The sequence below is a fragment of the Oryctolagus cuniculus genome, chromosome 6 (genome assembly GCF_964237555.1).
Source record: "Oryctolagus cuniculus chromosome 6, mOryCun1.1, whole genome shotgun sequence".
Lineage (NCBI taxonomy): Eukaryota > Metazoa > Chordata > Mammalia > Lagomorpha > Leporidae > Oryctolagus > Oryctolagus cuniculus.
Window position 1 is genome coordinate 155,704,491 of NC_091437.1, and position 407,674 is coordinate 156,112,164.

At 45.9% G+C, this 407,674-nt stretch overlaps 1 protein-coding gene, 2 long non-coding RNA genes and 1 other non-coding gene across 12 annotated transcripts; 2 read left to right on the plus strand and 2 right to left on the minus strand.

Moving 5' to 3' along the window:
• Positions 1-15,614: 15,614 nt before the first annotated feature.
• Positions 15,615-396,823, minus strand: ASAP1 (ArfGAP with SH3 domain, ankyrin repeat and PH domain 1). Of its 8 annotated transcripts, none has more exons than XM_051844821.2 (30): positions 396,685-396,823; positions 352,521-352,605; positions 313,033-313,159; positions 182,095-182,167; positions 157,741-157,886; positions 129,188-129,262; positions 128,676-128,725; positions 119,942-120,071; positions 118,234-118,319; positions 117,285-117,360; positions 115,806-115,892; positions 109,160-109,260; positions 99,702-99,771; positions 83,311-83,398; positions 80,706-80,754; positions 74,442-74,605; positions 71,169-71,302; positions 69,003-69,094; positions 63,074-63,260; positions 62,755-62,840; positions 61,850-61,965; positions 61,634-61,701; positions 54,481-54,588; positions 52,344-52,572; positions 41,905-42,075; positions 35,005-35,074; positions 32,238-32,296; positions 24,036-24,529; positions 21,128-21,250; positions 15,615-18,238 (listed from the first exon to the last, which is right to left on the minus strand). In XM_051844821.2, the coding sequence occupies exons 2-30, from the start codon at positions 352,577-352,579 to the stop codon at positions 18,164-18,166; spliced, it is 3,393 nt and encodes a 1,130-aa protein (XP_051700781.1). In that variant the 5' UTR covers positions 352,580-352,605; positions 396,685-396,823; the 3' UTR covers positions 15,615-18,163. The 8 variants fall into 8 exon arrangements, with proteins under 8 accessions (XP_051700781.1, XP_017197023.1, XP_051700786.1 ...); XM_017341534.3 differs by lacking the exon at positions 396,685-396,823 and adding an exon at positions 354,862-354,948; XM_051844826.2 differs by lacking the exon at positions 41,905-42,075.
• On the plus strand, positions 68,110-93,196 carry LOC138849988 (uncharacterized). 2 transcript variants are annotated; one of them, XR_011389339.1, is made up of 3 exons: positions 68,110-68,231; positions 74,395-74,731; positions 89,223-93,196. It is a non-coding gene; the product is annotated as an uncharacterized lncRNA (long non-coding RNA). The 2 variants fall into 2 exon arrangements; XR_011389338.1 differs by lacking the exon at positions 89,223-93,196 and having other exon boundaries at positions 74,395-76,271.
• LOC127490863 (small nucleolar RNA SNORA13) lies at positions 324,645-324,778 on the minus strand. Its single transcript, XR_007919254.1, has one exon. It is a non-coding gene; the product is annotated as a small nucleolar RNA SNORA13 (small nucleolar RNA).
• A 332-nt stretch (positions 396,824-397,155) lies between the features above and the next one.
• Positions 397,156-399,269, plus strand: LOC127490767 (uncharacterized). The gene is made up of 3 exons (XR_007919181.2): positions 397,156-397,784; positions 398,557-398,814; positions 398,951-399,269. It is a non-coding gene; the product is annotated as an uncharacterized lncRNA (long non-coding RNA).
• The last annotated feature ends 8,405 nt before the right edge of the window (positions 399,270-407,674 follow it).

Genomic DNA, 407,674 nt, shown 5'->3' on the forward strand with positions numbered 1-407,674 from the left:
AGGTGTACACCCTTCAATTCCCTAGTCTGTCGCATGGAACCACTGTCTGCTTAGGTTACCTCTTGGGACCTGAAGCACCTTTGTGTTCAACTCCAATTCCAGCGTGTTCAGAGCAAACTGACAGGCTCAGAATTTGAGCTCAGGTCTGCCTGATGATGCTAAAGGCTTATTTCTTTCAATTTTGCCAGTTTCTTGAAGAGAGGGATAAAGGTGTAAATAAGGTTTGGAAAGTTGGAGAAGATTCTAAACTGGGAAAAGTGAAAATAATCCAACTGGGGCAGATATTCAGCCCAGTGGTTAAGATGGTGGTTAATTTACCCACGTCCCATATCTGACTACCTGGGTTTGATTCCTGGTTCTGGCTCCTGAGTCCAGCCTCCTGCCAGTGTAGACCCTGGGAAGCAGTGGTGATGGTTCTCACAGCTGGGTTCCTGCTACTCTGGTAGGAGACCTGGATTGAGATCCTTTCTCCTGGCTTTGGTCCCAGATGTTGTATTTAGAGCGTGAACTAGCAGATGAACGATATCTCTCTCTCTCCCTCTCCTCTCTTCTCTCTCTCAAATAAATATTAAAAAAAAAAAAAACCTGCCAAGCATGGAGAGCGTCCCATGAGTTCTTTATAAATGAGAGAAGGTAGCTTTCAGAGTGAAGCCCCAGCTCAGGACAGTCATGTCCTCTGTCAGGGTCATGGACTGAAACCAAAGCAATGTTAGCTGTCACAATTGTTTTGATGCTTGAGTTCAATCCTCATACAACAGAGTTAAATAATGTGCATCAGTGGCAAACAAGATTGTCCTGGCATTCTTCGCAAGGTAAAAGTTCTATTTTTTAAAAAAATAATTATTTATTTATTTGAAAGTCAGAGTTACAGAGGAAGAAGGAGCTACAGAGAGAGAGATCTTCCATCTGCTGGTTCACTCCCCAAATGCCCACAACGGTCAGGGCTGGGCCAGGCTGAATCCAGGAGTCTGGAACTCTATCCAGGTCTCCCACGTGGGTGGCAGGGAAGAAAGCACTTGGGCCATCTTCCACTGCTTCACCAGGCACACCAGCAGGGAGCTGGATTGGAAGTGGAGAAGATGGGACTCTTAACTGGCGCTCAAATGGATGTCAGTGTTGCAGGGGAGTGGCTTAACACTGAGCCCAAGGGGTGGGAAGGATTCTTCCATTAAGCTTAGGTGGTCTTTTGCTTCTTTATTGTTGGTCTATTTGGCCTGAGCACATAAACACACACCATGCATCACTGAAGGTTCTACCCGGAAGTGTTCTGGCCTGATCAGCTTTAATAGTTACAGGTTGTGGAGGCAAGACCTGCCACTCACTCCTCAAATTCTCCAGCAAATTTCTCAGTAAAATGGAAATGATCATATCCCACCGCCTCACCAGCCGTGGTGCGGATTCAATGAGATGGTGTGAACCAGGGTTTCTTTTTTTTTTTTAAGATTTATTTATTTATTCAAAAATCAGAGTTACACGGAAAGAGGAGAGGCAGAGAGAGAGAGAGTGATGTTCTATCCAATGGTTCACTCCAAAGATGGCCGCAATGGCCGGAGCTGCGCCAATCTGAAGTCAGTAGCCAGGAGCTTCTTTTGGGTCTCCCATGCAGGTGCAGGGGCCCAAGTCCTTGGGCCATCTTCCACTGCTATTCCAGGCTACAGCTGAGAGCTGGATTGGAAGAGGAGCAGCCGGGACTAGAACCAGCGTCCATATGGGATGCTGGCGTCTGCAGGCCAGGGCATTAGCCCGCTGCACCACAGTGCCAGCCCCGTGAACCAGGGTTTCTGTGCTGCACATGGCAAGTGCAAATTGACTGATGATGTCATTGATGGTCATCCACCCCTTGATATCACTATTTCAGGGAAAAGCACACTCACAAGGAAGGGTTCCACTTCAGTCACCTTCATGCAATGCCCCCAGTCATCCCTGAGAGATGAGCCCTACATTTATCCGCAGTTTGTATCAGTCTTCCACATATGTTGTGATTTTTTTTTTTCAGACTCCCAAGGTCATCGCTCACTGCCATGTATGACTGCACGTTGCTCCAGCTGCTCTAACTCTTCCTTGAGCTGCAGCTTTGTCTCTGTGATGAGACGGGGAGGGCCGGCAAACTGCCAACAGAAAGGCCTGAGGGGGACCTAGGTGGGCTCCAGGGATTGCACACGGATCTCACACACATCTTCTTTCTCCTTTCATGATTTTTACTTATTTATTTGAGGGGCCGAAAGGAAGATGGACAGAGACATCCCTCATCTGCTAGTTCCCTCCTCCAGTGCCCACAATGCCTAGGGCTGGACCAGGCTGAAGTCAGGAGCCAGGAACTCAATCCAGGTACCCCGCATGGGTGAGAGGGACCCAACCACATCAGCCATCATCCCTGCCCTCCAGGGTCTGCACCACAGGAAAGTAGAAGAGTGGAACCAAGGAATGAAACGTAGGCACTCTGATGTGTGATCTAGATATTCTCACTGGCACCTTAACCAATCGATGCCTGCCCCTACACATTCTCTCGAGGAATCAACACCCCTGCCCCAGGCGAGGCCAGCACCAATCCTGTCACCTGACGGAACAGAAAATGGGGGGCCCGGAGAGTGGACACCTGGAGTCATCTGTTCCGTAGCAGAAATTAGACTTGAACCCTGTCTCTGTTCTTTGAGCCCCCAGACAACAACTGACTAGAATTCAAGTTTACCCTTGGATACTTAGTGTCTTAGTTCTGTCTGTGTTCTCTAACAGAGTACCACACACTGGGCCATTGCAAAGGAAAGAAAGGGGCAGGTGTTTGGGCCAGCAACTGCAGTCACCACTTGGACACTGGATCCCATACTGGGGCGCCTGGTTTGAGTCCTGGCTCCTCCACTTGCATTCCAGCTTCCTGCTAATGCACATCCTGGGAGGCAGAAGGTGATGGCTCAAGTCCTTGGGGCCCTGCTACCCATGTGGGAGACCCACATTGAGCTCTGGGCTCCTGGCTTTGGCCTGGCCCAGTCCTGGCTATTGTGTGCATTTAGGGAGTGAACCAGTAGATGGAAGATCTCTGTTTTTCTCTCCCTACCTCTCAAATAAAATAAAAATCAATGATTTTTTTAAATTAAAAGAATGCTTCAAAAAAGAAAAGAAATTTATTTCTTCCATCCTGGAGCCTGGCGGTGCAAAGTGAAGGGGCCAGCATCCAGTCAGGGCCTTTGTGCTGTGTCACCCCATGGCAGACAGCAGAAGGGCAAGGGAGTGTGAGATGAGACAAGCAAGGGACAAACTCGATTTTACCCAGAACCTGCTCCCTGACAGCTGCTACACTCCCAGGGTGACAGCTTTTCATCATGCACCGTCACCTCAATGACTTCACCTCCTCTTTTTTTTTTTTTTTTTTTTTTTTTTTTTGACAGGCAGAGTGGACAGTGAGAGAGAGAGATAGAGAGAAAGGTCTTCCTTTGCCGTTGGTTCACCCTCCAATGGCCGCCGCGGCCGGCGCGCTGCGACCGGCGCACCGCGCTGATCCGATGGCAGGAGCCAGGAGCCAGGTGCTTTTCCTGGTCTCCCATGGGGTGCAGGGCCCAAGCACCTGGGCCATCCTCCACTGCACTCCCTGGCCACAGCAGAGAGCTGGCCTGGAAGAGGGGCAACCGGGACAGAATCCGGCGCCCCGACCCGGACTAGAACCCGGTGTGCCAGCGCCACTAGGCGGAGGATTAGCCTAGTGAGCCGTGGCGCCGGCCTTCACCTCCTCGTAAAGATTCCAGCTCTCAGTACTGTTGCTCCGGGGCCTGAGGCACTGACACATGAACTTTGGGAGACACGTTTCAAACACAGTAACAAGTCACTGGCTAACGCCACGCCCATGGCAGCACGGGTCACCAGTAGGAAGTGATCTTACCAATAACTGCAGATTTGGGGGGACTTCCAGCCACGATGGGGTAACCAGGAGTGGGGTTTATTCTCCAGCCTTAAACAACTGAAAATAGTAACCAGAAACTTATATGAAGCTGCTTTCTTCCAACTCCGGGGAGTAGGCCGTGAGGACAGTGAGTCCTGAGTCAGGATAAGAGGGCCCCTCCCCTGGTCTGCTCCCCGGTTGGGAATCCTTTCTGTCCCTCAGGGAGCAGCCGCAAGGCCCCCAGCTGTGCAACGTGACCCCGACTCCATGCTGGAAGGGATCTCTTGTCTGTGCTGACGTCCTGGGGCCAAGCCTGTCCTGCAGCATTGACTGCTGTCTGTCACAGTGCACGGCTGTTTGTGGGGAGCTGAGGGTGAGCCTTTGGGGTACAGGAAGGTACCCTCCATTTGCATGCACCCCAGCTCCCAACACCGCGCTCTTCCAGAACTGTGCGCATGAAATGTCTCTGGAAAGAAGAACAAACGATGCTTTCTGTACTGTTTATCGCTAAAAGGAAAAAAACAATTCCTTTAAAAACAGTGAGATAAATTCCTACGATTCCTTGGCATTTTTGCCTCACGGTTTCAGACATGGGTCTTTGCACAGGCCCCCTGACTGGTAACAGAAAGAGCTGCCTACCCCCCACAATAGCTGGTGCAAACTTTTTCTTTGTGGCCAGCACAGGGAGAGAACAGACATCGCCATCGAAGGGATACAGCTCGTAAAAGTCACATTCTTGGCACATCAAAGCTATTTTGGAGGGACAGAAAGAGTTAAGCTATTCTTTCCAACACTAACAGTTGGAAAAAATGGCACTGTTTTAACTTGAATTCCCTCTTCTTTCAGAAACAGAATCATAAGGCGAACACAGATTTTTTGTTTAATTGAGAAAAGTTCATTTTAAGCCTTGTTGAAGGAAAAAATGAAGTCTGAGTTACTGTGGCATTGCCAAGTGGCACAGGCGCTCGGGTTAGCTTTTTTCATTTTTCTCCCTGACACTTCCTGTCAATCAGATGTTCTCCCATTTATTGCACTTGTGTGTTTTCTGTTGCCTCACCCTGATTGCAAATCTGCAGTGGCCATTGAGGGGTGAACCAATGGGAGAAGGAAGACCTTTGTCTCTGTCTCTCTCTCTCTCTCACTGTCCACTCTGCCCGTCAATAAATAAATAAATAAGTAAAGGATTCAGGCAGAGATGCCCCTCTGCTCAGCACAGTCAGCGCCTGCACACGGAGAGGAGGAGCCGGGGACTGAGTCCCAGACACTGGCTCACCGTCAGTCAGCTCTTCATCACTGTAACCGATCACTAATCCACCCGAGCACAAGCTAACTTATAAGGGAAAGGGTCTATTTTGGCTTGTGGTTTTGCAGGCTCACAGTCCAAGATCAGGTGGCCTCATTGGTGCAGGCGCCTAAGTGAGGCTGGAGGTTGGAGGCTGGCAGAGGAGGGGTCACGTGGTGAACCAGGAAGCAGAGGGACAGGGAGCACCAGCCTCTCCCTGTCCAGGTGTCTCTTGACAAAGCCACCATGATCCCATCATGGGGCTACATCCTGGCCACCGTACCCAGTTCAGTCCCAAAGGCCCCAGCCTCAGACATCACAAGTGGATTGAAGTCTCCACCCAATAGTCAATTACCCACCGACATAAACCAAGTCCCTAACACAGGGTCTTCGGGGCACACCCAGGCAGGTAGCCCAACCACAGCACCAACCTCTGGCTGCAAGTCCATAAGGAAGGAGGGCAACAAAAGGCAAAACTGAACAAAGGGCTGAGGTGAGGTCGGGTGCTGTGTAGGGAGGACAGAAAGGATCCTGCACACTGCTAATGTGCAGGAAACACAGAAGTGTTTGCTTCTTTATTTTGTTACGGTAACGAAGCCGTGCGGGTACCATGACACAAGGAACATCTGTCTGTCCCGATGGTGCATCCCTCCCTTCTCGTCACCACACCCAGGCACCACAGAGCCTCACGTGCACTGAGGCCAGGCCCCAATCCACCTTCCCACCATCCTGTCGTAGACCAGCACTTTGGCTGTATTTGCATTTAGTCTTTCTCCCTTTCTCTTTCTCTCTCTTCCTTCCATCCTTCCTCTCTCTCTTCCTCTTTCTTCCTCTCTCTCTTCCTCTTTCTTCCTTCCTCTCTCTCTTTCAATTTTTATTATGGGGCAGGGGGGAGAAGCTGAGTGTCGCCTTGTGGGCCCAGGGCTCATCCTCCCTCCTCGCAGAGAAGCACTCCCGACTTTGGAGTTCCTGACCCCCATGTAGCCACAGGCCACGTGGAGGAGTCTGTAAAGTGGCATCACTGTGCATGCGTCCTCCTGTACTGCTTTCTTGCCCGGGGCTGTTTTCTGCACTGTTACTGAAAATGCACGCACTCAGTGATGGACAGAGCTCACTACTGCACACACTCAGCGATGGACAGCACTACTGCACGCACTCAGCGATGGACAGAGCTCACTACTGCACACACTCAGCAATGGACAGAGCTCACTACTGCACGCACTCAGCAATGGACAGAGCTCACTACTGCACGCACTCAGCAATGGACAGAGCTCACTACTGCACGCACTCAGTGATGGACAGAGCTCACTGCTGCACACACTCAGCGATGGACAGAGCTCACTACTGCACACACTCAGCGATGGACAGAGCTCACTACTGCACGCACTCAGTGATGGACAGAGCTCACTGCTGCACGCACTCAGCGATGGACAGAGCTCACTGCTGCACGCACTCAGCGATGGACAGAGCTCACTACTGCACGCACTCAGTGATGGACAGAGCTCACTACTGCACGCACTCAGCGATGGACAGAGCTCACTGTTGCACACACTCAGCGATGGACAGAGCTCACTACTGCACGCACTCAGCAATGGACAGAGCTCACTACTGCATGCACTCAGCGATGGACAGCACTACTGCATGCACTCAGCGATGGACAGAGCTCACTACTGCACGCACTCAGCGATGGACAGAGCTCACTACTGCACGCACTCAGCGATGGACAGAGCTCACTACTGCATGCACTCAGCGATGGACAGAGCTCACTACTGCACGCACTCAGCAATGGACAGAGCTCACTACTGCACACACTCAGCAATGGACAGCACTACTGCATGCACTCAGCGATGGACAGAGCTCACTACTGCACACACTCAGCGATGGACAGAGCTCACTACTGCACACACTCAGCAATGGACAGCACTACTGCATGCACTCAGCGATGGACAGAGCTCACTACTGCACGCACTCAGCGATGGACAGAGCTCACTACTGCACACACTCAGTGACTGACAGCACTACTGCATGCACTCAGTGATGGACAGAGCTCATTACTGCATGCACTCAGCAATGGAGAGTGCTCACTACTGCACGCACTCAGTGACTGACAGCACTACTGCACACACTCAGCGATGGACAGAGCTCACTACTGCACGCACTCAGCGATGGACAGAGCTCACTACTGCACACACTCAGCAATGGACAGTGCTCATCAGCACTGTGCAAGGCCCCTGCAGTCCTTCCAACCAGCTCTCTTGCTGCCCTCCTCCAGCAGAGGGCCAGCCCCATGACGGGGAGGGCTACTTTTTCTGGAGGGAACAGTACCTAGGACACAGTGTATCCTGAAAAATTGGTTACTTTTTTCCCAAGAATTAATGCACATTGTATAGTACTCCACCTTGGACTTCACACAGGGTCAGTCTGGAAAGATGGACCGCTGGGCACTGGGAGAGGCTCAGCAAGGCTGCGTGTCCTGGGGACTCCTGGGCCCGTCCTCCTGTCCATCCCTGGCTACAGGCAACCAGCTGGGGGGGGGGCTGACCTTTGCCCCTGACTGGAAATGTGGGTAAGAGAGCAAACCCTGGCCGTTATGTGAGCTGCAGGGTCACACATGGTGCTGCCAACTGTGCTGGGATCCAGGCAGAACTATGGAATCTTGTGCTCCAGTCAAATAAACTAACTCTGAGAGGGCAAGGGGCTTGACCCAGGCCATCCAACAGCTCGGTGGCCAGCAAGGACCAGAGCCTGGGCTCCTCGACCCAGATCTTGGCTCAGTTGCCCTGGGAGGGGAGATGTGGTGGTCCCGGGGGTGGGTCTGATTCTTCTCCTCCTGCTGCTGCCTGGCAGGGCTGCCCCTCCTCACTTCTCTTTCTCACTGGGCGTGGCCAACAACAGTGCTGTGTTTCCAGCAATGCCAAGTGGACCAGATTTTTTTTTTTTTTTTTTTGACAGGCAGAGTGGACAGTGAGAGAGAGAGACAGAGAGGAAGGTCTTCCTTTGCTGTTGGTTCACCCTCCAATGGCCGCCGCGGCCAGCGCGCTGCGGCCGGCGCACCGCGCTGATCTGATGGCAGGAGCCAGGAGCCAGGTGCTTTTCCTGGTCTCCCATGGGGTGCAGGGCCCAAGCACCTGGGCCATCCTCCACTGCACTCCCTGGCCACAGCAGAGAGATGGCCTGGAAGAGGGGCAACCGGGACAGAATCCGGCGCCCCAACCGGGACTAGAACCCGGTGTGCCGGCGCCGCTAGGCGGAGGATTAGCCTAGTGAGCCGCGGCGCCGGCCTAAGTGGACCAGATTTTGAGAGCAGGAACCGATTGCTTTGGAGCAGGACAGCTGCTTCTGGGAGCTCTCGCCATCTCCCTGCGTCACGGTGGTGGGAGACGGTGGCTGTTCAGTGTCACCCCCTCCCCAACTGACTTAAGAATGTTCTCTGAGGACCCCGCATGTGCTTCCCACTGCAGGAAGCATGAAGACAGGCAGGACTGGTGCAGGACAGCCAGGCCTTTCCTATCTAAGCCTTGCCTTTGCTTTTTTTTTTTTTTTTAAGATTTATTTATTTTATTTGAAAGACTGAGTTGCAGAAAGGCAGAGGCAGAGAGAGAGAGAGAGAGAGAGAGAGAGAGAGAGAGAGGGAGGTCTTCCATCTTCTGGTTCACTCCCCAGATGGCTGCAAATCTGGAGCTATGCCAATCCGAAGCCAGGAGCCAGGAGCGTCTTCTAGGTTTCCCACGTGGGTGCAGGGGCCCAAAGACGTGGGCCATCTTCTGCTGCTGTCCCAGGCCATGGTAGAGAGCTGGATCAGAAGTGGAGCAGCTGGGACTCAAACTGGTGCCCAGAGGGGCTGCTGGCACTGCAGGCAGTGGTTTTGCCCCTTACGTCACAGCACCAGCCCTGCCTTTTGCTTTAATATCCACATGTGACTTTGACCAAAAAGTCAAAATGTGAGAATTCTATTTTTCTAATTAAAAAAAAATTTTTTTTTATTTGAGGCAGAGAGGGAGGGAGGGGGAAACAGACGCTTTAATCCGCTGGTTCACTCTCTGAATGTCTGCAACAGCCCAGCCAGGGTTGAAGCTGAGACCTGGAACCCGCCTACTTGAGCCATCCGTGCTGCCCACCAGGATCTCCATTAGCAGGAGGCAGCATCTGCATCCAGGATTTCTGATGCGGGATGAGCTGTCCTGACCAGTGTTGTAACCACTAGGCCAAGTGCCCACCCTGAACTTCAGTTTTCAAAGGCTGGCCCACGGCCACTGAATCAGAATCCCCTGGGTGGATCTGCTGGGAGGACAGAACCCTAGGCCAGAGCCGCTCTCCCCACCCCCATGACCTGCCCAAGAGCAATTAACAAGGTTCACCTTGTCACATCTGAGACCCATAGGCTAAGCACTGGGAAAAACAAGGACTCCGATTCAGCAGAGACCAATGGATTCATCTGGGGGACGCCAGAGGCAGCACTGGGCACCTGCCCGGGGCCAGGCTCCCCTGGGGATCCCCCCGCGCCCAGGAGCCCCGAGGATCTGCAGAGGACCCAGCCTGGCTGGGAGCCCTGCCTGGCAGGGAGGGGTCTGGGACAGAGGTGTTACCGTGAGATCAGCATTTCCCAGCCTGAGTCACGGAAGGCGGGACTGCCGGTCAGGGCCCAGGGGGGCATAAGGAGGAACTTCTAGAAGTTTCAGTTTTATTTGTAAACTCACACATTTCCTTTCTGTAGCTGCCCGTGGCCCACAGAGACCTGTTTGTGGGAGGGAGTGTGGCTTCCGAACGCCCAGACCCCAGTGCTGCAGGACCTGAGCCTGCACACCCCTCCGCTCCCTGTGTTTGGGAAACGCATCAGTGGCATTTGGAGGTGAGTGGGAGACAGAGGCTCAGCCCTCGCGGATGGCTTAACCTGGTCATGGGTGAATGGATGAATGGGTCCTGGAGGAAGTGGCTTTGTTGTGACAGTGAGCTGGCTCCGGCAGCCTGGCTCTGTCCCCCGGTGTTGGGACGCAGCCGGAAGGCCCTCGCCAGGTGTAGTGCAGATGCCATGGCAGGCTCCTGGAATCCCAGCCTCCAGGACTCAGACAGACACACGCGTGTTCTTTACCAAGGGCCTGAAATGGATTACAACTCTGTTCACGTGTTGGAATGCACACTGTAAAATAAGTGAATGGTGGGCAGGTGCTGTGGTGTAGTAGGCTAAGCCTCTGCCTGCAGCGCTGGCATCCCTTATGAGTGCCAGTTCAAGTCCTGGCTGCTCTACTTCCGATCCAGCTCTCTGCTAAGGCCTGGAAAAGCAGTGAAAGATGACCCAAATGCTTGGGACCCTGCACCCATGTGGGAGACCTGGAAGAAGCTCCTGGCTTCAGATCATCCCAGCTCTGGCCATTGTGGCCATTTGGGGAGGGAACCAGCAGATGGAAGACCTTTCTCTGCCTCTCAAATAAATAAATAAATCTTAAATATTATCACAGAGTTAGAGAGAGGCAGAAGCAGAGAGAGAGAGAGAGAGAGAGAGAGAGAGAGAATCTTCCATCCACTGGTTCATTACCCAAATGGCCACAATGGCCAGAGCTGGGCCAATCTGAAGCTAGGAGCTAAGACCTTCTTCCAGATCTCCCACGTGGGTGCAGGGTCCCAAGCATTTGGGTCATCTTTCACTGCTTTTCCAGGCCATAGCAGAGAGCTGGCTTGGAAGTAGAGCAGCCAGGACTTGAACTGGCACCCATAAGGGATGCTAGTACTGCAGGGGGTGGCTTTACCTGCTATGCCACAGCACCGGCTCCATATCCCATAAATGAATAAATCTTAAAAACATAGAAAGAAACAAACAAAAAACAAGTGAATGGTACAGACTTAAGATAGTTTAGGAAACTATGGGGACACACACACAGCAGGCTAAACCACTGCTTGGGATTCCCATAGCCTACACTGAAGTGCCTGGTTCGATCCCAGCTACTCCAAGCTTCTGATCCAGCTTTCTGCCAATGCTCCAGGGAGGCAGCTGATGATGGCCCACGTGCCTGGGTTTCTAACCCTCACACAAGAGACCCGGATAGGAGTTCCCAGCTCCTGGTTTTCAGCCTGGCCCAAGCCTGTCTGTTGGGGGCATCTGGGGAGTGAGCCACTTTGCCTTTCAAACACGTAAATGAATCTTTTTTTTTTTTTTTTGACAGGCAGAGTGGACAGTGAGAGAGAGAGAGAGACACAGAGAAAGGTCTTCCTTTTGCTGTTGGTTCACCCTCCAATGGCCGCCACGGCTGGCACGCTGCGGCCGGTGCACCGCGCTGATCCGATGTCAGGAGCCAGGTGCTTCTCCTGGTCTCCCATGGGGTGCAGGGCCCAAGCACTTGGGCCATCCTCCACTGCCTTCCCGGGCCACAGCAGAGAGCTGGCCTGGAAGAGGGGCAACCGGGAAAGAATCCGGCGCCCCGACCGGGACTAGAACCCCGTGTGCTGGCGCCGCTAGGTGGAGGATTAACCTATTGAGCTGCGGCGCCGGCCATCAAACACGTAAATGAATCTTATCAAAGGGAACCGTGTGGGGGCCGGTGCTGTGGTGCAGTAGGTTAATCCTCCTCCTGCAGCTCTGGCATCCCATACAGGCTCTGGTTCTAGTCCCGGCTGCTCCTCTTCCAAGCCAGCTCTCTGCTATGGCCTGGGAAAGCAGTAGATGGCCCAAGTGTTTGGGCCTCTGCACCCATGTGGGAGACCTGGAAGCAGCTCCTGGCTCCTGGCTTTGGATTGGCCCAGCTACAGCCATTGCGCCCATTGGGGAGTGAACCACTGTCTGTAACTCTACCTCTCAAATAAGTAAATAAAATCTAAAAAAAAAAAAAAAAAAAAAAAGGAACCGGTGTAGGGAGTGGGAGGTAGGTGTTGGGAGGTGTTCATAGGGGACTTGCCTCACGCAGCCCTGGTCTCACGTCTCACCTCAGCAGGTTTTCCTTTTAAATATGATTGGAAGAATCACCAGCAGCCGCCGGAGCTGGCTCAGTTCAACCTATGAGGATTCTCAGATCTCTTCTCAACCACACTGGTCACTTGAATTAACCATGGCAGATACAGTCACAGAACTGGCGAATGCTACAAATAAGGGCTTTTTTTTTAAAAAATTAAAAGGTGTTGAGGTCTGGTTACACAGTTACCAGATGCTGAGGCCCACACAGGGACCCCTCCTGGGGGCTACCCAAGGTGTGGCAAGCCGATGGCCAATGTGCACTCGGGGGAACCAGCAGTGAACTCCGGCTTCTTGGGCTCAACACTGTGGGATTCACCCGCGTCACTGTCTGCGGCTGTACAGTGCTCATCCTGTTATCCAGTCTCCTTGCGTGACTGTTCCTCAACTTACACTATTGGCTGGATATCTGGGTAGTGCGCAGGCTTTGAGTATCATGGGGAGGCCAGTGATGGGCGCTCCAGAACACGCCTGTTGGCCACACCTGCACATTCCCACCTGGGGAACTACGGCTCCCGGGGCTCCCACAGATCTGTCTTTAGTGAGAGCCAGCTTCTCTTTGACCTCGCTTCTGTTCTCTGCCTCCTGCCTCACTCCTCTCCCTTCCTCCCAGCCATCTTCCCCTTTGGGCCTAGGCTTTGGGTGGGAAAGGCCAGCCAGGGCATGGGGACCAGCCTGGGCACACTTGCTGTCCCCTCACCTCCAGAGGCTGATGGTGTCACCGGGGAAGGAGCTGCCCGGCGATTGGAGGGGAGCTGCCCAGGGGAGCCCTGGGGCCTGGGCGGCCCAGGCGGCTGCAGCTGAGCAGGAACTAGGATTGTACATTCAGACATAGTCTTCTTGTGAATCTTTGTTCCGCAGCTTAATGCCCCATAAAAAGAGGCCCATTGTCGAGCGCCCTGTGTCCTGGGTGGGCGTTGGCAGTGTGCAGCACGAGTGGGTAGAGCCATGTGGCTGCAGGGCTCCCGGGCCCGGGCCTTCAGGTGGGGTGGGTGCTCCTCAGGCTTTCTGTAGGAAAGCAGCTCACAGGTACCACACATGCCCCTTCTGACAGCGGCGGCTGATATAGTGTGAGTTATAATCCCATTTCCTGGCAGACAGCTCCTAAACTCCTGGATCACCCAGAGCGTGTTTCTGTATGCTAGTCACTGGTCAGTGGCTGGCAGCTGCGGCTTCAGGATGGGGGCTGTGAACCAGAGACCATGGCAGGATTTGGGGTGAGGCTAGGACTTCCGGCCCTACTCCCAACCTCCGTGGAGGTGAGAGGAGCCGAAGGTCAAGTTTACCACGGGGGGTGGGGGGCGATGACTGCACTCTAGCCAGTGGTCTCTGGTGATGGTGGGAACCTTGAGGCACAGCAGTCACAACCAGGCCTTGTGCCCGGCATCCGGAGAGGGGGCGGCCTCCTGGGCCTGAACCCTCAACCCGGACTCCGTCTTGCACTCCATGGGCGACAGACTGGAATTGAGGGCTGTCAGCTGGTGTCCTCGGCGAATCCGAGAGGAGGTGCAGGGAAATCCTCCTCGTGTCCAGCGTCAGGAGCGCGTTGAGTGTGCAGGCAACACCGGGTTCCCTCCGCCTTCGTACAGGTGCCTCCTGATGTTCTGCCACAGCGGCTCTTACGCTTGCTCACTCGCCCGTCACCTGCCTGGCAAGCCTTGAGCGCCCGCTGCTCCCCCGGGAAAGGGAGGAGTTCAGATTCTTGGCCTGTTTGAGGGGGAGAGCGCCAATCACTGTCGCTTCATGCCACCGTGAGTCAGGCACTGGGCAAACGCTTGGCACGAATCATCTCATTAATTGCACCGCTTAATTCTCACGCTGACTCCGGGTGGCGGAGATGACCACTCTCCCATTCAGAGGAGGGAACCACTGAGGCTTGGGGAGACTAACGATCCAAGCCCAAACTCGCAACCTCCCCCAGTCCTGTCCCTCTGGACACAGGTAACCAACGGCTATGGCCAGCCCAGCCAGGCCACCAGGCTGCCACCATTAGTGACAGGAGGCTCCAGACCCTGCATCCTGGTTCCCACGGGAACACGGAAGGCAACAGCAGAGTCCGGGAAATGCGATCCTAGCTTTTTGGAGCCAGGGACCTGGTGCTGGGCACCAAGAGCTGTATCTGAGCCCCACAACCTCACCTGTTGAGCCAAGAGATGGCTCTAGAGAACTTGAGGCTCAGAGGCTTCACAGGCCTGACACTGCTGGGGGAGGGGCGCACACACCCTGGCGGAATCCACTTGCTGCTAAGGGGCCGGGGCGGGGCCTGTGCTGACCCTTAATGCGCCGGGAAGGCGCTGCCGTGGTTCTCGGAGCCCACGCATCTCCAAACTTCAGGGCTCCCTCCCCAGACAAAAAAAAGGTCCCCCACCCCTGAGAAGGAGACATGGGCTTAGAGCACTGGAGGCGAGGAGACAAGACCAGCTTCCAGTGTCTCGCATCGGGCTGTGGGGGCCTGATGGAATCCTGGGGGGCCCCATCAGTTTCAAGCCTACCATTCCAGGTGTGAATCCACGTAACCAGTGGGGAACACCATTGGCCTGTGTAGGCCACTGTCAGCCCCTCCCAAGTGTGTTTTCCCGCTGCATGCAGTCCACAGGGGGCACTGCGCCCCAGCGTGTGAACGGACAGCGAGTGCATCTACCCACCTGCACGGAGGAGTGCAGGACTCCGAGCCCGGTGCTGCAGGATCTCGTGCTGTGGTCTCAGGCCGCCTCCCACCACCGCAGTTCTCCCCGGCTGGAACCTGGTGACGCAGGCTGTCTTCCTCACTGTGCAAGTCCCAGCGGTGGCCCTGGGTCCAGAGCCACTCGTGTGGATTGTCCACTGAAGTGATTCGGGAGCCGACGCTCCCTCAGCCGGGGACCACACTGCCTGGGCCCCATCTCCATGCTCTGGGAAGCCAGGCCCGTGCCTCTCGTGGGCTTGCTGAGGACAGAGTGAGATGCTGCAGGAAGGGGGCCTGTGCTGGGGTGACAGCGACATGGCAGAGGCAAGCACCTGGCACTCAGTCCACACCGGGTGCTCAGTACCTGTTAACATGTAATCCTCGCGCCATGCAGGCACCCTGCCCTCCCCACGTGAACAGGAGCAGAAGTGGACGCTGGGAATGGGAGAGGACCCAGGCAGCAAAGCCCATCCTTTGTAGGCACAGCAGGTGCCAGAGTTAGGCATGCAGGGTGAGCTGGGACGGGCGCAGGGGACGACTTGTGTTATGTATCCGCCCTCAGCACAGCCAAATGAAGCCTCCTGCTCTCCAGTCTGAAGGGGTGGGGGTGGGCGTTGGCCACCGCGGTTGTCACCTGGTGGGCCTGGGTCTGATCCCTGGCTCCATTCCTGCCTCCGGCTTCCTGCTAAGGCAGACCCTGGGAGGCAGCGATGACGGCACAGTGATTGAGTTCCTTGACCCCAGCTTTGGTCCCTTGTGGGCATCTGGGGACTGAACCAGCACACAGGCACCCGCTCTCCAAATATTTTGTTTTAAAGGACTAGTGGACACTCACAAAACGGCTTGATTTCAGATATTTGGGATCAACTGAGAATATGTTTATTTAAAAGCAATTTTAAATATTAAAAAAGGTAGAAATTAACACATACAGTACTGAAAAACTCACATTAAATACATGTGAAATGACAAGTGTACTGACGCTTGATGGTAACATCCAGATGAGAGGTCGGGTTTCACTAGTGGCACTGCGGGTTCCTGTACAACATGTTGAAGTTCTAGGCATTAAAAAAATAAATAGCAATTGCTGTTCAACAGTCAAACAAGACACATACTATTTGCAGAATAGAACTTTCCCTTCTGGAGGAAACAACTAATTTGCTATTTTCTTTGTAAGGTTTCATACCTTCAAAATACTATATCATGTACAAAACTGCAGATAGTGGCTCACTGAGTTTAAGAACAAGATCAGATTTCAACTCAACAAGATTGCCGAAGGTATTTCTACTTTTCCTATGTCCCACAGTAAACTGGACTAGAGAGAACTCAAATTCCGGATGGAAAACAAACACAAAACCAGCCAAAAAAGTTTCAAAAAGTTAAAACAATGCATGTGTGTAAGCTGGGAAAAAAAAAAAAAGACATTGACGCTGTGTCATTTTAGACGTGTAACTTTTGCTTTAAAAAAAAAAAAAAACCAGTTTGAGATCAGGCCACAAAAATGAACAGCTCCTTAATCATGTGAATGGGTGAACTGGGACACCGAGCAACTTCGAGGCTGACTTCCTGTCCTGATACCAGTGTGGCTGAGATGCCGCCAGGCCCAGACGGGCATGTGGACTGCGAGCCCATGTCTCGGTCTGCTGTGGCAATGCACACGTGCCCTGACACCGAGGAAACAATTGCTAAAAGTCATCTACCAGTAACAGCTGATCAAGTATTCTGCAGGTGTGTCATGCAAGGTTTAGTTATGAGGAGGTGATTATTCAGTTTTCATAGTAACCACTTAAGCAGAACTAAATTGATAATTCACTGAGCACTTGACTCTGGAGGACAGAGGGCTTCTCCTAAGGGTGTGGCTGGGAGTTGTGCTTCTGTGAAATTAACATTTCTCCTTCAATGCCAAGATCATCTGCTTAAAAACACTAGTCTTCTGTGCTGTTGCCAAAAGAGCAGCTGAAGCCGATGTAACGCCAGACCACCACGTGGTCCCACGGGCCGCAGGGTACGGCTCTCCCGTTCTTTCCCCAAATCTGGATGAAGTGCAGCCCGGGATGCTCACAAGGGTCTTAATGGTCTGATGACAAACAAGGCTGGGCTGCAGAGAGAACAGGGAGGGGAGGGACTCCTGGCAGGGAGAGCGCAACTCACAGCAGCGATCAGAACCCTGGTGAGGGAGGGACCGGGCTGGGTGGTGGCCTGTGTACCGGACAGAGCTGGAGGCTGGAGAACTCACCTACGGCCGGGCGAGAGCGAGGGCATGGAAGGAAAGCTTGATTTCAGCCCCCGGCCTCTGCGGCGGGGAGCTGGCTCTGATGCTAAAGTTCTTCACGTGCATGACCTTTTAAGAGTTGACGTTTCTCCAAGAACAAAACTGAGAAAAAGGACTGAAAATGGGCACACTGGATGCTTCGACACGCTCAGCGTGGCTGTCAATCCACACTCGGGAGAAGGCCGAATGACTGACCAGAAACGAATATTGTTGCAACCTTATAATTTCTGCTTTAATGGCAATCAAGTTTAGAAAAATGTACAGTTCCACTTATCCACACTATTCCTTTATAAAAGGCAGATTTCAGGTAAGCTTCTAGATGCATGCATAATGGAGAGGCTAGTATTTTTTGGTGGTCCTTGGTTCCTGAAAGTCGAACTTAATCAGGCGTGTTTTAAACTTTTTGTCAAAATAGTCATGAAGGATATGTTATTTTTGCATAATGAGGTAACATCTCGGGGCGGGCACTCATCTTCATAACAGTATAAATCCACTCATCTAAACCTGCATGAGGCTGTGTGCCTTTAAAATGCCACAACGAGTGCTGGGTCAGTCGGTGAGTATTTCGCTGAAGGAGTAACACTTACATGTAACTGAGCACTTTTCTGTAATAAATACCACAGTAGGTTTTTGTAGCTGTAAACTGTGTACACAGATAGGTTAACTACAGGCTGGTCTGTCATGGAGCCAAGAGTTTCACCTGGAGAACAGAACCCACCTCTTCGCTAATGTTGCATTTTCAGTAACACAACAGAGAATACTGCATTGTTAGGAACAGAGAGTTAATTCTATGCCCTTCAACGGTCGCTGGAGACAATTTCTACTTGCAAAGCCAGCAGTTCCTATATTCTTGTTGTTTGCATGGAAAACAGCACAGAGAGAGATATAAGTGCTAGATGCCAAGGATGGCTTTGGCAAACCAGTAAGGCGCGCTGGGTCCCAAGGCTACCCTACCACTGGCGAAGGAAGAAGACCACAGGGTATTCACAACACACAGTCTATTTCCCCCGGAGGTGCCCTTCCACGAGTTTCTGACTCTGTAACAGCAGCTATATACACGTTGTGCACAGGACTCCTTACAAGGAGGCAGCAGTCTCGCAGGAAGGAGGTGGACGATCTCACGGGTCGGCTTTCTGCTAGTCGGACAGGATGTGGACAAAGGACACTGGAAAGACCCCCTTCCTTTCAGGCTGTCCCTCGATGTGCCCAATCTGCAGGGAGAAAAGACACTGGTCAGGCCGGAGGCAGCAGGCAGCTGCCTAGGACCAGCCCAGTCCAGCACAGAGTCTGCCACAGACCTTGCCCGCGCTCTTGTGAATGACAGAGAGCTTAACGACCAAACCACAGAGCAAAACAGCAAGCGGCAGCACTCGTGTCTGCTGAGGACTGCCAGTGGACCCCACCGCACCCATGCACACGCAGCCCGAGAGGTGGGCTATCCTGTCCACGGCCTCACACAGGCCTCTGTGTGTGAGCCCACGTTCTGAGCCAGGGCTTGGCCCTTCTAGCTTGGAAACCTCAGAAAGTCGTGCTTAGCCTTCTCTACGAGATGGGACCAAGAGGTTCTTTCTTCCCAGGCTTGCAGAATTCTATTTAAAAAAAGGAAGGGGGGAAATACATGGACAGGAGTGCTAGGTACCAACTGCCTGTCTTCTGGTTATTACGGAGGGAAAGGACATGGCGCATGTTTGAGAATGATGGTGGCTGATGGACGTTTACTGCCTGCTGCATAAGCTGCAAAATTTTTCTGGTTACCTCCATGCAATCAGTACTGAGTGAAAGAAAAGCCACACCATGCGTCTCTAAGAAAACAGGATCATACATATTGGCTTCCAATGACAAATATGAGGGGTATTCAAAACGTTCATGGAAAAACATGCATGAAATTCACAAGATATCTGCACCCAAATAAACTAGTCTTGTACTTCTCCTTTTCCATGACCTTTCTGAAGTACCTTCATATACAGAGTGGAGGGCAGTTTTCAGGGGGGCAGGAGCAGCCAGGCCGGGCCCGCTCTCATTTCTGCTCTGGGAGGTACCCGCAGGTTAGAGGGTGGTGGGAACAAGGGCTGTGGGTCCAGCACAGAGCTGGTCCCTTTATTTGCCAGCCCTGTGCCACGCGTGCTACTGCAAAGTGCAGTTACCGGTGAGACCTGGCCTCCCCTTCTCCTGTAGGAGTTGTCAGCATGCCCGAGAGAGGGCGCTGTGGGCATCACTGTGAGGGTGAGTGGCCCTGTCTGTACACCTGGTGCGGCACGTGTTGGCGGCACAGCATTCCCCAGGAATGATACAAGAGACAGCAGTGAACACTTCCCACTTCTCACGGAGTCTGCTGGCGTCACCAGTTCCTCAGCAAAGAACGTCACCACAGGGTACTGTCACACCGACGGATTACAGGCGAATTCTCCCACGTCCTTCTAGGGCGGGATTATCATGTCCCATTTTCCAGAGGGAAACCAAGGCTTCCGGGGGGACATACTTTACTCAGGGCCACACAGCTGGTCACTGACTCCAGCAGGGGCTGCAGGACCCCACCTCCCTGTCACCGAGTTGCTTCTCCAGCAGGCTGTGTGCCGGGAGCACGCCCGCCTCTGCCAACACAGAGGCTGGGAGCTCCACCAGGTGTGCTGCAGCTAGTGGCTCGTTGAGAGAGAAGACTCCACTGCTTCTCAGCAGGGTTGCATAAGCTCAGAATGACTGCTTCCTTTGTGGAGGAGGGGCGGGGTCGCCTGAGCACAGGCCGTGAGCACCGTCTCTGGCTATGGCCTGGATGCCTGTAGCACCGGCACTCCCAGGTCCTGACCATGAACATGCCTTCAGATAGTACCAAATGTCCCTGGGGAACAAAACTGCCCCCAGTTGAGAACCACTGCTTTGCTTCAACCACAGCCCCTACAGTTGGCATCAATAATGCAAAGCTACGGTCTAGGCCAGAAAGAAGAAATGCCAAAGGTGGACACCCACACATACGTGCGTGTGTGTGTGTCTGTGTGAATGTGTGTTTCTGGGTGTCAGCAGGTTCTGCTGGCCCAACTGTGCCTTGCAGGTCTCTTTCCCGCAGAGACCTTCTGGGTGTGAGGGGGCGCAGGCTGTAAAGGAAGTGGGATTTGCAAGACGAGGCTGGGGAATAATCAGCAAAGAAAGTGAGACTACCGGCCCTTGGTCTGACAGTGCCCACAGGCAGACTTACTCCCTGGGCGGCTGCACACAGCCGGGGCCTCTGGTCTACCCATGGGCATCGTGGGGAGGACACTGACGCCCTTCCTTTCTAACACTGGGACAGCAAGTTCCAACACAAAAGCAGTGTTCATAGATTCAGAGGGTCCCCGACGCACGGGGGATGGTTTGACCACATTTTCTGACTATGTGCGGTGTGGAAGCAATACATTCAGTAGGAACTACTCTTCACCTTCCGATGTTTTCCCAGGCTACTGACAAGCACCCTGGTGCTCCCTCACAGGGCTGCGCGGCCTCAGTGAGCACAGCTTCCCCAGGGAAGCCACCGCCCCTCTAGGGTGTGTTGCGACACTCAACTAGACTGGTCGGTGGGTTAGGTGTAGTACATGCACTTTGACTAACGGTCCCGTCTCCAACTGACGATGGGTTCACCAGGTCGGAACCTTGGCACGAGGCAAGGAACATCTCCGTTCTCTCTCATCCTCCTCCTAAGGTCATGTGAGGAGGGCAGCACGCCCCACTTTACAGAGAGACTGCAGGTGGGAGCCAGGATTGCGGCTGAGGACTGAGCCTTCTGGCTCAAGCCTGGGCACAGGGTGGAACAGCGAGGGAAGTGTTCAGGGTTTAGAATCCTGACCGTGCCTGCAATCCGCCACACCTTGCCCGTCCAGCTTTTCTGAGCTTTGGCTTGGAGTCTCCCAGTGCCGACAACTCACAGAGCGGTAGCACATGCCTGGTAGAGCGCTGCGGCTGTCTGCAGCCTACTGGCCAGCGGCAGGGAAGACACTCCCTGCGACTGGCCGCTGGGGACGTGACACTGCGGGCAGGACGACTCCGTGCTGGAGCGTGCTCTCTTCCCACTGCGGCCTCGGCCTGCCCAGGGCCAGGGCTGAACAGACAGACAGACAGGTGTTTGTACGTACCCACCACTCCTGGTCCTCTTCCCCTGTGACGACGATCACCTCTCCCTCGATGAACGTAAGCTCATCATCGTTGTCTGCCTGGCAGTCGTAAATGGTCTTCACGCGCCTCACTTTATTTTTCCCCTTAAATAAGCAAACGGGGTTTTAGCTCAAAGAAGGGACAGACTGAAGGCACAAGGACAGAACTGAGTTCTTTATGAGACAGGAGACCTTGGGCAAATGACTTCGCCTCTGCGTTAGCCATCAGGCGTCACGGGGGTGTTTTCAGCAGAAAGCAACCGACAGGGGTAGGAATCAAAAACGCAGCTTCCCCAGACAGCACGAGGCTCTCGGTGCTCCCCCACCTACACCCCCAGCCTGCAGAAATGACAGCAGAGTCTAAAAATGCTTTTAGGAAACATGAAACATGATGTAAAGCAAAATGTGCAGCTTCTGCATATTCAGTGTGCAGCACAAACACATTTCTCAGTTCCCTCATGCCAAACCCAGGCAGTACACGCAGGGTACACGGCAGGATCAGCCGGGCCTTGGGAAGATTCTAGGCACTTCCTAAAACAGCTTTCATTTTTTGACCGGTTCTGAATTGGGCTTTTTATTGGCTGGACTTCCAGTTCTTCACGAGCAGGAAGATGGAAACAGAGACATGTCTTATAGTACCCAGTTAATAAGATTTAGCAATCAAAGTAGTAAGCCAGGGACAGGCATTTGGCCCAGCAGCTAAGAAAGATGCTAGCGACCCACACCAGAATACCCGGGTACAGTACAATCTTCTGCCTCCAGCTTCCTGCTAACGCAGACCCTGGAAGGCAGCAGTGATGGCTTTAGTGATCGGGTTCTTGCTATCTACATGGGAGACCTGGATTGAGTTCCCAGCTCCTGGCTTCAGCCTTGTCCAGCTCCAGCCACTGTGAGCACTTGGAGTCCATCAGCAGATGGGACCTTTCTCTCTCAGATTTAAAAAATAAGGTGTATGTGGGGGATGGGGACAGGAGGGCCGGCCTTCTGGTACAGTGGGTAAGCCACCCCTTGGGAAGCAGGCATCCCGTATCAGCCACTCCACTTTGGATACAGTTCCTTGCTAATGTGCCTGGGAAGGCAGTGGAAGACCACCCAAATCCTTGGGCCCATGCTGCCCAGGATGGAGTTCTTGGCTCCTGGCTTTGGCCTGGCCTAGTTCTGGCTACTTTGGGCATGTGGGGAGAAAACCAGTAGATGGAAGATCTCTCTGTCACTCTGCCTTTCAAATAAATACACAAATCTTTAAAAGACTAAAAAAAGAAGGTGGGGGGAAGCGGTCTCTTTAAATGTCAGGAGACTTTCTCTGCTCTCTGGTTTCCTCCTTATTCACCCTGATGATAACAGCTGCTTCCTCAGCTTCCCCTGGGACTGTGCTGGGGCGAGTGTGTGAGCGGCTGGCAGAACAGTGCTGGTGGGACATTTTCATTTCCTCTCTCTGTGAGCGATGAGAAGGCCCACACTGCCTTAAACTCCGCCAGTGTGGATGAAATGATGCAAACGACTTGACACGGTGTGTGCAGCTCTGCTGGAGTTCTGCACATGTTCAGCAGTGCCTGGGAGTCGTGGCAGATCCCCCTGGCGGACAGCAAAGCACTGCCACACTCGGTGGTCTCCAATCCGGGCGAAGATGGGTTCTATTTTCCTTCCCTTCCCTCTAGTGGTGCTGTGACACTTTTATCCTAACACTGCTTAGTAACAAAGTGGGGGGCAAGGTGTAGAGCTGCCACCTATGACGGGAGGACTTGGGGTCTCCCCCAGGACCTGTGCTCCTCAGCCTGGGGTGTGGGGGTCCCTGTGAGGGGGCAGTGGTGTGTGAGACAAACCTGCATCTTCCTGGAGCACCACGTTGCCTCAGACTTTGGGGAACGAGCACTTTGATATTAAAATGAAACTGGTTAAACGACAGAGTCGAAAGCGTTTCATGAACATGATGCAACATCAGGCTGACAAAATCCTGCCTGGGAAAGTCTCTCTGAGCTTCCATTCTGATTTCTCCAGGAAGAGGCAGAGACAGGCTCCGACTTACATGGAAGCTTTCTTTTTTTTTTTGACAGGCAGAGTGGACAGTGAGAGAGAGAGACAGAGAGAGAAAGGTCTTCCTTTGCCGCTGGTTCACCCTCCAATGGCCGCCGCTGCAGCCGGCGCACCGCGCTGATCCTGGCAGGAGCCAGGAGCCAGGTGCTTTTCCTGGTCTCCCATGGGGTGCAGGGCCCAAGCACCTGGGCCATCCTCCACTGCACTCCCTGGCCATAGCAGAGAGCTGGCCTGGAAGAGGGGCAACCGGGACAGAATCCGGCGCCCCAACCGGGACTAGAACCCGGTGTGCCGGCGCCGCAAGGTGGAGGATTAGCCTATTGAGCCACGGCGCCGGCTGGAAGCTTTCTTTCTAGTGACCGAAATGAAAGGGGAAGTTCCACCCTGGGGAGTGACCTCGCGTCTGAGCGCTAGGGCCGCTCAGCGTCCGTAAGCCCAGTTACGACAGTAGCGCCTTTCTGTGTTTGAGAACCCTGAGGCTCCGAGTTAAGTTGCCAAGGTTATTTGTGGAGCCTTCAAAAAGTTAATGGAAAATGTCTATTTTGAAAAATGATGCATGGACCTCACTTTTTTTTTTTTTGCACCAAAATGAGTTTGTCTTTTAATTCCATTTTCCATGAACTTTTTGAGGTACGTCTGTGGAAGGCAGGGAAGCCAGGTCTTGAAGCCCCTGCAGTGCAGGTCAAGGCTTGTGCCTGTGACCACCAGGCTGCACCCCTGCTAGGCTGGGACCTGAGCACACAGAGCAGCCAGTCGGGTGAGCGAGCACCCGCTTTCTCCTGTGTCAGCTGCAGCACACGCCCGCCTGCCAACTCCTGAAGCACAGCAGAGCGCCCGAACCTCGGCGCCCACCCACCGTGTTGATTTTTCTGGGCAGTGGTATCGGCGTCTCTGGCAGAGTGGGCGTGATGAGGTCATTGGAGTCTTCGGAGGCCTGCTTCTGGATGGCGTCCTTGGGCTGCACATTTGGGGAGAGATCTACTGGGTGCGCCTTCTGTGTGACCTCCGGCGGCTTGGGCGCGACATCTCCAGGCTGGGACTTTGCCAGCAGGTCTCCTAGCTGCGGTTTGGGGGGCAGGTCCTTCATCTGTGGCTTAGGAGGCAAGTCTGAGAGCTGGGGCTTCGGGGGCAGGTCACCCAGCTGGGGCTTGGGGGGCAGCTCTCCGGGCTTAGGTGGCAGATCTCCAATTTGGGGCCTGGGAGCCAGTTCTGTTGGCTTCGGGGACAGGTCTACAGATGGTGGCTTTTGTGGCAGCTCTGCCAACTGTGACGATTTCTGAAAGATTTCAGGCGGGACACCGGCTTTGTCCAGGGACAGATGATGGCTGGTTTCCGTTTTCCTTAGTGCCACTGCAGGAAACAACCACAAAGACAGGTCAATGGAACTGAAGAAGAGTGTCCAGCCGTTCTCCTGCTGTGGCCAGCTGGAGGAGGCACAGTCCCTTAAAAGAGCACTGCTCTAAGGCCAGCATCTGGATGTGTCTCCAATTCTAGCTCTAACACTTACTAGCTGTGTGACCCTGGACAAATTACACCACCTCTCGGTGCCTCAACTCTCTGGATTGCCGTAAGGATTATGTTAGTACGTGTAAAGGGTTTAGTGACAAGCATTATGACTGTAACAGCATCATTACATTCCTTGAGCCTAGGATTCCTAGTTTCATTCATTTCCGTAGCTCTGGTTCCCGGCATGGGGACCAGGTATTTACTGTGTGTTCAGCGAGGAAATAGCTAAGGCACACAGAGTGAATCAAACTGAGGGTTTCATCCATAAAATATAGTGCAATCAGAAAAATATTTATATTTTTTCATTTATTGGATGTGGAGCAGCCGGGACTTGAACTGGCACCCTTTTGGGATGCCAGCATTGTAGGCCGTGGCTTTACCCGCTACGCTACAGCACCAGCCCCCAGAAAGACATTCTTGAAGGAGAAGGAAGCGGGGAGAGAGGAGGAGGACTGCTATGAACTGTTACAAGCTGTACTGGAGCTGTTTCATGCCTGGCCTGGGTGCTACATCCCTTCCCGAGGAAACCAAATACAAGGGCACCTGCTCTTGGGCTGCCCTGGAGCTCCAGCTGATGTGGTGTGGCTCAAAAAGTTCAAGTGGGTCAGTCAGGTTCCTCTCTTGGAAGGCTGAAACTGGGCAAACCACACTGAGGCTGGCAGGAACTGGGGGAAAAGGCTGCGGCATTCCCTGGGGTGATGGCACTAGGAGGCCTTGCTGTGAGCCAGGCTGCTTGTGGGGGAACAGAAACTGTGGGTGCAAGTTCCCCGTGCTACAGTATCAGTTGTAGCAATTTATCCTGAAAAATGATCAAAGTCACGCAGAGACTTCTGTGCCAGGGTGTTCGGCGCAGCACTATTTATAAAGAAAAATGGCAAAGTGTCTGAATGTGGAGCAGCAGGGGACAGCTTAGACAATGGAATACTACAAAACTAATACAAATCATGCTGTTGTGAAACTAATTTCATGGGAAATATTTATCATGGGACTAAAAATCAGCTTAAGGAAAAAAAAGCACAGGGTAAAAAAGACAGAGGATACAACGGCACACCAGTCATCTAGGGGGCAAGACTCTGAGTGGTTGGTATTACTCTGTATTTCCCAGATATTCTGTAACGGATGGATATATGGGTATCACTTTATAATAATGGACAAAATGAGACAGCATCTCTCCTTTAGGGGTCTCTGCCCAACCTCTGCTTCTCTTATTTCCATGTTAGCTTGGCCATTTCTCCAATTCAGAGTCTTTTCTGACCACATTCTTAACCCCTGAAGTGCAGGCAAGGAGGCTTTTCTCCACAGTTGATGCATACGGCGTGTACTGCTAAAGTGAGGCACAGCAGAAATAGAAAAGGGATGAAAATCCCAGCCCATTCACTACAGAAAAAAAAACAAAAAAATTACTCCACATGGGCAGGACTGACTGGAGAGAGCACACGACAGGCCCTTGGAAAAGCTGCGTGGGACACTGCACACCTCTTCAAGGTTCACCCCGAGATGTGACAATTCTGCACTGAGAACTGACGCTGAGAGTACAGCTAAGGAAAAGGCCCACGTAAAGATGCTCACTCCAAACTGTCAGCCTGAACTGCCAGCAAACAGGGAGGCTGTGCAAGCGATGGCAGTGCACCTGCTGCACGTGCACCCCAGTGTGATGCTTCAGCAGAGTTCTCCAGTGTGTGAGAAGTGCTCACTGGAAATGCGCCTGGAAGCAGGCAGCATGCAAGACTATGTTTGCATTACAGTGACAAGGGGAGGACCATGTGTATTCTGGAAGGGATCAGGGACTTGTACAGGTGAGTTGTTCATCTAAAAATTCCTTTGACGTTTCTGTAGCATTTTTTTTTTTTTTTTTGACAGGCAGAGTGGACAGTGAGAGAGAGAGGCAGAAAGGTCTTCCTTTGCCGCTGGTTCACCCTCCAATGGCCAGCACACCGCGCTGATCCGATGGCAGGAGCCAGGTGCTTATCCTGGTCTCCCATGGGGTACAGGGCCCAAGCACTTGGGCCATCCTCCACTGCACTCCTGGGCCACAGCAGAGAGCTGGCCTGGAAGAGGGGCAACCGGGACAGAATCCGGTGCCCCGACCGGGACTAGAACCCAGTGTGCCGGCGCTGCAAGGCGGAGGATTAACCTAGTGAGCCGTGGCGCCGGCCTTTAGCATTGCTTTTTGCTGTTCAAATTGGCTCTACTGTAGCAGTCTGTGAGAAGAACTTAAACTAACTTTTTAAAGTGTACACAGGAGACGTGAGACCTGCAGCCCTGTCCTCTTTCACACTACCCTGTGCCCCTAGTGGGTCACAGCTGTGCCCATGGAGAACCAGGAAAGGAGTCTGGTTGGACAGGGCTAGCATCAGCTGAGCGCGGAGCTCCAGGTGGGGCCGCAGCCTCTCCCCGAGCATCCGAGATGCCTCTGGTGACTGTTCACCTGCCAAGGCGGCACCCCGGGCTAGAGAGCCAAGCACCCTGGGGCAGAGCCTTTCCACTGCTGCAACCCAGCACCTGGCACACGGCCTGCATGAGCACAGGCACTCAGGCAGTCCGGGGAACGAATTCACACAGTCACATGTGGGCTTGGGAGGTAAGACCCAGGCATCGCCCCGCCCCTACCCGTCTGCTAAATAAATGTTACGTGCAGTGAGTTTAACTTCCCAGGCCTGCTTCTCACACACAAAGATGTGGACAGTACTGCTTCCTTCATAAGGGGTAGATGTGGTTCTATCAGATGCAAAAGTACCTGACTCATAGCAGACCTGCGGAAGATGCAAGAATCCTGCACATCAGATGAGGGGAGGGGGCAGAGGGCTGCGGGCCACCGGCAGATTTTCTCAGCCCAAATCGCAGCCCCTGTCACCACCACCATCATGATGAGAACAGTGAGGGCCCTGCTGTCCTTGCCACTCCTGGTTCTGGTGCGAATGCAGTGGCCCGGGCCTGTTACAGGGACAAGGTGAGGCTGCTGGGCCTCGGCACAGCAGGCAGGGGGCGGGGTGGCCTTCCTGAGATCGGCTCTGCTACCTTCCTCACTCCTCTCCTCATCCCTCCCACACGCACATCCTCCTCCTCCTCACTTTGCAGGGGAGGTCGCAGAGCTTCCCCAAGTCACAAATGGAATAAGGGATGACAAGTTCCTAGCCCAAGAACAGCTGGCGTCGGCACTGTGGCACAGCAGGTAAAGCTGCTGCCTGTGACACCAGCATCCCATATGGGCGCCGGTTCGAGTCCCGGCTGCTCCACTCCCGATCCAGCTCCCTGCTAATGTGCCAGGGAAAGCAGAGGAGGATGGCCCAAGTGCTTGGGCCCCTGCACCCATGTAGAAGACCTGGAAGAAGCTTTTGGCTCCTGGCTTCAATCTTGCCAAACCACAGTCATTGTGGATATCTGGAGCATGAACCAGCAGATGGGCTCTTTCTCACTAACTCTGCTTTTCAAATAAATGAATAAATGCATCTTTTAAAAAAAAGTTGTGGTCCAGAAGAGGATGAGCATTCGGTGCCATTTGTTGGCATATGCTGTGCCCAGCACTGTTCCAGGTACCTGGGACAGAGAGGTGGCTGCCTGCGGGGAGCTCCCGTTTCAGAGGGTGACCAGGAATACAGAGCATGCTGGAAGAGGAAGGCAGAAAAAGCAGCGGAAGGAAAGAGGTGCTGTGGTGTGTGTGCGGAGAGTGGTTACAAAATAGCAGGCTTAGGGAAGGTCTAATAGAGCGAGATTCAACCAAAATGTGGAGGAAAGGGTACCTGTCATGTTGATATTTGGGGCATGGTGGAGGGCTGAAACGGCACAGACAGAGGAAGAAGTGGAAAGGCTCCGAGCATGGAGTGTGTGTAGGTGTGTGTGTGTGGGTGTGTGTGTATTTACAAGGAAGCAGTGTGGGGCTGGTACCATGGCACATGGGATAAAGCTGCCGTCTGTAGTGCTGGCATCCCATATGGGTGCCAGTTCGCATCCTGGCTACTCCACTTCTCATCCAGCTCCCTGCTAATGTGCCTGGGAAAGCAGTGGAGGACGGCCCAAGTCCTTGGGCCCCTGCACCCACGTGGGAAACCCGGATGGGGCTCTTGGCTCCTGGCTTCTGCCTGGCCCAGCCCTGCCTGATGGTTGGGGCTGTTTGGGGGAGTGGACCAGCAGATGGAAGAGCTCTCTCTTCTGACTTCCAAATAAATAATAAATCTTTAAAAAAAAAAAAGGAAGCAGCAGGTCTGTGCTGCAGGAGTGGAGTACCCAAGGAGAGGGTGATGAGGCAGAGGCTTCTGATCAGGGGAGACCTGAAACCCCCAAGGCTTCTGAGAGAGAGAAGGAAGCCCTGGATTGCTGGGGACAGAGCAATGATGTGACTGAGCGGGGGTCAGCCTGGCTGCTCTGCTGAGAGCAGACTGCAGGGCCAGGGTAGAAGGCTACAGGCAGGTGGGACGTCCCAGTGGTCCTGCCAAGACCTGGGTGACAGTAGGGACGTGGTGAGAGGGCCCTGTGTTTTAACCGCAGTGGAAAGGAGAGCAAGCAGGGCTGTGGGAACTGCACATGGGGACTGAGAGGGAGGAAGGAGGCAGGCCGGTCTCTTAGGTGGGAAGGCTTGAAGACCTGGAAGGATGAGATGGGAGGAACAAGTCTGGGGGAGAATCCTGAGGCTGCATTCAGACTTCAACATGGAGGGGAAAGGCAGTCACAGATCAAAAGCAGCCCATGACCACGACCTGTGGTGCACCAACCTATGGACACAGAGCTCACAGCTGAGGATGACGCAACAGAGCGGGTGGAGAAACTGTGAGTGCACTGAGGAAGAACAGGGAGGAGGAGCAACGGACAGTGCCAGAAGCTGCAGACAGGCCAAAGAGGAGCGGGGCTGAGACCTGGCCGCTGGCTGCTGGCCGCTGGCCGCGTGGAAGGGTCTGAAGAGAGCATAGTGGAGTGGCTCCTGGCTTTGTGCCTCGCGGCTGGGAACACCACACGAGGCACAATATGACCCGGAAGTGGTTCTGCAAACGCCTGATTAGGTCTGGACTCAACGCCCAACTGACAGGAAACACGGAGGACAGGGGAACATGCTAGGGGAACATGGGGCTGCAATCAGCAAATCCCAGACGGGAAACAGCTCACAAATAACTCAGTTCCTCAGCGAGTAAGTTACCAGAAAAGGAGGCTGATGCAAGGAACGCTTCAGTCTAAGGAATGAGACAAATCAGTCACCTGTAATGTACAAGCCTTAGTTGGTCCTTACTCAAATAATTTGCTTTTTAAAAAGGCCCAGTATTTTTGAAACAATTAGAAACGTGAGCACTGAGTATCTGATGATATTAAGGGATTTTTTTTTGAGATGTGATAATGAGACTGCCTGTGTATAAAATGCTACGATGTCTGGGATTTGCTGCGGAATTACTATGTACAGCTGGTAAGTGTTGGAGAGGAGTATCTGGGTAGGGTGGAGAAGGCTGCTTATGTATGCTATGAGATGGTTTTGTGTGAGGGGACCTTAAGAAGCTTGTGGAAGTGGTGGGCATTTGGCCTGGCAGTTGAGACGCCAGTTAGGGCACCCATATTCCATGTCACAGTGCATGGGTTTGAGTCCCGGATCCAGCTCCTGATTCCAGCTTCCTGCTAATGCACTCTGGGAGACAGCAGGTGATGGCTCAAGTAACTGGACTCTGTCACCCACACGGGAGACTTGCATTGGGTTCTCAACTCCCAGCTTTGTCCTGCCCAAACCCAGGTGTTGCAGGCATCTGGGTAGAGAACCAGCAGATGGCAGCTTGCTTGCTCTTTCTTTTTGCCTCTCAAATTAGAAAACCAAAACAAAACATTTTTTGTATTAAAAAAAAAAGGTTTGTGGAAAGCAGAATTCTGGTACAGAAAAAACTGAAAACCAGGCACAGTTTTTTCATAATACACATTTTCCATGAACATTTGGAAGACCCTGTTTGCAGATTTCACACAATGAACTTATCTTTTAATTGTACTTTCCATAAAATTTTTGAAGTACCCTCCGTATATGTTTACTATAAGATATTTCAAACATTAAAAAATCCACAGAAAAAGAGAACGGGAGGAGAATAATGGGGAGGTTGGACGTGGGCTGAGTGGGAGCTCTGAGCAACATAGTGGTGCGAGGGAAGGTAGAGGGCAGTCCCCGAGGGTGGGACAGGCAGGGTCTCCCTGGGACCACGTGGCGGGCTTCTGTTTGGACTCACTGAGAAAGCACAGGTTGAGTCCTCCTAAGCAGAGACGCAGTGTGGGCTGGGAAGGCATGAGCCCGGACGGCCAGGAGCAGGAAGGCGTGGTGTGAGGTTGGGGGACAGGACGGTGGGACCCCCACCCTGACTGAATGCTTCTTCCAGCCGCATCCAGCTGTCGGATGCAGTCCAGTGAGCAGAACACAGTGCAGGAAGCGTGGGAAGATGAGGGAGAAGGCTAGGTAGTGGCTCTGGTGAGGGGCTGATGCTAGGGTGGCAGGGAAGGGTGGCCATGAAGCAGGGAGCACAGGGAGCAGGTGGCAGCAGCGTGGCGGGTCCCAGTGGGGTCTAGACATTGTTGGGGTTTGGGAGCTGGAGGAGCAGGTGGAGGGATTCAACGGTCATATGTGAGTGACACAGGGTGGACTCGGGCAGACTACAGATGGGGTAAAGGCACCTGGGGAATTTGCCTCAAACCTCTCTGAGATCAGGACAGCTGTTTGGGCAGTTGAAACAAAAAATACAACAAACACCAAGCACGAATACCACTGGGCAACCTTGGGGAAGCCTTGCATCCTGCTGCATCGGGGCTCCCTCACGCTACTGCACAGGATCCTGGCCCCCCCAACCAGTCCATCACCTTCTAAATGTGTCACCTGACTGAGGAACCTTGGGGAGGGGTGGATTTCAACCACCCAACCAACACTAAACCCTCGTTTACTCAAACGAGGCCACAGAGCACTGGACTCTGGTCAGAAGTCTGGCTGCCAGCACTTGACAGTCCTCAGAGTCATTATGGGCTCCTCTGAGCCCATCTGCACCTAATGTAGGCCCTGCTGCCTTGCAGGGTCATGTGAGGAGCGAATGAGCCGTGTGCTCCTGAAGGTGCCGCTGACAGTAAGGCACAGAAGAGCGGCGGCGCTGCCTTCAGTGTCGTCACAGGAGAACTGAGGTTTTGGTCATGACTGAAATGTGGTCTTAGCGTGGCACAGAGGCAGCACGCACAGACCCTGCTCCGCTGTCTTTCCCGAGCCTGGGCATCTCCCCTCTGCAGGGCACAAGCTGTCCCAGGGACAGCAGTGAGGGGTTCACGGGAGCAGGACTTCCTTTGGCCCTTAAAAACCTTACGAAGCAGGTGTTATCCTCCCCTGTCTACAGAAGAGGATTGTGAGGCTTCTTCAGTGAGGCTACTAAGTCACTTGTCTAGAGCCACAGACCTTGTAAGTGGTCGAGCTGGTACTGGCTCCCAGGTCTCTCTGCTTTTACAGAGGAGAGGCAGCGGTGCTGGGGGACCACAAACATGTGTCTTCTGAAACATGTGTTAACGCTTAGGAGGGTGTGATGACACTTTAATTACATGCAAACACAGGAGGGAGAAATCTTACCTTTCTGAGGTAGTTTAGGAAGAACTCTTGGGCCAAGGGCAGTCTTTGCAGAACTGGTGCTGATTAATAAATAAATAAGAATTACTTAGGATCTAAAAGTGCTGTCATATCAACAGTGATATATCATTCAAGGAAATCATAGGCATTTACAGGAAGATTTCAAGAACCTTTCAAAATGTCTTTAACAAAAGATTATCACCTATTTTCTCTATTTTTCCTTTGGGTGGAACAGGAAAATGGGGGAAAAAAAAGTCGATTAATGACAAAGCCAAAGTTCTCCATCTTTTCCCAGTGGTAACAACATTTATGAAAATACTTACTGAGTCATGGCCCCACACAGAAGCACTCACCTCACACAATCCCACAGGCAGCCCTCGTCTGCCCCATTTCCAGGCAGGGATACAAAAGCGACACAAGTGTCCCTGGCTGGCAGGTGGTCTGGGCTGGTCAGTGGTGGCCACGGAAATTCAGTGGGCCTCCAGAGCCCTCACTTCCTCCCCTGGCCAAATCCACTGCTGGGTTCTCAGGCTTCCAGGCTGGCCCTGGCTGCGGCCTCCATTTGCTGGACATGCAAATGAGTAGGGGGAAAATGCCCAAGTCCCAGGAAAGGCCGTCCCACCACCACGTGGTCTCAATAAGCCAATGAGGCATCTCTTAGTTGGAAACTGTCTTTCCCTGTAACAAGGAGCTACAGTTCCCAGGGCCAGGGGCACTGCACACCTGAAAGGCAATGGCAGCCTGAGCCACGTCTGCCTGGAACCTTTGTATTCTGTGGCTCTCCTTGTGTGTCCTCTGACGCCTAAGCAGTGGCATCTTCTACTACTTTCTATCCTCATTAGATTTAGCAGGAAAAGGGAGAGGCAAACCAACCACAGAACCACAGAAGAAGGCCCAAAGAAAGAAGGTGAGATGCACACGTTCTTCTCTGCCATCCTGACCCTCAAGCCCTCGGGTCTGACTGCTCTTTCTCAACTCCCTGGAAACCCTCCCAGCCGTGGAGCCTGGAGGAGACCAGGCTTGTGGCAAAGCCGCTACACTAACAAGAAGCAGCAAACACGAGAGGGCTCGGCTTCCAACGGTGCTGGAACCTGACTTCCTCAAGGCAGTTTCAGCTTCTTCCCAGGGCAGCACAGCTACGCACGGCTGCAGTGTGAGAATGTCATTTGATCTTGGCCACGTATGGACAGCCAAGGCCTCCAGAGTCATCACTTCCTTACCCAGAAGTCTCTTCATCAACCACGTGTGCTTGCACCGGGGGTTTTCCCTTCCTATCTATCTATCTATCTATCTATCTATCTATCTATCTATCTGCCAGGAACTCCAGACCACTGCCACTGGGGGTGCTGTGTGGACACATGTGTGCCTGTACGCAGGTGGGGGAAGGAAGACTCAACAAACCATCAGATGTCTCTAGTTTCCCCTCGGCTTGATCCTGTTTCACAACATTTTATGGATGCCTGCTGGGTGTCACTCTTCCAGCTCTGGAAGCAGGCTGTCTGAACTTGAGCTGCAGGAGGACGCAGTGAGGCGTCAGAGGTGGGTATGAGGGTGAAGAAGGGGCATGGGACACGGGAGAGAGAGTGCTGGCTGCGGGACCACCTCTGCGGGCCTCAGTTTCCAATCACCTTGTAGAAGTGAGGATGACGGGCTCAGGGCCTACCTCACAGAGTTGTATGGATTAAATAAGATAGTGGTTATTAAAAGAAACGAAGTTCTGTTTTTCCACCTATTGCAAACACTGGAAAATAACCCCTTGACACAGCAGCTCTGTTCCTGAGGCTGTCTGGAAGTGGCTTGTCGTGTCCATATCTCAGATCACACCTCGAGAGAAAACGCTTTGGGGTGCAGCTGGGATTAAAACTGCCCCCAGCTCTCTGAGTGTCCACAGGAGGAAAGGCACACCCTTTCAGCCCAGCGCAAAAACAAATCTTACACCTGGGCACCTGTAAAGGGCCCTATTCTTTTTTTTTTTTTTTTTTTTTTTTTTTTTTTTTTTTTTGACAGGCAGAGTGGACAGTGAGAGAGAGAGACAGAGAGAGAAAGGTCTTCCTTTGCCGCTGGTTCACCCTCCAATGGCCGCCGCTGCAGCCGGCGCACCGCGCTGATCCTGGCAGGAGCCAGGAGCCAGGTGCTTTTCCTGGTCTCCCATGGGGTGCAGGGCCCAAGCACCTGGGCCATCCTCCACTGCACTCCCTGGCCATAGCAGAGAGCTGGCCTGGAAGAGGGGCAACCGGGACAGAATCCGGCGCCCCAACCGGGACTAGAACCCGGTGTGCCGGCGCCGCAAGGTGGAGGATTAGCCTATTGAGCCACGGCGCCGGCTTTAGGGCCCTATTCTGACATCTGAAAATCTCTGGGTTATTGTATCAGGTTTCCCTGGAGACTACATTTCAATCCCAAGTCTGCAGAAGGAGTCGTAAGCTTTCTTAAAACACGAAAATTAAAAACAAGAACGTGTTCCGGCGGGCACCGTGCTGAGGCACACCGTGTGACTCTGACTACCAGGGAGGGGAGCTGAGTTCCCTGCCTGTCATCGCACGGGCAGAGCTGTGCTGCCAAAACCATGGTCTGTCTACAGAGGGGCTGGGCCAGCGCCCTTCGCTCTGCGGTGAGATGCGCATGCAAGCGGACCGTGAATGCCTGGTCTCTCCCTGGAACCAGCACCGCCCGCTGACCACGCTTTGAGTAGCACTGGCAAAGTCACTACCGGCCACGTCCACTGCAGCCAGGAGCCCGACAGAGGAGGAAACTTGCCAGGGCTGCTTACCTCGACTGCTGAGAGAGCCCTTCAAACTTGTTTGCAGTCTTACTTGAAGATGAGGAGCCCACATCGTTTCCTACGAGGAAAACCGCAAGTCAGAAGCTGCATCTGCAACACGGGTTACGCGGGCTTGGCAGACAGACAGGCACTCCTCAGGCTCCAGAAAGGCACTTAAAAGACTCCACCCAGAACGAATGCATTTCTGGCATTAAAGCAAAACCCAATTCAGCACTGTTTGGGGCTTTCACAAGGTTTTTACTGCTAGCATGGGAGTTATGTCAAAGAAGCAAGCAGCCTGCTCCCTGGTAAGGCCTCTAAAAGAACTTGGGAACTTGGTGCTGAAGCTCTTGTCCCTTGCCTGTGGGGCAGAAAAAATAGAAAGATTTTGAATTCACCTAGAGATTCCCATGTTGGGAGACCAACCCCAACCAGCCAGACTCAGAAAAATACAGTAGTGACAACTGGTGCCCTGTTGGGCAAGGCCCCACTTACCCACTCATCATTCAAACACTCATGTTTGTTAAGCATCTACTTTGTGCAAGGAATGCTGTGAAGCAGGAGGCACAAATGCAAACCAAACGTCACCGCTCTGGCAGCACAGGGTCTGGCCTGGGAGACTTATGCACAGGAACTGTACTAATAAGGTGGAATGAAATGAATGTTGAATTAGGTAGGTTGCTGTGAAAATGCAGAGGAAATAGTGCAGAAAATCTAACTGGTAAGAGGGGGCAGGGAGTGTCCCTTGAGGCACTAAACAGGTGAAGAACTTTGCAGCTGGGGGAGCAGCAAAAGCAGAGGCAGACGAGTCCAAGTGCACCTTGTCCAGGTCAAAGGACTGGTTAGAGTAGAATCGGGCTCTTCCGAGACCACCTCATGGCAGGAGAAGTACAGGACAGTGCGGGGGCCCCGAGCTGCTAGGCACCCAGGAGGAGCCCTGGGGACCCACAGGGCACAGCCAGGAGCTGAGGCTCTCCTTCATCTCCCTGCCTGCCCTGCCAGCAGCTGTTCTGCAAACTCCAAACGTTCTCTTCCTTTGGCATATGCTGCTCTTACCCTGCTGACACACCCGTGATACCACCTGGGGGCAAGTGGGGCGGGGCTGGCTGAGCGGCTCAGAAACAGGAAGGCAGACAGCAGAGGACGGGGTTTGTGGAAAGACCTGAACCAACCCTCCTGCTACACGATGCATCTGCTCCACAGCACCAACAGCTGCCCAGGTGCTTCCAACACCCCCCGGCCCTGCTTCCTTACACCCCCACCAAGAGGCACTGGCATCACTGCTCCCCTTCAAAATTCAAGAAAGTGAGGCTAAGCCAGTGAGTGGCAACCGAGTGACATGCCCGCGTCCCTACCATGGATCTGTGCTCTTCAGTGTCCATCACGAATGCCCGATAGTCACACGAGTAACAGCAACACCACTTGCTGAGCTCTTTCCATGAACAAGGTACTGTGCTCAGTACCTCAAAGTAACCATGCTCAAGAAATGGGCAATAATCGCTGCCCATGTTATGTGAGTTTATGAAGAAGCAGGGAGGAAAGCAAAGCAACTTGCCCAAGCTGAAGTGGCAGAGAAGGGTCAGAGCCCACGTCCAAGGTCTGTCCTCTGAACTACCTCATGTTCTCATCCCCCAGACCTGCTTAATCTACTAACCCAGGAAGGCTGGCAGAGCGCTAAGACTGGACTTCCCAGGCAGAATGTTCTGTAACTCCAGCATATATACACAAAAAGCAAAAAAGCTAAACCGGCATTACCTGGCCCAAAGACCTTCAAATGACTTTTGTTGAATTTTGATAAGATTTTCCTCCTACTCATCAAGTTAGCTCCAGGAGCCTGTAACTTAGTATTTCAGGGCTTCTTTAGTTACCTCTTAGGAAATCCTCTGAGCTCTGATTTCTTTCAGGCAGGCATTCCTCTGCCACACCACATTCAATGCTGAGTCTCTGGGGCTGGATATCAAATCTCACCCATTCAGACTTAAATGAGCCATAACAACCACAATGTTTGTGGAATCAACTGTTGCATTTGCTAATTCCCTTTCAAGACAGAAAACATTAACCCACATATGCCGGAGTGAAGCTGGGGCCAGAGAGGCTGCTGAAGCCCCCAGCTCTGAGTGGTCCCTGTGCGGTCACACGGCTGAATCATCAGACCAGGTGTGGGTGTTGCTGCCCAACATGGACAGGCCCTGCTAACCAGAATCCTCATTTAACCTTCCTGTCTGCTCACTTAGGGGACTGGCTGTCCTCTGGAGACACAGTTGCCATGCTCCTGTAACTGTGCCTCTTCTGTCCCTTTCCCTCCCGTTCTCGGTGAATTCCTACACCACCTCCCCGTCACACGCTGAGGATTCTCCTCCTCCTCATGAGCTGCGGCTGACAGTGTGGATTAGGGAGCCAGAGAAGGCTGGTTCTGAATTCTCACGGCAGCTCTGAGCAGTGACTGGGATCTCAGTGACAGCTTCCTCTGCGAGGCCTCCACCTCCTCCTGCGCACCTTGGGGTTGACAACAGGAAAAGGAAGTCTCTGCCCCAAGGCTCCTTAGCAAGGCAATGCTAATTTGAAATGCACTTACTGGGCATTTCAAACACTGAGCTCTTTTTCACCTCCAAGTCCTAGCCTTGAAATGTGAGAAGTGAACCACTTTGTGGGATAGTTTTTCATTTACTATTTGCTCTACATTAAAGAAAAATTCGACCCAGTGGCTGATGGTGAACATCAGCGATTCCCAGAGGTCAGTAAACCAGGGATTGGTAGACTCTGGATAACTACTCAGACTTCCAAGATGTTCATCAGTGTACGTTACAGCCTCCCACGACAGCCACTGCAGCACTGTCTCTGAACGTCAAAGGAGAAGGGTCCGGTAAGAACACTGGGGTCAAAATCTGCAGTCTGCTTCTAGCTACTGTACAAGACCTGATGTTACGGATTTTGTGAAGAGATGGTACCCTTGGTACTTTTACTCTTCCGCTGTTCTCATTTCCTTAGCATTTAAGCTGCATTAAGATATGTTCATCTGTTATAAAGTAGGTTATCAAAAACAGGGAGAGGTTTAATGAAATGCTACTTCAAAATTCAGAGGCCTGTTTGTTTTCTTATCAAAAGCCTGCCTGAGAAGTCTCCTGAGACAGATGGCTGTGCTCATCAGAGGAGGGACTGCAGTCACGTGACGCCTGGGCTATTTTGAGCACGATGGACGTTGCGATTCTGCAGTGGCCATCCCTGCCTGGGCAGAGCTGGAGCCGCACACATGGCACTGTGCTGTAGGGGGATGGAGTGGCACTGATAGTGGCGCACGAGCCAAGTGTGACTCACGGTGGAGGCAGGACCTGGCAGTCACGGCCACTTTGCAAATGAGCTGAATGCCAGAAATGCCCAAGGAGACCAGGAGGAACAAAGTGATGGGAGAGCCAACCAGCGGCGTAAGTTTCAAAGCTCGACAGGTGGAGCCTTCTCCTGGTGGAGGAGAGGCTGCTGAGAGAGACAGAGAGAGAGAGAGAGAGAGAGCGAGAGCAAGAGAGCGAGCACCTATCTACTGGTTTACTTCTCAAATGCCTGCTGTGATTTGCACTGGGAACTGGGAATCAGATCTCCTGCATGAGTAACAGGAACACAACTGCTTGAGCCATCACCACTGCCTCCCGGGGTCTGCATCCGCAGGAAGCTGGAAGTCAGGATTGGAGCTGGGACTTGACTCTAGGCACCCTGATACAGGATGTGAGTACCCCATCTGTGGTACTTGTTGCAGCAGCTGTAGGAAGCAGGTTTCTATTTCATGTGCCAGTCTACCGTCAAGTCGTCCAGCAAAATGCTAGGGTGAGAGTAAGAGCAACAGTAGCTGCCATTTACTGAGGGCTTCCTATTTCCTGGGCCCTTTCTCATTCAGCCTTCATAGTAACTCTATGGATCATTTAGGCACTATTATTAGTCTCATCTTGCAGCCACAAAAACTGAGGCACTGAACAATTCAGACAGTCGCTGAAAGCCACAGGACTACCAAGAGGTAGAGATGGCATTAGAAGGCCGTGTGACACCACAGCTCACGTCAGAGACTGCTCTACATGTGCCCTGGCATAACCTATGTGTGTGCACGCAAGACAGTGGCCTGGGCAAAGCCTTTAAAGCAGGTCCTAGGAGATCCGGTCTTGAAGAGTGACTAGGCATGAACAAGGAATAGAGAGAATAATATTCTAGGTTGAGGGCTCAGATTTGAGAGGAAAGAATGAGTTGGGGAAGGTGCTGAATCTTACTACGGCAGATAGGTCCTGTTTTGGGGGAGGGAAGGTGAGGTGCGGGGGGAGAGCTAAGAGACTGCTCCTCTACTATGTCCTGATGCCAGGTGCCTCCCCCAACCCCAGACTTGATCTCTGACAGCCCCAAATCCCTCAATGTCATGGGCTGAGGAGAGATGGGAGGTTCAGGGGGACATACGGGCAGTGGGAAGATGGGCACGCAGGGAAGCTGCAGGTACTGTGGAAAAATACAGCTTGGGAGGCTCACCTCTATGTGCCTTCCCAACAAGCGGTCTGGCCCCTGCCTCTGGAACACCATGGCGGCAGGAGACGGGTGTTAGGATCACCAGGCAGTGACCACATGACACAAATGACAACATACCACTTCCTTAGAGAAGTCCTACTGTGTTTGTGTGTACGCCCGTGTGCACTCACATGCCTGCTTCTGACCTGTGCCTGGAGGTGCGTTTAAGTGTATCTCACACTTGAGCTCATGCCAACACATGATGAACAGCCATGGTAATTCCAGAATTAACATTTAGCCTTGTCTGGGGGTGACTACCAGAACCCGTGTCACACGGACAATGGCTCCTGTGCAGCGGGCAGATTTCAGGTTTCCTGTCTTTCAGAGCAGGTTGTAGGTGTGAGGCTCTCAGCTAGTTGTCAGGTGGGCAGTAACTTCTCCACGATGACAACAGGCTTGTTTCTTAGTGAAAAAAACTCCTCACTCACCGGCTCTGGGAGAAAGAAAAGGCCAGGTGCCTGGCTTGCTACTTAGTGGTGCGAGAGAAGTCTTAAGAAATGACAGATTTATTTGAGGGATGCTTGAGTCCACGTAAAGTGGCTACACGCACTATAGAAGCCTTACAAAGAAATAAAACCGGGTAAACAAGAGGATCAGAGTTTAACGAAATTTACAAAGAAGGCTAATTTGTGAACTGAGGTATGCGAATCTAAACAGGAAACGTGACTTTCCATGGACATTACTGTGGAGAGAAAAGTCCCTCTCTGATAAAACCTGGGGACTCTGGAAGGCCTAGGGATGCAAGCTCGGAAGCTGTCAGAGGCATTCCTGGTATCCACGTGCGTGTGTGCCCGCGTGCCTCCGTTATTCCTGCCTCGGTTGTTTCTCCTGGGAACAAATTCCTTAAAACCCTCTCAAACTCCTGCTCCTCTCTGAGGCCTCCCCTGACTTTCCTATGCAATCGGACAGTCTATCCCTCAGCATTTCCACAGTACTTACTTAACACAGCCATCCTGACAGTAAGGAACATACAGTTTAATTGTTAGTACCTGTCTGTTGTCCTCAGATGATCATGAGCTCTGTGAGCATATGGATTGAGAAGGCCCAAGCAATAAACACAGGTGGTGTCAAAAATGAGCTGAATCAACAAATGAACGGCTAAACAGCCCCATTCTCACATGTGCACACCCACCCACACCCACACTGTGGCATTTGGGTCAGATGGTGGACAGGTGTGCCAATCTGCAAGTGGACAGTATGGTGTTTTTTTTTTCCAAAAAATTTTTAACACTTGATTCAGGCTTTTTATGATGCCTTTAGAAGCATTAAGCTGAATTACCTATCAGCATGATAAGCACAATCAAAAAACGAAACAGAAAAAACAATCCCACAGTGAAACTCTTTGGCAGGAAGTGATGAGACATGCATAGTGGCAAGTTCTTTCAGCCAAGCTTCCAGGCACATCCTTCATGGGCCAGGGCCCTGCGAGGTGATAGGGTGGCCCTGGAACTGCTGACGGGTTAGTAGTAAAGATGGAAACTGTGTCCCTTGCAGGCAGAAATTTGTCGTTTGTGGTCAATGTCACAGAGGTGATTATACTGGCTGACTCTTGCTAAGTTTATTCATCCTCAAGCGATCACTGAACATCCTCTGTGTGCCGGGCACAATTCCAGGCTCTGCAAACACAGGAAGGACAAGACAGACAAAGTTTCCGCTCTCATGGGGCTCCCACCCTCACGGGGGAGAAAGACACGAGGGGACAAGGTGCCTGGGAGGAAATGGATACGCAGGAGGCTCCTTGAGAGAGGTAGGTCAGGGAGACAAACATGCAGCTGACAATGGAAAGGATAACAGGGCCCAGGCTTTCAAAGAGCACGGCAGAGTCTCAGGGAGCAGAGGGCCCCTGGAAGAAGGGGAGCATGGTGCATCAAGTGGAGGAAGGCCAGTGGGGAGAGCAGAGCGGCACCGGAGGGGATGGGATTAAGGCCCTGGACACACATCTCCTACAGGCCCACGGTGGGGTGAGCTCAGCAGGACAGCTTCAGAGGGTGGTCAGGAGAAGAGTGACTATGATCTGGTTTTATAAGACAACCTTTCTGGCTGTCGCGAGAATGGATCGCTCTGCTTTCCTGAGCCTATTTCCTTATCTGTAAATAAGATTGGCAACACCTACCACACAGAGTTGCGATTATGACTGAATGAGGTCTAGGAAATGCCAGCACCTTATTACTACTCATAGCTTTTGATGATTCTAAATATATTTCACATCACTTCTTGACCTCTGAGGCAGGTCTGATTACAAGCATCCGAGTCCTCATCCAACAGGTGTGCAGTCTGCTACATTTCCTGCATGTGCTGACTGTCCACTGCCCAGTGGAGTCCCACGCACTGCCTGGCCCTGGGCAGCTTTGGCCCTGACTTTGGGTAACTTACCCCAAGGAACTGCGCCTTTGTTTGGGGGCCCATGAGGTAGTGGGCTGGGAGGGTCGGACAGGGTTCTCTTGTGTCCGGGTGGTGGGGGAGGAGGCCTCTTCTTGGATAGGGTGGAGCTGCCACTAGAGGTCTGGGTGCTTAGAGGGAGTGTTGAAGGTGGGCCAGTTGGACCTGGAAGGAAATTGAATGGGGGCAGGAAGGTTAATCCCAGTCTCAGACACAGAACAACCAGTACGCGATTACTTCCACATATTAAAATGTGGTACAACAACATACACAGACAAATGTAAACAGCTGGACAGGGCCAAGTCCATCAATCCAACAGCTCACAAAAATAGGGTTTAAAAAAAAATGTTGGTTTAAAAAAAAAAAAAAGGGAAATTACAATGAAGGAAATTCAAGTGTGTGCTGTGACGGGACAAAATGCTGGTCAACACAGAATGCTAATGGCTTCGGATCATCATTTAGGGACGATGGGGAAAAATAAAACACATACACATTCCAAGCTGACAACTCACTGGAATCATCACAAAATCTACTGAGGAAGGAGGCTCACAGCAGTACCAGCACAATCAATAGAGAAAGAGCAGAGCACTGAACAAGCTACACCTCCCATGGCCACAGGTTGGGGCAGGCAAATGTTCACATAATAGGAGTTTTCTCTCCACCACAACTTTTTCAATAAACTGCCTGAAGTTTTTCTAAAATGAAAAAACAAAAACTTTTCTAAATAATGAAGGACCTAATGTGAAGAGTTACCTGTAAAGAAAGGAAAATCCAAAAATTCTTTTCTTCCAGTTCAAAATTGTTCTAGAAATCATACACCATCTATTGTATTATATGTATTTGTATCGGACAAACGGTATAAGCTAGACATTTCTTAAAAAAGGACTCAACTTTCTTCAGAGGCACACAGGACAGCAGTAATGATAGTAATATTCCATATACACACAAGAAACATTACTGCAAACGTTGGCTTCTTTGAACTTTTTTTCCAATCTTCTTTTTAAAAGCAGTTAAAAGAGTAGTGTATGTGCTCTTAGTTTTGTTCATCTGAAGTGACACTGAAGTGGTCGGGGACTCTGCTGGGCACACTGACAGGTATTTCTTTACGGAATATTACCAGGTATATGTTGGAATCATGTTCATGGACAACTTGCTTCTGCAAACATTTAGAGGAAACAAGAAAAACGTAAAGAAACAAACAAAAAGCTAAGGGCACTGCCACACCCAGTGTGTAACACGGAATGGTAGATACCTGAGTTCCAGAAAGGCTCCAAAAGAGCTTTCTACATTCTGTGTATTAAAAGAAAAGCTCAATTGCTGCTGGCCTCCTTCCTGGGTGACATAAGCTTCGGTATTTCCCACTGTTAATCGCCAGTCACTGCCAACACTGACTGAAACCATCATTTCTCAGATAGGTTAGTCTTGGCAACAAATACTGCTACTTGCACCAGAATTACAATCTGTGTTAGGATTAAGTGAGCACAGCTATATAATTTGTTGTCTGTCCTCCAGATATGACACATGATGGAAGCTTATGGCAACTCCAAATCACTGAAGCTATTTTATTTTGCAACAACAAGATGACTGTTGCGCTTGGCCTTGCATTTGTGTAATGCTGTGTAGTTTTCAAAATGCATTTGTACGTTTTATTTTTCTTGTTTTTTCTCACCACCCTGTGATGTTGTGGGTCGGGTATTATTGTCCGTATCTGGCAGCCAAGAAAGTGGGGGCTTGGCGTGATCAAGGCTACACAGCCACCAGGGACACAGCTGGGACATGCAGGTGTCTACAAATGTTTAGGGGCAGTTGCTCCAGCAAACAATGCTGCTAGTTCCCAAAAGCCAGGGCAGTGTTTCCTGCCCTTGGCACCCGGGAAAATGAAAACGACAACAAACACTCAGTATCAGGAAGTGGTAACTTTCCTCTTGGAAATAAATGGATAATAGATAATGAACAATGGTGAGATTCTCTAGCAAGTTCATCTTTATCGCCACCTAGGGACTTCCTGATGCAGTGCACCTGAAAGGTCACTCAGTTTCCATTCAAATCCTGCCTGGAAACAAAAAATGGCATAGTCAAGTGCACACGGAACTATGTCTCTGTGTAAGACGTATAGACGTGTGCTTATGATCTCAGAAGTGTTCAGACCCAGGATTCGACCTGTCACACAAACCAAGCAGAAGCCAGCTTCCTGAGACATTTCAGAGGTGACGGTATTAGTGCTACACCTGACTTCCTCTTGTTATTCATGTCTCCATTTACTTATTTACTGCCTGACTCTCCCACCTCACTACAGACCCAAGCTTTTCTCTGGCCTAGGAGATAAGTATTTAGCGAATACAGGAGCAAATACATTCCTACTTCTCAAAAAATTTAATTTTTATTTACAGGGGGTAGTGAGCAGAGACAGAAAGATCCCATTTGCTGTCCAACTCCCAAATTCCTGCGAAGCTGAGAGCCAGGAACTCAATTCAGGTCTCCCACGAGGGTGGCAGGGAATTAATACTGAATCACCACTGTTACCTCTCTTGGGGTCTGTGTTGGCAGGAAGCTGGTATCAGGAGTGGGGACTTGGAATTGGACCCAGGCACTCCAATGTGGGATGCTGACACCTTAACTGCCAGGCCAAACACCCACCTCTACTTCTATTTTAAAGGCCAGTGCACCTCCATTGACGAATCAGAAACTGGGGGGAAGGTATCAGTCCCATAATGAAAAGGAGTAGTCAGTCCTATACTGTAATTTCTTATTTGGAAAGTAAACACATGGACCCACCTATTGCTCCAAACAGAAGCTACAGAGAGGAAGATGCCACAGAATCTTCTTCATGGGTAGGGCATGGTTAAAAACGCTGAAAAATTCCATATTAGACCCCAGAAAAGCAGACTTAGTTTTCTCTTTCTTTTTTTTAAATAGATTTAAAGAGTTCAGAATATTTCCAAAATTAGCAGCCATTTCTAAAACTAGGGGGTGTTTTTACGGTAAAGAAATCTGAGTATTGGCTCAGTCAGGAAGGGGCAATTCTAGAGGATAAAGGCGGCAGAAACAGAACAGGAGACGGCATCCAATCTGACACACAGGCAGGTGGAGGAGATGGAGGTGACTCACCCTTGCTCCACATTTCTGGGCCCAGCAATTTAATCTCAAGAGGCTGCAGCTATCCCTGACCTTCTCCCTACTCACTAAAGCCCTCTTATGGGGAAAACAATGTATTCGTAAACTGCAGAGGGGCTTGGGAAAATCTCACCAAATGAACAAACATTCTATCTTCAACAGTAAGGATCTTTCTCCACTCAGACTAGAAAAACTGTCCTGGAAAACGCATCACCTGCACCAAAATATAACCCCAAATACCTACTCCTCAAATCATAATCAGTATGCTTTTCGTTTTTTTTTTTTTTTTTTTGGACAGGCAGAGTGGACAGTGAGAGAGAGAGACAGAGAGAAAGGTCTTCTTTTGCTGTTGGTTCACCCTCCAAAGGCCTCCGTGGCCGGAGCGCTGCGGCCAGTGCACTGCGCTGATCTGATGGCAGGAGCCAGGTGCTTCTCCTGGTCTCCCATGGGGTGCAGGGCCCAAGCACTTGGGCCATCCTCCACTGCACTCCCGGGCCACAGCAGAGAGCTGGCCTGGAAGAGGGGCAACCGGGACAGAATCCGGCGCCCTGACCGGGACTAGAACCCGGTGTGCTGGTGCCGCAGGCAGAGGATTAGCCTATTGAGCTGTGGCGCTGGCCACAATCAGTATGCTTTTCAAGTCTCCTTCTTGTGCAGGATTTTCTAGAGCTACCACTTATTGAGTATTATGCACCTGCCCCAAACTTGAGAAGTTTTTATGCACATCTTCTGGAGCTTACCTTGTAAAATATGTCTGCCACTACGGTCTATTTTAAGGGTGAAAAGCCTCAGGGCCCAGAGACGATCGGAAGCTGGGAATCACAGTGAGTGAGTGCCTGAGTCCAGGTGCCACCCTACGTGGCCGACTCAAGGCTGGGTCCTCAGCCTTGACAACAGCCTGCTTCTCTTCCTCTGAATGGCTGCATATCCTCTCTGGTGACTACATTCAGGGCCACAGCTGAGCTCTCTTCACTGGTGCATCCTCATCTTTCAATGGTCGGATAGAACACAGCCTCACGCAGAACTCTTCTCCAATCCCCCTCTTACTCCCCGGAGCAACTGCTCTGTATCTGAACCCCCACAAGGCTGCACAGCACGAGATGCTGTCTACCTTGTAGCACAGAGCTCTCTCTTGCTCTCTCTCTCTCTCTCTCTCTCTCTCGCTCTCTCTCTGCCAGGGCAAAGATTCCTATGGCATTCGTACCTGGTGTCAATGCCTGGCACATTCTGGGCATTCAGTGGACATCTATGGAAGAAACTCATGGTCTAAGTCAAAAGGTTTGTTTTTCAATGTCCTTGGACATCTGGTTTTCAGTAAAGGAGAAAACCTGGGGAGATACTGTTTAGAAATTTCGAAGGAAAAAAGAATAACAAGACTTATAAGATGGCTTGGCAAATTATCTTGGCTTTTACATTTCAAAGGAATTTAAAAAAAAGACCTAGAAGATGGCCTGAAAAGTTATCTTGATGGTTTTTGAAAAACTCGTCCATGAAGTATAATTTATATATTCTAACATGTCATACAAGTTATGGGCAACAAAAAAAAATAAAATGTTATCATAATTTTCTAATGCATTTGTTTTCATTTGTATTTTTAACTCACAAATAAAACTGGATAGATTTATTGGGTAGAACATGTTTTGAAGTATGTATATACACTGTGCAATGGCTAAATTGAGCTAATTAACCTATGTAATTACTTCACATGCTTAATCCTCTCTTGTGGTGAGGATGCTTACAATCTACTCTCAGCTATTTTCAAGAATACAATGTTCTTAATGACAGTCACCATGCTGCACAATAGATCACTTGAACCTATTTGTCCTAATTCATCTAAGGAGCAAGTTTATACTAATTTACTTTACAAAGCAGATAAAGACACAACACTGGATATTTACATAGAGAAGGAAGGAACTGTTAGCATCTCCACACTCAGACGGGGAAACAGAGGCATAGTGAGGTACAGTGGAGCATGCTGGACCCTACCGTGGTCAGCACAGGGCTGGCCAGGGCAGCAGTATGCAGGCTGTCCCCTGAGTACGGAAGTGCTGTGGCTGGCCGATTTCTGCACAGAAAATGGCATTAGCTATTCATTTTTCCTTCGATCTCCTTCCACGACCCTGATAATTAAAAGTACCACATTCAAGAGGCTCAGGGTTGGCTCTTTAACTCACACATCCTGACATGAGAAGCACAGTAAGGATTTCTTCTGCTTCCCTTTCCACACCTTGGTGGTCAGGCAACCCAGCTAGACAGCCTGAGTCAGGAGGACCACTCCTGAGGACAAAAGTCACAGATGACGCTCTGGGCCAGTGCTAGGTGACGCGTGCGCATGCCTGAAGAAAGATTGGGAGAAACTGATTAAAAAAAAAAAAAGCTAAAATCCAACAACAACAACAAAAAGCTCCTGAAACAAAACGCAAATCCGGCATGATTCAAGGCTGATAGCTGGTGCGAAGCTTTACACTGAGTCACTGAAATGGCTGAGAAAAACCCCAGGAAACTGTAAAGTCACCAACGCATGAGTATTGCTGAGGACAGGAAAAACACTTCCCAAGTGACACTCAGTCATCTGCTAGTGCATGCCCCCAGGTGGCAGGCACCACCCGGTGCTGGGGAGGTCCTCCCTTTCCATCGGCCCTTTCCAGCCACCCGACGGGCCGCCCAGGAAAGCTGGAGAAAAGCTGTATAAAACGTGTGTTTGGGTACAACTGCGGCAAGCATTCAGCAGACGTTTTTAGCGAGTCCAGGCACTGTCATATTCCCTGGGCACCTGGCGTGGTTTTATGAACGCCCCCTCGCCACCTGGGCCACCTACTTCTGGAACATGCTCTCCTGGATGCTCTCTGTTGCTTAAGCATTCTAGAGGCAACAACTAACACCCTTCCCTCTGTGCTGGGGAAGCAAATACATCTCATTCCCAGGCCCTGCCCTCCAGAGCTCTGTCCCTGGCCCCCTCCTCAGGGCTGCAATCCGCACCTCTCCTGTCTCCACACCTCTCCAACAGCACCCTAGCAGCTCAACAGTGCTGTAGCTGTGTTGGCACACGGGGAAGGAGTCACAGTTTCTTGTGGGACAAGTCGAAGAAGGCTTCTTAGAAGGACAGAAAGTGAAGTTTGAGAAGGTTCACAGGAGTTCCCCTTGACTATGGAGCTGTGGCTGGGCTTGCCACAGACTGATCTTAGCTTATTACTTTCAGACATAGTCTCTGATTAATGTGGGCATTTAGTCTCTTCATTGAGACTAATGTCAAGGATAGCATCTAGTTTGATATCTGCATGGCACAGAGTCTTCACCCAAGTGTCCTACTGAGGCTCTGAGAACACCAGCCACTGCGTTTCTTTTGTGCGAATCACCTACTAGTTTACCAGACCAAAGTCAGAGCCTGTCTGAGGAAGGAAGTCTTACTGTGCACAATGCAGGGTTAACAGATGTATGCACATTATTCAGAGGGGCTACAGTATGTCGACTCCAGGGTCTTGACTATGAATAGATGGGAATGAACTGTAATTAGCATGTCAGTTGTTTCTATTTTCAAAGGCTTGCCAAGGTAGTTCTTTTAAGTACATTAAATAAGCTTCTTGAGATTGGAATTATCATTCATTTACTTAACAAATTCTTAGTTTGAGAACGGGGCCTACTGAGTGCTGGGTCTATTTACAGCTCTTGTTAATTCAGCAGACTTGGGTCACCTCACTCTAGCCCTTACCTCCCAAAGGACTCTTTTTTCAAAGCTGAGGAGTTGTAGTGCCTTCAACGTCAGCTGTAGTCCTCTCCATGGAGTACTAAGTGCCAGGTGTAAGCTAAACTTTTCATGTATTTCTCATTTAATCTCCACAAACATTACATGTGAGCTACTGACTCTATGTCAGGTATAAATGTTTGTCACTGCTACTGGAAAGGTACAACATTTGGCAAGGCAAGAAAAGAAACAGTTCTATAGCTTAAAATTATTTAAAAACAGGTAAATAAACCAACGAATCATAAACACTGTATACTTTCAAGTACCTGTTTTGTGCGAAGAGTACTGTGGCATCGTGTGGTCTACCACCTTGCTCCACATCCTAGAAACATCTAGAGTCTCACACAGGCTAATAATACTCACAAAAGTCTCTTATAGTAGTACATGAATAACGCAAAAGACGAAAAAACTGGGCATGGATTTCAGAATTTTTTTGCACCAAAACAAACTCGTCTCTCATTCAGTTTTCCCCAACATTTCTGAAGTCCCCTCCTACTGCTCGTTGGGTTCTGATGACAGTTCCACAAGGCAGGCAAGACAGAAAAGTTCTTTCCATCTTCCTCAGAATGCAAAAGAAGAAACCAGCAGGTCTGACAAGCCTGAAGGCCCATGTTAATCTCCATCCAATTTCGGTCTCTATGTGACCTGAAGGAAGCTCCTTAACCTTTCTGGGGCTCAGTTTCTCTATCTGCACAATGCGTTGCAGACTGCATTAATCTTTCAGCATTTTTCTAACAACAACAACAACAACAAGAAATCCAAGTTCTGTAACATTATTTTAACTTACAGATGAAAAACAAACTAACCTTGGCCAGCCTGAAGAACCTCTAGCCTTAATAAGCATAAAGAGGGAGCTGGGGGAGCCGCTAATCAGACTCTCCTGCTACTTACATTAATATCACAGCTTTGATTTGATCTCTCTGGACCTCACAACTGAAGAGGTGTTAGGCAGCAAAATGTTTCTGCAGAGACTTAAGGATGGTAAATTTGGGATTCTGAATTGCTGGGTTCTTCTGAGACTGACTGGCGTGCTACTCAGGCACAAGGGGGCTTTGCTTGGTAGTAATTTAGGTCAAAACTCTGAATTTTGATGAGGCAGCTGGAGTTTCTTAAAAATATTCCCGCCTGGGCTGAGTTCAGAAGAATCCATTCTACTGTTGCCCTGTGTATTGCTCTTATTTGTGGGGACTCTATCATGAGGGTCTGTCTCTGCCTGGCCGGAAGCCGCCATGCCTCAGACCCTGAAATTCACAGTTGTGGAAATGACTCCTGCTGCTAATAAAAGACCTCTGCTTTCCTTGCCTTGGAGGAGCAGCAGTCCAGGGGGCAGATTCAAGACCGCCTTGTTTTCATGCAAATGATTCTACCAGTTAACAGGATGAAATGGGGGAAAAAAAACAGAGTAGGGGCCACAAAACAGAGAAGAATTATCTCTGCACACAGCCATCAGCTGACCTCTAACAATGTCTTCTAAGAGCTCCATTCTAAGCGTAACCAGTGTTTCCAACGGTAAGGCCATGTGAGCTATGCTAGATCACACATTTCTAATCTCCTAGCAAAGTCTTGGGGAAGCTGTGTTCCCTACGCCTGACCGGCAGATAGGCCACTCCACAAATCTGATGTCCGGCTATCAACAGCCAGGAAGAGCCCTCTCATGTTCATAGGGAGAAATTTTTTTTTTTTTTGAGTCAGGGGAGGGGGCTAAGGAGCCTATCCTTAGCTGACCACGGTTGCTATGGCCAAGTCTCTAAGCACTTGTTGCAGCAGCTGGGTCACTAAATAAATTTAGTCTTTGTCTCCTGGATCTTTGGTAAAGAGCCCGTCAGAATTTATTTAAGGCGGGAGAAAGACACTTGGCGTGGAGTCAGATAGTGTGTTTTATGGGCTTCTGTGAGCTCTCAAGATAAAATTACAGCAGAGGGTGAAGGGAGGTGAGGGGGCCCCTTGGTCTCCAGACACTGGTGTCATTTTCTCCTGTAGACCACTGTCAGGCTTCTCAGTGGGAGTGGAGGTTCTCAACAGGTGCAGGTCATGCCTGCCTACGTGGGTCTCTACCACTACGTTGGCAACCACCATCAGGGGCTATGAAATCTTTCAGAGTTTCTTATTTGGTCCAGAGGGGTCTCACAGCGCTCTCGGGGGTGCAAAAGCACAATTTCCACTCCTGTCAGACTGCTATCCTGAACGGGACTCTCACGGCCCAGAGGGGAGCAGCCACACAGTCCTCCTACACCCCAGCCACAGCCGTGCGGATTGACATGCTAGCGACTGCAGAACGGACATCCCAGCGTCACAGACACAATGGCAAGAAGACGCCAGTGGGTAAAACCTTCGGCTCACGTGCGCATTGCTGCTGTCACCACTTTTTGTCTTTGGAGAGAACCGTTCACGCCAGAGTCAAATTTTAACTCTTCCCCGTTACTTGTGATCTACGGGGGCATCTGGGGTCTCTCTAAGAACATAGCTCCCATTGATAACACTATCTCAATGGGGAATCAGCTCTGATAAAACACTGCTCTGAATAAAGCTTACATTTCTCACAAAACAGCCCCAGTGTGAGTCGGATAGGCACAGCATTGTATGTGCGAGGCGCCTGAAACCTGGGATGGCACGAACCGGGAAGGCAGGGAGAACCCTGCACTGGCCATTCCGGGCAGGGCCACAGTTTTGGCTACCTGTCAATCATCTGCTTGGCCGGTGTGACCCTTTAACGTCGTCATTTATGTGCCTGGACATATAGGTGGGAACACACTGCCTTTGTGAGCTGTGGACGGGGCCCACGGGACAAGAAAGGTGTCACAGGGTTCAGGCCCATCAGCCTGAGGTGCTAGCCTCAGGAAGCACACGCAGAGTAATGACCCTCCCCCACGAAGATTCCTCCCCAGGCAGTGTCTCGTGGAAAATCAGTCTTCACCAGAGTACAGGAGCGTGAGCCCTGTTCACACAGAACCTGGGTTAGAATCCCCAGGAGCTGAGAACTTTAGGCCAATTATTCCACCTCTCTGAACCATAGTCCCTTTGCGTGCGTGATGTCACTGAGTGCAGTATCCCTCTCATTCTGCGACCATTAAATGGGCAGTGCCTCACATAAGCAAGTACTTCACAACTATTAAGTACCACTAGTAGGTACTACGAGAATCCTCCTCAGAAGAGAGGTATTTTAGTTAGTGAAAAACTTTTTAAAGTAGCACTGAAATTCCATCCCATATCATACAAAATACAGGTTCTAGAGCCATACAGACCTTGGATTGACTTTCAACCCTACCGTTTACTAGCTGTGTGACTTCAGGCAAGCCACTTTACCTTTTTGGACTTAGTTTCCTCTTCTGCAAAATGGGTACAGAAGCTCACACCCCACAGGCTAGTTGTGAGGTCAAAACAAGATGCTGCATGAAGGGTGCCCACATACACCTGGTCCTGCTGCTGGTGTGGGGCCAACGCCAAGGGCCCTATTTCAAGTTGCTCCTGACAATACATTCTGTACTCTGTCACTCAAATACACTTTGCAGCTCTCACCTCAAAGCTGGGCCAACTACCAGCACTGAGGATGGAGGCATAGAGCCCTCAAAGCCCGTACCTTTCCCGGCGTTTCTAGGAGGCAGAGGAGGTGCCTCCGTGGTTGGTGACGTGGGCGAATCTGTGCTAGTGGACACGAAGATCTGGTTGGTGAAGGCTCCGTAGGAGAGCCGCTGCTTGTCCCTGGGAGTGCTGAAGCCCGACAGCGTCAGCTTGTCTTGTGGGGAGATGCTGGAGGAGTGGCAGAAGCTCTGCGGCCTGGGTGAGCGCTCTTTCTTGACAGGGCTTGGCTGGCAGACGAGATAAGACCGGGTGAGATAACAACCAAGGGCTGGCTGCCTTAAGGCTTACTGATGACCTCTGCAGGGTGGGCTCGGGTGGAAATCTGCACTCTGTGGCTCTCTGTGCTATGTGTGGTTGGCCACAGGACGAGCCCACATCATAGCAACGATATACAAATCAAAGGACCCAGATCTGACACTGCCACAGCTCATGCCATCACTACCGACTATGCTAGTGAAACACCGGTCAGGGATCGGCAGCCGTATTCAGAAACACAGAGCAAGGTCACAGTCAGATTTAACCTCTAATTAACAAGCATTTTTCCCAGCACAGACACTTTAGCATTTAATGTTTAAGTTCTCAATCTTGACCTCTCTTCTCATTTCACATCCTCTTAAACTCATCACACCCAAGGCGTGATGGCCACCTACATGTTGACGCCTCACAGATCTGTAAATCCAACCCCCAAGCTTTTGGATTCCAAGGTATTCTGAACAGCCCGTGGGGTGTCACTGGCGTTAGCAGTTGTTGTGATGGCATCGGCATTCATTCGACTGCCCAAGTTAGAAACTACAGGGTCAGCTGAGTCCCTGGGCCCTGCACGGATTCCTTGCAGATGCCTCTCAAGCCCATCCCTAGTGCAGGTGCTCACGGCTCCCAGTGCAGTACTTGTGCCCAATTTTTTACACTGTAGCCAGAGCTGGCAGGAAACTTGTTCCTCTGCTGGCTTTTGACAGCTTGGATAGAAGCCAAAAGGTTCAGCCTGGCCTGCAAGGCCCTCCCTAAGCTGATATGTTTAATTCTGCGGGGCAGTCTCTGTCTACCACCACCCCCCCATCCCCCACCCTGGCCAGTGCATATCACACTGGCATTTCTCTTCCCTTTGCTCAGACCTCCAGGCTCCGCCAATCACCACCCCTTGCATTGGTACATGCTGCTACTGCTCCCTGGAATGATGCATCCTTCCCTGCTTCTTTGACAGGAAAAGAAACCCACCTCCAGTGTTTCCTTCTTGATACAGTCTCTTAAAAGTGGTGAATGCCTTTAGAACCTCTTTGACCATTCCTGCATAGAGGAAATGGCCAATTTATATCTGCTCACCAGCTCTTTCCAAGGAAGTCAAGAGCTACCCATCAAAGAGTCCCAGGGAACTGGGGACCTCCATGGGGCTGCCTTTACTGGCTATCAGACTGCAGACAGGCTGCTGTGCAACTCTCTTTGTGTGTCAGTCTGTCTTCTATAAAATGGGAACAGCAGCAATGCCCTTGGGCACTTTCAGTGAAGATGAGCTGAGACAGCCTAAGTGCTTAACACAAACTGGTCCACATCTGGACCGTCAATACAGGATCTTCTTCACTAATAAGTTATTTTGAAGGCCAATCTTATGTGTCAGCTTGGCTAGGCTACAGGGTCCCCAGAGCGTGGTCAAACTCCAATTCAGATGATGCTGTGAGGTATTTTTCAGATGTGATCACTATGTAATCACTAGGTTTTGAGTAAAGAGGACGACCCTCCACAAAGTTGGGTGGGCCTCATACAGTCAGTTCAGGGGTGTCAGAGAAAAGATGGAGGCCTTCAAAGATGAGCCAGACTACCCTTCATCTCAAGACTGCAACAGCAAATCCTGGGACTCTGAGCCAGCCTCCACAACTGTGTGAACCAATTCCTTAAAATGAACTTTCTCTTTCTCTCCTATGGGTTCTGTTTCTCTGCATAATCCTGGGTAACACAGCTGTTAGAGTAACCGACAAGAGTTAAAGACCCAGCAATGGCAATGGTCTCAGCACATCCTGGGATTTTTAAAAAAAATCTATCAATCAACCTCTCTCTCTCTCTCTCACACACACACACACACACGCACACACACCCCTTTATCCCATGCTGTAGAAAAACGGAAGGAGATCATTTACACTTACTTTGTCATCCAGATCATCATCACTTTCATCCATCTCCTCCTGTCGAAGATTCCATTCATATTCCACATGGACATGTGGATTGATTTTTCCAGACTTAGCTTGGGAAAGCTGGAAGTAAGAGCAAGTGCACATCACTCAGATGCCAGAAGACCTCAAGATTATCAAACCCAGTGCATTCCTGATTTTAAATGAATGGTCAGTAGCTGCTCTGTAGGCAAACCACTGATCAGATCAGCTGGACTGCCACATGTCTGGTGAGGAACTGCAAACAATTATAGGCACAGCTTTCTTTATTTTGGTAATCTGACTTCACTCCAAAATTAAAACCTTTCTTAATACTTTTAAAATGAGCCTGAAAACTGCAGATTGGGGGCTGGAAATCAAAATCATAATATTTAACAGGCTGGCCTTTACAGCCACAGTCCCAGTCCAATCTGTGGCCCCTTTTCTTATTCATAAAATAAGGCAGGGACAATTGTCTCAAAGGATTTTTTTAAAAGATGATTTATTTATTTGAGTGGCATACACAGATGGGGGTGGGAGGAGAGAGAGAGAGATCTTCCATCCTCTGGTTTATACCCCAAAAGGCCACAATGGGCAGGGCTGCAGTAGGCCAAAGCCAGGAGCCAGAGCTTTATCCAGGTCTCCCAGAAGGGTGCAGGATTCCAAAGAATTGAGCCATCTTCCACTGCTTTCCCAGGTACATTAGTAGGGAGCGAGATCAGAAGCGGAACAGGCAGCACTCAAACATGTACCCAAATTGGACCCAAATTGCATCACAGGTGGCAGCTTAATGTGCTGTGCCACAATACTGGCCCCTCAAAGGATTCTTTTAAGAATAAAAAATGGGGGTGGGTGCTGTGGTACAGGTTAAGTTGCTGCTCAGGACACTTGTACCCCGTATCATAGTGCAGGTTAAGAACCTCAACTGCTGATTCTGATCTGGCTCTCCGCTGGTGTGCCTGGGAAGTGGCAGATAGTGGTTACAATACTTGAGTTTCTGTTACCCGTGTGGGAGACCCAGATAGAGTTCCTGGCTTCCTGGCTCGTGGCTTCCGTCCGGCCCAGCCCTGCTTGTTGTGGCCATTTGGGGAGTATACTAGCAGATGGAAGATCTCTGTCACTCTGCTTTCAAAATAAACAAACAAATCTTTAAAACAAAACAAAACACAACTCTTAGGCCTGGAACCAGGCACTCAGCAGAAACTCAAAGGAATGTAACTTCTCTTTCCTTTCTTGTTCTTTCTGCGGTTACGAGAATCATGCAGTCATGAAGAAAGAACCAGCAGCTCCCCCTCCCCGCAAATGCACAAAAGAATGGGTGATTGGCTAGGAGAGCAGTGTGGTTAACCTTTTATGGATTGACATACACAGACTACAATGTGATGTTTTGATATATGTATACATTATTTGATGATCAAATAAGAATATTTAGTATGCCCATCATCTCAAACATTTACCATCTCTTTGTGGTGAGAACATTAAAGATTCTCTCCTGGCTGTTTTGAAAGACACAATACGTCATTGCACACAACAGTCACCCTGCTGTGACACAGAACACCAGAACCTGTTCCTCCAAACTAACTAACATCACATTCATGGATTAACCATTCCTTTCACCTTCCCTCCACTCCTCTCCCTGTCACCTTCTGGTTCTGTTCTACTCTCAGTTTCTATGAGATTAACTGTAAAAAAAGAGGGGGAGACTCTGCCTGTCAAAAAAAAAAAAAAAAAAAAAAAAAAAAAGAAAAAAAAAAAGAAAAAAAAAAGAGGGGGAGAGAGAGAGACAGACAGGAGAGAGAAAATGCTTCCATCTGCTATTCACTCCTCCGATGCTTGCAAGGGCCAGAGCCAGAGCTAGGAATGCAATCCGGGTCTCTCGTGGGGGTGGCAGGACCCAATTACCTGAGCCATCACTTGCTGCCTCACAAGGTCTGCATTGGCAGGAAGCTCAAGTCAGGAGCTAGAGCCAAAAACTGAACCCAGGTGCTCCGATGTGGTATACAGGTATCGAAATCACTAGGCTAAACACCCACTCTATTTTTGAAAGAATGTTAAACAATTTTATGTCAAAATTCCAGAAACTTATGTGAAATGTGCATATTTTTTCAAAACGCAAATTCAGATATAGATGGAAAAATATTTTTTGAATAGCTCCAAATGTACTAAGAAATTCAGTTTAAAACCCTTCCCCCAGAGATAACTAAAGACCTGAAGAGTTTCACTGGGAAGTCTACTCAACATTTAAAGAAGAAACAATAATATGAAGTTCTTCAGGAAAGCAGAGAAGGATCAAATGCTTTCCAACTCATTTTGAGAGATGAATAATACGGAACCAGTGCTGTGGCATAGCAGGTAAAGCCGCTGCCTGCAGTGCCAGTATTCCATGTGGGTGCCAATTCGAGTCCCGGCTGCCCCACTTCTGATTCAGCTCTCTGCTATCACCTGGGAAAACAGTAGAAGATGGCTCAAGTCCTTGGGCACCTGCACCCATGTGAGAAACCCAGAGGAAGCTACTGGCTTTGGATCGGCCCAGCTCTGGCTGTTGTGGCCATTTGAGGAGTGAGCCAACGGATCGAAGACTTCATACTCTCTCTCTCTGCCTTTCTCTAACTCTGTCTTTCAAATAAATACATAAATCTTAAAAAAAAAAAAAAAAGAGAGAGACCAATAACGCTGATAGGAAAATCTGATGGATCTAAGAAAAAAAATTATAGAATTACAGTCCTAATTAATACAGAGGAAAAGAACTCAAACCAAATTACAGCAAGTCAAATCCATAAAAAAGGAAAAATAAAATAGCAATCACTAGCTTTCTCTTCTATCTTTTGTGTACTCTGTTGATATTTGTACTTCTGTGTGTTCTCATGATGGCTTATCATTGCTTCACTTCCTTTTCTTTTTTAAATACCTTCCTTCTGCCTGGCCTCCCTGCTAGGATCTAGCATGATTCCTAGTTGGTTGTCTATCAAATCACATCTGTTTTAAACTCTTATTTTTAAAAAAAAATATTTAAAATTCAGAGTTATATATTGAGAGAGCAAGCAATTGCAAGATCTTTCATCTGCTGGTTCACTCCCCAAATGGCCACAATGTCTGGATCTGTGCTGATCTGAAGCCAGGAGCCAGGAGCTTCTTCTGGGTCTCCCAGGTGGGTACAGGGGCCCAACCACTTGTGCCATCTTCTGCTGCCTTCCCAGGCATATTAGCAGTGAGCCTGATTGGAAGTGGAGCAGCCAGGGCTCGAACTGGCACCCATATGGGATGCCTCAGTGGCTTTAGCCGCTATACCACAGCACCAGCCCCCATTGCTTCGCTTCTACGTAGGAGTCCTGTAAGCATTTCCTGTAGGGTCAGTACGGTGGTGATCAATTCCTTCTGTTTTTGCCTGTCACGGAAAGTTTTTTTTTTTTTCATTTGTGAAGGACTGCTTAACTGTATTCTCAGCTGGAATTCTCTTTTTCCTTTCACAACCTTGAATGTTTCACCCTATTCTCTCCTGATCTGTGAGGCTTCATTTCAGAAGGGAAGGCTGCTATCAATCTAATGAGGATTTCCTCACTAGTGACTAGAGTCTTTTCTCTTGGCTGCTTTTAGAATTTTCTCTGTCTTGTTTTTGCCTTGAAAAGGATCTTTTTGTTAGATCTATTAGGGGTCCTTTGGACTTCCTGGACCTGGATGCTGACATGTTTACCAAGATTTTTTTGGGAGGATTTTCAGCAATTATTTCATTGAGTAGGTTTTCTATGCCTTTCCCCTCTCATTCCCTTCTGGAATACCCATAATTAGAATCTGGGCAGGCTTAATGGTGTCCCGTAAGCGTTGAAGGCTTTGTTCTTTTAAATTTCTGTGCTTTTTTTTTTTTTTTTTTTTTCTGTCTGACAGAGTTACTTCAAAAGACTGTCTTCAAAGCTCAAAAATTCTTTCTTCTGCCTGCTCAATTCTTCTCTGGGGGCTCTCAAATGTATTTTAAATTTCGTTAATTGACTTCCTTAGTTTAAAGATTTCTGATCTTTCCTGAATTTCTCATTTGTATCATGGGTAGTTTTCTTAATATCACTGAGTTGTCTGTCTGTTCATATTTCTTTGCATCTCACTAAGTTTCCTTAAAATCATTACTTTGTTTTATTTTCCTTCCAGATAAACCTTTTATTTAATGAATACAAACTTCATGTATTTCTTCAGTGCAACTTTAGGAATATAGTGATTCTTCCCACTGTGCCAACCTCTCAACCACACTTCCACCCTCTTCTTCCTCGTTCTCCTATTCCCAGTCTTATTTTATGTTAAGATCTATTTTCAATTAACTTTATGCACAGAAGATTAAGTCTACAGTAAGTAAAGAGTTCATCAATTTGTATGAAAAAAGAAGAAGAAAAACTGTTTCTCAATAGTTGAGACAAGGGCTGTTCAAAGTCATTGCATCTCATAGTTAATTTCACTTTTTTTGAGAAACTTAATTAACTTTAAAGAGGCACCCAAGAACAAAACATCTTTTGGGAGCATTTTAGACATAACTGTAGCATATGAGACATTAACAGTATCCTCCACTTAATACATTAAAAGAAAGTCTTTGGGAATAAGTTTTGTCATTAATTAAAGCAGCACCTAAGAAAACAAGCAATGGGGGTTGGTGCTGTGGTGCAGCAGGTTAAAGCCCTGGCCTGAAGTGCCAGCATCCCATAAGGGCACTGGTTCTAGGCCCAGCTGCTTCTCTTCCGATCCAGCTCTCTGCTATGCCTGGGATAGCAATAGAAGATGGCCCAAGTTCATGAGCCCATGCAACTGCTTGGGAGACCCGGAGGAAGCTCCTGGCTTCAGCTCCGGCCATTGCAGCCATCTGGGGAGTGAACCAGTGGATGGAAGACCTCTCTCTCTGATTCTACCTCTGTCTATAACTCTTGCAAATAAATCTTAAAAAAAAAAAAAAAGAAAAACAAGCAATGGAGTTGGACACTCTGGCCTAACTAAAATTATGAGACATAAGTATATCCTCTACTTAACACACTTAAAAACAAGTTTTACTGCTAACTCTCCTAATACAACTCTTTGAGGGCACAGGTGCACAGTGAATTTTGTTGTTAATTTAATAATTAACACTTATGTACGACCTCAGTGATCACCCAGGGCTCTTGACATGAGCTACTAGGCTATGGAAGCCTTTTGAATCCACAAATTCCTTCACTATTTAGTCAAGGCCATCAGCAAAGTGGAAGTGCTCTCCTCCCTTCAAAGAAAAATACATCCTTCTTTGATGACCACACTTCTTTCCATTGAGGTCTCACCCACAGAGGTCCTTAATGTAGGACACTTTTTGCCCATTGGCTTTCCATGCCTGAAATTACTCTTGTGGGCTTTTCAGCCAGACCAGAATGTCTTAAGGGCTGATTCTGAGGTCAGAGTGCTACTTAAAACGACTGTCATTCTATGAATCTGTTGTGTGGACTGCTTCCCATGTTGGAGCCTTCACTCCTTTTTAATTCTATGATTATTACTGAACACTTAATCCTACCCATATGATCACTTCAACACTTAAATTACCCACCAGCTTAAGAAGATTTGAGGTCCCATGGCAAATTTTTAAACTGTACCCTTAAAAGTAAGTCTGTAGGAATGTAAAACCATTATTTTGAATTTTTGTCATATAATTTGTTGATTTCCATTTCTTTGTGGTCTGTTGCCAGAGTTATTTTGTTCCTTTGGAGGCATCGTGTTACTTTGTGTTTTTTATGATTTTGTGCCCCTACGTTGGTTTTTGTGCATCTGATGGGTTACTTTTTTTTTTTTTTAATTTCTTCACAGGCAGAGTGGACAGTGAGAGAGAGAGAGAAAGGTCTTCCTTTGCCGTTGGTTCACCCTCCAATGGCCACCGCGGCCGGCACACTGCGGCCGGCGCACTGCACTGATCGATGGCAGGAGCCAGGTACTTCTCCTGGTCTCCCATGGGGTGCAGGGCCCAAGCACTTGGGCCATCCTCCACTGCACTCCCTGGCCACAGCAGAGAGCTGGCCTGGAAGAGGGGTAACAGGGACAGAATCCGGTGCCCCGACTGGGACTAGAACCCGGTATGCCGGCGCCACAAGGTGGAGGATTAGCCTAGTGAGCCGCAGCGCCGGCCGGGTTAATTACTTTTACCAGTTGCACAGGGTGGCTTTCACAGTAAAAGACTTTCTGCTGGCAACGTGTTCTAGGATGTTGTTTGGAAAGGATAGATTGGCTCTGGCTCCAGGTGTGCACTCTCTTGTAATGACCATGCAGCTTCTTCACCTGTAATCAACGTTGACATTGTCTGCAGGTATCTCAGTGCCGTAGGCTGCAGCGGTTGTGGGCTGCACCGCTAGTAGGTAGGGTAGGGTCAGTGGTGGCTCTGTATGCAGTTCACCTGGCTGTGGGTATGGGTTTCTGCAGGTAATCTGAGTGTGGAGACATTCTTGTGGGCCCAGGTGAATTGTGTCACAGCATGCCTAGTAGCAGGGTGGAATTGCAGAGGGGTCTATCAGTGTCTAATGACCACCATGTTGTGCCCAGGTAGGGTGCCTGCCAGTTTTTAAGGGCTGCACAGGTAACATCAGCTAAGCCTCTGCTTTTCAAGGTACCAGTGGGCTGCTCAACTGTGTTCTGGGGCCATAGGAAGATGGGTGGGGCTGCCTAGCTGTCTCCTGGGGGCCTTGGTGGGCTGAGCCACTCTGGAAAGGCTACTCAGCTGTGGGTAGGTGGATGGGTAGGGCCTCATCTGTTCTGTGGGTCTCTGTGAGCTCAGCTGCTCTCAGTGTTTAACAATTCAAAAGCCATCACACTCCGAGCTTTACTTGGTCCACTTTTGGAAATGGCTTCCTGAATAATTCTTCCTCATGGTTAAGCTGCAGAGAAAGCCTAATGGTCTGGCAAGTAAAAAGCAGACCTCAGTCCACACGCCTGTCTGGTAATAATACCTCTCAAATGTCTTGCAGCTCCCATGCCACAGCTGCACTCAGAAGACATGCGGATGACGAATTTACCCTTTTACCACTCTTTCCAACGGAATCTAGTACTCGCCAGCTTTAGCCAATGCTACAAAAAAATGAATCTGCTGCTTTTATCTCTAATTCCAGTTTGCAGAAGACATTTTAAGGCAGCTGGCGTACAAGAAAGCTCCCATTCCAATTCTGCTTACCAGATCTTCGCACTGGGTAGCTTTTAGTCTCTTTGCTATGTCCAAGGCAGTTTCTCCAGCCTGGTTCACTGGAATAGGGGAAAAATAAACTTGTATAACTATCTAGGACACATCTTAAAAAGGCAAGGAACAATAACCAAAATATAAGCAAATCTGTCTTGGCGGAACAAATGCTCTTACTGGGGTCGCTGAGAGACCACACGGCCACATTCTTACCGATGTCCATGGTGGGCTTGCTCCTGAGAAGCAGCTTCAGACACTCAGGTTTACCATAGAGACTACAGTAGTGGAGGACTGTGTTCCCCAGGGCCGTCTGCTTGTCCAGGTTCCCACTGAGAAAATCACATTATTAGGAAAATATGTCTCTATTATAACTTATACCTAAAGATTACTGCCTTCTCTGCTTATCCATGAGGCGTACAGGGTAGTTCAAAAAGTTCCTGGAAAATGTGTAAGCAGGATTCTTAGACAGTTACCCCATGTGGCTTGTGTCCACAAAACACTCTTCACAGGTAGGTTCAAAGCCCCTCACTATTTTCATCATTCTCTTGTGGACAAGCTCCAGTTCTTCCTTCTAATCTGTTGTTTATAGAACTGCCCAATACAGAATTTAGCAAGTGCAAACCTTCTGTGTTCAGTATTATTTTCCTATCAGTGTGTCCTGAATTTGAATTAACTATTGATCTAGTCACACACAGTCTTATATTGAGCTTATGAACAATAAAAGCTCTCAAGCCTGGTTGACTGTGCTGTCATCTTTTTCAAACTCTGCTAGGGCAGCAGGTTTTTTGGACACAGAGACAAGATTTTACATTTATCAAGGCCAAGGATTGGAAACTGCAGCTTGTGTGCCGTATCTGGCTTGCCACTTGTTTTTGTAAATAAAGTTTTATTGGAACACAGCCACTCTCTCATATACCTATTGCCTATGGTGTTTCACACTGTACTGGTGAAGTGACGAGCTGTGATAGAGACCTCAAGGTCTGCAAAGCCTAAAATCTTCACTATGTGGCTTCTTATAGAAAAAGCTTGCCGACTCCTGATTCGGTCACTCCAGAACTGGTTTATGTTAAATTATGAAGAACATTCAAATAATTCAATAGAGAATACAAAAATCATACCAGTTTTGTACAAGAAAGTCAACTAAATGGAGAGATGTCTGGTCGGCAGTTCGGACTGCAAGATGAAGGGCTGTCTCTCCAAGTTCCTAAAACGGAAGGGTAAATAGAAATAGGATGATCACAGGCTGTCTGCCTCAACAGCTTCATTTATTTCCATTGCCTCCTAGTAATTATAATGAGCACCCCTTCACACTCTCAAATTCACTTTAGATATGGTTACCTAATGTATAAGAATCTCATTAAATGACATTAGAATCAGTAACCTTTTAAACTGATGTTTGGTGGTGATATTTTGTCCCATAACTTAGTGAGGCCTGACCTGTCCTGATTCCAGGAGTGGCTCCACGAGCTCCACTCCTTCTGCATAGACTTGAATTAGTGCAAGTAAATCCCTGGATTTGACAGCCTCAAGCAGTTCATTCAGTTTCGCTGCTGCTGATGAGCAGGTCTTCCTTGAAAACCTGTGATCCACATATTTTGCAGTGATATATTCCTTACGAACAGTCCTAAAACAAAACAAAACAAAAAACTTTCATTTTCCAAGAGCTTAAGGCAGGTTTAAATTTTTCTGACAAAAAATTTGCCTTTGAGAAGTGTTATTTTACATAAGACACTTCTTCAAGCACACTGGGTTTTACTCCAAGTTATTCTAATACACAGAATAAAGAAACTCATTTATTTACTAGTATCTGCAGGTATTAACTGTGCAGTTACAAAGCTAGTGGGCAAATGCATGGATCATAGCAGATTTCTTTCCTGCCGTGACCAGTAGCTTGAGAAATCTGATATTTACTGATACTTCAAACTCGGACATATGTAAGCATATAAATAAATGAAAAATTTTTTTTTTTTTTTGGACAGGCAGAGTGGACAGTGAGAGAGAGAGACAGAGAGAAAGGTCTTCCTTTGCCGTTGGTTCACCCTCCAATGGCCGCCGCAGCCGGCGCGCTGCGGCCGGCGCACCGCGCCGATCCGGTGGCAGGAGCCAGGAGCCAGGTGCTTTTTCCTGGTCTCCCATGGGGTGCAGGGCCCAAGCACCTGGGCCATCCTCCACTGCACTCCCTGGCCACAGCAGAGGGCTGGCCTGGAAGAGGGGCAACCGGGACAGAATCCGGCGCCCCGACCGGGACTAGAACCTGGTGTGCCGGCGCCGCTAGGCGGAGGATTAGCCTAGTGAGCTGCGGCGCCGGCCAAGAAATGAATTTTTTAAAGTTCAACGATTCACTACGTTTTCCCAAGCTTCCTGAAAAGGATTTTAGTCATCAGACTTGATTCCCTCTTTTATAGGTTGCCACTAAAGCAACTTCCACAGGCCAAGCTGTGAGCTCCAAAAGGGTCAAGACAAGCTGTCTTGCGGGCAGAGGTTTCTGTCTGGGAGGAGAGAGAGCTTTGCAGATGACACGCCCCAAGCATGAGCACACGTGGTGCATTTCCTCTCCTCTAGAGGAAACACCTCCACTTGGATCCAAGTGGCACTGGAGGAATGGAGCTCACCTCCCAGCTGCACGGGTGAGCGTATGACCTTAGTCCAATGGCTACCTGTGCTGCCTGTGGGGAAAGACTGAAATGCAAGCTGGCTCAGTGGAAAGGAGAGACAAGACACAGGGACAGAGACCTAGGGTCTACTTGACACTATTTGACTGGATCTAACTGCCTGAACCCACCCTCTGATGTTCCCAGTTACATGATCCAATTAATAAAAAGACAGTAAATGAATTTTGGGTTCCAATCCTAGTGCTAAGTACTTAATCTTCATGAGCTTCACTTTTTTTCATCTAAAAATGGAGATGACTCATTGGTTTATCTTTGACTGCAGAACGCATAGCACCAAAATGATGCTTTCGTCTTCCCAGGAGGGCTGTAACTCAAAGGATGCAAAATTTCTTGCTCAGAGACAGCTGTTCCACCTGTAGTAGCTATTGTTTCCTATATCCTGTAACCAGGCAACATCATTTAAAATTGTGTGCTAATGCCCTTGTCTTTCATTCTGGGGTGGCAGGAAAGAGAAATGAGCTGGTTGATGACAGCACATACCTTTGGTCTTTCCCAGCTCTGGCCTGTGACTTGCTGATTCTGCCAAGTACCAAAACCCTTACACTCGTGGGTGTTCTTTACACTTAGGTCAGTCCTTTTAGGATGGCTATGGTCTTACAAATTATAAGACTTCGAGACAGCTGGAAGGATGGCCTGAGGCTGGCTTGTGAGTCTCCTGTTGCCTGGGACTTATACAAAGTAGGAATGGCAGTACTGTGTGATGGACGGAGAATCAGATGGCTTGATTCAAGGCTGGTAACACTTGCTATGTGACCCTGGGTAAATCAAGTTCTCAATGCACCTCAGTTTCCTCACCTGTAACACATCAGTAATCACACTTGCCTCATTACTACCTTCCAGGAAAGCCAGAGCAAAGGCAAGAACAAAGAGTGATGCACGCGTTAGGTGTGTGGTTGAAAGCTCCCTTCCTATTGTGATCCAAGCAGACAGAAGCAGGATGTAAAGCTGTGGGGAGGCAGATCTCTCCAGGCTGTAAGCTGAGTTTCAGAAAGTCTGCAGGTGGCTTCCTGCTATTGTGAGTGCAGAGGGCAGTCAGGTGTCACACAATCATCTAAGTCCTCTTGAGTCTTCAGCTTTGGCCACAGGAAGTGTATGAGCTCTTACGAGGCAAGATATATTCAAATATTTCTGTGCATTCAGCCCGTTATCCCCTGGCAACGAAAGGCTTTCTGACACTGGGGCAATAAGGAGGATGGAAAATAGATTTGTCTGAAAATCTGGGCACCAGCATTCTAGTTTTGTGCACGATAAAGACAACTTTCTGCCTGTCCCCTTTACTCTGACCAACCTCACCTGGCCAAATGAGAGAGTAATAGTAATACAGATAGTCCTGACTTAACAATGGTTCACCTTAGGATTTTTCAACTTTATGATGGCGTGAAAGCAGTATGCACTTGACAGGCACTGTATTCTGATTTTTTTTATCATTTTAAAGGCTAGCCATGGGGGTTCAATAACCCCTGTGATGTGGGGTGGCCACAGCAGCGGCCTCAGCTCCCAGGCAGCCCCGTGATCGTGAGGTAGAACAAACGTAAGCCCCTCAGAAGCCAAGGAACCCCTGTAACAGTAAGTGATTTTGCAGCACTGACTGTACACCTCGTACTGCCTCTGAGCACTGTATGTCCCTCAGTCCTCACCACAACCCTATGAGGTAAACACACCTCCCAGATAAAGAAATGGAGGCACAGACAGTTGAAGCTACTTGCCCAAGATCACTCAGTTTAGGAAGTGGCAGAGCTGGGATCTGATCTTCAGCAGCCTGGCTCCAAAATCTGTGACCTTTAACCACATCACTACAGATGCTAGAGAATCACAAAGACTGTGAAGGGGAGAGCCCTACACAGGTCTGGTGCCTCTACAGGGCCACAGAGCTGACAGTGGCAGGTTTTTTTTTTTTTTCCCATGAGAAGGAACAGGAAATAAAAATCCACATGGTTGTAAAACTCATCCTAAATCGATGTCTTCAAGATTTAGGTCACATAAACTTTTTTTTTCTCCCAAAGAAACCATTTATTTAATCAGTACAAATTTCACAAGTACAACTTTAGAAATATAGTGATTCTTCCCATCACACCTGCCCTCTCACCCTAACACGTAAACATTTTTAAAAAGCTGGTGTGGGCAAGATGGCAGTGTGTGTGCACTGATTTCCACCACACGCTGGTGATACAACTTCAGACTTTATTTGTTCACGGTAGTTTTATGGTTAGAACTTCTAAGAAGTCTTACTTCTCAGTACAGCTTTTGCACATTAGTGTGAAAAAGACATCAAAGCTGTTTTTGTGGTAGGATGATACTTGGACACGGTGTGGACAAAAGAACCTGTCAAGTATGGCTGCCCAGGTCAGGTCAGGGCGTTATCCATGCCTGAAATTCCCAACTCTTCTTGTGTGATGCTTCCCACAACTGTGACTAAACAAAGAGCTGTTTAACTTCTTAGCTGTGTCTACCTCCCAGTCTCCAGACTCTAGAGAGCAGGGAGGGTTCCCAAGGAGCTTCCTTCGCTGTTTCCCAGCTTGAAACACAACATAAGGCACAGAGTGGGATACAGTAAGCATTCGCTGCATTCAGGAAAAGACAATGGCAAAGAGCCTCTGGAAGACTTCGTCTCCTAATTTCAGAGCGAAAAAACCTGTTCATTCAATGTGCCCTGTGATCATTTCAGTACTTTGCAAATCTGATGCCCTAATAAAGAACCAAGGAAGGGCTAGCAAAATACTCAGGCTTGTGTCTGCCTTGCAGCCTGCCTATTCACCATGCCTCCCCTGACCACCCTACTTGAACTCATCTTTTCCATTCACCTGCAGCACTAAAAAAGTATGAACATAAACCAAAGTGATGTGTGATGTGGCACACTGGGTTAAGGCATCATCTGCAGTGCCAGCATCCCACATGGGCTCCTGTTCTAGTCCCTGCTGCTCCACTTCCAATCCAGTTCTCTGCTAATGAGCCTGGGAAAGCAGTGGAAAATGGCCCAAGTCCCCAGGTGGGAGACCTGGAAGAAGCTCCTTCCTCCTGGTTTCAGCCTGGCCCACCTAGGTCATTTCATCAATTTGGGGATTCCAGTGGATGAAAGATCTGTCTTTCCTTCTTTCTGTATCTCTGTCTTTCAAATAAAAACAAAAACAGGTTTTTTGAATAGAGTAATAGATTCACATGGCTCAAAAACAAAGAAGTGGTATGAAAAAGTATTTACTCTCCTACTCCCATAGCAGAATAAGCATTTTTATTAGTTTCCCCTTTTTTTTATTAGCCCCTTGCCAGTGTTTCTTCAGTGCTTTTTACTATCCAAATTTATTTATTTCTGAATCCAGGTAGTGAGAGTTCAAAGGTGAGAGCTTTATCAACAAATTTAGCAAAAATTCAGCTCCTGAGTTTGGACGGTGAATCTGGATATAGAGGGATATATTTAATTTCCCCTCACAGCCCATTATCCCTTCCTGTCCCCAAAGGCAATCTTTTTTTTTTTAACTTTTATTTAGTAGATATAAATTTCCAAAGTACAGTTTATGGATTACAATGGCTTTTTCCCCCCATAACTTCCCTCCCACCTGCAGCCCTCCCATCTCCCACTCCCTCTCCCATTCCATTCACATCAAGATTCATTTTCAATTCTCTTTATATACAGAATATCAGTTTAGTATTTATTAAGTAAGGATTTCATCAGTTAGGCACTCTATTGTGTACAGTGCTCTGTCCTTGCTTCTTATATTTAACAATAATCCCAGAGATCCGTCTCACTCAGAACACGGGAAACATCATTCTTTGTCACATCTGCAGTGTTCTGTGACCTCACCACAGAAGACTCAGTCAGGTGTCTACAGATACACCTGCTGCATTCCTAATCTTTTCCTATTACAAAATAGGAATAAATGCCCAGAACTGGGACTGCCGAGTCAAAGGTACATACATTTACAATTTTGGTAAGTATGGTGAATTTGTTTGTCTAGTGTACTATTTTGTATGCCTACTGGCATCACATGAAGCAGAATGTCTGTTTCTCCAGTCTTGCTGAGTGGGCTGCTCAGCATCTGGATTTCTGCCAAACTCACAGGAGTCTCGCATTGTCTGTGTGTATCTGTTATTGATCACAACATAAATCTGGAGATGATTGGTCTCATGAAGATCTATGCTTCACAGAGCAGGTGCTCAGTGGCAACAACCCTGGGGAAGGTGCCGGTGAAAACACTTACGCATCCCAGAAACATATGTTGACAAACTTTCCTTTGCTCTGCTTCTCTCTGATAATGAGGCTTGCAACAAAAAGACGTTTTGGAGAGTGTAAAACAACTACAGAAGGGTAAGGTATCTCTGGTATTAGAAATATTTACGTATGGGGACAGTGCTGTGGCGCAGTGGGTTAACGCCCTGGCCTGAGGCGCCGGCATCCCATATGGGTGCCGGTTCGAGACCCGGCTGCTCTACTTCCCATCCAGCTCTCTGCTATGGCCTGGGAAGCAGTAGAAGATGGCCCAAGCCCTTAGGCCCCTGCACCCATGTGGGAGACCCAGAAGAAACTCCTGGCTTCAGATCAGCGCAGTTCCGGCCATTGTGGCAAATTGGGGAGTGAACCATCGGATGGAAGACCTCTCTCTCTCTCTCTCTCTCTGCCTCTCCTTCTCTCTCTGTGTAACTCTGACTTTCAAATAAATAAATAAATCTTAAAAAAAAAAAAAAAACAAAGAAATACTTACATATCACTGGAAGGGGTGGGTTTAGGTGAGGGACTGGGTAAATTTGCTTCCATAATATCATTAAAACTATTGTTCCCCACATTCTTGGCCAGCTGTAACATAAACAGAACACAGTATAGCAAACTTTACTACTAGTTAAAAGTTTCCTTATTAGTTGAGATTTCTGAATTATGTGTTTTTTCACTCATTTGACTCAAAATACAAACCACCCATCCACTTGGTCGACTTAAACTCACTCACTGAGCACTGAGCACTCAACTTTGAGTGCTGGATGTACGGAGATGAGTAAACCTTCTCCTTTCCCCACGGGTGCCCACAGGCTAGTGGGGCTTCTGATAAGAAAATTCAATGTCTACAAATACGGGGCAGGGGTGCCTTCCAAAAGTTCACTGAAAATGTCCATCATGAAAAAACTATGCGTGGGTTTCAAACATTTTTTGCACCAAAATAGACTTATCTTTAATGCTCATCTCCCACAAACTTTTTGAAGTGCCAGCATAGGACAGGATCCGATCCTACACACATACAACCTATCTGAGACTAGAGCAGCTTCAGGTGTGAGTTTATGTTAAACTTTCAATGAACAGCAATTGTTTTCCTACCACGTACCCTTTTTACATCGAACTGTGGACGGAAAAGAAAGACCACTTTTGGGGGACAATCTTGAGTTTACTGCACGACAAGTGCTTAGGATTTGGACTTTTCCTATTTGTAGTTGTCAAAGTGGTTTTCATTAATACAAGTCAAGGAGACAGAATGATGGTGCTTCTGTACTATAAGAGAATTGCATTGCATTATTAGGTTGGAGCCTTGTCTCTATAATCCCAAAGTGATCGGGGTAGCATGATAATCTCCTACTTCCTAAATGAAAAGGTGCTTCTAACATAAGACAGATCATCACTGCTTAACAGATGTCCAGAAAGCAAGGACTGTTGGCAGGGTGTTTCACTGCCTGGACTTCTGGTACTTCTTTCCAGATGAGGCTACTGATAAGCTTGGTCTTCAGATTTTTTTTTTTTTTAATTTTTTTTTGGACAGGCAGAGTTAGACAGTGAGAGAGAGAGACAGAGAGAAAGGTCTTCCTTCTGTTGGTTCACCCCCCAAATGGCCACCATGGCCGGCGTGCTGCGCCGATCCAAAGCCAGGAGCCAGTTGCTTCCTCCTGGTCTCCCATGCGGGTGCAGGGCCCAAGGACTTGGGTCATCCTCCACTGTCTTCCTGGGCCACAGCAGAGAGCTGGACTGGAAGAGGAGCAACCAGGACAGAACTGGCACCCCAACTGGGACTAGAACCCAACCAGCACTAGAACCTGGAATGCCGGCGCCACAGGCGGAGGATTAGCCTAGTGAGCCGCGGCGCCGGCCCAGATTTTTTTAACCTCAAGATTTACCCAAGTTCTATGCAAGGGAGAGCCTTCTGTCTCAGGAATCCCATTTTTCTTAAAAAAAATTCACTATTAGTTAAAAGACTCTCTTTTGTAGTGCCCTAGCGTTAAGATTACGCAAGACAGGGCTCAGGATCACAAAGCGTCTTTTTTTTTCCTGTGTTACTGTGATCAATTTAACTCCAAATTTGGGTGAATCCTGATGCAAAGGGGTGGGAGTTAAAGAAAAACAAGCTGAAGTGTTTATGACCCTTTTCTGTATTACAGAACTAAGTACGGTAACATCACACAATGTTTTCCCTTACTACCTGAAGAAGCTGGAAGCCAGGGAGTAATTGGCTTTACAATAGCAGTTAACTAGTTCATGGTACTCTCACAAACCTGCAAACAGTAAAAATCAAGCTGAGAGAAACTTGAGTCATTTTTAAAATAACAAACCACTAGGTAATGTGAACGTGTGAGTTTAACCGCTATGACAGAAAGTCATATGAAAACGGACTTCCTGTGAAAAAACACAGCTTTGAGGAAGCCCATCCCAAAAGAGCCAGTTTCATTGAGCTAATTATAGCAATAGGTGATTCACCATTTTTCCAAAGAGGAAAATGAAATACTTAAATTAACATTATATACTATAGAAGCTACTTTTAAATATCCACATAAATTCCTAAGACTCAAGAGTTAGAATTCTTGCAGAAACAAAAACAAAGAAGCAGTATGCTAAATTTTCTCATGACAATAAACATAAAGGTTTTTTTTTCCCCGAAGTACAGTTCATTACTTACCAAGAGTTCAGAAGTTCCTAATTTGTCTAGCTCCAAAGACTGAATGCGAGAAATGTGAACCCCCATTTCTCTATGGATGCCGGAACATTCTATACAGGTCAAAATACCCAAGTTGGTTGAAAGCCAGGTGGGTTCTGTGGAAACATTTTGAAGACAATGGAATAAAATATCTAATTTTAGTGTGCCAACTACAGAGGAAGTTAAGACAATAGCAAAAGTTGTTAGGAACTATTTCTAGGTGCATGTGTGTTGGGTGGGTGATTTGGGATGTCCATATCCCACATTAGAGAGCCTGGGTTTGAACCACGGCTTTCCTCCTTTTATTTATTTATTTATTTAAATGTATTTCATAAATACAACTTTAGGAACGTAGTTATTCTTCCCACTGTACCCGCCCTCCCACCCATACTCTCACCCCTCTTCCACTTCCCTCTCCTGTTTCCAGTCTTGTTTATCACTAAGATCTATTTTCATTTAACTTTGCCGCTGGTTCACCCTCCAATGGCCGCCGCTGCAGCCGGCGCACCGCGCTGATCCTGGCAGGAGCCAGGAGCCAGGTGCTTTTCCTGGTCTCCCATGGGGTGCAGGGCCCAAGCACCTGGGCCATCCTCCACTGCACTCCCTGGCCATAGCAGAGAGCTGGCCTGGAAGAGGGGCAACCGGGACAGAATCCGGTGCCCCAACCGGGACTAGAACCCGGTGTGCCGGCGCCGCAAGGTGGAGGATTAGCCTATTGAGCCACGGCGCCGGCTTATTTTCATTTAACTTTATGCACAGAAGATAAACTCTATTCTTGTTAAAGAGTTCAGCACTTGGTATGAGAGAAAAAGAGAGAGAGAGAAAGGAAAAAAATCAAAACAAACAAACAAAAAAACCTAAAAACAAAAAACGTAAAACAAAACAAAACAGAACAAAAGCTGTTCTTCAACAGTCCAGACATGGGGTTGTTCAAAGTCATTGTATCTCGATGGTAATTTCACTTTTTTTTTTAAAAACTTAGTTACTTTTAAAGTAGAACCCAAGAATGGTATATCTTTTGCAAGCACTTAGAAATAACTATAATTTGTGTGTGACATCAGAATACCCTCCACTGAATACACTAAAACAACAATTTTTTGAGAACAAGTTTTACTATTAAGTTTCATAATACAACTGTTTCAGCAGAGATGGTCCTGCATGCGAAGTTAGTGCAGTGACTCCTGTCGTTTATTTAACAATTAACATCATATGTATGATGTCAGTGATGACCCAAAGATCTTTTGTTGTTGTTGTTTTAAAGATTTATTTATTTATTTGAAAGTCAGAGTTACACAGAGAGAGAAGGAGAGGCAGAGAGAGAAGGAGAGGCAGAGAGAGAGAGGTCTTCCATCTGCTGGTTCATTCCCCAATTGGCCATAACGGCCGGAGCTGTGCTGATCTGAAGCCAGGAGCCCGGCGGCCCCTCTGGGTCTTGCACGTGGGTGCAGGGGCCCAAGGACTTGAGCCATCTTCTACTGCTTTCCTAGGCCACTGCAGAGAGCTAGATCGGAAGTGGAGCAGCCAGGACTTGAACCGGTGCCCATATGGGATGCCAGCACTGTAGGCAGCAGCTTTACCTGCTATGCCGCAGTGCCGGCCCCCACCCAAAGCACTTGACAAGAGCTCCAGCTCTACTCCTGTTTCCAGCTTCCTGCTAATCGACGCCAGGCTGATGGCTCCAGTTGGGTCCCTGCTGCCCACGGAGGAGGCCTGGATCGAGTTCCTGGCTGCTTTTCTACTTGGCCCAAGCTCCAGCCACGGACATCCGGGGAATGAGCCAGCAGGTGGCAGATCTCCACCTGCTTCAGTCTCTCTCTGCCTATCAACAAAAATAAATAAATAAAAATTTAAAAAGTTATTTTAAGACAAAGACTTCCGTGGAATGAACAGATGCCTGTGGTTTAGTCTAAGGATATTATAAGTTTCCCTTTGTAATGAACTGAAAACAAAACCAAGTGTTCTATCCTTGTGAAAACATGACAGACTCTTCTTGAGAGATGCTATGCAACATCCAGCCACAGGCCTGGGGGGGGGGTCCCTCACCGCCACCACCAACTCTGACCGTGACGGACTGAGGTCTGTTAGGTACTGCTCACAGGGACGGGGCTCGGTGGCTATCATTAACCTCCTGGTTACACTGTGCATTAACCTATCACTCTTGGTTGTGGCTTTTCCATAAGCTTGTCTCAGAAGTAAGGCAGCTGTAGAACTGAACACTAAATGTTTCTCTCAGGGACATGAAGGTTTTCCTGTTATCCCCGAGGGTTCCGGAACAGTGGGGAGGGTTATTTCTAGTTTACCAAAATCTTCAGTGTTCTCTGTGCCAGGCTTCTTCCTGATTGGTCACTACCTGAGGCCCTGCTACTCCTGTTCATTTCCTCACAGCATGTGGGTCACTGCCACACATGCACATGAAAATGACAAAAAATGGAGACTTCTTTCTGAGACGCTTATGGTGTCATGTGGAGCAAAGCCCAGTTTCACAAGTAAAACAATAAAGGGCATCACAACGCTTAAGAACGATGGGTTTGCATTTCCCTGGTTCTGACTGCTGCAAACCGTGTGGCCTTATGCAAGTCACTCAACAGCCTCTCTGAGTTGTGGCCTCCTCATCTGCATAATGGCGGGGCGGGGGTAACACAAGTGTCCTACTTTGTGAAAATTCAGGACAATAATATAAGTCAAACAGCACATGGTGTAAACACTCAGTAACTGTTAGCTACGGCCAAGAGCTAGGTAACAATGTGCCACTTGAACAAGAGGGCTGTGAGGAGGTAACGTCAGTGTGGTTCAGCATGGGGAGGGGCTCCCTGACCAGGAAGGACTGACTTCATACACACTACATCAGTCAGTCCTCACGAGAGCCTTATTATCCCATTTTTAGTGTGAGGACACTGCAGATCACAGTAGTTAAAGGATCTGGCGTGGCCCAGGCTTTGAGCAGCAAACCTGGGATTCAAAAGAGTAGCAGACTCCATGCCCTGTGCTCTTTAAGGTCTAAGGCGTTTATTTAACTGAATCTTCCAGGAAAGGGACCACTTTGGCAGGTGACCATTTAGGAGAGCAGGTGGAAGGTCTCTGGGTGAGGGAAGAAGCCTAGGGAAGAACAGCTCAGCAGTGGGAATATTCACGTGGGAGTACGTTCTGTGTGTAAGCGCATCCACGGAAGATCAGGTTTTATATAACTGGCTCATTTTATATCCTACAGGAAGAGAAGGATGTTTCACAAGCCCAATGCAGTAAGGGGACAAATACCTGAAGAGCCACAGTCGCAGCAGACATCATTCCCAGGAATCCGCTGCACATCCTCGATAATGGCCTTGGTCAGGTCCTCCAAGCTGTTCTCTCCTGTGCTCTGCTCTCCACGGAAGGCCATGGTTAGGGCCTCTTCCTTGCTGTTTGTCAATACTGATACCCACCTGTGGCCAAAATACAACGAGAAGGAGGCCTTTAGGAGAGCGTGAGAGAGCTGTGGCTTTCACCCTCCACTCCACTTTCATCAGAACTTCCTGAAGAGAGCTCTTCCTCAACCAACGAGCAATCAGGTGAGGAGAAATGAAGGAAATTACAGCCAAAGGAAGAGAGAATGGAAATCAGTGTGTGAGAGAAAGTGAGACAGAAGAGAGAAGTAAGCCATCAGTGCGACTGAGGCCTTGTGTGAATACACGAGGTGCATGCGTTTCCACGTGGACAGGACAAATGAGAGGCAGAATAAAGGGTCCAGTGTGGGCCCAGCCCAAGGTGAGGATGAGAAATGGAAGGGAGGCAGGGCGGAGAGCTGTTCTCTGGAAGTCCCCATCAGTGAGGGGACTTGAAAGTGAAAGGAGGAGATATTTCATCTGCAGTCATAGCATTTCTGCTGTGGAAAAGCATGTCAACATGGAAACATGTTGATGTTCATAAAATGAAGGGCACAGGCTGCTTGATCCCAGATGCGGCAGGGCCACCGTATGTACCAAACGGAAGAAGCCTCTGCTGCTAATCTTTGTATAAAGCAAGCAAATAGAAGGTTAACTAATAAAGCGTGAAATAACCACAAAGTGGAAGGCTAGGCAGGCATTAAGGTTTAAATGTTCAAATATTTTTGGGTAACAGTGGAAAAATGTTCACACCATTAAGGTTCTGTGAGATTAGCAGGAGCCAAACATGCCATATGATCTGGTGCTGACTTTACATGTATGTACATGTTGTGTGTTTCTGTTCAGGAGGAAAGGGTAGAAGGAATTTAGTCAGCATGTTACAACTGGCTGCCTATGAGTCATCTTCTGTTGGGAAAAACTGAGAGAGAGATTTCTTGATTCTGCCCTCCTGTTATTTCCCAAACATATGATGAGCTTATATTATTTTTATGAATTAGAAAAAAAATCACCCAATTTATTTATTTATTTGAAAGGCAGGGTTTAGAGAGAGGTGGGGGGCAGGGAGAGAGAAACAGAAAAAGAGAGGTATCTTCCATCCACTGGTTCACTCCCCAGTGGACACAACAGCAGGAGCTGGTCTGGTCTGAAGCCAGAAGCCAGGAGCCAGGAGCCAGGAGTTCCTTCCAGATCTCCCAGTGGGGCAGGGGCCCATGCACTTGGGCCATCTTTCACTCTTTTCCCAGGCAGATGAGCAGGGAGCTGGATTGGAAGTAGAGCAGCCAGGACTTGAATCGGTGCTCATATGGGATGCTGGCATTGTAGTGACAGCTTTTCCCACTATGCCATAGCAGTGGCCCCAAATTAACTTTTTTTTTTTTTTAATAGGAAATGAGGGCAAGCATTGTGGCACAGAGGTGTCAAGCTATCATTTGGGATGCCTGCTTTGTTCAGGTCCTGGCTATGCCATGCTTCCAATCTAGCTTCCTGCTAACATACCTGGGAAGCAGTGGAAGATGGCTCAAGAACTTGGGTCCCTGCCATCCACATGGGAGACCTGGATGGAGGTCCTGGCTCTTGGCTTTGGCCTGGCGTACCTCTGGCTGTTGTGGGCATTTGGGGAGTGAAGCAGTAGATGGAAGATCTCTCTCTTTCTGGCACTCCACCTTTCAAATAAATAATTAAAGCCTTTTTTTTAAACAAAAGAAATGAAAACCATTTCCAAACCACTGTTTTTTCCTCATCTACTTCACAGAAAAACTGTTGAGAACAAACAACCAATGACACTCTCAACAGATAATATGGAGGTTCAGAACAGAGTCATCTCTTTAGTTTCCCATTGGATGACATGGATACAAAGCAAGCACTATTTAGAAAAGGCTTCTAGGCCGGCGCCGCAGCTCACTAGGCTAATCCTCCGCCTAGCGGCGCCGGCACACCGGGTTCTAGTCCCGGTCGGGGCACCGGATTCTGTCCCGGTTGCCCCTCTTCCAGGCCAGCCCTCTGCTGTGGCCAGGGAGTGCAGTGGAGGATGGCCCAGGTGCTTGGGCCCTGCACCCCATGGGAGACCAGGAAAAGCACCTGGCTCCTGGCTCCTGCCATTGGATCAGCGTGGTGCGCCGGCCACAGCGCGCCGGCCGCGGCGGCCATTGGAGGGTGAACCAACGGCAAAGGAAGACCTTTCTCTCTGTCTCTCTCTCTCACTGTCCACTCTGCCTGTCAAAAAAAAAAAAAAAAAAAAAAAAAGGCTTCTAGCAAGGAACAGCAACAGAATTAAAAACTGAAAGTACTTGGGGAGAATGTGGGTGCAAGTCACACCCTTGACTCTAGGTGGCGCCTGGCCTCAGTGTGTCGTGCAGCAGGAAGGTACTTCAAAAAGTTTGTATGGAAATAGAATTTAAAAAAATCTTAAAATCCATGCATAGTTTTTTTCATAATAAGCATTTTTCCACAGCTCAACTTTTTGATTGTGATATAGAAAATGGAAACTTGGGGATGGATACCTTATATCCTTTAAACAGTATTATTGCTACCATTTAGTCTCAAGTTAGCAAGTAGCAATTGTTTTGTTAAAAACATCTCAGTACACTAGGCTCAACAGGACTGGTCACTGTGCATTTTATCGGCAGCACTGAGTGTTCCGGTCGCCCACAGGGCCTCCATCTTGCTCATCATGGGCATCACAGCAGGAGCTAGCAGGTGCCAGGCGCTTACTATTCTGAAACAGAATCCTACGGCAGGCCTCTAAGTTAGAGTTTACAGCACTTTACACAGAGGAAGTGAAGCCTAGGGAAGCTACAGGACTTGCCAAAGTCCTACAGCTGGGCTGTAAAACACTTCTGGGAACCCCCTTTTCAGAGTTTCTTCCATTATACTGTATTTGCCTCTTTACTTAGGAGCTCACAATAAAGAAAAAAATGAAATTTGTCAGAGAATTACCTAGAGGGAATAATTAAGATTTAGTGGAACGGGATGGCTCCACTTCCAAAGTGCCAAGAATCAAAGTGACTGCTTCTTACAATATTTTTAAAGTTTTAAATTATTTTAAAGCAACAGGCACACAATAAACAGTAAAATGCATACTTATTTGTTAAACTGTAAAAGTCACTTCGAGTTTTGCAAGATTAAAAAACAAAAAACAGGGGCTGGCATTGTGGCATATTGGGCAAAGCTGTAGCCTGCAATGCCAGTCAGTATCCCATATCCCATACAGACGTCGGTTTTAGTACCAGCTGCTCCACTTCTGATCTAGCTCCCTGCTAATGGCCTGAGAAAAGCAGCAGAAGACGGCCCAAGTGCTTGGCCCCCTGGCACCCATACGGGAGACCTGGGGGAGGCTCCTGGCTCCTGGCTCCAGTCTGGCTCCACATCAGCCTTTGCAGCCAATTTGGGAATGAGCCAGCAGGTGGAAGATCTCTATTTCTGCCTTTGCTCTTCTCTTTGGAACTCTGACTTTCAAATAAATAAACAAACCTTAACAAACAAACAAATTGTACCCTTCACTCTAAAATCCTGCAAGTGAGTTATACAATCCCCTTCCTAGTGACGAGTGGAGACCAGATGATCTGCCAGTGGTCAGAATACCACACACCAGCACAGCCTGGAGCAGCAGCCAGGTCATCTTGACTTTAAACCCCGCCTCCACTCTTTTTGTACCAGCCACCTCATTCAGTAAGAAGGAATTTATTTAATTTCTCCAAACACTTTCACCAGCTCAATGATGCTGTCAAACTGCCTCTCTGTAACCTGGAGGGCAACGAAGGGCTGATGGGTCTCTTGTGGTCATGTGGGTTCTGCCATGACCTTCTCCATCACTCAAAAGGAGGACCATACTGCCACTCGCACCCAAAGAGATCAAAGTGCAAAATACAACTTCAGGAGGGACTACCCGGTGCTTTTAGGAAAGAGTGTGGAGTCCTGCAGGCAGGAAACCATTATCTTGCCAATGTAACTGGGACTGGATTACCTCTAAGTCGTTAAGAGTAAGGACTACATTGAAGATCTGGGTTTGAGACTAAGGGAACAAAGACAGAGGAGATGCGTTCCCCACCTCACACAAACTTCTCACTTGTCTTCCACTTAAGGCTTTAAGGAAGGAGAAGGAGGAAAGAATGAAACTAGAGATGTAACAGTTCTAAGAGTTTCTGCAGTTCTGACTGGGTTCAAATACTGCCTTATTAGGACTGTGACCATGGACACAGTGGGCCTGTTCCCTTGTTTGGAAACAAGGGATAAAAGTCTCTGTTGTCTGGGGACTTAGAGTTTAGTAAGCATTACTAATGAGTATTAATAAGGTGTGAGGTATGCATAGCATTGTAAGATCTCAATCACTGGGGCCAGCACTGTGGCTTAGTGGGTTTAAGCCCAGCCCGCAGCATCAGCATCCCATATGGGCTGCTCCCTTTCTGATCCAGCTCCCTGCTAATTCGCCTGGGAAGGCAGCAGAGGATGGCCCAAGTCTTTGGCCTCCCGGCACCCTTGTAAGAGACCTAGAAGAAGCTCCTGGCTCCTGGCTTCGGACTGGTTTAGTTCTAGCTGCTGTGGTCATTTGGGGAGTGATCCAGCAGATGGAAGACCTCTTTCTCTAACTCTTTCAAATAATAAAACAAATATATATTTTTAAAGATCTCAATCACTTGCTCATTGTAACTACAAGTATTAACTCCCTTGGAATCTATGGAAGGTAGTCTTTCCAACCTCTCTTTTTTCTCCATCTGGTTTCTAGCTTCCCTCCGGTCTACTGACTCCTTTAGTATCAAGCCATCAGTCCCTTCCTTCCTAGTCCATCCTGTTGCTTCTACATGGCCAGAACACCCTACCTGGAGTACAGAGTACCAACAACCTTCCCAGACTTCACAAGCCAGCCCGGCCCGACCCTCCCCTAAGGAGCCACCTCCAGGCAACACTCCCAGAACCCAGGAGGACGTGGTCCTGAGTCTTCCTTCCTGTAGCACATGGCCCCCTGTGACCCTGAGCTTAGCATTTCACTAGGTCAGACTATTCTCCTCTAGGAAGAGGATTTAATTTAGTGTTGTCTTTTCAACGCTTTGCACAGCTCTTACTATACAATTAGCATTCATTAAATAATCAGATAGCCAGATCTTGCTCTTTTGTCTTTTCTTTCTCCTGCTGTTTCTCCCAACCCTGCATCCTTTCTATCCAGTTCCTATTCTCTTTCTGATCCATTGACCATTTCCCCATGAGATAACAGTAAATATACTCCTCTATGTGTGTGCTGGTGGTGGTGAGGGAGGAGGCAAGTGTGAGGCAAAAAGGGATTCATTCAGTGGCTCTTTGAAAATAATGAAGGAAGGGAAATGACAACTGACTGTGTGCCACCGTCAGGACAGGAAATTTGCTTGTTCAAGAAACTTGGTCCAAATTATCCCCTAAGTACGTGATAGTAATACAAAAAAATTTAACACTGCAAAAAAGGTTTAATTGGCTGCTTTAACACAAATGTCCCTCTGTCAAGCATCTGAGAACACACTGCCTTTCCGAGTCCAGGCAGGCGACAGGGAGGAAGATGAAAGATTGGAGAACGCTCAGGATCAGGGATAATGTTACACAAAAGGCTGCAGCAGGGAGGGCTGGAGACCACCTGAGGTTGCGGATCTGGTCAGGTGAGCTGAGGATTCCCACCCACAGGTAGGTGATACCAAACCTGGTTCTTTCTACTCTACCATGCAAGCTCTCTTGAACGGAGCTCCAGTCAAAGGCACTTGTCACTAGCCTTCCTTCTGGGCCTGCCTCTCCCACTCCTCCTATTGGACAGCCAAGAATTCAGGCAGACGGGCTCATGGGCTCAGGCATTCGATCAGACGCTGAGCAAGCAGCTGCTAAGTGCAGACCATGAATAATTAAAAGGAGGACGGCACAATCCTTGCTCTCAGGAAGCTCTGGATCTGCAGAGGGCTACAAACCTGCACTACAAGATCCCAGGGAAGAGTGGAGAGGCTGCCAGCAGAGAGGCAGCTGTAGCCCCAGGGGTAGCAAGGCTCGACCGAGCATCCCAGACAGAGGGAAGAGAATGTGCCAAAGGCCACAGCAAAGTGTGGGGAGCCCTCGGGCATGCTGCTTACTGGTGAAGAGAGAGCTTGAAGGCATTCTGTACAGGAGCGAGAGGCTTTGGGTGTTATGCTGTTATTTCAGGACTACTTACGCTACATAATCCTGTTCATCTTCTGCCTGAAAGTGATACGTTCTATTATCTAAAACACAAGAAAGAAAAAAAAAGTGAAAACTTAGAAAGCAGAGCATCTTTATAGTTATAGTGCAGATTTTTAAAGCCCCCACAACAAAAACATCGACAATAAAAGTAGGATTTTCACGATTTTAGTGCATGTTTTGGCAGCCGTACAGCTTACTTTGGCAGTTATTTTTCTTAGGTAAAATCAACAATTAAACAATTATAAACACCATGCACACTTCCAGCACCTCTTACGGAAAAGGAAATACAGCAAGATGAGGGAGAGGTCCTGAGTGATCCAAGTGGACTTTAGGGACACTGAAGACTGCCAGCTGCCATTTCACTATTTTCCTTTTTGACTTGACTGTAACTGTGTGTTTCCTTTAAAAAACAATTTCCTTTTCAAAAGTGATTCGTTTGCTGTCCGCTGCTCACTCCAGGGCAGCCCTGATACACAGGTACACTCTGTCCACAGAGGCAGGCTGTTCTCTGGCTGGAGCAAGCTGCGGGGAACAAAGACTCAACCCTCTTGTCCAGGTGAGGGAAGGAGTAGCCTAACTTAAGATACTGTGGGCAGGTATACAGAGGGGAAGCATTGTCATTCAACAAGCACTTCCTCTGTGAGCACTCCACGTTAGGCACTCACACCCTGAGCCTCCCTGAGAGGGACAGCATGAATGACAGAGAACATGTCACTGGGCAGTGGGGCCCAAGAGCCATGGTTGAATTTCTGCTTTATTGCTGTGTGACCTTGAATCAAGTCACGGGACATCTCTGAGCCTCAGTTTTCATGGGAAAGTTATAAGGAGTTTTGTGAGCATTAGCAGGAATATATATAAAGCACTTGGCACATATTAGATGTTCAATGCTGGCAACCATTATTAATGACTTAAAGGTACTCAGATCTAGGGGGTTGGCCCGTGCCACAGCTCAATAGGCTAATCCTCCACCTGTGGTGCCGGCACACCGGGTTTTAGTCCCGGTCAGGGCACTGGATTCTGTCCCAGTTTCTCCTCTTCCAGTCCAGCTCTCTGCTGTGGCCTGGGAGTGCAGTGGAGGATGGCCCAAGTGCATGGGCCCTGTACCCACATGGGAGACCAGGAGAAGCACCTGGTTCCCAGCTTCAGATCAGTGCGGTGCACCGGCCGCAGTGGCCATTGCGGGGTGAACCAACGGAAAAAAGGAAGACCTTTTTCTCTGTCTCTCTCTCACTGTCCACTCTGCCTGTCAAAAAAAAAAAAAAAAAAAAAAGATCTGGGGGGGTTCCTGGTCTTCTGAAGTCATATTGCAATAGTCATGTGTTGCAAAATAACATTTCAGTTGACAACAGGCTACCTATACAACAGTGGTCCCCAAACATCATACTGCCTAGTGACAAAAGAGCCATCTTTGTTCATGTAAGTACACTCTGATGTTGGAATAAACACAAAATCACTTACTGATGTGCTTCTCTGAATACATTCCTGTCATTAGATGCCTGACTCCATAATGCTAACTCTTCCTATTTCTTTGTTATCAACAACCCCTCCCACCCCCCCAAAATCTCCCAGTCATGAAAACCAGAGACTGGAGACTTCACACAGATGCGGCGGAAGCCAGTTAACACTCCCATCTGAAGGGCCTCAGACTGACTCAGTCTTTTGGGTCAGGGCAGCTTTTGAACTTCCACGCACATAACTGCAACAAAAGACTTTCCAGGGTAGACAGGATCTGTGTGCTTCTGCACACGCATCATGCCCTTTGGCTGCTGGCCTGCCTTTGCTGGGTTCTGACAGAGAAGGAAGACACAGGTTAGTGTGGCAGAATTTATAATGGCTGGGAGTCACTTCGTTGGTACCACCATACTCTTCCTTTGTAAGTGGGTGTCACACCCTGCAGGGTGGGCCAGTCGGTGCATCCGCAGGAACCAGCTCTACACGGAGGAGAACACTGGTGGTGGGTTGGGGGATGGGTGGCACATCATTTGCTCTTGTCACAAGAGAAGAGCAAACTGTGAACCATGGAGTAAGGGTGACAGGGATGCAATGCCATGAATTCACGAGGTTAGAAGACAGTTCTGCCTAGAAGCAAGGACATGATTTTTCTTTTTAAGACTTAGACGTTGCACGGTTATAGTACTCGGGACAAATTAGCTGGACAGACACAGTGGCACACCTGCATTTCCAAGTCTGTATCAGTGCTTCTTAACCACAGGTGCACATTAGAGTCACCTAAGGACTTAGAGAACACCCATGCTTGGGCCTCACACCTAAGACCACAGTTCTGCAGATCTAAGAGTGCAACGGGAATGCATTTAGAAACATCTCCCCCAGGGGACAGAGCTGTGTAGCCCCAGTCCAGCGTTAGTCTTGTTTGATGTACCACTCTAGATTCCACCCCCGTCAGATCTGCCACTGCGAAGCCTTCCCATCTGCAGGTGCACCCAGCACAACCTGAAGAAATCTTAGGGCTCTTCCTAGAGCTCCATGTGCAGGGATAACAGGAAACCGCTCCTGTGTCTCTTTGCTTTAAAACCCAAACACTGGAAATGTGCAGGTGTTGACATCCACAGGAAGTGGCTCAGAGAAAAAGGACTCACGTGATATCAGGTCAAAAGACTTCTTGTCCTCAGCATTTGGTTTCACTTGGCAGGTGAGAAGGTTCACCTTAGCCGGTTGCCTGTTGGACTGGAAAATAGAAAACGGAGAAGTTATGTGCAGAGCAACCTTCTGGCCTCAGGTTCAGCATCTTGTAGCCCACCCACGTGGGAGACCCCAACTGAGTTCAGCCTAGCTTAGCCCCAGCCGTTGTGGGCACTGAGGAGCTAATGAGCAGAGAGAAGACCTCTTGTTTGTTTCTCTCAATCTCTACTTTCCAAATAAATAAAGAATTCTGAATCTCATTTAAACAGCAAAAATACTTTAGATGTCTTTGTAGATGTCTTCACTATGCAATGATATCCTGGTGACTAATCAGATGGAGTAATCTACAAAAGACTGTCCATGGTCCATGGCTATTTACTTTTCTGGAACCTACACATATCCAAGCACAGATAGATGGCAACACTTCCTTTCTGTTTGTCTCTTGGTTTAAAGATTTGTTTATTATTTATTTTGAAAGTCACAGTTATATAGAAAATAATCTTCCATCTGCTGATTGACTCCCCAGATGGCTGCAACAGCCAGGACTGCGTCAGGCTGGAGCCAGAAGCTTCTTCCAGATCTCCCACGAGGGTGACAGGGGCCCACACACTTGAGCCATTTTCCATTGCTTTTCCCAGGACATTAGCAGAGAGCCAGACTGGAAGTAGGCCAGCTGGGACACAAATCAGCACCCATATGGGATGCTGGTGTCACATGCGGCAGCTTTACCCACTACACCATGTCGACCTCGGCAACACTTTCAATACTGTACCCTACTATGAAACATAGTTGAGCCATATTTCATTAATTAATTCAAAATGACCCCAGGAATCAATTATCCTAAATCGAATGCCTCAGATATCCACACATTTTGGTTGCGACACCAAATTTACTTCTCTGGAAAGCATGAGGACAACTGCCCTCGTATCTGCAGGATTTCCATCGCTTCCTGATACATTTGCTGGCCACACTGTAGAAAACATTTGGCCTCTTTTGTATCTACACACTAACTACAAAGTCTCACCACACAGTCCTGGTCAAAACTTTGCAGCCTTCCTGCCCGTACTAGTTTAAGGTCACATGCTGGCCACTGGCTGACGCCAGGGTCCTGGCTTACTTCGGGATATATGACCACATGAAAAGGCAGTGGCTCTGTTAACGGTGATTCTCATTAGAGCATTATGTTTCCATTTCAAATCTGTATCTCACTCCAAAGAGTGAAAAAAAGCCTGAGTGTCTGGGCTGGGCTTTGCTCCAACACCATAGGATTCCTGAGTCAGATCCGTGTGCTGCCTCAACTGGTGGTTATGACTCCGAAAATCCCCCTCCCAGGCACACTGCCATGGGAGGAATTTCAGTCCTTAGGGAGGAGAGATGGGTAGAGGTCACACCAATGAGCCGATCACGGCCCCAACAACAGAGATGGTGCAAGGTCAAGACAACCTCAATGACACGCTGCATCTCCTCTTCTAGATAATGGGCGTGGCACAGTCCACTTCCGTCTCCCTTCCTGTGCTCTCTCTCACATTGTACTTGAGGCCTTCCTCCTTCTGTGCTTTCAAGAGATTAGACAGGAGACAATGCCCGCCATTTTGTATCTAACTGCTCCAAGCACACTATCTCAGGGGAGCAAGTGAGAGACCCAAGGGATTCTGTGTTCACTGCATGTATTTTTTATTTAAAATGGGACTAGAAGTAAACTTTAGGAGAGTTTTGCCTAAGAGGAAGTATGGGAAAGGATTCCTACACAACAGAACTGGTCACCAGAGGGCATGCAGGAGTTTGTGGGTCTATGTGCAAAAGGAACTAGTCTTACATCTCATCCATTTCAATGCTGATATGATCACCGGATTTCCCCTATGAATGACAATGATCACCTAAAAGCAGAGGCCCCAGTTAATGGTGACTCTTGTTAAAATATTATGTTTCAATTTGAAACTCTCATTTAAAGAAGATGCAGAAAAGCTTAGGGAGATCAAAAGATGATTAAAGGGGTGGATAATGGAAACTCTGAAGATGGGTTACAGGCATACTTAGTCCAGAGGAAAGAAGGCCAGGGAGTGACTTAATAACTATCTTCAAGAACACAGAGGTTGTTATCGGAAAGGTTAGGCAGCTGCTTTCCATTTGGAGACAAAAAGAAACGTACTCCAATTGAACAAGATTTGGGGCAGACAGAGAGAAGGACTTCCCTAGTAGAAGCTGATTTTCTATAATAAAAGGTTTCAGGTTTCTTAAGCACAGAACTTTCTGATTCCAAAAAAATTTATAAATTGTTAGATACTTTTCACATTTGAATGTGGAAGAGGGCTAAGTCAATGCTTTTTCTTCCAAGTCTAGGTGTCTTTGGTGTTTCTGAATAATCTTACCAACAGATACAAACCAAGTAAAAGAAACAAAAATCTTAATAAAGGAAAAAGCTTAATTCATAACAACCACCACTCACCTCACTTCTAAGCTGAGTAAGGATTTTGCTGGAAAGTTTCTGATCATGCAGTTTTCTTTTCTTTTTTTTAATTTTTTTTTTCTTATTTTAGAATTAGACAGTGAGAGAGAGAGAGAGACAGAGAGAAAGGTCTTCCTTCCGTTGGTTCACCCCCCAAATGGCCGCCCCGGCCAGAGTAATGCCGATCTGAAGCCAGGAGACAGGTGCTTCTTCCTGGTCTCCCATGCAGGTGCAGGGGCCCAAGCCCTTGGGCCATCCTCCACCGGTTTCCCGGGCCACAGCAGAGAGCTGGACTGGAAGAGGGGCAACCGGGACTAGAACCCAGCGCCCATATGGGATTCTGGCACCACAGGCGGAGATTAGTCAAGTGAGCCACGGGCAGGACTCTCTGACCATACGGTTTTGATATACTTTAGGTAATGCCATGATTGACTCACAACCTCAGTGGTAGTGACACATGATGTTTACTCCCTTAGGAGTTTGTCACACCTCCCTGAAAGTGGCATTAGCATGAACCTCATCAGACACACCAACATCTTGAGTGCTCTTCCCCAAACTCGGCTGCCACTGAGGCATCTGACAGATGACTGATCACACCAACTGTGGCCCTGGGGAGCAAAGCATGCATGGACTGTGACTGAGCACTGGTACTCCCGGTGCTGAGCCCAGCAGTATCAGGAAGGGGAGAGCCACATTCAGCCTAAGTCAGAGGAAGCAAAGGGAATCAGTAGGGTACTAACTGTCACTCCTGATGTTTGTGTACCTTTCCAAGATTTCAAAGTACTTTCTTGACATTTAGTACTAATTTATAGGTATATTGATTAAAGAAAGCATAATCTTTGCTGCGGTTTCAGCAGACTAAAATCAAAGCACAACTAATTGACTCACCCTGGGCTACATCACAGTGGAAGACTTTAGGAAATGCTTTCAAACGGCTTTTGAAAGTACAGGAGAGGAAAAATAATTTTAAGGTGGGGGTGGAGGGAAGCAGAGAAAAATCCAGGAAAATGTTTATTTTTGAAGTCCTTGCTGTTGATGATGTCTTATCTGTTCAGAATCAAAACCCTAATATGTGCTACAACCTCCGAGGAACCACTGGATGGCTTCCCTGACTTCAGCCTCTGCTGTGGAGGAGGCACGGCCCCTGCCTGAGACCCCCACACCCCTGCCCATCTTCCCCATGAGGTCCCGGCCTCTTTCTTTTTTCCTTTTTCCTAAGATTTACTTATTTACTTGAAAAGTGAAAGGCAGAGAGTTATAGAGAGCCTGTGGCTGTGGCGGCGGTTAGGGGGTGTCTTCCATCCACTGGTTCACTCCCCAGGTGCCCAGGAGTTTTGGTTCCTGGGCCAGGTGCTCTGGCAATCAACTGAGAGAAGTGAGTCGGGGGTGAGCAATGAGACCTGCATTTCAGGGGGGTGGAAGATGCAGCAGCTGTAAGACACGTGAGCAATAGTGAGTCTGAGTTACAGCTCTTTGGTACTTGGGGCAAGGGAACACAAGATACAGCTGAAATGGGAGATTTTAAATAGATGACACCAGGACCAACATGCAGATAGTGTGGGAATTACTCAGCCCAGTCCCGGGATGGCGAGTGGAGGGAAGGTACAATGTTCCTGGAGGTACTCTGGGGCAGCAGCTCTTTCAAAAACCCTCAGAGCTTCTGCAAATAGTGATGGCACCTTTCAAAAATGAAGAATTTATGGCAATGTTCCCTTAAAAGTATTTTTCTTTTCCAGATTTTACTTTTTATTAACATAATGTGTATTCACTGACAAAATGAAACATTTGTTAATCCCAATTTCACACCCAGTGATAGTCATTGTTAATATCTTAATTTTAACAAGTTGTGTAAGAGATGCCTGCTTTTTTTTTTTTTTATTTTTAACATTTGTTGGGTCAATTTGTACATACTGTTTTGTAAATTGTTTTACTAAAATTAACATGCACATGTGTCAATTTTACACAAAAACTTGAACTCATTCAAGTTTCTGATTTTTGAAAATGTTTACTAGGGAACCTCTAGGTACAGTTCAAGAACAGAAGTAACGAAGACATTATCCCTTTGATATAATGCTCTGTATCCAAAATAGAAGCTGGCCATTTGGCCGGGGAAGTCACCAGAAGTGTAAGTAGGATGCATGCAGAGAGAGAATGAGTCAATTCTGACGAATTTCCCTGCATCTCCCGAAAGAAAACAATCACGCATTTGTCCTTGGACAGCTTAGTGTGTGTCCTGGTACAGTGTTTTTGCTGAAAGTGTAAAGCTGTTAGTGCAGGCATATTTTTTCAGTTAGCAGAAAACAGCTGCTACTGGAATTAGGATGCAGAAATTAAATTATTTCCTCCCATCATCGTTCTGAATTGCTCTGCTTCACACACAGAAAGTGAACATCATTAATCACTTGGGAAATGAGCCTAGTCCAGCCACGCTGAGGCTGATGAAAGAGGTAAAAACAAAACAATAAAGCTCTCTTTGCCTCCTATGCTAGTGCTTGGAAACCGATTGCTCAAATCATTAGGGTCATTTAAAAATTTTCATTCTGTAAATATTTATTTTGACACCTATCACGCCCTAGAGGGACATATGTATCTGCCATGCAATCAGTAATGGCAATAAACTCCTGGCAGGCAATCAGGTAAGTAGGAACACTTCCCACTGCTTGGAGATCTTATCTCCAAAGGTCAGTGCATTAAAACTACCGGCTTTTAGAAGGTATTTTGGATGATTTGGGGGCCAGATAACAGCTTTTCTTGATCGAACACTTTAACTGCTATGTACTTGATATATACTCTATTATTTAACCCCTTCCCCCCTTTTAAAAAAGATTTATTTGAAAGCAGGGTTACAGAGAGAGAGAGAGAGGGAAAGACAGGTCTTCCATCCATTGGCTCACTCCCCAATTGGCTGCAATGGCTGCAGATGGGTTTGTCTGAAGCCAGGAGCTTCTCTGGGGTCTCCCAGGTGGGTGCAGGGATCCCAGCACTTGGACCATCATTTGCTGCTTTTCCAGGCACATTAGAAGGATCTGAAATGGAGCAGCTGGGACTTGAACCAGCACCCATATGGGATCCTTATGCTGCAGGTAGCGGCTTAACCCACTGCGCCATAACATGGGCCCCCATCCCCTTGATCTTTCTATGTGGTCTTTCCATATGCACTAACACCTGGCTTCAGGTGTTTAATTCTTAAAGTAACTCTAGATATTGTTACACAGATGAGGAAATCAAGGGTCAGAAAGGTGAAGAAAACTAGCCTGTGTTTTACAGAAAGTAAAAGGTGAAGCTGAGACCCGAGCAAGTCTCCGCCCACTTACTAAGTCATTCCCCAGCCAAGGCAGCCCTTGGAGAACTTGCAACTTCCCCATTTTGCTCTGTCTGGTTCTTCCTGCCTGTAAGCAGCCATTTTCCTCATTTTCCCTCCAGGTCACCTACTCTTTCTGCTGAAGAATCCCACCCATTCTCAACAGGTCCCACACTTCAGAATGACTACTCCTGTGGCCACAACTCAAGCTTCCCTATCCCTGAAATGATCCTGGGACAGCTGTGGAGAAAGCAGCCGATTATCAAAGTGGAGGAATCCATCCTAGAGTGTGGCTGACTATGAATGTGCGGAAAGCTCCCAGCCATTTTAACCATGGGAACAACTTCCAGTAGGCAGTGTGTGTCTGTGTAAGGAAGAAATATTTGAAAATGGAGATTTACAGCACAAAGGAACCTGACGTCTCAGCGTAACACAGTGCTGTAATGTAAACAGAAAAAGGATGAGCTATCAGGACTTGGGCTGAGAAGTGGGACTTAGGGTATGTTACTGCATCTGCCTAATGGGCTGGAAATTCATCCCTTTAGGCCTCTCCACAAGCATTATAGAGTGCCCAAGATCTGCAGAATACAGAGTTTAAAGCTAGTGCAGCAAGCATTTTCTTTTTCTTTTTTAAAGACAGAGTTAGAGAAGGTGGTAGAGCAGAGAGAGCGAGAGGGTCTTGCATCCACTGGTTCACTTCCCAAATGACCGCAATGGCTAGAGTTGAGCTCATCTGAAGCTAGGAATGAGGAGCTTCTTCCGGGTTTTCCATGAGGGTGCAGGGGCCAAGCACCCGGGCCATCTTCCACTGCTTTCCTAGGCCATAGCAGAGAGCTGGATAGGAAATGGAGCAGCTGGGACTCGAACTGGTGCCCATATGGGATGCAGGCACTGCAGGCCGGGGCTCCAATCCACCACGTCACAGTGCTGGCCCAACAGCAAGCATTTTTAAACTCATATTTCTTATTTCTAGTAGTCACTTTAATCTGTGCCTGCTGTGTCCAGTAAGAGTTTATAAACCGAATGGCTCCTGAAGCAGAATACTTGTACAAAATGCATTAACAAGCTAAAACAGCTAAGCTATGGTTTATTATTATTTTTTTTAAAATTTTTTTGACAGGCAGAGTGGACAGTGAGAGAGAGAGAGAGACAGAGAGAAAGGTCTTCCTTTGCCATTGGTTCACCCTCCAACGGCCACCGCGGCTGGCGCGCTGCGGCTGGCGCACCATGCTGATCCGATGGCAGGAGCCAGGTGCTTTTCCTGGTCTCTCATGGGGTGCAGGGGCCCAAGCACTTGGGCCATCCTCCACTGCACTCCCTGGCCACAGCAGAGAGCTGGCCTGGAAGAGGGCAACCGGGACAGAATCCGGCGCCCTGACCAGGACTAGAACCCGGTGTGCCGGCGCCGCAAGGCGGAGGATTAGCCTAGTGAGCCACGGTGCCAGCCGCTATGGTTTATTTCTTAAAATGTACTTTCAGAACATTTTATCAACAAGATGTGTAATGAGTGGCTGAGACAAAAATGTGTAACAGGCTTGTCTCCTCACATGCAATGGGCACCTTCTTGCACGTGCACATCATTCACTTGTGCAGGCACGGTGCTAAGTGTCTTACTATATTGTTTGATTCTCATGACCATCCTAAAAGGAAGTGCCACTATTATTGCCCCTTATCTGACAGATCAGGAAACCATGAAAAGGCTCTAAGTAACTTTGTCCTAAGATGACAGCTAACAATCGTAGAGCACTACGTGAAGATAACATGCTTTTTTTAACAACTCCTAATTTGGGGCCAGAGTTGTGGCATAGCGGGTAAAGCTGCCATCTGCAGAGCTGGCATCCCATATGGGTGCTGGCTCGAGTCCCGGCTGCTCCAATTTGATTCAGCTCTCTGCTGTGGCCTGGGAATGCAGCAGAAGATGGCCCAAGTTCTTGGGCTCCTGCACCCGCGTGGGAGACTTGGAGGAAGCTCCAAGATTCTGGTTTCAGAGTGGGGCAGCTCCAAGCTGTTGCAGCCATCTGGGGAGTGAACCAGCAGATAGAAGACCTATCTTTCTCTGTCTCTGCCTCTCAAATAAATAAATAACATCTTAAAAAAAAAAAAAACACCTCAATTTCTTGTACTGGGGAGGGTGGGTGTAAAGTAGCATGAAAACTGATTCCAGACTGTGGGTCTATTGTTTTATACCCTCACATTTGTAAAACTGTTGTAGGCAGGATAAAATTGATCAGGTTTGGGAGCTGGAAGACCACACCTTCACCATGCCCGTGTGTGACTCATACCCCTACTTGGCCACACCTGTGTACCCACTGGCCAATCAGGTTAATTAACCACTCCCCTATGGAAGTGGATTGAAGGCCTGGGAAACGGTGGGCCCGGCCCTTTTTTGGCTTTCTGGACTTCTGCCTCTTTCACCGTTGCGCCTCCAGGGTGCATGGAATGGAAATTTGGGAAGGTTCATAATACACCCTAATTGCTCCAACTCTGCATCTGCAACAGGGCAGAAGCCTACAAAGATATTCCACAGGGACACTAACTTTTAGCAACAGTGCTACCTATTTCCTATGTCCAAATAACATTATCTGTATTGGAATATATGCATTTTTTCTATAGGTGAACATGACCATGAGGAAGGGACCTGGACCTGCAGCTGCAGTTTGAACTTGATTCATGAAAGTAAGGAAAAAAAAAAAAAAAGGATGTGTGGGGAGGGTCCTCATCACATGCTCAGAAGGGCCTTTCCCTTTTCTACCACAGCATCCTGCTCACTTCTTTTATAGCACTTACCCTTTGTTTACAGCAAGCTCAGGGGGACAGGAGCCACCTATTCATCATTGTTTCTGGCCTATCTACCCAGTGCCTGAGAAAACCAAGCCTCCAAAGGCTTGAGTAATTTAACCGAGGTCCAACAGCTTGCTTAAGGATTTGAGTCCAGGTCTTACTGGCTCCCAAAGTTTGTCCTTTTAACCATTTACAGTGCTGCTTTCTAATCTGCTGGAGGAAAGGAAAATATTCTCTTTTCACAGTGACAATGGGGACAAACAGGTGGAATGGGAGAGGCCAGAATAATCTCAGGATGCCCAACACATGGCAAGGAAGGGAGCAATCAGTTTTGCAGGTCTCGTTGTGCTTCCTGAATGGACTTTCACAATTCATCTTTTAAAGCCTTGTCAACTGAATGTTACTGTCAGGGCTCTGGATAGGAAAACAAAACTCCTTGGGAAATGCCCGCAGACCCAGAGAGCCTCAGTACAGGGACAGACACATCAAATTTGCTCTCTAGTGAATTTCCCTAGAAGGTAACGAGCTGCTGTTAACCGACAGGCAGAAATTAAATTTCCAGGAAAGAATATCCAAAAGTAGCTGTGTAAAGCAAGTTGAGGAGTAAGGAGACAGCAATACAAAAGAATTCCCATAAACCAGTTTGAAACAGAGGGAACAGCACGTTAGGGAAGAAGATAAATAGTAATAATAATAAAAGTTGACATTTATTAAGCACTAATTCCTTCCCACATCCTGTTCTAATTAATTATAATCAATGAGCTCATTTAATCTTTACAACCACCTATGAATTAACAGCCCCATTTCACTTCAATAGTGAAGTCCTCACCAGGGATTCAGTAGCAGAGTTGGAATTCATATCCAGGGAGTCTGGCTCCAAGGTTCTAGAGACTGCAATCCCACTGAGAGGGTAATATGGGGGAACTTGAAACGGTTTGCAAAAAAAGGAAATTAAAAGAATAACTTTATTTTGGTATCTTCAAAATGTGGGGGCAGGCATTTGATGCAATAGTTAGGATGCCACTTTGGAAGTCTGCATCCCATACTGGAATGCCTGGGTTTGAGTTGTGGCTCTGCTTCTGATTCCAGCTTCTTGCTAATGCACCCTAGAAGGCAGTAGTGCTGAATCAATTAGTTGAGTCCTGGCACCCACGTAGAAGGCCCAGATTCAGTTCTGGGCTCCTGCCTTCAGCCTGGTGCAGCCTTGGCTATTGCAGATATTTAGGAAGTGACCCAGTAGATGGAAGACCTCTCTGTGTCTCTCTCTGCTTTTCAGCTAAACAATAATAATACAAAAAAGTAAAAAAAAAAATAAGAGGCCAGTTTGTGAAACCCACATCTGTGAGTGGGCTTCAAAACATTCTGGAAAATTATGAAAAAACTACGCATGGAGGATTAACTATTAAGTACCCTTATAGTCTAGATTCGGCAAGGCTTTAAATGCTTCATTTTATTTAATCCTCACAATGCTAAAAGATGGGTCCTATTATTACTCTATTTTAGAAATGAAGAGTCCGAAGTAAGCAGTTTAATAAAAGGCACAGGCAGGAAGAACATACAGTTGGTTACAGGTGGGCCCACTCAAACATTACTCTGTCTAGCCCAGTTGGATTCCCAACCTTGTTGAATAAGACACCAACTCTTCTTGATGGACCTTTGTGTGAAATTGAAAGTGACTATGAATTCAATGACTGTTACGATGTTAATCATAAGGGCATCTGCAGGTTATTTAAAAAATGTAAGATTTTTAGGGGGTCTTTGGGTTCTCAAGTAAAGTTCCTAGAATTCTTTTTGTATTTTCATGACCAGTACTTCCTCCTTCCCCACTTCCCAGACTGATGGATTCAAAGACAAAGTAAAACAGTTTAATTCCAAAGGACAAAGATTTCACCCAACAACAATTTGGCATTCATGGAAAGGCCTAGGATATAGCATAAACAGTATAGATTTGGGGTTTGAAAATTGGTCCAGCTGGTTACCAACTGCATGGCTTTTGTATGGATTTGAACTTTGAAGCTTTTATAAAATAGTTTCATTCAAAAAGTATTCACTTACCATGTTCCTAAGGTTGTAATTATGAAGTATATGAAGTTTGTAACTGTAAAGCTGTATAGTTCTGCATACATTCCTACATATTTCCTTGTAAGGGTACAGTTTAAAAACTTGCCATGGGACCCCAAGGCCCCTTAAGCTGGGTAGTAAAAATACCATCTTAAGTGTTAAAGTGATCATATGGATAGGATTAAGTATCTGGTAACAATAACGGATAGAATTAAAAAGGAGTAAATGCTCCAACACAGGAAGCAGTCCACACAATAGACTCATAGAATGACAATCACTCTAGGTAGCACTCTGACCTCAGAATCAGCCTGAAAGGCATTCTGGTCTGGCTGAAAAGCCCGAGAACATTTCAGGCATGGAAAGCCAAGACACTGAGGCAAAAATGTCCTACATATAGGATCTTGGTGGGTGAGACCCCAGCAGAAAGAAGTGGTCATCAGAGGAGGAGGTACTTTTCACTGAAGGAAGGAGAGAACTTTCACCTTGCTTATGGCCCTCTCTAAATACTGACAGTGTTTGTGGATTCTAAAGGCTTCCATAACCTAGGAAGCTCATGTCAAGAGCCTCAGGTGGTCACTGACATCCTACATAAGAGTGTTAATTGTTAAATTAACAACAGGAATCACTGTGCACTAGCTCCCCAAGCAGGACCTCTGACCTCTGTCCTCAAAGAGTTGTACTGTAACTATGTTTAAGTGCTTTCAAAAGATTTATCATTTTTGGGTGCTTCTTGAAAGTTAATTAAGGTCCTAAATGAAAGATCTCCACGAGTGAGATCCCAGTGGAAATAACAGGTCATCAAAGAAGGAGGTACCTTTCTCTGAAGGGAGAAGAGAACTTCCACTTTGACCACGACCTTGTCTAAATATGATCAGAGTTGGTGAACTCAAAAGGCTTCCATAGCCTTGGCAACTCATGACAAGAGCCTAGGGTGATTACTGATGCCATAAACAAGAGTGTCATTTTGTTAGGTCAACAAGAGGAGTCACTGTGCACTTACTCCTCATGTAGAATCTCTGTCCTTAATGTGCTGTACATTGTGATTTAATGCTATAACTAGTACTCAAACAGTATTTTTCATTTTGTGTTTCTATGTGGGTGCAAACTGATGAAATCTTTACTTAATATATGCTAAACTGATCTTCTGTATATAAAGAGAATTGAAAATGAATCTTGATGTGAATGGAAGGGGGAGGGGGAGGGAAAGGGGTGGGTTGTGGGTGGGAGGGAAGTTATGGGGGGGAAGCCATTGTAATCCATAAGCTGTACTTTGGAAATTTATATTCATTAAATAAAAGTTAAAAAAAAAAAAAAGAAAGTTAATTAAGGTTCTTAAAAAAAAAGTGAAATTAACTTCAAGCTGCAATGACTTTAAACAGACCTTGTCTTGACTGCTGAGGCACAGTTTTGTTTTTGTGCAAATTGTTCAATTCTTTATTTAGTATAGAGTTGATCTTCTATGTATAAAGTTAATAAAAAATGGATATTAGTGGAGAATGGGACTGGGAATGGGAGAAGGGGGAGGAGGAGGGGTGGGAGTGTGGGTTGGAGGGCAGGTATGGTGGGAAGAATCACTCCTATTAGAATATTCCTAAAGTTGTACTTATGAAATGCATGAACTTTGTATTCCTTAAATAAGAGATTCCTTTGGGGGAAAAAAAAAATCCAAAAACTAAAAAGTATTCACTGACTACTAACTACGTCAGGCAAGTTCAGTATCGGAATGAATTCAAAGATGACCAAGACCCGGTCCCTACTGCCTAAGAACTGCAGTCTTGGGAGAAATGACAACAGTGGTATCCGTCTTTAGAGCGCTCTTGAGGATTAGCAGGAGGGCACACCTAAGTGCTCTGTAAGTGGCAGTTATTTGAATAAATGAAACAGGTTCATAAATTCAGGGAGTGCGAGTTTTTGAAAGGCTCAGCTTCTTAAACTTTTGAAATTATTTTTTTCAGGACTACTACAATAATGTAAGACTTTGAACTATGTTTCTTATATATTACTTCTTTTATATTTATTTATACAATAATGCTTTTAGAAGAAATGAAAGGAAAGCAAATAAAGGTATAGTAATCTATTTATAATGGTTCAGTGCCTTCACACAAACTTCCCAATACTTGAGTGTTTTTCAGGCTAAAATGTTTGCTGTGGGTTTATTAGAATTGGTACTCTGAAATGAAAGCATCTTACTCTACTTATTCTAGATGGTCCACAGCTGGAAGCTGCTGTCATAATAGTATTATTTTAAAGCAAATTCAAAGATTCCCACTGAATTTGATTCTTGCAGTGCTACATTACTTTGCACAGTAAATAAAAAAAATTATGTTTTTGAATTGAATTCATAGATGAAATCTTTTAGGGGTGGGCAAAAAAAATCTCTTGGGGATACACAGAAATGTATTTTTCCCTAGAAAAACTGGGGAGATGAATGGCCCCTGGAGCAGATCATATACTGGTAAATGCCAACCCAACAGACCTCACAGGTTAATTGTCGCTCCCCCTCTTCGCGGAGGAACGACACAGGACCCTGCGCTGTTCTTTTGTCTGCTCGGCCCTCCCCGGGTTTGCTGCTGGTTCTTCCCGGGTTGGCTACCGAACCTTCTACCTCAGTGGAAGGGCGATTCCCCCTGCCACTTTCCCCACTTCCGCGGGGGAGCGGCACACCACCGGCCGGCTCTCTCGGGGGCTGCTTAGGTGTTCCTTCAGGTGTTCCTGGTGCATGCTGTCTCTCTCCTCCTTTATAGTCCTCTTTCACCAATCCCAACTCTGCTACCCACACGCTGAGTACGCTGCTCTCCTCCAATCAGGAGCAGGATCAGCTCCTGCAGGTCATCACTCAAGTTGGCGAGAGGCAGCTGTGTAGAAGCTATTTCCTCCTCTCCCAGCGCCATATTGTGGGTGAGCAGATGCATAGAATAAGTCTTAATTCCAGTAACAGTCTAGTCCGAGTTGCTCCCCACAGTTAATCTGAGGGAACTCCTGTCCTTCCTTTGAATAATTTTGATAAGAACAATTCTTAAAGGTGACACAGTAATTTTCAAAGGCTCCAAGTTTGGGGCCGGCACTGTGGCGTAGTGGGTAAGGCTACCACCTGTGGTGCCGGCATCCCATATGGGCACCAACTCGAGTTCCAGCTGCTCCACTTCTGATCCAGCTCTCTGCTGTGGCCCGGGAAAGCAGTGGAAGATGGCCCAAAGCCTTGGGCCCCTGTACCTACTTGGGAGACCAGGAGGAGGCTCCTAGCTTTGTATCAGTGTAGCTCCAGACATTGCAGCCATCTGGGAAGTGGACTAGTGGAGGACCTCCCTCCCTCCCTCTCTCTCTCTGCCTTCAAATAAATAAATAAATCTTTTTTTTTTTTTAAAGGCCTCAAGTTTTCTGACAACAAAATCTTTTTCCCACTTTTTTCAAGGTCACGAAATCCATTTGTTTTCAAAGAAAACTACTGGCCTTTTTTTTTTTCAGCCTAATTCTAAGTAATAGAGAGTGTTTGCAAAATCAGGAAAACCCTGATAAAACTGTGCCAGACTTTTCTGTGGGAGTACAAGTGGGATTACCACTGATGTAACTGGCAGCAAAAAAAGTCTGGCCAACAGCCAACGAAAAGTGGGACACAGCACATGTCAATGAGAGGGAATCAGAAGTCGGGGAGGGGCCACCTTCCCCTGGGCTGCTCTGGGGGCAGGAAAATTTGGAGCAGAAGGGGCTATCAGCAGATTTCAGTACTGTTGATGACAACCAATGAACCAACAGTAGTAGCAAAAACAACTATTAAATGAATGTGACACAAGATATGTTATCCTATTCAATGCTTATATGGTCTTTTTGACTTTATTACTTTTCTCAAGATCACATAGTAAATGACAAGGCCAGGATTCATTCCCAGATCTGCAGTCAATTCTCTTAGCTATTAAAACAACATGACAGATGTGATATTTGTTGTTAATTGGAGGCTTAAGAACACATATAAACATTGGCCTGGCCACAGTCATGTATTCTGGCATTAAAGAAAAACGAAGGGGGGGAAATAATTTTTTAATTTTATTTTTAGCAAATTGCCCAAGGTCACATAACTAGCAGGCACGGCACTGATTCACTTTGTCAACTCTGTGATCTCCCATTACGCTACACTGCACTGCCTTCCACAGCAGATTCTAAGAGCAGCAGGGACACAAGGTCATTATGTAACTTGTTAAAAATGCCTCTCGAGGACTGCCATTGCCAGCATTCTATGGAAAGATTCTCTAGCAGAAGGCAAAGAGTTAGGGGACATATAGTCAAACTCTGGCTAAAACCACACAATCTACATTGTTAAATGGCCAGGAATTTTCATTTAATATATGCAGAAGACTGCGTATGGAATCTAATTATCAAGTACTACCAGGTCAAAATTACTTAGTTTTCTACCCATGTATCCTTTAGGTCTAACCTAGCACATGGTGGAATGGAAGCTTAAAAAAAAAAAACCTGCTGAATGAATGAATAATTATTAGATAATATCAATGGTAATTATTAACTGACCAAGGTCTGTCAGCAGGATGTGTGATAAACAGGTGGCTGGTCACATGACAGCTAAAAATCTCAGCAGGGCTGAGGGAGACTGCTGAAACCTGTAGAAATACCACAAGGGTTCTGTGAGTTCTGCAAGGGACAGAGGTGATGCAACTGCTCTAGTTCCATGAAGGACAACAAACTTTAAGAGGTGTGCAACACCCTGCCAGGAAGGACTTGAACACGAGTGTGCACAGAGCACCTCTGTGTGAGGGACGGAAGTCAGAAAGATGAACAGGGCCAGATATGAGAACCTGCAGGAGCTTATGGTCTAAGTCAGATGAGGGTTCTGCAGAAAAGAGAAACAGGAGGGCCGCAGAAACTAAGGTCAGCCAGACCTGAGTTTGCACTTCTGACCTGGAACTATAGCTCTTCATCACGGCTGAGTTTCTTCATCTAAGGTGAAGACTATCACCTTAGATGTTGGGAGGATTAAATGGAAACAGATTTTAGGAAGGCAGATGGTACCTCTTTTCCTTCTTAATAGGGAGAAACCTAAACTCGGCTGTAGGTAACAAAACATTGCCAATGTAATAATAAATGCTCATCTTGCCTGTTTACTATCTTGTTTATCACAATTCAAAGACATCAGCTGGCCCAGGATACTGCAATTAAACAATGGGTTTACTCTCAGAGCTGACATCACCAAATTAAACTGCATCCAACTTTGTAGAGACATCTGGTATATACATTTTGTCATTTCCATTCTGCTCAATTCACTTTCCATTATAACCTTTGCATCTCTAAATTGAAAAGAATTGTTAGCTATTTTAAAAAGGTCAAAATAGCAATCATTTGTCTTACTACACACTTCTTTGACTACGAAGATTGAACATTTTTGACTGTATTGTTTTCTACATTACATTTTTTGGACAAAACCATCCCCTGTCATCTTTGTAATACAGAAAAATAGGCTTTTTTCAGAACAAGCATCAATAATAATTCCCAAAAGATTATAAAATCAGCCAACCCCTGATTCATTCAGCTTCGGGAGAGTTAAAAAAAAAGTTTCTGATGAGGCCACAGAATGACGCAGGTAATCACAAGACAAAACTCATTGTTTTAGTAAAAGAATATTCTAAACTATCTGACCCAAATCCATACACAAACATACTTGGGCAAACTTTCACTACTGGATTTCATGCTAGCTACATCTCATCACCAGAAAGCATAACAAATGAGCGGAGAAAATTAGCAGACACACTTACTGTAGCATGTGAGATGGTCAGAATCCCATTCTTGACAACACATTTCCTTCTCTGCCATACTTTCCGGATCCTGAGGAGTAAGTCAAACAAACTGGATATAGTATCTGATTTACTCTGGGACAAGCAGTTACAAGTGCGAGGCATAATAATACCTACAAAAACCCACCCCAGCCCAAAGCTATATACAACACAAAATCCTTCCTTTTTTTTTTTTTTAAATACCAAGCAGAAGGTAATTCAGATGAGCATGCATGAACAAGGATGCTCATTACAGCACTCTTCCCTTCTTAAAAATTTTATTTAACAAAAATATTACTTATATGTTTGAGAGAGAGATTTTTCCATTCACTGGTCCACTCCCCAAATGCCTGCAATAACCAGAGTTGGGTCCAGTTGATGTCAGGAGCCTCCAATTCCATCCAGGTCTCTACCATGGGTGGCAGAGACCCATGTACTTCAGCCATTATTTGCTCCTCCTAGGATGCACAGTAGTAAGGAGACAGATAGGAAATGGGGGAGCTGGGACTGGAACCAGGCACTCCAACATGGGATGTGGTACCCCAATACTGCTGTACCAAACACCTTCCAAAATTTTTTTTTTTTAATTTGAGAACCAGAGAGTGGGAAAGACAGAGAAAGACAGACGCAGAGAAGGAGAACTCCCATGCACAGGTTCATTCCCCAGATTTTTGCAATGGCTAGAGCTTGACTGGGGCCAAAATCAGAGTCTGAAACACAATCTAGGTTCTGGTTAGTGATCACTGCTACCTCCCAGGGTCTACATCAGCAGGAAGTCGAGTCAAGTATTGAACTTACATACTCCAAACTGGGACACAGACAACTTAACTGCTAGCCTAAATGTCTGCTCCTACAGCACGGCTTCTGATAGAGAACATGGGAAACAGAAACCAGAGAAATCTAATAGCAGGACAGTGAATGAATGAATTGCAGTTACCAAACAGATAAAATTTTCCTCTCTGGAAAGGGGACCCAGATCTTAGGGAATGTGCTAATAAGTGTTAAACACACTTGTATCTGTGAATCTTTTATAGGAAAGCTGTGTTGATTACTTCTGTAACTAATCTATTTTTTCCCTAAAGAAACCTTTTATGAGTACTAATTTCTAAGTACAACTTTAGGAATACAGTGATTCTTCCTTCTACGATACCTGCCCTCCAACCGCCAATCACACTCCAACTCTTCCTCCCCATTCCCAGTCCTATTCTCCATTAAGATTCATTTTCAATTAATTTTATACATAGAAGACCAATTTTATACTAAGATTAATGATTTCAACAATTTGCACACACACACGCAAAACTATAAAACTGAGAACAAGTTTTACAGTTAATTCTCTTAATACAACTCATTGAGGACAGAAGTCCTGCAAGGGAAGTAACTGCAGTGACTACTGTTGCTAATTCAACAATTAACACTGCTATGTATGGTGTCAGTGATCACCTGAGGCACTTGACATGAGCTGTCAAGGCTATGGAAACCATTTGAATAAATACATTATTCTTTAAAATAAATAAATAAAATTTAGACAAGGTCATAAGCAAAGTGGAAGTTCTCTTCTCCTTTGATGGACATTTCTTTCCACTGGGGTCTCTCTCACAAAGATCCTTCATGTAGGACTTCTTTTTGCCACAGTGTCTTGGCTTTCCTAACTGGGGCGAGGTGAAACCTCATTGAGGTTTTGATTTGCGTTTCATGAAGGGTAGTGATCCTGAGTATTTTTTTCATGTGTCTTTTGGCCATTTGGATTTCGTCTTTTGAAAAACGTCTGTTTAAGTCCTTTGCCCATTTCTTAACTGGGCTGTTCGTTTTGTTGATGTGGAGTTTCTTGATCTCTTTATATATTCTGATTATTAATCCTTTATCAATAATTGCATAGTTTACAAATAATTTCTCCCATTCTGTCAATTGCCTCTTCACTTTCCTGAGTGTTTCTTTTGCTGTACAGAGACTTTTCAATTTGATGTAATCCCATTTGTTAATTTTATCTCTGACTGCCTATGTCTCTGGGGTCTTTTCCAAGAACTCTTTGTGCCAATATCTTGCAGGGTTTCCCCAAAGTTCTCTAATTAATTTGATGACACTAGGTCATAGATTTAGGTCTTTAATCCATTTTGAATGGATTTTAAAATAAGATCTAAGGTAGGGGTCCTCTTCATATTTCTGCATGTGGAAATCCAGTTTTCCCAGTACCATTTATTGAAGAGACTGTGCTTGCTCTAGGGACTGGCTTTAGCTCCTTGGTCAAATGTAAGTTGGTTGTGGATGTTTGGATTGATTTCTGGTGTTTCTATTCTGTTCCATTGGTCTATTCATTTTTATACCAGTACCAGGCTGTTCTATCCATCTGTTTTGTACCAGAACCCATCTTGAAATCTGGTATTATACCGCCTCCAGGTTTGTTTTTGTTGTATAAGACTGCTTTAGCTATTTGAGGTCTCCTGTGTTTCTATATGACTTTCAGCATCATTTTTTCTAGATCTGAGACACACTGAATCTATAAATTGCTTTCAGAACAATGGACATTTGATGATATTGATTCTTCCAATCCATGAACATGGAAGATTTTTCCAGTGCTTTTTAAATCTTTCTTTAATGTATTTCTTTCTTCAATGTTTTGTAATTCTCATCGTAGAGATCTTTGACATCCTTGGTAAATTTATTCCAAGGTATTTGATTTTTTTTTGGTAGCTATTATGATCTTAGAAGTTCTTTCTCAGTCAGGGCATTGTCTGTGTATACAAAGCCTGTTGATTTTTATGTACTGATTTTATATCCTGCTACTCTACCAAACTCTTTTATGAGTTCCATTAGTCTCTTGATGGAGTCTTTTGGATTCCCTACATACAGAATCATTTTATCTGCAAATAGAGATAGTTTGATTTCCTCTTTCCCAATTTGTATCACTTTGATTTCTTTTTCTTGCATAATGGCTCTGGCTAAAACTTTCAGGACTATACTGAATAACAAGGTTGAGAGGGGCATCCTTATCTGGTTCTGGATCTCAGTGGGAATGCTTCCAACTTTTCCCCAATGCATAGGACACTGGCTGTGGGTTTGTCATAAACTGCCTTGACTGTGTTCAGCAATGCTCCTTTTATACCCAATTCGCTTAAAGTTTTCATCATGAAATGGTGTTGTATTTTATCAAATGCTTTCTCTGCATCTATTGAGATAATCATATGCTTTGCTAATGTGATATACCATACTGATTGCTTCGCGAATGTTGAACCATCCCTACATGCCAGGGATAAATCCCACTTGGTCTGGGTGAATGATCTTTCTGATGTATTGTTGGATTCAATTGGCTAGAATTCTGTTGAGGATTTTTGCATCTATGTTCATCAGGGAAACTGGTCTGTAGTTCTCTTTCTCTGTTGCATCTTTTCTGGGTTTAAGAATAAAGGTGATGCTGGCTTCATGGAAATAATTTAAGATTGCCTCCCTTTAAATTGTTGTGAATAACTTCATAGGAATTGTAGTTAGTTCCCCTTTAAATGGTAGAATTCAGCAGTGAAGCCATCTGGTCCTGGGCTTTTCTTTGTTGGGAGGGTCTTTATTACTGGTTCAATTTCTGTCTTGGTAATGGGTCGGTTTAGGTTTTCTCTGTCTTCATGGCTCAGTTTAGGTAGGTTGTATGTGTCCAGGAATCTATCCATTTCTTCTAGGTTTCCCAGCAATACCCCTTGTAAAGTAACCAGGGATCCCTGATCATGTGGAGCTGGCCACAGTGACTGTCCAAATCCCAGCCACACCCTGAGTCCTCCCATGCAGCCTCAGTGTTTTCACAGTCCTGGCACACAAGCCTCCCAGTGACAAGCACCCAGCCCCTTGTCTGTTCTCCCCAACACTCAGGAATCTTCACTTGGCTGGATGCTGAGTGGGGATATTTTCTGGCACAGCTGTTACATATGGCCAAAATGGTGCCTGCTCTCTTTCAGCTTGTTATAAGATGCCATTGCAAGGTGATTGGGGAGAGAGGAAATGTGTCACCCTTTTGTTTTTTCCCCTCTAGTTTGGCAGGTACACTATCCCCTATAGGCTTCAAGCCAAATTCCCTCTAGGCTCTTCCTGGCTTGGGCTGCTACAATCTAGTCTCACCTCATTTGCCCAATGCTGGTTGGTGCAGAGGGTCTCGGCTGCTGGGTCCTGAGTTGTGCGGGTCCTTGCCCACCATGTAGGTCCAGTGTGTCCCTCCAATTTGTGTAGCGTTTCCTCTGCTATTTTCTCCCTAACTCTTCCCTGAAACGGCACTCTTTCCACTTTTTTTAAACTCTAATCAATTTTTTAAAGTAAGGGATCTGCTATGCAAGGAAGAAGGGGAGTGAGGCTGCCTCAAGATAAAGAACTTTTAGGGTCCAGGCATCTGGAATGTGTAATCATCATTTCTGGTAACTCACACACCTCTTTTTTAAGGGTCTTCTAGAGCAAAACACGATGCTGCCAGCATCACTGAAAAGAGAACTGTTCATGATTCACATGGGGAAGTAAATTATGTCTGAATCAGTAGTTGTGACACACGCTTTGAAAAATTTGGTTTGATGATGCCAAAGGATGGAAAAGGCCAGAGAACTATTTTCAACTTGCGTTTTTGGTGACGCTCTAGGGGAAGGCAGAGACTGCACATGGGGTAGATCCACACATGTGCAGGGAGGCAGCGATGTACCTCCCACATCCATCAGGTGAACAGAAATGGGCCTAAAGCAGGAATTCCCTGAGAGGAGGCTTCATGGGCCTTCTGTTGCCACAGAAACAAATGACATCTGAGGAGACCACTGTAATTTCCTAGGAACTGAAAAGAACATAATCTTGTGTTTTTCTTTCCCTTCTTAAATCAGTCCTCTAAGAAAAACGCCAACACAAATTTACACCAACTCTAAAAGCAGACTGTCTGTCTTCTGGGACATGTAACAACTAGAAGCAGAGTTTGTTCCAAAGCCTGCTCACGGGAGAAGAAAGCGTCTCACCGAAGGTAAACTGAACATAATGTACTCAAAATGCAGGGGTCCTTTGTAGGTAATTTACAACCACTAACTGACACACTGTCCTCAAACTACAGCTAAATCACAGACTTTCTTCTGCTAGCACTGACCAGAGAAATGTGTGGTTAGAGTTACTTTCTGTCGAAAAGTCACTCCTGCACTTGGTTAATATAACCAGCTCTCTGCAGGTAATCCTGCATCTCATCTAACTTCACAAAAGCCACTCAGGAGGAAGGAAGTATTCCCTGCATCCACTAAGTCAAAACTAGTGTCATCAACGCCAGCAACTCATTTTAAAATATCAAACCCAACAACCAAAGGATTCAATCTCGGGCAAACCTGTCCCTATACTCGGTATGTTTATTCTATTTTAAAAGTTCTATTGCTCGCAAGTTCTTTCTACACCTATGTATTAAGGAAACATAAGATATAAAGATACCTATATTCTCTTGTATAACAAATGCAGCTAAGAATCCTCCGCCTTGCGGCGCCGGCACACCGGGTTCTAGTCCCTGTTGGGGCGCTGGATTCTGTCCCGGTTGCCCCTCTTCCAGGCCAGCTCTCTGCTGTGGCCAGGGAGTGCAGTGGAGGATGCCCCAGGTGCTTGGGCCCTGCACCCCATGGGAGACCAGGATAAGTACCTGGCTCCTGGCTCCTGCCATCGGATCAGCGCGGTGCGCCGGCCCCGGTGGCCATTGGAGGGTGAACCAACGGTAAAGGAAGACCTTTCTCTCTATGTCTCTCTCTCTCACTGTCCACTCTGCCTGTAAAAAAAAAAAAAAAAAAAAAAAAAAAGACTTAAAGAAAAAAACAAAAAACAAATGCAGCTAAGGAAAGTAATACAAAAGCTTTCATTTTTTAGGGTAATGGAGATCGTTAATGAGGTGCATCCAGATTGCCAGACGAAAAGGAAACGATCTTAAGATATGTCCTCACAGGCAGAGCAGCTTCACAGGGTTTTTGTGAACACTCTGATAACGTTTCCTCTTGAGTCACCTGTCTGTACTGAAAGCTTTATGGATGCTTGAGTCTGTGTGGCTCCTGAATGGACATATTGGGACTCTTGCCATCTGATGTCTGGGCAGTGCCACACAGGTCATTCCAAGTTAGAATCTCAGAATGTCAGAAAAGAAAGTATCCATTAGAAGGTACCAACCTCAATACTGGATCATTTGGGCGTTGGTCCCAGAGCCACCACCACTAGCTATGTGATGCTGCCCATGAACACATGATGTTGCGCATGCACACGTGATGTTGCTCATGTGGGGTCCAAGGGAACTCATGTTCTCTGTCTAAATCATGAAGATCATAATGCCCACCTTCTGGGACTATTTTGAGAAAATATGTGTAAAGCAATTGCTCCTTTGATTCTCAGTAAATGCCTTAGGGGCACAAAGTATTAAACTTATTTTAAAAACTTTTAAATTGTTTATCAAATTCTACAAGTAACCTTTAAGGAATAAGAAGTATTCCAAAATTAGGGTCAGCAAAACAAAAACAAAAACAAATAAAAACCAAAACCCAAACAAAAAAACCCACATACTATGAACAAATTACTGTCTTCATGTCTAAGCACTTCAACTTTTCCCTCCTTCATAGCAAGCAATCACAAGCAATCCTGGATCATTATTGTTTGTTTTTCCTGCCTGTTCAATTATTACAAGAGTGGACTGTCTGATGCCAACTTCAAGATGTGACCGTCTTTCATGATCTCCTAACAGACTGCAGGCAAGGTGAGGGTGAGGACCACACTGCATCTACTGTACCTTCCAGCATCGTAGACTGCCCCAGGCACAAGGGTTTTTCACCAGTGTGTGTGCACTGAGGGCATGAACAACAGAACAAAAGAATGGAGGAGTGGAGGTGAGTTTCTGGCGTGCATACCCAAGGGGTAACAATAGAACTGTGTTTCCTTTTTCATAGGAAGGGGAGATACCTGACGTGAAGTTAGAAGATCAGGTTGGTTCAAGTCTGGGCTCTCGTACTTACTGTCTGTCTGATCTCAGTTAAATTATTTCCTCTCTTTGTAAAAGGTCTCCAATGAGAAGAGAGAGAGGCATCCCGCAGTGTGACAGGTAGAGGGAGGATGGCTCACAAGATGATAATTTCCTTGAATGTATTAGGGTGTGTGAAGTAAACACTTAATGGAAAGACTTTTTGATCTTCCTTGAGCATATAAATGTTAATGGCTTCACTTAGGAACAGATTGTAATATTTTCAAGAAAACTGTTGTGGCTTTAGGTGAGGAGTGTTAGGAAAAAAATGGTTCCATACTTTGCTTCAAAAGACATGTAATAGTACACCACTTCTCACAACAGAACACATTAACTGTCTTTTTGATGGAGGAAGAACAAGCTGTCACATTTAGAAGAAATGCCTGTATCATAGATGACTGGGAAAAGGACCAACATTGGAAGTGAGTTTATGTATACTTGGTCCCATGGTCTTGGTGGTAGGGATTTATTTTCTCCTTTTTCTTTTTAAAAATTTTTTATTTATATTAAAGGCAGAGTTACAGAGAGAGAGAGAGAGAGAGAGAGTGAATCATCCAATGGTTCACTCCCCAAATTGACCACAATGGCCAGGCTTGGGCCAGGCTGGAGCCAGGAGCCAGGAGATTCATCTGGATCTCCCATGTAGATGTAGGGGTCCATGGGATTGCTCATCTTCTACTCCTTTCCCAGGAGCATTAGCAGGAAGCTGGATCAGAAGTGGAGCAACCAGGACTCGAACTAGTGCCCACATGGGATGCCACATTGCAGATGGCAGCTTTACATGCTACATACAGCACTGGCCCCATCATCTCTTACTTCTAGCAGGACTTCATGCTCTGTGATAAACTTGACACTGTGCCAAGTGTTGAGGCGTCTTTTCCTTTATACCCGGTATCAACAGGTCCTGTTGGTCCTACCTTCCTTGGTCACCATCTGACCACTTCTTATGACTTCTACTGCTGCTCCAGGGTCTGCACTATCGCCTCCCGTCTGGGTTTGTGCAACAGTGTCCTGACACTGCTCCTGCCCTTGTGGCCTACACAACCATTCTTAGCATGGCAGCCAGCGAGAGCAAATCTTTCAGAACACCTCAGATTCTGTCACTCATCTGCTCAAAATCCTCCAGTGATTCCCAGTCCCACTCAGTGGCTTCCAAAGCCCCAGTGGCTTGGCTCCCTCTTCCTTCATCTCCTGGGATCTCTTGGCTCACTCCAGCTCTGCTGCACTCCTGGCCACTCCCTCTTTCCCAGGTATCTAGTTTGTTCCTCCCCTTCCTTCAGTTCTTTGCTCAAACATCATCTCAGCAAAATCTTCCCTGACCACCTCTATGGTAGCAGGAACCACTCTCAGCATCTTTTCTTGCTTCGCTTCATCTTTGTCCATATCTATCTACCATGTTTTTACTTACTGGTATCTGTTTCCCCTCTTAGAATATAAGCTCTCTAAGGGTAAGGACTTTGGTTCAATGTTATATTCCCAGTGCCTAGAAGAATGAGTCCAAGATATATAGTAGGGTTCTCGGAAGGCACTTGCTGAATGCAAACAGAGTTACAAGCAAAACAGTCACAGAAACCTACATTAACTTTCAAGAAATTAAAACTAAAAAATGTGCACATCTTAGATAAAGGTAAGAAGCACGTCCACAATCAGAAAACAAGGATCTTTCATTTAAAAAAGGATGATAGAAAACAGGAAAATCAAATTTCTAAGTATACATTTGCTACAAAGCAGAAGTACTCATTCAAGCAACAGAAAGAAGGGCAGGGTGGCAAGGCCAGAGCAGAAAATGGGGCCAGAGGAGGCTGGGGAGGAAGGCCCGGCCGAGATGCTAACTACAACAGTAAACCACTGGAGTCCTATAAACAGGGGAACGGCACTTCTGAGAAGACCACACTGAGTACAAGAAAGAGGTGGAACCGGAGAAGGAGAAGAGTGAGTGACACAGTGAGACCATTCGGGAGGCTCCGACACCATCCAGGAGAGATGACAATGGCTCATCTAGAGCAGGGTAGTGGAGACACCAAGAAGTCTGTTATTTTCAAGTTGAAAGAGGAAAGGCTTTAGTTAGACTGATTTAAAAGGAGACAGAGGAGTCCAAGGTGATCCCCAGGTTGAGGTGGGGCATCCCACTCAGAGAAAACCCTCAATGAATAAAAGCAGAGGGACAGGTGGGTATGAGGTGAGCATTTGCCTGCTTCATATGCTACTCAGAACCTACCTTCCTAAACTGAAGGTTACAGACCAGAGGTGCCATTGAGGGGTCACAGAACAATCTTCTACTAAAGACAGCAGCTTAAAACTTAAGAGTTACTAAAAGCAGTGTGCTAAAGGTCTGTAGCTAGTGTCCTAGCAAACTCTGGTGTGCGTTTTCCTATTGAGAGGCTGGAAAAGTTCCCAGGTAAGAACACCCAGTAGGCATGCTAATTACACCTGGGGCCCTGGGGGAGAGGAGGCCCATACGAACCCATCACTCTTCTTCAGTAGGTAGCCCTTCTTCTCACTGCCATACTCCTTGTTTCCCTGGAGCTGGTGCATGCTGTAACCTCCTTGCCGGCTCTGGGAATCCTAGGAAAGAGAACGTGCACGTTTAACAAACATTGAAGATGATTCTCAAATCCTTGTCTCTACTCTGCTACTGAGTCTTTGCCTACTGGTCTGGATGGAAGAGAATTCTAGAACTCTGAGCTGCCAGGTCCTTGCCTTTATCTTAGAGGAAGAAACAGGGCAGGTAATCAGGAGCAAAAGCCACAAGTCCCAGGTTCAAGTCAGGGCTGGGGCCCGGGGTGTAGGTCCCTTATTGCTAGTTCAGAACCCAGCTCTACTGTGAACTGAATTCAAACAAACACAATGTGCTGTGTGCCATCAAATGACTCACGCCAGTTTACACAGCAGCAGCAGAAGCAAATGCAAGGAGGACTGGTAAACTGAAGTGGACCAAGAACAGAAACACACAGCCTGGACATGCTCTTCCCGTGGGCTGCACCTCTACTCCTTTTTCTGCTGGTTACCACCAGTCAAAGGGGTGACTCCCGAGAGAGGTGCTAACAATTACCATACAGCCCTTGTCTCTTTGTTTTTAACTAACTAGTGCTCTTTAAATATAGCTATAACCATATTTTGTATTGAAAAAGATGATTCTAGTCAGTATCAAGTGTATGATGTGGTGACGAAGGTGACAAGGGCAAGATCAACAGCAGAGACACACATAAGCTTGGCTTCATGTCAGCATTCCACTGGCCACTTAACCACCAAAGACTGCACGACTTGAAACAGCCATACATTATGAAAATGTAATAAATAAATGAACAATGCTGAGCTGCAAAAGGAGAACATGAGTGTTCAGACATGTATGTAAGATAATATATTCTCACAAAAAAATAGTGACTTACTCTCCTAGACTTCGATCAGGAAGGGCAAAAGCAACAGAGAAAAAAGGCAGACATGTGAAAATAAGAGTTAATTTCATTGAAAATCTTACCACACATAATTTAAGCAGTTTATATTATACACATAGAAAACATCATTGTAAACAACATTAAAACTAGGCAACACATACCTTTAAAATTGTCATACTGGGTGATGGGACAATAAAATATCAAATTTTACTTCAGGTAATGTTGAGTAGACTCAGAAACACAGCAGAGTGGAAGCAAAGAAGTACACATTTCACCAGGACAAAATGGTTGGCAAACCTCATGCATGAGTGTGCAAGGAATCAACACCTCACTAAAACCCAAAATTAGTTACTCAGAAAATCTAATAAGAGCTGCAAATTATAGGAGTCTTTGTTTTTTTGTTTTTTGTGTTTTTTTTTTTTTTTTTCTTAAATAATGAGCACTTGTCATTGCTGATGACATGTTGTGTATGGCATATCCTGAAAGCCAAAGGGCTTCTGTCTGGCATTTAGAATCCTTTTGGGCTGGATAGTGTGTATTCAGAGATGCAAACAATTGAAAGAAAAATCTATAGGACAGCGTACCTTTGTAAGACTATTCTAGGCATGAGAAGTTCTGTGTTCAAATACAAGTCCTGAACACCTCCTAGAAGCCAGGTATTAAGCGACCTGAACAGGACACAAGCCCTGGTGTGAGATGGATGTTCACACTCTGACTATATCACTGCCCTGTTATCTGGTGCAAGTGAACGAGAGCAAGACTCGTTGACTCACATGAAAGACACTATAAACCTAAGTATTTCCTTAGGTGGAGTCATCCCTCTGTCTTCAACAGCCGAGATTCCCTCCAACTTAACCATCTGATTGGACAATTTAAGTCACTGGGATAGGGGTGGAACCTAGACTGGGATCTAGAAATCTCTTGCAAAATTCCCCTGAATGTTTACTTTTAATCAGGGCCCAGAGCCCTAACCTCCACGTAATGTGGCCATGCTTCCTGGATGTAGACAGGACTGAGGGACTGCCCTAAATAACAGGCGGAGGAAGCACAGCCTCTAGGGACAGACCCCAGCAACAACAGTGGGAACGTAGAGGAGCGTGCTCCTAACTCTAACAAAGAAGAAAACAAGATCGAAGATTAGCTCAGTGCGGGGCGCTGAGTGGTGGGACAAAACAAGAGGCAGGGATAAGATATCCGCAGGTGTCTGCTTTAATCAAATGAAATTATAGGAAAACTGTTCAACTACAGATTTAGTCAGGTAACTAGTCAGGAGGTTACAGCCCGCACCAGCTCTAGGAACACGGCAGTGAGAAGACGGGCTATGTGCTGAAGAAAAGTGATGGGTCGTATGGGCCCCCTCTCCGCAGGGCTCCAGGGTCTAATCTACCTTCTGGATCTATTAGAAACAAAATCTACATCCCCTTGGATATCAACTCTTACTAAAGCAAACCACCCCTTCCTCAGATCCTTGGTCAGAACCTACACTTTTCTGCCTGCATAACTCTCAGGTCTGTGTGATGTTTTAAACCAACACTTCTCTAGCTCTGACGCATTTGCTAAGCTCTAAAAGTCTGTGATTTATGAAAACTACTGTTTGGTAAAGTTACCATTTAGTCATTCCTTACATATATTTATTACTAAATTCTCAGTTACAAACAGACTGAATGGGTTCATTTTAACATCAGATAAATACGCTTTTAAAGGTGAACAAAGTCGTTACATCTAGGCTTTGGACCTCATTAGACTGAGCAGGAAGGAAGTAGGATGTTTCAAAATGTTGCTAAATTAACAATCAATAAACCTAAATTAACAACTAACGAGTTTCATGTTTAACAAAGTCACACCAATTACTGTTTGTGTGCCTTGCTCAGCAGGGCACTCTAGGGCAATGGGAAGTGGATCTTTTCGATCAAGTAGGTATTGGAGAATTACTACAGTAATAATAATAATTATCAATATACACACATAAAACCAAAGAAATGAATTGGTACAAATTCTCTGGAAGCATAATCATGTACTTAAGAAAGAGAAATACAAGTGAAAAACTCATTTGGACAAAAATATAACACTAAACAATAAACTTAAAATAAAACCTTGGGGAAATTACATAATGTGGGACAGGAAATATAAACTACAGAATGAAACTAAACAATTATTTTTTAGTTCAATTTCCTTTTCTTTATTAGCAGTACAGACAAATCACCTTTTTATCTGAAACTATATTAACATATAAAATGCGTTATTAAGGAATAAAACCTCAAATCTTTTTAAACTGCAAGCAATTACACATTGATCAATGTGGCTAAAAATGTTTCTAGCATCCAATTTAAAACTAAATTTCTCCTATGGAACTTTTAAATTTCTTGGGTGAAAGGCTCTATTTTGTTTCAATTTACTGAATACATACTGAGCGGTTTTAGGGCACCAGATAAACGGGCCAGCTTCTGTGAAGAAGATAGAGAAGCGACACACAGCATCCGTGAAACCTGTGAACCATGCTGTGCCGGGCCCTTCACAGTGTTTATCAGGGACTTAAATGGAAAGCTGGGCTTTTTGCATTGATTCAGTGTATCCTAAATGGGATGGGTGGGTGGCACTATTACAAATAAAATAGTTTCAATCCTAAAAATAGGCAGCAAATACTTCTTTTGGAAAGTTAGGCTAGAGAAAAAGAGAAAGATAATTTCATAAAATAACTTCCAGAAGACAAGAAAAACTGAACTGGACTTCACTAGGAAAAACGAGACTTCCAAAGCTCTGCGTATCCTACAGGTTGAGTATCCCTAATCTGAAAATTCAAAATCCAAAATGCTCCAGAATCCACACCTTTTCAAGAGTAAATACTCAAAAAGTATAGATTTTGGATTTTCTGGTTAGGGATACACGCTTGTTAATATCTATGCAAATATTTCAAAACTCAGAACTCCAAAACCTGCAACACTTCTGATATCAAGCACTTTGAATAAGGAATACTCAATCTGTATTTGCAACTAAAATGCTTGGAACTTCTTTTAACGAAACCAGGTTAAAATCGGTGTGTGTGTGTGTGTGTGTATGGGGTAAGTGATCTATTGTGTTTTAATCTCTAGGCAATCTTTATTTGAAAGGCAGAGTATTGGAGACAGAGGGAGAGTAACAGGGAGAGAGAGGGGTAGAAGGAGAGAGAGAGCCCATGTCCCATATGTTGTTTCACTCCCCAAAGCCAGGAACTCCATCAATGTCTCCATCGTGGGTAGTGTAGACCCAAGAACTTGAGCTACCTTATGCTGCCTTCCCAAATGCACCCAACAGGAAGCCGGATTGGAAGTGGAGCAGCCGGAACTCGAACGGGTGCGACATGAGACGCTGGCACTGTAGGCAGCAGGTTAATCTGCTGCATCACAACTCTGCCCCTCCTCAGCAATCTTTCAGACAGCTCAAAACAGCAGTGCTATGATGACAGCTCCCTGATGGGCAGTCTACATTTACTCCATGTTATTATAAATCATTCCTTTCTGAACACAGTTTGCAATGAGGTGATGAACAGCTTGAGAAAGGGACAAACATGCTGTGAAAGAGAGATTTTACCTGTAAAACAGTCCGGGCGTGATGCTAACAAAAATTCAGCATTTATTAATTTGAAGTGGAATTAAAAGAAATCAAATCATGTGCATGTCATTGTGTACATACTCTTTTGGCTTACATATTTTGTTCTTTAGCTAGCAAAAAACTTCAGTCTCCATGCAAAACAAAGGGACTGTCATGTTTCTTGGCCCCCCCCCTTTTTTTTCAAGGAAATGTACATATATAGGAAGGAGGTAATACTATGTGACAAAAGAAAGAGGAGAGGTTAAGTCACAGTTTTTCTCCCTGACAGAATTCTACTGCTTATGCCCCCTCCCACTTGGGTCTTTTTACTGCTCGTCCACTAAGCAATCATCAGGGAGGAGACTGCGTCCCCTCGGGTTTGTATGTCGGCAACAAGCACCTTCAAAATGAGCACGTTCAAAGAGTCAAGTGCGCGTGTTTCAGTATGAAGTCTCCTGGGGCTCCGATACCCACGAGTTGTTCTAAAGCACAGCTGGAGGCCTCCAACTGCAGCTGCAGGCTCTGCCTGAGACTCTGGATGGCACGGGTGCAGATGTTCCCTGCATGCACACAGGTGTCCCTGGCCACTCGTCTACTCCAGATGGGTTAGCAGGTCCCCAGGGTTAGGATCTGAGGCTACTTCAAAAATTCATGGAAGGTTCTGTTCACATTAGCACAAAAAAGTTTTTTTTCAGAATACACATCTTCAAGGGCCCTTGTCTAGGATACTCTCTCAGTTCACCAAAACCAAGTGACTGTACAAAAAACTGGATTCAGAGAAGCAGAAGAAGAGGGTGATATTCACTCAGTAAAGAAAACCCTCAGGGTGCTTTAAATAGCTAGTGTCACAGGCGCAGGGTGCCCGGTGTTCTAGGGGGTTACCTTTTCTTTGTTTTAGAACCATGACCTCTGTTCAGAAAATGTGGGAATTTTAAAAACAGTAGCTCTGAAATGTAAGCAATGGTGTTCACTATCTAAACATTTAAAAAAATTATTTAATTTTACTCATTTGAAGGACAGAAGAAGACAGCAAGCATGGGAGCTCTCTCCTATCTGCTGGTTTGCTTCCCAAAAGTCCACAAAGACCGGGACTGGGCTGTGTTGAAACCAGGAGCTGGGAACTCAATGTGGGTCTCCCACATGGGTGGCAGAGACCTAACAACTCGACTAATCACCTGCTGCCTCCTAAGGTGCACACTGGGAGAAGCTGCAACTGGGAGCTGGGCCTTGACTCGAACTCAGGTGCTCAAATATGGGACGCAGAGGCATCCCGGGTGGCATCTTAACTGCTATGCTAAACGCCTGCTCCCGGTACTCACAATTAACATCACACACTTATTAGTGGTCCACGATCAGGTCTGAGCTTCCACCTCAGAAATCACATTTCTTACTCTTCCATGTACTCTGCCCTAAACTCTTTGTGACCCTTGAACTGCCAGGCAGTTTTCTATCCCAGAACCTTCTAGATTTGTTCCCTGTGGCTTCAGGTTGTCTCCCAGTGCATCTCTAATAGCATGGATACTAGGAAGGCACGACTGATTGCGCTTGTTAAGGCCAGTTCATTCTGCTTCATAATGACCTCCCTGATGGCAGGCACTAAAGCTGAAGAATGGTGTCTGGCATACAGCAGTTACTAACTCAATGTTTGACACATTATTTATAATTAAAACTCTGTACCACATTCATCCAACATCTATTATACAATGTAGAGTAGGGGCCATTTCACCTTCTGTCTTCCTAATTGAGGGACAAAGCTTTTGCAGGATTTAAAATATTTCCTTGGCAAAATGAGACTTGGCCCTTTCGGCTGCCAGAAAGAGAAAGTCTCAAGAGGGGAATCCAGGGGTGTGCCCCTGCTACACATCAGCGGCCCAAGAAGATACACCCCTGAAGCTCACATCTTCAAAGCCAGGATCAGAAATCTGGAGCCACGGGAATGCAGACAGGGGTCGTCTTTTTTAAAAGGAGAGAAAAGGAGCTAAAATAGTCTCTGTGCTGTGCATCACAGGAGGCACACACTTGCATGTGTCATCTTATCAGTTTCCACAACTACCCTGGCGGGAAGCCATCGGTGTGCCTGCTTTGCAGACTGGGACACAGTCTCACATGTGCTATCTTAGCCCTGATCAGAGTGTACAGACCACCTACCTCTTTCTGATCAAGTTGAAGAGATGATTTTATTAAGTCTCGGAGTGCAGTTAACTGTTTCTTTTCTTCATCCTGCGTCTGTTTTATCTGTGAACGACAGACTCAGGTCTATTACTTTATGCTCCTTTATGCTCTCGTGAAGAGTTTAATTTACCCAAATATACCATTCACTGAACTACTCAGTTATATATTCGATTTTCTCATTGAAGTTCTTCACATTGTCTCATTTTCTATTAGAAGCATTCTCCTATTTTATGAAAATACCAGTGATTTTTGAAATTAGTGAACAATGAGACATGCTTTCTTATTAAATTACACATCTAGGCAAGATCACTAGCTCTGAAGCAGGGTGTTAGGATACATTAAGAAATAGCATTGAGGCTGTGCTTCTGGTTTTTCCAAGACTGCGGGTGGTAATAGCAGAATGTGATTAAATGGGTCTGAAGAGAATTTTAAGAATTCAGGAATCCAGTGGGGTCATTGCAAATATAAAATTTCTATAGCACTACATGAGGACAAAGGATTGTGTTACTTTTTTTTTTTTTTTTTTTTTTGACAGGCAGAGTGGACGGTGAGAGAGAGAGACAGAGAGAAAGGTCTTCCTTTGCCGTTGGTTCACCCTCTAATGGCCGCTGCGGCCGGCGCACCGCGCCGATCCGATGGCAGGAGCCAGGTGCTTATCCTGGTCTCCCATGGGGTGCAGGGCCCAAGCACTTGGGCCATCCTCCACTGCACTCCCGGGCCACAGCAGAGAGCTGGCCTGGAAGAGGAGCAACCGGGACAGAATCCGGCGCCCCGACTGGGACTAGAACCTGGTGTGCTGGTGCCGCAAGGCGGAGGATTAGCCTAGTGAGCCGCGGTGCCGGCCAGGATTGTGCTACTTTTAAAAATTACTTGGAACTTAAATGTAGGTTAAGTAGTAATAGCAAATCTTTTTGTCATTCCAAAGCCTTCTTTGAAGAACCTGATGTACTCATAATAAAATTCTTTTACTATTATTCATTCCAAAACCAAAATGAGCAACAACTTTTCCATTTCTACATATGCATTTGGTTTTCTCCTCAAAAGATTTCCTTTCAATTTTCTACTATAAAAATAAAACTTAGATATTAAAAAAAAAGCATAAAAAAGCATAAACCCATAAACCTGCTTACTTAGTCACTTAATTTTTATTTTTCCATGCTCAAACTCTCTTATTGACACTGACACGTGACACTACTGAACCTCAGTGGAGAGCCAGCCAGGACGGAAGCTTCTCTATTCCCTTCCGCTGCTGCTCCCAAGCCCTGAGAAGGTACTCTGAAACACACGGGCACTGATGAGTTCAGCGGAAGGCTTGTCTGCTCTGGGTTCCGACACATTACTAAACACTTCCTGCTTTATTAATCTAACACAGATTTCAAATTGAAAGATATTTACCCATGAAAGAGGGTTAAGATGTATGTATTTTGTAAAAAATACAAACAAAAAAAAACTTACATTATATAAGTCAGCAGCCAATTTTTCAGTGTACTGTTTCAGTTTATCAGCTATTTTCAAGCCATCCTGGAAGAAACTACAATAGAAAATGTTAGAGATTTATAAGCAATATAAAAAAGAAACTAAAATTACTTACAAAATTTGCAGCTACCCATTTATATACTTACTGTCTACCACATTTATCTTCACAAGACAGTTATAAAATTCATTTTAGTATTTATAACAATATTTGACACCTGATAGAAGATACCACACAGACACTATCAATTAGTTTTAGTCCTAACACGGTGATTTCTTAATGTATATACTCATCTGTATGCAGAAAAATTCCTCCTGTTTGGATCATATTTTAACTCAAAATGGAGAGAAAGACTTGGTAAGCAGTGGGATATCATGAAGTCAAACTGACACTACAAGGAGTTAGGGGCCTGAACTGAAGATAATGCAAGAGAAAGTCAGACTTCATTCAGCTTCCAAAGATTCATGTGTTTCAACAAACACATACTTGACACACAGGATTTCAGAGCAGTGGCACTGATGGAAAACGTTAGCCTGCCGCTTGTATAAAAAGTTTGCATTATTTCACCTGATTAGTGACCCCAGCATCCCATATGGGTGCCGGTATGAGTCCCCACTAGAGGGCTCCACTTCTGATCTAGCTCCCTGATAATGTGCCTGAGAAAGCAGTGGAAGATGGCCCAAGTGCTTGGGCCCCTGTGCCCTTGTGGGACACCTGGAAGAAGCTCCTGGCTTCAGCCTGACCCAGCCCCAGCCATTTGGGGAGTGAACTAACAGATGGACGATCTCTTTCTCTGTTTCTCCCCTCTCTCTCTGTAACACTGCATTTCAAAATCTTGAAAAAAAAAAAAAAAAAGAAAAAAAAAAAGAAAAGCAATGACATGAAGGGGATCTTACTTGGGTAAAAATAATGAAGCAATTTTCTACTTACTTGCATTGTGCATGATAATATTTGATAAGATTCTGTAGCAGATCCACGCCCTTTTTGGTCTTGATTTCATTAACTTTAATTAGATACTGTAGAAATAAAATAGAACTTTATGTTGTTAATTGCAGACAGGGTTCTTTAGTTCTTGGTTTAGCTGGCAGACCAACACTTGTGAATATGCACACATTAATGAGCCCCAGTGGCCTTGCGACAATTCGAGCTTAGTATAGGGAACCAGTATTCCCTTTTGGCAAAGTGTATAAAACAAACTGGTTAAATGTTAGCATTTTTATAAATTCCGATGATTAGTTTATCATACAAGCAGAAGTAACAGGCAGCCACAACATTCTAGAAAAACTTATTATTTCCCTCTGATGCAGTGGATCTCAAGCTTATAGGTCATATGGTCAAAATCTGAAACATAGGTTGCCTTTTGCAGTTAGAGGTAAAGTAGCATTGCCTTTGTGGAATATGTTCTGAGACAGCGGAACTGACAGCAAGAAGGTGAATCAGAAAGAATTTTTTTGTTCCTTTTCGACAATGAAAGAATAAAAATGCAAACAACCTATTATTAATTTATGCAGTTAACTAAACACTGTTGCTTTTGATTTTTCACTGCTGGCCAAAATTTTCTGCTCACTTGTTTTATTGAGAGAAAGTATTCTTGAGCAGTTGGGCTCAAGAACCAGAGGCTTTTGAAGAAGAAAAAGAAAGAAAATATAGAGGAGAGGCCAGTGCCGCGGCTCACTAGGCTAATCCTCTGCCTTGCGGCACCGGCACACCAGGTTCTAGTCCCGGTCGGGACTATGGATTCTGTCCCAGTTGCCCCTCTTCCAGGCCAGCTCTCTGCTGTGGCCAGGGAGTGCAGTGGAGGATGGCCCAAGTCCTTGGGCCCTGCACCCCATGGGAGACCAGGAGAAGTACCTGGCTCCTGCCATTGGATCAGCGTGGTGCGCCGGCCACAGCGTGCCGGCCACAGCGGCCATTGGAGGGTGAACCAATGGCAAAGGAAGACCTTTCTCTCTGTCTCTCTCTCTCACTGTCCACTCTGCCTGTCAAAAAAAAAAAAAAAAAATATATATATATATATATATATAGAGAGAGAGAGAGAGAGAGAGAGAGAGAGGGGAGAAAAACTTTAAGCTATGAACCATCTCCCCTTTACCTGTTTCTGTAAAGTAAGGTGACTCCACTAGTCCACAGCAGAGCTGGCAGGGCTTGCTCCCTAGGACAGAATGCCAGCATCCTACACAAGTTCAGCTTGAGAAACCCTGCACTCAGTTGTAAGCAGCATGCTTTTCACTGCAAGTTTTCAGGAAGTCAGCCTTCCTTAATGACTACTTAAGATTTCATTCAACTGGACATATGGTTAAAAAAAAAAAAAAAACAAACATGCTCTAAACCCGTACCAATGACAATATTCACCAGTGTTACCCCTCATCAAATCTTTCTTTCCCGCATGATCACTCACAAGCAACGTCAAAGTTCTCACCAAAGAATCCTGTTTTGGCTTAAAGAGCCCCATAGGACCAAGGCTCAAATTATGAGACAACAGTGCCATGGTGGGTCCCAAAAGGCTTGGAGAAAAATGGAGATTAGAATCCTTAAGAAACGGTCCCCTCCTCTAGTCACACACAGCCTGCCTGTGCACATAAAGACTGCTGACTAGATTTCCGTGCTGAACCCAGGCCGGGACGCAGTCTGTTCTTACTTCGCACATCTGCAGCTGAAACAGACGCCTTTCCTTCTCCATTTCCTCTGCGATCTCGGCTCCTGTTATCTCCGTGCGGATCATGCCGTGCTGTTTTGCGTGCTCTCTTTTCTCCTTCTCAATTTTTGTACTGGAATGAAGCAGATGTCATCATTAAAAAAAGGCATTCATGTACAACGCCAAGAGACTCTGGATGATAACAACGTGTCAATGTATGTTCATCAAATGCACCACTCTGGTGGGGATCCCTGAAAGCAGGGGAGGCTGTGTATGTGTTGAGGCAAACTCTCCGCCTTCTGCTCAAAAAGAAAGTCTATTAAAAGCAAACCACACTCAAGACTTTACTGAAAACCATCTATTATTTCTCAATTACTAATGTTAAGAATATTTAAATTGATAGAATCAACCAGAAGCAAACATCTCAATTCAAAGAAAACACTTTTCTAACTCCACCATTTGGGGCAAGTCCGATTGAGCATGTCCCAAATTGTACATCTCCTCCCTCACTTATTCCCACTCATATTTAACAGGGATCACTTTTCAGTTAAAATTTAAACACCTAAGAATAATTGTGTGTGTTAATTACAGAGTTCAACCAATAGTACTAGAACAAAACCAAAAAAATACTAAAATGGATAGAGTATTACATTGCACATCAGTCAGAACAAGAGCTGATCAAGTCACTGTTTCTCATAGTGTCCATTTCACTTCAATGGATTCCAATACAATCCCATCAAGGTGGCATGTACCAATGCCAGCTCACTAGTCCAAGTGATTAATTTCAGTTCACAATTGATCATAATGATAGATCTAAGAGTCAAAGGGATCACACAAACAAGACTAGTGTCTACTAATGCTAACTGATAGAATCAAAAAGGGAGAGAACGATCCAACATGGGAAGCGGGATACACAGCAGACTCATAGAATGGCAGATGTCCTAAATAGCACTCTGGCCTTAGAATCAGCCCTTAAGGCATTCGGATATGGCTGAAGAGCCCATGAGAGTATTTTAGGCATGGAAAGCCAAGACACTCTGGGAAAAAAAAAAAAAAAACCTAAATGAAAGATCTCTGCGAGTGAGATCCCAGTGGAAAGAACAGGTCATCAAAGAAGGAGGTACCTTTCTCTGATGGGAGGAGAGAAATTCCACTTTGACTATGACCCTGTCTGAATAAGATCGAAGTCTGTGAACTCAAAAGGCTTCCATAGCCTTGGCAACTCATGACTAGAGCCTAGGGAGATTACTGATGCCATGAACAAGAGTGTCAAATTGTTAAGTCAACAACAGGAGTCACTGTGTACTTACTTCTCATGTGGGATCTGTCCTTAATGTGTTGTCCAATGTGAAGTAATGCTATAACTAGTACTGAAACAGTATTTTACACTTTGTGTTTCTGTGTGGGTGCAAACTGATGAAATCTTTACTTAATATATACTAAATCGATCTTCTGTAAATAAAGATAATTGAAAATGAATCTTGATGTGAATGGAATGGGAGAAGGAGCGGGAGATGGGAGGGGTGCAAGTGGGAGGGAAATTATGGGGGGGGGGAAGCCATTGTAATCCATAAACTGTACTTTGGAAATTTATATTTACTAAATAAAAAAAAAAACAAAGAAAACACTTGCATAGGATGGATTTTTATCTAGGAAACTTCTTACATTATAACTCTGATCTTCCACATGATAAATTCATGTAATGTAATGTAAATTCTTACATTTTAGTTGGCATGAAGAAATTTTGTTAGTCTATCTTTTTTTGGGTAAAGCATTTTCTGGTGAAAAAGCATCAAAAAAATTGAAGACTGAGACTTTTCTTGAGTACTGATAGAGACTTGGAATTATTTCAAGACCAAGCATCTAAGATTTTTTTGTGGGTATGCACAGAAATTAAATCAAAGGTAATTTCCAACAGGCTCCAAATGGGCTATTCCCACATGTCAATAACACATTTTAATTATTCAACCACATAGCACTGGATTGTATAAAATAAGGACAGGGAGAAAACCCAATGTATAATTTGCAGTCCTATGAAAACATTCTTGAGTGAGGGGAGGGAAGAGGAGAATTGGTCACTCACAACAAGAAATGTACATATTAACCCTACAGTACCTTGGCCGGCGCCGTGGCTCACTGGGCTAATCCTCCGCCTGTGGCGCCAGCACCCCGGGTTCTAGTCCTGGTTGGGGCACCAGTTCTAGTCCTGGTTGCTCCTCTTCCAGTCCAGCTCTCTGCTGTGGCCCAGGAGGGCAGCGGAGGATGGCCCAAGTGCTTGGGTCCCTGCACCCACATGGGAGACCAGGAGGAAATACCCGGCTCCTGGCTTCGGATCGGCGCAGCGCCAGCCTTAGCGGCCACTAGGGAAATAAACCAACGGAAGGCAGACCTTTCTGTCTCTCTCTCACTGCCTATAACTCTCTCACTGTCTAACTCAGTCTGGCAAAACAAACAAACAAACAAACAAACAAAAAAAAAAACAACAAAAAAAACCCTACAGTACCCTAGGCTAGTCTTTGACTATGGCAAATGATATACTGGCAATACCAAGAATCATAGTCTAAACAAGGAGGGGCGAGGACTGAGGGTGGGGGGAACTATGGTTATTTTCTTAGAATTCTATCTGTGAAATACATGATAATAAAAATTTTTTACAACCATGGAAATGGACTTCTAATTTCAGAAACAGCCTCTAATTTCCTGTTCTGAATGCAAAGGCTAGGTGATTTAAGTTTCTTCTTTAAGTTGTGGTAGTGGTGGTGGTGGTGTGGGGAATTAAAGCCCAAAGAAAGCCAATATCCTTGTCCACATACAAACACAGTGGAAAATGAAACCATCAGGGGCTGGTGCTGTGGTACAGCATGGTAATGCCCTGGCCTGAAGCGCCGGCATCCCATATGGCTGCTGGTTCTAGTCCCAGCTGCTCTTCTTCCAATCTAGCTTTCTGCTATGGCCTGGGATAGCAGTGGAAGATGGCCCAAGTCCTTGGGCCCCTGCACCTACATGGGAGACCCAGAAGAAGCTCCTGGCTCCTAGCTTCGGATCAGTGCAGCTCTGGCCATTGTGGCCATCTGGGGAGTAAAGCAGTGGATGGAAGATCTCTCTGTCTCTACCTCTCTCTGTAACTCTGTCTTTCAAATAAATAAAATAAATCTTAAAAAAAAAAAAAAAAGAAAACCAACCCATCGCACCAAGGGAAAATCCACTCCCACCTGATTGGGATTTACTCTAATATCCCAATACTACACCTAAGCGATTCTTTAGTCATGTTACCTTAGCAATCAGTGGCTTGAGAACAAACGCGAGGGGTCAGGCCCTAGTGAGTAATAACAGCCTACTGGTTTACCAGGGTGACCTGATCATCACTGGTCTACTTCTTCTTCCAGGGATCCCACTAAAATGACAGTAAAGGCATAAAAGGTATTATCTCCAAAAGACAAGAAGAATTGAAGACATAAAGGGAAGAGCAGGAGTGAAGAGGGAAGAGGAGCAATGGAGAAGCAAGCACCTTGCACTAGAGGGCTGCGTGCCTCCCTCGCTTGCACAGTTTCAGAACATCACCATGGGCACAATCTCTAGAAAGGAAGCTGAAGATAGACTTTTAGAATTGTCCTGATGGTTGATGTACAATGTAATACTTTATCCATTTTGGTATTTTTTTTGTTCTCGTACCATTGGTTGAACTCTGTAATTAACACACAATTATTCTTAGGTGTTTAAATTTAACTGAAAAGTGATCCCTGTTAGGAATTTGGAAAACATTATGTTGAGTGAAATAAGCCAATCCCAAAGGGACAAATACCACTTGTTCTCCCTGATAGGTGACAACTAACTGAGCACCAAAAAGGAAACCTGTTAAAGAGAAATGAACACTGAGAAACGGTGACTTGATCAGCCCTCACCCTGACTGTTGATGAACTTAATATGTTATCCCTCTTAGTATTTTTTTTGTTTGTTCTACTTAATACTTTTGGTTGAATACTGGAATCAATACACAATTATTCTTAAGTGCTGAAACTTAACTGAAAAGTGATCTCTGTTAAATATAAGAGTGGGAATAAGAGAGGGAAGAGATGTGCAATTCTGGACATGCTCAAGCTGACTTACCTCAAACAGTAGAGTTAGAAACATACCAGGGGATTCCAATTCAATCCCATCAAAGTGGCATGTACCAATGCCAGCTCACTAGTCCCAGTGATCAATTTCTATTCACAATTGATCATAATGATAGATCTAAGAGTCAAAGGGATCACATAAACAAGAATAGTGTCTGCTAATACTAGCTGATAGAATCAAAAAGGGAGAGAACGATCCAACATGGGAAGTAGATACACAGCAGACCCATAGAATGGCAGATGTCCTAAACAGCACTCTGGCCTCAGAATCAGCCCTTAAGGCATGCGGATCTGGCTGAAAAGCCCATGAGAGTATTTCAGGCATGGAAAGCCAAGACACTCTGGCAAAAAACAAACAAACAAACAAAACAAAACAAAAAACCCTAAATGAAAGATCTCTGCAAGTGAGATCCCAGTGGAAAGAATGGGTCATCAAAGAAGGAGGTACCTTTCTCTTCTTTCTCTGAAAGGAGGAGAGAACTTCCACTTTGACCATGGCCTTGTCTAAATATGATCAGAGTCGGTGAACTCAGGGGGCTTCCATAGCCTTGGCAGCTCATGACAAGAGCCTAGGGTGATTACTGATCCATAAACAAGAGTGTCAATTTGTTAAGTCAACAATAGGAGTCACTGTGCACTTACTCCTCATGTAGGATCTCTGTCCTTAGTGTGCTGTACATTGAGATTTAATGCTATAACTAGTACTCAAACAGTATTTTTCACTTTATGTCTCTGTGTGGGAGCAAACTGTTGAAATCTTTACTTAATGTATGCTAAACTGATCTTCTGTATATAAAGAGAATCGAAAATGAATCTTGATGTGAATGGAAGGGGAGAGGGAGTGGGAAAGGGGAGGGTTGCGGGTGGGAAGGACGTTATGGGAGGGAAGCCATTGTAATCCATAAGCTGTACTTTGGAAATTTATATTCATTAAATAAAAGTTAAAAAAAAAAAGAATATCCCTACTGAATAGGACAACTGTCTCGGCATCCTAAAACCTAAACCCCCTTAGAAAGAGGGGTCATTGTTTTTTGGGCGGCTCCTGCCGAAGTGTATGAGCTTTCCATCTGTCCTGGAGTGCCTTGCTCTGAAACATGAAAAGGACAGTAAGAGATTCTAAGATAATTAAGGAGAGCCTCTAAAATGACAGTGAGTGGGCACAATACCCAAGGGGGAGGGCGGGGACGAATGAGAGACACCAAGGAAGCAGGTAAATTTTATAAAACGTCAAATCCTCTGCTGAAATATTGCATTGATGAAACAAAAGAAATAAAAGGGAATTTTATCAAGAGATACCCTGATTGAGAAAATGTTTTTAAAAATTTGAAATATGATAGCAAAAATAAAAATGTCTGAAAAAGTGAGGGGAAAAACAATGAACAAATAACCTAAAATATATTAAGACAGAACAGAAATTAGAAGAAAATGCCAACAGTCCAGGAAGTCCAGAAGAGGAGTTTTAGCAAAATACAAACAAAAGCAGCAGAAGGAATTACAATAAATATTTCCAGAATTAAAGAACTAAAGACGGCAAATACAAAAACAGCAAAAAGAACTTCAAGCACTATGTACATGAAAACTCTTTGTAAAACCTTTACAAAGAGATGACCTTAGTACATCTGGACTGCAAAACACAACACAGTAACAAGCAAACCACCACATGTCATATAAAAATAAACGGGAATGAGAAAGGCATCATGTTTTTAAAAATTAGCAACCCTAGAAATCAAAACATGAGGGAACAATGCCTTCAATAGTTTGAGAGAACAAGAGTTATCGACCAAACTCTCATTCTGTGTATAGATAGTAGAATAAAGACATTTTTGGACACTTAAAGTTTGCGATTTTTACCCCTGTAGAGCGGTTTCTTGGAAACTCCTGGAGGCAGTAGGCCAGCAAAACAGACTACACCAGGAAAGAGGAAGTAGGTTTAAACCTTGCGAGTCAAAGTGCCATCCCAGGGTGACAGCTATATTGCTAATATAAGGAGCTTTGGCAAACCATATCTCCAGGACAGAGAAAGAACTGAAAGATAATTTAATGATAACATATATATATATATATATATATACACACACACAGACACACACACACACAGACACACACACACACATATATAATCAGTGTAATAAATTTTGTAATGTATTTCTAGAACAGAAATACTGGAAAGTGTGACATCTGTTGGAGCAGATGATAAAAACTCAGAAAAGATGTGTTTAGAAACTAAAGCAATGAGGTAATTGTGTCATTAAGAAAAAAGCATGTCATTGAACTATCAGAAAAGAAAATCATATTCAAATATTCACAACTAAAAATTCAGTCCAAAATTGATTTGACCAAAAATCGCTGCATTTACCATACTGGATGAAAGGGGGTGGAAAAGTAATGAGGTGGTATTGCAAGGGAGTTCGGTCTTTGTCTGTCTTAGCAATACAGCACAGATGAGGGAGAAAGGATAGCAGAGTATTGGGGGATCTTCGATCTTAGACGAACCAGAGGAAAGAGCTGTAAGAGGAGAGCGACTACCAGAAGTGGGTGCGGCGAGGAGAGCGACTACCAGAAGTGGGTGCGGCGGGCAGAGGCCGCTGTGTTCTCAGGAGAAGCACACGTGCAGCCAGCCTACTTCAGTGTTTCTCCCCTTCACCATGCGTGCAGAGCCTGGCTCACGGGTACAGCATGAGCTCACTGAGTGCAGATGCTGCAGGGTAACACAGATGGGCACCTGACCCATTCTAGAAGAGTTTAATTCTGTGATAAAGTTCTACAGTGTCGGGGCCAATGGGATTTGGAATTTCTCTCGATACAAGTACCACTGGATGTTCTCCTTTATGTTACATTATTTTGACCAAATAAAATTTGATTATTAAAAAACCCAATAGAAACTATTTTTTACATGACTCTTCTGTGCTGCATGACAGCTGCTCTCCAATACCTTATCTTTTCTTCACAAAAACCTTAAGAAAGGTTAATTTTTATAATATTTTACAAGTAGGGATCATCTAAGTTAAGTATCTTGGCTCAAGGTCCCAAAAGTTGTAATGATGCCTAAGTCTATAATCTTAACCATTATACTTCAATACCTTCCAAGTTCTAAATGGAAAAGCACAGAAAAAAAATTAGGCTTTTTGCCTATCAGTCATTTTGTTTTCTGTAATTTATAATCAAATGAGTCTAAAACATCAGCTGGTTTTCCCTGCCCCTGCACCATACCACTACACATCAGTGAGAAAGGACTCTATTTTAGGAAAACAAAGCCTCCTTCCCTCGGGTCTTAAAATCAGCACCCGCTTAACTCACTGTTTTTGTAACATGCTTCCAGGTCTGGCTACTCCCTTTATTCCTTCAGTAAATACGCACGCAGTGTACAACCTGTGTGCTGAAGGCTCCCACTAGGTGCGGGAAGTTTAACATCCCCCACCTAAGAACCTACCAACCTCGTTGCTGCTCTCATCTAGTGTAGTTTCTGGAGGATGATCCAAACCAAAGGCCAGACAAGTCTGTGACTTGTGAGAGAAGGGCACTGACTGCAGCTGGGTCACCTGAGAATGCTTCGTATATCCTATGATACTCACAATACTGACCACCACCTACAGCAGGGTCTTCAACCCACAGATTTTTTTTTTTTTAAAGAAAAATAGCATCATACTTGTTCCATCTAATACTAGTAGCACTATAGCTGGCAAAGCACGTCATATTTTCTTGTTGTTGTGTCCTATAATGGAGACATTCTATAAGCCCAGAGCAAGGCATTTTCTCCCTACTTTATGGACATGCATGGCCCACTCTGGAAGTACTTCAATCTGTTCCATTCCATATGCTGAAGAGTCACCTCTGGGCAGGTGCAGTACTTAGCTCACACGCATTTTTAAGTATTCATGACCCACTTTTCACACAGCAAAACATGATGGCTCACCGCGTTCATTTACATCAGTTGACCATTTTAAGAACCTTTTTGTTCCCAGCTGTATTTATAACTGTCAGTGTACAAAGTATTCTTAAGACAACAAGTCCCCAACAATGCACTTATTATGTAAGCGATTATGAAAGTAGTTGGGGAAAAGCATATTTCACCCTTAATCTGTTTTCATTTTGCTTCTATATTCATTCTGCTGTTATTGCTATATGCCTACAGGAGTATCTTTTATTCTCTTACTTTTATAGTTATCCAAAATTATAGCCAAGACTTCTATTAAAAGCTTTGAAATATCTACCTACTAGTACCGTACCCTATTGCCTGATGTAACAAATGTCTTGGAATAATAGTAATAAAGGAACACGTATGATTAATGTAGAGTATGAAGATGGGCCAGGTACCACACAAAGTTCTTATCTCTCTAATCCCTCACAGCTACCTCACCTCAGTAAATACACAAGGTAGCTGATCTGATTCCAGTGCTCACGCTACGCTCACTCGGGTTCCAGGCTCAGACAGCCCTAAGTGAATGCCTACTTGGCAGTTACTAGTTTAGAATGTTCTGCTTGCTGACACACAAGCTGAAGGAAAACTGCACACAAGCAAGTTACTGTTAGGAGGTCATGCCCGTAAAAACCACTGAGTGTGAGTCCTGGCAGGAGAAAGGTGCCATGAAACTCATGACCAATGGAAACAGAAAGTCACTTACAACTTTGTCTCATAATCCTTCCAGGCTTTATCAAACGGCTTCTTGAGATCCTTAAAAAAGAAACAAAGAAAACTGACATTACATTTACATTTGCTTAGAATGAATATTTTTTGGAGTGTTGGCAAAAATGACTTCCTTTGTAGGGCACCTGAAACGTTTCTCAAGACAAGTATCTGCCTGCTGTGCAGTTTGTTAACACAGGACAAGACTGAGCTCTGAGGGGCTGGTCCAAAGTGGCCCCACTCGACAAGCCAAGATTCAGGCCCAGCTTCCCCCCCCCCCGCCCCCCCGCCAAGACGCCTGCCAATCTTCCTCCAAGTGCCTAATGTCATTCCACTGTCAATACCATTATTCAAGTCGCACACCTTTTCCAGTGCTCACTTTCCAAGGACAGTTTTTATGCTACAAATGTCCAGAGCCTTTCAAGTACAAGCAGTTCTGGGATCTTAAAAGGGGGGAGGAAAATCAATCTTTTCAGGTTAAAGCGAAAATCAGAATTTCCAAACACTTACTCCTTTGACTCCCTTTAGGTCTCCTTTTAACAGGGAATCCAAGGTGAAGATCACATTGTGGCTCAAGCCCTGGAGCTGAAAGTCAAAACAAAGCAAAGATAGGAGACAGTTAAAACACAACACAACACAACACAACAAAACAAAACAAAAAAAAAACATGGCCTGCTCCTAATGACAGCATTTTCCAGACCAGACTCTGATGAAGGGCTTTATAACACTGCTTCACTAACCCTGGATGAAACCTGGCCACGTGGTACAATTAATTTAACCACCTCCCACCCCCTTTGCTGCTAGAGACGGAGACAGGGTAGAGGCATCTATGCAGAAGCACCCAGCCCAGGGGTGAGGGCTGCAGTATGAATGTAGGCAGCACGGCTCCAGAGCTGTGCTCTTCTGCACTAAGCTACAGTTTCCAGACATGGGTCCGGATGGTTCCTCGCACCATTTCAGCATTTTTCACTGCCACCTCTACCTAGAGTGAAGTCGTCAGATCTTTATTTGACTGTACTGTCACAGTACGGAGGGGATGAGACAGCTGGCTTTTGCCATTTCCTTTTGATTTTCTTTTGGGCATGCCTCATTATCTGAAATGATCCTGTCTGAATGTGCCTTCTGTTGCCCCCACCAGAACACGGGCTCAAGAGTGCAGGGACCTTGACTGTTCTGTTCATGGCTGTATCCTTGGAGCCCAGATTCCACCGAAAGACAAGAACCTTGCGAAGTGCCACCCACAGCAGGGGCGTAGATCTTTCCAGTGCTCTCAGGCAGTGGCCTGGGGCTCCTTGATTGGAAGATGGTACAGAGGATTCTACAAAGAAGGAAAGGAGCTGCCAAGCAGCTGGGAGGAAGAGTGGGAGGAGAACCACGGGAGAAGCAAGTGGAAGCAAGTCAAACCAGGGCTGAAGAGGGATCCTGACAGACTCTCTTTTCAAGGACCCTTGTGATCCTGGTGACATGAAGTTTAGTAGCATGGGACCAAGTCTGTGAGGACCTGCAGAATGAGATCACAGATGGACAGGTTTGTGGGTCCCCTCACTCACAAATGCTTTTACTCACCCGTAAGTGTGTTCACCTGCCATCTGTCCATCCACGACTTATTTACCGACTATCTACACTATGCTTGGAGCTGGACAGGCTGAGATGAATAAAACACCTTCCCACCTCGAAAGACTTAGCTCTGGGGATGGGGGCAGTTGGCACACGGCCACCTCTACCACGAGAGGCTGTGACATGCTAGATGAGAGCAGAGGGTCAGAGTGCCGTGAAGGGACCAGTGCTGGCTAGGGTGCCCCACACCTACAGAGTGTACAGCTGTTGGCAAGATGCACTGAGTTAATGTTCCCAGGAATTCTAGCTCACTCCCTGATACCCACAAAGTACTGATCACTCTTTATTTTTTTAAAAAAAGATTTATTTATTCATTTGAAAGGCAGAGTTACAGAGAGGCAGGAGCAGAGAGAGAGAGAGAGAGAAAGGTCTTCTATCTTTTGGTTCACTCCCTAGATGGCCACAACAGCTGGAGTTTCACCGATCTGAGGCCAGGAGCCAGGGGCTTCTTCTGGGTCTGCCATGTGGGTGCCGGGGCCCAAGGACTTGGGCTGTCTTCTACTGATTTCCCAGGCCATAGCAGAGAGCTGGGTCAGAAGTAGAGCTGCCGGGACTCGACCCGGAGCCCACATGGGATGCAGGCGGTGGCTTTACCCGCTATACCACAGCACCAGCCCCAAATGGCTTTTGGTATTAAACACGAACAAGGTAATGTGGGAACAGGAAGGCCTTTCTCCTTTGGGCTCTTAACTTCTCCCTGCTCCTTTTCCTGTTGTTCTCATTCGAGGCTTCCTGTAGTTCACAAATCATCCTACTGCTGTACTCTCCCTCGGTGCCAGCTCATTCCACACACAAGGAAATTTCCGGTGCACACCCCCAGAGGGTTTGGATGACAAACACCTACTTCTTTCACATTGTGAAGAAAAAGAGTTGTTGGTACCACCCCGACAGAGAACAGTCTGGCTGGAAGGCCCATGTTCTCAGAGAATCTAGGACACTGCTTCCTGGCAAGTATGTAAAAACAAAACAAATAAACAAAAATCAAAACAAAACCCTCAGATATTGTCTAACCCTTATAGTTGTCTGTGTCCCCTCTAAATGGCTGCAGTACACACACACATACTATCTAACCATCCTGAAAGGTTCAAAGCCATTGGCCTTGGGTGTGAGGAGGAAGACTTAAAAGTGAACATGACACATGACCCTAGATAGGTCACTAGAATACTATTTCCCCAGCACCCCCACCATGCTGTGGGTCTTAAGACCTTGTGGAGATGGTGAGGCTCCCCTGCACTAATCACACCAGCATCTATCTTTCCTCTCTTCAGGGAAATCTTGACATTATTTCTCTTCAAAGCACTTACCATCCCTAACCATTTGTTACATGGACTTGTTGCCTTATTTCTATGCTCTTGTCTGTCTCAACAATTTAAATGCAACCTCCATGAGAACGGGGCCTGTACGTTCACTATTAAATTCCCAGAACACTGCTAAGCACAGAGGAGGTGCTCAAGAAACAATTGTAGAAGGCAAGAAACAAAGTCGTGTGTGTACAAGGTTCCTCCCTACCGATGGAGGGTTAAGTTCCCACCAGTAGGGAATGGCTGAACAAGTTATGTAATTTTTTAAAAAGACTTATTTATTTACTTGAAAAGCAGAGAAGGAAGGGGGTGGGGGGAAGGAAAGAGAGCAAGAGAGAAAGAGAGAGAGAGGAGAGATCTGCCATCTGCTGTTCACTCCCCAAATGGCTGTAACAGCTGGGGCCAGGCCAGGCTGAAGCCAGGAGCCAGGAGCTTCTTCTGGGACTCCCACATGAGTGCATGGGCCAAGGACTTGGGCCATTTTCTGCTGCTTTCCCAGGTGCATCAGCAGGGAGCTGGATCAGAAGTGGAGCAGCCAGGACTCAAACTGGCGCCTATATGGTATGCCGACACTGCAGGCAATGGCTTATTGCTCTATGCCTCAGCAGAGGACTCAAGCCATGTAATTTTTAATTCCTGACTTTGGAAATATCTCCAAGGTAAATTTTTAAGTGAAAAGAGCAAGGTGTAAAACAGTACTTATGGTACATTAAGATCTATATAAACACGGGGGAGGGGGGAGAGTCTATGTTTATTATTTTTTTTTAAAGACTCTTCCTTCCAAATGCAGAGCAACAGAGAGAGAGCATGCTTCTAGCTCACTCTCCAAATACCTGCAACAGCCAGGTCTGGGCAAGGCTCACACCAGGAGGTAGGAACTCATTCCAGTCTCCCACATGGATGGCAGGGGCCCAAGTACTTGGGCCAACTTCTGCTGCCTTCCCAGGTACATTAGCAAGAGGCTGGAAAAGCTAAGTAGCCAGGACATAAACCAGTGCCCTGAAATAGAATGCTGGCATCCCAAGTGGTAGCTTAGCCTACTGTACTACAATGCTGGTCTCCTGAATTATTTCAAACACAAAAGTCTGCTGCTACTGGTTCCCTCTGATCCCTTAAATAATTTCAATCTGAAAAGTCTGCTGCTACTGGTTCCCTCTGATCCCTTAAATAATTTCAATCTGAAAAGTCTGCTGCTACTGGTTCCCTCCAGGGATGAAATCGGGAAAGGGACAGGGTGAGAGATGTTTTGCCTTAAAAATATTATTTACTTTAAAAAGTCAAAATTTAAAATAAAACATGAAAAGACACTGACTATAAACCCATTTTAACTTTTACTTGTAAATTATGGTTTTCAACAATGCTTCAAGTCCTTTGTTGAATGAATCAAGAAAAAATATACATTAATGTCACTGCTACCTTGACAGGAAACTGCATTTCAAAACTACTATAAACGGAACCACGGAACCTGTGGTTATGACTGAATGTGAGGGTTGTTCTGAAGGAAGAGTCCCTCAAAAATCACGTGCTGACTGCACGTAGCGACCTGTAATAACCTCTTATCGTTGTGGTTAGGCAAGGCGGGTGCGGGGCTAGAGTTGCACCCATGGACAACTCCAAGAATCAAGAATATCTTAGATACAAAGAGGAGTCTACAAAGGAGAAGGGAAGGAGCTGGGGGAAGAGCGGCAGGAGAATCACGGGAGAGACAGTGAGGCGTGGGAACAGCCAAAGCAGGGCTGAAGAGGGATCATGATAGAGTATGTATCAAGGAGACCTCTTATGATCTTGGTGACATAAAGTTTAGTAGCGTGGAACCAAGTCTGTGAGGACCTGCAGAATGAGATCACAGATGGACAGGTTTGTGGGTCCCCTCACTCACAAATGCTTTTACTCACCCGTAAGTGTGTTCACCTGCCATCTGTCCATCCACGACTATTTACCGACTATCTACACTACGCTAGGAGCTGGACAGGCCGAAATGAATAAAACACCTTCCTACCTTGAAAGACTTAGCTCTGGGGACGGGGACAGTTGGCACACGGCCACCTCTATCACAAGAGGCTGTGATGTGCCACATATTCCTGGGTGTTGATAAGAAACAAAAAGAAGCAAAACAATTTTGTGTTATGAATTCAGAATCTTCCCAGTGATGGCCCTTTGAGGAGGCTGCAGAGGAAGATATTTAAGAATTACAAACATTTTACAATGTACTTGCCAGGTAAAAGTTAAAAAACTGGCAGAGGAGATTGTGTTAAGTGACAAATGAGCAGTAATGACCCGAGTGCCTGCACAGACACAGGTCAAAGAGAAAGCATCAATCTGCAGAGGAAAATTTTCACTGAGGGCAAAACAAAGCTCCCTTCCTCAGAGATCCCAACGAAGAGAAACTGACACAGACGGATGACACAAAGTCACAGTCACAACATTCTGCTGTCTTCCCATGTTCTTATTTTCTAGTTCTCTCAGGAACCCTTCTTATGGCCTGACTAGGATTTCTGCAAACTGATGTGTAACAAAGTCACCTCTCCAGGTGAACACAGTGCAGTCAAGATGATACGGTAACAGTATGAGTACACAAACTTTTGCTTTCACCTTCATTATCTTCAATGGACTTAAAAAGTCTTTTGGGGCTGGTGCCATGGCTCACTAGGCTAATCCTCTGCCTGCGGCGCCAGAATCCCATATGGGCCCTGGGTTCTAGTCCCCAATGCTCCTCTTCCAGTCCAGCTCTCTGCTGTGGCCCGGAAAGGCAGTGGAGGATGGCCCAGGTGCTTGGGCCCTCCACCCGCGTGAGAGACCGGGGGGAGGCACCTGGCTCCTGGCTTCAGATCGGTGTAGCTCCGGCCGTAGCGGCCATTTGGAGGGTGAACCAATGGAAGGAAGACCTTTCTCTCTGTCTCTCCCTCTCACTTTCTGTAACTCTACCTGTCAAATAAATAAATAAAAAATCTAAAAAAAAAAAAAAAAAAGTCTTTCACAAATCTATTTTCTGATTCATTTTACCAAAACCCTACTGATAACTCTTCCTATATACTCAATTTTCAACATCATTTCCTTACTGTTCAAGGAAAGCTGAATTCATATAATAAATTATTTACATGATTCAAGTTTGTAAGTTGGATGGTATATTTTAAAAAGTGTATCTATTGTCATTTTAGTAAGCAAATAACACATTAAAATCACTCCAGGAATTATGTTTAGGTTTGGAACATGCAGTATTTCCTTCCAAATTGGTATAGAAGGGCTACTTCTCCTGCCAGGCTATACATCAGGCCTAAACAGAAATTTTGAGCGAGTCAGACAGAAGGAGGCTGCTGACTACTCTTTCATTATGCAAAAGAAACCTGTTCAAGCAAATAATTGAATTAGTACTGGATTTGATATTCATTTACTCTTTACAATGCTTTTAACATTGCCAGTTATACAAATAGCCCCATAATCCCAACCACTGCAGATGACTTCAGGAAGTCTTCCCTGTATCTATCAGAGGGTTCCAAAATATTCATGAAAAAATGCACAAGTATAAAAATTGTTTTGTATCAAAATAACATCTCTTAATTCTGTCTTTTCACAAACTTTTGGAAATATCTGATTTACAAAACAAACACACATATCCTTTTTTTAACCTCTCCACTTTGCTTTACACAAAGAGAAGTGATCTTGTGTATTTACTGCTTTATCTCCTGTGTTTCCATGCTAGCAGGTGTGTCTGCTGTGCTCACTGACTGACCAGCTACAGAAGTAGTGCCATGGAGCTGACATTGTGTTACAGTAGGTAAAGTCATCGACTACAGTATCAGCATTCCATGTGGGTGCCAGTTTGTGCACCAGCCGCTCCACTTCTGACCCAGTTCTCTGCTAATGGCCTGGGGAAAACAGAGGAAGATGCCCCAAGTGTTTGTGCTCCTGCAACACACAGGGAAGACCTGGAAGAAGCTCCTGGGTCCTGGCTTCAGCCTGGCCCAGCACTGGCCATCGCGGCCATCTGGGGAGTGAATCACCTGATGGAAGATCTTTTGCTCTCTCTCTCTCCCTCTAACTTGGACTCTCAATCAATAAATCTTATCTTCTATGTATAAAGTTGAATGAAAATAGATCTTAGTAAAAAAAACAAGACTGGGAACAGGGGAGGGAAGAGGTAAAGGGTGGGAGGGCGGGTGCGGTGGAAAGAATTACTATGTTCCTGAAGTTGTATTTATGAAATGCATGCAAATAAGTAAATAAAAAAATTTTTTAAGTGGAAAGAAAAAAAAGCAGTGGTAGGCTGCAGTGCACGGCAGTCTCTGGGTTGCTTGCATAGTGCCCAGCTCAACAATGAGCCTCTCTATGGTTCAGTAAGGGCGGCCCGCCTGAATGGCTGCGCCTGTCTGCTGGAGAAAGGCCATGAGTCAGCAGTGCCTTTTTCTTGCTTCCAAGCGAAGGGAGCAGCACAGCTCTACAAAGCGTCCTTCCAAGACACCTGCACGCACATACGCTGTATTAATTAATGAGGACATAATTTGCTTGCTTTGTCATCCTGCATTAATTCTGACATTCTTTCTCTACTGCCCATTGGTTCTCCTTTCTCTCCCTCCTTCTCCTCTGCAGACAGAAACAGTTTCTCTGAAAGTAAGGCTAAGGCAAATCTGCTGACTTGCTCAACACATTGGAAAATCCAATTAAAATAATGAGCCAGCTCCCAGCAGTTAAGTTGGCGATTCTCTGGTATAAATTAGGTATTCTGTCTAGTGTGTTAACTCCTTCATGCACTAACCAGTTATTTACCACCTTGAAACTATTTAAAACTGGTGCCTTGCTATGAGGCTACTTTCCAGAGTATCACGGTACAAAGGGAGGAGAAGGCCCAGAGGCATGCGGCCACTCATCACTCCTGGCCTGAGTGACTTCCCCAGCACTTTCCTCAAACTAGCCCACGCCAGTGCCCAAGGATCAAGGTCATACTGACACCACTGAAGCTCTCCTTTGCACCAGCCCACAGAGTTGGCTGCTTTTACACTCCCTGTCTCCTGAAAATCTCTAAGGTGTTATTACCTAACTTGTTCAAACACACACACACAGGTAGTTAGGTGGAGGGATCAGATCACAAACTAGGTCTAACTCTAAAGCCAATGAACTATCCACAGTCCCATATTCTTACAGTTAGGAGGATGTTTTGAAAACGATGACACTACACACATGCAGAGGATGATTTTTATCAGCCATTACTGACCTACTGAAGTAAGATTTGTTTCGTTTGCTTGCACAGGCCTGAAGGGGAAACAAGGACTATCTGCTCACAGGTGGGAGGCCCCTTACAAATCTGAGAGGCGAGTTAATGATTCTGCCTGCTCAGAGATCTCAAATTTTACCCATCTCAGCAGCCAGAATGCCCAGTGGACACAGGGCCAGGCAGGTGACAGCCCCTGAGCTGGGTGTGTGCTTGGGCAAGCAGCTCAATCTTTTAGAGAAGTGGTCCCCCAGGGTAAGTAGGACTAAGACTAATTCACATGCTGTTACAGTGATTCCATGAGACATAGCAGAGAGAAATGCATGCAAAGTGCCCAACACAACATAGAGACTCTCTATACTTGAAACGCTCAGCAATAGTGGTGAAAAACTACAATGAGGGGCCAGTGCTGTGGCGGAGTGGTTAACATGCCCTGGCCTGAAGCGCCAGCATCCCATATGGGCGTCCATTCAAGACCCGGCTGCTCCACTTCCCATCCAGCTCTCTGCTATGGCCTGGGAAAGCAGTGAAAGATGGCCCAAGTCCTTGGGCCCCTGCACCCACGTGGGAGACCCGGAAGAAGCTCCTGGCTCCTGATTGGCGCAGCTCCGGTTGTTGCGGCCACATCCGCTGGAGTGAATCAGCGGATGGAAGACCTCTCTCTCTTTCTCTGCCTCTCCTTCTCTCTCTGTGTAACGCTGACTTTCAAATAAATAAATAAATCTTAAAAAAAAAAAAAAAACCTACAATCATGGTATGGCATTTCAGGAACTGTTAAGGCTGGGAGGGGTGCTCCAAAATACGCTTTATGTTTCACTACAGTCTCTCCATTGCTGGCAAATCTCATGGTCCTCATGGTCCTCATTTTCCTGCCTCATTCTGCAAGATCAGAGCATCTAGTTATAACATGTTCTAATCTAAACAGGGCAGCCTCAATTAGATTTATTTATTTATTTATTTTTTTGGACAGGCAGAGTGGACAGTAAGAGAGAGAGACAGAGAAAAAGGTCTTCCTTTGCTGTTGGTTCACCCTCCAATGGCCACTGTGGCTGGCGCGCTGCGGCCGGCGCACCGCGCTGATCCGATGGCAGGAGCCAGGAGCCAGGTGCTTTTCCTGGTCTCCCATGGGGTGCAGGGCCCAAGCACCTGGGCCGTCCTCCACTGCACTCCCTGGCCACAGCAGAGAGCTGGCCTGGAAGAGGGGCAACCGACAGAATCCGGCGCCCCAACCGGGACTAGAACCCGGTGTGCCGGCGCCGCAAGGCGGAGGATTAGCCTAGTGAGCTGCGGCGCTGGCCTAGATTGTTTTTTAAGATGACAGAGGTTACTGTGTTACAGCTCACAACAGCTCTATAAAACCGGTCCTAGTGTCACTGGATTATTGAGGAGCCAGGCTCAGAGAGGTTAAGTAACTTGTCCAATGCCAAACAGTGAGTAGATGGGTCAAGGTTATTAGTCTTTACTGACTCCAAAAGGCATCCTCATTTCCTGTGTCCTGCTATCACAGCAGTTGGTCAGATCACACCTCTCTGCTGTTGAAAACCCAGTCGGCTTCTCACTGAACTGGTTTCAAATCTAAACTCCCAGTTTAGGTCTGGCCCTGCCAACCTGCCTTGAACCCCTCAAAGCATTCCCACCATACTTCAACCTTTCTCAGCTCTTTGGTCCAGTGATCATGCTCCTCTTCTGCATGCTTTACCATCTGTCTGGAACATTCTTCGGCTAGCTACTGGCGAAGAGCCTCTGTTTTCTGCATCGCTTCCTCAGCGAGGCCTTGACCATTCCAATACACAGGTCTCTTCTCCCTAACATCCTGTTGGTTTTTTTAGTCTCAAAAAGTGGCAGAACAGGGTCACTTTCACCACTTTATAATGACTCGTTTGCTCAAAGCAGGGCCTAGCACTGCTTTGCCCACCCTGCTCCAAATAAACTCCTAGCACAATGCAGCCCTGCCATACACACTAAATAAAATGCCTGCAGACTAAGTGGATGAACGAGGGAGTACCTCTCTCGGCCAGGAGAGCTCTCTCAGACCTGAAATGTTACAATTCTGATCTTCCTGTAGTCATCAGGACCACAACGGAGACAGGGACTGGACACAGGTGAGGGACTAGAGGGGTCACACAGATCCCAGGTTATGGCTGGGGTTGACAGACCAAGAGGCCAGCTGTCAGGCGTTGTCTGACAACTGGGGAAGAGAAGGTTAGGTCAGGAGATGTAGTCTTGACCAGTCCCCCTCCTTCTCACCACCTCCGCTCACTTCTCATTCCTGCCATGACAGAGAGGTCTCCAAGTTCTCTGAGCTAGCTTCTAGTGACAATACTCTTACATCTTAAGCTACTGAGATGCACTGCACACAGCAGGAAAAAGTCCAGACCAGACAGGTGACAACTACAGGGAGCTGCTTCAACTGCTACCAGTGCAGGGCAGTCCTAGTTCTCTGCCCAGCAAAGTAACCAACAGAAAACAGCCACCGAACAATTCCATAGTAAAGCAGGAGAGTTAAGAGGGCCAACTCACGAGACCCTTCAAAAATTTAAACTTTTTGGCATAGCCCATAATGCCCACTATAAAACTTTGGGTTCAATAATAAACACAACCTTTGGAAAAAGCCAGAAATCTCTCAAGAAAGTGAACTTCTAAATTTGACCAGAGCAAGGGACTAACAATGGTTGCCCATTTCCTAACTGACTCTTCAATGACAGTGAAGAAGGGGAGACAGAAGATGGTAAGAAAGTCCAATAACTAAAGAATAATCACAGGATGGGTACAGATTTCAAAGGATGCTCTCAACTACTTCATTTCAGGCACTGAGGGGAAAAAAAAAAAAAAACCACAATGGAGACAATGGAAATGTTCAGAATAGAAAACTGAGTAGATTATGGTGCAAACATCAGGTCAGTTTCTACACAGTTGTACAAATGAAATTATGGGCAGTACCTCTGGCTTCTGCACATCCCTCTTTGGGGACCGCCTGTGCTACTGGGGGAGAGGCTCTGGCTCAACCAGGGCCGCTCTGCTTTAACAGGCTGTACATTTCCAATTGCACAAAGGCCTTAGGCTACGGTGTTTATGGAGCGGGAAAACATTCAGGAAACATATAAATAAGTACAAAATTAAAAGAGAACTGCAGCATGATGCCAACTAGAATGCTTAGTACAAATAGCAAAAAGGTTAGAAAATTTCGAAGTGCATGCATATGAAAGGGTTTTCAAAAATTCATCAAAAATAAGTATTTCCAAAAAAACTATGCAAAGATTTCACTTTTTTGCACCAACAGACTTATCTTTAATTCCATTTTCTATGAATTTTTAAAGTATATATATGTATGTGTGTATACAAGAACACATATGTAATTCTCAACAGTGAATTTTTGGTTGGCACCGTGGCTCAATAGGCTAATCTTCCGCCTGCGGCGCCGGCACACCGGGTTCTAGTCCCGATTAGGGCACCGGATTCTGTCCTGGTTGCTCCTCTTCCTGTCCAGCTCTCTGCAGTGGAGGATGGCCCAGGTCCTTGGGCCCTGCACCCACATGGGAAACCAGGAGAAGCAGCTGGCTCCTGGCTTCGGATCAGCATGGTGTCCTGGCCGCAGTGTGCCAGCAGCAGCAGCCACTGGAGTGCAAACCAATGGAAAAGGAAGACCTTTCTCTCTCTGTCTCTCTCTCTCACTGTCCATTCTGCTTGTCAATAAATAAATAAATAAATAAATAGTGAATTTTTAGGTTATTAGTGATTTAATTCCCCCATCCCAGCCTCCTAAACTTTAAAGGTTTTCAACTACAAACGTATTTTTGTATTCAGGAAGCTGTTAAAAAGAAATATGACACAGAAACACAAGAGGGCGATATACTCAACCAGTAGCCAATTTCTCATTCAACTTGTTCTTTGACTACTAACACAAGATATCATTCAGACGGCATGCAGAAAAGTGAAAAAATAATAAGGTAGGGCATTTGGAGGACAAAGTTGCAGCTTCTGTATGACGCTCAAGAATGCTGGATCTTTGTCCAGAATGACAATTCCTTCTAATTGTTCTCAAGGTGTGGCCCTGGGGCCAGCAGGGTTAGCTCCACCTGGAACTTGTCAGTAAGGGAATCTCAAACTTAATCAATCAGAAACTCTGAGGATGGGGCACAACAAACTAAGATTTCATAAAAGGTGAAAGGGATGCAAGGTCAAGTTTGAGAACCACTGCCGTAGACTGAGGGCTGTCCAAAGTAGAAGAAAACCCAAGTTCCTCTAGAGAGGGGAGGACCAGCGTCCAGAGTGCAAATCACTTGCTTAGAGTCTATAGCTATCATGAAGAAAGGGAAACCTGGGAAAGACCCAACGTCAAGTGAGAACCAAATTGTACCACATGCTAAAGGCAGCAGGGACTCAGAAGATGCAACTTAAGTAGAAAGTGCAGTCTCACAGAAGTGTCAGAGGAAAATGAGTGGGTGGAGGAGTATCAGGGAATATGAAAATTCCTTACAATAATGCAGTTGTGTCTTGTCTAACTCAATGTAAGCAAATGGCAGGTTAGGTTTAACATCTCCCACATCGAATGAAAATGAAAGCTATTTTCCATGCATTATGTGTAGTATCAGATTTCACAGAAAAGGGGAGCAGCAAAGGTTTGTAAGACCAAGATAAATGAGAAAGCAATACAAGAAAAAAAATACACATCCTTGGTTCAAATCTTGACCCTAAGGACTTTTTATTGTGCTTGAAATGACCAACTTTCAGACTTTTAACTTCATTTCCATGCATGTCACCTATAATTTGCTATGTTTAAATTAGAACAAACCCAGGGCTGGCGCTGCAGCATAGTGGGTAAAGCTGCTGCCTACAGTGCCAGTATCCCATATGGGCGCCAGTTTGTGTCCAGGCTGCTCCACTTCTGATCCAGCTCTCTGCTATGGCCTGGGAAAACAGCAGAAGATGGCACAAGTCCTTAGGCCTCTGCACCCAAATGGCAGACCTGGAAGAAGCTCCTGCCTCCTGGCTTCAGATTGGTGCAGCTCTGGCCATTGTGGCCATTTGGGGAGTAAACCAATGGATGCAAGACCTCTCTCTCTGCTTCTTTGTGTAACTCTGACTTTCAAATAAATAAATAAATCTTAAAAAAAAAAAAAAAAGGAACAAACCCATCCTGTGAGTGATAGCTAATCACATTTTCCTTGCCTTCAATGAATGGCTCTATCAAAATTATGAATTTTTACACACAGAGACAGAGAGAGGTCTTCCATCCGATGGTTCACTCCCCAGTTGGCCGCAATGGCTGGAGCTGCGCTGATCTGAAGCCAGGAGCCAGGAGCTACTTCCGGGTCTCCCATGCAGGTGCAGGGGCCCAAGGACTTGGGCCATCTTCTACTGCTTTCCCAGGCCAAAGCAGAGAGCTAGATTGGAATTGGAGCAGCCAGGTCTCAAACTGGCGCCCATATGGGATGCTGGCGCTTAACCCAGTGCACCACAGCACCGCCCCCCCTAAAAATATTTAGTAAAATAAACATATATAAGCACACAGGCTTACCACATAGAGTCCACAGTGTCACCTTGAGGAGGCAACACTGTCTTCATGTAACTGACAAGAAAACATTGCCATCTGCTGCCTCCTTCGCCTGCACAGTTCTGTCCCATTTGCTTAGTCTATAACTTCACATTTTGATACTCATTTTTCTCTTGATCCTCACTGATTTTTCAGAATTCAAAGAGTCCATCTAAATCAGGGATGGGGAACTTCTGGCCCACAGGCCACATAAGGCCCATGAAATCATCTGGTCTGTCCCTACCAAGGCAACTGCAGGCATGACTCGAAATTCAACAAATCTTTACGTTGCTAATTTTGCATGGTCCATGTGATTTATAAATATCCAAATGGCTCTGTAGACAGAAACAAGATTCCCCACCCCTGATCTAGATGGTTACTATCATATTCACCATCAGGTAGTTAACATATTTCAAGGCTACTCTTGCAGAAAAGGAATATTCTTAGATATTATGCTTGTGATGCCAACCGCTGCCAGGAAGCCAAATGAAAGCTTTCTCGACTTGTTAGAATCCAAAAGCAAGAAGTTTTAATTCTCAGTAAAATTAAGTGGTGCTTTAGATAAAGTCAAGTAAATTATTAAACTATTCTGTACAAGCAATTCTCTTAAATAGGAAGTGACAGTCAATTTTAGCAAAGGACTTGACTTGGACCAAAGGGGTACACTTGGTTAATGCTGGCTCAGTTTAAGACACAGTTTATAAAGTATTTTCTTGTCTTAATACTGAAGTATGACTCTCCATCAAGTGTGTCAACCACTGCCTTAATGCTGCTTAATATTTCTATTTAAGGAAAATAGTCTCTGGTAGCCTGAGAGAATAGGTTCATAAACATCTACTACCTATTTATGGCTCAGTTCAAGGGTTCCTCTTCCTCAAAGCCGTCCTTGATATCCGCCTTCCCCCTTCCTGGGTGAATTACTGAGTGAACGAATGAATGAACCTGCCTCTGGTGACCTCACCTGGGAAGTGGTAGAGCAGAAGCTCGAACTCAGTTATATCTGACTTCAAAGTTGTGCTACTTCTGCTCATTCTTTTAACTTTCAATTTTTTTAATTGCTTCACATAGCTGGGGCAGTAACTCAGTAAAAAGCCCATTCAATGTTAATGGAAGATATAGTAAGACGCTAGTACACGAATGAATCGGTAGGCTATTTCATGTTTAAACTTAAGGGTATCAAAGGCACCAGAGGGGACAAAATAAAAAGGCAAGGTGTAAAAAAGGAGCCACCCTAAAAAGAATTAGAATTAAAGCCCTGGCCTGAGGCATTGGCATCCCATATGGGCTCCAGTTTGAGTCCCAGCCACTCCACTTCCAACCCAGCTCTCTGCTATGGCCTGGGAAAGCAGCAGAGGATGGCCCAAGCGCTTGGGCTCCTGCACCTGCATGGGAGGCCTGGAAGAAGCTCCTGGCTCCTGGTTTTGGATCAGCATAGCTCCAGCCTTTGTAGCCATCTGGGGAGTGAACCAGCAGATGGAAGACCTCTGTGTGTGTGTGTGTGTGTGTGTGTGTGTCTATTTTGGTAACTGTCTCTTTCAAATAAATAAAATACATCTTTGAAAAACATTAGAAATTATATATTGAAATATAGTTAGAAATAAATGCTAAAAGGGCAAAACTGAACTGCAATAAAGTTGAACAAAGAGACAGTAAATGAAATGGATCACTCAATCCAGCAAAACATCTAGATCACATTTCTCAAAGTGGTTTCACGGAAAGTTAATGTTTCTTATACAACAGGAAAGTCTGTGTTGAAATAAGTTAGAAAGCATTGAATTGGTCAGGCATCTTTATTACAGGATGTCTCCAATAATTTAACAGACCCATGTGTACTGTAAAACCCCCTGGGAAATATGCAGTGCTTCTCAACCCAAAACTCTTATCAAAGAGCAAGGCATGGGATTACAGTTTCAGTCTCACACTTCGATACCCTTGTTCCCAGGCAGGAAAGAACCAGACCCATAGGACATGACAACTGTTGTGCAGGGTGTTCACAGATGAAAGAACCGAAGTGGCTTGTACAATCTATGTTCCTGGCACTGGCTGACGTCAGAGCAGAAGTAGGCGCCCCAGCTGGGCTGCAGGACTTCCCAACCGTCTGGGTCTGGAAGGGGTCACTTGGCCTTAAGGGCCCCAGCACGTGGAGGTGAGCAGAGACTCAGAGGCAACGTGATACTGAAGAATGTCAAAACGATTCAAGACCTAATATTTTGTATGAAACAGCTAGGCAGAATGGGACAATCTGGATGAAAAATGGTAAATCAAAGACGAGTGGAAGGGGTCAAAGGAGTGGGGGAGGGTTTCCCAGATTCTCTGAGTCAAGGAAAGAGCCTGCAACTGCTTTTCACAACCACCTCCAGATCTGGGCCTAGGGTTCCGTAGGCTTCTGGGAGGAAGAGCACGTGGACAGAGGGCTGTGAATGATGATCTTACAACAGTGTTTGTCTTATGCCTGTAAAACCTTTGCCATTGTTTTATTTGCTGCTCTTTTAATTTAAGCTAACTTAAAAGTAAATTCATAGTATGTCCATAGAAAAATGTCTCTACCTCTCAGGAGGCGTATGTGTTGGTTCTGGTAGCTACTTAACACTCTGTGATCTAGTTCCCTCAGCTGTTAACTAAGGACATGATGGTTATTACCCAGTAGGACTGATGTGAGAAGTAAAGGAGGCCATATATGGATGAGGGAGGAACAGTAATTCTCCCCAAACACTACAATTCCTCTCATAGGTGGAGCCACAACACAGTTCAAACCAATGAACTAAAACCTCTGGGGAAGCTGTGAGAAGTCTTCATGTGACTGTCTGGTCTCTCTCTTGCCCTGCTATGGAAAACCCCACTGAGAAGGAGAAGCCTCCATCTGCTCTGCTTAAGTGTCTGAGCCACTGTTAACAGAAAGAGATGAGGAAGTGAGGAGTTACATGGGCTAACGGGCAGTTAGGTTAGTTAACGGCACTTAGCGTTACCAACGCTAGACAGGATTGTAATCCCCACCTTCTGATTAGCTGTTGTTCTGCTCCTCTCCTGATTGGTTAAATATAGGTTTGGTTTTCAGAAAGGGGCCAATCAGACAGATATTTCATGTTTACAAAGTGCAGACACTGGCAAGCTTCTTTGGCAACTCCTCCCTTGGAGCTCCTCTCCTGACTGCTGCTGCAGGAAGTTCCTCACTTTCAATAAATCTTGCCTTGCTCACCATCCCCGTCTGTGTGGAAATTCTTCTTCTAGGTGAGACAAGAACTGAGGTTGCTGTCATTACTATGTGGAACAGATCTTCTCCCTAATACAAAGAGGAAATAAACCTCGACCATGTAAAGCCACAGAGATTTGAGCATTAATATTTTACTGAAGCACATTCTTGTCTATCCTAACCAGTACAGCATGGAGGTGCCTAAGACAGTGTCTTGAATATATTTAGCACAATATAAACGTAAGCTATTGGGGCTGGCATCGTGGTATAGTAAAGCTGCTGCCTGTGACACTGGCATCCCATATGAGTGCTAGTTCATGTCCTGGCTGCTCCACTTCTGATCCAGCTTCCTGCCTGGGAAGGCAGTGGAAGACAGCCCAAGTGCCTTGGGCCCTTGCTATCCACATGTGAGACCTGGAAGAAGCTCCTGGCTCCTGGTTTCAGCCTGGCCTAGTGCTGGCTGTTGCAGCAACCCAGGGAATGAACCAGGTGGAAGATCTCTGTCTCTTGCCTCTTTCTGTAAATCTTGATTTTCAAATAAATAAATATTTTTTAAAATGCAAACTATTATTACACATATAAGCAATAGTAACCATAAGAATAAAAATAATGGGACAAGCATTTGGTCTACCCATTAAGAGGCTGGTTAAGATGCCTGTGTAGCATATCAAGAGTGTCTGGGTTTCAGTTCTGAACTCTAGCTCCTGAGTCTAACCTCTTGCTGGAGCAGACCCTGTAGGCAGCAGTGATGGCTCCAATAATTGGACTCTGCCATTAAGAGCTACCTGGATTGAGTTTCCAGGTCCCAGCTTCAGGCTGGATTAGCCCCAGCTGTTGGCAGACATTTGGGGAGCAGGCCAGTGGATGGGAGCACTCTTGTCTCTCCCTCTCATATAAAAAACATTTTAAAAATAAAATAATGAACTTTACCTTCCTGAAAGCTCTATGAGCAAGACCAGCTGTTCTTTTTTTTGCAGAAGAGGTATGGATAAACATATGTCAAGAATGCCATAAAGTATTCCAGTGCCAACCACTCTCGTTGATAGTCAGTTTCCTTTCATGGTTAATGAAACTGCATCCCCCCCAAAAAATGGTTTCTCTCTTTCTCTTCCCACCACCCCCAAAGTTTTTAAGTTTTAAAAAATTATTTCTGTCTATTTGGAAGGCAGAGGGAGGGAGAGAGAGAGAGAGAGAGAGAGACAGACAGACAGATATTTGCTGTTATTCTTTCCAAATGCCTGCAATAGCTAGGGCTGAGACTGGGACAGGCCAAAGCCAGGAGTCCCAAACTTGATCTGGGTTGCCCACATGGGTGGCAGGAACTCAATTCCTTGAGCCATTCCTGCTTTACCCCCCAGGGTTTCCATTAACAGGAAGTGGGAACTGGAAGCAGAGTCTGGACTCAAACCTAGGTACTCAGACATGAGACGTAAGCTTCCCGTGAACATGTACCCTAGGAGGCAGTGCATAATGGCTCAGGTAACTGGGTGCCTGTCACCCACGTGGGAGACTCAGACTGTGATCCAAGCACTCTCAGACATGAGACGTAAGCTTCCCGTGAACATGTACCCTAGGAGGCAGTGCATAATGGCTCAGGTAACTGGGTGCCTGTCACCCACGTGGGAGACTCAGACTGTGATCCAAGCACTCTGGCTTCAGCCTGGCCCAGTCCTAGATGTTGTAGACATCTGGGAAGTGAACCACTGGATGGAAGATCTCTTTGTATGTCTGTCTCTATCTCTCTGCTTCTTGAATAAAAAATGAGAAAAAAAAAAGCCTGCTAAAATATATGTATAATACAATCTACATAATAAATATACATGTTAGTCATCACTATTTGTATATAAACCTATTAAATTATATCCAACAATATACTCTTAACAGAAGTTAGGATATTAATAGAAGTTAAGATTATATAATGATCTTTGTTTTCTTCTTTAAATTCTCCATATTTCTGAAATCTTTCTAGTAAACATATATGACTTTCATAACAGAAGGAAAAAGAAACACTTCTTCTCTTATTCCCTCACCCACATGAACAGACTTCATGTCACAAAATATCCCATAACATTAATTTGTAATGGAGTCTAGCAGGACACGAAGGGACATCTGGTAGACCAAGCGCTAAAGCTGTCTAATTACAGATTATCATTTTGTGAAATGAGGTCTTCAAAAATGCATTATCCAGTTCAGGGCATCTAGGAGCTATCAATTTACCACTGAGCATGTCCATGCTCTCTACACTTTTCAATTATTTCAAAGAAAAACTTGGGAAAGAATCTAATACAAATTTAGGTTCAACTTGTACATTTCTAGCTATTCTCATCTGAGAGAGAAGAAAAGAAAAAATGTAACAAGAAAGCATTCTTAACTCAAACCACAATCCCTGCAGTCGGAGATTGCAAACAGGAAATGCTATGTAGCTGGAGAAAGCTTTGCTTTGCTTCAGCAGCTCTGAAGCAATAACTGCCCTCCAACTGTTAAATGACACACAAGCTCTCATGCGCACTCAGAACTGTCCAAACGCTGAGCAAAGGGAAAGATCCAGATGCAGGCAAAGTCTGGGCTCAACTAGAATCCAGGCACCTCTCTCTATTTTTAAAGGGGTTTTACATATATTTTCACAAACTGTTGCTACATTGGGACTCTTAGAGGGTATGGCATTTAAGTGGTTTTCCTCTGCCTGGTGAGGATCTCTTTCAATCCACCAGTTCTTTTCCTTTCCCATTTTGTGGTTTGGGAATTAAATGGATGCAACTCTGTTGACTCTTAACTCCTTCATCAGGATCACAGGCATGATGGCCTGACACTGGCAGTAGAGCAGACCCAGCCAAGCACTGTTCAAGCAAACAATGCTTTTATTGCTTTCAAGAGTAACAAAAGAAAAAGACAATATAATTTTAGCACTACATATTCAATCAAATGAACAATAAAAGCAATTAGAAACCGTTAGAGTAGGAGAGCATTCTGCTTTGGTTGGTTTCTTTTTACAAGGAAGCTGTCTTGTAAATGAAAGGATTTATTGATACAAGAACTGTTAAGGGGGCAATCAGAGAAGGAATGGAACATGTACAGGCATAGAAGCATGAAACATGGTAAGTTCCAAGGGTGACAGCTGCTATGTCTCGAGCTAGCTTTGATTAGGAAGGCATATTTACCAGAGGAAGGATGAATCTAGAAAGACTGGAAAGTCATCCAAGAAGCATTTCTAATAATTTTTAAAATTAATATCCAATAAGCATTTACTATGAACCAAACACTAAGACCCGTACCTCATGCAAATAGTTTCTTTTTTTTTTTTTTTTGACAGGCAGAGTTAGACACACACAGAGAGAGAGAGAGAGAGAGAGAGAGAGAGAGAGAGAGAAAGGTCTTCCTTTTCCGTTGGTTCACTCCCCAAACGGCCGCCACGGCAGGCGCACTGCGCTGATCCGAAGCCAGGAGCCAGGTGCTTCCTCCTGGTCTCCCATGTGGGTGCAGGGCCCAAGCACTTGGGCCATCCTCCACTGCACTCCAGGGCCACAGCAGAGAGCTGGACTGGAAGAGGAGCAACTGGGACAGAACTGGCACCCCGATTGGGACTAGAACCTGGGGTGCCAGCCTGCAAATCATTTCTAAAAATGCTACTACAACACGAGCTCCAAGAGGCCAAGGCCCTTGTGTGTGTTCGCATTGCTGTCTCCCTCCTGCCTAGCCACAGTGCTTGTGGCAGGACCTCGGTAATGAATCATGAACGGGCACCGTGAGGAGCTATCATTAATATCATTTCACAGAACTGAAGGATCCAAGACTGGGAGGACTCAGTAAGCTGCCAAAGCCACACAAGAAAGAAGTTGCTGAGCTGTGATTTTTACCCAGGTCTTCTTAAAATTCAAAGCCCACGCCACCAACATATTGAAATAATAAAATAGATCTCCCCACATTTTTCTGGTTTCTCACCACTAAGAGGCAGCATTCTCTAGACATAATAAGACCAGATGGCTAGATTCATTTCCAGGATTAAACAGATAAATCACTCAATGTTTTGGTACAGTAACCACATAGAGGACTTTAATTAGAGAAAGAAATTCACCTGAAAGACTGGTTTAGAAAACCTGTAGAAGTGCAAAAACACACCAATTGTCTAAAGGACTATCAGAAAATAGAGTTCAAGTATTGCTCTGGACACTTGTTTTACAATGATATGTTTATGGATATATGTATTATTAAATGGCCAGAATTGGACGGCTTATATTTTAGACTCATACAAAGTTGCAAAATCAGTATAGAGAGGTGCCTTATAGCCACTGGCCAACTCCCCCCAAGAAAAGCAGCTTACCTTAGCATGATCAAAACCAAGAAAATAATACTAACACAAGTAGCTAAACAACAGACCTCAGGTTTTGCATGTGCTTTTTTATATGCCTTTATATACACAGTTCTATGACCTTTAATCACACACATAGATCAGTACTGCCATCACCATAATCAAGATAGAAAAGTGTTTCATCAGCACAGAGGAACTCCTCTGGGTCATCCCTCTATAGTCAAATGCTGGACCCTTAGCACTGATCCGCTCTCCAACTCTGCCACTTTGGATGGCTTTGACTTTAATAAAAAAACCAAACACACAAATGGCAAGGTTATCTTATTAAAAAGGCACTCTATTATGAAATTTCCTTTCACTTTAAGGCAGAGAAAGCCAATAGGGGATATAAAAAACATGAGAGTAGGAGACAAAAAAACTTTCTTATATGTATTTGCCATTCCTACTCCTGTCCCAGTAACTGAATTTCCATCAAGCACCTGTCTGCACTGGCTCTCACAACAAACAGGACAAGGCTGCAAGGTAGATGAAGCCTGAATTGTCAAGGATGAGAAATCTGACTGGCACCGCGGCTCACTAGGCTAATCCTCCGCCTGCAGCGCCAGCACCCAGGGTTCTAGTCCCAGTTGGGGTGCTGGATTCTGTCCTGGTTGCTCCTCTTCCAGTCCAGCTCTCTGCTGTGGCCCGAGAAGGCAGTGGAGGGAGGATGGCCCAAGTGCTTGGGCCCCCGCACCCACATGGGAGACAGACCAGGAGGAAGCACCTGGCTCCTGGCTTCAAATCAGCGCAGCGTACCGGCCATGGCAGCCATTTGGGGGGTGACCCAACAGAAGGAAGACCTTTCTCTCTTTCTCTCTCACTAACTCTGCCTGTCAAAAAAAAAAAAAAAAAAAAAAGATGAGGAATCTATCACAGAGGACTCCTGGGAGAGTCACACTATCTTGAGTTGCTGCCGCTGCCTTTTTTTTTTTTTTTTTTTTAAAGTTATTTGAAAGGCAGAGTTACAGAGACAGAGACAAAGGGTGAGACAGAAAGAGAGTCCTTCGAACCACTGGTTCCCTCCCCAAGGAGGGAACCAAGTTCCCTCGGCCAAGGCTGGGCCTGGTTAAAGTCAGGAGTTTCATCCAGGCCTTGGGCCATCCTCCACTGCTTTCTCAGGCACATTAGCAGGGAGCTGGATCAGAAGTGGAGCAGCTAGGACTCAAACTGGCACCCTTATGGAATGGTAGCCTCGCAGGTAGTAGCTTAACTCATTATGCTACAATACCAGCCCCTATCTTGAGGTGCTAAATGTGTTGCCTGTCCCAACTTGGGTAAGTGTATATACGCTGGTGCCAATATCATGTGAAATCTAGCAATACAAAGGTGCTCAGGACAGATGGTTTCCTCTATTTGTGAATAAATGGCACAAAGAAGATGACTGTAAAGATAAACCCTGGGGTCAGCACTGTGGAGCAGAGGGTAAAGACATATATATATATATATACACACACACATATACATATATATATATATATTTTTTAAAATAAACCCCAAGGTCAATGATGACATCTCTGGTTAGGGGGAATATAAAGAATATACAATTTTCTCTCTGTATTTCATGTGTTCTTTTGTAATAAGAAAAATATACAAAGTCCCCCATAGTGGTTACTAATATCAGAGTAGTATTAATATTGCCAATTAATACTATAACAGCTATGTGGATCAAGGACTTTACAGGTTACAAAGTTTTTCACATGAGCAGAATGAATTGATCCTCATGTAACCAGTTGGGCAGGTAGTGGGGAACTTTCCTCTACCTGGACAGAGGAAATTTAAGTTGGGCAACATTAACCCACTCAGTGGCAGGGTTGGAATTACAACAAAATTTTTTGATTTCTGACACTTATGGTTCTCAAAGCATGGTTCATAAGTCCCTAGAGGTCAAAAAGGTCAAAAACATTTTCATAATCATGCTGAGAAGTTTTGCAACTTTGTCATTATGTTGACATTACACTGACAGTGCAAAAGTAACAGGTAAACTGTGTTTGCCTCATGCTGGAATCAAAGCACTATCACAAACTGTAGTCACTGTATCCTCTATGGTCATGCTTGTTACAATAAATAAATAAATAAACACCTATTTTCATTCAAGAATGCCCAACATGACACAAATTTTTTTTATCATACTTCAAAAAACCCTTGAATATACTTTTTAATATTCCATTTAATGAAATAGGAAGCATACATAAATTATTTTTAATGCATACTAAAATGGTTATCTTGAGAAAAAGTACTAACGAATTTTTGAGTTGTGAGCTGAATTAACTGGTTTTGTTTGCTTTTAAAAGTGCAATATTATTATTTTTATTGAAAGAAATGACTGGCAAACTGTGGTTATTCAGACTTTGGGTTAAGTGTGCCAAACACTGCTCCAAAGGGAATGAAGTAAGCTTGTCACTTCACAGTGAACTGGCAATGTCTGTTGATAATGATACAGCAGAGACATCAGAGAAAGTCAAAATTTTGGAAAACTTGTATTTGTTACCATGGGCTCAAAGTTTCCAAATTAGCTAATTTATATGGTTTCAGATTGACATGGTGTTCAGGAAACTACCACTTGTCAAGTTTTGATGTATTATCAGAGAAAAATGTCCATAATGATCTGAAATGACTTAAAATACTTCTCCCAACATAGACCTGTGTAGGGCTCTATTTTTCATCTACCATAACCAAACTAGCACATGCAACAAAATGAATATAGAAGCAGATATGAGAATCCAGTACTTCCTATAAACCAGCTTAAAAGGGATTTGCAAAAAACATAAAACGATGGCATCTCTTCTTTATTTCTGTGGGGAGTGGACTCAGAAGAATAACTATTTTTTCATTAGAAACAGGTTATTTAGGGCACTATGAAAATGAGTTTATTTTAAAATAAATGTTTTTAAAATTTCTTGCTTTCTATTCTAGGACAGTAAATACAGACAGAAATAGTTCACATAAATGGAAAATCCTTCAAGTGTCCTCAATCACTTTTAAGACTATGGTGGTTAAGACCTGAAGTTTCAGAACTACCACCTAATGTTTTTTCTCATTCTTGCCAACATGCTAGAACTCATTTATGAAGGAAATCAAAAGACAAAAACAGACTAAAAACATAAAAAATACTGTGCAAGGTAAACACACAGTAGCACGATGAGCTGACAGCATACTACTGCTAATGTGCAGCCCTCAACCATGATGGCAGTAGGCTTTTACCCCATAGTCCATCAAAGCAACATCGCTGCTTTGTGATTTGTGGGGCAGCACTGCCGAGACTCTGTGTGATGTGCAGCAAGAGAACCTTAAGCTCAACCTCTCTAACTCTACTGCTTCAGAGACACACTGTATTTCAGAAATTTGGTGACCTTAATTGTAAATGGGATGGCTACTGGTGTTTGTCTTTACACTGGCACTGACCATAAAGATCAAATGAGAAGATGTGAATAATAAAGAAAATTTGTATTTGTTACACAAAGTCCATGGGTCAGCTTAGTGACTTTTCTGATCTTAATGAGGCACCTGAGAGTCTTCACATAACATCTCATTTTGCTACCAAACCTTTGACCAATCACTCAAAGTCCAGAAAATCACCCAAACATCTAAATAGTGGCTAAGAAAGTAACTTAACGTGCTGGTGTTTTTAAGAACCACCCTTTCAGAAGCTCTTAAATACAATATGCCTGTGATACCAATTACTTAGAACTAACGCAAATGGTAACTTTTTCCCCATCTAGGGTCACAGTCAAAGCAGAAAGCTAGCATGACACCTGGCACCCAACTCTAACATTAGCTTTTCCTCCACAGAATAAGTAATGTTTTAATACAAACTAGTAATAGATCCTTTATAAGCAGAATCTTAATTAGAAAATAACATTTTTTCAGTACTTAGCAGAGACCTCAGAAAGTAACAGACTTAGGGTACAGCTGAAATAATACAATTTAGAAAGTCTAAGAAGCACCCAAGTACATTTTTTCCCCTTACTCTACATTTTGACTGTTAGCAATTATTGCTTAATGTTTCTAGCATTCCCCAGTTTAAAATCATAAGGTATTTGGGAATCTTCTGAGAAACACTGGTTCCCATGGAGGTGTTCCAGAGCTCCAGCTGAGTGGGTGCTGCTTCCCCAGGCTTCTCAGCTAGGAACTGCAGGTGCTGCCAGCAGAGCCAGAAACCACTCTCTCCCTAGGGCACTTGGACTGCTCCCAAGCCCTGGGCTCAAGGTGTGGCCCCGTCAATCTGCCTCCTTCCTTGGTAAAACATAAAAAGGGAAACAGCAAAGTGTCAGCTGTCATCAGGCTGTATAAACTCCTGGGGCTGGCTTTCCATTCTATCAGATTACATCCCCTTAGTTAGCAAATCAGAATACAAACTGCTTCTCTGACTGGCTTCCTCATCAGGAACTCCACTGACACCTTGAAAGGGAAGACGTTTTTACTTTATTTGCAAAATGAATTGATCTTCCAGCAATTTCTTTTATTTTTCTTGGGATTACACTCCTTGGTAAGAGGCCTGTAGCTTGGGGTAGGTTTGGTGAACTACCTACATCAGCACTTGTTCTGGGCCAGAAAGCAGGACAAGGAGTGTATGACGACACAGGCCATATACAGTAGAGCAATAGGGTGAATGGCCCTGGAGACAGAACGAGTGGGGTCAAGCCTACTTACTAACAGTGTGAATGAACATGTTATATAATCTCAGGTAGAATAACCAGAGAGGGTTGCTGTAACATGTTCAATGAGCTAATCAGTATAAAGCACTGACCACACTACCAGATTCATCAGAGATATTCAATAAATATAACTTGTTTTTTGTTTGGAGAAGAACAAACAGACGTGGAATGTTTGTTTGCCACTGACTTGTGTGCACTGCACATATACACAGTCGAGCAGTGTACCAAAGTGTAGAATGGATTAGTCTAGAAACTTTGGAGGTGTTCAATCTTGAATTAAACAACGTAAATTTGGTCTCCTGGAAACTGAAGGAGCAAGATATCCATATGAAAATGCCTGTCTCAGGGGAAACAGAACTTCCTCCCTGAGCAGGTCTTGTAGCAGTTATTACTAAAGTCTTATCTCACTTCCCATCTTCCCACCACTCCACCCTTTGGGCAACTCATCATCAAAAGGGTAGGTAACACCCAGAGGAAGCGGAAACAAGAGTCATCATTTGAATAAAGGATACTTAAGTAATCCAAGATTTACAGAAATAACATGGATTTCTTCAATCCAAAAGTGTAGGAACATTATTATGTTCAAAATCATCCTTTTACAATATTTTGAAAACCAGAAGTATCTCCATATTCCACATTTTTTTGTAGACCATATTTCCTGAGTAGGAATATTCAATGTCATAAATCACCAACTATAATTAAGTTGTTGGGTAGATACACACATAAACACAGACACAATATCTAGTGTGATAAAATGAAAGAATATTTGGGGGGCCAGCACTGTGGCACAGTGGGTTAAAGTCCTTGGCCTGCCCAAGCGCCGGCATCCCATATGGGTGCCAGTTCTAGTCCCAGCTGCTCCTCTTCCAATCCAGCTCTCTGCTATCGCCTGGGAAAGCAGTAGAAAATGGCCCAAGTCCTTGGCCCCTGCACCCACATGGGAAACCCAGAAGAAGCTCCTGGCTTCAGATCAGCTCAGCTCTGGCCATCGCAGCCATCTGGGGAGTGAACCAGCAGATGGAAGACCTCTCTCTTTGTCTCTACCTCTCTCTGTAACTAATTCAACCAAATAAAATCTTAAAAAAAAAAAAAAAAAGAATATTTGAACTATCAAATATTCAGATTAACAGGGTGTAGAAATTTTTCAAATAGTCATTTTTCAAATAGGTTGTCTTTAACTGAAAGCTAAGTGGTTATCAAATGGAATTTTTAAAAGTTATTGCTTAAGGAATGCATTTAATACATTAGATTCTCAGAGTCACAGCAAATTCATGATAATTACTGCAGCACAATTCTCATGTTATGTGATATTAATACAAGGAGAACAGATTCAATATAGTGAACAGATACAATTCTAATACAATGTGTATCAAATGGATTGTGACAAGACTTGCCAAGACCTCGGAAAGCTTTTTTTTTTTTAATTCTTGACAGGCAGAGTGGACAGTGAGAGAGAGAGGCAGAGAGAAAGGTCTTCCTTTGCCGTTGGTTCACCCTCCAATGGCCACCGCAGCCGGCGTGCTGCGGCCGGCGCACCTCACTGATCTGATGGCAAGAGCCAGGTACTTATCCTGGTCTCCCATGGGGTGCAGGGCCCCAGGACTTGGGCCATCCTCCACTGCACTCCCTGGCCACAGCACAGAGCTGACCTGGAAGAGGGGCAACCGGGACAGAATCCGGCGCCCCGACCAGGACTAGAACCCGGTGTGCCGGTGCTGCAAGGCGGAGGATTAGCCTATTGAGTTGCGGCGCCAGCCTAAAATGTTTCTTCATAAGATTGCCGTGCTCCAACTTGTGTGGAAATAGTTTCCTAATTTAGAAATGGGTGATTTGAACCCAAAGAAAGAACTGAATGGGTGAGTGAATGATGAACCGAATCTTCCTAAGCATGAGTGCCGTGAGGGAATGGGAGGGTGCTTCAACACAATAAAGTAAGGCCCAGACACCTCTGCCTGGCCGAGAACTCCCACCTCCACTCTCTGTGTCTGCCTCTGTGGGAGAGTACCTCCATGCCCTTGAATTGTAGGGATTCTTCCTGTCATCTACTTCTAAAATCAAAGGTTCTCCAAATCTCAAAACCTTCTTCTCGCTGGGGGTTAAAAAGATGTGGGGAGTTGAGGGAGGTACATGATTTGTAAATCAAGAATCTGTATGCATGACCATCATCATCCAAGTGAGACACAGTATTTGAAATACCAATTTTAATATCTGTTTGACACAGAAGCCATTAACACTCCTTAAACCAATCAAAAAAACAACAGTTGCTAAAGGTTATCTTTAAAAAAAAAAAATCAGGGGCCGGTACTGTGGCATAGTGGGTTAAGCCTCTGCCTGCGGTGCCAGCATATCATATGGGTGCCAGTTTGTATCTTGGCTGCTCCTCTTCCCAATCCAGCTCTCTGCTATGGCCTGGGAAATCAGTACAAGATGGCCCAAGTGCCTGGGTCCCTGACCCACATGGGAGACTTGGAAGAAGCTCCTGGCTCCTGGCTTTGGATCGGCTCAGTTCTGGCAGTTGCGGCCATTTGGGCCATTAAACCTTTCTGTCTCTCCCTCTCTCTCTCTGTAACTCTACCTCTCAAAAAAAAAAAAAAAAACAAAACAAAACAAAAAAAAAACAGTAGGGGAATGTAGAAGAAAGTTCAGGCTGGTGTCGTGGCTCAATAGGCTAATCCTCCGCCTATGGCGCCGGCACACCGGGTTCTAGTCCCGGTTGCCCCTCTTCCAGGCCAGCTCTGTGCTGTGGCCCCAGAGTGCAGTGGAGGATGGCCCAAGTCCTTGGGCCCTGTACCCGCATGGGAGACCAGGATAAGCACCTGGCTCCTGGCTTTGGATCAGTGCGGTGTGCCGGCCGCAGTGGCCATTGGAGTGTGAACCAACGGCAAAGGAAGATCTTTCTCTCTGTTTCACTCTCTGTCCACTCTGCCTGTCAAAAAAAAAGGAAGAAGAAGAAAATTCAAGTAAAGCAGTTTCTCTACCTTCAATAAATCTACTCTACTGTGCATTGCTTAAAGGCATAAATTCTAGGAATTTCACAGTGGGATTTTTAAAAATTATGACCTGGCATATCTGAGAATCAAAGCTTTTAATTTTTTTATTTTATTTTTTGCTCCCTGGACCAAGGGATGGAGGGAGGATTACTGAATTTTCTCTTTATATTACCTTCTACTTTGGTCAAAGTATAACTCTTTGTTAACCATGTATAAAAAGGCTTACCAGATTTTTCAGCAGTGTGGACAATTCCTTTGTCAGAGTTGAAAACTTGACAAAAGCGGTGCCAAGATCAGGGTTGTCGCGGCTTAAAAAATTACTCCCAAACTTATCAAGAATTTGGGCATAGTTTTCTTCATTTTGAACATGATCTAAAAGGAAAAGAAAAGGAGTGTGAGATATTGTTTGACAAGGAAGAAATCATTTTGAACACTGATCGCCAGCAAGTCACAAAAGGAAAGTCCAGAAAACCGGTATCACCTATTCATTGAATGGCACACCCTGGGAGTGCTGACCAGTACACTGAGTGTTCTAACTCACTCTGTAAAACGAGAACTCCTCTTTTTCTTTGATGGCACTTATGTCCCAATTAATCTATTGTCTCCCCACATCCTGAGGGGTCAAATTATCATCACATCGCCAAGTAATAATGACTATCCAAGAATAAGGAGAAAATTTTCCTTACTTGAGCTGTCAAAGGAAAATTCACGTGTTCTAGCACATTTCTTTCTCTGCAGCAAAACTCAGTGTCCTTTCAACGTGTGTAAGGCCCAGGTCTGAGAAAGGCACGTTTAGAATACTCCTCACGTGCCACCTTGTTGCAAAAAGTTCAGGCTTGGACCAGAAGAAAGTAGGTTTAAAGTCTGGTTTCACCCCACCTATAAGTCTAAAAGGCTTTTAACTTCCAGGCCTACACCATAGCTGGCACAGAGGAAGCAATCATTATATATCTGTGAACATGTTTCTCCTCGCCAAACTTCTGCTTTGTAATCCATTAAATAAGGCTAAACTCTACCTCACAGGGCTATGGCACTGGTGGTTGACGTAAAAGATACAGAAGTGTCCCAACAGAGAATGTGCCATGGATGGTAACTCTGACCTCCCCGAAACTCTTATCTTACTCAGCTTCCAGGCTGTCCCACACTCTGGATGGTCCTCTGACCTCATGAGTACTCCTCGCCATTGACTTTGCTGGTTCCTCATCTCCCTGACCTCATCGCTATTGCAGAACCCCAAGTCTCACTTCTTTCTTAGTCTTATGGCTTGAAATACTTTATCAGCAGACAACTCCCACACTGACTCCCGTGGCCCTGAATAGGACCCCACCCCTGAAACAGAGGCTTCTATATTCAACTGGCTATTCAGTATCTCCATTTGGATTCCCATTAATTATTTCCAATCTTCAACATGTCTAAAAGTCTCGGTTTTATGCCCCAATTCTGTTCCCCACTGTCCCCTTTTGGCTGTCAGTTAGTACAAGTACATTAAAGTTGTTTATGCTGGAACTCATCAAGTCATATTTGGGTGTTTTCCTTCTTACACTCCAGACACAATGCACTGGAAATCCTGTTGCCTCTACCTTTAAAACAGTCCAAAATCTGACAACTTCTCACTATCCCCATGGTATCAACCTTACCCAGTACAATCGCTTGACCCTGTCACTGCTCAAACTTCCTAACTGGTCTCTTTGTTGCTGTTCTTGCTCCCCTATGGTCTGTTATCAACACAGCATACTAGGTAACACTGTTAAATGTGTGACAGATCTTCCAGCTCCCATGGAGGACATCCCATTCAACACGGATAGCCACATTTCCAATTCTTGTGGGCTTCTGGAAAGGAACACAACACTTCTCCACACCCTTGAAGTAAGGCGTGGAACATGACTTGCACTGAGCAAGGCATTGTGAGCGGAGGTGATGTTTGTGCTCAACTCTCCATCTCCCTGTCCCTCTGTTGTGGGGCACAGAAGCAAGCATTTGTATGGTGGCCCAGAGGAGACAGATGCAGGGATTTATTGAATGAAGTCAGACCTTAAAGGTTTATAACATGTGTTACCCTCTTTTTTTATAAAGCCTTCGCTGAGCTGCAAATAACCATTCCTTCCCCATAATTCTCTATACCTCTAATGCACCATTTTCCATCTCATCTTATTATATTCCTATATGCACACATCTTTGTCTGCCGGCAGACCACAGGGACTACCTCTGACTCACCTCTGCACCTCACCCACCAGACACCACTACAGGTTTTCCAGTGAGCTGGGATGAGGAATCTATCGCTCAGTAAATATTTGTTGAACTCCTTTTCAAGAATTTAAGAAACATTAAATCTTCTAGGTTGTTTAATAACTCAGATGAAACTGTTTTAAAACTTCACTTTCATACCTTCCCTCAATAACTGCATGAGAGCAAGGGACACGGATGAAACAGAACAAGAGTCTGCATCAGGAATAACCCAGAAGTATAAACACAATAAAGGGAACAAGTGTCACAGCAGTCCACTGAAGTGAAAGGAGGCACCAGCAGCCTTCTCATCATCACCACATTAAAAATTCATGATGCCTGCAGTGGTTGTCAGCATTTGGAGCTGAGATATTACAAAGATAAAATGTAGCTCTGGTTACTGCCCAAGTTCACTCAGGGAAGCAGCTCAGGAAAACACAAAAGAAAGGTCAAGTCAGCTCAACAGACAGGATGCACATGTCTGATCTATCTCATAAACTGGAACTATCCCTGATACCTTGTATCTGAAGCCGAAGAGGTCCTACTTCCCCACTGAGAATCCTACCTCCCTTCATGGCCTTCTCTGCTTTCAGAGACCACAGAAAGAAGAATTTCAGTTGCCTGTTCATTTTAAATGGTTCCAAGGGAAACATCTTCATGGTAAACATAAATATATTTATTAGCTTTCTGTTTGCCTCTTATATAATATTTCAAATAAAATACATTACAAATTTTAGATTAACAGAATACTCATGTAACAACACCTATCCACCTTAAGAAATAAAATATTATGGAAGGGGACCAGCACTTTGGTGCAGTGGGCTAAGCTGCAGCCTGCGATGACAGCATCCCATAAGGCCTCTGATTTGAATCCTGGCTGCTCCACTTCCAATCTAGCTCCCTGCTGGTATGCCTGAGAAAGCAGCATAAGATAGCCCAAGTGCTTGGGCCCCTACCACCCATGTGGGAGACCCAGATGAAGCTCCTGGCTCTTGGCTTCAGCCTGGCCCAGCCTCAGTAGTTGTAGTCGTTTGGGGAATGAACCAGCAGATGGAAGATTCCCCAGCCCCTCTTCCTTCTCTCTTTCTCTGTAACTCCGCCTTTCAAATGGATAAATAAATCTTCAAAACAAAAAATGCTGCCTGGGTACCATCATCCCAGTTGGAGTGCCTGGTCAGAGTCCTGGCTACATTTCCAATTCCATCTTCCTGCTAAGGTGCATGCTTGGAGGCAGCAGGTGACAGTTCATGTGCCTGGGCGCCTGCCACTTACATGGGGAACACGGACAGAGTTCTGGGTTCCTGGATTTGGCCTGGCCCAACCCTGGGTGTTGTAAGCATTTGGGGAGTGAACCAAAAGATGCAAGATCTCTCTCCTCCTCTGCCTTTCAAATAAAACAAAAATAAATAAAATAAAAGGAATTCAAATGTCCAGCAATGTGGCATAGCAGGTAAAGCTGCCACCTGTGGCACCAGCATCCCATATGGGGACCAGTACAAGTCCCTGCTGCTCCACTTCCAATCCAGCTCCCTACTAATGTGCCTGGGAAAGCAGCAGAAGATGGCCCAAGTTATTGGGCCCCTGCACCTATGTGGGAGGTCTGGAAGTAGCTCTGGCTCCTGGCTTTGGTTGACCAATTGGGGAATGAATGAGCCGATGGACAATTTCTCTCTCCGTCTCTAACTCTGCCTTTCAAATAAAGTAAATATTTAACAACAACAACAACAACAACAAAAGGAATTCAAGGTAGAGAAACCAGTTCCCGTGGCTGGAGCTGTGGTAGAGCAGGTTAAAGTCCCAGCCTGTAGCACTGGCATCCCGTATGGAAACCAGTTCCTGTCCTGGCTGCTCCACTTCCAATCCAGATCTCTGCTAATGGCCTGGGAAACCAGTAGAAGATGGCTCAAGTGCTTGGACCCCTGCACCTGTGTGGGGGACCCAGAAGAAGCTCCTGTGCTCTGGCTTTGGATTGGCCCAGCTCCAGCAGTTGCAGCCATCTGGAGAATGATCCAGTGGATGAAAGACTCCCCCACCCCCACCCCGCCTCTCTGTAATTCTGCCTTTCAAATAAATAAATAAATAAATCTTTTAAAAATATATTATGGAAGGTTTCCCCCACTGTACCCAATTCCAATGTCATCCCTGCCTCCCCATGGCCAATCCTCAACTGGAATTTCATGCAGACGTTAGGAAGAATTACAAGAAGCTCTCAGGCTGTTGGTGATGATGCACTCCTCAAAAAATAAGATGGACTCTGCTAGGGGCTAAGGCAGAGACAGGCCATGGGGAGGAGCACTGGAGTGCACTGAGGCTTTTTCTCTGATTCAAGTGCTTTCCGCCACATCCTACTTCACCTTCACCAGAACTCTGCAAGGGAAGAACTGCAGTTTCTAGGTAGATGAAACAGTGTGACGTGAGAGAGGCCGAAGGTGAGACTTGATAAGTAAGCACAGGCTACTTCATGCATCTGCATGTACACATGTGTACATACAGTAAATGTCCTAGTGCAGATAAACATTTAAAAGCATAAGACATCTAGAAAGTATAGCTTGAGGGCAATAATAATAATCTTATGAAGGCAGAAACAATGGGACTTAAAATGTCAAGCTGCCTAAAATAATGCCTGGTATGTGGCTCATGTCCCCAAATGTCAGCTGTTGTTGCCTCTGCACCAATGATTGGCTATAAAACAGAGAGATGTAATATCAAACAGTACAGGAACACCGGTCTGACATGTTAAGATTTTTCTTAAACATACAGCATTATAAATCTAATGGTGATAAAACAGAAAGTCTCTCTCTCTCTCTCTTATACACACAAACACTGTACATCAAGGATTTTCAATAGGCACAGAGTAGAGGGCAAGGAGAAATTACACTGGAGGAAAAGGCATGGGCAGAGGCAGAAGGGGTGTGTGTGACAATAGTGAGAAGTACAGTGATCATTTGAGTGAGTGATCAGTTCAAGGGTAAAGGAAGAGGAGGGAAATAAAGACTTGGGAGGGGTCACTGAGACAGAGTGGGTGTGACTAAGGATAGGGACTGATGGCTACAAACTGGCCTGATGACTTCAGGAGATTTTAGAGAGCAAGAGAAGCTTTGTTGTAAGATCTTCACTCTTCCACCACCATCAGCATGCCACGTTCTTCTTTGAAGAAAAAAAAAAAGTTCAAAATTTATTTTTTTTATTTGAAAGGCAGATAGACAGACAGACAGCAAAAAAAAAAAAAAAAAAAAAAGAATCTTCCATCCACTGGTTCACTGCCTGAATGCCTACAACAGCCAGCACCAGGCCCAGTCACAGCCAGGAGCCCAGAGCTCGATGTGAGTCTCCCACCTGGGTGGCAGGGACCTAAGTATTTGAGACACAACATTTTGCCTCAGTGTGAACATTAGCAGGGAGCTAGAATGAGAAGTAGAGCTGGGACTCAAACAAATGTAGGCACTCCAATCTGGGATGTAGCCACCCCAAGTGGCACTTTAACTGTGGCACCAAACCCAGGCCCTTTTGATTTCGCAGTAGGGCACTTTCCCTAGATGGGAGCAGAACACACCATCCCTAAATGTGCTACTTTGACATATGAATAATTTTGAGCTGCAGGCAATTAAGAAACAGCTGGGCCAAGAGAAGCTCTCTGCCTTTTTCTGCCAAAAAGCAGTGCATACATTTCCCCATTGTGAAGGCCTTTTTCTTCTCCTCTCCTCTCCTCTCCTCTCCTCTCCTCTCCCATATTATAAGAGGGTAGAAAAACCCTTGCCACAGGAGACAGAAAGTCAGGACCAAGATGAGTCTGCAAAGACAAACCTCATTAAAATAATCCCCACCTTCCATTTGTTTCCCCACGTATTTACTTCACAAGAATTCACAGATCTGGAAGCCCTAACCCCTTTTCTTTTATGTTGTTCTGTCTCCACAATTTTTTTATACTTTGTTGAAATAGAATATAAGCTTCCAGGTTTAACTGCTTCTTTGGGGTTTTTCACTTCTGTTCTGTTAGGCTTTATGTCTTTCTCTGTTTTCTGTTGCTGTAAAAACACCTGACATTGAGGTTTATTTTGGCTCTTGGTTCCAGAGGCTAGGGAGGTGCAGGCATATGCCTGACTTCTGGTGAGGGTCATGTGCTTCTCCATGCCTGGGGAAAAGCACAAGAGAAGAGGTCTCTGAAGAAGAGAGGGGGCCAAAGAGCTTTGCTTTGCAACAACCAGCTACTCTCGTGGTAAACTACATTCATCTTTCCATGAGTGTGGAGCCCCCATGGCTAATCTCTTAAAAGTTCTACCACCTCTTGATACACTTAAACTTCAACACAAGTTTTGGTGGAATGAAAAAAAAAAAAACAGCACTAAATATTTTTTCCTGTTAACCTCTTGTTTGTTGGTTTCATTTGCTAGCCTTACCTAATGAATATAAGAGGATAGATGCTTTCTTCTCTCCTTTATACTCCACATCCTAAAGTGGGACAGATCAAGGGTGGAATCTCAGGTCTCTCACATCCTGCCTATGTGGTGCTCTGGTCAAATGACTATCTTTCTAAGTCTCAGCTTCTCTATCTGTAAAATGGAGATGATGGCATTCACCTCTCATAGGTATTACTGGGATTTAGAGACTGCATGCCAAGTGCCTAGTACATAATAAGCTCAATAAATATTTATGGTAATAATGATGACATCATCAGTTGCCCATCTTTTTTCATTCTGGCCAGGTGCCAGGTGGAGGAGACTTCAAATAATACTCTGAGATTAATAACAGGACTCAGAGCTTACCTGCCCAGGAGCTGCCAATAACAAATGTCTTAGGAATATATTAAAATTCACCATCCTTTGAACAGAACAGGTCTATTCCTTCATTGAGGCATTCCTCAAAACCTTTTTTTTTTTTTTTGACAGGCAGAGTTAGACAGTGAGAGAGAGAGATAGAGAGACAGAGAGAAAGGTCTTCCTTCCGTTGCCCCGCTATGGTCGGCGCTGCGCCAATCCGAAGCCAGGAGCCAGGTGCTTCCTCCTGGTCTCCCATGCGGGTGCAGGGTCCAAGGACTTGGGCCATCCTCCACTGCACTCCCGGGCCACAGCAGAGAGCTGGCCTGGAAGAGGAGCAACCGGGACAGAATCTGGTGCCCTGATCGGGACTAGAACCTGGGGTGCCGGCACCACAGGCGGAGGATTAGCCTAGTGAGCCGCGGCGCCGGCCCTCCTCAAAACTTTGTAACAATAGCACTTAATAAACAGGCCTTTCTCTATGGAGTGTTATCACCCAGTGTTAGACCTTACCAACTGGGATGAGGTTCACAAAGCCTCTGACTGGCCTGCCAATGAAAACATTGGTTATTAGACACTACAGTTATAGCTGCCATTTATTAACCAATGACTTTGCAGTGGGACCCATCTCAGTAACCATCCCAAAATACATGCATTCTTTTTAAGGCAGCTGTTACACAGATGACAAAAGCAAAATTCAGTGGTGAAGCCAGGATTAGAACCCAGCTCCATCTGATTCCAAGCCCAACCCTTACCCACTGACAGACTCAGCAAACACTGCCATGGACGGTAGAATACTGCGCACCACAGTAGCTATTCACAATCAACTGAATGAAGAGGAGAGATATTATAAATAACAGGACAAAAAGATGAATAACACAGATTTCCTGTCCTGCAATAATACTGGCAATGTAACAGCTATCATAATTACTGGCTGCAATTAAAAAAATTTGATTACTTAATGAGCCAGGAACTGTGATAAATATTATCTCTTTGAATGCTCATAATTACATGCCGCTCTGACTATTTCCATTTTACAGATGTGGACACTGGTTTAGAGAGGCTAAGCAAGCTCCCAAGATCACACAGCTAATAAGCAGTAGTGACAGGCCCACTCCAGGGCCCGTGCTCTTAGCCAGCTCACTCGGTTCAGTGGCAGAAGCCTTGGAAGTCTTCTAATCTGAGCCAGATGGCCAGTGATTGAGGGTCCTGAGAGTCCAGGTCTTTGCTCTAGCCTCCACCATGTAACTTGGGCTGAGTGATTAAAGCTCTTGGAGGCCTTGGTTTCTTCATGTATACGACAGGTCTAATAAAGGACTGCTAAGAGGTAACGGTGTCAAAATTAATATGAAAGCTTTCCTGGAAAAAGACCAAAAACCATTATAAAACCACAAGGATTATTTCTCTCTGATGAGTATAATAATGCCTGGAGGGCACTCCTAATAAATTTCTCCTGAAAAGCATGCCAACCATGACCAAGCGCAGTCCAATGCTCCCCGAGGCATCACCTGGTGAAGAACAGGAAACACAGGCCTAACCAGCACAGAAACCTGGGTCCAAATGCCTACTCTGGTGCAAAGTGGCCATGTATCACTTCAGAGAAGGTCATAACTTTTTTGTGAAATGGGATAATTCCTATACAGTACATGGTAAACTTCAAAAAAATCTTTAGTTTCTTTAATTAATTTCTGTTATCTGAGATGATGCTCATGGATAAAAGATACAAATTTAAATACCATGTTCTTCTCTGGAGGACTCCAGGATACATAAGACAATGCAAAATCAAATCCCAGGACTTCTACTTACAAGTTGTGGACCTAAGCAATTTACGTATCTTCTATGACTTGGTTTGCTTAACTGTACTAATACCTACTTGGGGCCGGTGCCGCGGCTCACTAGGCTAATCCTCCGCCTTGCGGCTCCGGCACACCGGGTTCTAGTCCCGGTCAGGGCGCCGGATTCTGTCCCAGTTGCCCCTCTTCCAGGCCAGCTCTCTGCTGTGGCCAGGGAGTACAGTGGAGGATGGCCCAAGTCCTTGGGCCCTGCACCCCATGGGAGACCAGGATAAGTACCTGGCTCCTGCCATCGGATCAGCGCGGTGTGCTGGCCGCAGTGCGCTGGCCGCGGCGGCCATTGGAGGGTGAACCAACGGCAAAGGAAGACCTTTCTGTCTGTCTCTCTCACTGTCCACTCTGCCTGTCAAAATAATAATAATAATAATAATAATACCTACTTGGTTGGATTAGTAGGAGAAAAGATGAGAAAAGTCAGATACACACATCATCCATATCTGTCATGCAGTGGGTGTTTATGAAATGCTAAGTATTGGGGCTGGTGTTGTGGCCCAGCAGGTTAAGATGCTGCCTGCAACACTGGCATCCCATATGGGTGCCACTTTGTGTCCCAGCTGCTCCACTTGTCTGGGACAGCAGCAGATGATGGTCCAAGTGTTTGGACTCCTGTCACACATGTAAGAGATCTGGATGGAGCACTGGGCTCTTAGCTTCAGCCTGGCCCAGTTCTAGACATTGCAGCCATTTGGGGAGTTAGCCAGCAGGTGGGAGATCTCTTTCTCTCTGTCTCTCTCTCTCTAACTTTGCCTTTCAAATAAACAAACAAAAAAATGCTAAGTACCATTGTTTACTCTAAAGTGAACCTCCTTTTCTTAGCTTCCCATACTCTCTTTCCTTGGAGTTTAGTTTCTCTTTTTAGGGCCCTTACTCAAGTTTTGTCTGTGCCACTGCCCAGTGCCATTTGTTTATTATCTCCTTATCGTCATGATTATACAGATCTTCTGGAGGGCATTTGGGCCACATAGTATAACACTCCATTCATACAGCCTACCCATGGCTCTCCTGTCTGAGAAGCCCATCACAATTTCAGGCCTCAGCCTGCCTACTTCAAGGTCAAAATTAAGTATAGCCTATCAAGCAGGTTTGTCATTCACTTTTTCTTTAGCCTCCTGCAAAGACAGGGTTCTTGGCTTTACCTGTCATATATCCAGTTTGCAGTGCGCGGCCTATCATACATTGAGTGTTCAGGAAAATGCTCATTGCATGTAGTGCACTGTCCTGGAACAGCTCTTTCTCTTTCCTTCAAAAAACCATTAACATTGGCCATGTGTCAGGCATATAAAACACAAAGAATTATAACTGCAATAATAAAGCCATGTAATATGCATCATAAGTTACAGTGCTGGCATAACAGGGGAAATGATACACTCTTTTTTACTATCCTATACACACGAACACTAAACACACTTTAAATTTAATTCATTTGTTTTTAAAATTACAAAATTAATTCACATGGTATAAAGGTAAGAATAATTTCCTTTTTCCCCTTTCTAATCACTTCCTTAAAATAAAATGAATAATCTGGAGTATGTCTCAGTAAAACTTTGTCTATGTTTATACACAAAGGATTTTCACCCCTTTCCTCATTTTTTAAAAAAGAAATGGGATTTTGTATGTAAGAGTCTATAGTTTGCTTTTTTTACTAAAGGCCATAGAATTCAAGACAAGTAAATGTAATTAATGTTTTTAACTGTGATTATATTTCATAATAAGCTCAACTATAATTTAGATAATTATCCCCTACACCGAAGGAATTTCAGGTTGTTTGCAATTTAAGCCACCAAAAAACAGTGCTGCAATATTCTTATATACAAGCTCTACTATGCTGTTAGTTTATCTCTGTAAAATTACATTCATAAAAGCAAGACTTCTGGGCAGGATGATGTACCTTTATGATTTTTTTTCTTTAAAGATTTATTTATTTATTTGAAAGTCAGAGTTAGAGAGAGAGGAGAGACACAGTGATCTCTCATCTGCCGGTTCATTTCTCAAATGGCTGCGACAGCTGGGGCTGGGCCAGGCTGAAGCCAGAAGCCAGAAGCCAGAAGCTTCCCCCACATCTCCTACATGGGGGCAAGGTCCTCTACTACTTTGCCAAGCACATTAACAGGGAGCTGGATTGGAAGCAGAGCAGCTAGGACTGGAACCGGCGTCCGTCCACATGGGATGCCGGCACTGCAAGCCACAGTTTAACCACAATGCCAGACCCTGTTTATGTTCTTAAACCTTCTAATTTTTAGTGTTTTTTAAACATCTAAATCTTTACTCCAAAGTAATAATTTATTTATACAGCATGAAGAAAAGTTCTAAAGTTATTCAAAGTATGTTCTTAAATGTTCTAATAGTTTTATTCTCTTTTCAGTATTTAAATACTTTATCTGCAATAAGAAAGCTTTTTTTCTTTCTCTTGTATGAAAACATTGCTACTTAACGTGGACCACAGAAGGCAGTCAAGGTAACATTCGATAAAGAAATGAACAACTAAGGTGGAGTAGGTTTGGTTTCACAAGAGAAGATGACGGCAGAAACTTGAAAAATGAAGAGTTATTTAACAAGTAGACAGGGGGAGAAAACACTTGCATCAGGAAGTAACAGCACATCATAAAGTACCCCTAAGTACAGAATATATTGTTTTCTTGAGTGGACCCAGACACAGGAGTCTTCGGCCTGCCAGACTCATCCCCTTTGCTCTAGAACTAGGTATGGTAAAGTTTTAAAAGCACTGCCTTCCATTCCTTATCACTGTCAGTCTGGGGCTCTGATCCTTCTTGCCGCACCCATCCATAAAACCTGCACCATCCCTCCTGTGACCTTGACAACAATTTGTTTAAATTTCGTGGGCACTGCGTCACTGAGGAATGAGGGCTGGATCTGGAGACTAAACACTTTACTTAATTAGCTACAATGCTGACTAGCTGGACACAGCAGTTACCTGATTATGACTAAGTTATTTCATTTCCTTGAGCCTCAGTTTCCTCATCTAGTCCCACCACCACTCACTGCACGGGTTTACTGTTAAGATTATAGGTAAAGTCCTTGGAAGCTGAAGACCCTGGCTATGTTTTTTACTTTTAACTGCCTTTCTCCATGTTTCCCTGGATGATTCATTCCTATCATTTCTCAAGGTCATTAATTTTGGGTTTGTTCTTTAAAGCTCCAGCCAAGTCTCAGCAAGGATCTGCCCCAACCCCTGCGGTGTTATCTGGAAACTCAGCACGCACACTCCCCATTTCTATAGCACAGACAAATCCATTAACTACCAAAGCTTCTAGAAAAGATGCCGACAGAGTGCTACTGGGCCATTACTCAGGATTTAAATAGCACCTGAACATCAATCCCCCAGAGCAGAAGCAGAAATGCTCTTAGAGCCCCATCGCCTGGGCTTCCTAATGCCAGCGTGTGCACTTTGCTTTGCTGATGGCTCTGTAGGCGATTGTAATGCTTCCAGATTTGGCCCCTTAGAAAAGCAGTCAAGGGGGTGAGCACTTGACACAGCAGTTAAGATGCTGCTTAGGGTGCCCACATCCCACCCTGGGGTGCCTCCTTCACATCCCACTTTTGTTCCCAATTCCACATTATTGCTAATGCACATTCTGGGAGGCAACACATGATGGCTCAAGCACTTGGGGCTCTACCACCAATTTAGGAGACCTGGTTTGGGTTCAGGGTTCTTGGCATCAGCCTGGCCCAGCACCAGCTGCTGCAGGTATTTGTGGAGTGAACAAGCAGATGGTAGATCTTTCTCTTTCAAACTGAAAAATAAATTTAAAAAAAAATTTAGAAGAGAAGCTATCAAGGAGATAACTGGTTCTTCCTCTACTTCAGCCTTCACAGTAGGACTACTCTCTAGAGCAAAGCCTTCTTACACAAGTATGTGTCACTTAAAAAACATGGTCCTGGGGGCTGGCACTGTGGCACATGCTACCGGCAACACCAGCATCTCATGTTGAAGGGCTTGTTTGAGTCCTGGCTGTCGCTCCCCGTCTTCGTGGAGGAACGACACAGGACCCTGCGCTGTTCTTTCGTCTGCTCGGCCCTCCCCGGGTTTGCTGCTGGTTCTTCCCGGGTTGGCTACTGTCCCTTCCACCTCCGTGGAAGGGTGGTTCCCCCTGGCCACTTTCCCCACTTCCGCAGGGGAGCGGCACACCGCCGGCCGGCTCTCTCGGGGGCTGCACAGGTGTTCCTTCAGATGTTCCCCTTAGATGTTCCTGGTGCATGCCGTCTCTCTCCTCCTTTATAGTCCTCCTCCGCCAATCCCAACTCGGCTGCCCACACGCCGAGTACGCTGCTCTCCTCCAATCAGGAGCAGGTCCTGCAGCTTGTCAAGTTGGTGAGAGGCAGCTGGGTAGAAGCTGTTGCCTCCTCTCCCAGCGCCATATTGTGGGAGAGCAGATGCATAGAATAAGTCTTAATTCCAGTAACTTAGTCTAGTCCGAGTTGCTCCCCACACTGGCTGCTCTGCTTTTGATACAGTTTCCTGCCAATGTGCCTGGGAAGGCAGTGGAACACAGTGTAAGTACCTGGGTCTCAGTCATCAATGTAGGAGACAAAGACGGAGTTCCTGGCTTCAGCTTGGCCCAGCATGGGCTACTCGGACCATTTGGGGACTGAACCAACAAATAGAAGACGATTTTCTCTCTTTCTTTCTTTCTCTCGGTTGCTCTTTCTAATAAGTAAGTAAGTAAATCTATCTTTGAGAAAATATGGTTCCATATTTACTATTGAGTCACAAACTTAAGCAAGCACCTACATTGCTGCAAGTTATATCATCAGATATGTGGCCACGGCTATGTCGATAGTCCTCCTGAGCTTTAGCCTCTGGGTTTTACATTATGTGTAAATATCTTAAGAGAGAAAACGAAAACTTCAGTGAGTTCCTGCCCTGATACATGAGGTAGCATAGGACAGAACCTGGCTTGACTGGATACCTCTTAGACTACTGCTCTCCCAAGTATTTTTGATCATTCATCTGTTAGTGAAATATTTAAAATTATTTCCAAAGTTCATGTATTTATTTGATCGGGTACAAAGGCACTACAACAACTTTGTGTAAAATATGTGTGTGTGCTCTAATTTGAGAGGCAGAGAGAAAGACAAAGAGAAAGTCCCCATCTCCTGGTTCATTCTCCCAATGCCTGCAACAGCCAATGCTGGGTCAGGCTGGAGTTGAGAGCCAGGGTCTCAATCCAGGTTTTCCATGGCAGGGACCCAATTACTTGAGCTGTGACCCACTTTCTCCCAGGATGTGCATTAGCAGGAAGCTAGAAATGGGAGCTAAAACAAGATCTGAACCCAGATAATCCAACATGGAAGGCAAGAGTTTTAATTCCTAGGCCAAAAGCCTGTACCCATATTATCTTTTAATTTCATTTCCTCACAAACTTTTGAAGTCCCTCATATCAGTAATGTTTTGTATATCATATGTATTATTATGTGTTAACACACTGTTTATATAAATCAATGGTTCCGACCTGAATTTCCAAAAACCTCTGAAACTGAAAAACACTGCAAGTTTTTCCCCTCCAAACATTCAGAGAAGCTCTATTGTTCTGAGATCATAGATATCTCTATCCCATGTTCAGAAAACCTAAGACATGAGAAACACGACTGCTCTAACTCCTTGCACGGGCTGAGGCCCGGCAGCAGCACTTGTGCACAGAGGCACTCCAAAGGGGGCGGGTGTCTCAGGTTCCAGGTGCTGGGAAAATGCCCCATCACTGGACACCATCAACTCCCCTTACAGAATAGATAGTACAGTCCAGAGATTACAAAAATCTTTTCATTTCAGCTGATAACCACTAACTATTTCATAAATAGGAGGGATCATCTTCTGTTTCACTGATAAGGAAAACTGAGGTTCTGAGGAATGGAAGGACTTGTTAAGAAACAGTTGCCTGTTGACAGAGTAGAGCACGGTCCCACTCCACCTAAGATCCTACTCTGGCTCCTTGCAGTAAAGGCAGCCTAGAGCCACCTGAACAACCTCAACACAGGCATCTCCATTCTGAGCTTGGAGCTGGGGGGAAGGATGCATCAAATAAGTGAGCAAGAGAGAGAGAGAGAGAGAGAGAGAGAGAGAGAGAGAGAGAGATTCAGAATACATACAATGGAAGCAAGCTGAAAAAGAAATGTAGCTGACTAGCACATCTGCATTTTCCACAGCAAGCACGTGCAACAACAGGTGGTACTTCCACAATGGGAGGAAAAAACCAGAAAATGCCAGTGAGAAAAATCAGTCCCACGTGCTCCAGAGGATGCTGGTCCCTCTCCAACCTGCATAGGGCTCTCCACAGAGAAGAAAACTGATCAGTTATCTGAGAAACGGGAGATCTGAGATTCTCTGTGAATGCAGGGGACAAACTGCTTATGCAGAGTCATACTCTGTCAACCAAGTTTTCTTACGGCACTGACTGTCAACAACAACAACAACAACAACAACAACCTACTTCAGAACAGCAACAACTTGCTTGGTTTCCATATCCAGATAGGGTATCAAAAAATCAGTTAAGTATCTTTCTGAATAATGACTCAACTAGTGTAGCCTCTCTAGTCCTAGACATACACACTTTAAAATTCCACGTGCATGAAGTATTTCCTAGAGGTTAGCACAGGGCAGGGCTGCCTTCAGATGGTATGTTAGGTGAAGAACTGGGATGAATTGATCTCACCTGTGATATTCCACCTGGCAAGCAAAGTCCAAGTGAAAGAGGTAGGGTTTTAGCAAGACCTGAGGGAAAACCAAAGACCTAGCATTCCTCCCCAGACCCCTTGCTACAATTTCAGTGCCATATCTTTACAAAGAAAAATATAATCCTAGTTGGATGAGATATAAACCAGCTAGGAAGATGGTCAAATGCAACTTGGAATAAAAGGCAACAAGGTATGGGTAAGGTCATAGAAACCTGACTGCAACTGTCGTGGAGGGTTTGTTCTAAGTGGAAAGGTAGTCGTTAAAGATAACTCTAGAGTCTTAACCTGAATTTTTATGTGAACAGTGAGACAGACAAGCAGGGAAGGGCTGAATATAGCAGTGGACACCCTCAATCCCTCAGCACATACAGGGTACTCCACACGCATGGTAAATAGCATTTATTATTTCTATGAAAATAGGACCAAGAATGCAGAAATACATTAAAACAGTTGCTTCATTGTATTTACTTGAGAGGCATAATGACAGCTAGCTAGCTATCCCATTTGTTGGTTCACTTCCCAAATGCTTGCAATAGACTGGGGCTCAAAGTCAGGAGCCAGGAACCCAATCCAGGTCTCCCATGTGGGTGGCAGGAACCCAACTACTTGAGTAATCACTGTTGCCTCCCAGGGTCTACATTAGCGGAAATCTGGTGTCAGAAGCTGAATGAAGGCATTAAAAACATGCATTCCTATGTGAGACATGGACCACTTAATTGCCAGGCCAAACTTCTACCCTGAAACACATTTTTATATTCACCTGTAACAGAGAGCATTTTTGTTGTTCATCCTGAGACATAAAAAAATCAAACTACTGGCCATGGGCTAAGTGCTCACAGTTTTATGTAAAATGACTTAATATTTTATGATGTGTACCCTATGAGTATACATCATGAGAATGAAGTCATTTTAAATAAAAATTAGGGTACCCAATCCATGACCAACAAAACAGAGAAAGTGATACATATGCATGAGCACACACAGCAAATACAAACTGTGTCTGATTTCAAGTAACAGAATATTTGAACCAATGGCTAAGATTCAAAAAATTACAGTTTCCTAAAAAGCCTGGTGTTTTAAAACTATTCTAGAAAGAGACGGATTTTCTAACAGCATTTTTAATCCTTCCAGGCTTATCTCTACGTAATTCAAGGAGTAATGCTCTCCTGGGTAAGTATACTCTCCCTTGGAAAAAGCCACCTTCCTTGGCCCTTCTGAATCAACTCATTATTTCAACTTGTTTTCATGTCTTAAGGATTAATGATGGATCCAGAAAAATGAAAAATGTCTTGAATTTTTGGTTCAAAAATTGAATTGAAGGTTCAAAACAATTTTTATAGGTTTTGCTTAAACCACCATTATTTTTATCTAAAATCTTCTACTTTTAAGGACTTAAGAATTATTATTTTCTTTACTAACAAGATTACTTTTATTCAAATAGATCTATCCACTTATTTATCTTTTTACTTGGAAGAGAAACAAAGGTAGATGGAGAGAGAGAGAGAGAAAGAGATCTTCCATTTGCCGGTTCACTGCCTAAATCCCTGTAACAGCCAGAAACTCTGAGCACAATCAGGGTCTCTCACGTGGGTGACAGGAACCAAATCACTTGAGTCATCATTTGCTCCCTCTCAGTGTACGTTAGCACCAAGCTAGAATGCACAGTCGAACTCGACTCCACCAGGCACTCTGGTACGACGTGCAGGCATCCCAAGCAGTGGGCTGACCACCATATCAAACATCTGCCCCTAAGAGATTCTTTAAAGATAACAGGTATTACCCACAAACTTGGAAAACAGCAAAACAGGTAAGATTCCTGAACACAGAGCAGTTCCTTTTGACTGCCTTTTGGTATTTTGTTCTTTCACATCTTGCTATTAAAATCCAAATTCATTTCATCTCTTATCTATGCCTGTTAAGAACATTTCTCTTGGGACTGGTACTGTGATGCAGTGGGTTAAAGCCGCCGCCCGCAGTGCTGGCAACCCATATAGGCACCAGTTCGAATCCTGGCTGCTCCACTTCTGATCCAACTCTCTGCTTATGGCCTGGAAAAGCAGTAGAAGATGGACTGAGACCTTGGGTCCCTGCACCCATGAGGGAGACCCAGAGGAAGCTCCTGGCTCCTGGCTTCGCAGATCTGGCCATTGTGGCCATCTGAGGAGTGAACCAGTGGATGGAAGACCTCTCATTCTCTCTGCCTCTCTTTCTCTCTCTGTGTAACTCTAACTTTCAAATAAATAATTCTTAAAAAAAAAAAAATTTCTCCCCACTGGAAACCACAGGATTAAAAATAGCATTACAACACCATGGTAAGATATACTTAAATTACAACTTTAGTTAGAATTAATTTCACAACATACCTTCAAATTTAAGAAAATGTTCAACTAAAAAAATTGCTGAAATGAAGTTGCTTGCTTCCTATTCAATGATAAATTTAGTATTTTACTTTTAAAATCTTAGATTTCCTCATGTACTATGAGCTATTTCTTAAAACAGAATAAATTAATTTAACAAAATGAAAAATCTGGAGAGAACACCACATATTAATTTCATTTAAAAAAACACAAATGCTCTCTAATAAAACTACTTGCTATGTAATTCTAACAGAAAGATAATGGGGAAAGAAACAGAAAGCAATGAAAAAACCAAATGCTTTCTTCTCCACAGTGGAAAAGCTATAAAAATATTTATAATAAAAATCTAGCCATATTCTGGAAGTAAGACTTCCCTATCATATACCCATAATCAACTTACATACCGGTGTCATTTTTTTCCCACAAAAATTAAAGGATTTAAGAGCCCCAAGTTCCAGACAATGTTTTAGATTTCTAGGGGATACCATGTGCTATTTATAACCTAATGCTTGCTCCTAATATACATTGGCATAAGTTTTAAGGACGCAATTGTATAATAACATAAGATATACATTTTTACTTAAGCATTTTTATTTTATAAATAAAGCATTTTTATAAATTAAGAATTTTTATTTCATATGGCAGAAATATCTTAGGTCTTTACTCCTAGAGAAAAGTGTAAGAGTGCATGTATGTGTGCATGTATGTGTTAAAAGTCATAATACAGGCCGACGCCACGGCTCACTAGGCTAATCCTCTGCCTGCAGCACTGGCACCCCGGGTTCTAGTCCCCGTTGGGGTGCCGGATTCTGTCCCAGTTGCTCCTCTTCCAGCCCAGCTCTCTGCTGTGGCCCGGGAAGGCAGTGGAGGATGGCCCAAGTCCTTGGGCCCTGCACCTTCATGGGAGACCAGGAGGAAGCACCTGGCTCCTGGCTTCTGATTGGCACATCATGCCGGCCGTAGTGGCCACTTGGGGGGCGAACCAACGGAAAAAGGAAGACCTTTCTCTCTGTCTCTCTCTCACTAACTCTGCCTGTCCAAAAAAAAAAAAAAAAAAAAAAAAGTGATAATGCAAAAAGATCAATGTTTTCAGTTTAATTAACTCTTCTGGTAAAGCAACTTTAGTTTAGCCCTGCTTTCAATGAGTCACACGACTCTCTCATTTTATAAAGTGCAGTACGTATCATTTTTAACAGCACCTAGAAGCAGGCAGTAAGCTCTTCATTCTCAATAGCCACACCTGTCTTTAGATGTGCATGCTCATGTGTCTCGTGAGGGTAGTCCCACTCCTACTATACTGACGCAGGTCTCTCACCAGGACCAAGATCGAGATGCCAGCCAGGACTGTGGTCACTGGAAGGTTTAAATGGAGTTAGTGCATCTGCCTTCACATGGCAGGCAAGTCAGTGGTGGATTTTGGTGGGAGACCTTTCTCCACTGAGCTTCCTGAGTGTCCTTACAACAAGGTGACTAGCTTTCTCCAAAACAAGTGATTAGAGAAGGGAGCAGGGGCGGGCATGGCATTGTTACAGGAGATTGTGACACTAGCATCCCATATGGGTCCCAGTTCCTGTCCGGACTGCTCAACCTCTGAAACAGCTCCCTGCTTATGTACCTGGGAAAGCAGCGGAAGATGGTCCAAGTGCTTGGGCCCCTGTACTCATGTGGGAGATCCCAAGGGGATTTCAGGCTCCTGGCTCCAGCCTGGCTCTGCCCTGACCATGGCACCCACTAGGGAGTGAACCAGTGCATGGACAATCTCTCTCTATCCCTTCCTCTCTCTCTGTGTAACTCTGCCTTTCAAATAAGTAAATAAATACATAATAAATAAATAATTTTGTAAAAGAAGAGAGAGCAGGTAGAAGTTATTTCTTTCTGAAATGGCCTTGGAAACTACCCAACATCACTTCTATTACAATCTATTAATCAGAGGGGAGATACTAAGTCTGGTGCACAGTTAAAGGGGAAAGGAATTAGGCTCCATATTTGGAAGGAAAAAAAAAAAGCCAAAGAATTACAATGTATCTTAAAACCTTCACAGTGCTCAACAAACTATTAGCTATTTTAAACATATACTAGGAAAAATGAGAGGGGGAGAATTTTGCTTGTTTAAATGTCTTCATACACTGCAGAGAGAAGTGAGACCAATGCCCAAAGCAATTTTCAAACTAATGGGTCTGCATGGAGATCTTCCCCTCCCACCAAAAAAAAAAAAAAAAAAAAAAAAAATCCTTTATTATTACACTTTACTAGTCAATACTGATAGAGGCTTATGTGTAAAAATTATACATTTTAAGAGTAAGATCTTTCACATATTTTAAATCACTTTGGGAAGGTGGGTGGTTGGTCATTGCCAACCAGAAATATAGAAATGCTTCCTAAATCTTTAAAGAACATTACAAGGATATTGTGTCACTTGAAGCACTGTGAGAAAACAAGAAAATCATGAAAACACATTGGCGAAAAAACACCAGGACTCAGCATCTTGTGGTTGTTCTGGAGGAGGTCAGAAGCCCTTGGACAGGAAGAGACTGGATTCCACTGAACATTTATCATGGAAAGACACGCACCCTACTGTTGTACTCATCTAGCGCTTTTTCAGGAATTAAATGTCACGGTGCAGCCCACACAAGCTGACCACAAGCACGGGTGTACTATACTCATCTGTGAATGCAGAAGCCCTGCCAGGTTCCAGCAGCCTGTGAGGAGCCAAGAAGGATCTGTGTTATCCCACATTCCCACACCACGGGAATCATTACTTCTGTGGTCCCTCTCTGGGAACCACCAAAGCCATCCCATGGATTATACTGCTGGGAGCTTACATTTGATGGATTCATTCATGGATATTTGTGATAAGTGAATATGAAGCAGCCATTCTCAGAAAGCTTCCCAGGGAGGGACCCATCCAAGCGCTACATAGCAGCTATGCAGTTAGCAAGTGTTAAGAGTCCCTGCCATGAGTCAGGTGTAAGACAAGGCAGAGAGCTACAAAGAGCAAAGCTAGGCCAGCTGGGCTGTCTTTCCATAACTTGCTAGATGTGGCATGTGGACAGCTAGTGCAGCTTTCTAGGCCTTCATAATCTGTGAAAGAAGTCTAAGGGCACTTACCTCAGGCTTGTTTGACCTTTGGTACATCCTTAATACCCACATGAATGCCATTTCCACCCATTCCCTGGGCACCCTCCTAATTTCCTAGTTGCTAATCATATATACTTTTTTTTTTTGAAGATTTATTTATTTATTTGAAAGAGTCACACACAGAGAGGAGAGGCGCAAAGAAAGAGAGAGAGAGAGAGAGAGAGAGAGATCCTCCATCTGCTGGCCCACTCCCCAGATGGCCAAAATGGCCAGAGTTGAGCCGATCGGAAGCCAGGAGCCAGAAGCCTCCTCCAGGTTCCCCACACAGGCGCAGGGGCCCAAAGACCTGGGCCATCTTGTATCGCTTTCCCAGGCCACAGCATAGAGCCGGAACGGAAGTAGTGCAGCCAGGACCAGAATCAACGCTCACATGGGATGCCAGTACTGCAGGCAGTGGCTCCACCACTAAGCCACAGTGCTGGCTCCATATATACTTTCAGTTCAATGATCTGGTTAACATCTATCTCTCTCACTGGACTGCAAAATTCATCAAGGAAGAGACTGGCTGATTTGTCCCTACATTGAACACCCAGAATAGTAGTGCATTACATATACTCAATAAATATCTTTGGACATGCAAACTATGTTGACAAATGCAAAGATGAAAGGCACAATCCCCGCCCTGCTCAGGGAGTGCACAGACCAGTGCAGCAGACATCAAATCTGACTGCAAGTCAGAATCACCAGAAGAGTAATTTTTCTTTCTTTTTTTTTTCAATCTTAGTACTTGGGTCTTATTCTGGAGCAACTCTAGGGCTGTGGGCCTGAGGGATGTGTTTTTGTTCCTTAGGACTTCTTTGGGTGATTCTAATGAGCAGCCAGGGGTGAGGCTCACTGGTCTAACAAAACAGATGGACAGCAGTCACAGGATCTGTGTCCTGTGGTAACACTATCCAAAAGGACTCTCCAGTGATGGAAAGTGTTCTTTGCCTGCACTGTCCAATATGGACAATATGTCAAATGCAACTTGGAATAAAACAAGCACATTTGACATAGTTACATGTGCCTCTTGAGCCCTTGAAGTGTAGCTACTGAGACTGAGGAAACAAATTTTAAATATTATTTGATTGCATTTTCAATTTACAAAACCAATGTTCCTAGAGGTTACTATAATGAATATGCAGACTTAGAAGGAGGCACACAGGAGGGCTCTTAAACAAGGGTCAGCAGATTCAAAACTCAGTGGGCTGTGGCCCCCATGCACAATAATTCAGTGGGGCAGACGGCACCCACATTCTGCATGCACCCCTTGAATGCTCCTCCTTACAACCAGGCAGGGACTACTTCTCCCTCCTCTTATATCCTGAGCAGTTATGACCAAGGAAACCCTTCAAGAACAAGAGCAAACATATCCCCAAGTAAGAACCTCCACATGAGCTGCTGATTGATGTGGTCACTGTGACCAAGGGAGAGAATGCACCTGGAGCTAAGATACGTGGATAAGTCACATAGAGTCCTCAGCGTAGTCAATACAGTAGCACCTGAAGGCTGTGAAGCAAGAGTCTCCTTTCTGTGGCTCATAAGCTGAGAGCCTCAATCATGAGCTACCACATTATGGAGATTCCAGTTGTTCCTGAGGGAGATAATGGCTCAAGCCATTGTCTCAAGCCATTAACAAGCCCTTTGTTAAAATAAGACTGGTCCAGGGTTATTTGTAGAGTCATGGACTAAAACAGAGAAAGTACTCATGCTACCGATCTAGCTGAAATTTTTTTCTCACCTAGCATTTGCTAAGCAGCTATCATGTGACCAGCAACCTATTAAGGACCTTGCATGTTCTCTCACTTTGTCCACACTATACACTGCAAATTAGACATTATTTTCTTACTCTATGATGATGCATTTAAGACTCATGTAAGCTAAATAACTTACCTGACTTTAACATGTATGACAAAACTGGGATTCAAAGTCAGATCCATACTACCAAGTTTCCCTTTCTAAGTGGTTTATTGCATCTTATTAAAATTGTTTAACAGCTTCCATTTACTTTCTGTTTTTCCAAATCACAACAAAGGTTCCAGTGACCCTCCTTCTATATACATGTTTTTACATGTTTTTACTGATGCATAACACAAAGAACTATGGGAAATGCATACACCCTAAGTGTGGCTTTGAATGAATTATCAAAAAGTGCACTTAACCAGGAACCACCAACAAAATCAAGAAACAGGACAACATCAGTACCTCAGGAGCCCTCCTTGTGGCATTTCCTCGTCTTGCCTCCCAAAGAATCAAAATCTATAAAGGAGCTATCACATTAAGGGAGTTCATTAAAACGAAGCAAAGGAACAGATCTGATAAATTAGGTATGTAATTTAAGCCAGGCTTTAGAACTTTTGGTCACCATATAACCAGAAAACTATCATTTATCTTAGTTAGATGTTAGAATTTTATTGGATGTAAGGAAATTAGGGAGTGGTACAACACCCAGGGTGAAAGAGGTGTCAAAAATCAGCATGAGGTAAGTGTCGATGTGCAGAGGTATTAGAGAAGAGGCTACTAATAAGGTTTCCACTGCTAGTATGGTTAGCTAGTGGTTCTCAGCTCTGACGAGGGGAGGGCCATAAGGTATCCGAGAGTTGAGTTCTGCCTTGCTCAAGTTCCTTTTGGCTCTGTAATTTTATGATAACCAGCATTTTACTGAGTTCCCATGATTGGTCATACTCTTTAAGGACACATTACATCTTCTCAGCATCTCTGTAATGCCACTACTCCATTTTACAGATGAGAAAAACAGAGGTTCAAGACAGTGAGCTCATCAGCTCACAGTCACCTTGCTAGCAAGTGGGTTAGCAAGGACAAAGTCCCCAGCTGTCCAACTTGAAAGCTTGAGCCCTTTCTTTCCATTAAGCCTGCGACCTTCTCCCCGCAGGTTTTCTGTGAGGTTACAGAAGACTGACTTCTTAGGGAAGTAACCTCTGGGTAGGTGTGACCTCATTGACCTTGAGAGTCACTTATGTTTCCAGGCCTCTCCTCCCCTTGGCGCTGGAACCTAGCATTCTGGTGGTTACCCACTGTTTTTCTTACTTTGGTTTGCTTCTGCTTGTTCACTCACAACATTCTCTTGTCTCCGAGTTGACAGTCGCTAGACTGAAACTAAACATCTAGTGAATCAGGTGATCTCTTTGGATAAAAGAGGATAGGGGACAGGTTTGTGAAGGTCCAAATTTAACCTCACTCTGTCTGAGTGTTCACTCTGTGCTCGTTGCCAATACTGATTTTCAAATGTGTACAGGTACATTCGAGAAGGAAAAGATTCTTATCCATTTAACTGAGGCCACTGAATTATAGGAAGATCAACTACCCAAAGAGCCTTTAAGTATTTCATATACCATGTGAGAAAATTAAGTTCTTAAATGTACAATAAAATTCTCAACAACTAATGTCTTCATTTTACTTTGGGCTGATAGGAGAAACACAAAAGGGACAAATATCTCAATTTCTTTGAACTACTTACTCTTACAATTGCATCAAGTTATCTATAAATTTAACATCTTACATATAACAAAGAAAACTCTATAGACTTTATTTATAATTCATGTTATCTGATTTGTTAAGTGCTTACCTTGTCCAGAATTATATATTGCTTTTACAGACTTCTTCACTTTCTGCAGGGCTGTTCTATCTTGGTCTAAAGCCTAAAAAAGAAAAACAGGGAAGAAAGATGGTGGCAAATCTGGTAAATTAAACAAGCAACAAGAGAAACTCCTCTATAATAACTACGGTTGTTTTGCTGAGCACCAAAGCAATGACAAACTGACATTTATTAAAAATCAACAATTTCAGAGACTGGAAGTACCAAAGATTTCCGTAATTACGTTTTCAGGATAAATAATAAGCAGTCATTTCACAAAACTCAGCATTGTGTGAGATGGAAAACACGGGAGGCCAGTCAGTTACCACGCTAAGCTATGAACAGAAAACATAAAGCATCTATGAATCCTGAGACTCGTTTGCTTCTGTTGTGAGTTTGCAACCTGGTAAGGCAGAAAGGCAAGCCTAGGACACGAACGGCACAAGAGCCAGGGAAAAAACATTATCACTTCACCTAATGGCAATTTCAACCAGAAAAAAAAAAAAAGATTTTTCTTTTTGAAGGGATGGAATAAGTTAGAAATGACCTTAAGTGCTTTTCACAACACTTTCAAATTTGATGATTTCTTTTTCTGTTAAGGAAAATTAACTATGACACATGGCAATTTATTAAAACTTTTATTTACTAATGAATGCAGTATGGAAAATGCTACTAGGACGCTGATAATGCTTTTAAATGATTTCTTTACAATTCATCTAAATAGCTGCACTCACCTACTTGCACTACTCTAGGGTGCAACACTAATATATTTATTGGTGTTGATACTTAAGTCGGGAGGTAGGTAGACAATTATGTTTGTTAAAATTCTGTTTGTTAAAAGCTATGCACTCAGCATAGGGATTGTCCGCTGTGTTATACTTCAAAAGTAAGTTTAAGAAGGGGAATTGTCAGTATATAAGGGGTCAAAAAATTTGTATTATGATAAAACTGAATAGGTTTCCAAGTTTTTTGTGTTCAAATAAACTTATCTTTTAATTTCATTTTTTCCATGAACTTTGTGAAGTTCCCCCACCATGCAAATGGCACATGGAACTAAATTCTTAAAATAGCTTCAAGCCTCCCTCTGCTTCCAGAAGTTCTGGGGTTCACAGGCTGGGAATTCCTAGATGCTGGGTCAAGACTTGGAGGGCAGGAACAATACAGTTAGCAACAATGAAAACCTTGTATACATAAAGTTTCCGAATCATTAGATTGGAGCAGGTGTTTGGTGCATTGGCTAAGATGCTGCTTGGGACTCCTACATCACATATTGGGGTGCTTGGGGTTGAGTCCCAGCTCTACTCTCAATGCCAGGTTCCTGGTAACGCAGACCCTAGAGACATCAGGTAATGGCTCATTTGTTGGGTTCCTGCCTCCCATATGGGAGACCTAGACTGATTTCTGGGCTCCAGGTTTTGACCTTGCACTGCCCTGGCTGTGTGGGCATCTGGAGAATAAACCAGTGGATGGAAGATTTCTGTCTTTTCTTTTCAGAACAAATAAATTTTAAAACCCTTTAAATATACATTCACATCCAGAACATCATCTAAACCTCAGAACTTTAGGAAACTGAAGTCTGCGGAGGTTAATGAAGTACCCTCCTGGAGATCACACAGAGTAGAAAAGGGTAAATGCAAAGACTGCTATTACTCTTCTGGAAAATGGTCATTCCTGCCCTTCTAACACAGACTTAATTGCATTTTCCTTCAAGTCCTGTTCTCTAGACACCAATGGCTGGTGGGGTGGACGCTTGACCCACACTGGGCTCAGAGGCCTTTCCTAGGATTTCCGGACTGGAGAACAGAGATCTCAGTGCTCGGTATCTTTGTGAGGTCAGCCTGGAACCACCGCAGTTCTACTTACAGATCCATGGAGGAATCTGGCCAGACAGAATGACATTAACAGACACAATGTACCAAAGACAAAAGAGTGTCCTGTTTCCAGCTGTCCCAACGCATTCATCACTGCTAACCTTCCTGCAGGCAGAGGACTCAGACAATAAATTCCTTCTCCCGCAAGCCAGTTGAAGCAGACATTCTGTTCCTTGCAACTACAAATGCTAAGTAACATAAGAACTAAAATTTCCTGAGCACTTATTACAAGCCAGGCATAATGCTTGTGATATGAGACATACCAAATTATATGAAATAATTTGCTTTCAATTATCTATTTATGTTTACATCTTTACAAAAACCTTAAGAAGCATCATTTCCATTTTTCAGATAAGGAAACTTGGTGGGACTCCAACGAATGATTGTAGAAAGGGAGCAAGTCAAAGATTAAACAACTTGTCTATGGTCACAGAGCCCGAAAGTACTAAAGTTGAATTTTATACTACTGTCTACTGAATCTCAAAGCCTAAGCTTTCACTACTGGGATGCTGGGATGAAAACTAGGGTTTTAAGACTCCAAGTCTAACTCTACATCTACCGTGCCTGTCATTTATATTCCAGCTCCCCAACGTTTTGTCACAGTTGCAGCTCATTTGAACTTCTGTTAATTCAGTTTTTTTTAAATTCACTTATGTCTTTTTGTTTTGTTTAAAACTGTTGTAGAGACAAGAAATAAAAACCCAGGACTACTCACCATTAATAGAAAATACCCTGGAAATGATTTTGTATCTCAAACTTCTAGGGAAAATGCTCATCTGTTTAGTACCTCAAGCACCTTGCACACCAGTTATACTGCACACCATGTAAGCTCAAGGAAATGTTTTACAAGACAGTTTCAGGAGAGAGACAAAATTCAGGTTATTGCAGAGATTTAAGAGTTGTACTTTAGAGAAAAGTAATACTTAATAAATGCTTAGTATGATCTAGAAAGCATCCAAGAAGGTTTGACTTAACACTTCTCTCATGAATGTGAGTTTCAGAAGGCAATGACCACATGAGTGCACTCAGAAAGGAGATTAACAAGTAGGCTTTAATGTCTATATGCATGTGAAGACAATGACTCTGAATCAGCAAAGTGGCGTGGAGGATTTCAGCTGTAATACTTCATGAGACCATCTATGTACTTCCTTAGGGTGTAGGTGGTAAAGTCTCAGAATTTATAGTCAATGTTTTACCGACTCATCTATGAACTGATAGGGCATAAAGGCCACATAGTTACTTTTAGAGGATATTAAGAACATTCCAACTTGACAGCTGCAGTCACAGTGAAATCTGGGTGACACTTCTTTTAAGCACTGCTTTTTGGCCACTGGCAAAAAGAAGTCAAACAAAACTCACTTTTAAGAGCCCCGTGATTTAGAGAGCTGGGGGATACTGTCCTTCAATCAGCTAAGCTCCCTCTAGATATAATACATCTCAATGTGCCACCAAGAGCCACTCCTTCAACTGCCAGACAAGTAATTGCAGTCACATCCTCTGAAATGTCACATACGTAAAGTCAAATCAGGACTAAAGAGAGATGGCAGACATATGAGCCAGAAAACTTGTATCTCTCAAACCATTAAGTCTGATAACGTATACGTCTTCATTTCTAAGGGTGCATTTGGAATGAAGCCACTCAAAAAGGATGGACAGGCAAAGAATGAACGAATACAGGAACACATGCTCGTTTTTAATAAGAGACTAAGGCCTTATCTATCTAAAATTTTGCAATACAGCAACTTCACATTTTCTGCACAGTGAAAAGGCAAGGCATTAATCTAGGAGAGCAGCACTTTCAACCTATATGGAGATTTTTTTCTTTTATTTCATATCTAGTCTGAGCAAGTTTGGTTATTTGAATTCCAAGTACAGAGAAGATTTAGGCTTCTAAAGATTCAGAAGAGGCTGCAGAGAAGCCATTGTGACAAAAGTATTATGTGGGAGCTGGCAACCAAAAGGATTCAGAAAAATTATTCGAATTGGGCATAAAAATGAGAAATTCTGAAAGGCCTGAGGGCACATGAGACCTTCCAATCCCTCCCGCTACCAAGCTGCGTGGGATTCCTTGGTCACAGCAGAGTGTAACAACACACGTTCCCAGAACCACCCATGAACCTAGCCACACTTGTCCCTTAGCTCAGGGCATCAGCACTAACTGATTCCTCTGCCTGAAACTCTCTCCTTTGTCTTCAAATGACTAGTATTTTCTTCTTACACAGGCTTTAGAACAAAAGCTCTTCCTTCTGAGGCCTTCTTTGGACACCATAAAGCAGTCCACAACCTCAGCAGACCCAAGGGTTACTCTGGAATATACTTCATGCTAATTTTACCTAACACAACCATGGCTGGAAATGGTCACGTTCATGACTTGTTTTCTTTTATGGTATTTCTCTTTCTCCACTAGCATATGGAAAGTCTGAGGGCTGGAGCCTTTTGCAACCTGTTTGTAGCTGAATTCCCATTCCCAGAATATGGCAGATAGCAGGTGCTCAGAAATGTTTATGAAATGAAGCAACAAATAACTGAATAAATGAACTCCTCAGTATGATCAGCTCCACAAAGTGTCCAACATAACATTTTCCTTGAAAATGGTTGAATTAAGTTTTACATTCAGAAAATATGGCCCCTCAAAGAAGGACGTACTCTTCTCTGAAGGGAGGAGAGAACATCCACTTTGCTTATGGCCGTGTCCAAATACCGATGGTGTCTATGGTCACAAAAAGCTTCCACAGCCTGATGTCATAAATAAGTGTGTTAACTGTTAAAGGAACAACAGAAGTCACTGTGTACTAATCACCATGTAGGACCTCCGTCCTTAATGAGTTATACTATGAGAATTGACTGCAAATCTTGTTCCCAGACTGTACTCTGCATGTTGTGTGTGGGTGGGTGGGTGCAAACTGTTGAAATCTATGCTTAACATGAGTTGGTCCTTTGTATATAAAATCAAACTAAAAATGAACCATAATGAAGAGGGAGATGGGATGGGAGTTAGGGTGGGAGGGTGGGTATGGGGGAAAGAACCACTATATTCCTAAAGTTGTATCTATGAGAAAATGCATTCATCAAATAAAAACTTGTTTAAAAAAAAAAAAGAGAAAATATGGCCCTCCTCTATAATTCTTTCCCTAATGTTTGAATACCCAGCGTTTAAACTTGTATGTTATCTGTACAGTCATATGTATATAACACGTATGCCCATACAGTGTTGATAGTAATGGTTTAACAGGACAGGCAGAACTTATACATCTTAATTGAGTCTTATATCGTAAAATAGTTATTCTTGGCATTTTCCAAAAACATTTTATTGAAAATAATATCCTTATGTTAAATGGGCAATGGCAATACTACTGCCATCATTCATTAAGATTTTCTATTTTTAAATTTCTAAGTCTATAGCACTTTCTTCTTAACGTACTGAAGTAGGAAAAATTATCTTGGTATATTCGGTATTTTAAAGTGGGCATACATTTTTGAAGTTAAATCTTATTACAGAAAAGAAAGTGCATGACAATAAAATCATAGCACAGAATATCTGAGAGATATGGTGAGGTAGAGAGAAATCACACCTACCTTCCAGGGACACTCTGAGCATTTGACATATTAATGCACTTAAAAGTAGCTTGCCTAAAGCTTTGCTCAGAGCAGATATTCAAAAACAGCTACCAATCATTATCCTCTAAAAGGGATCCAAGAGAGAAGTTCCTGAAACAGAGATGGCAAAATCTCTCCAAAACAAGTGCTCCTAAAACCAAAGTGATTGCTTTGATGAAAGGAATTTTTACTTGTCTGGGAAAAACAGAGAACTTCTCCACTTACTGTGTTCAGATGTATCCAGAGATCATTTCGAAAATCAGTATGTCCCACAATCACCATCAAGTAAATGTTCTTCTAAGACTTGTGGCAAGGAAGACTCCTTTGGCCTAATTTTGGTTCAGATCATGATTACTCCAGTCCTTTGTCTGCTAGGCAATCATGCGATCTTGAGGTGAGGGTTTGCAGAGCAATGTGCAGGCTACTGGAGACACTAGATGCCTAATTACCTTTCGCATAAAGACTTTTGAGGATGAAACAGTGATGTACGTTGTCATGCTACCTCACAGCTAAATCAGTAAGTTATTTACTCACTGCAAGGCCCCATGTGATAGAATGTACAAGGGTACAATTCTAATATGAAGACAGTAGTCCAATGAGATCACAAAGAGTTGAGAATAAAGAAGATGGAAGGCAGGAGGTGGCACAGCAGTTAAGACACTGTTTAGGATGTCCTCAACCCACATCACAGTCCCAGCTCCATTCCAGCTTCTAATTCCTGCTTTCTGCTGATGTGCACGCATGGAGGCCACAGAAGAATGATTCAAGTACTTGAGTTCCTGTCACCCACGTGGGAGATTTGGGTTGAATTTCTGGTTTTTGGCTTTAGCCTGGCCCAGCCCTAACTGTATAGTCATCTGGGGAGTTAATCAGTAGATGGAAGACCTGTCTCTTTCTTTCAAACCAATATACATACATTAAAAAGTTTTAAAAACATGCCAGGAGAAGGAATGATAATGAAAAATATCTATGATTTCAAAAAATGGGAGTGGTACATGGAAACCACACATTACTTGTTCTGTGGATTACTGAATTTGGGTGTTCCCATCACTCACTCATGTATTCATTCCATAAGTGTGCCAGGAACTGCAACAGGCATAGGCCTAAGTGTGAAAACCAACTATTACATCACCTATACTTAACTGGCTGCAGGTCCCCTCAGCAGAACCAAACAAAACAAAATCCTTTGAGGCAAGAGCAAATAGGAAACCTGGTACTGCTTTTGATATGATCTATAAAAGAAGTTATTTATGAACTATCAAGTCTTGGTAGCCGAGCGCTTTATCCACACTTGTCTTACCATCCACTCGTTATCTTATGTTTTAGGTGTTGAGGCACCTGGGCCTTTTCCCCTACTCAGTCAATTAAAAACTGTAAGGACAATACAGGAGTAATCTAATAATATACAAAAAAATAATAATGCTTGTTTCTTCACATAATAAGAGCTTACTTACTTGAAGGAAAGCCCAGTGTACTCATGTGCTCTGTCTGTCCATCTGTCTGTCTCTCAAGCAAAGAATGAATGAATGCATGGCTTGAATAATATCTAGGTCCTCGCTGCTGCCCACAAGGCCCCATGTGATCTAGCTCTGTGCCCTCTATTCTGTGCTCCTACACCCTCCACTGCTCATTAGGCTCCAGGCACACCTGCAGTCTTTCTGACCCAAAAGCTTATTCTACCCTAGAGCTTTTGCAATTGTTGGTCTCTCTGCTCAAATCCCCTCCTCAAAACTCCCTCCCCTCAAATTTAAAGGGGCTTGGCTTGCACCTTTTCTTTTTCGCAAGCATCCAGTTCCCATGTCATTTCTGTGAAAGGGCCTTTCTGAACACCACTCACTCTCACACCCTTTTACTTCCTACATAACGTTAATACTCTGAAACAATCTCATTGATGTGCTCCTACATGATTAAGTTAATTTTAAGGGCCCATGCTAGTCAATGATGTAGCTGGAGGGCTGACTCAAGGTGGGCAGATCACCCTGTTGCAACCTTCTGACTCAGACTAAAAGGCTACAACATGTAGACGATAACAGGCTCCCTATAGCACTCAGTAAAAAGTGACTGACTGAACAAGCAAATCAATGGATGATCAAAGAACGAATGCTTCTCTTGTGACTGTGTGTGACATTTGAGGACCTGTGGGTGGTTGTCAGGAAAACTGCAGCCTGCATATTGTGGATATTTTCCCACCCACTCCTCCCACACTAGTGAAGAGATGTCCTAGACTCTCGGACCTAAAACAAGAATGCCCATTCCCAAAGAGGTGGAAGAATCCGAAATGATCAAGAGGGTACAATGAATTCTATCCCAAGAAGATCTATGTCCTCATTTCTATAGGATAGAGGCAGTGGCCATAAATGAAATTAAAATACAACTAGTCTGACAAATAACGCCTCATCATTTCTCCCCTCTAGAATTATCTTTCTACCCGTTCATTCACCCAACATTTACTAAACACTGGTTGTATAAGCTAGGCCATGGAGACACAAAACTGAGTGAAAGTAGCCTGTCTAAAAGGCACACATTCGGAAAAGCAAAGTAAGCTCCATGGGGGTCCCAGGAATACATAAAGAAGGGGAAAGGGAAAAAGAGAAGGAAGGAACTAAGAGTATCTGCTGTGTGCCAGGAGCTCTCTGGGTCCTCCTCATCCTCAACTCCTGCACTCACGGAGGAGATGACATTCACAGCAATCTACCTTATTCTCTGAACAAGCAAGGAAGCACTGGAGGCCGAGAAGCAGCATGAAAGACAAGTGAAGGCGGGGAGAAGTGGAGCAGAAACAGGAGCTGGAAGCCCAGTCCCTCTTCTGTTCATCTGGGTAGCTGAAGCATGAGGTGCTTCATCCTGTGTGACAATCTGACAACCCCAGCAGTCACAGGAGGGCTCAGACAGGAAGGAGCAGCCCAGAATACCTGTGAGCAGAGAGAGAGGGACACGGCAGCAATAGCTTACATGAAAAGAAGGGGGAAAGATGTTATTGCTTGTTAGTTTCAAGATTAATATGAGTGGATTGAGGTTGCTATACAAGGGGAAATGATCACCCTAAAATAAGACCTGATTTGCATAACGCAGCCAAACAATGGAAAGTTGATCAGTAACCTACAAATAAAGGTTTGACTGTTTATGTGGACTGTTTTAGATGTTAAAAAAAATGTCCTTGAGATTCAGAGTCTCCAGAATTCAGATTTCAATTGGAAACACTCAGTGTCCGCCGCACCTGTAGCTGAATGATGCGTGGGATGGAGTGTGACTGGAAAACAGCAAAGATCTCCGATGCTAGATTGCTGAGGCTTCGGGCCCACTTGACAAGCTCCTTCACAGTTGAGATCTGCGGCAAAGATGTAATGTGCCACTTGCAGCACTGTTTGTTCCAATCACTTGAAGGAAATACTCTTACCTAAGGCATACACGGCACCATCGTGTGTGTGTGTGTGTGCGTGCGCGCATGCACCATATGTAGAAATGTTCACTTTTTAATTTCTTCATGGCTCATTGTGGCTATGAGTGTCCCCAAGGCTCATCCTACCTTTCAAAAGTCAGTCACAACTATGACCTATCAGTAATAACACTATTTTGTTTTCCTTTGTAAAGGCCTTGGATCTGGCCAAAACATACCGCCCTCAATTAATCACTCAGGATTACAAAGGCAGGCTTTCAGAAATGCTACCTCTGAACAAAGCAAAAGCAGCCCAGGGAGAAGGGCCTGCTTCCCTCCAGGCCCACTCATCATCCATTCATGGGGAAAGCAAGCCCAGAGAAGGAAAGAGCTGCCAGATGAGTATGGGACAGGTCCTGGCTGGCCATCGTATCCAAACCTCTCTTCTTCCAAACCCACCCCTTCTGCTCTGATGTCAGGATTAGCAGTGCAAACGGGGGAAGTAAGACGGAGCCCCTCCAAGACCCTTTTAAGTTAAACCCGTTGCCACAAACAAGTACAGTCATTCCCTATATTCTATGAAGAGAACCCACCTCATCTCTGATGGCACAGCCCAGTCTCCTGTTCTCAGGGAAGCTCATTCTCTACACCTCCTCACTAGAACCCTAGCTGGCCCCACACCATCTGATGCTAAGTCATCCCCAGGATTAACGACTGTTCCAAGTGATCATCAGTGTTCTGGCCATCGCTACCACTTGTTACAGGGTCTGGCTTCTGCGTCTTGGAAGCAGAATCCAGTGCTGGAGCCAGGCCCATCATGTGAAGTGTGATGTCACGGCCATGAACACCGGTCTTAAGGCCATCAGCCCTACTGTCATTGCTTGGCTAGCACTTACTGATTGTGTGGCTATCAAGTTCCTCACTGTCTCTGACACTAATGGTACTGCTAACGTCTTCTTCACACCCGGCACGAGACAGGTGTTTGCTTCTTTTCCTCCCTTCCCTAATAGACCTCAGATTCTTAGCTTATTCTTGTCTCCCTTCTCTCATGATGATGAAAATGACAATGTGTTGGCTGGCGCCGCGGCTCACTAGGCTAATCCTCCGCCTAGCGGCGCCGGCACACCGGGTTCTAGTCCCGGTCGGGGCGCCGGATTCTGTCCCGGTTGCCCCTCTTCCAGGCCAGCCCTCTGCTGTGGCCAGGGAGTGCAGTGGAGGATGGCCCAGGTGCTTGGGCCCTGCACCCCATGGGAGACCAGGAAAAGCACCTGGCTCCTGGCTCCTGCCATCGGATCAGCGCAGCGCGCCGGCCGCGGCGGCCATTGGAGGGTGAACCAACGGCTAAAGGAAGACCTTTCTCTCTCTCTCTCTCTCTCACTGTCCACTCTGCCTGTCAAAAAAAAAAAAAAAAAAAAAAAAAAGAAAATGACAATGTGTTGTATATATTTACTTATTCCTTATGCACTTATGAAGAGCTTTCCAGTACCCATGTTTTACAACAAGGAAACTGAAGCTGAGAAGGACTCTAGATTAGGCAACTATAAGATTCACAGCCAGGATTCAAAACCAGGTCTTCCAGATCCTAAAGTCATGTGCTCTCCACTTTCCAGCCCAACACAGCCAGGGCCAGAGCACAGAAAACTCTTTTTTAAAAAATGGGCCAAAGATTCAATGATCAGGCCACTAAACTAACAGTGGAAAAACACTTCCCTTCCTATGTCCAAAGGCTCTCTGAAAAGTCAGAGAAATTGGGATCAACGCTTTGAGACCCCCTAAGTAGCTTTTTAAAGGGGGGACAAACAGCAAAGTGAAGGAAATCAACTTCTGGCTAGCTGGGACTGTCCCACCCGAGCAGACTCAAGGTGCCTATCAGCTGTGTCATATGTGTCCACCTGCTCAGCACTTTCCTCGGCACTGTGGGTGTTCAAATCAGCAAGGGTCTTCCCCAGGGAACTGAAGCCTCCTTGGACTCCATGAGTTGAGAACACAGTCCTGACAATGGGCATCATTTTCACTAAAACTGATAGTGGGCATCTGCTCTCACATCATAAGTGGGCTTACGAGTAAAAATCAAGCACAATGACAGATGAAAGGCTGTGAAAGCTTCTAGGTACTGTTTCAAATATTAGTGAGTTATAGAAAAACAGCACTGAGAATACGGTTAGATTCCTGAAAACGAGAGCTTATAAGCTCACAGAAAATACTTATCGTGAATAACTATTCATGAATTCAAAAAGCTTCTGGCACCATAATAAACTTAGCACTTTAATTTCATTTTCCCACAAACTGTTGGAAGTACTCTTGTAATAAAAAAAAAAAAGAGGGATAGATTCCCTACTTGTATTTCTGACCTGTCTCTGGTCATTCAAGTCAGGTCTGTACTGAAGAATGAGGGGCAGGACAGGTACCCAACAGATCAGGCTCCTCCATCCGCAAAGATCTGCCCCTCTGAACTGGAGGTGGAGATACCTAGTGAAGAGAAGACTGTTCCCCTCTTCGGTGGAGCAGACAGAAAACAACCAAGTGCACGCCAACACTTCTGTGTGGTGTTAAGGAACATCAAGGAGACCAGGTGACTGGAGAGTGGCCACGAGAAGGACACAGAAACAGAGGGGCCCAGACACTGCAGGGAGGAAAAGGCCATGTCAGGAAGTTTGGATTTTACTGCAAAGGCAACGGTTGGTCAAAGATTGAGCCACAGAGGTTCTGGAGGAGTAAGGTAGCTAGTTCTGACCATGAGAAAAATGACTGTGGCTGTTATGTTAGGAATGAAAGTTAAAGGAGCAAGGCTGAAAAGGGAAGCGCCAATAAGCTGGATATTTCACAAACAGAACTTCTCTTCAGTATTTCTGTTGTGGCTCAATCCACTTCCTCTGCAACCACACCCCAAACTCAAGGCTTCCTCCAAAACTCTTCCTCTTCCCTTAAATCCATTTAGTACTTTCAATGGATGGCAGCAAGAAACTAAAGTCATGTTTCACTTACTTACCACCCTGTACCAATCAGACTATCAGATGCCTCCAGCTCTATCTTTATGGCACTTCTTAAACCCATTCCAAAGGCTCTCGCCTTCCTGTAGGACTTGGTGAAGCCCCAGCAAGGCCCTCTTAACAGCCTCCTAATGGTTCCCCACTTTCATCCTCTACCCATCCATTGTCTATACTAACGGAGAATGTTCCTAAAATATAAATTACTAAAATATAAACATGATATCACTCTCTGGCTTTTCCACCTAAAATACTAAAGTGGAAATCCAGGCCATGTTTTTATAAATACCCTCTCTCACCTCAAAAATTACTTCTGCAGACTCTATGTTTTCGTCTTCCTGCCTATGTCACCCTACATTTTCACACTGAATTCCTGGCACTTCAGGCTAATGGTGTCCAAACGTACTAGACCCCTTTCTGGACTCTGGGAGTCTGGACAAGTGAATTTCAGCAGGTAGAATTCTCTCCTTTCTGCATAGTACTTAGGTCTTCTGCCTTGTTCTCCACCATCCTAAGATTCTTACAATCTCATGACCAAATGTTTAAACACCTTTTCTTTGAAGCCATCCTCCCTTCCCCATTGAGAAATAATCTCTCTTTATTCCTTGGTGCAATGAGAGCACTAACCAGTTATAATGACTTTTTCCTTACATTTCTATCTCAAAGTTTTTTATCTGTTAAGATACTACATCTGTGTCTCTTTTCTTTCCCCAGCTGCAAGGAGCTGTATTGAAGAGCAGAGCTGGATTGCATGGGGCACAGAAGGAACTCCACGTGGGCCCTTGAACAACAGGCATCCAAGTTTGTCCCTCAGACTTCTTTTGTTGTCACTTTCCCAGTCTGAAATTTCTCAGACTAGAACAATCTGCAGTCTCTTCTCATTTTTCTGCTTTTCTAAAAATCAAATATTTTCAAGTCCTTGGGAAATTCTTCTGCTGTTTCAACTCTCTTAGCATGCCAGATTTTGTTTTAAATAAAAGGAACTTTAATTTTTAAAAAAAGTAATACAACAAATATCAACAGAGAAATAACCCTAGGGAAGGATCTTCTGTTTAAGATTTCTGGCCAGCGCCGTGGCTCACTAGGCTAATCCTCTGCCTGCGGCACCGGCACCCCGGGGTTCTAGTCCCAGTTGGGCGCCAGTTTCTGTCCTGGTTGCTCCTCTTCCAGTCCAGCTCTCTGCTGTGGCCCGGGAAGGCAGTGGAGAATGGCCCAAGTGCTTGGGCCCTGCACCCGCATGGGAGACCAGAAGTGCCTGGCTCCTGGCTTCGGATTGATGCAGCGTGCCGGCCGTAGCAGCCATTTGGGGGGTGAACCAATGGAAGAAAGACCTTTCTCTCTCTCTCTCTCTCACTGTCTAACTCTGCCTGTCCAAAAAAAAAAAAAAAAAAAAAAAAAGATTTCTATGCAGGGTGGGGATGTGGCCTAGTCATGGGGAGGTCCATGTATTTGTAGCCTCTGGTCCCAGCTCAGCTCTTCATTCCAGCTTCCTGCTAATGCAGACCCTGGAGGCAGCAGGTGGTAATTCAAATACTTAGTCTTGCCATGCATGTGAGAATGTTGGATTGAGCACTGGACTTTGTCTCAGATTAGCCCACAGCCATTGAAGGCATCTGAGGAGTGAACCAGTGGAGGAGAGCTCTTTTTCTGTTTGTCTGTCTCTCTCCTCTCTCTCTGCCTCTTGAATAAATAAAGTTAAAAATAAAGCAGTTCCGAGGAGGAACCATAGCTTTGGTCAGATCCTCATTTCACCCACTATGTGACCTTTATTTGCATCCTCTGTCCTCCAAGAAGTTTTCTAGAAAGTCCACCTTATAAGAAAAGCACTAATGAGTCAGAAAGTAGGTGTGTCCAGAGATAAATAAGTAAAATGACAACAAAACCAGGCTTTTAACTCTGCAAGGTTTAACCCCAGTCTATGTTCTTTCCCTTGATTACTTCTCTAATAAGAAAACGGGTTTTACCCCACTTATCATGCTCACGTATGCCACATACTAAGGGTTCTACAGCTGGCTCATCTCCTTAGCTTCTGAGGACAGAAGTCATAGGCAGAAACACAGTCTATAAGCCACTGGTGACATTTCCACTTTGGTCATGAGTTTAGACCCCTTGTTTATTCCCCAACCACAGATCTGGTCATTGGTAAGTAACATGTTTTGACAAAGAGAGACAGGCTAATTTGTTAGAGGAGCCCAAGAAACCCTAGCTATATGTTTGCATGAAGATGATTCCTAACATGAAGGACTGATTTTCATTAGGGACTGATCAGGTTAATAAATAACAAAATGAATAAAGCAGCAGTTCTCAATACTATGTTCTGGAGAACACTCTCCAAGAAGTAGCAGAAAGTATGGGGAGTAGGGTTCATAACAAATTTGGAAAGCACTAGCTGTTAACTTAATGTTTCTCCTGGAGAAACTCAGCACACATCAGAACATCAAAGACAAGGATTTTAACATAAATGTTTAACTTTATAATCCGGCAATTCCCAATTAAATTGATTAAAATCGGAATTATTTTTATTTTTGATAATCTGCCAAACAACGTTTTTTGGGACACCAATTCGAGTAACTGAATTAAAAAAAGAAAGAAAGAAACTCGAGAGTTAAAAAAAAAAGTGAGTACTATATGCAACAGCAAAAAAACAAAACAAAACAAAACAACAAACCCTCTTGACTTTTTAATGGCAACAACAGATCCTGTTCAGAAAAGTACAATTCTCACAGAATACACAAAACCAAGATAAAAGAATTATTAAGAGTGTGGGACATTACAACAGAAATCATGGACCAAGTTGACAACTCTAACATATAATTAGTATATAGCATTCTTACATTGTTGTTATCTCAGAAGACCACAGAGACAAAAGATATTAATGCAGGAAACTGATCATTTTAAAATTCCAAGTAAAACAAAAATGAAATGCCTTCTTTAGTCTTATAAAACAAAACAAAAGAAACAATAAAACAATGAATGGAGAGGCTCCTGAGAAGTGGCCACAACCCACATAGAAGAGAAGCTATTTCAAGTCACAAAACTGCTTATTTTTATTTTATTTTTTTTGACAGGCAGAGTTAGACAGTGAGAGAGAGAGAGAGAGAGAGAGAGACAGACAGACAGAGAGAAAGGTCTTCCTTTTTCCGTTGGTTCACCCCCCAGATGGCCACCACTGCCGGCGCGCTGCATCGATCCGAAGCCAGAAACCGGGTGTTTCCTCCTGGTCTCCCATGTGGGTGCAGGGCCTAAGCACTTGGGCCATCCTCCACTGCTTTCCCGGGCCACAGCAGAGAGCTAGACTGGAAGAGGAGCAACCGGGACAGAATCCAGTGCCCCAACCGGGACTAGAACCCGGGGTGCCAGCGCCACAGACAGAGGATTAGCCACGTGAGCCGCGGCACCTGCCAACTGCTTACTCTTGACATAGTAATCTCATCCTTATAATTCCTAACAAAACAAATACTGCTACACCTGCAACAATTAAAAAAAGGGAGAAGAAATATAACTGTTATCAAACATCTCCACTCACTGTTGCCAGTGTTTCTCAGGGCTATACTTTATATATAAAAAGTTCACCACAAAGAAAGATAAATGTTTGAGGAGACAAACTTGCTTATCCTGGCTGGAACATGGACTACTGTATACATGTATCAAAGCATCATATAGTAGCCCATAAATATGCAGCTTTTATGTATCAGAAACAAGTTAAGAGGGGCCAGCATTGTAGTGTAGCAGGCTAAGCCAGTGCCTGCCATGCTGGCATCACATATGGGCACCTGAGTCCTGGCTGCTCCACTTCGGATCCAGCTCCCTGCTAATGTGCCAGGGAAAGAAGCAGAAGATGGCCCGAGTCCTTGGGTTCCTGCATCCATGTGCCCACGTGGGAGATCTGAAAGAAGCTCCTGGTTCCTAGTATTGGATTGGCCCAGCTCTAGACACTGTGGCCAACTGGGGAGTGAACCAGCAGATGGAAACTCTCTCTCTCTCTCTTTCTCTATGAACTCTGCCTTTAAATTAAATAAATAAAATCTTACAAAAAAGAAAGTTAGAAATAGTCTAAATCCAGTAACAGTATAATGATAAAGTAAAATATGATACAAACAGAATGCTTAATTGTATGATTACTAGAAATTCTATATGGAATAATTAGGATAAAAGACTATCATGTATCAACTGCTTACTGTGTGTTATGTGCAAATATTACAAAATGCCATTTAGAGCATAAAATTGCATGTATTGTGACAATGCAAATTATTTAGAAATGTAAAGTTTAGAGAGGTAGAGATGGTATAAAAGCAATTGCTATGCTGTGATTAGGAAAACTCTTTCTTTTAAAATAATTTCCTTATATAATAATACAAGTTTGATTTAGTATTTTAAAGTTTATTTTAAGCCTTTTAACATTGTCTTGCAATAGATGCAATGCCTGCTTTTTGCTCAGCAATTTCAAAAGACCCAACACTATGCTAACTTTCATAGAAAATAAGGGAGACATAGTATATACTCTCAGTAATTTCCATGTCTCCTTGCAAATTGTACATTTAAAAAATTAGTAGAATATTGTGTTTCAAGAGCTCCTGTCTGGAGCCAAAAATAAAACTGTAATCACAGCAATTACCTTGTGAACCTCTAATTTCTGTTGTAGTTCTAAAGTTCGGAGTAGCACACCCACCCACAAGCACCATGGCTCTTTCATCTTGAAGCAATTTCAGCTCCATTCTTAGGAAAATAATAATTATAGGTACAACAAGGTATTTAAAGACCAAAAATACAGTCATGAAAACACCACTTCCATGTTATATCACAGTTAGAGTTCCTCAACAGAATTAGAACCTAGACCAGAAAGAAGTCCTGTGAGTCACATCTTTTTGGGATCATGAGGACTTGTCAGGATGCCACCTCACAAGAGACCAGGAATTTTGTTGGTGACAAGGCTGGAAACCACTGAGCTGTCACATCCTAGCATGCCCTTCAAAACCTATATGACTGAGTCTTGAGTCAATGGCTCAAAAAACGCTTCTGATGGTTCAAATACTGACTGCCATCTATGCTTACAGTATTATGGGAAAGGTTGGCACAAAAAATGCAGCTCAGTTGTCAGTGTCTATACAGACAGAAGCCACCACTGTCCAGTTTAAAAGGATGCTGCCACATATACCAATCGTATACCAATCGTTTTTTCTTCATTAGCAGCAACCAACTGAGTATCTTTGAACTTAGGACATTGATAGGATCCAATGGCACCAACATTATTCAAAGATGGAACATCTTATATTTTGTCACTTTTACTATTTCACTTTTGATTTTCTACCTATCCAAATATTATCATCACCATCTTCCCTTTCTGAGGATATTAAGGCTCCCGGGATATACTACATACCTTTTTCTAAGCTCATGTAAGCAATACATGTTATCTTGAGATTCATCTCCCAAATTAAAATTTAAAAATTGCATTCTACTTACAGATGTCCCACAACCTTAAATTTATTATACTGCTAAAAAGCAAATAAAAATAGGTATTTTCCTCCAAAGTTTGTTTCTGACTACAAGGCACTTAGGACATCTTCTTTATTGTTAAAAAAAAAAAAAAATTGCAGAGAAGTTTTTACTTCTTTAAAAAATGTAATAACAAGAAAAGTAAAAATGAAAATTTTAAACTCTACCCACAGTTCCATGATTCTCATGTCTTTATTCATGTGCATATACACTGTGTTTTACATGTAATCAATATTCCACCTTCTTCACTTAAGTCATCTGACACATTTTTTTCTGCAAGGGCACAGCCATTAGCACATTAACAACTGTACACCTTTGTCACTCTGATCCATCATCTGTCTCCTATGCAGTCTTGTTGCTGAAAATTAGCTTTATGGCCAGTTCTTTTACATTCCTATCAACGGTATTTATTATTATAAAATCTTAATTTTCAGCATGGATGTCAAACCATCAAAAGCTGGATAACCGTATAGTAGGGATAATTTTAAGTTGTGTATATGTTTTTTTAAAAAGATTTTATTTATTTATTTGAGAGGTACAGTTACAGACAGAGGTAGAGAGACAGAGAGAAAGGTCTTCCATCTGCTGGTTCACTCCCCAAATGGCCACAATGGCCGGAGCTGAGCCGATCCAAAGCCAAGAGCCAGGAGCTTCTTCCAGGTCTCCCATGAGGGTGGCAAGGGCTCAAGCACTTGGGCCATCTTCCAGTGCATCCCCACAGTACAGCAGAGAGCTGGATCGGCAGAGAAGCAGCTGGGGCTAGAATGAGTGCAGGCGCCGCAGGCAGAGGATTAACCTACTATGCCACAGTGCCGGCCCAGATGTGTCTTTTTAGCATGAGTACAGAGGATCAACAACCTCTAATTATATTTTTTAGTATATTAATAATTCACAATGTCCCTAAGTCACAACCTTGACAAATTAAGCTTTGGATTTCTAAAAATCTGGTCACATACCAGAAATGTCACCAAGTTCTAATCGTCTTGCAAATTATACAAGTGCCACATAGAATAATGGTTAATTCACAATGTGGGCATACTAAAAGGATCCAAAGGCTAATGTGTGGCACTCCCTACCTTTATACACACACATGCACATATGTGCGTGCCTGCACACCAGCCGTTCTGTACCATGTACCCTCTCAAATAAAATTGTTGGAGGACAGTCAATGCAGACAGAAAGTCCTCCTAGAAAGAGTATGGCCATGAGTCCTGAGGCACACTGAGTCAGTATTCGTTAAGGAAGACAGGGATTTAGTACCAGGCTTTGCCCTCAAGCTCAAAGAATAATATGTGCCACTGTGTTTCGTTTCCTGGAAGGTAAACCTCTCTGTTTACAGGAGCTGGGGAAGCAAATCAAACTTTTGAAATTAAACCTTATTTCTTCAAAGATACACATGAACAATTCAGAGATGTTTTTTTCAACAGATAAGATTTTTTGTTTTATGAGAATCAGTGCTTTTGTAATGCTTCTTGTTTCCCTGGCTCATACTTCAAGGAGTTTGTGTACAGTGGAATTTTAAAAAGTTTATTTTGATACAAAAATATTTTGAAAGTCATAGAAAGTAATTCAGATTTTGATATATTGAGCTTTCTTGAAATGAGGATGCAACCACAAAACATCTGGAAAAACACTTCTATCTCCATTCTGTGAATTTGTTTGCTGGACAAATAACAAGGTGGCACAGTATCTCACAGTCAAGGAACACAGACATGATCCCTAATTTCAGGGGTTGAGATGAGTTACCTCAATCACATTCATCAGGTACTGACAGACAAAGTATAACCAAAGATGTTTCCCTATAGTGTGACAGCTGAGGACAAATTTTCCAAAGCAAAAATGTATTTACCTAGAAATGAAACATACAGTAAATTTTAGAAAATATTTAAGAAAATATATCTTGGAGGTAGGAAGAAAAAGAAAATCCCATCTTTGTAAATAAATACAAAAGTTTTAAAAATAAATACATTCTATGGATTTAAATAAACATATTCTATAGTTTGAGTTATACTATAAAGTGGAGGGGGCTGAATTTCCTTCAAATGATTTCTTTAATATATAGCTAGGATAAAACTGGAGAACAGAAGTGGCTTAAGACATGGTTTCCATCTCCAGCATTACAGAACGGAGAGGGAGGAATTAGGGCACAAAGGCATCCGCTCTCATATGCTTGCTAAGTGAGCAGTTTTCTGGATGCCCACACTGACAACACAGTACCATGTCCAATGGACACTGTCCAGGAGGCTGAGTAGGCCCACAGTAGAGGCCTCAGCGTGTATGCTCAAGTAGTCTCTTCCTTTTTAAACACCACTGAGCTCTGCACTGGATCCTCACACTATGTCCAGTGACAAGTCTCAGGGATTCTCCAAATCACTCCATGTTTCAAGAGTGAAAGCAGTTACCCACTATTCACAGGGAGGGCACACCATGAAGAGACAAGTGGGTCAGAACTACTCACGGTGGACCCACAATCAGTCATACAGAGATTGGCTAAATGTTCACAAAGCACCGCTCTGGAGGACTCCGCGTGAGGAGTGGGACTTCATGTTGCGTGTTTCATTTCATAGGCTTTTGTCTGATATGTGTGAAAAAGTACAAGATTTAAGGATTTTCACATACTTAGAATATCCTTAAACATATACTTAGGTTTGTATTTTCCCAAATCTGTGTCCATCCAGCCCAATTAATGCAGTGAGAATAAAAAAAACAAAAAAGAATCACCATTAGAAAGTTTGGAAAATGCTCCAAACTACACCCCCTTTGAAGGCTCATAGAGCATTAATTTATTTAAAGCCCAAGAGATTTAAAAAAAAAAAAAAATTTTAACTTTAAACTTTAACACAGTATTTTTGCAAACTATTTTGCCTCAGAGACACCCCTCCCTCTACCCATGTCCTTTTCTGAAGTACCTACTAATCCCAAAATCAGTTTTCCACAGAATATACTTTATGTAAATCTGTTGAAATCAGAGAATGCAAATAGGTGCTCCACAGTCCAAATCCAACCTGCATGAATATTTTCTGGGGAGAGCAAATCAACTTGAGTAAATTCTTAAGCTAATACAAACATTAAAAAACTTGGGAGATTTAAAATAAAAATTCAGAAGTCCGAAGTCCAGCTTTTCCTGTAAAATTCCTTGGCTAAGCTAAACTCATCTTTTCCCCGTAATAATAATCTATGAGGCCTATGGGAGAGACACCGTTTAGTTTCTCTAATTGCCACTGACCCGCGGGGCACCAGTGTCACAGCGGCTCCTCGTAGCTGCTCTCTGGGCAGCAGTGCCGGGATAGAAGAGGTTGAGGCACATCTGAGATGCCTGAGGAGTCTTCCTCCTCCATGAAGGCTGTGATCCTAGGTGTTCCCTGTTCACATCCATCACCCTGTCATACTTGGTAATATGGTCGGCCATCCTCCTCTCGCCCCCTTCTGGAAGAATTATATGGACATACTGGTGTGAAGCCTCACAGATGACCCTGAAACGTACTCAGCACCTCCACCCTCTCAAGTCCCATGGACAGTTTTAGGCAATAGAGGTTATCATTCACTACTTTCCAACTGTTTCATGTGAGTGTTGTGGAAACAAGAGGGGCACCAGAGCCCACATGGCCTGGACCAAGTTCAGTCTCTGCCTCCAAAGGCTCTGCCTCCTAATCTCTGTGGACTTCAGGATCTTCATCCCACTGCTTTATATGGTGAATGGGAGGATCGGAGATGTACCAAGTGCCGGTGCACAGTAGGCAGATGGCACTCCTTAGTTCTCAGAACGTTCCTCCACCCGACTCTCACAGTTCTACATTCCAAACGCAATGCTTTGCCTTCACTTCATAGATATATAACATGTTGATGTTGACGGACTGGATTTCATCCTCCAAGTAATGAAGAAATGCCCCTGTCTCAGTTCTCATGTTTCTCACTCTGAATTTTGAGGTAAGTTGTAGGGATACCATCAACTCTAAATATAAATTCAGGAAGGGCATCTGTCCGTTTGCTTTCGGTAATTTTTAAAGAACAGTTTCAGAGCTCGGGGTAAGAAATGAACTCCGCAGAGGAAAGAAAAAATATAATCTCCCCATAGAGCATGGTTCAAAAAATTCATGACCTGAGTTGATTTAAAAAATAACCATCTGCCTGCAATTCAGAGGAAAAAAAAAATGATGACTCACTCACTGAAATGGCTGAATCTTTTTCTTTTGTGCCTGGGATTACTAAATATTAGAGAACCTCCCTTAGGATTTTGCTGCAAAGTCTTTATTTGCTCACAACAAGGTTCAAACAGCTTCCTACACTCTTTTTACATTTGTCCCTTTTCATTTTAGCTAATAACTGAAGTAATTTCTCTTGATCTACTACTGTGGAAGGAAAACCTCGAAGAGGATGCTTAAAATTCTCTTTAAATCCTTGTCAGGCCTCTTCTCTAAGACTGTACTGAAACTGTCCTGGATGCAAGGCTTCTAATGCATCTGAGTTTCTTCCTAAGTATACAGCTCAGATCCAAAGTGTAGACAGGCCAAACAAAACAACAGGGTTCTGGTTCAACAAGTGTGCTTACTGGTTGATTATGGCTGTACAAAAACATCAAGCTACATTAGCATAAATTAGAAATGCTGCTGTTTAGCATCCAGCTCAATGAACCAGGTTGCTCACTAAGTAGCTATGGAACACTGCCTCACACACTTCCATATACTTTAAGTTTATTGTGGTGGACAGTAAGTGATGGGGGTATTTGCTTTTCTACAATGTCTTCACCTGAGAAATTAAAAAACTTTAGGTTAGATCTTAGTTCAATGAGCCACACCTTTACAAGGCAAGAATTCCAAGACAAGGAGTGGTGGATATATGGTGAAATTGTTAAGATGCCACTTAGGAAGTGAGCACCTCATATCAGAGTGTCTAAGTTCAAATTCCAGCTTCCTGCAAATGGCACCCTGGAAACACAAGTGACGTCTGAAATGGTGGCACTTGCCTGCAGTCTGGTCTAGGCCCCGCTGTTGTGGGTATGTGGAGAGTGAACTAGTGGATGGGAGACCTCAGTCTGTTTCTGTCTTTCAGATACATAAATTTCTAAAGAGAGAATCCAAGACAAGAAAATTGCATGTTTTTGGGTATTTCTCATGAAGATCGAAATATAAAGGCCATTTCTAATCTTTTAGCCATCAGCTATACTAAAGATTATTAAAAAAAAAAAAACTTACCAAGTGATTATTCTTTCTTCAGAAAATTTTTAGGGTAATTGATAGAGGGAATACATTAAATTTTTGCAAGAAAGAAAAAAAGACAATCAATTTTATTCAGTCATACATTGTCTGTGTGGGAAAAAATTAAGAATTCATTTTTCTTTCCATTCAGTAGGAACATTTGCCAAGTTATTTCTATAACACTGCAAGGTTTTTACAATGCAAGATGTGTTAATGAGGAACAATTACACCTGAGTAAAACCCGAAACATTATTTACAAGAGGGGCACCTGTTTAACTAACAGTCTGCTCCAGCAACTCTGACTGTTGGGCTACTAGGTGGGGAGCTCTGTGCCAACAGGTGTGGGACTTTTCTCACCCACTTCAGTCCAACGGGTCTCTGTGTAGCAGCATCTCACCTTTTCTCTCTGCTTCTAATAGCCACAAGCTCATCCCATTTCACTGAATTGTAGGGCTTCAATAACATATTCTAACTTAAAAAACATATTCTGACTGCCATATTTTATTTTAAAACAAAACCTTAAATCCTGAAAGGGCAATGACTTGCCTCCATTCACCTAGCATAGAGGTTCCAGCATCAGGACTATAAACCCAGGTATGACTCCTACACAGTGGCTTTTCCTTCCACCAAGATGCATGTGGAATTCCAACCCTGCAGGGCACTGGCCCTAGAATGGCACTTAGGTTCCTCAGTTCAGAAGTCTAGTGGGTCTGAGAGATGATGGGATGACCCCTTGGCCTGGGACACCTGGCTCAATCAGATCTCTAAAGAGATCCACTAGGTCTGTTTGCTGAACTACTCACCCTCTCCAGCCAGTATGCCATGACAGAAACAAAACTGTACCAGGGCTGCATACAGCCACAGGATGAACACAGCACCTCTTTCCAAAGTACTTGTGGGAAGACAGTTTTAGAAGAAGACAAATACAAACTATATGTGGATGTGGTCCACAAAGACAAATTGCTTTTTTTCTCCCTCATGATCAAACATAATATTTGAGGAAATTTCAAAGTCTCTTAGGGTCTCATACAGAATATAATTTATACTGATCCAGCTATATCTGTTTGACAAAAGTGTGGGAGTTGGGGCTGATGCTGTAGTGCAGCAGGTTGAAGCCCCGGTCTGCAGTGCCCGCATCCTATATAGGTGCCGGTTCTAGTCCCAGGCTGCTCCTCTTCTGATCCAGCTCTCTTGCTATGGCCTGGGAAAGCAGCAGCAGATGACCCAACTTCTTGGGCCCCTGAACTCACATGGGAGACCTGGAAGAAACTCCTGGCTCTTGGCTTCAGATCGGCTCAGCTCCAGCTTTGCAGTCATCTGGAGAGTGAACCAGTGGATGTAATACCTTTCTCTCTGTCTCTCCCTCTCACTGTATATAACTCTACCTCTTAAATAAATAAATCTTAAAAAAAAATGTGGGAGTAGGAAAACAAGAATTCGTGAAAAAATGTGGGCATCTCTATTCACCCAGAGCCCACTGTTCAGAGGCCATGCCAGTACAATTGTGGAAGATGACCAAAGAATTTGTCTTACCTCCCTAGAAGTGATTCTAGTGCTCAAACATAGCATGAATGGCTTTGGATGTGCATACATGACATCATAGCTCCTAAACCCAAGCCAATCCCTTCTCTTGTGCTCCAATGAGCAAATAATGGCTGAAGGAAAAATGCACTACGTCAGTGTGTCAGTTTCTAGTACAGAATCTTCCTAAACAATATTCAAGGGTACTTCTGCAATCAAATTCAATTCTACCTCCAGGGCACAAATTTAAAGACTACAAAGAGGTGCAGGGTGATGGGAGGCTTGGGGGAACCGGAGGGCATCTCTGACTGAGGAAAGATGGCCAGAAAGAAGTCATATGTGGGATAACTAACATCACTCCAGTCTGTTAGAGTCTAATAACCAGGTGAGTGTGTCCCGAGACCAACATACAGAGCACCTAGAGTAAGACAATGAAATCTCAACAACTCACACACACACAGTGTGAGTGCCTATGTGGGAGGAGCCCAAGGGGTTTGCGATGGGGAGATTAAGAAAGGGTCAGGATTATAGCCAAGGATTTCCCTTCCTGTCTTACCTATTGTTCTTTTTTTATTTCTGTGACTATTGATAATTCACCCCACTCAGCAACTATCACAATTCTTACTATAAATAGAACAAACACATATTTAAACACTTCTAGAATGCATGAAACAAACATGATTAACAGGTATAGAAGAGGAAACAAATGAACTTAGTAATTACTACAAAAACTCAACTGAAAGTTAACTGTTAGGCTTGGACATACAAACTATGTGTACTTTTATCACTTGCTAACAACTAGCATGTGAGGCAAAGATTGTCTTCATGCCCCAGTGCTGCTTAAAAAAAAAAAAAAAAAAAACTGCATGTGGGACTTTAGAAGAATTAGACAGAAGGTTTATTCACTGTCCTTTTCAGTAAATACCTGGGATGGAAAACAACTCTTTAGTAATTATGAAGAAAGTAGTTTTTGAATGTCAGTGGGATTCCCAGTTCCTCAAATGTCCTAACTTAATATTTAGACTAAGAATTCTTTACTTTCCAAGATCCATGTTGGGATAATGGCTATCAAAAAATTTTGAAAATATTTACAAAAGAGGCCACACTGAAAATTCCCCAAAGAATCTCTAGGAAAACAGATCTCAAATACAAGTTTATCTTCAGATGCATTATTAAATGCTTTAAATTTTTTACTTCTGCAGAAGGATAAACACAGAGGCCTGTTCCATGACCCTAAAGACAGAATTTTCTTGAATGACGAGCTAATGAAAAATGCAAACCAGTGGAAGTCTTGACTCATTGCACCAGAGTTGCTACATTCCAACCAAAGGTCTGCTTTGCATCAAGAGAGAACAAACAGCTCCTCAAATCAAAAGTAACCCTTAACCCCTTGCCTTGAGAATATTCTTCCTTTTGTTTAACATGGAAACACAGAAAAAGATCCCCCTCAAAAACTTAACACAATCACTACTATGAAGAGCTCCCATTCACTTGGCATAGACTGATTATGTGTTGATCACATCGACCTTCAAAAAGCCCAAAAATCACAGATGAGGTTTTGCAGCAAAGGGTTGCATTTTCCATCTATAGTTATGTGGACCAAGAAAGGTAGCCTGATCCAAGGACAACCAAGCAACCCAAGGCATGAAGAGACAGGTGAGCTGGGCCAATCAGAACCAACCCTTTCAGAAATCTGAACTAAAAAAGAAAGAGGTCATGATGGGTCATGTACAAATCTTATTGAGGAAACACAATGACTCAGCCGTAAATAAGAGACATACAAAGCAGAGGCAATGAAAAGAGGCAAGAGCTCTCTCTCTCTCTCAAGTTATTTGAAAGTTAGAGTTACAAAGAGAGAAGGAGAGACAGAGAGCAAGGCCTTCCAGCCACTGGTTCACTCCCCAGATAGCTGCAACAGCCAGGGCTGGGCCAGGACAAAGCCAGAAGCCATGAGCTTCTTACAGGCCTCCTGCAAGGGTAGCTGGGGCCCAAACTCTTGGGCCATCTTCCACTGATTTCCCAGGCCACAAGGAGGAGGTTGGATCAGAAGTGCATAGCCAGGACATGAACTGGCATCCATATGGGATGCCAGCATTGCAGGCCACAGCTTTACCCATTAAGCCACAATGCCGGCCCCATGAGTACCTAACTTCTGCAGAACACAGATGTATTCTCAGGGAATCAAACTCAGCAACATGTAATTCCAGAGCCTAGAACTATCCACTGTGCTATACACATTCCAGAATGACAACCACCAATTTTGAGTGTGTTCTATAATCTAGACTCACAAGGACTTCACATGTATCACCAACCTGCTCTGCCTTGCAAGATTTGCATTGGTATTTCACAGAGGAGGAAACAAAGAAGCTAAGTAGCTTGTGTAGGGTCACACAGGCAATAAATGGCAGTCATATGATTCACAAATGCTATTTTCACTGTGTACCTCTGTGCAGCAGACAATGACAACTATGAGACTGTAGCCTCTGTAAAAATTGGTAAGAAGGAGCAATGGATGCCTACATGAAGAAACTGGAAAGGCACCAGATAGCTATCAATGCATCTCAAGGACCTAGAAAAACAACAACAAATCAAACCCAAAATTAGTAGGAGGAAAGAAATAATTAAAATTAGAAAATAAACAAAATTGAAACTTAAAAAACAAAATACAAAAGATCAGTGAAATGAGGACTTGATATTTTGAAAAAAATTAACAAAATTAATGTACCATTAGCCAAAACAACCAAAAAAGAAAAAAAAAAAGAGAGGAGACTCAAGAGATGAAAAAGGAAATGTAACAGATACCACAGAAATAAAAAAGGATCATCAGGGATTACCAACAAGCTGGGAAACTTAGAAGAAATGGAGAGATTTCCAGACACCTACAATCTACCAAAACTAAGCCATGAAGATATAGAAAACCTAAACAGACCAATAACCAAGATGGAAACTGAATCAGTAATAAAGATCCTCTCAACAAAGAAAAGCCCAGGACCAGATGGCTTCACTGCTGAATTCAACCAGACATCTAAGTAAGAACTAATTCCAATTCTTCTCAAGCTATTCAAAACAATTGAAAGAGAGGGAATCCTCCCAAAGGCTGCATCACCTTAATTCCTAAGCCAGAAAAAGATACAACAGAGAAACGGAACTATAGACCAATATCCCTGATGAACATAGATGCAAAAATCCTCAACAAAACATTAGCAACATATCAGAAAGATCATTTACCTGGACCAAACGGGATTTATCCCTGGTATGCAGGGATGGCTCAACTTCACAAATCAATCAATGTGATACATCCCATTAACAAACTGAAGAATAAAAACCATAAGGTTACTGCAACAGATGTAGAATAAGTATTTGATAAAATGCAGCATCCTTTCATGATGAAAATCTTAAGCAAATTGGGTACAGAAGGAACATTCCTCAACAAAACCAAGTCAATTTATGACAAACCACAGCTAGCATCCTATTGAATGGGAAAAAAAGGAAGCATTCCCCCTGAGATCTGGAACCATACAAGGATGCCCACTCTCACCATTGCTATTTAATATAGTCCTGGAAGTTTTAGCCAGAGCCATTAGGCCAGAAAAATAAACCAAAGGGATACAAACTGGAAAGGAGGAAATCAAATTATCCCTATTTGTAGATGATATGATTCTATATATGGTGGATCCAAATGTCTCCACTGAGACACTACTGGAATTCATAAAAGAGTTTGCTAAAGTGGCAGGATATAAAATCAACACAGAAAAGTCAACAGCCTTTGTATATACAGACAATGTCATGGCTGAGAAAGAACTTTTAAGATCAGTTCCATTCACAATTGCTCCAAAAAGAATTAAATACCTTGGGATACACTTAACCAAGGATGTCAAAGAACTTGATGAAGAAAATTACAAAACACTAAAGAAATGGAAGAATCTTCCATGCTCATGGATCAAAAGAATCAACACTATCAAAATGTCCATGCTACCAAAAGCAATTTACAGATTTAATTCTATCTGAATAAAATATCAACAACATTCATTGTAAATCTAGAAAAAATGATGCTAAAATTCATATGGAAACTCAAGAGACCCCAAATAGCTATAGCAATGTTACACAACAAAAACAATGCTGGAGGCATTACAATACCTGATATCAAGATATACTGGAGGGCAGTTATAATCAAAACAGCCTGGTACTGGCACAAAAACAGACTTGTAGACCAATGGAAAAGAACAGAAACTCCAGAAATCAATCCATGCATCTAACATCCAACTTATCTTTGACAAATGAGCTAAAAATCAATCCCTGGAGCAGTCTCTTTAACAAATGGTGTTGGGGAAACTGGATTTCCATGTGCAGATGTATGAAACTAGACCCATACCTTACACCTTACACAAAAATCTAGTCAAAATGGATCGAAGACCAAAATCTACAACCTGGTACCATCAAATTATTAGAGAATATTGGGGAAACTTTGCAAGACATTGGCATAAGCAAAGACTTCTTGGAAAGGACCCCAGAAGCACAAGCAATCAAAGCCAAAATTGACAAATGGGATTATATCAAGATGAGAAGCTTCTGAACTGCAAAAGAAACACTCAGCAAAGTGAAGAGGCAACTGACAGAATGGGAGAAATTTGCAAACAATGCAACTGATAAAGGGTTAACATCCAGAACCTATAAAGAGCTCAAGAAACTCAACAACAACAAAACAATCCAGTAAAGGAATGGACAGAATACTTGAACTGGTGGCTTTAGAGAACTATGTCTTATTTCCTTCACAGCTCCTTGGACCGCATGGCACAGGGAGATTAGCGCTGATAAATGGTTCCAAAAGCAAGTGGTAAAATAAGCAATCAGGATCTGGGAGGGGGCTCCCTCTTATTTCCTCCAACACAAAATGAAGAAATCAAGGACTTCCAACATTACTTCATAAAATGCTTACACATGTAGTGAGATTGCAAGAAAGTAAGAAAGGTGTACGGAGCAAAGGCCAGAGGAGCAAGCACAGAAGTTGACTGTGCCACAGGCCTGAGAGGGTCTGCCGTATTTTAGTAAACCAAGGGACTGTGCGTTTCAACAACTTTGTAGGGATAGGTAGGGAATTAGAACTTAGCTTCCCTCTCAAAACTCGAATGCTTAAGGGGCTAAAATCTCAATGAAAGTATGAACTAGGGAAAAGGAAAATCCATGTAACAGTATACAGAGATACAAGAAAGCTGGCCTGTAGTGGGGAGGAGTATCCCTGAAAGCACATGACTACTGGAAGTGATTCCACCTGCATGTTTTAAGGCCTCTCAAGTTAAAAAGTATTTTGAAAAAGTGATCCAAACATTCAGGAGTGAGGGACACCATGCCAGAAACAGTCTCAAGGAGTAGTCTGTGTACTACACTTGCCGTTCTTCAGTAACTGAGGTTTTTTTAAGAAGAAAAAAAAAAAAAGAAGTTTTAAGATTAAATAAAAGTGGTCTGGGGCTAGAAATACCCTAAGAAAATCACACACTAAAATACTCTGGAGGATAATGACTCAAATCATGCCAAACAAATTTCCCATAGAGAGAGCTTTACTTGTAATGATACCATCTTCCAAAAATACAAAATAAAATAAAATAAAATAAAAAATAAATAAAAAATGCTATATGAGTGAGAATTAGCAGATATAAAAACAAAGATTTTCCATAAGAATGAGCTGATATAATTATTGAGCAAATTACACAATTTGTAAAAAAAAAAAAAAATTGAGGACCTACAACAATAAAAATGAGAAAATATGAACAGCAGACGTGGAAAAAAATTGAAGAAATCATCTTAACTGATGAGAAAACTGGCAGACTAGAAGAGATATTTGTGGGTTGGTGCTGTGGCACAGCAGGTTAAAGTCCTGGCCTGCAGCACCAGCATCCCATATGGGTGCCAGTTCGAGTCCCGGCTGCTCTACTTCTGATCCAGCTCTATGCTATTGGAAAAGCAGTAGAAGATGGCCCAATTTCTTGGGCCCCTGCACCCGCATGAGAGGCCAGGAAGGAGCTCCTGGCTCCTGGCTTCAGATCAGCTCAGCTCTGGCCATTGTGGTTATCAGGGGAGTGAATCGACAGATGGAAGAACTCTTTCTCTCTGGCTCAACCTCTCTCTGTAACTCTTTCAAATGAATAAAATCTTAAAAAAAAAAAAAAAAGAGAGAGAGAGAGATTTGATGAAATTACCCTAGTTGTAGTAGAGAAAAAAGAAAAGTAGGATAATTGGGGATAAGAGAAATGGAAGAAAGAATGGGAAATTCAATGGAAATCTAATCCCACAGGCACCGAGACAGTGACCACTACCAGGACACAGAGCAATCACTTCAGTTGGGGAAGCCCGAGGGAAATCAGGGCATAGTACAGGATCTATTGTTAAACTTAATCAACAGTTGACCTTTGTACTAGGTCCCAGGGCTACTAAAGCTCAAGGGGGGGAAAGTATTAAGAGCTACAGCAAGCAACCACTTCATTGATCTTGAAGAAGAGGGATATGAAAGAAAGGTATTCCAAGATGTAATATGAACAGCTGGCTTGCTGACTATTCAGTTTGCACAAGACACTGTACTAAGTACTTTGGATGAAGGACCACAAGAGGTCCTCTCAAAACTGTAAGGAGATGGGAGGATTAGACTATGATAATGATTTCACAGGTGAGGAATGTTAAGCACCTTATCCATAGGTAAGTAGGGAACTGAAAGTCAAACCCAGGTAGTCCAGTGTCTTTAGCTGGGGTCTTAACCATTCTGCCATCACAGCAGAACCCCCCATTGCCTTGACTAAAATCTAATTTGTAATTAATAAATGACACATTGAAGGAACTATCCTTTGACATCGTTAAAAAAGTAGTGAGGTGGGGCTAGCGTTGTGGCACAGGGGTTGCCTCCTGTGACACCAGCATCCCTTATGGGTGCCAGTTCGCTTTCTGGCTGCTCCCCATTTATGTGCCTGAAAAAGCAGCGGAACGTGGTCCAAATACTTGGGCACTATCCACATGGGAGACCCAGCTGGAGTTCCAGGCACTTGGCTTTGACCTGACCCAGCCCTAGGCATTGCAGCCAATTGGGCAGTAAACCAGTGAAGGGAAGATATCTCCTCTCTCTAGCTCTCTCTCTCCCTCCCTTCTCCACCCCCTTTTCTCCCTCTCTGTGTAATTATTTCAATAAATAAATCTTAAAAAAAAAAAAAAAAACACACGAGGTGAGCCAGAACGTCGTCTGCCCATTGGGTAGAGTACACTTCCTTCACAGGAGCGGTGAACTCAGATGTGACTGACACATTTTTTTCCCTTGGGGAAAATCGCGTCCTAAGGAATCTATTAAAGGGGAGGCTGAGTGAGGCCCTTCTCAAGAGAAAAATGAGGAAAGCCACCAGACCAGAGCTGGCCAGAGCGGCTGAAAGAGTGGTCTTTTCTCAAACCACAATTCTTCTCTGTGGTGAGTGGTGCCACACACATGTTGACAGAGCCACATGGCAGCACAAGATGCGCAGACAGAACCGCATTCCTCTGTGCAGCACCTCACTTTTGGAAATGCAGCCCACAGAAGCTGCTCAACAGGGGGAAAGGCTCATTACTCAGAAGTGCATTATAGCACTGATGGTGATGCAGGCAATCTCCGGAGCTCCAACAGCATAAAAATGGTCTCATAAATTATACAGCATATCTATAATATTATTATGTGGCCATTAAAATTATGTAGCCATTAAACTAATGAAGAATGCAAAAACTATAGAGCAATGCTTATACTATTATACATGGAAAAAGCAAAATGCAAAAAGGCATGTTTTGGGGGATGGTTAATTATTTAAAACAATGTATGCAAAGGACTGAAAAGTAAAAACTCAAAATAGTTGTGTAATATTTGGGTTAGGGTAGGGGGTGGTCTTTTCTCTCAAAGTATTTAAAAAATTCATTTTACATGGTATACTAAATTAAAAAAAATAAAAAAGGCATTCAGGTCTCTGGATAAGTCTCCAATCCCAGAATCATTTGCAGTCTCCACAAAATTACACTACTGTTTGTTAAACTAAATTCTTTCCCTAAAGCACTCCCCCCAACGATTTTGCCAATGTTAGCTTACATTCTGCAGAAGAGCAGTATCAAGTTACTTAACATGATTCAAAAAACCTGAGGGAGAAGGGGGGTTTGGAGGAGAAGGAACAGTCAAAGGCACTTAAGCCACTAACAAAAAAAGTACTGTGGCTTGTACATAAAACCATTACTGGCCTCCATAAGGCATTATCAGTCCAATAATACATTTCTGCTTCAGACTTTTTAAAAAGTGTACTCTAAACTAGAGCAGGCCTTGAATTTCAAACACACAGAGCTAAAGGAATGCCGCAGTGGGAGAATTAAGGCCCATTGAAATTGGCCTTTTGTCTAGGATGCATTCTTCAGACTTAGGAAAAAGACAGAGTCTGGTTTAGCTGAGCATGGATTTGAAAGTAAAATCTGAGGTTTTCAGATTACTCACACAGCCTGAGATGGAATGCCATGCAGACTTCTGTGATAGCTTCTGAATAAATTAGCTACTGTGTGACCCCAGCATACCTCTAGCTCCAAGGAAGCAGGCAAAAAAATCTGTGAACAGGATGTGTTGGGAACACAGGTAATGACAGTTCCAATGGCTGTTTACACACTTGCTTAAAGGGCCAGCAGTAGGCAAGAAACAAGAACGTTAAAACCATATGTCAACTTGCTACCCTGCCACTTGGGTAACACATGCCACCTCCCAAAGTCCTCTCTCTGGGTCTCACCTATGCATCTCGATCTGGTGTAGAAATACATAGGCTTGGATAATGGCGTGATGTGTCTGTTCACCCCATGCACCAGGTACACCACATTCCTAACTGACACAGGTCTCCATCCAGACAATGGGTGGCAGCCCCAGGGTCACTATCAGCTGAGTCATTTTCCTGGGCAAGTTGAAAGGTACACAAAGGTAAGGATCTCAGGTTTAGGAGAGGCCTCTGCATTCACATTAGGTTACAGTTCTTTTTCACTGTTGCCTTAGTTGGACTAGATAATTGGGTCTAGCATGGTTCTAAGCACCCCAGAATTTCAGTATTTTAATGCATTACTTCAAAGCATAGAAAGTTATAAAAAATCCAGGACAAAAAACGTACGTTAACTCACTCTCCCTATTTGGACCTACATTTCCCACCGAAAAAGACTCATTAATTCACTGCAACTTGCAGTTTGACTAGAATTATTTCTATAGTCCCTTGCAGTTCTAATATCCTTTCAGTCTGATCTCTGTGAAAACTAACAAGGAACCAATACTTTATGTAAAAGCATAAAGAAATGACATTCCTCACTGAAAAAAGGTCAGCTGGATAAACTCGGGGTAGAGATATGTTTCTTAGATATTCAAAGCTTCTAAGGTATTTTTGATCTATATTGATAAACCAGCCTTTCACCTGAAACATGCAAACATAAAGACACAAAACTAAACCAACAAGGGCAGATCTTGGTCCTGTATACATCTTTGGAAGAAGGCATCTACATTTACGAAAACAAAACCAAAATCCTTCCAGAACACAGTCCAGCAAGGGCAGGTTTCGGGTGAGGGGTGGGGGGGACAATCTTTCCTTAGTTCAGTTAGAAATCTCACTTCACTGTTCCTCTCTACCTTTAGAAGCCGCTCTCCTGAGCCTGTTCATCGTGATTTCCCCTGGCGATTTATGTTAAGCTTCCTTTTTTGAAATACAAATCTCTCCTATAACCATTACCCAAGGAGTTCTTTAACCCACAGTGTAAGATGAGACACTGGCCTAACAAATCCCATCTCTGCCCCCAGACCCCGTGCACACTTTGAGAACACTGCGGATCACACTGTCCCTAAGCAAGAAGTGTTTCTCAGGGCCCCGCCCTGACCAGGTGAACCTGCTGCACAGCTGCTCACATTGGGTGCCACCTGCTCTGGGAACAACGAATCCTCCTCATTCCCTACCTCTGCATTCTTCCACTCAGGAATGGGGCTGCTCCTAACACTGTGCTGAACTTACAGAGATACAGCGACAAGTGCCTTAGGCTGAGATGAAAAGGTGATTCCTCGGCACCTGTCAACAACGGACAATTATCCCATTTGTAACTTAAGCTTCACTCTAATCTTAAAAAAAAAAAAAAAAATACATGAGCCAGTATTTATCCTAACAGTTGAGATGCCCTCATCTCACACTGAGGTTTGAGGGTTCGATTCATTCCTGGCTCAGAATCCTGACTCCAGTTTCCTGACAATGTACACCCTGGGAAGCAGAATGGATGGCTCGCGTGATTGAATTCCTGCCACCCTCGAGGGGGACCTGGGTAGCACGCCATGCTGCAGCCTTAGCCAAGCCTCAGTCTCTGAGAGCGTCTGAGGAGTGAACCAGTAGATGGGGGAGAGGTCTCTCTCTTCTCTTTTTTTTTTTTGGGGGGGGGGGGGACAGGAAGAGTTAGACAATGAAAGAGACAGAGAGAGACTGAGAGAACAGTCTTCCTTCCGTTGGTTCACCCCCCAAATGGCCGCCACGGCCTGTGCGCTGTGCTGATCCGAAACCAGGAGCCAGGTGCTTCTCCTGGTCTCCCATGCGGGTGCAGGGCCCAAGCACTTGGGCCATCCTCCACTGCCTTCCCGGGCCACAGCAGAGAGCTGGCCTGGAAGAGGAACAACTGGGACAGAACCGGTACCCGAACCGGGACTAGAACCCGGAGTACCAGCACCGCAGGCGGAAGATTAGCCTAATGAGTTGCGACGCCAGCCAAGAGCTCTATCTCTTAAATAATTTTTTTAAAAAATTGTTTTAAAAACTGAAATTAGGTTATAAATGTGCCATTAAAATATTGTATTGCTTGTATGCCACATTAACTCCAAGGTATTTTTCTTTTGAAATTATGCCTCACATAACTTCAGTAAAGAATACTTACTACTTGAAGAAGGAAGATAAAATCAATAGCACTTCTTCCATTTCTACATGCAAAGCTCAGATTCATTTAACTTTGCAATTTAGCTTCCAACATCTACCAACCCACATATCCATATTTCTTGTCTTCTTTTTTTGTGTCCTTTAGGACTATGAAAAAAGTCACAAGGCTCTTTTTTTAAATGAAACTAAATGTTAAAACTAAAAATTATAAGTTTGATCACCTACTAAGCTAAATCTGCTTTTATAACTAGGATTTCATTTCATGAGGAAATGATCCCCAGTGAAACTACACATTTTCACAGAGGCATCCTTGCTGTGAAATCACTAAATTTAGTTTACCATTCCCCAGTGTCTTCTTTAAAAACATGACATGCACCTTACGAGTCCCTCCCCCGATCCCGCTGCTTACATAATGTATAAATCTTTTTGGAATAAAAACTGTGTATCTTTATATTGAAAGGGGGGAAAAGTAAGAATTAAGTCACTGGTGGTTTCAGTGAGTTGATGCTCAACTACCCAAACTCTGGAGGTCTGAACTGATATTATTTCTTCTTATTTTTGTTTCCATGGTTTGTTTTGGTAGGTGCATATACGCTTGAGTGTTTGGGGACAATCTCTTCCCCACTTAAATGTACACAGTGACTTGATTTACTTCAGAAAAACATCAAATACATTTGTTCCCAAGGCAGATTCAGACTGCTGGCCACAGAATGGTTCAGGTTAGAAGGGCTCAGAGTTGGTTCTGGACAGTGATCCATATTCGTAAGTGGTCCTCATGCTATGCCCCCTCTTTCTACCCCACCCTCAATCTTAAGAGCCAAGTGCCTTACATGAATATTCCTAACCCCTAAACAGCCCACTCTGTGAAGTAATAAAGCCAGAATACTGTTTTACTAGGAAGAATGGCAGTGGAATCAAGGACCTTGCTAAAAGTCACCTGTGAATTCAAGTATCACTTTTCCATTTTGTTATCTAGGCCTGTTCAATATTCAAATAGATGCCTGTGAGGTGCTATTTCTCTATTCATTTATATTAGTTTTTTTAAACTGTGGAATATTATTATAGAAAACAAGAGTATACCCATTTTTGTTTTTTAAGCACAATAAAAAAAAAAACTTAGGGGTAGGGTAGAAATAAAAAATATCAGTACAGGGAAGTTTTAGAAGTGCTAGAAACAACTTAGAAAGCGAAAAATACAGTCTTTTTTTAAAAAAAACACTAAATGTTTTTCCAGTATCAAAGCTTTGTTGGATCCCTGCATATAGGAGAGGAAAATAGGAAACACTTTTTTTGACATGTTGAGTTCAGTACTGTGTCCAGCAAGAACCATGCTTCTTTTCAGTGATGATGCAAAGTGTAACTTTGCAAATTAAGCTAAAAAAAAAAACTAATGGTGAAAGATGCAATCTTACCATTCATCCACCAATGGTTTTAGTGTAACAATCATCACTCATCATTTCAAAATTAAAGTGAAGAAAGCCCACTCTCTAAATCTTTCCTTTGTGAAGGAGAAAAAAAATCCAAAGCTGTCTCTCCTTTTTAACATTCACTGTTGGTGGGAGGGGAAGGAGCAGAAGCAAACTGGTGGGAGGGGTCAGCAGGGAAGAAAAATAAACCAGGTCTGAAACACTGGTTTTGTATCGGAATTACTTTGAGCAACTTGCTAGGAACCTAGAAGTTCAGCTCCAGACGCTAAGAGGTTGTAGTGAGGAGGAGGCACAGGCCCTTACTATCGCTTTACCACCAGCACCCTGGGGGGCAAGGAGGTGTGTGTGCACAGACCTTCCTTGCAGAAGTCCTGGCTTGCAGGGTCCTGCCTAGAAGTGACACAAGTCGGAGCAGGCCACACTTGCAGGAAGACAGAGAAGTGGTTTCCACTATCTGTGCTGGAGCCTAGGCATTGGCATAGTTTCTAAAAGGTCCCCCGGGTGATTCCTGTGCAGCCAGGGTTGAGACCACCACCTTGTGTGGTTGCAGTTGGCACACAGATGAAACCTACTTATCCTGTCTGTTCTGATAACAAAGTTCATTATCTCCTCCTCCCAAGACTTGCTCAAAATCCCATCAGTCCACTTACTCTCCATAGGAATGAAGGGGGCGAGGGGGTCAAACAGAGATGGGGTCTTGGAGTGAAGACACCTGGGCTGTAGTATTGGCTTAACTCTGAGATCTTGGCAGACCTCTAATTTTTTGTTCTTCATTTTCTCATCTGTAAACAGGAACTTTTTTTTTTTGCAGTAAAATTCCTTTAGGGCATAAAATTCTATAAATCAAAATACCTTAACAAGCACATTGTTTCATTCTCCTCACATACACGTGCACCTCCTTGCTTGCACTACTGCCCCTTTGGGAAGTTTCAGGTCAATATGACAGCACGCCTTGAGAATATCCGAAGACAAACGATTATTATTTTTTTAAGATCTTTATTTATTTGAGAAGTAGAGTTTGAGAGACAAACAGGTCCTCCATCGGCTACTTCACTCCCCAAATGGCCACAACAGACAGAGCTGGGCTGATCTAAAGTCAGGAGCCAGGAGCTTCCTATGAGTCCCGAACACGGGTACAGGAGCCCAAGCACTCGGGCCATCCTTTACTGCTTTCCCAGGCCACAGCAGAGCTGGATGGGAAGAAGAGCAGCCAGGACACCAACTGGAACCCAACTGGAACCAAATGGGATGCCAGTGTCACATGCAGAGGCCCAGCCTACTACGCCACAGCGCCGGCCCAGAAACCAATTAGATAACCATGAGGATGGAAGGAAAGGCACAGATGGAGATTAGCTGGGCCTTCCTGGTATTTCTTCACTTAAACCGTACACGGCAGGATTTTGTTTTGGAGGAATGGCAGAGTTGGGAGGCTGTGTTCCATTCTTTGGTAGAGAGAAGATAACAATTGATTAAAAAACAAAAACGAAAACAAAAACACCTTGACTGAAGAATCAGAAAGCTGTGGTTTCTGACCTGAACTATTGCACTGGACCAATCTACCTTCAATCCTAAATGGAAGACGGAGGCGGATGCTTAACCTTTTACGCAAAAAAGAAGGTCAATCTGGTATGGTGACGTCTGCCTCTCTTCCCGTATTCTATTCCAATCAAGCCTGACTACAGCAAGAGTCCATTTCCTCAGAAGCGTGAACTTTGCTCTCTTCGCAGATGTGTGCCATGTGAACACTTGGCCTTTACAGAGCCCTCCTCAGGGTCATCAGTGCAGACTCTGCTTGGCCCTTAGCGCACTCACCATGATTTTTACTTTTTTTATATTTACAGGAAAGAATGAAAGAGGAACTTCTCTTTTCTTCACAGTTCACTACTTTAATGTGGAATAGAGACCATTTACTGAGGCCTAATGAGCATAGATTCCCCCACAGAAGTCTTAGTTGTGTTAAAATTTGTAGCCAGGGGACCTCAGGCTAGTCCTTAATTTTTTCTTAAGATTTTATGAGACAGGAAGCGATAATCATAACCATCTCAAGTTTAGGTTACAGTGAAACAAGAGGTTATACAAAGCTCTTTGGGGCTGGTATACTGACACAGCAGGTTAAGCCACTACCTGGGATGCCAACATCCCATATCAGCACCAGATGGAGTCTCGGCTATCCCACTTCTGACCAGTTCCTTGCTGGTGCTCTGGGGAGAGCAGCGTAAGATGGTTCAAGTACTAGGGCTCCAGCAACCCATGTGGGAAACTGGATGGAGTTCCGTAAAAAAAGCTCCTGGCACTCGGAATAGAGTTAACAAGCAGTAACTGCTTCTCTTACAAATGGGCTGTAATCTGTAGTTTAGAGATTTCTGCATTTGGAGTTCTATACCTAGCCCCAGCAGAAGGAAGTAACAAATGCAGTCTGCAATAGGGCTTTCTATAGGTCAGCAAGAGCTAAGGAAGTTCCCTAATTCATTTATCAAAGATTCCTGGAAGGCAGCAGTAATGGCTTTGGGTGTAGCACTTAATGCATATCCAGATGGGTGACCCTGGACAACACCCCTCTCTCAATTACTATTCCCCTGAGACAAACCTACCACCTGCCTACAAAAGCTCTCCTTATGGCCAGCCCAGCAGCCAGAAAGCACTTTCAAAACAGAGGAACACACAGACTAAAGGCTCATCTGGTGAAGTAAAATGGCTATTAGAGGGGCCATATCAGAGACCAGAGAATTTTGTCTGCTCCTTTGTCCTAATTCTCCAAGTGAACAGGCATGGGGAAAACTGTTTATATTCCTCACAAAGACTAGCATATTACTGGAAAAAGGTAATACTGACCACATTTCTGCAGTAGTAAAGGTACTGATAATGACTAGACTAGAGGCTCCCAGACAGGGAGTGATTAGGTAGAGAACCAAGTTCCAAACAGGGAAGCCGCTCTAGGGAAAGAAAGCGGGAAAGACTCAGCCCGCTCCACAATGGGGTGCTCTGCAGTGAAGAAAACGTCACAAAAAGGCCCCAAGGCCTCGCTTTCTAGCTGTGTCCCTGGGCACAGCAACCTCCCAGAGTTGGGTCCCTCAACTGTTGTTGTTTTAAATGGGGTGGGGGTGAGGAATGGGGTTGGGGAGCTCTGACAATGCTCCATCTTTAACAATGTCTTCCATTCTGTAAGTCTGGAAAGTGATTCCATTACTGGGACAAAGGCTATTATCAGTCCTATTTTATAAAGGTTTAATAACTCACCCAAAATCACGCTGTTAACAAGGACTGGAATGCCTAACTCTCACATCAAAATTTAGGTGTGTGTGTGTTTTAAATAACCTCCTGACCAATCACGGAATACAAAGAATGAATGTGCTAGGACACCTGATGATCTATGTTACTTAGAGGTACTTTGGAAAGAAAAGCTGGCACAAGTGTACCATGTGGGCTCATTCCAAGGCCTATTGTGACAAAGGACTTCCATCACAGCTGAGAATACACAGAGTGAGCACCTGACCTACATTCTGAGCAAACAGATTTCTGATTGAGATTTGCAGGCTCAATCAGAACTGAGAAAGATGTGTCACTTGATTGTGTGAGCCAAAATAGAACATACACACACACAGACATACACATGTACACTCACAATTCCATCTGTATTTTCATTTGTGTGAGGTCAGTGGATGCTGATGAGTCTGGTCCTATTTTCTGTAGCCCTCCCCTCACCTCATGTCAGAATCATCTAAGTGTGTGCTTTACACACACACACACACACACACACACCATTTTTATTTGGGGGGGGGGGTGGATATTTCATCCAGTGCTGCATCGTGGGGAAATGAATCTTCTTTCTACTGGTTCATTCTCCAAATGCCTTCACCAGCCAGGGCTGCCAGCCCAGAACTCATTCCAAGTCTCCCACATGGGCAGCAGGAACCCAAGGACTTGAGCCATCACCTGCTCCAGGAAGTGTATTAGCAGGAAGCCAAGCCAGGACTCAAACTCAGGCATTCTAATAGGGAGGGTGGATGTCCCAAGCAGCATCTTAACAACTGTGCCAAAAGCCAGCCTGCGTGTGTATGCTTTTAAATGCAACCATCTGGACCCACACTGGACTTTCCAGATCCAAATCTGCAAGTTGATTATGAGGCATGCTCAGGCTGAGGACCACAGGACGTGGTCATCAGAGTAAGACTGAGGAAAAAGCAGGGCTGCACAGGGTCAAGGAATAAGAAGAACCAAGCTGCCTCTGTCTCATACGGTCTGCCATTCACCTCCTGATGGCTCCCCACAATGGCTATTTTGAAAGGACAGTATCTTGCAGGCAACCATAGAAAGACCACAAGCCACATTCACTCTCTGCTCAGTGAATTTAAGACAACCCAAAAGAAAAAGCAGATAAAGTTGAGTTGAGGTCAAAGAGACAGGAAATGCAACAAAGCAAACATAAGTTCAAAATACGAATTCCATTTTGCCAGATGGAACAATTTTCAGACAATCTCATCTTTTAAAATCTAAGCAAAGGGAGTGGCATTTAACCCAGTGGTTAAGATGCCTGTGTCCCACATCAGAGTACTTGGGTTTAATTCTCAGCTCTGGCTCCGGTCTCAGGCTTCCTGCTACTGTACACCCTGAGAGCCAGTGGTGATGGCTCAGGTAATGGGGCTCCAACCACCCATGTGAGAGGACCAGGATTTCCTGTATGGCACCTGACTCTTGCCCCAGCCCTGCCACAGTTGTCTTGCAGGCATCTGGGAAGTCAATCAGTGGATAGGAGCTCTTTTATCTATCTCTCTGCCTTGTCTGCCTCTCAAGCTGGAAAAAAAAAAAGTAAGCAAAAACAAAAATGGGGGGAAGACACACATAGTAAGCAATGAGCAATGTGATACTAAGTATTTACTAAAATATTCACATCAAAAATCCAAAATAACTGCTATAGTAATCCAAATCTGATATAGCACTAAGATGAATGTGATGGGTAGGAATAAAGGAAGTACAGACAGAAATGGCTCTCAGTCAATTCAAGAAACATGGCAAACAAGCAGTCATTAGCTTGAATTTAAGAAAGACTTCTGTCAGATTTCTCACAGGACATTGCAAATTTGTCTCTGGATTGCATAAATGTCCCTGCAGCTCAGACCATGCCTGCTGAGAGAGAGCTGTAGGCATTTGTTGGCCCAGCACACTGACCTCAGGCAGGCCAGGTTCAGAGATGTCAGGAATGGTATGGAGCCCCTGGGCCGGACAAACACTCTCAGCAATGGAAAAGAGGAACTCCTGAGTGCATAGGTTGACAGGGAGGCAGGATTCCCCAGACCAGGAGATGAGAACTAAGACAGGTATAGAAACCCTGAAAAAAGTGCAAGGGCCACATAAAAGAGAAATATAAAAATTGACATGAATATACACAAATAAAGACTTCCTTACTCTTATACTAAATAGGTAGCATAGAGGGAATAAGCAAAGTAAGCATTTACTGGGCTGTGCTATGCATGTTTCCCACTGTAGTTACATGAGAATTCTCAAATGAACCTCAAGCCCAGATCTTTACGAAGGATCTGATGACAGAAAGCTGCAGCCACATCCCATATTCTTAACATACTTTGCTAAATTAGAAGGGTGTGGCAGGTAGAAGCCACCATCCTATAACAAATGGAAGAAGGGGGGAAAAAAATGTCCCTTTCCAAAAACAAACTTTTTTTTTTTTTTTTTTTGCTGACATCAAAAATGTCAGGGTGGAAACAAAAAATAAACCAGAGACCCACTGGCTTCTGTTTCACTAGAAACACATGAATGTAATATCTGCCAATGAGAAAATATTCTTTGCTAAAGTCTTCAATGCAAAACAACATTTCTTTTTGTCTTTTCACTATACATCTCCAGTTGAACAGTACGAAGACATGGTAAAGGTGAGGTAAAGGTGAGGTAAAGGGCAAAACAAAGCCAAATACCCTTAAATAATTCCTAGGGTCTTTAATACACATGCACTAAATAGCCTTTCAAAACACAAACATGCAGGGTGGAACAGAAGAGAGACAGCTGTTGTTTCTGGGCCATTCAACATCTGTTCTCCCTACCCAGTAACCACACCAGGGGTAGAGGTAGAAATGAAACTCAAATCCAAGTCTTTTATCTCTTCCTTTACAGTCTTTTCATGAAAGCCCTCATAATTAGAAGGCATACAGTGTGTTTACACGACCCTTCCTCATCCATTAATTCATTCAAAACAACCCTTAAGTACAAAGTCAGGAACCCTCAAACCCATTCCACAGACAAGGGGGCTGAAGGAAGGGGCATTCCTGAAAGTCATACAACTAGTAAGGAATAGAACAGGTTCCAGTTTCTGTCTCTTTGTTCCTTTGCTTGTCAAGAACCAGCAAAACTCCCAAGCACCAAGCACTTGATTCACAATGAGACTCAGGGAGGTGGGGGAAGGAACGTAAGTTCACAAATCCTACACCTTCCTCTAAACTTTGTGCTTGCGTTAGCCCAGAAGTGCACGGAGGAGGCAAGGGAAATTACTGTCTGCTCACATGAGGTCTGACTCATGCACCCCGCATTGGGGTCTGAAGTCACCCACACCCTCTGCCACAACCTGCTTCTCTGCAAGCTCCATCATCTGTCCCACACAGAGCTCTGAATATGACAAGCAGGGGACTGAGGACTGAGGACTCTCACTGCTGTGACTGTTAATGGCAGGTGCTAGAAATCTACTTCGGCTGAGACATATAATCCTATTTTAAAACAGGAGTGGGAGAGAGACAATCCATGGGAATACAAATGTGAAAAAGCAGCGTAACGTGCTGAGAGCAGGATTTACTTTTGAAACAAGCACCCAGGTTCAAAACTCCAGCTTGGGTGCTTTGTTAGGTGTGTGACAATGAACAAGAAACTAACCCCTTGGCTTAGTTTCCCTGTTTACAAGCTGAATGGCTCTGACTAGAAGACTTCAACTCTAGAAATATTCTATAACTTCTATGGGAAAGTTCAGAAAATCAGAAGTGAAGTATTGGAGATAGACTGAGAACAAGGAGGATGAAAGCAGGGAAGGAAAAGCACCAGTGGTTCAGTGATAAGCTGGGCCACTGAGAGGTTAGGGGAATCCCAAGTGCACCTGCTCTGCTTAGAACCTACTGCCCTTTTTGAACCAATAATCAACACAAAATCTACAGCAAAAAGACATGGGAACGGGGTAGGTGTTGTGATACAGAGGGTTAAGCTGTCACTTTGGAAGCCCACAATGCATATCAGGGTACCAGTATGAGTCCCAACTCCTCTGCTTCCTACAGATTCCTTCCAGTGCACCTGGGAGGCACCAGGTGATTGCTCAGTTACTTGAGTTCTCGCCACCCCCATGGGAGACTGAGATGGAGTTTCTGGGTACTGGCCCAGCTCTAGCTATTGGTGGCATTTGGGCAGTAAACGGGTAGATGCAAGTTCTCTCTTTAAAAAAAAAAAAAAAAAAAAAAAGACATGGGAACAAATTTTCGATGGACATTAACTTTATACTAAATTAGATAACTCGAGCTGGTTTCTTAGTTTGGTAACTTTCCACAGCTACAAGACTCTCATACTGGCACTTGTATGCTCCTCATTTTATTTGGTCATCAAAAAGGGTAGGCAGAGCTGACATTCCTGCCTCCATTTTGCTGACAGGGAAACCATGGTTCAGAGGAATGAAGGGGTCTTTTCAAAAGCGGTCACAGGACCAGTGAGTGGCACATGAGGACCTGAACAATGACTGTATGAAAAGTTAAGTAGAAAGACACCATAAGGGTCCACCAGTAATCTGGAAAAATGAATGAAACCATTCCCACACACACTTCCTTAATCAAATACTTCCCGAGGGCCTGTCTCATAACAAGTCAATGCATCCCTCGACCTCCCCAAACTCACAGAAGAGAAAGCAAAAGCCAGTGTATTATGTATGAGTCACATCAGTCCAGTAGGCCGTCATAGGAGCGGTAGTTCCGAAGAGTGTTAAAAGCCTCAGACTGTGGAATCAGATACATTTGAGTTCAAATTACATTCTGAGGAATTTTCCAGTTAAATTCTTGCTTCAGTTTCCATTCCTCAACAACAAGATCAGAGTTCCTACTTCACAGAATTGTTGCAAAGGCACCTACTATGACAAAAAGTGCTGCTCAATAAATGCTACAGGGATGCAGAAGGGACACATCGATATTGGACCAAAGAACTCCTGGAAAAGCTGACGATGATGCTGCCTCTCCTTCCCAGTAGCTGATGCCTAGACTCTGAATGGCTCTGTGCTCTGGCCTGGCTTTGGAGATTCCGAGATGTGCTGTGCTAAGCTTGTTCACCTATCAGGGAACTGAAGTTTTCAAATCTCCAGCATGAGGCTATCAACTATGCATTCAAGCCACAATATAAACATCAATTACTGATTTGGTAATTACCAAACAGAGCACTCATATCATGGGGAAATTTTATAAACACACAAAGGCTACCATTCTTACTATCATGAAAATCACACATACAACAATTTGAAAATATAAGAGATGGGGCTGGCGCTGCGGCTCACTAGGCTAATCCTCCGCCTTGCGGCACCGGCACACAGGGTTCTAGTCCGGGTCGGGGCGCCGGATTCTGTCCCGGTTGCCCCTCTTCCAGGCCAGCTCTCTGCTGTGGACAGAGAGTGCAGTGGAGGATGGCCCAAGTCCTTGGGCCCTGCACCCCATGGGAGACCAGGATAAGTACCTGGCTCCTGCCATCGGATCAGCGCGGTGTGCCGGCCGCAGTGCGCCAGCCACAGCGGCCATTGGAGGGTGAACCAACGGCAAAGGAAGACCTTTCTCTCTGTCTCTCTCTCTCTCACTTTCCACTTTGCCTGTCAAAAAAATAAAAAAATAAAAAAAAGAAAATATAAGAGATGGGGGCAAAAAGAGGATACAAAGAAACCAAGAGATAACAAGACAAATGCCTCTTGGAGGCAGGAAGACATTAACAAGAGAAGCAAACTTGACATGCTATAACAGAGAGAGGTTATTACTAGCATAAAGTTAACAACAATCTTTGCCATTTAAGTAAAACAACTTTGAGTTAATTAGCTTTAGCTGGCATTCACCATTTGACAAACAGTGTTCAGTATTACCAGATTGTCTTACTTTTCAAAACAGGCCAGGCCGGCGCCGTGGCTCACTAGGCTAATCCTCCGCCTGTGGTACCAGCACCCCGGGTTCTAGTCCCAGTTGGGGTGCTGGATTCTGCCCCGGTTGCTCCTCTTCCAGTCCAGCTCTCTGCTGTGGCCCAGGAAGGCAGTGGAGGATAGCCCAAGTGCTTGGGCCCTGTACCCGCATGGGAGACCAGGAGGAAGCACCTGGCTCCTGGCTTTGGATCAGCACAGCGCGCTGGCCATAACGGTCATTTGGGGAGTGAACCAACGGAAGGAAGACCTTTCTTTCTCTCTCTCTCTCACTGTCTAATTCTGCCTGTCAAAAAACAAAAACAAACAAACAAAAAAACCCAACAACAACAGGCCAGAATCTAGCATTTATGTGAAATTTCCTGAAATTTAAATCTGAAATTTAAATGACAGCAGCTAAGTCAGATTTGCTGTGGCACATGACACCTCTGTGGGCTGGATGTGAGTTAGCTTTGGAAGCTCAGCTCAACTGTGGGCAGGACAGTAGAGGCCACTCGGCAGAGAACATGGGATCTGGGCTTAGCTTACAAAGACAGCATGCAGACCCAGGAGAAGAGTGAAGAGGCCAAGCAGGGGGAAGTATGTGCGATCAGAATGGTAAGAACAGAAGTCCTGGTGACACTGCATACTTGAGAAAGAATCGGATAACGAGAAAGGACTTAAAACCAGGCCCAGGAATAGAGACTCAGTTGATGGGTAAAGCACAATCAATCCTTTGCAATTTCTGACAAAACAGAAAAGCCATGGTGAACTCCCAACAGACTAAGGTCCTTAAAAGATTGTGCCACAATTGGCATTGTGCTGTAACACGTTAAGCTGTAGTGCCAATTTGACTTCTAGCTGCTCCACTTCTGATCCAGCTCCTTTCTAATGCACCTGGGAAAACAGCAGAAGATGGTCCAAGTGCTTGAGACCCTGCACCCACATAGAAGACCCAGAAGAAACCCCTGACTCCTGGCTTTGGCTTGGCACAAGCCTGGCCGCTGTGGCCAGTTGGGGAATGAACCAGCAGATAGAAGATATCTCTATCTCTTCCTCTCTCTCTGCAAATCTTTCAAATAAATAAAAATAATTCTTTAAGATAAAAAAAAAAACTGTGCCTCGTTTCAAGATGTCTCAAATGTGGTTGGATGGAAGGCAGAGTTCTCATGAGAACCTTCAGGATAAACAACGGGAAACTCACAGATGTAGGAAATTATCAAAAACCATGAGGAACTAATCTAGATGGCCCAAGAGTGGATATTTCACTAGCTATATCCAGACCAACCTCATAAGGGGCTGAGTGTGTGATGGGGACAGCTCTGTTAGCTTCACCACTAGTGCATCCTCCTTATACTCCCAGTTCACTAGCATGGAGGGCAGAGGGGCTCATGACAAGGCTCAGCTCAGAAAGGGATTAAAGTAGTCAACCAAATGGGTTTCTTGAAATTTGGGGGCCCTGAAAAGTACCTTAAAATTATTTCTATAGATAAAAGTTGGAAATTTGTCAGTTATAATCCAAATTCTCAAAACACAATGAAAGTAGGGAAATGAAAAATTGGGCAAAGAAAAAGCATGTTAGAAAATAATCAGACCCCATATAGTGTATATATAATCGGACTCAAGTGATTGCAGCATAATTCAGCCCGAGGAGTGTGAGCCTCAACTGAAGATGAAAAGGCAAAAGCCAGGAGCCAAGCTGTGGCAACCAAACTTTCATAAACTGCTCGCGAAAGGAACAAGGAACTGAAGAAAGATTTTAAGCAGGCTAAAGTCAACTTGCTTTATGAAGAGCAAGCAGTATGGTGGCTGTGACTGAGAACAAACCAGAAGGGGATGAGCCCAGGTATAGCCAGGATTTATGAAGATGGGTGTCAGCACTCGAAAAGACCGATGGCTTCCTTTGGTTATGTTTGGGAGCCAGTGACAATGGACCACTGTGACCACATACAGACAGTGATGATGTATGAGGTGACCGCTGGCAGGGAGGGGCAATTCAGAGAGGCAGCTGTACCTCAGCAACCACTGACACAGCATGGCAGCTGTACAAGCAGGAGAGGAATCTTTCCAGATCTTTCCTCTGCCCATAAAAAAATCTGACCTCCTTAGGAGGTCATGAAGTGAATCATACTTTTAGTCTCCTTGCACACACACTTGTCAGGAGTGGGTGGCTGCCCACAACGACTGGTCCTATGAAAGAGGAACTGCAAAACCCTTCCCATCCATGCCCTATTATTCAAGACCTAAGGAACATCTGCCTTTAACAAGGATCTCCTAGTTGTTCCTTAACAGTCGAGTCATCCTTGACAGCAAAATCTGGAGTCAATTATTTCAGGCCACACCTGACCGAAGAGAAAAGGAAGGCTTGGCAATCCACATTCATGTCCTGCAGCAAGCATAAGAAGCAGTGTTGTAAATGAAACAAACACTAAAGTGCACTTTACTGAGCAATTTTTTGTGTTTACTTGAGAGACACAGACAGATAGCTGGGAAGAAATCTTTCCATTTGCTGGTTCATTCCCCAAATGCCTGCAACAGGTCAAAGCCAGGAGCCCAGAATTTAGTACTAGTCTTCCAGGTGGGTGGCAGGGACACAAGCATTTAAGCAATACTGCTGCTTCTCACAGTGCACATTAGCAGGCAGTTGGAATGGGAAGTGGGATCGCTTCTCGGCCTTCTGGCTAAGATCAAGTATTGAATGGGAAGTGGAGCCAGGACTCAAACCCTGGCGCTTAGATATGGGATGTGAGTATCCCGAGAGGCATCTTAACCACTGAACCCAAAACCAGTCCCATGGGATATACTTTAAATAGTTGACCCTCCTTGCGGAATTTCCAGTAATATACACAAATAAAAATGGAATATTCAAGGAGTGTAAAACATCTCGTTAAAAAAGCAAAAACAAAAAACTGACTTGGTGCATGTCTGTGGGCAACAGAGAACACAGAATTCCATGAATGAACTTTATGTTGGCCAAAACAAAATGATCTTATCACTAGGAACATTTTTGATGGCCTAAATTAAACCAAAAGAAATGTTAACTACAGCCATATTTATCTATTCAAGAGCCATCTTTTTAAAATGTTTGTTTTAATTACTGAAATGAAGAGAGTCATCATATGTGTAGCAGCTAAAATACTCAGCCAATTGTAACCTTGACATCTCTGGAAAATAAAACACACACAACAGGTTGGTTTTTCTGAAAGCCCTGGGAAGGCATCCATGATCAGCACCAATCTGGCATTCAAATGTGGTTGGAATAAAACTGTCATCAGTTTTTGTCTTCCATAGGCAACAGCCAGACTGTCTTTCAAAATATGAAATTTTGTTTATGCATATACTGTGGCAAGTTTGCTGCCTCTGATGTTTGCTATAACATTTTGATGTTTTGTTCCTGCTGAAAAAAGTACTGATAATACCCCAAGTATTAATTAAACAAAATAGCAAGCCAAAGCCTAAGGCACAGTTACAATAACTTGCTATCTGTCCAAAATCAGAAAATTACTGCCTGTAAATGACAGGTTTCTTAAATACTTATTTTTAGCCACCAGGTACCAGAAACCTACTACTCTGTGCCAGATAGGCATGGTACTGGCAAAGAACAAGTATCAGCTCCTTCAATCCTTGTAAGAAGTTTACCAGGTAGAATTAATATCTCCACTTAACCAGACAAGGAGAAAGGCTCAGAGCAACACAGTATCTGCTAAAGGCATCGCAGGATCAAAGGACGGAGCAGGTTTGAGAAAACAGGACAACAGTGTATATCACTATGCTTACTGTAAAATCTAGGAGTGAGCTGAAAACAGGGCCATAATAAAAAAGCTGCTAGACAATAAGCTTGCAAAGTTATTTGTAACTAAAAATAAAGCTGGCACTCATTTCACTGCCATTTATCATGTTTGAGGGTCCTTCAAAAGTTTTGTGGAAAAGAGATTTCAAAGGTAGTTTTATCTTGATGTAAAAATATTTGAAATCCATGCTGACTAGGGGTCTTCAAAAACATTCATAGAAAATGCCTATGCACAGAAAAGCTATTCTTTTAATTTCATTTTCCATGAACTTTCTGGAGTAACCTCACATATGAGATTGAGTTTAAATACATCACTAAATTTGATATAAAATAAAAACAACATTCACAAAATCGAGAGTCATTGTGTCTAAATGAATCCTTTCACACACTGAGGGTGCTGTGGCTACTAAGGGTACCTGGATGCCAAAATTCCTGGTTTTTTCATCTGGTCGAGCAAGTTGGTTCATTACTTTGCTGTCTGCTTTTCGTGAAGGCTTCCATAAGCAGTGAGTGAGTGAAGGCACAGAAAGGACTAAGAACAGAGAGCCCGGTGCATGGCAAATGCTCAGTAAGCGTGACCACTGTCAACATGACACTCAGCCACTTACATCAGGACTGAGGCAGATGATCTAGATTCGCAGTATCTGACCTATTTACTGAGGTTAAAACAGTGTACAACTGCCCAAGCAAATGAGCAAACAACCTTAATATCCTTGTGCCCATCACTATGCAACAGTAACAAGGAAGCCAAGGCTCTTGCCCTCAGGGAACACAAACGCAGGCATCAGTTCATAAGCACAATTACCAACACTGCAAGGAAACAGACCTGCAGAGCGGGAAGCGACGCAGATGAAGAAGGCCTACAGGGGTCATAAAGGGAAGTGAACATAATTTTAGACAGGCCAGCCTGGAGGAGACACTGAAGAGCGCCACTCAGATAACAGCAGGCAGTGCTGGGCTGTGACGGAATCAAAACGAAGAGAGGGAAATACAGAACGCTTAGTAGAATTATTGAATTCTAACAGAACAAGCCTGATCGCGCATAAGCACTAAGACTTGGTTAGTGATCAAACTTCGAACCTCTTTGTATATTCCCTGCCCATAGCACAGTGCCCACAACAGGTAAGTAAGCACAGCTTCCAGGACAACCTGACAAACATTCGGGTTATTAATAGGTAAGACAGGGCAGGTAAGCAAGGCCTTCACAAACAGAACTACCACCACCAACAGACCGCGGCAAGCACTCCCTGCCTCAGTCCCACCATCCTGTAGGAACAGTGCTGCGTGTTCTAACCATCTGTCTGTCTGTCTATCCATCCATCCTTGACAAGGAAGATAAACGGCTTTGGGAGATTTTTAGTCAAGGGAAGTCCGCCCCCCCCCGCCCCCCCCCCAGTCCTCCAGTTCAATGTGGTGATGAAGACAAACTCTGAGGGCCAAAGGTGGAAGCCCAGTTCTGTGGACAAGTTCCCTAAACCCTCTGCACTTGAGCTTCTCTTCTGTATGATAGGAATAAGGCCTATCTCACAAGGTTTGTGTGCACAGACCAGACCTAGGTTATGTCAAAGGCCACAATTACGACATATTTTACAGAATATCACTAGCTATCTGTGTCACTTAATAGAACAAACATAGCAGGGTATGTCTTGGTTTGTCAGCTTTGGACCTCCAGCTCTCTGCATTCAGCCAAGCATTAGCAGGGACCCAGGCTGTTTGTTAAATTGGCCTGACGGTACATACTCTCTCGCTCTAGCAGGTCCCTACTGCTGACTGTCCTCCTGCCAGGTCCCTCTCCCTGAAATGCTTTCTGTGGTCAGTTCTACATGCACTCAATCAAGCAACCACACAGGGGAGAGGCAACCCTCCAGCACCACAGTACAGCTCTGCTCCTGTCCTACTCCAACACTCCACTGCACTCCTTGCTTGGCAGAGCTCCAGCCAAACACACCCCACTCAGAGCTAAGTGGCACTCCTGATAATTAACGTACATGTGGGAAGTCCACGGCCTCAACCATGCTGGAAGCTGCTCAGACTTCATCTGTGGGATTATTTTTCTGATAAAGATGGGACTATTAACCCAGTTCTAATCTTTTTGATTCTAGGATCTAACTTTAAGGGCACCCATCAATAATTTAAGTGCCCAGAACTCAGTTTTTAGGATAATTCCGTTCTCTTCTAACAGCTGCTGGAGGAAAACTCCGCTTGTTGAGACAACTGTTCAGAAAGTTATTTCTGTGTCCTGACACAGAGCCCTTCTGAGAGTTATGACCTCCCTGCGAACCCTTAGCAGGACAACCTCCTACCGGTCATTGTGTACTTACATAGCTCCTCCAGCTTTTACACATTATTATCTCCAGGACCAGGGGGCCAGGAGGGCGATCAGAAGTCCAGTCTACATATTAATTCAACATATATGTGTTAACCCCCTTCAAACAGTACGACAGGGCAGTGTAGAGAACCCAGAGACAAATGGGAAGGAGACTATGAACTTGAAGGGCTTAAAAACAAATTAGGCAAAGCTACACAGGTGTGACAGGAAGATAGCACCTGTACGATGGTAAAACTGTGGAAGCACAGGTAATCAGTCCAGGAATCTGGTCAACATGAAGTTGCTCATAGCATCATTTAGGATAGCAGAGGGAAAAAAAGAGTGGGAGGAAGAATGGAAGGTTGGAAAGAAAAAGGATACAACAACGTCCAACATGGGAAATGGTCAGATAAATAATGCACACAAATATTATGTGCAGCTATTAAAACGAGACTCTTGAAGAGTATGTAAATAACATGGGAACAATGCTTATGTTTTAATGAATGAGAAAGAACAGAACACGAAACTAAAGCTATTATGCAAACACATGCAAAGAAAAAGCATCAGCATGTTTGCAGTGAGAACAGGGTGATCTTTTTTCTTCTCTGTTCCATATTTTCCAAATATTTTATAAAGTATGTCTGTTATGTTTACATGAGAATATTCTTTAAGATTTATTTCTACAGAAGGCATCCCAAAGGCAGAAAATACAAGGTATTCCAATTTTAGGGAACACGCCAAATTCTCCCAGAGGCAACTCCCTTGTAGACTGGCCCAAACTTGAAAGGGAAAAAAGGAGGAGAAGACGACTGGGGAGCCATATTTTAAAATTCTGTTCCTAAGCCAGCTGTTCATAGCTCAGAACACACCATTCTCTAAGAAAGGATGCTATAAGAAGTGGTTGTGTTTCTGGGAGAGCCCACAACTACCAATCAAATTCTAAACTCACCTTATGTGTCTTACTATACTACCAGGCTACAAATTCCTTTATCTAAAACCCTTGGGGCTAGATGTTTTGGAATTCATAATTTAGAAGTTTTTTTTTTTTTTAAAGAAAGACAACACTAAATGTTTATATGGTACATTATATCACACACTTTGTAGGGACCAGGACAAAACCTCATTATCATATTTTAGGAGTAGAACTTTTGAATATTTATTCTTCAGATAGGTTAACAGTTTAGTTTGGGATATTTTTAAAACTACATATCCCTTTGTACAAGCTGAAGTGATGTTTTGCTGTCAAAACTGTTAACAAATGGATGTCAGAATAGTGAGTAAGGCACAGGCCAACCTGCTACTGCACCCTTTGCACTGTATTCAGTCATTCATGTAAGTGCCCTTCCCCTAAATGAAGGACACAGGTACCATATTCGCCTATGCGTCCCCAGTGCTAGCACAGGGAAGGCAACGTGGAGAGGCATTCTGTAAATATAGTAGAATAAATGAGGGAATGAGAAGAAATCCCGAATCTGTTTTCTACTTACTCAATGTACCCTCCCATAACTTATTACGGCTCATATATTCTACTTTGGGTGAGATACCATATAATTGTGTTACTCCTCTCCTCACATACCATCTACCCTCTAACTAAGCACAGCCTCCAACTAACAAGTTCTTTGAAGGAAGGGACCATTCAGTGGAGTGGACAACGCTAGCATGCAGACTCTCAAATAAAAGGCTCTCAATTTGTTAAGCAAAGACCTGAAATTCAAACGTAGGATGCCCAGCAGTACACTAGAGATCCAGGATTCTTCCTGCTTCCCAGTTTCCAACAACAGGATCTCATAGTGCAGCTGGGGAAACCAAGATCCTTGGGAAGAGGCGCACACTTGAACCAGGTTTATTACTATGTTAGATTTAGCCTCCTCCAGAATAGGGACATATGACAGATTGCCTAAAAAAAAACCCCATAGGTTCTTCCAGCAAATCCTCTTTCCATTAGTGGTTCCTTCTTTCCAGGCTTCAGTCACATTTATGAAGCCTTTTAAAGCAGCAAACCGGAGCCAGAGCCATGGCATAGAAGGTTAAGCCTCCCCCGGCAGTGTCAGCATCCCATATGGGTGCCGATTCAAGTCCTGGCTGCTCTACTTCTGATCCAGTTCCCTGCTAATGTGCCTGGGAAAGCAGCAGAAGATGGCCCAAGTACTTGAGCCCCTGTACCCATACAGGAGACCCAGAATAAGCTCCAGGCTTTGGACTGGCCTAGCCCTGGCAATCGTGGCCATTTGGGGAGTGAACCAGCCGATGGGAGATCTCTCTCTCCTCTCTCTGTATCTCTGCCTTTCAAATAAATAAATAAATAAATCACGTCACTTCCACCAATCCTAGGCCTCTTGCCGATGCTTACATGTGAACTGTTTCCTTGCAGATGCCTTCAACCTCCACAAATCCTTGCATTTAACACAAGGATGATATTCCTCCTTCCCTTCCTTGTGCCAGGGCCTTCACAATCAATTTTAGTAGCTTTGATATGCTTTCAAGCCAATGGTATGTAACTGGGGGAAAAGCAAGTAGGGATTATAAGGGCTCTTGATGCATAATGCATACAATGAATCATTCCAACAAAGACAAGTAGGAGCTACTCATCTTCTGAAACCAAAGAACGGTTCGCAGGCTAAGGAACAGAAAAGATGAGTTGCCAAGTTACCACGTCAAGAATTCAGTTATCTTGACTTTTCCCCTGAGGCTTGCCTCTGCTGCAGCTAAAAATGAAGCTCAGATTCTTGTATATATTCACACACCCTGTGAGCCAAAAAACGGGGAAAACTGGTATGTAAATGGGAACATTACAGAACGCTCTTAGAATGTGAATGTCAGGTCCTCCTAGTGCTGGAAAAACTCAAGAGACAAAACCAGGACTGACGCCTAAAGAAAAATGTCGGAGCCAGAAACACACAATTGCTAAAGGATATGTTCCAAGAGGATTCATTCCAGGTAAAATAGTTAATAGACCTAGGTCGAACAGCTCCTTGTTCAGCTGTCACTAATCTCTGCCTCCACACAGCTCCACTCCTGGATTTACTGTCCTCAGTAAGGGAAAAGGTCTGCAGAAAGCCATCGTCTGCTACTTATTCCTGATGTTTCCCAGAGAGAAAAATGAAAGGTGTGAGATGGGGACGTCTATAGAGCAACACCACTTAGCATCTCCCTGACTCCTGTTGGTTCCCAGTGAGAAGTTACATGAGGGAAAGAGGGACCAGAAGATGGGAAGAGGAAGAAGGTAACCAAGAGTGACCGTGAGTAAAGGTGACGAATGATGTGAATTAATGGAGTGAATAAATGAATACGTTTCATTCACACCTTTAAAAAGCCAAGTCCCTATTTACATGGCAGGTGGTGGGATTCACTCCCACATACACTTCCAGGCATGAGTTATTTCACTAAGTCCCAAGCTGCCATATGTTAAAGTTCTCCAAACCGTGGAAAAGCCCTGGGCTCCCTACAGTGTCAGCTGCTACCCTGTCTTGCTCACAAGGGGACCCTGAGGAAAGACAACATGCAAGCATTCCACAGGAACCGCGGCCACGGCTGGTGCTTGCTTATTCACTGTCAAGACCAGATTGTGGCAGACTCTCCTTCCTTAAAATGCTTCCCCAAAAGCTGCTGAAGAGGAGCCCAACTGAAAAACTCAAAGTTTTGCTCCCTGCTGTTACACTTCCTTCATCCCCCCCTCACAGATGCTACTAAAAATTCCCCCAAGGTGGACAACACATAATAATAGAAGGGCAAAACAAACAAAAAAAAAAGTGAATGTTGGGGCCAGCGTTGTGGCTTTGCAGGTAAAGTCACCACTGGAGTGCTGGTATCCCATATGGGCTCCTGTCCTGGCTGCTCTACTTCTGATCCAGCTCTCTGCTATGGCCTGGGAAAGCAGGCCAAGTCCTTGGGCCCCTGTACCCATGCGTGGGAGACCTGGACGAAGCTCCTAGCTCCTGGCTCCTGGCTTCCTGGTGCAGCTCTGGCTGTTGCAGGCATCTGGGGAGTGAACCAGCGGATGGAAGACTTCTCTCTCTCTCTGCCTCCCTGTAACTCTTTCAATAAAATAAATCAATCTTTAAAAAAAGAAAAAAAGAGTGAATGCATGCATTCACTTCACATGTAAGAAGGATCAACATGTGCCAGACTCCAGGGCTACAAAGGAGAACAGGACTCTTCCTGGACCCTCAGGGAGCTCAATGGCTGTCTGGGTAGCTGGGTGATCAGACAGGCAGTAGAGATAAAGGAACTAGCTTTGTAACAGAAGCACGAATGAAACACAAACAGAGCAATCCATAAGCAGCGTGCCCCTGGCCCACGAATCCCAGACAGAAAGCTTTCCAGAGCAGAGGTCCTGTGAGCTGGGCTTTCCAAAGAAGGGAATGAATGGTGAGCCACGGGGCTGTTCCAGGCTCCAAATCAGAAACAGTTATGAAATCCTTCATAAATGGATTATTCAGAGTCTGGTATTGTGGAAAAGTCGGTTATTCTGCTGCCTACAATGCCAGCATCCCACATGAATGCCGGTCTGAGTCTCAGCTGCTCCACTTCCAATCCAGTTCCCTGCCACTGCACTGGAAAAGCAGGGGAAGATGGCCCACGTACTTGGGCCCCTGCCACCCATATGGGAGACCCAGATGGATTTCCAGGCTCCTGGAACAGTTTGGCCTATTCCAGCCTCAACCATTGCAGCCATTTGGGGAATGAACCAGCAGACAGAAGATCTCTCTATGTCTCTCCTTCTCTTTAACTCTCCTTTTCAAAAAAAATGAAAAAAGTTTTAAAAAATGGATCATGTAAGTGTTGATTAGTAGAGGATCTTGTATCTCAATATGGAAACCACTGACGGTGAAAAGGGAGAAAAAGCACTCTCTGAACCAGATTTAAAATCACAGTTCAAATCTGCTACTGATTTTACTGTATGACTCTGGGTACATCACATAACCTCTCTGTGCTTTGGTTTTGACAATTATCTATACACCAAGGACGAGGTCATCTGACAAGACTGCTGTGTGAACAGATGAGAACGCACATAATCTCTGTTAACTCTAATACACTGCTCTCTTCATCAGCAGTCACATCACCAGTATGCGGCTGGCATTTCAGCCTGGGAGGCTGTTTCTCCAAGTCGTTGTGGAGTATGAAAAGGTGAGAAAGGTTAGTCCTAACTGGCAGCCATGTTCAATGAATGATACTCGACAACTCTGGAAGAATATTCTTGTGCCCAGGCTCAAAGTTGACTGAATTGCCCTTCTTGCCCCAGAGTCTGTTGCTTACATTGCACACAAATACCTGGGGGTCTTATTAAAATTCAGATTCCAGTTCAGCAGGTCTGGATTAGAGGTTCAGATTCAGTATCTCAAAAAAGCTGCCTGGTGATAGTGATGGTACATATCAATGTGAGTAGCAAGAGACTGAGGGATTTCCAAGACCTTTCAAATCAGTGAGTGGCTGCCCCGCCAGGTGACGGCAGATGCAGCCACGCAGCTGAGGCAACACTGTAATTTCTGACTCTTTCTCAATTTCTAACATTCATCCTGTATGCCCCAGGAGACCATTTCCTGAAACCAACCTGCCTCATGACATTCAATCATCCTTCAGTCATAGAGGGATGACAAGACATACTTGGGTTCAACCCGGCTTAGAATGACACACACCACGAGGTCCAGTGTTGGCAACAAAGCCCAAAATAGGAAGCACTCCCACCCACAACGCTATCACAGCTGGCTGCAGAGCTGGGGTCTGATTTCAAAATCAGCTGTGCACACTATACCCTCAATCATTGCCATCTACCTCTCACCTCTAAGTCACTCTCCTTGCGTTATTTTGGTAAATGATCATACATCACACAAGACAACAAATGCTGGCACGAGAGAGACTTTCATTGTCCCCTTTCACCTGGCAGAGGGGCAGGTGCTTGAATAGCTGCATAATAAGTAAAAGTGGGGAAAATAAATCAACAACTCACCAACACTTACTGAATGCGCACCTAGCAGTGGCCGGGGTGCTGAAGCAACAATGAATAAAACAGACCTTCACCTGCCACTCAGAAGCCCCTAGATAGGTGCCAGGCATACTGCTAATATTTTACCTACAAGATCTCACTTCTCAGTTCCCATACTAGTCACATTTTGTGGATAAGGAAATGGGAAAAAACAAGCAATGCTCCTTACAAAGAAGCAATGGCTGGTACACTGCATGTTCTTTCTTAATCAACCAGAGGGTTTTTATACCTAAAACTAAAACAGATTGCCTTTTCTCACAATTCTTTGACTTAGAACTAGCTCTCAATGTACTCATAAGATTTTCACTCTACGAACCTGAAGCATTAGGCAATGGGTCCTGCAAGAAGTTAAAGATTCAGAACCTCAGAAAGGCGATACCGGTTCCCCTGGTGACTCAGCCACCTTCTTCTTTGTGTCCTGTGAAGAACAGCCTTCTTAAATGCCACCCTGGCCACTCACCACAAACATGAGAAGTACAGTATAGTAGAACTACACGAGCTGGACTTGTGACTCAGTGGATTAAGCTGTGTTTGCAATCCCAGCATCCCATATAAGCGCCACTTCCAGTGCCAGCTCCTTGCTAATGCACCTGGGAAAGCAGTGGAAGATGACTCAAGTGCTTGGGCACCAGCCACCCATGTGGGAGACCAGGATGGAGCTCCTGGCTCCTGGCTTCGATCAGGCCAAACCCTGGCCGTTGTGGCTATTTGGGGAATGAAGCAATGGATGGAAGATATTTCCCCTGTCCTCTTCCCTCTATAGTACTCTGCATTTCAAATACAATAAATAAATAAATCTTAAAAACAAAAACCATGACCTGGACATGCTCTTCCTACACTTACACAATGGGGGTACAGCATCCCCTTCATGAAGTTGCTAGAAACCTCATAATGGATAGATGACATGAGTAATATACATAAAGTGTGTTTAATGTGCCAAGTACACAGTGGACAGCCCAAAGAATCTAAGTTCTCTTCTCCCTTTCTGGAGCCACTGCTTTGGTTCTACAGTAGGAAAAGGGGAATAATAAAAAGGTCCTAAATTTTCCCCCCAGGTAGGTTTAAAGCCCTGAAGGTAGTAACATTATTTTCTAAAGGCTGTATCCCTCTATTACACTGGAAATATCATTAATAAGAACAGTGGCTCCTGAATCAGAAAGAGTGGGTCCAATCACTATTCTGGCACTTAAGATCCTGGGCTGGCTACACAAAAATCCCTGGCCTCACTTTCTACTGCTACAGGACAGGCATAAAAATATCTGCCCTGGAGTTATAGTGAGATCTAAGTGCGATACTCTCTACAACACACCCAGCAAAAAGTAAACACACATTTAGCGCAGTTGTCACTTACACACAACTGGCTGGTCCCTGGAAGCAGGAAGGCTTTTCTAAGCTGCAAACTGGCTCATGACATGAGGTGCAATCTATGCTGGGCTGTCATTTGTGTTGCTATTGGTTTCAGAAAGGTTCCTAAAAATATCATGAGGCTGTGGCACAAGATTGTTTTAAATTTGTCCTTAACTAGGTTTCATGGAGATATCAGGAACATTTTTGGACCCAGGTCATAGCTGTGTGATATTTCGAGTTAAATATATTAAGTTCAGGAAATGGGTTACATTAAAAACAAGAAATCTTTTACTGTCTCAGTTTTTTCTTCCCCAAACCTTTCATTTTAGTTTTCAAAATATTCTGACTAAAGGCACTGCAAGATTTTTATCAAATGAGCAGAAAGCCGCATCGCTCATCTCTGAACCCCCAGCCCAGTGGTGTTCGCTGGAAACTGGCCACTCTTTAATCCCTCCAGCTCATTGCTGCTCAGAATACACACAGCCCTGTCAACACTGGCCTTCTTCTTTCCTGTGAGTTGTACTTTGGGATCCTGGCTTCTCTGAGGACAAAACACTCCCCCTCTGAGCATGAGGAGGTGTAACTGGTTGAACACAGATAAAGCAGAGGTGTGCATTTTGGCGCTTGTGTCTCTGCATGCAGACCAGGTACCCTGTTTAACAAACCCCCTGAGTTCCATAAAAACCTTGTTCAACAGAGGCGCACAGAGCTCAGGCCATGTGAGGAAGCAGCAGGTCTCTCCACCCCAGGTCATGCTTTCTCCAGGGCAAAACGCTGTGGAGGGATGATAAGCAGGAGCCCCTGTGCTATTTAAATGATATCCAGCCTCCACTTTCTTCTTTTCTTTTTGCTAAGCCCAGGTGGTTGCCCTACAGTGAAGCAGCTCAGGTTTTCTTTGCATGAGGATCTTCAAATATTTAACCTCCTCCAACCTCAAACCCTTCTAAGAAGGATTCGTAACTCTGTGCCACTGAACTCATTTCTTTAGGCTTTTTTAACCTTTCGTTTTAATCATTCAGCCATATTTGCAGAGTATGAGGATGACTACAGTCGAAAAGAAAAAATCGAGATACCTTTCAAACAGGCAAAATTTGTTCCCACAAATATCCCTTCTGTTCCTCTGCTTCAGGTGTTTGTAAACATCTAAAGCTGAAGTCTGGCCCTGGGTTCTGATTTGGTTATCCACAGCCAGGAAGCTCTCAAAACTGAGGTGTTCGGGCAGTAGCGGTTGGGGGAGGGGAAGACACAAGCGTTTACACCTGTCACTCAGAAGAGCAAAGAAGCCCATCCTCTTTAAATCTCATCAAGGAATGGACACTACATAGCTGTGCAGGAATAATAATCCAGTGCAAACATGGTTACCATTTTTGAGCAGCAACCATGTGCCAGACACTACTGCACTAGATTTTTTTAAATTTTTACTTTCATTTTATTTCAAAGGTAGAGAGAAAAGATGAGGAAGAAGGAAGAGCGAAGGAAAAGAGGGAGAGGGAAGAGAAGGAATGGGAGTAACAGAAAGAAGAAGAGGTAAAGGAAGGGAAAGAGAAAGGGGAGGAGGAGGAAGAAGAGGAAGAAGAGGAAGAAGAGAAGAGGAGGAGGAAGGAAAGGAAGAACAGAGGTCTTCTATTCTCTGGTTCATTCCCCAGACACCCACAACAAGCTGGGCTGGGCCAGACCAAAGTCAGGAGCTGGGAATTCAATCCAGGGCTCCCTCAAGGATGGGACTCAACTACTTAGGCCATCACCTGCTGCCTCGCAGAGTGTACATTAGCAGGAAATGAGAATTGAATGTAGAACCAGGACTTGAAGGAAGGTACCCAATGCTTTACCAAACACCTGCCCCTGTACTAGATTTTTAAATGTATATGATTTTTAAAAATCTGAAGTCTTATTAGTAAAGTATGACCATCATATTTTACTGATGACTACGACCATGCTTGCCCTTGATCTGAGTAGCAGAAGTAGAATTAAAATCCGGTCTGATGCCAAAACTCCGTACCTAGCTAGTGGGCTGTGACAGAAATGCAGCAAGAGCATCTGCTACCACAATATACCTCCCAGAAGCCCCCAGAGTCCTACTGCTCCTTGTCACCCACCAAGTAGTTTATAGATGGGAATCCAAGTTCTGAGTTCACTGTTCTCAAAGACAAAGAAAACAAGGGTTTGGAAAAAAAAAAAAAATGAAAGGAAAAACATAGCTAGAAGAAACACCCTATTCCTTCTGAAGAAACCTATGGCCTTAAAGAAGGACACACCCAAGATCAGCCTTGACTTCTTTACCTGCTATGCATTTTTATACCAGCTTACTGCTGTTGACAAGGAGTGGCAACGTCAAACTGGCAAAGTGGTACACTCCTGCAGTGAAACTGGCCAAAGAGGCTGTGGCTCAGAATCACCAAACTAGAAGCTAAAACATCTGGATTTCCAGTTCCAGCTCTTTGTGGGAGTCTGAAGAAATCACTTGTCTTTTTCGGATCATGACATCTTCACTGCTAAAATGTGGGGACTGAATGGGATGATGAGTATGGAAATTACACACCCAGACCAGTGTTTTAGCCCAGAACTTGAGAGCCAAGATGAGAATATCCATAAAGATGGTTTGGTTAGCAGGAAGTCAATCTATGTTTGTTCAACATGACAGAACAGAGATAAAGACCCAAAGGGCAAGCAGGCAAGACAAGCCCTGATGTTTAGGACTCAAGCATTTTTTCCTTCTGTCATTCGGAAAGCAGCTATCCATAAATTTGTTTTGAATTCCTCTCCAGTCAACTTTTTTTCCATCACATTTTCCCTTCCTTGGCCAGGCCACCAAGAGGTCTCACTGGGTCATCTGTAACAGTCTACAAACATTTACTACTTTTCATTTATGCTTGCCCTGTCCAATCTATTCTTTCTCATTTTGGGCCAGCAAAAAGCAAGCAGCCATGAATTCCATCCAGGTCTCTTATGTGGGTGGTAGGGAACCAAGTACTTGGCCACCTTTTGATGCTTTCCCAAGTGCATCATGAGAGAGTTGGCTCGGCAGTGGTATAGCAGGGATGCCAACCAGTGCTCTGATACGGGATTCCAGCGTTATAAACAATGGCTTAATCCACTGCACCACAATGCCAGCCCCAAATCTAGGCTTGAAACTGCAGACGGAATGGTCCTTCTACGGGCAAATCAGAGCATGTCAGTCCTTTGCTTCAAACCCTAAAGGCTTTATGCTGCTCTGAGGACAGGCCAGCCTGTCTTTGCAGCTCCATTACTATCCTCTCTTCACCAAGCTTCTGTTCTACCAACTTCCTCGAAACTAGCAGGCTGTCTCCCACATCTATCCTTCTGATCCTGGCTGAGATAATCACTTTCTCTGCAAATCCTTTGACTCAGAAGACAAGGACCCCCGCAATTACTCCATCACAGCACTTACCAGACTTCATTATAAATCCCTGTGACTCCTCTGCTTTCCCAATCAAACTAAGATGTCGAGGAGACACAGACCACTCAGCGTACACCACTGTACCATTTAGTGGTTCTCCAGCACCTAGCAGAGCAGTAAATGACACGTAGAATGCATTCTAAAAGCACAAACAAGCATCTTTGCTGATGAAATGAACGGTCTCTTAACCAAAAAGGCAGCAAAAGAGGGCAACCTAAATGGAGAGTGCAAAGGGGAATAGAGGTAGGATGGGAGCCCAGTAGGGTGTGTCTGTGCCTCTGCACGTCTGCCCAGAGGTTGGGGTGAGAGCATGACAGATGCAATAGCATCAACATGGGCTGTGAAGCGTTGAAGAGCAAGCTGGGCCCTGTGCTACGTGCAGATGTGCCCACTCTACCCTCTGCGGAGCCCCAGGACACTGAAAAACCAGTAAGCAGCTATTGTTCCAGCATTTGGAGGTGTTGGCAAGAGAACACTGTTTCAGAGCTCACAATTCAAAGAGGATCAAATAAATAAAAAATAGGACACAGATAATTGAGTGACGCTAGTAACTGGACATCACTCACAAATCGTGTCCACTGCTTGCTCATTGGTGCCTAGCACCATCTGGCAAAGCACCACTCCTACTTCCTTCCACCCTTCTTAAAACAAATCGCAGCAGGATGCTGGCTAGAAAATAATGATACATGGGTTTAGTTGCTACACTATTTAAGTGGACACTGCTGTCACATCCCATAAACTGTGACAACACAAAGTCAGACTGAGTGATATACTTCAATAATGAGGCAACATGTGAAATGACTTGGGATTTAAAGAGACAGAGATCAGACCAGGGCTGTGGCTCACTTGGCTAATCCTCTGTCTGCGGCGCCAGTACTCCGGTTCTAGTCCCGGTTGGGGCATCGGGTTCTAGTCCCGGTTGCTCCTCTTCCAGTCTAGCTCTCTGCTGTGGCCTGGGAGGGCAGTGGAGGATGGCCCAAGTGGTTGGGCCCCTGCACCCACATGGAAGACAGGGAGGAGGCACCCGGCTCCTGGCTTCGGATCAGCTCAGCACTGGCCATGTCGGCCATTAGGGGAGAGAACCGACGGAGGAAAGACCTTTCTCTCTGTCTGTCTCTCACTGTCTATAACTCTCTGTCTCTCTCTCTCTAACTCTGCCTGTCAAAAAAAAAAAAAAAAAAAAAAGACTGAGATCAAGAGGACAGAGATTTGCAGAAACCTTCTAGATCAAGTCAAGAAAATTCAAAATCTGAAGGAACAACAACAGCAGTTCAGAGGAAAAAATCCTGTATCAGTCGTTCCACTTCCAGTCCACCTCTCTGCTAATAACCTGGGAAAAGAAGATGGCCCAAGTACTTAGGTCCCTGCTACCCACGTGGGAGAACTGGATGAAGCTCCTGGATCCTGGCTTCAGTTTGGCCCAGCTCTGGCCACTGCAACCATTTGGGGAGTGAACCAGCAGGTAGAAGATCTCTCTGTCTCTCCCTCTCTGTAACTCTGCCTTCAAATAAATAGCCATCTTTAAAAAATCACATTTCAACATCAGAAAATAATGTGCTGCAGAGAAACAATGAGAAGCATTAAGATAAACAAGTAGTATAAATAAATTGACTGGATTTTTTTCATGCAAATATTTGTTGATCGACCACAAAATTCCTAAAGGACAGGGGAGGATTGTGAAGTGAGCCACATAGGCAGGATATAGAATTATACAGGGAGTCAGGCAGTTCCTTGAAAGACAATTTAGCTGAAACAAAGAATGAACAACAAACAAGCTGACACATACACAGTTTCTTGGCCAAACAAGAAGTCTCAAGAAAAAGAAAAATTCTCTCTCTCTCTCTTTCACACACACACAGAAAACACAGTGAGTACAAAAGGATTGTAAGTTCCCAGAATTTCACAATGATCAGGCCATGGAAAGAGGAGAACAGATGTGGCTTTCAACTTTAATTAAATGTGGGGGTTTAAAATCAAAGCAAGTTATGCCGTTTAAATGAATTCACCCTGTCTTACGCTTCTCCTTTTAATAAAAGGATGAAATTTTTATATTACTCCTATTTTTTAATTTTTAGAAGGGAAAAACTCTGCCCTGTGTAATGAATATAATTGTGTCACAGAAGTCCTCAGTTTTGGCTGCACACTGGCATCACTTGGGAATTTTAAAATACTGCAGTATAGGTCCGTTCCAGGGAATTTCTGGTTTAATTGGTGTGGGGTGTGGCCTGGGATTTTTAATGGTTCTCAGCAGGATTTTAACGCACAGCAAAGGTAGGGAAGCACTGTCATATATTGCTTCTCAGTCTAACACACCAAGTTCTCAATTTCTGGCACAATCAATGAGATCAAGGAATTTAAATTATTAGATCAGAAAGCACCACATAAATTTCAAAAAAGAAAACACTTTTCCTTGCATTATTTATCCTCATTCTATACAACCGAATTTTTTTTGAAGATTTATTTACTTATTTTGAAAGTCAGAGTTAGAGAGGAGAGACACACAGAGAGAGATCTTTATCTGCTAGCTCACTCCCCAGATAGCCACAATGGCCAGCATTGGATCAGGCTGAAGCCAGGAACAAGGAGCTTCAACCAGGTCTCTCATATGGGTGGCAGGGGCCCAAACACTTGGGCTATCTTCTGCTTTTCTCATTCTCAGGCCATGAGCAGGGAGCTGGACTGGAAGTGAAGCAGCAGGACATGACAGTGGCTATGTTGGATGCAGGCAGTGGCCATCACCCACTGTGCCACAACACCAGCGCCTACAACGGGATTCTTAAAAGCTCCCATTGGGTTAACCTCCTTCATCCAAGACAAAGAGGAGACATCATGCAATCCTTTACCTCTGGTAGGTCCTGGTTTCTGTCACAATGATGAATAGTCTCAGAGAAGAGGGTTGCCGTGTGCACTTAAGGCCTGGCAGGACCCTCCCTCCCTGCCATTCTGTGTCTACACAGCATGGAGTGCTATCACTAAATCAAAAGCCAGGCAGAAAAAGCTATAATGGGGCTTCATACTGGAGAAATTCGTTCCCTATGATTCATTTAAAGAGATGATGCCAAAAAGTCCATTAGTTCAGATGAGTGTATGGAGAACCAGCATAAATACAGACATGACAGGAAATAGTATCTTATATTTTATCCAAACTATCTTAGAGATAAGTGGCTTGCATAACTAATGATTCCACCTCCCCCACTCACCTATCACCTATTAAATGGCATGCCTCAATGCCTATTCTTAGGAAAAACCTCATTCTGTTAATACACACACTTCACAATCTGCAAACAAAATTATATTCTGAGCAATGATGAAAATTCTGGAATGATTCTAGCCCATGTACACTGCTCCTTCCCTGTCAACTAGTAGCATGTTATGTACATTTCAGCCATTAAAGAAAAGTACCTATGAATTGTGCTCCAGAGTGCTACTGTAAGGTGGCAAGGATTCTGCACGTTCTGTTTACTTCCTCATGACCGGCATATAGCTGGCACTCTATAGACAACTGATATAACCAGAAATATGTCTTCAAATTTTTCTTTTAGAACTGCATAAAATGGATGATACTTCCTTTCTCTACTGTTTCATATCCTGATGGTTTCCACTTGATATGACATGACTATCCTTCCATGTCATGAGATGGGAATTTGCATTGTTCTTCAGAGTGTTCCATTCATAGATTTCAATCAAATTGGCAAGAAAGGGTGTCTCACTGTTTATACATAGCTTGCATGCAGAATAGACTTAAAAGAAGTAGAACAATTAGGTCAGGGTTGTGATGAGGAGACTAACGTCCAAAGGCAGCAGTGTCCCCAAAACCTCCAGCACAGTGTCTGCTACTTGTAAGTACTCGGATGCTAATAACAGTCTCTGTGCTCCAAAAGGGGAGAAAGACGTAGATAAGCTGGCTATGGTCTAACATTAGGCAGGACATGTGCATGCATGCACAAGACTTCTCACTCACTCATTTGCACCAAGCTTTGCACCCTGACCAGTGAAGAGGCACTGTACCAACCTTATATAGGACAGGTCCCCAAAGATTAGACAAACATAATGGAAACCAGCCAGAGCTGCTGAAAGAGCATGTGAGAGGAAGGTGGCAACGGTCCCTGTTGGGGGCAACAGAGCTCATTTTTCTCAGACACAGGATGTGTGCAGAGTACTATGAGGCTGAAAGAGATGAGACGGAAATGCTAAAAATGAAGAGACCAAAATCACAACAAATAAAAATGCTGGCTCTTAAAACACTGCCAGCTGCTCTTCACGGTGAACAGGAAGAACAGATAGAGAGGGCAGGACACTAATGGGCACTGTAAAGAACAGCCAACTTCTTCATCCAGCTCAGCTGCCATGTGCAAAGAATTAGACTAATAGCCATAGAAGTTGGAGCAGAGGTGGCAGCAAACCCTGGAGACAGACACCGAGTAAAAGGGCAGTATCAGGATTTTTACAGCATCATTAGCCTCCTTAAGCAATGGTTCTCTGGAGATGACGGATTCTGGTTGTGGAAGCACTGAATCACCAGAGAACATGTTTCAGGGTACCTTTATCTTCTAGGGCAACCACATCAAAAGGAGAACCAGAAGACAATTAGATGCAAAGTTCCCTAGGGCCAGAGACCATGCCTTTTCCATCTTTGTTGTTTCCAGAACACGGACACCCAGTATGGGTTCAAAGAATTTCTGTGAAACAAATTACAAGGAATTTAAATCACCACAGGGTGGGGTACTGGGACCAAAAAAAAAAAAAAAGAAAAAGAAAAAAAGAAAGAGCATTTTGTTTTTTGTTTGTTTTTTTGTTTTTTTGACAGGCAGAGTTAGTGAGAGAGAGACAGACAGAAAGGTCTTCCTTCCATTGGTTCACCCCCCAAATGGCTGCTACGGCCGGTGCGCTACGCTGATCCGAAGCCAGGAGCCAGGTGCTTCCTCCTGGTCTCCCATGTGGGTGCAGGTCCCAAGCACTTGGGCCATCCTCCACTGCCTTCCTGGGCCACAGGGAAGAGCTCGACTGGAAGAGGGGCAACCAGGACAGAATCCGGCGCCCCAGCCAGGACTAGAACCTGGGGTGCCGGCACTGCAGGCGGAGGACTAGCCTAGTGAGCTGTGGCGCCAGCCGAGCATTTTGTTTATAACAAAGAACCCACACCTGATGCACGAGGAAAGGCACACACGTAACTCTCAGAGGTGCCCATGTTTACTGGGTTTAGAGACAGAAGCTCTGGGTCTGAATCCTGGCTTTGGCCATTTGTAGCAAAATGGACAAAGGCATGTTATCTCTTAGACTAATTCTCTGTCCACAAAAAGAAATTGCTATTACTCTTTGCTCCTGGGATGGTTGAGGTTCTCAAACTGTACACAGCAAAATTAAAAGCAGGGGCTGGCTTTGTGGTGGAGTAAGCTAAGCCTCTGCCTGAGGCACTAGCATCCTGTATGGGCACCAGTTCCTGTCCTGGCTGCTCCTCTTCAGATCAGGCTCTCAGTGGCCTGGGAAAGCAGTGGAAGATGGACCAAGTGCCGGGGCCCCTATACCCACGTGGGAAACCTAGAAGAAATGCCTGGCTCCTATCTATGGATGGGCCATTGCGGCCATCTGGGGAGTGAACCAGTGGATGGAAGATCCTTCTGTATCTCCCTCTCTCTGTAACTCTATCTCTCAAATAAATAAAATCTTAAAATAAAAATAAAAGCATATGCTTATAATACTTCCTTCAGACTACTCAAAAAATATTTACACCAGAGTACTCAATCCAGCACTAGTGACATCTGGGTGACATGATTCTTTCTTGTGGAACTCTTCTGTGTCCTCTGAGATGTTTAGCAGCATTCCTGGCCTTCTGCCCACTAGTTAGCATAATCACCTCTCCCCCTTACTTGGTACTTCGAAGAAGGTCCCCAAAGAAGTAACCGAGACATCCTTCATTAGGTGAATGGATAAACTGCGGGGCATACAGGCAACAGAATATTATTCAGCAGTAAGAAGAAAAGAACTGTATCAATCCAGAAGACATGGAGGATTAAAGCATTTTGTAAAGTGAAAGAAGTCAACCTGAAAAGGCTACATACTTCATGACTCCAAATATACGAAATTCTAAAAAAGACAAAATTATGGAGACAATAAAATGATCAGTGGTTGTAAGGAGTTCAGAGGAAGAAGGAAGAGATGAATAGGTGGAGCACAGATTTTTAGCTCTCTGTGTCATCAGGTCTGTGAAAATCTGCAGAACATCCAACATAAACAATGAGTGCCAATGTTAATTATGGACTTTTGTTAATAATGTATTGATACTGGTTCATGAACTGTGACAAATGTACCACACAAATGTAAGATGTTAATAACAGGGGAAAACAGGGAAGTGGTGGTCAGGAGGGGATTAGGAGGTGTATGAGAATTCTATGTTTTTAAAAGTCTGTTAATCATGGCCGGCGCCGCGGCTCACTAGGCTAATCCTCCGCCTAGCGGTGCCGGCACACCGGGGTCTAGTCCCGGTCGCGGCGCCGGATTCTGTCCCGGTTGCCCCTCTTCCAGGCCAGCTCTCTGCTGTAGCCAGGGAGTGCAGTGGAGGATGGCCCAGGTGCTTGGGCCCTGCACCCCATGGGAGACCAGGAAAAGCACCTGGCTCCTGGCTCCTGCCATCGGATCAGCGCGGTGCGCCGGCCGCAGCGCGCTGGCCACGGCGGCCATTGGAGGGTGAACCAACGGCAAAGGAAGACCTTCCTCTCTGTCTCTCTCTCTCACTGTCCACTCTGCCTGTCAAAAAAAAAAAAAAAAAAAAAGTCTGTTAATCATTGTGAAAAATTTTCAGGAAAAGAAATCTCTAGACATTGCTAAATGTGCCAGGGATGGGGGAGCGACAGTAAAAAAATCACCCCATTCCCACTGATAAAGTGATTGAGGCTATAATTCTTAAAGGAAGGGGCTAAAAATAAGGCTTTTGGGTCCTTCAGTTCTACAGAATTTACATTAATATTTTATAGTGTTCATAAAAGAGCATCAAATATTCTTTCTCTGATCCAATTCTAAGTAGAAAGGAACATCTAATCCTCCCTGACACATTCATTCTAAAAGAAGAAACACCATTTCCCCCTTCAACTCTTCTCTAAGTCTGCTATTGTAATACTAACCTACCAGAAGAATGATGAAGAAAACAATTTTAATCTGTGGATCTGGTTGAGTCTACTAGCGTCCCATATACTGACGGGCAGAGCCAGACCTAACCTCCACAAATCAGGCTGCCCTGAAAGGCACTGTGCATTTATATTTATGCAACCTATGGCCTTCTAGACATCTGCTCACCACAGCTGTGCAGGACAATCTCATTTTTAATCTCAACCTTGTTCAAATGTTTGAAGCAGGAAGTACATCAGCAACTGGATGATAATGTTACCAGAACTATTTCAACACCTTCCTAACTGAGCTCCTTCCTTCTACCTCATACTAACACTCTATCTTCCCGAGCAGTCAGAGGGATCTTATGTAAGCCAATTCAGGGGCAGACATTTGGTGCAGCAATTAAGAACCCTCCTGGGACGCTTGCATTTCATGTTGGAATACCTGGGTTTGTATCCTACCTTTGCTTCCAATTCAACTTCCTGGAGGTGTGTACCCTGGGAAGCAGCAGGTGATGGCTCAAATGGTTGGGTCCCTGTTGCCCACATGGGAGTTCCAATTCTTGGCTTTGACCTGGCCTAGACCTGGCTGCTGCAGGCATTTGGGGCATGAACCAATGGATGGAAGATCCATCTCTCCCACCTCTCTCTCAAAAATAAATATTTGTTAAAAATGTAGCACATTTCAGATTGCTTGACTTTCTCAAAATCATAAAACAAAACTCCAAAAGCTCTCTGTTTACTCAGAGTGAAAAACCAAAGTCTTAACAATGGCTACTAGGCCCTACACAATCTGGCTTCTGCTACCTTCCAGCCTCTTCCTTCTACTTCCTCACCTGCTCAGCTTCAGTGATGTGACTTCTTGCAGTCTCTTGAACATGCCAGCCAGCCTCCTTCCTAACCTCCTCTGCACTTTTGGCCTTCCATATCTACATAGCTACCAGCATCACCTTCAAGTCATTGCTCTTGAAGCCCAACCTCATGAGCCACACCCCAACCGTTCTCACTCACCCCTTCTCTTCGTGTCTTTATAGCACCTATCACCATCTAACATACTGTGGATTTATCTGCTTATATCTAGACTGTCTGCCTCTGTTAGAAAATAAGTTTAATAAGCATACTCTTTGGTCTTTCTCACTGCTGTATCCATAACACTTAAGACAATTCCTGCCACACTGAAAATACTCAATATCGGATTCATTCTTACAATCAATCACTTAATCAATCATTTCCATTTTATGAAGAAACTAAAGACCAGTTACATAAGCTTTGAGTTCAGAATTAACAAGTAATGTTAGGCAAAAGCAACTCCCAAATTCCATCGCTCAAATGTACTTCACTTTCTACTGTTTCACTGCTCTCAGAAGGCCCTTAAAGGATTAGCTTAGTGATCGGTATCAAGAACTTTACATCCAATAGCCCTTCCATTGCTATTTCAGGTTCCTCCTATTCACATAGGTTAGGTCTTTTTACTCATAGTCAGTACTTCTCCCCACACAGTATTTCACTTACTATTCTTTGGTTCTAACATCATCAGGACAAGTCACTCATGACTTGCTATGATTAAGCAGGACTCTGGGATCAGAAAGACCTGGACCCAAATTCTATTCAGTCACCTACTGACTATAAGACCTTCAGCAAAGGGGTTTACCTAGTTAAGTCTTAAGTTTCTCACCTGAAGAATGGTGACAGGAGCAACCTAATGGAGTTTTTTGGAGGATTCAGGGAGAATTAAATAGAGAAAGGCCTTAGTCCTGCAGACGTTCTAGAAAACTAGACATTCATTTTCACTATAAGTATTATAATGTTCCAAGCCATTCTCTCAAAGATCTGATGACTTCTATTTATGTAAGTCACTGTAAATGCACATCATAAATGAGTCTCTTCTATCAGTCAATTAGATAACAGCTTCTTTTTAAATAGACCTCTCTTAATGTTGACAACCCCTTTAGCCTCTGATAAATGCTTTTTTTTTTTAAGACACAAAATCAATTTAGAAGCAAAGAGAAAATCTTATCCATTGTTATTAGCAAAAAGTCCCCAAGGATCCATATGATCAATTGGTCAAAGGTCTGAGTAGAGCTGGTTCTTCATCTCCTCTTAAACTTTTTACTGGATAGAGGTCAATAACCTTGGGACACAAGGGGAACAAACACAGCTCTTTGTACAAGATTAAATTAGCAAATGTAAGGGTGGAAGAAGCTAAGAAGCTATTTCATTCATATATACATACGGAGGCCACTCAAAGTAAATTCCACAAACCACATAAATCCTTCAGCAATGCACATGCACCAGCTGTTTACCTTAACATGTATCTGTGTTCTCCAACTGCTTCATTTCTACACTGCTTGTCTCTTCCAATAAAAAACTTAAGTCTTTCAGGGTACAGACCGCAGAGCCAGATGAAACTAGAAACATGTAGTTCACTGCGCCCAGCTCTCAGCACTGCAGTAGAAGCTCCCTCAAGTCTGCAGCACTGTGCTTGGCCAATTCTCATTCTGGCTCCTTCTCACCTCTCAGGACACAGCTCAAATGTGATTTCCTCAAAGATGCATCTCTGAGCAATCCTTACTAAGTTCTTCTCATCTGCACTCCTACAAAGTCACCCTGTCCTCTTCAGGGCAGTTATCACCACCAAAACTCACCTTTACATTTGCTGGATGTTTTTTATACTTTTGTAGTCCCCAGCACCTAGAAAAATTACTAGTGAGTAGTAACACACAGTTTAATATTGCTGGAACAGATAAATACAGTGAGTATTCACAAAGTAATACTTAACTCAAGGTCACAAATTGTATTCGATCCTGTGGCAAAAATGGGAGCTGCTGGCCCACGGCATGTACAAGCTATAGTAATGAGTCCACAGAGTTAGGTCTAAGCTACATCAAATAGACCAGGGATGCCTATTCCTATCTAAAATGGTTCAAAAGCATCTAAGAGTTTTGAACAAAATAGTAAAATCATTTCTACTGCCTGCCTCTAGTTTTTTTCTTATTTTTTATTTCCAACACCCAGCTGGTAACATCCTTTCCATGGGAGAGACATATACATTTGTACAGACCTCAACAATTTAAATATTTCCTTCCACATCTCCTTTGACCTTCTAATAGCTTTGTAAAGTAGGAGGGATGTGACTAAGCATCTCCATCTCCCAATTCCCAAATGCTGAGCAAAGAGGAAACCAAGAGGTTTGGTAAAATCAAAACACTAGCCCAGAGTCACAAGGGAGTAAGTGATGACAGATCTTTCTGGCTCCAAAATTCTTCCATTAGAATAAGCTGCCTGTCATAATACATTGAATGGATTGGAGAAAAAAAAAACAAGACAAAAACCTCAGTATTAAAGTGCACTTGAGGGAAGTACCATTCGCACAGCTTCTGCAAATAAATTCCTTCCTCAACAGTTGTCTCCATTTCCACACATAAAATTAATTCAGGAAATGTTCACACTTTAAAACCCACAGCTCAATTTGCTCCTAGCAATACATTTTTGAATTTATAATGTTATCAAAACTCCTTCAATTATTAAAGAAATATTTATGACTACCCATCTTAATACATTTTGCAAGCCATATCTTCAAAATTCTACTCTAGATTTAAGATATTCCATAAGATTGACATATGTCCAGTTTCAAACCTAAGATACCAGAATGTTTTCTCCTATTGGTAAGAATCTCAACTCCAAACTGAAACCTCAAAAATAACCCAAACCTGTGTTATAATCAAAATAAGAAACTTGAATATACAATACACGATGAAGTGAACTATGCAAAAAAAAAAAACCCACAAATCAACCAAACTAAAATCAAACTGTAAATTTATGATTCTGTATATTTATTTGTATAAGTAAACAAAAATAATTCAGTCCTTTGCAATAAAATACAGACATTCTTGTAAAAGTAAGTTTGTGATCTTAAAGAAAAATTCAAGCTCTTTTAATAAAGTAGTGTGTAGTCAATAGTGATATTATTATTAACACTACTATCAGGGAAGAAAGGGAGAAAGACAATTCTGAATGTAAGATAATCCGCAGACGTCATTTCTATAGTCTTTTCAGCAACAGATTTCCAACAGACACAAAGCATGATTTCAATTCCTTCAGTACACATTAACCAATAAGGAGCGGGTGTGTAGAATGAAGGAGAAAATCCATAACCATCACAGGCAGTAAAAGGAAAGGGAGCCAGATGGTAGCCTAGATGTGCTACACATAAACTATACCATAGGTATTTGCATGCAGAGAATTAAGAAGTGAGTGTTTACCAGGGTAATCTTGGTGTTTTAGTCCTTCATCTCGCCTGCAAACATGTCCTGAAGCACCTACTATACACCAAGAAATTAAGTGTGCTGGACAGTCAGATTATTTATTTGAAAACTTTTGGAGTACTTACTGTTCTGTAAAAGTAATACATAATCTCTACTTTTAGGAAATTCAGTCTTGGAGGTGAAATGGTGGGCAGAGAGAGACAGGTGGGCAAATCTTTTCCATAGAACAAAATAAGATAGAGGTGTTTAAATTGGTATAAAATAACCAGCCCTATCTGACAGAGAGATGATGGGTAGCAAGATAGGAGAGCAGTCTGTAGGTGCTATGACATTTAGACTGAGTCCTCCAATAGAATCAGCCAGTGAACACGTAGATAGCTGCACTGGCAAATGGACATATCACCAAGGTGAAGCACAAGTACGCACCTGCTGCTGAACAGGAAAGGTAAGAGTAAGGCACAGACAGAGGCAGGGACTCAGCCTGGATGGCACAATGGACTGTGCCGAGATGTGTGGCTCTCACCGTGCAAATACTGGGGAGCCACTAATGGCCTCTGTGTTGAGAGGAGCACAGACAGTGCCAACACTGAGAAGTGTTTGCGTTTTCCTGATAGCTCAATCATGACTTAGGGAAAAACAGAAACACTCAATGTAAATAAAGGTTGTCTCTAAAGGAAACAAGGACCAATTTTTGGTTTCCCTAAAACTAGACTTTTAGCAATAGTGAATCACAAGCTCTATTGCCACATAAACTCATGGCCATGTCCACAACAATGGAAAATGTGACCAAACCAACTTCCTAAGTTTAGATAAGAATCCTTCAAAACACAGAATTCAGCAGGAACTATCAGACATATTTTATGTTGTTAATACCAGGGCAATCCCAATAATAACAGGCAACAATGAAAGAGAAGCTCTTTTGTAAATTCTTCTTTTTTAAGATTTTTAAAAAATTTGTTTATTTAGGCCAGCACTGTGGCTCACTAGGCTAATCCTCCACCTGTGGCGCTGGCACCCCAGGTTCTAGTCCCGGTCGGGGTGCCGGATTCTATCCTGGTTGCTCCTCTTCCAGTCCAGCTCTCTGCTGTGGCCTGGAAGTGTAGTGGAGGATGGCCCAAGTTCTTGGGCCCTGCACCTGCATGGGAGACCAGGAGAAGCACCTGGCTCCTGGCTTCAGATCTGCGCAGCGTGCCAGCTGCAACGCGCCAGCAGTAGCGGCCACCTGGGGGGGTGAACCAACAGAAAAAGGAAGACCTTTCTCTCTGTCTCTCTCTTTCTCTTACTGTCTAACTCTGCCTGTCAAAAAATAAAAATAAAAATTTAAAAAATTAAAAAAAAGAAAAACCCTACATTTAAAAAATTTTTTTTATTTATTTAACTGAGAGGTAGAGCTAGAGAGAGAAGGAAGGATAGAGAGAGGTCTTCCACTCACTGATTCACTACCCAGATGGCTGCAATGGAGCCAGGAGCCTCCTCCAGGACCCCCAAACAAACACGGTGGCCCAAGCAGTTAGGCCATCCTTTACTGCCTTACCAGGTCATACACAGAGAGCTGGATCAGAAGAGGAGCAGCCAGGACATGAACCAGGGCCCAGATGGGATGCCTGCACTGCAGGCAGAGGCTTAGCCTACTACGCCACGGCGCCAGCACCTTGAACTCTAATATCCCAATTTTCCATGTTCTACAGTGCAGAGTTCCAGCTCTACTATATATTAGCTGTACTGGCATGGGACACTTGCTTGGTATTCCTTAGCCTCAGCTTCCCCTTCTGTGGAATGGAGATGATAATAACCACCACAGTGAGTTTTGGTGGGGTGTATGTCCAGGGAGATTAAATGACAGAATAAATATGAAAGGGCTTTACGAACTCTAATTCTCTGCAAATGACAGAAATAATTATTGCTATAGGTTCAGGTAACATTATTATGGAAGACAGAATTATCAGGAGGACATAACTTCAATACACTAATTAAAATTAAAAGGGGGCTGGTGCTGTGGCATAGAGGGTAAAGCCGCCACCTGCAGTACTAGCATCCCACATGGGCACTGAGTCCTGGCTGCTCCACTTCTGATCCAGCTTTCTGCTATGGCCTGGGAAAGCAGTAGAAGGTGGCCCAAGTCTTTGGGCCCCTGTACCCACGTGGGAGATCTAGAAGAAGCTCCTGGCTTCTGGCTTTAGATCGGCGCAGCTCCAACTGTTGGGATGATCTGGAGAATAAATCAGCAGATGTAAGACTTCTTTCTCTTTCTCTCTCTTTGCTTCTGCCTCTCTAACTCTGCCTTTCAAGTAAATAAATCTTCAAGAAAAAAAAAAAAAGGATGGTTTTAATTAAACAGACAAGATTAGCACATATCCCTTATTTTTTATAGCATAAAACCACCTATCAACCTCTACTTGAACCCAGAGTCATCAAGAAAATACTGACAGGGGTGAACAGTGTAAACTTCAGTGGTGATGGATGTGTCACAAAGTGAATTAAACCACCAAGGCAATTAAGTCATAAAGGAGCAGTAGTGATATTAACTAGACAGAAAGCCTATAGGATCACCTCTGAAGAGATTTCATTAGCTAAACCACAAAGTCCCGCTGAAAAACACACCAGCAATCTGGTTAAAAATGGGTCACACTATTTATGGATTCCATCACCATCACATATTCTTTAGAAGAAAAAAAAAAAAAAAAACAGTCTGGGAACTTTCCTGAACAGGCATGTTAAACAGGACTGCTTCATGCCTGCCAAAGGAAATCGTCTGTTTAAATTCTACTCACACTGGACGGAAAATTTCCTTAATGGGCTCATTGCCGAAACTGTCCCATTTCTCTATACATTTGAGCTTTCCTATAAATGAACAAGCTTCATATGATGCCAACATATGAATAAAGGACATTTCAATAGAGAATACACTGAACAAGTCTGGGACTGAAAAACAACCTGGGACAATATTTGCGAGGGAGACAGTGGCTCTTTGATGAGGCTCCTGTTTGGATCTACTGTGAAGGAGTTATCTGTTAGGCTCAGCAAGAGCTACTACTGTGGGGAGGACAGTCTTCTGTGAATACTGTCTAGAGCAGAGAGTCAGCAATGTGTGCAAAAGGGCTCGCAGGCCCCGGGAAATGGAGCACATTCACTCATCTGACCACAAGATACAAGCTCAATACACCAAAATGCCAGCTGTAGCAATCTGAGTGGTGGAGTCATGGGTCACTTTTAAATTCTTTTTCCTGTATTTTGCTCTATTTTCAAGCTTTTCTCAATGGTTATGTTTTGTAAAAAACTAAGAAAAGATTATCAATAGATGGAAATTTTGTGCAGTACTAAGACAATGACCAATTCTATCACTCAGAGACGATCTCTACTGACACTATGTTCTGCCTCTTTTTTTAACGTATATGCACTTTTCCTCTTATTAATCCATTATTTAAAAACATTAAATAAGAAATATATACTATAGTTATTTATGACAGAAATCAAAATGGTTAGGCCAAGTAATCATAAGCCAAGATGAGTCAAGTCTGTTTTTAGGAAGGGCATTTGGTACAGTGGTTAAGATGTCACTTGAGACACCTATACTCCTTATCAGAGTGCTTGGGTTTGAGTCCTGGCCTAAGGAATGGGGTCTCTGCCCTCCACAAGAAGGGAATTCAGATTGCACGCTAGCTTCTTGGCCAGGCCCGGCCGCAGATGTTGTGGGCATTTGGGGAACAGACCAGCAGATGGAACATCTCTCTCTGCCCTCATGTGTTCGTTCCTTTGCTTGCTCCTTCCTCCCCCGTCCCCTCTCCTCCCCTTCCCTCTCTTTCAAGTAAATTTTAAAAAAATCTGTTTTCAAGTAAATGATAACAATTCTGGGTAACAATGAAAATTTTCTTAAGTAATGGTAATTTAAATATGACCCATCGGAATTTGCTACTACTTATATTCTCTCTAAATGAACAAAGCAAAATTCAGTCTGTAACATGTATGTGCAAGTACATTCTTGCTTATTCATATCATTAAATTCTACAAGAATTTCACCCACTGTCAAGACAGAAGTGACGTGTCTAACAGAGCTGTCACTACTGCAGGATCCCTGCAGCCAACCCACTGGCACTAGATACTGACAGTAGCTTTGTACAGGAGGTTGAACATTACCCAGACCAGAAATAAACTTCATCTACTACCATTAAATAGAACACAACCTCATTAAACATATGAGGGTGATGAAAACATCTCAAATTCTGGGTTAAAAAGAAACACCACAACCTGCCCCCTCTCCCTTTAATAGTGTGCATCCTCTGTTTAGGGACATCGCCAGTTTGAAGACTCACAAATTGTCTTAGCTGGTCATATTAAATGTAGTTTTGGTCTAGGAGGTCCCACACATACATGGTTGGAAGGGTTAAGATAAAAACGGCCTTATAAAACACAGGTTGAGGTCACGGCAGGCTCCTTAAAACATAATATTCAAAAACAAAACAAAACAAAACAAACCAACATAATATTCTATTAATGTTTCAAAGAGGCCAGTATGCATAAAACACCTGGCACAGCTCCTGGCACTTGGCAATGCCGTCCGTAAATGGAAGTCTGACGTGATCATCTGTAGCTCCATTTCCATCTCATGGTTCACAAGAGAACATGAGTTGATATTATTAATCAATTCAGGGAATCTCCTCTAACTCTGCTTTCTCTTAGCCATGACTGTCAAGTTTTCCTTAACTACTCTTCTAACCCAACAAACTAGCTGGTGTCATTCCATACCAGATTTAAAGAGCAGAAAAATACAAGCATGCAGTGTAGGGGCAGAATGGAATAAAAAGTGGTGATGTGACTCTTGGGCATCTGTTTAACCTTACAAAGGTTCAGTTTCTCATCTACAAAATGGGGATAATGATTACACCTATTTAACTGCCTTAGGATAAGGATCAAAGGAGACCATGAAAATACAAAATGCTTAGCATAGTGGTTGACACAAAAGAAGTGCCTCCCTTAAGGTAGATGTTATATATTTAAGTAGGGTCACAGACACCTCGCTCCCTAGGAACTTAAAATCACCAGGCTAAGAACATGCAGATCTGTTGACGCAGTGGAAATCTTCTGCCCGGGATGTGAGGAAGACCACCCTGCAGAGACCCTGCTTGCCACAGCTTTTTATAGCAATGGGATGCTAGCGCTAGGGATGACGCTGCTGCTTCTCTACTCCGGCCAGATGTCTGGTTCACAGGGTGTGACTCTCCTGTCTTTCTCTAGTTCTCACCCAAACCTGGGGGAGACAAACTAGCTAGAAAGGTGGAGGAAGCTGTAGGAAGGGCAGTCCTTGTACTTGCTTTTTGGGAGTGAGCTGCTCCCCTTCTCTTCTGCTCCTCTGATTCTGCTGAGCAGGTGAGTCTACTGACCCTGGAGTCTACTTGCCCACACATGGAAGCCAAGCCATTCAATACAAGCTTTAACTGTGCTAAGGGTGGTCCAGTTGGCCTCTACTTGCCTTATTCCTTTGTCTTATTTCATAACTAGGTCCAGAACATGAACAGAGAAAAGTAATGCTACTTACCAGGTCCCCTCAAGCCCCACAACGTGTTAACCCTTCCTCATGAAGGCAAGACCACTTCTCACACTCTTGTTGAAAAATTACCAAAAAAAAAAAAAAAAAAAAAAAAAAATCCAGATCATAGCCTTTTCCACACTTTAATGTATGCCTCTAAGCTGATCATCACTTACAAGGAAGATTGGGGCTAAAGGAAAAATAACAGAGGAATGCAATGATCTACAAAGACCTGGGTGACCGTTTTACCTTATTTCTTTCTGTATAAATAGGGTCTCAGAATATCATAATGGAATCATTCAGTCTGGCTTCCTAACTCCAAATATGAGACTATTTCAGAGAGGTTTAAATAATGTATGAGAAGTCGTAGAACTTTCCAAGTAGTTAAGATATAAAAGCAAAAACCGCAATTGTTTCAACCATTAGTTTTTTATTTTATTTATTTATTTATTTATTTTTTGACAGGCAGAGTGGACAGTGAGAGAGAGAGACAGAGAGAAAGGTCTTCCTTTGCCGTTGGTTCACCCTCCAATGGCCACCGCGGCCGGCGCGCTGCGGCCAGCGCACCGCGCTGATCCGATGGCAGGAGCCAGGTGCTTATCCTGGTCTCCCATGGGGTGCAGGGCCCAAGCACTTGGGCTATCCTCCTCTGCACTCCCGGGCCACAGCAGAGAGCTGGCCTGGAAGAGGGGCAACCGGGACAGAATCCAGCGCCCCGACAGGGACTAGAACCCGGTGTGCCGGCGCCACAAGGCAGAGGATTAGCCTAGTGAGCCGCGGCGCCAGCCATCAACCATTAGTTTTATGTATGAAGATACAGGAGGCCAGTGCTGTGGCGCAGCGGGTTAAAGCCCTGGCCTTAAGTGCTGGCATCCCATATAGGCACCGGTTCGAGACCTGGCTGCTCCTCTTCTGATCCAGCTCTGCTATGGTCTAGGAAAGCAGTAGAAGATGGCCCAAGACCTTGGGCCCCTGCACTCATGTGGGAGACATGAAAGAAGCTCCTGGCTCCAGATCGGTGTAGCTCTGGCCATTGCGGCCATCTGGAGAGTGAACCAGCGGATGGAAAACCTCTTTCTGTCTCTACCTCTCTAACTCTTTCAAATAAAATAAAATATTTAAAAAAAAAAAAAAGATCCAGTGATATGTGATATGGACAAGGTAGCAAAGCTAAGATATAAGCACAAACTGATGATTCTGTTTCAGTACTCTTCCTACTCCACCTCATGTCTCTAGTTCCTTTCATTCCTTGGTTGAGAAGGGGACATGATAACCTGATCTTGCTAACTACCTTGAGATGAACTGACAGAGATAGGCTGCCTTTCCTTTTCCTATGCCTGTAATAGATCACTGTTTTGCCTCTGAATGTTCTGAGATGCCAATACCACTAGAACCCACTCACCACAATGGTTTACCCTTCAAATTACATGGGCAAGTTCAGATGGCGTAATGAGGCCAATCTCTAGATCTCTGGGACTCTGATAAGGCCAGGGCCTTTCAGTCCCTGTGGAGAAGGAGGTGGCCTTTTCCTTCATAAGAATAACCAGGCATTAACTGCAGGAGACATCTTCTGGACCAATCTAGTGCTGCCACTGAACATTAATTCCACGTGTGACCTTGAGCAAGTCACCTCCTCTCAGGATTTCAGGGACTGAACTGGATGGATCATTAAAGCTCCTTTCTGAAATAAAAGCCTTTTATGATATTGTGAAAGCAGCAGCACTGACTAGGACAATATGACATATGTACATTGATGTCTAACTTGAAATCTACATGGAAATAAGACCTGGTCCTCTGCCTCAGGTTCAGAATAAACATGTTCATCTATACTTTTCAGAAAATATCAAGATAGTAAATTGGAGAAGAGAGGGTGGGAAGTATCAATGTTCTTCAAATTGTTCATATATGAAATCTGTTCTCTTTACATAAACAAAAAATAACAAAAAGAAAAAGTCACACAATCAAATACTGCCTAAATCACCTGAGAGACATTAGCCAGCAACCCTTTCATCTGTTGTTCCTGACTTCCTACTCCATCTTTCAGCACCCCCACAAAGTGGTATTTTGAGTATACATGTCATGGCAATAAAGAGTTTACAGTCATGGACCAATGTACCTACAATACACTGCAACATTCTCAAAAAAGATAATTATCATAGGAATGGATTATTACCAAGAGTAAAATAAAGTCTTCCTTAGGATTAATGAAAGAGACAGCAGAGCCAGTAACACTAACACTGCCAGGTGAAAAGGATGCCCTGGAGCAACACTCATTCACCCAGTGTTAAACTGTCAGAGGATGCGATGTCACATCTCCCTCCATCAAAAGACACGTGAGGTTAGAAACTGGCTGGCAATACTGGACCCACTGGTCAATCTGAACATCAAAGACAGAGACAGAGAACAAGAATGAAAACCCCAGGGTAAGTAAACAACACCACTTCTGCAGGGTTCTGGCTCCACCTTACCTTCACCAAGAAAACAAACAAACAAAAAAAATCAAACTTGAATCTGATTAGGCCCCTAGATGTGTCTCCAGATGGGAGGAACAGTGGAACATTTTAAATAGCACAGTGATAACAATCAGAAAAAAATCCCAGCAAGAAAGTGAGAAACTACAGGACATATAAAAGGTGCTTTAACAAATAAATTCTTAAGAAAAAAGAAGACGGGAAGGAAGACATAAGAGATGCATTAACCCAAAAGCCCGAGTGGTTTCTGTTTCAGTGGAGATTTGAGCAAACCAACATTTGAAACCACTGGGGAATTCTAAATACGGACTGAATATTTCATGATATTAAGGAAATATTGTTAATTTTAAGTATAATAATTTTTGTGACTAATCTTTTAAAAGCTCTTTTAGAGATGCATACTTTAAAAAACCATTGCCCATGCACATGCAGGTGTACAAGCTCTGTCTGAACTACAATGAAACTGACATCAGAAACAGCCACAGTAGAGAAACCCTGACACACATCTGTAAGACAAGAGAAACAGAAATGGGACGTGTCCCCGGAACCACGTTGTACCTTTCTTTCTTTCTTTTAACATTCAGCTGTTCGCTGTTTCCAGTCTTTAAGAATCAATCCTTCTAATTGGCCTCATGAGCTTCCCACAGTGATGGGGCAGGAACAGGCTCTCCTCAACTTCTGCTTTAATTTTTTCAGTGGTTCTCACAGAGTGGGGGTTGGACCTGCAGCACCAAGCCTCACCTGGATACTTGTTAGAAAAACACATTCTCAGGCCCCACCCTGACCTGCTGACTCAAAGTCTAAGGGTGGGGCCTAGCAATGTGTTTCAGCAAGCCCTCCATGTGATTCCCAGGTACACTGAAGTCTGAGAACAAACCGGCTTATTCCATTAGTTTGAAAAGTCTTTCTAGATTTGAGTTAAAATTGGGTGGACATGGCTAGGGAAAAATATCTAACTTAACTAAATAGAGTACTGAGAACTACAACCATCACAGGTGGGTGCTATCATTATATCTATTTACAGATAAGGAAAACAAGGCTAAGGGAAATTAAATCAAAGCTCAGAACTTGTATGTTACAACACCGAGATCTGAACCTGAATCTTCCTGCTGCGCAAACACTATGGAAGCAAGGCCTAGCACAGTCATTTCTCTTCCTAAAAACAGTGGCTTAGCTTACTGTAGAGATCTGGATTTGGTTTTCCCTATGTGATTCTCAACCAAATGAGATCAAGGAATGAGCACCTGAGAAGACATCAAATCACTGCCGCCAGGTGTCCATTCACATACAACTGATCCAACTGCAGGAGAGTGACAGCTCATTAAATTAAAAAAAAAAAAAAATGCAATGCACTGGAAAATGAAAGCCTGGAGACAGCGGCATGCACATACCTGCTCACGGAAGAACTCAAGTGAACTGTTGGATTTTTTAATCCTCCTTTTTTTTTTAAACTTTTATTTAATGAATATAAATTTCCAAAGTACAGCTTATGGATTACAATGGCTTCCCCCCCATACCGTCCCTCCCACCTGCAACCCTCCCCTTTCCCACTACCTCTCCCCTTCCATTCACATCAAGATTCATTTTCGATTCTCTTAATACACAGAAGATCAGTTTAGTACACATTAAGATTTCAACAGTTTGCTCCCACACAGAAACATAAAGTGAAAAATAATAGATGATTTTTTAAATGATGATTGTCGCTCCCCCTCTTCGTGGAGGAACGACACAGGACCCTGCGCTGTTCTTTCATCTGCTCGGCCCTCCCCGGGTTTGCTGCTGGTTTTTCCCAGGTTGGCTACTGACCCTTCCACCTCTGTGGAAGGGCGGTTCCCCCTGCCACTTTCCCCACTTCCGTGGGGGAGCGGCACACCGCAGGCCGGCTCTCTCGGGGGCTGCTCAGGTGTTCCTTCAGATAGATGTTCCTGGTGCATGTTGTCTCTCTCCTCCTTTATAGCCCTCTTCCGCCAATCCCAACTCTGCTACCCACACGCCGAGTACGCTGCTCTCCTCCAATCAGGAGCAGGATCAGCTCCTGCAGGTCATCACTCAAGTTGGCGAGAGGCAGCTGCGTAGAAGTTGTTACTCCCTTCTCAGTGCCATATTGTGGGAGAGCAGATGCATAGAGTAAGTCTTAATTCCAGTAACAGTCTAGTCCGAATTGCTCCCCACAATGATGAAATCAGATCAGACCTATTGTCATGTTTAATCCCAGTGAGAGTCAAGTTGGGAATTGATAATTTCTTTCCTTTTTTTTTTTTTTTTTTACAGAAGATCAGTTTAGTATACATTAAGTAAAGATTTCAACAGTTTGCACCCCCATAGAAACACAAAGTGAAATATACTATTTGAGTACTCGTTATAGCATTAAATCTCAATGTACAGCACACTAAGGACAAAGATCCTACATGAGGAGTAAGTGCACAGTGACTCCTGTTGTTGACTTAACAAATTGACACTCTTGTTTATGGCATCAGTAATCACCCTAGGCTCTTGTCATGAGCTGCCAAGGCTATGGAAGCCCCCTGAGTTCACTGACTCTGATCATATTTAGACAAGGCCATGGTCAAAGTGGAAGTTCTCTCCTCCCTTCAGAGAAAGGTACCTCCTTCTTTGATGACCCATTCTTTCCACTGGGATCTCACTCGTGGAGATCTTTCATTTAGGTTTTTTTTTCCCCCCAGAGTGTCTTGGCTTTCCATGCCTGAAATACTCTCATGGGCATTTCAGCGGGATCCGCATGCCTTAAGGGCTGATTATGAGGCCAGAGTGCTGTTTAGGACATTTGCCATTCTATGGGTCTGCTATGTATCTCACTTCCCATGTTGGATCATCCTCTCCCTTTTTTATTCTATAATCCTCCTCTCTTAACAGCTTTATGGAGGTTTTCATGGAAGAACTCTAAGTACACTTTCACATCACCAAGTGCTTGTGTTTTCTTACATGAGAGTTTTTGGAAAATGGCAGCATCTGGGCAGGCTGCAGTATGGGGTCAGTCAAACAGCACACTGATTAGCAAAAATCCTATGGCCAGCAGATAATGTCTACATAATTTCGTTGGGTCCCTAAAATAAAATGTCTTCACTAAAATAAAGCAAAGTGACCTCACCATAAGCCTTTTAAAAGGTCTACTTTGTTTCCTCTCTTTTGCTGCCATCACTCTCAAGGAGATCCCTTACAAATTTAGCCCTCTTCCCAACTCTCTTGCCTTAGAAAGGAAACCAGTCTTCTGCTGTGCAATAATGGGTCAGAGAGGAAAACTGCTTCAAAGAAACACCGTCATGTGTGTGTACTGTAGGGTTACCTGCAGAGTAACAGACTAGCCTTGTGGTAGTCTCAAATTGCAACTATACCGCCAAACTGGGGAGCTGCAACTGGAAAATGGTCAACTTTTTTGGTGGTAAAACACATAATCAACGTCCTCACAGAACACCAGAGGTTACAGTTTAAAAAAAAAATTAACATCATTACCTGAAACCATCAATTCCAAAATACTCAAAGTCTATGAATTTTTATCTTAACACTGTCTATATTCAGTGTAGACTAAAAAGCTCATGTCTCCACCCTATCAGCTCTGACCATTTTCAACAGTCTTGGCAGATGGAGAAGGATTCCAAATGAAGAGGTTGTCCGCAGTGAACACCACCTCACTAGAAAAGGTGTCTCTCACTCTTCTCTTCCGTGTCAGCACAGCCCTGGAGATTGCTGGCTTCACTCATACACACTTTTTGCAATCCATCCCTAGGCTGGCAGGCCAGTCCACTAACCACTAACTCAGTGTGACAGGAAGTCAATTTGAAAATAAGAACACTTGCATGTAAATGAGCATTATCAATGAAAGGTTAGAATGAGTCACCCTCAATTTGGTCAGAAAAGGTCAGTTTTCAGAGTCATTTGCAGACTCTCACTCTGAGTCCAAAAGGTAAAAACTTGTTCCTCCTACTCCCACCCAACAAGTTCTTTGAAAAAAAAAAGTTTGTTTATTTATTTGAATGACAGAGTTATAGAGAGAGACAAATGAGATTGTCCATCTGCTGGTACGCTCCATAGATGGCCACAACACGCAAGACTGGACTAGTCACATGCCAGGAGCTTTTTCTAGGTCTCCTGAATGAGTAGCAGGGGTCCAACCCCTTGAGCCATCTTTCATTGCTTTCCCAGGCCATTGGCAGGGAGCTGGCCTGGAAGTAGAGCAACCAACATATGAACCAGTGCCCATATGGGATGCCAGGGTTGCAGGTGGTGGCTTATCCTACTACATCACAATACTGGCCCCTCAACACACTAATTGTATTGAGTGGGTGAAAACTTTCAGATGTGACACCCTTGACTTTATTTTTCAATCTGCATATGAAGTTCTCAAAACACTTTGAGAAGCAGGAGGAAGAAGAAAACGGTGGAACATTTACTAAGCACCAGCTCTATTGCCTGGTATTACCGAGCTCCTTTTATAGCACTTTTTAATCTTAACAATACTGCAAAGTGGGTCTGATTATGTCCATTTTATCAGAGAACTGAGGTTTGCAGAGGTAACAAATGGATCAAACACTACATTCGTTTCTTCCCCACTTAACACAGAAGGGAGGTTAGAGGCCCAGAAATGTTAAGTAGAGTCCTTTAGGTCCTAGAGCAAACACTTAACACTAGGACACCCAGCCTATCCACTCCAACACTGGAGTAGGCTCTCTGCACTAAAGCTTGCTACACTTCTGGTGACACCTGTGAGGTGAGAGAGCACCCACACAGATCTGCTCAATCTGGTCACAGTAGAAACACTAAGAGTTAAAATGCTCTAGGCTCATGCAAACGGAAGGAAGCCGAGACACTGGTAACAGCAAACACCAAACAATCGGAGGCTGGCTCAGATGTGGTCAGACCTACAGACAAGTACTTCAGCCACAGCACATAAACAACGTTACCCAGATCTTGTTCAGGCTGAGAATTAACTTCATTTGCGTACTGTGAACTTCTAAACTTACGGAGACACAAACCCAAGTCTCCCACAAGTTAACTGGGTGACCTCTCTGAGTCTAGGCTTCTGATTTGTAGGTAAGAGGTAAGCAATGCCAGTTTCCATCACAATGTAATTATGAGGGCCAGAGAGGAAAATGCTTGAAGAATCGCTAAAAACTGTAAAACACCAAACAGAATTATTACCTTCCAGCTGGATGGGGAGAATGATGCATTTTACAAGCAAAGTCTTGGGCAGCCCTAAATCACACAAGTGGCATGGGAGAGTCATTCTAGGGATTATAAAAAAAAGGAAGCAAGACCAAAAATTGTCCATGAAATACTCTCTATAATGGTTACTTCCTTTGCATAGAAACTACTAGAGAGCATGCAAAGTAATGATCATGCCCTGCCAGGAATCAGAGCTGAGATCCAGAAGAAGAAAAATGAAGCTGGGTCTCGGAAGAGGTAGAAACTGGGGTCTAAAGGCAGCAGCAAGTCTCAAAACGAGGGGCTACCCACAGGTAATCTTCATAATGAAGACAGTGCAGCAACAAGGAAGAAAAACCCCACAAGACGGGCAGGGCATAAGGAAGAGGCTTTCCCTCTCCCTTCCTCTAGACAGAAAAGGCCCCTCTACTCCACATCATGCCAAGGCAAAAACACAGGTCACAACGTGCTCCCCCGCCATATGTTCTCTCGAGGCATCCTAACCAGAACAGCTCCAGGAGCAACATCCTCCACCGCCCAACTTCAACGGTCCACCCAAATATGGCCCCTGGCCAACATGTATGTGCCCTACCCTACTGGAATAATGATTATTACAGTGCATGCACATTAAAGACAAAATGCAACACTAAGCACCCAAACTAATTCACTTACACTTCTGCCCATCCACCAATCCCATTCTCTTGAACTTCTAAATGCTGCTTTCCTTTTTTCTTGATAGTATAATTACTACCCTACTTCCTCCTATCTAGCTGTTTTTCCCCCCTAACATGTCATTGCAGCTCTTTTTTCTACATGGTTTTGGGTAATTTTTATTTTTCTATTTGAGAGGGAAATAGAAATAAGGCTCCCATCCCCAAACGTCTGTAATGACCCAAGGCTGAAGCTGGGAGCCAGGAATGCAATCCAGGTCTCCCATGTGGGTGGCAGAGACCCAACTACTTGGACCACCACTGCCTCCTAAGGTGTGCACAACTGAATTCAGGAACTAGAGCCAGAGATCACACCCAGGTACTCTAATGTGGGATGTAGGCATCTTAAGTGACATTCTAACTACCAGGCTAAATCCCTATCCCTCCATCACATAGTTAAAAATTTATACATATTTAATAACAGTAAACACATAGAACATTTAAGGGTCTTAAATACAAGATAATGCATATGGGTGCTTTATTAACACACATTGTAGCTGTTCAATCAGGAAAAATTTTAGAGAACTGATTCCATTGGAGGACCCAATTTCATCTTTCAAGAATCTGCACTCAAAATGATAGCTGGAGCACTGACAGCAATCTTCAACCATGAGGTGACGCTTTGGGTGGAAGCTGGGTGCCAAGTAAGGTAAGGCAGAGAGAGAGAAGGCTGAGTCTCAAATGACACCCGATGGGCATTTGAGGTCTAGGTCCAAATTCCTTCTGGGTGAGAGAGAAATAAGCTATCACACTGAAGTCTCTGTTTATTTGAATCTTTCCCCACCCCTGTAACACGCAGCTCAACTAATCCTAATTAACGCAGACCAAGGATCAAGTAACAGCAAACAGTAAAATGTGGGTCAGGGTCCTCAACATCCACTAAGAAAATTCCAAAGGTATGGGAAGGCCAACGCTTCCTAACTTTTTGTTAGAATAGGACATCGTACTAAATGACCCAGGTCCTAGTATCATCTGGCACATCATACACCTTCTGACTCATTCCTATTTGACTGTTAGTTTCACATCTCTCACTTTTTTCTTTCAAACCTCTATAGGTATCTACAGCATAACCTTTTAGAGAAGTACCACAAATATGATAACAAGAAAAAATAAATATCGAAAACTGTATATAAGCTGTGGTTTTCTTCTCATGTAAAATTCGGAGGAATTGCGCCTAAGCAAGTTTTGCATTCATTCTATCCCTCACTTACCTGCTTTCCCACACAGCACTGAATGCTGACACAGCCTAAATGGTCACAACAGCCCCCACTGCTCAGTCAAAATCTGACCAAAAGGAATGGCTTTCGCAGGGGAAAGTAAAGTTTCTGCGACAGAGCAAACGCTACAATTCACCATCAAGACTTGCTGAAACTGCAGGAACAGGCTGAGTGCTGTGGCTCACAGGGCTGCCCCTCAGTTTCTGTCCACCATGGAGTAGTTCAAAGCAAGCAGTTCAGTGCAGCTGATCCTACTTCATGAATCAGAATGAGCCCACACAGTCCATGAAGGATGCTGACAATCTCATCAACGAAGATGAAAAAGCCATGTCCATCAACAATGTCTCGGGGCCAGCACTGTGGTGCAGTGAGTTAAAGTCCCAGCCTGCAGCATCGGCATCCCATACAGGCACCAGTTTGAGCCCCAGCTGCTCCACTTCCAATTCAGCTCCCTGCTAATGCACCTGGGAAAGCAGCATAGGATGGCCCATGTCCTTGGGCCCCTCACCCACGTGAGAGACCTGCAAGAAAATCCTGGCTCCTGGCTTCAGATCAGCTCACTCCAACAGTTGTGGCCATTTTATGGAAGACCTCTCTCTCTCTCTGTCTTTGTAATTCTTTCAAATAAATAAAATAAATTTTAAAAAAATGTCTCCATGAGAATCCATATGGGTGCTATCGTAACACCTGCCCCAGTTTACTGCACTTAACTCAGAGGCCAGTTAACTTCACTGTGGGCTTTTGAGTTGTAGGGCTCTCTGCCACACTGTGTCACTGTGCTAAGAGTGTCTGGAACATGGCTGATAGTCAACAAATGGTTGAATAAATGAATAAAAGAATGAATAAATAAGCCAGCCAGGGAGTTCTACACCCACACCTGAGACTTTACCCTGCCATCCTTTATTCATGGTCAATCAGTCTACACTGACAACACTGTAGCTGGAGAGATGAGCACACTGTCAGAGGCACTCCCTCAAGCAACCAGAGCTGCACACCGGCAAAGCAGCATAAAAGACCCTGTTACACTGTGGGAGGAGGGAGCCGAGGGGACAGCCGAGGAGGGGCTGATGAAGAAATAGCCGGGGCACTTAGTCACTTTACAGAAATGGCTAAAATAAGGAACAGGAAACTTTACAAATGGGTATGCAGAAAGCACCCACTGATAGTTACCATGACAGGACAAAAAAGGAAAAGTGCGTAGAGTCCGATAGAATCCATGGCCAGATGGTGCTTCTCCGAGGAGGAACACTAGCTGCACTGTGGGGTTACAAGGAGACACAGGAGGAGAAGTGCTATTTGCCAAGCCCTAGTACACATCAGAGGCTGTACCAGATATTCTCAAACAGCTGCTTGCATCCTCAGAGCCACATGGTGAGTCTGCAGGTGAAATAACCCAGCTAAGAGCAGCTGACAAAGTTAATCAAAATGTTTACTGTTCATTCTGTGCCAGTCTGTGCCCTTCCAACTTGCGATCCTCCCAACAGCCCAGCAAGAGGGTATTATCACCTCTTTTTATAGATAAGGGAAGTGAAAATTAGGCCCTAATACTGATAGATGGTAGAGTAAGGGTCCAGCCTCATGTTCATCTAGCTTCAAGACTAGACATCAGAAGACACCATTTCTCTCCTGCTCAGAAACAAGACTGTTGGTGGAAATGGGAAAAGGAATGAACAACGCACAAAAGGATCAGCAGCACGAAGTAGTGGGGCTGACAGCAGCAAGTGGTCTCAACAATTCAACACTGGCTGCTTCAGAGGGTCGGGAAGCGAAGAAAATAAGCAGTCCCACAACCTAGAAGCAGAATTAGAAGCTGGGGCTTCTGCTTTATCTAAAGGAAAATTATAAGAAAAAAATTATAACACAATTTAGTAGAACCTAACAGCAGCCACGCCTACAATCAGCACTGCTCTCAGTCTTCTGAAACGTCTTTACGATTCTTACTTCCTCTTCAGCAACTACTGTGGTTACTTGGAGAAGAAACTGCAAGGGAGCTGAGCACCTTGGTGAAGAACACGAGATGATGGCACGGAAGCTCTGTTTGGCCAAAAATAGAATGGCACCCTCAATTTAAGTTACTGCTGCGTTGGATCATGCAGCCAGAAGCAGCCCCCAGCTGTTGCTAATTTTAAAAGAGCTGTTTCTGTTCTTTAAAAAAATAAAATTAAAAAAGGAAGAGTATGTTGAGAAAAATCCATGACAGACTGTGGTATTACTGAATGAAGACTAAAAAGAAAATAGGGAGAAAGCAGCCAGTTCCAATGAGGTGAGGACCTGCCCCAGCCCTGAATGAGCGATCAGTACACCACCCTTGACGTGGAAGCACTAGCAGTCCAGAACAGAGCAGCCACAGACCCCTGGGATGGGCAGTCAGACCTGACTTGTCTGTGAGGACGGGACACACACAAACTCAATGGTGGGAGCATCAACAGATGTAACACATCTGGGAAGCACCTGGCAATGTGTCAAAAGCCTTAGACCTGCCCACTCGACTTCCAAGATTCTTTCCTAAGAGCCACCAGAAAAATGGACAGAGCAATGTGGGTATTTTAAGAATAAAGGAATGAAAAGACCAACATCAACAGCAGGAGTATGAACAAGTAAAGTAGGAATCCACACACAATGGAATATTATGTAACAGAATGAAAATTTTTAATGACATGAAACCAAGACTTTGCAAGCAAAAAAGGCAAGGCATAAGTGGAATATATGATGTTTTTGTACAATAACTACTTCACACAGTAAAAATCTCAATTACTACTATATGTAATACATAGAAAAGGTAATGTTAACATTCTCATTTAGCTAATAATATTAGAAATCTTAAAACTGTTATACAGTTTTATTTATATTTTTCTGCATTTTCTGTATTTTATAAAACATTATTTTCATAGTCAGAAAACATTCACATAGTTTAACACAAAGCCAAATTCATGATGCCCTATCAAGTCATTTGGTTTCACTGCCAAAATGGAACACTGATGAGCACATGTCACATGCCTCAAGGATTTGTAATCTTAAGAAACATAAGGAGAGAAATTAAGACCTGATACCTAGATAAAAACAGTGAGAAGCCTGTGCTGTGTGAGGCAGGAAGAGTTAAAAAGAAAATGATCAACCTAGGCCTAGTTTTCCACGTTACCAAGGGCAAGTATCATTTCCTTCTAGTGTTCCATAACAAAACACTGTAGAAAACTCAGAGCTTCTCACCATTTCTAGTGGACTACTCTGAAAGTGGAATTTATCTAGGGAAAAGAGTAAAATTATCTACCCCAAACCACAGATCAGGTCAGCAGACATCCACACCACTGTCCTAGTTCACTTTACCAGGGAGAGCAATATGCCCAGTTTTCAGTTAAAGGCACCAAGAACAGAAATAGGTAAACAACTAACAGGCTAGTCACCCAACTTCAAATACAGAAAACTAGAAATTTGAAGAAAACTGTCTACCCCAGCCCATATTCATATAAAGCAAGAATGCTGGTCCAGAAAAACCTAAGGACTTGTGCACAACTCTGAAATTCCAAGACATGGTAATTTTAATCTCTGGCATATTAAGTCATTTTGTACTAAATGAGAAGCTAATGAAAACTTCTAAAGGGTATTCAATTTCCTGCGAGAATCCATGGATTACAGCACAGTATAAGCCCTAATGGCTAGAGACAGAAGTGCCTGAAAGAAGGCAGGCCTGGCATTTACAACCCACTGCACAGTCACGTTATGGTGCTGTATCACCTCCCTGAGCATGGCTGATTTTCAACCTCAGCAACATTGGACCAGTTGAGCTTACACACAGATGTTTGGCCTAACACTAAAGCTTCTGAAGGGCAGAGGGAAGCAGACAACGTGCTGGGTCAAAAGGACAACTAATGAATTGGAAATCCAGAGGTCCCACTCAGTCAACAGGCTGTGGACTTAGGGACCTCTTTTTCTGTATCTAGAAAAAAGAACAGAGATGAACTCACAAGATGGACTTTACAGTTCCTCCACAAAAGCCCCCCTTGAATCAGAGGGTGCATCCCACAGCACTTACTCTAAGTACATAATCCCAATGACGTCTCTGTTTTATTACCAACATGTGCTTATTTTGCATTCTGCTCCGCATTCCCACAGCCTCAGCAGGTTTAAGCTGCCACTTGGAATACACACATTCCATATAGGAGGGCCTGGCCTCTGCTTCTGATCCAATTTTCTACTATCACAGAACCTGAAAGGCAGTAGATGATGGCTCAAGCACATGGGTCCCTACCACCTATGTGGGAGACCTAGGAAGAGTTACTGGCTTCTGGCTTCAGCCTGGTCCAATCCTAGATATTGCAGGTATTAGGAGAATGAACCAGTAGATGAAAGATCAATCTCTCTCTCTCTCTCTCTCTCTCTCTACCATTCAAATGATTACTGGTTATTTAAATTGCCCATGTTCATCCACTTTCCTCCACCCCAAATTTTTGAATAACACTGATATCCTAGGAAGATACAACATATCTGCACTATAACATCAGTTATCTTGCCCACCATCACAACAACTCAGAGAACTCATTACCTACTATCAGATATAAGGTTCTTAAAAACCAGACAATTTTCTTCCTGCTAAAATTTTCTAAGATAAAATGAAGTAATGTATGGGCAAGTGTCTAGGACTATGCCTGGCTCATCACAGATGGTCAAAAGACAGAAGCTAAATCTGAATTTCAGGGATCTGTTCTCTTTGTGAAATTAGATTTGCTCTGAAAACATGTATGAAAGAGTGCTGAGGTGGTAGGGTAAATTATAAACATTGTATTGAGGATGCATTGCTGACAGAGTTCTTGAGTTTCTCATTAGAAAATAAGAAAAATGAGGTGGGAAACAGTCAAGAGAACAGCAAGTAAATATACAAAGCAAGGGGGAAAAAGTCATAACTTACAGAGGAAGACTGATTAGGTAAATATGTACAATGACAAACTGAATAAGGACCTGAGAGAGAAAAAAATCACACTCAGGTTTAGCAGTAGGATATGTCTCTCAGCAAATTTGATGCCATCTGTGACTTTGGAAAAAAAAAAAAAAAGGAAGAATAAAGAAACAAAGAAAAAGCTGTAACTAACCATGATTCCTTCTTTGTCTTAGATGCAAATAAATTACAGAATAACAGCAATATGCTGAATCCAGTTGTCTTGAGTCCCTGCTGCCTCCTACATAGATATCACACTGATCTTATCCCAAATTGCCCCATTTTAACTTGCGTTCTAATCTTTAGGCTGCATGTCATCCAGGATGCAGATGGGACACAGCTCTTAAACAACTAAGTACATAAACGAAGACCTGGGGACAAGGAATCAAAGGGGAAAGTATCACTGGCATTTCTAAAAACAACTCTTTTTGTGCTTGATGATAAAGACTCAGCTCAAAATACATAATGCTTTTTAGATTCAATTCAATAAATATTTATGGAGTGCTTATTATGGCAAATCCTCACACAAGGGGTTATGAAGAATATATAGAATACTACGTCTCTACCTAAATGACTGTACAGTCTAACAGAAAAGATAGGATACACATACAAATAAGTAATGAAGGGCAGAAGGTGATAAGGGCAAAAAGATCCAAAGACCTGCATTGTAGGAAAGTGGGAAAAGATCATGTCTAGGCAAGAAGGCTGAGAAAGCTGCAAGAAGGCAGCCCACGTGTGGGACTTTTTTTATGAAACTCCCACAGCACTGGTTCTGCCCAGGCTTCATAGTCGGGCAGCCATTTGTGAAATTAAACTGGATGAGGATGACTGAAATCAGAATGGGCAACACAAAGAAACTATCAATGTACCTGCTGTGATTAATGGTCACCACTGCACAAAGATGGAAGAGAACGAGAATCTCTTTAAATAAAACCAATGACTCCTCTTGAAGACACGGCAGTACCAACACCATGTGTTTCTGGTTCATCATCAGATGCCTGAAGACAAGCTGCCCAATGCTGAATTAAGAGGACTGCTCTGCCATTCTCCGCAGGCGTGAGCGCTGCCCTCTGGACATGCAGGGATGCGCGCTGACAGGGGGGTCAGAAACCCCTGACATTTTAAAATGTCCGTGTAGAGAAACACGAGCATGCATACTTCCTTTTTCCACTATGCATTAAACAACAAGCCTTTAAAAGCTGTAACCAACACCAACAGACAGTAACCAACACCCATAGGCTTGTGGAAGGACAGCATTAAATTGGCCCATCTCTATCAGACAAATACAAGTCATCACAAGGTGCAGATTTCTACTTGCTAGCCAGTACTCTCCTGATGCCCTCCTCTTTTAAAAGGCCAACTCAACACCTCTCACGTCCCTCTGCTTTCATGTCTCCCTATTCCCCATCTCCAGCCAGAATGCTGCCCTCCCTTTTTTTAGTCCCCATGGCCTTTTTTTTTTTTTTTTTTTTTTTTTTTTTTTTGACAGGCAGAGTTAGACAGTGAGAGAGAGACAGAGAGAAAGGTCTTCCTTTTTCCGTTGATTCACCCCCTAAGCAGCCCCTATGGCCAGTGGACTGTGGCCTGCGCGCTGCACCGATCCAAAGCCAGGATCCAGGTGCTTCCTGCTGGTCTCCCATGTGGATGCAGGGCCCAAGTACTTGGGCCATCCTCCACTGCACTCCTGGGCCACAGCAGAGAGCTGAACTGGAAAAGGAGCAACAGGGACAGAATCTAGCAACCCAACCAGGACTAGAACCCGGGGTGCCGGAGCCCCAGGTGGAGGATTAGCCTAGTGAGCCGCAGCGCTGGCCCCCCATGGCCCTTTGTAGGCTCTACTTGTAAACATGCATCATGCTTTATTAAGGCTGGGCATACATGTGCATATAAAGCACCTAACACGATACGGGGCACTCAGCAAATGTTTGATAAGCAGTAGGCCTCTCCCTCTATCATATGAAACTCTTGAGGGCACCTTTATATCCCACTGCCTAACAGTGGACGAGGAACAAAAACCAAATTCTCTGGATAGATCAATACTCTCAAAACACAGAGGGCATATGCAGAACCCCCAGAGCTGCATGTAACTCCCCTACAATGCCAAGTACCCAGTTACTGTTCTGTTCCTCTAATCCTGTTAGGCCATCCTCTCCTGCCCATGAGCTCTGTGAAATGCCAACTACCAACTCTCTGAGTCAATTATCAAATGTGCAATAGCCAACTTTCGGGAAAGGACTCGGAAGCTCCTGACAGTTTTGAGCATCACTTTGGTTCCTTTCTTCTCAGACTGTCTAGTGTTAACCTTTATTGAGTCCAGAAATTTTAGGTTCACTTCTTTCTCCAAAATGAAATGAGGTGGTCAGCACCAGGGAGAAGCAACGGTGGGTCTGGGACAGTGACTGAGAGCATTGTTGGCTTAGAAGCAGGCATGTATTGAAAGGGTGAATCTCAACCCTCCTGGAGACTTAACTCAATTTTCAGAATAGAAAACTTTTAAAAACCTACATCTGAAAAACTATAAAGAAGACACTGAGGCACAGTAAGGTGCCTCAGAGAAGAACTTGATGCAGCAAAGGCGTTGAATAATCAGGAGCTGACTGTGCACACACTGGGTGATTCAGACGTGTTCAGGGAAAATTAATTATATCTTCATCTCATTCTACACCAGCACAACTCACAAAATCAGCTAAAATACAAGGCCTCTGATTCTATGGATACATGAAATTTCAGTGGAACTCAGAACTTCCTCTGTTTTACTCAGATACTTAAGATTCTGATAATGAACATTCACAGAATCCGTATCGTAACCATTCATTTTTTTTTACAGCACTGTTTTTGAAAAACAAATCTGCACCCTTGCGTCCTCAGCTGGTGGCTGCAGAATGGAGGCATCTAGTGCAAGCAGTAAGTCGGGGCTCCAGACGGTCTGCCCTGTAACCCTGAGCTCTGCTAAAGCCAAGCAAAGGCGACTGAACACTATAAGGCACACGCTGACAGCTGAAACCATAACCTCCCAAATCTAAGAGCCCCAGGCGCTCCCTGGCAGCCGTGCTCACACTCTTCCAGGGATGTGGTATATCCTACACTCATCCAAACCTTCTCATTAACTGAGGGCCAGATTCACAATGACATGTGGGCGGGGGGCGGGAGAAGAGGTGTGGAAGAGGACAGAGAATAGCAGAATTAGCAATCACTGAGTGGGTTTTCAAGGTTTCCTTTTCTGGCCTCTTTCTTGAGAGCAAATCTGGTAGTTTCTTTTCTTTTCTTTTCTTTTTTTTTTTTTTTTGACAGGCAGAGTGGACAGTGAGAGAGACAGAGAGAAAGGTCTTCCTTTGCCGTTGGTTTACCCTCCAATGGCCGCCGTGGCCGGCACGCTGCGGCCAGAGCACGGCGCTGATCTGATGGCAGGAGCCAGGTACTTCTTCTGGTCTCCCATGGGGTGCAGGGCCCAAGCACTTGGGCCATCCTCCACTGCACTCCCGGGCCACAGCAGAGAGGTGGCCTGGAAGAGGGGCAACCGGGACAGAATTCGGCGCCCCGACTGGGACTAGAATCTGGTGTACCGGCGCCACAAGGGGGAGGACTGGTAGTTTCTTTTTAACTGGAAGGAAAACTGGACATATCAGAGACCTTTTTTAAAAGATGTATTTATTGGGGTGGCACTATGGTATGGTGGGTTAAGCCACTGCCTACAATGCTGGCATCCCATATGGGTACCGATGTGATTCCAAGCTGCTACACTTTTGATCCAGCTCCCTGATAATGCACCTGGGAAAGCAGTGGAAGATGAACCTAGTCCTTGGGCCCCTCCACCCACAAAGGAGACCTGGAGGAAGCTCCAGTTCATGGCTTTGGACTTGTAGTCACTTGGGGAGTGAATCAGCAGATGGAAGATTTCTCTCTCTCTCTCTCTCTCTCTCTCTCTCTCACCCTGCCTTTCAGATAAATAAATGTTTTTTTTTTAAAATTTAGTTATTTGAAATAAAGCCAGGAATTGGATTGGTGCCCATATGGGATGCTGGCATTGCAGGTGGCAACATAACCTGCTATGCTACAGTCCTGGCCCAGAGAAGAATTTTCTTTCAAAGCATTCAAAGAGAAAGAGCATGACTAAACACTAGCTCAGGTAATGAGAATTTTTAGCACAGAGACCCACTTCAAACAGCACACACTGAGTAAAGAGTCACGCTGCACTTGACTTCCCATGTATAACATTGGGTAGTCACACGACAAGGCACCCTTGTCAAGACAAAGACATCTGAACCATTTAAGTTTGGTTATCCCATAAGCAAAGTAAGAGACACTTATTCTTAAACCATGTGCTCCATAAAGGTCAAACACACCTGTTTAAATGACTGTTTGCCAATCAGCTGTTAAGCAAGGCATTTGGGGGTATACAAAGGTGAATGAATGCATACGCCTGCTTAGCTTAGTGGTGGGCAATGATACACACAGTATATAAAGCAGAGAGAAAAGTTGCAACTCCATTAAGCACCACATGATGCCAGGCCAAGCATCAAAATTTAGGGCTGGGCTAATACTTTCCTAGCACTGTGTCTCCTTCTCCTTATGAAAAAAGCTGCTGAAGAGACAGACATTTTTGTCCTCATATAATAGATGATGAAACTGAGCTCAGAGAGGTTAAATGACCCACACATCACACAATTAGTAACAGCAACCATGGACTTTATGGAACACTACATATTCCAGAAACTGTGGTTAAGTTATGCACCCAATGTGGAAATTTCTCACTGCATCTTCACAATAACCCTTTAAGTAAAGCACTATCATTATGCCCAATTCACAAACAAGCCAACCGACAACACTGATGTAAGCTACCATGGCAGAGCTAGGATAGGAACCCAGGTCTTTCTGACCCCATGACATGTTTCCTTAACCACCATCTGCATTTATTTCTAAGTAGTGCTGCTGGAAATCAGGGAAGGTTTAAGGAAGAGGTGGCATATGACACTGCTGCCAACCTCCTGGAGCACATCCTTTATTACTGGGGACTGAGGGATGAGCACATCCCGGCATGCTAATGTACAGAAGAACAAGGGTTTGCTTTTACAGGCCCGCTAGCATGGTTTCAATACTCTGTACCTACTTACAGAGCCTGAGAATTCAGCTGCCTGCAAGGTACATACTTTTCTGTTTCCTTCCTTTCATTTTATAAAAGTTGATGCTGTATTAGGATTCCCAATTAAGTACAAAGAAGCTGAAATCCCTCAAGCAATTTTCCACCCCAAAGAAAATACAGGTTTCAGTGTATACCGTAAGCAGGCTGACATACGTGAAGGATGGTCTGTGAGCACTGCTGAGCGCCTGTCACAACAACTTTCATTTTCATCTCCCCTTGAAAGATGCTTAAACAGCCTACTAGATGCTAATCAAACTGAATTAACAGCATGTCCATCTGGAGGCAAAGAGCAGAGAAAACACCAGAAACAACAAATGAATGCAAATGTTCTACACTTGAATGCATGAAGATAGACGGCCAGACGGCAAATTAGCAGAAACAGATTCCCCCGTGATAATCTCAACACTTAAAAGCAAGGCATGAACATAATGCATTTCTCTGTGGTGTGGTTTCTCAGCCTGGGTTACTGAAAATGATCCCATAGAAGAAATCCACAGACAATGGCTATTTCTACCAGATCTCCTTTCTCCCCAGGTCATCTTAACTTAAGCCCTTCAGATCTAGGCACATCAGACTCACGGGGACTGCTTCTTGGCTGCATCAGAACAGCATGACAGGTCTGGGAAGAGTTGGACAGATATCCCCAGGAGGTAGCATCGAGTAGCTAGAGTTCCACAGACTTGGCAGAAGGATCAGACTCTGAGAGCAAAGGGGTTTCATTTGCAAAGATGGTGTTGCTGGTGGGCACTCCACCTCTGTTGCAGATGTTGGGAATAATTCTCCCTGCAGTCTGGGTCCACTAGAGCTGTCCTTGAGCTTGAGACTATGGCACTATATGATGATTTAGTGATGCCTATGGCCCTGCCTTCCAACAGTTTTGCTCACATAAATCACACACACACACACACCCTTGCCTCCATTTCCACAACTGCAGCATCACAGCTGCCAGGTCAATTGCTGCCACTCCTTTTCTCTGGATCTCAGTGTGTTGTGCCAGCAGGTCTTGGGTGTAAGTCTTCCTCCGTGGTCTCAGAGGCCTGAGGTTCTCCAGAAACATCTTAGAGAACAAGGGATGAAGGACCAAGAGTTGAAAATTTCATGTTACTTCTTGATTAATTACAAGTATGACACTCCCAGGTAACTCTACTGAAATGGCTCAATGTGACTATTACCTGTGATAATGAAAATAAATGTCCAAAAGCAGAGCAATGGTTGCTAAAATAAGGTGTAACCATACATAACAGAATATTGGGCAGCCATTAAATTGTATGGTTTGGGAACATTAAGAATGAGGGGCAGGCGCCATGGCTCACTTGGCTAATCCTCCGCCTGCGGTGCCAGAATCCCATATGGGCGCCGGGTTCTGTCCCGGTTGCTCCTCTTCCAGTACAGCTCTCTGCTGTGGCCCAGGAAGGCAGTGGAGGATGGCCCAAGTGCTTGGGCGTCTGCATCTGCGTGGGAGACCAGGAAGAACCACCGCCTGGCTCCTGGCTTCGGATCAGCCTAGCTCTGGGCATAGCGACCATTTGGGGGGTGAACCAACGGAAGGAAGACCTTTCTCTCTGTCTCTCCCTCTCACTGTCTGTAACTCTACCTCTCAAATAAATAAATAAAAAATCTTTAAAAAAAAAAATGAGCAAATCCAAATCCCCTGTTGAAGGAGGGCTGAAGGAAATGGGGGAGTGATGGCTGATGACACGAGGCTTCTCTTGGGGTGACAAAAATGTTCTTAAATCAACTGTGCAACCATGAATATATTAAGAACCATTGAACTGTATTACTAGAAACAGAAAAACTTTATGCTTTGGGGTATGAGCCCTCCAATGGGCCAAACTCTTTGCCTTGGTACTCATTCCTGCCATGGCTATCTCTTCTCTGGGCAACCCAACAATAGTTCCCAGAGACACAAAACAAAATGACTTTCAGCCCCTGTACCATTCTGGTCTCTGTTGCTCCTCTCAAAATATGGCACCTAGCTGGCAACAGAGGTGGGGATAACAGGGCTTCACAGCTTTGATGGGCTCTTTTCACTTGGGGTTGTGCAAACCTACTCCACTGCTACGTCCCAAGTTCTGCCAGAGTGTAGAGCAAGGATCCAGGACCTCGGATGTATCCATTCCATTTCTGTGTAAGAGGCCCTTGGGAGGTCAGCTAGTCTAAATCTACTAGCTCACAGACGCAGGAAGGGGTCTGCGTGGGTGGCTCTGTACCCAACTCCAAGTTTTACATGCAGCTCTGGTTTCCTGACTCCAGATCTCCCATGCAAAGATGTTTGGCTCATTATGTGTAAGGTAACTATAATAAGCTGCAGCTATTCACAAACTTTAAAAGTTGAGAGTTGTTTACATTTTAAGGGATGGAGGGAAGGCGCTCTGAAATAGAACGAAAGAGAAAATCATCACATAAATTCATTAATTTTACCAACAAAATTTCTGACTACCTATGATGTGCTGTACTACTCGACTGGAGCAGCCTCAGATGGCGCTGTCCTAAGTCCTCCCTGGAGAAAAATCACACAGCTCTGTGAGGAGCCGTATTTATTAATCATCTGGAGCAACGCAGCCTTATTTGTTCAGATGATTTTTAGTCAACATACCCAGAGGCCCTAACTCACCACTTCCCTTCTGTCCTGCCTGTGATAGGAGGGATGTCTGATGTTACAACCAGTGCCCTAGCTTTCAGGGAGAGCTGGTTGTAATCTAACTCCTCCATTTGTCTAACAGGACATTTTCACTGCAGCTGGGCCCGGTTGCAAATGAATTCCTCCCACACACATCCCCAGCAAGATATACAACCTAACAGGCCGATGCGGACACAGATTGCTTCATCAAACCAAAGGGAACTGGCACCAAATAAAACCAATACCACTGCCATGGGGATACTGACCCATACCACCCAGCACATGGAAGTTCCCATTCTACCCTGTACTTCCCCACCTGGGGCCTTTGCTCAAATGGTTTCGTCAACCCAGAATGTTCTACTTATACGTCCTTCACAGCTGGGTCAGAAAGGACCCTCTAAGATCTCTTCAGCTGGAACTGGACATGGCTTCACCTGTGCTCCCAGAGCAGTCTGAGCCATCACCACAGCACTGGCCAGGCTAAGAGTTGACTGCACCTCGTCCCACTCACCAGGGAACACCTCTGCAGCAGAAATCATGTCCAAGTCCTTCTGTCACACAGCAGGCAGGTGCTCAACGTCAGAACCAAAGCAAACTATACTTGGTCTCATGTGAAGCCTTTGGAGCATTCAGCGGGAATTTGTCCTGCAAGCTTCATAAGGGGACAGGGAGGTGGGAGGGAGCACATTAAATGTAGGCTCATTTTACACTGGAGCACTGTGGGCTCCAGGGTTACGGAAGAGATGAGGGATGTAGCTATTTTGAGGGCAGAGGGCAAGAAAGGTCCCTGTCCCACTGGGATGGACCACACCTAGAAGGTGAGCTGACATCACAACGCCCTCTTGTTCTCATCCCTCAGAGCCAAGATGAACTGCCCAACCCAGGGCACAAACTCCAGGGAGGCAGCCTGTGGGGAGGGGAGGCCACAAATCCGAGCACCACTTCCCAGCGGTGTCAACTGGTCAGCATCACCTCCCTGGACATTAGCTGAAGAAAACAGTCCTAGAATATTAAGCAAAACAAAGTCACAACGTTGGTCAACATTCAAAGCCTACATGTCAACTAATGACTCACAACACTCAAATTGCCATTTCGTTTCCTTGATGACAACTTATATTGAGGTTTCAGGCAAACAGGTTTCAAACATGGTAATTAAGCCTGCAGATTGCAAAATCTGGCAGACACGAAATCCAACCTTCTCATCTTTCTTAGTAGTGGAAATTAATTTTTGGGCCTCAGTTCCCTCATTTGAAAGCTCACCCACAACAGGCTCTAATGAGGAAAATAGGAGATAAACATGTGAAGAGTTTCACATAATGACTGTTACTGAGTCAAGAGGTACCAAGTCCTCAAATAGTGGTCATCATTAACAATATTACAAGTACAAGCAAAGCATTTAAAAAATATGCACATATAACCTAATATACAGACGTACCCAGAAAAACGCATAGATACACCACACAATGAGTGGGCATAATGATCAGAAACCAGAATAGCTTCAAAATAAAACAACGCAGCCCAAACCCAGAGAGGATTCACCCTAACATCCTATCTCTGTGAAGTCCCAGGCCCAAGGTCTCAGTTTCTCAGAACCACTACATCCAGACAGAGTACGATGGAATACATAAAATCGTAGGGCTTTCACCAAGAAACAGAAGATATTACTATGGTCACTATTTCGAGTCTGAGAGTCAAAGACTCTCTTTGAGCCTTCTGTTTATTGGTTTGGGTTCATACAAGAAAAACAATCCCAGGACCAACACCTGAAAATTTGCACTCGTCTGATCTGGCAGCATTTCTTGTGAAACTCACTACTCTACATCTCTACAATGCTTTTCACTGAGGACACAAGACTGCTTGTTCCATCTAGGTCTGTGCCCCATCGTCACAGTACAATGCAAACTAACTTTTCTTCCACATGAGAAAGGAACCTAAGTTCATCCATAAACCCTTCCACATAACCTGTACTTTTTTATTTTATTTTATTTTTTTTTTTTGGACAGGCAGAGTGGACAGTGAGAGAGAGAGACAGAGAGAAAGGTCTTCCTTTTGCCGTTGGTTCACCCTCCAATGGCCGCCGCGGCCGGCGCGCTGCGGCCGGCGCACCGCGCTGATCCGATGGCAGGAGCCAGGAGCCAGGTGCTTTTCCTGGTCTCCCATGGGGTGCAGGGCCCAAGCACCTGGGCCATCCTCCACTGCACTCCGTGGCCACAGCAGAGAGCTGGCCTGGAAGAGGGGCAACCGGGACAGAATCCGGCGCCCCGACCGGGACTAGAACCCGGTGTGCCGGCGCCGCTAGGTGGAGGATTAGCCTATTGAGCCGCGGCGCCGGCCACCTGTACTTTTTGAATATTCAACCCTATTTTGAATTAAATTACCACTTAACATGCTAGTAACGGTTACTGTATAATTATTTACCTTGTGTTATCATTATTTGTATGCTATCAAATAAAAACAATACAAAGAACAGGTCATTTTATTTCAACACTTAGAACAATTTCATAATTCTCAATTCAAATTGCAATTCCACATCAACATGAAATACTGGAAAAAGTCCTGAATGAAGAAATTTTCAAACTTAGAAAAGACTCCTTTTTCCTTGAGAGTAGGATAGAATGTGTGCTTCCCTAACTAATCTCTGCCTAATTTACTTTCAAGTTCCGTTATCAGTTCCTTCAAGCAAACGTAATCTTTATTAACTTTCTTTCCTGGATAGAGCAGCCCATTTACATGTCAGTGGATGCACATAACTTGAAGGCATCCATTGTACATTTCAGTTTTATAAAAAAAATTTTAGGAACTATGCTTATACAGAAATCTAAGAAAGCTATAATAACTAGAGAAGTATACGAACAGAAAATAACAGTGATGGTTTACCTAAGGAAATAGTATTCACAATAACTGGAGTAGAAAGGTTTATACTTACTCATTCCAATACCAAAAGGTTATGATTTTCACCAATCACGCAGACAAGATGAAACCCTATCAGACTATGAGGTGTACTTATTCACTCCAGAGTGTTTCTGGAGGGCCTGTCATGTGACATGCATTGTGCTGTCCGGGGCAGCAAGCCCGTCCTGCAGAAGCTGAGATCATGAGGGATCCACAGCCACAAGCACGCCCTAGGAAGCATTACAGGTGTCCTCCAGAGCACCCCAGTGCACAAGAGATGAAACTGGACCTCCAAGGACTGGAAAGGCCAACTGCTAATGCGGACTAGGGAACCCAGAGCAACAGTCAGGAGAGGTCTCTTCCAGGAGATGACATCTGAGCTCTGTCTGCAAAGATGAGTTCATCTGCTGGGAGGGTATAGGGAGGCAATGGGCTGTGAAAGAGCAAGACTTTTAGTTTGCTTCTGCTCTTTTGGGCAGGAGAAGAAGGCAGAGGACTCCAGGTGCAGCTGCCAAGGACAACGAAACTTATCCCATTAGTTACCTAAAGTTACCAAGTCCTACATACACGCTTTCATTTTCAGTAACAAAAATCAGGCATATCAAGTAGGTTTCTCTGGTGATGGAAAAAGAAAAACAAATGATGAGATGCTATCAGCAAATGCCAACTTTTTAATCATTTGCTACCAAGGTCTCCTACAAACCTCACAAGGATCTACCTGCATTCCATGCTAATTCGGCTCTCAACAGGAGACAAAGTCTGTGCCTGTGACTTTACTTTTAAATCATAGCACTACTAACCAAATTTGAAAAGAACTACATGCCACGAAGCACACACAGTTCCTCACAACCACTCTGATGGCTTAAAAATCACTTCTAGCCATAGCACATGACCAAAATAAACTTTTACTTAACAGTTCAGAGGAAATAAACACAAAATGAATGAAAAGATCTATTATATTTCAAGTGTGTAGTGATTTCCTGCTTCTTTCACTGTTTGGCAGCCATGTACCATATCACAGGGCACTTTTTATACCACAACATCAACAAAAATCCCTTGTCAGACTCAGGAAGAACTGGGCATCTCTCTCAAATACCAACAGTTCTCCATTCAATAATATAAAACAGCAATGTGATTAAGAACCACCACGCGACTAACAAAGTAGCTTTGTCATAAACACACCCTCCGTTCAGATGATCCAAATACATATCGGATCTGCAAACCTCCTTTACAGACTATCAAGCCTCTCTCTTTCTTCACTACCTTCCTGTGCTTCCTGTCCTCATTCCCCAAACTCTCTTTGGCCAGACTGCCTTGCCAGTGACGTGAGAAGCATAAAGATGGCTGATTTCTTCTCCCTACTTCAGGGGACAGGGGTCCACAAAGCGAAAGCCCTCTTGCCGCCTACCACTTCATCCCCTACCGTAAGCACTACCTTCCCATATACCATCTCAAGCTGCGTTCCCCACCTTTTCTTTTGATGACACTAGTCTTCATTCCTCACCATAAGAATGATGGCTAATTGGACACCTATCATTCAGGAAACCTGTCGTGATATCATTCAATAAAGGCAGAATGAGATACCTATCTCACAGATGCGGAAACCGTGGTTTAGAAAAACTGAGGCACAAAGAAGTATAATAAATTGCAAATAATGAGCAATATAGTCAGGATTCAAATCCAGAGCCGTCAGATGCCAACCCTCATGTTTAAATTTACTTCTACTCAGAACTGCAAAATAAACGAAAGAAATCAACTTATTCATGCACCCTGGAACAAGGAAAGATTTGATTTGGAGACAGAAATCAACAGTGCCTGGAGAATATACAACCACCCTAAAGGGGAAAAAGGGACGGAAGAGTTGTGGGAGACGATTTTAGGCCTGACTTTGCCTCTTCTGTTTGACACAGGGTACAGCTGCTGAGACTGTGTACCCCACACCATCCTACTCCTGAAGCTCCTGTGCAGGGAGACAGTCTGAGATCAGGGAAGCGCAACTTGTGAGAACACCCTGTGAACCCATCAAGAGCAATTACTCTGCAGGCTTGGACCTAAACAAGAGGTTACTAAACTGTTATGGAAACATTTACTTTATGGTACTGCTGAGTCAGTCAAATGACTACAGTAAGTTTCATGACATTTAAAAAAAATACAATCCCTAGGCACCTTAATGATCATGAAGTATGATTCCTGGGAAATGAGATCTCCAAGTGAGACATGGAGAAGACAGGCCCAGTTGGGGCTGATCTGCGCACAATGGAGACAAGTGCTCTCTGTCACTGCCCACCACAAAGATGGGCACTTGGGATTAAAATAATGCAAAAAAAGGAAAAGCTCAGAAATAGGCCTCTGAAAATAAATCATATGTCTCAAGACTAATGTTTACTAAGTAAATGACTGATCAGTCAATCTAAGACAATGATTCTTGCCTTACAGTTAATAACCACAGTTGGGGAGAAGAAAGCAAAGTTAGGGAAGGGTACGTGCACAGGTGTGTGTGTGTGTGCGTATGTGAGTGTGCAACACTGTAGAACGGTTCTCACCCTTGCTACTCATAGTGCGGCCTGTGGACCAGCAGCAGCACCACCACTTGAGAAGTCGTTAGAAATGCAGACTGGGGTCAGCGCTGTGGCACAGCGAGTAAAGCTGCACCTGCAGTGCCAGCATCCCATATGGCTGCTGGTTCAAGACTCAGCTGCTCCACTTCCGATCCAGCTCTCTGCAGTGGCCTGGCAAAGCAGCGGAAGATGGTCCAAATGCTTGGGCCCCTGCACTCATGTGGGAGACCCAGAAGAACCTCCTGGCTCCCGGCTTCAGATCGGTCTAGCTCTGGATGCTGTGGCCAATTAGGGAGTGAACCAGCGGATGGAAGACATACCTCCCTCCCTCTCTCTCTCTCTCTCTCTCTCTCTGCCTCTCCTCAACCCGTTGGGTCCTGCACCCGCATGGGAGACCCAGAAGACGCTCCTGGCTTCGGGATAGGTGCAGTTCTGGTCATTGCAGCCATCTGGGGAGTGAACCAGCAATGCAAGACCAACCTCTCTCTCTCTGCATCTTCTCTCTCTGTATAACTCTGACTTTCAAATAAATAAATATTTAAAAACAAAAACAAAACAAAAAAAAGAAAGAAAGAAAAGAAAAGCAGACTACAGGGCCCTACCCCAAACCTACTAAATCAGAATCAGTATTTTACAAGCTCCTCAGATGCCTTGAATTCACATTAAAGTTTCAGAACACTGGCCTATGTCTGTGAAACACATTTAGCAAGCTGGATAAAGACAAGGCAATAAACTAAAGGAACTAATATGTGATGAATGTCTATTATGCACCAAGCCTGGTACTGGGCACTTTATATGAATAAAAGAAACAATAAAGAGACAAGATGAATTGTTTCAGTATCTATCATGTGATGTATTAAATGGATTCAGAACACATGTAATACTCATGATTTGGGAGGAGCAAGGTTAATCCAACTTACGACAGCAGTTTTTGACAATCCTCATTTTGCTTTCAGTCATCAACAAAAAAGTTCCTATTTGCATTGCCACTAAAAGATGAGACCCGGAGGAAAAGTAGAATATTAAACTTCAAACAAAACCACGAGCGAACATGTTTTTTAAAGATTGATTATTTACCAGACAACATTTAAGGGGAACTGTTTCTCCCCCAACAGCTCCAATCAGATGCAAAAATCTCAACATCTCACCTAAGAAAGCAGCTGGAGGACTTCAGCAAAACTGGAGGCACAAATGATTCTGGGAGACAGCTGCTGGGCTCACATACAACAGTGCATTTACTGATGGTGTGGGCCCAGCAATATGGAAGAAAGAATCTGCTTACTTCTGTTGGCCAAATCCTCCTTCCAACAAAACACCAATAATTAACTAGAACTCAACCAGAAATGAGCAATGCAATACATGGACCACTACAGGATGCCTCCCTCTTATGTGAGAAGCTTGAAAAATGCCTTGTGGTAGCTTGAACAATGTTATCAAACATGATGTTTTTTCTAATAGCCATTGCAAACAGAAAATGCACAGCTTATCTCTTTATCAAAGTCTCACAATGTTTCTATTATAAAATAATTGGCTCTTACACACACACAACACACACACCCCTTCCAGAAAAATCACCCACAATGAAAGTTACCAGCAACTGCACATATGGTAGCAAACACAATTCATAAGGCCAGCTTCAGGGAGATGATTCAGTGTCCAGAGCATTTCTTACTCTTTCAACAGATTCTCTTTATGCTGGCTTTGGTGAAGAGTGTGGCAGGTCTACTCTTCCTGCTGGCTTTCAGCCTGAGAGTAATGGGACAACCAAGCTTGAGGGTCAGGAGAGGAGAGTTTAAGTTCCAGCTCCACGCTTAATCTAAAGCTATTCCTACAATTTACTCATCAGGTAGGATCTCTGTCCTTAATGTGCTGTTCAACGTGAATTAATGCTATAACTAGCACTCAAACAGTACTTTACATTTTGTGTTTCTGTGTGGGTGCAAACTATTGAAATCTTTACTTAATATATACTAAATCGATCTTCTGTATATAAAGATAATTGAAAATTAATCTTGATGAGAATGGAATGGGAGAGGGAGTGGGAGATGGGAGGGTTGCAGGTGGGAGGGAAGGTATGGGGGGGGGGGGCACTGTAATCCAAAAGCTGTACTTCGGAAATTTTTTAAATAAAAGTTAAAAAAATTTACTCATCAGTTAATAATGGCAATAACCATACCCAATGTAGCCAGGATCAGAAAAGAAAAAATAAGGAGAGAGACTGGTCCGAGTGACCCTCAAGGGGGAAGAACTACACAAACACAAAACTATCCTTCTTCTCACCCATGATACTGTGGTCCCAAATTCCTCAGGGTAGAGGCTCTGGGACAGGCTCCCAGTCTACTGGAATTGTCCAGAAAACGAGCCATGACATTCTCTCCCTGTCCTTCCTCTTCTCCTCAGGGTCAAGGTGACTCCCGAGGTGACACAGAACTAATCAGATCAACTTCCCAGCACTGACGTGATAATTAGAAATGCTCAGATGTTGGTCAGTACTCCACAGCAGCACCTATGTACATCTGTTCATTCTAGATCTGTGCTGTGATCCAGGTGTTTATACAACTGATGCTGGGCTGAGACTACACAAGCTGGAAATTCCTGTCCTCAAGCAACCGAACCAAAGACACACACTGCAATGTGCCTGAGCACCCTGCATATACATAACTGCTTAAAATTGATCCGCATCAAGGAGTCAGTCAGCCAGGCAACACACTGAGTCTTCAAAAAGTTCATGGAAAATGCACATTATGAGAAAACCATGCTTGGTTTTCAGAATTTTTTTTCCACACCAAAACACACTTATCTTTTAATTCCATCTTTTCTATTCACTTTTTTGAAGTACTCTTACCTCCTTGCAAAGATGGAGAAAAATATGTACCATGGTATTCTCCCTGAGAGGAGTTCCAAATGGAGTTGGATGGAAAACAGTGATCATGTACTGGCACGAGTTGGTGAGAGCAATGAGCAGCACATCAGATTAACAACCTCCATCCCTAAATACCTTCCAGAAAGGTGAACTCAGCACCTGCATGGCTCGCGTTTGGCTGAGTAGGGTACGGGGACAGAGCAGAATGGCTTGGGACACAAAAGCAGCTCTCCTTCTCTAAGGTATCAGCCACTGAATGCACAGATCACTGTGAGAGGGGTCCCTCAGTCTTCTGCTGACCTGCACTTGGAGAAGGAGGCAACAGAATAATATGCTCATTTGACAGATATTTAATGAGCCACACATGCTCATTAAGCAAGAACCAGAAAGACCCAGTTAATCATGTACTTTTCACATCTTCAGGTGGATCTGAAAACAGCTACAAAAATGGAAGACGGTGGATGCCTTGATATTTGAGGCACACATCTAAGCATCTCAGACTTGTTGCTGACAAAGGTTACAAGGTGTCAGAGACACAATGGGCATCACCCTGCTTCTGATCAGATGGACGTGGACCTTCCTCTGTGTTCTATACTTCTAACGTTTGTTCATGGAAGAAAGAATTTTAGACCAGAAAAAAAGGAGTAGAGGTGATTTCATGGCAGACCACTGCGAGGCAGGAGTCAAAAAAGGAAGAGAGAGTGGAAGGGCACACTGGTGCCACTTAAAATCCTATTACAGCTAGGACAGAGTTATAGAATGGGACATCTGCAGTTCTGTATTGAAAAGCTCTGGAGAGGCAGAAGAAGTCCTATTCCACTTTTGACATTCCAGTCCTTCAGACTAGAAATTTCCTGTTAACTGAAATTTCACATATCCCACAAAAGATGCCACGCCTCAAAGACAAATTGAAACCACTGCACCTACAGAGACAGCAACGTCAGATACATGAAGAGGGAACCCTCCTCCAAGAACACTTATCCCAAGCAGCCCAAGTCAGCTTTTGCATCAGCCCAGCAAGCACACTCTGCACGTCTCTAATGGCTCCAGCTGGTCATCCTTCTCTATACAGAATTTTTTCATTTCTGCTGTTACAAGGATGTACTCACTGGGCTAACCAGTGAGTCTGGTTCCATCTCTTTCTAACCTCAGGACATCTCTCAACCTGGGTTTCTTCAGCTAAATATTGAGCACATATGCATGCTGCCTGCCAAACCAGCACTCCTAGGAGAAAGCCAGTCCAGACACTCACTGCCTAAGGCTACTCTGGCCAGCTTGTTGCTCCAACAAATCATAAACAGCCTGAGGATTATTTACTTGGCCACTTCCCTCAGGACAGTTGTTGTTGGGCTGGCAACTAAAATCACAAGGAGAGGGCAGATAACAAAAATAAATGAGCACTAATGAGCACCTTATTCTCCATGTACACAATGCTGCAGTCAAGAAGACCACGCCTGAGCAGAGATGGGACTCTGAATTCTGCAACTCAGGGATGTAAATTCTGCAACTCGGGACATGAATTCTGCACCTCGAGAGGCACTAAGCAAGCTTAGCAAACACAGACAGAGCCACTCTAGAAGGTCTCTGTCATGGCAAAGCCATGGACATCTCACCTGGACTCAATACCAAGTCAGCACCACTCACCCTCTGTGAGATTCTAAGCAAGCTGAATTCTGGGAACTACCCTTTATCAATACCTCAAAGTAAGATAACACAAACACAAACACTCAGTAAATTCTAAGATGTCAGGCAAACCTAAGGTGCTGGAAACCCTTCCTTCATTAAAGAAAACCAGGCTGTGGAAAAGATATAGGGAAATAATGTAGGACTTTGTGGCATGCAAGTCGTAACAGTCAGCAAATTTACAAGTATTCATGAATAGGTTGAGGGGCCAAGGAGGGGAAAACAACAACAAGAAAGAGAAGAAAGTCAGGAAGAGGACAAGGCTGATAGCAGGTGCAGCTACCACCAGGTCCAGCCTGGGGTAACGGCTCTTCCACTAAAAGACAGTTCTCTACCTGAGTGGTTTCTAAGATTTCTTAAACAGCTTCCTTGATGAAACAAAATCATCCCAGGGCTCAGACACAAAACAAAATCGATTACTTAAAACATAAAACACAATGCTGATGAACAGTAAGTGTTTTTAAATCAATAAAAGTGCTAATGTAAAGAGATCATCTGGTTCTGTGCCCCAGAGGTCAGTGGCCAGCAAGCTGTAAACTTAGAACTGAGAAATCTCAATGATGTGGAAAATGAGGTAGTTGACCTCCGTGATCCTGGAGGTTCCTTCTGGCTCTGAAGCTCCACAGTCACACCATTTTCCTTGAAAGATCTCACAAGCCCTGAAATTCCTCCTCCTCCTCTCTTCCCGATCAGATCAGTCCTCTAGAAAACACTTCTCCCAGACTTTCTTTATTCTACCTACAAAGCCAGGTTCAGCTTGCCTAGGCTCTTCAAGGCTCCTCACTCTGTGTGTGGCGGGGGCGGGGGGGGGGGGGGAGGTTCATTGATTCATTCTTCATTCTGTTAGGTCCCAAGCTCTGGTGATTAATAGTTCAGTCAAAGTCCTCTCTTCCAAACAGTATCGTGACAGATAATGAACCAACTTCTCAACACAATGAATTCTAATGAAGAAAATGCAGAAAAGACTGAATGAAGAAGGGAATGACGCAAAAAATTTACTGTTGTTCCAAGGATCCCACACAATTGTGGGAAAGAATGGGTGTCTAGCAAAGCAAAGGGAAGCTTCTCAGGCAATGAAAAATGACCAGAGTCTTCCTTGAGAGGTGAAAGAGACTAACATAGCAATCTAGTACACAAAAGAGTCAAGCAAGGTTAAGCCCTCAGGAAACAACCACTTCAGAAACTGAAACAATTCACCCTGGGAACAATCTGCTGGGTGGAGAGCAAATCCCTCTACCTCTCTTCCTACTAGAATCTTTTCAGAAAGAAAGGACATAGAGAAATTAAATATCTGATTAGTATTATTTTTGGTATTCGCACTTTTGTGAATATAAGCTCCATCTGCTGGCTCACTCCCCAAGTGCCCACAAGGGCCAGGGCAGGACCAAAGCCTGGAATTCAATCCAGGTCTCCCACATGGTGGCAGGATCAACTACTTGAACCTCCATGGATGCTTCCCAGGGTCTGCATTAGTAGGAAGCTGAAAGTGGGAGCTGGAACCAGGACTCAAACCTAGGCACTCTGATACAGGATGTGGGTGTCCTAATTGTTAGGTCAAAGGACCATACATCCACTTTTAAAATAGTCTATAACGCCTAAGGCAGCAGTGAGACACAAAGCAATCAACAGACCTGCTACAAAACTTAGCTCTATCAATATAACAATTGTATAAAGTGAGCATTTACTGATCTTCTCTACACATCTATTCTCTCCCCATAAAATGGAAAAATTCTTGCAGAGCTGTTTCAAGGATTATAAATATTTACATTAAAAACTTACCACAGTAAGTTCCAAAGAGGCAGCTTAATAAATTGTTGCTATCATAATATAATGGCTCCTCAATGCTTCTTGAGACTGCTCAATCACTGCAATGCATGCTAAAACATTTCCAGTGGCAAGGCAGGGATTTGGAGTGCTTTGTTTCACAGTTTTTCTGACCAACACTGAATGTGATTTAGCAATGCCTCTATGTTACAGCAGGAAGTGAAGTCAGCACCAAACCTGCCACTGACATCTCCACAATGAAGAGCACCTATCATTCAAAGCATGCCTAGGTGGGTGCAAGGTGCCAGGAAAGACACTCTGTTGCCCAAACGACGAATAGCTCAAGTGTCACAGTGTAAAAACTCCTGTCTACTACTCAAGTTCATTTCCGTTAAGCCCTAGTGAAGTGCCACAGTTGTCTAAGCACATAAGTAGACTTCCCTCAGCTGAGGGATCTTGGTTTAGAACTGTTGGATCTTGGCCGGTGCTGCGGCTCACTAGGCTAATCCTCCGCCTGCGGCGCCGGCACACAGGGTTCTGGTCCGGGTCGGGGCGCTGGATTCTGTCCCGGTTGCCCCTCTTCCAGGCCAGCTCTCTGCTGTGGCCAGGGAGTGCAGTGGAGGATGGCCCAGGTGCTTGGGCCCTGCACCCCATGGGAGACCAGGAGAAGTACCTGGCTCCTGCCTTCGGATCAGCGCTGTGCACCGGCCGCGGCGGCCATTGGAAGGCGAACCAACGGCAAAGGAAGACCTTTCTCTCTGTCTCTCTCACTATCCACTCTGCCTGTCCAAAAAAAAAAAAAAAAAAAAAAAAAAAAGAACTGTGGGATCTTGGTTTCAAACGAAGCAGTATGAGCAGACAATTTGAGACACATGGGAGTCAGACAGACCTGAGACCGAACCTTGGCTCTTTCCACATTCTGTGCATCCTGAGAAGATAAGAAACTGTCCATAGCTAAGCCTCAAGCCACTCATCAGAAAATTCATATATTCCTTACATTATAGATTTGGTTAAGAGGATTGGATGACTTAAGGCAGTCCCATTTATGATCTTTCAACATTCTTGTGGTATGAAAGTAAGACATGAGGCCGGCGCTGTGGCACAGTGGGTTAATGCCCTGGCCTGAAGCGCCGGCATCCCATATGGGTTTGAGATCCAGCTGCTCCACTTTCGATCCAGCTCTCTGCAATGGCCTGGGGAAGCAGAAGATGGCCCAAGTCCTTGGGCCCCTGCACTCGCGTGGGAGACCCAGAAGCAGCACCTGGCTCCTAGCTTCGGATAGGCCCATCTAGGGCTGTTGTACTCATTTGGGGAGTGAACCAGTGAATGGAAGATCTCTCTCTCTCTCTCTCTCTCTCTCAACTCTGCCTTTCAAATACTAAATAAATAAATCTTAAAAAAAAAAAAAAAATGGCCTCTCCAAAACTTCTGGAACTGAGGAAGTCCCACCCTAGAAAAACCACAGTGGCTGCTACAAACCCAGAATGAAACACATTCACATGACAATGTGATGGGACTCCCTAGCAAGGCCAGCTCAGGGCTAAAATCTGAAATACAACTTGGCTTTTAAAGAATATGATGTGGAGACCTGTGCCACGGCTCACCAGGCTAATCTTCTGCCTGCGGTGCCCACACCCCGGGTTTCTAGTCCCGGTTGGGGCGCCGGATTCTGTCCTGGTTGCTCCTCTTCCAGTCCAGCTCTCTGCTGTGGCCCAGAAGTACAGTGGATGGCCCAGGTCTTTGGGCCCTGATGGGAGACCGGGAAGAAGCACCTGGCTCCTGGCTTTGGAGTCGGGCTGCAACGCACCGGCCATTGCGGGGGTGAACCAAAGGAAAAAGGAAGACCTTTCTCTCTCTCTCTCTCACTAACTCTGCCTGTCCAAAAAAAAAAGAATATGATGTGGCAACACTCAGCAAAGACAAGCTGAAGTTGCTTTTGGCTCCTCTGTTCCTTCCCTCAAGTGGCTTAACCCCCAAGGCCCATCTGATTTCTAAGAGCCCCTCTCCCAAAACACCTCCCCCTTTCTGCTTCCAAGCCAAGTGTTAGTGGGAAACAATCCAATTAACTAATCCAAATACATATGTAAATGATGCAGCAACTGTTGGGTTTTTAAAAGATGCTTCCTGATGCAAGAAGTTTCTCTATGAGCAAAGTCCTATGGACTTAGTAATCAGAAGTCAAAGTGTGCAGGCAGCAATGGAGAAAGGAGGCGAAGGGACCTGAGGCCAGGTGATTCTGGGGCTCCAGCCCAGCCACACTGAGCCTTCTATGCATTTCCCCATTTCATAGTGAATGCTATTTTCATTATTTCTGAGATAGAGGCCTTAACAAAGCTATTTTCATGGTACACAGGAATTTCAGAAAAGACACTGCACGTGGCAGATAAAGAAGTCACCACTACTATTAAGGGGACAAAGGGCTGATAAGTTCAGGCCACTCACTTCCCCAAAACAGAGATGACACTGGCTTTCAGTTCTCCACTGTGCTAGGCAGAGTCTGAAAACACCCAGTTTCCTCCCTTTTCCCCTTCACTATCCACTTGACAATAACCTGTAACCCTACAGCACACTCAGAGTCCTATTTCTTCCTTTGGAGAAACTTGTAGATCAAGTTTGCCCTCAAAGCTTCCCCTGTGTGGACATATGTACTTTCAAAAGCACTTAAGGGGGTCGGCACTGCGGCACAGCAAGCGGGTAAAGCCACTGCCTGCAGTGCTGGCATCCCATATGGGTGTTGGCAGTTCAAGTCCCGGCTGCTCTACTTCCAGTCTGGCTCTCTGCTGTGGCTTGGGAAAGCAGTAAAGGATGGCCCAAGTCTTGGGCCTATGCACCCATATGAGAAGATTCTCTCTCTCTCTCTCTTTCTCTCTCTCTCTCTCTCTCTCTCTCTCTCTCTCTCTGCCTCTCTCTGCCTCTCTCTGCCTCTCTGTAACTCTATCTTTCAAATAAATATAATAAAAAAGTACTTATGGGAGTGCAGCATGGACAACCTTCCCAGTGGAAAAATCAGGCAATATGACAATTACATCAGCAATATATGAAAACATCATGCCTTTGACCCACGACTTTTCCTTCTAGGAATCTATCAACATGAGTGCAAAAAATGACACATAGACATTCACTGCTCGGATGTGGGCAGGTCCTCTTTTGGTGCAACTGCTAAGCCAATGATTAAAAACATAAACTCCTCAATTAGAAGCAAATCAAGGGAAGGAAGGAAATGTCATTAATACAATGAAATTACCTTTTTAATGTTACTGAAGACTTTGCGATGATATGGAAATACCCTTAAAATATTAAATGAAAATAAGCAAGATACAGACTTACCTGGAAGAACCTCTGAAATGAACAGTGGTGGCTGGTGGGTTGGATTTTGATGACTTTAAATTTTTTTTTACATACTTTTGTTTTCTACACAGAGAATGCATTCTTCTTAAAGTATGTTAACAGCAGATTTTTCACATATATTAAATGACAGCACAGGTGCTAACACTGTGACACAGTGGGTTAAATTGCCACTTGTAAGGCAGCTTCCCATATCAGAGTACTGGCTCAAGTCCCAGTTGCTCCACTTCTGATCAGCTCCCTACTAATGCACCTGGGAAAGCAAAGCAGGATGGCTCAAGTACTTGAGTCCCTGCTACCCACACTAGGAGACCCAAATGGAGTTCCAGAATCCTGGTTTCAGCCTGACCCAGCCCCACAAGTTGCAGTCATTTGGGAAAGGAAACAGAGAATGGAAAATTTCTCTCTCCCTTCCTCCCCCACTCCCAATGCCTCTTTTCTCTCTCTTTCAATGTTACTCTGCCTTTCAAATAAATAAATATTAAAAATGACAGAACATGGAGGCAATCAACACCATCCATACTACAGGAAATGCTAAAGGATAACCAGTTTCTCTGAAAAATAAATTTTAAAGGAAGGGAGTGGGGGGAGATTACACATAGAGCAGAAGAAATTTAAAATGTATGTGCAGGGGCCAGCACTGTGGTGTAGCAGGTAACGCCGCTGCCTGCATCACTTGCATCCCATATAGACGCCGGTTCGAGCCCCAGCTGCTCCATTTCCAATCCAGTTCCCTGCTCATGTGCCTGGGAAAACAGCGGAAAAAGATCCAAGTCCTTAGGACCCTGTACCCACGTGGGAGACCCAAAAGAAGTTCCAGGCTCCTGGCTTTGGATCAGCCCAGCTCCGGGCATTGCAGCCATTTGGGGAGTGAACCACCGGATGGAAGACCTCTCTCTCTGTCTCTGCCTCTGCCTATATTTCTGCCTTTCAAATAAATAAATAAATCTTTTTAAAAAAATAAAATACAATATATGTCCATAAATTTCAACATACGGATCTCATTTGGATCTTGATTTGAACAAACCATTAAAAAAAATGACAAATGGAGAAACTGGAACAAAATATTCATGAAATATGTTATTTTTTTTTTCAGATGTGATAATGGTATTATGGTTCAGATTTCAAGTCCTCATCTTTTAGAAATATACCTTGAGGGGCCACTGAGGGACCAGTGCTGTAGTGGAGCAGGTAAAGCCACCACCTGCAGTGCCAGCATCCTATATGGGCGCTGGTTCAAGTCCCAGCTGCTCTACTTCCAATCCAGCTCTCTGCTATGGCCTAGGAAAGGAACAGAAGATAGCCCAAGTCCTTGGGCCCCTGCACTCACATGTGAGACCCGAAAGAAGCTCCTTGTCTCCTGGCTTCAGATTGGCACAGCTCTGGCCGTTGCAGCCAACTGGGGAGTGAACCAGCGGATAGAAGACCTCTCTCTTGCGCGCACTCTCCACCTCTCCTTCTCTCTCTATGTAACTGTGACTTTCAAATGAATTAATAAATCTATTTAAAAAAAATGGGGTATGGAGCAGGATGGGGGATAAAAACAAGACCAACCAAAAGTAGGAAAGTGTTGAAGCTGAGTGACAGTTACATAGAGACTCACTCTAATGCTGCTGCTTTGTATATGTAAAAATTTTTAACCTAAACTTTAAAATGCCCAAAGTTTAAAAGAAGGCATAGGTGGTAGAGGTGAAGGAAGAGGAGCAGAAGGAAGAGAACACTCGGAAGAGACAGCTACTTAAGGGCAATATGGGGGTAGTGAAAAAGAGGGATCTAATAATGCCAAGTATCAAAAAATTATCTAGGCTAATCCTCTGCCTGCAGCGCCGGAACACCGGGTTCTAGTCCCGGTCGGGGCACCGGATTCTGTCCCGGTTGCCCCTCTTCTAGGCCAGCTCTCTGCTGTGGCCAGGGAGTGCAGTGGAGGATGGCCCAAGTACTTGGTCCCTGCACCCCATGGGAGACCAGGATAAGTACCGGGCTCTTGCCATCAGATCAGTGAGGTGTGCCGGCCGCAGCACGCCGGCCGCGGCGGCCTTTGGAGGGTGAACCAACAGCAAAGGAAGACCTTTCTCTCTGTCTCTCTCTCTCACTGTCCACTCTGCCTGTCAAAAAATAAATAAATAAAATAATTTTAAAAATTTAAAAAAATTATCTAATAACAAAGTTTGTACTCTTTTTTATATTCCAGTGGTATTCCTTAGGTTACAATTTACTAGGCAAAGCACCTCCTACCACCAGGTCTGCCTCTTTCAGATGGTGAATCTGTGGCGTAGGATGAGGCAGGTCAGCAGAACTGATCCCAAGCCTCACCATGTGTTCCAAGTGAACAAGCTCTGACAAACCATTTCAACTGCTTAAGCCTCAGTTTTCTCATCTGCCAAATCAGGAAATGGTGGGTTCTTTGCCTAACAAAGCACTGTGTGGATGAAATAAGACAGCAGACCACAAATGTGTTGGAAAGTAAAGCCAGGGCACGACTGCTCTAAAATCATGATTCACTATATTTACCATCCATAAAGACAACTCAGAGAGGTGAACTTCTTATGAAAATACAAGTTCTCTCATTAATCCCTCTCATACCACATCATGAACTGTCTGCCCCTGGTGGCTGCTGTAAATTATCTACATTTAAATGCCTCCCACTCAACCAAAAGAAACAAATCCTGATTTGCTTTCCTTTTATTCTAGCGTATGTGGTGTGTGTGTTTGTGTGTCTTCGTTCCCACTAAGACTTGCTTCCATTTATTTGCACTTTGCAGCTAAATCAGTAACAAACCCAGGCAAAGTGGCAAAGGGGAGGGTGTGGTCTATGGAGCCAGGCAGACCTAGATTTTTTTTTTTCTCTCATTTTATTTCAAAGACAGAAAAAGAAATCTCCAACTCCTGGTTCACTCTCCAAATGCCCACAATAGCCAGCACTGGGCCAGGTCAAAGCCAGGAACTCAGAACTCCATCTAGGTTGCCCACATGGTTGGCAGGGACATAAGTATTTGAGCCATCATCCATGGCCTCCCAAGCTTCATATTAGCAGGAAGCTAGGCCAGAAGTGGAGGAGCCAGGACCCCAACCAGACCTGACTCCAACATAAAGTGTGAGCATCTGAAGTAATGACTTAAGCGCCATGCCCACCCTCACACCTAGGTTTGATTTTTGGCTCCAGCATGTACTAGCTGGGTGATGTGGAGGTTACAAATAACATATGCAGAGTATTCAGTACAGAACTGGTACTCAAAAAGAAACAGCTATCACTGTTCTTGGCATTCCGTAAGTCAATGAATGACCGCAAGATGCAGACATCCAAAGGACGGTCTGTGAATTTGCCTGTGTCCAGGTCTGCTCTGAATCTGTCACAGCCTTCAAGATATGTAATGGCTGTAGGTTTTTCCAACAGCTCTATGCAACAGGTAGGCATATAACCGAAGCCCAGAAGGGCAGATATGGCAGCATTTGGAAACCGCTGACCAGATCTGCCTTCAATAATTATAAATCAAATGTTGTTTCACTGCACTTTCCTTAACTTGAGTCAAATATCTGACCGCGGACTAGGTAAAACAAAAATGGCGAGGAGGGAGAGGTGCTCCTAACCCTAAGGTACTCACAATCTACTAAAAGTGAACATATATAGGAAGAATGTGAATAAGAACACTTCTGTGGCCAAGTAGCTGGCACTTAATACCCTCTCAGGAAGTTCTTCTACAAATCTAACCTGAATATCTCACGTTTCAGCAGAAGCCTCTTTCCAGTTTGTTCTATCTCATTAGCATCTCACTTGTGTGTGTGCACGCGTGTGCGTGTGTATGCGTGTGTGTGTGTGTCACCTTTCCTGTGGATGAGTTTGAGGTAGAATGACCAGAGACTGGGCTGACTCCTTCCTAGGTCTGGTTCATCTTCTATAAAATGTAAAAGCAGCACCCCACCCCCACAGAGCTCTTGGAAGGATTAAATTCAGCATGATGATGTATGCAGAGCACCCAGCACAGTACCTGCAAAGACGAGTTGCTTAACTGTACTGTTTGCAGATTCTGACTTTTTCCAAACTCCTACATGCAGAATGCAGAAACCTTGGGATGGTGGCAGTACTGTTTGACTTGGCACCATTTTATTTACTGGGAAGCAGTGCACTCGCTTGCATTGCTACGAAAAATATTACTATTATTAAAGCAGCAGCAGCTGCTGGGCCAGCAGAGAATGCTTATTTTGATTCGCACTTGGTGGAAATAAGGAGTATCTAATTTTATGTAAATAGTATTAATGTGAATAAACATTACAAGGAAAAGGAAATGGGCTTCATAAAAAAATGATTAATGAAACATAAAGGAAGCACACCCCTCCTTCCACAGCCTGCATTTCAAAACAATGAAGACACTCAAATTTTACTTCATGTGTAACTAACTGGTCAGTGAAGAAGCTGCTCCGTGGAAGGAAAGCTGTCAGCCCTCGCAGGACCTTTAAGCAGTCTGTCATTTAATACTGGGGGAAAGCCAATCGAACCAGAAATACCCCGAGAGCCCCACCGCCCTGCCTAGGCTCTCGTCCCTCCTGGGTACCTGCAGTGAGATTACTGGAAGGGCATCACGTCTGTCATCACGGTGGAGTTAAGGCAATGGGGTGTTTCTTCACTGCCCACACCCTGTGCGGAATGCTGCTCTTTCTTGACCACATCAGCAAAGCTAAAATGCGGCAGCCCAGCGTTCTGACCACAGTCCTTCAAAGTATCCCAAGTGAACACAGAGCAGAAGGGGTCAAGGGAAGGTGAGACTTGCAGAGGGAAGGGCAAGTGCCACTGAGTGCCTGGATTTATCGGCCTTACGTGACCTATTGGTTCTCCCTGTAACCTCTGAGTTGCTGTGTCTCCATCTAACTTTTATGTCAAAGAAAAATGAAGATCAAAACCAGAAGATCTGCAGCCCATCCCAGCTTTGCTATGTGATCTGGGTACATGGGGACTGTGCTTCCCTAATCTCCTACCCTTCTCTGAGGGCCAGCACTACTCCAGTCCCTGCTGAAGAGGAAGACTTAGCCCCACCCATCATCCTGGCCAAAGCTGATGGAACCAAAAATGGTCTTCTGACCCAAGTTAAGCCAATCCAGTCCTCCCTCCCAGGTGTGCCTGTCCCAGAATCCATTAGGGACAACCACCCATGTGGAACACCGGAGCTGGGGTAATATAGGGCCAGAACTGTCTCATCTGACGTTTGCCCAGAAGGGAGAGGGGAACAGGATGCAGTCTGGTGCTTTCAACAGCCTCAGCTTCCTCATCCATAGAAGGAAGAGCTGAACTGGATGGTCTCTACAATCTGCTCCAGTTCTGTTGAGTTTATGCCATAATAATACAGTCGCCATTATACTCAGCACAGCCCACTGCGTACTGGGAGCCAAGATCAGCACTGGGCCATGGCCGTCCACCCTGGCCTAGTCCCCAAACACAATGCTTCAGAAACAAAGGTATCCAGGCTATAGTGATATAGTGGAGAGAGCTGGGAAGGGCTTATATTTCCCCCAATCCAAGGCATGTCTACGGCTCCTCATTGACTTAGCCAACACTTTTTCTGCAATAATTGCAACAAAACACAATCATCTTTTGGGCTTTACCTTCCTCGGTGAATGAGGTGTGTTGATTTTGTTTTCCCAGCCTTTGGGTGGCTAAATCGGGCGCTGTCTTTATCAAAGGAACACATATTCCAGTTCTCTGGGAAAAATTATATTAACCTCAGCACTGAAATTCAGTTCTTAGGTAACTGGTCATAACCAGCATCATGACACAGGCTGCTCAGACGGTGCTCTGGGCCAGGAAGAGCCCACTGGGAACTCCCAGATTTTGTTAAAGTCTTGTGGAATCAAGTTCCTCATGATCTGACCTAACCCCTACCCAACAAGTAATTAAAACTCATTTTACTGACACTGGAAAGAAGCCACGGAGAATGTAGAAATGCCAACTCAAGGAGAGATCGGTTTTGCTTCAAGGCTCTTGCCTCCAAACCAAAATAGAATTCCTTGTGGTCTCAGTGCTTCAAGCTGTAATCAGCAAAGCACACAATCTAGCTGCCTCTGTTCTGTCAGGACCAAGGCAGAAATACTTCCCCAGTACCTTCCCACCAATGAACAAAATCAAATACCTGCACATCATTACGTAAGGGAGAAAGGAGCTCAGGACCCCAAAGCCCCAGCACAATCCAAAGGGCAGCACTCTCCCACTTTGATGCGCTAAGGAAGGGAACACGGACACAGCAGGAAGAATCAGAGCTGTGCTGGGACAGCCCATCAGGCTGGCCTAGATCTGAGCAGGCAGCATTAGCCACTGGTTCCCTAACTTCAGAGAGTAGCACCAACCAAGGGCTAAGTACAGTTACACTGCACTGACAGCCTGTTTCAGATCAAATTGGCTGCAACCTTGACCCAGAATGGTCAGTGTTTGGTGCTGTCCCCATCTTCCCCTTAGTCCCATCTGTGCATCACGTCCTTGAAGTACACACAGTGGGCTCTGCCACCTGATCTCATCATCTACCCTTCCCAGTGAGTCTGCCAGTATTGCCTTGTCAGGTACAAATTCCATGGTCTAATGTAGTAACAATAAACAGCAAGAGTAATGAGGCTAATAAGACCAATCATTTCTGGACTAATAACCATGCCAGGCACTGTTGTATGCATTTCACAAATATACACTAAGAAGTAGGTACTACTGCTATGAGGAAATTAAGAAACAGGAAGGCTGAACAACTTGTCCAACACACACTACAAAAAATAGGGCTCCAGGGCTTGCACTGTGGCACAGCCAGTAAAGCTGCTGCCTGCAGAACCAGCACCCCATATGGTGCCAGTTTGAGTCCTGGCTGCTCCACTTCCAATCCAGCTCTTGCTATGGCTCAAGTTCTTGGGCCCCAGCACCCATGTGGGAGACCAAGAAGAAGCTCCTGGCCCCTAACTTTGGATCGGCCCAGTTTCAGCCACTGCAGTCACTTGGGGAGTGAACCAGTGGATTGAAGATCTCTCTGTAACTCTGCCTTTCAAATAAATAAATAAATCTTAAAAAAAAAAAAAGAAAGAAAGAAAAAAGTAACAGGGCTCCAATTAACCTAGCGAAGGGTACTACGCCCTCCTCAACTCAAATGTCAGCACTGATCCACGGTGGACAGAATTCTTGCCTGTCCATTGTTCCATCGAGTAACACTTCTAACTTCACTTATCTCCAGCTTCCCTGCCCCCCCCCTCCCCCCGGCAGCTGACTATTCTGAGCAGCTCAGTCCTTGACATTCACGGGGAATGCCAGCACATGAAGTCACTTGATGAGTACCTGACATGCACTATGCCTTTTATACTCAAAAGCAAAGCTCTTTAGTTATCAAATGAAGAAATGAGAAATGGAGGCTTAGACATGAAGTGACACGGTCTCCAACCCCAACACTTCCTCAAGTTTAAATAATACATGTGGGAATGGCCAAAGCCAAGATCTGGCTACAGTTCCCCAAATGACTAGGTTACAAAAATGGAAACCATTTCTCTGAGGCTCCCTGGACTCATATACAGTGAAGGCAAAGGTCAGGTCGGTGGTATCTGAATATCCAACACCACAAAGAGTCTCTGATGAGAGCCTGCTGGCCTGACATCAGGGTGGGCCACTGTGACCTTGCACAGTATATCTTATACCAGCAAACGGAGCTCACAAGATCAGGAACCTAACTTCAGTCTTACTCTCTTCTCCTCCTTCAGCCTGGAAGAAAGTTCCAAGGAGTGGTACTGGAGAAGACCGCCCCACTATGCACAAGGAGCCCCATGACCCTGCTGGAGAGCAGAATTTAAAGATCCCCGAGTTGGGAGTCAGGAGCCCTGAAGTCAAATCCCTGTATCATTTCCTTCCCTAGGTCTCAGTTTCCACATCTGAAAGCAACAGGACTAAACTACACCTGTATGGGGCCCCATCACTCCTGAGCTTTCCCCACAAGGATACAAAATGTGAAGGGTGCCTCTAGTATACCAATCACATGAATGAAATGATACTTTGCTTTCCTACTTTTAGGCATTAATCACTGGCAATCCACGCCTCTGATCGGTGTAAGATAAACAGGGCTTTACCACCAAGCTAATATATGTCGACCGAAATCATGAAAGTTTCATTGTTAGGAGATTCTGTTAATTTTTCTGCAATACTGTGTCTAATAGACCCCATTCACTCTCATGGGCCTCTTGGAGATCAGGCTCCAAGTATGGCAAGCCCCAGACTAGATACTCTCTAAGGTCCCTTCAGCTTGTGTAATTAGCAAATCCCTGAGCAATAAGCACCAAGAAAAAAAAGGCAGGGCAGTGGATGAGCAGGGGGCTGGAAGGCGGCCAGTGAGCCCTATGGCAACTGCAACCAACAGTAGTGGTTCTTAAGCCAGGGTTGTGGGCAGCTCACAGGCAAAGACAGGTTGGTCAGCAGCCCCAGACTAAGTATGTCAGGGTGGAGCTGGAAGCCACAAGGCCATTTTCACTTCTTCCCAGCCCAGGGAGGACTGTTGGCAATGCTGTCTTTCACCACAGATGGCAAAGACTCAAAGAAAGGTCCCACAAGTAGTCTCAGAAGAACAGAGAAAAGCAATTGTCTTTTCCTTTTTCATCCCTCTCCCAAACTCTTTCCCTTTGGCACTAGAAGCCAAGCAGAGATGAGAAAAATATTTAATAGAAGGCTTTTTTTTTTTCATGAGTCCTACAAGACAGAAAAACTAGCAGACAGGAAGCATAAAAAGTGAAATATAGAAAAAAATAAGGCTTTTCAAAATAGGGAGCTTATATTCAGAGCCCAAGTCTCCTGCTTTCTACTTGGCCAAGTCATTTAACCTCTCAAAGCCTTGAATTATCTATTTGTAAAGAAGAATAAGGATGCCACCAGAATTGGCTTTTACAAGATGATAGACTCAGAAAATATTTTTCAAGCTTCAAAGATGTAGATAAAGAGCAAACAGCTTCAGCACAGACTATCTATTTACTAACTGGTTTGTGCTTTCTAAAAAGAAAGCATTCTAGCACATTCAGGAAGTGCCCTTCTTCTTTCGGTTCCACAGGCAAAAGCATTTTTCATCCACTGTCTTTTGCTGGATATGCCAGAGAAAATTCACCTTAAGTCACTCCAGAATGGGTTGGAGGCTTGGACCACAGAGTTGACAGAGGCATCATGGGAAGGATTGTGTTTTGTTATTTACTCTTAAAGAGGTCAGGGACAGACCTAAACATATATATATTTTTTTACCTTAGCAAATGGGCCAACCTTGATTTTATCTAAATATTTTTTGAGAAGGCTTTTTTTTTGTTTTTCTTTTCCCCTTTAAGACTATAATATTTTCAAGGGTAATCATTGGGCTCCATGTTTAGGAGCTCCTTGCTTTAAGGAGCACTTCCTATTAAGTTTACCAGGTTTCAAAATTTAAGAACTAACGTGGTTGCACTGAAGATAACAGTGAGAGCTGCTGATCAAGATATAAAGCCCTGGCCACAGAATTCCTGCGTGTGAGATTCCACAGAACAGTATTTGAGGATTTTGCATTTCTCAAATACTGACAGCTTGCAGTCATTGGCCTGAGAGAAGACACTCAAAAGCACGTGGATGAAAATTCAAACTTACATGGAGAATAAAGGAAGACATACATTCAGATGAAGTCTGACTGGCATGCATGGGCACTCTCCAGACATGGAATTAATTCCCAAGTTGGCTACTTACTGGCTGTATTGCCTTGGGCAAAATACTTAACTGCTGTAATCCTTAATTTCTTCACCTATAAACTGTGGCCAATGAAAATAATAGTAGGGTAAAGATAAGCATTAAATAATAGCATGCACAGGGCTTGCACATCACAGAAACACTAGTAACTGATGAGTATTGTTATTACTGTGACAGAGGCTTTGATAACAAATCTACATTCCATGTCTTCGCTCATTTCTTCAAACATTTCTATGGCTTCAAAAAGAACTGAATACATCATCTGCATATATTATGACAAGCTTCTGATGCCAGCCCCACTTACTGATCACCAGCTCTCTTAAGAAAACTTCCAGGCTGTACACCTTGACAGCCAAGTTATTCACCTTTGCATCTCCAGATCTCACACATTCCAGGCACCCAACAATGTGACTACTGACTGGAGGGTGGTTTGAGTGATTTAGTAGGTATCCCCAACTGCCCTTCCCCACCTTGTTAAGAGACAGTCTTTTTTTCTTTTTTTTAAACAGATAGAGTTAGGCAGTGAGAGAGAGAGACGGAGAGAAAGGTCTTCTTTCTGTTGGCTCACCCCCAAAATGGCCGCTACAGTCAGAGCTACACCGATCCGAAGCCAGGAGCCAGGTGCCTCCTCCTGGTCTCCCATGTGGGTACAGGCGCCCAAGCACTGGGGCCATCCTCCACTGCCCTCCCAGGCCACAGCAGAGAGCTGGACTGGAAGAGGAGCAACCGGGACAGAATCCAGCACCCATATGGGATGCCGGTACTTCAGGCAGAGGATTAACCCAGTGAGCCAAGGCGCTGGCCCCAAGAGTTACAGTCTTCCTTCTTCCTCAAAGACCATCAGTTTCTCTATAACACAATCCAATACCCCAAACAGAGCTTGGCAAAGTGACTTGTACATGGCAGATACTCCACAAAAGTGTGCTGAGCAAATGCCGCTCATAGATTACATCCCAATAAGTCACCACAATTAACTCTGAAAACCAATACCCAAAGCTGTGAGAGCACAGAACAGGAATGCCGGCATGAAGAAACACTAAGCTTCTAACAAACTTAAGGACCCGTTTCCTGAAACTCGGATTAGAAGGTGAATAATCGTGAAGCCTCTGATGCTCTCTCCAATGCCATGAAAAATGTCCCTGAGAACACTCAGAACACATCTGCTTTCTGTCTTAACTGCTTGAAGGATTTACCAACTCCATTTTATTTACTAGCCACTTAGGATAATCACTTCATCTCTCAGGGCCTCAATTTCCCTCTCTGTAAAACGGAGATAGTAATTATCCCTCTGTCACAGTGCACAGGAGGGTTAAATGTTATCGTGCATGCCATGTGCTTGCAACAGGCCCATGTACGGAGCAGAAGCTCAGTAAATGGGCACCACACCTCCTCCACTGTCACCAAAATTAAGTGCTGGCCCAACATTAACTCACCTCACAGAACTGCTTTTATCATGCTGACTCTCTCTCCTTTTCAAAAGGCACTCAAGTATTAGCCACTCCTCACAGTGGTCCCAAAACGCCTGCCTGCTCCTTTAACAGGAAAACTCTGTCATCTCCCAGTTCCTTACTCATAATTTCCAAGTGGTCACAAGTAAAATGGCACACATCAGTGTATTCTGGTTGCTGAGTAGGCAAAACACTGGCTTTTTCCTTGGAAAATACACACCAGGATGAAACTTTGGCAGGATACCAGCCAATCCATTCCTGCCTCCCAAAGGCACTCGTTGTGTGCCAGGCAAACTGGGATGCCCAGAGACATGCCTGGCCTTTGACCCTAGAGGTGAAGCCCAGACATAAACTCTTACTGCCTCTTACCCTTTATTTCTGATCCATTGCCTAGAGTGCTCATCACAGGGAGATTTAAATAAAACCACTAACATCTGCACAACACAGCACACTCTCTGCCAAGGAAACACAGTGAAAGGGACAGTATCATACACTGGGGTTCCAGGTTTGAAGATTTAACAGTTTTTTGGTTGAGCTACATATATTTTCCTAAGTAATCCACACAGCAGGAAAGGTCATAAACTGGAAGGCACTTAATTACTAGGAGACTTTTTTTTTAATTGAGAGAATTCCACACTACCCAAATTAATTCCTATCTGGAGTTTCCACATCACCAAAAAAGTACCCAAAAGTTCTATTCCTATGAATAACCACAAAATAACACAAGCCACATTCTTCAAGTTTCCAAATATCTCACTTGTGAAGTATATGCCAACAAGATTTTGTGGTATGCCCCAAAATTTTTCCTTATATTTGGGGTGGTAATCTTGAGCCTTATGTTTTTGAAACACTGAATTGTGATCCACTTAATTATTTATAACATACTCCCTTCCATACTTGTAAGATCAGGGATAAAAAAATAAAATTTGAACTGTAGTGGTTATCCACCAGTAAGAAACTAAGGCATACACTGCACACTTATGCAAAAGGTAACCACTCAGAGTCTCACCTCCAGAACTGGATTCAAGAATTAAAATATGCAGATTAGGGAGAATGATGCCTTAACCCAATACTTCTAGTTCAGAAAAAAAACACAAAATTATTGTGTCATCTTGCATGAAACATTCACTGCTGTATTTCTTAAAACATGAGACTCATCAAAGCACTCTAACATGACACTTTTGAACTTCTAGCCTTGCTCCAATTCCTTCTCCAGTTCATAAGTAACCACACTTTTTTAATGCTTAAATCTGTTTTTCTTCCCAACCTTGCTAAACAGAATTTTCCTCCTTCTCTGCTCTCCACACTGACACATACACAAATCTGTTGCATTTACTCTTATGTTTAGCAAGATCAATAGCAGGTGCGTGTCATTTATCACTAACCCTGACCTAGGAATTGCTGCAAAATATGCACACATTCTCCTAACACCTAGCATCACCAAATACCCTTATCACACCCTGCAAAATACATTAACACTATCTGAACGTGCAGAAACAGAAAGTTAAACTAACTGGCAGCTCTATTAGCAGGCAATGAAGAACTTACCTAGAAAGAAAATAAACGCTCAGTCTAATCAATGTCACATCTTTTAGAGTCATACACTATTAATATAGAAAAAGGATGGAAAATGCGCCAGGTCAGTAAGTTCCAATTTACTACAATTAAGTGAAGGACAGACCAATAATGGGGCTGAATACCTGGCAACTCTGTTTAATTTAAGACAGCAGTAGGCTCAGAGCAACAGACTGACAATTATAAAGACAAAAAAAAAAATCCATTTACTTCTGGCTTTCAAACAAAACCTAGTTAGGCGGCATTTCTCCAACCACTTCAAAATTCACTTCACTCACCCACCACTGACTCCAAAGAGATCTCTAGAAGCATCCCCAAGCAGAGTAAAACATTCAGAGTGGCTCACAGCACGAGGAAGGCAGGCAAGACCCGATCCAGCACTAACAGAATTCTCTCCCCTGCCAACATTTAGGACCCTCATGCTTCCTTCTATCAGCTCTGCATGTGTCCAAGCGTTAGGTATCAAAACCCACATCAACAGCGATTTGCCTACAGAAACCCAAGCATCCCAAGGATATGGAGGGCTGTCCATAAAGGGCTGAAATTGGAAAGTGCTTCTCCAAACCTCACACAACACAATAACCCACCGGAAGAAATCCACGCCCCTTCCTAACTTCCGCCCAGTGCTGCCTTTTACAGGTGGGATAGCTCTGCTTGCTGGGGGTGAGTGGGTGCTGCTTGATGGGGTCTTGAGTTCCAGGGCAAATGCCCTATTTTGAATTGAGTTTCCAGAGGCTTCTGTAATTCTGGGTTTGTGGTTTCCTCCTTACCTAACCTTTCATCCCACCCTGTTAATTCACTTAAAATTTTAAAGGAATGGCTTTGCCCTTGGCCCAGCCCCCAAACACCCCACTGCTTTCGTGCAGGGTGGTCCAGTTCTTTCTGCAGCCTTAGGCCTCGCTACTCCCGGTTTGGTCAGCTCATCCAGACCTCCCTCCACAGCCTGCTAGAGCCCTGCGGGCAAGTCCTGCCCGAGCAGCAGCCCAGAGACCCAGCAGTCTCCAGGTGGGGATCTCTGCGTACGCACCTCTTTTCACCTGCGCTGTTCGCAGTAAGGACTAGCGAGGAGGAGTCCTGGGGCGGAGAAAATCCCAGCCTGAGCTCCTCATTCCTTTGGGATTTTTCCACCGGCCCTTATCTCTGCAGCTGGGTCTGCGGGCGCGGCTGGGCCGTGGAAAGGCGCATTCGCTGCCCGTCTCCCAGTCCCTTGCTAGTGACCTTGGCCACGCCGCTTCGCCTCTCTGCCCTCGGTGGCCTGATGCTACCTACTTGGCGGGTTGTAGGAGGGTTACGACCATGTGGAAGCGCCCAACAGACTGCCAGACCCTCGGGCAGTGTGCAAGATCGGGAGAGGACTTCCCCCTTCCGCGACCCTCGGAATGTCCAGGGCTCGCTCAGTCCTCTCCCCGCGGCCAGTGCCCGGGCCTGGACACTCGCAGGACCCCGGCAAGGCTGCGCACCTAGGGTGGGGAGGGACCTGCACGTCTGAAGCCCCCGGTTCACTCGGACAAGGGCGGGGGGGGGGTCCCAGAGGGGCGTGGCTCCCCCGGCACCCAGGCTGGGAGAGCAGAGCCAGCCTGCAGCGGCCGGCGGGGACCGCGAGCGTCCCCCGGCCCGACCTACCTCCTCCAGCAGCGTGACTGTGTTCCTGCAGTTGTGCAGCCGCGTGGTGAAGCTGGACGTGGTGGGCGAGTTGTAGTCCTCGGTGGTCTCGGCGATGAACTCGGACACGGAGATCTGGTCCGGCATCCTGCCGGGGGGGTCGAGACACAAGCGGGGGCGCGGGGTGAGTCACGGCGCAGGCTCCCGGGGCCGCGGGCCGCCCGGCGGCTCATGAACGCCCCGCCGCAGCCCGCAGCCCGCCGCCGGCGCCCGGCCTGCGTCCCCGGAGGCGGAGGCAAGAAAAGTCCGGCGGGGGTTTAGGAGAGCGGCGGAGATCGGCGCGGGGCCCTTCAAACTCCGAGCCACGCGCGAGGCAGGGGGCTCTCAGGGACCCGCCTCCCTCTGCTCATGCCGGCGACGGCGGCGGGAGAGGGGTCGGGGATCGGCGGGCGTCGCGCGCGCGGGGCAGATCGGGCGGCTCGCCCAGCTCCTCGGCAATCTGACAGGCGACCGCGAGGGCCCGACTGACTGACTGACTGGGCGCGCACTCCCGCGGGCGGCGCTTCCAGCTCCAGTCACGGGGACAAACAAGGAAGTGCTCTGCGCACGCGCCGCCGCCCCTCCGCCCGCGCGCCGCCCCCGGCCCGGCCCCCGCCCCCGCCCCCGCCCCCGCCCCCGCCCCGCGCGCGCCGCCTCGCGGGCCTCGTTCCGGCCGCGGCGGGTCGCGGGGCTCCGGAAGCCCGCGTCCCCGGCGATCCGTCGCCGGCCGCCCCCGGCGCGGTGACTTCAGAGGGCTCATTAACGCGTTTTTGCCGGGGGGGTGGCGGGACCGAAAAAAGTTGTGCGTGTTCTTTTTTAGTCCCGTGTGGGTGCAGGAAGCGAGGCCGCGAGAGCCGCCTCCTGCTGCGAGGGCCGCGGGCCGGGCGCGGGGCACAGGGGCGGGGAGCCGGCTCGGCGGCTCGGGCTTGCAGCTGACCGCTCGCTCTCCCGGCGCAGGGAGCGCACCGCGTCTGGAAGGCTAGTCCCGTGCAGTGTGCTTGGGTCGCTAAACTACTGGGAGAAGGCAAATGAAAGGTGGTTTTAATTTTTGTAATCTTTCATTTGCGCCTTTTTTTAAGACCTGGAGGAAGGACGATGTCAAGGGGGTGTAAAAGGCATTCCCCGAGGCGCGAATGGTGCTCAACAGATGCCAGATTTCAGCGGAAAAAGTATGAGTGCACTCCTGGCTGAGCCATCCAGCAGACGGCTTTAAAAAATGTTTTTTATTTAAATCTTTATTTGAAAGAGTTACATAGAGGCAGAGAGAGAGGCCTTCCGTCTGCTGGTTCACTCCCTAAATGGCTGCAACAGCGGGAACTGCGCCAATCTGAAGTGAGGGGCCAGGAGCTTCCTCCAGGTCTCCCACGCGGGTGCAGGGGCCCAAGGACTGGGGTCACCTTCTACTACTTTCCCAGGCCAAAGCAGAGAGCTGGATTGGAAGTGGAGCAGCTGGGATTCAAACCGGCACCCACATGGGATGCCGGCACTGCAGGCAGCGGCTTTACTGCTATGCTACAGCTCCAGCCCTGCAGCTTTTTAAAACTAAATCTACTTAGTCCCAAGAATCCTTTTAGTTTCTCGCTACTGACTGCAGATGAAATTCATTTTAAAACGAAGAAAAGGGGGAAAAAAAAAAAAAAGCTAGGCACTTAGGAAGCTTAGCAGTGAGTGGAGCCAACAGGAGAGAAGACAGCAGTCCCTTGGGGCTGAAGGCTGGCCCTGTGGCCTCCCCGGGTTGAGCTCTGCCATCCGGTACGGTACGGTGTCCCTTCAGGTCCTCACCCCTGGCTACAACCGACTAGCCAAAGGCAGGGTTCTTGTCTTAGCCTTGGGCCCAACCGTGGTGCCAGGTGGTTGTCAAAATGCATCAGCACAGTCAACAGTCAAGCACCTACTTTGCACCCTGGAAATCCAATCACAACAATGTCACTGCTCTGAGTACGGAAGCAGACAACCAGCAAATACGCACTGCAGCGTGCAGTAAATAAGAACACAAGTGATGGAGTTGCTACAGGATAAGGAATGTGCAGACAGGCCTCTCTGACAAGGTGACATGCCGAACAAGAAGAATGAGGGAGGGGAGCCACACAGACAGGCAGCCCTCAGCCCTCAGCTGCCTCACTTGAAGGGAAAGATAAGGGTCCCAGCCCAGGAGGCTGTTACGGAGTTCAATGGCAATGGACAAGATCCTGTGCTTTGTGCCGCTCAAAGTGGGAGGAGTTTATCTCCCAGGACTGCCCCACTGTGCTCCTGGGAAGTCCAGTGAGGCGCTCACTGGTGTCCTAGGTGGGGCCATGCTGCAGGTGGGCATCTTGTAAGAGAATGAATGCACATGGATAATACCCTCCCAGAGCAACATGAAGTGCTGAGAAACCTACTTGGAGAGATAGTCTTAAAAAACAGTATACAGCCGGCGCCGCGGCTCACTAGGCTAATCCTCCGCCTAGCGGCGCCAGCACACCGGGTTCTAGTCCCGGTCGGGGCGCCGGATTCTGTCCCGGTTGCCCCTCTTCCAGGCCAGCCCTCTGCTGTGGCCAGGGAGTGCAGTGGAGGATGGCCCAGGTGCTTGGGCCCTGCACCCCATGGGAGACCAGGAAAAGCACCTGGCTCCTGCCATCGGATCAGCGCGGTGCGCCGGCCGCAGCGCGCCAGCCGCGGCGGCCATTGGAGGGTGAACCAACGGCAAAGGAAGACCTTTCTCTCTGTCTCTCTCTCTCTCTCACTGTCCACTCTGCCTGTCAAAAAAAAAAAAAAACAAAAAAAAACAAAAAAAAAAACAAAAAAAAAACAGTATACAAATTAACAGGCATCCACTTGTCCTCACTCGTTCCTCAAAAGCTTGATTTGGGACATAACCAAGTTTGAGGTCCTTGAGAGAGAGCCAGGTGGAGATAGCAGGCAGTGGAAGATCTGTACCTGGAAGTCTCTTTTTGTGTTGTAGTCTGACAGGAACTTGGGCCACCCAGGAGAAAATCCTACCTCTTTTTCCTGCATCTGGAAAGTTCTATGACTCCAGGCAAATATGGCCCCGACTAGCTTGGATACCTAAGCTCCCTGAGCCCCAGTAATCTCATGTACTCCACAAAGCACTGAGAACAAAACACCAGGCACTTAGACTTCTCTGCACTCCAAGATGGCTTACCTTTCTGTAGGCTGCAAATAAATACATTCAGACTTTGATTTTTGCATTTTGTTCCTAGTCTTCCCTCTGTTCACAGTTGTCATCTAGCACCTGTCACCACCCCTAGGCTGGAAGCCCCTGACATTCTCTGTATCTGGCCCATAGTAGACAATAAATATGAGCTGTGATTAAGCCTAGAGTCAGTGAATAATTGCCTTGATTCCAGGAGGCCTTGTGTTCCAGATTTTTCTCTTCTAATAACTGATACTGTTACCTTTGGACCTTGGTGCCATCACTTATAAAATAAAGGGATGGGTTGCCAAAAAGGCCACACAGATCTCCCCAAGCTGGAGCTGATTTGTGTATGCACTCAGCTCCACAGGTGCGAGGAAATCAAGGTCACCACAGCTAGCTAAGCCAACTGCAACGGTAAACAGCCAGGGATTTCTTTCTGGACTGAATTCACCAGAGAGCCCAAACTCCTGCCGCCAATCGCTGTTTCAGTTTCATTTGAAGATTATGTTATAGATCTGCTCCTCCCCGTCTCCAAGGGCCAAGAAAGGAATATGCTAACAATGAGATATTGTGCACTGCTAAGTACATACCTCCTCAGACTGGTCTGCAATTAGAATTTCAAAGGTTCACACCTCTACCTACCATTTCTGGGGTTCACAGGCCCTAATCCTCTTCAAACCTGAAACCATGCCCCAGTGCAAACCATCTGTACCTCTCGTTTTCTCAAATACCCTGAAAGCCATTTCTGGGTGTCTGAAAGTCTGACGCAGGCAAAGCTTCAGGGCTGGATTTCTTGCGTGGAGCTGCCCAGAAATACATACCAACCATTTGCAAGCCAGGAAACACACGCGCATCTTTGTACTTGCGCACACTCAGCTTTATATAAAGCAAGCATCATCTTTGTTGTCATCAGTACAATCCTCCTCAAAGACTATAGAATCCTTATGGTCCCCCCGGCTGTGACCTATCTGAGCCCTGCCGATGGGTGCTAGCGGGATGCTCCTCGTGTCCCTGATAACCAAAGGGTACATTTGCTATCTGTCAACAGCCAGGGGTGAAGACATGGTGGGGGGAAGATGGGGCATTTACTAAACCCCAGAGGAACTACTGGAGGTCTGAGACCCACTGATGGCCAGCGATGGTGTGCGTCAAAGATTCCCCATGCCCTCCTGGGACAGGGGCAGTGGGGAAGCATGGGAAGAGGACGTGTTCTGTGCTACACGGACCTGTGTTTAGATCTCTGCTCTGTCCCTTATAAGCTCTGTTTTCTCATCTGCAAAATTAGGGTGATATTAAAAACTGTCTCAGGCTGCTGCATGGAATGAAATAGAAGATGTGGACAAACGCACTGATGTGCAGTGAAGAGCCAACCAATACAATTTCCCTTGGAGTCCCCTTTCATGTGGAGTGTGAGTATACACACCTTGCGTTATCATTCCACAACGTGACACACCTGTACATTAGTCACCTGGAGGAGGAAGGACAAACTGCACAGTGATTCCCAAGGTCTAGGAGCCTGGATTTGAGAATAAATTGACTTGACAACCTTAGTTTTTCTAAGTATCCTTTGTGAGGTCAAGTTCATTAGAAATAGTTTTGCAATTTAGAAGTAAATAATAGGGGCCAGCACTGTGGCATAGCGAATAAAGCCACTGCCTGCAGTGCCCGCATCCCATATAGGTGCTGGTTCAGGTCCCGGCTACTCCATTTCCAATCCAGCTCTCTGCTGGGGCCTGGGAAAGCAGCAGAATATGGCCCAAGTCCTTGGACCCCTGCCCCCACATGGGAGACTCTGGCTCCTGGCTTCAGATTGGCGCAGCTCCGGCTGTTGCAGCCATCTGGGAAGTGAACCAGCGGATGGAAGATCTCTCTCTCTCTCTGCCTTTGCCTCTCTGTAACTCATTCTTTCAAATAAATAAATAAATCTTTAAAAAAAAAAGTAAATAATAGAGTCTGATAGGATGAATACTGATCAAGATCAGATGTGAGAAGAGTTTATATAATAAAAGCCTGTTTTCACAGAGTGCAGTTCCCATACATGATATTCTGAGCAAGTCAACTATGGAGAGATAGAATTGGGCATTTATTTTGCAGGAGCATGAGTAAGGCTGAATTGCAAATAAGAAAGACAAGCTCATATCTCTGCCATGTCTGTCAGCCCTTAAAGTGCCTCACTTCTCTGAATCTCAGTTTTCACATCTATAAAATGGAAGCAACCATAGTACTTGTCTCTCAGTGTTCTGAGGATTCAATGAGATAAGGAACATACAGTGCTTAGCAGGATCTCACGCATCATAAGTAGACGGTATTTTTCTGATACTACTATGGGAACTTTGAAAGTCATATTTGGAGACATAAATTTTCATATTTCTGCAAAAACAAAGTATCTACCAACACCTGCTTTGTACCAGACACTTGGCTAAGTATAGAATTTTGAAATACATACCCTTCTTTAAATTAACTCTGACAACTTTATAAAGTAAGCATAATTATCTCCCTCTCTGTCTCTTGCTCTGCCTTTCAAATAAATACATAAATAAATACTTTTTAAAAATTATTCCAAATTTACCAGAGAGAAGCCTGAGGCTGGTGGGATCTGGGGTAGAACTTTCTGAGCTCTAATTTTAGGCCAGGCACTGGTCTGGTTGTTGTGTATACAGTGTCTGATTCATTCACCTAATAGCCCCGATATGCAAATGTTCCAGTAATGGAACCTGAAATACAATGACATCTCACTGCAAGGTAAGTCCCTGAGCCTGGCAAACTCTAAATCCAGTGCCTTTTCCACTGCCTGCAGAGCTGGTCTCTTTGTCATACTGTAGCTCATACAGAGTGCAACTCTGTCAGACACATATCCCACCCCAGGCAGACGACGCATCCATAGTTCCTTACTTCACCTGATCACTTATGAATCCGGTTTTTACCATCCTAATGAAGTCAGGGAGGACAGGAGAGCACTGCTGGGGAGCACGACGGAGGAGGGCTGTGTTTGATCTCGTGTGCTGTACTGCTGGGCTCACGCTGACATATTCCATGTGACTGAAAGCATGCCTTTCTCATGTTCTTTGTATGAGTGTTTCTCAAGTGCACTCACACAATGCTATGTAATAATCATAACAAAATCCCTATGCAAGTCCCAAATGTACTTAAGTACCAAGTAAAACTGCTAAAATGTTCTAAGTAGAGAAGAGAACATGGGTGGTTTGCACACACACACACACACACACACACACTGTTCTACCTCCCAATTCCCTGACCGTTCCTTCTGATGGAGGTGGGGGAAAAAGAGTCAGGCAGAAGTGCTGAGAACCCTAAAGCTACAAGGAGCAGAAATCAAGGGACTGAACTCAGGTGTGTATTTCTGCTCTGTCCTGTAAATAAACAGCAGTAGTTGTCAGCTGACTCTGTGGGGCTTGTACCTCCCTGGTGCACTGTTCTGAGCCCCTGCAGGCATGACCTCACTTAATACAGCAACAGTATCCAGCTGGTATTATTATAATATTCCCCTTTTCTACCCAGGGAAACGCGCAGTTGGAGGGCACTTTGGCAAGCTGCAGAGCATGAGGGAGCAGGGAGATTTACAGCCCAGGGAATCAGCCGCGGCGCTGTGCGCCCTCAGCAAAGACGGGGAATGGGCCCACCACAGACATCAGCAGGACAGCCCTTCACTGGAATCCATGCACGATCTTTTTTTCTTTCTGGGGAACTCTTTTTTTTTTTTTTTAATTTATTTATTTGAAAGTCAGAAGTTATAGAGGGGGAGAGACAGACAGAGATCTTTCATCTGCTGGTTCACTCCCCAGATGGCGGCAATGGCTGGGACCAGGCCAGGTAGAAGCCAGGAGCTTCTTTCCAGGTCTCCCATGTGGGTGGCAGGGGCCCAAGCACATGGGCCATCTTTGCAGGCCATTAGCAGGGAGCTGCAGGGCATTTCTGAGACTAACTCCTATCCATCTCTGTATCACCCACATCTCCCAGGAACTAAGGGATGGTCCTGGGAGCCCCAGGTCTGGCACTGTACAAGCACCACTGCCTGAATCTTCCCAGTAACCTGGTGGTGTGGCCTGTTTTCTGAGGACTCACATGCACAGTCTGCTCCAGGTCCATGTTAACAGGTGGAAAAGTTCTCAGTGGGTTTGAGTCCAAAGCCTGCAGGCTTTTCTCCCCCACAGAAGGCTCTGCCTAGTACAGGCCCCCTGGAGAACCCCATAAATGTGTTTTGAATTGAACTGGCTCTCTTTTATGAGCGACATCATTTCCAATATAAGTAAAACAACCGCCAGTGAAGACAGACTGTGGTGTTTTATAGGATCCCTAAAAACTTGCCATCTACGGAGGTGAACGGTCTTAAATCTTACTTTATCTCTGAAACAGAAACCTCCACCTGCAAAATGAGAAACACTTACAGAACCTCTAGGTTTTTCTTTTTCTTTGGTGAATTTGTTTCAAAGTTAGCTGGCCACACCTAATCATGCCCACTTCTGTACTACTTCAGGATCTACAATGTGCCTGTTTTATGGCCCTATTCCAAGGCACCATTCTCCCAAAATTTGCATTTCTCCAACTAGACTGTGAGCTCCTTGAGACCAGTTGGGTTTCTATTCATTGGAACCAATGCCCCTTAAGAGATACTTATGGATAGATAGAATGAATGATTGAATGAGTAAGCACAGATTTAAACGGGAGGGAGAAAACTGGAAAGAGGATCTTGTATCATCTTCAACAAGAGGCAGGAAGAATTCAAAAATAATGCACTTTGCAATTCTTTCATTTTTCAGATGAGAAAACTGATTGGCACGTGGTCAGCTGCCTGGGCCAGGATCGCTGAGGGAACCAGAGCCTGGTGTTAGGTGTCCTGGTTCCCAGAGGTTTCCTACTCCTGCACCCTTCCCAGGTACATTTCAAGGATGGCAGTAAGACTCTCTCTTCAGAAAATCCCTGTCTCCAAAGATTATGTTGGCCTTTGTATCACAGTGTCCAAGAATGCCTATATTTGCCTACTATTCAAAATCTGTAACAGAATAAAATATGGCACTGGATCACTCAGCGGACACCCTTTTTCGTGCCATTTCTAGTGGCTAAGAGCAGGTGATGTGGATTCAGATGACCCAGGTTCAATCCCAGCTCTGCCACCTGATGGAGTTTTAGGCTTAATTTCAGTTTCTTTACTTTTAAAAGGAGGACACAGATAAGACTTTGCTCCGAAGGTTGTTGTAAGGTTTAGCTGAGATAATCCATGCCATATGCTTCGCTTTGTTACTGATTAAAGGTAAGTGATTGATAATTGTTGGCTACTGACACTGTTAGGAAAATGGCGCAGCCTTATCTATGGTGCAATCTATACCCTGACACCATCCTAGGCTCTAGCTCCCGCCGCCATTGCTGGAAGCCAGGTGGCCACATGGCCCAACCGCCAGTGTCAAGCTCCACCCCATCCTAATGGGAGTCATGCTCCTGCTTCCCTGCCCGCTCCCTGGCGAAGTTTTAAAAGGACCTGTTCCTGAACACGTGGCGCTCCTCTCTCTCTCTCTCTCTTCCTCCCCCCCTTCCCTCCATCTCCCAATCTCTCTCTCTTGATCTCTCTTACGCTCTCCTTCTCCCTCTTTTCCTTCTTCGCCCCTTCCCTCCAGTCTGTCCGGTTTCCCCCAGTAAGCTCTTTCCCTCACTCCGGTGTTCGGTGTGTTTTGTGGTGGCCTTATAGACACCACGACTTGTATTCGGGATGAGCATTATGCTACACTCATCAGAAGCCAAACCATTATGTAAGACACAGCCCCTGATATGGTGGAGCTCACACTGGGCAGAAAAAAAGAAGAGCATTGAAAAAAACATGACCTCTGAATATAAAGTCCAAGACAAGGTGATCCGATGTGCTGCTGTCTCTCTGGTCTGCACAAAGCCCAGTCGGGCTTATTTTGATGTGCTGCTTTCCAAGCTGTTGAAATACTACTTGAGGAGAAAAATCTCATAAATGGAGCTATCAGTGACGTCAGTACAGACAACGTGGGCCACACGGAAGGCCAGGCACGGCTGCTCCTCTTCCTCAGCCAAATCATTTCACCTCCCTTGGCCTCATTTTCCTTGTGGTTCAAATCAGCAGCGTGGGGCAGATGCTCTCAGAAGTCCCTGGGGCAATAAGAGCCTATAACTGGATGAACTCCTATTTGACAAAAGTGTGACAGCCAGCCCCAAACAAGAGGCCTCCAGCTCTGCTTCCAGAGCTATTGATAAGCCAAGAGGTCATCAGTTATGGGTGGGGGCTGGGAGGGGACGTTAGGGACACCCTCCACTATGTGAATGTCACAGGATCCTGTTGTTGCTTTTCAAAAATAGGATTTCCTCTGCCACGTATTTGAGCCCACAAAGCAACGAGCTGTATCAGAACAGAATTTTTCCGTAATTCTGTCACATGCAGGGCAGTACTCCATTTGAAAAAAGGAAAGCTGCCCACCCACTGCAGAGTTTTCTTCTTAGCATATGCTATGTGGTTAACATCATTCTCAAATGTGAACATTCCAAATCACACCAGGGGCTCTAATTAAAAAAAAAAAAAAGGAAAAAAAAAAACTCTACAAGTACTAGCAAACCTTCTGACAGACACATCTAGCTTCTGCTCCTGTTCTCTTATTTTTTTGTTTTGCTTTGAAAAATAACTCCTTTTGCTCTCTGGCCTGAGAGGTTTAGAGGCACAAACTAATTTACAAAATTGCTATGTTTAAATGGACAGCAGAGAACTTACTGTTGATTGGTCCTGAATGTTATTTTCAATATCTTTTCGGGTTTTTTTAATGTGTGAATAAAATGACTTTTCTCTCAATATTTGGTATGAGAAATTATTTGGACCCAAATGTGCAGAGTACTCCAGACTCCTGCAAACCACACTGAGTGGTACTCAGATAGCATTTAACTCAAACAAGGCCAATCAGAATCCTTCATGGAGGATGGACAGATACCAAAGTTAACAAGATCTACAAGGTCTAGCGCAAAGGACGTGAAAAAGCTGACAACCAGCTTTTCAACACACGAGGGAGTTTCTCTAAGAATGGTCATAACCAAAAGATGGCAAGAGAAAGGGGAGAGACCTGGTGACATCACTTCAACCCCTGTATCCCATGCCCCAGGCTGCTCAACCCTTGGACTTTCTAGTTATGCAAGCAACCATTCTTTTTTAACAAACTAGTCTTAAAACTAACACAGCTCAGGTTAATCTCCTGAGTTCTAGTACAGTCATCACAGTTAACAGATGTGCTACCTTGGACAAGGCATTCACTGTCAGAGCGCCAGCTTCATCATTTGTAAGACAGAGATAATAAATATCCACGTCAAGTGATTAGTAAGAAGAAGAAATTACATAATATACATAAACAATGGCAGAAAATATCTATAAATCATATCTGAGATGGTATTAGTATCCAAAATACATAAACTCTTACAAATCAACAATAAAAAGACAAATGACTAATTTTTAAAGGGGTGGAATAGACATTTCTCCAAAGAGAAAACAAGCATATGAAGAATGGGTCAACCATCATTAATCACTAGGGAAATGCACATCAAATCCACAATGGATGACACTTCACATCCAGGAAGATGGCTACAATGAAGAAGACGGAAAGTAACAAGTGGTATGGAGAAGCTGGGAGAACATAAAAGGGGGTACCAGCTTTGGAAAACATGGCAACTCCTAGAAAGATTAAATATACTGTCACCATATGATCCACCAACGCCACTGTCATAGACAGGATGTTGGAGGCTCCCAAAAGTCATACACAGAAATTCTAGCCCCACTGTGATGTCAGTAGAGGGTGGGAGTTGCCTTGGGGAGGTAATGAAGTCATGAGAACAATGCTTTACAAGACACCCCAGAAAGCTGTCTGGCTCATTTTCAGCCACAGTGAGAATTCAGCAGTCTGCACCCAGGACGAGGGCCTTACTAGATCCCAATCACTCTGGCACCCTGATCTTGGGATATCTGACCTCCAGAATTATAAAAAACTCAACGTCTGTTGTTTCTGAGTTATCTAGCCTATGTATGATACTATGATTCAAACTGACCAAGACCTCGTCCTAGATCCACACAAACACCTGTCTGTGACTCTTCAGAGCAGTATTATTCATAACAGTCAAAACGTAGAAACCACCCAAACACCTGTACCTGCCTAAATGAATAAGCAAAATGTGACTCGGATAAAAGATTCCAAAGCACAAAGAAAATGTAACAAGTTCCAGTGTTCAATACCACAGTGCAATCACTGTGGTTCACAACAGTGTATTCCATTCTGTATAGAAAACTCAGAGAGGAGCCGCTGGCTCCAAACACAAAGAAAAGGAAAAGAAAGGCTGGCTTCTTGGTCTGACTGGTCTATACAGTGTGTCTGTGTTGAAACAGTGCACTGTGCCCCCACAAAAGTGTACAAATGTTGCATGTTAGCCAACATTTTTTATTTCATTTATTTTAAACTGTTACTTGTACAGTTCCTGCACGGAAGATACCAAACCTAAGGGCCAGAAAAGGCTGCAAAGTATTCCCTGTTTGCCTTTCTTGACACCACATTCACTCATTTCCAAAAGCGAACAGGCAATACAAATGCTAACCAAAATTTTTTAAATAGTATTTTTAAAATGCAATGTGATATAGCCATAAAGCGGAAATATTATTCAGCCATTAAAAAGGAATGCAGTACTCACGCTAAAACACAGATGAGGTTCATAAGCATTATGCTAAGTAAATGAAAGCCAGATACAAATGACTATAGAGTCTATAGTCACATGTATATCAAATGTCCAGAACAGATCTACAGAGACAAAAAGCAAATGAGTGTTTACCAGGGTCTTGGCTGGGGGTGGGAATGGGGTTGGGGGAGATGGGCAGTGACTACCAATGGGTTCACCGCTTCTCTGCAAGACAGTGATGAAAATGTTCTAGAATTATATCATGGTGACATTTACACAATTTGGGGAATACATTAAAAACCACTGCGCTGTATAGCTTCAAAGGACAGCTCTCACGTTGCGTGAATTATATTGCAATCGAAAAAAGAACCATTATGGTGATACAGCACAGCCTATCTGTTAAGGACTAAGGCAGCCATGCTCGGGTGCTCACTGTGCCACTGCACATAAGGCTGTCTACAGACATGATTACAACTGCGAAGTAGCTCTTCACTTACATTTTAAAAAATTTTATGCGCATATTGAGAGGCAGAGAGAGACTGGCAGAGCACTCACTTGGCTGGTTCACTCCCTAAATGTTCACAACCCCCAGGAGGCTCAAGCCGGGAGCCAGAGTTTCAATCCTGCCTTGTGGATGGCAGGAACCTAACTCCTTGAGCCATTACTGCTGCCTCCAAGGATACGCACTGGCAGGAAGATGAAATCTGGAGTTTAAAGCTGGGAGTTGTTCGGGCACCCTGATAACGGGATACAGGCATAGAAACCAGCAGCTTAACCACCAGGCCAAATTCCCAGCCCACTCTCCTCATGCTTAATGGATAGGAAATTGGAGTTCTGAGAGGTTAAGTGCAATTAAGTGGAGGAGCTAAGACTCAAACACCAGTCTATCTGATTTCTTTCTACTCTTGTTATATTTATACAAGACTCTGTCCTGGGAGCACTCTGGGATGTGGTGGGATCACTAGTTACATACTATCCATTCAGGCTTCCTTTCTTAAATAACAGAGCCCCAGTCTGATTAGACATGTCAGTGTGTTCAGCTCAAAGATACATTTTCTAGTCTTCCTTAAAGCAGGTATGACTAGGTGGCTTTAGCCAGCAAGATGTAAAACAGAAGTGCTCTACTTTGTGAACTTTTTGGAAAGTGCCTTAAAAGAAGCTAAATTAGCTGGAAGAAGACTCCTGTTGTCCTTCCCATCTGCTTGCAGTAACATGGATGTGATGGCTAACACTCCAGCAGCCATGCTGGATCATGAGGCAATATGCTAAGGATGGTACAACCAGAGAGACAGAAAAAGGCTTAGGTTCCTGATAACCACAGAGGCATCATCTGGCTTTGGACAATCTCCAGATTCCTCTGGTATGAGAGGGGGGAAGAAACCTAATTACTACCGTTATTCGGGATTTTGTTTCTATGTAGCTGAAATCTAACCCTAACTTACATACTAAGCCTGTGAAACCAACTAGGAATGTATGAAAACAACTCATCTCAGAAGTGGCCAAATTAGACCCATTCTACGCCAGTCATTTTCCCAACTTGCCCTGCTTCACATTATTTTAGAGGCTTGGGCATTCTATTGATTTCTTCTGAAGACACTCAGTAAGGCCAAGTTTGCTGAGTTACAGAATCACTGTAAGAACCAGTCTCAATTCACCAAGAACAGACATTACATTTCATATGCACTCAAACCTCATCTCAGAAATTGCTTCAGGAAGACAGCCACAGAGGAGCCAACAGGCTCCCACAGAGTGGATTTCTGAAGAAGCAAATTTATTTATACAACCCTGGCACAACCTGGTGAAGGGAGAACAGACTGGGCACATTCCAAGCTGGAGGCTGATAAAGCTCCAAGACTTCCTAGCTTTCAAATCGACATTCTGCCCAATCTTCCCAGAGCCATCACCAAGATTCCTGGATGATCTTCCCTGTCGAAAGGACAAACCGTGATGGTCTTTCACGGCTGAGGCAGAGTCCCCATGTTGTTTATTTCTTCACATCCGGGACGTGTGATGTTGATCAGCCAACTGATGACTTATAACACAACAGCAGGTTGATAAGTGTAACACTGGGCCATGAATGGCTTTTCTGGTCACCCTTCTTTCTCTTTAGGGATTTTTTAGAGTTCAAGCCATAGTGACATAAGTAAAGATGAAACTTTACTGCGGGATTTTTCCACACCATTTTTTTTTATATCTAATTTTGTGCACACTGTGGCAGAGCTAGTAACCCAAGTATTCTTTATGGGGGTAGAAATTCCTATTTTACTTTATAGGTGGTTGTGTGAGAGAATTCAGATTAAAAACCTAACACAGGGGTGGGCATTTAGCCTGGCAGTTAAGATGCCCATTAGGAGGTTCGCAAGCCACATCAGAATGCTTGGGTCGGACACCCGGCTCCAGCTCTTGACAATGCCAACCCTGGGAAACAAGAGCGATGGCTCAAGTGCTTAGGTCCCTGCACCCACAAGAGAGACCTGGACTGAGTTCCTGGCTCCCAGCTCTGGTCCTGGTCCAGCCCCAGCCACTTCAGGCGTTTGGGGAGTGAACCAGTGGATGGCAGCTCCAGTCTCTCTGCCTCTCAAATTAAAAAGCTGCTTACAGTCCTTTCTCCAGACCCAGGGTGGAATTTTTTTACCCTATGCTTTCCTTTCCGAAGAGTCCACATATATGCACATGGACAGGCGCACCTGTGTGCCCACGAGCCCGTGCATACATATAGTTGTGCACATACACATGCACCCTATCTCACTTTTTATAGAACACAGAAACTGGGAAGCAAACCACCTAATTCTATGGAAGCCAAATTCACTTCCCCCAAGTCCACGCACCAAATCTGGTGCCCTCTCCCTCTGCCTTCATCTTGCCTCACCTTCCAACAGCTTAAGTTTGGTGAGCTACTTTTAGGCCTTTAAAAACCAAACAGAACAGTTATGATGGGACTAGCGAGAGCAGGCTACACCAAAAGGGTAGAGGAAGTACCAACCTCAAACTGGAAATATGCTCACATCCTATCCCACACAAAGAAATTCTGGGACTCGCCAAGGAAGGCAAACCATTCCACTTGGTGGTTCCCAGCCTCAGTCATAAGTGACATTCAAAATGATGAATTTTTGAAATCAAGAAAAGGTTTGAGTTATGGAGATATTTATATTCTAGGCACCAAGCTAGATACAGATGAGGCTAGCAAAATCACACAGGATTAAAAAACATTTGGTGCTCAGAAACTTTGCAGAAAATGCAGCTCCCACACGAAAAGCAGCAATGGTCAAGATGAGTATAGAACTTAGAATTTCAAAACCTAGCATCAGATCTAGCACTGCATTTACAAGCTCCAAGACACCGGACAGAAGACTCGGCTTGCTTCAAGCACATTCATACTTCACTCATCTCTAAAACGGGGCTGGGAGAGCCACTTGGAGGTTGTTGTGACTGACAAATCAGCTCATAGTCCTAAAAATGCAACGTCTGTGTCCTGCAGATGTTCACTGCGTCCATGAGATGCCACTGTGTGTGTCACTCTTCATTGCTTTCCATGAAACAAATACAAGTATAATTAATTGTACTGATGTCAATGATATAAATGTGTAACATGAGGACCCTTTTAAAAGTGCAATGGAGAGGAATTAAAAGATGTTTATTCTGGTGCAAAAAAATTTTGAAACCCATGCATAGCTTTTTCAAAGCATGCATTTTTCATTAATTTGTTGAAGAACCCTGGTATGCATGGATTTCAAATATTTTACACCAAAGTAAACTTATTTTTCAATTCCCTTTTCCACAGCTTTTTGAAGTACCTTCATATATTTTCAACAGAGGCAGACTAATAACTGATCTTAAGTAGGGAGAAGCTAAAGGTTAAAATGAGAAGGAAATTAGCAAGTATAATAGAAAGCACGGGACTTGGTGCATTCAGATATTGATCTCCTGCCATCCTCATCACAGCCCTTTAAAGACAGAATGATTTTATGATGTTGAGAAACCTGCCCACCACCACGTAGCTACTGACCGCTTACGCCTAGACTCCAAGTTCACTCTTTCAACCACACCACAGCTGAAGGCTACCAGATGTAAGAGATGCTGATTGCCTGTGGATCTGGAATGGGTTTGATCTGGCAGAAGTTTTGTGTTCTAGTATTTAAACCCAGAGACACCTATTACCGATCCTAAACTGCCATGTTTGGGAGTTGTTCCCACACAGGTTATGCAGTCTCCTCTTCACAATGCGAAATGGCCCTGGTTGGACCTGAGTGTCCAGTCCTGGGTGGCTATCTTAATTTGCATAATCACTTTATAACAAATTTGTATGTTGAATACTTCAGAAAATTATGGAAAATGGAATTAAAAGATAGGGGCCGGCGCCGTGGCTCAATAGGCTAATCCTCCACCTTGCGGCGCTGGCACACCGGGTTCTAGTCCCGGTCGGGGCGCCGGATTCTGTCCCGGTTGCCCCTCTTCCAGGCCAGCTCTCTGCTCTGGCCAGGGAGTGCAGTGGAGGATGGCCCAGGTGCTTGGGCCCTGCACCCCATGGGAGACCAGGAAAAGCACCTGGATCCTGGCTCCTGCCATCGGATCAGCGCGGTGCGCCGGCTGCAGCGGCGGCCATTGGAGGGTGAACCAACGGCAAGGGAAGACCTTTCTCTCTCTGTCTCTCTCTCTCACTGTCCACTCTGCCTGTCAAAAATAAAAAAAAATAAAAATAAAAAATAAAAAAATAAAAGATAGGGGCAGGCAACTGGTACAATGGCTAAGATGCCACCTGAGACATCCAAATCCCACATCAGAGTGGCCTGGGTTCAAGCCCTGGCTTCGTCTCTAATTCCAGCTTCCTGTTAAGGTATACCCTAGCTGGCAACAAGTGATGGCTCAAGTGCTTGGGCCCCTACAACCAGTGCGGGAACCCAGATTGAGTTTTGGCTCCTGGCTTGGTGAAACAGCAGAAGGAAGATCTCTCTGTTCTCTGTGTGTGTGTGTCTTTTGCCTTTCAAATATAAATAAATAGGGGCCGGCACTGTGGCATAGCAGGTAAAGTTCTGGCATCCCATATGGGTGTTGGTTCGGTCCCGGCTGCTCCACTTCTGATCCAGCTCTCTGCTATGGCCTGGGAAAGCAGTAGAAGATGGCCCAAGTCCTTGGGCCCCTGCACCCACGTGGGAGACCTGGAGGAAGCTTCAGATCAGCTCATCTCCAGCCGTTGCAGCCAGTTAGGGAGTGAACCAATAGATAGAAGACCTCTCTCTCTCTCTCTCTGCCTCTCCTCTATTTGAGTAACTCTTTCAAATAAATAAATAAATCTTTAAAACATATATAAATAAATAAATAAATTTAAAAGGGAAGTATATTTTAGTACAAAAAACTATGCATATTTTTCATAATAATTCTTTTCCAAGAACTTCAATAATTTTGTCTATTTATTTGAAAGGTGTGTGTGTGTGTGAGAGAGAGAGAGAGAGAATAAATCTTCCATCTGCTGGTTCTCTCTCCAAATGGCTACAACAGCCAGGGCTGGGCAAAGCAGGAGCCAGGAGTGGAACTTGATCCTGGTCTTTCACGGGGGACAGCAAGGGCCCAAGTACTTGGGCCAGCATCTCCTGCCCTCCCAGGCACATGAACAGGAAACTGGCCCAGAAGTGAAGTGGCTAGGACTCAAGCCATGACTCCAATATGGGATAGGAGTTCGGCAAGCCGCAGCTTAACCTGCTGTGCCACAATGCTGGTCCCCTTTCCCAGGAACTTTCTAAAGACCCCCATGTATGCACAGATTTCAATTTTGGGGGGCACCAAAATAAACCTTCCTGTTTACACGGACTTTGTGAAGTACCCTCATAGATACCCATGGACTGTAATCAACCACAGGTTTTCCTCACTTAATGACTGGTTCAGTCGTTGGTGGGTTCCAGATGAGGAAGCAGCACAGATGTTCAAGTCAGAATCAGGCTGACAGAGGCTGAATCCTGACCCATGCCATGACGCCCGCTTCCCTGGGAGATGCCCGACCTCCTAACCCCTGGAGAAGGGCCAAACATCTCAGCTTTGGAAGAGCCGAATGCATCTCAGCTTTTTCATGCAAAGAGGATAACGGAGGCCAGTGCTGTGGCTCAATACGATAATCCTCCACTTGCGGCGCCGGCACACTGGGTTCTAGTCCTGGTCGGGGTGCTGGATTCTGTCCCGGTTGCTCCTCTTCCAGGCCAGCTCTCTGCTGTGGCCAGGGAGTGCAGCGGAGGATGGCCCAAGTGCTTGGGCCCTGCACCCCATGGGAGACCAGGAGAAGCACCTGGCTCCTGGCTTTCAATCAGTGTGGTGCAGCGGCCGCAGTGGCCATTGGAGGGTAAACCAACGGAAAAGGAAGACCTTTCTCTCTGTCTCTCTCTCTCTTTCTCACTGTCCACTCTGCCTATCCAAAAAAAAAGATAACAGAGCTGCACTGATTTAGCCCTCGGGACAGTGGTGCCACTGTTCCCAAATCCCTCCCCCAGGACTACCTCCAAGGTGAGACAAGAGAGGCTTCTACCACAAAGACCCGTGTAAGGGGTCTGCCCTTTGGCAGCATCGGCTTTGGGACCTTAGTCTAACAGAACTCGTTGTTGGCTCCCCTACCTCCCCCACTGCATGTTTACTGCCCCTGCTTCCACATTGCCGGTCTCAGCCACGAGCTGCTTAGACAGTAATCACGTTAACTGAGTTACTACGGTAACTCAGGTTGTTTTTCTCTCTCTGGCTGGGAGCTCCTCTTCAGAGGATTTCAACTGGGAAGCTTCGAGAGCCTCCTGACTACAGCCATGATACAGGGCTGGCTGGGCTGGGCGCCTGTGCCCCGAGTGCCAGGGCATCCAGCAGGCCCATGCGGCTAGGCCCAAGTGGACTCTGCACTGGCAGTGCGTCTCCTGCCCTTATCTGGGGAACTCAGGCAAAGGCTAATAGACACAGCCCAGTCACTCTGGTCATTAAGGCTGCGTGCAGTGGTGCAGGATCACTGTGGCATTTACTTCTGTTCATATGTTTCTAAGTCTTGTTTTCTATTTTCACATCCAAGTTGAAATGGGGCAAGAGGTGGGAAAAAGCTTTCTGAGAGCCAATGGAAGGAGGAGACTATCTCAGGGTTGAAGGAATGTGACCCTCTTCTTTCCCCAGCACCACACACACACACACACACACACACAGGGTTGTAGGGATGTGACCCCCCTCTTTCCCCAGCATTCCCCCCCCCCACACACACAGAATTTCCCAAGCCCAGGCACGACTGATGAGCAGATGCTGCGGGAGTCTTTCTACTCAACATCAGCCCCCACGATCTATTCGCTGCACACCACCAGCACCTTCTGTGCACCTGCTGGCCTTATGCAGAGTGCTACAGGCGTAAGCAGATACAAGGCAGCACCTGAGCCTGTGGCCAATGAGAGCGTGTACAGGTGGCCAACCTTCCCTGCCCTGCTCCAGCCACATCCCACCTGTGGGTGTCCTCCTCCTCTCCAGCCCTCAGTTGCTACTCCCCTCTCTCCTCTCCTCACAGCCTCCCATTGTCCCTTATCCTCCTCAGACCTTCAGAGGAGCCTGAGGTGCCCCCTCATCCCTTACGATTGCCCTGCTGTCTGCCCACACTTCTCCTGTCTTCCCTTCTGCTTAGATTACACTACTTCAATTGTGCCAGATGCCTTCCGCTGGGACCCAAACTGACACAGGGAGGCAGCCCCGTACATGGACATGAATGGTAGAGCTCAGGACAGTAAAAGGCATGGGACCGGCACTGTGGCGTAGTAGGTTAAGCCTCCACCTGCGGCGCCAGAATCCCATATGGTGCTTGTCTGTGTCCCGGCTGCTCCTCTTCCAATCCAGCTCTCTGCTATGGGCTTGGAAAGCAGTGGAAGACGGCCCCAGGGCTTGGGCCCCTGCATCCATGTGGGAGACCCGGAAGAAGCTCCTGGTTTCTGGCTTTGGGTTGGCCCAGCTCCTGCCACTGCAGTTATTTGCGAGTGAACCAATGGATGGAAGACCTCTCTCTGTCTCTTCCTCACTCTCTGTAACTCTACCTCTCAAATAAATAAATAAACTCTTTAAAAAGAAAAAAAAAAGAACATTAAAAGCACTGTATCCCAGTGATGGCCCAGGGCACTACAGTCTGACGGATGGATGGTGCACCCTAGCCCCACTACACCTTTCACACTTCTGAAAAAAGGGGTTAATATCACTGCCTACTTCACAGGTGGCTGTGAGGGTTGAGTAATATAATCAATAAGTAAGGTGCTTAGGCTAGGGTCAGGCCCTTTGTTACCACTGATAAGACAGCAGCAGGAATTCTTAGAGGTAACTGCACACAGCTCCTTGAAGACAGAGTACATACCCTACATGGGTCCTTTCCACATGTTTTCTCATCTGGTCCCATCAGCAAAACTTACTATTATTGTACAATAAAAGATACACTTGGTCTTGACATACAGGTCCCTGGTTCCTGACATACAGCTCCTAAACCCCTTGGGATGTTCTGAGTGGTAAGAGGGTCTTCTGTACGCAAATGGGATGGCTCATGGTCAGGGGCCAAGCAGTTCCAGGATGGTCACCAGAAAGACCCCTGGGAAGGAGATGGGCTGGAGACCCCAGTCATGACAGCCAGTGATTGAATCAACGGTGCCTGTATCATGAGACCGCTCCTCAATCACAGGGATGGAAGGTCTAGGAGCTTCTAGGCTGCTGAGCATGGGGACGTATTTGGGGTGGGGGGAGGAGGGACATGTCCTGATAAGGCTGGGAACTGCCCACCACTCCTTCCTCTGTACCTTGCCCTGTGCCTCTTTCTATCCGGCTGTTCCTGAGCTATGTCCTACAGAAAGCCAGTCGCAGTAAGAAAAGTGCTTCCTTGTATTCTGTGTGATGTTCTAGCAAACTGTGAAAGCTGAGAAGGAATGCTGGGAGCCCTTGAATTTACAGCAGGTGATCAGAAGCTGGGAAACCTGTAGGACTTCGATTGGCACTTGAAGTGGGGCTGTCCTGTGGAACTGAGCCCTCAACCTGTGGGGTCTAACTTCAGATAGGGTCAGAATGCAATGGAACTGTGTGGAAACCCAACTGGTGCTGGAAAATTGGAGAGCTGCTGGGTGCGGAAAAAACTCCACACATTTGGGATCAGAAGTAGGGTGAGAAAAAACATAGCACCCATCAATGCTCCATTTCACGGTACCTCTCAGACACCGCCTGCTCCCTTCCTACTGTGAGGCACTCCCAGGTCCCCTGGCCAGACAGACCCAGGAGGACAATGCTCCCATAAGCGACTCTGCCTCACTGATTCAGCTGCTGACTCAACTACCCCCTTGGGTGTGGCAGCTGGAGGCCCTCAGGCCCAGCCAATACCACACCCCAAGCTTGGCACACCCAGTGTCCTTGCTCGTAGTCCTCGGGCTCAGAGTCCAAAGGCTGGAGCCGACTGGTCAGGAAACCCTGTTGCCCTGCCACGTTCTCCCCACTTGCCCAAGTGCAGGCAGCTGGCCTGCAACCCAGTGACACACTGGAGAGATGGTCCCCTCCTCCTCCTCCAACTGGATGTTGGGGGTTCCCTCTGCAAGTGGTGGCAAGTGAGGGCAAGTGGTGGGCAAGTATTTGGGAAGTGATGCCAGGCAGGTGAATGGAAAAACAAGACAGGAACAGGAAGAAAACCAATCCTGGGGGCAATTGGGCTACCGCTGATGGCAACCAGCGCTCAACCAGGTTGGGGACTGAGCTCTGGGAGATGCTACAGAACACACCTCAGAGTTGTGCACCTGAGGGACAAGGAAGCTGGAGTATCTGCTGTGCAACTCCGGTGCTCCCTTGGCTGAAGGCTGCCCCTGGAAGCCAAAGCTCAGTGCTCCTGGCATGAGCTTGCCGCAAAAAGCAGGCCACAGGTGCTCGGAGCATGGGGACACTGTGTGTGCCCAGGGGAGCAGGTCGAACACCAGTACTGGCCTGCAGACTCCACTAACCAGATGCAGTTCCCCATCCTCAAGGAGGGGTGTGAACAAAGCAGGAGGTAACTTTACCCCAGGCAGCAGGCAGTCCTGTCCAACAGAAATAGAATCCATCCAGGACAAGCTGACAAGCCAAGCATGCGGTTTTTCACTGTCAATCACCACGGGAGAATATGGAAAAGAAACAGCTGAAATTAATCTTTTTTTTTTTTTTTTTGGACAGGCAGAGTGGGCAGAGTGGACAGTGAGAGAGAGAGACAGAGAGAAAGGTCTTCCTTTGCCGTTGGTTCACCCTCCAATGGCCGCCGCGGCCGGCGCGCTGTGGCCGGCGCACCGTGCTGATCCGATGGCAGGAGCCAGGTGCTTATCCTGGTCTCCCATGGGGTGCAGGGCCCAAGCACTTGCACTTGGGCCATCCTCCACTGCACTCCTGGGCCACAGCAGAGAGCTGGCCTGGAAGAGGGGCAACCGGGACAGAATCCGGCGCCCCGACCAGGACTAGAACCTGGTGTGCTGGCGCCGCAGGTGGAGGATTAGCCTAGTGAGCCACGGCGCCGGCCTGAAATTAATCTTAATAATAGAGATCATTTCATCCAATATCCCACAAATTATCATTTCAACATGTCATTAACAGGAAAATTACTAATGAAACAGTCTATGCATCCTTTTTTTTTTTTCAGTCTCTCCAAATGGGTATATTTGTATGTCTCAATTTGGACAAGCCACACATTTCAAGTTCTTGGCAGCCCCCTGAGGCCAATGGCTGCTGTATTAGACGACATAGTGCCTGAGCCCCCGTGAGGATCATCGCTTTCAGTCAGACAAGGAAGAACAACAGGGCTTCCCAAGGTGCTCAGGATAAAACCTAAGCCCTGCACATGGCCTCAAGGCTTTATGTGACCCAGCTGCCAGCCACCTCCCTGACCTCACTTTAGAAAGCTTCCCCCTCCTCCACACTGCAGCCCTTTTTGTGATTCCAGCGTCAAGGCCACCGTAGGCCCTTTGCACACGCTGCCCACCCCACCCCCACGAGACCTCTGCATACTCGCGTCTGTCACTTTTCAGATCTCACTCCACAGGCTCCCTCCCCTCTATCCCTTGCTCTCTCTTTGCCCTGGTTTATTTTCTTACATCATCCACTATCAGAAACTATCCTGCTCATTAATATTGGTGAGTTTACTGTCTCTCCCAACACCCATGGCATCACCAGCTTCTCGAACAATGTGTGGCAAAAGAGACGGTGCACCATAAATGTTTGCTGAAAAACTGAATGAGCCAGTGACTGCTCTGACAGGACAGAGGGCAGAGAGGAGGGATCTGGCCAGTTCTGACACAGGAGCTATGATGTGTGCTCATTTGCATTCCCCACACACAGGGCTGTCACCCGATAGATGCTTGTGCAGAAATGGAAAAGCAATTAATGGCAGGGAAATGGGGCTGCAGGGGAAGGTAGTGGCGGCTGCAGCGGCAGACGCATCATAGAGGAACGGGGTCTTGGGGGATGAATGGCAGAGTGCAGGTGGGTAAGGCACCCCGACAGCAGGAACAGCAACTGCAAAGGCCCAGAGGCCCAGAGGGGCATTTCCTATGTGGTCAATACACAGTAGTTGCCTCCCCTCGCTGTGGGTAACCCCTCTCACACAACCAGGACTTGTATTCAGTCTTCCGCCTGGGGATAACCTCGTCCCTTTGGTCTGGTCCCCTCTCCATTGTAGCCTAGCAGGCAGCCTGCTCCCTTTGTACACCTCTTCCCGTGTGGGGCTCCCTGGGAGAAGACTTCTGAACTGGTAGCACACACCTGCAGCCAGCAAGCCTAAGACTCACTGAGTCCATAGCCCAAACCCTTTTGGGGGACGAGAAACTCTTTACAGTGGACTGGAAGCCAGAAGGCTACAAGCCCTGCACCATGAGGAGCCAGCAAGGGCAGAGGGCCTGCACGGAAATGAAGCCAGCGGACGGTCCCACAGGACCTCGCAGGCAGCAGACACGGTGCTGAGCACCTGCCGAGCTGGCTGGCTTCACCCTCGATACAGCCATGGTGTGGGACTGTCTGTTACCCCCACACGAGAAAACTGGGGCTCACAGCACTTAGTAGTTTGTTCAAGGTCCCAGGACAGGGAGGCGTGAAGCAGGGCAGCCACTTAATGATACGCAGCATGACAGAATAAAGGACGGAGGCCGGGCAACCCCACTGGCATCCCTGGACCCAAGAAGATCTGAAGTTGGCATTAGCCTTGGACTGTTCTGTCTTTTCTGTCACTCGTCACTGAAAGATGCCCGAGTGACATGGCATGGTACCACCCCCTTTCTCCCAGAGCGGTCAGAGGGCTGCTCCAGAGTTCATTGGCAGGACCTAGGCCTCTAGAGCTGGCCCCTTGCCCTTCTTCCTGGGCACAGTGAAGACTGCCCTCGTGACACACACATTGCACTCACCTGAACTCTTACTGGAACCCCCGAGTGAGGAAGCAGAGTCCTCAAAGGCCAGATAAGAATGTGGCAAGTCAAGGTCACGTATTTGATTGGATGTAGGTCATCTCGATAATCAAATGAGATAATGAAATCCAAAGGTGAGCAGAGTCTCAAACCAAACAGGACACTGAGCTGAGACGAGATGACCCGGAGTTACCAGCAGGAAGGACTTCTCTGATGGACAGAAACCCACAAACCACATGCCCCGCCACGTGCACAGACCTGCTCGAAGGAAGGGGCAGTTACAACATCCCAGGTGTGACATCAAAGCTGTCACCGCAGCTGTGTCATCTGTGATGTGCTCTGCAGAGGGTGGTGTCTCCTACTATCTGGGGAAACCCTCTCTCACACTCCACATCCCCCAGTGGCTCCCTAGGGCTCGGTCACTTGTTCTTTCAACAAACATTTACTAAGTGCCTACCAAATGCCAGACCCTATCCTGGAAGCTATGCATGGTGGAAAGACTGGGCTGATCCCCACCCCCAACCCCTAAGAGATTATAGTGTAGTGAGAAAGACAGAGACTTGAAAGTAAATCAAAGCAAAATGGGGGCTGGGGCTGGGGCACACTGAGCTAAGCTGCCGCCTGCCATGGCAGCATCTCACGTTCAGAGCACTGGTTTGAGTCCTGGCTGCTCCATTTCCAATCCAACTTTCTGCTAATGTACCTGGGAAAGCAACGAAAGATGGCCCAAGTACTCAGGCCCCTGCCACCCACGTGGGAGACCTGGATGGAGCTCCAGACTCCTGGCTCCTGACTTCAGCCAAGATCAACCTTGGCCGTTGTTGCTATTTGAGGAGTGAACCAACAGACGTAGGATTTCTCTCGCACGCGCTCTCTCTCTCTGCCCCTCCAATTCTTTCAAATAAATAAATAAATCTTTATAAAAAATAATCTCTCCCTGTCTATCACTCTGCATTTCAAATAAATCTTTAAAAAAAAATTTGTGGGGTCGATGCTGTGGCACAGCAGGTTATGCCATGGCCTACAGTGCCAGCATCCCATATGGGTGCCAGTTCAAGTCCCGGCTGCTCCACTTCCCATCCAGCTTCCTGCTAATGCTCCTGGAAAAGCAGTGTAAGATGGCCCAAGTCCACGGGTCCCTATACCCACAAGGGAAATCAATAGGAAGTTCCTGGTTCCTGGCTTCAGCCTGGCCCAACCTGGAAGATTCTCTGTCTTTCCTTCTCTCTCTCTGTAACTTTGCCTTTCAAATAAATAAGTAAGTCTTTAAATTAAAAAAAAAAAAAAGATTTTGTGCAAATAAGCAGGCAGGACACTATGTATCATGCCTCATGCTTCCAAAGTTCTGCTTTAACAAAGAAATAAAATTTAATTTAAAAAGCAAAATGGGGCCCCACACCCCATGGAGAGCGTCTACATCTTGATGGGGCTTCACACAGCAGGGAAGCTAAGCCCTGGTTGGGGAGGAGATCTTGCCAAGGGGCAGCATTCAGCAACGCAGAGATGAGAGCTCTCTCCAACAGAACTCCAACAGGGATGAGATGCAGACAGGGAGAGGCGAGAGGTGGAGACACCGTGAAGCAAAGCCGTGGCAGACCAGACTGAGGGGGCTGAGTCTACAGTCCCCTAGGACAGAGAGCCGCAGGAAAGCCTCCTCTGTGCCCACAGCACTGGCCCTGGCAGCCTTTGCTGCCTCCCAACCTGCTCCTGCTCCAGCTGCCTCCTGAGCCCTGGATCCTCTGCTCATCCCGACCATCTCCTGCCTGCCAGGCGGGGGCTGCTCTTGCACAGAGCAGCCAGAGACCAGACCCACGCTTCAGAGGAGGCTGGCAGTGAAAGACAAGGGAATGAGTTACCTGTTCCCGCTGCGATCCGATGGCCTGAGCTGAGCAGAGCAGCGACAAGCAGGCGACTGGGAAACTCTGCTTGCCCCACCCCTCCCCTGCCCCCTTCACATACACAGGCCAGCAGGGATGCTCTGGCTGGAGGAGCTGTGTCAGGCTTCATTTACAAGCACAACCTTCTGAGCCCCCCTCATCCCCCTAAGAAACTGGACTTGGACATCTGTTTTGCCCTCCCCAGCAGCCAGTAAGTACCTTTCCTCTGGTGAGAGTACTCACTGGGGAGGCCACGTCTCCTTTATAACCCCTCCCCCCATTATGAGGACAGCAGGGGACATGGGTCTGTCCAATCAGAGCAGTCCATCTCCTTGTTCACAATGGTTGATGCAGGCTGGGCAAGTGACCCAAGCTGGACCAATGGGAATCAATTCAGACATTCTGCAGGAACTCCTGGAAAGAAAGTATACTGGGGCTGCTGAACTGGTTTGCTCTGCGGCAGGTGCCTCTAAAAGCTACAGCAGAGAAAGCCTGACAGTAAAGCCAGCATAGGGAAAGCACAGCGGGGACAGAGATCAGTGGTGACAAAGAAAGGAAAATGGTAGAAGGTGACCACACCGCCAAATGCACTCATTCCTGAGGCCCAGTCTTACCCCCAAGTCCCCCCTCTTACATGAACAAGAATCCCTTTGCTGCTTAAGCCCACTTAAATTAAAATTCTATCAACCAAAACTGAAACTCTGAGCAGGCATTTGGCACAGTGGATAGCTTGCTGTCTGAGATGCTCATATCCCACATCAGAGTGCCTAGGTTCCAGTCCTTGCCTGCTCCTGATTCCAGCTTCCTGCTAATGTGTACCCTGGGAGGCAGCAGCTGATAGTTCAAACAACTGGGTCACTGCCACCTATGTGGGAGACCCAGACTGAGTTCCCAGCTCCTGGCTGTTGCAGGCATTTGGAGAGTGAAATCAGCAGATGAGACCTTTCTCTCTTTCTCTCTGCCTTTCAAATAAAATTTCTCTCTCTCTCTCTCTCTGCCTTTCAAATAAACAAACTTTTAAAAACACATACAAAAACTAAAAATGTACTGACACATATCAGTAGCACAGCCCCTCATAACCTAATGCAGAGCTTTGGGCCACTGCCTGCCCCTGCCCCTACCCCCAAACCCCCATCATAAGAATGGAGCGGGGCATGAAGGAATTCAGGGCAGAGTATCAGGCCTTGAGCACCACAGACACACGGTCACTACCCAGTGCTTTCTTGGGGAAACTCCACTTCCAGTCTCCTCTTACCACTGGCAACTGGCGACAATGGCTCCTGACCCAGCAGAGACAGACACTGGGGCTCCACAGTCAGTGCCCCTGCCCTGAGAAAAGGCAGGCCCAAGGAAGGGCCGGGGCCGAACGCATGCAGGCCGCAGTGCTCAGGAGCTGCCTGCAGGTCTTCCGCTCTGTGGCCCAGCCAGACACAGGCCCTCTGTACTTAGCGTGGCCAGCGCATTTTCACCTTGGCAGCGGCATCACTGCCGCCTGAGCGTCAATTCTCGGGCAGCGCCGTGTGGCTGTTTATAAGCACCAAACCATAGACACCTGGAAAGAACCCCTTCCAACAGCACACAGAGTGTTCCAGACTTCACCCTGGTTTTCTTCAACAGCAAACTGTTCTCAATGCAAATCCGTAAAATGCATTAGCTCATGGTTTCCATTTTAATCCAAAATCCAGTCAACTTTAATATGGACTGGTGTCCCAGGCTGCCATTTTCCCTATGAGTGTCTTGATAGGTCCTAATATTCTGGATGAACCAGAGGAGAAATGTGAAAAGAGACCAAGGCCCATAAAAACAGCTCAGCTCCCATCCAATCTTCAACCATTTTTATACACACACAAGGAGCACACAACCTATGAAAGAATTCTACCAGGAACAAGCCTAAAACTGGCATTTTATGTTCAGGATTGGCTTGGCAAGGGTCACCAATTTGATCTCAATAGCAACACATATTAACTGAACACCTACAATGTGCCAGGAATAATATGAGCAGATAAGCAACCATCCCCATCTTTGTCCACTGTGAGCTTACCATCTGGTGGGGGTGGCAGACAAGGACACGAAGAAAGGAATTCCAGACTGTTAAAAGCACAGGGAAGAAAATATTCATCAGGGAGCAACCAGAGAGAATAAAGACTAAAGCGAAGGGAAAAGATTTGTTTGAGACTCCAGGACATGAAGAGCAGGAAGCTGGGGGCAGGAGGAACAAGAACACAGTCCAGTAGACTGTGAAACAACCTGACGCAGAGTCCTGAAACAGGGCAACGCTTGCAGAGTGTGCACAAGCCAGCTGCGGAGCTGGGGTGGGCTTGGTAGGCCCTGGCGAGAAACCTGAATTTCATTCTAAGGCAAATGGACAGGCAGCGTTGGGGCCACCGTGGCTGGAGCAGGAGCACAGTATGGTCTATAGGAGTAAGGGGAAGAATCCATGCTGGAGGTGCAGACTGACTATCCCTTATTGGGGCTGCTGGGCACCAGAAGTGGTTCAGATGTCAGATGCTGCAGTATTGGCACAGATACAATGATGTATCTTGGATATTACACCCAAGTCTGAGCATGAAATATGTCTTATATACCTAGCTGAAAATACGGTATTTTTTTTTTTTTTTTTTTTTTTTTTTTTTGACAGGCAGAGTGGACAGTGAGAGAGAGAGACAGAGAGAAAGGTCTTCCTTTGCCGTTGGTTCACCCTCCAATGGCCGCCGCTGCAGCCGGCGCACCGCGCTGATCCTGGCAGGAGCCAGGAGCCAGGTGCTTTTCCTGGTCTCCCATGGGGTGCAGGGCCCAAGCACCTGGGCCATCCTCCACTGCACTCCCTGGTCATAGCAGAGAGCTGGCCTGGAAGAGGGGCAACCGGGACAGAATCCGGCGCCCCAACCGGGACTAGAACCCGGTGTGCCGGCGCCGCAAGGTGGAGGATTAGCCTATTGAGCCACGGCGCCGGCTGAAAATACGGTATTTTTAATAATTTTATGCATGAAACAAAGTTTCATGGTGTGGAATTTTCCACTTGTAGCTTCAGGTTGGTTTCAGATTTTGCAGCACTTCAGACTTTTGGATGAGGGATGTTCAACCTGTATTATATTCAAGGGGGCTTGCTTTACGTTCCATTAGAGACATTCGTTAAGCAGCGGGGATCATCAAGTCTGGAGCTCAGAGGACACAGCCAGCTGGGAGTATCTTTTGGAGGTAGTTAGCATGAAGATATCTCCCAAAATGTTTTGAGGTTGGCTGCAGTAAAGGATGCCCGATGGGAGACTGATAACAAGAAACCCAAGCAGGCTTGGTGTTATGAAGATGACATGTTTTTAAGGGAGAGTAGTAGGCAGCTGGGTGAAATGATTCTTGGAAGCTGAGCTGACTTGTAGATTAATTCCTACACTAGGGCTGGCTGTGGGAAAAAGGGGTATGCACATATTAAAAGTTTTTCCTGGGGCCGGTGCTGTGGCGCAGTGGGTTAACGCCCTGGCCTGAAGCGCCGGCATCCCAATATGGGCGCTGGTTCCAGACCCAGCTGCTCCAATTCCTGCCCAGCTCTCTGCTATGGCCCAGGAAAGCAGTGGAAGATGGCCCAAGTCCTTGGGCCCCTGCACCCATGTTGGAAACCCAGAAGAGGCTCTTAGCTTCGGATCAGCGCAGCTCCAGCCATTGCAGCCATTTGGGGAGTGAACCATCGGATGGAAGACCTCTCTTCTCTCTCTCTCTCTCTCTCTCTCTGCCTCTCCTCTCTCTGTGTAACTCTGACTTTCAAATAAAATAAATAAATCTTTAAAAAAATAAAAAAGGTTTTTCCTAAGAATATGAGGCTAATATAATATCACAGCAGGTCTAAGTGACAACTGCAGGCTCCACTTCTACCATGTACCGGAACTGTGGTCCTAAACAACTTCCCAAACCTCCGAGGGCTTCAGCTGGTCTCTGCGATGGAAATAACACTATATCCTCAGGGCCGGTGCTGTGGTGTAGTGGGTAAAGCTGCCACCTGCAGTGCCGGCACCCCATATGGGCGCCGGTTCCAGTCCCGGCTGTTCCACTTCCGATCCAGCTCTCTGCTATGGCCTAGGAAAGCAGTAGAAGATGGCCCAAGTCCTTGAGCCCCTGTACCCGCATGGGAGACCTGGAAGAAGCTCCTGGCTCCTGGCTTTGAATCAGCACAGCTCCGGTTGTTGTGGCCAATTGGGGAGTGAACCAGGGAATGGACGACCTCTCCCCGCCGCCCCCGCCCCGTCTCTTTCTCTCTCTGCCTTTCCTCTCTCTGTGTAACTCTGACTTTCAAATAAATAAATAAATCTTTTTTTTTTTTAAGCACTATATCCTCACAGGGTTGTTGTTGGGGTTAAATGAGTTCATCAACTTCAGTACTTACAGGAGACAGTAATGCTCAGTAATAGCTATCACTCTTGCTGTTGCTGTTACAATAACTAATGCAAAGTGCCAAGTGCTGGGTTTTACACAACTGGTATTGTTTCAGGTAGCAGCTACTGTACCCATTTAGCAGATAAGAAGGCTTGCCTAGGACCACCCAGTAAGTTCCAGGGGTGGAGCCAGCATTCACATGCAGGCCAGGCAGCCTGAGCTCTTCATCACTACTCAGCAATTCTGCCACATGATGCCAAGAAGGCTGGTTAACATCCCGGGCAAAGGGAAAAAATGGCTGACTCACGCACAAACGGTGCTTCTGCTTCAACTTGCAATTCCAGAGGTAATTGCTGCTTTTAAATTGTCTCTGGCATGCTTAGACGGTCATATGTCGCTTAACAATGGGGATATGTTCCGAGAAATGCGTCATTAGGCAATTTCATTGTTGGGCAAACATCACAGGGTGCACTTACAAACTGAGATGGCAGAGGTCAATCACTGCACATGGCCCCTTGATGCAATCAAGAGATGTGGGGACCACAAGATGGAGGAGGCCGCTGCCAGCATAATGCAGTAGACGGCTTCACAGTAGCTGCACACTCAAAATAGCAATAAAAGGCGTAATGTAGTAAATGCAAAACCAGTCTCACAGTCGGTTATTATCAAGTACACACACTGCATGTAACTGTATGACCAGGAGCACAACAGGGTGATTTACACCAGCATCACCACAAACACACGAGTGATGCACTGCTCCGATGTTACAACAGCTATGATGTCACGAAGACGCAGGGACTTTCCACGTCAGTTATAATCTTCATGGACTCACAGCCCGATGTTACGGAAAGGTTAAGTGGCACATGACTGTAGTTATTAGAAACCCAGTTCTTATAATGCATTTCACAGGATTTAAGATTGTGATGAGGCTAAGCTGGATCAGGGTTGTACAAATTGTGCTACAAGAAACCCCAGTTGGGGGGCTGGCACCGTGGCTCACTTGGTTAATCCTCCGCCTGCAGCACCGGCATCCCATATGGGAACCGGGTTCGAGTCCTGGTTGTTCCTTTTCCAGTCCAGCTCTCTGCTGTAGCCCAGGAAGGCAGTGGAGGATGGCCCAAGTGCTTGGGCTCCTGCACCCACGTGAGAGACCAGTAAGAAGTACCTGGCTCCTGGCTTCGGATTGGCATAGCTCTGGCTGTAGCGGCCATTTGCGGGGGTGAACCAACGGAAGGAAGACCTTTCTGTCTCTCTCCCTCACTGTCTAACTCTATCTGTCAAATAATTAAAAAAAAGAAACCCCAGTTGGGGTGGGTATTGTGGCACAGCAGGTTAAGCCACTGTCTCCAATGCTGACATCCCAGATGGACACTAGTTCAAATCCTGGCTGCTCCACTTCTGATCCAGCTCCCAACTAGCACACCTGGGAAAGCAAAGGAAGATGGCCCAAGTGAGAGACCTGGATAGAGTTCCAGGCTCCTGGCTTTCACTTGAACCAGCTCTGGCCACTGGGGCCATTGTGGTGGGGAATCAGCAGATGAAAGATCTGTCTCCCTTTCTGTAACTCAGCCTTTCAAACAAATAAATAAGTCTTAGAAAAGAAAAGAAACCTCCGTTCCTCCCCTGTGGAGGGCAGAGTGTGGTACCCCATGTGCATGGAGCTCTGGCTCCCTGCCCTATCTAAACCACAGCAGCTCAGTTCTCCTCTGCTCTACACCCTGGACCCTCTCTTAAACTTTCCTTCAGAGAAGATATTCTCAGAACACAAAAGTCCGAAACCTCAAGACTTGGCACTTCTCACACTGCGCCTGCGTCAGAGTCACCTGCAGTGGTGGAAAAGCAGATCCACTGAACCTACTACAAACTGAAGGAAGCAGAAACACAGAGGGAGGCCCTGGGAGTCTGCTTTTCACCCAGTTCCCCATGGGGCTCACATGCAGGTTCAAGTATGACAACGATATCCAGTATTGCACCATCCAAGCAGCAGCCTCTGGTGATGGCAAACTTCAATTTACACGTAAATTCACCAAAACTAAACAAAATTTAAAGCTAAGTTTCTTATCTGCACTAGGCACGTTTTATTTGTTCTACAAATACATGTAGCCAATGGACGCTGCAGAAAGAGAGCATTTCCATCAACACAAAGTTCTACTGGAAAGTCCCCTGCACCCCACACATTCCACAACTTTGCCTAAATGATACGCCTCAAAACTCAGCATTCCCCACCATTGCAAGTGTATGCAAGGCATAACATACTACCTAAGGATATTCACGGCACTTGAAAAATTTGTGCAAAGCTTGAATTAAAAGACATTTATTTGGGTGCAAAAATTTCAAAATCCACACACAATTTTTTCATACTATATATCTTCCATGAACTTTCTGAAGACTCCTCTCATTATACCAACCATACTGGACTGAAATGACCTGTTGACATAACTATTTTCCCTGATTGATTTGAGTACACTGAAGGCAGGAACCACAGAACAATTAGGTCTGTATTCTCCATGCCTAGGGTTTAAATAAATGCTCCAGAATTGCTTAATTAGGATGGGCGTAGGGGTTATGGTGTAGTGGGGCACCCCATATCAGAAGGCCAGTTTGAGTCCTGGCTACCATGCTTCTGATCCAGTTCCCTGCTATTACTCCTGGGAAGCAACAGACGATGGCCCAAGTATTCGGGTCCCTGCCACCCCCAAGGAAGACTCAGAGTTCCTGGCTCTTGGCTTTAGCCTGGTCCAGCCCCAGCTATTACAGCCATTTGGGAAGTGAACCAGCAAGTGGAAAACATCTATGTATCTTTCTCTCTCTCTCTTTCTCCTAACAAATAAATATTTTACAAATTGCTTAATTGGCTCATATACCATCCCTAATAAAGGCACAACCATCACAAAACAGAAAATGACGAGTACTGGTAAGGATGTGGAAAAATAGGAATTTTGCCCACTGTTGGTGGTAACGTAAACTGGAGTAGCTTCTAAGGAGAACAGTATGGTGTCTCCCCAAAAAATTAAGCACAGAATCACCGTATGACCCAGCAACTCCATTTCTAGTATATAAAGAATTGAAAGCAGCATCTTGAGGAAACATTTGCACACCCATGTTTAGAGCAACAGCATTCTTAACAGTCAAAAAGTAGAAACAATCCAAGTGTCCACAGAAGGACGGCCAGATAATCCCAATGTGAGATACAGTTGCCATGGAATATTACTCAGCCTCATAAAGGAACTCTGACACATGCTGCAACCTGCATCGAACCTTGACAACACGAAGCTAAGGGAAATAAGCCAGTCATGGAAGGCAAACACTGTATGATCCCACCAACCTGAGGTCCCTAGAAGAGAACAATGCATAGACACAGAAAGCAGGGCCAGGGGATAAAAAGAACGGGCAGTCAGTGTTTGAGGGATACAGAATTTCAGCAGATGAACAAAGTTCTCAAGATGGATGATGGTGGTTTCACAACAATGCAAATATACCTAGGGCCACTGAACTGTATAGGTAAAAACAGTTAAGAAGGTAATTTTCCTGTTCTGTGCATTTCACCACTACCAAAACTTTTAAAAACAAAACGTAAAAGAAATCAAAAGCACGCACTAGCTACAACCACAGTAAATACAAGAGGCCTTCTAAAAGTTCTCTGAAAATAAGTAGCATGAAAAAAAATGTACAAAGGGGCTGACACTGTGGCGTAGTGGTCTAAGCCTCTGGCTGTGGCACCAGCATCCCACGTGGGTGCCAGTTCGTGTCCCAGCTGCTCCTCTTCCAAACCGGCTCGCTGCTTATGGCCTGGGAAAGCAGCAGAGGATGACCCAAGTGCTTGGGCCCCTGCACCCACGTCGGAAAACTGGAAGAAGTTCCTGGCTCCTGGCTTCAGATCAGCTCAGTTCTGGCCATTGTGGCCATTTAGGGAGTGAGCCAGAGGATGGAAGATTCTCTGTGTGTGTGTGTGTGTGTGTGTGTATGTGTGTGTGTGTGTCTATAACTCTGCTTCTCAAATAAAATTTTAAAAAAGTAACCATGCATGGATTTCAGTAATCTTTTTTTCCACCGACTTTTGGAAGTGCCCCTGTTCTCACATATCAGTCCCCATGCCTTTGGAAAACCACTTGTTCTGAATCTACAGTGCTGCACCTTGAGCAGAGGCTCAGGGCAGGAGGAGGGCCTGCAGGCACGGTCACAGCCTGACCTGTCCATTTATCTCTTAACTGTGGGCATCTGTGGCAATCCCAGACCAGAGGGATTCTCTGGAACTGGAACCACAGACAGTCCTGACCAGTGGTCCCCCACCCAGCTGACCACCAGAGTCCCCTGGAAAGTCCTCACCAGGAGATTCTACTTCAGTGTTCGGGCGCAGCCAATAGTGACCTTATTTGGAAATATTTGCAGATGTAAGCAAGATGAGGTCACACTGGCATAGAGCAGACCCTTAATCCAGTGTGGCCTGTGTCCCTGTCTGAAAGGAAACACCTGAGAGATCATCATGTGACTACAGAGGCAAGGACCGGGGTGACAGGGCCATGGCCAAGGAATGTCAGTAAACAGCAGAAGTCAGCAAGACGCAGGAGGGACCCTCCCCCACCTTCAGGTGTCAGACATGATCCTGCTGACAGCCTGACCTGACAGCATGACTCAGCGCAATCTCATGGCACCAAACCCCCAGCTCTGCTGAGGCAACGCTGTGGCTTCTCATAGCTTCTCCATCAAGGAGGGAGCTACATGGCGCTCTCCTTGGAATTCCCACAGCTGGCGCAGTCCCTGGAAGACAGAAGGTCTCCAAGTGTTTGGAGTAAACAAGTAAAACAAAGGCCAAACTCCTTAACAGAAGGAATCACATCTTTTACCCCCATGAAGAGACTTGACCAATGAGGTGGTGGGTAGACTTGTAGAAGGAACTTAGTCTTTTAAAACAAATGACCAAGAAGCTCAAGCAGTGAGTCTTTTAGCATGGAGCTTGGCACTCAGCAACTGCTTCCTACTTCCGAAGGCAAGAAGGGAAAGTGAGAGACAGAAGCAGGATGATGAGTTCCCCAACTCTGGGTTTAGGGGACGCCTCCCTTCCCTGGTGTATCTACTGGAGGAATGGCCAACACTGTGAAAGCAGCAGCTGAATTTTAAACAGCCTCAATCACACTGCAAGGGCCTTCACAAGGGAACCAGAAGACTGTTTTCCTAAAATACGTTTCTTTTTTTTTCACTCAGAAATCACAAGGCTTCCTAACCCTCCAACAACGTTAGCCACGCAGAGCAGAGAGGTCAGCCTTATGCACGCAGCTCCAGGGACACGTTTCCTGTCCACGTGCAGCATGCATTCCTGACCCCTGCCCTGCAGCCAAAGAGGGACATCAGCTGGGCTCGGGAAATTCAATTTGGGCTGACGGCCGGCGGCATGATAATGACAGGGCGACTGCTCTGACATTTGGAAAGGCAAAGCGGGAGGCGGGCAGTCACAGGGCTTCCCATGCACTTGGCTTAGGAGTGTCTGCAGTTTAGGTCAGTTGGTTTCCACAGTTGGAAAAAAATCCTGAAAACGCAGCCAACTGATTCCCACTGCTGGCTGGGAGGTTACTCGATTCAGCTCCCACTGGCCATGTCCCTGCCTTCCTGGGGGTATCTGGGGTGAAGAAAGGAAAAATATCATGCTCCTTCTTTATGCTCCTGGACCCGAGCTTTCCTGGGGATGACAACTGCATTGCTGTGGGTTGTGGTTTTATTCATTCCTTCATTCACTCATTCATCCATGTGTTTTAAATAAAAGGCCCCTCCCTCCATGTTCTGACCACATAGAAAGTCTCTGGCACCTGCAGTTCCCCTTCTCTTCTGTTGAACTCACAAGCCATTGCACCTGCCCGCTGCACACCAGGTGGGTTCACAACTGCCACAGTTACAAACACGAAACACTGACACCCTTCTTAGTGTGGGTTAGCAGGGGACAGAGTCACCTGCTTTATATTTCTTCTGTGGCCCTCATGGGGTAGGCACAGCTGGTGTGGGAACTTCTTCGCCTATCAAAGGGTCAGTTGAGATTGACACAGTGTTACTGCAGGACATGCGGACCTGGGTGGCCCCAGGACATCCCACACTGAACCTGGAGGCAGTCCATCGGCATGGACTCTAGACCCAAAGCTCCATGAGGGCAGGCCATATCTACTGCACACACCATTGTGTCCCAAGCATCCTAGCCGGTTCCTGGCACCTACGTAGTAAGCAACTGACCAGCTGTTAGACAAATGGATGAAAGAGTCAATCAGTAAGCAGAGAGGAAAAGTGCTGGCCTCACATTACAGTGAGGAGTGCAGTTCCAGAATCGGACAGGTGTAGGCTGCACTCAAGCTATTCAGCTTACCAGCTACACAACATGTTTTGATGAAGCGTAAGATAAATCCATAAAACTGTCTTTGTCATGTGTACCACTCAAGGAATTTTCATATCCCATGAAATCAGCACCCAGCTCAGGAAACATCAGCAGAACCTCAGAAGCCCGCCTCATCCTCTCCTCACCATTGCCAACTCCCTGTCCATCCTAGGCTCCTCTTTGAATATTATCTTCGCATTGGGGAAAACACCACACTATGCATGAACAGAAGATTTAATAGTAATAACAGTGGGGCAGCAGCAGGAGAAGTAACAAAAGTAGTATTAAAAGTAGAAAAAGGGACCGGCGTTGTGGCATAGCAGGTGGGCATCCCATACAGGCACCAGTACGAGTCCTGGCTGCTCCACTTCTGATCCAGCTCTCTGCTGTGGCCTGGGAAAGCAGTGGAAGATGGCCCACGTGCGTAGGGCCTTGCACCCACATGGGAAACCTGGAATAAGCTCCTGGCTCCTGGCTTCAGATCAGCACAGCTTCAGCTATTGTGGCCACCTGGGGAGTGAACCAGCGGATAGAAGACCTTTCTCTGTGTCTCTGCCTCTCTGTAAGTCTGCTTTCAAATAAATAAATAAAATCTTTTTTTAAAAAAATAGTAGAAACAGCAGAAATTACTAAGAGAAACAACAGTACTAGCAGAAGCAATGGTGGTAGTATTTGTTGAAGCAGCAAAAGTAGTAATAGTGGTAATGTTAATAATAATAGAAGTAGAAGCAGTAATAAACTAGTGGTGGTGGTGGTAACAGCCATCACTTGGGTAGCACTTACCAGCTACCAGATACTGTTCCTGAGTGCTTTACCTAAACTCATCTGACTATGTACACAGGTGTATAAAACAGATTTTGCAAACGAAGAAAATGAGGCAGAGAGGTTACGCAGCTTATCCAAGATCCCCGTAGTATGCAACTGTGGATCCAGGACAGGACCCGAAGCTGACTGGCCACAGAGTCTGTCCTCTCAGGAGCACGCTTTCACTCAACACAGCACCACAAAGATCTCTCCTCTGCTATCTGCTCTTTTCTTCTGTAACGACTCCTGATTTAGTAAACACGTAGTCTGGAAACATAAAGATTACATTTCCGCCTTCTTAGCAGCTAAGTACAGCCACAGGATTTCGTTCTGGTCAACAGAATAGAAGCAGAAACAGCAGGTGCAACTTCCAGGAAACATACTTAAAGGGAGAGGGCTGTCTTTCTTCTTCTCATTCCTTCTTCCTGCAGGTAGATGCCATGGCTGGAGCAGAAACAGCAGGAATGGGACCATAAGCTGATCTTGAGAATGCAGGCCCACGTGGCCGAGAAACAAGAGACAAAAAGCCTGGGCCTCTTCCAGATGGCTGCAGCCGCTCAGCACCCCTTATATGTGAACTTTTAGATACAAGAGAAATATATTTACTGTATTTTTAAAGCCAATGCTTGTGAGATTTTATGTCATTCACAGTAAAATCTAATTCTGGTAATGCATTGAATCCTTGCAATCATAATTAATACAACCTAAAAAGACACTTACAAAATTCATGCCACTTTGTGTTGAACTCTTGACTTTAAAAACAAAGTAAAGCATGACTTTGAGCAACCCTGTAATAGAAACACTATGAAAATAAGCACAGAAATCCTCATTTACCCTGAAGGCTGTAACAGTTCCCATTATGGGTCACCGCATGAGCCTCCGATATTGGACTCCCTGCCTCCAGCCTCTGACCCCTCCCACCCATTGCGGCTATTTTGCTTGCCCAATCATCCTTCGCAACTATTTCCAACCTAAAATAACTGCAATGCTCTAGGGACCTGCTTTATGCAAGTCACTTTACTGTATACCTTCTCCCCTAATCTGCACCAAAAAACCTGAAACACGAATATTCATCATCCCCTTTTCATATATTAGAAAACAGAAGAAACAAGGAGGGCCAGTGACTTGCCTGATACCACAAAGCAAGTCGGTGCCAGGGTCAGGAATCACTCTTCCAGCACCCACACTCTCAATACCACACCAAATGGACTTCTTAGAAACACAAGCCACAGCATTGAACCTTATGTCAGGTCACCTTGACAGCTTCAAGATTCTTGGGCTCTGGAGGTTTTGCTCTGCCTAGTTTTGCATGGCTCTTCCTTGTCCAGTCTAATTTTTAACATCCTCAAACACAAGCCTCCAGCCACTGAGGTCAGGTGCCTTAGATGGCCCATGATATGTCCCTATTCTAGCCCTCAGTATTCCCACCTGCAAAATGGGGGAAAGCACACTTCTACCAAAAAGCAACATGGTACAGCAAATAAAGGGGTCTCAGAGTCAGGAAAAACTGACTTCAAATCCAGCCAGGCAAGGTCATTCTATGCAAAATGAAAGTGGTAGGAGGGCTGGGTGGATTGAATGAAATGTTTCTAAAGTGCCTAATAAGCTTGGACTTCCACTGCACCTGTCATTGGTGCTATTCCTGGCCCCACCACCACCACCACTTTTGTCTCTGAATAAAGGCGACAGCGCATGTGATAGAAAACACTTGGGAAAATCTGCAGCTCTACAAACACCAGCGAGCTCACATCCACTAATATTCATGCTGAGGGTGCCTCAGTCAGACTGTACTGCTTGCATTCCTTCAAACGCTGCCTTTCAATGCCCACAAAGAATCTCTGTGTAGGTCCCAGTCTGGGTTTTCCGGACAGGATGGGCTAGAGACCACTCACCGATTCCATAGTGAATCTCTCGACGAAAAACTGGAGAGCCTGGAGGCTGAAGATCTCATGTCTCAGCCGTCACATCAGAAATGACCTGGATGGGAGGCAGGGAGAAAAGGCGACAAGGGTCATCCAGAGGGACGGGCAGGAGGTGCGAGCCACACGTGATCTCACTCGTGGGCCTGCACCCTCGTTAGCAGCATTCTCACACCACAGCGTGGCTGTCCAGGAATGGGAAGAGGAGCAACCAGGAGGCCCACACGCCTGCTCCCCACCTTGGGGCTGCCATCACCATCGCAGTATCTGTGCAAGGAAGTACTCAGGAGTCCTTCCTGCATCTATTTCAAGCTCTACGTTGGAGAGCAATTTACAAGTCATTAACTTCTCCAGACCTAGGCTTCCACACATGACATTCAAGCGTGCTGATGGGTGCGACCGACAGACAGACACCCGAAGCCGCATGCTCCCGGGAAGGCAGACGTGCTCCCCTGACAAGGGAGACGAGCCCCAGGAAGGAGGCAGACAGAGACGAATGCACCTATTTCAGGACAGCCCCCTCTGATCCTGGGAGAGGAGTTTAATTAATTCATGCATACCAAGGCTTAATTAATTGCCAAGTGCACAGAGCGCAGGAAGTCTGGGAGGTGAGGTGTTACATAAGGGGAGAGCGTCACTATTTGCTGGATGGAGCGGAAGGAGAGGTTAGGGCATGCAAACAGGATGAGCCCAGGAGCCTGCCTGGCCCTTCCCCAGGGATCCTGAGTGCGGAGCAGCACCCCCATCTGGGCCAAACACCTAGACGCATTCTTGACCCCATCATCTTCCTCACCCCCATATCCCGTCCATCCCCAAGTGATGTCTACCTTACTCCCCAGAGATCTCCATCCCATCTCTCTCTGTATCCCCACTGGACCAGCCCAGCACAACACCTCTGTCAATCCGACCTGGGCCACGGCAGCCGCTCCTAACTAATGTCCATCATCACCATCTCTCTTCTGAAATCTGTTCTCCCATGCTGCCCATCTGTCTGTCTGTCTGTCTGTCTCTCCCTCCTCTCTTTCTCTCTCTACCCTGACCCTGCTACCTCTCCCTACCTTTCATTACAGAGAATTCTGTGCAGACACAAAGACATGAACCCCATGGACCCATCACCAGCCCCAGTCACCATCAACCCATAGCCAAGCCTCCCCAATCAATACCTGCATCCTTCCCCTCCCTGTGTTGTGACTGGAAGAAGATTCCAGACATCTTACCATTTCAGTCACAGATATTATCGCATGTGTCCCTTAGATAAGGTCTTTTACTTAAAATATCTGCAAATATTAAAATACAAAAATATAATAAAAAGATGCAGTGTTCTGAAGCATTGGTTTAGAAACCCGGACCCTGGGGCTGGCGCCGTGGCACAGTAGGTTAATCCTCCGCCTGTGGTGCTGGCACACCATATGGGCTCCGGTTCTAGTCCCAGCTGCTCCACTTCCCATCCAGCTCTCTGCTATGGCCTAGGAAAGCAGTAGAAGATGGCTCAAGTCCTTGGGCCTCTGCACCCGTGTGGGAGACCAGGAAGAAGCTCCTGGCTCCTGATCGCACAGCTCTGGCTATTGCAGCCATTTGGGGAGTGAACCAGCGAATGGAAGACCTTTGTCTCTGTCTCTCCCTCTCACTGTCTTTATCTCTACCTCTCAAATAAATAAATAAATAAAATATTAAAAAAAAAAAAAAAAAGAAAGGAACCCGGACCTAAACAAGACTCATGCTTTTTAACTGGTTCCAGGTAAACTTGGTGGTGTCCCCTCCCCCCTCTCCACCACCAGCTTAGCATCCTCCTGTGGCTCTCAGTGCACCAGGAGAGGAAGCTACACTACTTCATGTGGTCTGATTCCTGCCAGCCTCCCAGCCACCGCTGAGGCCACAGTCATTTTTAGATCCTGGATCTGCAGTTCTTCCACCACCATGGGGCTTTGGCCCACACTGTTCCCTCTTTGCCTTGTCAACTCCTGTGTTTCTTTAAATGTTAGATCCTCAGGGAAACTTTCTGCTCCCCCACACTTTACCATTGCCCTTATCTCAATTTTTAATTATATGAATGCTCCTCAACTTACCAGGGAACCACATCCCCAAAAACCCAATTGAAATAAGTTGAAAATATGGTTGTCAGCCAGCGCCGTGGCTCAATAGGCTAATCCTCCGCCTGCGGCGCTGGCACACCAGGTTCTAGTCCCGGTCGGGGCGCCGGATTCTGTCCCGGTTGCCCCTCTTCCAGGCCAGCTCTCTGCTGTGGCCCGGGAGTACAGTGGAGGATAGCCCAAGTGCTTGGACCCTGCACCCCATGGGAGACCAGGGGAAGTACCTGGCTCCTGCCTTTGGATCAGCGCAGTGCGCCAGCCGCGGCGGCCATTGGAGGGTGAACCAACGGCAAAGGAAGACCTTTCTCTCTGTCTCTCTCTCTCTCTCACTGTCCACTCTGCCTGTCAAAAAAAGAAAAAAAAATTAAAAAAAAAAAGAAAATATGGTTGTCAAACACTGACTTAAATACACCTAGCCGAGTGAAAAACCACAGCTTAGCCTTTCCTATCTTAAAGATGTTCAGAACACTTACGTTAGCCTAAAATCCAAATCACTTAGCATGCCCACCTGTTTTAGGCAAAAATGTCTAACACAGAGCCCATTTTACAATAAACGTGTTGACTATCTCATGTAATTTATTGAATACCGAAAGTGAAAAACAGAATGGCTGTATGGGTACACTTTCATACCATTATAATTCAAAAAATTGTTACATTGAATCGTAACTCAGGGAATGCCTATAAATTCGTTAACATGAACACTGATTGGTATCTGTTGATCTGACTGGATTATATGCTATGTAAGTACAAAAATTAAGCTTGTATTTGCTCATTGGTATATACAATATAAATGCCCTGAATTAACATATTAATAAATATTTGATGAATAACTGATCAAACCACTTTCTTCAAATACAGATGCCAATAGCAATTGACTGAATCTTTCTGAGCCTGGGGTCACGAATTTAAATTAGATGGAGAACTGACAAATTTATCCTAAAACTCCTATGAAAATTCAGTGCACTAAGCATAGCCAAAGAGATCTCGAAAAATAAGAACAATGTTTGGAAGATTCATATTTCCTGACCTCAAAACCTACCACAAAGCTAGTGTAATCAAGACAGGGTGGTGTTGGCAACAGGGTAAACACACGCTCTCCCTGACAATCACAGATCATGCTCTTTCTAGAACGTCATGGACCGCACTTTACTAAGCACACCCACAGAACGTAAGGGCCTGTTACTTACATAAACAGCCAACGCCTCTCCCGGCCCAGTCCTTGATTCGTGTTTCCTTTGCTTTCCTTGCTTTACCCACATGGGTCAGCTGAGACCGTGCAGATCACTCCTCCCAATTCCTCACTTTCAACATGAATTTGAACTACACATCTCTTCCCTGTCACGTGACTTTGTAATACTTGCCAAATCAATATGTGGTATTGATTTCCCTGCCTCACTGGATTCTGACTTGCTTTAGTCAATGGGATGTGAATGGAAATGACCAGGTGCTGGTCCTGAGACCATCTCTCTTGCACTCCTGGGATGTGCCAGAGAGGACTTGTCTCCCTAGCTCCTATCAGTTGCTTTTTTTCAGTCCAAATCCCAGACAGAAGACACATGCAGCAGATCTGAACCCAACCGTCAGTCCAGCATGAGCCAGCCATGTCAGTCCAGCGTGAGCCAGCCACGTCCAACCCAGATCAGCAAACCACAACTGACCCACAGGTCCCTAAGCGTGAGGACAAGCATCTGCTGTCAAGCGAAACACTGTGACACTGAGGTTTTAGTTACTCAGCAAAAGCAGATTAATACACAAAGGCATACTGATTTATGAACACCAAAGACTATCAACTCAAGTTAGAAGAAAACCAAAGCCATGCACACAGGTAGCACACAAGAATGATGGTCTCAGCACAGCCTCTCCTGCAGAATAGCCACCAACCTGGTGCCCAATTTGACACTCATGATCATTCTGCAAGGAAGATTTGGGGCCAGTTTCAGAGATGAGAAAGGCAGAGGTCAACAATATGAAATAATGAGTCCAAGACAGTGATCGGCAGAACTGCCATCCTGACCCCGGTTGTCTAACTCAAAAACCTGAAGCCAAGCATAAAAAGGTCTCACAGACATGGTGGTCACATGAGTCTATGGTCCAGCAACCCCCCCTCCACCTGTGTCCCCTTCCTTTCCTGGGTCTTCGTGGAGGCTGCTGGAGACCGGGGGAAACGTCACCGAGCTGTAATCCCAGCCATGTGCACAAGCAGAGCCTCACCCCCAGGGGTGAGCTTCTTTGTCTCTCCAGTCCCTTGTTGGTGAGACGAGGCTGCCAGTCCTAGCCTGACCTCTGTCACTAGAAATGGAGGATGAGACAGCTGTGTAAGGTGTGACAGCAAAGTCACACCTGGCTGCCACAATCTGAATCATCTGAATTAGGTCTGCATCTTCGTGCATACCATCTCTCCCACAGGGATATGGGCTAAACACTTAGGTCAACACCCATTGATGCTTTGAGACTGATTTTCCCCTCTCCATCCCTTTCATTTGAAAAGCAACCAGTTAGAGAGACAGAGACAGAGACAGAGGGAGATCTTCCATCTGCTGATTCACAAAGCTGGGCCAGGCTGAAGCCAGGAGCCTAGAACCCAATCTAGGTGTCCCACATGGACAGCAGGGATCCAAGTACATAAGCCATCATTGCTGTCTCCCAGAGTGCACATTAGGAGGAAGCTGGAATTGTTAGCAAAGGCAGGATTCAAACCCAGGCAGTCTAACAGCTGCACCAAACACCTACCCTTGATTTTCTTTCAAAAAGAGATTATTTCTTTCCAGTTATGAGAGTAACCCAGGAGCATCAGGAAACATAAAACTAAAATCATTTATTATTTCCACAGCTAAAGGTAAATACTGTTCAAATTTTGAGGCCATTCACTTGCTGGGACAGGTTTCAAAAGGGGTAGAAGAAACGATGCATTTTAACTGACATGATTTTCTTAGAACCAGGGAGCTCCAATAAGTGGGAAAAAAATTCCATTCTGTACTCATTCACTCCAAGAATTCCTCTGTTGCACTGACCATGTGCCTGGGGCTGTTCCTGCCTCCCAAAGGCAGAGCCAAGAACGAAAGAAAATTCTTGACCTCAAGGAACTAACATTCAATGACTCATTATTTTTAAAAATTTACTAAGTTTGGAGCACCCACTATTCACTGGGAACTAGATGGTGAAGACGATGACAACGACGATGATGATGATGATGATAAAGAGCAACCTTGCTAGATCTTGTACCCCAACAGCCCTAGAACAAATTTATCTGGGTTAGAAACCCAGATTATGACTCTCTGGTGAGTTATCCATCTGCACACACTTCAGTTTTCCACCATTAAAACCAGGATAAAGTACCTTCCTCAAACAGTCCCTGGGAGAATGAACAAGGAAACATGTTTAAAGCACTAAGCAAAATGCTGGCTCCCAGTCACAGACGAATGCAAGGGAACCAGTAGTATGGGCAGTGATGATATTGCCTCACTTAATCCTCTCCCGCATCCCACATGAAGCAGAAACTCAGAGGTTAAGGAGCTTACACAAGTTACCAGGTGGACACATGAGGCTCAGTCCCTCCAGGGACCTTCTCAAAAGACGGTGGGGAATTGTCCCACCGAGAGGAAAGGGAGTCAGGACGTTCCACCAACTTGTATCCTTCACTGACCAAGCACAGCCAACAGCCGGTCTCAGACAGAAATGCGGCAAGCACCCGGGGGCTCTGAGACACAGGCAGGGAGCCTCCGCGGCTGTGGGCAAGCGCTCAATAAATATCCATCAAAGGAGCGATCGAGACAAGTGCTCTTCTCCACAGCCTGTCATTTCCCGCTGCCACCAGTGCCGGAAGATTTAAAGCAGCTACCTGCAAGCGCGAAGCAGAACTCATCACCTTCGAGCGTCGCATCTGTTACCACCCACACGCCTTTCGGCTTTTCTGCTGACATCCTGCCCCGTGACTTACAGGATGTCAGTGGGGCCAGCAAGTCCTGATGCCATGCAGGACTGAGACACAAATCACTTCACCACTCTCCTCACCAATGTGCTGGCTCTGCTTTTTGTTTAAGATTTATTTATTTTTTAATTTTATTTATTTATTTGAGAGGTAGAGTTACAGAGAGAGGGAGAGACAGGGAGAAAAGTCTTCCTTCCGCTGGTTCACTCCCCAAATGGCCGCAAAGGCTGGAGCTGGGTCAATCTGAAGCCAGGAGCCAGGAGCCTTTTCTGGGTCTCCCAGGCGGACACAGGGGCCCAAATACTTGGGCCATCTTCCACTGCCTTCCCAGGCCATAGCAGAGAGCTGGATCAGAAGTGGAGCAGCTGGGACCAGAACTGGCACCCATATGGGATGCCATCACCACAGGCAAAGCTCTGGCTACCTATGTATTTACCTATTACCACAGCTCCAGCCCCTATTTATTTATTTTGAAAGTCAGAGTTAGAGAAAGGGAGAGAGCAAGAGAGAAAGAGAATCTTCCACCTGCTGGTTCACTCCCTAGATGGCTGCAATGGCCAAGGCTGGGCCAGGCTGAAGCCAGGAGATAGGAGCTTCGGCTAGGTCTCCCATGTGGGTAGCAGAGATCCAGACACTTGGGCCATTTCCCACTGTTCCCAAGCCATACGCAGGAAGCTGGATCGGAAGTGGAGTAGCTGGGACATGAACTGGTGCTTGAATGCAGGCGGCAGCTTTAACTGCTCTGCCACAACGCCAGCTCTCTCTATATATCTGTATCTATCAGGTGCTGGATTTTGTTCAAGAGAAGTGACTTCACAGATGTTGGAATCTGTACCCTTTTATGGAGGATGTTGTGAACTCCAGTCATCTGCAGCTAGCCACAGCATGGACCACTGCTAGCTACAGAGTGGACCCTGACATTGCAGCAAACTCTTTTCCTAATCACTGAGGCAATTCTTTCCCATTCTGTGGAAGCCACACTTATAAAATCAGGGACCTAAAAAAATCAGTCCAAGAGATTTTTATTGCACTTTTCTTTTTCATGTTAGAAGCCCAATATATCCAGTCCCAGCTGAAATCCCACCTCTTCCTGGAAGTTTTCTCCATCTTCCTCAGCCCAAACGACCCATCCATTTCTGAACTCTGACAGCACAACAGTAAAAACAGCAATATCCTACAAGCTCTGTGATGACTAATTCTGTGTGTCAACTAGACTGGGCTAAGGGACACCCAGAGCGATGGTGAGATATGACTTCTGGGTGTGCCTGTGAGGGTGTTTCTGGGAGGCATTACATTTGAATCTGTGCACTGAATAAAGTAGACAGCCCTTCTCAATGTGAATGGGCATCATCCAATCCACGGAAGACCCAGAAAAAAACAAAAAGGCTGGAGCCAGCATTGTGGTGCAGGGGGTTAAAGCCACCACCTGCAATACCAGCATCCCATATGAGCACCAATTTGAGTCTCAAGCACTCCATTTCCTAATGTACCTGGGAAATCAGCAGAAGATGGCCCAAGGGTTTGGGCCCCCAAACCCACGTGGGAGACCCAGACGGAGCTCCTGGCTCCTGGTTTCATCCTGGCCCAGCCCCACTGCATGGCCATTTGGGGAGTAAACTAGAAGATGGACGATACCACCTCCGTGTGTGTGTGTGTGTGTGTGTGTGTGTGTGTCTCCCTCTCTCCTTGTTAACTTGCTTTTCAAATATATAAATATTTCTTTTAAAAAGGCAGAGGAACGACTGTTGAGGAACAGTTTTTGTGTGTGTGTGCAAATTATTGAACCCTTTACTTGGTATAGAGTTGGTCTTCTGTGTGTATAAAGTTAATTGAAAATGGATCTTAGTGGAGAATAGGCCTGGGAATGGGAGAGGGAGGAGGAGGAAGAGTGGGAGGGCGGGTATGGTGAGAAGAATCATTATATTCCTAAAGTTGTACTTATGAAATGCATGAAGTTTGTATTCCTTAAATAAAAGGTTTCTTTAGGGAAAAAAAAGGCAGAGGAAGTGAATTGCTTACTGCTGGGGTTGGGCTATCCTCCTGCTCTTGGACATAAGACCTCGGTGCTCCTGGTCCCTGGGCCTTAGGACCTGGAATGAATTTTACTCCACTGGCTTTGCTGGTCTCCAGCTTAAAAACAGCAGAACACAGGATCTCAACCTCCACAATCAATCCCAGTTACTACAGGAATGGGCTAGTTCTTAAAATAGGCTTCCTCTTCATGATACCCAGTTGGTTCCGTTTCTCTGGGGAGCCCCTCTGTAGGCAGATGCATTATCTCATTTAATCCTCACAACTGTGCAAGAACTGTGATTGAATGCTACAGGTAAGGAAACCGAGGCTCGCACAAGTTAGGAAACATCTCCCAAGTCACACAGCTGGCTGGAGGTAACACATTCAGAATTCAAACCTGGAACAGTTTGATTTCAACACTCAGGCCCTGACCTGCTGTGTGGAGAAGGCAGGATGCAGCATCTGAACACATCCCATGCTGCATTCTTCTCTGATGGCTGCACGTAGGTACATCAAAACTCTTCTGTGGCCACTCTTGAACCGCAAAGGCTGAGAGCATCAGAGCTGGTCACAGGGATTTTGCACCAATCAATAGGTCCCTCGGGGGGGTCAGCACTGTGGCATAGTGGGTAAGGCCACCACCCGCAATGCCAGCATCTGTCGCTCCCCCTCTTCGTGGAGGAACGACACAGGACCCTGCGCTGTTCTTTCGTCTGCTCGGCCCTCCCCGGGTTTGCTGCTGGTTCTTCCCGGGTTGGCTACTATCCCTTCCACCTCCGTGGAAGGGCAGTTCCCCCTGGCCACATTCCCCACTTCCGCAGGGGAGCGGCACACTGCCGGCCGGCTCTCTGGGGGCTGCACGGGTGTTCCTTCAGCTAGATGTTCCCCTTAGATGTTCCTGGTGCATGCCGTCTCTCTCCTCCTTTATAGTCCTCCTCCGCCAATCCTAACTCGGCTGCCCACACGCCGAGTACGCTGCTCTCCTCCAATCAGGAGCAAGTCCTACAGTTAATTGGTTGAACTGGAGGCAGCTGTGCGGAAGCTGTTTACTTCTCTCCCAGCGCCATATTGTGGGAGAGCAGATGCATAGAATAAGTCTTAATTCCAGTAACTCAGTCTAGTCCGGTTGCTCCCCACAAGCATCCCACGTCGGCAATAGTTTGTGTCCTGGCTGTTCTACTTCTGACCTGGCTCCCTGCTAATGGCCTGAGAAAAGCAGCGGAAGATGGCCCAAGCGCTTGGGCTCCTGCTACCTACATGGGAGACCTGGAAGAAGCTCCTAGCTCCTGGTTTCAGCCTGGCCCAGCCCTGGCAGTTGCAGCCATTTGCAGAGGGAATCAGTGGATGAACGATCTCTCTGTCTCTCCCTCTCGCTCTGTAACTCTGACTTTCAAAATAAGTAAATAAATCTTAAAAAAAAAAAAAAAAAAAAAAAGGTCCCTCAGTTCCCAAATCCACTAGCAAGCAACAAGTCTTGCCTCTTGCCCTGCCCTGAGTTAGGCATCTGTGACCTCTGGCCAGGTAACTTTGGACATCAGTGTTTTCTCTTAATCCGTCTTCTCCGCCCATCATGCAAGTGTTTGGGAGACCCCTCTCCCCTGGATCCTATTGAATAAGGCAGAGGATAAAAGCAAGGCCCTGCAGAAGCCCACCCCAAAAAGAAAGCCAAGAAGGGCTGGGTGCTCCCCCTAAGGATGAAGCCCCACCTGGGCCCCATCCCCCTGCCTTCCTCACTGGCTAGATGACAATAAAGATGGTTTGGGTCTCTCCTCTGCAGAGAAGTCATTGGGAAGAAGCCATGATCCAACAGCCCAGACCACTATCTTCTGATTATCAATTCATGACAACTATGACTATCCATCTTACATCCACCTCCCTGAGTGAGCCAGGCACTGAGCCAGGCAGTGAGAAAGCTCAGCTGAGTAAGCCCAGGTCACTGCCCACTGGGAGCTCAGGGCATAGCGGGGACCAGAGACAGCCACAGAAACAAAGACAGGATGAACACAATGTCACAGGATCTGCCTCACCATTATTAAGTGCCTGCTGCATGCCCTTTTCCATTGGCAAGTTTCCCATGAGAATCATTTGGAGAGAAATGCATCCATTCCTTAATTAATTTATTGGAAAAAAAACACTGATTAAGCTAAATGTCAAAGACATAATGGTCTCTGCTTAAGGTATCAGACCTTAATCAAATAAACTTTCAGAGACAAGAACAAGGCAAAGTGCTCATGCCATAGAAACCTCAGACTACAGGTGATTAGTAAATTCTCAGCATTCAAGAACATGGATGCTGAAAAGGTCTTGGAAACTCAAGAAGAGAGCAGTCAAGCAGCCCTGAGAGGCTTGAGCCAGGTGGCGGGCTTCGCTCCCCCAGGGACCAGGCACTGCTCAGTCTGTGCCACAAGATTAGCCCTGGGAGGAACTGCAAGCGTGCAAGGTCAAAATGCCCAGGGTTGGTTGTGCTGTCCGTTGTTTCAACAGCAAGATCAAGGTCCTTTCAAACAAGCGCATGTTCCCACTGTGGACTGAGCCATTTGCGCAGCTGCTCCTCTGAGCTCAGGAATCCTAACCCTGGCTCTGCCACTTCATAGCTGCGTGATCTTCAGCAACCAAAGTTCCCTCCTGGGAGCCTGTGTCTTCTGCATGGTGGGTGGGGGTGGCAGCAGACTAGGACAGTGTCTGTGCACACTGCATGATGCTCACGCATCACTAAAGACTGGGTGTACCTTGCAGTAACAGAGACCTGCCAGGGCTGGTGCTTTGGCACAGCAAGCTAAGCCGTGGCCTGCAGCGCCAGCATCCTCTATGGGCACTTGTTCGAGTCCCAGCTGCTCCACTTCCCATCCAGCTCCCTGCTGATGCACCTGTGAAAGCACTTGAGGCTGGCCCAAATGTGTTGGTGCTTGGGTTCCTGCACCTACAGGGAGACCCAGATGAAGCTCCTGGCTCCTGGCTTCAGCTTGACCCAGCCCTGGCTGTTGCAGCCATTTGGGGAGTGAACCAGTGGATGGAAGATCTCTCTCTCCCCCTCTCTCTCTCTCTCTAACTCTAACTCTTTCAAATAATAAATAAATAAATCTTTAAAAAGAAGAAGAAGAAGACCTGCCCCTCTGTGCTCACAAGTCTTCTGTTGGCAAACCAAGAGCAGCCTGTTAGTGCCAGGGCAACAAGGCTCCAAGGTGCAGCCCTCAGAAAAGAATGGGTGGAGAAACTGGGGAACAATACTCCTGGCCCTTCAGCAGTGATAACAGAGAGGCCCCCAAAGGAATGAAACCCCAGACGCATCTCAACCTCACTGCCTGCCTCCTCTGCCTCGCGTCCTTCCTCCTCCACCTGTGTCCCCTTCATCACCTCCCAAATAAACTACTCACGCACAAATACTGTCTCAGCATTGGGTTCTGGGGGAACAGGAACGACAGGACGGTTAATGAAATGTTGCTGGGAGGAGAAAAGGGGTTATAGAGAGGATGAGAAGAGACAGGACAGTGCAGAGGAGAGAACAACGGTCACCATTGTGACATCCACAAGTTAGAAAGAACACATGCACCCTAACTCTAACCTTAACCTTAACCCTAACCCTAACCCTAACCCTAACCCTAACCCTAACCTGACCTGCAGCTTCTCAGCAAGGCCAGCACCCTGGATGTGCTCCCTGGGGCAGGTCCTCCTGTTGGTGTCTCCTGACCACTGCCCCAGTGACCGCCAATGAGGACACAACGGAGGCCTGGAAGTCACCTTCCAGGAGCACTGTCCTAGCCTTTACTGTGTCCCAGGAGGAGGGAAGCAGAATGGACAGGGGCGTGCTCCCCCTGCAGGAAGTCCCCACTGTTGAGTGCTCCCCTGGGCACCACGCAGCCGTGCATGAGTCTCGGCCACGTTGCCACGTTCAGTCATGCTGAATCAGCAGCTGGCCCAGGGCAGCGAGAAGCACAGCTATTACTGCCATCCCATGACCGAGGTGATGACAGCTCTGATTCACAATGTGAAGACAAACAAGGCCAGAACACACTCACAGCTGGGCCGTCCACCAGACACCACACACGCAACCACTTCTCTAATCCTCACAGCAACAGCAATGCAAGGAGACAGGCTCTGCTAGTGCTCCATTTTACAGAGGAGGAAACTGAGGCTAATACATGGTAAGCATCTTGCTAAGATGCTCAAAAGTGGAACCTACACCTGCTGATTACAAAGACTTTTCTTTCCTTTAAATCGCACCAGCTTTTCAGCAGAGGCAGCCTCAGGAGGGAGGTCTCTGCCAAGTGTACCCAAACCCCCAGTGTTGGAACTCAAAAGAGAACTCGAACAAGCTCAGAAGAGCAGCCTCACTCCAGCTCCTCCCTAACTCCCAGGAGTGCGTCCAATCGGCACCAACCATCCTGCAACCCAAGCTGACAACATTAGTCATCACCTTGCTTCCTCCCTCTGACAGCCACATTTCCAGTCCAGCATTTCTGAAACAGAACGTCTTCTATCAGTGAAACTGGCTGCGGCACAGCTTGTTTTCTCTCCCAGCGCTGTTATGATATCAATAATGCATCTGATCATCAAAGGCATCTCAGAAGGAAAAGAAAGCAAGCACACGAGCACCCAAGAAATGTTCACAGCTCAGTAGCTAAAGCCCAGAGCAGCCTTTAGAACGCCATCAGTCAGAGAAGTGAGGGCCTTCCGATCTCCCAAAGAATCCATCAAAGCACACTTACCCCTGCACAAGGTCTCCCCCTCCCCACCCCACCACCCATTTGTCTGCAGCTCAGAAATCCCAGGCTTGGGGTCCCTGCACACAAGTACTTCCGGTAAGCAAACAATGTCAAGTCCTCCTTTGTAAGTCCATGGATGACAACATCTAAAGAGAGTCTACTATACTATAAAACTAACAAATATGTATTTGACTATACGCCAATTCACTTATTCCTTCATTCATTCCTATAAGAGAACAACAAATGCCTACTGGGTGCCAATCCAAGTTGGGCAGTGTCTTGTACTCAAAGGCTGACCAGTTGCCAGTACCTGCAAAAACAGAAGTTGCTGCAAAGTAGAGAAATAAGGCAGGGGCCGGTGCTGTGGCATAGTGGGAAAAGCCACCGCCTGCAATGCTGGCATCCCATATGGGTGCTGGTTAAAGTCCTGGCTGCTCCACTTCTGATCCAGCTCTCTGCTGTGGTCTGGGAAAGCAGTAGAAGATGGCCCAAGTCCTTGGGCCCCTGCACCCATGTGAGCGACCTGGGGGAAGCCCCTGGCTCCGGCCATTGCGGCCAGTTGGGGAGTGAAACAGCAGATGAAAGACCTTTCTCTCTCTCTCTCTCTCTCTCTGCCTCTCCTTCTCTCTTTGTGTAACTCTGACTTTCAAGTAAATAAATAAATCTTTAAAAGAGAGAGAGAGAGAGAAATAATGCAGAGAATGGAATAAAGCAGTGTCTGGTTTTGAGGATGAAAGGGAGGATCTCAGACAGAAAAGGCAGAGGGAAGTCTAAGTGGGTATTAACAGTAAGTTCAAAGTCAGAGCCTGAGAAGACTCTCCAGTGGACAATCCTCTGCTGGCCCCTCTGCCACATCTGAGGCACAGCAATGATACCTCTCGAACTGAAAGGTGAGAAACCTGAGTTGCTTCATGCCACGGTCTGTGCTTCCACCTAAAACCTCGTGTCCAGTTTGGTGCAATGGTTAAGGCACTGCTTTAGGACACCGGCAGCCCATGTCATCTGGGTCCCTGGGTTTGAGAGCTGGCTCCACTTCCTGATTCCAGGTTCTCACTAATGTACCCCGGAAGCAGCAGATTGTAGCCCAAGTGGTTGGGTTTCTGCCTCCTACACGGGAGACCAACACTGAGTTCCCAGCTCCTGGCTCTGGCCTAGCCTAGCCCTGGCTATTGTGGGCCTTAGGGGGACTGAACCAGCAAGTGGGAGATCTCTCTCTCTCTCTCTGTCTACCTTTCAAATAAAATAAACACATAATTTTAGAAGAAAAATTTAAATAAATACCTGCAGATAGAAGACATTCTCAGAATTAGATTAAAAAACAAACAAGGGGAACATCAGGGTAAGCAGCTGCTTAGGATGCCAGCATGCATTTCAGAACACCACCTGCATCCTGGCTGCTCCCCTCCTGATCCAGTTTCCTGCTAACGTGCCTGGGAAGGCAGCAGAAGATGGTCCAAGTACTTGGGTCCCTGCCAACAACATGAGAGACCCAGCTGGAATTCCTGGCTCCGGGCTTCACCAAGGCAATCTGGGGAGTGAACCAAGGGATGAAGGATCTCTTTGTCTCTTTCTCTCTGTGTCATCTGCCTTTCAAATAAATAAAATAAATCTTTAAAACAAAATCTTCTACATGAATTGTCAAAATGGGAAACTGAAGATGCCATGTCACCTATGGGGTGATTTCAATCCTCAGCCTCCTTTCTCGAAATCCACCTCTCTTTCTTGTAAACGACTCTCCCTGTCCACCTAGAAGGATCAGCCAGTTGCTACAAAACAACATTTCTCCAGGGTCAGATTCTTTCCTTTCAATGAGGTCTACACAGTTTATTTGAACAGCTGCTTGTCTCTCAAGTGCAGCAAGGCAGGGCCCCTGGGCAGGACGCTAAGGCCAGAGGGAGATGCCCCACGCCCTTCAGCATCACCTCTGCCCGAGGACAGGTTGCTGACTTCAAGGTGCCACTCCAATGGAAGGCTCTAGAAGAATCACCCAGGCAGACAGAAAAGGCAGCCCATGTGCTTTCTGGCTCTGCAGAGAAGGAGGTGACAAGACCCAACAGTTGGCACACAGCCTGCCCAGGACATATCTGGTGACAGAGGGAGTGGGACACCTCACCAAACACGCTCGTGCCAAGATTTTCCAGGCGTATGTTTATTTCTCAGTGCCCAGCCACCAACCGACCAACCCATGTCCTCTGCCCTGGACTCTCAGCAAGCCCTAGGTTGGCAACTGTCTCCAATGACTGCACACCTCCCTCCAGGCCTGCCAGGAGCCAAGTTCCCCTAACATCAGTCCAGGCTTCCCATCTTCCCTACCACATTGGCCCTGAACAACCAAGAACTACAAGGAACTGGTCTGAGGTGCATGCAAGGGTCCCAAAGCTGCAACAGACAGAGCCCCAGTCACCTGCTACGGCTGCCACTGACGCAAGGTACATGGCTGCTCGAAGCCTGAAGTGCTGCAGTGGTAAAGGGAGATCCTAATGCCCACATGTCACAGTCACTGGAAGTTTCATGGGAGCCCAAAGACAAAGCAGAAAGAGCACACAGTCCTCCCGTTCTGGCATCATGGTGGCCTGACCTGATGGGGTCCTTCCCCCTTCTGTGATAAGACACACGAATCTCAAAGGACCATAACCCACATGGGACAAACCATAATCTAAAGGGGAGAAACAATGGGGGAGGTGATGCTGTATCAGAATCAAAGGTCACAGATCCATGAACACATGAATACACACACACAGCTCCTTAGATACACATCCGTACACACATGCATAGACACACACACACAGCTCCCTGGACACACACCCATGCAGACATGCATCAACACACCCACAGACCCCTGGACACACATCCATGCACACATGCATACACACAGACACACAACCCCCTGGATACACATCCATGCATACACACACAGACACACAGCCCCCTGGACACACATACATGCACACACAGACACACAGCCCCTTGAACACACATCCATGTACACAAGCATATACACACACAGGCACACAGCTCCCTGGACACACATCCATGCACACATGCATACACACACAGACACACAGTTCCCTAGATATACATCTACACACACATGCATTTACACACTAAGCTCCCTGGACACACATCTATGCACACATGCATACACACACACTGACACACAGCTCCCTAAACACACATACACACATGCATACACACATAGACACACAGCTCCCTAAACACACATACACACATGCATATACACACTCAGCTCCCTGAACACACATCTATGCACACATGCATACACACACACTGACACACAGCTCTCTGGACAAACATCCATACACACACAGACACACAGCCCCCTGGACAAACATCCATGCACACATGCATACACACACAGAGACATGCATGTAGAGTAGCACAGACAGACACACACATGCAGAAGTGCAACAGACATGCAGCAGCAGCAGGTCCATTCTCCATGGGCCAGTGGGAGAGATGCTGGGCGGTTCCCAGATGCCCTTCCGGGGGCCCTGACTAAGGACTTCATGTGCTGGGTTGCGACATTCCAGTGTCAGCCTGTTTCCTCTGTGGAAACCATTTTCTTGGCTCATCCTGACACAGGGGTGCAGGCAGACAGAGCAGGCAACCCTCACAGTACATGGACTGCCGTGACAAGGAGTCATCTGGCTGATGCTGGCAGGATGGCCCAAGTTTGCAGAAGTCACCCCTGGGTCTATCTCAGAGACAGCCCAGCAAATACAGGCCTAAGAAATAAAGCGGGAAGGGAGATGTATGGGCTGACCAAACCGACAAGTCCAGGAAGGATGGAACTTCAAGGCCAAAGGGTGGGCTGGCGCTGCATTCCTAGAGCCAGCATTTTCAGGCAGACAGCAGGGCCCCCTGGCCTGCAGGCTGATGTGCACACCCCTTCGTCAATCCCTGCTGAAGGAAGTCCTCTCTGCTAATGATTCCAGAAAGTCTCCGGACTGCTCTGCCTTGTGTCCAGTCTCGAGCCTCCTCTACGACCGGGCTGTGCTACTCGACTGGCTGAGTTCTGTCCATGTGCCCAGATGGCCCGAGCTGAGTCAGCTCTACAGCACCCACAGACAGAAGGCAAAGGGAACCCGTGCCCAGGAAACTAGGGAAGGAGGTGCAGGCAGCTGCACGAGAACCCTATTTTGTCCTTGTTGGTGATTAATCAAATACTGTAGTCACACCACACCATTCACCAACTTAAGGCCTACCATTCCTCGGGTTTTAGTATAATTCCGAGTTCTGCAAGCATCACCACAATTTTAGGACATTTTCCTCACCCTCTGATAAAACCTCACACCCACCAGGAGTCATCCCATCCCACCCGCTCTGCCCTCGCACCACCACCAAAACAACAGAAGACTTCCTATCTCTACAGAGTGACCTCTACAGAGTAAACAGGACAAGACAACAGGTGGGCTTAGTTCTTCATGCCTTCCTTTGTGGCCAAATCTAAAAAGTGCCCTTTTTCTGAACTCCTGGTTGAACGCAGTCCTCTCTGGCTCTGATGGTGATGAGTCTCGCTTCCAGGAATCCCTAGGATGGAAGGGGCCTTGGTTCATTCATTCCACCATGTAGGCCAGACCAGGGAGGGCACAGGCCAGGAGGCCCTCAGAAGAGGCCTGAGAAGGTGGCAGGGGTCAGGGACAGGCAGCTGCCCAGTAGGCTTGAGCCACCATCAGACTCTGCAGCAGGACACAAAGGCTTCCGAGAGACCTGGGCCCTGTACAGTTTGTCTCCTCCTGGATAGTGGGTGGTGAAGGAGAAAAATCCTGACTTTGGAGCCAACGTTATGGCGCAGAGAGCTAAGCTGCCACCTGTGATGCCAGTATACCATAATGGAGAATCAGTTCAAGTCCCAGCTGCTCCACTTCTGATCCAGCTCCCCGTTATGTGCCTGAGAAAGCAGAAGACGGTTCAAGTCCTTGGGCCCCTCGCCATTCATGTGGGAGACCAGGATGAAGTTTCTGGCTCCTGGCTTCAGCCTAAACTTGCCTCAGTGGTTGAGTGAACTAACAAACAGGAGATTAATATCTTGGGGCCAGCACTGTGGCGTAGCAGGTAAAGCCGCTGCCTTCAATGCCGGCATCCCGTATCATCCAAGTCATTGGGCTGCTGCACCAGCGTGAGAGACCCAGAAGGATCTCCTGGCTCCTGGCTTTGGATCGGCTCAGCTCCAGCCACTGTGGCCATCTGGAGAGTGAACCAGGGGATGGAAGACCGACCTCCCTCCCTCCTTCCCTCCCTCTCTCTCTCTCTCTCTGCCTCTCTTTAACTCTGCTTTTCAAATAAAATAAATAAATCTTTTTTAAAAAAGATTAATATCTCTCTCTCTTTCTGTATCACTCTGCACTTTCAATAAATAAATAAATCTTTAAAAAATAATCCTGGAGGCCAGCGCTGTGGTGTAGAGGGTAAAGCCACTGTTTGCAGTGCTGTCATCCCATATGGGCACCGGTTTGAGACATGGTAGTTCCACTTCCAATCCAGCTTTCTGCTACAGCCTGGGAAAGTAGTAGAAGATGGTCCAAGTACATGAACCCCTGCACCCATATCAGAGACCCGGCAGAGGTTCCTGGGTCCTGGCCTTGGACTGGTCCAGCTCCAGACACTGCAGTCATTTGGAGAGTGAATCAGTAGATGGAAGATCTCTCTGCCTCCACCTCCACACTGCCTTTGAAATAAAGAATCTTCTAACAAAAAATAATCCTGGCCTTTAGTCACACTCACTCACTCACACACACACACGCACACACACACAAAGGGATCGCCAGGGAAGCATTCCTGTGCCTTTTCTGCGAGGCACTCCTCCTCCTTCCTCATGTCTCCCATAAAGCACATATTCCTACAGCCCCCAGGTATGGGCCTGACTGGCTCAAAAGCATCCCAGTCACCCGCCATAATTGGTTTAGAAGGGGCATGGGACCCAGGATGGGGCCATAAGACATGAGGCTGGAGGTGAGAATAAAGATGCAAAGCTCCCCATGGCTGCAGCTGAGGTCGTTACCAGTCCCGGGGAAGAGGCCAACACACAAAGAACAGACCCAAATAATTACAGGAAAATGAAGCCCAGCTCTCCGAAGTGAAGTCTGAATCCCACTACACCATGGTCTCCCACTCTTCACCCTGTCCTGAACCCCAAGCTGACCTCAGAGACTAATGCAAGGGCTCCCTCCCCGTGGCCTGCAGGATGGTTTTAGGCAACAGGGAACCACCCGCCAGGAGGCTGGAGGGGAGGGAAAGAGAAGCCAAGGATCCAATCTCTGCTGCTACCCTCAACCCAGGCCTCAGCTCCGGTCAGGCCCCTCCACGAAGCACAAGCTGTCTCTGGCTTGCAGGAACCGCTCTTCCCCTGCCTGCTCAGAACTGGGCATGACCCAGGAGCCTGGCCTATTGCCCTGGACGCCGCACTAGCCTGGGGCTCCCCTCCACCTGCCCACGCCTTCTCAAAGATCCCTTTATGTGGTCAAGAGACACAGGAGAAGATGCTCCAAGGCGTGAATCATGAGGAATGCAGATCAAACCGCTGACACAGCCCTGCACACCCACCAGCTCGGCCAGTCAAGAAGACGGTAGTAACGAGTCTTGGCAAGCATGCGGGGAGACGGGGACCCTTCCACCTTGCTGGTGGGCATGTCAAATGCTCCGGCCGCTTTGGAAAAGCTTGGCAGTTCCTCAAAAAGCTAAACAAAGAGCCACCTGAAGATCTAGTGATTCCAGCCCGCTGTATATCCCCCCAAAGACCTGAAAACACACATTCCAATAAACACGCACCCTTGTAAATGAATGTTCAGAGCAACACGACTCACAATAGCCAGAGGGTGGTAATAACCCTACTGTCTGTCAACTGATGAATAGATACACCAAGTGTGCTCTATCCTCATTGCGGAATTACTCAGCCATGCTCCATCACAGCTGAAGTACTGTGCTAAAACACCGTGCTAGGTGAAAGGCAGACACAAATTCATACTTAGTCTGCGAAACATTCAGAAGAGGCAGATCCAGAGAGACAGGAAGTAGACAGGGAGGACCAGGGGCTGGAGAGTGATCATTTCCTCGATACAGGGTTTTCTTTTCTTTTTTTTTTTTTTTTTGGGGGGGGGGGGCTGGCCAGGTCTTGGAACTGGACCTAGGAGATGGTTGCAATATTATGAATGTGCCAGGTGCTACGGGACCATATTCCTGAGACTTAAAATGATTTTGTTTTATATCAATTTTACTCTGTTTAAAAAATATCTTTGTGAGTTTCTCCTTGCACTACCCTAACTCGAGGGTGCCGTGTGTTTCCTGCAGGGACAATGACCTAGGGGACAGCGCCTCAGTGCCCATCCCCATGGCTTCCTCCACACCAGTTCAGTTCCTTGCAGCTGGAAGCTTCCTAATTGCTGGGCGACCTCTAGCAAGCATCTGCTTCTCTGAGTCAGTTTCCTCATCTGTGAAGCGGAGCCTTTAGGTTGGCTCAGGAGGACCGTGACGGCCACTCAGCAGAACGGACTGAGGCGGAGGTCTCCAGGCGGCTTCCGTCATTCCTTCCAGCACCCCAAGTATGACTCTTCCTCCCTGGCAATAACAAAATCTACCTGGGAGGACAGGTATCAGGCTCAAATGAGGGACACGACAGGGTGGCCCTTAAGCAGGCAGGCTCAAATCTCAGCTCCGCCCCTGCCTAGCTGTGTGACCTTGGGCACATTACGTCTCCAAGACTTAGTTCGCTCATCTATAAGACAGAGATAATTATAAAGAAGGACTAAACATAAAGCCCTTGGCACCCAGCAAGTGTTTCAGCCACTATTACCATCATTACAGAGCATAAACACAGGGCTCAGTAATTGCCACAGCACAGAGTTCAAGTTTGCTTTGTCCTCTGCCTCCCGCCCTACCACCACCACCCCAACCCCGCCCTGGGCAACAGCACTTAAGACAATAGAGTGCACAATAAATAGAATCATAGTGTCTCTAGTTGGGAAGGAATTTAGCTCTCTCTAGACCAAGGGTTGGCAAATTATGGCCTTGGTCACAAACACCACATTATCAGGAGTGCTGCTTCTGCAAGTCAAATACTTCCAAGAGTCACAGGACGGAGTTTGGAGGTCCACTCGCCACCTACGCTGGAAACTGCTGGCTGCTCACCAAAACCCCTTCCTCCTGGACACTCCACCAGTCTGCCTTTCTCCGACTCCCTTGCAGCTAGGTGTGCCCACGTATCAGAGTTCCAGGCAGGAATTGAGGGCAGGTGTGACTGTGTCCCCCAAACTTCTTGTGTTGGAAACATAATCCCCAAAGTTATACATGCTGATGGTATTTGAGCGATGAGACCTGGAAGTGGCTGACTGGGTCATGAGGTTTCTGTCACGAATGGATTGATCCCTTCACAGATACGTGAGTTAACGGGTTATTGAGGAAGTTGTTTTGATCTAAGAGCAGCTCTTGGCAGCTTGCCATCTCACCAGGGGATGCCGGGCACTACGCTGGGACCCTGCTGAGAGTCCCCACCAGTAAGAAGGGGCTTACCAAATACAGCCCACCCTTGGACTTCTCAGTCTCCACGACTGTAGGAAGTAATTTTTTTTCCTTTATAAATTGCCCAGTCGGTGGTATTCACTTACAGTAACAGAAAACAGTCTAAGCCAAGGCTTTAAGAAGTGGGTGTGCCTCTTCTTTCTCCGCTTTGCCAGACTCTGACAAAGCTCCAGGGAGCAGCAGGGCCATAAAATGTGGCAGAGACCTGCGTGTGTGAGTCACCACGTGGAGGGAAGTCACCTGCTGAGCTAGAAATACCCACTCTGAACTTTCACATCCATGTGTCTGAGCCACTGGACCTTGTGAGGACAATGTCACTGCTACTGCTGCTGCATTCCTGATACACCTTCCTGTTCTCCACAGTAGGGGATACCTGTGCACTGAATTATACACAGTGGCATTAGTCCAAAAATTCTCAAACATCTACAACTGAGGGACAGCGCTGTGGTGCAGCGGGTTAAAGCCCTGGCCTGAAGCACCGGCATCCCATATGGGCACCAGTTCTAGTCCTGGTTGCTCCTCTTCCGATCCAGCTCTCTGCTGTGGCCTGGGAAAGCAGTAGGAGATGGCCCAAGTCCTTGGGCCCCTGAATCCACATGGGAGACCTGGAAGAAGTTCCTGGCTCCTGGCTTTGGATCGGCACAGCTACAGCCATCGTGGCCATCTGGGGAGTGAACCAGTGGATGGAAGACCTCTTTCTCTCTCTCTCTCTCTGTTTCGACCTCTCTCTGTAACTCTTTCAAATAAATAAAATGAACCAACAGAAGGAAGACCTTTCTCTCTGTCTCTCTCTCACCGTCTAACTCTGCCTGTCTAAAAAAAAAAAAAAATCTGCAACTGAGCCTCTCCTAAGTGCCAGACCCTGTGGGTTCCAAATCAAATTCTAACAGTGTCTGCTGTTAGGACAAAATAAGACACGAGAACATATTAGCCATTCTGGGAGACGTCTTTTCAAGGTAAGCTGACAGCATGGAACGCAGGCTGGCCACAAAGGCCTCCTGGGAGTGAGGAGGGGATATGCCAGCTCGGGAAAAGTAGACCCACCTGAGCCAGCCCTGAAACAGGAAGGGAAGCGCCAGCCAGCCACAGGGCACAGGAGAGAGAGGAGAGGAGCTGAAAGGGAGTGTGGAATGAAAAGACCCTCTGAGGATTTCAAGGTAAATACATGCATGACCACACCTGCATCCCACACTGCGTGCAGGGGTTCAAGACCCAGACCAGCTCCTGACTCCAGCTTCCTAGTGCAGATCCTGGGGCCAGCAGGTGATGGTTCAAGGCACTGAGCTCCTGCCACTCACACTGGGTTTCTGGCTCAGCTCCAACTGTCCCAGATATTTGGGGAGTTAACCAGTGGGTGGGAGGACAGCTCTCTCTGTCTGTCTGTCTCTCTTTCTGCCTCTCAAATAGATACATAATTTCCAGATGAGGCCTGACTCCTGATTCTCCACACCAAGGTACATGTGGAAGACGAAGGTACATGTGGAAGATGGCTGGACGCTCCTCGGCTCTTCTCTCCAACCCATGTCGCTCTCTGACACAGGGGATTTGCTTGCCTTATCTTGGGTTTCTCCACTGCTTCTCCTAAATTCTCTCAGCCCAGATAGCTCCACTGTCCTGAGAAACCCGCCATCTCTCCTGTCATGTCTGCCCTTCCTCCTTCCGAGATCACCTTCTTGGAGGGGAGCCACGCCCTCGCTGCAGTCGGCCCGCGACTAGCAATTCTCATGGCACAGCCCACAAAGGGGCCTGCAGCCGAGGAACGACCAGGAGGTCTAGAAAGTTCAGATCTCACTGCCACTTATTAACTATGGGGCCCCAAGCAAGTCAACAAGCAGGCTGAAGTCTCGGTTTCCCCACAGTTACTTCTTTCTATTTTTCTCAATAAGGAATGATCAAGATGGAACCAGAAGCTTCATCAATATCCAATTGCTTGACCTCTGACATGAGGAAATTGCAGTCTTCAGAGTTGAGCAAGGAGTTTGAAACCGCAGGTGACGGCGAAGTCAGGTCTAGAACCCAAATTCACATTAAGGTGCAGCATCATTTAATAGAATTAAATTGCCCCAATTAGCTGAAGTCAGTTTGCAACATTTATTATATCGTATTTATAACATTATCTACGAAATGCATTCAACCATGGGATTAAATTGAAAAACGCAAATAAAAACCACATTTATCTCTAGCGTATCAGCTACAGAAGAATTAACACACTTGACAAAGCCCAGGCCTGGCATGGGTTAGAGGAAATATGCACACTCAAAAAAAAAAAAAAAAAAAAAAAAAAAAAAAAAAGATCACTCTCGGAAATATAAGTTGGTAAACCCTTTTAAGAGTATAGTTTGGTTAAAATAAAGGGGGGGATACTTCAGAAAGTTTGCAGGAACAGAGAATTAAGAGATAAGTTGGAGCAGGCATTTAGTCTGGTAGGTTAAGACCCTGGTTAAAACACCTGTGTCCCATATTAGGGTACCTGGACTTGATACCTGGCTCAGCTCCTGACTCCAGCTTCCTGCTAATGCAGATCTTGGGAGGCAGCAGTGAGGGTTCAAATGATGAGTTCTGCCACCCATGAAGGATACATGGATGACATTCCTGGCCCCCTGCTCTGGCCCTGGCCTAACCCAACCCTGGCCAGTTGTTGCAGGCATTTGGGAACTGAATCGATAGATGCAAGTGTACATTTCTCTCTCTCTTACTTACTCTCAAATAAGTAAATAAAACATTTTAAAAAGCTTATTTTGCTGCAAAGACACGCTTTGAAATCCATGCGTATGAGGAATCTTCCAAGAGTTCATGGAAAATACAAATCATGAAAAACTAAGCATAGATTTCAGACTTCCAACTGATCTTCAATTCCACTGTCCATGGAATTTATTAAGTCTTGCTCTAACTAATGACATTTGAGGATGTGTCCACCCTTTGACCCAGAAATCCCCCTCCAGGAATTTGTCAAAAGTAAATTTTTGGACAAGTGTGTCAATGCAAAAATTAGAAACAACCTAAATGTGAATTAAAGTAACTGATTAAATACACCACGGAGTGTCCTTGGAGCCGGCACTGCGGCATGGCAGATAAAGCCAATGCCTGAGATGTTGACATCCCATATGAGCACTGGTTTGAGTCCCAACTCCATTTCTGATTCAGCTCCCTACTAATTCTCCGAAAGCAGTGGAAGATAGCCCAAGTGCTTGGCCCCTGTACCCACAAGGGAGAACCAGAAGAAGCTCTGGTTCCTGGCTTTGGTCTGGTCCAGCCCTGGTCATTGTGTCTTTTTGAGAAGTGAACCAATCAATGGATGGAAGATTCTCTCTCTCTCTCTCTCTCTTTCAAATGAATCAAATAAATCTTAAAAAAAAAAAAAAAACCTATGGTGTGTCTATGGCCATCAAAATTCATAGTGTAAATCTATGCTTATTCATATGAAGAGAGAGTCTCAATGTATCATGTGAAAAAAAAAAATGGAGCCAGCTCTGTGGTGCAGCGAGTTAAAGCCCCAGCCTGCAGTGCCAGCATCCCAAATGGGTGCCGGTTCAAGTCTCAGCTGATCCACTTCTGATCCAGCTCTCTGCTATGGCCTGGGAAAGCAGCAGAAGATGACTCACGTCCTTGGGCCCCTGCACCCACGTGGGAGACCTGGAGGAACCTCCTGGCTCCTGGCTTCAGATCGGCTCAGCTCTGGCCGTTGCGGTTTTCTGGGGAGTGAACCAGTGGATGGATGACCTCTCTCTCTCTCTCTCTCTGTAATTCTTTCACATAAATAAAATAAATCTTTAAAAAAAATAATAAAAATAAAACATTATAAACAATGTATAAAATGATGTCACTGCAAAAACCTATCTCTGTGAGCTCATTTGTGTATAGACATGAGTGGTTCTCTTTCGGTGGCTGAAAAATCATGGAGAACATTGTCTTCCTCTATATCTTTTCTTGCACTTCCTGAATTTTATGCTATGAATATGTACATTTGGGAAACAAAGACATTGTTCAGAAAACAAATTAATGATTGCCTTGGGCAGGGGCAGGGATCAGTGAAAGTGGGTAGCTCATGGTATGAATGGCTTTCTTTTACAGGAGAAGAAATGTTCTAAAATTGACAGTAGCAATGGTTGCACAACTCTGTGGCTATACTAAAAGCCACTGGATTCTGTCATTATTTATGTACTTATTTATTTGATAGGCAGAGAAACAGAGAGCTCTCATCCATTGGTTTAGTCCCCAAGTGCCTCTAACAGCTGGGACGAGGCCAAGGCTGAAGTCAGGAGCCAGGAACCCAATCTGGGTCTCCAATGTGGGTGGCAGGAACCCAATTGTTTGAGCCATTATCACTGTCTCCCCAGGTCTGCATTATCTGGAAGCTGGAGTCCTAGGCCAGAGGCAGGTATCAAACCTGGGCCCTACGATATGGCCAAACATCTGAACTTAGATGGGAAATTCTATGGGATGTGAATTGTATCGCAATAAAGCTAGTACCAAAAATACAGTTTAATGTTAACAACGAAAAAACTGTAAAAGCTGAGCTGGGAGAGTGGTCTACCAGTCCCACCCAGAACTGAAGCTGACCACGCTCCTGTCCACACAGCCAAACCCAGCCAGTCGGAATTTCAGGACACACTGCCTCAGCCCAGGACTCCAGCCATTCCCCGTCTGGCAGATAAGTGCCACACACTCCTGACACAGTTATCCACACGCCTCAGCCATGTAGACAAGCCTGGGAGAACACTCCACTTCCCAAGGGCCCTTCAGCCGCTGCCTCAAACAGCAGGCCTCTCCCTGTTTGTTCTTCCCTGCAGAGGGCCAGGGCCACCGCTGTAGGCTCGTGACTCTAACATTTTCACCTTCCCAGCGAGCTGCTGGAATTGGCACTGACCCTGGCTGGGACCAATGCCCTTCTCCGCCGGCGAGGAAAAGGACCAGGTGCATTCCTTCCTTCCTTCCTTCACAAGAACACCTCCTGAGCACCTAGCAGGTAGCACTGGACAGAGCAGAACGCGTGGGCCGTCCGGAGCTCAGGGACCAGCAGAAGGCAGAGACAGACCAGCGCGAGATGCCCTGATAAGGATGAGTGACGGGGGATCCTGGAAGCACCAAGGAGAGCACCACATTCTCCGCTGGGACCAGTCACTCACGCATAAACGTGGGGACTTCATGTGTTGGGGAAGAAGATGCGCTCCCGCCCTCAAGGGGCCTGCAATCGAGCAACTTGATGCCAGGATCGCCAAAGTCCTCCCCATCTCCCCAGCACTGCCACAGCTTGGTGATGGCTTGGACGAAGTCAGAGTTCAACCATGCCCTCACCTCCCAGCTGCCTGGACCTCCTGCCCCCATTAAGCAACAACTTCCCACGCACCTCTCTGCTTCCACTCATGCCCCCTTCACCCCACTCGCCACAGGACCCTAGTAACAAAAATGAAGTAAGCCAAGGTCATTATCACTCCTCTGTCCAAAACCCACCAAGAGCTTCTTTTCTCAGAGGAAAAGCTAAAGCCCTCAAGGTCATGCCTCACCCGACCCCATCACTATTTCTCCTCATCAACACTCCTCACTCACTCCACTCCAGCTACACTGGCCTCTTGAGGTTCTTTTAATGTGCATACATATGCAGCTACCCCAGGGCCTTTGCACAGCTCAAGTCCTCTGCTTAGGACTCATTTTACCCCCAACTACCACAGGCACACACCCTCAGTTCCTCTGCATATTTGCTCAGATGTCACCTTCTCAGGGAGAACTTCCTTAAAGACCCCACTGAACAGTGTGCATCCCCTACCCCCAGCACTCCACAGCCTCGTTTCCTAGCGAATGCTTCTGTCCAGGCACTGCATAGATCACCACCTCACGTGTCATTCACGGAATGTCTGTTTATGGTCTCTCTCCTCCCACTGAAACGCAAGCTCCATGAGGACAGGACGTTGTCTGTGTTTACGGCCGGGGCCTGGTCGCCAGGATGCTGGTATGTGTGGAAGTCAAATACATACATGTGTTATAAATACCAACGCATGCTGGGGGGAGGACGCCTGGGGAGTCATTACCTGGCAGAGAGGCAGGGCAGGAGAGGGGCACCTGAGCTGAGTCGGCCACACGGACAACGGCGTGGCCACTCTGGTTATGGTGAGGCCAAGCCGAGCTGGAGAGACTTTACCAGCTCTTCTGTGAGCTTCTGGTAAGTAGAGGGGACTCCAGCGCACAGACACACCCCACTGCCCGCCCCAGCAAGAAGACCAACAGCTTCCAGGAACGCCGGCACCTCCCTCTTCCCTTCTCCTCACTCTGGAGCCCTGTGAGTGAGCAGGGTTAAGCGGAGAGCAATCGACTTTCACGCAGGGCCTACCAGATGACACATACTTATCCCGTGAGATCCCGGAGTGATCCGTATCACACTCACAGTGTCCGTCAGCAGCACACGTGGAAAGGTGGGGAGACTGAGGCTGAGAGGAAGGAAGCTGCCCAGGGTCACAGAGGGAGGACAGACCAGGGTTCCCACCCAGGACTCCGAGCCAGGTCTGTGTGACGCCCGAGCAACACTCTTCCTAAGGACTCACACTGCTGGCTCTCTCCGCTTCAGCCTGAGTTTCTCTCAACGCAGCGCACAGGGAGGCCCAGACAGGGCTGAGAGATGAAGAGGCACAGCAGAGCCCTATCTCAGGGATGTTTCCAAGGCACAGAACACAAATCTCATCCTCCGGCAGCAGGACTAAGGGCCAACCTCCTTCTCCATCTCACTCCGCTCGCTCCTCCAGGCTCACCTTGCCCCTGAGTCCTAAGCCCAGCTCCCACCCTTTCCCCACCCCACATCAACCCTTTCTCTGACCCTGGCAAACAACAGTCGGGGTGCAGGTCTCTGCCCTTGTCCACATCATGAATCAAAGGCCACCACCTCTGGGAACACTTTGGGGATCCCCCTTTAGGGCAGAGTTACAGGAGCCAGAGCTGGGGTGTAGCAGGCTAAGCCACCACCTGCAGCACTGGCATCCCACACGGGTGCTGGTCCTGATCCCTGCTGCTCCACTTCCAATCCAGCTCCCTGCTAATGCACCTGAGAAAGCAGGGAAAGATGACCCAAGGCCCTGGGCCCCTGCCACCTACATGGGAGACCAGGAAGAAGCTCCCAGCTCCTGACTACAGCCTGGCCCAGCCCTGGTCATTGTGGCCATTTGGGGAGCAAACCAGTGGATGAAAGATTTTTCTCTCTGTGTCTCTCCTTCTCTCTCTACAAGCACCTAGGTTTGATTCCCAGTTCTGACTCCTGACTCCAGTTTCCCACCAATAGATCCTTGAAGGAAGTGGTGATGGCTAAATAATTAGGCTTCTGCCACCTAAATGAAGGCCTTGGATTTCATTCCTAGCTTGAGAAAAAAAAAAAAAAATCACAGAGCAGATGGATGTCACTTCACCTCCAAAGGAGCCCTCCAGGGTCCATCTTCAGTGTCCAACTGACCCGAGTGTTAACTTTCAGTCTCCTGCTCCTAAGATAAAATCACAGCAGCTCTCAGTAAGCACCAGCAGAGGTGCGTCTGGAAGACAAACTCAGCAGGAACATGCACTCCAGTGCTGGCTGAATTAATGCTACAAGCTTAATTAATTAATGCTACTGGGTTCTTGGTCAGTGTTTAGGCTAGATGTCTCATCATCATCACCATCATCTTCTTCTTTTTTTGTAAAGATTTTATTTATTTATTTGAGAGGTGGAGTTACAGACAGAGAGAGGGAGACACAGAGAGAAAGGTTATCCATCCACTGGTTCACTCCCCAGATGGCTGCAACGGCCGGAGCTGAGCCAATCCAAAACCAGGAGCCAGGAGCTTCTTTCTGGTCTCTCATGCGGGTGCAGGGGCCCAAGCACCTGGGCCATCTTCTACTGCTTTCCCAGGCCATAGCAGAGAGCTGGATCAGAAAAGGAGCAGACAGGACACAAACAGGCAACCATACGGGATTCTGGCGCTGCAGGCAGAGGCTTAGCCCACTACACCACAGCACCTACCCCCTTCTTCTTTTTACTCCTCCTCCTCATCACCATTTTATTAGCCCATGATAATCATCATCACCATCACCATCATCATCATATCTTCATCAGTCCACCAAGGCTGCCATAATAACGTACCCAATATTAGGCAGCGTAATGCAACACGAATTTACTCCCCCACAGTTCTAGAGACCAAGATTTGGAAATCAAGACATCGGCAGCTGCTCTCTCTGACACCTGTGGGAGAGAATCCTTCCTTGCTACTTCACAGCTTGCAGTGGTTGTCAGCAACCCTGGAGTCACTCCAGCCATGTGGCCGTCTTCTGTCTTCACCTTGTCTTCCTCCTGGGGGCCTCTGTCTTTACGTCCACATTCCCCCTTTGCTAAGGACACCACCACATTGCATTAGGGTCCATGCTCATTTTAATTTGATTACGTCTGTAAATTGCTTACTTCTCAAGAAGGTCAGGATCTGAGGTTCTGGGGTTAGGGCTGCAAGATGCCTTTGGTGGGGGGATGGGGAGAGACACAAGTCTTTGTAGAACAATGAGCCTAGCACCAGACAGCCAACACTGAAACCTCCCTTGGTTCTTGCGTGCCAGGCACCATTCTCACAGCTCTGCCCCCACTCCCTCACAGAGCTCTCACCCACCCCTAAGAGGTAGATGCCGAGGCCTCTCCGTGTGACAGGTAACACAGCTGAGGCTCGGAGGTTTGGAACTTGACCAAGGTCAGCAACCATCCAGTAAAGGGCCGAGTTAGGACCCACACCTAGGTCCTGGATCCAAACTCTCACCCAACCATCTGCACCAGCAGAGCTGCTTCTGATGAAGTGACTACCCTCTGCAGACTCTGGTGCAGGCCGGCAGGATTACCATCTGCAAACGCTTAGCACTCTTACTTTCCTCAAACTGGAAGTTTAAAATATCATCGCTGAACTCAACTTACCCCAGCCGACTCTCAACTTGTTCCACAATGGGACATACACGTGTTATGTCCATTAAGATTCTTTCAGAAACACTGAAATGTAAGGTTCTTCAAATTTAGGCAGCTCGGCCTAGGCAAACACTTGAATTTGCTGTTCTCCATCATAGCTGCCTGGAAGATCCCCACCCCTTTTCAGGATGATAGATCCCAGAGCCCCGGCAACATGCTCCAACAGGTGGCTCCTGGTTACACTGGAAGATATAGGGTGACCAAGAACAAGTGCACCACAGGAAGAAAAAGCTACCAAAAAAGGGGTGAACATTTGGCTTAGCAGGTAAGACACACACATGCCATAGCAGAGTACCTGGCTTTGATTCCCGTTTCTGGCTCCCAACTCCAGCTTCCTGATAACGAGACCCTAGGCAGCAGCAGTGATGGCTCATATGATTTTAGATCCCACCACCCACGTGGGAGACCCAGACTAGGTCCTGACGTCTGGCTTCAGCTTGTGCTGGGGCCGCTGCAGGCACTCAGGGAATAAATCAGCAAACACCAAAGCCCCACTCCTTCTGGTCCTTATAGACAAATTGAGAGTTTCTCAAATTAACAAAATGAGTTTGTCAAACTCTTAGCTAAAAAGGAATGAAAGAAGAGATCATTCAACAAACATGAATTAAGCATCTGGTCTAGTGCAAGGCAAGCATTTGCCGAGTACTAAGGACTCACCAAGATAAAGCAACAGCCTTATCTTGTGTTGTGTGTCCATGTATGTGTGTAAGTGGATACAATTATGTGTGCAAGCCCACGTATGTCAGTGTGCATGTGTGTGTGCAAGGCTACTTCAGAAAGGTAGTGAAAATGGAATTTAAATTATAAGTTTGTTTTGAGGCAAAACAAAATCTGAAATCCATCATAGTTTTTTTTATAATATTCATTTCCAAATATCATGAGAAAAAAATTGCTCTAAAATGAACCCATACTTTTTATAAAAAAAAATTTGGTTATGATAGGCAGAGTGACAGAAAGACGAGGAGAAGCAGAGAGAAAAGAGAAAGAGATCTTTTAACTGCCAGGGCACTCCCCAAATAGCTATAACAGCCAGGGATGGTCCAGGCCAAAGCCAGAAACCTGGAACTCCATCCGGGTCTCCTACATGGGTGGCTGGGGCCCACGTACTTGGGCCATCTTCTGTTGCTTTCCCAGGTACATCAGCAGGGAGCTAGAGCCAAAGTGGAACAGCCAGAACTCAAACCAGTACTCTGATATGAGATGCCAGCATCTCAGACAGGGGCTTAACCCATTGCACCACAATGCCAGCTCCTAAATTCAAACTTTTAATTACATTTTTCTCCAACTTTTGGAAGTAGTCCCGTCTGTGTGTGTGTGTGTGTGTGTGTGTGTGTGTAAAGCAGGCCCTTGAATATATTTTCTCAGCCATCACTCAGGCAGTTCATCTCCATTTCACAGCTAGGGAAACGGAGGGTCAGCAAGTTAGGTGACTTGTCCAGGAGCACTCGGCAAGGGCAGAGCCAAGGCTGACCCAGGCCTCAAAGTCCGGCAGCTTCCTCTGTCACTTGCAGCTGGTGACGGAGGGCTTAGTAAGCAGAAAGTGGCCTGATCTGAAGCAGCTTGGGGGGAAGAGGGAGGGGAGGGCAGTGAGGACAGGGCCGGATGATTCCAGGGAAATCACCCGAGGCCTGGCCCGCGGCAGGCACTCAGGGATGCACAGGAGGCGCTGCAGTGGAGACGCTGGGGCAGACTGGGCCAGAACTGGTTTGGTCTGGGAAACAGCAGACAGGAATGAGCAGCAGGCTCATCTCATCTCAAGGCTCAGACCCAAGTAGCAAGGACTGCAGGGAAACCATGCCTCCACTCCACATCCTGTGCCATTTAAACAGGAACCAAAGAGCTGCAGCTGTGGGAGAAGACATGCGTGAGCACAGGCCTGCTTCTTGCCCAGCCCGTCGTCTGGCAAAGCCAGGAACTGAGCACATCCTACAGGGACTGGTATAACCCGGCGGCGAAAGAGGCTCCAACCTGCTGAGACTCAGATGTGACACAGACCTGCCGATGAGCCAGCAAGCGCGGCGCCATGGCTCTCCCTCCTCCTTCTGACCTTCATCCAGGCAATCCCCCAGCCAGCCAACGCTGCTGCCTGCACGGCTTTCCTCCCAGACTCCTACCAGGGCATCCCAGCCGGTTTCCCTGCTTCCAATCCCTGCCCTCACCCACTCAAACCACTCAGCCCAAAACAGTACCCAAATCATCTTTCCAAGAGGCAAACAGCATGCCACTCTCCTGTCTTCAGCCTTCAATGGTTCCTCGGGGGCTTCAAGACGAAGTCCACGCTTCGGGAGGTGGCTCCTGCCTTGCCCTGCAGCCTCATCACATCCTACTGCACCACTGGGTTCCGACCACGCTGAGTCACTAAGATTTCCCGGACGCACCATGCTCTTGCTATTTGCACCAACCACATTTTTGCTTAGGTGCTTCCCTACACCGAGAATTTCCTTCCCTTCCTTCTGCTCCTCCCCAGCTATTCTCATTCGTTACCTAAGATTCAGTTCAAGAATCACACCCAGTAGCAAATCCTCTCTGACTTTCCCGGCAAGGTGGGGCCGGGCCCTCTTTAGAGGCCCCCAGACCACTTTACATGCCAACACTTTACATGACAACGCAAGGCACACTGGCTCCAGTTGTCAGGGCAAGTCTGTTCGCATTCATAAAGGGGGATCCACGACACCAGAGATGGTGCCAGTGAGCAACGCAACAGCTGGCACACGGCAGGCACTTGGAAGGAATGGCAAAGAATGGGGGTGGGCGTGCTCAAAGAAGAAGACAGCTAACTGCAACTGGAAAATCAGCAAAGTGCATTTGAGCCATGCTTTCGAGATTAAATGTGGCAGGCAGTGATGCGGCAGTAAGATACAATTTGGGATGTCCACAGCCCATATAGGAGCCCCTGGGTTTGAGTTCTGGCTCTGCTTTCAATCCAGCTTCCTGCTAATGCACACCCTAGGAGACAGCAGGTGATGGATAATGGTCCCTGCCATCTGGATGGGAGACCCAGATTGAGTTTTGGGCTCTTGGCTTTGGCCTGGCCCAGTCCCAGCTTTTGTGGACACTTGGGGAGTGATTCAGTGGATTAAAGATCTGTCTCTCTGCCTTTCAAATAAATAAATTTTAAAAATAAAGATTAAGTTGGACTATTTTTGATAGGTGAACGCAGGGAAGAAACAGACCACGAAGGGACACAAGTATACATTAGGGGGATAATTTCACCTACCACTGTAGGTGGTAGGTGAGGGCATAGGTTGAGTGAGGGAGGGTATGGTAGATCCAGAACCATTCTATATGCATGTGAAGTGGGCAATCCATTAGCATTAAGATTTTTTTTGGGGGGGGGGGGCTATAAGAGAAAATCCAACTCAGAAGTCCAGAAGTTAAGTGTTCAATGACAGTCCTCCCATTCTTCTGTTCCGATGCCTTCAATGCATGCTGCTTAAGCTAGGCCCCTTCAGGGTCCCAGGAAGGCTGCCACAGTGCCAGGCATCACAGCAGATGAGGGGGCTGTTTCCTTCTTACAAGTCTCCTTTCTAGGATGGAGAGAAAGCCAACTGCACCTTCCTCCATTTCCCTTCATATGTCACTGGCCAGCGCTGTGTCATCCACCTTGGCCTGAACCAATCACCGCCAAAAGAAACAGGACCACAGTGACTGACCTCCCTCAGAGCCCCTGCAAAGTGGACCTGTGTCAGCAAAGAAGAAGGCAAAGCATGCTGGGAAACCACCACCAGTGTCTGCTCCACCCTGTCCTCCCCCGCCACCCATGAATCCCTGCTCAGCCAAGCAAGTCTGCAAATATCCCACACCTCCAGCCTGCTGTCGGGCTATTTTAGATCTGAGGAAGTAAGTGTCCTAGGAGAGGAAACCTGCAAAAGGCTATTACGGGAAGGCCTATAAACAACACTGCATTTGCTTTCCACCTCAGGAGTTCTGGGGGGGTTGGGGAGGGGGAGGGTGCAGAACAGGAGGTAGCAGGGGCGGCCGCATTCCAGAGACCCTGCAAGCCCTCTTTGCATTTTAACTGAGAGCCTAACCAGACTTGTAAAAAAGCAGCCAGCACATTCCTACCACAAGGACTTCGACCCAGCTCTTCTCAGCCTTGGCCACCCTTGCCCACTCCCCGGCTTAGGCAAACCCTAACCCACCCCGGGACAGAAGCTGGGACAGCAGCCTTCTAGCAGAGTTGGCTCCAACCACCACCGGCAGGCGTGACTCCCTCCCTCCCTGCATGCTCACCCCCACCCCTGCCATGGTCCAAAATTACTCCCTTACATACCTTTCTCTTCTCTTCAAAGGCAGCTATCTTAGCATGTGTATTTTTATATTTTCACATCGTATTCCAAGTACCTGGCACATACACTTGTGCAAGTTCTCCCTGCGGGTTCTCCCTGCTTACCATGCAAATAAGAACTCCTGGGGCTCTGGAACTAGCTCACTTGTGCTTAGTACCAACTAGGGGCCAGGCACTCGCTCAGCCACTTTCCTCATGTCTGTCTTTATCTGACAGCTCTTTTAAGAACTGTGAACATTTTTCACAATTGACAGAAGAGGGATATGAAAACAAAGACTCAAGGCAGGTTCTCCCAAGACCACATGAGGAACTAGGGCATGGAATGCAAAGTCAAGTCTTTAGACAGGCCATACTGCCCCAGGGTCAAGGGTGCGGGTACTGGGCACAGATCACTTTGTTTAAAATCTTGCCACTTATTAGCTCTATGATCCTGCAGAAATCAGGTAAGCTCTGTTTCTCAGTTTTCCCCTGCAGCAAATGGGCTAAACACAGTGCCTACTTCATCGAGTCATTCAGAGGATTAAATGTGCTCACAGAAGGAAACTGGTTGAACAGTGGTTGATACGAATTAATGTGCAATAAATATTGGCTATTATTACTGACTCCGAGTCCAGTGGTTCTCCTACTGCATCATGACCAAGGTCTCTGCCCTCCACCCACCAAATCACCTTCAGCAAGAACAAATGACCTGGACTAAGGACCTTCAGCAATGACCAATGACCTGGCCTAGACAGCGCCAGCAGAGATCATGAGAACCACAGTCCAGCGGAGAAGCCTCAGAGAACAGCAGGTCAAAGATCATAAAGGCAATGAATTGCATTCATTTCACATCCCACAAGGGATCTCAGCTACTCAGTAAGCAGATCAGCCCTTACTGGGGGGGCGGAGGGTGTCCTGGGGGAATCTCCAGAGGAAAGAACACATGAGAGGGCAGCCCGCTCTGCTTCCTAATGCCCAACTGCGGACCAGACATCAAAGCCCAGCCCTTAATCTGAACCAGCGTTGAGGACCTGAAACACCTGCATCCCTCCCCATGAAAGCCTAAGACACACCGTGGTTACCCAGCAAGGTAGAGGCACCTGCTGGAAGACACGTTGTCCCACCAGCACCGAAAGCAAGAGAGACCCCTAACCTCTCAGGGACTCCCGCTCACCCACGTTCATTATTTCATGGTAACCTGGAGGGTAGGAAGAGTCAGGACTGGAGCTGCCATTCCCTTTAGGCAGGTCAGGAACTGAGGCTCAACAGGGTAAGTGGCTGCTTAGTTGGCTTAAGTTGGCCAAATAACCAACCAGTGTCAATTCTGACTTAGAACGCAGGACTTCTGAATCTCACCTCAGGGCTATTTTGCAGTGTCTTGTATCTTTTGTAACACGATTTGTCTTCTTCAGTCATATAAAGTCCTTCCCATCCCACTCTCCCTCCCTCTTTTTTCCCTTCTCTTCTCCCTAACTCCACTGTCTTCTCAGCGCTAGACACCAGAGGTTACACAAATGAGTCAGGCTCTTTCCAGCTACCCTTCTTGCACCTGCAGCAGGTGAACACACAGGCGTGCTCAGTAAGTCCTTGCTGATCCGAGTCCAATCTTTTTATTGCTAACGTTCTGATACAGATCCCAGTTCTCTTTTCCCAAAATGGCAATTTTTACATTTTTATAAATGTTCTTTCTTTTCCTGGTCTGAAAAAGAAGACGGAATGTACTAAGGTGGCTGGTTCCAACTTGGTGTCTCCCAGGATGAAAGGACAGCTGAGATCCCTTTACAAAGCAGGGCCCCCATGGGGTCAAAGTCTCCTCTGAAAAGAGGGCCTGAACCATTCCCCCCATTAGAAAGAGAAACAGCAAGAAAGCTCATGTCTACCTCCGGGGAAAGCACCCTATGCAAACTCTCCAACCTCCAAGGTAGAGAACACATAACTGGCCTGGGGTTCAGATACTGGGTGCAGAAGCTCTCACAGAACTTGTCCAGGACCCAGGAAACCCTGAGTCTCCCTCTGCTGAGGCATGAAACTGCTCTGTAGCACAGCAGGCAAAGCCACCGCCTGCAGTGCTTGCATCCCATATGGGCGCTGGTTCAAGTCCCGGCTGCTCCACTTCCAATCCAGCTGTTATGGCCTGGGAAAGCAGTAAAAAATGGCCAGAGTCCTTGGGCCCCTGCACCCATGTGGGAGACCAAGAAGAAGCTCCTGGCGCCTGACTTCGGATTGGCTCAGATATGGCTGTTGCGGCCATTTGGTGCATGAACTGGTAGATGGAAGACCGACCTCCCTCCCCCTCCCTCCCTCCCTCCCTCTCTCTTTCTCTCTCTCTCTAACTCTGCCTTTCAGGTAAATATTAAAAAAGAGAGAGAGAGAGAAGAAGATGACTGTGTTTGGATGCCCCTATCAAACTGCCTGGGTTCAAGTTACAACTCTACTCCTGATTCTAGCTTCCTGCTAATGCAGATTTCATGAGACAGACATGATGGCTCAAGTAATTATAGGCTCCTGCCACCCACATGGGAGACCTGGATTAGAGTCCCAGCTCCCAGCATGGGCCCCAACCAGGTGACAGTGTGAGCATCTGGAGAGAGAAATGGCAGATTGCAGCTCTCTACCTCTCAAATAATAAACAAATAAAAATTCATAAACAAAGATACAACACATGGAGGAGAAACCCTTAGGAAGGAACAGGAGCCAATGATTAAAAAGCCAGGCTGATTTGAAAGAGAAGCGAAAGAACTTCTAGAAGTCAAATATAAAACATAAAACTCAGTGACGAGGAAATCCAACAAACATGTTGACACAGCTAAACAACTTAGGGCAGTGCACCTGACTCAGCCTCCCAGCTCAGTACCACCTTTTGCTGGACACTGTGCCTAGCGTAGGGGGGATGAGAGGAGTAACAAACAGTCCCACTCCCAGCCCCTTCCAGGTGCTGCATCTCACAGGCAAGGCAGGCACATGGGTGAACGCATTTCCTGAAAGAGCTGCCAGAATGGCTACCACTTAGGGAATCCTTGTGCCGGGTGCCTCTCCTATGTTATCTTGGTTAACTCAGAACAGCCAGTGCAGAATATGAGGCTACTTCAAAAAACATGTGGAAATTTGAAATTAAAGTGTAAGTTTATAGTTAAAACACTGCTTGAGATACCCACGTCCCATACAGGAATAGCTGAATTTGGTTTGCAGCTCTAGCTCCTGCCCCTGCTTATGGACACCCTGGGAGGCAGCAGGTGATGGCTCAACTACCTGAGTCCCTGCCACCCTGGAGTGAGTTCTGGGCTCCTGGCTTCAGCCTGGCTCCAACCCTGGTAACTGGGGACATCTGGAAAACAAAGCAGTAGATGGGAGATCTCCCTGTCTTTCTCTGCCTCTAAAATAATTTTTTAAAAAGGTTTACTTGGGGGGCAAAAAAATTCAAACTCCGTGCATAGTTTTTCATAAGATTCATATTCTGTGAGCTTTCTGAAGGCCCCAAATTCTGGTCCCCCACCCACTGCCCGGGCCATTCTGTATCTACCAAGATCGCAACTAAAAGAATGGCCAAGACCCTTCTCACATTTCTACCCCCTAAAGAGAATTAAAACCACAAGGAAACAGGCACACGTTACAGACAGTTTTATAAAGGCAGAGCCCTGACCAAAAATTCACGCTCAGCTTCAAAGAAGGAAATGCAGGCGTTGTCCTGACGAGCTTCTTCCTGTTCTGCTCACAGATGCTCCGTGCCCCTTGCATCTACGCAACTCCAGCCACAGAGGGGGAAGTACTGACAGCACTCCGGTCCCCACCTTGCCTTGCAGCTGGGACCCCTCCATGTCCACGGAGGACATGCGTGCTTACTTTTCTGTTTTTCTAACTCCGTGCACCTTCGTCCTTCCTGACTTTGGGTGGTGGAGGAAGAGGAAACGCCAAAAATATTACAAGATGAGCTGACTTCGTGGCATTTCCCAGGGACAAGAACAGAAGTGGTTCGCAAGGGAAGGGCAGGCAGCAAACCGGCTCTGTCTCTCTACAAGGTGGCACGCTGGTGGCTGGGTGCACTAACAGGGCTTTCCAAAGTGCTTAAGGTCTTGGAAACCGTCTGTTTCCCAGGAGTATCTGGGCCAGGAGCCCATTTTCTCGAAATAACTGAGCAACTTTACAAATGTGGTCTTAATTAAACCTCCTCCCCCCCGCCCAATACATGCATGCAAAGAGCTACGTGGCCACACCACACATCGTGGTGTGTTTCCCTGTTTTTCAGAAGATGGGGCCACCCTCCCGTGAGCCACCAGTCTCCAGCTGTAACTTCCCCTAAGGAATCAGAGGGATTTGTTCTAAATAGAAAAACACAGGCTCCTTCCTGTCCTCTCTCATGACCAAGGGCCTGCTTTGGGACCAGGGCTGGCTGAGCTTGGGACGTCAGCTATGGCTTAAGAAGCAAGGTTGCAGCTATACAAAAGGCACAAGTGTGGAATTCGGGTTGTGTGGGGAAATGGTCCAAAAACAGATTTTCCATCATAGCACCAGTCCCTCTGATGCCTGGCCCTTCCTGGAGAGGATGTGAGGGCAGGTGGGTGGGGCCCAGGGTTTTGATGGAAGGTATTCACGAGACAGGGGGAGAAGACCTGGTGCTCCTGGGTTGAAGGTGAATGTTGGACCCATAGCATGAAGGGTTCATGGTAAAACAAACTTTCAACGCCAACTTCTCACAGAAAGCCAGGCCCAGTAAAAACCTTCAATGAAGACATGAGTATCTGAGAGGAGTATATGGGAGAAGACGGACTCCCACCCACCCATCCCTACTGCGTTGGAAAAACAGATGTCTCTGATCTCCCCTCTCCTGTTGGAGTGGGGACCTCCCCCACCAGAGATCCCCTAACAACACCCTCCATCAGCCCCCTAAAGATGTTCACATCTTAATCCCCTGGATCTAAGGATATGTTAGACTCCAGAGCAATGGACAGTTCAGACTGCAGATGGCGTCTTAAACGGGAGTAGATGTGGTGCAATGGGTTAATCTCGTATCAGAGCCCAGGTTTGAGTCCCAGCTGCTGCACTCTCAATCCAGTTTCCCTCTAATGCCTATGGGAAAGCAGCAGAAGATGGCCCAAGTGCCTGGGCCCCTGCCACCCATGTGGGAGACCCGGATGGAGTTCCTGGCTCCTAGCTTGGGCCTGGCCCAGCCATGCTATTGCAGCCATCTGGGGAGTCAACGAGGAGATGAAAGATCTCTCTCTCTCTCCCTTTCTTCCTCTGTCTTTCCCTCTCTAATGCTTTGCATTTCAAATAAATAAATATTTTTTAAAAAACTGGGAGAGTAGCCTAAGTTATATAGCCCAATACCATCTCCCGAAGGGTCCTTAAAGATGAAGGAGAAGCCAGAAAGGAGAAGGGAGAAGTAGAGCGATGGCAGCACAGGAAAGTCAGAGACCAACAGCCCTGGTCTTGAAGACTGACGAAGTAGACTACAAGCCAAGGAATGCAGGCATCCCCTAGAAGCTTCCAGAAGGAAGGCAGCCCTGCCCTCACCTTGAGTTTAGGTCAGGGAGACTCATTTCAGACCTCCAGAGCTATAAAATTGTGCTGTTTAGGTCACTACATTTACGGTAACTTGTTACTGCACCAATAGGAAATGAATGACACTTATCATTATACTTTGTCCTATACAGTGTGGTATTTCTTTACACATCCATCCTTACAACCAATGATAACAGTCACAGCTAACCTCTGTAATGCCCACTTTGAGTGCTTACTATGTGTAGGAACTGCACCAATTTTTTATTAGGGTCCTTCCAAAAGTTCTTATAAAATGCAATTAAAATGCTTATTTTGGTGTATAAAATCCTGAAATCCATGCATACAAATGTGTAAGACTTTTTTAAAAGGTAACTTCGGTTGAATACTGATGAAAGTGAACACAAGGACCTGAGAGGAGGGAAGAGAGTTAGATGCATGTTTGAACAGATAAAGACACAGGTGCATCTTAAACGATGAGCAGCAGCAGGTGGGGAGAGAGGAAGAGCATCCCAGGTAGGAGAACGTGCACAGACACTCAGCAGGAAGTGTGCTGGTGAGCACCGGTGGGGACTCAGCTAACGGCTTAAAAATATCGTCTCTAGCCCCTGCATGTCCTCCGAGGTTCTGAGCCCTGTGCCCCAGTGCCTGCCTGTATATCCCCATTTGATGCCTCCTAGACAGTCAAACCCTAGCATGGCCCACGCTCACCTGGATTTTCTCCGTGAACTTAGTCCTCCTACAGTCTGCCTTGTCTTCCAGTCCATCACCAGCAGCGCTGAGCTGTTCAAGCCAGAAGCCCAGAAGCCATCTTTCCTCCTGCCTCACCCGCATGTGGTCCATCACAGAATCCCATGTTAGAACTGCAAGATCCAGCTAGGATCCGCCCACTTCTCTCGACCTCCCCTGCTACCACCCTGGGTTGGATGGCTGTCACCTTTCCGACACTGGTGCAATGGTCTCCCAGACAGTCTCCCTGCTTCCGCTCTTGCCCTCCCCCTTTAATTTACTCTTCATAAAGCAGTCAAAGCCATCTCTTAAAAATGTCACTGAACTCCTACCCCGACTTAAGTCACCACTGCTCCCTGTGTAATAGGTGGCAGAATCAGTTCGACCTGGGATACAACTGGCCATGCCACACGGCCGCTGCAGCTCTCTCCAGCCTTGCCTTCCCCTCCCCAACTTCCCTCACTCCCTGGAACACATCAATGTGTTCTTCTGTGCATCAATGACTTTGCACATTCCAATCCCTCTGCCTGCAATCCCTCCTCCACATCCTTCCTAACTGGCCACTCCCTTCTCCACTTTCCAATCTCAGAAAGGGCATCCCCTGGCCAAGCTAGGACCCGCTTTGCAGCTGCAGCCCCTGCCGTGGCCCCCGGTTTGTCTTTCTTGCTAGCAAGCAACACCTGCTTCTTGTTGCTGCTCATCTCCCCAGCGGACTGCAAGCTCCCGGAGGGCAAGACCAGATCCTTCTTGTTGTTCATCATTGTCTCATCAGGACGCACAAGGGGGGCTTCCCAGGGAGCAGGTGCTCAATACATGCTTGCTGAATTGATTATTAAAATTGTGAGGCTGACACTGAAAGATGACGCTGGAATGAGAAAGCCTTGGAAACACCATGCTCTTCCTCTCTGACTGACCGGTGCCTCCTCCAGGGAGACAGACACTTAGCAAATGTTTACTGGACACAAGGAAGAGTGACTCAATTCCAGATAAATCTGAAAAGTGCAGTCTTTTCTGGACACGCCTCTCAAAGGGGTTCCTCTCCTCCAAGGGACTTCTTTAAGAGCCTAGGGCAAGGAAGGGCCAGCGCTACATTATAGCAGATAAAACTGCTGCCTGTGGCACTGGCATCCCACATGGGCGACAGTTCAAGTCTCAGCTGCTCCTCTTCCAATCCAGCTCCCCGCTAACGGGCCTGGGAAAGCAGCGGGAGATGGCCCAAATGCTTGGGTACCTGCAACCACAAAGCAAACCAGGAAGAAGCTCCTGGCCCCTGAATTCTGCCTGGCCCAGCCTCAGCCATTGCAGCTACCTGAGAAGTGAACCAGCGGATGGAAACTCAATCTCTCAATCTCTCAATCAATCTCTCTCTCTCTCTCTCTCTCTCTCTGCCTTTCAAATAAATAAATATATGTATTTCTTAAAAAGAGTCTAGGGCATCCAGCAATTACTCAACAAATGCCAGCTGTTACTGTCACTATTGCCTGTGTGGAGATTATTCATTCATTCTTGAGCCCATGCCAGATATAGTGGACAGGAGAGAAGTGAGGTCCAGAAACAAGGAGGGATGGGGTGGGTAGGATCCGCTCAAACACGAGGGATGAGTCGATAGGGACGATGCTGGAGCAGCTGCCCCAGCGAACACGAGTTCCCTTCTTCCACACAGGACTTGATCTGAATGCACACATCCATCCTTGGTCTGCAAGGCTCACAGCAATTGTGAAAATCTGGCTCAGTGCGGCTTGTAAGGACTGGAGAGGTGGAGTGAATTTCAATTTCTTTCACCAAATGGCAAGCTTGCAAAAAAAAAAAAAAAAAAGTCCTTTCTCTCAACATGATCACCTACTAAAAACAAAAACCCAGCCATCAGCGCTCTCGTGAGAAGAAAAATAGATGGATGGCTTAGCTCACAAGAAAGAGGAGTGCTGGAAATGAACCCCAGAGAACATCATAGGGTACGCTACGTGCTACGACACCGCCCTTATTGTGGACTTGAGAGCTTTCAATTTTCCACAAAAGAATGGGATGGAGAAAGGTAACTTCCCATGTAATAAGCCACCCATTTGTATTTCAGGTCCATCTGGAGGTTGAACAGTAAGCGTTGGGCAATTTTTTAACCCTCCTCCTCAAATACGAATTTTGAGATAACGGAACGTCTCACAAACAGCAGGGACAGGTAAGAGAGAACAGAAGGCGCCACACAGGTGAGGGCGGCAAGGCACGCACCTCTGTTCAATCCTGCCCATGGCTGCAGACCTTAATGCGATGCAGGCACAGGGTTCGGTTCCAAGACTCAGAAACCAGTCCTGGCCTTGCCACCCACTAGCCATTGACCGTGGCCATAGGCAACTCAGGTCGGCTCCCTGGCCCTCATCTGTGGAACAACAAGAAGCTGACACGGTTGTTCTCAAGGTTCAGACTGTTGCATGGACGTCCCCAGACTGGACGTAACGCCTGCCACCCAGCAGCCCTCAAATCGCCAAGCGTGAACGCCTCGGGGCGAGGTGTATGTCCAACAGACATACAGCCGGCCTAAACGTGGTTTTACAATCCCGGTCCTGTGGTCATCCCAGAATCAACTGTGCCTAGACAACCCCGCTGGGCAGACCTGGTGGGGGAGGGTGCGCCAAGGGAGAGGGAGTCGGGGTTCCCCTGACAGGGACAGCCAAGGCTGAGGTCAAGTTAACGCCGGCCAGCAGTGGCCCACGGGGCCCGCTGCATGACTGGAGAAACCGCTTAGGGCGTGCGGGAGAAGCCGCCGGACGCCCGCGAGTTTCTTTCTTTTAAACTTCTTGTTGCTTTCAGCAAAAGCAGCAGGTCCCCCAAGTGATCCAAGCGGAACACACCACCCTGTACTTCCCGCGAGGAGACGCCGAGCCCCACGGGGGAAATTTCCCCTCACTTTTCCCTTCGTTTCCTTTCTCTGGTTTGGAGCAAGTGGCCTAGGGCCTGCGTGGCAGCGCCGTGTCCGGGCGGGGAACTTTCCCGACCACGCCAGAGAGACAATGCCGCGGCCAAGCGCCCGCGCCTCCGCGCCGGAGGGCGCCCCCACGGCGGGGTCCCCGGCGCCAGGCGCGCTGCCCCGGCCTCCCTCGAGGAAGGGGGCGCCCAGCCACCCAGGGCGGCCCCCGCCCCCATCGCGGCGCCTCTGCAGAGCCGGGGCTCCCGCGCGCGCAGCCCAGGCCCCCTCTCCCGAGCCGGGGACGCGGAGCCCCTGGGCGGCCTCGGCGGCCCTGCAGAGCGCGGCCGTGCGCACAGCACACTGCCCTCCTCCCCGCTCCGACCCCGCCAGAGCGGGACGCCTCTCCGGGAAAGGACCCGCCAGCCCACCCGGCGCCCCGGCCCGGCCCCGCCGAGCGCGGGGTCAAGCGACCGCGGGCCAGCCCGCCCGGCCCCGCCAAGCCCGCCCGGGTGCCCGCAACTCACCGGGACCGGGCGGGCGGCTGGGCATTATTCCATCGCGGGCTCGGCGCCGGCTCCCCAGCGGCGGCGCACACGCCCGCGCCCCGGCAGCCCTCGGCCGGGCGTTCGCGGCTCTCGGGTCGGAACCGGGCTGCGGCCGGCGGACAGCCGGCGGGGCGGGAGGCGCGGGCCGGGCTGCCCGAGCGCAGAGTGGCCGCCCGCGGCGGCGGCGAGGCGAGGCGAGGCGCGGGAGCCGAGCGCGGCGCAGGAAGGGGCGGGCGACCATGTGCAAGGGGGAGGAGGCGGCGGCGCGAGCGGCTCGCACGATCCCGCTCGGCGGCGGAGGGCGCGGGTTTCAGGAAATCCAAACACTTCGACAGGAAATCGGAATCCTGACTAAGCATTCCCGGCCCGGGCCGCTCCGCGCCGGGGGCTCCCGCCTCACTTAACCCTTGGCCCGCCGGCACGCAGGCACCGGGGCGCAGTGGCCGCAGCGGCTGGGGACGCGCGGGGTCTCCGGCTCCCCTGCGGCGGCGGGCGTCCTGCCCCCGGGTCCCCTCTCCCCCGCTGGCTTCCCTGCGCCTCGCCGGGCGGTGGAAGGGGTGGGATTTATCCCCGGAAAACCTTGGCCTTGGGAGGTGCCTGTCCAAGGCCGGAACAGCGCCAGAGGACCTCAGCCTCACTCCGGTGCTGTGAGGTTTGCTCCCCAGTTTTGATCAAAGAAATGACTTCGCCTCGCTTTGTCCCTGCAGTTTTCTTCATGTTGCCCGGTGCACAAGTAGTGGTAGTGTGGACAGCATCGTGAGGGCTGGGGTCCCTGATCCGGGATGCAGATGGCTCTACCTTTTTTCTTCCCCCTGTGGTAACCTTGAGTCACTTCTCCGAGCCTCAATGTCCTCAAATAAGACAGAGGTTCGATTTGGAAACCAAGTGTTTAGCCATGCTATTCTTGCTATTGCCGTGCAGCGACTCGAGAGAAAAGAGGACTTTAACTTGTGGGGTGTGCCCCGGGCTTATCTGTGCCAACTTACAGAGCCAGAGGCAGCCAGCGGTGTTTCCTCCTAACGATTGGGTGATTATTCTTCTTTGCAGCATTTCGGCAACTGCTCTCTGCAGAGGAAAAGGTTAGTAGCTGGGGCCGGACCCCCTTCTGGTGAAATCTGAAACTCCCGCAAATGTGGGCGTTTGCCCTGAACCTGGGAGTCAGGACGTGGGGCTGGGGCAGGGGGTGTTTGAAAATCACGCTGGGTTTCAGAAGCTTGGGGAAAAGCAGTCAACCTCTGCACAGACAGACTGGATGGCCCGTGCGAGTGAATCACTGTGGTTTCCCACGGAAATGCCACATTTTGGGGGTGCTTTACCTGGGGATGCGGCTTGGTGGTTTGGCTCTAAGTGTTTCAGATTCCTCCGAAACCCAGTCAGACTTTGAAGAGGGAACAACATGACTGTGATTGAAAACAGAAGGCTCAAATGAACCAGCCAGGAACTGAAAGTTGGGTACCAGCTCCTCATTTCCAAGCAGGGGACAGTTAGGTTCAGACCCAGATTCGCCTCTCTTCTGCAACTGTCTGTGGTCAGAAGCAGTAGGACAAGGTCTGGGCTGGGCACTGGGAGTCCAGGGTTCTGCCCCAGGACCTTTGCAGCTGCGGTCCCTCTGCCTGGAAGAATTTCCTCGTGACTGTTGTTGGCACACACCTCACGGTTCCTCCGAGGGGCTTTTCCCAGCCATTTGCTATGCTTGTCTCTGGAATGTGCATCCCTCCCCGATGTCACCTACGCTGTTCTATTACTTCACAGCTCTTGCCATTATTTAACTTAGCCCATTTATTTGGCTGCTTATTCATCACGTACCCCACTCCCACCCCCATGTCCCATGCGTAAACTGCGTTACCACAGGATCCTTGCCGGTCTCCACTCCTGTGTCCCAGGCCAACAGCACTGCTGGCCCACTGCAGACCCTCAGTAAAGACATCGTGAATGAATGAAGTGGCACAGAAGACGTGGGTTGCAGCTTTGGCCCTCACCCAAGGCAGGGGGATTCACTCCATCGCTCAGCTTCTGTGTCTTCTCCTTTGGTGGGGAAACCACGGGAGCCCTGCATGAAATGGAAGAAACATCAGATGCCTCTATTAACGGTTCTGGAAAGTTAGAACTGTAAGTAATTAAGACTGTCAGCCAAGGCAACTGTAGTCTCATTGGTATGGTCCCAGTTAATTACTGCTCCCTCCTTAGTGCTTCCCCAGCGTGTTTGTTCTCTGAGAGGTCTTAGTTTTCACATTGCATTCCACAGTAAAGCCTCCGTCTGCAGCGCCAGCATCCCATATGAATGCTGCTTCGTGTCCCGATTGCTCCACTTCCAGTTCAACTCCCTGCTGATGGCCTGGGAAAGCAGTGGAAGATGGCCCAACTGCTTGGGCCCCTGTACCCATGTGGGAGACCTGGAAGAAGGTCCTGGCTCCTGGCTTCGAACTGGCCCTGCTCCAGTCATTGCTGCCATTCGGGGAGTGAACCAGCGAATGGAAGACCTCTCTCTTTGTCTCTCCAGCTCTCTGTCTGTAATTCTACCCCTCAAATAAATAAATAAATCTTAAGGAAGAAGAAAAAAGAAAGAAATGGTGCAGACACAGAAAGGAATGAGCCTAAGAAGTTTTGCTTCATTTTACAGTGAAGGAAACTGAGGCACAAGAGCATTGAGCAAGTTGCCCAAGGCCAAATATTTAGTGAATAGGGGAGCTTTGGAGTCAGGCTCTTCAAGGCTGTTACTACCTCTTCTGGAGGTTACAGCTATTGGCACAGGGTGCAATTGAATTTGCCCACAGGGAAAGTGGACAGTGGGAAGAGAAGTAGAAGGAGAGCCAGGGGTTAAAGGAAGAAATGGCTTCTAATAAGAGGGCATAGCCCACATTCTCAAACGATCCAGAAAATTCCATCCAGGAAGGATGGGTAAGCAAGCATGCACTCTATTTTGCAATCAGAAGGCTGGTAACTTTTCCCAGAGCTGTCCTGATGGAGTTGGAGGGAATGGAAGCCAGATTGCAGTGGGCTGAGGAATGAGTGGGAGACAGCAAGTGTAGACAACTCTTTTCAGAAATGTGGCTGTCTAGCAAGTGGGAGGGAAGGGTGGAGTCTTCTCCGGGAGGAGCCGGCAAGCATCTGTAGGTGGATGGGAAGGTCCCCGAACGGCAGGAGCAGTCACGGGGGAGGGCGGGGCTCATTGATGGAACAGGTCCCAAGGACGGTGGAGGGGAGATGTGGCTTGTGGTGGCACCCAAGCCCTGGAGGGGAGAGCCAAGGGGAACAGAGTCAGTTTCCATCATGAATTTGCTGGAGTTGATAGATAGGAGTTAGGTGGGTTCTGAGAGGCTACTTTAATTCTTCATGAAATGCATGATCAAATATGGATGAATTAAAAAGTGACTTCAGCCTCATGACTGGAAAAGAGACAGCGCGAGAAGCTATTTTGGCCCAACGTAGGCTAGTGCCGTAGGAGGGCGGGGATGCACAGAAGAGAGGAGATGGAACAGACACAGCTTGTGTGGCTGGAGGTGGGGGTGGGTCTGCAAGGAGGGACAACGGTGCTTCACCTGTGAGGAGCTGCAGGGTGGTATTTTTAACCGAGACAGAGAACAGGAGGAGAAGGTGTTGAGGAGGAAGATACTGAGTTCCTGTTTTTTTTTTTCTTTTTTGCTTTTATTTATTTATTTATTTATTTATTTTGACAGGCAGAGTGGACAGTGAGAGAGAGAGAGACAGAGAGAAAGGTCTTCCTTTTGCTGTTGGTTCACCCTCCAATGGCCGCCGCGGCTGGCACGCTGCAGCCAGCGCACCACGCTGATCCGATGGCAGGAGCCAGGTGCTTCTCCTGGTCTCCCATGGGGTGCAGGGCCCAAGGACCTGGGCCATCCTCCACTGCACTCCCTGGCCACAGCAGAGAGCTGGCCTGGAAGAGGGGCAACCGGGACAGAATCCAGCGCCCCGACCGGGACTAGAACCCGGTGTGCCGGCGCCGCAAGGCGGAGGATTAGCCTAGTGAGCCGCGGCACCGGCCTGAGTTCCTGTTTGTGCTTTGTGCAGAGGAGGCAGTGTGGGCAGTGGGTTAGAGCGTGGAGGGTAGAGGGGAGGAAGAGGCCGAGGGACCTGCACAGCTGGCCTGTGGAGAAAACGTGGCACCTGACTCGCTCATGCTGATCTCTCTAATGCAGGGTTCCTCACTCTGAGCACCGTTGAATGTTGGGCCAGAGAATTCCTTGTTCTAGAGCACTCTGCACTTTGTAGGGCATTCAGCAATATCCCTGGCCCCTACCCACTGGATGCCAGTAGCAGCCCTCCAGTTGGGGTAACCAAAAATGTCTGCCAACAATGCGAGGTAGCCCCAGTTGAGAACATCAGTGTAGCAATTTCTTAACATTGCTTTAACGTTGTTGACCAAAAGGTGAGCCTTTGTGGCTGGGCCTTTGGCCTAGTGGTTAAGATGCGTGCATTCAAGTGTGGCTCCCACTCCAAATTCCGGCTTCGATGAACTAAGGAGGCAGCAAGTGAATTCCAGCTTCCAGCTAACTGGGAGGCAGCCACTGACAGATCAAGTGTTTGTGTCCCTTATCACCCTCGTGAGAAGCTCAGATTGAGTTCCCAGATCCTGGCTTCAGCCTGGCCCAGCCCCCGCTATTGCAGGTGAGGGAGAGTGAACGAGTGGATGGGAGTTCTCTGTCTCTCTCTGCCTCATAAATAAATAAAATTTTAAAACAAGCAGAACAAGGTAAGCTTGGGAATAGTCTTACTTATCAGAAGTACTTCCTCTTGGTTTCAGTTTCTGGCTCCAACACTTCCCTTGTTGGGTGAATTTCTTCCCTTATCTTGGTTTCTATCTTGTTTTGTTTTCAAAGTGGAGTTTCTGAGGGGGCAGACATTGTGGTGCAGCAGGTTAAACAGCTGTGTGGGAAGCCCAGATCCCAAACCAAAATGCCTGGGATTGGTCCTACGTCTCCTTCTGATCTAGCTTCCTGTCAATGATGTGCACCCTGGGAGGCAGCAAGTGATGGCTCAAGTACTTGGGCCCCTGCCACCTTCATGAGAGACCTGGATGGAGTTCCTGGCTTCTGGCTTTGGCTTGGCCTAGGCCTGGGTATTGAAGGCATTTGGGGAATGAACCAGCAGATGAAAAACCTCTTTCTCTCTGTGTATGTGTCATTTTGCCTTCCAAATAAAAAATGAAATGAAGGAATTTGTGTGAAGTGCTGGGCTGACACAGAGCATCCAGTTAGCATTCAGTCCCTCTGGTTGCTTTGGTAATATTCATAGCAGGTTGTGGGCACCAGTAAGACCTAGGAAACATTTGGAAGCTTGGGCCTAGAGACACAGACCTTATACATGTGTCACAGACAAGAGGGCCCTTGAGGTTATGAGCATCAACACATGGCCCGGAGACAGAGGAGCTAGAAGAGAGATTTAAGCACAAACTCCAGAGAACACCTGCATTTGCCAAGCAGGTGGAGGAAGAGGAATTTGTAACTGAGACTTACGTAGATGGGCACCTAGGTGTGCGTTTCATGTAGCCAACATGCAGCAGCAGCCTGAGCTTCGGCCAGTGGCAAGCTTGTGGTCAACTCATTGCCCGTCTTGTGGGATAAAGGTGGTGTGGATGCTGGAGCCTGCAGCCGCTGGGCGCTCATCTGCAGAGCCATTAAAGCTCATGTAGCACTCACAGCAAGGCTCTGACTCGGGACTATTTGTTATCACCATTTACTAGATGGGGAAAGTGACAGTGGTGAAGCGTGATGAATTCTCAGCGAGGTGAGGTGGAAGGAGAAAGAGTCTTTTAGGAAAAGAGGACAACACAAGGGAGGGCAGAGGCTGGAGACAGCCTTGCAGCAAAGCACCTGGGCGATGTATCAGGTGTTTGAAGACAAGACACAGAAGGCTACAATGCAGGGGGAGCACCCACCAGCGTCAGGTCCAGCCACACTGGAGCACTAGGCAAAGGGAAAAGTCAGTCACACTGACCCTGGCTTTGTTTAAATGTTAGTGTTTTGTTCTTCTTGGAATTGTTCTTTTTAAAAATGAGGCCGGCGCCACGGCTCACTAGGCTAATCCTCCGCCTTGCGGCGCCGGCACACCGGGTTCTAGTCCCTGTCAGGGCACCGGATTCTGTCCCGGTTGCCCCTCTTCCAGGCCAGCTCTCTGCAGTGGAGTGGACTCTCCAGGCCAGGGAGTGCAGTGGAGGATGGCCCAAGTGCTTGGCCCCTGCACCCCATGGGAGACCAGGAGAAGCACCTGGCTCCTGCCATCGGATCAGCGCAGTGCGCCGGCCGCAGCGCGCCGGCCGTGGCAGCCATTGGAGGGTGAACCAACGGCAAAAGGAAGACCTTTCTCTCTGTCTCTCTCTCTCACTGTCCACTCTGCCTGTCAAAAAAAAAAAAAAATGAGATCAAATTATTTATTATCTTGATGGCTGAATTTGCTGATGCTCCACTTGGTTGGATCAAACAGAATTCCCCAAATCTTCCAGCCTCCTTGACTTTGCTGCTTATGATGCAGAGTCCAGCCTGGGCCACTTTTTTGTCCTTTATCCAGGAAAAGGCATGGGTCCTAATTTCAGCCCCCTAGGACAAAAGCAAGTGGGGACAGGGTAATACCACTGGAAACCAAGGGCTTTGGGGAAGAGCCCCTTACAAGTGCCCCTTACAAGAGGTTCTGCTTGGGGAGATCCTTGGAATAGAGAAGAAAATATTCCAGGGAGTTGAGCAGAGAAGCAAAGGAAAGAATGGGCAGTGGGATCAGCACACACATCCTGCAGAGCCAGGTGGTTAACAGCTCGCCCTGCAGTGGGGTAGCCTGTACTTAAACTCCATCTCAGCCACCTACAATGAGTGGGAGTTTACCTAGTAGCTGAAAGTGTTTAGCCTGTTTCCTAGCTGTAAAATGAGATAATAAAAGTGTGCATCTCCTAAGGTTGTTTTGAGGATTCATGTAAGAGTATTTGCACACAATACGTAATGCATTCTTTTCTTTTGTAGAGAAAATTGTGGTTGCCGTGGTTTGAATGTGTCCCCTGACAAGGTTCACGTGTTGAAAGCTTAATCCTGAACGTGTCGGTGTTGAGAGGTGGGACATTTCAGAGGTGGTCAGATGGCGAGAGCTTTGTCCTCAAAGACAGGTTAAGGACACTGTGTGGGAATGGGTCAGTTACAGTGGGATTACGTTACTGAGACATGGACTCCACCCCCTTCCGCTCTGTCACCCTGCAAATGCCTCCTGGCTGTGTTAGATGCAGTGAGAAGGCCCTCACTCTTAGGCTTCCCAGCCCCCAGAGCTATGAGGAACAAATCTCTGTTCTTTATAATGACCCAGTCTCAGGTACTCAAGGACAGTAGTACAAACCAAGCAAAGTCAGTGGCATCAGGATTTTATTTATTTTTTAATTTTATAATTTTATGATTCTCCAGATATATTGATAACATTGTCTAAAACAAACAAAGCATACCACAAAGCTATAGAAATTAAAATAATATACTAGTATAAAACCCCACACATAGTCCAATAGAATAAAGTACAGAAATTAATCCACATTCATACAACCAAATGATTTTTGACTGAAGAATCAAGAACGTACATCCACTGGTTCCCTTCTCGATGGGCTGCTAACGTGCATCCTAGCAAGCAGTTCCAGGCTGAAGCCAGGAGCCAGGAGCTTCTTCCAGGTTTCCCATGTGAGTGGAAGAGACTCACGCACTCAGGCCGTCCTCTGCTGCTTTCCCAGGCAAATAAGCATGGAGGTGGATTGAAAGTGGAGCAGCTGGGACTCGAACTGGCACCCATATGGGATACCGGGGCTACAGATGGTGGCTTAACCTGCTGTGCTACAGAGTCAGCCCTATTCCCTTTTTAATTTTTAAAATTTTATGGATTTGAAAAGAAGACAGACAGATGAACAGAGATCTTCTATTCACTAGTCCTTCCCCAAATGTCCACCAAGATGGGGCTGGAACAAGCCAAAGCCAGAAGCCAGGAGCTCAATCTGAGTCTCTCGCACAGATGGCAGGGACCCAACTACTTGTGCCATCACAATTGCCTCCTAAGATGCACATTAGCAGAAGGCTAAAGGAGTCAGCAGCATAGCTGGGACTCAAATCCAGACACCCTGATATACAGGAGGGCGCCCCAAGTCATGTCTTGATTGCTACGCCAAACACCCGCCCCTACACTACACTTCCTTTAAGAGAGAGATAGAAACTCCCATCTTCTGGTTCAGTCACCAAATATCCACAGTAGCCAGGGCTGGGACAGGCGGCATTAGCATTTTAAACCTTATTCTTCAAGCCACTGGGTGACGATGATGATGATGATGGAGAGAGAAAAAGAGAAAAAGAGAAGAGAGAAGAGAGAGAGAGAGAGAGAGAGAGAGAGAGAAATGAATATAAGGTGAAGCTCACAGTGATTCCAGGGAGATTTTTGTTCTTCCCAGTTGGGGCGGGGAGGGTGGGGACAGACAACATGTGATGAGGAGGCAGCACTGTGGCACTGTGGGCTGAGCCGCCATTTGCAACACCAGCATCCTCTATCAGAGTGTCATTATGAGGCCTGGCTGCTCTGCTTTTCATCTGGCTCCCTGCTAATACACCTAGAAAAGTGATGAGACGTGGCCAGTACTTGGGTCGCTGCCACCCGTATGGGAGACCTGGATGGAGTTGCATGCTCCTGGTTTCAGCCTGACTTAGCCCTGGCTGCTGTGGACATTTGGAGGGCGAACCAGCAGATAGAAGATCTCTCTCTCTCTCTCTCTCTCTTTCTCTCTCTTTCTCTCTCTTTCTCTCTCTCTGTCACTCTGTCCCCCCCCACCTCAACACCCCCCCCCCAAAAAAAAAACACGACAATGAGGCGAGCACTGCGTGCCCACCTGAGTTGGGAATACCTATTACGGTGCTAGTGTTGAGCTCATCGGTTCAAAGAATTCATGAATGGGGCAAGGTTGCACAAGGCAGGCCAGCATGGCCAGATCAGAGACCAGGATTCTTTATACCCATGGGGTTGTTCTCTTTGAAAGCCTGACCTCTGTGCTGTGCCCATCCTGGAGCCGCTTCTGAGCCCAGGTCACAAGCATGTGAGGCTTAAGGACATCTTGCCATCACTCTTGTTGAAACCCCCTTTGCAAGAGCTCCTTCTCAGTGGGTGTCGTGGTGTAGTGAGGTAACCCACTGCTTGGATGCTCACAAACCATATCAGAGTGCCTGAGTCCACCTACTCCACTTTCAGTGCAGCTCTCTGCTAATGCACCTGGAAAAGCAGATGATGGCTCAGGGGTTTGGGTCCCGGCCACCCAAGTGGGAGACATGGATGACGTTCCTGCCTCCCTGCTTTGGCCTGGCCCAGCCCCATGTGTTGTGGGCATTTGAGGAGTGAATTAATGGGATATAAAATCTTTCACTCTGTATCTCCCTCTCTATCAATCTGCCTTTCAGGTAAATAAATAAATCTTTTCTTTTAATTCACCCTACAAAGGCCCTGCAAGAGGAACACCACTGGCGTTTCCTCCAGAGCCGCTCAGCGTCAGGGAACGTGACTTCCATCCTTAGCTGATGAATTTTAAAAGCTGCATTTCCAGCACCAATGGACCTTTGTGACAAAAACGGTCAGACAGATGGGTCATTGCCACAATCCCTTAAGGAAGTGAGATCTTCTTCTCTTTTGTGTGAATTAATAGAAGTTTCACCCTCTTCTCCACTTGGAAACCTCAAGTGGCCCAGAACAAGCCTTCCCTGACGTTCTGGGGTGGGGTCAGCCCCTTGTCTGTGCTCCCCCAGATTCCTGGGGTTGGAGGTGATCTAGCCTTTACCACAATGAACTGCAACTGTCCCATGAGCCTCTGAGAACACAGTCTTACACATGGCTATGCACCCGGAACCCACCAGCGTGTCGGGCACACAGTGGGCACCACCCCATGCCTCATGAATGCATGCTTGTATGCCTTACAAAACATCACCGCTCACCAGCGAACACACTTCCGGAGAAAGCAAATATGAGCAAGGAGGGTATCAGAGGGGGCTTATCCAGCAGGTGTACTGGCCAGGGTAGAAGCCACTGCGTTAACAACAGCAATGGTGCTGATAAGAGATGCTCACATGAATGCAGGGCTTCCTCATGCCAGACACTGTTGCAGTGATTCTAATAGCACTTTTCAGTGATTATCTCCTTTGATCTCAAAATAAACCTGTGAGGTTGGGCTACTAATACATGTATTTTATAGATGAGGAAACTGGAAGCTCAGAAAATTGTATACAAAGTATCTGTCTCTGCGAAGATTCCTGTTACCCTCAGGCTGTCTTGCTGCAAACCCAGCTCCAGGGGCCAAAACAGTGCATGGAGTTTGCAGACTCCAAATCTAACACACCTGCTGGTGTATCTGAGCCATAAATTTCTATGAAATAACAAATCCCTCTAGTCTGGGCCTGCTGCTTCAGAAAAATCGGAAAACACCCACCAAGTGGTTTTGTAAATAGTCCTTAATTGAACTCAACATTGGAATCATTACCACCAAGTTCTGCAATTAACCAGCCTGGAGATTGCTTGCTAGGTTGTAGCTACACAGATATTTACATATCCATGTTTTAACTATAGGCGAGACTTTCAGCCTGTAAATTGCTCATCCAGCCGTAATCATAGCTGCCAGGAAACTGCCTGGGGCCATTTCAGGGAAGTGAGAAATGGAGAGGATTCCCCTCCTCCCCAAACTAGCTGCTGCCACCCCAGAATCACAGCAGTAATGATGAAGAACTAACAATTGTACAGTCCTTGAAAAACTACCAAAGACATCCTCAGACTCTGGGTTGTTTACTCTCCATGATAGCGGGTAGGAAAGGACTTACGTGAGGGTTATTATTTTGAAAGAAGAACCCCCAAAGGCATGTTTCCTCCAGGGCTGCCATATAGTCTTCCTTCCCACTAATCTTCAGTGAGTCCCTGCTAGGAGCTTGGAATTGTACTAGGTGCTTGGATATGATAGCAAAACAGACACTGGCTA

Bases quoted from the DNA above. Each gene is read 5' to 3' on its own strand.
- ASAP1 (XM_051844821.2), bottom strand. From the start codon at position 352,579: ATGAGATCTTCAGCCTCCAGGCTCTCCAGTTTTTCGTCGAGAGATTCA. The intron at 69,095-71,168 runs GTAAGTAATGAA...TTTATGTTACAG, and splicing joins TAGGAACTTCTGAACTCTTG to CTGGCCAAGAATGTGGGGAA. The intron at 62,841-63,073 runs GTCAGGCCTCAC...CTTCCGTTTTAG, and splicing joins CACTCCTGGAATCAGGACAG to GAACTTGGAGAGACAGCCCT.